General features: G+C 38.2%; 31 protein-coding genes and 1 long non-coding RNA gene across 66 annotated transcripts; 15 read left to right on the forward strand and 17 right to left on the reverse strand.

The window, feature by feature from the left end:
• Window positions 1-11,436: 11,436 nt before the first annotated feature.
• On the reverse strand, window positions 11,437-12,604 carry LOC136773512 (NKAP family protein CG6066-like). Of its 2 annotated transcripts, XM_066727246.1 has the most exons (4): window positions 12,590-12,604; window positions 12,418-12,521; window positions 12,052-12,342; window positions 11,437-11,858 (listed from the first exon to the last, which is right to left on the reverse strand). In XM_066727246.1, exons 3-4 carry the CDS (start codon window positions 12,335-12,337, stop codon window positions 11,725-11,727), a joined length of 420 nt encoding a protein of 139 aa, XP_066583343.1. In that variant the 5' UTR covers window positions 12,338-12,342; window positions 12,418-12,521; window positions 12,590-12,604; the 3' UTR covers window positions 11,437-11,724. The 2 variants fall into 2 exon arrangements, with proteins under 2 accessions (XP_066583343.1, XP_066583342.1); XM_066727245.1 differs by lacking the exon at window positions 12,590-12,604 and having other exon boundaries at window positions 12,418-12,571.
• A 4,105-nt stretch (window positions 12,605-16,709) lies between these two features.
• Window positions 16,710-19,922, forward strand: LOC136773284 (caveolin-3-like). Of its 2 annotated transcripts, XM_066726839.1 has the most exons (4): window positions 16,710-17,063; window positions 18,482-18,570; window positions 18,907-19,086; window positions 19,445-19,914. In XM_066726839.1, exons 2-4 carry the CDS (start codon window positions 18,484-18,486, stop codon window positions 19,640-19,642), a joined length of 465 nt encoding a protein of 154 aa, XP_066582936.1. In that variant the 5' UTR covers window positions 16,710-17,063; window positions 18,482-18,483; the 3' UTR covers window positions 19,643-19,914. The 2 variants fall into 2 exon arrangements, with proteins under 2 accessions (XP_066582936.1, XP_066582935.1); XM_066726838.1 differs by lacking the exon at window positions 16,710-17,063 and having other exon boundaries at window positions 17,840-18,570; window positions 19,445-19,922.
• Window positions 19,923-20,047: 125 nt separating this feature from the next.
• Window positions 20,048-24,502, forward strand: LOC136773283 (glutaryl-CoA dehydrogenase, mitochondrial). The gene is made up of 8 exons (XM_066726837.1): window positions 20,048-20,318; window positions 20,659-20,691; window positions 20,912-21,280; window positions 21,349-21,478; window positions 21,552-21,771; window positions 21,840-22,069; window positions 22,169-22,329; window positions 22,406-24,502. The coding sequence occupies exons 1-8, from the start codon at window positions 20,243-20,245 to the stop codon at window positions 22,483-22,485; spliced, it is 1,299 nt and encodes a 432-aa protein (XP_066582934.1). The 5' UTR covers window positions 20,048-20,242; the 3' UTR covers window positions 22,486-24,502.
• A 145-nt stretch (window positions 24,503-24,647) lies between these two features.
• On the reverse strand, window positions 24,648-75,696 carry onecut. 2 transcript variants are annotated; one of them, XM_066726835.1, is made up of 7 exons: window positions 73,795-75,696; window positions 72,358-73,758; window positions 72,043-72,291; window positions 65,484-65,591; window positions 32,407-32,430; window positions 31,674-31,789; window positions 24,648-29,653 (listed from the first exon to the last, which is right to left on the reverse strand). In XM_066726835.1, exons 1-7 carry the CDS (start codon window positions 74,255-74,257, stop codon window positions 29,444-29,446), a joined length of 2,571 nt encoding a protein of 856 aa, XP_066582932.1. In that variant the 5' UTR covers window positions 74,258-75,696; the 3' UTR covers window positions 24,648-29,443. The 2 variants fall into 2 exon arrangements, with proteins under 2 accessions (XP_066582932.1, XP_066582933.1); XM_066726836.1 differs by lacking the exons at window positions 65,484-65,591; window positions 73,795-75,696 and having other exon boundaries at window positions 72,043-73,745.
• Window positions 75,697-78,930: 3,234 nt separating this feature from the next.
• LOC136773505 (uncharacterized) lies at window positions 78,931-80,540 on the reverse strand. The gene is made up of 6 exons (XM_066727236.1): window positions 80,261-80,540; window positions 80,066-80,190; window positions 79,746-79,970; window positions 79,471-79,606; window positions 79,218-79,347; window positions 78,931-79,144 (listed from the first exon to the last, which is right to left on the reverse strand). The coding sequence occupies exons 1-6, from the start codon at window positions 80,516-80,518 to the stop codon at window positions 79,059-79,061; spliced, it is 960 nt and encodes a 319-aa protein (XP_066583333.1). The 5' UTR covers window positions 80,519-80,540; the 3' UTR covers window positions 78,931-79,058.
• A 1,414-nt stretch (window positions 80,541-81,954) lies between these two features.
• Window positions 81,955-104,656, reverse strand: p120ctn (adherens junction protein p120). 9 transcript variants are annotated; one of them, XM_066726955.1, is made up of 15 exons: window positions 104,516-104,656; window positions 96,420-96,494; window positions 95,898-95,963; window positions 95,332-95,373; window positions 95,125-95,254; window positions 94,820-95,024; window positions 94,364-94,489; window positions 94,087-94,146; window positions 93,182-93,804; window positions 92,661-93,048; window positions 91,192-91,505; window positions 90,794-91,097; window positions 90,548-90,686; window positions 90,186-90,309; window positions 81,955-88,061 (listed from the first exon to the last, which is right to left on the reverse strand). In XM_066726955.1, the coding sequence occupies exons 2-15, from the start codon at window positions 96,449-96,451 to the stop codon at window positions 87,816-87,818; spliced, it is 2,799 nt and encodes a 932-aa protein (XP_066583052.1). In that variant the 5' UTR covers window positions 96,452-96,494; window positions 104,516-104,656; the 3' UTR covers window positions 81,955-87,815. The 9 variants fall into 9 exon arrangements, with proteins under 9 accessions (XP_066583052.1, XP_066583049.1, XP_066583048.1 ...); XM_066726952.1 differs by having other exon boundaries at window positions 90,186-90,297; window positions 94,742-95,024; XM_066726951.1 differs by having other exon boundaries at window positions 94,742-95,024.
• A 904-nt stretch (window positions 104,657-105,560) lies between these two features.
• Window positions 105,561-106,248, forward strand: LOC136773349 (uncharacterized). Its single transcript, XM_066726960.1, has 2 exons — window positions 105,561-105,811; window positions 106,136-106,248. Exons 1-2 carry the CDS (start codon window positions 105,561-105,563, stop codon window positions 106,197-106,199), a joined length of 315 nt encoding a protein of 104 aa, XP_066583057.1. The 3' UTR covers window positions 106,200-106,248.
• Window positions 106,249-107,152: 904 nt separating this feature from the next.
• On the forward strand, window positions 107,153-113,943 carry LOC136773624 (tyrosine-protein kinase transmembrane receptor Ror2-like). 4 transcript variants are annotated; one of them, XM_066727415.1, is made up of 3 exons: window positions 107,153-107,701; window positions 107,816-108,005; window positions 108,079-113,943. In XM_066727415.1, exon 3 carries the CDS (start codon window positions 108,092-108,094, stop codon window positions 110,042-110,044), a length of 1,953 nt encoding a protein of 650 aa, XP_066583512.1. In that variant the 5' UTR covers window positions 107,153-107,701; window positions 107,816-108,005; window positions 108,079-108,091; the 3' UTR covers window positions 110,045-113,943. The 4 variants fall into 4 exon arrangements, with proteins under 4 accessions (XP_066583512.1, XP_066583513.1, XP_066583511.1 ...); XM_066727416.1 differs by having other exon boundaries at window positions 108,133-113,943; XM_066727414.1 differs by having other exon boundaries at window positions 107,782-113,943.
• A 560-nt stretch (window positions 113,944-114,503) lies between these two features.
• LOC136773731 (RUN domain-containing protein 1) lies at window positions 114,504-118,920 on the reverse strand. 2 transcript variants are annotated; one of them, XM_066727624.1, is made up of 11 exons: window positions 118,709-118,920; window positions 118,386-118,413; window positions 118,121-118,305; window positions 117,967-118,060; window positions 117,735-117,899; window positions 117,488-117,668; window positions 117,322-117,416; window positions 116,505-117,254; window positions 116,332-116,429; window positions 116,171-116,265; window positions 114,504-116,100 (listed from the first exon to the last, which is right to left on the reverse strand). In XM_066727624.1, the coding sequence occupies exons 2-11, from the start codon at window positions 118,410-118,412 to the stop codon at window positions 115,994-115,996; spliced, it is 1,797 nt and encodes a 598-aa protein (XP_066583721.1). In that variant the 5' UTR covers window position 118,413; window positions 118,709-118,920; the 3' UTR covers window positions 114,504-115,993. The 2 variants fall into 2 exon arrangements, with proteins under 2 accessions (XP_066583721.1, XP_066583722.1); XM_066727625.1 differs by having other exon boundaries at window positions 117,159-117,254; window positions 118,386-118,920.
• An 800-nt stretch (window positions 118,921-119,720) lies between these two features.
• On the forward strand, window positions 119,721-120,843 carry Sem1 (Suppressor of exocyst mutations 1). The gene is made up of 3 exons (XM_066727626.1): window positions 119,721-120,012; window positions 120,096-120,192; window positions 120,280-120,843. The coding sequence occupies exons 1-3, from the start codon at window positions 119,934-119,936 to the stop codon at window positions 120,329-120,331; spliced, it is 228 nt and encodes a 75-aa protein (XP_066583723.1). The 5' UTR covers window positions 119,721-119,933; the 3' UTR covers window positions 120,332-120,843.
• Window positions 120,844-120,978: 135 nt separating this feature from the next.
• On the reverse strand, window positions 120,979-125,526 carry LOC136773728 (uncharacterized). Of its 3 annotated transcripts, none has more exons than XM_066727620.1 (9): window positions 125,248-125,526; window positions 124,309-125,172; window positions 123,932-124,241; window positions 123,527-123,861; window positions 123,237-123,462; window positions 122,835-123,170; window positions 122,641-122,773; window positions 122,418-122,578; window positions 120,979-122,356 (listed from the first exon to the last, which is right to left on the reverse strand). In XM_066727620.1, exons 2-9 carry the CDS (start codon window positions 124,983-124,985, stop codon window positions 122,051-122,053), a joined length of 2,484 nt encoding a protein of 827 aa, XP_066583717.1. In that variant the 5' UTR covers window positions 124,986-125,172; window positions 125,248-125,526; the 3' UTR covers window positions 120,979-122,050. The 3 variants fall into 3 exon arrangements, with proteins under 3 accessions (XP_066583717.1, XP_066583718.1, XP_066583716.1); XM_066727621.1 differs by having other exon boundaries at window positions 122,418-122,581; window positions 123,917-124,241; XM_066727619.1 differs by having other exon boundaries at window positions 122,418-122,581; window positions 125,248-125,522.
• A 334-nt stretch (window positions 125,527-125,860) lies between these two features.
• Iml1 (GATOR complex protein Iml1) lies at window positions 125,861-138,929 on the forward strand. 4 transcript variants are annotated; one of them, XM_066727615.1, is made up of 25 exons: window positions 125,861-125,886; window positions 126,038-126,512; window positions 126,588-126,713; window positions 126,793-127,264; window positions 127,331-127,527; window positions 127,608-127,888; window positions 127,967-128,196; window positions 128,262-128,480; window positions 128,556-128,672; window positions 128,753-128,887; window positions 132,260-132,477; window positions 132,545-132,750; window positions 132,812-132,986; window positions 133,043-133,243; window positions 134,845-134,940; window positions 135,408-135,481; window positions 136,484-136,648; window positions 136,886-136,996; window positions 137,077-137,284; window positions 137,345-137,453; window positions 137,515-137,736; window positions 137,821-137,981; window positions 138,054-138,222; window positions 138,290-138,606; window positions 138,713-138,929. In XM_066727615.1, exons 2-25 carry the CDS (start codon window positions 126,162-126,164, stop codon window positions 138,911-138,913), a joined length of 4,761 nt encoding a protein of 1,586 aa, XP_066583712.1. In that variant the 5' UTR covers window positions 125,861-125,886; window positions 126,038-126,161; the 3' UTR covers window positions 138,914-138,929. The 4 variants fall into 4 exon arrangements, with proteins under 4 accessions (XP_066583712.1, XP_066583713.1, XP_066583714.1 ...); XM_066727616.1 differs by lacking the exon at window positions 125,861-125,886 and having other exon boundaries at window positions 125,914-126,512; window positions 127,970-128,196; XM_066727617.1 differs by lacking the exons at window positions 125,861-125,886; window positions 134,845-134,940 and having other exon boundaries at window positions 125,915-126,512.
• On the reverse strand, window positions 133,286-142,481 carry tum (tumbleweed). Of its 2 annotated transcripts, XM_066727623.1 has the most exons (11): window positions 142,283-142,481; window positions 141,914-142,116; window positions 141,690-141,844; window positions 141,206-141,617; window positions 140,959-141,128; window positions 140,769-140,895; window positions 140,462-140,694; window positions 140,082-140,379; window positions 139,826-140,001; window positions 139,667-139,746; window positions 133,286-134,954 (listed from the first exon to the last, which is right to left on the reverse strand). In XM_066727623.1, exons 1-10 carry the CDS (start codon window positions 142,365-142,367, stop codon window positions 139,683-139,685), a joined length of 1,923 nt encoding a protein of 640 aa, XP_066583720.1. In that variant the 5' UTR covers window positions 142,368-142,481; the 3' UTR covers window positions 133,286-134,954; window positions 139,667-139,682. The 2 variants fall into 2 exon arrangements, with proteins under 2 accessions (XP_066583720.1, XP_066583719.1); XM_066727622.1 differs by lacking the exon at window positions 133,286-134,954 and having other exon boundaries at window positions 138,840-139,746.
• A 6,335-nt stretch (window positions 142,482-148,816) lies between these two features.
• On the reverse strand, window positions 148,817-152,987 carry LOC136773344 (arrestin domain-containing protein 17-like). Its single transcript, XM_066726945.1, has 9 exons — window positions 152,658-152,987; window positions 152,091-152,185; window positions 151,878-151,993; window positions 150,877-150,996; window positions 150,224-150,438; window positions 149,970-150,143; window positions 149,690-149,863; window positions 149,393-149,594; window positions 148,817-149,287 (listed from the first exon to the last, which is right to left on the reverse strand). The coding sequence occupies exons 2-9, from the start codon at window positions 152,144-152,146 to the stop codon at window positions 149,133-149,135; spliced, it is 1,212 nt and encodes a 403-aa protein (XP_066583042.1). The 5' UTR covers window positions 152,147-152,185; window positions 152,658-152,987; the 3' UTR covers window positions 148,817-149,132.
• A 2,676-nt stretch (window positions 152,988-155,663) lies between these two features.
• LOC136773841 (uncharacterized) lies at window positions 155,664-156,678 on the forward strand. The gene is made up of 3 exons (XM_066727752.1): window positions 155,664-155,667; window positions 155,866-156,505; window positions 156,558-156,678. Exons 1-3 carry the CDS (start codon window positions 155,664-155,666, stop codon window positions 156,676-156,678), a joined length of 765 nt encoding a protein of 254 aa, XP_066583849.1.
• A 394-nt stretch (window positions 156,679-157,072) lies between these two features.
• Window positions 157,073-159,367, reverse strand: LOC136773842 (uncharacterized). Its single transcript, XM_066727753.1, has 4 exons — window positions 159,262-159,367; window positions 159,004-159,152; window positions 157,341-158,089; window positions 157,073-157,195 (listed from the first exon to the last, which is right to left on the reverse strand). Exons 1-4 carry the CDS (start codon window positions 159,324-159,326, stop codon window positions 157,073-157,075), a joined length of 1,086 nt encoding a protein of 361 aa, XP_066583850.1. The 5' UTR covers window positions 159,327-159,367.
• Window positions 159,368-162,339: 2,972 nt separating this feature from the next.
• Pgant9 (polypeptide N-acetylgalactosaminyltransferase 9) lies at window positions 162,340-298,612 on the forward strand. 2 transcript variants are annotated; one of them, XM_066726943.1, is made up of 13 exons: window positions 162,340-162,678; window positions 201,018-201,060; window positions 221,502-221,547; window positions 258,835-259,792; window positions 260,690-260,888; window positions 284,629-284,798; window positions 286,820-287,133; window positions 287,320-287,518; window positions 287,636-287,805; window positions 288,087-288,215; window positions 292,437-292,547; window positions 295,764-295,892; window positions 295,980-298,612. In XM_066726943.1, the coding sequence occupies exons 4-13, from the start codon at window positions 259,513-259,515 to the stop codon at window positions 296,118-296,120; spliced, it is 1,842 nt and encodes a 613-aa protein (XP_066583040.1). In that variant the 5' UTR covers window positions 162,340-162,678; window positions 201,018-201,060; window positions 221,502-221,547; window positions 258,835-259,512; the 3' UTR covers window positions 296,121-298,612. The 2 variants fall into 2 exon arrangements, with proteins under 2 accessions (XP_066583040.1, XP_066583041.1); XM_066726944.1 differs by lacking the exon at window positions 292,437-292,547 and adding an exon at window positions 293,251-293,355.
• LOC136773843 (E3 SUMO-protein ligase ZBED1-like) lies at window positions 236,651-239,352 on the reverse strand. Its single transcript, XM_066727755.1, has 6 exons — window positions 239,334-239,352; window positions 239,085-239,186; window positions 238,793-239,012; window positions 238,407-238,656; window positions 238,259-238,319; window positions 236,651-238,197 (listed from the first exon to the last, which is right to left on the reverse strand). Exons 1-6 carry the CDS (start codon window positions 239,350-239,352, stop codon window positions 236,651-236,653), a joined length of 2,199 nt encoding a protein of 732 aa, XP_066583852.1.
• A 1,534-nt stretch (window positions 298,613-300,146) lies between the features above and the next one.
• Window positions 300,147-307,938, forward strand: gprs (speckle type BTB/POZ protein). 2 transcript variants are annotated; one of them, XM_066727010.1, is made up of 9 exons: window positions 300,147-300,620; window positions 301,343-301,545; window positions 301,723-301,858; window positions 302,205-302,243; window positions 302,953-303,070; window positions 303,159-303,448; window positions 303,525-303,707; window positions 303,981-304,137; window positions 304,279-307,938. In XM_066727010.1, exons 2-9 carry the CDS (start codon window positions 301,358-301,360, stop codon window positions 304,923-304,925), a joined length of 1,758 nt encoding a protein of 585 aa, XP_066583107.1. In that variant the 5' UTR covers window positions 300,147-300,620; window positions 301,343-301,357; the 3' UTR covers window positions 304,926-307,938. The 2 variants fall into 2 exon arrangements, with proteins under 2 accessions (XP_066583107.1, XP_066583109.1); XM_066727012.1 differs by lacking the exon at window positions 302,205-302,243.
• A 908-nt stretch (window positions 307,939-308,846) lies between these two features.
• On the forward strand, window positions 308,847-311,015 carry LOC136773375 (alpha-amylase A-like). The gene is made up of 5 exons (XM_066727013.1): window positions 308,847-309,035; window positions 309,180-309,610; window positions 309,683-310,067; window positions 310,160-310,648; window positions 310,737-311,015. The coding sequence occupies exons 1-5, from the start codon at window positions 308,865-308,867 to the stop codon at window positions 310,746-310,748; spliced, it is 1,488 nt and encodes a 495-aa protein (XP_066583110.1). The 5' UTR covers window positions 308,847-308,864; the 3' UTR covers window positions 310,749-311,015.
• Window positions 311,016-311,391: 376 nt separating this feature from the next.
• On the forward strand, window positions 311,392-314,356 carry LOC136773868 (alpha-amylase 1-like). The gene is made up of 5 exons (XM_066727796.1): window positions 311,392-311,604; window positions 312,623-313,053; window positions 313,136-313,502; window positions 313,597-314,088; window positions 314,166-314,356. Exons 1-5 carry the CDS (start codon window positions 311,434-311,436, stop codon window positions 314,175-314,177), a joined length of 1,473 nt encoding a protein of 490 aa, XP_066583893.1. The 5' UTR covers window positions 311,392-311,433; the 3' UTR covers window positions 314,178-314,356.
• A 168-nt stretch (window positions 314,357-314,524) lies between these two features.
• Window positions 314,525-402,946, reverse strand: LOC136773869 (uncharacterized). 3 transcript variants are annotated; one of them, XM_066727797.1, is made up of 7 exons: window positions 402,904-402,946; window positions 398,104-398,154; window positions 350,953-351,188; window positions 348,101-348,327; window positions 347,399-347,700; window positions 346,930-347,207; window positions 314,525-316,844 (listed from the first exon to the last, which is right to left on the reverse strand). In XM_066727797.1, the coding sequence occupies exons 1-7, from the start codon at window positions 402,929-402,931 to the stop codon at window positions 316,551-316,553; spliced, it is 1,416 nt and encodes a 471-aa protein (XP_066583894.1). In that variant the 5' UTR covers window positions 402,932-402,946; the 3' UTR covers window positions 314,525-316,550. The 3 variants fall into 3 exon arrangements, with proteins under 3 accessions (XP_066583894.1, XP_066583895.1, XP_066583896.1); XM_066727798.1 differs by lacking the exons at window positions 398,104-398,154; window positions 402,904-402,946 and adding an exon at window positions 384,005-386,176; XM_066727799.1 differs by lacking the exons at window positions 398,104-398,154; window positions 402,904-402,946 and adding an exon at window positions 351,428-351,460.
• LOC136773867 (myrosinase 1-like) lies at window positions 351,761-354,017 on the forward strand. Its single transcript, XM_066727795.1, has 7 exons — window positions 351,761-351,987; window positions 352,074-352,207; window positions 352,271-352,528; window positions 352,611-352,791; window positions 352,855-353,249; window positions 353,330-353,568; window positions 353,644-354,017. Exons 1-7 carry the CDS (start codon window positions 351,771-351,773, stop codon window positions 353,840-353,842), a joined length of 1,623 nt encoding a protein of 540 aa, XP_066583892.1. The 5' UTR covers window positions 351,761-351,770; the 3' UTR covers window positions 353,843-354,017.
• Window positions 402,947-437,345: 34,399 nt separating the features above from the next.
• On the reverse strand, window positions 437,346-463,678 carry LOC136773872 (uncharacterized). Its single transcript, XR_010822677.1, has 3 exons — window positions 463,055-463,678; window positions 457,503-457,594; window positions 437,346-437,463 (listed from the first exon to the last, which is right to left on the reverse strand). It is a non-coding gene; the product is annotated as an uncharacterized lncRNA (long non-coding RNA).
• Window positions 441,118-443,119, reverse strand: LOC136773458 (uncharacterized). Of its 2 annotated transcripts, none has more exons than XM_066727154.1 (6): window positions 443,003-443,119; window positions 442,789-442,930; window positions 441,901-442,706; window positions 441,619-441,776; window positions 441,396-441,534; window positions 441,118-441,324 (listed from the first exon to the last, which is right to left on the reverse strand). In XM_066727154.1, exons 2-5 carry the CDS (start codon window positions 442,841-442,843, stop codon window positions 441,489-441,491), a joined length of 1,065 nt encoding a protein of 354 aa, XP_066583251.1. In that variant the 5' UTR covers window positions 442,844-442,930; window positions 443,003-443,119; the 3' UTR covers window positions 441,118-441,324; window positions 441,396-441,488. The 2 variants fall into 2 exon arrangements, with proteins under 2 accessions (XP_066583251.1, XP_066583250.1); XM_066727153.1 differs by having other exon boundaries at window positions 442,789-442,941.
• A 7,510-nt stretch (window positions 463,679-471,188) lies between the features above and the next one.
• On the forward strand, window positions 471,189-474,793 carry LOC136773871 (uncharacterized). 4 transcript variants are annotated; one of them, XR_010822675.1, is made up of 5 exons: window positions 471,189-472,741; window positions 473,251-473,398; window positions 473,683-473,741; window positions 473,915-474,184; window positions 474,271-474,357. XR_010822675.1 is itself a non-coding variant. In XM_066727800.1 (5 exons), exons 1-5 carry the CDS (start codon window positions 472,205-472,207, stop codon window positions 474,410-474,412), a joined length of 948 nt encoding a protein of 315 aa, XP_066583897.1. In that variant the 5' UTR covers window positions 471,199-472,204; the 3' UTR covers window positions 474,413-474,793. The 4 variants fall into 4 exon arrangements, 1 of the variants encoding a protein (XP_066583897.1); XR_010822676.1 differs by having other exon boundaries at window positions 471,190-472,741; window positions 473,894-474,184; XR_010822674.1 differs by having other exon boundaries at window positions 471,199-472,741; window positions 473,683-473,877; window positions 474,123-474,184; window positions 474,271-474,346.
• Window positions 474,794-474,979: 186 nt separating this feature from the next.
• PAN2 (PAN2-PAN3 deadenylation complex catalytic subunit PAN2) lies at window positions 474,980-484,762 on the forward strand. 3 transcript variants are annotated; one of them, XM_066726830.1, is made up of 20 exons: window positions 474,980-475,390; window positions 475,975-476,162; window positions 476,237-476,406; window positions 476,488-476,608; window positions 476,688-476,884; window positions 476,956-477,169; window positions 477,241-477,377; window positions 477,448-477,591; window positions 477,680-477,776; window positions 478,810-479,043; window positions 479,115-479,360; window positions 479,429-479,675; window positions 480,198-480,544; window positions 480,624-480,792; window positions 480,880-481,354; window positions 481,428-481,645; window positions 481,730-481,859; window positions 481,942-482,163; window positions 482,231-482,492; window positions 482,578-484,762. In XM_066726830.1, exons 1-20 carry the CDS (start codon window positions 475,309-475,311, stop codon window positions 482,590-482,592), a joined length of 3,915 nt encoding a protein of 1,304 aa, XP_066582927.1. In that variant the 5' UTR covers window positions 474,980-475,308; the 3' UTR covers window positions 482,593-484,762. The 3 variants fall into 3 exon arrangements, with proteins under 3 accessions (XP_066582927.1, XP_066582928.1, XP_066582929.1); XM_066726831.1 differs by having other exon boundaries at window positions 480,883-481,354; XM_066726832.1 differs by having other exon boundaries at window positions 479,429-479,648.
• if (inflated) lies at window positions 484,736-529,625 on the reverse strand. 2 transcript variants are annotated; one of them, XM_066726828.1, is made up of 12 exons: window positions 528,881-529,625; window positions 518,588-518,709; window positions 515,367-515,485; window positions 503,997-504,162; window positions 497,289-497,350; window positions 491,177-491,225; window positions 490,782-490,862; window positions 489,200-489,375; window positions 488,786-489,024; window positions 487,158-488,673; window positions 484,946-487,078; window positions 484,736-484,872 (listed from the first exon to the last, which is right to left on the reverse strand). In XM_066726828.1, the coding sequence occupies exons 1-12, from the start codon at window positions 529,048-529,050 to the stop codon at window positions 484,780-484,782; spliced, it is 4,926 nt and encodes a 1,641-aa protein (XP_066582925.1). In that variant the 5' UTR covers window positions 529,051-529,625; the 3' UTR covers window positions 484,736-484,779. The 2 variants fall into 2 exon arrangements, with proteins under 2 accessions (XP_066582925.1, XP_066582926.1); XM_066726829.1 differs by lacking the exon at window positions 490,782-490,862.
• Window positions 529,626-530,291: 666 nt separating this feature from the next.
• LOC136773333 (disks large-associated protein 5-like) lies at window positions 530,292-534,167 on the reverse strand. The gene is made up of 5 exons (XM_066726921.1): window positions 533,830-534,167; window positions 531,492-533,743; window positions 531,262-531,433; window positions 531,037-531,186; window positions 530,292-530,965 (listed from the first exon to the last, which is right to left on the reverse strand). The coding sequence occupies exons 1-5, from the start codon at window positions 533,999-534,001 to the stop codon at window positions 530,934-530,936; spliced, it is 2,778 nt and encodes a 925-aa protein (XP_066583018.1). The 5' UTR covers window positions 534,002-534,167; the 3' UTR covers window positions 530,292-530,933.
• A 592-nt stretch (window positions 534,168-534,759) lies between these two features.
• Window positions 534,760-536,732, forward strand: WDR79 (WD repeat domain 79). 3 transcript variants are annotated; one of them, XM_066727930.1, is made up of 7 exons: window positions 534,760-534,851; window positions 534,933-535,091; window positions 535,154-535,296; window positions 535,355-535,860; window positions 535,915-536,147; window positions 536,203-536,436; window positions 536,509-536,732. In XM_066727930.1, exons 2-7 carry the CDS (start codon window positions 535,040-535,042, stop codon window positions 536,730-536,732), a joined length of 1,392 nt encoding a protein of 463 aa, XP_066584027.1. In that variant the 5' UTR covers window positions 534,760-534,851; window positions 534,933-535,039. The 3 variants fall into 3 exon arrangements, with proteins under 3 accessions (XP_066584027.1, XP_066584028.1, XP_066584026.1); XM_066727931.1 differs by having other exon boundaries at window positions 534,795-535,091; window positions 535,160-535,296; XM_066727929.1 differs by having other exon boundaries at window positions 534,796-535,091.
• A 62-nt stretch (window positions 536,733-536,794) lies between these two features.
• On the reverse strand, window positions 536,795-540,204 carry LOC136773939 (structural maintenance of chromosomes protein 2-like). The gene is made up of 5 exons (XM_066727927.1): window positions 539,553-540,204; window positions 537,511-539,465; window positions 537,282-537,453; window positions 537,058-537,207; window positions 536,795-536,983 (listed from the first exon to the last, which is right to left on the reverse strand). Exons 1-5 carry the CDS (start codon window positions 539,722-539,724, stop codon window positions 536,952-536,954), a joined length of 2,481 nt encoding a protein of 826 aa, XP_066584024.1. The 5' UTR covers window positions 539,725-540,204; the 3' UTR covers window positions 536,795-536,951.
• Window positions 540,205-541,661: 1,457 nt separating this feature from the next.
• On the reverse strand, window positions 541,662-545,636 carry LOC136773940 (putative autophagy-related protein 11). The gene is made up of 4 exons (XM_066727928.1): window positions 545,066-545,636; window positions 543,637-544,992; window positions 542,387-542,485; window positions 541,662-542,302 (listed from the first exon to the last, which is right to left on the reverse strand). Exons 1-4 carry the CDS (start codon window positions 545,232-545,234, stop codon window positions 542,268-542,270), a joined length of 1,659 nt encoding a protein of 552 aa, XP_066584025.1. The 5' UTR covers window positions 545,235-545,636; the 3' UTR covers window positions 541,662-542,267.
• Window positions 545,637-551,266: the final 5,630 nt, after the last annotated feature.

A 551,266-nucleotide genomic window follows, 5' to 3' on the forward strand; every position in this document is an offset into this window, starting at 1 on the left:
TGGTTTTACGTCGACTTTGTTATTGAATTATTCTACGCGCTAGTTTTTACGCCCAATTACAAATGTTTTAAACAAAGTTTCGCGCGGACTCTATTGGACCATTGTTTCGACCAAACGAGCGAGAAAAATTGCCACGTCGCGCGTCATGCAAAACGGCGAGGCGACTTATCGTCGTTGAGAAAAAATTTGAAGCAGAGAAGGGGGACTCCTCATCGTGATGACCTTGACTTTGCAAACCGGCCAAATTATCGAATCTCCGGGGTACTCGAATTTTTGGAATTTTCGTCGAACGTTGAACCCAAGCAGATCTAATCGTGCGCGAGTTCGGTTTAATCGCTCGCTTCTCGCTGCAATGGAGAAACGATAACGCGATTGCATCACGTTGCGCAACACACATTATTTATACCAATCGAATTAGCAATCACATCCGTTCCGCTTGAATTTCAGCAATCTCTATTCAGAAACGAAACTTTTCCAATTTGTTCGCAATAATGCATCGTGCGATTATTTGAAGTCTTAGAAAGCATTTGTGCCATCAATTGTTCGCATTAATCTGATCGGATTGTCAACCTGGGTAATATGTATGTAAAAGATAATGATTTGGTAATAACTCGACGTAAAACTGTGGGACGATCCAATGAAGCTGGACTCGGAGGAATATATGAGAGATTTTTAAATAATTCTATAATATAACTCTTGCTCGGAATTCGTTATCCTCTCAAGGATTTCTCTTTTAATTTAGTACAGGCAGGATATCGAATTTAATTGAATAAATTATTGATAGGGCTGAATCCGATGGTTTAGTATAATACGATTACGTCATTGTTTCTCAGCCGTTGAGAAACACGGTCGGTCGCGGCGACTGGTCGAATGGTCGGGTCGCTCAGTTTTTTTTCTTCGCTGCGTTGTTTTCGCCTTTATCGGATTTTATCGCATGCCGATGCACAATCGAGGACCCAGCAACGACAACGACATGCAGAAATACAAGCCGCACTAATCTTGCATCATGTCTGACCTTGTCTCGCGTTGGGGCCGACGAACTTGTCTCCTCGTCGCTTTTCAAGGTTAAAAAGGCACGTGACACCCGGTTTGGCGACGCTGTGCCGCGCGAAACAAAGACAAAAACCTTGCACAATCGACGTTTCGTCGCTCTCCCCAGCTAGCAATCTCTGCTCCAGCAGATAACACTTAACAATAATACTACGAGTAAATAGCCATCCTCGTTAAGGAATAGCCGCGACGATGATAAACCTGTGGCACTAACAATAAAAATATAATTAAGATAAAATGACGAGGGACGGAAAAGCAGCTAAAAAGGACAATTGCGTGATTGATCGTTCGCCGTGGAAATTATATGGAAAGAGAAAAAACTTGAGACGCTAATATTGAGATTTTCCATTGGACGGAGAATATAGTGGCCTATTCGATATATCCGTTTGTCATGTGGCAGTGACCACCAAGTGTGTTAACGTAACGAACAACAGTTACTGTACGTTTACCCGGCCAGCCGGCGATACGAAGGACTCTTAAGCGCAATTAGAATTATACTTAGGAACTGTGCCAATTATGGAGTTTAGTGATAAATTACGGTTTTTACATGCAGCTCGGTTATATAAGTGGCCCATTCAATTACCATACTAACTGCACTTCTCGCGCGCTATGCAATACGCGCAAGACTATCATTAAACTTTGTTTACCGATTTTTCCATCTCAGTCGCAGCCTGCACACATCATTAGCATCCCTTTCTACATATTCGCAATAGCGCTCATTGTTTATCTTTCATTATGCAGTCCGCCTTGCCTTTGGTCAAGACAAGACAGAGCCCGAGACCGATTTATACGTCCATCCATCTTTGTATATTAATTTACCGATCGACATCCTTCCATTATCTCTTATATTAATCCATTGCATTATTCATTCCATCAAAGGCGCTCCATTAATCCTCTTATTATCTCATTCCGATATCCATTTCATCCCATTGCTCAAGCCACGCTCCGCAGTTTTTTTTGCCCTGCACGGTTTCATTGTTTATTCCACATAAAGGATTTTCTGCAAAATCTATCAAGTTTGCACCATTGGTGCACCGGAGTTGGGAGAATTTTTGATTGTTCGCCAGTGCGATCGGAGGAATAATATATATGCATGTATATAGGATTAAAGAATAAGGGGTGGAGATAAAGAGAAAATGGATTTTGCCGCTTATGTAAATAATTGTATATAAGCTGGATTGCGTTTGGGAGGCAGCAACATAAACATATTGGCAGACGCAACGTTATAAAGGAGGATCGATAGTGCTATCAGTGGTCGGCCATGCAGCTGCGTTCGACGCATTATAATTTCCTTATCGCGCGGACAAGACATTCGCTATACTTTGTTGCATTTACTATTTTAATCGGCTCGTGATGTAACGTCGTATGCATAATACTATAAGAAAGTTATAAATATAATTGCCCCGTCTGTACACAGCATCGAGACGCCTCTCCTATCAACGATACACCTTTTACCTTCTTTGTTTTTTTTAGTATATAAAACTCCCAAACCTCCACGGTCTCATTTGTGCTTTTCAATCTCCTCGAAGATACATCGGTGCTTGATTTTTTCAGCAAATTTAAAACGCCTCTCTTCTCTCTGCTTTTTCTCGCAGAAATCTGTTTTTAAAGATTGTTTAACTACTATAGTGGCGGTTCAATGACTTATTCTCGCGAGTATTCCCTTATCAAAACACGCTCGAGTATTTTTAACCACACAAACAGTCTAGACTTTTATTAAACAAACATGTCGCTTCTTGGAATAACCGCGTTGTTTAAAAAATCTACGATCTATCCTAGATCACGATCCCTCTCCCATCGGTTTTTCATATTTTTCTCGGTACGCTCGATATACGCGCTTATTATTGGCCGCGCGGAGGACTCGGCAAACTCGGGCAGAGAGTGGCAGAGACGACTGTCAAATATGAAATAATAATGACCTGCAATTTTATGCCGCGCGTTTATTTTCGATGCGCGCCGCCGTTCACTTGGAGCCGATAGTTACCGAGCAACGCTGCTTACTTCGGGTTAGAGTAAAAATAGGCGGCCGAGTGCTCAAGTTCACCGCAACTCTTCTTCTGACTTGGCAAAATATTTTCATCGACGCTCTCGCTCGCTTGACGAAAAACTCAGCGTTTGCATAAAAACTTGCGTAAAATTAGAACAGTAACCGAGTGTGTGATTTATATAATACGATTGGGAGGAGGGAGGGGGGTGGAGAAATTTGCATTGAACAGAGCGCAATGGAAAAAGTGTGAAGGGCAAATGCAAAGATACATACGATAGGTGGGATTAACCACGGGTGACGAGAAAATGTAAAAATAAGATGATTTACGACGAAGAATAAGGATGAAGGTCAAGTTCAACGACGCACGGTTGAACGGGCCAACGTATTTTCATCGACACGGTCATTGCGTGCGGGGATACTGAAAAATGCAGATGTATAGTTTGCGGAGAACTGTACGTATAGTAAGACAATAAAAGGGAAAAACGCGTCCATCTTGTACACCCTGTTTTTACGATCAAGTATCACAAACACTTTGGTCTAATTAATTCATTGGCCAGAGTGCGCTCGCACCGAGCTAGTGTTGCGCAACACTATATACATATATATATATATATATATATACTATATTTTGGAGGTCAATTAAATCAAGCCGGCCTTCTCGAAATGGTGTCTGCCCTTTTTATTCCTGACCCGGGACAAAAAAGAATCCAATCAGCGCAAAGAGTATAGAAAAAAATCATGGATCGGCAATTCTCGTACTGTCAGTGGTTTAGAGGCGTTCAATTGGCGCACGTTTTTTTCTTCTTCTTAATTTCATGCATACTATATTGACAGGGGGCCGCCATAAGATCTCCATTGTTAGTAAGATACAATGATTAATCGCTGGAAAAAATCCAGCGCATTCTTAATATCACTTTTTTCTATTCAATTGCGTCGTTTAAATGAATAAAAAACGCTATAACGTATCCATAAATTGTACGCTGCAATTTTTCTTTATCGGTATAAATGAATAACGTATCAATTTGTTACGTGTACATTTGTATCGTTTATATACGCGATAACAGAGAAAAGCGGCAAAGGAGAAGGAGTCTCTCTGGAGACGAGTTTTGTTTCTCCAAAGCGATATATTACTTAGCGATAATAGCGTTTCACAAATTTTATTTACTCTGCCCCGATAGTCTTAATAATAAATAATCAGTTTTCTGTGGAATCAACGGACGAATATTTTACTGTTTTTATACCTGATAATTTGTTTTTCAGAAAAAGAAGCTGTTAAGAACAAATAGCCTGTTACTCAGCCTCCGTTCGACGAAAAAACTTTGTCGACTTACGAAATAAACAAGAAATAAATCTTTTATTTTATATCGAGATTATATCAGACGCGTCGTTTTTAAGACACCATTGACTTGATAATTGAATCAAATTTTTTCTGGGTTGACCATAACGCGGATATTGGATTTATGGAAGAAGAAATGACACGGAATTTTTTAAGTTGGGTTATTGATATTAGTTGGATTAATTTATTTAATTTTTTGCAATGATTTCCAATAAAATTTTGTGTGTGTTGGTATGCCTCATCCTCCCTTCTAGTTTACTTTTGTGCTAGACTGGACAGTTGCAGGTTTAATGTTTGATGACGTCGATTTACATAGTTGCTGAGGGAAACATCAGACTTCTTTGCAAAGCTCCTTCCTTAGATCATCGTCCTTGAAGAACCAAGTTCCCCGAAACCTCTCAGCTCTGTGGAAAGTTTTTGCAAGCCACTTGAAGTTCGCAAAGATTAAAATATCTGGACGTAGACTAGGCGCTGTTTGGAATCGTTAAGTTAGGTCAGGCTAACGAATTTAAAGTATTACATCAGCAGGATCCAGACGAAAACAAGCAATTTCAAGGTCAAACCTTTTTCTCCATTGTCAAAAACAAAGAGATCACAATTCAAGCCGTGAAGTCAATAAATATTTTTTATCGTGGATAATTTTTTGCCGAAACCATTTATCATTCGTGTATCGTTGGCCGTGATTCATATATCCGTAATTCTCAGTTAATATTCAATTTTATCTCATTATACAATGTGGACTTTCGAGAAGATACAAGGGGTAGTGAATCTGCAGAATGAAAACTGCTATACCACTTTTTAATAAATAATGTTCTAAGGACAAAAGCTCGTCCAAGACCACTAGGAAGCTTCCAATTGAAGAGTCCTTTACCCTTACGACATTCAATTAAGGCCAGAGAACTTACGGAACTGAATTACGATAATAAAAAAATAAATATTGATATCATATATATAATATATATAAGAAGTATAAGATAATACATAATATGTATAATGTTTATTTTTTAAAAAAGGAATGCTTAAATTCTTCAAGTATCATTATCGACGATATCGCAACATTGGGTTTGAAGGTCGAATTTTTTATCTTACCAACTTCCTCCTGTGGCCTTATTATTTACCTCTGAACATGTCAACAAACTTTCTAAGCTTGATATATCTTGACCCGCCTCAACGATTCAAGAAGTGACGTCATACGTGCCATTTCCATCATCCTCCGGCAAAACTTATAACAAAGTCCAGATATACCTAGTTTATTTCAAATCGATACTTATTTCGCGTTATAAGCTGATGGAAGTATAAGAATAATAAAGTGTATGCAGCAGCTCAATGATCGTACATTCTCGACTGGTCGCAACAATCCGCAAAACGCAGCTGTATAATTTTATAAAACGTTTAACTGAAAAAATAAGAGTATTACGTTCCTTGACCTTGTCAGTGTTCGATACCTTTGTTACACTATAGTTTATAGTTTGAGAGGTGGGGGGGGGGGGGGAGGGGGAGAAGAGGTATTCTGGCGCCGAAAACAGGATGACGCTAATAAAAATTTTATTAATATCGGGCCATCTTGTTGCTGCGGTCAAAATACAACATGGTCGTTTCTCGGGACTGCAGCTACGACTAATCGCGGACAAATGTGTAAACAGGTGCTCGACCTGTTTACTTAAGCATGCAAGTCATCGCGCGCGCGCGCGCGCGCCGATCTAATCTCGTTCCATGTAATTTCCATCCTTTTGCCAACGTCGTAAAAATTCCAAGATCTTCGAGGCTTTTGTCTTGCCATTTTGTAAACTTCCGAAACTCGCTTCGTGATTCCTTTGTCTCTTGCCAGCTTTGCTGATCGTTCTGCACATTCGGCTTAATCATCCGTCTGATAACGTAAGTCAAAACGACCCGTTCTCTCCCTCTCCCCTCACCTTCCTCCTTCTATATAGAAAACTACATCACACTGCACAATCATAATTTTCTTTCACAATAATTATTAATCGCGCAGGAACGTCAAAGTTTACTCTGCAAACTTCCGAAAATGTTACGTTCGAATCCCTCTTACCAGACGATTGCGCAACCATCGCTGCGTAAACAACAGATTCTTCATTGTCGATTATCTTTTGCAAAAATCATATATTCGATAAGCACATAAATCCATATTTAAATAAAAAATTAGTTACGGACCTATCGATGCATAACTACTAATTTTAGATTAAACTCAGTTATATATCGATACTACATCAAAATGCCTAATAAAAGAAATGTAAATGACAGTATAGGGAAAAATAAAATAGAAAATGATCAACGCTACAGCCTGCTATTAATTGCTATGTTATTTAGCATAATTTTATAAGGGCACACTTGCGCCAAGTGCAGATTTTCTGTTTGTCCTATCTCTACTATACAAATGTTCGATTAAAATAATTTGCAGACAAGTGTTACGCGCACGCCTTATAACAGAGCTTTTGGATTCAGTAATTGTGCAAATGTGGATAATTTTATCGATATAGATCTGATAATAATAAATTACTTGATTTTCCTTGCTGAGACTGGAAATCACGCGTAGCTCTAATCATATTATTTTTTATCGCAAAACATTTGTACCAATATTGTGTCAGTCGATGTTATAATATTTGCGTTTGAACATTGTTTACCTATCGATTGGAAAGCCCGTAGCTTGAATCTATATATGGGAGCAAATCAATATGGGTTGGTAAAAGCTCGAGTACGTACATGGACTCTTTTTTTATTGAGAAAAATTCGGTTTGGTAAAATACTATGTTGTATGTATATGAAATGATTGAGACAAAGTGTCGGAGAGGGAGAAGGTGGATGGTTGATTGTTAGGAAATATAAAACGTTAAAAGGGATATCCTAGGAAAGAAACTTGTGCGATCTAGCATCAAGCTAGCCACTCCTGTCTAGCGTTCCACGATCACACGCTAATCTCGTGTGTCCCCTTCCTCTACTACGTGCACGTGTGTAAGGCACCAATGGTGGCGGCATGCGCGCGCACGTGGTGAAGTTATGTCACGTTCGAAGTAATTACGTAACTTGTATACCGTAAGTCGAGTTAACGAGCGTGTGGTATCTCGCAGGGCCGTACGTGTCAGGTGTCAGCACCCCGACCATCGTCCTAGTAAACCTCGCCAGAAAGCCCTCACACTCCATAATTAATCACTCGTGCTTCAGTCATTACTAAATGCTATCTCTAATTCATCCTCGCTCCTATGCTCCCGCTTTATTATATATATATATATATATATATATATATATATATATACCTTAGTCGTCTATCAGAAAATCAGAAATTATCCGTATAATTGTCCCAAAAACCCACTTTATTTCCATTACATATTTTTAACAATTTTTCATTCGAGTTGTACGTACATCACGCGAAGAGCTTTATTAAACTTTTCAATCTTTTCCTATAGCTTATCCTCCAAAGTCCCACTTTTCCACTTGTAATGGCAGCATCCGTTTTGCCACTCCGCGATCTCGCGTGACAGGCCTGCAGGTTTACGTCAGCGGCAGCGAGAACGTTCAAGGATCGCAGATAGTCCCGCGAAACACAACCCTCGACTCCTTCGTTTCTTCCACGCGAAAACACACCTCCGATTGATTTATCGATCGTTCTGCGAGAACCCATACAACACTCACCATGAAATTCAATTTTACATTTTTAAATTCTAAGAAAGGACCGGCATTCGTGGACGAAAAAAAAAACAGAGTTGATTTGCCAAAAGTAAATCGTCGGCGATTTACAAAAGCTGTCGAGAATCATTTCATTGGGCTTTTTTTCCACAATGATATTATTTTACAGTGTCGTTTTTCTTGGTTATTTCCGTGTTGCTGCTTATACAAATTTCCCTATTTTCCGCGAATTTTCCTACTCGAGCAGTTATATAGTTGCACGACTTGCTTTGACTCTCCGAGCAAGTGTCAACGTATATTCGTCCAGCTTGCCAGAAATTCGGAATCGCGTGAAATTTAGCGGAGCGTACATTGTAAAGTTATATTGTGTAAATACGAATAGTGCTAACCTAAGGCAATCAGTTGGACGGTGAATAAAATATGTGGGAAATTAAACGGATTGAGCAATGTCGTAATTTCAGAGTAGATTGTTGCATCGGAGTATAAATAATTTCGACGCATTACAAATAATTAGCACGAAATGAACTGCCTCAGATCGCAATCCAGCTGCAATTCACTGCAACATTCTTGTAACAGCTTCTGTCTCCGGACAGGTATTTATTGCAAGATGAATAACGAGGATTGCATAAGAGAGTACCACGATGCGCTGCTTGCACCTTCGAAAGGTCGCAAGGAGTTAGCACTCTCCTTTACATCCAATTCACCAGCGTCATGACGATAGCAGGAGAACGATCGAAATATTTTCACAACTCACTGAAATATTATATAAAACTCACGTGTCGCTATAAAAATAAATCTGCGATTGAAAAATATTCTTGGCTTGTTATGTGTGACTGGTATTACATAGAAAGTCCTTTCTCAATGTGACAAATAAAATAGCTTGCCGATTAACTATTGTCGAAGATGGTGTTACTGCAAATTTCTTGGCTTTTGCCTCCTTCGTCGATATTCGTGTCAAGCGTAAAGAGTTAAATATGCATCAGTTTAACAGTATACCATTCTAGTGTCAATAATGGTTTGATAATATGATTAAGCTTGTCTATTGGAATAAGTGTATCCCTGACCATTTGTCTCGTAATGGTTTTGACTGAAAGCAACGAACTCGAATAACATGACCCACCCCTCACTACATAGCGACGTGGTTTATCGGTTGGTGTACATTGTACGTAAGGAAATTCTGCTACTCTGTCCACGATTCTCCCGAACTTTACGGATAAATTCAATTGGTAGTTGCACCAAGAGTTTTTGGAAAATTGCTCAATAGACTATAAAAGTGTATATATATATATATATATATATAGGCGCCAGAGTAGTAAATCTAAAGCCCGGCTAAACTCTGCAATTTTCTAATTTATAAGAAAGAGAATTTGGCTGGAGGTTTAAGAATCGTCTAGAAACGACGCTGACTGTAATTGAACGTGCTACTATATAGGAATATGGTGAAATTCTGTCGGTGGAATGAAAATGATGAGGGTTGATGGAGAGGGGTTATTAGACTTTATAAATAGAACGGTTTTAATGAGACAAAATAAAGAAGCGAAGAATAGACTCGTTAAGCATTGGTTAAGAGAGCTGGTTGGTGAGCGGCTGTTAGATTGTAAACAACGCGTTATAAAAAGAACAACGAGAGTGGCTGTTGCTGAAGACGTAGGCGTCTCGGGTGCTAAAAGAATTCAGCGTGCTGCAAGCTCAACTATTCGCTGACAACAGAGCGCTGGCTAGCCGAGAGATTACACAAGAGTCTCGCGTTAGGTACACGTGCTCGGCACCACGTGGACACCGATCACGTTGCGACCGATCAACAAATAGAATTATTCTTTCGCGATAAAGGATTTTCATTGGCCATGATCCATGACACGTGCCATTTCCTTTTATATTATCTCATTTTTATCAGCCAACTCTCCAAAATAGAAATCGAATCTCTCCGAGTTTACTCTATGGAAGCGGAGCACAAGCACAGTTTTAATTATACAATGTAAATTTATAGCGCTAATAAAACTCGAGGGTTAAAGGGATCAATTTACGATACGTCATTAGGAAATTGCGCGAGGATCACGAAGATCGATGCATCGAGCAGGGGGAGACGCTAATTATACGTATTCTTAGATGCTTTTCCATAGCGTAGAGACACATTGTGCTCGATGGCGAACAATACATCAGGCGAGGGACCTTTGCTGGTATGGAGATAGTTTGCTCAACGTTCCAACGGAATGTCGTAACGCGCGCGAACGGTGAACTAAATTATTGTTGAGCAGAGAAAAAGAGGCGGGGGGGGGGGGGGGGTAGGAGGGCAACGGGCTCCCACTGCAAGCAACTGACAAGCATCAAGATTTATCGGACACTGTTTATATTAATACTGAATTTACATGACGTTATATTGCTCGTGACTCAATATGTCATCGTTGAACTGTGAATATGCGGCAAATCCAAATAGCGACCTCGAGAGTAATAAGAGCGTGTTGACGAGAAATCGTATATATACATAGAGGGAGATAATTAAATTCGCATTGATCGTAAGGGAAGGGATATACGTGTAATAGAATTTCATGGGTTTTCAGGTGTTAACACGTTATCGGAGTCTCTCGTGCGATTCAGGGTGTGCGCGCAAGCAACGCGTACTACACAGTCAATCGAGCAGAAAAAGAAGCAAAAACGTGGCATAGGTAAGTGGCTTGCTCGCCTATTATGTCACAACTGCTAGTTTACACACTTTACAGAGGAGGCAGAGTAGGTCCGTGAACCCTTCAAGACTATACCGTACGGCACGAAACACACGTGACTTCGTGACCTAAATGAGACGCTTATCTCCTTCCCCCAGTTGCTTCTATATAGTCAGATTCTCACCTCCCACCCACCCACTTCTAACCAAACTCGGGCCTACACAGATCCACGCCAAGATTGTCCTTAGTAATTTTTCCTCCAAGACGAAATTTCCCCTCCTTCGATTCTTGAATTATTACAGAAATATCTACTGAATATCTTACCACGCAAATTCATTGTCATTTCATTCGGTCCTTGCTTTCCTTTTATGCCACACTTTGATTTATAACAGGCAGCGAATAACTCGGCATATATAGCAATAACTCTGATAGAAGTTGTCAATACTTTTTTTTTAACATCTGCAGTGTCGAAAGCTTCGTGTGCAATTCTTTGCTCAACATCCGGAGATTCTACCAATCTTATATCTGTCTTACGTAATGTCGTAACTGTACTAACGTAAGTCTAACTAGCGAATTCTATCGAAATGTATCTACGCGTGCTGTCTAGCGTAATAATTAAATCAAATATTGGCTAATGAGATTGCATGCTGTAACATACGAAACCGGCTTAGAACGTTCTCCAAAAACGAAACACACTTATTTTGCAACAGTCACACGTGCTGTTTTCGAAGCTCGCCAGGCTGTTTGCGAAACTACGATTGTATTCCATTCATATTGAAACTTTATTAATTAATTTTCATTTGATACAGATTAATCTTTTTTTCTTCTTATTTTCTCTCAAACGATCCATGCATCAACATGAATACAACATGAACATTTGTATAAATACACATTTTTCTAATCACCAATGTTAATAGTCTTATTTGTATATATATTATATAATTAAATAAGTATAGTATAATAAAAATAAATAATTTTGAATCAGGAAAGAATACAGAATAAATACCGTAACGCGAATAATATTTCAAACAATTTTCATCTCTTCGTTACAATCAGCCTTTGACACTGCGAATGGTGGAGTTTCTGGGGTTGTAAGAGCTGGAGCAAGCGCACTCTTCCTCGCTACTTTCGTAGTCGCACGAACAATCCTCGTCATTGCAACTGCACGATGATGAAGAAGAATATCCTACAAGTGAAATTAATTTTGTGAAAACTTTTACAGTATCGAGCTAGATGCTGGTCATTACGCATTCGTGCAATAATGTTAGTATTTCTACGTAACAATTATGAGGCGCAATAAACAAAGACACGTGACGCACGATGCTTGGGAGACAAAGATTGGTGCGAATGCAAGAAATAGTTGCGTTTAAAATGCTTACTCGATCGACGAGATGTTTTCTTCTTCAGTTTCTTCTGGGTTTTCGTGGTTCTCGACATTGTTTTGCCCTTTGACTTGTTTTTACCCTTGCCTCTCCTGCGACATACTTTGTTCTCACAATCGCAACAATTGCATTCGTAAGAATCTCTATCGGTGTCGTCAAAATCCGATGAATCCGAGGTACAGGAGCTGTCCGAACTGTCCGACGAATAATCATCGTGTCCGCAATAGCAGGATGTGCACGAGTCCTCTGCCTTTGGCTTCCTTATTGTTTTTCTCGGTGCCATTTTATCTGTCGATCGCGTATCAAACAGTTATTACTTAACTTTTATAATTAACTCGAAAATGCTTTGCTTGAAACATTTACCAGGCTGATAAATTATTCCTCCACTGGCTAGTCTCCTTTGTAAATCGAGCGAGCACTCTCTGACTCGCAAGTTTGATGTAACTTTCCTACTGGATATTTAACGACTAAACAGAAATAAAACGAATCTTGTGCTCTGTCGTCCAGTTTCAAATCGATAGATATAGGCCCTTACCGTGTCTCTCTGCGACCCCTTTGTATACATACAATAAGCATCAGCCATAGAGTCTAAACACGGCGCTAGCTCGCTTGGAATGTGTGTGTATTTTCACAGTTTAGGCTTGAGGCTAATATATTCCAAAGTTCTCGGCTGCCGAAAACAAACAAACTCGAGGGTTTATGAGCATATAGTCGAGCGGATATAGAATAATCCTTACGTACAATGAGGCAAATTAAATTGTCAATGAGAGTTTTAAGAGAGAATTTGAGGGGAGTGCAAAGCTGAAGTACATATGGTATGGGTGGACTGTGGGACAGAGCTAGGCTGGGATATCGAGATTAAAATAACGCTCCATTTGCGCATATCGATGGCCCCGTTAAATAAAACGCCTTCAATAGGCAGTGAAGCGGGCGTATACGCGATACCAGCAGTTATGCCGCATTATAGATTATTATGCAATGTCAACAATGACGCAAGAGCCGCGTGCTTCGATCCCTGAGAAATCTTGAATTATACGCTTTACGCTATATATCGATCGAGAGAATTGAAAGGGCAGCGTAGCTGCGATTAGGCTAATTTGCTCGTTTACGAAAATGGAACGGTGCAACGTGGCCTTGTATCACCGCGGCTTTATTGCTTCTGAATGGCTGCCGGCAAGCAAACCAATCCTGGCCCCCGATAGTTGCTGCAACTTCACCGCAATGTCGGAATATTAGCGGCACGACTAGCAGCACCACGCGTTTATCGCACCCGATGATTAAACGCCTTTATATTCCCGAGAGAAACGATGCATCTTCAAGCTCGAGACGCCGAAGACGCCGTGGCGCGAGGAATATTCTCGGGCCAATCGGCAAATAAATACATCCAAAGTAACCGCCGCGCGAATAAGGTCGACGGGATCTAAGACTAAATTTTTTTCTACTGGTCCAGCGTGAGAAAAAAAAGTTGAGAGGGAGAGAGAGGCACAAACCTGATTCCTCATCGCGAAATCTCGATGGGATTGGTATGCTCGTAATAATAAGGACAACATTCCTTTTGGGAGAGACCGAAGACTTTAAGATTATTGGCATGCATAATGCAGCGTGGGAACACCCTCGCCCTTGACCTTGACCGTGCAGATTTTTTTACTCCAGGCGCATCGTCAACGCTTGGCTATTTTATCGCTGGATAAAAGATCACCGGTGTGTATACATGTATATATATATTACATAGATACGATGGAGAAATAAAAACCGAACATCTTCCAATATCGATATATCGTGGGGAATGGAGGAAGCAAAGCGGACGAGGCTCGAGGAATTTATTGCTCTGAAACTTTTGTGGAGCAGGATTTATATTATCGTATATAGCGTCGTAATAAAGAAATGTTTTATTAAAGAGAGAACAAAGTGAGACGTGAACGAGATGATCGGCTTGAAAGATCAATCGCTGTGATCTGATAGTTAAATGAAATAGTTGGAGCTGGTACTCAATCACGATTGGATACACAAGAGTAATTGGCACACGAGAGACGGACGGATAGCTTAATCGGGTCCGAATATAAACGATCAACGGCGGTTCAACGCTTTCATGGCAACTCTCTTGGTCGAATCGATCCGTGAATCGATCCCGAGGAAAAGATAGGCCATTCGCGATACGATCGATTTCCTTGCTCAATAATCTTTCAGCTCTTGCCTTGCGCAGACTGGCACAGACCACCTTGCCGCTGCAGACTCGCTCTCTTGTTTGTGCCTCCCTATTTATTATTTTCCTCGCGTCTATACCTTCGTAGCACGTCTCGACTCGGTACAATTAACTTTATGCTCTCCTTTAAAATCGCATTTGTCACTTTTAATGTGTTTCCTTTTATGCGCGTCCTGCTTCGCAGCTATACGTATAGCCTACAGGACGTATTGTTGATCCTCTCTCTCTCTCTCCCCTCTCGATTCAATTCCGCACTCGCAAACCGTCCCAAATGTTATCCGATGTCTAAGATTTATGTAATTGCTCGCAACTATGGTCGGAACGTGTGTACTTTGCGATTCGCTTTAATTGGCCTGGCTTTACAGGGATTTTCAACGACAGTTATCGTCGCCGTATGACGTTGCACGTGTCGCGCAAATCGAACGGGTCGCAGAGGACCCGGTGCTGCTGCTGCATGCTGGCGCAATCTTGCGACTGCACCTACACGTCCATTCATTTCATCGCACATTACGAAATAACCCGGCACACGCGCCTCTCTTCTCTCTGCCCTGCGTGCCAACCATATGCAAACGCGTGTCTCTCTCGCGTACCAGCGTGAAAATCAATAAAAGCGCGACGTATGATTGAAAAACTCCATGAAACATGCGACCCAACCCACCCATTTCCCAGCAATTATCATACAATCAATTCAACTTTATTGCAAAATTTCATTACCATTCAGTCTGATTTTTCTTACCCTTTCTTTTCGTTATTCTATATGATTACTTTTCATTTGTATCATGGGTCTTTTGAAAATATTTATTTAGTCGCGCGTGTGCTACGAATTTTCTGCGTTTCGTCATAGATATCATTATTTATATCCAGGCTGCTGATAATTTCTATAATTTTTATGATAATTGATCGCTCTGTTGGCCCATTGGAATATTTTCGAGAATTTGTTCCGAAAAACAACGCTTACTCGATGTTTCTATACACCGATGTAAATTTGTATACATTCAGATTTCGGACAACAATAGATGTTTAGCTATTGTTACTCTTTGCGTAAACTTTTGACGGGATTTTTACTATTCAGGCACGAGTGACGGGTTAATTTGGAAGATATTTTAATCGAGTAATGTTTTATCGACATCTGCTAGCAGATTCTCAAGTTTTAAATGGATTTTACACGAAAGAAGCACGTAATAGGAAGACGACGCTTATGAAGCAGCTATGGCAATAAGAGTGTGCTATCTTTATCCTGAAACAGATACTCACATCCGGCGGCATTCCATCTTCCCAACTCATCTCTCTCTGTTTCCCATTTTGCTTAATACCTTACATCCCTTTCTCTCAATCTTCCATAACATTTTTATCCCCTTTAATTATTCAGATATCCGCCACCATCCCCGCTCCTTCTCCGACGTTTTTCTACCGAATACCTTAAATCCCCTTTTCTCTCAATCATCCATAATATTCTTACCCTTGTTAATTTTTCAAATATCCGTCATTTCCTTTCTCTAAAATTTTCTGCTCTCTTATTATTTAAAAATAATGTTTAAATATTAGACTTAAACGAATTAAATCCTCTAAAGAGAGACGTCAAGTTTTAATAAAACAAAAAATTGCTTTTATTGTGTTTATAGCCACAGGATCGAAACTCTCAACTCGAAGATAAAGCAGTTACAAAAGTTACAAGTCTTATTGGTGGCGCCATCTAACGAATCAACGATCAAGTTTCATAAAGATCCATTGTGCTTAAGGGGATACTCTCTCTTAATAAGACAACTAACAGTGTTTTATTATAAAAATTGTATATCATTAAAATTTTGTTATAGTTATGGAAATATCTTCCCCCTTTCATCAATATATATTTTTTTGAAATTACAATGATTTACAAGTCAATATATTCAAATATCAATATGTTTATGTATAAATTAAAATATATTTAGGTTTATTATTAATATAAATAGTATATATAATTGATATTATAATAGGAAAAAGATATTTAAGTTATACCGTTTAAAAACCCCTACTGCAAAAGAAAAGCTGTGTGCTTTTTGCTATTTTATTTCTAGTTTATCGATTTCTAAAACCACATTGCTTAGATTGTCAACAGCATCTGACCAGTAGATTGAGTGGAAGATATAAAATCTATCATAGAGAAGTCATTGCACGTTTTTTTTATCTATACTTTTAATCAATCACGATAACTTTTTGCTCTAGACGGATAACATTAAAAAACATAGAAATAACATTAATTAATTAAAATATGGGAAAGCTAGCATCAAATTATTGCGTGTGCGAATAAACATAGTCAGACGTGTCGCGTGCTGGAGTTTCGAAGAAAAAACAAAAGTTAAATAATAATGTATATTATTTGGAGAATTAACCGTCTAATCTAATCAATAATCGCATTGAAAAGATAAATATGACAAAAAAAGAGAATCGGTATAACTACTGTACTGTAAAAATTCAATGAAACAAACGTATAGAATATTTAAGAAACTGAGAATGATGTAAATGCAGTATTTTGATATTATAAATAATATGATATTGTCGTTGGGCAGCTCAAATGGCTCCAGCGGACATTCACTTTATTTTTATGGGGGTGGTTGTACTTTAGGGGTTGAAGTAATGAACGTATGGCGAATCGCGCAGACGCATTGACCGTTGTCCACACAGCAAATGCTGGATTATTCTCCACCTGCTTACACCTGGACTGCTCTAAGAGCAAATACTCGCTTGTACGCAGCCCCAGACAGTGGGGGTGAGTTTTTTCTTAGCCACGAGTCTTGAGAAAATCTTGCAACCACGGAAGGAGAAAGAGGTAAATTTTTGCTCTTACTTGGACATTAACAATTTTATATACATATTATTTTCGTATATATAGTACATTGATAAATGTTAGTTACTCCAAAATGATACAGAGCTTAAACAAATGCCTTTGTTAACGAAACTTTCTTCTTCTTTCATTCGAAACGACTCGTACAATGTGAATTTTAACAACTCGATACAACTTTAATAAAATAGTTTCTCGTCAAACTGATTTCATCAAATTTTTGCTTCTGTTGACATGTAACAAGCTTAACGGTAATTACCCCGCAGTCGCGTGTAAGGATGAAAATAAATCCCAACAGCCACCACGTTACAGATAGATCATGCTTGCAAAGTATTAAAGCTGTTGAATTATTAATATAATTCACAAATCTCCATTAGTTTCTCAATATAGCTATATTGATTGAATCCTTAATTTGCTCCGTTAACCATATAGCCAAAATCATAATGGAAAATTATGTTAATCTTCCAAAGCCCTATATTGATTTAGAATCAATGAGGAATTGCTTTTTACAAAATTACAAAGGCCAAACTGATTTTAGGCATCTCTGGGGAAATTACAATGTTTCTTTTCCCACCAAACATTTCCGGTTGATAGAAAATAAGAAAATACTGTTAGAACGCTGTGATCGGAACAAAAGAACATTGATTTTCATTGTCACGTGTGTATAGATATTTACATAGCCACAAGAACTTTAGAGATAAATAAAGCAAAAGTGAAAGCAATTTACATTGTTTCATGGACAATAAAGCAGTAATATCCCAGTATGCGCGCACTGAGTTATAAATATAATGAAATATTGAAGAAAAAGTAGAATCGAATGACCGTGATTGATAGCAGAATCTTACATTTATCGAAATACAGTCTATTTCGATTTTTCCATTAAGAAGCAAGGTCACGTGTGTGCAACAAATAATCGCGTGATATTTAATTGGTCCGAAAGCAATCGTAGTACCTACCCAGAACCCCACCCTGTCGATTTTATCAGGAATCGCGGAGTCCGAAAATTTGTCGTTTCATTATTTAATAGCCACGACTTTCTATGTAGAGCTATAACTGCTATGCTATAGTATATAGTTTCCGGTTTCGTTGTACACCCTTGAAAGCATTAGGTATCATTTCTCGACAGACTCTAGTGTCCACCAGACTATGTCGCTAAAAGTTTACATTCAAGTCGTGTAACAAGAAATGGAACGCTTATTCAGAAATATGACATATAGAAGTCTGCCACTGTGAAATCTCTGGAAATGATTTACTTTAGAAATAGATATTGAGTTTGTTGAATAGAAGAAGTTTGCGCTTTCTTTAGAAACATAATACCGAGGGGTATCGAGGAAGAAAAATGCTGGGGAGATTAAAAAATGCGTGTAAATGCGCCGCTCCAAATTGTTCATCTTGTCATATTCCAGGAATGGAAAAGCCGGAGTCCTCCATGGGAGGGGGCAGTGCGGTGGATCTCGAGGACCGAGATCCGAACAATCTAAATCAACATCTTCAGGTTTCTCTACACAAGATCTTATCTTTTAATGCATAATTCTCACGTAAAACCTATTGATCACCATACCAAATATATTTCTTTTATTTCTGTGAACCATTCAATGCCAGAAGGATTATTTATTGATCCCACGAGCGTCAGCTATTTAACCTTAATATAATTGCATAATGCCGGTAGCTTCAGCTTAGGCTAGCACTTCAACAAGGTTTAATCAATGTTGCAACATTTTTCCAAAAATAAAATTAAACGTTTGTTAATGAAATTTTGGCAAATGGGTTAATAAATACTACTGGCAGATGTAACGAGGCACGAGTATTAATTGGAAATTGGATGACACAGGTGATGTGGGATGACGTGATTGGGGAGCCTGAAGGAATTCGTAGTCCCGAATGTGCGTGGCGGTTAAGTGGTCACTGCTTCCGGTTGTCACGTAGTTGTTGCTACGTGTTCCTATCCGTCCTGGTGGCACCATTATTGGCCCTATGCCTCGGATTCACGTTCGCCTGTCTCGCCTTTGAGGTAAGCCTAAAACCCTTCTTCAATCGATATAGCATACTCCTCTACTCATACTCCCCTCCTCATTACCGATTTAACAACTTCTGCGATTGAGAGTGCTTTTTCCAATAACGCCACGAAACGCTTGTACTGACTGTGTATATATGTATACATACATATATATATATATATATATTGAACTTTCGTGGAAAAAAAATCTAAATCCGTCCTATCGCGTAGATAAAGCTACATCTCGAGGAAAAATTGGGCGGGAAAATCTTGACCATAAGATTGAGACTTGTAATATTTCATGACACTATGCTATAAAGATTGCTGAAGATTGGCTTTTTATGCTTGCAAATTTCCCCTTTGAATTTTGCAGCACATATGGTGCGTGGCACCGTGCTTGCGGGTCTGGAAAATCACGTGTGCCTGCACGAGAAATTTCTTCACTGTATTCACGCAAGCTGCGATTCGACCTCTCACCGATGCCCTTGGCTACATGTGCCACAACATTAGAATTTTCAGCCAGAGACTGCCAGACGGACCCGAGAAAAAGGACGACTTGCTCATAGTGTGAACTCGGTAATAAATAGAGCCTCTTTGCGACCAATCGAATTACTTGACAGTGAAATCAAATTCAATCATGAGTTTCAGTGTAATGTTGAAAAAAGTGCAGCCCATTTATTGTGAATTCGACATTAAATCCTTTGAACAGTATAATATCCTTCGAACGATACATCCATTTCTCTTTAATAAATGTGCTAATATTTCTTGTTATCACAGCGAATGATTTATACATGTTTAAAAAAAATTCCATTAGATGTAACACACACCGTAAGTTTAGAATGAAAATTAAATATGTGATACGTTTGAATTTGGCGCTTCTTTCCCCTCAAGGTACTGTGTTTGCTCGCTGAGAGCTGATTAGATTTGGAATTGTCTGTTTTCTTGACATTTTGAAGGATTTAAAAGACCAAACGAGAAACAGCGAGGCAGAGGTCAATGATATCGTGATGCTGCGTGCGATTGGCTGAGGCGATAAAAAGAATAAACGAGGTTTTCATTTGGGATCAACTGACGAGTGTGTAAGCGTGTGTTTTCGTGTCGCAGCGCTGATAGTAATAATCAGGAGACTCTGCCGAAGGAAATAACCAAACTTCCCTGTCACACTACAAATATGGCAGTTCATATACGTAAATTATTTTCGCCATGTGGTCAATTAGTTAATTCGAACCAATCGATCAAATCAAGATGTATCCTTTTTAAGTTTTAAACCAACAAGAATCTCTAATGAGATTTATTCAGAACACACATGTGTATATCATTGTCGTCTTTCATTCATTCATTGTTTTGTGCAGTAAAAATCGAATTCACAACATTTGACTTGTACAAGAAAATACAGATTCAATTTAATAATTAATTACAGCTTGAAAAATGTTTCACAAGTAATCAAACAATATCACTGGCACGTTTGGAATTTATAAGCTATAATGCCCTGATAATATTCCAATGCTTTGTCATGATCTCACAATTCTTGTTTATTGCTATAACTATTCATAACTATTTTCTTTAAGTTACATTGCATTTAAATAGACATTTCGGTGTCTTCTGCACTGAGGAAGAAATGTAAGTATCGTACACTTTTCTTATGAAAAACAACTGGTTATTTGATGGGAAATTTTTCTGTCGTTCACATCCAGCTGCAAGGTAGTTTAATCGTTTAACGCTAGATGGCCTGCCATGTTCCATCTTTGAGAAAGTTTCTTCTTTCGTTTATTCAAAGCTTAAAATCATTCCATATGCACATTAGAAATTAACAATAAATGAGTACAAAAATTATTTTTAGCACATTTCAACTGGGAGGATCCATTAAACCTCGAGGAGCAATTAACTCAAGAGGAGATTTTAACGAGGGATCAATTTCGTTCTTATTGCAAGGACAAGCTCTTGCCAAGGATAATCGATGCTTATCGCAGGGAGTACTTTGATAAAAATATTTTAAAGGAGCTGGGAGAAATTGGTGTACTTGGATGCACATGGAAAGGCTATGGGGCTGCCGGAGTTTCGAACGTTGCTTATGGGCTTATTGCCCGAGAAATCGAATCCATCGATAGTGGCTATAGGTCAGCGATGTCCGTACAATCGTCCTTATCCGGCGGTGCTATTTATATGTTCGGGGACCAAAATCAAAAAGACAGATATTTGCCAAGAATGGGTAGGAATGCATTACGATACGCAGAGTAATAATTTATCGACCAATAAAATAATTTTTTCTTTTTTTAGTGAAAGGAGAACTAATTGGATGCTTTGGCTTAACCGAGCCCAATCATGGAAGTGACATAGCTGGAATGGAAACGCGGGCTAAATTTGACGAAAGCACAAAAGTTTACACGCTAACTGGCAGTAAGACATGGTCAATATGGTGTAAAGTAAACGTATCATTTCTTTTGTTCGATTTGTCGTATGAAAATTTTTATATTTTTTAGGATTACAAATTCTCCTATTGCCGACGTTTTAATAGTATGGGCTTACTGCGAGGATGGAAAAATTCGTGGATTTATCGTAGACCGGGAGGGAAACGAGGAGAGATTGAGCACGCCAAAAATCGAGGGTAAACTTTCTTTGAGAGCTTCGACCACTGGAATGATTTTAATGGATAACGTAAAAGTACCAAAGGAAAATGTCCTGCACGTCGAAGGAATCAGAGTAAGTTCTCTGTAAACTGTCTATCTCGAAAGTTGAGTTAACTTTGTTGAATTAATTTTGATATTCAGGGAGCGTTCGAATGCCTGAACAATGCTCGATATGGGATTTCTTGGGGAGCTTTAGGCGCTGCTGAAATGTGTTTGAAACTTGCCAGGGAATACACAATGGAAAGACATCAATTCAAGAGGCCTTTGGCAGCTAATCAAATTATGCAAAAAAAGATGGCTGACATGTTGACCGAAATTGCGCTTGGATACCAGGCATGCCTGCGAGTGGGTAGACTCAAGGATGAGAACAAGTATAAACATACATTTTTTCCACTTATTTTTTCTCTTCTCAAACACGTATTTTCTTTGCAAACTCAAGAGATATTTTCCTTTTTTTCAAACGATTACAGAGTTGCCCCAGAAATGATTTCGCTCATAAAACGTAATTCCGCGGAAAAAGCCCTTCAAATTGCCAGAAATGCGAGAGATATGCTAGGAGGAAATGGAATATCCGATGAATATCATATAATTAGGCATTCCATGAACTTGGAAGCTGTTAACACCTACGAAGGTAATAACAAGTGGATCCCTTATGATTTGACCAATTTGTTCGCTGGCTATTGTAAAAATCAATGCTTATCTTGTAGGGACCAGCGATATTCACGCTTTGATACTCGGAAGGGCAATTACCGGGATCCAAGCGTTTTCTGCTTCTTCCAAATCTTAATATTCGCGCAGTTGATGTGCAAAAGAAAAATACAGAAAAATTCAACATTTTTACTATATCGTTATAAACGATTCAACGTGTACCATTAATTTGGTCTTCCTGCATAAAAAATGAAAAAAGATTGAAATTCTTTGGAGCTGATGCCATAATAGGGAAAATATTGACAAAATTGAGAGAACAAAGGACAGGTATAAGTTTTACCTCCAAGTCATACAAACCGTCTTATTATATCTTCTTGCTTTTTACATTAATAAATATATTTTAATAACGTCACGCGGATTACTTACTTACCAAATTACTCATCTATGTATAATTGTACATAACACGTTTTTTACTATTTCTTTCCAATATAACGTGCCTTAAACAAATATGGTTCTACAAATTAAATTTGAAGAAATTTCTTTGGTATTAACACAAACAGATAGCACTAATAATAACATATAACAAGCTCCTTTTAAATAATTAATTTGAACTGAATTTAACAAGGCTCACGCGTGGAATTGACGCAAACATTACATTTTTATTGCTCGATACGTTTGTTACCTGCACAGGTTGGGTTTAAAATCCTTCGTTAAATTATTTGGAGCATCTGTTGCTAGACCCTCGCGAAAACAGCTAAACAATCTTCTTTACTTGAATTTGATTTTGACTTGTGTTGAATTACCGCATACATCTCCACATGTGAAAAATGGAGCCATACCAATGGTGAACAATAATTTTATAAAAATGTGAAATATAATCATACTGATTTATTAACTATCCTTGGCGACATCCTTTTCACGGAATGTACATAAGCGCCTTTCCTTCTCAAAGAATCCGTTTGTCATAATATATATATATTATATATATAATATATTTTTCTATCTTTCAATAGTCAATCAATGATTCAAAGTTTCACATGAGATTCACGGACAAAGCAAGTGCAATTCAATAACAAGGGCTTTTCATATAACACAAGCGACTCGATTTAATCATAAATAAATTAAGTTTAATTGCTACGTAATAAAACGTTAATTACATATTATTTCAATAATAATTAATTTAAATACAACACACGTTCCGTGCAAAAGTGTAAAGAAGTTCGTGCTACACCCAATACCTTTTTACGACTTAAGTTGTGTTTAATGATTCTTGACTACAATAAGCTCTTGGTAAAACGTAGTAACATTGTAGTTTACAATAGTTTACAATCGTCTCGCGGCTCTCGATCGTCGGTGTGTGTGTGTGTCTATTACGTAGGTACATACGCAGATGCTGGGAATCGAATTTCTGTCAAATTCGTTTCTTTTCTTTCTCCATATCGGCTACAATCAGAATTCAACAACAAAAAAATATTTGAACACTTCAATCAAAGTGTCTCCGAGAGATCAATGGCTCTCGATAAATTTCCAGAGAAAATGTCTCTCGATCGTACCAATTTTCAATTGATTATTGGAAGATTTTTCTATGAAAAAAAGTCGATTCCAGCATTTACAAGTATCGATTCTCAGTTGGCGAGTGCGAGCATTCCAAAATCAGCCCTCCTCCTCTAAACGGAATAAATAATATATATAATAAATAAGTTGTACGAATTACTCGATAAACTTTATACTAATAATTTACTTTGGTATGCTTAGGAATTTGCGCAACTTTGGCCTAAATAACGATAGACCCCTTTGCGACACAAAACGTACTTTATTATTTTTAATGTAACAGAAACACGAAGTTTGTGCAACAAGCGCCATATTACTGTTTTGTAACATTTATAATTTTGTTTCGTAACAAGCAACGCATGTACCGTGCATCCTATGTGTATACTATATAAATTATATACGTCATCGTGCCAAAGGGATTTATCGCTACTGGAGAAAAATATATTTACGGATCGTTACACGACGACAATTGATCCAAGTAAAGGACATGTCGAATATAGTGAAAATAATATATAAGTAAGCTAGTTCTCTGAGCCATCGCGAAACCACCGAGATATCGATACACAGTGTGAATTTTTGTATTATAATAAATATACTAATGTATACTTGGTTTTGCACTTGTATTTTACATTATTTCATTTCCGATTAACTAATCGATACCTTATTGTCGTACGAACTGTTCTCCTTTATTTTTTCTTTATTCATTTAGTTTTCTTTAAATACAGCAGTGAACGTTCGCGGATTGCTCGGCTATGACGCGAGATACTCTTATATCTCACTTTTCAAAGATTGTTGGTTCCATTTAATGTTCGGTTTTGGAATTTTTAAAACTCGCATTGCGCGCGTTATTCATTATTGGTACAACATACATTATAAAGCCTGAAAGGGACAATTAAAAATTGCAAGTTGCATCTCTATTCTCACAGACTGATTTAAAATTCAAGTGAAATTTGTCAAGCATCTGCGATTACTCGATCGTTTTCTCCGAATCTCTAGCGCAGGAAGAATTTGTCAATGACGTTAAAATATTCTCTACTGGATTATAATGGCTTATATTGTACCAATTATTGGTAAATTCGAAATCCACTGGATATGTGTCAAATAACAACGTAATCCTACATTGCTCTTTTACAAGCTACATTTAATTTTACAAGCAGTCACATAAACTAGAAACCGATTGCCGGGCGAAAACATAAATTCCTCTATTTCCCAGTATAAATGAAAACGATATAAATAACGAGATAAATAAACAATCATTTCCACAGTAAGGATATAAACTAAGTAAGAATGTCATGAACGTAAGTACACTAAAAAATAAATATTACGTTAATATATTGAGAAATGCTGCCTTTGGTCCATTCGAATGTATGCGTATGATAAGTGCTGCGCGGTTATAATAATAGTAATTACAAATAATTGTCCCAAGCATAACAACATACGCACGTAACAAAAGAGCAAAGAGTCAACTTAGGGATAAAAGGGCTCATATATTGTTTACAGTCTCTTTAACAAATAAATAGTATACTATATATATTATATTATAATGGCAGAAAAATGTACTACGCCATAGAACGCGCCAAGATCTTACGAGGGTATTACAATGATTGACAAATGATCGCAATACATCGTTAGTATCTTGAATGTTCCATATATTATGGTAATGCTGCTGAACGCACTGATTTCGGAGAAGAAAAATTTGAGCAAACCCCAGAAAACTTTAATAAGTAGGTAGAAAAACTTAGTTTTAGCTCTGCAATTAACGAGAAACAAATGGTCTAAATAGCGTAGCAGTATAATCTGCCCTGATAAAACATATATTGGTCTGCGGAACGACAAAAAATGCAATCACTATTGAAAATTCTGTGCCGATTGTAGTTTATTCATCGTGTCAACGCGTCGTCCTCTTACTTTAAATGGCTAATCCGCATTTGTTCGTTAATGTTAACGGTACGATAATCATAAGTTAAAGTTCACGTGATTCATTTGTCACTGCAATATAAAAAACACACGTTCACACACGGATCCGAAAAATGTTTCCTTTTGTGGTTTTTCAAAGTTCCATTAACCCCTAAAAGCATCTGCGACTAGCGTGCAGCATTACAATTTTTTGTCGTCCTCGTCTTCGACCTCATTTTTTCTTATTCTCATTCTCTCTGTCTCTCTAACATTCTTTTCCTCTCTCTCTCTCTCTCTCTCCCTCCCTATCTTCCTCTAATACCGATTAACTAACGAGATAATTCCCGTACCTCAGTGCAATATATAAATAGATCATCAAATTTCTATTTTCCCGCTTTGTTATAACTTGATCGATATTAGCGATCGAAAGATACTACAATCCTCCGATGATCAACGCCATATGTCTCGGCGAAAAAACATTATTTTCTGTTTAACTAAATAAATACTCCCATTTCCTAAAAGAAGACCCACCCACCCTTTCCACCATAAAGATGGCAACCATATAATCGTATAATATATCATTCATTTATAATCATATTTATATATGTATATTATATACTATATATAAATATGTTATCAATTATCGTATATATTAATATATTATTCTATCTCGCTTTTACGCTTACTGGGCATTTTTGCGTAGACATTTAGCGCCCCCTCCCCCCTTTTCCCTCTGTCCCCCCACCATATCAATCTAACGTCACCTATCATTCAGTTAATTTATCAACTTATTAGCTTACAATGTCACTCCCAAGTATCTACGATTTATCTCCGTTTAACAAAAAGATACCTTCTTACAATTATAATTAAACAGACGACCCGAATCGCGCGTATTCTTTGTCGTCGTCTTCGTCGTGGTCGTCGTCGTGGTCGTCGTCGTCGTCGTCGTCGTCGTCGTCATCGTCTCTCGGTAGCTATAGTTAATATTAGCAATAATAATTAACCTCTCTCGCGTCTAAATTTTATTTACACGTTTATTATACAGATGCAGATTCCATTTTTATGCGCATATCTATACGCGTCAGTGTGTTTGCTTTGTGTTTGCCTACGTTCAAAGTACAACGCCCGCGATCACCTACGCACGCACGCACACACTCACAAGCATACACAACATACGCCTCGTACCTCAAGCGTATGCATGCACAAAACACATACACACTTGAAGTTTTTTGTGTTACCACGAATATTTTTCACCACTCTTCATTATCACTCTCGACGAAGCTGACGATTCGGCTGATTTCTTGTGCAGAGAGTATCACAAACGCGAGACACTTTTCTACTGCTTTATCTCTGTCTTTCTTTCTTCATTGTTTGTCTGTTAGCTTTGCTTAACAATACAACTTGTTGCGAGGCACACGACTCGGCCACGCGGCCATACGTTCTTTTTCCGAGGAGTGCAGAGAAGATAGTATATGTATATATGTATATAGGATGTGCGTGGTGAAACTGTTTAAGGGTGTCTTTTCTCATCGAAGAATTATAATGATTTGTTGGGGATTCGATCGAGTCTGGGTGTATCCGTACCCTAAAATATGGTTTGGTGCGATTTTTCAAGCATTTTCTCTCTAACACAACGAATAGTATTTACGGTTCGGCTTCTTTTACTTCTCGAGTGTCGATGGAATATAGCAGAAAGCTCTTAAACAGTTTATCAACACGGAACGCCTGAATAATTTGATATACACCAACTCCGGACGAGGAAATCCCAATGAAAACCCTGGCGTCGTTAAAAGCAACGTCATAACGTAACCTTTCATTTATCACCTTTAATATCTTTTGAAGACAGTACACGGCCCTCTTATATTTAATTAAATCGTTATTACAATAATATATGTTTACTTTGTACTATATATGATCTTAAATCGACGGTAGCCGTCATTCAATCTTTTGGTACTATGGATTTATACAAATGACACACCTGTGTGTGTCAATCGGCCTGCCACAGCTATGCGCGATATCTTTCTTTTCGTCATTTACGATTGAGTATTCAATTACGAATCATACGAAGCCGGATCAGAGTGCTTTCTTCGCTAACAAAGGTACACCAACGTCAACAAAACTTTCTAATCAGAGCGAAAATCGCGAAAAAGTCAATGACACAGTATTGATCTATCAAATATATATCCTGTAGCCTGATTTTGGCTAAATTAAAACATACATCGATATAACATAATAAATTATCATTCTTTTCTCGTAAACGACAAAGAATTCTTTTGCTTATATATAGTTACAAGATTTCGAGTCAATTTTTATTACACAACATATTGAATCGGTTGAATCCCATTCGTGTTTTTTTTTCTCTCTTTAAAATAAATTTTGCCGCACAGTAGTATTTTCTTATTACGTTTCTTCATTATTCGCTTCGTAACAACGTCTAAGTAATAAAAATTTCTTTCCCAATTCTCTATATGTACAATAGCATAGCACGATTGCAGTACGATATTGAGTGCAGTCCGATTCTCTTCTGGTTCTCCTATAACGACACACTCGACCGTTACTGGTTAAAGAATCTTCGCAGTTTTGTTTTAACGCACACGTATATGTATATATATATATATTTATATATATATATATCATTGGCGCGCTGCTCGCACCAGGTTTTAAAATGGATTTACATTCTCGAATCTCTCTGACCAACGAGGATTCGACGAGTCTCGATTCACCGGTTTGTCCCACTGGTTGTAACGTAACTTTTGTCCCACGTGTTTTCTGCTCTTTGAGTCTAATACCTTTAAATAATAATATAACAAACGAGCATAAGCCCAAAATTGCTGCCCCCAGCCCCTTTAGTAATATTCAATTACTCTTGTGTGATTTGGATTGTCGAGGGTGACTTAAAGGCAGCAATTTTGTCGACTCGACGGTAACAGTACAAGAACCAATAATAATAATTTATAATTGTAATAATATTAGTAATAATAATAAAAATAATAGGAATTAGGCTCTCGTAAAACGATAAAATTCGTTGACCCACCCCCGGATCGTGATAAAGAAGAATTTGGAGCTCAGTCTCGTTTGGGGAGAACGAACCTTCGACGGTGGGTCGAACGAGCTTTGAGGAATTTTGACTAGAAAAATGTGGGGAGTACCTGACGTAGCAGAGTACAGTCCCTAGCGCATACCGACTAGATGGCGGGAAATGGAACTTATTCTAATATGGCAAACTATGGCACTAATGTCGCAAAAACACTGGAACGATCCCGAGTGACCGTGCGGGCGTAAAGAAACTAGAAAACGTACGTACAATAATAGGAAAATGTGCTGTTTGCGAGGATATCGCTCCGTGTTCGGGGAACACGGTTTACATTGGAGCACGATCATTCGGGCTCGCTTTAGCAAAATGTGGCGATATATATATGTGTGTATATATATATATCTCCAGAGCGAGAGACGAAAGTGGGATATGATCTTCGGGCATGAATCCCAGCAACAACGAGATAGCTCTTTTTTCGCGGTTCCTTCGTTGCTGAAGAGGATGCTGAAGAAGAGCACTTGACGGTGAAGCGAGTGGAAGAAGATGGCGGCCCTTACGAGAAGGGTAGGTCCTCTTCCGGTGACTCGTCGTGATACTCCTCGTGGTCGGACGTGTGTCACAAAACATCGCTGGGCTGTCGCTGGCCGATTCCTATTGTCGGTGAGAGTTGACCTTCGTCGACCGCCACGGTTTTCGGATCCTCGTCTTTCCATTTGTCCATCGAGCGGCGTCGGGCGTTCATGAAGAAATTCCCAACCGTCGTTGGCTCCAAACCCAACTGCCGCGCGATCGTCACCTGCATCTCCTTCGACGGCCGTTTTGTCTCCTAAAAAAAAGGCACAAGTTTTCATTGAATTGCTATACTCCATCGTTTCTGCCGCGATCGAAAAGAAATCCGAGGCATCGATCGAGATTGCTTATTTGCCCCCGCACGGAGTTGACATTCGAGTTTTGAAAGGCTTCCAGGGAAACTTTGTTAGCGTCGTAAAATGGTAAACATTCCCCACGTGCATGCAACGACGCTCTACACTAGCATACTTTTCTTCCACGCAACGTTTCTTAGCCAGCGTGGAACGATCAATAACCGACGAGACACCAGGGAATATATCGATTAGCGAACCACTCGTTATTTTCAACCAATATACGCAAAATCCCGACTCTTTGCTGAAAATTCATACTTCTATTTTTATTATTGCAACGATCACGGTAGGGAAAGATGAGAGAGAAATAATGTTGAAATTAATCGTCGATCAGTAAGTTTTATCTCGTTGAGCAATTATTTTTCAATAATAGAGGGAAATATGGGAATTATAGAAAAGTGTGGGTTTTCTGGTGGCAGCAACGCTGGAGACCGTGAGTGGAAATAATTCATAGGAAGACTTTGTGTCCGTTGGAGAGAAAAGAGAGTTGCCTTATTTTCTTTTACTTTGCGGCCCTTTTTCTCTGGACAAAAGTAACGCGAGCAACCAAACACGGACATGCACACACGACACGTACGGAGGGGGGCTGACGCACACATATACAGGTACAGGCCGCATCGTTGGGAATACACAGTGGCTGTCATGGAATGTGATGCTCGGCACGATAGTGTCCTGCATTTCCAACAATTGATGCGCCATTCTATACCGGCTTGTCGTATACAGCCTGTCTTCGTTTCGTTGTGTCACTTAACTTGAAACACGACGGAACGAGATATCGATACTCTTATTTTGCTAAATGCCTCTGCACGAAAAAAATTATCTCTCTCGCGTACGTTGCAAATATTCACTCACAGCCAGCGTCACTCTCCCTTCCACGTTTCTCCACCGAATTAACAATCGAAATTTGACCTCTGGCCTGAAAATTCACCGGCCGTTGATCGATGAACCAACCCTTGGAAGAGACAATCTTATCGCAGAATCGTGCAATTACCCGATGACTAATATACTCTTAATAACGAGCGATCGACCAATTTTTCGCCATTACACAGATTCCAAAAAAGGATGAAGAAAAAAAGGGCGCGCGCGAAGAAGCACGCGGATGCGAGAAAGATTAAACGCTCCGGTTAACTGGGCTAAGGTCAATCCGCCAACTATCTGGCACACATCCAAAGATATTCCACTGGGGGTATCCTACACTATTTTTTTCAAACTCCTTCTCCATTCTTATCAATGAAAATCCGACGTTCCCCGCGAAAAATTCCCATTTACTATGAAATTTGTGCCAATATTTCACCCCCCCCCCCCCCCCCGAGTTAACTCTTGCAAACCTCGGTCATCCGTTAACCGAAAAACGCTCCACTCTCTTCTTACAAGAGTTTTTAACAGTTTTTTTCCCCCAAGTTTTTCATCCATCGACAGAGAGTCTCGCGTTTATCAGAATCTTCCGTGCATTCGATTGAAGGAGGGAGAAACAGTGAAAATTGAAGAAAATTGAGCGGAGAATGTTGGATAGGGAAGCGAGCGAAGCAGGCAAATAATATGGATGGTCATTCTTTGAACGTAGCTCTCCATGTGCAGGCGGACGGCTCAAATGCAGACTGTATAGGTAAAGAACCAGCCGCGAAATTATTCAAGACGGATCGATACGGCAGCACTGCTGGTTGATGCGCAAGTGAATTCAGGTAACTAAACGAATTGACTGTATTTTCCATGTGCACGTGGAAACTCGGGAACTCGACACTTCGCGATGTCACTTGAGAGAGCAAAACTCTGTGTGCCTATGCTATACAAAACTCTCTCTCTCTCTCTCATCTTCTCAGTTTTTCCCACGAAATTGTCGTAACAAATTGCAGAAAATGCTTAAAATTCGATGGTTAAACGTGCATGGAATTCCCGTAAAAGCTAATCGAATTTTCGAAAACTCACTTTAAAAATAGCCTGTAGAGTACGGCGCTGAAGGTCTGTGAAAACCAGTCGTGGTTTCTTGGGAGCGGGCTGTTGGTGTTCTGCCTGGCTCGCCATCTCGTCTTTCCTCTTGCATGCTGCGAATTAATAACAAGCCATTTAGATTTCAATCCAACCACGAGAATCTCCTATGTGGAAAATTAAATTAGTATCGCGAATATTTAAAAATGCTGTCTGCTTTTTTTCGCATCATCCATATGAATGCTCTTCTCGCTTAATTGTTTAATTTTAATCATTCGACGTAATATTCTCTAACGCTAATAATTCAACTTTCGTTCGATTTTATATATCAGTTGAAGCAAAAACTGACGGAGGTAATTCTGCACTTTTAAAAACTTTAAAATGTTCCAAATTAAAATTGACGCTCTCTCACATGCTTTTCATTTATTAAGATTTCGATAGGAAAATAATCAAACGAAAAATCTGGTAATTCGGGGAGAATCCAAAAAAAGTACTTATATATCTATGAATTAATGGAACATTCCTACAATATATATGTATAAACGTAAAAATATTTCCTACGATGAAGAATAAAAGTTGTAAATGCATGGAGCTTTCGTTAATTCACGCTGCTTGAATAAATAATGTTGCTTGGAGCAGATTGATATATTGCTTTCTTTCGTTTTGCCAAAATTGCGAAGTAAAGAAGCTTAACGATAATAATATAATCGGTATATAATTTGATCATACTTACTTCCGCGTTGTGGAATCTGTGCAGCTGGAAACAGAAAGAGACAGAATTACGTTAGTAATCTGGAATTGAAGTGGTGTAGAAGCGAGTGTGTGATAGGATTATCGATATAATGGATGTACAGAGACACATTAACAATAAATAGAGTAAACATATAAACAAGTCATTAGGAGAAAGTCGGGCGGCATACACGAATCCCAACTTTGAACTACTAATGTGTAACATTTCACTAAAGAGGTCTAGAATGGGGCAAGGGCGCGGGGAGAGTAACAATGCAAGTGTAAAGATGCATTTTCGGTAAAAGCGGCTATCGAGTGTATGATGTTCATTGTTTATTCGTAGCTTAAAGTGGTAAGATACGCTTTTGTTTACCTGTATACCTATAGTTATGCATAGCTCGGGGAAAATGCATCTGCGAGCTTCGGAATAATCCGGCTATATCTCCGTTGAAAAATATTTTTACATTTCTTTCAGAACCATTTTCCCCGATATATGTTAGATTTAGTTTAGTATAAGGGAGAATTTTTCTCCATGCATTAAGCTATGATAACAGGAATGTTTGTAACTAGTTCATAATGCACTGAGTAATGTTCGGGGATACAATTAACTTGAATGAAATGGTTTATCATGCTTATACGTAGTGTAATGTGTATTTCAAATATTTTATTGAAAATATATATATGTATACCATATCGTGAGCTTATGTGATAAAATCAGTCAATTTTTATCTTAATTTTACATTATTTTCATCGAGCAAGGATTAGGAGTTCCTATCAGACAATATTTGTGACCATTTTACACAAGAGTATCGTGAAGCATTTCTTATATATACTATAGCGTCGTTGAGCGTAATATCGTTTGGGGGGAGGGGGGGGGGGGGAGTAGATAGGCTGGTAATTTAGAATCGAGAATGGTCCTTTTTTGCGATTCGCCAATCAATAGTAACGAAGGACTGTTTAGAAGCTGACGAAAAATTAACTTTTTCCGGGTAAGCCCAGCCCCTGCAGTACTGCGTCCGGCGGACAAGAAAATGTTCGAGTGGAGCTTAAGCTACGATGGAATTCAATTTTCCTTTATCGACGTGCCTCCTAATCCAGACACTGCCTTTAATCTTCGTTGCGACCAGCGTATCGTGGAATGCCGCGGGAAATAGGATGTTTGCCAGTGCAGTTATAGTAAGGTTATACACATGGCTATTATAATAGAGAAGGATAGTTCTGAATGTATGTATGTGCAGGGGGAATAGTTTTCACATGTCGCGTGGGCCAGCAAAGGTTACGAGTGTCGTGGAAAGGCAATCGTGTGCCATTAGCAAACTGCCGATAACGAGTGAAAGCAGGAGCAAGAAAAAAATTGCCATGGAAAAGAGCTAGACCAAGAGAGAGAGAGAGAGAGAGAGAGAGAGAGAGAGAGAATGAAGGAGGCTCCGGCCCCGAAGAGGACCAGGGCGAACGGAACTAGATGGAAAATTGACGCGTTCATTATTACTAGGGCTTTGGAATGGAGAAAAGTTGAAAGGCTGAACGGCAGCATCGATATCCCCGCGTCTCCGCGAAATTAATATTTATTTTCTTCTATTATTCCTTTATTCCCTTATTCCATTCTCCTTTTACATTCTTATTAAAAAATCATTCCCCATATCGTGACCCAGCTCGATAATAATCGAAGAAGGTTGCAGCTTCGATCTCGTTTAATTTTGTCCGCCAGCAATTTAGTCGACTGGCGATTTTCCAAAACGAAGAAGGTAATTTGGGTTTCGGCCTGGCGAATCATTGGAGAGAGTGGTTCGAGTGTAGCACGGCTGATCGGTGATTGGTCCGAAGAGAGCTCGGAATTTAATCCGACGTGGCTGGCGAGTTTTGAAGCGGGCGAAGATTTTTCGAAAGGTCGTCGGAGTGATGTGGTGGCCACTTTGTGCAGGGGATCACTTTGACGAATGGCTGACCGTAGGCGTGGAAAACTCTGACCAGACACGATCTGGCAGCCACGGCCTAATCGAACGTGGCTCAAAGTCGATGGGTGAACGCTGCTCGAAACTGACAAAAATAACGGAAGTGCATTCTCTATACTTTTCTTTCCCATTTTTTCTTCAATTCTCTCACTCTTACACCTCGGAGTATAACTCTGCATGGGAGAACGACTTGAAATTTTCTCCAGCGCAACGCGTAATGCGTTACGAGCGATTCCGACGCACGACTCTGTAACGAAAAATACGAATTAACTAAATTCGTTTAAGCTACAATAGTCTCTCTCTCTCTCTCTCTCTCTCTCTCCCTCTCTTTATATCGTTTTAATTAACGTGTGAATGAAATTTCGGTGGCACACGGGGCGAAGCCCAATTCGCGTATTGATTTTCCCTACTTGCATGGAATGGATCGATTTCAAAATGGGTTGGCTATTTCGGGCTGTTACGGGGGAGGCGTACAAAAAAAAACACGAAGAAACGAGTTAAAATTTCAGGTTTGAGAGCAAGCCACTCTTTTGGGGCGGAAAAATCTGATGAGACACGTACTCTGGTGGGGTTTTCGAGATTAGTTCTGGCGAAGTCGACGGGCACGCGCGCCAGCTACAATATAAAAGCGGAAGTGGCGTGCAGGGAGGCTTTAAAACCTCGCGAAACTGGCAAGACAGGCCCAGAAAGGTTACGTCGAGCCCTTTGATGGGCTCAGAATGCTGCAATTCTAGCCGCTTTCTACCATCCAGTCAGTTTAAATTATGCATAGCCTCTTACCTGTCCTCATGACCGGGTTTCAAAAATAACAGCAGCAAAATCATTTACCAATACTTACGAGTCTCTCGATTACAAATAGCTCCCCTAGCCCCCTCCCCCTCCCCGTCACCCCTGGTCTTTATCCTTGTCGCATGAGAAGCGAGAATTTTCTTTTCAACTGCTAGGAAAAAATAGCTGCGCGTTGCCGATGCAATTTTCGCTTTAGCGAGGTCATATCTCTCTCTCTCTCTCTCTCTCTCTCTCTCTCTCTCTCTCTCCCTCCACAAAGTCCACATAGCCATTTCCAGCCTGTTCGTCCCGTGCGAAAGCAATTAAACGAAACACCGTTGATTTTGCCCACCGCAGCTCTTCGATATCGTCGTCTTTTGATTTTTAGCTTGGAAACACGGCGTTTCGGGGAAAGACGCGTGAGTAGGGTGGGGGAGGGGGTGGGAGAGAGTGGCTGAGTGTTTCCAGTGAAACGGAAGATCGCGAATACCGGTGGTGGGCTCGACTCGGGGCAATAAGCAATAAAATCGAATCACCGTCATAAATTGCGTCCTATCTGAGCGAGGCTTGGAAAAAATGGGGGGGGGGGGGGGGGGTAGTGGCACCCCGTACTCACAGCACCGTTTACTTTCCATGCCAAAGTTAGTCGTATGCGCGAGGTGAGGCTAGACGCGATATTTGGTGTCCTTGGACGACCACGGACCGATATGCACCCGCTCGCGTAAGCACTATGCAATTCTTCCATCCTTTTTTTATGACCTTTTTGTTACCGTCCACACACTTCTCTCGTCATTTTCCCTCTCCTTCGCCCCCCCCCCCCCATTGCGCGCCTCATTCGCAATTGCCACCCCTGTGAGATTATGCCTGCATATAACTATCCGTAAAGTATTTTTGCACGTCACGACAAGTTTAAACCTTATACACACGAGTCTATTCCGCTGACATTACTATTTTACACTTGTCTCCGAACATTTAAACTTTTCCTCCGACTCTATATACAACGTTATTACTATTATTTTAGTTTGCTCGTCTATGAACCCGTTTCACATACTCTATGCTCTATATTATTCTTCGTGTACGCGCACCAGTCTACTTCCTCCATGCGCGCGTGTGTGTGTGTAGAGGTACCGCTTTGTCTACCCACGGATCACGTGTTGGCGAGCACGCGCGTGTGCGCTTGTGTGTGTATTATTTTATTAGATATCAGAGGCAATTGAGGCCACGTGGTGCCACCGGGTTCTTCGCCTGGATCGCAATCATTCTTGAGTTATTCCAAACAGAACTTGCGAGAGACGAGACACGCTTATACCCAGCCCCCAATCTCCCCATGTCCCTCACCTATACGAACCTGACCTCTTGACAAATTCGATTTTCATTGGCTACCTTCCAGAATTCTGTCTCGGACTGAATTTTGCCACCGGGAATTTGCAGTTTGATGACAAATGAATGTGCCCTATAGCTTCACCGTGATACTCCTCGACGTTGTCCCTGCATGGGGAGGAGGACAGTGAAACTTATCGAAAAAATCGTTTCTAAATATAACTATACGATGATGAGTAATTGAATTTAAGAGAGCGAAGAGTTTCCGAGGTATCCCGCAGGTCCGACGACAAAGGGCTGTTAAAGGGTGGCAAAGTAAACGTCGTTTCTGCGTGATAATGAAAATGGTACACCTCGATAAAATAAAATGGGGTCAGGGGATGTGTTTTTAGGCACGACTAACTCGATAACTCTTCTCGAGTCCCAATCGATTTCGTGGTTTGATTGGTTGAAGTCGCAGCTTCATTCATACAGGCTGTGCGCTCACAGAGAATGCCAGCGGATTCATTGTTTGTTTTTCTAAACAAACAGATCGATTATATAATGTGACGGCGGTGCATGGCAACGAGAATTACTCAACATCGCTTTAATTCACTTGGAAAATGGCATATCGCTCAATCTTGGTTCAGTTAGATTCGCTATAGCTTTTCTCTCTGATATTAACATCCCTGTACCGGAGTTTCAGGTTTTACAATAATCAAATGGTCCAAATATTGTTGTGTGACATAATAAGACAAACGACGAGAAAACATATCTTGTTCTACTTCAATGTCTGATTTATCCTTAATTTTACTACTCACTGACCAAAAATCTATATTCGCTATTAAAAACGACCAACAAGTATAATTTTTGCTTCAAACTGAGTTTTCATAATGCCAATATTGGAATAAGCAAATGTAAATTGACTGGTATCATGATTAAAAAGGTTGGAAATAAAAATCAGATATGTTGATGCTGAGTTGCAATATTGCTTCAGAGCTCAAATAAAAACCCAGCTTTTCCAATTGGAATTATTCGATGTACTTTGGTGCTTTGCTTGTAGGTTTTATGAGATTTATTAAAAATACACAAATGAACTCTTCATTTTTGACGGTGTTAATTAATAATGGCTTAAACTGAATATACGGAAGAAAAATCAATAAAAATCAGTTGAAATTACATTTTACCAGCTTGCTTATTCATGGTACAAAGGGGTTATCTGAACCAAGTGTGAAGAACGTAAAGGTTTCTTGAATATTACATGCTTAGGGGAATTGGATTGAATTACCGGCAAGGGAACACGTGCTACCTTTCGAATGGACCTCAAACAGCACTAATGGATAATTGAATGACATTAGGAGAAAATCTAAATATTGGAGCAGCTATACGGGGAAGGTAGCTTAAGGTATATAGTTCGGAACAAAATGCTCACGTTGGGTAGGTATATAGACGGCATTCTCAGCACCAAACTTCGACGAGCCACCCTTGGCAAGTAGGTTTCAGTTTTAAGCTAAGGATAACTCGCCTCGTGGGCCAATTTTTTCTTTTCGAACCCTAAAGATAAAACTGCACCATGACTCTCCGACTCATCGATTCTATCAACACTGTCTAAATTGATATACTTTATATAAATTGTTATAGTTCGCCTTTTTCCCTTCTTTTTTTTTTAATATTCTACCAGGAGATTGGAGGGGAGGCGAGAGAGTTCCAGGGGGAACGAAAAGGAAATTAAGGAAAGAGCTGGAGGAGGTTGGAAAGGGAGCATGCGCAGTTTTATCTTTCGGTGATGGCCAACGAATGCATAGGCTGCTGCGTATAAGGATGACGGACGGCTCGTCGACGACTGGCTTCGTGTTAGTTCGTCTAAGCATCACTTTTCCCCGTGTACGTCTTCGTGTCGTTTTCAAAGACAAAGACTGAGACGCGAGAGACAGAGAACGGGCCCGGAAACGGGGACTCCCACCCGTTCCTCGCCCCCGTTTCCATGCCGAGGACAATCGTGCTAAACTTTCGTCGTTCGTCGTCGAATGCGCACGAAAGGTTCGTCGTATGTCCCACACGCCAGGCTACCCAGCTGCACCGACCACCTCGCTTCTCTCCCAAAAACAAAGCTTATCCAAACTTATCCTTTTTCCATTTATGATTCTTCTGCTTCCAGTCCCGTTCTCCGCTATCGAGGAGCAACGGCCACTGGATGCAGTTCCACTCTATATATACTACTTTCAGTCTGCACCAAGCAAACTCGTACACAGTTAACTTGGTCGGTGCGCGACTCTATAATATAACATATATTGTCATTTCATTCTTTCTTTATTTCTTTGCTATACAAATTTTAGTAATAATAAATATAACCATGCAAGCGGCATATTTTGGGTCAAGCAAATGGTCGGTGCGTCCTTTTGCAGTCTCACCCGCGATCATCCCTTAGATATATCTCTCTAAGTTTGCGTGGGTGCGTAACTGACATGAGAGTCCACCAACGGACGCGAAGACGCAGAACGGAGGGGAAAACCTTCGTTAGAGTCACTCTGATACTGTTTTAACAATTATAATATATATATATATATATATATAGATAATATATTATTATATATTGGCCATGCAATACGCTACTATATATATGTATATATATATAATAGTCCGGTGGCGTTTTATTGAGAATTTTCTATCTTTTTTCCTAATTGACCGTATCATCCCCCTCTTTTTGCTTCTATCTCACGTTTTCAGCATCCCCCATACCCCCCTCTCTCTCTTTTTCCTCTCTTTTAGCACGACTGATCATTTCAGTGTCTCGTTCGCTTTGCCCCAGCATCCAATTGGTTAATTCATACGGGTTAAATGAAAATTTAGTGTCCCTCTTTATTCATATATATAGCTACCATTTACATTCAAAGAATCTATTGCGTTATACTGAAAGATTTGAATATTTTGTGTTGTTCGGGTAATACTCAAAACTACTTCAAACATTTAATTGTGGATCGCAGTTAAATATTAATGTTAGGAGATAGAACGTTAACTCTCGAATGATTGAAGGATATACACGTCAATGAATTCAGGACAAAGGTTGGTTATCAACTACTGTGAAATAGAATTCTTTTGATTCAAAGGTGGACTCTAAATGAAAAATCGTTTTAAAGTTCTGGAAAAAAAGTGTTGCAACGTTCTAACGCCAATCAACAAAGTGCTAGCAGATGTAAAATGTTCAATTAAGATGATTTTACGTCTGTCGCGTGCATATTGCATGAGCAATTTCAACAGATAATTAATGAAGCTGCAAAATTTAATTAGTTTATCGTTACAACTTCTATATATCACGAGACGAGTAAAATTATTTGTAAGATATAGGTATAAGGATTGAGAAGCACGGAGCATGGAGCACACAAGGGGTATAAAAGAGGGTTGTTTATCTCTGAACACTTTACAGCAATGGCCGTATGAGCTCTTTAATGAGGAGCGCATTGAAGTATAGAGAGCAAGAGAGAGAGTGTGTTTAATGTGCGAGGAAGAAGGAGAAGAGAGCGACAGAGGGATGAGGGGAGGGAGGGGATGGTGAGAGAGCACGAGAAACATGCGATTGGAATGAGACATTGCCAGCATGTCCTCCATTATCATCGTAAGGAGGTCAAGGCCGAATCATTTTAGTTTCATGGAAACTCTGATTATTCAGTCTATGCAACCACATACAGCTTAATGCTATTTGACGAATTTGCAAAAATTACTGTACGCTTTAATTAATATCTAGTTCACGACTTGAGCAGGAAACTAAAGAAATAGAAAGAAAGAGAATGAGAGAAAATGAAACGAAAGCATGAAATAATAATTTGACAGATGTATAGATATTTAAATTTAAAAACAAGTCGAATGTGCAGGAATACTCATCAAAGTTCCATAAAAGTTATTAAAGCATCTAAAGATAATCGTTAGGACGGAAAACCCGTGAAAGCTTTTTACAAAAAATTCAGTAGAATCGAATTTCGTTTGCCTTGCAGAATTTCTGCATATTTCTCTCTTTATCCTTTACACTTTTCCCAAGATTTCCTCTCTCTCTCTCTCTCTTCGCGTCTCTATTATATTGCTTTATGCTACGTCACGTTGTTTTCTCTACTTTCAATCTCTCTCCTTCTCTTCTTTTTCTCTCCTCTATCCCTCTCCTATCTCCCTCTCTATTTTTATACGCATCTATTCACGCTTCCTCTTAATAATAACAATTGAAAAGTAGCTTCTCAATAAAATGCCTCCGTAAATGTTACTTTTTGGGCTTTGTTCTCTCTTTCTTTCGATCCCTTTCTATGTAAAAATGGTTCTTGTTGTTGTTGTTGTTGTTTACCAGTATTACGGTTTTTGTATCTAAAGCAGTATATAAAAGCAGCAGCAAAATCGAGTATGTGTTTAATGTAACAGAGAATTTCGTGTCTTGTATAATACAAGATGGTTCACATCATACCAAATCTTAATTTATAATTCACACACCAGTAGAAACTTTGTTAATCTCTATGGTAAGTTTAAACGATTACCGGTGAACCAACTTGTGTATAAATGTATACGTAATATTATAATACTGTGATAAAAGGTAGTAACAGCGTATACGTGCATGTAGCGTTTGTTTTTCTTTCGCTTGCCTTTAGGAACTGTCGACTGTTGCGCGCAACTAAATTAAGAAAAAGAACGCAACGCAAAGAAATGGGACACACAGCTTTCCCTTAGTTTACTCGCGATTTACACCGAGTCACTCCATATACGAATCGTAAATTTTCACTCTCTCTCTCTCTCTCTCTCTCTCTTCCTCTCCTATATACTTTCCATTCAATACCTATGATTATCACCTCTTAACATAACTTATTTCAAGATTTGCTCGTTTCCAAACTTAAATAAATTATTTAAATCATTCACGATGCATTTAATTTTAAAAATTCGTGAGATTACTAAGGAATGGAGCTGCCGTTTTAATCCAATTATCATAAAATTTAAATATTTACTATTATACCGTCCGAGTTATCCGAGTAAAATGAATCATGTCGGTTGATATCCATGAATGAATTCAAGAAAATCTGTTAAATTACACGGACGAATCTGATATTAACGATTTTATTTTGGTTAGAGAAGCAAGCAGAGGCTTGAGAAAATTAAGATTTAAATTCGAGCTCGGATGATTCTGAAAGCAAAGTGTCGAATGTGCAATATCCGTTTTGTGAGAGGAAAGCGAGGATGCGGGGAGAGGGTAGGGGGATGGTACTTCCGGTCGACGCTGTGGATCTGACATGGTGACGCGTCGTAGTGTCGTACTCGAATGTCCTGAGACCGAGGCCTACAGTCGCAGGACATTCGTGGCCTCGAGCACGCGCCACGCCAGATCCCACAGCTTCGATTTCACTACACGACCGGAAGTACTACTACGTTAACGTTGATCGGTAGCACAGAAGCAGCGTACGTCCACTTCTCCTACCGACCAAACGTCTCTGTTGTTCCCCTTGCAAAAGGAGATCCACTGACTGACGCGAGTCCTTTGCTCAAAACCGAGCCCCTTTGCTCTCAGATATATCCGCTCCAGTAATTAAATGCATTCATTCATCTTGTATGCATAAAGCAAAAATGTCGAAAAGCTTGAAACAATCCCCGTGAGAGATAAATAATTAATAAATACACATTTATATTATAATCATAATATATAATACACGTAGGAGAGAAATAATAAGGAAAAAAACCTTTGGTTATTCATATGAAAACAAAACATTCCATGTTCTGATAATTCCCACAGCATTAATTAAGTAAAGATGTGAAAATAATAGAGACAATGCATTGATAATGATAAATAAATGCGCAAAGTCGATCGATCCGTTCACCAAGGGATCGAATGATTATAATGGATCAGTGTGGTTTCGCTGTGTAGGTTGTTGCTTTGGTTGTGAGTTTGTTTATATAACTGGGAGAGCCAGGAGATATATATGCTTTTACCAATCCAGGAATGCAAAGGCAGAGTGTTTTGTACTGTAGTACTCAAAACAGAGTAATATATGTTTACCTACTAAATATACAATAAAAATATATGTATATAGATATAATATACGTAATATGCTATAATATATATTATACATATATATAGATTTGCTGATGTAGTATATGCATGTATATAGTAATGTAAAGACAAGAAGGTCAAAGCTCACGTAGGTCTCGAACCATTACAAACATTATAAGTCATATATAGTCTGGTTGTTACATAGTGTGGTTATTATAGGTGGATTATTATACGAAACACCGAAATTGAGAGACTCACAAGCAGGGAGAGGAGGGTGGTTTCCTTCGTTTAGAGTTGACCGATCTCACGTTAACATTGCGCATCTGGTAGTCTGCAATGCAAAACATATCGGTGGGGTCAGGACGGACGACGGCCTTTCGAGTTTTGACGAATAACGAAAAGTCTCGTCCACGAGCCTATACATTCCCCCCCCTTTTATATCTATCTATATATATAAGAGTATAGAGTACACATCTATCTATCCATATTTTTATTTATTGTATTATCGCTCTCTGTCCACGATGATCTTATATATTCTCATCTTGTCTCGTTTCCCTCATTCTCGTTAAGATCAACGAAAATTCTCTATCTCTCGCTTGTCTTTCACGCCGCCTGGTACCTACATCCAGCTCCAGACGCGTGAAATTTTCTCACTCTGTAAGGTCTCTGTCTCTCAAGACGAATTTTTTCCCGCTCGCACTCGTCGTTCCTCGCGGAGCGCCCTCAATCTTTTTTATGTATAAAAAGCAGGCAAAATAATTCCTGAGGAGGATGACCTTGAAATCAGGAGGAAAAACGAGATGCAGGGGTCCTCTAGTGGTACTACCGTCAAATCAATCAGGGGAAAATCTGGTATTAACGCAAAAAGCATAATAACCTAATTGATGCGATAAGTCACTTGGTCTACGTTCAAATTGGTTTGACTCAGAAAATAAGTCAAACGGAAAGAAAACAGGGGAGAAAGAAACAGGGTGAATACGAGCATTGTATCTATGGGTGTAATCCAGATGAAGGGTCTTTTCAAAGGGCTTCGGGGCCACGTGCAGGATTCCGTTCTAATTTTAAAATATAATCGGCTGGGTTGATAACGGGGTGGTGGAACTTGGGGTGAACATAATTGTTTTTTCTTTTCTTTTTTTTTTTTTTTCAGGAAGAAAAAAAGACGCGCTCCGTTTAGAACGACGTCAGACATTTTTGAATCCTGAAAACTCTCGCGTGACAAATTGACAAATTTTCGTTAGGCAAAGTGAGACTTTTCTTGCTTCCTTATATCAACCTGTAAAGAATATCATTATTACCTAACAGAGAATATATACTGCGACGCCTCGAACAACGTTAGCGCTCGTTATTTGGCGTCGCTGTAGCAACCAAAATAAATAAGTAAAAGTGAAAGAAAGATATATATATATATATCGTCGTAAAGAAATCTGAAAAATAAAACGAAGAGGAAATGTGCCAATCGTTGAAGCGCTGCATGTGAGGGGATACAATGGTGATTTATGAAAAAGGAAATGAAAAGGAAGGAAAGAGCGAAGTTGTAGATTTTACGATGAAATCAATCGTTTTTTGTAATTTTATTTCAGCAAATATCAATCGTCGAAACGTAATTGAAATAACAGTTGATATTCGGAACAAACAGTTTTCAGAGAAATATTTGTTCATCGATGTTAATCCGGGATTTATCGTACAAAAAAATAGGGGAGGAACGAGTTTAAAGGGTTGAGGGATCTGCGATTCGAAAGGAAATTCGATCGCGCGAGTGCCGAATCGATTAGCTTTGACCGAACCACCTGTTCGTCGTTTCTCTATTTCCGTTAACGACGACAAAATGAACGCGCGCGGTAACGAGCGCTTGGCAGAGGACGCGCTCGCTCACAGTTTTAAAAGCGATTTTTATGTGGAGTAAAGGCCTGAAGCTAAAAAAACCCAACGGTGGATAGTTAAACTCCTTTGACCATGTATTAAAAGCACCGAGTCTACGTTTTTCCGAGGCTTACCCTAACGGCCTGCGTCACGGCTACATTAAGAATGATTTTAGATAAAAAAAAAAAAAAAAGGCTCCTCAATTCCACGGGAAGGGATAGCTGTCGAGGTCGAATAAAGCTCGTACTTTTAAATGGAATACTTTTACGTCAGATTCCATGGGAGATTTGTTCGATGGCACCTGCGATTTATTAAATAAATGAACGACCAAATCTATTTCGACCCCTTTCATCCTTCCTTTCAGCAGGATTCCCTTGTCCCGTTCGATTTTTATTGCTCTCGCGCGTTTCTCTCAGGACTCTGCGTTGCAAAGCCCACAGACCCCCTCCCCAACCACCCACTTTCCCTGACCACGTTGTGTTTCCGCGCGTGCCACTCCTGAACGTGAATGGTTCGTTAACCTGTCTGCAACATCTACGGACGCTGCCACTGCCAAAGAAAAAAAGCTTACCAATATAACATATTACTATTTCAATCCGAGCTAGAGATACGTACATACGGGAATGAATCCTTTGCGCGAGTACACTGACAGAATATCTCTCGTCCAATCAGTGCGCGAGACGTTTTGCGATTACCGTGTCTAAATCTAATATCGATGGGCGGAACACGCCTGATAATCATTTTATTCAATTTTTTATGTTTCAGCAAATTCCAGAATCCGTAAGGACGGACGATCAGAATGAAAAGTTTCGAGCAACCAACGAGTATTGTGTAGAGTTTCGAAAGTTATAAGCTGATTCGAAAAAATCACTGATTCGAGCAAATGGGACATGAAAAATTCAGGCGATTGTCGATTCGATAATCCGGCTAAAAATTAAAGCGACGAGCTGCTAGCTGATTATCGCAGAAATAGGGAAGTTTCTACGTCGGCTTTTCATTGAACTTGCGAAAGCGATATTGAAATAATCATCGACATTAGTGGAAAATCCGGTCTCTCGAGCTTTGAGAAGGCGACGCTACGCAGGAACGTAGGAGGAAGCAGCGAACGCTTTCAAGCTTGTGGATTAGTTTGGACGGCGGTGCCCACCCACCCCCCCCCCTTTCCCACTCTCTCTCTCTCTCTCTTTCTCTTTCTCTCCCTCTCCCTCTCTCTGCTTTTCAACAAACACACACACACCGACACATATATAGCCTGCCGCGTCCTCTCTATCTTTCCCCACACTGTCGAATATAAAATACAGCTATTGCTGGATAGAAACAGGAAGGGTAGTGTGGTGTGGGTGGGATTTTTTCGATGAGCATGTGTGCACGTCGCTGGCCAGGATAGCTAGGTATTGTGTTTATATGCATATCGAAGCTCCCGACTCCCTTGTACTCCAACTCGGCGTTTTCCAATATTCCAGCCGAAACTCTCGACCGAAAAGCCCGGCCTTCGAATCCTCCAAGCTCCCTAACCCCCCTAAACTCCCTCTACCCCCTTGAGCCCCATCGTAGCCGATGCATGTCCGTTGTACATCGAACCGTCATATTTGGACAGAATCGAACCTATCCTACCCTAAATGCTCGGCCCTCTCGAAACGTTTGTTATAAGCCTCGTCCGAAAGTATTACTCGCTCGTCCAAGCACCCCCGTGTCACTTCCGGTCAACGCCACCCTTCCTTCCTTCCTTCCCTCCTTCCTTCTCGTTACCAACCAGCAACACCACTCCCAAACACCTAAGGAAAATACGTCAACGTTTCTGCGTAATTTAATCCCTTCAAAAACAACAAAAAGAAGAAGAAGAAGAAGAAGAAAACTAAACGATTATACGCGCAGCTACCAATAATTTCTTGCGCGAAAGACCAAACCACAAAGACTGTGATAAAAATGTTCGGATCGACGACGGCCACCGGTGAGAAGTATCAGGAGATTTTTGCTATAGTTATTAACGAGCCTCTGCCGATGCATGGGCATTTATAATTTATAATTTGCAGCTTGTGGAAAAACGTGAAAAAACTTCGGACTCGGTAGAGCTAGCTGACGCTGGCGGCATCAAGTTCTCCAGCCCACCCCCTTACGATCCCCCCTCTACCATTCCGGCTGGAGGGTGAAACTGACTGGCACCGCCAGGATTGATGGGCATCTAATTATGCGAATAAAAATACGGCCGCTACGGAGACAAGAGGAATGGCCAACAAACAGGTGAGGGAGCTTTTCTTTGTCTCTGTGCATGTGTGTTAGTCAGAGAGCTTTAGTTTCTCCGTTCGCGTGACTCACACGCCCACTGGTCATTCTCGAATGGTGACGCAGCGTCCAATTTCGAAACGTTCCGCGCGAAAAATTGTCAACGAGATCCGTTAGGTCCCCCTTTTTTTTATTCTTCCCTCTATATAGGTTTTGCTTGTTTTACACGAAACGTTTTACCAGCATTTATATATTTTCAACTCTGAAATTTTACAAACAACTCGCTGCTCGTATATTTACAGGTATTTAGTATACACACACGCGTCGAGAGAGATTGTTGCAAAGAGGGTTTGTACAGTTGTTGGCTAAAGCCGAGTTGTATCGGTTTACCAATAAAATTTAACCAAAAACGCAAATCCAGTTGTTTTTAGGTTTCCCCATGGGGAATATAGTGAAACCGGAAGCTCCTAAGCAGAGCAGGCATCAAGGTCTTTTCGGTAGTGGATTTTATCGACGTTTCACTTTCCTTACGATGACCCGGATATTCCACGTACGCCGGCAACGTGGTCGATCCACGTTCCTGATAATATACCAACGCGTTTAAAAACACGAAAACTGCTTGTAATGTCGATTAATTGATTCAATGACCAAATCTACTACGATCGACGACAATTCTTTCCCCCGACTGGCAAATAAATATTTCTCTCCTTTTTCCTTCGCCAATGAATTTCGTTCGATTGAAGTTTTGATGCGGCATATACGGGTGATAAATTTGACGCTGGCTGTGCGCATCTCGAGCATCTTCGTCCTCGTCGTCGTCGTCGTCGTCATCGTCGTCAACGTCGCGACACTGCTAGGAAGCCTCGCGGCGGCGGCTTTTCAGTTTGCTGCGTAGCAGATTTCAGAGTCCCCGAATTTGATGAATGGCCGGGCGGTCTTGAACGGAGTGCGCCATGATTAATATGCATTGAAAACGACGTCCTACGAGCGTTAGTTACGCTCTTCATCGACGCCTCCCCAACTTTGCCCTGTCTCTCCCTGATCCTGCCAATTTTCGCATATCCAAGCCAAATTCCTCCGACCCAGCCGTAAACCAAATCCACGAATTATCGAGTATCTTTAATCCGCTTGTTATCCGCTAAACCTACCGAAAACTGCATAAACTGTTCGAAATTTTTATAGGACTAGAGAAGGAGCAAAGTGTCGATCATTTTGCAACGTTTATTAAAATATAGAAAAATACAAATCCCTCTCGAAACTATGATAAGGTGAACGCTATTGTTTCGCCAAAGTTTTTGCGTGCTTTGTTGCTAAAATCGGAACGACGATATACCAAAACCTTAACTGGATTTTTGCTCGACGACGCAACGGTATATATATTTAAGCCTGATTGCTAAACAAATATATTGTTAAATTAGATTGCAGCCATGCGCGTGTACGACGAGCCCTTCGATAATCGAAAGTTCTAACAAACCGTATAAAAAAGTGGAGATTTTTTTGTTCATTTATCCTCGCGTATCTAATGGAGAATTCTCTTTGTTAGGGCTGCCCCTTTTGATTTTCTCGTCTCTCGCTTAATATTCTCTCATTCCGTTTTCTTTTATCGCTGATCTAATATTCTATTAACTATGCGCTCGGTTGCAACGGACCTTTGTTAAATGCTTCGCTTGGCTGTTAAGGAAGGCTTTATTGGCGTTATAACTCGACTTAATTTATCAGCGGAGTTGACGAAAGCTTCGGCATGATCCGAACAAAAATCCTGCATGACTTCACATTCAAAAGATATATATCTTTTATTAAACTATATAGTTAACCCATGACAAAGTTTCTGTATATATATATATATACGATAATTCGTGTTATTTCACTATAGTACTATAACATCTACAATGGCAAAAATATAATATTTCGTTTAATTGAAGTATTAAACTCAGCGAAGGAGATTATAGTTGAGAAGAAATGGCATTTATAATGAAATATTAAAACAATTAACCTAAGAATAATAATTAAAAATCAATGCTCTATTATTTTTGTTAAATATATAATAATGTAGAGCAAATATGCATATTAGGCCATATTGAAATAACACGATTCTATAAAGCTCTGTTAGAGGGGAGAATCTTGCAGATATTCGTAAAATTGAGTTTCCTGTCGTAGGAGGAAAAGGATATATTCGGTCGCTCCTTGCTCGCGCGTCTCGCAATCGAGGAGACTCGGTCTTTGCGAAGGTTTGGCGAGCTCGGTCAATTATTTTCAAACGCTCCCTATCGAATTAAGGGGCCAGGCAGTGGAGCAGGCAAGTAGCTTCGCATCCATTTCCTATTACCTGCGGTCGTTCTACACCGTCATCGTGTCTCTTCCTGCACGCGACCTCTACCGTCTACGTACTTTCCCAATTACCGTCCTCTTTTGTCCTTATCTCCCTTATCACCCTCCTACTAACAGTCGGAGTACGAGACAGAGATGGAGACTCTTCCCCCCACCTGTATAGCGTTACTGGTAACTTAATAACGATCGAGAGACCTCGTAACCGAAACCGGAAACGCACGCAAATGAGGAAACCCCACCGACGACGAGCGAGTAGTCTCTAATAGCAAAGTCCAGACAGGAACCGATTGCGCAGGTGTCATCTTCCCATCCAACTTGATGTAACAATACACATCCCTTTCTCACAGAAACTCCTGCAAAGTCTCCAACGCCATATGTTTCGATAAGTTTTTTACGAGCCAAAATTTAATTAGCTTTTAAAAAGTTTTCGTAGGGATTTTTTTAAACAACCTTCGGTATTAGCCCCGTGTTGGTTGGAGCGAGAAGGAAGAACGAATTTGTTGGAGAAAAATGCGGCGGAATTTTCCGCGTAGCCCGATTGGACGGGTTCTTTTTCAACGAACCTCCCCCTCCCCATCCCTATCCTTCGATTCTCGCCACCCTTCCAACCGAATTCCGGCGGCTACCGTACGTCAATATTAAAAATAAGCGTCGATGTATGGATAGATACCTCGCCAATACGGAGTGGATCGAGCGTGTGTATGTGCCTCGGCTACCTCTCTCGCGCGCGCACACACACACACACACACGCACACAAAAGTGCGAATATTCTGTAACCCAGGCGTACAGGTGAATATCTTTAAAATTACGGGTATGTGCAGGGGACTTGGGACAGTGTGTGGCTGAAAATCGGAATGTATTGGATCTAGTTTGCATGTATACCGACGAAAAGAAGCGAGTGGTGTAGGTTCATCCCCCAAGTGGACTATTACGTATAGATATATCGATGGTGTGTATGTATTTGGGACTGGAGTTCTGTGTGTGCGTACGCGGCGGTATATATATATATATATATAAATGCACGAGCGTATACTATATAACCTATATCTTTCGAGCGATAGAAGAACGAGCACCGCGGTGCACCGCATTCCATCCCCCACATCGATGCCTCCCTCTCGCTCTATCTTTCTAAATTTTATCCCAGTCTTTGAATTTTTTCATTAATTCGTACGAATCGTACCCCGCTGAATTCCATCAGCAAGGACTTTGGTTTTAATCAATCGGAACGCCGAATCGCGCATTATTCATATATCGTTAATTATATTTATCCATTGGCGATTTTCATTTGAAGAATAAACTACATTTTAATGAAGCATAGTAAAATCATTTGCGCCATTCGTACAGTTTTATTAAAGAGCGAGCGTTTGGCTTTTAAAAGAGTTTCGGAATTTGTTGAAGAAACTTTATATCCAATATAGCAGCAGGCTTTGCCGCTTCCTTTCTTATTTAATGCCAGAGTTTAATTTTTTTCTTTCGCCCCCAGCCCCTACCATTCTCCCTTTACATACAGGTAATCAGAAAGTGCAGTAGCGCGCGGGCCAGGTTTTACCGGTAGAAATTAATAAAGGTACAATTAATAAAAATTACATATTTTTCATCTATCGGAAAGTAAGTTTCCCTCCAATATCCACCCCCTCCCCCCTCCACCGACAGAAACCGCGCTTCGTATACCATGGAATGCAGTCTGCGCGCGGCGGGCTTCCGCCAGTGTTTTTTGCCATCTGTTGGATATTTTTCTTTTTCATATTAGCAGAAATACCTGGCTAAAAGTTTAATACGGCTCCAACCACTAATTAGGTTATTTATACGAGCTTTCCAATACGTAAATATATTGCGAAAAAAAGGCCAAGGATAAAAAGTATAATCCTGCGTGAGCGGGCGGATAGTGAAATGTTTGCGAACTGGTTAAAATTTGCCATTACGAGGAATTAGAAAAAATGCCAGCTTGCAACCAGAATGATCCTTCCATTTAGGAATTAAGGAAAGGGTCGGTGAATTAAAAGATTCTCTTATGTAAAGCCATTCTCTTCCTTGTATTTGTTCTCAGTTATGGGAGATTTTTTGTCGGACAGAGTGCAATGTGATCCCGCCAGATTTCGACCAAGTTAGCGCGGCAACGTACTAAAACCGATTATTCATTAAGCTTAATGCAGCATCAATGAAAAATTGTACAAATCGAGAAGAAAGAAATTAATAAAAGGAGCGAACCTATATACGAACGATGGAAAAATATTCAATCAGATTTTGCAGCTACCGTGGAAAAAATGAAAAGTTAGATAACAAGAATAAAGAGTATTAATGAAATTTCAGGTAAAATTTCCGAACGGTAGTAATTATTATTTGCTCAAAAGTATGGTGAAGCCTAGTACCGATTTTGCTCGGAACTGCGAAAAGGATTGAGAGAGTATAAGAGAGAGAGAGAGAGAGAGAGAGAGGGGGGGGGGGGGGGGAGAGGGATCTGGCAACGTAATTACTGCGAAGTAATTTATTTCTTTTCTCGATAAGAATAGAGCCACCGGCTGCATCTGGCCGAATGTAAATTTCACGTGGGGGTTGCAGCGGGTTATACTGTCGCGAGTTTTTCTCTCCTCCATTTTCTCGCTGCTTGAAACAATATCGCCTTTACCACCTTCCCCTCGCCGCAAATATTCTGCATTTTTTTACAGAGACGCTATGTTCCGCGGCGACAGACGACACAACCTTTTTTCCCACCCTCAATTCCTACCCCCTTTGCAATAATTGCCAGCATTATCGAACGAAATGATTTCCCTCTGAAAACTCCTATCGCCAATTATTTAATCGGAAAATACACGGAATTTTTTTCACCTTTCTCGACACTGTTAACATTTTTCCCCGATAATCATCAATCGCAGCTTTTATATAATTTGATCCCCCCTTCAATGATTCTCCGTTAAACCATTTCTCAAGTTTTGTCGAATCATTGCTTTTTTGCCGCTAGTCCAACGACACTTTCCGAAAGTTCAAGCGGCCAAAATAATGGAGTAACTACTTGATTGACTGCAATAATTGCGACTATGACTGTACATTTTTAGTCGAACGTTAAAAACGGACCGCGACGTTGTGAATATCAAAGTATGAGAGCTTTTGTTTTCATCGTAGCGTTCAAACGGAAAATGTAGAGAGCGTCAGATATTACAAAGGATGGCTACCAAAAAAGGGGGATGAAAAAAATCAGCATATGTCGTGGTACGGATAGACTACCGATGAAAATTTTTCGACGGAACGCCGCAAACTCTCATCCTCATTCTCCTCCACCGTGGGTAAAAATTTAATTAGAAAAAAGTTTTAGCATTCCGTCAGTTTGGTTTAGTCGTTCTATACATACAGTATAGATAATATATATATAATATGCATATACACGCATATAAGAGTATATTACACATATCCACATATATATTCTACGAAGCGCAAGAACCACCCTTCCACAGCCACCACTACCCAACTCACCCCTTCCTATCTTATCGCGTTTTTATCCCCTCGACCCTTAATCTATTCTTGTTTCCAATGTGGTTTGGATATGTCCCATTTCCCTGTCTCGTTCCTTCATCCTAATCTACGTCCCCCGATCTCTATATTATCAACTATATACCGTTCCTTATATAAATTATCCACCAGCTTCTCTTCCTCCCACTACTTTTACCATGTTTATTATCTCATCATCAATCGGACATTGTAGCTTTACGCGAATTTACACTTGTAAATCTAGAATTCTCTAACCAGCGAATTACAACGCGTATAATAATAAATTAGGCAGAATATTTTCCTCCCTATCTTTCCATGTTTCTCATTGGCGAGTTTTCCTCTCTTTCCGATAGCTTTTATCCATCCCTATCCTTTCTCTCTCGCGCAGATTTATTCTACCATTCCTATACTATCTCGTTTTTCCTTTTTTCCTCCACCCCCAATCCACCCACCCCCTTCTTCTCCTACCTAGCCCACCTCCCGCACCGGTCCACCCAGATCGCGTATTTGTGGTTTATTTCGACCTGCCAACCACCCTCGCTCTCCTACCCCTTCTCCACCCAACCGTTTTTATAAAGCACGTTATATAATGTTTTATTAATAATACGCCGAACGAACAAAAATGCCGCTCGAGTTTAGGAAGCTACCGGCGCGCATCGATACGATACCGCAGCAAACTACCCTCTACGAATGTATATATACGTATAAGCGAAAGCTTCCCTAGGTTCACAGGTAAATTTATCTAACTTTCACAAATTTATCAAAGCAACAACTTTTCAAAAGGAAAGAGAGTGGAAATAACGCTAGAATTTCATTTATCGATCAGTAGAATGGATTCGCTTGGGAAACTTGTAGAAAATAAGAGACGTTCGGGCGGGAAAAGATTCATGTATAATATTGTTAATAATAGAGAGACGCGATGATTAGATAATGAGGAAATGGCAAAGTCAGTGAAAATTAGATTGCGCGGAAATCAAGTTTGGGAGATAAATGCGATAAGCTTGTAAACTGGATGGCTCTCCATTAATCTGCAAACTTTTTAATGATATAGTATAATTAAAGAGAAAACTTTACCGTATTGATACAATATTTTTTCACTGATGCCACTACGAAAGGGGATACGAGGCGTGGTGTTCGTTACGTGGAGTAAAAAGAATTGCTCTGGAAATTCAAGTATCACTTATTATTTCTATATATCGTTCTATATTTTACTCTCGCTTTTTACCCTTTGCTTTCATTTTGATTTTGCCACGACTGTGCGCGCTGTAAACAACAATTATTTATCGCTATAACTAACCATTGAACACTGCCAAATGTAATTTCATGTATACGATTTTTCATTCTCGACAGCCACCGGCATAGGTATACCAATGCTATACTTTTAATCCCGAGTTGTATCCAAACTTAAAAAGTCATGTTTGACGAATAAATGAACGTGAGGCAATTTTATTAAGCCGTCTTTACGTAACTTTCTTGAAAGGATTGAAGAAAAATGGTATCCTTAGACGGCGAGTCAAGGGAATTAGATTTCTGATGGTAAGCTAGAATGGTATTGATGGAATGGTTTCAGCATTAGCGATGTAAAAGAATATTCTGAAAATTATTTGCGAGTGGCAACATTCGATGGCTCTTGAAGGAGGAGTAACGAACGAGAATGGAAGGTGATCGGGTGGGGGGTGAGTGGGAGCTAGTAGGGGAGAGTAGAACGAATGGATGGACGACCTCGGCCGAAAAGTCAAATAAGCAAAAAATGAAAGCCAGGCTCGATCGATATTGCAATATATATAGATATATATATTTATATAGATATATACTATACAGTATGTATCGATAGCTAGGGGTGACGAGAGTCCCATCGGTGGGGGAAGAAAGTCCAGCACCGCGCTGAGCTTCTTTTCGTACGAATGAAATAACTGGCCAATTAGCGACCTTATTGAAAATTTGTCAAGTTCCACAAGAATCGTCTGGCCATTTGAAATGAAAGTTGGAGAATGAAGAAATTATTTCCCATTGCATCCCCCTCCCCCTCCTCCTTCCCCCAGTCCTCCAACTTTTCTAGCGGTCGAATTATCCTCCTGATCAAACCAATCGCTGCCTTTCACCCGATTCATCCTGCTGTACGAACTTCCATTCTTCGGGATAACTCATCTAGCAATTACAACTCAATTAAAATATAAGAAATTTATACATTTCACATGATGCATTTTAAAATTCCTCACTATACGAAACCTAGCGATCTGCTTTTCTCAGTTCTAGAAATTTTATATGTTATGGGAAAAACTAACGTGATTGTACTCACGGAAGCTGCTTCCAACTTAAAATATCTTTAAATCAAATCGAACCATCGTTATTACGTTTTAGCCGTTAACGGAAATAGGTTCCATGATAAATTGATTAAAATGAAAAATCTGTAATTTGATGGACAGAGTTCGCATTCCAAAAATTCTCATTCAATTCATGAGAGTCGAAATGCGAGTGTCAGTCAAATTCCTTTATTAATGTGTGCGGTGGAAATGATGAAATTTTCTTTTCCGCAGGAAATGGGGTGTGCCCTCTCTTGCTTCCCCTGCCCTGCGAGCGTCTATAAAATAGAAATAGCTCGGTGCATCGGTCTAACCTTAATTTTTTAAATGCGTGAACGCGGTTCAAAGTTTCTCGAATGAATTTCCAGGCTATTGAGAACAGGGCTCGCAATGCAATTATTATTTGCGAGCACGCAGGGAAGTTCCAATCGAAGCCGCAAGTCAGTTCCAAATGCGTCGAGTGCAACATAACGAGGCAAGTCCGGCGCAATCGATTTCACTCCCCCCCCCCCCTCCCCCTCCCCTCACCCTCTGCGCTAACTTCCCTCGAAATCCCACAAGGAGCTACGCGCGACCAACTTATCCTCCCTCCTTGTCTCTCTCCACTCCACGAGAATGGACTCGAAAAGCCCGATCAACTCCACCAATTCTTTTTTTTTTTTGCGTAAGATATTCCATTTACAGAAATCCATGAATAAACGAGAAGCGAGCGTCAGAAATATAGCAGAGACTCCCTGTACGATACTATATAGAACTCGGCCCAATTCCTCGAAGCCCAGTGAATTGACAAGAAAGTTAAAAACGCGACAGCGATATCGTTCCGGCTGAGAAAAATAATGAAATGTTGGCGACCGTGCGATAATCGAGGAAGGGTGAAAATAGGGTAACAAGAGGAAAGTACGCTAGGAGTTCCCGGGACCAATTTCACATCCCGAGGAAGCTTCACCTGAGGCTTCCATCCAGCCAGCCAGCCCCAGTCTGGTTCAGTTCGACGTGGTTCGGTTCAGTTCCTAGCTAGTAAGCGGCAGATTAAAGAGAAATGGCTACACGTTCATATTGATTTTTGTCCTCAGTTCGCGAGTGGATGTGGAGGAGGAGGAAGAGGAGGAGGGGGAGGGTGCTCGTCGAGAGAGAGAAAGAGAGTTCAAGAGAAGGAGGGAGTACGAAGGGAGAGAGAGAGAGAGAGAGATGGAGAAAGGGATAGACAGAAATCGAGAAAGACGGAGACAGAGAGGTCAATTGAGTGAAAGAGAGAGAAAGAGATTCTTCTATCTCTGTTTCTTCTGATTGGTCCTCGCCATCTCCTACCTCTTTCTCCCCTTTCTGCTCTAGTCCTTTTCCTTTCTCCGTCTGGCTTTCCTCCAACCAACCCCTTCCCATCCCCTAACCGTCCTCCGCTATTCCTCTCGTTCTATCAAGTCCTGCACCCCCTACCACCCCCTCCCCCTCTCCGCTCCCGTTCCAAGCCCTCTTTTTCTTTCCTGACGCGCATTCACTGCGAACTCACTCCCTGAGCCGCGGCTGGGGGTAGAAGCGCGCCTGAAAAGCCGTCAAAAAACTATACACTCACCACCACTGATGGAGTAAAGTCAGTGATTGGACAACGCGAGGCGAGGCAAACTATCCTCTCCTGTAGCCAAATAATTTACACTCGTTTTAATTATTTTCAAACTTTTCTCGATACCATAATTTACTGTATGTGAAATTAATTTTACTTTCTTCATCATAGATTCTAACAAATATTTACTGGATGGAGAAGGAGAGGGTGGGGGTGTACAAAATGAAGCCCCTCGAAAGTGGGAGCTTGGCGAGAGACGCTGTTGCAATCGGGGGAGTCAGTAAGCGCGAAAACGTGGATTCGCGCGCTCCCTCCGAGCACGTGGCACGTTTCGTTCGGAAGGATTCAAGGATTCTGCGGGTTACGTCGCGTCGACCGTTCATCCAGGGTCGCTGACCTACGACAGCCACCTACTGGAATACTCGCGCGCAATCCTAACAAGCATTCCCCTCCCTCCCACCTCTCTCTCTCTCTCTCTCTCTCTCTCTTGTCATCCATTAATTCAGACATCATTGTGTAACTGACTGTAACTCCAATCCTCATCCCTACTCTTTTACCCCTCCTGCTTAATTAATCATTAGTCCTTACAGTGTGCAAATTTAATATCATAGTAACAATTAGGTGTACACAGTAGCATGCGATAAGATGACTAGAAAATCTACCATTTGTTGTTCTCCAGGGAGCCTTAAACCACAACAACCTTCATCCCTAATTTCAGCCCCTGCATATAATTGCTACTGCTGCAATAATTTCTGTCCAATCGACACATTCATCCACCTCAAATGCCAGTTACACGATTTATATTTGATTTACTTTTTGCTTGATTTACTTCATGGAATCACCGTCATATAATTTTATTGGACATTTCATGTTCACCAAAAGACCGAGCCACTAATGTTAACAATTTATGTATAATTGCTTTGTCCAGTTTCATTGGGACATTTGATAGATAACAGTTTTCAAATTGCTACATAGTGCTTTTTAGACGTTAACTTTGAGTTACCTTATGCATACTGTTTTTCAAATGAAACAAGCACTGGAAATCCATAAACAAAGAACGTTATTAGTGTATTTTACCTATATTTTAGTGTAACAAGTGGTTAAAGAAATATCTTGATACAAAGGAAAGATACTGTCGATAGTTGATTGGGCTGCTTTTGAAAGGTTCTATTGATCTGGAAGTCAAAGAAATGTTGAATTTGTGAAGAAGGTGTCGCGCATTCGTTACGATTACAGTAAAAGTGGAATTGGTGTAAATAAGCGGTAAAGTTGGATAACGCATGGGTTGCTAGGGGGTTTCGAGAGGGGGCACATGTGTGCATAATGATCTTGCTTGTAGCTATGTTATGTAGGTGTAGCCGAAAGGTTACCTTTAATTAGCATAACTACTGCGTACCAACGTTGGCCGGAACGTAGCGCCTGGTATGGTGGTAATATGCACCCCAACTAGTCCTTGAGTTATTGCCTGATCAATAATCTATATGTAGTACACCAACAGTACCGTAGGGCGGGCTGGTGTCCACCTAGCCTGCGCAGGCATCGGCTAGTAAGCTCGCTTGCTAAATATTGCAGCTGGGTATCGCTCTACCAAATAAGCTTCTGTTTTCCCACAAATTCTAACACTTTTTTTTCAAAATCTACCATCCCTACTCCCTCTTCATCCTATCACGATCCACTCAAAATTCTTTATTTACTTACTTCTTTTTATTTATATACTCTCTCTCTCTCTCTCTCTCTCTCTCACCGCATTATCATATTTCAAGAATATCTTCGATATAACGAAAACAATTGACGCTGAGAAAAGCTTTTACCATCTCAGTCTTTCTATGCTTATCAACTTAGTCTTAAAGTCGTTACGATGCGATTCTCAATACCATTCGTTTATAGAGTGCTATTAGTCGAATCTTACAAATTATCCTCACTCATTTCTCGCATCTATTCGTAAAGGTAGAATCGGATCGAAGGAAAGTTCGGTAATAAAATGGCTCGGTACTTTCTGTAAATAATCTATGATTCAGGGGTAAAGTATCGTTTACGATACATACATACTTATTACGCGATTCGCTTTAATAAATATCTCAAAAGCGTTCGGAGAAGTTATTTGTGCAAAGATTGCTCGTTTCAGGGAAGAAATAAATTGTAATATTGGCTAAATGAATTTAGCGAGATATGTTCTTCTCTTTGGATGCAAAATTTGCAATGAGACCCTGGAGAGTAAGGGAGTAGTGTTGCTATACTGAAACTATACTCGTTTTGCTATCGATTTCTACTTACTAGCTCCTTGGGCCAGTATATATATCAGCGACACCAGATCCCTCTTACCATCAAGAAGGACTGTAGAAATTTTTCTTCACGCACTGCAAATAAACCTCTGCGACATTCTCTCGAGGAAAAATAATATTTCTTTAAAATTCCCCTGAAAAACTACGGATTAATCGTCCTGTATTATAAATTACAAACAATTAAGCTCCATCCAGCAACTAAATTAAAAATCCATTGCAATGAGCAAGCCAAGATCAAATATTAGAATAAGCGAGAAAGACCTGAATGTTTTTATGAAAAGAATTTTTTAAACTTTCCACGTGTACAATATTCACGTAAGATTGTTCAAGAATAGGTCGCGTCGGTTTCAAATGGAGGATATTATAATCGTAACGGGCTTATACCACTGGAATTACGTTAAATGCATCGAGCATCGAACGAAAATTGTTCCATGACCGATTCATTGGGGGGATGAAATTTGTCTCCCGAACACGAGGGAAGTTCGGCATAACGATCCACTCTGAGAAAATGCTACGACAAAAGGAGAAAGGCTCTTGATGCTCTTCGGACATCTTCCCCTCTCTCACACCACACTCTATCCTTTCTATTCCACCTTTCTTCGGTGAGAATCCTCTTAGTGTTCTAGTGGCTTGCCATAGCTGCTCGAGGAATATGCTTTCGGTTTATAAAATCGCGCCTATACACCACCCTCTCCTTCCCACCTGTATAGCTCTATACATCACTGCACCTCCTCCACCACCCAACCCCTTCAACTCCTTCCCAGTCCCCTTTCTTCGTCTTATCACAAGGCACTGCCTTATCGATTGGTCGAGCCAGCTTTGCTTTGCAAAGTGGAAAGCGTTCTGGTAGATAGTCTTCGTCCCTAAATATTTCCCAACAAGTCGTGAAATCTTCGGCAGCAACCTTATTGCTACGATCCGATTTCATTTTGGTCTCGCGCAAAATCCTACCTGGAATGCTTAAAGCAGCTAAGGACACCGGTACCCTACTTGTTTCTCGTTTTTCCAGATTTTCTAGTTGTTCGAGGAGAGCGAAAAGAAGGAGTATCTGGGTTATGAAAAGAAACATCGTGTGTCACTTGGTCACGAAGCGGCAGCAGGGTCATGAATCATCAAAGATACCCACGCGCGCTTATTGTTCTCACGCGATGCACATTTTCCTATCGATGAAATCTGACCCGGCAACCCGCAAAAGGGCCACGCGTGTGCAAACTGATCACGAATTCGCTGCTGTCGTCCAGGGGGCTACGTGTCCACACAGCCGTTGCCTTTCATCTCACTCCCCCCCCCCTCTCCCCCCTCTCCCCTCTCTCTCTCTCTGTATCTCTCTGTGTCTCTATACTCCCGTACTCCCTGATTGCCATTCGGCCAGCCGCGATTAATTTACTGCGTAAACGCGCGTGAAACGGCTCGATCCGTTAATTTGTACCAATTAATCCTCCACGCCACGTGATCTTGATTCAAGGGAAGCTGCGGCAGCCCTGAAATCATCGCCATTGTCAGTGCCATTCATTCCTCGAACAGATGTAATGGACGATGAAGAAAAATCTGCCAAACTAATCGATTATTATCGAACAAGCTGGAGACGCAGTATAGCATCGAGAGACTCTCGAAGAGTTCTTGGTAGAAGTTTGGCGAAATGTCTAGTTGGATGTTTTGCAGGCTGGTCACGAAAGCCGTTCTCGGGAGGCTAACATAAGGGCGCTTTGGCCTTTCAGTTGGACAACAGCAGCGCAGTATCCTAACTATATACTAGCGATAAAGCCGCGTTGAAGATTCAACGAGCAAGTTGGTTGGATGAGTGACCTTTCGACCTTTTGACAACGCCAGCGTCCAACACCGGACTTACCTGTATCGAAGAGTTTCTTGCACGGTATAACCAATTAGGGGAATTAGCCGATGATGAATCGTCGAGGAAAAAAAGGGGGAGGGGATGCTAAAGAGTAGCATGTGGCGGGAGATTGGTCGAATTTTGGTAAGAAGGAAGGAGAGGCATATATATATATATATATATACACACACCTAGTGTCCGTGGCTCGGAGCGAAGGAAGCGTGGCCAATGCCGGTGGCGGGGAGCAGCTGAGCCATTATTGGAAACTCGTTACATGCACGGGGTCCGTCGCGCTTTCGCGTCGTTACAAAGGCTCGCGCACGCTCTCTCTCTCTCTCTCTCTCTCTCCTTCGAAAGCAGGAAGCCCTGGCAGTAGACGAGAGAGCCAACTCGTTGCACTCTGGCCATTGCCTGGTTCCTCCTGCTGGCTGCCCGTTATAATATGCTACCGCCTGACGCACCTATCCTCTCCCGCCAACTGCTCTTTTTACCTAACCCAACCTATCCAAACGAAACCTAACCCACAATCCCTTCGAAATAGCTGTTAATATTTTCCCTACCAATGCCTCTTCTTCAAAACTTGCTACAGCAAGAGAAGCACTCTTTCGTTACTCGATCACGCGCAGATTCGTTTTATGTACATATATATACACAATCGTAACGTCAACGAGCTCGTCTTATTCTGTCTCATCATTTACCCGAGCGAATCTGCTAGCTTATTTCTTGCCTTCTTCATTTCGTATATTGGCTCTTTTTGTATACGAATATACGAGCGACTATAAAAATGCACTCGCTCATTTCCTTTCGGAATAACCCAGAGCTAATCCCTTATATAGTTAAGTATTTTCGCTCGAGGAGTACTTGTGTAAAATCGCACAAAATTAACGATATTCGATCGAGCACAATGTAAAACTTGCCTTTTCTCAGTACAAACTGTCGCATTTCAATACGAGGTGTATATATATATATATGTATACGTAAGCAATCAATTGGCCTTATTATCGATGCTGCTGCGTAATAAAAATATCAAGAGCCATGAGCGATTTTTATCTCGCACAACCAAATTACATCCTGTAATTCAGCGTCATTCCTCGTGTATTATAAAAGAAGAGCTCTTCCTCCGTTATCCGGAGCGTATAGCCGATCGGAAATCGAAAGGAAAGTTTAACGCCTGTCGATCACCATTGTTTAGAATTATCGTGATTAGGAAATAGCAAAACAATTAAATCCCACTCGGCGGTTATTAGTTTTTCATTAATTTTTTCCTGGAGTCGCACCGACGCTGCGACGGGAAAGATCGTTAATCGAATCCAATTTTTCAACGGAATTAGACCCTTCCCTAATCGTCTAAGTGATTCCATCTCCCATATTCTCGATTTAACAGGATTCGACATCTAATCGCGGTGATTGAATTCTATCGAATCTTCTTAGCGGCTTTTACGATCAATTATACACGAATAACAGCGTCGGATCACGTATCAATGCCGGATAAAAAATTGTGTTGCTTCAAAACCGATATCATATATCAGGCTGCTAAGCGATTAACCGATTTCTACCGCTATATATATTAATAGAAAATTTCTGCCAATCGAAAATTTGTTAAAGTTTTGCCGATCAAATAAATCTTCGTGGATATGTCGATAAAAAAAATTAAAGAGAGGCTAATTTTTCCGCATTCGATTAATGTTTACCGATGATGGTCTTGATTCCTCATTGATAAAATTCTGTATCTATACATGTATATATATATATATATACATAGCTCAGGAGAAGCTATTGAAAACAGCTATGTTGGAAGATTGATAGGAGGAACTTCCGCCGCATTTATTTAGTGGGGCGACAAAGTCGAAGAGAAATTGTCGGATATCTTCGCAGGACGTTTGCCGGAGCATTATATACACACACACACAAACGCGTAGACACACGAACGCGAGCGTCTAACGTCCCGAAAAGCGTCCAAGTCTAGAAACGACGCTACTATCTCGCCAGTAGCTCCTACTGGTTCCTACGTATATAAACACGTGAAGAAGGACAGCGAAAGAGAGAGAAAAGCCTTGTAAACGACGAAACCCCGGCGACAATGCAGCAGATAAAATAAAATAATATCCACCCTCGTTCAGATTCCGCCGTTTTCCTCTCGCGATGCATTTTCCAGGAGCGTCGTCGTTGACATAATCGCGTTAACCCCTCTTCTCCTTATAATCGAGAATATATACTTCGAACCGCAAAATATTTTCTCAAATTTACTGTAACTCGAAGCTCTCGTCTCTGTAGCCAAGAGAGGTGTGTAATTTCGTTGGAAGACCATGCAGCGCAAATAGAAATCTAGTATATACCAACGAGAAGAAGGATACCCATCGGGATATCGGTAGGGGCTATTTTACTTCCGTAGAACCGATGGGACAAGAAATCTTGAATGCTATACTACTTCACATCTGGGAAACATGGAGACGCTCTAAAGGCATTAACGACTTTCCAGAAACATTTTAAAACACACCGCCCCTGACAAGAGCCTCACACCACCTTTGTCAACCTTTTCTCTTGGAACTATAGCCTCTACAAAAGGGAGCTACACTTCGTTATCGAAAAATTGATCTTATTAGGCACCAGTCCGATTCCTTCGGCCGAAACTTTTGCAGAAACTTCTTGTCGGTTCCCACGTACCATCATCGTTATACACCCTTTGCAAAATTAGAAAATGCCCCTGGTCTCTTATATATCAACCCTAGGCCTTTGAGAGACTTTAGTAAAATTTATAGTTTTTATTTTTCCTTACGTTTTGTACCCGTTGAAATCTATATTTTTTTTTTCTTCTTGTCAGGAGATTTTCGAACATTTTTATTGGCCAACAAGTACACGATTGTATCATTAAAAAATATAATAATAAGGTGCGATTAATCGGCGAGAAGTTAGAAATTAAGTATCGGTTAATGAATGTAACAGTGGCGGCAGCTTGGGACGGAAGCCATTCAATTATGTAAGCAATCAAAACGAATATTAGGTCGCACGACGACTCTATTATAGCTGTCGATATATCTTTACAGAAAATTAAATTGCGTGAATGCATAACGAGCTACATTATTCGTGTATATAGCAACGCGCGAGTCCTGATTGCCGATTTATCCAACGAAGAGGAGTGAGATTGGTGTGATAACAGCCCTCTTAAAGCGTTAAATCTAATCGTGTATGTATATATATATATATATATATACACACACAGGTCTAATGAGAGATTCTAAAATGTAAGCGTTCCCGCATCAGGAATTAAATTAATACATCCAAGTGCAAGAGCAATAGTTCCGGGGTATGACTAGGCGAAAAAAATCCACGAGTCAGTTGAGTTTTGGTATAAAGGGAGAAAAAAATATATGCAGTTGGCCTCTTAATTTGCCGAGTTTCCAAGGAAGTTTCGGGGTACAAAGAGGTAGCTGATCGAGGAACGTCCATGAAGGGATGAAAAAGGAAGGTAGTAAAATGGATGGAGGGGGAGAGAGAACGATCGGAAGGAAGATGGTCGAGGATAGTCAAGCGCGAAGGACTAACCTATAATACAAGTCGAATCCAGCGGAACAAGTATCGAACCGGTATCAGGAGGTAATCTCGCTGCTTCGGCTACTCATTGAAATCCTATGCTAAATTTCAATCTGACGTGTACAAAAGTCGAATCCTTTCCCTCCCCACAGCCCCCTCCGTTAGCTATCGCGACACGGCAACTCTTCAGGGTTTTCCAGTCCTCGAGTCTCCTTCCCATCTCTCCTGCAGCTTTCGTCATTTTACTGCCATCCCCTCCCTCAGCCGACTGCTACAAATAGGGTCCCTTTCGATAGGTATACATACGCGCGCGCGTGTGCATTCACCTTCTCATTTCCCTTACCGATACTCCACCAATGGATACTCTGCCTTGTATACACTAGACTTCCCCATAGCCCTGCCTAATTAAACTTGGGGCTACGTCAGCTTACCCGCTATATGCGCGCGAGCGCGAGCACGCTTTGGATTTTCATCCAGTATTTTCTTGCCCGTTCACGAACGAACCTACAAGCGGAATCGAAGTTTGCAAAACCCTCGTCTCCCTCTCCTTACCAAACACGACAAATTTATTCCTCACTGCGGAATATATACCTTTCTATGATACATTATACATTGCATTTCTATTAACTGCCTAACATATATCTGTATCCTATACGGTGCTGGTATATACTATAATAGAAAATAGTACGGCATAAATTTCTGATATTACGATTTCCGTTCGACCGAGATTCGATAAATTTGTCCGAGGCGTGACTCCGATAAGTTTGGTGCCCCTTTTTAAGTGCTCGATAGTTTTATCCCCCTAGAAATTACAGACGACAGAAAGCACTTTGCTCGCTTCGCTCTTATTGTTACGAGGAATGTTTGTGTCTTAATTTGGCAGATTTTGTCAGTTGAATGTTGTCACGACGAGGGCGGCGTCGTCTGCCGTAACGCTGCAAAACTCATCGCGCAAACCGGCAAAGAACGATTAAAAAGTGCTCGAATGTACGACTTATCATCGTTGTATTGGCGAGAAAGAATGGGCCGGAAGGCCGATCTATTCTCCAACAGTTGGGTTTATGAGTAATTCTCGATAGAGATTGCGATAATTCGCAGTGCCATTCGATAAGCCTAGTATTATTTAGGGGAGTTCGATAACGGATAAATCAATGAATCCGAGAATCGACTAATTAATGTAATTATGCTACATAACGTGAATTACTCGCTGCTTATTTAATCACGCGCCACGTTTCAGGCTGTTCGATGATCAAATGCTAAATTTGACGAGTAACAGATTCGTTTGGTTTCTTCGTATATATAATGATCGATAAAAAAGGCCTTTATATATTTTTGCAATAAGTTTCGCTCTCCTCGAAAGCGAAGAATTTATTGGGAGTAAGCGATTGGCCAAAGAGATTACGAAGCTATGCCAGGCGTGCCAAAGGCTCAAACTCCAACTGATCACCCGTGGGTTTCTATTAAGCTATCAGCAGTTGGACGAATATTGTTATGCCGGGTGTATTATTCTGCGCCGCGCGACAGAAAGGCTTTCATGAACTGTACGTTAGATTCGGAGAACTCGCGTGTAACGTAATATTAACATTGCGGATAAAATTAAAGCCGTAGGTAGATTTGAATAATGCATAATGATGAATTTCATATTACCATAGGAGTTGTGAAACTGTTGATGGCGAGAGTCGATCCCTGTTCCTGGGTGGTGGATATCCAGCATGGCTTCCGGTTCACCGCCGCTCTCAGAGCAGTTGCTCAGTGCTAAAACCAAACCGATAGACACACACCTTGCGTTTTCACTTCACAGTAGTTTTGTTTTGTGTTTATTTTTAGATTTTTTCTTATATCGTCCATCCAAACCCCTGCCTCTTTATAATTTCTTTCTCTTATTTTATAATTATCCTATTGCTTTTTTTCTCGATCTCTTTTGTTTTCAAATTCCTCTATTGTCTCTTCGATATCCTTTCTCCGTTCAACAATAAAAAAGACAAGACTTGCAAATTCTTTCATACATGTAGTCTACATCAGCTCAATGTAATTTTACGCTTACGTGACACGAGAAAGGTTTAACAAAGAGCACAAATTTTCGATGCGTCTAAAAATTATATTATCATTATCATTATTATTATTGTTATTGTTATTTTAGTTAGCCATGAATTTTAACGAAATTTTACGATGATCATAACAATACTTGCTCGTTCTATTTCGTTAAGATTGAACTAGTGCGAAGGACTAATAAATACGCGTGTGAACGTATATGCATAAATGAAATAAAATAATCGAGAAGGCTAATGCATGGAAGAGCTCACCTGAAGAAAGAAATCATAAAAAATAACAGAGGGCGTTGCGCATTAAGCTTAAGGTACACGCAACTTATCGTATAAAACTAACTAAAATTCAACTAAATCCAACAGTGACTTTGCCCTCGGTCTTATTCTTATATCAATCAAGAGAGGAATAAGAGCGAGTTGATCAAAGACACTGCTGAGTTTTAACTTATATAAGCGAGCAAGAAAAATTATGTAAAATGATGGATCCTCAGAGGGATTTTTGGTATTTGAGGGGACAGGGTGGGGGGGGGGGGGGGGGAGGGTGATATAACGGAGCGGGGAGACCGCCTCGAAGAAAAAAAATGAAATAAAGATAACCCAACATAATCCAGCGTTCAATCCAAGCGAAATATTAAATCATTTCAAGCTCTTTCCATTCTCGAGTGAATTTGGAAGCTCTGATTTCAAAGACAGACGGAGAGATTTCAACAGGTGAGTTTGTCTATCCGTTTGGTTGTCCGTTGGTTGTTCACCATTTTTTTTTTTTTTTGTACTTTGCTTGTGCATTCGCTCTTCTTTCGTTTCGTTGATTTTGACTCAAGACGAGCCGAGAATACTTTCAATTTTGTCCGGCAGTTTCCAATCAATCTGTCGGAATTTATCGTTCCGAGTAAGAGCAGCGAAAAGACGGGTTTACTTCGGATTCTCGAATTGAGATGGACGTCACTTTTGGGAGCCGCTCTTCTTGAGATCTTCAATGTAGAGATATAGCGCCTTTTTATCTTCCAAGATGAATAGCCATCGATGAGCAGCAAAGTCTCGCCAGGTGGAGGAAAATGAAGAAAGAAGCGAGGGAATCGCAAGATCGCTCCAACGAACGAAGAAAATTGTTCATTGCTTTTTTCATTTCTCAACAAAACAAAAACGAATTAAACAATTAATTCAACGCGACTGCGGAGAACAAAAAAAAACTGACTTTTTCGTATATTGCTAGCGAAGAAAGTAGAAAAAAAATGCATCCACAGCAATTAATAACCCTTTGCATCGATAATCCATCAATGGTTAAAACCTTGAAGAGAAAAAAATACAAGTACAGTCATTTGTTTAAGGTGCGCGAGAACTTCGATCTTATTGACATGATCTAAAAAGCGAAAAAAATATTATTCCAGGGATTTCTCAGTTGTTTCGAAAGTTTCAATATCCATAAAGCTTGCAGTCGGAGTTGGTAGAGAGTGTGAGAGAGAAAGAGAGGGGGGGGGGGAGATGGGGAGAGGGGGAGAAAGAGAGAGAGAGAGAGAGAAAAGGGGGTGAAATCATTCTCGTTCAAGTATCGCGAAAGAACCCCGGGATTTATTTTTATTTAGCGATCCGCACTCTATCTTTCAGGTGTCAAACGTGCAAGTTCGCTGGGTCGTTACGTTGTTTATCTCTCTTTTTTTATTTCATAGGAATAGTCCCTTTTCAGTCGTACCAGGCAGTGCGCACACGAGACACGTAACAGTCGCGAATTGACGTGTATGCTTTGAAACAGTAAGCCAGCTCCCAACAACTCCGTTCCCGAAGAAAAAGAGAGATAGAATTATGCGTCACGGCTCGTGTGCTAGTGTACCTTGGCCCCGTGTGTGCATCTGTGTGTGTGTGTGTGTGTGTTTGTGTGCAATGGAAACAACAGGACGGAAAGGAGAGTGAGCGAGAATAGGAGATTTCTGTGGCAGAGTATGAGTGTCTCTCATTTAACGTCCGTGAATCGTCCACTCGCACAATCTCACTTACGATACAAAAATTCATCCTGAAACCTTATACCAAGAATACTCGTTCCTTTTCCCGCCACGAAAATATTGCAGCTGAACTTTTGAATCCTTACATGATAAAAGCACCGCAAGAAACACGAGCCACTGCGTTTCTTCGAATACCGTACGAAGAAAATAAATTCACAGGTTTATCTATAATAACCATCGAACAGTTTTATAATATTCTGACAATATTTTTCTATGAATATTCTGATGATAAAGGAACAGAAAATCTCCCCGTATTCGTTATTATTTTTCGAATAAAAATGCATTGGCGACAAAGCATATTTTACATTGCAACAGTGAACAGGTATGAGAAACGATGATGCGCGCAAGAGCAAGCCTTATCACAAAACATACCAGTGTCACCTTTCTCTTATCAGAGATCGGCCTGAAACAGAATTCGAGCCATATGCCAGGTGACTCGACCTACGCAGCTTAAGAAAAACTTTCTTCCTATCGAGAATTGAATGAAAGTCTTTCCAAGACATTCTTGACCCATAGCTGGATCGTTTCTAGGAGAGTCAACGTGTAATTCGGAGAGATAGGATGCGTATCGATTAAGAGAGACGGATCGAAATTTGGAAACAGCTGTGGGGAAAATTTCGCAGTACTGCTGCGTGATAAATCGATTATCACGCGGGACTGTAAAGAGCATCGTTTCCAGTAAATTGCCTCGTATGTTATGATCCCTGTGTGTCCACGTGCAACAGCTGTACCGTAAAAGGTGCTCGAGTTGATTCGGCATCTGCCCGTCCCGTCACCCCCCTCTTCCACAGGCACCAGTCGAGCTAACGCCAAAGACAAACATTGAAAGAAAACTGGCATTCTCCCCTAACCGTATAAGTAAACGTATAACAGCTAAGACATTCAATTTGCTTTGGAGGAGGTCGAGAGGAACCACGCGAAGAAAATGCAGAATTCATCGAAAATGATTCGCGTCCCCTCGTAGAGAATCTGTAGGAACGTGATTTTGTGTGATTGAAAATAACGAGGAGTGGAAATGAGGTTAATGTGTGAGAAGGGCGGAGGGAGGATAGGGGTTGGGGGATTTTCTTTGAGTGACGATAAAGGTTGATGATAGACGAAGGTGGACGACGAGCGAAGGTACGTATAGTTAAAGGTAGAAGCTTGTAAAGGTGGGGGAGGGGAGGGGGGGGGTGCTGGGTAGAGAAGCCGGGCTGTAGAATGCAGATGCTCGCTTTGAAAGCTAACGAAGAAGGGGACGAGGATGGGGGATCGTAGGGTAGAGCGAGGAGGAGGGGGGAGGGGGGGGAGGAGGAAGAAGACAGGATATCCCGTGGAAGCGAGCACCTATGCGGGATAGAACCAAGTGGTTTGCGGCTATGCATACGTGTGTTTGTGTCTGTGACCACGGCTGTGTGCCTCTCGCACATATAAGGTCTCTCTCCCTCGTGTGCTGCCACGGTGTGGCTACCAGTAGCTACCACTGCTCGTTGTCCGCTGTCGTGGTTTGGCGCGTGCTCGAACAACGCTTTCTATCACAAAAAAACTTTCCCTCTTCATTTTTATGGAAACCAGACTCCCGTGCTTTTAGAATTAGAATTTTTTCAACGCTCTCAGTACTTTTTGCAGCAACCCCATTCCATTGGACTGATGGAATTAATTCTTACTGAAACTGCTATGAAAAGTTTTCAAGTATTTCAAATCACCTTCGGCGGAACACATGATGTGGGTACCACGGAGACGTCTGACGTCATTCGTATATAACTCTCTAGCTACCTATACACCTCTGACGGCGCAAACTCGCTAACAAAGGTTAGCCTCGCTTCACAATATTCCCATAAGAACGATGGAAAACGCGTGTGAACGCGACATAGTACCTGGAAACCCTGGACAATAGCAGCTTCGAATAACTATTTTGCATAGCAATCACCAATTAATTATAGTATATCTCGTCAAACATTTCACATATTTGCAACTGATCTGACATTGTTCCTCCTATCGAATCATTTCTTTCATATCAAGAGAATTCTTCCTAACGCAGAAAGTCTCAATTATTTCAATTGACAAGAGACTGCTGAAACGACTTCCATTGTGCCTCATCTTACAAATGGCGAAAACTATTATTGGATTTAATATTCTGGCATGTTTGAAACTTAGCAGAGCCAACTTAGCATCGATTTCTTTATAACAATGCGTGTTCGCATATATATACTCATTATTGCGACGATAGAAAGTTTCGAAGCGAGGGTTCGTCAGTTTTGTTTAGAAGGAAAAGAACGGGCAGGTTTGAAGTGCTGACAAATATTCGTATTAGACGAGAGACGCATGTCTCTAGCGATAACTGTTTTCTATAAGATAATAGAGCAGTACAAGAAATATTAGAATATCAAGGAGAGTCATTTGTGAATAACGATATGGGAGAAAAATTTTTGGATGCGTTTTAACGAGAGGATACCGTGGAGGAACCAAGCGAAACAATAGTGGATTCTAATCTGAAGGGTGCTGGATCGAACCCCTCTTCCCAGTGCATTGTCTCCACACCTTTACATCCTTTACCCGGCTATATATATATATATAGTTTTTCTTTCGTCCCCAAGACTGACAGGCTTTTCACGACCCTTGTAAAGTTTTGTTGCACGAGAGTCTCCACGCCGCTACTTTGCATATACCGTACATGCATATGTCCTTCGCAAAATCGAAGAGCAACTCGATGACTGATAAAAATATTATCAAAGGTATATAGTACGTTAAATCAACAAACACCCGACGAAACCGTGCAAACCAAACGGGGATAACACAAGTGGGGATATTATTCTCGAGAAAGAGAGAGAGTGTCGTGTGGTTACCATAGGGAAACGTGTTCGATGAGTATTTTGGTGAAAGCGAGCGATGTAAAAAAGGAGGAGAGAGAGGTGTAAGAGAAGTTTGGTAAGGGGAGTCACGTGTGCTGGAAAGTTTATCGGTAAGAAATGGTGTAGGTCCGGGGTCGTTATGGGATCGTGTCACCTGGCCGAAAAGCTTGCGGCTGGTGGAAAAGTGAAAAAATCCATAAGGCTTTGGAAGAAGAAGCGGGATGACGTCACGCGAGGTTCGTACCGTGTCGGTCGCATGCAGTGCAGCTTCGCTGGGGTCGTAGGGGACGCGGAGGCGAAGAAGGAGATGGATGAAAGTGGTAGTAGTGGTGGTGGTGGTGGTGGTGAGGTGGGGCGGGTAGGACGGGGTTGGTAGGGTGGATTACTGTGTGGCGGCGTGGCGATATGGCGGCCCCACGCGAGGTCGCGCCTGCGCAGAAACGCGCGCACCGCGTGACCGCGATCAATAAGCTACTCGTTGTTGTGTTGGCCCAAAGGATGTTGAATTCGAAAAGTGTTATTCCGCGCGTCTATCTCTGAATGATATGGAAGGGAACGCCTCTCCACGTGGGTGCCACGTGTGCGCTTCCGACCTCCTCCTCCCCCTCCCCCTCTCCCCCTTACTTCACCCCCCCGTTAAAACCCCTCGCAATGCCCACCACGCGAATTTCATAGCGCCCAAAATACTTACTCCGTCTACTATACCCCATGACCAAGCAACTCAACATTTTATTCCCGAACGAACGACGTTCTACCTCATCGTCCACCTCTCTAATATATATATATATATATATATATATATACTGCTAACCACCCATGCCCTTATTTTAGCTCTGGAAGCACGACCATCCAAACTCTTTGCCCAGCAGTTCTGTCGCAGTTTTTCCCTCAAGGAGAAAACTGCAAAATAAATCAGACGTGGGAAGAAGCGAAGCAAACTTCGCGCAGATGACGGATTTAAATGGAAAGATGCGTTGGATTATCCTTGGACCTAAATGATTAATGAAAGATAGAAAGTATAGATAGATGGGTGGCGAATCAGCAGAGGAAGGTGATTGGAAAATCCGAGAGGCAAATAGAATTATCGTGGGCGTAGACTGTAAATCGGGCAGTCGGAAGACGCTATCTGGTAGCGAGTTCCGTTTGGCGCGCGCGCGAACCCGCAGGAGTTCGCGTGGCAACAACGACTGGCACAATTGTCGAAGAATTAGAGGAAGAAAAAGAGAAGTTGAAGAGATGACGAAGAAGAAGAAGAAGAGTAGAGAAAAAAGAACGAAAGTGGGACGAGAATAACGTACAGAGGTATAATATATCGGGGGTGTGAGCGACTAACCTGCCAGCCTGAGCGCGGACATTCTCTGGAATTCCGGCTCCTGTAGCCACTTCCACATCCTGCGAAAGGTCTCGCGACCGCTCTTGAGTTTGGACCAGGGCTTGGGGTTGCGCAGCAGGTCGCTGAGGGTCCCTTGGCTCCGGCAGAGCACCCTCTGGGCAAAGATGGCCTGGGGGATGCTGTACCTCTTAAGCTCGGCGCTGATCCTCTGGGCCAGCTCCTTCGTGTTGATCTCTTCGACCTCGCCGGCTCCATTGCCACTACCGCCCCCACCAGCCCCACCGCCACCGGCTCCACCACTACCACCACCACCACTAGCACCACCACCAGCAGCGGAAACCGTTTTCATGACCACCGACGTGTGTTGCACGTGCTGCGTGTGAGAGATCGTCTGCTGTGGAATGGATTGCTGTTGTTGCTGTTGCTGTTGTTGTTGTTGTTGTTGCTGCTGCTGCTGCTGCTGCAGCTGCGTCTGCATCGGGGGAGGCGATGCCGCCGGCACCGAGTGCGCTGGCGGCGAATGATGGGAAGGCGCGAAGGTCGCCGTAGCCGAGACGGCCGGTGGAGACGTCGGGCTCAGGGCGGCCGGACTCTGCTGAAGCCTCGGGAGGAAGGCAGGGTCGTAATGAGGACTGGCCGATGACTTGTGCGGCGAATTTAAACCGCTCTGACTGTAGGCGCTCTGCGGCGACAGAGGACTCGGCTGTAAACCCGCACCTGGAGACGGATAATTCTGCGGCGGTGACATCCCCATCGAGGTCAGCTTGTCGTACGCGTACGGCGAGCCACCCATCCCGAGGCCGATGTTCCCAAGGCCGTTGTTCTGCATGACGGCGAAGCTCCCGGTGACACCGCCAGCCGCGTGACTGCCGTACACAAATTTGTCGCTCATCGTCGAGATCGGCGGCAACGGCTGCAACGGCGTCAACGTCGCGTACGACGAACCCGGGCTGAAGCCCGGCGGCGACATCCTCTCGGCGACCGAAGTCAGGGTCTGATACGTCGGCTCCGGCTGCATCGCCCTGAAGTCCGTCGCGTCGATCATGCTCGCCACCGAGACCGAGATGCCGGAGGTCGGCGTGAGCTTGCCCGGACTTAGCAGCTCCGAGTCCGCGTCACGAGAGTCCACGTCCACGTCCTGAGGCGGCACGATCACCGACAGCGACTCCCTCGCGCCGACGGACCTGCCACCGTTGCCACTGCCACAGCCTCCTCCACCTCCACCCCCGCCACTACCACCACCGCCGCCGCCGCCGACGCCGACGCCGACGCCGCCACTACCGCCACCACTGCTACTACCACCACCACCAGCACCAGCACCGGCACCACTACCACCACCACCACCGCCACCGCCGACACCAGTAACACTTCTACTACTACTACTAGCAGCACCAGCACCAGCACCACCGCCACCGCTGCTAGCGCCGCTGCTATTGCTGCTGATGCTGCTACCACCCCCGTGATTGCTGTTACCGTTGTTGCTCCTACTGCTGTCCCCGTTATTCCCCTCGTGCCTGTGTCCACCGACAACCACCGGCTCCTGGCTCGACGACAGATCCTCCGCCGTGCCACCGAGGTCTCTCTCCTCTTTGACACCGAGCCCTCCGGCCGCCAACAGTTCCAGCGGAAGGCTCGCGCACGCGATGTCCGGACTTTGGGAGGCTGACGACGACATAGCCTCGCCGTTCCCGCTACTCCCACTACCGCCACCACCTGCTTCCCCACCTGACACCGAATCCCCTCCAAGTCCACCGATACCCCCGCCCCCTCCACCGTTGTTCTCCCCACTACTTTCGTGCACCCTAATACCGTGGTGATGATGATGATGATGTTGCTGCTGCTGTTGCTGATTATGCGCTTGCTGCTGCTGATGATGATGATGATGATGCTGTTGCTGCTGCTGCTGCTGCTGCTGCAGCTGCTGATGAAGATGAAGATGATGCTGTTGCTGGTGATGGTGGTGGTGGAGATGATGCTGGACTTGATGCTGTTGCTGTTGCTGATGATGATGGGTTTGATGATGATAATGACCGTGATTGTGATGTCTACCCCCACCCAGCAAACTTCTACCGCCTCCACCGTCGCTGTCGCAGCTCCCATTCGAGCCACCCCCACCTCCGCGGCCATGCGTAGACACCGCCGACGGGGAATCGACCGAGTCCAATAATTGCTCGCTATGCGATTGATGATCGGCTATGTCCCCTATACCTTCCATTTACGCACATCTAGTTCGGGTGACCGCGCACTCGACGCTGCTCTACCAAAGCACCGTGCACCACGCACAAACCGTGCACACTTCTCTTCTCTTCCTTATCGCCACTCTTTATCCCTATCGTTCGCGATTGTTATACAGTGCGTGTGCTACCGCAACCAGTTTATTATCGAAAATTCGCCGATTTTCCACGAGTACGCCGTTACAACGCTAAACCGTTTTGCCAGGCAAACGGGACAGGTTGGGTTGGGTTAGAATAGCGTTGAACGCACGCGACAGGAGAACTCGCCGGCAGCGAGCAGCTGGCCGGCGCGCGACACTCCGCAAACCGTCCCGATGCGTTCCGAAACGAGCTTTCGCCCGGTACGTGGTCCAGGTGTAGTCCCTCCGCGCGCGTATTGTCCTTCGCGTATATACTCTTACGCTTCGAGAACGCGCGCACGCCACTCGCACACACTCTCCGTGTCTCTGGCACCTCTACAATGTCAAACACTATACTACCACCACCGTACCGTCTGTCTCTCCTCCCTTATTCTGTGCCCAAATCTCTACTCGGTGTATCACGCAAACCCACTGGCTCCTCTCCTACATCCGACACGAGTCTTCGAATAAGAATCCGTGTTAGAGTTTCAATCCATTCGATAAGTTGGCAAATTTTCCATGAAAAAAATTTGAGGAGGTTTCTGCAAAATGCTAGCCGCCGAGGATTCGAAAATCTCAGCGCTTTTGCGCGAAAGCTTCGTCTTATTGTCGCGTGGCACGCGTGGGAGGCCAGTGAAAACACCCCCACCGGGAGGACATAAACGCGCACCACCTCCACTACCGCCGCCGCCGCCGCCACCACCACCACCACCACCACTACCACCTCTGGCGTCAGTCAGCTTTCTATCGATTTTCCGATACCTCGTGACCAGCGTTGCTCGATGCGCCGATAATTCCAGTATAAACATCGACTGGCGACACCTAAGGAGCAGGAACTACCGACCTCGACCGATAACCAGGTCGGAAGCCCGTTCGACCCCCTTTATCGAGTGCACGCGACACAAGATTCCGATCCAACGAGAGGCCGGCCAATGCTCGAGAGGAAAACGCGCACAGATATTTTCTTCCAAGGATGCGACGAGACGGCAGCTTGTTGTTATACCTCGAGTTATTGGCGCAGAGCGTGCAGTTCGGACGTTGCGGTACACGCACGTACACACACACACACATACGCACAGATAACCTCTGTGTTCCGGTAGAAATAAGCCCGGTTGGGGGTGGATGTTCTGGACCAATCGAACGAAACGTCAATGACGCAATCGATGGCCTCTCCCAAGGACACCTTTCTTCCGTAAAATCTTCCCGATTGGCAAGATCGGACCAGTCTCGGAGTTTCTTCCTGGCCGAAAACGAACAGTCACGTGCAGACTCGAGATGCCGCCGCTTCCAACTCGAGGGGATCAAAACGTCGATAGGCGAATCGCTGCCGCCATGTTGCGCGACCTCTGCGCGCAGTTGCAAGGTGTCCCCTCCTCGCCAAAGAGAATCCCGTTTTCCGCTGCGTGCGAGGCGATCTCACCAAGCGTCCGTCGAAACTCAAAATCGACCGACCTGCCTCCCACTCGAAACGAGCCCTGATTGGCGCACGGCCAACGTCGATACGGAAATCAATAGGGCTGCACTCTGCGGGATGCGCGGACGACACGCGACCAAATATTTTCCCGCACTCCGTCACGATTCTTATCCATATTCCAATCGATTCTTCACCTCTCACTGCGCATATACATATACATATATATATATATGTTTACTCTGCAATATTTCCCCTCTCTCTCTCTCTCTCTCTCTCCCGTTCTTCTTCTTATAGAATAATTCTTGTAGAAATTTTCCTGTAGAACTATCGACCTCTATGTAATAACATTGCTTGAGAATTTTCAAGAAAACAGCCTTCCCTAAATTTTCGTCAAATCTTGCGCCTGCGTTATTCACCACCCTTGCTATCCCGCGCTTCGCTCACGGCTGCGCACGCTTCAAAATGTGCCGCGCGTTGAACGGGAGAGTGTGCGTGTGCGATAGAGATGGAGGGAGCTGGTAAATCGGAGGGAGAGAGAGCAAGGGACTCTCCTCTCCCGAGCCACTTCCCGCTGGTGGTAGGCCAAAAGTTCTCGCGAGGAAGCGGAGTTGCGCAAATCGCAAACGCGACTGGAAGACCCGAGTGAATCGAGGCGAGGCCGTGCCGTGGCGGAGATCTCGCCACGGGGATCTCTAACGAACTCAATACTCGGAAGAAGACCGAGCGAGAGCGAGCGAGTGTGCGAAAGAGAGAGAGAGAGAAAACTAGGGTGCCGATGGTCTGCCAGGGACGCAACAAAAATTTCTTCTACCCTATCTATACTATGCTCTCTACTCCAAACTCTAAACTTTACCTTGACACACTTAAAAATTATTCAAAGTTTAATTTACATCTTTTAGAAAAAACAATCCTGTAATTTCATCAAACTCGTGTCTTCCTTCGAATCGATCTGGTTGATCCTGACAAAATTGCATCTAATGTATCGATTATCGATTTTTTCCAAAATTGTTCTCTTTGACTACTCGTAACTCGATTCGACGCAATTGTTCTCAATCGATAAATAATTTCCTACAATTTTCGTAGGATTCGCGCCATTAGAAATTCGACGCGTGCTCGCGACAAGGTAAGAGCACGAAATGCGGGATCGTTATCGTCGTTATTTAAACCGTTTGGTCGTTATGGTAGCGGGACTTTGTTTAACCTTCCTCTCCCCCTACGAGAACCACCCAACAGTCCCACAAAATTCGTGCTCCGATTATCCAACCATTCTAGAGTCAGAGCTGTTTCTAATCACGAAAACTGTCGTTCGCTATCGCAATAAAAATTTCTATTAATCTAGCTCGTTTAACATAAGTGCTTTTATCAATCTTACCACTTTACCATCCGAAACATCGAGTCGCAATAGAACTGTCACTGCAATCAATGAAACAGATCGATAGACTTTCAGTTTTTATTGATTTGACGAGAAATCGATATGGAAATGAAGGAACACCTGCAAAATCGATATTGCATTTCGATAATAATTACTTTTCTCTCGTCAGTTGTTTTTCCCAAGGAACCATGTGGTAGATCTAAACGTACCATTTCCATGGACGTATAGAGCGTATAGGAGAAAATAAAAGTTGGTAAAGTAGGAGGTAAGTGAACTGGAAAGACGGAATGAAGAATCCGTTTAAAGGGGAATATATTGGCGTATAGGGGATAAATCGTTATGAGAGAACGAATGCAAAAGTGAGATTAGGTAGATAAATTTTAGTGTTAAAATGATTAAGGCGCGTGGAACAGGGGGTTTAGGACGAGGGGTTCTTGGTACTTTCTAGACGTCCCTGTTGTCGTTTGGCGGGGTTGCTGGGAAGGTTGTTAAGGAGGGGATTGTGAGTGGCGGGATGTTTAAGAGGGGTAGGGGGTTGCGATGTAGCGTCGATACGACGCTCTATACGAGGCGTCGCGTCGCCCGAGTGGGAAGCGCCAGGGTATAGGGGAAAGTTCCACATGGCTGAAATAATCGATAGCGCGACCGATATGTATGTACAGTCCTGTATATAGACGTACAGACGCAAGTATAAACGTTTCGCGGCGTCCACTAGCACCTATACGAAGCATCACCCATATACACCCCCCTCCCATTCTTCGCTCTCTCCCACTACTTTCCTATTCTGTTCTACGTATACCGCAAGCAAAATTAAAATTCTCTGAAAAATTAAAGACGTCTATATTTAAATCGCAAATCGTCAATTATTAAATTCTACCATTTTCCCTCGTCCTTCTGCCTCTCGCGATCAGATGGCGCAGTATCAAAGGGATACAAAGTGATATTAATCAAAAATTGGATCGATGAGAAAAGACTCGTGCGATGCAACGAGAGCAAACGCGTATATATATATATATATGTATAGCAGCGTTTTATCCTGGTGCGATAAAGCTCGATGAGGGATCGATTAAAGGTAATGAGCGCAGGAAAGAATTTTCATGCGTGGTATTAAATACGTGGTGAGAAAATCGATAATCCCCCTGGCGGTGTGTAACGGGAATAGCAGCGGTACTTGGGGCTTTAACAGACGTCGGCCAGTGGGCAACATATGATCAGGGGAAAGGATGGAAAAGGAGAGGCCATGGTGGTAAAATTCAGTGGGGGTGAAGAGTGTAAGAAGGGGAGAGAGTCTGGCTAATGGAGGGGGCCCCCAGGGCACAGCTCACCTGCCGCCAGGTGCGACACCTCCGGCCATCTGCGTCCAAGCCTCGTGCCAAGCTCGACCCAGTCGATCGCTCCCTTTTTCTCTTTTACACTTTTACGCTACCCGGGGCACCCCCGCTATATATATATGTGCGTATGTCATTAACACACACGCGTGTCTTCGCCACACGCGGCATGATTGCAAACTTTTACGTCACGGATGACGAACAATACCTCCCCCCTCCCTCTCATTCGACACTCTTGCATTTTTATTTGGGACAAATCCAACTTCGTCCAAAATAAAATTATAAAGTTTTCGTAGAAATCTCCTTCGTTCGATAGCAATGAATTTAATTTACAGACCCTCTACCTGTTTACAGGTATGAATGATGTACAATCACTAATTAAAGTGCAGGCCTGAATAATTCACTGTTTATTCGACCGAGGCTCTTTATTTTGCCATTTCTCTAACGCGCACAGTCATAAGATAAACCATTTAAAACATTAATATGTATAAGTTAGATTGAACCGTAATTAGAATACACGGATAAAAATTTGATCAATCAATCCTTGAATCAATCGTATTCAGCTCCAATGGTGATACTCATTTCCTTGGACGCAATGACAGTTTGATGGTACCAGCGGTTCGTATCCAGCACGACTGAAATTTTCATTAGTTTTTACCAGGGGTGAAATCAATTTTTCAATAACGTCAAAATTGTTTATTCTCTTACTTATTTCTCCCGGATGAACGATCACTCTTAGCCTCTTACAAGTATAATAACATTCTCTCGGGGGCTCCAGGATCCACAGTTTTTCACCCTTTATCTGAGCTTGCCAAGATGGATGCTCAACATTATCAACCTTGAAGAGAGAATTACATCCTTCAATTATTATACACGTGGAATATCTCGTCTGACGCACTTATCACAATTAAATATTTTAAAATCTCATTAGTAAGAGTGGAAAATTCGTGAAAGAGCTTACGTGCATGGGTGCACCGTAACCATGGCTCCCCATAAAAATCCAATCCGTCTTTTCGCTCTCCGCAGTGACCGGAAGGAAATACGGTCGTTGATAATGTTTCCTCAATACGGCGCCAATTTTGTTATCGCAGTTACTCCTGCAAGGTAAAGATTATCATCAGATTTAAATAATATTCCTGATATTTCCTACATATATGTAGCAATATAATACAGTATACAGTGCCAATAGCGTCTATCGGTTGTAAATTATCGAGTATATATCATTGGATCACTTACCATCCAACGTACCAGGGTGCCGTCCCTTCCTCCATCAAAGCCCTATTATCGCCCATCTTGAAAACTTCGCGAAGACTGCGAAACTCTGTTTTATAAGGAAAGAATTGGCAATTTCCGTCCTCCTCGGTGTACAAAGATTTGAAAAAATTGAATGAAAAGATTTCCGGTGCTGTCCAATTCAACATCGCATCAGTTACCACCACGGGTCTTCCGGAATAAGCGTAACTTTACACAAGAAAAAATGTGTATACAATTAATTATATCGGAAAATATATCGTTTAATCCAGCTCTGCGAGGATTGATGTCAAAACAATACGTACCGCTCTTCGAAGACAGCTGGATCGACATTATCTATCTTATCCACTTCCTGGACACCTCGACAAATGGAACAATCTTCCGCGGGTCGAAAAATGGTTTGCGTGAACGAAGGTAACTCCAGCAAGCACTTTAATCGATTTTATCAGCTGATTTATGAAAAAGCTCGAAAATTTGCAAGGTTTCACAAGTAATTTTACCTTGCCATTGCGATGTTTCTCGACATAATTCTGCAGAACGTGCATGAGAATCCAGGCAGCGCCAAAAATGAGCCACAGGTGTTTACCGCCAAGCCTAATTCCAAATGGCTTCAGTCGAAAGCGAGCATGGAAGAGTTTGAACGCACGAGTCAACCGATCGAGATCGTCGATTTTCGTTAAAATCGATTGCAGATTCTTCTTGGCCTGCTCGAGGGACTTTTTGGACGCCTCGCTCGTAAGTTCCTTGCCGTTTTTCATTTTCGTCCTGGTGGTCCTTGGATGGTCGGTCTGGAACTGCCAGCGGATCCGTTCGCGAGCCCAGAACTCTCTATCTCATCCAGTGGCGCGCGTGGGGGTGTTTCATGGGATTTCTTTGAGCGGAAAATCTCCGCAATATGTTTTTCCTGATAAATTCTCCGAGTAATTCCCTGGGCACCCCCGGCGACCACTGAATTTTAACGTCGTTCCTTCGGATTAGGATCGATCAATTTTGAGCAGTTTGCAAGGGGTGAAAATTAACTTTGAACTTTGCGAATCGCACGGCGTTAAACGAATATAGGGTGGATAGTTACGTTAGGTCGAGTTTGTGGGGAGTTTCCTTATCACCCAGTGCAGCTGGTTGTGCTCGTTGAAGCGATGATTTTCTTGTTAGAGTACAATCATTGACCCAGTTTCAATCAATATAAATATCATCTTTGCTGCATGTGCGGGGCTCCTCTACATCCCCCGATGAAACAATTGATTGATCAAATGTGGGATTGATTAACTTGAAAAAATTAGAGCTAGTGAAATTTCAATATGTGATTTATCGGAGAAAATGTGAAATCGAATGAGATTAAAGGAACCAGATAGGGCAGAATGAAAATGCGGAATATATGAATAAAAGCTGGGTCGCATCTAGAAGATAGATATACGCTTTGCGGAACAATTTCTATGGGATTAGAAAGAGCAGTAGAGAGAGCGATTGATTCTGACGATGCGACTAGATAAAATTACCAGCGGGAAAATTCCTTTTACAATTGCAAATTGACAATCCGTACTGCAATCTACCTCTTAATTAACAATTAGTCGATTCACTCGATTTGCGGACGTACGAGGAAAAATCGAGCCTCTTGGATGAGCGATCTTTGAAAATTATTAATTTTTTCGGAAGGTGAGACGTGAAACGATCGGGAAATTTTGTTACTCTCGCGTCGATCTATATGGGTATAGTAAAAAAAAATAGGAAGAGAGGGAGAGAGACAGTAGAGAAAAGGAATAAAAAATAAACGGTGCTATATACGAATGAAAGGAACAAAGCTAAAACGATTCGTGGTGGTGGCTATTTTTCACAAAGATCGATATTGCTCAATGCCAATCGGAAATATGAACGATGAACTCTTTAATTCGTGGAATCAGAAAAATCGTTTGAAGTTTTGCTCGAATTCCCCCCTTTACACGAGTCTTGCAATTTGGTTATCGTGATTGCACGCCTCCATATTCCGTATTTGATCTTCGACTCGCACAATGAAACTTAGCCTTTCCTCGATCGTAATGTACATAGAGAATTAACTTGTAAAAATTCACTAGACTTTCTCAGACAGTAATTGACCGTTTGTCATATTCCCATGACGGGTCTCGCTCAAACGACGATCAATTACTTGATAATTAATTAAGGATTATTGGACTGTGACGATAAATGAAACGACCTGCAGTTTCAGCGCAATTAAATTCTTTAATTGTTGTCAGTCGGGGTTGAAATACACTATTCGATTTTTATTATAATTATTGTATATTATACGTGGTACTCTTTCAATATAAATAATACGACGTCGATAAAATAATGACAATATCTTTTTCTTAAAACTTAGACCTATATTTTATTAGTATGTACTGCGTGATCAATTAATTGCGTAAATGCATACAAATTAAATAAATCATGATATTTCCACCACGTTGACCGGAGACGCCGTACGAGAGAGAGAATCGTCCAATCGCGAATTAAAAACGAACATCCCCACGTATTTGCAGGGAGCGCGTTTCCCGCTTATATCATATTCGCATTATTAAAACGTAAAATCAATTTCCAATTTAACTTAAGCTTAAATTATACTGTACACTTAACAAAGGATGCAATTGCAATGAAAGAAATAATAAAAACTATGTAATTTGAAAACACACATCTATATACCTATGGAAGATTGTAGACGAGCGTCGCGTGTTAATATTCTTTAAATAAAAAATAAATCAAGAAAAATCTTGTAAAATTTTACAAATTGAAGGATAATCGGACTTGATCAATCTTGCGCGATTCGTCTCTCGACCTTCTCTCCAAAATATTTCTCACTCTTTTTTTTTTTAAACTCACGCGCGCTCTCTTCCTTGCACATACATACCAAACACACATACACACTCTCTCTCTTTCTCTCTCCTTCTTCTTCACTCTCAGTCACACATCGGACTATGTATTTTGTATAATATTTTATACTAAACGCGTGGTGAGAAACTCATCTAATACATCTATGTTGCACATTCATGCTTATTTAATGCTCCTTTAATTGAAATATGTATGCAGCACAATAGACTATCATCTCTACTCCTTATGCATGTGTACGTACATGTGTGTGAATTTTCGTCTTTCCTGTTGACTCTAAGATCGAGTAGAGCAGTTTTCTTTTCTCGTTTCTTCCCTCCTCTCTCTCTCTCTCTCTCTCTCTCTCTCTCTCTCTCTCTCTCTCTCTCTCTCTCTCTCTCCTTACATTTCTACTTTCCTCTCTATAATCTGAATCTTCCAGCGTTGAAGTATAAGACAGCCCAAGGTAAATTCTTATGAGGCGCATTTCTTGGCTGATTGCTCTCAACTGTTTCATCGCTAATTCTCAGTGAATTTTCAGGCAACAGTGACTGCAATAATTTTTAAGTCTATCAGTCTTTTATAAATCATACGCGATTGGATGCCTTGAAAGAAGTGGCTTGAACTCTTGATATGGATATAGGATTTGAAGTTCGGCTCTAAATTCAACAAGCACACAAATCAAGCTAATTCTAGGAAGGACATCAGACATTGGTCAAGGTAGAGTGACGCTTGGTGCTTTTACGTAGCTGCTAAAACGATCGGTTAGTACCTATATACCGGTGGGGATCAGTAACGTGGCTTTTAATCTGAGTCACTAAAAATCAAGGATCTCGATAGAAAAAGTGGAAAATTGGTCAAAGTTGAACATTCTATCATATTGGTGTAACGAAAAGGAATGTAGATTGTTTCTTTATTTGTACGACAGCTTATTAGCCCGCGAATCTAGGTGTGTAAATGATGGGAAAGCAAAGCTATAGCTAATTTTATGGAAATATGAAAAAATTTGATTTTTATCTCTACTATGGGGTCAAATCTATGGGGAGATTCTTCATGGTGTCTTTTTGTAGCTTCGATCGAAGATTCTAAAGATTATCGCCTTTAGTCACTATTGCCTTGCAACGCTTGATAGTTAAGCGTTTACAAGCATTAGGCCGGCGTAAAGTTAGATTAATCAGAGTAGAAGGTGCAATTCTTCCTATATATATATATATATATAAAAGACGCTAAAACGTTATACAAAAGTGAATGGCTTTTCTTTCACGAAACCCCATAAGAACTAGATGCTGAATCGCATAAACTGTTAAGAGTAAATGAGATTATCGAGAGCTATGAATACATGGTTTTTTGTGTGTACAATATGTATTATTACAGGAAATCAAATTCATATGATTTTGACGTATAAATTAGACTATCGAGCGATCCTGGAATTTTGACCTAATACTGTTAACCTGTGTTATACGCTGACTATAAACTTTATATGTCCTTGTAAAATCATGGGCCAGATTACCTTATAAAAAATGTATATGATTTAGATAAAATCTTGAACCCTACGTGTTTTTATGAAATTCCACGAAAATCATATCCCAAGAGTTTCATTTTTCCATTTTCCAGGTCATTGTCAAAAATTTCCATTGGACCAATCTCAGAGCTAATTAGTCGAATAATGCGAGTTTTGTACAAATGTGGTAAGTAAGCGTAATATAATTGGCGTATAATACAATGCGAAAGGAGACAACGGAACGACGTGGGGAGGGTGGATTATGTTTCCGCGCAAGTTTTCATTCATAAATGTTCCTTGTTACTTGATTGGAAACTTATTTTTTTCGTACAACAGTGCCTGCGAGGCGCGATCTATTCAACTTTTTTAACAAACCACTCGTTGTACTGGATGAGCAACACGTGTAAGTATAAGGGCTTATTATAGTTTATTATTTATTTTTGTATTTATGCATGTGTGTGTATATGTACTGTCCGTTCTTATCATCAGACTTCATTTAATCGACAGCTACGTGACTTTGACTCTTTCTCTTTAAAGCTTATTAGCTCCATCTTGTGTGACAAAGTCGCCTGAACAGTCTTCGTCTTCCTACGTGTTACATCATCGATCTTTGTAGAAAATTAGAAAGACTTCGCAAAGTGAAAAAATTGGTATCAAAATGTCAATTAGCAGTTTTTTCCCTCATAACTCATCTTTCTCTCCGTATCGATTAACAACCGCTTATCTTCGTTCTTAAGCTTCCCAGTAAATTCTTGCAATTCTCTTATTTCCTTTTGGACTTCAACTCTTGTAGAAAAATTTCCGCGGACTTGAATATTTTACAAGGATAAATCGATGATTATCGAAGATTTTGGACTTTCAGCAGGCATTACAAATCTGAAAAGAGTAACCCTGAAGCCAGAGCAGTTTGGTGAGTGATTTTATGCATAAGAATCTCGTGCCAATACGGCTTAAAATGGCACAACGGTAATATTTCTCGTTAACGATATAAACCGGTAAGCTTCGGTGCGCAAATCGCACTTAAAGCTCGAGTAGACCACTGTCAAAAGGCGGGAATGCCAGAATTGACGCTTGTCCTCTGATAGCTTTGATCAACCATAGTATAATTTATCATTTAAACGCTCATTCATGTCGCTACAACATCGAGTCGCATATAAATCAATATTGAAACTCAATCACCGTCAAACGTCAGTGTAAAGCTCTGAGCAAAAAGTTAACTTTATACTTTCAATCATACAAGTTCATCGTTATACAAAGTTGGAAAAATTTTGATAGAATATACATAGCATTCGCATGAATCCAAAGTCACAGCTAAATATACACATAGATATCAAGGCCAAATTTAGCCCATACCATTTACTCTTCATTTAATCAATAGAATTAGGTAATGTAACAAAATACTCGATAAAAATTTTTCCAAACTTTCTCGGTTTCGCATAAAAAGAGTAAAATGAAATCTATTGAAATTAGTTTACGAACACGATTCAAACTGGCAAAGCTACGTGCGATTAAATCAAGAAAGAAACTATCAGTGTACCTGCTGAAATGGAGTTCAGTTTTTGGTGGAAAAAAAATATATAAATTTGCAATTTTAACGAATAATTGTTCAAATAACGTTCCTTCCCCTCCTTGACTTATTCTATTCTAAAAGAAGATGCTTCTTCGATGATGATGTTGTTCCCTTCCCCATGATCACTTTTCACGTAAACATTCGTCAACTGTCGATACAATATTATTCGCGAAATAGAGCAAGAGTATACGTCTCTATTAAATACTATGTATATTGCATCGGCTATTAATACGTCTTTACGCCAACATATGATAACACTAAACACATCGTATGGAGTAACCATTATTATTATTATTGTAACGAACACCGTTGTTGTAATTCATTGCTGTTTATGCGGTTGGCTTAACCAAGCAGCCCTTATGAAATTGCTTATAAAGCGAGGTCAATAGGAAACGCAAAATACATTTCACAATTGAGCGTCGATCATACAAATTTTCATGTATAGGAATAAAGGCAAAATAAAAAACATATGACGTATCAAATAATGTTATAAAATACATCCGCCAGTCTACATAAATAGATCTGCAGATACGCTTGTAAATGTTAATATAAATTATAAATACATTGATTTTAAATAGTATAATATATCTCGATGACTTTAAGTCATTCTATTGACCATCAAGAAACTTCTGATGGGTAGAAAAAACCTCCTGCTTTTGGGGAAATATTTGTGGGATCCATCATTTTTCTATCGCACGCACACATGGGACAAGCATGAACAATCACACGTGCACACGTCTTATGCAGAGAACAACTTCTACAGTCACTGCGCTGTCAATTAATAATGTATCAATGCCAAATAAAATTATTATTACATTATTAATTGTTTTGCACAATTCATTTATCTTGCAATAGTGCAGCTCATAGGTCGCCATCCTTATGCCACACCCACAGCCTCAAAGGTTTAGAATAATACATAATAATGATATAATATAATATTAATAATTACATGGACTATTTCTACGTATATGTATCGCGCGCATATATTTATATCTATGTATATAATATATATATAATATATTCATTCATTTATGTTATCCATTTCTTCCTCACATTACGCTGTTACACGCACGCGCGCAACGTTTTTATAGGTGTATTTATATTATATATATGTATATATATATATATATATATATACATATATATTTAAAGTGTCTATTAATTCTTAGTCATAGATTAACGACGAGCTTATACCATCAATAGTACCTCTTCATATCCACCATCGCGTTTAATTTTACATATACAATTATGTATGTATTAATTTAGAATTGTGCAATAAAATTTTAGAGCCATTAGTGCGACTACTGCTGCGGATGTGGTCGGACGAGTCGCATTAATCGTGCGGATACGTTAAAGATAAGTGCAAAGTGTTGAATATTGCGCCGACTGATTAATATTGGGCCTCCTTCGTAATGTTACCTATTGAATTAACTGACAAATTTCATAAAATTTTACTCAACACAGAAAGTTTGTGAGAAAATGTTTCGTACCATAAGTCTGCATGTTTATATATAATATGACAGTCATGTGAAAGCTCCTACGATATAGCCTATGTATTTTTATATCATATAAAGGCTTGCATCGTATAAAATAACCATCGCTCCTAATAAATAAATACATCATAGGTTGATTTTACAAGCTTTCGCATGATACCTCCGATAAATCGAGGACTTCAGGAAGATTTGGTGAGAACAAAGCTATTGGTGGTCTTTGTTGACAATTGACAGTTAATGCTGGATGAAGAAAATTAGCTGGAGCATCAGGAAAAATGTCGTCGATAAATTTCTCATCGTACTCAAACTGGTATATGCCATTTACCATGCTAATTTTCCTGATACACTTCTGCAGAATCTCATGAACGAACCCTCTCGAAGCTTTTGGCTAATTTTGTTTCTTCAGCGCATAAATGTTGGGTCTTTGGAAATTATTCCACGATATTAATCAGGGTATATTAATATTTAAAAAAGCCTTGATTTCATTACCATGATCCTTAGGACGAAAATTAGCCACAGTTATCGGGATAGTCTTGATGAACCACACACATTCAGTTCTTCGTCCTGAAGGATATCGTAGAGTTTGTTTCGATGTTTCTCGTCTTGGAGAAAATTGTAAGGAGTCTTGTGGAGAGATCGACTAAGATAACGGCGACCTGTTATACCCAGGAGTCACCAGCGGACGCTGCCGCTGAGTTTGGTGGAACACTGACAGTAGCCGTCGAAGCGTTCGAGTCCTGGACTGCGATGCCATCGGGTACCCAGGATGTGCCAGTAGCTGCACCAGCCTGCATCGTCCCGACCGAGCCCTGACCCTGGCCCTGGCCCACCCCCAGCTCGTACTGCCGCTTCTTTTTCTTCTCCAAGTTAACTTGCGCGTAGAGCGGCTCACCGGGTTTCGGCTGCTGCAACACACACAAGTCAACGGTTAGTACAAGCCACGCCAATCTCTCGGCCTGTATAAGCGAGGGGGTGGCCAAGGCCTTTCTTAAATAATCATTATTACTAGGGACCAAACACTCAAATTTGCTACTACCTCCTTTCTCATTAATCCAACATTTTTTCAATACCAACTACAAAGACCTAATTTAAATTACTGATCACGACTAAGAGCTACACAAATTGTCTATGTTAAATATTAGAAATTTTTATGGGAAGAAATATGAGATGCTAAGAAAAATATAAAACTCTGATGTTGAAAGCTAAACTAAATTAAATAAAAGAACTAGCAATGAGAATGAGCTTTATAATAAATATATATGATATGTTTTTTATTGGCTACCTACGTGATATACACGTATTATTATAATTATTTTTTTGTTTTACATATACGTTAAATAAATTAAAGACTCCCTATTCTAGTCAATACATGTACATCATATTTATTTTCATAAAAGATTATTACAATTAACACCTAGTATAGCTAGTATAAATATAAGAAAAACTCTTGAAATCACGTAAAAAAAGGAAAGTACAAAACGTAAAAAATATATGTGTTGTATATTCCTTTAAACATTATTTATCTTTAAGTGGCATCTTTTGCTGTATTAGCTGCATTAGGTTAATTAATAATACCGAGTTAAAAACTCAAATTGTTACCTAAGGATAAAATCGTTTATACTGATTGCAATAGTTAATTTATAACTACTTCCTACTTTTTGCAACGTCCATTTTCTAAATCTATGAAAATATTTTGAAGCAATACTGCATCTCTTGTTGCATACATACATATAATAGTAGTTGGACTTTTCGCATTTTTAAATAATCATTCTTTCAATTTACCTAAATTTATTTAATTTATCTTATTATATAACTGTTATGAAAACGTAACGTTTGCTTAAATTTCTTTTTTTTTACGATTAAACCCTGCATTAATAATGTACAGTTTTTCAAATATCAAAAACCAAATCTGTAAAAAGTCATAGGATAATTTCATAAATTAAAATTTTCATTTGCTCTAATTGAAGGGTTTCACTTGGTCCACTATTGTTAATTTTATTTTTAATAAAATTAAATCGTTAAACAAAATTTGATGGTTAATATCCTAAATTAAAATTATATAATATGCTTATTGAAACAAAACTAACGTAATTTTTTCACCGGAATTTCAGCGGTAATTATATCTTCGTAACTTTGATTAAATTTGCGTTTCCATTTTTCAGTTTATTAGTATAAGGATGCCACACAAGTCTCTACTATTAATATGCATTTTAGGCAATAATATAAATATATGTATAATCTCTACTATACTTTGAAATTTTCAAATAATTCTTATCGCATTTATTTTAAGGAAGAAATATTCAATCGCTATGAGTGTGTAGTTTCATATAAATGTGCGATATTCCACTGGTAGATAACCTATTTTGTTGCACATCTTTATGCAGTTCAATGATCGATATTTTGTTAATTGACTTAGTTTATACACTTAAACCTTTAAAATCCTGTTATCACAACTATAAATAAATCATGATTATACTGTTTTCATTCTCCTATTTGATAAATATTGAATAATATTTATAAAACAGTGCGCTATGATAATTGATATAATATGCTATAAATTCGATATATCTCTGAGCAAACTACAACAATTTAATATGTGTGTAGTTATAACACAAATTCTTGTAGTCTATATATACTATAATAGCATCATAACAAATTATAATATCACGCAAAATTGATTTCAATATATTTTTAAACTAATCTTTAATACTTCATTTATGGAATGTTAAAAAATTTTACTGCAAAAATTATCACTTTATGAAAAACTTTACGACACATTCATGCTTTTCTCAACGATTCCTGTATTATTATTATGAAACTTTCATATCGTTTTTTTAATGGATTTATAAAAAATTCTTAGGTAAATTACTACCTGAATTTTTAAAGGTCCGTTATTAAAAGTTTTTTTATTATTTTCGGATTTTCCTCCGGTTCACTAATTTTTATTATTTCCACCTTGATTATATTTAATCAACGATACTATAGTTCTATATAGAATTAAAAAAAACCTATTCCCCGTTATTACTTACAGATTGATAAATAGTTGGTCGGCCAACGTTATTGGAATTTATGTTCGCTCGTTGAATCGTGCGATCTTCATATCTCGTGCTACCCTGGCTGGCCATTGGTCGATTTAATGTACTGTAATCATAGCTATACTTAACGTCGTATTTCAAAGTTCATTCATAATTTAGGACTCTGTGTATGATACATGCATAAAACAATACTAGCTCAAAGTTTTAAAATAATATAATGAAAAGACACAGAGCCTAAAACAGAAAACACAATAACTTATATCCGTAAGAAAATCAAAACCAGAAATATTAAGATAAATGTACAAAAGTGAATAATGAAATTGAAATACTAATATAGGAGTACAAGCGAAAATTACCTGTTAGCATTGTTGGGTGAATTAGGGCCTGAATTGCGAGCTGCTACAGTTTTTGTCACAAAATCCTGTTCTTTCCAACCATGCTTCTTGTAGACGTCTCGTAATTCTTGATGTTGCCACATAGTGAACAGAACTTGTCCTAAAATCAATGATAATTAATGATCTACATATTGTTGCATTATTTAAAAAATCTTTGGGCTGTCATTATACTTTTAATTGGACAAAAATTACGAAAATCACAAATACCTGCAAATTTAAGAACTCGAGGCGTATACTTTTGACGTTGCCTAGTAATATTCATGAGTCTATCGACTCCTCCAGCGTCCAATAAAGATCTTGAAAATTCAGCATTCTTTTTAATGACTTCGTTCAAAGTTGCCAGAACCGCTGCAATAGTGTCATCACTCGTTCCTTGATCGTGTTGATTATTGCCAGATGGCAGTTTTTGGATAAGATCTCTCATGGCATACTTTCCTATTAATTCTTTATTTCGTTGATCTATTGCTAGATTTCTTAACGCTGTAGCTACAGCGCAGACTACTCTGTCGACCTGAACACACAAAACAATATTAGCCGTTAAAAAAGAATCATCTATATCCACTAATATAGTTCTATATCTTCATCCTATAAAATAAATCCCGTACCTCCATTCTCAATAATTCCACCAAAATTGGCAGACCCTTCTCCTTCCGTACAGCTGCTCGGATCTCAATGCTTGGCTGCCAATAACAAGCTGCCAGATTTTGGAGGGCTCCAGCTGCAGCTTCCAATGTTTCGGGGTTCGAGCACGTTTGCAAAAGGCTCAAATAAGACTGTACGACCTCTGGCTGCCAAAGTAATTCCATTCCCCTAACTGGCTCAGTTCTTGGGCTCGTTGTACGTGATGTGGCTGTTTCCTTCTGTACTGGCTGGCCATCCTTCTTCTTCTTGCTTCCTCCAAAACAGCCCAAATTTTCACCTAAGACAAAAAAGTCATCTACCAATTATTTAAGAGTTAGAATCCACGATATTTTTACATTGAAATGCTCATAAATGATTAGACCGAATCTTTCTGAAATATAAACACTAATAAGGAAGAGTAAAATTTAACAGTTGAAATTAATATACATATATACAGTGAGTTTTTTTGTAACACCGTTATTATAACCAAAATATTTATAATATAAGTCAATTATTAATACCTAAATCTTTATATGTGTGAAAGTTTATTAAAATCACAATCTTGTGACATAAACTAAGAAACAAGGAATAAATTATTTGTATCTACAAAAGTGATGCGGCAATACTCTACGAATGCAAAAGCTGAAACTAATGTTTAAATCTGAACCAGCTGTGATTAAATGATTCATATGCAATTTTGATAATTGATTATATTCATTAAAATCATAATCTTTTAGTAAAACGAAACGTAATTTTACGTCTGTCTCAGGGCAATTATGAAATAAATTAGCTTAATATTCATTTTAATTATCTCTTAAATACTCAACACATGCACAAGACTGTAGAATAATAGATAATCTAACTATCGATATACATGAAAATTCATTCATCAATGGAACTGCAATGTCTTACCTTGACACAGACTGTATGCTAAAAAGATTGAAAACATTTTAATTCATGCCAAATGGGAATAAAAGTTTGATTTTTAAGCTTCTAGTAAAAAGCAATTATTTTTAATGATAGGCTAAGAGAAGGGTACATAGAAAACTGGATTGATGTTAATAAATGAATAAAAGTATATCAGTCGCGAATTACACTTACTAAATCTAATCTCTACATGACTTCTATTATAATAATCAATTTCCGTTAAAAATTTCGCATTTTATTGTATTGACACATAGATGAAAAATAAGTTTAAATAATGATAAATGTACTGTTTATATAACGGAATTTAGAATTGACGTTCTGATTCGACGAGCCTCGGAATGGATAGTTATGAAGGGGAATCTGAGTCAGTGGTACTCCTATATAATTTTGCAGTAGTTTTATACACACACACAATTTGGTTGCATGCGTCTCACCACATGCCCACTGAAGAAACTTCATGGTTACTATGGCAAAATACACTCGTCCATTCGCAAAAAGAATTAGAATATCGTTATGTAACGCTTACCCTTTGCGGGCGCCGTGACCCTATTCTGAACGCTGGTTTGAATTGGATGCTTGTCGTAATTTGGATCCTCGACTTCTTGACATCGGTAGCTGAGGTTTCTCAAGATGCATACACAGTTCTCGACAATTTTATTGCCAATATTCGATTTCTCAATGGCCGAGCGTACAACGTAGAGTAAAGCGTCGACCAAACCGTCACATTCCCTCAGTTTTTTCCGTGCATACTCGCCAGCACTAGAGACATTCCTCAGAACTCCTGATGCGTTTCTAAAAACGGTGGACCAGCAAGTCTCCCCATTGGCCGAGCTAGGATCCCATCCACTATGCGGAATTATTATATTATTTACTACCATTGTCACTCCATCATCAATAATGGATCTCTTCAAATCCTGAAACATTGATAAAGATTCTATTAATTAATCAAACAATACTATAATAATAAGCATATTATTATGAAAACCAGAGATTTTATTAGATATAGGACAAACGTTTCATCGTTGGAAGTTTTTATCAACTACGTACCTCGCAGGAAGAAAGATTCCACAAAACGCCGGTTACTAATTCCTTAACATCGGCATCGGACGTTCTGCGTAATAAATTAATTAAGGCTGGCACCCCACCAGCGTTCTTAATCGCTCGTTTGTTCTCATCATTTTGCCTGCCGTAGGATAAATTTCTCAGTGCGCCACAAGCATTTCTGTACACATCGGGGCTGTCGTGATCCAGTAGTTGTACTAATGGAGGAATTCCCCCAAGGCTTCGTGTCTTCTGCTTGTTAGGATCGTCCATGTAACACAAGTGCTGAAGGTACGCGGCGGCGTTTGCTTTGATTATATTGTTGGGATTGCTGAGAAAACCGATGACTTCGGATAAATTTGGATCTCTCCACCGCATGGACTTTTGATCGTCGTCCAGTGGACTGGCCATGCCAGGAACGACGGGGTGTCGAGACTGAAGACGTTGAAGATGAACGTCGTCTTCGAATATGCCAGGTGGAACACCTGACGATAGGGGTACCGGGTGGCCCTCCTCGTAGCCTGGAACATCGTTAGGAACCGCTACTGGACCTACCCCTACAGTCGGGCCATAGCTCACTGGCCCATACGGGGACGGAGACACGTAACCATACGCTACCTTACTTTCATCTAAAATCATTAAATCTCTTATGTATTCTATAATCACCAACAATACAGTGCTCCAATTCAAGTTCATCAAACGTATAAAGGAAAATCTGTTAAAAAGAGCATAATTCACTTCTGTTATCTTTTTTATATATCAGCTGAATATAGACTCGACTATATTAAACATGTGACACAAGTGGACACGACTTTTATGATAACCAGAATAGAAGAAGAAGAAGAAGAAGAAGAGAGGTGATAGATGATGAGAATAAAATAAAATAAAAAAAATGCTTGATATGATCCTACCATGGGGATGCTGAGAAGGTTCACCGGCGTCATCCATATTCCAAGAGTTGCTGATTTGATCTAGAGGGACACAGAATAATAAAGAATATCAGACGAAAAGATAAATAAAGTGAATTATGCCACAGGTCTCTCCTCGTTCGCAATAAGATCGTGAGCTTGTAGGTATCTGATACGAATAACAGATTTTCTTTAAAAAAAAAAAAAAAAAAAAAATCATTAAACGTCCCAATGACAGTCATCAGCATAGGAAAATCGCGGTAAGGGGAAATGGACCTACCATACTGATCTCCAGGACCTCCTGGACTTGGCGTTATGCGGTAATGGTCCTGCAAACCAGGATTAAGGCCTGGATCGATGTCATTGTAGCCACCTTCTACAAATGGAGCAGCTTTGCGTAAATATTCTACGACAAAATGAATGTTAATGCAGCGGCTATTTGCAACTCGTACCATTAGTAAGATATTCACCGGGGAACGATTGCGTCGGGTACAAGAGAAGCTCAAATAAAATCCAAGAAACAAAAAGCTAAGGTTCGACTCAAGTAAATGGGGAAATGGATATTTTCAAATGAATGAAATAAAAGAAAGAAAGAAAGGAAAAACAGAGTATCCAGGTAAAAAGAACTTAAGAGCAACTTAAATTTAATTATGCATACCATGTGGTGGGGAAGCACGACTGTGCTCCGAGGGACTATGGGGACTATGAGGAGAGTGTGAACGTGGCATGTAGATACCATGTGGCCCAGGGTATCCGGGCTGTGGTGGATATCCGAGGTATGGGTCGTAATGGTCGAAGCTGACCATGTAGGGGTCAGCCGAGTACCGGGGATCCGCATGCTGGTAATCCTGGGACATCAATGGCACTGACATGTAACTAACTGCACCAGGATCTGGCTCCATGTGGGATACCTCTCGCACTACTTTCGTCACAGTCGTTACCTTGGTAAGAAAACATTTTTTTGTAGTAGGAAAGTTTATGCTTCTTCAACAATATATCTGTATACATATAGTTATATCTGCGGTAAATAACAATATTTACTTGTTGGGAAGTTTGTTGCTTGTGAGTTCGTATGAGTAATGGATCCTCCTGAACCGACAAATGAGACGAGTGGAGCGAACGAGTGTCCGCTTGACCATTACTTCCATGATAATCCGTATCACTCTGTCCGCTATAATCCAAAATAAAAAGTTGAAACCGATGATAATCGGCTGATTTAACGGGTGAAGGATTTTCAACGATACTCACGTATATTGTGGCATCTCTGGGCCTTTTTCTTGTAGAACTCGTCTGTAATGCAAAATAATCCCTTAATCCCTTCATGGTAATTATAAATTTTTATACAAAAGACAAAAAGATAAGAATTTTAAGGCACGAGTTTAGGGAAGCTCGATAATGGAGAACGGGGAATTAACACCATGCACAGAGAGCAGCAGAAAAGAAAAAATTTGTTAGCTTAAGGATAATTAAAAATGGAGCCACACAAGCGAGACTACTCGGTATGGATGTATTTACGAAGGAGCAAAGGTGAAACGTACCGTTTAGAATTTAATTGCTAACTGTACTAATTATCTTTATCCTCGAGTCACTTGTTACAATTAAACATGCTAAATAAGAGGCGAGATATGTTAGTGTGCAGCAGATACTCTTTCTGAAAGTTAAGTGTACTCTTGTTATTTCATCTAACTTTGGTTAGAAACTGTACCTACGTTGTATATATTAATAAGACATACGTATATGTGTATACTGAATATTACAATATTGTACACTCACATTCAGAATGAATAACCACGTGATTAGGTCAGATTAGTCACCTCTGCGTGATCTCAGTGCGTGTAATGTTGTGCTCCTGTCTCTGCTCAATCCGACGATTCACCAGCCTGATTTTAATACGAAAAATCATTAAATTCTTACATTCGCTATCCCAGACAGTTTACCGTAATCTTCTAGTAACATCAACTCCGGAGACTCGACGTTGCCAGTTAACGGCTGATTCACTTAAATCCCGTAGACTTGCGTGGATGCAAACATTTATTTTTTATAGCAAAACTCGAAAGCCCCAATGATTGAACCATCAAAAGTTTTACAGAGCTCGTTATAATTTATGGCAGTGAAAAGTGATAATATATATATGTATATATATATATATATGAAAAGAGGGAGCCATTACCAGATTTTCAATATTTACAAAGCTCAGTGCAGGTTATATGCATATAGATGCGATTTTTATAACGAATCACAAAAATCGCAGGAATTAGGGTTGAATGTGAGGAAAATCTTAAATACGTTGATAGGGGAATAGGCCTTGTGGATTTTGCTGGGAAATATATACTTACAGGCAGGAGTCAACGAGCTGATTGTTTGACATACCAGCAGAATTTTATGAGTTTCTCCTAAGCGGCCAAAGAAATCTGTAAGCAGAAAAAAGAAGCAAAATTTTTAGCATCTTCCTCAAAGTATGAAGAACTGAAATGGTGTCTGGGCTTAGGACGAGATCTCGCGCAAGGATTTATTTTATCATTCTTGCTGGCATATTAGATTTTTTTCGTGCCAAGACACATTTCCTAGGGGTAGAGATATTTCCGTGGATGTGAAAACAGCGAAAAAATTGTCCCGCGGCTAAGCGTGTCACGTTTGCCACGAAGCTTGGCCCAATTTTCGCCATCTTTTTTACTCCCAGCGTGCCATTAATTTGGGGCTCTCCCAACTAAAGCTTAGCTACGACGGAGACCTTATTTTAAGACAAATGGCAAATACATTACTCCAAAGTACCAGCTCCGACTATTTTAATTAATGTCTAACAAATATAAATTAATAATATTCCAGGTAATATTTGACATCGACGGACCGTTATAATTTCATGAAATTAATATATAATTATAGTAAAGGGATAATATATGAAAATATAGACATTCTCAAATAGAATTGATTAATTCGATTAAAAATACTCGGTCTGGAATATTACTATTAAACAGAGACTTGATTTCGAAATGCAAGTCATTTAATGGTCGGTAAGCATTTTGCGAGGGAACAAAGGCTAATGGGATAAAATTTCACGAGGGAGCATCATTTGCTTGAAAGAAGTAAAAGTTTCATAGCGGCTAGTGTGTCAGGCAGTCAAGGAAAATGAGAACAATTGGGAGATTCAGGAACTCTCACGTACTGTATGTTGCGTGCTAAGCGTGCAATGCACTTGCGTAAGCGCGCAGAAATTCTACCGGTTGAAAATTCTTCGGAATAAATATATTTAGCACGCTTTTCTTAGGAAAGTGCGTGCTTGCGTGCAATAGGAAATAATCGGAGTAGTCTGGGTCACACAGGTTTTAGATATATATATATATATGTACTCCATGAACGGTTTTAGCTTATTATTGCCGGTCGTTCGGATGGCCCGACTCCGACTGAAGGAGAACGTCTCAAAACAAGAGGTTTCTTTCAAAATCTCTTTTATGCAAGCACAACGAAAGTTTTGTTTCTCGCGCGACTTAAATTCTCAAATTTAGATCGATAATAAGTGAAGCAATTAATTGGTCTTCTTTATTAACTTAGTAACTATATTTCACGCACGGACAAAGCAATCTTTGTGTTTCATTTATTTATCTAATTTTTCTTCGATATTCTCTACAGATAAATTTTGGGCCTGTACGAAACTTGTTGAAGTATCATTGTGCAGCTAATTTTAGTTTTCGAAATATAACAGTAAACTAAATCTAAAAGTTATTTGTATTATTATTTATAAATAGATTTTCCATGACATGTTTAAAATGCAACAGAGTCTTCCTGCTTGCATTGAATTTAGAAATTTGTTAGTGCGGAAGTTAATTTGATATTCATCCCATCTGTATAGATCCCATGAGAAACGATTGTTCCTGAAAGTTGAAAACCTCGGATTTATGTGACTGCAATCCACCGCTAACATATTCGTCGCTCGGATCGAAATTTCGCAACGCGAATAATAACTGGATCAGAATACTATTTATTTTTTAGTATCCAGCCAAAATTGCCACCCAGCCAGTTACAATAAGCGTATGAATTGCTCGCTTTATTGATTTCCTATATATTTTTATATAGTAAAATAGCACTACATTAAAAATCAATTACCCCTGAAATTTGTTAATCTTCATTCACTAATTATTTCTCTTTTTTAGGATAATTTAATATAGTTAGTATTCATTACAGAGTTAAAGCGTTATCTCGCGGTGCTGAACATAAATAAGAAAAGTGAAAATCAACTCGAGCGTGGCGTGTGAAGAGTGAGAAAAAACCGGAACAGATTAAATTAAGATAAGATAACTCGTGTCTCTGAATTGTTTAGCGATAACATGTGAGCGGACGTTTCGTAAGTTTTTTTCAAATCCATTTAGAGCGTATAGAGCAGTTGCGATTAATTCCATTAATCAATAACTTTCCGCGAACTATTTCCGATCGATAAAACTTCCGGTAAACACACGGTTTATTTTCCGCCGAGCTTTCCGCTTTTGCTCATGCGGGCTCATATAAGTTTGCTAAGATAACCTGCAGTTAAACAAATATAGTATGGTATAAGAGACATTGCTGGTTCTTGGGAACAAAATAGTTAAAAAATAACGATTCAACGCAGGCAGATAAGAGTAGTCGTTCTAAACGTTCAAAACTCTTTTCCCATTTTAATTGCACAAAAGAATTCGAAATAATTATATATATAGTTATGAATATTCATGCACAGTTGTTGCAATCAAAGTATTGCTCGATACTTGTTGCTTATAATTTTGTATTTTATTTTAAGCATATACTAAAAGGGTAACGTGAAAGAGCAAGAAAAATAGCTACTGATTGAGGGGGATCTGATAAATATTCAGAAAGAGCTGGCATTCGGTGAAAATTACATTTACGTATGGAGCTTAAGGAAATGTATTTGTAATGTGTGCAATAAAGACAGATATTTTACACTGTTTCGTTGCATAATTTGAAAAGCACATTCGCCGCGAAGTTGGTAGCATGTTGCTGAGAATTATTACCGTAACGTCAGTAGTACTGAGTAGCGACTAACTCTTGGTGGGTACATTACAATACACGTGGAAAGAGAGGTGAACCTAGAGCTTTATAAGACAAAGAGATAAAAGGCATAGTCTGGAAAGAACAAGAAAATGGAGAATGGATAAAGTAAGATCAGAAGTAAGTTAAAGAAGGGAAATATAGTAGAGTAAAAAGTTTCGAAAAAGGAAATGAAAACCACAAAATTCAAGAGTATAAAGGTAAAAGAAAAAAACATTTCTGGTAGAGGGAAAAAATAATCTGATAAATGTATATAGAAACGTAAATGTTGTATAAGTGGAAAAAGGTTGGGAAAAACAAGAATGTAGATATAAGGAGGGGATTTGAACGAATGGAACTAATACATGTGCAAAGAAATGAACAAAAATCCGTTCCAAGGAAATAAGGAATCTAATAAGAGGAAAAGGAATATCGACAAGTATAAGAAGTTGAAAAAAGAGCATTCCGATTAAGCATTCTGGTGGAAAGAAGATGATGAGAATTCAGTTGGAATATTTGTAAATACTAAATAGAGAGTGAAGAGGAACAAGGGGGACGGGGGGGGGGGGGGGGAGAAACGTGTAAAGGGGCAGAGTTCGGGCAGAGAGTATGTGCTTGATATGGAAGAACTAAAAAGGGGGGATGATGAAGGGATCATGGTGGGGGAAGAAGAAGAGAAAGAGGAGATGAATAAGATAAGAGAGAAAGAGGGAATATGGTTTGATACGGGAGAACCAGAACGCCACCGCAACCGGCGCAACCTCATTCTCCTTTCCGGCTGCTGCGTTGAAAAGCTATTCTCTCTCTTTTTCTCCCTTCCTCTCCACTCTCTACTACTCGCTCATAGTTACTCCATCTCTCTCCAGCACACTCATATTTCCATCTCTCACTTTTGTCCACTCTTGCATCTCCCTCTCTTCTTTTTCAACTTGCTTATATATATATATGTATATTATCCCGCCCGCCCGCTCTCTCTCTCGCTCTTTTCACGGTTCGTTCACACCCCTCTCTATCAAGTCTCCCTCTCTCTCTCTCTCTCTCTCTCTCTCTCTCTCACATCTTACTGATCACTCGACTGACACATACAAACAGATTGCGTGTTTGAATGAATGAACGTACACACGCACATGCGTGACACGAGGAGGGAGGGAGGGAGGGAGGGAGAGAGAGAGAGAGAGAGAGAGAGAGAGAGGAGGATGACGTACACACACGCTGATTTACGTATGCATCGTGATTATACTCGTGTGCTTCAAGCGGAGAATAAAAAACGGTATTAAATGCCGGAATAAATAAATTTAAACTGGCTAGCGCGAGCCCCTGCACTTTCGAAACTACAGCAAAATCAATTCGTTTTTTATATAGAATTAATTAAACGCAATCATCGTATAAACCAACTGTTTATCGCTTGAAGCCGTACTTTCACCGAATATAAATGGAGAGGAAAAAAGTATCGATGGGTCTGAATGAGATGAGTCTAAAAGATTAATTGGTCGGTTCAATTAGCAACTACTTATATTGTCTCTCGCTTTAAATGAAGAAAAACTACAGGGAAAGAAAAGTCTTGTGACGCGACATGACAATTTTTCCGTTTAGAGAGGAAAAAGAATATTCCGTTAAAGCGGAAGATTAACAGTGGCCGCAAGTTTGCTCAAGTGGATCCAATAGAGCTCCTACTCCTTCTTCTCAACATTAAAAGATGGAGCTTAAAATAAATTAGTTTTAAAGGTGAAATTGAGCGAAATAATAAAAATAGAATATTGGATGTATTGGCTGTGCAGAGCATTAGGGACTTCCGGGTAGCGGCTGCCTTGGTTGCGATTAGCGTATCGAGCCGTCACTTTAAAGAGTCGATTAAAGAACGATAATAGGAAGCTGCGATCGGATAAACAGATATCTTTAGAGGTTGAATAGTTTTTGAGCTATTTGTGAGACGAATAAAGTGACGTTTCAAGTAATAAAATTCATTTATACGATATGTAGTAGAGATTCCAGAAATGGAATAAGTTGTTTTAATCGAAGAAAGAGTTAGAGGTAAAAAGATGCTTTTAGCCGGAGAAATGACGATTCTTCCAATTAGAGAAAAAGAAACGAGGGATATTCCGTTAAAGCGGGAGATTGACAGTAGCCCCAAGTTTACTCGCGCGCACGGGGGGATAAGGACGGAAGAAAATTCGCTCGCGTCGAGTGATGCACACGTCAAACCGCGTTCCTATCTGCTCCCCGTCCCGTCTCTTCTCCTTCTAAGACAGTTAATAGGTATTCGCACGTTTCGCGCGTCGTAAATGCCGCTGGGACAGAAACAGGAGCAAAGAATTTTGCCATCCGCTGCAGCCAAGACTTTCCAGTTATCCTTACAAAAATCATTAAAACCGCTCGCGTAATTTCTTCTCGGGAAGAAATTAATTACATTCGGTAGCGTGACTTCATTTCTCTCCTTTATTGAAACCAATTAACCTTTTAATTCAATTAACCCAACGCGAGCAATCCGTATATGTGTTTTGCTCAAATTTTCGTTTCGTCTACCATCCAACCTTATACTACATGCACACATATATATAGATCCAGAGCTTAAAGACGGCTTACCTTTTGATTAAGTCTAGTCCCTTTTCTATGTGAAATAAATTCTCTTTGCCTGTTATATTGGAGGTTTAAAGTACCACTAAAACTACGTGATTCTCCACGTAGTTTTGCGCCTCGTTAAACCTCCAAGCAAATACATATAGTAAGTGTTAATGAGGAAAAGGAGAGGGGAATATAATAGTAATCAGACACACATTTTAAAGTACCAATTCATAAATTTATATATATATATATATATATATAGATTCTCATTTCCGCCAGATACCATTTTGTACGTGTTATATCTTGCCGTGGTATTTGTGATGAGTTTTATATTTAAAAGCATCCACCATCGCACGACCAATTACACGTGCATGTATATTTATCACCAGCACAATCCCGTTATTGCCTGTTGGAAATACCCGCATATGGGCTCTTCCTAAAATCCTCCAAAGCGGAATCAAAAGTCGTAAATAAATCATTTGTATCTGTACCAAGAAGACCCTGCCACCAGACTTCTGAGTAACCGTGATAAAGTGCAACAGCTAATTGCTTTGCAGCTTCCGCATTACTCCGAGTACTTCATTTAAGGTCATCCGTGTTGTTTTCGTTTCGCCAAAAAAATACTTAATGCTCTTGTACTATCGCAAATAATTCCAGAGAAGCGTTATTATTAATGGATTAAACTTTTGCACTGCAATCTTTCGTCTAACGAGAATTAACACGTGCGTTAGCTTATATTTAGAGCCGATGATTACTCATTGCTGAAATGAACACAAAATACGCAAGTATCGATTAGAAATTTATATATTTTTTCAAAAGAAAAAGATTAATACCGTGGTCTGGCCTTCCCCGCAACTGTAGTAACAGTTTTGGTCATTTTGCAACAGAAAGGACAGTTCGAAATCCTAGTTTCTAAAGAATCATTCAATATGTATAGAATGGTATATTGCTCCCCTTAAGCCTTATTCATCTACACGACCCCTATGGATAAAACGCAGTTGGTTGCATTCTTAAATTATAAATTCCATCATTACTGCTGGCCTGCTGCTGGTTACTTTGTTCATATCTTATAAACTGTTCCACTATCAGCCAGGCATTGGTGAATTAAAGCAAAGAATGTTTTGGTCCGATAAGAGCTGTTAAATCGCCTATGTTAGTCATAGCTGAACTAAGGAATTTTTAGTACAGCTATACAGCTTGCTTTTTTTATTTTAAACAACATTTCATATGAAAGAATTAATAATAAACGAATAATCATTGCGGAATTGCCCATAATACACTGTCCTAATTATTGTTAAGTTTTGAAACTGAAAATCTTTACATGGGGTTTAATTTTCCATTCAGTTTTCCATTTACTGAAAATTCTCAACAGGGAAGCAATTTGGCGTAAACAATCTTTCCTTTCGGGTTTGGTTCCTCAAGATGAACAAGCTTTTTAAATGTAGGTCAAATATATAATAATCTTGAATATATAATCTATAAAAAATTATTTTTCTGTTTTATATATAAAATATTCAAAAGGCTAGTGCAGCAACTGCTCAACTCAGATTTGCACCATGCAACGCTCGAGATGTTCTAACAAACTGAAATCCAAATTTATTAAGTCTTTCGTTAAAATACGTTCTAACGTTTTACCTTAAACCTGTAATTTATGACAAAATTAAATAATAAACCTAAGTTCTTACAATTTATTTATAATTACCTTTTTCAGAATAATTGCAGAATTTGTATTATCTTTTTTATAAATTCAAGTTTAGGCAAAGCGTGGGAACATATTTTAAGAAAAAAATTGGTTAACTTTTGTTTACCGTCACAATTAGAATGTCTCGGGCACTGCAAAGCGCAAAATTGTGCAGTTAACTTGAAGAAGTTGCCGCGTCGCCATTTTGAATTTTTTAAACAAAAATGTATCTTCTCTTATGCATTAAATATTCAAGCTTATCACATAATTTGTTTATATTTAAAAAACTGTTTTTCATATGTTAAAAAAAATCTGGAATAAGTGGTCATTTACGGCAAATGCCCCTCTTGAAACAGCAGTCACCTGTATAAAAGCTCTGATTTTTATCTGATAAATAGCAGTGCATATGACAGTATCCTGAGATCATCTTCGAAAGGATCGTTTACCGATGTAAACGATACACTTCTAAGGCGAAAATATCATACGTGACTGTACAAAACGATAAGCGTGTGGCACTGACAAATAAAACTGCTCATTAGTTTATATCGTCTTTACAATTCGGTAATAAGTGTCTAGACAAATGAAAAATAAGTAGATTTAAATTGCGATATGAAATACAGATTTATGCTTGTTAATTTAATCGTGAGCAATATGAATGCGTGCACGAATGACACGTCGTTTGGTATGAAATAAAAACAAGAGCGGCTCTCTGCGGAAAACGGAAGGCTATTATGTACGACGGCGAAGCAACAATCAAGAATTGCCACTGCAATACACGCTACCGGGTTCGATGAACATAAACCACTTTAAAAGGAAATCGTTCAATGAAGCTAGGCGCGTTATGTCAATCCATACTAATAAACGTCAAATTAATGACACATTGGAAAGAAGAATACTTCGACAGTCTAATTTACCAAAACGACTTATTATTATAACTCCGTTTTTTTTTGGCGAATCTATTAATTTATATCAAGTAACACGAATGAATAATATTATTTTCTTATTCCCCTTAACGTCAACGTCAACGTCAATGTAATTTTTCCATGACCAACGGAAACTTATCAGGAATTTTTGACAAATTGACTCTTCGGACGATAGTCAAGTTATGTTCTATTGGAACTCATAGCAACGGAAAGTTTGGAGTTTTACTTCCGTAAGCGTCACTTGAAACTTTACCTTTTGCACGGTAATCGTCAACGGCGTTCTCTGTCACATTCCAGGGTATTTTCCAGGGTTTATTTCGCCACACGTAGATCCACGGCTCACAAACCACACATTTTTTAATAACGCTAAATTAGCGAATTTCGAGCAATGCAATACTACCATCTATGGTGTCTTTAATCAACCCGGTTCATTTGTCATATAAAGTTTGTAAAAACAAGGTAACCAAATATTCTCCCCAGTTAGAGGCTTTGGAATAAAATCTCGCACGTTCGTACAATTATCAACATTGAACTTCGTGAAAGATCATAATTTCTTCTTCTCCTTCTTAATCTTTTTCTGATTCTTGGAGAGCAAATGACAGCGATAAGAAAACTGTCGATCAAAAATGACATAAATTATATTTCTTTTTTCGTTCTCTTTTCAACGGTGAGTTTTCCTATTGGAAATGATTGACAGCGGTGAAGGCTCCTTGTTCGCGAAGAGTGTCGCAAATCACTCCTTCGTCAGGCGCTCCTGTTGATTTTTACATGCAGTAATTTTTATTTACGTTTGTTTGTTTTTTGCGTGGAGTTTTTCTTGCCGGGAAAACTTCGCGCACACACACATACACCCAGAGGAGAGCACACTACCGGTGTCTCAGAGTAATTCTCCGTGCAAGAAATCCTTGGAGCCACTCTGGAACGGTTGGAGATAACTGGGCAAGTGAAAATCTCCCGCACCACGATCCTTCTTCAAGATTCCGAACATCTCCCGTAAACAGTGGAATTCGCTTTACCCCCGCTTCCTCTACCCTCACGTAGCTCCAATACATTCAATGAATCCTGGACGAAAATATGAGAAAAACACTCATCCACAACTTTAGTATTAGCTGCAAACGCAGTTTTCAACTTGGCATGAAACTTCTTAAATTCTTGCGAGGCATCCAAACGTCGTTTATCAGACTCTTCTTGCTCACAGACGTAGTACAACTCGGAAGAGCTCCAGACAGCACTGACCGAAGCTTTTTCTAGATATAGCGCCGCCGTTGGAGGGGTCCGGTCAACAATACAATAACAAAATGGTCAAAAACGCTTTAAAGAACACAATTTTAAGCGTACACGTGCAGAAGAGTACGTTAACAGCACAAACTTATTTTATGGACACATCCCCGACTTGTCTCCTCCTCGCCAACGCCTACACGATACACATTGCACGCAGAGCAACGACGCCCCTACACGCCGAGGACGATGGTTCTCAAACCGGGGATACCAGTAGCTCCTGGACAGGGACGTCAGATGACGCTCCGGCACGCTTTCTTTCTGCTCTCCAGTATGTACTTTATCATGCCAAATTCCCCTAAATATCCCTAGAGTATTCACGTTACTCATTTTTTCTTTTAAGTTTTATATTTATACCTCTTTCTTACACTACTTGTTAAATATATCTCACAAATACCAAAAAATATGAATTATAGAAATATGATCATCATTTCTATGATAGTTCGTGTAATATTCAACAAAATAGATGATACAGTCAAAATTGAACAAACAACTAATTTTTGAACATAACCCATAGAGACTAATTAATACCTTGCTCATGATTTTACTACATGAGTCCTTAAACTCCTGTAATGAAAAATTTATTTTGCACTAGAAAAGAAAAGGAACATCATTTTATCATATATATGATAACAACCTGCAGACAAAATGCTAGCTGAGGACATCAAACAATTAACAGACTCAACATTTCATACATGTTCAATTAACTTTTCTAACAGACATTATTATAATGAACTTGGTAAACTTAAATAAACTTACTCTATTAAGTTTATTCTTTATTAAAATTTAAAATGCTAAACAAAAGAAGCTCTAAATAGTATGGTTTCCTGGAAAATACAAAACTAAATAAATGTTATTGTAAAACAAAATAAAATTTGTTAAGTCAAACTTTGCGTGACATTATTAAAAGCATCCTGTCCAGTGCAGGCTTTCATTTTCTACCTGAAAAAAAATGCATCTTATTAATATCAACAAAATTTTTGAAAGAATATCTAAATATTATAAGAATAATGCTTCAGTAAGAATCTTAATCAGCGAGAATAAGAAAAAGACAGACAAAACATGAAATAATTGTTTGCTCTAAATTTTTAGTATCACAAGCAAATTATTTTTATTACTCCTGAAATTTTCTTTAGGCAGTCTTAATGTACAGTTGTTAATAAGAGTTAATAGAAGCTTTACTATAACCCCTGAAAGCAACAATGATGCTTCTCAGTTTTGCATGTCTTTTTCAATAAACCTCAAACCTTTTACTAGAACATCATTAGCATATTAATTTATTTTTTCGAAGCAAACAATTTAAAGATATAATATTACTAGTTATAACTAACCGTTAACTTATTCGTCCTGTATATTTATAACCTGCCACATTTTGAGTGTTTTTTTTCATTCTTTCTCTCTCTCCTGACCACTCCTGTCCTGACGCTATATATTTTATTGCTCTGCCGGCTCTGGCGCATACTAGAAAAGTTTACTTTTCGACTTTCGACTTTCGAGACTTATTTCGAATCTTTCGATTGGTAATACACACGCGCGCGGCTGCCATTTTTGTTTTCAAATCGATATATGAATATCGATATGTGTATGCATTTAACTAACCTGAAAAAGTGCATGCATTTTTATCTACTAAAATTGCAAAATTTTTATAAATTCTAGATACATTTAATAGTTTCAGAATAAATTAAAAAAAATCAATATTGTTCAAATATTGTACTAGAGTTATTGCTACATCATTCAACTTCTGGTAGTTAATTCTATACCAATTCGTTTATCATTTCCCGCCCGGTGTCCGGTCACTCCCAAAACAAATCGGTCAATGGACTAGTTTTTTGATGTGAAAATGAGCGACAAACGTCAATTTAAATATCGTCTATAAGACAAAAATTTACAATTAATTTGAATGATTATGCGTAAAAGTATAGTATAAGATGTAACGTCCAAAGTTTGATTAATCCTAATTATTGTTAGGAGGACGCCAACATTATTGTACATACAGTCACTGTATTATTATATGTATATATTAAAGTTTGTATTTTATACAGTTGCTGTACTGTATCCGAAACTTTTGAAAGATTAAATGTGTATTTAATTTGTTAATGAAGCTCTCCATCCAAATATTAATGCAGAATGACCAAGAAAGCTGATATTTCTGGAAACACAAGTAAACTTTCTTCTTATTTTTTGCTTTATTATATAGTTTATATAAATGTTCCATCTAATTATATTGTATTATGATTGTAGATTTTTAATGAAAAACTATTTTCTATATATTTAGGAATTGTTAACTTCAATGGGAAGCAATAATATGTTTTGAGACATGAAATACATGGATACTAAGATTATCATGCTCAATATATAGATGTCAGTTTTAAATTTTGTAAACGATATCAAGAAACACGTTAGAATGTCTCAACAGCAAATACATATATAAGTAAATAAGGATATGCCTATATAAAAACGTCAAGGTAAATATGACTGAAAGCAATTATTCTATAGACAATAAAATCTTATTAAATTTGTGATCTTATCATATAAAAGAGGACAAGGCACTATGAAAACAATAATATTCTTTATCTATTTGGTAACAATAAGTTTGCATCTTTCTTGTGGGAAAAATAGACCTATATCACCAGGCTATTGTGCACCATATAGTGGTCAAATTTGCAAAAAATATCTCACAGGAGTTGGCAAGGTATGGTTTAATGACTCCAATGATAATCCTGGTGGATGGTTAAATGAACATATTACAAAAGACCTTTGGGAAGAATTGATATCAACATTGGTGGAACCATGTAGATCAGCTGCAGAGAAAATGCTATGTTTTTATGCTTTTCCATTATGTAACGACTCAGTAGGTTTGCCACTGTGTTATGAAGATTGTATGGCAGTTCGGCATGAATTTTGTTTCATGCCTTGGGCTATGATAGAAGATAATAATCATAGAAATTTGTATATTAGATCAAGAGGCCATTTCAGATTACCTGACTGTGAAAATTTACCAAAAATTAATAAGACTAAGGTGACTTGCTCGCATCTTCATTTAACAGATATTAACGAGGAGCTTGTTACTTATGACTGCATTAAAGACAATGGAAGATTTTATATGGGTAAAGTAAATAAAACAAAGCTTGGACTAGAGTGTCAGTCATGGAATTCTCAAGAACCACATAATCATGATAAACCACCTGATGTCTTCCCTCAGATTCGTTATGGAGAGAATTATTGTCGAAATGCAGGTGGAAATGAACCAATGCCATGGTGTTTTACTATGGATCCGTTAATACGCTGGCAGCATTGTGATATACCTACTTGTGACAATGGAACAGAAAAAATGTTAAATATTAATACCAAAGATTTGACAATGGGAACACTTTTTACACCAACTTTTATATTAATCCTTTCATCATTAGGATTTGTGATTATAGCAGGAACATTTTTGTCTATTCTGTTAACTCAACGTCTTCAAAAAAGGCACCAAGGTTATGACACAGCCATAAATCAGGAAATAAATATTGATTTAGATAAATTGCCAAGTAATGACGCTTATCATAAAACAAGTGCACAATTAAATCCTAAATTAGAGAAATTGGAATTTCCAAGAAATAATATAATTTACGTAAGAGATCTGGGTCAAGGAGCATTCGGTAGAGTATTTCAAGCAAAGGCACCTGGTTTGGTACAAGGTGAAGAATTCACCAATGTTGCAGTGAAAATGTTAAAGGAAGAAGCATCTGCTGACTTACTTGTAGATTTTGAAAGAGAGGCTTGTCTTCTTGCTGAATTTGATCATCCAAATATTGTTAAACTATTAGGTGTATGTGCACTTGGCAGACCAATGTGTTTACTTTTTGAGTATATGGGACGTGGAGATTTAAATGAATTTCTTAGATCTTGTTCCCCAGGAAATTATATAGTTAGAAGCTTAGACAGAGATGGAAGTTTTGTGGATCCTCGCTTATCACATATGGATTTAATAAATATTGCATTACAAGTTGCATCAGGAATGGTTTATTTATCAGATAGGAAATTTGTTCATAGAGATCTTGCAACAAGAAATTGCTTGATAAATGATCAAATGATTGTAAAAATAGCAGACTTTGGTTTGTCACAGAAAATTTATTTACAAGATTATTATAAAGGTGATGAGCAAGATGCTGTTCCGGTTAGATGGATGCCTCTTGAAAGCATACTTTACAATAAATATACAGTTGAATCAGATGTTTGGGCATTTGCTGTATGCCTTTGGGAAATCTTTAGTTTCGCGTTACAACCTTATTATGGAATGACGCATGAAGAAGTAGTTAAATACATTAAAGAAGGGAATGTACTTCGATGCCCTGATAATACACCTCAACCAGTATATGATTTGATGAAACTATGTTGGAACAGGAGACCTTCAGACAGGCCTACATTTAGATTAATATATGAAAAACTTGATACTATAAAACAAGAAATGGAAGCTGAAAATAAATCAGGTAGTTTAACGTTACGTATCCAGGTTTAAGGCGTATTCGGCGTTTTTTCATAAAAACAGATCTCGTTCTAATTTTGCAAATATTTTCTTTGAACTTTAAATATTTTAATATATATAACAAAATATTCAACATCATTGACCAAATCATTGAGAAAAAGTTAAAAATATTTTTTTTAACACGTAGTCATGTGGGAGAAATGATAAAATTAACATGCACTTGAGTATGAAACCATCAATTGCTACATGAAGCGGCGTTTTTTTTCTGTTTACACAGATAAAGTTAATACAGACAAAAAGTAAGTTATCAAACAATTAAGAAAGATATCAAGAAACAATTCACTATACTTAATGGTTATTTATACGTATATTCACAAGCTTATTTACCACTTATTTATAAAGAATAATTCTTTTCATATAAAGAATAATGAACCTCAATCTAATTTAAATATATATTTCAATAGACTTATACATATAAATTTTACCTACTCCAACAGGGCTTCTACTTGTTACGGTATAAAATGACGAGAACTCTTGAAGTAAATGAATGTTTTAAAAGTAAAAATATTTTAATACAAAGGAAAAGTATCCTTAATTTGAAAATATCAGGCACAGTCTTCTTTGTTATGTTTGTTCTGTGACGTTATTAGTAAAAACCGGAAAAAAAAATATAAAAGGAAAGCTTCTCTTGTATGTATATAAATATTGGGAAAAAAGTTAATTAAATGGTTTTTGATAACTAACTAACTTTTTGATAACAATCAAATTCGATTGTAGATGTGAAATTTATTATATTTATCAAAGTCATTCATTATCATTATTAATCATTATTATTCAATTTTTATTATAAAACGTATATATTTGCTCAATCATAATTATAACGTTAAATTAATTGGATTGAAATTATATAGGGTGCTCGATATTAATCAGGACAGTAAAATAGCTGCTCAATGGGAAAATCGAAAAATTTTCTAACCGAAATTATATGTTTTAGAGGGGTTCCAAGTCATGCATTTGATTTAATCTTCCAATGTTTTTTGAAGTTCGCATGAAATTCACCGAGTTTTTAATTAGAATCACCTATTCTTTGTAACGTACATGCTTTTGTAGTTTATCACAAGAGCTTTTAAGAACACTAAACCATTTTAACATTTCATTCAGTATTTCACCAGATATTTTTTTTTAAAATTGCATATGAATGGGTGTACGTTTAACTAAAATAATGTACGCGACCGGTATGCATACACAAGCATATTCGCCTATTTACTTATAATTTCGAATATAAAGATCTAGTAAATGACCGAATGAAATTATAAATTAATGTAGTTTTTTGGAAAGATCTTCAGATAAGCTACAAGAAAACATAGTAAAATGTTACTATTTCCATTTAATAAAGCCGAGAAGATTTTCATGTATAACGCCTCAATATTAAATCGATAATACGATTTAGTAAACCTCTCTAAGCTACACAATTTTCAGCTGCTCTGTCCAAAGTAGAACACCCTTCATATTGCAGTATTATTACTTACAATTTTTGTAAATGATCTCTTACGAATTTGAACATATGAAGACTGATGAAGCACAAAAAATATATTATTTATGTAAACTGCTTTTGCAGGATTATTTTACTCATATAATACAGAATTTTGAGTAAAATGTGTTCATAACTCAAAGTGTCAATTTAAGAAAAAAGCGCCTATATATGTACATATGAATGTTTATGATAAAAAAAATATATGACTAAAATTTTTTTTTAAAATAGCATAACTTAAAGATGTACCAAAAATTTTACTCTATAGTTTTGTATTTATGAAAATGCAATAATATCAGATTGTGTATTCTTCATGTGACAATGTATTCGTGTTTCTATATATATCATTATTTAAATACCGTTGTTTAAAATGTTTCATAATTATTAGAATATAGAAAATTATTGCTGTCCTGAAATATAGCTTATTTATTCTGCTAATATTATTGTCAATAAAAATATTAACGTAAATGTTAATAAGAAACATGAACTGTGTATAGAGTCAATCACTTAAAACGCCCTAAAACATACATGTAAAACATTTTTATCTCTTTAACTCTTCGAAATATGAAAATTAAGTTTGACATAAGATCTATCGGAATTCGAACAGTACGAAGTTTCGAAAAGTTCTAATATAAAAATTAAAAATTTAATATTTCTTATGGTAATGGACATAAATCTGCCTCCTTTCATTTATACCCTAGTACGTTTTAAGTGACAGATCCTGTATAAACAGATACCTCTTCACTTTTTGGATTATTTCCTAGATTTGAATACATGTCGCTAATTGGGTATCACAATACTGATACTTAATGAACAAATAAGTATTTAAATCCAGCAAGCAATCAAAAATGTGGAAAGGTATTCGCTATGTGCACACCTACACGTTGGCAGTCAGGTAAGAATGTGTAGCTGTATACATAAACAAAAAAAGTCCGGCAAAAGTGACCAAATTTATCGATAGTCAGTGCTAATATTATGCACATGCATAACCACACATTCTTACCTGACTGCCAACGTGTATGTGAGCACATAGCGAATGCCACAAGTTGGTCTATACAAACGAACATAAGTTACGCACCGGTTATTAATATTTGAATATATAAAATTTATTGAAATAAATTTTTCATCCAAACATATTTTTGGTTAACCTTCAGCTATCGACGTTTTAGTCTAGCAGATCCAGTTGAGCCAATTTTTCTTATTTATTAAATTTTTAATTGCGTAGTTATACCATTTTGCTTACCGCATTTTCCATCCTTTAATTAATCATTAGTGTTTGTTTTATTTTTAAAATTTGATATAAATTATAAGATATTACTTATAAAATATCTTAAAATAAGTAAAGAAAAGAAATTAAAATCACATAATTGTTTTATTGTAATATGGGAAACCATATTTCTGTACCCTATAAACTTGGACTTGGAAATTTTCAAACTTTTCAGTTGTTTACAATAGTCACTAATAGATTTCCTATTACGCACTAATAAACAGCTGAAAAGTGTGAGAATTTCCGAGCCCTGCTATAGACGATAATAATTTTATTGAATGTTCTATGTTACTTTGAAAAATATTATAAGTTTTATAAATATTCTAAAAATGAACATAAAATATTAATCCTTTGCACTCTGAAAGTACCTCTCAGGTGTCATTTATCCAGGAATAAATAGCTATTTCGAGTGCGAAGGGTTAAATAATATTATGCACTATAGGGTAATTACGTTGGTAAGTTAGCACGTCGATAGTTAAAGGTCTAAGTATGTTTATCAAACTAATGAACGGTGAATTGTGGCCAATTCTGCAAACTTAAATAGTATAAATAATTATGAGAGAAAATTCCATTACTATTTTTAAAGCTAACGGTTGCTAAAAAAACTATGGAGAATTAAAAATTGCTTAATTTCCTGTTTCTTACTGGTAGAGTAATCTGCTAATATTTTGTAAGTCAGACCACACCAGAATATTCTTCAGAGCAATATGAAGGCTCAAATTATGCTAATTTGAATTCTTAATCATTTTCTCAGTAAAGTCTATATTTAAAAATGGCGTGTAGGAAACTTTTTCTTGCAATTATTCATACCATCCTAATTTATATGTTTGGCCATAGTTAACCAACTATACGGAATTTGTTAAGCAAATGGGGAAAAAGACTAGTTCATAGTATTTAATTATGTGAAAAGCTGCACTACTTTTGTTATTGCTTTCTAGCTATAATCATTTGTATAATTCAATATTAATAATTTTATAGTGTATGCAATATGCATTTTGTATGTATTGTAGTTCAATAATTATGAATGTTCTTCCAGTCTTTTTATACTAAAAATTTTCATATAAAATGAAGAACTAAAGTAACTTTTATCAATCATATGCTCTTACACTAAGAGTATAAATGTATATTCAGTATATTAATAAATATAATACTGTAATGACATATATAATAGTGAATAATTTCAATGTACTATTAATACTATATACCTCGTAAAATGAATGAATTTTATAATTATTCTTATTAATAACCTTTCCTATGAAATTAATGCCTTTTAATAATATTAAGAAAATCAAGTTTAATAATATTCAATATTTATATAGAATGTTTTTTTTATTTTACAATTTTACACAAGTTTACAGCTTGATTATGGTAGTAATAAGTTTATATTTTTACGCAATAACGTTTTTATATACTATTTATGATACATTATATATTATTAATAGCATATTATTGTTATATATGATATGCAAAAACTACAGTTGTATGAATAACTGTTATTATAACAAAATCTGAAACTACTCATTTATTCGTAAAAGAATATTTTCTATAATGTTTAATTTAATACATTATTTGTAAATATATAAAGTTTGCCAAAAATCTTAAAATAAAACAGAAATAGTTTATTATAAAATTAAAAATTTTGCAAAAATTTACTCGAGACTCACGATTTTTAGACTAGGTTTTTGTTCAGTTCATTCATATTTAAGGAGAGAGTCTTTATTTCTTATGCAGTACACGTTACTTTGTTTACATCAGTTTTAATATACAGGATGTCTAAGCAAGTATAACCATCTAAACTATCATTTTTGTTATTAATAATATAAAAAAAAATTATATTGGGGGGAAGTGAGGTGTATCTCGATGGTCAATGCATATTTACGTAAAGAAATACTGCTAGAAGTCATCGTTTTCTAAACTTGAAGGTCATTAATATTTTTTTAAATTACATCCCACCTTTATATCGCATAGTTTCGTTGCTTATCACAACCATCCCAAAAACTTGAAATAGTTGAAACTTCTCGTTTCATTTTTTCATTTAATCTATTCGTTTACGAGATATTTCGATTTAAAAGCATACGTAGATGAGAGCGAATTATGTGTGTACATAGCAATTACGGCACACTACTTCACTAATTCAACAATTACATATAAGTAGTTGGAGAAATTGGAATATATCGTAAACACGTAAATGAAATAGAAAAATGTAAAGGTATTCAGAAAGTTTTAGAGATAAATTGTAAGAAGATGTAATATAAATGGGAGACGCATATTTTAAAAAAAATTAATAGCTTTGATGATTAAAAAAGTAATCTTAAGTACAAATTTTTAGAGCTATAGAAATAATCTATATGGTCATATTTTTTGTGACACCCTGTATTATATATTTTTATACAGTATATTTTTATCTATAAACTATCCATGTGAATATCACACAATAGATTAAAAATGCAAGAAAATTGAATGAGATTTATTTAAACTGCTAATGAGCAACAAAATGCACCTAAAACAATTTCTTGTATTCATGTCCTCTTTTCATGCTATGAAAATCGTCATAATTTTCTTAAATTCATATTAATAATATTTGACTGAGAATGGTGTAAATTTTTCTGAATCTCTTCTACTTAAATATAGAAATAGAGAATACGTATTAATCCATTTAAAAAGATGATGCTGACCTTTACAGGATGGAAAGGCAATGAATAAAACAATTCATTTTAAGTGCATTTTATAGATTATTTAAAGCCATTTAAATAAATCATGTTAAATATTCTTGTGTGTTTAATAAGTCGTGAGGTGTTCGCATAGGCATTCATAGACTAACATCCTATATAAGCAGGTAAAAATACATGTATGATGTAACCATTTGATTTCTAAAAGTTTCAGTAGCAACAAAAACGAAAAGACATTGGAAATACTGATTTGTCAAAGATGATTAAAAATAAATTACCTACATTTTTCACTCTACACAAATTCAACAATTTGTTTTATAAACTTATAGTTAAAAGCATAAATATATATACTGCATTTGTAATGTTATGTGGCATAAATATAGCACGTATTCTTATTTACATTTCAAAATGACCAGATTTTCATTTGGCTTGCCTACTTTTGTTTTTCTTTCTTCTCTGCTATACTATTCAGACGCGCAACCTTTATTCTCTTTTATTTCTTGCTTTATTTGCAATCAAAAGGCGTCTTTTATATTTTGAAATTGTCGTACTGCCAGGTCGATGGGCAGATCAAATTTATATTTAGTTAGCCTATCCAAAGTATGATAAGCATCTTGAAACCCTAAATAAAATGTAAAATTGTTTTTTTTTTAATATTAACGCGCGTACAATAAATTTAATACAAAATTTACCTGTTTTTATAACATAACTCCATGGTGCATAATGATTTTCCAAAAGATACTGACATTGAAGAACTAATTTCAACCAGTTGACGAGTTTGTTGGAACTAAAACACAGACAATTATTTCCTTACTTTTCCCTTGTATAGTGATATTAATTAATAAAAACTTACTTTAACCCCGCGCATATAAAAGCCTTAAAATGCGAATCATGGCTTCTTTTATATGGGGTATGAGAAGCAATAATATTGCCTATCGTCGCTAATAAACTCTAAAAATAGAGATAAATAATAATATGTAATTTTTACTCAAATATATATTGCAAATAAAAAAATAACAGGTATACCTGTTTAGCAGATGTACTTCTCCCACCACCAAGGTCTAAATTAAAACTCTGAGATAATTTTTGAACAGGACTAGAATTATAAAGATGTCCGTTTTTGATCTCATAATATTTAAGTATTAGTTCCCAAGCATGCATTAGATTAGTGGTTGTCGGTGTTCTTTGCGGAAAACATCCAACAAAAGGAACTAAACTATTGGTTCTAGCATCAAGCATTAAACCATGTTGCACCAAATCCCTAATAGACATTGCAAGATGTTTTCTTACAGCACTTGTTAATTTAGCACTGCAACGCGACACTGGAGAATCTGAATCTGAAGAGTAGTTTTCATAATCTATATCAACTGAAATATGCTCTGTTTCTTTTATAGTTTCCAAAACATGTTCAACTGCAAAATCTAATCGAGTCCTTAATTCTTTCCAATTATATAAAGAATTCTTTTTAAAGTTCTTTCGGACTCTTTCGCTACTACATCCTAATTGTGACATTAAAAACATATGCAAAAGAGCAACAACTTTTCTAACTGTATTAAGTGCATTTACTCTGTTATGCTCTTCCATAGATTTTTTGTCAGTACGTTTAGTATGGGAGGAGCTGGCTGATCCGTTAGTATGTACTGGACATGCACAGGTACATGCCAAAGTTTCTATACTCACTTCACCTTGTAGATAATTAATAAACCGCTCTAAATCGGTTATTTGCGTTTTTAATTGTATAACAAGTTGTTCTTTCATTTTCAATGGGCTAACAATCTATAAAAATGAATAATGACATTTTAATTAATTGCTTATTTTATTTATGATTTTGACGTTTTGTCACCTGACTTATAGCATAATCCATTTGCCATTTCAAATCATCTGTTGGTAGCTTACATAAATCATCTATATTAAAATTCAACTTTTCCTTCAAGTGATCTGAAAAGTTTTAAAATTAAGTATTTAATTTCAAAGCTTTAAATTAATCAGAAACTAGGTAAATTCCTTACTAATAATAATATTTTGTCTTTCTAAAATAACACTTTGTGGTAAATCTGCACTGCCTGTTTCATATGCATATTTTTCTAAATCTTCTAACTGCATTTTTAATTGACTAATTAATTCTCTCTGTTTAGATCTATGCAGTGCCATCTTTGACTCAACTTCTTTATCATGCCCCACCTCTAAAATCTGTTAAAAACAACTATAATTAAGAAAAATATACTTTTAAAACTTAATCACATTCAAAATTCTTACACTTGTTCCACTGGAAATTGGTAAATTTGGTGTTGTTGATCTACTTTGGAAAGTAAAACTTGGAACTTCTGGAATTCCCCTAAAAGCAAATTCTTCTAACTCTTTTAATAAAGTTTCTTTTTTATGAGCTGGTGCCTCTACAATTTGTTGTAAACGAAATTGTACCTGCAAATAAATTTGATTTATAAAAACATGAATGAAAACATGTTTTATTAATATTATCAGTTAATACTTGGGCAAAATGTGTAGTTAGGGCTATGAGAGATGAATTAAGCACTTCCTGCTCTTCTTCAAGAATCTTAAGTCTTTCCATATCACATGATAAGCTATATATTAATTATTCATTAATAAATGTGATCATAAAGTAATACACCTGTAATACATACTTTTCTGTATTATCAATGTATTTGTATTCATCTCCAAAATCATTGTCTCCGTCATTAGCACCAACTGGAGCCCATCTTTCTCCAGAAGGCCTATCACTTTCATCAGAGTTATCAATATCATCAATTAAATTAGTTTTAGGAACTTCCATATTAATTTCTTTATCACTTAAAATTTGCTCCAAATCCTATGTAATGAAAAAATGATATTAAGTAAACATTATATTTAAATAGTAATTAAAACAGAATATATTTTCAATTAACATACCATATTTATTTTTTGGAATGATTGCATACTAAATCATAGAATATTGTGTCATAATAATCCATAATAAATTAAGCACCATGTATGATAATGGAATGATAAAGCACGATATTTTCCTAAACAACTTAACATATGCTTTGACATTGGATGAATAATAATTTAAACAACATGATTGAATAATCTAAATTCATACTAAAGATTTATTCATGTATCATATTTGTTTCATATTTACTATTTTAAAGTTAAATTTGACAAGCAGCTGAGCAGTATCGTGATGGTTAGTGTATTTAGCCCTAGCTATGTATCACACGTCACTGAGTACTCACTGACGACACTGACTCGCGAGCCTTGCGAGTCACGACAGCGGACAGTCACGCCACTGTTTTTTCACTAATTTATCTGCAGATGAGATCTACATACATACTATAGTTTGTTTTTACGTCGATACAAGTCCATTGGTTGAATTCTTAAGACGTCACAAGGGCCGGTATTCATAGTCGTTGCTTATATTTAAGTCTGACTTAAAGTATCGATTGTCCTTTTTCACCTAACAGTAATAGAAAAAGATAACCTATGCTTAAGTCGGTCTTAAATATAAGTAACGACTATGAATACCGGCCAAGGTGTCCAAGGTGAGAAGAAATAGTTCACTCACAATCACATTCAGGACAGAGCGGGAAATTGATTCGTGTAAGCTACAGTACAGTTATTTTTTCATGTGAAGTACAGAGTGAAGTTAGCCGTAACATATGCGAATTAAGGCCATTCATATAAACCGAACTGTCCGAACTTTAAGCTGAAAGAGGGAGTGAGGAAAGGAGGACCGAGGACGGAGCCGACGGAGGCTACGTTCGTTTACATACATACATTGCTTTCCTTTTACACCTAAAGTGAGTCTGATCGACTCATTTGCATACAGTTTAAGTTACATAAACTGTACTCAACTGAGTCACATAACTGAGATTTCGTAAAAAAGGAAAGCACCTATACAGGGGTTTTCTCTAACAGCGGAACATAGGAGTTTTCGTGTTATTTGACTATAGTAAATTTTACTATAGTCAAATTATTGTTTTCCATTTAATTTAAATATTAAACGTAGAAACCAAGATTAATTGAGTAAAATGACATTTATAATGAATAATAAAAGCAATTAAACTAAAATAACCATTAAATTGTAACTATCTACGCTTTTATTAATTATAATAATGTATAGACTGCCAGTACTGAAAACCTATATTTTACGTGACATACATTGTAGAGTTTTAATACTCGCAGCTAATAAACGAACGTAGCCGGAGAGTGCGCCGGAGCGAGAGTCGAGACGGCCATGAACGAGTGGCAACACTGCCCGAGAGTTAAGCAAAGTTAAGCCAAAAGCCCGTCCCGGTCCGTTAACAACGACACATCTCCGATTCCCAATAATATTTATTGATCAGTCTTTTACGGTTAATAACGAATTAGAAAAAAATAACTTTTTCGAACGATTTGAAAATCCCAGATAAATTTAGAAATCCCCCCGGACGTTCCCGTAAGGTTAATAAAAGAGTTTAGATGGCAACCCAAGATAAATCAAAAGTAGACCTTGGTTTACTAGAAGAAGATGATGAATTTGAAGAATTTCCAGCTGAAGGTAATTTTTCATTAAACATTGAAAAATATTTTGAAGAATCCAAATGTTACATACATAACCTTAAAATTGCTGATTCATTTTAGACTGGGCAGCAAAAGATGAAGATTATGAAGATATTAGTGTTTGGGAAGATAATTGGGACGATGATGACGTAGAAGATGATTTTAATCAACAATTAAGGTAACTTTACATTAATTAATTTAATAATCTTTCTTGCTTTAAGGTACTTATTTTCAACTTTGTGCTTCTTAACTTTTCTTATTTCAGGGCACAATTAGAAAAGCAAAAAGATCAAAGGGAATCAGTAAAAGACAATTGATTTAAGTTTTATATTAAGCTATGTTCTGATAAATAAATAATTTATATAAACTCTTTATATGTAACTTTTTAATAGTGTTGTTAGAATGTAACAGCACATATATTGTATATGTGATCCACATTTTAAAGGTTTATTCAAATATAGTTTAAATATTTTGTACAAAACATAAAAATTAAATATAACATTAAGGTTAATAATTTGAATATGTTTTTATATAAAGATTATATTGCTGATCAATAGAAGAATGCTGAGTCTACAACAAATATGAAATGGAGAAAAACGAATTTTAAAAGATTACCAACTTTTTTTAAAACCTTAGCAGCATCTATTCTTTGTAAAATAAGCTTCAAAAATATTAAATATGCAAAATACAGATAGCTAAAAATGTAATAATGCTAGTAATTAGTGATTGACCGATGTTAGTATGATAAGTGAGAGATTTAAGATGGTCAGAAAATAGAAAAATATGTTTATCTATGTAATTATTAGAAATAATAAGTTCTTATAGCATCTGTTTGAAGTCCTTTCTATTTATATTCAATAAGGTTTAGAAGAAAAAATTAATATAAAATTACAGTGATAAATAAATTTTTGCGTTCTAACTTTTGGCGTCGTAAGCGTTTCACCCACAAAAGGTAAATCATCGTAATGCACCATCTATAATAATTTTCTTATTTCTTATTTTAGAAAATATGCTTCAAACAAAAATCCTACTTATTTGTGTGGTAAAAAATATTATGCTATTGGTTTGATCTTAAAATGTTCTTCAAAGATTATATAAAGGTCAACTTGAGTTTTTCTAATCCTTTGCACTTGGCTGCTTCAACACAGGAAACATTATGTCCCTTCAGAGAGGACAATGGAGTGCCGAAAATTAAATAGAACACACATTCCACATATTATTACATATTAATTCTTATAACTGATCTCAAAATTTGTCTAAAACTATCTTGACTTATTATTCTTTCCTATCAATCACTAGATATGTTAATTTAAACTCATAAGTAGATGTTCAAGCGTGCGTACGCATAGCGATATTTTAATAAACTCACACCTATACCGAATTTTAAACTGAAATATCTAGTGAATGACTATAGATGAAAAATATATAAATCAATAAAACGTATTGAAAAGTCCTTAAGATCAGCTACAAGAATGTGTTATAAATATAATGTTCCATTTAGAAAGCTCAAATTGAGCTTAGCGAAATCTTCAAATAACTTTTCAAAGTCAAACCAAAAACACAATCTTTTACCCTCTTAAAATCATAAAATATTTCTCACAAACATTTTTCTCCTCAATTAAAAATCAAACAGTTTTTGAGGGTGGGACATTAAGAGGGCTTTCCCTGTATTTATATCAACCGGAAATATGTTTTTATTGGCATATTGGCCTAAATTTCAAATATCGGTAAATCATTATAGTAATAATTAAAATTTGAAATTTCACGACTTCATATTTGCTGTAGATACGAGTCTTCCGTTGTACGGCAGTATAGCGTATACATTTATTACAATTCTAAAAGTTACTATATTGACACAATGATCATTAGTATTTATTTTAAACATATATCAGGTACGACGTTTATTATTTTCTGTAGTGTATCTGTTAAACACATATTTCTGTATAAATGGCACAATATTTTAAAACAGTTTGATATAACTAAAAAAATCTTTATCATTAAAAAAATAATATATATGTTTAATAAAATTCAAAATTTTATGGTGAAAAATTGCCATGATGTTCTTTACAAGATATTAATAGTTCTGACGCTAGTATATCTAAAATCTGCAAATATAAGTCCAAATTTAGCTTACTAATTTCAAAGGATGATAGCAGGTACCTCAATCCTTCTTTAGCATCTTCCTGCCCAATTATTAGTTTTAAATCATATGGAATTTTGTCTAATATTAACTGCAGAATTTCATCTTTCTCTAAATTGGAAGGTTCTTTATTTATTTCACTTTGTAATAGTGTTGAAAATGATATATTATTAATATAATTGCATAACCATAAAATAGTTCTCTGAAATTTAAAGAAAATATTCTAAATAACTTTTCTAATAAATAATTTTTGCCAAGCTTACTTTTATGACAGGTTCTGAAACTCCTCCAAACAATAGTTTTATCCATCTAACAACTGATTCTTGTTGAAAATTGCTATTACTCCCAATACCAGTTAGAATTTCACACATTAAGTCAATGATAACACATGTTAGAGGCAAGTTTGAGTCCAGCTCATCCAGCTCTTCTATAATTAAGTAAATTATTAGAGTATTTACTAGCTAAACAAGAGAAGTGTATATTTACCATCATAAGGGGTTTTTACTGTTTGCCACCATTGAGACAATATTTCTGCTTCCACAGCTTCATAAGCTGTATCAACTGAATAATAATCTATTTTTTCATCTAATAATTCTTGTAATTTCAAGGCAAAGTTTTTCTGCAAAATTTTTAATTTTTCTTTAGATTCAAACTTTTATAATTAAAGATACACTACTTACAGATTTAATGTCCTCTACAAATCTCCAGGGGAAATCAATTAAGGGCATTAAAGTTGGTATTGGAGTTACTTCTTCCTCCTGATCTATTTCAAATCGTGGAACTACTGTTTTCAATGTATTGAAAACTCCAGTAACAGTTTTTGCCAGAAACCTATCAAGTCGTGGAGCAACTGTATCAGCTTTTTTGGTGTTACTATTAGGTCGCAGAAAATGTCTTATTAGCGATGGATTTTCATTTGACAAACGTGTGCAAAGAGTAATTAAATAGTTTTCCATTTCTACACGCCCCCCTTCTGGTAAAACTATACCTGACATAATATTAGATAATGATGTTATCTGTAAAAAAATATTAAAATATTCAATTAATTTATATATAAATTGTTTATATTTTGTTAAAACTACCTCTTCCAGATTATTATGCAGTTGAACAAATTCAAAATATTGTCTTTTCACAGTAGCTGTGGTAGTTTCAAATAAGTCAACACCATGCTGTTCAACATCATCAAACTGGATGCAATAAAGTAGCTGCTGAGATCCATCAACAGCAGTGTGAAATTCCGTCCATGGAATGCATAAATTAGTAAATTGGTTGCCTTCGTACATAGCATAAGATCTTTCTTCGCTAGGCCTTTGAAAATTATTTTAAATTAATTTTTATATTTTTTATTATAATTAGTTGAACATTTACTTACAAGGGAGTAGTAGCAGTCGACTTTTGTTGTAATAAATTTCTTAATCTTGCAATTGTTGTAGCAAAATCTGTGGGTTCTTCATATACTGGAGATATCCTATCTTCATCAAGTTCAGAATCAGCTTCAATATTTATGTCACCCCAAAGTCCTCTATGTTCTGACAACCCTTCTAATCTAAGTTCTGGTTTTTCAGGACTCGATTTTGGGATTATATTTTCAAAATTGTTGTCAGTTTTAGGTGCAGCTATATCTGGTACAGCTTTAGGCAATGGTCGTGGAATTACGGCTGCTGTTACAGAAACTATACCATTGCTTAATGCCATTGATACTACACCCTAAATAAAGAAATTTTTTATGATATAATTAAAAAAATAAATTTATATCATTCACACAAAGTGCACTTACATTACTTGTAGGATCACTATTACCATCTGCATTAGGGGTAGCTTGCAATAAATTATGTATATTCTCAAAAATCCATCTTGGTGAACTTATTAATTGAATGAAAGAGAATAATCTTTTTGCTAAAATAGATAGTAATAATTTACAAGGTAATGAATTTGTTAGCTCCCAATGCAAAAATTCTTGAGCTAAAACAGTAAGTAGATGGTGCAATATATGCTCCAATACTAAGATATTTTGTGAGCCTGGATGTGAGCACTTATATGCTTCTTCAGTGCTATTTGCCAAACCTTTCTCAAATCTTCTTAGGGCCCTAAAGATTATTTAGTCCATAAATTTTTCAACAATTATAAACAAGAGTAAGAAATAAATTAACTTACTTGCGATATTCTTTTAGATGCAGTAAGAATACATCTGCTACTTTATTTGAAAATTTTACTTTATTAATAAAACCAATTTGCCAAAATAATCTATTCATTAATTTTCTTAATAGCTCTTGCGTTTCATTTGGAAAGGCATCATCATTGCTAACATTTTTATACCAGATATTAATACACTTTCCATCAATTTCATTTAAAATAAAATTTATGTCAATTTTTGAATTTGGGATTGGTGTAACAAATGGAATATCTAGTGCATTAGTTTTCTGTAACACATTTTTTCCCCTTATATTTTGGTCCTTATTGTCAATAACTAAATTTTTGACATATCTAATATGTTCTCTCTCAGATTTCTTATTATTTTCATTTTGTTTTCCTGTAATGCTCTTGAAAGTCTCAAACTCTCTAGCCCCCTGTAATCTATTAAATTTACTACACACCCATTTATTAAGAAAGTCAATGTTTATTGGAGTAGTGACTTTCAGTGCCATTTTTAATAATACACAGCTGAACCATATAGAAATAATAATTAAAAATACTGCCCATGATATTGTGATATAAATGGGTATACGTGATAACCCAGCCCATTCCTGCATGATTAGCATCAAAGTTGAGCATAATATGCTCATAACAAATAATACTTTATTCAACCAGCCCATTGACATGATTCGATCCATGGTTAATTTTTTAGTATTTTTATGAAAGGAACAAATTATCCTGCAGACATATTATTTTCATAATATAATGCAATTACATATGCAGCCTCAAATATCTCTCGAACAATGGATAATTTAATAATTATTCATAATGTATGGTCAAGCATATATAACCATCATATTAAAATTATATTAGCTAACATATTTTCTGCAATCAAATTAATCTTATTTTACTATTCTATTCAAATCATATATCAGTAATTATAGTTTATTAAATATTAACCTTTATTTAACTTTAAAACTCGTGGTGAAAATCATGGTCAAAGTGAGATATGTTCTTTATAAAAGAAACGAATGTAAATAAAAGGGCAACTGAGTAAGACAAATTTAAACTTGACACTTCGACTACTTCGAGCGTTTACTTGGACTCTGATAAAAAAAGTGATAAAAAGTTATATTAAAAAATTCAATGATGAAAATATAGATTAGGCTTTAAGGTATATTTTCAAATGTGCTCGATTGGTCCGGGCTGTGGCCTGTGATATCCGTTATTTACTGCAAGTAGTGCAAGTGCAGAAAACTTATAATGTCATATAAATAATAGATTAATAATACCTACAAATTACAATGCCTCATCGCGAATTCGGGTACTACATATGTACCTGTACTCTGTACTAGTGTTCACTGGTGTGCAGTGAGGGCAGTGAGTAATATCTCTATCTTCTGCTTTTACATTAATAAAACAAAGAAAGAAATATACACTCAGTGTGCACAGTGCAAGCCCCCGAATTCACGATCAGTCAATTATGGAACATGGATGGCTGTTATTAGAAATTTAACAATCAGCTGTTTATGATTAGATATAGGCTTAAATTTATAAACGAAACTTAAGCGACTTAAGCTTAGCACGGTCTGATCAATTGTAACCTTCAATACAGTGCTAAGCTCGATTTTCGTCTTAAGAAATTGCTAAGCTGAGATTCGAGCTTAGTTTGGTTTATAAATTCGTGCCGTAGATATAAGCGATATAACTACATATACGTTTATCTGCCATTGTTGTTTTGTGTTTATAGGGAGCCGTTAAATTTTTTACTCAAATTTTACAATAATATATCTTAATAAAGTTGATAAAGAATATTATCCTATAAGTATGAGAGAAGTTTAAATAATATAATAATTGAAGCGAAAAATTAAATTATGAAGATCTTCAAGTTAATTGTACATCAGAAAAATTTTAGTGGTGAAGATTTAATTATAAACCCTAAAGATTACCCTGGTATAAAATTAGGTGATGTTGTTGAGATTTATCATCAAGAAGATGAATTTAGTAGGCTACTTTTGCAAGTTACTTCTTTTAAAGAAGATTTACAAGGAAGGGAAACAATAAGCATAGAAAATAATGTAGCGATTATGTTTCAACTTCGAACTTTTGCTGATGTTTGTATGAATATAGTAAATCCAGATGATGTAGCTCTAGACTCCATTGAGATTATTTTCAAAGATCAATATATGGGTAGAAGCGAAATGTGGAGAATTAAAAATAATTTGGTATTATTGATTATGAGCTTTTAAACATATTGTTAGATTTATATTTTACAATTATAATTATTATTATTATTTTAGGTCAACACTTGTGTTTATATGAATAAAAAATTAGAATTTTGTGGAGGTAGTATACGCTGTCAAGTTTATGAAATGTGGTCTCAAGGTGATCGTGTTGCTTGTGGTGTGATAAAAGAGGATACTAAGGTTTGTAAAATGACAAAGATTTTATTTCAATTTGCTACAAGCTATTTATTTCGTCTGAATTTAATGTTTTTATAATCAGGTGGTTTTTCGATCATCAACCAGTATGGTATATTTATTTTTACAAATGAGTTCAGAAATGTGGGATTTTGATATTCATGGAGATTTGTATTTTGAAAAAGCAGTTAATGGTTTTTTAGCAGATTTATTTCAAAAGTGGAAGAAAAATGGCAGTAATCACGAAGTTACAATAGTTTTATTTTCAAGGACATTTTATAATGCAACCACTTTGGATGAATTTCCTAAGCATATGCGAGATTGTCTGCAGCATGATTACAAAGGCAGATTTTATGAAGATTTTTACAGAGTTGCTGTGCAAAATGAAAGATTTGAAGATTGGAGTAACGTTTTAGTACAATTACGAAAATTATTTACTGATTACCAAAAAATTGTACTAGAATATCATCAAAGGCCTGATATACCGATGCCAGTGGCAACAAATTCCACAGCAGCTCAAGGCAATTTTTTGGAAGTTTTGAATATGTCACTAAATGGTAATATTTTAAATAATTATTCTTTCATTATTATCAAATTATTAATAAATTGAATTTTAATGACAGTGTTTGAAAAGCATTATTTGGATCGTAGCTTTGATAGAACAGGCCAATTATCAGTTGTAATTACACCTGGGGTAGGAGTTTTTGAGGTAGATAGAGAGTTAACAAATGTTACCAAACAAAGGATTATTGATAATGGTGTAGGCAGTGACTTAGTGTGTGTTGGAGAGCAGCCACTGCATGCTGTTCCACTATTGAAAGTAAATAAAAAATCGGTTTAAAATGTATTTAAATCAAATGGAATAGTTTAAAGTATTAAATCCTATAAAACTAATTACAGTTTCACAATAAAGATTCATCTATTAATGTGCCAGATGACTATAGTATGCCTCACTGGATTAACTTGAGTTTTTACTCAACAAATAAAAAAATTCCATACTCTACTTTCATTCCTCGTATTAAACTTCCTCAAAGAGTAAACCTAAATCAAACAGAAAATGAAATGCAAAATAAAACAAAAATCTTACAAGATGATCATAAAGACTGTTTGCATAATACCTTGTTTGATTATGATGCTTATGATGCACAAGTATTCCAGTCACCTACAGCTCCTACTGCAAGGTAGTTTAAATTTTATCAATATTAAGGGGTGTAAAATAAAATTATTATGATTATAATTCCTCTTTGTCTTTTTTAAAGTAGTTTGCAGCGGGCTAACAGTAGAACAAAGAAAACTAGTGTGGCAAGTATAGAAACACCTAGTAATTCACAAATTTTGAAAATTTTGAAACGTAAAATGTCAGATCCAGATATTCATCATCCACCTCCTGAGATACATTCTCCAGTATTTGCAGCCAGAAGTGCAGCAATCTCAATACTTCAAAGAATGGATGACAGTGAAAATATGGAAACTAATTTAGATACAAATGGTATGCATGAAAATAAAATAACACAATTATTGGTATCTATACAATTTTGTAATAAAATTTTACAGCAATATCAAGGATTTCTATTAAAAGTGATGCAACAGATTCTGAAATTTCTCCTCCATTCAGGTCAGTTGTTGGTAGTGCTGGTAGCCCAACTAACTTAATTGCACAACCAACAAATATTATTAGACCTTGTAGAGCTTTGATAAATCCTTTTGATCCATCCCATGTGACTATAAAGCTTACTAGTAATCGACGAAGATGGACTCATATTTTTCCTAAAGGTATACTATTTATTTTATACTTAAATTAATATTCGGACAGTTTTATTTAAGACAATGTTTCTACAATATTTTTAGGACCAGCTGGTGTCCTAATACAACAACATCACTATCAAGCTGTCCCAACCTTAACACATTCTGAACATCAGTCTGATACAGCATCAACTTTAAGTGGTTCACCAGCAGAGCATTCAGGTGTAGAATCCTATCTTTTATTTAGATTAAATTTATGAAAAATTTACAATTATTAGATAATAGAAATATTTTGGATATAGACATGAAGTCAAAACTTCGCCTGAATTTACAATTATCAAGTGGAGAGAAAAATTCACTAAAACAATCATCAGGAAGTAAAACACTTTTATGGGGAGCTACTGGTGAGCAAGAGTGGACATCAGCCCTCACAACAGGTTTTATTTCTAATTTCAAAAGCGATAATATCTTAATTATATATATTTATCTATGTAGACACAGAGTGCCCCATTTTAGAAGTCGACTTGAAATATTTTCCAAAACCTATGTTTTATGAAAAAACGCTCTAGACTAAAATTGTTTGATTTTGAGGGGAATATAAGATAGAAAAAATTAGACTATATATAACCCTGAAGGGTGATTCGAATGCTACATTTAGGTCAAGTTGAGCATTTTATATAAGGCCACCTATTTTGTATGATATATTTTTGAATCTTATCTCAAGAGTTATCCAAAACCTTTATTTCATTTCATTGGATCTTTTACGAAATTTTTAAATTTGGAAATACGTATGTTTGTGGATTTCACTGAAGTTGTTTATGTGTACACATATATCATCATTCTTCTATGTATAGTTTCCGATCGAAATATCTTATAAACGTCTGAATGAAATGCAAAAATGAAAAGAAGATTTCGGAAAACTCTTAAGACATGCTAAAAGAATATACAACAAAAAATAGTAAATTTGATCTCAATAACTCAAGGTGATATTTATGTAACCTTCAAATGATTCTTTAGGGTCATCTCGATGTCTGTATCTTATGTACTCTCTCAAAGTCAAACAACTTTTGTCTCAAACATTTTGTCAAAAAACGTAATTTTAAGAAAATTTCTATAGTCAACAATTCATTCAAGGAAAATATTTCAAAAGATATAAGAAATATGGAAGAAATTATCAAATAAATGTTGTTTGACTTTGAAGATGGCATAAAATGATAATCTTAGTTTGACCATGAAACATTATTTGAAGACTAGATGATGGCATTCACTTTCAGGTTTTAATTGGGACACTTTATTTTTATTGTATACTCTTGTAGTTTATCTCAAAAACTTTTGAAAACATTGTATTATTTTATCTTTTCATTCAATTGTTCATTAGATATTTTGATTTACAATTCCTTATAGGTGTGATTTGACGAAAGTAACGTGCCTAACTGCTGCGTATATGCACGCTTAGTTGCCCATCTACTTATAGTTTAAGATCGATATTATCTAGTGAACGACAGGATGAAGTTATAAATTAGTATACTGTTTTGGAAAGCTCTTAAGATTAATTATAAGAATAGATAAAAAATATTATATAGAATTTCCCATTTCAAAAATGCAAGATGACCTTCAAATAGCCTTCAAATCACGTCTTATTATCAAATCCAAGATATCTTCTTAATTACTTCTTCAAAGTTGCACAACTTTTACTTCAAAAATGTATTCATACTTTGCAAATCTTTTGAGATATTTTTCTGGGGCGAATTTACCCGACAGACCCTATATAAACAAAAGAATTATGTAGTGTCAAGAGTATGACAAATTGACTTTATTATATATATAAGTGAAATAATATTAATTAAATATGCATGATCATTGCAGTATCATATTATGGAGGAAAATACAATTAGACGAACTAAAAATTCTCCAATTTTTGATAATGTTTTTAATACAATATATTAATGAAACTATAGGTATATATATGTAATTTATTCAGTTTTATAAAACGATTTTTTGATTTATCATTAAAGAGAAAATGGCGGAGTTACAGCCAGAAGTTCCCTCAGCAGTTTTTGATCTGCAACAAAAACCATGCAGTAATTATTTTAGAAAGTATGTAGCTACTATTTGACATTAACAAAAATTAAAAATATGCAAATTTTAAAAAATGGCATTCATTTCAAGAAATTTGTATCAAATTTGTTGTACATTTTTAAATAAAAAAACATTGTTTTTCAAAAATAAGAAAAACAAATTTGGTTATTTATAAACTAACTATGTTGTTAATATGTGTCCAAAATTTCAAGCCGATCGATTAAATAGTTTTTTCGTAATCCTACATAGCAATTTTGAAAATGCAGTTTTAAGGTAAACGCGTTTAAAGTTTTAACATTTAAGAAATCTATGTTTTCAATTACTAATCGTTTGATATAGTTTTAATGTCGTAAATCAATTTATTGTGACTGTAGCTAAATAGCGGTTGTTTTCCAGCTTCTGCATAACACATGCTTTCATAATAAGAGATATACAAATAAACATTAATAAAGCTACTGGATCCAGGCGCGCTCCATCTAAATTCGAGCGGTGAAATGCCACGTTCAAAAGCCTGTAACTTTGCTAGTTTTCTTAATTTTATTTTGAAGCCCTGAGAAAATATTTTACATAAATAGTTTTATTAATTTTTGAAAACAAAAAAAAATCAAATTTTCGAAGTCTAATTGTATTTTTCCCCTTACAGAACATATTACACTGCATTTTGTTATTGTCCTATTATATAAGTTTAAAGAAAAAAGGTTCAAATTTTATTAATTAAAATTAATGCTTTTTGTCCATATTAAGTAAATACTGCCTGAAATAAGGATTAATTTTACTAAAAAAAAAAATTAATTATCTTTGAACAAGAATGAGAATATATATATATATATATTGATAAAAATAAACATGAAATATAAATCGTGATAAGTATTTAACAAAAATTCCATTCTTTGTTATAAACAATTAATTTTTTATTCATTCCTGTCATACATAAAAATAATATATACTCTGACATTTATTTCCATGCTGTGGTACGTCTTATTGGGATGCAACGCTGGACGCATTGATGATTGTGTGATGTACAACTATGATGATCACATTAAACAGCAATCATAGGTCAGCGCCATACATTACTGAGGGTTGATTCGGTTGTGGTATTTTCTTTAGGCTTTTAATATAAATGTAGATTTCTCCTTATATTTTAAAAATACTATTGCAATTATACTTCTATTATGCATGGATTTAATTGGAGAATAAGGGAAAATAATAATGTGTTGATAAACACTTATATCAAGTAATATGATTGCGAAATAGATCATTTTAATTTAAAAATTTTCTTTTTACATATATTTATTCTATCAACACCTCAGTATTGATCATCCTAATTAATATTCAATTTATTTTTTTTTATTCATTTTAAAGTTGTACTTCTGTTAAAGCTTAAATATTTTTATAGCTTTAATTTCTGCTTGATGTAACTGCTTTCGTATATAGTTATATTGCTTCTAAAACTCATATTTCATAATTTCACGTTTATTCAATTTTAGTTTATAGGTATATAATAGGTGATTTCTTAAATATTTATCTTTCAAAATAGTATAAAATTATTTTATATTATTATTACCTATATATATCAAATCTACTTAAAACAGAATACTTAAATGATAGCATCAATATTAAATATGTAGTAACTTTTAGATAATATTGCTTCTATTTAGTGTGGGTTCTCTCTTTGGTAGATCTTATATTAATTACCATAACCATTAAGTTACTAATTTTATTTTTTATAGGTGTCGACTGGAAATCACTAACAATTCCAGCCTGTCTGCCTATTACTACAGATTTTTTCCCAGATAAGAGAAGTCTGCAAAATGACTATGTGGTATCAGATTATAATCTTTTGCCAGATGATGTTAATGCAGACTTTGCACAACAACGTGCTGTTTATAAAAAACCGCTTACAACTGCCGAAGTATTTAAGGAGTTGGTTTCTCAAAGATTAGCTCAGGTTACGATTAAGCTAATAAAATTAATCCTGATTATTAAATATCAAAATAACGATTTAAATTTCACAGGGATTTCAATTAATAGTTTTACCACAAAAAAATAAAAACCAAAGTACTACACCTGGCAGTGGAACTGCACCATCTATAAGTACAGTAATTCGATGCCGATTACCAGATTTAGAGTCTAAAGAAGAGTACCTGTTAAGCATTGGTAGAATTTTTCATAAAATATCAATACAGGGTAATACCATTACTGTTACAAGATACAGACCAAGGTAAAAACTAATGTTTTTAAATGCTATGTATTATTAAAGTTAATTAATACTTGTTTTACAGACATCCTTATCCACCTTTTAACATTCACTATCAGTATAGATTCCATGCTCCTCACCATGATACTTATGAAGTTTCATGGGTCTCTTTTACAACTGAAAAGTTAGAAAATTATAATTGGAATTATTTGGATCATTATATTTGCACTCGTGGTCACACCGATTTTTCTTTGGTGGAGGTAAATATATTAATATATTAATTTATGTAATTACTATTTATGTGCATATTTTATAGGCACTAAAATATTGGAGATTTCGCATTTTTTTATTGCCTATACAAAATCCAGCAACAAGAAAAATTCTTGATGGTTCCACAACGTGCGATATTTATACTTCATTGACATCAACAGAGCAAGCTAATTTAATGGATGGTTTTCTAAGATTTATTGAATGCTGGTTAAATAAAATACGTCGACCAAATCCAAACAAAAACTGGGTAACCTTTTTTTTACATATAAGAATCAGATATATTTAACATTATTCATAAAAATATCGATTTATGAAAAGAATGAACTTCATTATCATACTGTTTCAAATACACAACAATTTAATTAAAGCTGAAAAATTTTTCAAAAGAAATCTAGCATATTGTGTGCACTATAATTATTTATAAAGCTATACATGCATGTTAATATATATTATAGAGCTGCAAAGATTTATTTTAACGCTTAATTAATATTTTTTGCATCTTTTATATATACAGGGTGCTCCATCTTCAGTAGCAAAATCGGTCAGTTTTACATCATGATGCCAGCCGTTTTGACGTAATTGGAACCAATTTTGCTATTGGGAATGTAACTTGATCAGCGAAAATAATTTATAAAATTTGTATTGATTAAAAAAATGACTATACATTAGATGCACGACTTAAAGAGGGGGATATCACGTAGTACATAAATATTTTTTATAAATGAAATCATTTTAGATATTTCAAAGTCACTTTGGTAATTTTAAATGGAAATCTAGATTTTGTTGCATCTTATTGTAATTACTTTTGGTATTTTTAGAAACCATATTAGGACCATGAAATCTAACACAATGACAGTAAAGTGAAAATGTGTATCTGTATACGTATATGAAAAGTCCGTCAAAGATGATAAAATTTACCGATGGATAGCCCTGATATTGTGCGCACATGCTTCATTACATGTTCTTATCGTAATGCCACTGTATTTGTAGCCACATAAAGCATACTAATCTATCATTTTATCCTCTCATGCATTAGATATTTCGTTTTAAAATTGCATTTTGTTGTGGGCTTAGATGAAGTAGTGTACGCAAATGTTATTCGATAAGCCCAGAGCAGTTCATCTGGTTTTAATTTAAAAGCGAAATATCTAGTGAACAAATAAATTAAATGATAAATTAATACAAGGGCTTGGAAAGCTCTAGAAATATAACTACGAGAATATGTAATAAAAAAAATCTAGATTTCCATTTAAAAGAACTAAGGTGATCTTTAAATTCTTAAAGTGCTTCCAAGTATAAAAAATATTTATACATTTCGTAACTCGACTCACCAAACCATGTAAATATAAAGTAAACGTTTGTTTCGCCAGTGTATATTTTCGAAGTTATTTTCGATGACCATGTTATATAAACCATCCTGTATACTGTACAGAAGTTATTTTACCTAGCACATTTATCTTCAAAGCGATTAATTATATAATAATGAATATAAAAACTCAAATTTAACAGTTAATGTTTTGTGTATGAGCATAAAGTATATTTATCCTCATTTGTGGCGTCAAAATTACACAATGCGATAATAGTTGCACAACTTTTTTACCAGCTCTTATATTAAATAAAGATTTTCTTGTAATAGTAATATTACTCAAAGTAAGTTTTAATTCTCCTACGTATACTTAAATTTTCAAAAACTAAAGGCTAAATAATTTGGAGTAAGACGTGTATATCAGTATGCAATGTATTATAATATATCCAACTAGAGCACATATATACGTAATAAAATTAATAATAAAACATCGGTAGTTAGAAAGTTAGATTCTGGCGGGGCCTCAGCATGGTATGTTTCAGAGTCCAACAACCTTAGGTGGTGTTCCCCCAAGAGATCCTGCCTCTCATTTGACCAAACGCAGGCACAGCACGAGCCTGATATTCCTCACTAACCAGGTATAATCCTTATCCTGTAGCAAGAGCAGTTTTAATTTACGATGATAGCATTATTATCAATAACCCTTTGAATAAAATTTAAAGCCAAACATGAAGGGAGGATCAAGGGAGAGAAAACGTGGAAATAATTTAATTTGTTATATACACAAATGTTTTGTCATTGTATACCAATTGAAAATATGATTGTTTTTTGTTTTGTTCGTAATCAGATTGACTTACACAGAATAATATTTATTATGATTATGCTTAGTATTTGCCTTATTGCCTTGATTGTGCATCCACGAGATAGTAAGCTTTAACCATATATTAAATATTTGATGTTTTGTTTCATCCTTTACCCGTATATAATACTTTTGTATGCTCACTTTTCTGCACATATTATTAAAATACGATGCTAAAAAGATTTTAATGAACTTTAATAAAATATCATTCATTTCATAAATACTAACTTCCATAATCATTTGCAGAGCAGTCTAGTTGGGAACTCTCCATTCAGAGAGAGACTTGGCAGCAATCGTCTATCAGAGAAACCAAGACCAAGGTTTGGCATTGTGCAAGTTGAAAATTATGGCATTGTTGCTTTATGCCAGTTTAACATTTGTAGTGTTTTATTTATTTTATTTCAGTGGACAGTTTGGTTTGGTGTATGTCATTTCTCTTTTGCTTTTTTAATTGCTATTTAACAAATTATTATCATCAGTAAAAATTTTTTTTTCATGGTTCTAGGCATGTTACACCTGTATTAAAAGCTAAAATTTTCATTTCCTTAGATCAATTTTATTTGACTATTTGTATATAATATGCGGTAATTGAGTATGTTGTTGAAACTTATTCGTAATTTCATATTGTTGGATTTATCGATAGAACATTCGGCATGTAATGTTGAAGCTAAAGAAAATACTGTTTTACATCTATTTTCCATTTATTTAATATTCTAGTTAAAAATATAATTTTCACTACTTGTATTGAAAGAGATTGTCCAACAAGTTGATTACCATAAGTTTACATATTTCTTTAATTTATTCTCTAACATTTCAGTTTGTATTTATTTCACTAGTTGATCTACTTGGTATAGGGTGTTCGCATAATTGGTAGTAATCTTTTTATGTGCATTGGTGAAGGAAATTAAAATATTGATAAATTCAATCAATGAAATTAATTAAATTTGTGGGCTCAGCTACATTGATTTCAGATAAAAACAGTTTACTATCAAATTGTATGTCTGTCTTGCTCAATCGGATTCTTTGTTCAACAACGTTGCAAATGAAAATATAAAAGTATAAAGATTAAAATATTTTTATATTAAATAAAATTTATAAAAATTTGGATAATTCTTTGTATAAAAATGTGTCACATTATACCATAATTTTAAAAAAAATTAGTAAAAATTTGAGTGACCATGCCCGAGTTTTTTTTAGACACAGTCGCTCTAATAATTAGCTTAACTGGAGATCGATGCAAGTAAGCCCAACAATGAATTAATTAATTGCATTGATTGATTGATTGAACACAAATGCTTAATATAAACTATTGAAATTGATAGAGTTGTTTCCAAAATTCGGAGGAATTTATGTGAACACCCTGATTATCAAAAACATTTGGTAGTGAATGAGGGAGTGACGGGGTTCTCTGTACAGGAGAGGCATGTAGTAATTTCCGCTGCGACTGCCCGTATTTGCCTCGACACCCCTCGTAATCTACCAAACAGGTTGGTTTTTTTTTCTTTTAATTATATAACTCTCTCACCTATTTTAAATTTATTTGCTATTTTTTTTCAACTTTCGCATTTCCCTAACATTTTCTAGTTTGTTTCTACTAACTAATTAGCTTGTTGTTATGATGCAATTGCACTCTTTTTTATACAAGCATATAGTTTCTTTTAACTGGCTTGAATGGTGCTCCTTTGATCATAATAAAATAAACATGCTAATGTTCTGCATAACAGATCTGGATCTAAAGTAATGGACAGAGGAAGGATTTCCCCTGCTAGTGAAGTTGTTTTGCCCTTAGGATTAGATCAACAGCAACAGGATCATTTTGACTCTAACGATGATAGGTATTTTAGTAGTCAATATATTTCAATATTTAAACTTTTAAATGTATTAAGATAATAATTCTCAAATAATATTGGTGCAGTATAAATGTAGAGTTAGCTAAGTTAAAACCAGATGCAACTAACTTGGAAATTTTGGAAGCAATGAAACATCCACAAACCGGTGTTGGTTTTCTTACACAACACCCATCATTACCAAGTCAAACTTTTGTCAGCGCTGATGCCGTACAATGGTTAAATAATCACATTGAAGGAGGAATTACTGTGGAAAATGCTGTTAATTTAATGAAGGTAATATTACAAACTTTCGTTAGAAAAGCTTATTTTAATATTGATATAACTATTGTTTAGGGAATGTTACAAGAAAAGTTAATTTGTCATGCCTCTGGTGATTTCTCAAAGTCATTCATCTTGGGCTTTTATCTTTACCATATAGTACACGATAAAGAAAATCAAAAAGGTAAAACTGAACAAGAATGAATTAATGTTTATAAAGTATATTATTACTTATTTATTTTCAGACTATTCTCCTCCTTTGGGAGATTTACAAAGTTTTGAAAATGAATGGGTTGAAGTAGAAATGAAAGCGCCTAACGGTTGGTGTGAATCAAGTGCTCCTATCAATCCTCCCTCCATTTCATCTCCAATAAATATTCCTACTTGCAATGCTATCGATGAAACAAATGTTCCTGCATTTCTCAAAGATGACTTGTCTGATACTATAGACGAAAACGATTGGAATGGTAATTGAAAATTTATTTAGTATATTTTTAATTTGATTATGGTTAATGTATCGATTTAAATAACGTAATCAAATAACTTTTTAGTCCCTCCATATAAACATACTCATTTAGATATCGATATAAACAATAAAAGTGACAGAGTTGAATGGGGTCATTTGAGGTATCAATCGGTTTTTAAAGCTGACCACTCATATGAACTTGTGACACAATGGGTTGCATCTTCCGGTAGTATAGTTGCCGATCTTGTAAGTTCATTATTAATAAAAAATACTTTATTTTTTTATTTTATACAAACTATATATGAAACAATTCTACAGATTTTTGTTTGGCAAAGAAAAGCTCAAATGTGCGGTATTCAAATGGTACCAATTCCAAGCGACTTGCTTGCACTGCCATTTACTTTGAAAAGTGATCCACTAAGGGGTCCAATTTTTGTACCTCTTCATACTGAATGCCTTATGAGTAATAAACGATATTTGTTTGAAGGTCTGTATATATTAATTACTGAAATTAATTCGCAATTAAACAGGATAAAAAATATTCTTTTCTTTAGAATTTCGAGAAGACACCTATGCTCAACGTCTTTTCTTATTTCAAGAGGCTATCTTACAAAGGTTTGGCTTTATGCCATGTTTGGTGGAGAGTAATGACAATGATCATCAATACGTCCATGTAACTGGGAATGCATTTATTCTTGTACCATCGACGATGAATACTCGTCCACGTCCAAGAACAGACACTAATATTGTTAGGCGGACCACTGCACAAAAGCGGTATCCTATTCATCCTGACCAGCCTAGTCCTCATGAAGCTTATATAACAAGACACGTTAGTGGAAAAAGCAAAGATGACTATGGCACAGATAGAAGAGTAAGTAAATAATCAAAAAAGAAACGAAATATTAAACTTTTCAACAAGTATCATTACATATATAATAAATTACAAATGCATTAACGTAATTTTTTATAAATTAAAGATAGGATTTTTGTGGTCATGGAATCACATGGTCAGTCGAAAGTGGAAGTCATTGTACCAATCAGCAGGAGATGAATTGTTTCAAAAAAAAATTATTCAAGACTTCAGGCATTTTTGCTCTAATGGTGATAATAGACTGAAACAATTTTGGGAATCATGTTGGGAGTTAAAAGAGAAAACGTGTACTAAGTCTAAACCATAATTTTCATAATACACTTAGTAATAGTAATTACTTATTAGTAAACAAACTTAAGATTTACACGATTGAATATTCATTTTGCAAATACACGGAGTTTTGTAAAAAAAAACTTTATATACCTGAAGCTACCTGTGATTTGCCGATATCTTTTAAAGCAGTAATATAACTTTTGTAATTATAGCTAGCTGCAGTATTAATATCTAAGTGCATTATTCAATTTCTCTGTAATTTTGTATCGATTAATTTAATTATTCTTTTTATCAATGCAAATATATTTTGTGGATTTTAACTATGTACATACATGTTACTATCATTTAAAAAAAAATAAAATAAAATTAGTTTCAAATTCGTTTTATTATTTATTGATACTCTTGATATCAAAATTTTTACTTTTATATAATTATCCAAACTTTAGTTATATGATTATTATAATAATAATCTCTTAATACATATGAGCGCCAAAAACAATCTTTCTAGTAGTATCAAAATTCTCCTATGTAATACGTTTTATACTACAAATGAGGAACTTAAAATATTTTACTGCAAATATATGTATATATATATATTTTTTACGATATTAACCGAAATATTTGTCTCGCGCAATTTATTTGAGAAAATATATTTCTATCAGTTTTTACTTAAATGTATATTTAGCTAGAGTTTTATAAAATATATTATCTTATATGTAAGTTATAAAGATGAAAAAAAGTGTCTTTACAGTAAAAACAAATACATCCTATATTTAATATTACTTACAAAAATAATTCAAAGTTTAAAATCCTGTTTTAGACGGTGGGGTGGCAAAGTATTTTTTATTTCTCCTTAAGAAGGTTCGACTGTGTGAAGAAAAGATAAATTAACTTATATATATATATATATATTAAAAATGGATGAAAAATAGTTTTATTTAAGTACCTTGTGGTTAATGGAGTATGTAGAATACCACGTGAAGTATTTCTTTTTAAAAGTGATTCTGTTGAAGGAGTGTGTTTAAGTTCACCAGTTTTTGGTGTTCCAATGTCATTCATATTATCAGGATTAACAAAATTTGCCCAATAATCTGAAGGAATTTTTAATAAACTCTCGACAATCTGGCAAAAATTAAAAAATGTAATTAGTAATTTTTAAACCCATTTAAACTTAAACAATTAAGATCGGTTATTTGACTTACTGCTGCTTGATTTCTAGTTTCACTTAACATTGAAATAGCAGTTGGTTCTAAACAGCTATAACCAACCAAAGTTGGACCAAATACTTTAGCAAGATTACTAATTGGCATTTTACATTCAGGACTACTTGAGACCCTTTGTAAATGCAAAATAAGAAAAGCAAGTGTATCCCTGTTAGGCTGTGGCAATTCCGAAATTGCTTGATAAAGCGCTGCATCAGAATCATGTTTATCAGGAATTGTTGTGGCTTGCACAAAATCACCCCAAAGACCAACAGTAATTAATGGCTCTCTTAAAGATCTGTTTCAAAAGATTGTTACATTAGTACAAACATTAAACTAATTAGATTTAATTCAATTAGAATAAAATTAATTAAACATACCTCAAGAAATCTTTGAGAGTTGAACAAATTGTAGGGATGTCTATATCAGAAAGATTAGGTGCCCCTTTACCTTTTAAAAATTTTTCTTTCAGAGCTTTTACTTCTGTTGTTCCTCCATTTACTCTATATAATCCTTGCTCATTCATCCCTCGCAATTCCACTTCATTAATACAATGGACAACTAACGATGGTACCATTGGTGGAATCAATGGTGTATAATCTGCTATGGTACCCTACAAAATGTTCATTATCAGAAAAAGAAAAAATTTTTTATTAATAACATTGAGACAGGTGAATTAATACTCACAGCTATTCCACGTAATATTGGTGTATTTCCAGCAGGAACACAAGGCAATGGAACTAAATCCTTACATTCTGAATGACTTGTGGTTCTGCAATCTTTGCATTTTAAAGCCACCTTTCCAAATCGAATTCTAAAATTGAAGAATTAATGTAATTCACACCATTTTAGTCAACATTTCAGATAATTTATCTACCTTTTACCACAAGGCATGCAGACCTCTGGTTTAAGTACAGTTTTTGCAGTGAAAGTATGATTTCTGCATGACTTTGTATTAAAAGTATATCCACCAATATTTGGACTAGGTTTGAAAATACCTTCAGAATCAGAACCAGAAGTAAGAATATCAGCTTTTGGAGCTGAAGGCTATAAAATGATGTAATCTTTTTATAAATACATGAATAATTAAAACGCATATTTTAGGGCCTTGATAAAACAATTACCGCAGTATCTATTTGCATTTCATTTTGATCCAGATCCATTAATTTAAACTTGTCACGATCAGCACTTCTACGTAGCTTTTTAGTATTTTGTTTTTGTCCTTGAGGATCAGTATTTTCATCTCGAGGAATTGCCTCAATAACTGAAGATGCAGTAATTGCACCTTCTTTTGGCATTGTTACAGTAGTAGTGGCTACTATTCTATCTGACGAATTTAGGTCCACTAGTTTCTGCATAGAACTACGTCTCTTTTTGGCAATGTACTCCCCGCTAGGTCTGTGCTCTTTCCATTCTCGTTTTTTTTGATTGTGTTGAATGATAGCACTGGCATCCAAATCATCTTCTGATTTAGAAAAACAACTTAAGTCGCTTAATATCGAACCAGTGGAGTCCAGCTCCGTTATTGTATTCAACCTAAATTCAAAATTATTATTACGTATGATTTAATCTAAAATAAACTATTTTTGTTGTTTACTCAGAACATACTTATCATTGTAATGCATATCTCTATGATGCAAATTACTATGGTGCCCATTCAAAGTTGTATTATTTAGAAACTGTAATTTTTCCCTTGTTTCATCATTTAAATTTCTGCCTCCATCATTAAACAGGAGATCTCTTGCTAATGCAATTTGCTTTTCCTAAATTTGATTATAATAGTTTATATTGCAGAGTAATGAATTATAGAAGAGCTAAATATATATGCTTACCAATGAATTTCGTTGATCTTCAGCAGTGCGTCTTTTACGTTTTTCTTCATCCAACAATCTTCTTGCATGACTTAATTTTCTTTCCAGATCAGCTGCTTCGTGATGAGCTTTTTCCAATGCAGAATGTAATCTTTGACATTCTTGAACAGATGCTAACCATTTTTGACGCATTTCTTCTTGATTAATGGCAAATTGCAAGAATTCTAAATAAAAAATATATCACTTAAGACGAGCCATAAATTTTTATTAAATTTCAGATATAGTAAATGAGGACTATGTTTTTATTTGATTATGTTTTAATTGATTAACAAACAATGTAGACAAAATTATGTTAAAATTATAAAATAGATGTGTGTAGTATTTACGTACCTTTCTCGCAAGATCCACTGAGTAAAACATTTGTACAGCGGACCACCTCATCGTGTGTCGCTAATATTGAAAGGGACGTAGTCATTTTTTGTCTTAATTTTCACTTAAATGAATTATAAACTAACCACAGAGACACTCGATTCACTTCAATGGTTCGACTCGCAACCGTCTTCGAAAAATACCGACCAATACCGACTATTTGAATTTATCCAGTAACAGGAGTAACAGTCATGCGCAAAAAGGTTAGGTAGGTCGAAAGCTTTCACAAGTAGGCGTTAGATAGCGCTTTTAAACGGCCGGTGTTGACTGTCTTTTGTTGACGTCATTACTTTCCTTTCTGTTTAGGGTGAACCCTACCAAGTCGGGTTAACTTAACCCAGAGTTAACCCTTCTTTTCATGATGATGGAAATTTCCATTATATTGTTTTTTACATAATACATATTTTTATTTACACCAAGATTTTTAAAAATATTTTTCCTTTAATCTAGAGCATTAATTACATCACCCTGATTTAAAAAAAAAAAGAAAAAATCATGCAAAGAAGGGTTAAAGTGGTATAGTTAATGTAACGGGAACTATACCACTTTAACTCTGGGTTAAGTTAACCTGACTTGGTAGGGTTCACCCTTAAATGCATTTCGGATGAAAGTAACATAGTTTATGTTACGCGAATTATACCATTTATACTATTTTAATTTAACTGTTAGTTTGAAGTTTGAACACATTGAACCTGAGATTAGGCACCGAGCTTTTAGGCTGAGTTTCGCAAGCCTTGATTTAGCTGGATTAAGTTAAGTATGGTATATTTTACGTAACGTATAATATACCATACTTAATTTAACCATCTTTAATAAAAGCTTTTGAGACCAGACCTTAATGCCCTTAATATCTTTTTTTAGACAAATTTCTTAAGTTTCAAAAATTCTTGTATGGAGCTTGATTATAAGGTGCGGTATAAAAATTCAGAAACATCATAATTAGAATCATAATATAATTTGTCATTCATTTTTTTATATTTCTATACAAACAGAAATGTAAATAAAACTTGATTGGTCAGAAATATTTATTAAAGAAAGTGGTAGAAAACTGAAATTTGTAATGAAAAAAGGATAGAACTAATTCATTTAAAATATAAGAATAGATTAGCATTAGAATATATTTTATTCCTGTTTGGCTAAAATTTATCGTATTTCGACTGCACTTAAGTCAAGAAAAATAATGTCTAACTATATCATGCATCGTGAAACTTCTTATGTGGAATTTTTTCGATATTTCCTAGGTGAATCTGGATTCTGGACTATCCTCTTAAACGAATTGGAGGAGCGAAACTTTCTCAACTCATTTTTCGGAGCTCGTGTTATACGTTCAACAGTAAAGCAGCCAAAATGAACAAATACGGATTTTCATGAAATTCCCCCTTCTTTTTAAACTTTCAAATTTTTATGTAAAATTTGCATTCAACCACTCCAAAAACCATTTATTATATAATTATAAGTAATATTCGATAACAATTTTCCCAACACAAAAATTGCACGACTAGGCATTTTGTCTCCACTGTCAAAGGATTAATCTTTATTTTGGCCATTTATTGTCAATGAATTTGATTTTTTCAGATAAACGTTTGCGAAGATATCGTGGCCACGTCTCACGTAACAAAACAATCTACTATTTTGTTATGCTATTAATACACATTTTTTATTAAAATAATTATGAAAGTACTTTTAAAAATTTGTGTTTTTTATCAACAGATAGTATATTTAAATATAAAATAAATATTAGTCAATGTGACAATTTTCTTTTTAAATTAAGATATTTTGCTGATTCCAAAGTCGTAACTCTTTAAGAGAATTGCAGCGCTAAATATCTACTGGACTACAGAGTACAGAGATGCCAGATTCTGCTCTTTAACAGTCAATAAGTAGAGTGGAGGAGGTCATATTCACGTACTACAGACAAACAACCACACACATCTACGTTGGCTGTAAAGGGCAATATCTAAGATCTCTGCATTATTAGTCAAAATGTTTTTAAATTGGAATTAGAATAATCCTATTATGTTTTTTTGTTTGTTTTTTAACCATAGTTTGACTGTTAAACAATTTTTATTTTTTGTTCGATTTTCTTTAATGAGTCATTTTATCGTTAAAATATATACTATATAAATTCAGCATTTTGATATTTAATTTATCTTTGAAAATAAACATAAAATATTAATTTTTTACATTCAATTAATCGTATTTTTGTATGAAAAGAATTAGATTTATAAGTAGCTTATTAATCACATTATTTAAAAAAATTGAAACGATGAATTTGTGTAGGTTATATTTTAAGGATTAAAATGATTCTTCAAAAAGTAATATCAAAAGAAATTTTTTTTTAAAGAGAAATACTAGGTTGGAAAAGAAGACGAAAACATATAGGTTTATGTGTGATATGATGGCATCCGATGCTAATATAAAAGCAAAATATATTGTTTTATATCTGTGTTTCCAATATTATTTTTGATATTTCAACATTATTTATTTATAATTAAAAAGCAGAATCTTGTCTATTTTCGATTAAACACAAACCGACTAGTACAGTACAGATACAAAGTTCTGAAACTATAGCTCAGTACCTGATAAATGTTCAATGGTTGTCCGAAGATTAAAAATCTCAGACCTATACATGTGTTCAAGGTTTAAGATAATAAAGCAAAAAATCCTTGATTTTGTTGTAAATTTGCTTATTGCGTTGATGGTCAAATCTCCAAATGGTCATAATAATTTTACAAGCATCTATAAATGCTTGAATCGAAAACTGAAAAATTACTTCAAGTCCTTGGAGATATCCTAAAATTTGTCCAAGGAATCTACAAATAAATACATCTGACTCTTTATGACACGTTCAAATAGAATTTCCGTCATTGGTTCAATGAATTACTGTTGTAGGACCAAGTATGGCAGAGGTTTGCGGCTATTTGTTCACTTTGCTTTTTTATCGGCTTTTATCTGGTCTGGACATCCTGCAGTTGGACGGACGGATGTGAAAAAGTCATGGGATGTAGAGAAGAGAGTGGAGAGGGACGATAATGCGGGGTCACGGATGAACGAGGTCGTTGGTCAAAAAGTCTATATACATGAGGTATACATATATAGTACTAGAGAAATGAAAGAAGGAGAAGGAAAAGGAGAACCGGGAGGAAAAATGAAAGGACCTTCACTTTTGTTTGAATCTTTCAGATCGGGTGTATATGTTAAAATAATAGTACGATCTCTCAGGACCTATACCTATATCTTATAGAGTATTATGTGTATAGTATATACTATATACTATATTCTATTTGCACACAAAGACATCATTGCTACGCTCGTCTGAACAGAGTTTTTCGAAGCTCGGTGAGGCGAGTCATTCAATATTCATACACCGTTGAGGAAATTCTGACTTGGGCGATTCATGTGGCAAGCTTCCTTGATCCTAACAGATCTTCGAATGAAGTAAGTCTGCGGATCATCGTCCCATCGTTTCGGTATTTCACCGACATGCTACAACTCCGAGATAGAATTCAACCATATAGATCTATAAATAATATTTTCACTGCTGCAACAAGCTAAAGCTGGCCTTCGTCGGGGTTTTCACCGTTAAACTTCAAAATATTACGAAACGTCGCTTTTCCGCAGAAATACGTCTTTTCTCTCTCGCGCACTTTGATTCTTCAGAAATCACATCGCTAAATATAATGTTTCATGGATTTTATTTAATACAAAATATTAAAATTTGTTGCAATTAATTAAAAGGAAACAGGTATGGGTGTCTAGAGGGTGGAAGCAGGTTGTGAGGGGTTTGGAACGGAGAGATATATACCAAAAAGGTAGGGATAATAAGCCCCATGAATGTTGGTCGAGCGCCGATAACAGAATCACTGGAGAGAGACCTGTTTAGTGTTTACAGCGTACAGCATGGCTAATTGTTTTAATAAGTCGCGGATTCATGCAAACCATCCTATTCGCCCTGTAACAATGACGGCTTTAACGAACAACCGCTCGTGTTCCTATCGAAAATCATTCCTGTATCGACGAACGCTATCCCTCTCTCGCGCGGATATATATGTATAAACCCACCTATATACTCTCCCGGTAGGTGCATCCATACTAATACCATTCGTTAATTTGAAAGTCTCATATTTAGATGATGAATAAATTACTTAAATTTTAAAGAGGAAAATGGGAACAACTTTTTTTTTCACGTGGAATTTTGATTGGTGAGAAAAGAGGGGAATTATTTTTCATGGGGCTTTGATGAATTCCGTTAGAGTGCCGGACGGAAAATATTTTTAGTGGAAATTGGCGATTGGAGCCACAAATAACGCAGGAATGGATGATAAGGTTGAAAAAGCAATTGGAATTTATTGATAAATTTTTGACTCACTCGGTGAATAAAGCAATATGAAAAGTATATATCATAGTAAATTAATGTTCTCCCCGCAACGTTATTTTTGTAAAGTATGACATGCACGGCAGACGTGTATACCACATAACAAACTCTGATTGGACGAATCCACGTAAACTTGCTTACCTCCGGTGCGGGCGACGACGCTGCAGGAAATTCAGGGTATTTCAGAGGAAACTTTATCGTTCGGTCGGTATTAGTATGTAGTGGCAAGGGCTATGTGCCGCGTTACTATCGCAATTTCCATCGTAAACTCGAGTCCGAACTCTGCAAAGCCGCAGAAAAGATAAATAAACAAATTTCAGATCGACTTACTCGATCTAATAGAAAAATAATAACCGTTCGCAGAAGAAGCTATATAAAGAGGCAACAGTTTCATTTTCTATTTTTCATTTTAGGGTTATCGAGCGTGTGGTTACGCTTCGGTGTATTTCCGGTATTTTAATCGTTGAGGGAAATTCATTTAACAGGGACCACGGTTTTTCGGTGCGCTTGTGGTTGAAACTCTCTATACGTTACGTTTTCCCGGGGTAAGATAAAAGTTGCAAAAGCAACTCGAGTCTTTGACTTTGGGTCTTCGCGAAAGATGACGTTAGAACGTATAGCAGTAGCAGCTTTAACTTTACGACGGTATCTCGATGTGGTCATGGCTCTTTGACCACTGTGAAGCTGGATAACTTTCCTTACTTTATCGTATTATTCGTCCCCTCGACCCCTCTGGCCCCTCCACACCCCTCCCATTCCTTTAATCACTCCCCCTTTTACCCGTTCCTATAATATTCATCCAGCTTACGGAACGGTCGACATTTTGAGAGACCACATCACAGGTATCCAGGTAATTAAGCACCTGCTTGTGCTTAATTATGTCGGGACCACGAGATATTCCTAATTTTGTGGCAACTGAACTATAGGGCTGCCAAGGTCCTTCATCCTCTTTATTTATCTTGCTTAGCTGCAAAGTAGTTGATTAACTTCACAAGTAGACTTTGAATTTTTTTTCTTTTCGAAAAATCCAACCTTAATGGTATTTTTTCAAAGCCTCTCAAAGGTTACTAAATTCATTATCTCTCGATGATCGAAACAATGCGTTAAAAACATGTTAATTGTGTGTAACCATGATTCATTAAGGATTGTGTATAAGGTGTTAGCGTATATGACTCGGAAGAAGAAAATGTGAGTCCTTATGGTTGGCCGATCGATCCTGTTCACTTGGACCCGTGCAACTGATCCCATTTCGAACGTCGAAGTCATGTCTAACAGGCGCGTACACCTAATTAAAAGTTTCTACAACTTTCCGGCCACTGCTTCCAAAGTCCTGGCTGCTTCTACTATAAAAACGAGCATCGTGTCTTTGTTTTGCTCTCGCTATTTGTACCGGTATTTTGGCGACCTCCTACGAAAATACCGGATATAACCAACTAATTAAGCCAATATTTCTTCTTGTGTTTTTTTGTTAACATGAAACTGTGCGCGGAGTCTGATCTCTTATCGAATAAGGAGGAAAAAGAGTAGCAAACAGGCATGCGAATGGTTCTTATCGAAATGGTAAAACCCTATATGAAAGAAGACGCTACCGAGCTTGAAACGTACGCTGCCGATGATAAAATCAACGTTGGTTAATCCTTAAAAGCAAAATTTCTGGTCATACTCGCGTCAAAATGAACAATTTTACTCTACCCTGGCTTATTTATTGAATCGTCAATTTCGAAAGCCAATAATTAACGTTGATCGTTAGTTACTAAAATTACGTCAATCAATATGAATATTAGTTCTCTTAAAGAATTAACGTTTGAATGACGTTATGTGCACAATGTGTTTTTCTATATATATATATATATATATATATAATGCATAATAAATATCTAATCTGAAAACTCTCGATAAATTATACGAAATTCTACAAACTGAATGTACGTCACGTTGGTTATAGAGTTTAAGTGCTTTAGTCGCATAGTACGCGATTTGAAATGCAGCCAATATGTATAAGCTAAATTCGGATATGGATTTTATCGAGAAAATTTTGTATTTTCGCTAATACCTTGTGATATACATTTAGTTCGTCAATAATGAGGTGGTGATCGAAATTGAGCCTTAACTGGACCCTATGAGCTTGAAGGAGTTTGTAATTATTTTGTCCTTTTGCAAGGTATATACATAGGTATATAAAGATGGGATCGTCCAATCTACCAATAAAATTTCACAATTTTGCTAATTCAATAGTTTAAGTAACACAAGATACCAAATAGTATACACTTCACAAATATGCTTATATATTGAGCGTGTATATAGAGATAACAAATTTTAGCTTTCTTTCGCACACGATGATGAAATGTCACAAAGACCTGATCGGATTTCCCGATAAGCGTAAAAGTTTGAAGAGCGGCAACAATATGAAGGAACGATGCTTTACACAGATAATTTTCAATTAACGCTGGTCTTTGATTCACCGAACTTATATACTCTGTACATTGGTGAGTAGGGTTTGACCTCTCCATCGCTATCTCCGTCGTCACCAGTTGGATCATCTTTGTCTGGCTTGGACGATCGATATATCTGGCTTTTCTCGTACACCGGAGCTATTGAAGAAAAATAAAGTTAAAAGAAAAAGCTCGCTAATAGTGCTTTAAATCGTGTGTTACCAGACGACCGTAATTAAAACACGTACACCGCGATGCAATTACCTGCAAATTTTGTCATTTCCCTCGCCAGCTCTTGGCTTCCTTCAAAAATCGTCGATTCGCCAGAAGGTAGAACATTGGAAATTCCTTGGGGATCTTGATAATTTTTCAATGGAACGGTCCCGATTATTATACCGGTCCTCAGCTTTAGATTCTTCTGAAACATTCTGTAGTACCATTCGCTCACGTCTACGCAAGACTCCACCTTGACAGAGAAGAATTCTTGTAGATTTCCAGTTGCCTTTAGCTGACATTAAAGCCGCGGCGAAAAAAGTAGCAAAGATCACGAAAAAGCCGCACCTTTAGAGTATACATTACGTTGATGATTTTACAGTGAACCATTCCAGTCGGTGGAACGGCTGGAACGTCAAAGATCACATCGTAGGTCTCCGTATCTTTTTCCACCTGCTGCTCGATCTCAACCACGATCTCTTTGTGCTTTCTCGATTTTTCCGTCGACCGATACGTCACGACCTAATGATACATTATAACTATAAGAAAAATTCCATTTTATATATTCTTCAATCCAATTGCTTCAAATCTTTGATACTACTGATAAAATTGCTCATCTTTATCGAACCTTTTTAAAGACAATCCTCAACTTTGTCACCAGAACACCCGAAGAGTTCTTAAAGATGATTTTAATTGGAATAGTTTGTCCTGGAACAAAACCTCGAACTGGAAGAGACATTGATAAGTTAATTGGCTCGGTTTGTCCCACATAAATTTTAGATTGCTGCTCACTGGCTGGTAACTGAAACAACATTGATGGACATAAGAGATTCTAGATAATTAAATCAAACTAGTGTTGTGGTTAAAATTTATTATACTAACTGTAGCATGCGTGTCTAAATTAAGATCGAGAATCGGAGAAACGGTAAATGGTATAATATTGGTGGAAAATCTATAGACTTTTGTAATATCTAATAAGGCCCTGATCGAATATCGAACGCGTCCGTAACGACCCTCGAAGCTTCCGGGCAAGTTTTCCGGAAGTTTGAAACTGAATGGGTAACAGCCTCCGGTGACCACAGATTTTTTCTTCCCATCTGCTCGTAAAAATATTTTTAAATAACTCAATTATTTCATAGGATATTTCATTTTATTTTATTCGTACGTACGGGGAGAAAACGAGTTTTACCATTTGTAGAAAAAGAGAAAATGTCAATTTATCTACACACACACATATATATATATATATATATATATAGTACACGAAATTCAGATATTCAAAACCATTCCATATGTGCTGATAAATTCATTATTGCTATTTGCCTTTTAAATTTTTATTAAATAAAATATGACAATAAAATGTTATTGATGATTGCTCATTTTCTCCATGTACTCTATTGTTGAATGAAGAACAATCATCAAACTGTTGTAATCAAAATTGTTCAAATTATCCTTGAGTGTTCGATCGTTTAATATTAAATGAATTCGATGAAAACTTAATAGAGTTGAAATACTAAAAGATCAACAGCACTTACCTCCTGCGAGGTAGATTTCCTTGTGAATATAAGTTTCGTCAGCGTAGAATTTTCGTCGAATCCCAGCGGATCGATCAGTGAAGTAAACTTGAGCTTCTCCTTTGCATTTAACCCTAATCCCTAAATATAGCGAAGAGCTTCATCTTTAACTCTTATTTTAAAAATTATTACTCAAAAATGTAGAATCATTTCATTTCCAAATTTTCATTTTTATAAATTGCACGATAATTGAAATATCTAGTTGAATATACTATTAATAAGCTGCTATTCATATGTTATGTTCTAATATTATTAAGAAGAAAACAAAAATTTGAAATGTTTTTTTAGTGAAACTAAATTTTTCATTTTAGGTAAGATAGTTTGAACAACTTCTCTTCCCTACAAAGAGTCACAAGCAGCTAGGTTTATTTTCCAATTAACGCGGATATTGATTCGAATCCTAAGGTTAATCATTATAGTGTTTCCAAAATTAAAAGCAATCACTTATCAAGGGATGCAATTACATTTACTTGTTAGACAGGGACTATAAAACCTTGTATATAGGTCACCCGTTGCGCAATACGATCGATGCAATATTTGGCACGCGTTCGGTCTTACTCGAACAAAAGAAGATCTTATTTATTATAATAAGTGAAACAAAGTTAAACGTTGATAATATTATAATTCACGTCTAGAGCCAAGCTTATTTATGCCTATTTGAAACAGTTACTTTCAGAAATATAGGTCAAAACCTCGTCTACGATCATAACATAATTAATTATTGGTTTTACGTCAAATCTACATTGGAGCAAATATAAATATTCTTTTTTACTCAGTAAATAATCGTGCATCTATAAACGTATATATTAAAACGCTCTCTATTTCCAACGATTGCGAATTATTTGTAATAATATTTACATGCATCTCAATTGTATAATTCGCAATAAAATTGCTGAATACTGTGAAATTCTTCTTAGTGTTATAGCAGTAGTGTTTATTAGTTCTAAAACCATTCATCTTACCGAACGCGTGAACTGGTTCGCTTATGGATAGATATACATTGCCGGAAATGTCATGGCCACTATTGAATACTTTGTGCGAATGATCTAAGTGGATCTCGATGCTTTTGAAACCAATACTAAAATCAGAATAATATACTAATGCAATTAATTAAAAAACTGGAATGATTATATTAGTGAGCACCAGCTCATCTGGAAATAAAATATTTTTTATACCTTTCACGTAATGTCTCAACGGCTCCGTTTAAAGCTTGTTCCTCTTTTCCTTCCATTGACAGACCGTAAATAATGTATCTTCTGAACGTTCTGTTCTATAAAAAATTATATCACTGCACGTCACTGGACCATTGAGAATATAAAATTAAATTATAAATATTTTCCACCTATGTGTGTGCAATAAGTTTTATGGGTAAAATATGAAACATCGCAAGGTCCTCGATTAAATTAACGCCTTAATTACATTGATAGCAAATACTAACGAAGCTATTATTTTCTATGAATGTTTTGATAGAGTTATTAAAATGAATGAATGATGCTTGATGAAAGAAGCAATGCTTTTATGAAGAGCAGATATCGAGAGATTACCAGCAGAAAAAGATGAGCACGGATTGTAGCGAAAGCTCGAGTGGTAAACTGAAGGCTTGAGAGGGTTTCAGAACGTAGTGGAGATGTTTGTTGACAAGGATCCAAAAGTGTGGACGACGAGTAACGCATGCGTGGATGGCGGAAGGTCTGTTTGGAAGGACGTGAAACGGAGAACAGAGATAGCCTTTGCTCTTTTACCTTTTCCACCTTCGTATATATAACCTATTCCGAGCGACCGCACGGTTTCCTGCTTCCTGCTCGTACAGCTGATTCTGGGAAAGCTGTACTTGCAGCCCGGATGTGCTCTCCTGATCCAAGTAGCACAGGTATCTGCATGCCGCAGCTGTTGCGTAATTCGCTCTTTCGAAGGAGCACTGGAGAGGGTAGGGTGGGGTGTGCCCCTTATCCCAAGGTCAGCCAATCGAGCCACCCCCTCTAACAAACTCTTATGTCCACTCATCGCTTCCTCAATTAATTCACCCAGCTACGAGATCAATTTTCTCACCCCCTTACCAAAATGAACCACTTAAACGACACTCCCACATTTGCACGGCACAACTATAATAGGAAAAAGGATTTTTCTCTCAAACTCAGAGATACTTTCCCCTTAGATAAATCCTGTGACCCGAGCTTTCTATCTAGGACTCGCGCATCGCAGGGACGTAACTACGGAATTTTCAGCGTGTCGCTCTCGTCGTTCAAGGCTAACTGATCGATCATTTTTGCTGCAAGAAACAATGCGAAATTTGATCACGCGATCCTGCGCTTATTAGCCCAAAAAGCTGCCACTGTAAACTATCGCGTAACCCATATAGTGCTCATTATATAAACTCATCTTATTCATCTAAGCTCGGAAAGTGTACTTTTCATAATTATTATTTTTAATATTCTTGCGAATTTTTCCTTGGGATGATGAGCTGAGAAAGGATTTGCTAAAAATTGCACGAGTACTATTATAATAATGAGAAAAAAAGCCGGTGAAGTTTGTTGTCAGTGGTGTCATGTTTTTTTTTGCGTTGTGGCCCGGTTGAAGCAAGGATTTGCCGTATAATTATTATCATTGGAATTAACGGTGACATGGGGATTACTCGTTCCGTTTTCCCCGAGTCCAGTGTCGCGCAACTGCAAGAAACTATTATTACCCGTGGCCAGGGTTCCTGCTTCTTGTTTTACTTCTCCCATTCTGTATCGCGATTATATGTATACTATCCCGAAGGACCTTTAAACTCGCTCATAAATCAGTCGAGCATCCGCTCGAGTTTCCCTTGGTATCGGAAAACCTTTGAAGCTTGATAAAAAGTCCAATGAAACGTTATAAACGTATTGATGAGAAAATCAGAATGTGGCACGCTTCATCAATTTTCTTCTCTTCTAATAAGAAATAGGCGCGCACTCGCTCTAAGTAAGCTAGAACGCGAATGGCCCTTGGCCACGATAAAACACCCGAGTCCCGCGTGCATTTGCATAATTCATAAGCGTAAACGAGTTCATAAGGATACATTTACCCCCCTTCTTGTGTTACCTTTAAAATACCACTTTGCAACAGTTTCCTCGCGAATTGAATTAATAATAACCATGCGATTACGGATGGTGAAGATTAGTGTAATAAATTTCATCAAGCTCGTCATATCGGTTTAAAAGATTAATTGTGACAAGACAAAGGTTGAAAGCGCAACTCAAAGCTCTACTCTTAATAGTGTCCAATATTGAACGAATTTAATTAATTCGCAAAATATCCATTGAACTTTCTGCGAATTTATTGAGAGATAATTAAATTTACCTGACTTTCAATATTATATAAAGAAACTAGGCTGACGTATATCCGCTACGACGAGATTTTATAGGACCTACCTACCTTACACAAAGAGAATATATTACGGACAGTGGTATCAGAAGGATTTGTGTCATTAGTTGCTTGCCTTGTGGTATTACATGCTATCAAACGTGAAAAATTAAGCAGAATTCTATCTCAAGTATTCATTAAATTAATAAAGTTTTATTTAATAGATTTTTATAATCAAAAAAGCACTATTACTGTTTAATTCATAATATTTTGGTCAGTTAGAAAGAAGAGAGAGAGAGAGAGTTAAATAATTTTAATAGAATTATCATAGGCATATTTTAAGACGAATATAGCTGCAGAATTCAGTCGTGCATTTGTTATGGCATGAAGCATCAAGGTATTCCAGAAACTATCTATGGAACTAGTAATTGAATGGGTATGCTATACATATATGTGCAACAACAGCTGTGAGCAGTGGTTGATTAGACTAAATCGCCCATCTCCTCGAAACATCCTAATTTGCGTAACAACAAGCTTCTACCCTTACGCAAAATCACGAAAACCCCTAAATTATATCTCGAGTATAGTATCTTATGGATAATATCCTAATTATGACATTAACTCTTTGAACCAAATGATTTGTAATGCACACAAAAATAAATCTACATTGAAGACGCGACTGCTTTAATTTCAATAGAACTAGTAATTAATGTAATTAGTTTATATTATAGATAAATTGTTAGTTTTAATTATTACCCATTTAACGTTTATCATAAAACTGCCAGCTGTTTGAAAAGCACCAAGTAAAATATTAAATTGTATGACCGAGATTAATTTATGTTCTTTGAAGTGGATTCAAATATGAATATTTTACCATACAGAAAACCCTATATAAGTAAAAAGTGGAACATTTGTAAGCCAACCCAATGTGAAACAGCTAACGAAGGTCTTGGCTTTTTGAATATCTACCGAAAAGCCACTTTCTTTGACACCAGATTTTTTAATTCGCTTTAAAAACAGTTGTCATTTTTTCAAAGCTTCCGTTAAAAGTTAAATCGGATTTTTTTCTTCGCTAGTTAAAAGAGGCCGAAATTCGTTTATTAAAATTAGTTCAGGAGCGCGAATTTTCAGAAGAATTAAAATTGATAAAAAAGACCTTATAAAGGTAAATTAGCAAACTTAATTCCATTCTTGGACCAAGATGGACTAATTCGCGTAGGCGGACGCATTCAGAAATCGCATCTGACGTTTGAACACAAACATCCAATATTACTACCCAATTGACATCCTATAACAGATAGCATCATTAGAGATACGCGCAACACGTATTATCATACTGGTATTTCAATGACATTAGGTCAAATACGACAGAAATATTGAATATGCGACGGTCGTAACCAGGTACGAAAAATCATAAGAGTATGCGTAAAATGTAGCCGAATTTCGCCAAACAATATAGAGTATAAAATGGGGAATTTGCCATCATCTAGAGTTCAACTGGCGATCCCGTTTTCGCATAGAGGAATTGATTTTTGCGGACCGTTTTACATAAAGGAAAAAAGATTTCGCAATCGGAACAAGGTTTAAGTGTATGTTTGCATTTTCGAATGCATGACAATTAAGGCCATGCACTCAGAAGTAGTGTACGATCTTACTACAGAAGATTTTCTCGCAGCTCTTCGTCGTTTTATCAGTCGTCGCGGAATCCCCCAGAACACATTTTCTCTGATAACGGGACCAATTTCGTTGGCGCGAATAACCAACTCAAAGAATTGTATGCATTATTTAATTCCAAAGAACATCAGGAAATCACTGAAAATTTCGCAACTCAGCATAGAATAAAATGGCACTTTATTCCCCCAGGAGCTCCTCACTTCGGAGGGCTCTGGAAATCTTCGGTAAAGCTATTTAAACATCATTTTAAGCGTGTGATAGGCGACTCACTCTTCACTTTCGAAGAAATAAATACATTCGCAATCGAAGTCGAAGGAATCCTGAATTCTAGACCAATAACATACCTTTCTGTAGACCCAAATGATCCGAGAGCACTGACACCCGCTGACTATATGATAGGTAAACCTATCACTATGTTACCTGAAACAAATTATATGGACATTCTTATCAACCGATTGTCCACATGGAAACATATCTGCAAAGTTCGCCAAAATTTTTGGTCACGGTGGAGCACGGAGTATCTCAATGAACTGCAGAAGAGAAATAAATGGTTGAAAGAAGACTCTAATATCTCAAACTTGGAACAATCGTACTTATAAAGGACAAGACACTTCCATGTTCTCAATGGGCCATGTGGGAAGAGTAGTGATTACAAACCCAGATGAAGATGACATAGTACGAACAGTAACATTAAAAACTAATAATGGTGAATTAAAAAGAGGGGTAAAATATATTTGTCCGTTACCCACAGAACCCTTATAATCATATTATGATTCATAAATTATATAATTCATTTAGTTTATAAGATTTTTCTATTCTTTGTGAAATTGAATACTTTGTTACAATTTATAACTTTATGTATCTCAATGTAAACACTAATATGTATAACAATATTTAAAATATGTACCTTTTAAATTATGGGAATGCATTTGTTAAGAATTGTTCGTACGTACAACTAAAGCAATCATTGTTCGGTACCCTCCAACAGGGGGGAGTATGTTTTGTACAAGTCTACACATCTTGCCATTCATTTATACTCACCTGGACATTATATATATATATATATACTTGTGAATGCACATATACATGTCCATCATGATATATAACATATAAAACCAATACTATTTCAATATCAGTCGTGCACGATTATATACCATCACAAATATTTTAAAAAGCGCGGCTCAATTGAGCTTGCAATATCGATCGGTGAGATCCTCGGTGACGTGACAACGTGATGAGATAAAGAGAATGAAAAGAGGGGATACTCGCTCGCTCCCCACTACAAAGCAGCTCAGAATTGAAAATCTAATGAACAGGTTGCATTGTGCGAACAGTCTACCATTCCAGCATACAATGATAATAAAAGAATTACAAATAAATTTTTAACCGAATTTTATTTGAATCAACTACAACAGAGTTTTTACGCTTTTCTTGACCGAAGACATGAATCTCTTCAGGAATAACTTCTTCGTTGGCAACGGACTATAATTATTATTCACAGAGTATCTTACTTGCTGTACTATTGTTAATTCTTGTTCATAGTAATGTTTATGTTCTTCCTTGCACGAGGTGTTAAAAGCTTCTTCACTGGTGATTGTACAATCTGCCTCAGAATTAATGATCGCTTCACTGGACGAATCCAAAGACAATTTTCGTTCCAAGTATGGCTGGAATCTATTATCCTTCAAGAAATGTATCAATGGGACGTCTTCGAGTTGCGTGTTTTTCGGTATACCGCATTCTGGTGAAAATTGTGGATTCAAAGTTTCGTATCTCTGACAGATAATCTCACTCTGAGTTTCCACGTAAGTTTCAATAATCGAATTTGCTGCGGAATGAGTGGATGAAGCTGGTCTATAACTATCCAAAGATAGTTTCCTTTCCAAGTATAATTGCAATCGCTCATCCGTTAGAAAATATATCAGTGGAATTTCTTCCAAAGAGATGCTGCACTTTGATGCAAATTTTGTAGGTAAAGACCTGTACTTCTGTGATTTCATGGAGGACCTTAATCTCATCCTACTGGACTCTCTTGTATCCTTCAATGTGGCAATTTGTTTCATGCCCCTGTGGATTTGGTATTTTTCGCGAGATGTTATATTATTTAATCTAGTATTAGGATGGTTCTTTTCAACGTGCAAATAGTACTCTCCTTTTGTACTGAATATTATATCTGTAAAAAGAATAGAGCATATTAGTCCAATAATCAGATATGTGTAAATGATCAAAGAGAAAATGTGAGAAATTAATTTTAATTTGTTTTAGCATTGAATTTCCGGTGAATTCATATTCAATCGTGCAAATTCTAGATGGGAAAATTTAGACTTTGCGAGGCTTTCCATTGGCCTAATCAAGGCAGCGATTCAAATTGCTCGGAATTTAATAATTTGCAAAATATTTTCGACCTCGTAGTTTCATCCTTATATGTAATTCTCGAATTGGTATTTATTAACCGAACGCCCAGTACATGAAATCTGTAGAGGGATAAAAATCTGTTTTTTGGACTTCCCATTGTACTAGTCAAGAGGGAGTTTGAAACTACTTGGAGTTAAATAATTTGCAAAATACTTTCGCCCTCGTAGTTTTACCGATATATGCAGCTCTCGAATTGGTATTTATTAACCGAACACCCGGTATACGAAAACTGTAGGAGGATAAAAATTTATGTTTTTGAGAGCTCCTATTGCCTCAGCCAGGAGGGAGTTCGAAACTACTTGGAGTTAAATAATTTACAAAATACTTTCGACCTCGTAACTTCACTCTCGTGTGAGGTTCTTGTATTGGCATTAATCCGTCGAACACCCGGTATAATATTCTAAAATACGAGGGAGGATGGTGGGAAACGCGAGATCATTGTAAATTGATCTGTAAACCACTAGCAATCCATATCCTTATGGTTGGCTCTCGCTTTGAATGATTGTATTACCACAATGAATTGTTAATCATTGAAGGAGAAAAAAAATTTAATCGAGCGAACGCGATGATTCGAAAGTTAAAATATTGTATCTTCAGCATCAAAAAGTAGTCATTTAGAGCAGATTTTTTACACGATTATTTAAAAAAATATAGGTAAATCTATTTACTCACCACAGCAGATGATAAGGTTTTTACGTTTGTGAATTCTTTTCTCGTGTCTCGTAACATTGTACAAGCGGCTGCTCTGATATTCGCAGATCAAGCATTTGTAAACTCCATCAATTTTAGTCCTATCGTTGAGATTTGGATCTATAGTGAAACTGGAAATGATAATAGCGAATCATTTATGAACGAAGAATGAAAAATTAACCACGGTGATATCCGCTCTTACGTTTATAACAGGGATCGTGAAAAATTCAAAGCGCTTACCTGTTATTCGTTTCCATCGGACAGAGCTGCATATTCTTATTATCAAAATTGCACTCTTCTGACATGAATAAATCTTCTCGATAGAGTTGAAAATGCAAAATTTGTAATTCACCGTATTTGGCGCGCACTTTTTCTTAAGCGCCAATTTTTGTGAAACGGCGCAGATGCTTGTATCACCCGAGAGTTTTGCAGCAAAAGTAACAATCACTACAGTCACATACACGAGTAATTAACAATAAGTGATAATAGTTGTGCAACGTTTGCAAAAACCATGAAAATGATGAAGCTTTGCTTGGATATGAGCAAGTATTGAAACTATATCGCGAGAAGATGTTGTCCGAAGAGGAACGGAAAACAGACTGAAGCGAGCTGCGGTGCGGTGCGAAGTAAGTACAAAGGTAAAATAATAGTTTCTTTGACTATCGAAGCCGCACGTGCGGCCCGGTGCGGCTCTTGTGTTACCCCCACCCCTTCTACGAAAACGCAGTGCGGTGCGACTTTTCATCGAGCCTTCTTGGCCCGCTGAAAAATGTAAACAAGGTGCCGCTACTGCTACTACTGTGCACGGAACATTTTCAAACGGGTCGGCGTGTTTAATGTATATATATATATATATATACTAACTCGTTAACACTTGAATTTTGATCAAGTAAAGTAATTAATGATCACTTATATATATATATATAGATATGACTGACATAAAATGATCGAATCCTCATCTAATTAAGCGATTATCGATCTTGAAAACTACTGTATTTTATAAGAAAAAACTTTTAAATTAATAATTTTGTTACTGATGAAGAGGATTTTTCTATCAAACTTTATTTCAGGATTCGCGAATTTAACGTAAAACGTCATTCATTTACATAAAATGAATAGATATGAGTATCATTCACAAGATTTCTTTTTTACACTTTATATACGAAAATATTCTCATTGTTTATTTACTTACACATTAATCGATATAAGTTTATAAAGTTGACTATGTTAAATTTAGTGATTTTCTTATATCGGTATAAAATGGTGGGAAAGCTATACTGGAAATTCTAAGAGAGGAAGCACTCTAAGAGAGCGTTCTCGTTAGGACTCTGTACGCGTAGTTGCATGACAATTACGTACGTCTGCAATCAACGTTGATTATCATTGAAGAATGACGCTGTGCTAACCGACGAAAATCGCTGAAAATGCATATCGTCCATTAAATCTGAGACGTCCCGAGCGAGCTTCGAATACTCGCTTAAAAAGTTCTAAAATTTTATCTCCATCTTCTGTAGACGCGAGTGTCTCTGATAAAGATTTAAACGATATCGATCAAGGTTTTGTCGCGAATAAACAGACAGGAGATACACAACTGCAAAGCGTATTTCGTTGCAAAAGCTCGAAATTCTTTTTCTTTATAAATAGCACGTCAATCTCGCCTGATCTACAGCTTTCTCTTCTTTTCAGAGCAGACTCTATATCAGATTTTTCATTATACCGCGTAGTACCACCATTACTAGAAGCCCTGCTTTCCGGCGGAGCATTTATCAAGTGGCCAACGGGAAACGGCTGATTTCCCTAGCGAGTTTACAGTATCCACAAGCAGATACGAGAAACAGTACAGAATTTTTGTATAGTGCACACTGCACACAAGTGCGTTTCAATGCCTAATATTGATGTTTGTCGCGATAGTCTTTGCGCTCAATCGCATTAGCCATTCTAGCCTACGATACAATATATTCAACGTACACTGATCAATTTATCGATCAGAAATATTTCTTTTTTGTATAATTAAGCCTTAGAAATTATCTTGTACCTTGGCTCCATCGTCGTTATTATGGTACCAGAAGGATTTTTAATTCTTTTACGAGCAACGTTTCGTCGAGTGTCGACGGTTATGATAAATGTTTTATAGTTTGATTAATTGCATCCCATGATTTGTGCGCACGAGCTTAACGGAGCTCGGCCAAATGTGTATCCTGGAAAATGTCGAGATCGAAAATATGCAGCTCAGGCTTTTTTATATTGCAAATTATTTGATGAAATATTGCGAAACGATTACGGGGGAAAAATGAAGCAAGAATATCAATATCTATCCGATTAGCTTTGGAGTAGTGATATGGGAAGCCTGGATGTGCCCAAAAAAAATTGACGTTTAAATATATCCGGCCGGCAGAAATAGTCATCGTCGCAAGGAAGCCGAACTTAAAGTTTTTCGGTTGGGAAAAGAATTATTATGGGAAAAGTTTTCGTGCTCCTCGTTTCTTCTTTGATGGACGATTAAAAGTTCTAACGTCGAATTTACAAATTCCTTCGGGGGTCTTCTCAGTCTTGCGGGTCTTGCGTTAGATCGCCTCAGCTCGACGAGCTCGGCCGACCTCTACGATTTAAGCCAGCAACGAATTAGAATTTAAATCTACGGAACGACTCTCTCTCTCTCTCTCTCTCTCTCTTTTCCTCATAGCGACTTGATTTCTTTCGTCGCGATTATGCGCTCGACTAACAGAAGCCTTCGAGCTACTCGTCAACCTACATATCTCCTTTCTTGAAACACGTGTTAAAACTTTTAATACCAACGTATAATTAGTCGCAATTTGTCACCATATCTGTTCATTCGATCTACAAGAGAAAAGAGAAAGAAGGGAAACGAAAGAAGAGCCCTGAGACGCTATTACCGATGTTACGTCATTGATGACGACAAGTAGGAACGACTGTCTCGCTCTCTTGATTTGTCTTGAAAATGGAAAAAAATTGGAAAGCGCTGATTGTGCTAAATTGAAAATGAATTGCAAAAATGACGGAGACCAGAGGTGGTAATAGTTAATTGTGCCAGCCAGGTTACCGTGAAAGCATATAAACGTAACTGTGTAACGTTTATCCATTTATCGGCGCGCATTTCCACATACGGCATTAGACGACCCGACACTCGGTGTAGCTCGGTGGTTCTCGGGGAGCTTCGGTATGGAATATGCGCTGTGTGTTGGAGAAGCAGCAAAAGAGGGGAATTGCGAGGGGGAGGGGGGAATGAGCCAGTGGTGGGGCATATCTGCGTCCGCGTGTCGTTGACAGCAGAACAGAACTGCCAGGCCAGACCAACACCGACCACCACCTCCGCAGTCCGTTCCCGATCCACCACTCCAACAAAACTGACCAAACTGACCAAACTGCACCAACGAACAGTTGAAGTCGGTCTCTCGGCCAGAGAGTATCGATATTCTCCACTCTACACGCGTTATCTGCAAATTCATTCTGCAATTATCAATCAAAGACCCTACTTCGATCAATTTCTCTGTGATTTCTCATAGTGATTTTTGTGTTCCTTGTGTTACGTGGTTGTCTTGAAAGTGTTTAGTTAGTGTTCCGTGCTGCGTGATTTCAGAGCCTACCAGACATTTCATCGGAATTTCATTCAGGAATTTGATCATCTTTTCCATTAAGGTCAGCTGTTTGTATTTTTAAAATGCTTCTCGAAAAAGTCTAGCGCTCTACGTTCGTTTAAGCGTGTTTATTGACCGCGCAATTTCTCTCTCTCTCTCTCTCTCTCTTGCTTTCATGAACGTCTAGATATTTAAAATAATATTTAGAATACTCTGATGACACAGTTGGAGCTATTTAAATTTTTAAAAAATTTAAGCTTTTACAAAGCTGTGTTGTCAAACTATCAATGTTTACACAGAATATTGATACTATTTTTTGTTTGTTCAACGTCTGTCCTGATGGAATATTTGAAAAATAATTTGATTCGATGCTAGCTGATATTTCGTAAAAGTTTTACCAGCCAAATGAATTTGATTTCTGTCTATGTTGGCGCTTTTTCTTTGGCCGTGTGAACGCTGAAAACGTTAGATCATTCTTCCAGCAGGCGCGCGATGTAATTGACAGGTTTTCAAATACACAGACTCAGCGTGAATTGGAGTTTCTGTACAATCTAAGCAAGTATTTGAGAAGTCCAGCCAGGCCAGTTAACATCAGGGTGAGATAGATGGAAAACCTTCTTCTGGCCTACATAGCAGGTAGCGGACAATTCAGGTCTATAGACACTTAACAGAAATGTCAATGAACGCGCCTGATTTATTATTCTTAAACCTAGGCTCTACCGAAGAAACCGCTCTTAACTATTGAACAATTTCTTTCGCCTTTTTCTTTAATAAACGAGAATTGATTTATCAATATCATTCATCTTTGAAGCATATTGCTAGATAAATCCAATTGTCCAACATTTGCACGTATCAGTTTATTCGATTACGAACCTTTTGTGACAGAAAATATCATTAAGTATCTTGTTAAGTCTGGTACAGTTCTTATTTCTTGCTAAATGCGTTCCATTTAAACTCGTATCTGAATCTAGAATTCAATCTTTACCGCTATTACTTGGCCATTAAATAGCAGGAAGTCTTGGAAGCATTATCAGTAAGACTATTATTTACATGGGACGTTTGGAACTAAATAGTCGATTGCAAATCTTAATTGGCACGGATAAGCCATTCTATATTAAGAAATCTTATCAGAAATTTTGATTTAGAAATTTATCGGAGCATTTATTATGCAAGATTACTCCTTAAAGGCTTCAAGAGCTTCCTCTTCGTGCAGTCATTGTTTGGAATTTGCACATGGGTCTTTTTATCGTTAACATAGTGTAGGAGCGCGCGAAGTATTCGATTAATAAGATTGAGAAGAAAGGAGAATTTCCCACGTGTGGTATTTTGCGCAGCTTCAAAGGTCAGTCGTGAATTGGAATCGTGGTACCGCGAGAAGGAGTACTGTACACGTCGTCGTGGAGAATTTCCCGCTGTGGTAGCGCAGGTGTCAAGCTTATAAGAAGGTCATGAACACGTAGGCAGTAATGGAATAAGAAGGTACAAAAGTTAGCCGCACGTGAGTCGTTAAAGCTGCCTCGAGATTGCATTTGCCACTGGGTAAGATCAACCTCATTTTTCACATACGAGAGCGCGCGTGCTGGAAAAAAATATTATTATTCTCCCCGTGGTCCATCGCATTTCCATTTCACGCGCGTTTGCGAACCTTCACGCACACTGCCCATATATTGTCCAGACCTTTATGAATTTTTATTGCGCGAAACCATTCGATTCGTTTCTTCTCTCGAGCCAAAAATTTTTGTATTTAATCGAAGTTTAAATTTTAGCGTCTCCCCCCCCCCCCCCTCCACTCTTTTGGTATATGTTTCGAACGAACGCGGTTCAACCGGAGTGGCGCGTGAATTTTTCCCTTGATTCTTTGCACTCGCACCTACACTTTAATCGCTTGCTCGAGCGCGTTCACTTTTACATTCGACTGTTTGGCACATGTGTCGCGAAAAACTCTCATCTGACAGCTGTTTCATAATGAAAGGTGCTCGCTGTTACCTGTGCTCGGCTAATTCAATATATAAATGAACACTTATCCGTAAAATATGTACCTACTCTCCTTTCAAGATTTTACACCAGGTAAATTAAACATGAAAGAAGAAAAAGTAAGATATTAATCGCTCGGTAAGTATGCTGTCGTTACATGCAACGTCACTGTTATCGCACTTTTCTACCTGTAACGTTAACAGGACGGGACAAGAAATAAATTCACGAGAGTTATCACCACCCTTTTTTAGTCATCCTTATATATCAACGTTAATCGACCTCTCGCAGCGCTTTCGCACGAATCGATTATTTCTCCCGATGATATGCTTAGAAAAAGCATGATTTTTTCTATAGAAACGTCGAGTTATTCCTTGGTGAAAACTCGCAGAGCTTGATAAATTTGCCGACCGACGACAAGTCATTCGCAATCCTGCTTCTATTCAAATTTATGATCCTCGTGCACATCGATGACAATGCATCCGTTAAATTTATTTATCGAATTCCACTTTCCCTTTCTAATCCTTATTTGTCCGGCAATAATTAATGCTTCATTGTGCCTGCATTGATAATACCGGCGTTTTCCGACTAAACACGAGCTAAACATGTAAATTAGAACGTACAGGTCTGGTTACCAGGCTGATTGAAAAGAGAAGGGCCCACGGGCCGGATAAACGCATCGATGGAACGAATGAAAGCAAAACAGATATTGAAACGCGCGGAATAAATTTCAGCTCCTGCAGCAAATATGCCGTTGCGATTTAATTAAAGACGCATCGCGTATCGTTTCTAAAGCTGAACGAATCGTAACAAGGAGGAAAATTGTTTCATCGCTGTTCATCCATCGAATTAACTATCAACGGGAGCGCTATTTTTCAAACACCTGTTATCGACCAAACATATTCGAGCGCCAGTTGCTCTTGCTTCTTTTTTTTTCCATTCCAAATTGTACGTATACAGCTGTTCGATTGAAACGACAAGTTCTCAAGACATGATTGATTTTCTAACGAAAGGATGCGCAACGTTATGCAACTGAAACAGAGCTGAATTTGCTAGTCCACCTCAATTGAGAACGAAAGAGTCACTGAGTATATAATTATGGACTATAATCTTGGTATAATTGAATTTGCAGGTAAGTTTTGATCTTCTATATTAAAAATTATTAGTAGCATTGTAAATGAGCTGGAAAGAAACGTGCGTTTATCGCTAGATACTAGATATCCTCGGCGAATAATTAACAAAATTTTACGTTTCTTTGCATTTTTTCTTTGTAAAAAAGAAAAACGTAAATAAAATTTTGATTAATGGTCCACCTCGATATGCACTATTCCGGATCCGAGCTAAACAAATTTTGCAGCTGGCTTTGTAATCAGACGTTTCGTTCGGAAGGGAAAAATATTGAACTTTTGAGCTTTTGAATTGAAACAAACTGCTATTTTTGCTTTGTCTTTTAAAGCAGAAAAATTTTACGCAGTGGTGTAGCGGCGGGGGAGTTGAGGGGCAGTAGAAATATTTGTTTCGTGTCACAACGCAGCTGGGAGGCTTGTGGAAAATTGTTTTCCAGCATCGATCGGCTTAGAAGCTGCAGCTTAGAGAATAGGAGAGAGATAGAGTATGGGGGGGGGGGGGGGGGTGAGAGAGTGAGTGCCCGCGGAGAGCCTGGAGTGGTCCAACAGCTCCTGCCAAGTCGGATTTGTCTCCGAATAAACGACCACTGCCATGCAAGCGTGTACTATACGGGGGATACACTCGGATGCGCTTTGAATTTTTAGAATTGCTCAAATGAATGACAACAATTCGCAAACAAATCCCATGCCGCAAAAGGAAAAATCCTACAAAATCTACGAGCTCACGTTTTTCCTGAAAACATTCTGGATGGTTGAACAAAAGAGATATCCCTCATAATTTTTTATCGAAAGAAGGATGAAACAACGGAAAAAAGGGAGCTGATGAGAAATTTTTATTCATTAAAATTAAATACTTAAGAGAATTTAAGCGATTTAACATAGTAGAATAGCAGGATCATATAACTGCTTTCGTATACAGTTCTCGAAGCTTTTGCTTTCCTTTTTGAATTTCGACACGTCGTATAGAAGTGTTCTCAGGTTTGTTCTAGCTATTGTTTTGGGACATTGCATATGCACATATATTTTCCCTTCCATACCCGCGTAAGTGTGTTTCCTCTCGTGATGTTTGTCCCAGGCTTTACTGAAAACGGAGAATACTCTAGGAGGCTGCATCTCCTCGCGCACACATAAATACTTATATACGAGAATACTGCTAGTTTCTTATATACTTTATATGTATATATTATAATGCAGCAATTTTAGAATTTCGTTGTTGCTAAAAATATATAGCGAGGCGCTATCAAATAAATACACATAGCGGTACGAACGCTCGTACAAGTAAATACTATACTTTTTACGAAATTCTTGTACGTCCTGCTCCGGTTCTGTACATCTAAATCAGAGTAAATTACGAGGCAGTACGAGATCGAAGCTCGCACGTGAAGAGCAAGCATTGCTATAGTGGTAGCATATGTATGTGGCAAGAGCGTATTGGCACGTGAAAATCAAACTAAACTAAAGTAAATATATAGGAATTCTCGGTACAGATATATATATATATATATATATATACAGCGTTTATAGCAGACAGAGGAAATTAGGGATTTGCATATGGGTAAATAGGTATAGTTGTAAATAAAGAGGGGCGGTGGGGGTGTGCATCGTGCCATTGGTACAGTACACCGTCGATGGACCTCCTGGAGAAACTTGAAACGAAAGGGGGAATCGTGAGGGTTTTAGAGTGGGAGAGAGATGTCGGGGGGGGGGGGGGAGGTAAGGGTAAGAGCGAGAGAAGGTATAGAGAAGGAGAACGGTGTGTAGAACGGCGGAGGACAGAAGGGGATAGCCAAGAAGCAAACCGAGTCAACCGGTTTAACCACATGTTTGTCCGCGAGTCGCTATGCGACCGGATGAGGTTCCCTCAGAACTGCTCAGCTCAGAACCGTAAGCAACCTCCGTTAGCCGCATTTACACCCAAGAACAAATCGATCCAAGCTCAGACACCACCCTCAACGTTTAGCTCCTACCCCTACTCCACCCACCACGCATCCCCATACTTTGCCTCGCTCACGCCGCAGGGATAAACCGTATCGTCTGCAAAAATCTCTCCTCCAACAACTTTCTTTTCTCCCCCTCCTGTAATACACCAGCATCTGCCTCGGGATAATTGGATGACCCAGAGCCCGGCTAAATTTTTCTTCGACCCCTCGTAATTGGCCCGATCTGAAAAAGATTATTTTAATAAGTTTATGCTTCTGCCACTGATCACTACCACTTACAGATTGCCGCCTTTATACGCGAGAACCCAGCTATTACTTACCAACCAAGTGATAACTTTACGAGATTAGCATTTGCTAGAACGATTCTGTAATTTTATACTTTGCACGCTGCAAATGCCGCTGCAATGGAAATGCGAGTTTATAATCTTTGGATAAATAACTTTCGCCGTAAGGTTGTCTTGAGAGCCACGCGTATAATTCAATTACGACGATAAGTAGCGATAAGCTGTATTAAAAGAAGAGTGCTGGAATTATTCATTTTCCAATTCGTGAGGTTAGTCGAAAATAATTCAAAGCGACTGAACGTTGTCGCAGTGTATTATTATATTGGTTCTCAATGAATGAAACGAGCACAGGCGTATGCAGAGAGATTTTCTTTGCGAGCTTAACATCTATTATAATGTGACCTGCAGACGGGGTCCACTTTTGCTTGCGCTTTTACGTGTGCGTACTATTATACACGCGCACAACAACGGCTGTATTGTGAACGAATTAACGCATGATTGTGCCTTTGAAATTAGCGTATTTTAGGGCTCGACACACACACACACAAGTCGAGCAGGCGCCCCGTTTTACTAACACACACACACTGGCAACGATTTTGACTAATTGTTCATCCGTGTGAGTTTGTATGTGGTAGATAAAAATACGTGGGAAATCATTATGCGTGTTATGGTCCTTGTAACAAGGCGTCACCCTATGAGCATGAAAATTGAGATAATGTAAATATTTTATCATAGATTTCTCGGTAGTGTTAATGCGTATAGAAGTATTTCGGACGATTATTTTTGTCTATAAACATGCCTGTTTGGCCTGTGTGTACTATATGTATATATATATATATATTATGTGGACACACAGATAATACCATTTTCAAGAACTATCTGATACACTATCTGACCTAGAAATCTCCTTGTATCGAACGCTTCAATTAATCTAGGGTCTAATTTAATTTTTCCGTGCGTGTCATTGCTTATCACGCGAGTTGCAAAAATGAGAAAAATAGGATCGTTTGCAGCTCTTTTTTGCGACGTATAAAGATTTTTTTTATAGTATTGAGCGTACGGCAGTAAATTTTGTTGTCCTGCTGTTTTTGCGACGATCTGTAAGCTTTATTTTTATAGCCAATTCCAAGGCTGGTCGGTTAACGCATAAATTTGCTCTTCGGCTAAATAATAAAATTAGAAATAAAAGGCTACCTCCGTAAAGAGTAAGGCTTAACTGGACATTCGATTGGATCGATCTGTGTAGGTGTAACCATCCTCCTAGTTCATAAAAGTGCAGACACAGCATGTCAGTCAACATTTGCTATATATATATATATATACGCCTGGTAAAAATGCAATGAACGCAAAAGTGTAAAAATCTTATAGCAGTCGTACAATCGCGGTGTGAATAGCTCCAGAGTAATTTGGACTTATACCAGTTGACCTTACATTAACTCGCAGTTACGACAAAATAGTACCGAAGCTGCTGCAAACTACTGGGTTACAGGATTTATTGTAATCAGTTTAGAAAAGTATAGCTATATAATTTCATTAATTGTTACAAATATACTTAGACACAATTATCGAGAAATATAACATCAATTTTGTGCTGCAGTTTACTTATCGTGTGAGATTGTTATATATGAAGGTTTCTCGAAATTATTAGTTTCACCAATGAAACGGTGCAGTGGTATTTCTATGGTTGACCGATAATAAGGATATTTGCAGCGGGAAGTGGGCAATGAGTATTAAACGGTGTTACAGTTGAGAGTGACTGTTGAAGAGTCGTGATACACGATGTTTGCCTCTTCTTTAATATTATCACGTACTATTCAGCATATTATACTAAATAGTTCATTACACTATGGCAACTTGCAGCACCGCGTCTATTAATGACGAATTCAAATAATCCTCAATTAACGTATTAATACTTTTGAAGAAATTTTACACTCTGGTTAAATGCACCAGTGATTAAATAATGATACAGTGTTTGCCAGCTTTTATTTTGATAAACATACAAAACCATAACCCGTAATTTATATAATAAGCAAAGCTTTCCTCTAGCATTCCTTGTATGCCCAGCAGAACACTACCGTAATTTCTAAATAACGCGCGCGCGTTTTGTAAATAATTATTTTAACTTGCTATAAATTCTTCTTAAAGTATTTTTTGTATAATAAATGTTTATGAGTTTTCATTTAGTTTAGATTTTATTGTCGTAACGTTTATTAGTTTAAGAAATACTGCGAGGCTTATATGAAATTGAAAGAGAATGGCATTGACGTGAACGCGGCTCATTGTAAGATTTGGAGAAAATCGGCAAATAGTTTTAACAAAGGAATTTCGGGGAATAGACTTGGTTGTGATAGCTTTGAGTCCCGGAATTAGGCGACGTGGGGAAGCCTGTATCTCTCGCGTTGGTCGATGCGATCGATAACCCACTTTTGGCAGAGTAAGTGTAAAGAGAAACGGATACGCGGCTGAGTGCACAATAATCTTTCCTATAGCTCACCTTTTTGGCATGTGTTGGTGATATACACACAGAGCGTTTTCTTGATTTTAGAGCATTACAATTCAGTCGATCCAATAAAGAGAAGAACACAAAACTTTATTATATTTTAATTAAGTTTAATTTATACTCAATTATTGTTTCAGTTTTTTTTTTGAACGGGAAAGAAAATTGTTCATCAATTTCGCTTCACAAAAATTCTTCTCTTAAACGTACACTTCTCCTCTTTTCTCAGACTTCTTCTAATGATAAGCTCATTGAAGAAGCAATCAAAAACCATTTAATCCATTGACTCCGTTAAAAATACTTTTTTCATTAATTTTGGTTAAATATCTGGAAAGAGATATATGTGAAAAGTTGCAGTAACTTGTTGGCAGAACTAACTTTAAATTATACATCAAGCAGTAGTATCTTTAATCACGAGAAAGTACTAAAACAACTAAAGTCGTAATAGCGAATCTCGTAGGAAATTTTTTAATTTAACTTCTTTTCGGTTTCAACAGTCTCTCCTTTGGCTTGAGGTTGGCGTGTAGCTGTGAAAGAAACAGTTATCTAGTCGAGCATTAAAAGTACTGTGGCGCCCTGGGTTCTAAATCAGAAAAGAATGGCTTTTCGCTTCTATCGGGCAAGAGGCTGGGGAATGCTTAGGAAAAGTTTAGCCTAGAGAAGTCCGTGGGGCATACTGCCAATGTAATTGCGTATTAATTGAAAAGAAAGAAGAAAAAAAGGAAACTTTAGATTGCGAAGTACATCTGCATTTGTAGAAATTAAATCGTGTAGAATTTAGAATATCGAAGCAGCAACGAGGGATGCAACACGTTTGGAGAGTGGGGAGGAAATAATTAGGAAAATTTGCAGAACTAAAGGAGGGAAATGGTGGTGAAATGCTCGACAGCAATTTGGGAATAATTGCAATCAATCGGGTGTATAGAAAATGCAGAGGATGATTAAAGCTAGCGCGGGCTACTTGTGCAAAGTATGTTGCCGTGCCAGCCAATTTGGGCCAAGAGTGGATAAAATCTGCTGCAATTTCCCTCCACCTATGCTGTACTTTTCGGTAATTTCTAATTTCGCCCGAGTAGAGACGACTCCATCGCTGATGAAAGGAGCACCTTACGAAGCGAATACTCCGCCATGCGGCGCGTTGGAAACGATGAGAACAAATTGTTCTCCGTGTTCCAAGTCGATTTTGTCAGCGCTCAGCAATTCCCTTCCGTCACGACGATGAGATATCTTGACGCGTAAAGCTAAATGGCAGATTGCTGCAATCAGCATCACGAGCTCACCGCCACGCTAATTCTTCCTGATTATCTATATATACTACATATGAATCTATTTAAACCTTGCAAGCATATAGGTTGCTCGTCGTCGAATGAGGAAGAAGGTTAGGTCTTAGCAGAGACTTTCCGACTCACCGATTAATTTCAGCGTAATTACCAATTTGTAAGCTGGGAAGTAATGTTTATTTACCGGTAGAAAGTTAGTCTGATAGGGAAATACAAGTTTTGCTTTCGCCAAGTGCATTGAATGCATTGACTGTAAATGAGGATGGTAATAAGCGTGCAGCTGCTCGTGCACGGTGACTCTTTTAGTTACCCTTGAGGAGAGGACGGTTGTTAGGTTGCGAGAGAGTGGGAGGAAGGGGGGGGGGTGGGCGCTCCGGGAAATGGGAAAGCTACGGGAAATACCGGATTTTCGTCGTCGTTGTCGTTGGCCCGCTCATTCTTAGCTCGCGAAATCCAATTTTCTGCCTCCAACGAGACTCCTCTCCCCTCCCCCACCTTACATCCAGCTCTCAACTGGTGCTCCTCCGCTTTTTCCCCTTTGCCTTCTCGTATATAGCTCGAGTCCCGCACCCCCTCTAACACTCTCCACCCCACCACACCACCACATGCTCTGCTATATACCAGTGGAGTATCATCCTCTCCCAACTGGCTTCTCACTCTCAGGTCGAATTCAATTCCGACCCGTTAAACTTTCGTCATTGCACGGAGACGAGCGTGAACCGAACCGTCTCTCGGAAGTGTTCGTTCTCGATTGGCAGAATAAACGAAGGGAATGCTGCTGCTGGAGTGTCCCAGCAATTCTGCTTTCTTTTATCACTGCGGCTTAAAGACTCGGCTGTGATAAAACGCCCGCGTCCTTGATACTTCCCAACATACAGCGAGCGCCTGTAACTAATCAACCATTTTCTTTATCGATCCCTGAACGTAAAATTCTCGCCAAGCTTGACGATCATATAGATTTGCAATTAATTTTTCGCAACGGCCGCTTGTAACCGCGCGCACAATTCGACGCGAGGCAAAAAGATCAAGTTTTTCCATTCTGGACCCACGTCGTTTTACTTTTATTATGGTGAAATCGAGCTTTGCGCGTGCTTTACTCTCCGGTGTGTGTTGTGCAAATCGTAAATTCCAGCCGAGCCACAAATCGCAACTGTGACGTTTGCCATGTTAGGATCGCTGTGTTTTCAATATATGTATGTGCGGGGAGTAAAGCGCCATAGGATAATGTTAATTAATTGACCCGATGGAACTTTCGATATAGCGACTCCCTCATTGTCTTCGAAACCGTTTACTATATACATATATATACGAGGAATATCAACGAAGCTATTGAATTCTCTACCGTGTTGTTAGATGCTAATCTACAGTTTCAAAGGAATTCCTTCTAATTATCCGTTTTTAATAACTTTCTGAGCTTACCTTCATTTGTCGCATTTACGTAGGATAAAATATTCCGTGTTGCTGAAATAACTCCCAGATACAAGATTTTAATAGCAATGAAAATAATTGAATTATTTCTTTTGTAAATAATAGAAAAATTCTAAAGTTACTGTTTTCTTCTCATGCATAAGCCATCAGATATAGTCTATACATTCGCGTTTAATTGATTAAATTTTTGTTTCCTTTCGGTATACAGTATATTACTATATACTGCCATACGGTTGTATAGCGAATTAAAATAACGTATGTACTTTTTTCCCATTAATTCGATTAATTATTAAATTAGTGGAAAGAAGCAATTGCTATTTTTGTGCACACTCGAAGATGAAACAATAGATATTATATATGAAGGAAAAAGGGTCAACGGAACTAGTAATAATAATACTACATTATTGGAAAACGGACAGCGTGTAATAAACGTAGTCGGGCAAGCTAGGGATGCAAAGGGAACGATGGAGGGGGGAGGATCGCACCGGCAGCTGGGAAACGGGGATAGGGAATGAAGTGCATTCTTGTTCTATCCATGTTCCTCGACCCCGCTGCAATACTGGCATTTCCCGAATTCACAAAGTTTTCGCGTTGCAGCAGCTGCGAACCGGTAGAAAAGCACTTTTAATTAGGCTCGTGTAGCTCTTTTTCACCCAAGGACGAAGCTTTAAGCTTCTACTCATAATTTCCAGTGATCATATGGCAGTTAAAATGCCTGCGAGATAATTACTCGTTATCGCTATCTATTCGTTTTACAATGCATTCGTTATTTTTCTGTTTTTCCAACCAAGGCCATAATATAAAACCGATAATTGATGCTCCTATTCTTTGGTAGGCGTAAATTCTTATTGCTATAGGTAAGCACTGATACCGGTATACGTTCGAATCGACAAAGAGATTCCTATCAGATCCGTCTACCTCCCTTAAGCTAGACTTGATTGTACCGTTAATAATTAAATTTTTACTCCACGCCTCTCAGCTTCCATTTTGCGATTTTATTCTCATATGATTTCTTCTTTTTTTTACGAAATAGCGTTAATTATTCGGATGGACGCAGATATACGAGGAGAGTATGTAGCATCAGCTCTATATACGGGAAGAGAGGGATCTAAAATTAATCATTCGAGTTTTGCGGAGAGCAAAACGGAATTACGGTTTGAAATTACAGGGACGTCGAAACACGGGGATGCATAAGCGCGCTCGTGAACTTACCTACATTTACACTTCACTGATTGAATATGCTGTAAAAGCCATTTTCGAGTGGTGCGAGAGACATGGAGCAAGCTTAGTTCCTCCACTCACTCAACAATCAAGTATTTGAAGCGTTAAAATTAGTTAAATCTAGCATAAATATGTAATCGATCGGCTGGACGTTGATAATATACTATTCTCTATCGAAACTTATCAGTGCGTTTCAAATGTAGATTAATTTGACTCTTAATTTATCGGGAGATTAGTCACTTTTGCCGTGAAATTCGGAATTTTCATCCATGCATTTGAATAATAAATATATTCGCGCGCGAAACTACATTTTTCTTTGTAAACTGGCGCCCGTAAATACAAATTATTACTCTTGACTACACGCAACAAATTTCTATCTCGTGGACTATCGCATTTTACAGAAAAGAAAAATTCTGGCTTTTCCAGTTGAGTATTTCGAATATTTTGGAGAATTTCTAAAAAGTAATAATCGCTGTTAAAAGGAAGTCTCGGTTTCTTAACAAACACCAAGGGTAAGAATGGCAAATACGAGCAGCGTTTTCAGGACTCGTATAGCTTGAAATAGCAGGAGGAATGAAGATGGCGAGATGAGGAAGAGGAGGAGAGAGTTCAGAAGTTGGCTGACTCAGGATTAAAAGAGAAGGTAGAAGAGGTAGGTAGTAAGGGACATAGGAAGGAGAAGGGTGAGGGGTGCATGGAAGACTGGAGGAAGGTAGGAAAGTGTGGTTACGAATTCACAATGGCATTGTGTAATCCTCCCTCTGCCCTTTCAACCCCTACCCCAGATATTCGACCACCTTTCACTTCCCCCACCCTCTTTTTCACCCTCTCACTCTCACATACTTATAGCGAGTATTCTGCCCACCCTCCCTCCCCCAGCGTCTACTTCATGGCACTCTCCGTTCCGCCATTAATGGTTTCCGCTTCCGGTGTCTCAATCTCGCATTCTTCGCGCTTTGCCTGTAAGCCACAGCTTCCCCTTTCGAGCCTCTTTTCTCCATCGCTACCCTCCCAACTCCCACTCTCATGATTTTACTCTCTAGCAACCCCTCCTACACCAACCTGTCTTTTACCGATCGAACCAACACACGTACAAACTTTCTCACGCTCGCACATACACGTCTGCTTGTACTTGTTTCCAACTGAGTGTACGTCCAACTACCGCACATACATACTATATATATATATCCATTACGCATTTATATGTACTATATAGAATATGCTATACCTCTGCTTTCCTTTTTTCCATCCTCCATTATACTTGCTCGTACGCCATCAAAATTTTCCACGCTTCGTTGTTATTTATAATTTTCTCTGAATCTTTTTTTCGTCGATATATATAATAGTTGCAGAGCTCCAATAGAAAGGGTTAAAGATCGCGATAGGTGGGAAGAAAATGAAAAGAAAACAGGAAATAGATAAATTGACAAGTTAATCGATCAAACTGCTATAGGCAAATAGCTGGGTCATCTATTTATCCACATTTACTGATGTCCATCCATACTAGGGGAGGTGGCAGGTCAAACAATAGTGGCTACCCATCACGCAATTATTTACACCGGAGCTGTGGGTGCACAACTAGATATGCTGTTTCCGTACAGTATCATTGTCCGTGTGCTCGACACACTCTCACGTTTACGTGTTCCGATAAAAGACCTGGCAATCTCGGTGGCAATTGTCCGAGAAAAGTCATTAATCGCGACAAATCCCTCTCGTTAGATTTCTTTGCTCTTCGCTCAAACTATATACTTGACCAATTTTCTCCAACACAATAATGACTCCCATCGTTAAATTAATCCATATATACTTAAAGTCTTATTTATATACGTGTTGTGGTACCTACAATCCTTCCAACTAACGTTCCTTCGGTTTAAGCTCGTCAGTCTAACGTATACATGCGATCAATAGTTATTTGTTATAAATACTGTAACATTGTTTATTAAAACGTGAAAATGTAACAATAATATAGTGTCTACGTAAACATTGTGTAATTTTAACTAATTGAGAGAGATTTTTTAGATTTGTAATAAAAGAGCTTGGCGTATGGCTAATTGGGTTCTTAAAACCTGCATGCTTTATGTACTAAGCGGATCATTCTTTGCTAATGTTTTTTTAACTACTCGATGAGAAAGCATTCTTTTTATGTGTAAGTGTAAAATTGCTATAGTATAGTTTTTTATTAGCTCATCGTAGCTGTAACGAGTTCTAGGTATACAAATAAAATAGCCAGCATCGCTGGCTGGATATAATTATGACTGGTCTAGTCTAGAAAAAGAAAGAATAGGGAGAGGCGTGGGGTAGGGTTGATTTGTAGCCAATAACGAGATTAATAACTGTTATTAAGTTGATGGGTCTCGTTTTGAACATGGACTGTTCGATGTTAGAGAGTGGTAGGATTCTCTGAAGATCGTTGGAAGGGTTCCCAGAGTTCGCAGGATCAAGCGAGATGCACTCGATGCATACTCCTAAAGCAGTTACTGCGTGTGAGTAAAATTCCAAGAGAGACCTTAAATCTCTCTTTGAACACAAAGCTCGCTTCATTTTCCCGAATAAAAGGAATAGGAATCTTTCTCTCTTGTTATTTCTTTCTGTCTCAAGTTCGCCCACTCCATTTCTGCGAATAATCTCGAGATTCGCCGAAACGATTTCGAGAAATCGTTTTAATAATAGATATTAATTCATTTCAGCCTTGAATAATTAAAACGAAATTATTAGATTTTATCGATAGCGTTCGAATTATAAATAAAATTGGACGAAAAATGATAAAATCAGAATTTTTATACAGGATTTTTTATAACTTTAATAATATACATTGCGCCAAAATATCCTTCGTGAAATCAATTGTATATTTCCCAATTAAACATTTTCGAGCTTGTAGTAACCGCAGGTTTAAAATTTAAGAAGATCCTTCTTATTCTTTCTCCAATAAAAAAATGACTCATTACTTCTAATAATTGTGTACCAATCTGAAATTGTTTATCAGCCTTACCCCCTTCCATTTCTTCTGTATTACCATACTTTATTAAAATTAAATAAGAGATAACGAATGATAGTTATTTACAATTAATGGCTGTTATTAATGCAAATTCATGAAATTTTCGAATAGATCAATGATGGAAATCACGATGGGAATGAAATGGGCAGATTCGTAGCACGAATATAATTAAACGGTTTGTCGTTTTGATCGAGGGGTATTAGTGCGATATTGAAATGGGTATGTATTAATTGAAGAGGAGTAAAAGTTGGTTCTGATGAAGAAAAGAGATAGGTTTGAGATTACACGAAAATGGACGAGTGGCACGGCAGGGGAGAATCAAGGACACCATTTACAGCAATTGTAGGTTCAATTTCGTTGGAAGAAATTGGAAAGGGACACGAAGCAAGTGTTACAGCGTAGCCTGGGAAGGCCGCGTACTTCGATTCTTTAGCCGACAAAAGCGATTACGCTACTCGCACAAACCGTCCATTTTCTCGCGTAATTTGCTCGAGTGGAACGAATGTAAATGGGCGGAGAAAGGAGTCGTAAGGAGAAAAATGGGAGGGAGGGAAAAGCAGAAAAAAAGGAGAGAGAAGAAGAAGAAGAAAAGAAGAAGTATTGAGTAGAGCGGGGCGGCCGAGAAGAACGAAGGAAGTCACGCACATAGCCACGTAGCGAGAATCTTTGACCCTTTATCGTTGTCGACTACCACTGATTTTTTTAAACTGATTTCTTTAAACTTCCCATCTCCATAAAACTTCCTCGTTTCCTTCAATAACCTCTCGCAACTACCACTTCCTAAAGTAGGCTCCTGGTTTCGATCTGTCATAACACATCGTTCTCCCATTTACTCTCCTATAATGAGCTTCCTCTTCAATTATACTTACCCCATAGCAATTGAAATATAATTCTCAGCAATGAATATACAAAAAATACTTGTGTTTTTTTTTGTAATTTTCGAAGAAGGGGATAATTGGTGATGGAAATAAAAAGCTCGTGATAAGTGTGAAGAACTGAATGATTTCGGAAGCCACACACGATTAATCGGCAGTCGAATTCGTGTAATCATGTATAAGCCCTCAAACGAAGGTAGGGCGGGTCAGGTGCATTGGGAACGCAGGACGAAATCGCTTAATTCCAGGCTTGGCTCTCTCTGTAGCATCAAGAGTATACCTGAGCCTATCCCAGGCTTTCCACTGTGGCTACCTACCGGTTGCGGGTGTTTCGATTATGCGGCTCGTTAGTCAGTTCTGCGTTTCCACCAGCCATTTCGTGCACCCTAACACACTAGCCCTTTAAATAATCTAATAGTCTATTCAAACCCCACCTAACATCATCAATTTATATTATTCCACCTCATTTACTCCCTTTTAATCATTAGTTTCAATCTACTGCTCCTTTCTTTCTCGTTCTTTCACAATTCTTAAACTATTTTCATCATCTTTTTTCCTCTCGTTGAAATTTTATCATAATCATTGTTCTACATTATTTACGTTCTTGTCAATTTTAATATTTTAACTTGCAAAACTGTGTCAGGTACTTTTTGGGAAACGTGGAGCATAATTGATGAATCGCGATAGAAATTCCGATTGCGTTTGTACATAGGGTCTGCCACATAAAACGCACCAAAATGCAGACGTAATAAAACGTTTGTGTTTACTTTCAGTAACTATTATAAAGATATCAAAATTTTACATCAAACTTTTCTCAATGCAAATAGTAAGAAGTTTCGCAATAAGTCATATGCAAATATTTAATATCTCGTATAGTTGTGGAGATACACCTCTTCCTTCATTTATGATCTGCAGCGTTTTAAGTGGTTCACCCTGTATATAGACTGCCGGAACATCGATTATGCGGTACGTTAATGAAGCAGGGGCTTAACCAACGAAATCTGCAATCAATAATAGCATCACTTGCATTTACGTGTGAAAAGCCTAAGGGTCAAGGTGATTTATTAAAATCGAAGTCAGCTTTAAATAATGCTGTCTATTTATACTATAGTAACAGAGTGTTTTTTGCTCGATTATTTAGTACAAATAATAATAATGAAAGCTCTGAACTCGATTAGTCTCAGGTTTGTAAAAAGAGTTCATTTTAAGATTGGTATATTGTGTCAGTTAACATTTTACGAAACGCTGTAAAACTTGCTGAGAATTAAAAGAAAATTTTACAGTATGAATTGTTCAAAGTGCTGAAAGATGCAAGCAAAAAGCTTTCAACTTCTTGGGTGTAAAATTCTTGCAGAGACTATGCAAACGTAACGGGATTAAGAAAACAAGATTCTAATCTGGAGAGAGAGGGAGAAGAACAAGATTATGTTTCCGGTGCGCAGTGAATCAGAAACGAAAGCGTGGCTCAATTTTCAGTCGGATATCAAGTCGTGGAATCCAAGGTCGCTTCATCATACGAACGAGTTAAATTTACGTGATAGCGAGCCAGTCTGAGCGAATAATGCAGCTCGGAATAAAACTTGAATGACCGAGGTGAATAAGAAGAAGAGACAGCGAGCAGAGGTTTGCATGAGGTAAATGGTAGAATGAAAAAGAAGGAAGGGGAAAGGCTATGAAAAAGATTAAGAAAAATAAATTGATAATGATAAGCTTCTGTGTGCTGCAAAGAAGCAGAAGAAGAGGGTAAGAAGCAGGAAGTATTCTCCAGCTACAGATAAATATATCTCCTTGATTGCGCAATTATATAAACTCGAAAACTCATTAAATACTGGGAAAGTATATGGTGGGTGAAAAACAAAATAAAGTATTAAAGGGATGTGGTTGAAAATATTATAAAAATAAAACTACGGGAATAGTATGCTTTCAGAGAGCAGGTTTATTTAACGTGGAACGGTAATTCTTTATTTCACTAATTATGAAATGTAAATAAAGTTCAAATTAGCGGATCGCTGCAACGATATGGAGAGCGCACTGTAAAAAATGTTTGTACAATTGTTCACTGTGCGGTTTAAAATAACTGCTCCACTGCTGATTATTTACGTTTTTTGCCAATATTTTAATATAAAATCACAATTGATTAGTTTTATGATTAAAATGCCCTACATCATGCATTTCTCACAGCATCGTAATTAAATTTAATTTGATAAGAAGATGAACAGTTTTGGAAAATACAACAATTTCGTTTCTCTTTCTAAAATTAATATTTTTGATGCTTGTTAAATAAAATGTTAAAGAGCACTTTGCTTAAATCCTCTCCTCCCTTATTAGGGATAGATTTTGTTCAGGCTCTGTACAGCTCTGCTACGAAAATTAGGGAATTATTTTTGTTCCTTGATCTAGGAAAATACAGGTATTTTCTATAATTATAAAGTAGCTCCATTGTCTTTAGCTCCCATTAATACCTTCTATATTGTTTACAAAATAAAATGTATTTCATTTTCTGAAAAGTGGTTCAACTTTCCGGCGCTCCCTCTACTAGAGAGAGAAGAGTGGAAGAACTGCACTTCCGTTCCAGCCGCTCCGTTTTATTTCAGCCCACCTTCTTATCCCAACCTTTTTCCGGCAAGAAGAAAAGTTGGCTTTAGCACTTATCCGCAGACTTTCCACGGTGTGGCGTGGTATACTGTGTATATACTGTTATCAGACATATCAGTATTGCGAGCTCTATTGCGGAGCCATCGAACCACTACAATTCCAAAAACTTTTGCGCCAATTAAACTCCTTCATTTACCTTCCCCAGTAGAATTTTTCCATTGGGCGATAATTAATCTGGAGACGTCGTTGCATATATATATATATATATAGCTTTCAGCCTGTAGGAACGTCTCACTTAATTAAAAAGCAGTTCGACGCAAATCGACACTTCTCTCCCTGTCAATCTATCTTTCTTCATCCAGAATAAAGAAAAAGTCTTTCAGAAATGAAGCTTACTCGAAACTATTCAATACTTCGATTTTTTATTAAATTTTTTCTTTTTGTATTTAATGTTTTTCGCGTAATTAAAAAAAAAACACACAACGACTGATGGGATGATATAGCGTTTGCCGACAAGAGCGATATTTTCAAAAAATATAGGAGAGATTGTGATATTTAGTCGGATGGGAACCGAGAGTGTTCTACTATTGGATTTTAGATGAGCAGTTTTTCTATGTCGCTCTGTACGTATGAGACGCGTTAGATGGAATAGCATTGATACCTACATGGATCATTCATGGTACGTAGCTAGCAGCATTTTTTCGTTTTAAGTTTTACGATCAGCGATTTATTGGGCAAACACCTTCCACCCATTTTCGCCGGGCAAGCGTAGTCTATAAATTGCACCGGTGTACCGGAAGAAAAGATGTGAATGACCGGAAGTGAGCAAGGAGCTCACACATGGGTTAGAAGTACCATTCAATATAAGGCGCCACCTGCCATTTCTTAAAGGACCGAAACTCTTATACCTTCCACCCTTTCTTCCTCCATTTTGCACTCTCCCTTCAATTCATCTCACGCTTTTCTCTATTTAGAGAAGAAAACGATTAGTTTTCGCCTCTAAAAAGAAGCTAAAATTTATTGAAAATATTATTACGCAAACGCAGCTATTTTTAATGCACATATGTATAGGTATTCAAAAATACCAATGTAATTCAAAGATCTATTTCAAGCAGCTTTTTTTTTATGTTTCCAATCTTGCAATTCTTATTTCACGCGATACGAGTCAGATTTAATGGAAATCCTGTGGGGGGGGGGGGGGGGGGGGTAGTTGCAAAATGCGTGTTACTCTTTGGAAAGAGGTTTGTTTAGCCTTTTTTAGAAAATGTAGGCCGAGTTGCGATAGAGCTAAGGAGTGTAAGAGTGTTTACTAAGTATAAACGCGATACCAAACTAGCTGGAGATGATGTTGCATGGTTGCACAATTAACGGGACGATACGCCAGGTGCCAGCTCGGGGCAAATGAATTATTTCACTGAAGCGAGTCTCTCTCATTATAATCTACTTGAAATACGAAGCGATTCGCGATGCTGAGTCAAGTCTTGCCTTCCATAGACTAGGATTGCAATCAGTTCCGACGATAGACTGTACTGAAAAGAAAAGTACAGAAGATCCATCGGCTTGCTTCCCGATCACCTTGAGTCGAACAGCCTTGAAATCCGTCATCATTTCTGAAGAGAGAGGAGAAGAGACTACCACATTATTAATTTACTTCAATATTTTCATATACTAAGCGATTCTTGAATTCTTCTCAAAGCCTCCTTCCCTCAATCTCATGCAATTAATTTTAATTAATCTCTGCGCGTAAAGGGCTTTTTGGAACTTTAATCACACATTCTAAATGAAACGCGGGTATATATATGTACATACTTATAAAAACATACACACAATGTTACCATTAATTAACGTACTCCATCAAGTTCGTTGATTTATTAAACTCCTGCAAGTTCCTGCATTCCAATGCATCACCATTACCTGGAATTACCCGCTCAAAGACCTTTTTTTTATGTCATTTTCCAAGGATTAAGTTGCAGCCATTATACTTTCAAAGTACGATGATTAATAGACCATTATAATTATCCCTTATTACATTGTGCAGCGTAAAGGAAAAGTTTGGAGCAATTTGAACAATGGTATTATGAAAATCCCCGAATTTTTTTGAATAAAAAAAAATATTTATCGCGAGAAGAAATAATGTGTAGCGAATAAAGTATAGCATGATATAGCGGAAATATTGGAAAGGAAGTAGTTGTTTTTCGTTGGGAAAACATTTTTAACGGAGGATGAAAGATAAGGTTGGTGGGAAAAGTAGTGGAGGAGAAAAAAAAAGGAGGAAGAGGAAAAAGTAAGAGGAGAGGAGAGGATTTCTGTGAGTAGCAGGGAGATAACGAGAGGGCAGACAGCTGGAGAGTGGCAGGATCGATGTTATCGAAAAGAGAACAAGGAGTAGACTGCTGCATATAGGTAGGAAAATTCACAAACACGGAGGAATATGGTCTGGCCATATCCAACAGAGACGCCTTATACGAGCGAACGAGCGAATGAAGGGCTCGCTGCAAACGTGGATTTATGCATACGCTGCAGCGCATAAACTTCCCTATATCCTTGCACGCCTTCCATTCGTGGCAAATTTCTCACCGATTCTGCAATATTCCTGCCGACAGGTTAACGTTGAATATATTCCTGTACAGACGCGCTCTGCATTTAAGACACCAAACCACCAACGCTCCCCAGCAAGACTCTTTTTACAACCTCTTTGGGAACCCCAAAATTCCTCGACAACTCTTTCCTTTCATTTCATCTTTGGTATATCATCGCTGCTATTTTCAATGCAGATTCGATAAGGATTTTGCTCAGTGTCCAGTTTTCGATGGAATATTATTATACTACTCCTCGTCTCTTTAGCCTCCAGGGTATTTGTTATGATAATACAATATCTCTGTATGTGACAAAACTAATAACTTTCGGATTTTACTGAAGCGAGAGAATTAATGCAATTTTCAATATTGTAAATGAATGTAATATAGGCCTGTCGAGCCAGATACAACGTCAACCTACACCTCGCGGTTGTTGGAAAATTTATCGAAAAATAAGCAGTTATGTTGTCACGATTGTACATTCTCGCCTAAAGCCCGTAGCGGCTTTAAATTTTTCAAAGGCTTTGATGCGTTTGGTTCTGTCTGCGCCGCTGCTGAATTGGAAACAATCCCTGTGGAGGACCGAATCTGCTACGACCGGAAAATCGCCAAATCGGCTACCAATCCCAAATTTATACCGCTCCCCTACCATTTCTCCATTCAACTTGCACCTCCAATTTTTACTGTTTGATAACACCCTGCCCAAATCCCTCCATACGTCTACATACTAAACCGAATACGATTTTTTTCCTGCCTATCGAAACTGTCCCGTATTATTTATTTATTTATTATGTTTTAATCATTGTGAAATCTATTTTATTACCAAAAATGTTTAGTTTTCTGTGACCATTTATACCTAATTGTAATTGTTTAAACGTATTATATTGTAACTTTAATATTAATATGAGCTCAAATATAATAATTTTATTATTAAGTGCTTTCTTGTAATCATTTTATCCTGCATAAACTGTACTTTCTTAGCGTGTAACTTATTTAATAAAATACAATGCGTATTTCATAACAAAAGTATTCCCGTTTTATGAGGAATTGTTGGTTTTTATAACAATTTTTTAATTATATCTGATTCAGTCGTGCTTAATATAATAGTTACAAGTTGGTTACAAGGCTATCGGTAAATAAAATAGTCTACGAATGAAGTGTAGTCTCTAATGAACATTGATAATGCAACGGGTGTACTTTTAACCTTTTTTTGTAACATCAAAGCGCAGCGAAAATGGGTAATTTATGGTTGTTGAAGTATCGGAAATTGTAGCAGTTTGATAAGCTAATCCTGAAATAGACGAAGGAATAATTTTCTAGTATAAATCATAACATTTACATAGTTATCGCAATTGAAAAATCACTTTTAATAAACAATGGATGAAACAATGTTTATATGAGTTAAATAACGAATATCAGTCTCGTTTTTTTATACAAATTCGTACATTTGTGTATTAAATACGACCGTATTAAAACAGCAGAGAGAGAGAGAGATACGTTTATCATTACAATTAAAATTAGAGTAAATCGTATACATTTTCCATGCAATGCTATTAATGTGATCGAGAGAAGTCGAGAGAAATAGCGTTAATGTATACATGTATAGTAAAGCATAGGTTAGTGGTGAGAGAGAATCGATGAAAATTCTGGAAACTGTAAATTATTGGTGACGGGGTGTTATTGATAAATCCAAGTGGCAAAATGCGGGTAGTACCAGCACAATAAATAGGAAGTTTTCGTCAAGTAAGCGGGCTGGAACAATCTGTAGATTGTAACGCTGTTAGAGTTAGTCTTTCCAAAATTTAATTATATAATACAGGGTTAAGTCTAATTTATTTCGCATTCGCAGTTCATTGTTTAGTTTAATAGGTTTGTAATTAGCTGTAAATGCTTGCTAGAGTGCTAAATGCTCGCTTCATGGTTAATATTGGGCTTACGCAAGAGAGTCCCTTGGCTAAAAAGCGGACCTTTAACAATTTTCAACCCTTAATTCCTGAGCTCTTCTATCCAATTGATGTGACCAGTTCTGGATAATTCACCAGCTGCGCACATTCTTTAGCTCGTTATCGAACCATCCGTACCGCTTAGCAGAGTAGAATCGCACGAGCACCGAGAATTATCGGATTCCGGCTAGCTCGAATTTCAAATATTGCCTTCCAAGTAGGTAAAACCCTTGCCAACTTCTTCCTTCCTTCCGACTCACGTTCATTCGATAAATCAATTAAGATCGCTTAGAATTGAATCTATCTATTATTTCTTTCCAATCGTTCCCCCTGGATTGGATTCAGAAATTGTTTCGGTACGCTCCAATTGTTTCAATTTCACTTGTAGATTAAGGAATGTTTGCTGTGTGTATGTGTGTGTGTGTGTGTGTGTGTGTGTATTGAAAAGTTTCGTTAAATGATTCAAAAAGTAGAGAGTGGTAGAAAGGTTATCTAGTATAAAAGCAGGGATGGTAATTTTTACTAAGCAACCCGTCATAAATATAGTATGTAGCGGTGGAATAACCGTGTGGCTTACACGTAGATGTAGTGAATTCAAATTTTTTATTCATCTAGTCCACCACGATATTTGCAAATTGGCTAACCTAAAAGATGATAATACTTCTGTGTATGAAAATTTTATTGCTGCATTAAATTTCTTTAACATAAATGTAATTTTAATTTTATCCAGCAGGGATAAAATGCTTGTAAGTATTTCTAGAAGCATCGTATAAAGGTTTAAGCGCGGTATATGAACAATATCTTTTATAATATGTATAGGGGATTTAGAGAGCAATAATAGAATAGCAATATTTCTTTGACTCTACACCCTATTGTGAGGTTGGTATCTCAACTACAGGATTCTAAAATTAAGAGTGTTTCGTGTGGATCCTAGAAACTTTTTGACTTTCCTAACCTTTATACAGCGTTAAGTTTGGAATAGATAGTTCTATGGAGATAAAGATTGCTTTTTTCAGGTATTTTTAATTACCTATGACAAAGGGGGGTGGTATGACTTCCAAGACTTTGGAACAATCTTCTACAAGCTTAATACTATAGGGGTTAGGATATTTTCATTCACTATTTATTTAAAATTTAGAGGAAAATGTAGTCTCTTATAACTTATTCGAAATATTTTAAAGTATTAGAGCTTATAACTCTTCTTTTTAGGTCGCATTGGTTAATTCTTGTTGAAACACTAAGCTGTGAATTTAGCCGAAAAAGCAGAACTCTTTTTTCTATCTTTTAGATTTCATTCGTATCGAGGTGCTAACTTCGTGCCGATGTTGGCCACACTGTACTGAAATGTCAAGCGTTGAAATGACACTGGTGGCTATTTTGACGTAGTCATCTGTCAGCTAATCGTGGTTGGCCATTGTTCCATCAAATTCCAAGTTCCTTCACAGCTTCTGCGAGTGATTAACCGCCACCAAATCTGTAGTCTCTCCTTTCTCTAAACCTATATACTATGCGTATATTGTATAATGAGAGGGATTCTTACTTATATTACAAATTACTAATCGTATATCTTATTTGGTTAAATTGAGGTAGATTGCAAAAGCCTTACCCTGACGTTCCAGCGTTGTTTTTTGTTGACGACGTTTTACTATAGATATTAGTATATACAATAGTTTAAGAGTCTGAGTTTTATTTAGTTTTCTTTCACTTTAATTAATAATGATTGTCATCAAAATTGAATTAGAATAATCACATTATGTTATATACTATTTTGGTGAAATAAAGACATGTGCAACTTGTTTTTACTACTTGATGCGAGACTCTGCAGGAGTCTCCTGATTAAGTTTGCACTGCAACTTTTCACATTTAATAATTCAGGTGGTTTTACAATGCAGTACTTAAATAATTGATTCTCGTAGACAATCCGTTGGTCGTTTTTTCCTTAATGTAATTTAGTGCCTGACGACACTTCGAGAGCTGCTCGTGTCAACTGATTTTCATCACTATGTATCTATCTACGTTCTATAAAATTAGAAATTTAATTAAATCTTTTATAGGGTCAGCGATATATTTATATAAGAGAATAAAATGGAAGAAGTGCAGCGGAATGGAAAGACGAGGAGCAAAGAAAGAGTTAAGTTGAAAATTGTGTTAAAGTTTGAGAATCGGTCTTGCTATTTGCTGGATAAAAGTCGAATAGAGGATCAAAGAAGAAAGGAAGCTTCGTTCGATAGAAGAAATGCGTATTTGGTATTTTCATAAACGAAGTAAGAAATCTTGATGCTTCGGGGAATTTTGTTCTCCTGCAGCCTTTTACCAATAGATACTGGTCAGACGATGCAGGGTAAGAACGCTGCTTAAAGCTTTTTGCAAAAATGCCCTTGACTGCACCAGCTCTCAGAAGTCAGTTCGACCTTGCAATATCGATCCATAGCCAAAACCAACCCCTATTTTCTGCTTCATTCTCCAACAACCCCTAACAACCCCCTATAAACTTTGACAACCCCTTTTCACCTCCATTCCCCGGACCCTTAATGCAATCCAGCCAACGAAGCTTTATCCTTTTCACTTCACAAATTCCTACTGCATCTCCTACCTGTGCCTTATTTTATTGCTAAACGTTTTATATGTTCTTTGCTAAGTTTATTTCTAGCGTAAACTCAATCTCCATTGGGAGAAATAAATTTTGTTGCTCAAAGAAATGATCGTTTTTATGGGCTACTCGATCTGTGTATCCTGGCAAATATTGCTTGATATTAAGCATTTGAGACGCAAATGGTATTTGAAAATACATTCACCAAAAACTACCTCTTTAAAATTAGCTTTTTTCTTCTTTTTATAGTATTCAGAGTTATTTGAAAATGTAGTCACACAAATCATTCACATATTTAATAAAATAATACCTTCAGTCTGCATATGTGCCATAACTTGTTTATGAGAATGTAGGCATTTGCTTCATTAACTTTCGAAGGTTCGCACGCTTGTATGGCCGTTATTTTTCAGAAATTCATTGGCAATTAGTCTTTTTCTATTGCCGCATTAGTTGGGTTGTTATCTTTCTTCCTAGAGGTCACGCGGATACTCGAGAGTGTCCTTTTGACCGCAATGTATCTATAGACCTGATGGGTGTTAACGGTACTTGAAACGTGATGGCATGCAATTATTAATGAATCAAAATACAACATATATATATATATATGTATACACATAATGACAACCGATTTATCAAAAATATCTAGTTAATTTCATCATCGATCCACCACAATCGGTATAACTGTATGTACGATATCCACTATTGGATATAGTAGGTAATTCAATGCGACATGGCTTAGAGCTTGTACATGCTAGTTAAAATTCCAGAAAGCGCATAAATTTCAACAAAACGTATTCGATTGGAATGGTATATGTATAAAAGACTTTCGGATAATAGCTCATGTCACCTTATATTCTCTTTTTTAGTGGCTTAGTATTTGCAGAATGTCTGTAGTTCTGCTTTCCTCGCCGTTTCAAGCGATCTTTAAATATTGAATTTTAGTTATCAGGGCAAAGTGGTCTATCGTGCCGCGCCGTTGTAAAATTGATTGGCACTAACGGTGTAGCGGAAAGCGTATTTTTAAAGCTTGAAAATGTACAACGGTCCAAAACTCACGACCGGCTTAGAAACTGTAAGCACGTTATGGTTAAAAAAGCTTTATTGAATTCTTGTTTTAAAGTCAGAATTTGTAAATATAAAATGAAAGCTGTTTCCACAGTCTACACGCAAACTGTAACAAAATAACTTGTGGTTCTTTTAAATTCTTCCTATCATCATATCATTCTTGACTGGTAACATCAAAATGATAAATTATACCTACCTACCAAGACAAATTAAACGTAAGTTTCTCAAATGAGAAAAAGGACACCGATAAAGTTTTCAACCGAGGCAAGTATAAAATTTAAATTTTTAAGTCCTTCTATTTTAGAATAAAGTTTAAAAATGAAAAAGAATAGGAAAATTTGACATTTTAATGTACCACACTTTGATATTAAAAATGAGGCAAAGGCAAACTTTTAGCGCTTGAAAATATTACAAAGTTGAGAGTAAAATTAAAACTTATTAAAGCGTTGTCAGCATATATTTTGTACACCGGCAGAGAGAATTTTGAATTTTGTTTTAACTTAATTTCAGCAGACACCAGTTAAATTTTATTGCATATATGCAGTTTATCATTTTAAGTGAGTCTTAGGTCAAATAATGCAAGGTATTTTCATGTAAACTGGAGGTTCTTTTTTTTTTCAAGGAAGTTAATCAGGGGTGATATTGAAGAGGAAAAAGTGGAAGCGTAAGATCCTGAAGAAATAGATGATCAGAGAAGAGTTACCGTTACTTTGATCAGGCCTTCCTCGCAAGGTAAAGAAAGTAAGTTTGTTGAGAACGATGGAAAGATCAGGAGAAGAGACGGAGACTTTCGAAAGTTCCTCTTGTAATCACGAAATTCTCATGCGCGAGCTAAGGAAATTTCTTCCCGGCTTGATAAATGGGAAACATCAGGATCTTGTTCCTGAATCTCGCGGCACAACCCCCTCTGTTTCACTAGATGCTTTTCCCGACAGCATGAAACAACAAGTAGATAAACTCATGTATCTATAGAGATCTACGAGATATTTCTAATTCAATAATTGCTCCTATGTTAGATATATATATCTCTGTCAGACGTTACCACTCCCTCTTCAATTTCACACTGCTACAGAAATTCAATTTTTTCGAATAAAAATATCAAAGGGATTCGTTTCGTATGAACCACGTAAGTAAGCTCAATTCCGACATAATTTAACGTGTTTCCTTGAAACTCGGAGATAAATGTCACGCCAATCCTGCTGGAATCTCCCTGGCAAGCTTTCTGTCAAGGTTACCATATACGATTGTCTACGTGTCTGGAATACGCCGAATCATAGAATGCTCGATGCTGAAGAGATTTCCGTTGATTCTCGGATTCGTCAACACCGACGGGGTGGCGTCTCTATTTCCCCCATCTTTCAAACCTTTTCGTGTCCAATCATTAAGATTACCAAGTCGACACGTATTCCCAATAATCCTGATTCAGTGAAAACGTGCGAATCGACTTGATGGATTCGTGATCTCGCTTGATACGATTGATTCGTGAAAACCCCTATCATTCGTATTTCTTTCCCCTAACCACCACGGCTTCTCCAGAGAAAAATCATTCTTGATTTCAGTGGTGCTTAGGAAGGGAGGGGGCCACTTTGCAATAAAGGATATTTTACAAAATTTCTTCTAGTTCAATGAGCTTTTCAGAGGCAAATGAAGTGCGGATATTCGGGATCAAAATAGGCATTCGTTTCGTTGATTTCACCGGGTCCTCTGGATTTCGCGGAGAACCAATTTTGGTCGATTGCCGATGTGGCGAGGGGTGCAAGTAGACTAGTCGATGTGCGGATTAAGTCAAGAGGCCACCTCGTAAATCAGAAGCTCACCCAGCTATGTCTGCGGTGCTGAAGATAATAACCATTTTGCGCTTCCGTAGACTCTCACCCCTACGAGTGATCTTAGCCCGTGCGAAAGGGTCCCATTCAATTAACTTCGTAAAACGTAAATCCGAGCCTCCTTGTGTGATTCTCACCATCTATATCCTTCCCTCCCAAAACGCGTTTTCACCAAATAGACCCAAACAAAATTCCAAAAACTTCCTATTATACTACCTAAACTTTCAACACGTTGGCATTTCCAAAATTTGCATTCTTTCCGCTCTCTAAAATATCCTAATACTCATTCTTCGAAACGTTTTATCATGGTCATTCGTCTACTACTCACAATCATGCAAAAGCTTTTCGCAACATCGATGGAAATTCAAATTCTACTCGTTTCCCACTCACTCAGTCAACTTTACTACCACCCTTTCTCACTTCCTTGTGTATATACCACTATTCCTTCGTAGGATCTACCGAATTTAACTATAAGATTTTATCGCTCAACGATAAAACGCGAAGCATTCTTATTTTTAATTCGCTGATCGATCCGTTGCAGTTTCACGTTTCAAGCTCAGCCAGAGACTGCTAATACAGCAATTTGGTAGAAAATCTTTGAAATGACTCAATGAGTCAATTTGGTATAAATTTTTACGTGAGATGCATTTTATGGTTCGTGGAGATATTTCGGTATAATTTTATTAATTGTGTAAAAATGGATGAAAAGTTAGTTATTTATAAGGATGATCGAATTACGAAGCTCGAGTACGATTTCGAAGGATGAAATGGATAAACTAGCTTATAGCATGTAACTGGCAGATTTATCGCAAACGGATAATGACATTTTTGAGTGGTTCGACTGTAATATAACACAGTTTTCGCTACCGTTGGATCTTTTACGGGGGAGCAATGAGTAGTGGGTGGTTCTTGGGGCTTCCCATTCCCGTGTGCTTTCTTGCAACTAATAGAAGATCCAGATTTATCGTTCGCGATGTAGCAGTGCACAGCTCCCTATCTCGTCCCGTAGGCGTATTCACTGGCGGAACCAAAAAGAAAATGTCTAGCCAGCCAAAAGATCGTGAGCTGAATAGCAACGATCTTCAGCCTGTGTCACGGTTTGCCATCCAAATGGCTTTCAGACCATCGTTTCTTTGCCATGGATTTGCTAAACTGTCTCCCACTTTAAAGGCATGACTTCACTTCAAAAACCCTATCCATTATTACAGACTTCATTAAATTCAGTATTCGGATCATACCAGTCAATAGCACAGATTAATTTCAAAAGTCTCTCTCGATAAATGTATCAATTTTCCACTTGGAAATTAATGACATAGCGCGCTATTGGAAAATAAGCGAATATTATTTCATGGTAAATATAAATTTGGTTTTAAAAATTGTTGAAGTCGTGGGTGCATATAATGGTATATCGCTTAGCTTTTGATAGTGTGAGTATTGAAATTCAAGGTTAATTAGCATATCTATGCAAGATTAAGTCGAATAGATAGAGGTAATAACGTGGTACGAAGGTTGGATACTTCTTAGTGATAAACAAATAAAACGAGCAATTTTGGTGAGCATGTAAAATTAATTAAGAAATGAAGGAGAGAGTATCTTAAGGAAATGGTTGCGAGAGATCCGCGTAAGATTACGGAAACCGGATTGATTGCAGAAATTGGCAGGAGGTATGCAATGCAGTATGGTTAATAAATAACGGAAACTCTGAAGGTTTCGTAAACTGAAGGTTCTGTGTACACACATATATGTATAAAGTTTTGTACGTAGTATATGTTCTTACTAGACACGCACACATAGAAATATCACCTGTTGGATTAGAATTTTATACGAATGGCTATATGCTACATAATACTAAAAATAATGTACGTGTACATACTATATATAGAGTTTACTCGTTGCACTATATTACTCAACGCTCTGTTAATCATTATAATAAGCATGAAAAAGTCGTTCTTTTTTTACAATATTTTCCGGAACATTAAAAGCTACTTACATCAAGCTTTTTATACTAGGTTATCCAATTTTATAGGTTCATTGTGATTCGTATAATTTGAATGCATGGAACAGTCGCGTTACGCGAAGAAATGGTTCATAAGGGAGTTATTGCGTGTGGGAAGGAACGATGGGAGTGAGTTTGGGCAGGGGTGAGATCAAAGAAGCTTACACAAGGTCAGGTGGAAGGATGTTTCGCGAGGTTATGTCAGCTCGGTTGCGGGATTAACTAATTAGAGCTGCGTACATCCTTCGGTGTTCGGACGATTAAGACGTCGACTGCTGAGCTTAAGGAGGATGTAATCGTCTTAGGTCCGTAACGACCATCGGAACGAGCTCGCATTAATCTTAGCCGCGCCAACCAGCCTGCTAGCTTGCCTACCTGCCGCTGTTTGATATGCGCCCCGACATCCTGCAGGACCCCCCTCCCCTCCTTTCAACTTCCTGCAGGACTCCGCATCCTTTGCGCATTCCAGCCAAGATTAAGCTTTTCACCTCCTACCCCATCCCCGCCTGTACACGAGTATTCCAACACGCGAGAATTGGTGCATCATACTAAAACTCAAAATACGTGATAAGCCTTCCTCTCTTCGATCTTTTCCCCTCTGCTTCTCTTTTTTCTTCTTTTTTTTCTCTTTTATGCATCCGTCGTAATGCCACCTGACATTTTGCTTAATTTCGCTGATACGTAACATAAAAAATTGAGCTGTTACTCTTGGACACCAAGATACTTGAATTTTTAAAAATTTTATTATTGATTACCGTCTTAACTATCTTAAGTTCGATCTGCTTAAATTTTAATAATTTCATGTTTCTTTTTCTAGAAGAATGATAAATGTTTGATTATCGTTAGTTAGCGGGTGAATGTTTTCGTTTACACTTTACAGCAATTTGCAAACTGTCGCTCGGAATATAATGTTAACATTTTTAGTGCATTACTGACCTTTTGACCCTAGTATATAACTATAGCAGAACTTAATCTTCGTTTCTCAGGCAGTACTTTATTTAATTTTTCTGCATTTTACAAGCCCATATTTCAACCGCATTACATTTTGTACAGCTAGCTTTGGTGCTTGTACACCTTCGAATGCAATAAGATCAGCTCGTATATTTCAGCCAACTACTTCGATGATCTCGGGGGCTCTTCTTTTCCTCTATTATTTATTTTTCTCTTCTTCCCATATTCAATTTTATTATCAGCGGAACTGTCGATTCGAAAATGAATATGACGAAATGGAACACTTTCAGACTTTTCGTTTTAATCATTCATAGAATTTTTAATATCCGAATCTCTATATAGTTTGATTTCGTTATATACTTTCCACTTAATTTTAACTGTAAATTAAAATTTAAATCAAAGTGAAGAGCTTTCAGAGCTGCTGTTAAAAATTTAGTATTGATCTATTAATACTATTAACGATATTGCAGGAAATCGATTCTGTAAACTGAAACGCGGAATTTATGTAGAATCAGTTATGATACAAGAGCAGCCATGCATGATTAATTTAATTAAGCCAACAATGCATCGTATAGTCTGGCCGACTGTTTACCCTTCCGGCCTTTCAGCACGCGTATTTTAGGCCGGTTATTAATTTGCTCGTTATTGTAGAATGTCCAATAAATTTACTTTGTGGCATTAACCCAAGATCTTCCTCATCATGCGAAGCTTTCATAGTTCCTCCATGTTTCATTTCACCTCTTTGAATCATTGGTCAATTTTCGATGTTGACACAGCTCGCAAAGGAACGCTTAATTTTTTGCAACAATGAATTGTTGCTTTTTTTGTTTAAGTTATTGCATTACTGTTTGAAATCCTACTTTATAAGATACTGTAAACTAACGTTTATAGCCCATTCAGCAGTTGTTTTTTGATTGACAAATATTTCCCTCCTCGTAGTTTGCCAAATCACTTTGAGTGCATTCTAGATTGATTTGTAGGACAATAACAATATTTGAAATGCGTTATCTATGCTTTGGTCTCAGAAACGTCAAGTGCCTTTTGCTGAAAATTACGTTTGCCGTACCCACGTATTTAGTTGCAGCGATTCTGAGTAGAGACCTCATTACCAAGCTGGCATACGGTGCTTCACTATTATACTATATAAACAGTCATTCAAATAAATCGTGGTTTGATTTTTACATGTATATGCAAATAGATTGTAGTAAATGAGATTTTATTAGAAATTGTACGCTAAAGAATGCCAATGTATTCCGTGATATTTTATTTATCCCCTACCTCTATAACCAGAATAGAATATAAGTTTTTTTTCACTTATTGTCATCATTAACCACCATCTTGTAACGATCCTGCTTAATCTACTTATTATTATTTTTGTCCGATTAAATTTAATTATCATAATTTGATTAGTTACTTTACACATACATCTTATTGGCCAAATTAAAATGACGTATAACTGTCCATTATCTTAATACAATAAAGGAGGAGGGTGAGGAGTATACAAATTTATAGAATGTCCTAATTCCAGACTTAATCCAATCTGCATACGATTGTCAACTAGAACGTGCCGCGGCACATGCACTTGATTTTAATTAAATCCAGTGCAGATTAAATCTATGACCCACTGATAATTTAGACGCTCTCTGTACTCTGCACTCGAAACTATCGTATTGCTCGTATTTGATTACACAACTCTTAACAAGTAAAAAAGTAGTTTCTCCAGTAGCAACTACTTCCAATGGACATTGCACTTTTCTCATTGAAAGGCGTAAAATTGTAAAAGTCCATAAAATAACAACATTCAACTGGTTTAAATATTTAATAAATCGCATGTTCTCTATTCACCTAATATTTTAGTTATAATATCCGTTTCTTGGTTATCACTTGGGCAACAATAAATATTCAACTTTGCTAGCCTCAGAAATAGGGTGTTAGAGTTGTGGAATCGTTATAAATTAATTTCCAGAATGGTATAAAGACAGCTGTTTAATTTACGTGATGGCTGTTTGATAACTTTATTGGAATATTTAATTATTAGAAGTTTGATCAAGTTTGATGAGTCTCGCCGTGGAGGAAAATGAGATGCATTGAAGCACCTGCATAACCTGACATGCGCGAGTATAAACGCCTTAACTTTCTCGCGATAATCCAGCTTGATACCTGCTACAGTCCTCTGGAATGGGCCAAGTATAATTATCGGGACTTCTATGATCCTCTCAGCCTTCTTAAGCCACACGGGAGCTATTTCTCTTAATGCAAAATAGTCCTTGAAACACCAAATTAACCACGGAACGATCGGATTATCCAGTTTGTCCAATTTATGTGCAATCGATCTTCGATCCTCTCGACTCTTGTCTCAGTTAAGTTTACTAGAAAAAAAAAATATTTGACTCAAAGATCCTTCAAAGTTATTATAAAATTAAAAATCGGAATTTAAGAAGATAAATAGTGCTATGAATCGAATGTAAGTATATTAGGTAGCGAAAATTGATATTGAAATGAAGTAGCAGAGATACCCTGTAAAAAATGTTTACAACTTAGAGAAAGGTAGATGTAAATGGTTGTTTTTTTTTTACTAAGAATGTGAGGGTTAATCTCATTGATGATTTGCATTGATTACATATTCAATTACAGTTGCAGCTAGTCATTTAACGGGATGGATAAAAGAAGCTTGTAAATCAAGTTTCGTTCTGCCGGTGTAACAAACTCTGTACACGATCGATGATAATTCATCTCGGTCATGCAACCGTAGACACGCGAGTCTGCTGATAATTACCGACTTCCTTTTCTTTAAGCGAGATAAAACTTTTTTTCTCTCCGTTTGCGCTTTACCTTTCCAGTGCTGCTTATCGTTCGTGCGTAAGTAAATACCGTTTCTTCTCTTATTCACCGATCCATTCGTTTTATCTCATATATGCATTGCACGCCTTCGAGTGAAGCTTATTACTTAATCACGTCACGATTTTGAGGTTGGACGAGCGACGGGATCAACGTAACTTGATCGCTATGTTCCCGACGATAATTTTCTCGACAATCCAGGTGTCGAAAAATTGCTGAGTAAAATCTTGTAATAAAATCTTAATACAGGTAGGATATGGCGAAACTATGCAATGAAATCAAACTGCAGTCTCATCGTTATATAACTCGAAGTCTACTCTACTATCGCATAAAATTTCTCCAAGAAATGAAATGTCGAAAATTCATATAAATTTATAATAAATATTAAAGTATTAACAATCAGTGGAATGTAAAAATATATTTTAGTATGAAAGATGAACAAAGCTTTAATTATGGGATGTTGTTTAAAAGCTGGTCGATAACAAGTAACTGCTACAATAATTTTGCTGAGCTTTTCGAACATAATAAAATCAATGCATCGGAGGAAAATTTAGTATTGAAGCAACATTAAAAAAAATATTAATCCACAATACGTGAATGTAACATTCGACGCTTTCATTTGAAATTGAAATGAAATAACACATTAAGCGGATTCGATATTAATGGCAAATGGCTACTTTCCAAATCTACATTTTACTGTCGATAAATGGTCTCTTTGTATTTCGTAATGAATGGTTCTCTCATTATATTATTTTTAATCCGAGTGAACAATGTAATTAAAAGTTTAATTGATATAGTACGTACGATTTTACAATTTATTCTCTTTGAATTTAGTAGTGATTGAGTCGACGACAATTTGAGTATGAAATTGAAGATAAGGAGCTAGGATAAAATCTCAAAATAATTTCAGGATAATATCCATTAGGGGATTGAAGGAAGAAGGCTGAAGCGTTTCGGTGCGAATAGGGTTGGGGAACCGTAAGCACGAAATTATCCTTGCTACGAAATCAAGACACGTCTTCCCTGAACTAGATCAGGATTTTCATTTCCGTACTGCATGGAGTTTGAGGGCTCGTCGCGGAATATCTGGCGCCTCGTCTACGACGTAAATGAGATCTGCCGGAGTTACATACGTTATGCTCCCTATGTAAACGCGTCTACTAACATAAGATAATTCAGCTCGTCTTTCCCCTATGGTACTTTAAAATTGTACTTATCAAGATGATTATTAGAATTACCATACATCTGTTCCTAATTTTTCTTTCCCCTTAATGGAAGAGTTTTTGCAAGTTTCTAATTTTCTATTTAATTATTCTTTATTTATTAATAATATAAGAGGTGGTTTTTAAAGCAATGCTCTTAGGTGATTTTATTAGTGGAAATTAGCTTTCCTAGAAAGACAATATATCGGGTGGACTACTAACCATATAGTCAAACGTATAAATTAGAATTAAAATTTTTAATTCTCTATAATTTATTTATTAATGATTATATTTGAAATGGTACAGAGAGACATATCTGTTTTATAATTATTTATACTATTCATATTTATAAGGTTATTAGCCGCCATAGTTAACCCTCCACCCGGTTGTATATGTACACTATAAGCGATGGGGCGAGAGACTAATTGCCAAATGGGCCATTGTGAATTTTTTCTCCCAATTTTGATTCTACACACGTATTCGTTCTTGCTCTACTTTTTCTTTTCTCGACTTTCCGACAGATTTGCCGAATTACTACTGTGCACGTGACAAACACGTCCGGTTATTAAAACGGCTACAACAAAAGCCCTGCGAAATATTATAATTCGACTTGCCGATGTAAGGCTCGAACTTATTAGCTGGTACGCGATCAGACGTAAATCAATATTGGCATTTAGTTGTCAAAACCAGCTGTACCTTGTAAAACTTGTCCACTTTCATAATAATTCCTTAATCTGTATGAAAATAAATCATTCTTGCAGCAAAATAAGGCACGAAAATTCCAATCTTGTGATAGAATGAAAGAATTATTGAGGAAAAGAAGAAGGGAAATGGTGAAGGGAGAATCTACAGGGAGAGAATAAATTTTGTAGGTTCTATGATAAAATAAAGTCGTCGAAACGGACAAAGGGGCCTTGAAGGATAGAAGCACCTAAAATGGTTGAGTGAATGTCAGAAGGGAGATTGGAATAAGGGACAGGGGGTTAAGCATAGAATAACTTTGGCAAGTTAAACTAACCAATCGATTGTACGAGATCAGGCTAAAACATGGAAAGGATTTTATTTGCAAGGCCCACTATCCATGGGCAAACTCTATCCGAGCTAGGAATTTATTGAGCGACTGGGTCTTTTATGATGCATGAGACTTCCCCTAGCTCGAGATAATGGAATGGGATATAAAGTGCGAGCAATTCCGTCACTCTGAGCTTTTTTCAAGTCAGAGTAGCCCGGCTATCAGGAGTTTGCGCCTTATGAGTCCTCCAATGGCACCCTGATTGGACGACAAACTATTCCTTTTACGGAATATAATTTTTCCATTTCTCTCACCGACCCAGAATAAAGTTCTTCGTCCATCGATTAAATCATTAAAGGACAATCTTGTCAAAATGCCACTATAACTTATATGACGACATTTATCGTTTAAACGAATATATATATATATATATATATATATTCCTGCTCTAATAACAGTGTGGTACTATTTGCCCACTTTATGACAAATATCAAAAACTTGCATATTTAATTGATGCTTTATTATAATTAATTCTAACGAGAACTGATCATCTCACCATTTATACAATCTCTCCCCGGCTAGCTTCTTACGTTGATAGTGTGCAATGAGTACGAGCAATGAAAAGAACTGTTTATATATGAATAATAACTGTGATAACGGGCCGTTTTTTTAGCAATTACCTACAGGTATTTTGGCATTTTGGTCATGCTTTTCGATTAAATGCCATTTTGCAGAGAAACGTTACGCCGCTTCGTTGATTCGATATTAATTGTAATGTAACGTTAATTGCTGTTGTAATGGTCTCTATTTGCCGAGAGCCATTATCGTAGTAAAGCTACAGTCTCGGGGATTCGCTATTGTCGAGTAGAGCTTTTTTAATTAAGAATTGTATTCGGAAAGAAGGTTTGATTCCTCTAAGTTTTCGCTCCGTCACCGACCTAACAGCAGATCGTCTATTGAGATTAATTGTAGGCATATTAAATTTAATTGTCCAACATCCAAGGGAAAGATTTTCTAGTATTTATTCTAGCGTGAAAGTGGTAATTCTGGAATATCATAATCTTTTCCGTTGAAAAAAAATTATTTAAAAAAATGGAATGGCAAGAAGAGTTGCTAAGTAAGAAAGGAAAAAGGGAAGATTGATTTTATTGATATTTTATAATCAAAGAAAAAAACTGTTTTGAAGAATTGTCTAGCTTGTATCAAAAGCACCGGAAACATTTCTATTTTTGTAGTGAATAGAAAATTTGAATAAACTAGTAGTTTTCATTCGTTTGCTCTCTCCGTCTGTTTTGCAATTTGCCGAAGTGGAGTGTCTGTGCAGTGTGCGACGGGGCGTTTCTCCCCGATAATCACCGACTCTCTCGTTACGTTCAGCTTTGTCAAGCGCCGTTTTTATCCCTTTTTATCATCCATCGCAAGTCAAAATACAGCCTCCGATCAGACTATTAGGAGATTTCACGAGGGTCTAAGTAGGGATCATAATAAACTAAAGTCTTTTGCTGTATAAGATTTTTGTCTTACGGAACTTGAAGTAGAATATGAAATTTAATCTTGGATGAAGTCATAAGCATGCAGCAAACGTGTATTGTGGTTACTTGGGATTTGAATATTTATAGATGGCTCTATGAAATATAGAGAGAAAGAGAAAGAGAGAGTTTTTTAATAGTGTACGAAGAAAGATTTAAAGAAGCAGAAACGAATTGTGTGGTAGAAGTGGAAATAGAGAGAAGGGGATAAAATGTGGGAGAAATCGTAGTCTATTGGTAGAATCGATGAAAAAACAGCTCTGACCTTTCTGCTATCCCAATCATTTCACCCTCTTGCTATTTTCGATTGGAATCAGGTGAATCGGTAGATGTATTTTTCCTTTCCCTGTTGGGCACAAACCTTCATCCGTCTCTCCTGCCTCTCCATTTTTTTACCCCTCAAACTCTGACACCAGCGAAATGATGTGAAATCACCCGGAAGGTGTGATCTACATATGTCAGTGGGTTCCAAATAAATTGGAAATCCTTACCGATAAATTTCATCTCTTCGTACATGTAATATTCATGTTTAGCAAATTTTGTTATACGATAACAACATTTATTTCAACGAAACTGGATTAGGTTAATTTAGAAAACATACCTACACATGGATCTTACAGTCATTAAATTTTAATGTGTCATTAATTTATATGTTACAGACTTTATCACCGAAGCTATCGCTGTATTGGAAATTATAGGAAGGTAAGAGTGGGTTATATACTGATATTGCATATTGTATATACATATTTGTCCAAATATCCTAGCCTTCTACATTGATTGACGTGTCTAAATTTATAGTGAGTTGATGAAGAGAATGAGAGTAAATAAGATTTATCAAGTTGGGTTTATTATTTAGAATCGGACCTGCTTTCAGTCTCTTTAAAGTGGCTTTCCACCAGAAAAGATCGGTGAAATATCGGAGAATGAGAAATAGGATGTTCAGGGTGTTTCTTTTTAGTTTCGAGTAGCTTCTGAGATAAGATTGTCTGCTTTATTCACTAATGCTCTTGTTTAACCCCGCGTGATACTTCAAGAAGTCTTGGCCACAGATCTATTTCCATCCCCCTCGCTCCTTTATTACTGTAGTTCGTATTTTAATTATCAGCGTCGTCCCATCTTTTTGTTGAAAACACTGGAAATTGTGTTTCTTTCCAGACAAATACTAATCTATTTTCTATTCTTACTATTTTTGTCATCTTTACAGCCATGAAAACTTTATCATCCTTATCAGTTAAGCTCTTACAACGTGCTTTTATTGTTTAAACCCCTCGAGACCATTTTTTGTCCGTCGTCGTAATAGTTATTAGAAAACTTGCCTTAAAGTGTGACTGGAAAGATGGACGTTAGTCGAGCAGAGGATTGAATGCTTTGCCTTAAATCCATGAAGAAAACTTGTACGTAAAAGGAGTATAGCAACAACGGGATTTGAATTGCAATATAGAAGTTTAATGAGATTGTTGCAATTTCGAAGAGATAATATTATTACGGAAGACGTGGATGATGCTTTTAAGAATTTCATCTTAGTCGAGTGTACTTTTTATGAGGATTAAAATTTCCTTTGAAATTTCTAGCAATGCAGCTGACGCGGTGGCGCGCGCTTTGTTTCATTTATTTCACAGTTTGAAGTTGGCCGCTTGTGACGTATACATATGTTATATGTACTGTAGTGTATAGCATTCGGCCTTTGTACCTCGAAAAAGTACTGGCTATATGAATTTCAGGTGTGAGAGCAGTGCATTATTTAGATGCAATTTTTTCCGTGATCACCTGTCCAGAGAGGAAAGAGCCCCACTACGTTAGAAAAGATTAATGTTCTGATCACAACGAGAAAATTTGAGCCACACGCTAGTGTCGTCTCTATTAAAGTTCAATTATCATATTAATTACGCCTACGCAACCAAGACAAACTTACATAATTCAGCCAAGTTCATTTTAGTAATTAAGCAATTTTTATTTTTCTGTACTTTGGCCATAAATATTTCTGGTAATTTAATTTACTAGATGTAAGTATAAACAGTGTTTCCTCACTTCTCTTGCCAGCCATGCCATCGTAGGTTTCCTCCACGTTTTTCCACATACCCCCCCCCCCCCCCCCCGTTAGTTTCGGAGCTTCGGGGCTTTTTCTGCATGAAGCAGCACAGCGGAATTCAAATCTACTGGCGTAGTTGACAAGTAGAATATTCAGCAATCATTTTAACTCGATATGCATTTTACGCAATTTTAGTCTCAACTCGAACTGAAAAAATGTATTCGCTACGGTTATGACTATTGCACAATGGATTTTATATGCAGTTGGCTGCATCGAGTGACATAAATAGCGTTGTTACGATCTCTACAAATCAATTCGATTATTTCATCGACAGAACCGAATGGAAGCAACGAATGAAATGATACTATCAAAAATAATCGTTTAATTCGTTCCATTTGTTAGTTCTTATTTATCCTATCCCTAACACTGTTGTATTCTTCTGTTTAATCCCTTAAATCTTTTCGATCGTTTCAACCTACACCACGCGATTTATCATTCATTTGTTTACGTGTTTCATAGAAGCACAATTACTCTAATGCGTTGAAATTTTTTGGCTAAATGGGATTCTTCAAAACCTATTGGTTTGCTGCAGTATGAATATAGTAAAATAAAAACTTTAAAAAATCTGCAATAGAGAAAATGTTTGATCTACGCGAGGTTACTAGCACATCGTTTAGTTACAGGATTTTATGTCGAATTTGGTGAAGAATTTTTCGTTAGAGGAGAATCGATACGATTAATCTCGGACAATTCGTCGGCTTTCCGGGCAATGGCTATCGACAGGCCTAGCAATTTCTTCGTTACCCGTCGTGCCCTATTGAAATATTATTGGCATGGGGGAAAAAGGTGGGTGTGCCGCTATTCCCGATCACCATAAACGTGATGTGGTATGACAGATGAGCTTATCCTTTTTATCGATTGGCTTTCATTTTGACAAAAAAACAAAAAAGAAACAAATAAAAATACGTGAAACTTTGCTGTAATTCACGACAAACTTTTTCAGAAATCGTATACTATCAATCAATAATATCTTAAATTTCCATTATAGCTCCAATATTCTTTATGATAATTTAAGTATCGATTTTCTAACGATCTTCCGCTGTAATGAATTTGCAGTTTTAATCGTTGCGTACATCACTTTCTGTTTATAGGCTATTATTATTAGAGTGTAATTCGGTGATTTCTGTTCAGAGGCCATCTTCTTAATGGAGAAAGTTGTCGAGCTAATGAAAGCTGGTTGCGTACAATATTTGTGTGTGAGAATCTCCAATCTAAAGCCTAGTAGCGATACCTACAATTCCTGTAATTATGTTGGGGTAATTATTCATATGTATATCTTTATGTACGGAAGTAATCATGGCGTCGAGTGGAGTCGAGTCACATTAAATTAAATGCAAAGCAGACTATAGCATCTGAGCATCTGGTAGAAAGTACAGGCGTTTAATTTCTACTCATTTGCTTCTATTTGATGATAATTTTGTTATTATATGTTGAAGGAATTATTAAAAAGATATAGAAGATCGATTTGTCTTACCAATTTTTCCCCAAAATTTTAATTTGAGTAATTATAATTTTACTAAAAATAAGCCTCGTTAAAATTTCAGCAGGATCTGTGTATATAATCATCTGCAATACAATTTGTAGTAATTTTGAACTGTTAACTGAACTCCTATAAAGGAGGTTATAATGAGGTGCGCATTAACATCATTTAACGATCTGATGAACTTAAAATTAATTAATTTCTACGATCTATATAGTTTTGGAGTAAGTGAAATAGCGTTTAATCTTTTTTGAGGGTAGTTTTTGATGGAGGGAGATTTGGAGGAAGGCTCCTCCTTAAGCAGGTGAGTTTATTGGTTCGAATGGTCGAATAGAAATTTATCATCTCGCTTAATTAAACCGCGGTTGCTAATGGGCTTAGGGCAGAGCATTTAATCCGGCCTGCATGTTGAGGCTGAGCTTCGAGGAACGTAAAGTAGGAAGAAATATCATTAAAAGCGAACTTCGGTCGTATGTGATACACTGATTAATAATATTTATAGTTTATTATTGTCTCGCCTCTAAAACCATCATTAAAACTGTATCTATAGATAAAATCATTATTATAATGAAATTTTTATTACACATTCTTTCTTTATTATCCTGTAATATCATTATTAAAAGATTGACTAGTTGTGTGTATATAAACAAATTATTATTAAAGAAAGAATGTGTAGTGGGAGATTTGTATAGGAGGGTAGAAAATACTGTGTCTTTTTTTCGAGCTGTTGTTGCTTGAGTACAGCAGCTCAAACTGTGGTAGCAAGGACAGAAAGTTTCTTGAGGTTAGCTTTTTTGGGGGTAGTCAGGTAAAGGTGTACGAATGGATGGGTGAGGACGGTATGCAGGATAAGGATTAAGGAATGAAGAAGAGAAAAGTGGGGAGAGAGGTGAATGTGTTCAGTGTTCACTTTGCCAGCATTTGTTTCACGGGCGACGAGGTAGGTGGTTCTGGTCGAATTGCGTTCTAAATAATGCATCATTCGCTGGAGCGTTTGGTCGGCTGGAGATATGGTGGGCATAAAAGTGATATAAGGCCTGCAAAGCGGATCGCTCGATTCCTTCTACCGGAAGGAAAAGAGGAATTCTTGCAAGGGTGGCTTGCCAACATCGCTAAATTTACTTTCCAATCACAAGTGAGCGTAACACCACCCCTATGATCCCTTCCATTCCCGCGGCTTCCACAGAAATATCATTTTTCTTCTACTCGAAATTCATCAAAGCTCCTCTCCTCGCTTTTCCCAAAATTATCTGTGCAAAAGTCTTGAAAGGTATCTCTCCTTTTTCTCTACGATAAATTTATCGATAAAAATAATCGTTCCAATTTTATTTTATGTTTATCAACATTTTTGCAATAGAGCTTTCTTCAATTTATTGCTTGTACTTTTTTACACAATTGTATATACAATCCATATATAAAGGTTTCCTTTAATTCGATACCACATTTCTATTTACAATGGTTAAATGTAGATCAGAGAGGGTTTTATGAAATATAAGTACTATATTCTAATTAGAAAATCAAATAAGTTCAATGGATACAAAAGATAAGAAAATTGAAACACGACAGTATTCTTTGAATTGACGGCAAGTAGAGTTTTGTGCCAGATACCCAATCGATTGGAAGTCTCGAGCTGTCTCATCCCTGCTTGGTTTCACGAGTTTTCCTGAAACTTTTCTCGTCTTCCTGTAGGATAAGCTGAATCACTGGTTGAACTCCGGCTACACATTCTCTCGTATCATTCCGTTTATGAATAGCGAATTAATGATTTAATCGCAATATTTACTGCAATTTTATATTTGTAATCAATTACTGTATATACCAATCTAGTTTCACAGACATATTGTATATGAATTGTAAGTCTAAAGATATCTTTTACACCAGTCGTCTTCGTAACGTAGTCTGTTTCCTATAGAAATATTTGCATTTATAGCTGAGTAATGCAAAACTGAACACGCCGTTAGATGTAGATTAGTTTAAGCACAGATTCAATATGACGGAGTTTTAGTCAAAAGAGAAATGTTTTACTCGTCCAAGCAGCAACATTTAATAATCGCGTATTCTCTTTTATCACTCAATAATTTACTATCGACAATTTTCATTCCATCATTTCATATGTATTAGGATTTACTTGCAATGCATTGAAATAAAAGTTAATTTAAATGAAAGGCCTTTTAAAAATATCTATTAGTATAAAATTTTTCATAAAAAAATGCTTGTTCGAAAGGTGCAACTGATTATTTATTATTATAGTTACTATTCGGACATAAATGATAGGTTTGGTTAATTGAGGAGTAAAGCGAATAAAATGTGTACATACTTAAATGTTTCCCGAAGTTGGTAACGCCTCGCTTGAAAGGAAAGTTTCTAATAGCGGAATCTTACGCATAGCTAGAAAAAGCAAATTACAACGCTCGTCTCATCCTAATCATTAATATGGAGCCCTGACATAATCGCCGAGTAATAGCATTTTGTTTGTGTTTCGTGAATAGCTATGATTCGTTCTGCCATGATGGAACGATGCTGTTTCTACAATAAAAATCTTCAAACTTGACTGACGTTTCATCCCTATCTAATCAGAGGGATTTGCACATTGCATTTCCATTTCATCAGATTACTACACGTGCTATTTTTACCTTTCCATCAATTTTTTCATTACTTCTATAATCTAATGAAAAGGACTTAACCAAATTTTGAAAGAGAGTGTATTTTTCTTCAATTAATAATAGAAAGGTTAGGTAGAACGACCAAAGATAAAATCTAACAAGAATATTATGAAGAAGAAAGGTACAGTGAATAAGAAGGTAGATACGATAGGATTGAAGACTACGGTATTGTACAAATAGGAGGTACTAAAAAGAAGGTTTGGCTCTCGTATAAAGGCCAGCCTGGCAGACTCACTGCTGGACTTCCTTCACCTTCTCCTACTCTTTCAAAGTAGCAGCCTGCAGGTGTAGGAACAGCCTATCTACTCTGTCCATGCCTTACCTGCTTCAGTCGGTGCCTCTCCGTCGTCAAACACGCTACTTTCGTTCTTCTTCCTTTCTCAAAATTGAACTGTATCCCTGTTCAATACTTTTTCATCCAATACGCAAGACTTCTTCACCGGTCAAGTCTAATTTATTTATTTACATGCTCTTTTTATATTTCAACAATTGAAAACCTTTACCCTGTTAAATATAACTCTCCATCAGGTTTCTGCATTGTGATTAGCTTCCAGAAAATAATCAGTTGCTCAAAGAATTTGTGAAAGTTATTTTTTAATAAATTTTTATGTTACGGATTCACTGTGTTCATAAAGTTATGCTAGGTGTTGTGTATGATTAATGAGTTTATGCCTATTAATATTTTCGGTGTAACGCTTCTGCCAGGGCTTCTTAGTGGATTATTGATGGCCTGTATAATCTTCAGGATTTAACTCAAGTGTCTGGTAAGTAACGATGACGATTTTTAATATTTGTCTTTATTAAACTCTACTTGAACTCATTACACAGTTTCAATCGTTCATTAAGCACACATTAAGGGTATGATATTATCGATCAAATCACTTTGCTAATTAAATAATGCGAAGCATACGTAAAAAGAAGCAGTGGTTTTGAAATAGACGAATTTTATTTTCAAGCGAGAGGTAGAAGCTAAAATAATTACGTGTGGTACTTGTATTAAAGTTCAGGTCGCAACAACGAATAATTTAACCGAATCGATCGTTTAAAAACAGTACACACATATGGTTCATCCACGTTCGCGAGCCATGCTAAAATTAAAAAAATAATGATCGCTCTCTCTTGCCGCAACGTCCTATCGTAAACTTTTAGGCAAATAACGAGTTGAACGATCAGCAACAGTTTTTATCATGCCTTTTATTACTTTTTACTGAAAAAAATATCATTCTCATCGCCTTTATTCCATACAAGAGAAATTAATTAAACCTAATTATTGAATTCATTGTACTTATTCTGCAGTATTGTAACCATTTGAAGTTGGTTTAACATGCACTCGTATAGAGAATTTAGAAAAATATTTCATGCCTTTAATTATCCTATTCAATTAAATTATTTGGAGTTTGCCGTCAAATTTCATTACTCAACCGTAGACTTGAGGAACTGAAATGATTTCGGAAAAACGATGAAAAGTAGGTGAGTGATTGTGCGGGTGGAAGTAAACAACAAATAAGCCGCTTATGGAGTAATCTAATCCGATCGTGACGAAATCCTCGCGGCGGACGCGCATGCCATGTACCTATATTTGCAAAATGGCTGAAAGCGGAGGAGCAGAGATAACCGCCGATAAGGCGTCGAAGTAGCTGCTGCTGCGTCGACGCTTCGGAATAAAAGTATAAAACTAACAGGGAATCTCCTGCGTCCTATCTTTTACGTTCGTTCTTTTCATTTTCCAACACCTACTTATCGTGTCGCTTGCACCTTTTTCCACCATTGATCTCTTATCAACGTTTCTTATTTTTAAGCAGATTCTCCAAACATAACTTCTCACTTTAATATACTAGAGTATTAAACAAAATATAATAACACATATACTCGCCCTGCAATATACAAAAAGAAGTTATAACGCCAGCTTAAAAATGATAAAATACTCTTCTCCACTAAACTTTAGCTCTTAGCAGTAGAAATGGACAAAGAGAACTCTTTTTCATCATTATAAGTTGTAATCACTGATATTAAGCCGATCTTTACGATTAAATTTAATGAGCTCAATCATAGCAAATCGCAATTATGACTTTCTGAGTTTTTTTATTTTACACGTGTTGTGGCTAGTTTCCCTATCATTGACGTTAACGTGATGGAAATTGCTATTTCATTTAAACAATAGATAAAGAACTCAATCTTCTTACCGCGAAAGATATGAATCAATCAATAAAATCAGTGGATAGGAGTAACGCAGTATGTTTGAGTGTAATCTTATAGGGTTCAAACGAAATTCATGTTCCGACTCGTCCCTGGCCCTAAAAAGTTATCTACGACTCGTGAGTAATAAATTTAAACCAATAATTTTTTTCAACGTTATCGTAACAAGACGACATTTTTATATCTTTTTGCATGGAAGGTCTAAGATTGATGGGAATTTCGACGTCGGAAACGTAGGAGGGGTAAACAATGAGACGCGAATTGAGATCAGCATCCTATTGCGAGAATATAAATCCAGTACTCGGTGTCACAAAGACGCAGGTTTTTTGGATCGTGGCCAAGATTCAAGCCAAACTCCCTGTGGGCCTGCAAAAAACGAGTGCAACTGCACTTGCTGCAAAAGGGTGGAAATAAATATTAATGTAGAGTAAGTGGCGCAAATGGCACCTCCAGATTGTCGTAAAATATTTCCCAATAAATAAACCCTCCCCTTTCGCCGCCACCCCCCCCCCCAACCCCACACTCTTTACATTCATGAATCTACAGTATACCATTCGATCATGATGCGACTTCGAAATTAACCATTTGCAAATGGGTTATAAATATCAAAGTAATATATTGTCATCAAACGAACGTGTTAACTTTGCACAGTCATTACACTTACCAATCTTTTCAAAGGCTTATATTGGTTTCGTGACTATATATTGCATAAATTTCGTCATGTAGTTTCAACGGAATTACACTAAAGTTAATTAAACGTAGCCGGATCACGCAGTCACTTTGGAAACAATATCCATAGAAATTCGGTGCACTCTTTTTGATTAATTAGACGCGAACATGATTTCATCAATTACCACCGTATATGTAACGATACCGTTTTTCTAGGTCCGGAATTTTATAGCCTAAATTTAACGAGGCAATTAACTGGTATTTAATTAATTACGTCGGAAGGGAGTCTGCAGTTTCATCGTGCAATTTATGACTCGCATTATTTCACGACGTACAATAAGCAGGTGCAGTTTAAACGGGGATTTATTCACTTAAGTATTACGAAAGTCAAGATGAATCTAGACGATACGATATGGAACTGTGATGCTGCTTTCAAGGTCCAAACTCATAGTTTGGAATGGACGAGAAAAAATTGTGGGTTTTAGGATAGTGTAAAATTTTTAAGGCGCGAAACACACACCGTGGAGCTGTCGTAATTGGTCAGATTAGCCATGGAGGACGAGTGAAAGTAGCCGCTACGGCTAGTTTTATGGTCAAGGCTCAAGCTAAACCGTCATTATCGACCGGCGTCTTTACCAGCCTGCATTCCAATATCCACCAGGTTTCTGCCAAAATTAATCTCCTACTATACGTATTTTATTTTTTCAGAGATTGAGTAATATCACATTAATTTTCCATTCCAACATTTTTTATCCGGACGACAGAAGTGTTAATCATATATACATCAGTCGTGATACATAAAAATTAAGATATTGATTAATCATGTAAATGAACATTTAAATTCAAGTGTTGTTTCTTTTTTTTGCCCTTTGTAGATATAGGTAATGGCCTAATAATTTGCTGTAAATGAATAGGGGAACTTTGATTAAAAAGATAGCTAAAGAATTTGCAAGCTGTAATTGCACGCCGACGCTTCGCAAATGGCATTGCGCAAATTCCTTTGTTGACAGGGTTTGCATTCTTGAGAAAAGAGGTGGTGTTAGAGATTATTCAAATAAACCAACTGGTTGATTATATCTGCGGTTTTGATGATTGCGTTTACTGATGAAAATCACTTGTATCAGTAAAGGAAAGAAGCGCGAAGGAAATTTTTTACTCTTATATAGTCTATTGCAATCTAAGGAGATTCGTAAATATATCAATACTACATGTACACACACATATATAGAAAATCACTATTCTACAAATTATTATTTCTTTCAAATAATAAATGTGATACTGCAATAAGTGTTTATTCCAAATCTTGATTAAAATTTAATCATAATACTTGTAATTAATCAAAAGAGTAAAATGGACAATAAATCCCTTGCTTATAATTTCGGCGATAATATTTTATGACAAACTGTTACTAGTTTAGATTAAATTTTATGGAGATGTGTAAATGTATTATTAAACAACAGCTTAATTATTACATCTGGATTTAACTAGTTCTAATCCACCTCCTCTGTCCGTTTATGATAATAATTTTCCTTGACCAACGTCCTTTGGCAACGCTTCGCTTAATCGATTAATCGCATCCCTTCAAGGTATATACACTTGTCTGCTAAGCTAACATTGACAACCCTACGCAAATGTTTGTACTCCCGTGCTAGTAAGATCGGTGATAGCTTGGATTAGATATGGTGAATACTCCTTCTGGCGGTCTACACGTGACTTCGTGACTATTTTCATACATCGTTTACAAGCCTTGCCTCATTAATAATTTATTGGATTTTATCCCATCAACAACGATAGACTGTCAGTTATTTGATCGACAAATTCCTTTTGATTATTTTCAAAGGAGTGTTCAGTGAATGAAAATATTTTTCAAAGTAATTTAAACGACAGTTTCTCGCTTAACTTGATGTTTCAAAAGTTGAACCTTGTTGGATTGGGCAAAGGAAATTTGCCAGGACATTGTGCGATAGTTCTTGACACATTGTGCCGTCGATAATTTGCGGTAGCCTCTAGATGAGTTTCGGCTGGCAAGGTTTGAGTTGCCGAATACTATCCCAGTCAAAGGGGACCTCAAGGGACATATTTAGTTCTAAGTTGCCTCTTACAAGGCATCTGTTTGATTTTCACGAGATATCTTGAAGGGAGCTCGTCCTCGACTGTACCAATGGGGGCCTCAAGAAACTTGGTGCCCTCCGTTGTTAGGAACGCAAACGAGATTCACTTGCATGTGAAGGAGAGTATAGATACTTTCACGATTGGAAATCTCAGAGGTTACCATCGAAACCGGTTACATCTGCCGTGATTCCTCCGAGAGGGGGGCGGAGATTCAGAATATGAGACCGTTCCAATTGGAATTTGAATTCATGTATATTCCTAGTCCATGGGAAAGTAACATCCGCTTCTTGATCATTTCTTTTCTCCACTCAGTAAATATATTTCTAGAGAGAGGGAGAGAGAAAGAAAATAACTGATACATAACAAATTCCATATGATGGTTAATCTATGTTTTAATTTATCAATCGTTAATTAATATACCTATAGATTTGATACAGCACTTTGCCGTTTCATTATTTTCAGTAATGCAAACATCCAATATGGATATGCAATAACGACGGTGCTGCCATTGCCCAAGCTTGTACACAATTAAATATAGCAATATTTATCGATAGCTATAGAAATCTCGTAAATTATGTACATTGGGTCAAGTTGCAGTATATTGCTACGATATCATGTCTATTTTACCTGCACTTTAAAGTGTATAAAAAAATACGATTAATAACAATTCACAAAGCATTGCTCAATACAGATCTAACTTTGGAGATGGTCGATATTCTCCAATAAATGTTCTCCTCATATGTGGGAAAGGCATATTCTGTCGGTAAAGTTTAACTGTCCGTATGCAAAAGTACTTCCTTCCAGGGTCGAATTTTCAGATTTACGAAGCAGCGCCATCTTCTTGGGAGACGTGCAGATTTTCATAATATGCTAATATCCGGTCTGATAAAAATTCAGTCTGTCGTAAAAACATTTTGAAATTTTATGTTCCGGTACAAGGACAGAAATATTAGATAAGCGGATAAAGAATACGTTTAGCACAATGTACTTATGTTACAAATTTGTACTTCTAATATCATCAGTGGACAATTTGAGCTCTACACTACATCTCCCAATAGAAATTCAGCTAGTTAGGCACGTTTATTAAATATATGATAACGAATCCTGAATTCACATTTAATTCAGATGATTTGCAGAGGATAGAGGTAGGTGAAAGTAATCAGAGAGCATTTTAATTCAAAGGGCTTTTAAATCCGATTTAAAAAGCTGAACTTTGCGAATAAAAGGTGGAGAAGGTGAAGAATTTATGATTGGAATGGCTCGGAAATGGCAGTAGAAGGACGTTTAACGATGATATTCATCCAACCACCACCTCTATCTTATGGAATCTGCTGCTGTGTCACCGAATCTTACGACACATATTCGCGAAGAAAGCCGAGAGGAGAGTCTACGATTCTTTCATACGTAGGTAGAAGCGTGGAATGTCAGAATAATGGCCAGTTTCTCTTTCGTCTTGTATCGTAGATCGAATAACAAGAAAAACTTATTATTACCACGCTTTTAATTAGAATTCACGGAACTGCGAACCATTGCATCCAATGCTATTCCCATCATATACTCATGAAATTATTTCTCCTTTGTGCAACAATAATCGCATTTCGGACAAGCTTATTCCGCTTTTTATTCATTTTCATTTTGTAGGTACAATCCCTTCGTGATACTGCCTGTGTGTAGCCTGGCCAATTCCAGTCAGGCTCTTTTTCCACGATAAAATGATGAAGGCGTAATTGACAGTGAATTTCAATTTAAGCACGAGCCTCTCGTGAATATATGTCGAGAATTTTTCAAGCGGGACCACTCCGCAACCTGCCAATTACCGATAGTTTACTCTTACCAGAAAATTATGAATCGACCTTGCGCGATCCGGAAATTGTAGTACACTGGAGGAGCATGCTCGCTCGTGTAGCCTTTCAAAAGGAACGTTCGAGCTACTTCGTCAACGTTTCTTTCCGAGATATCCTCCTCGTACCGTCCGTCCCCTCAACGATAGATGCAGAACCAGTTTTATTCCAGAAGCCTCGCGAGTCGCTGGAAAGCTATCCGGAATGCTGGTAATCTGCGGATGTACGAGGAATTTCTCTTTTCGAATTTAGCCACGATTAAAACTTATCCAAATGGCCGCGAGTATCTTGTTATTCCCTTTCCGTGGAATAGCGCTATCGGCTTCGCTGTTATGCGCCGAATTGCGGAAATGAAATTTAAATCACCGTGAAATAGCTCAAAATGGATTTCAATGACGAATTGGCATTTATTCCTATACGTTTTGTCGTATACTGCTTATATACCCGATAAACTTGAGTGTAATAAATGGAAAACTTATAATTATATATACAATTACTTTGGAATTATGCGAATTATAGCTAGCTGACGGTGTTAGCTATTAATAGTAGGAGTGAGTTTGGAGGTAGGATCATTAGAAAGGGTTGGCGGAGTATGTGTGCCGTGTGCGCAGAGATAGCCAGGATAGGAAGAGAGTCGCGAGAGGTCGTGAAGGCAAAGCCCCAGCATTGGGAAAGTATGCCGCTGAAAGGTCAGCTTACTCGTCTTCGCTTTATGGCGAAGCATTTGGCGTTTGCTGTCTTTGCTCGCTCGCCTGCTTCTCCTCCTCCTCCTGCATGACTCGATCTGACGTTACCACGATCAAGTCAAAGGATCGTCTCGAGCCTACGTATAAACGCGGATACACCTTTGCTTCGTTCGTGCATACCATTAACTTTGGACCAGATCTCTACGTACAGTTATCTATACGAGTGATAGATTCAAATATCTATTTAAAAGTATCCTAACCTCCTTTCTATATAGTATATTACTCTCTATTTTTCGAACAGTATCATTCATATTCTTTTAACCATTCAATGTCGTGTTTCCTCTCCAATATATATACTTGGTAGCTTATTATATTTTTCCCTAATGAATCAATCAATTCTTTGAGGTAGAAAATACAGTGGTGAGTCGATCTTTTTCTTCGATGATGATATCAAGGCAACACACTCGCTTTTCTCGAACGAGAGAGATAGGGAGAGAGAGGGGTGGGGGAGGGGGGGGGGATGAAACCGTAGAAAACATACGAATGTACAGAAGGTAGAGGGGTTAAAGGTGATCATGCAATTACGGTGCTCGGGACTCCTGAAAATGATCAGTTGGTGGATCCTGGTCACGTACTTCAACTGGACACCCAATCGCAGTCTAGACTCTCTTCTTCTTCCTCCTCTTCTTTTCTATTTTATTTTTTACTTCTTCTACCTTCCTTCGTTTCCGAAAGAAGACTGAGAGGAGGATTAAAAGAGGAGTCCATTAAGAAAGCCCGCAACTGGCCCGCAAAGCCACTCGAGCGTGATCGACCTGGCGGTCTGCCAGAATTTGCGAACCTCTCGCGATATTCCGCCATTTTTATTCCTATCGTGTTCTCAAACTGCCTCCTTCCCACCCTCTCTTCTTTCTCCTCATAGACACGGCACATTGACAGGTACCAATTCACACATTTGTAGATCAGTATCTTGATATATTTTTTGTGCCTTATAATTTTCCTTATAGTAATTAGAATCTCAATATACATATAATGCAGGATAATTTCGAACTTCCTTATTCCTATGATGATGAATGAATGAATGACCCTATTCGTTAATTAACGAAGCTGCATTTCTCCGTTTAATTTGAGCCTTTTGACAACGAGCTAGCTAATGATCCGAGGAAGGAAAAAACTGGTAGAGAAAGTACGATAATTTCTCGGAAACGTTGGATAACGCGAAGGCATCTCCAGGCACCTCTTACTTAATCTCGCGACAAAGGCAGAAATTGCAGAGGAATTGCGCGATTTAGCGATTAGTCTAATTCCATGGCTTGTTCATCTAGAAAGCATCAGAGCAGCAGATAGAAGGAGCAGCAGCAGTGAACGTGCTATTAAATTATGCAGAATCCCGACATGCTGGAAAATTAATGCTGCAGCACGTTTTGCCATTCCCTTGATTACGGAAGAATGACGCGCTGAGTGAAAAATTGATTGTGTTGAAAAAATCATTTGATTATTATTGTTTACTAATAGGAAAGAAATGAAAGAGAGAGAGAGAGAGAGAGAGAGAGAGGGAGGGAGGGGGATCGGTGAAACATTCATGAGATTGCTTAAACGTTAAGTTTCTTTTTATCACGTTTCAAAAAATGATACAATTTTGCTCCATCCATATTGTGTTTTATTTACTTGGAAGTGAATGGTTATAAATTTTCAATGATTCTCGCTTCTTCACGATTTTCGGTTTCAGCAAACTCTTGCGATAAATTTATCGTTCCTTGACTGAGGCGAAGTTGCAGCAAAGATAAAAGCAAAGTTTCTAGGGTCTCTGGATATAACAGAGTTTCTGCTTGGTGTCGCTTCTTACGCATAAATCTTAAAGATTATCTTGCTGTTTCGGCCTTATATGGACACGATAAATTTATACCACCATAGGTACCAGTAATTTTAACTTTGCAGTTTATGCCATATTATTACCAGCTGTTATCTTCCTAAATTTAGCAAAGTTGAATAAATTGAAATAATTATATTTTTATTTTCATTATGTAAAGATTTGGAGGGTTGCGTAACAAATGGCAGTTTACATAACCAAAGTGATAGATTGAGATCCTAAATTTCATTGTTGATCATGAATGGTCTATTGTTGGAATCTTCGTCTCGTATATGAAGAGTTGGAAAATTTTACAAACTCTACTTCCGCTGGTTAATTATTGCAATTTTGAAGGCGACCAAAGTTGATATGCACACCTCTATAGATCAATAGCCCAATTGGATGACACTATCCTTCCACCTACTTGTTCTCTTTGTAACGGTCATAAATTTATAAATAACTATGGTGATTCAAATGAAAAACTAATGCTGACATTGCATGCAAGAGAAAACTTATTATAATTGGCTGTGGCCTTTAAACATATTTTGTATCGAGGGTGCACGACAGCGTGGATATAGAGTCTGATTTAGAAATGAGATGCACCCTCGAACCAACCTTTTTGATTTTCATTTCGCGTGCTAACTCTTCCGAAAAGGTCCTTCAACCCTTTCTCTGCCAACCTTTTCAACCATCGCGTACTTCTACAATTACCACCAGAACTGCGTAACTTTACCCGCTCAGTAGTGGAAAATACAACTGCAGTTGCATATTGACAGCAATCAGAGCTTTCGGATAAAATCAGAAATCAACAAGTTTACTGCTTATTTTTGTCCGAACTCATAAACGATGTAAAACTGTGGTTAATGATACTCCGTGAAAAAATAAAACTATTTAGTTTTACTAGGGGGTAATATTATACTTTTAGTATAGCTATAATATTTTCATTGTATAAAAGAGTTTCAGTATTTCGTATTACAAATGATGAGGGCAAATACAAGAGGTTTTGGATAAAAAGGGGTGAGATGGTGGGATTAAGAAATCGCACGTGCATCGCGTAGCAAAGTAAGAGGAAAACTTCGTTTTGAGGAAGCTCGTCGAGCGACAATGTCCAAGAGGAGGGAAGACGAGCCAAGTCAAGCTGCTGCTGCATTTGCAACGCACGAAGAGAGCTTCGCCATGAGATTTCTGTCCAGCTGAAAATAATGTCAACGTTGTCTTCTTATCACTACTTATACCAGACATTTAATGCTTGTTTAATTGACTGTTTTAATAGTTATTAATAGTCTTTGTAGGCGTCAAAAACTTTGTTCTTAAATAATTCTCGATTAAAAGTGAAAAACGTCGTGATGGGCGATTTGAAAAATTCAAAAGATTTAGCAAATTGAAATCCATCTTGAGAAATAACGATGTTTTGATGGAAGTTGGCCTAACAGAGGGTGGGGCGGTGAAAGGGAAGAAGGTAAAATGTAAGAAGTATATATACTATTATGGGCGGTCAGGACTCGCCTGGGAGTTCTCAATGGCCTCACCTGTTTGCGATGGCCCTTTCTTAGTTCGTTCATGCGGAGCTCCCAGCTCTCCTACTACCTTACCCTCTGTCGTTCCTTCATTCTTTATACTAGTTTACGCCGAAAGTGCTAGGGAAAAAATTGAAACGCGTAATCATCCAAAGAAACAGTATTCGAATATATTTATAATGCAGAAAAATGAAATAATTTAGTGGCTTTAAGGTCGATGAAATATTTCATGAACATGGGTGGTAGAGAAGATAGGGAATTTAAATTATCGAATGAGGAGGTAAAAAATGGAAGGTGGGGATAGGGCAGGTAGTAAGTGTAAGTGCCATTATGGGTCAGGGCACGCTAGGGAGCTTTGAATGGCCTCGCCTGCCTTCGATGGCCCTTTCTAAGCTCGTTCGCGAGGAATTCCGAGCTTCCACTGACTTTACGACTGAGTAATCGCATCGTGAAATCTGGGCCAAGTCTTTCCTCGCAATATCCACACGAGATCTTTCGACTCTATGCAGTTTTCATAACCCTCCCCACTCTCCACCCTCTCTTTCTCTTTCTCTCTCTTTCTCCTTCACGCACGTATTTCCCTCAACAACCGTGTTCGCGAGAAAGCACCCTTTTTTACAAGCTTCCAGCGATTCAAACTCGAGCGGAAAGTTAATAAAGTCAGCAACACGCGATTTTGAGATTTATGCTTCAATTAAATCGCTTCTCCACTTTTGTATTCGGTATTCCAGCTTCGAAACGTCAGTCCTATTTATCTTATTAAAATCTCGTTTAATCGAATGCTCGGATTATTAAATAACTTCAATTTTATTGCGTGTCAGCTAAGTGAATTAACGGAAAATTGACGAAATTAAGTACAATGGGAATACACGTTCATAAGTTTACAAAGACCCGTATGGCATAGTAGAGCTTTCCGCGGGATTCAAAGCATTTAAGGAATAAGTTCTTTTTTCGTTGCATCATCCACCAGCTTCATTTAAGAGGGGAGCAATCGCAGCTGTCCAATCGATGCAGATTTCCTTCGACGTAAGATTCGAGCGAAACGAGTGACTGCGCCTTGTGACGATGGATCCATTTGCCTTCTTCCGCTAGAAAATCTACCTTTTCCCGGAAAGCAAACTGAATTCCAACACCTTTCAAACCTTCGGTTAAAACTTAAAGGGAACCCCAAGGAACTCCGATCTCCCATATAATTTTTCCACTGATATTTCCAAGCGAACGATTCAATCTATGCGCGAAAATTATGGCACTGATAATTGAATTCTGAATTCAATTTGGAATGAATCAAATTTTATATAAAATTGAAAAACAGTCGTTTATACGATGGTTCAATGAATGAATACTATCGAATAAGAGAAGCTACATGTTTGACGTTTTTTGGGGTTGAAACTGACAAAGTTATCTCTGTTTTATTCACGGCTCAGCGTTATCATACCTACGCAGAACAATGTAAATTTCGTTTTACCACGTTTCAAAAATGTATATTTACTCACTCAATGTTTTTCCATCTTGGAGCGTGCGCGCGCGCGCGGGCGCGTTATTTTCTGTTCTCTGTTTTTCTTCTCGATTTTTCTTCTCTGCTTTTGCAGTTTTTTTCTTGCATATAGAGGAAAGTTGGGCTTTGTTCGCTCGTTACCGTTACCGGTACATACGCCATGCTAACTCTATCGATTAGGATGGGCCGGCCAGACAGGTACGTATGTCGTTTTTCACGGCGCACCCTCCTTTCAAGGACATCCAAAACACGCCACTCCAGAACTCATTCGATTTCCGTTTTTAACTCTGATATCTCCTCTAGTGTTTTGCCTTCATTTGCACCTGAACATGCATGGTCTTTCGCTTTTATGGATAAATTTTTTGTGGAAACTTTCATCCGTTATATTTCATTATAATTATCTGAACGGGTTTGAGGTAGTACTTTACTGGAATGTTCGGGCACATTTAGTATGGCAATCTTTAGAAAAAGAGGTGCTATTTCTCTCTCAACATTCTTGACCCCTGCGTTAAGCATTCATTCGCTCACTGTCAAAGTGTCCAGATCTCTTCTACATATGCCACGAAAAACTTCCGAATATCTATAATCTAGATCCCTTCGTTGGAAAATCTTTTACATACCTGATTAATGATACCATAGATCTTTTCAGCTATTCAGAACGATCCCAGATTTATCCGAAAAGTGCTACCATTTATTTTCCGTATTTTCAGGGCTTCTTTGATCGAAGCTGTAACTCATTATTGTATCTTTATAAGTGGAACATGTCACATATTATCCTGAATCTTTTAGCCAAGTTAAGTGCGCACTCATGTACCACAATGATGAAGAAAATATTAATTATAAGCAATTTCTGGATTGCATCTAGTACTATAATAAGATTTCGTTCGAATCAAACCAGTCTATTTACATAGCGGGAAACTTCTAAAATAAGAATAATGCAGCTTATTGTCCAAGTCAAGTCAGAAAAAACGAGAGATGCAATTTACGAAGTAATAATACTATCGATAAATCTAACATTGGAAAAATATAATTTTCGTTAGAATTAGTAAAAGTTCAAGCTATGACACCACTATGAAATGCAGGAATCTAATTGTCTGACAAAGTTGAGTACGTACTTCGAAGTTTAGACACGACGATTTCTCACGAAACTTTGCTGTAACTATTTGGCAATATCGCGAATACATTAGCATTGGAATCCTCTCTTAGACTTCATAGGACGTTTTACTTCCCTTTTTCCATCATCCCCTCCTACCCCTCACCTTTTCCAACAACCAATTCCTATTTATTACCTTATTCGTAAACCCTGTTCTGAATTTTGAAATGAACTAATAATAATTTAAAACTTTTTTTAAGTGAAAGGTTATCTTGAAGTATAATACAAGAGATTAATTTATCGAAAAGTCTAAACGTTGCTTGATTAATAACTAAAAATAGACATTGATTTTTTGATTTATTGGAATTCTTTATTTTTCGATAGAGTCTGATTGCAATATTTTCTGTCTTAATGAATATCGTTTACGATTTTTCTTGATTATGCAACAATGCCTTCCTGGTCAACAATTAATAACACTGTGACCTTTCGTGTATTAAAAATGTATGTAGCATCGATTATTTAATCCACCTTCCGCACACAAGCATTTTCTATTCTTCCATACCTTTGTTATCTATCGATACTATATTGCATATCGATTTTATTTACCAAATTTTGCACTAGCACTTTTCCATACGCTATTAATTTTCTCTCCTTAAACTAAGAAAACGGTGCCAAGCAGAAAATTCGCACCCCAAACCTTACTTGCAAACATGTTTCCTCCTGTCAGTTTTCATCTAGGTCAACTTTAGTTATACAGTGTTAGCAAACTCGTTAATTTAAAGGTGCAACACAAAGAGTTAGATGGTAATATGGCATCAGCGATAAGACTGATATGAAAATGAGATAAAAGGCATCTGTATTAACTTTTCCATAGCAATAAATAATTTTATAGTAACGAAAATATAATAGTTCCATTCCGAAATGGGATATTTGAAGTAAGAAAGGAAATAACATCAGTCTCGGAAAGATATTACACAAATTATATGAAATATCATGCTGGATTTTCTAAGAGGATACCATGCATCAGTTGGGATTTCATCCTGATACTGTACTGGAAAGTTTGGTGAAGGCTTAGAATAAAATAAATATTTGCTAGTAGTAGATGCAATTTGCTAATAATGTTGATATTTTATTAAGCTATGGTACAGACTGGCATTGTTTACAGACTATCCCTCCTTAGACTAAATTAATCGAATTTAAGACGAATATTCAGTAAGTATATATCTATTTGTCGAGACGGGTGAAAAAGTTGTACACGTAGAAGCAAGCTAAAGCCATCTACTTACTTATTTCCGATCATCAGCTTTTCATCAACTCAGCCATCCTTTCAATTTTCAACCTATTATATTTAATGATTTTTAAAATATCCTTTGAATATAACGTTGAGCACTGTTATTAAATTATAACTTTTTATTTTTCGTCCATTAATGGAGACAATTATTTTTTGTTACAGGAACTCTTTAATCAAGGCTGAAGGTTGTTAGCAGGGTGATATAAATGTAAGTAAAAGAATTATCAGTTTATTTATTTTTTTTTCGATGATTACATAAATTACATATATTGAATAATCAAATAGTTTCTTGTTTCTGAGGGAAATTGGATTAAAAAATAAATCAAAAAGTTCCTATTCCAAATGAATTAAATCATAGTTAACTATTTAAAAGTAGATTTACTTCATCTCAGTCATGGAACGATGAAAATTTACAGAAAGGGAGGTTTTTATTTATTGGCGAGGAAGATAGTCAAGTTCTGAAAGTGAGAGATATGTTTTAATGGAAAAAGTAATTTCGTGGTTCATTCAAGAAAAGCGTGGTAAGTGGTAAGCGAGCAGGAGGGGTTACTGGAGGCTGTCGTTAGAAAACGTGGAAACGTCTGGCCTGTTAAGTCGACGCTGTGGGACTTTATCGTGACTTCTACGACCAATAGGCGCCACTTTGCCACTGCCGCTTCTGTTGCTGACGTGCCGCCACCCGTAACTCTAACCTTAGCTGCTTTTTTATTTTTTTTTTATTTTCTTATCTCATTTTACTTTTATTGTCCACCTTTTCCACCCATCTGTTCGCTCATCCGCCTCTAGCTGTATTGTTGTCCATGGCTCCGAAAGATTCAACAAAAGAACTTATTGTGGCGCCTCAAAAATATTTACATTTTCCTTTTTCCCAGCTTACTCCCAAGAATAGGATATCGTTACCACGACCAATTTCTTCTGATTTACCTTGAATTATTAGTCATGGACCACGGACATTTATGAATAGCTCCTTTAGTATTTCAATTTAATCAACCGATACGACTGAACTTGCTGACTATTAAAAGAACAGTGGTTTTTAGCAGCAGTTGGAAACCAATCAATAAAAAGATTTCCTACTAAATTTAAAAATATTCAATTTAAAAGTCAAATGCAGCCTGTCTTTTCACAGAAACATGCGGAATATAACTGATGAGATGAGGTTTTACGATTGAAGCGAGCAATTAAAAATGAATTAAAAATTAATTTTAACCGAAAGACTCTTTGCGTCGAATTGGTAATATATAATAGAAAGCGAGATGTCAAGGGAAGTAGTGAAGGTAAAAAGATTAGGAAGAATTTTTGCTCGCAGCTGTTAACATTACAACGACAGAATGATATCTCGTGGAAAAAGAAACGTTGATGCAGCGTTTGTCAGTCAAGAGAGAGTACGCAATGGGATTATGAGTGGAGGAGAGAGAAGAAGAGAATGGAAAAGTGAAGAAGATGGAGGAATGGATAAACTAATAATTGTCTCGTGGTGACGGTTGTGCTTAGCCAATAGGATAATCGTAGTTCATGCTGCAGTTTGTATTCCATAAATAATCAACATTGTATTCGGCTATATTCAGAGCAATATTTACCTCTTAATCAGTGTCTGGTACTCCTTTAAAGGATATTTAAGTATCACAGCCTCCTTTCCATCCTCCGCATCCCTCGCAGCACCTTCAACGTATCCCTATTGCTCGTTGTACCCTTTCAATCATACTAGCAACCCCCTATCCTTCTTACCCCCCATATCTCACCAAGCATTTCATGTCCATCCTACCCTACCTGTCTACGAACAGCATGCGTAGATAGAATGTGCGTTGTTAAGCTCTGTATCCTTGCCTGAGTTACCCCTTTGTGAATCCCTGACAAAGCAGATAGACACCTCCCACCAAGATATGAAGATCTTCTGCTGAGATTCGTTTTGCTCTACTAGATCCACCTTCAGTCTTCATTGAAATCAGCAGCGTTCGCCATCAGGCGCGAACACTTTTGCTTTTCAAAATTTGTCTTACTGCTTCTTTTCTTCGCTGTGAGCAACGAGCAATTTCATCCAGTAAGGGAGCACATTTTTAAATGCTTCAATCAAAGAAGATAAGAATTTTCTCAAGAGGCGGAAAGTGTGTTCATCCGAGTGGAAAAGGAACGGGGGAGTTATAATTGAAAACTTTGCGATATCGAATCAGAGCGGACGTTGTTTCTTGGTCACAACGGACCGTCGCAGTCTCTAGCTTTGAGGATCGCGTGGAAATCCGTAACTACCATTGTTCGGGAAGCTGTTTACTTTCCACCAATGAATCTCGACTGAGTGCTTCGCATCACGCGCAATCGATCGCTGCAATTAGACCCGCTATCATCCAGTCCACTCTTTTGCAGAGCCAAATTGCCACAGCAGAGTCAATAAATTAATCCGGAAAACTCTTGGAAGTTAAACGGTTGAGTGTTATTAAATCGACGAAAATTCCACGGGTAGCAATGGCAATTAGCAAGTTTAATTTCTGCAAAAAGTGGTTCGAGCAAGGAAGATCCTTTTTGAGATATGAAATCTGGCGTTAAATATCTTTGCTTTGAAAAGGAATTATTTTCACATGATTCTCTTTTTCCCGGTGGGACTCCTTTGTAGGAAAAAGAAAACTTTTTATTCGAAAAAAAAAATTAAATAAATTTCTGATAAGCGAGGTTTCCATTGAATAGACAGCAAATTGTTTCTTAAGTATCCCGTGCGATGCTTTGCGAACTGGCAACGTTGCTTAATGAGTGTCCGGTATGGATGGCCGTTGGCACGAGGAAACTTTTGCCTCACGAGCTAGCTGACCTTCGACCGGATGCACACTTAGACCCGGATCTCCTGGAGACACACTATATATCCCTTTCCATTTCTTATCGTTGTTATAAACTCAAAATGCTTCAGAAATGTCAACCGCTTGCTGGAAATTGAATAAAACACTTATTAATATAAAACATAAATGTAAGGGATACAGAAAGTAGTAATATGTATCATTAATCCTTCGATTGTTTAAGAAAATTCATTGGAGGAAAGTAACGTTTTATCCTAAGTAGGGTGTACCTTTGTAATTAAGCGTGATTTAATTAACATTCCGTTGCAAGATGAATGCATCAAAACCGGAATGCCGAAAACGTAAACTAGTCGACCTTGCGCATGAAACGACCGGAGCTGCGGAATTCGGACTTTCACAAGATGACCCTGACTCTCGTAAAAGGTTCTTGTGGAACTCAAACATAGTATATTGCCCTCAAACACTCATCAAGAAAAAAAATCCCGCACTGAATTGCTATTTGCTACTGTTTGCGAATATTGCGCTATAAATTTACCTAGTTTGAATGTATGAGTTTACCTCACTCTAAAACAGAATTATTAATCGTTTTTGTTTACAATTAAAAGACACTGATCACACACACATGAAACCTACAAAGTTCTATCATGTATAGATTTTTGTAATATCAAACATAATTAATTTAAATAAATATATGTTTCCAAAGCAGTTTTAAAAACAGCAAAAATACTACTTGGTATTTACCATTATTGTGTTAAAACGATATACATATAGGTATTGGAAGAAGTAATTATAAATTCTTGAAACTTATTTTCTTTAATAATAATAAAGTCAAAGTAGTGATTCTGTCATTGCAAGTAAAGTATTTAGATTTTGTGAAATATTTGAACAATGGATGTTTTCCATAAAATGTAAGTAGTAAACGTAAACAAAGATTATATTAAAAATATGTTATAAGAAGAAAAATTCATTAACTTGATTCTTCTAAACAAAATATATAGTATATATATGTTAGGTAAGAATTTTCGTGAAATGGCTCGTAAAATTTTAAGTTGCAGCCATCGCACTGCTTTGAGTGGAATTCCGTACGTGTTATCCCGGCAAAAGCTCTTTGGTCGCTTTTCTTTTTTCTCGGCTAAAGCTTTCCTTGTCACTTGGTTAATGAGAAATTTGCCTAGGGGTCAAGATACTTCTCTAAAAGAGCTAGAATGGCCACTGAAAAATCTTTAATGAGATAAAGAACACCTTGACGTTCTCCCTGCGTCCATTAATTAAATTAATTATACCAGCTTTTCAAAGCTTGCCTGTTTGTTCAAATGCTGTTCAGATTTTTCTAAAGTTTCTAACGATAGTATTCCCTGCTGTATTATGCTTAAGAAAATTTCAACGTGATTGCATTGATAAATTTGGTCAACTCAATTTTAAAATTACTTAAAAAATTCATAGACATAATATATATATACTTTACAGACTTGTTTTTACTATTTATTTTATTACACATTAAATTAATTTGCTAGCGAATTCTGTTAAAAATTTCCATTTAGACGAAAATGGTTAATATTAAATCACTGAATGTGTGAAACCTCCATTAAAGAAATAAGTGCCATCAAGTCGTAACCAGACTAATCCCCTTAAAAGTGAAGAATGACTCTATGGGTGTCATATAGTAGCTTGCAAGACATGCCGTCTTCAAACATGCTGAGTCTACGTTGTGAAAAAACTACCCTTAGCATAGGGTAGATACATGGGTCTTGCCTGAAGTTTCAGGAGGGTTTACTCGTGCACAACGACATCTTTACAAGCTACCAAGCGCGGTTTCTTTTCAACTAGTTATCCCTCCTCTAAGCCCTACCTCTCTTCAATTTATCTTATCAACACAGTTAACATTTTTCTAATAACCTTTCGTCAGTGTCGTACACCAATCAGTATTTTAATTTCTTTTACACTGGATAAATATGTAACACCTCCGAAAAGTTCAATAAGGTTTGCAATGACTTGCTTGGGTAATGCAGAAAGTTAGCGATCTCATTTATGACTTTGCAGATTTGGTGTAAAGTAGAAAAGCGATTTCCGATCGAAAAGTACACGCAGTTTAGGCCGTAGAAGCCAACACACGTCTCGGCCCGCTGCCAGATTCTCGTGTTTCAGCCTCGTAGACATTCCCTCATGGATTATTCAAAGTGACTCGCTTCATTCCTGATCCTCCAGTACCAGCATTCTTGTCTACCTGTTTTTCTCTCCGCCTTTCTTACGATCGAAATGACTTTTGCTCTCGAGATCTTTGCACGCTCCGAGAGTCTTAATTTAAATACAACAATATTACAATTTCAAATGCTACTGCCTGTCATCATGTAAATTCATGAATCTTTTATTCCTCACACCTTCGTTATTTACATTGAACACCAAAATTTCCCTCAATCTCAAGAAAATAAACATTAGTGATTAGTTTTTTCTGAATGTTTGCCATAAGCTTTCTTCAATTTTATGAAAACTGCTATATATATTACTCGACTGGGTGCTTTGGTTCAGCAGCCTCGTTCGAAAAATGTGTCTGCTTTTCATCAGCATTTCTTTTGTGTTGCCTGCCAAGCTGCTTCTCTAACACAGCTGAAATTTTATATGTAAACGATTATTAAAAAATTGCCTGTATAAAAAGAAACTTGATGTTAGAGTTGGTCGGCGAGTAAAGTAGAAAAAGGGCTGATTTGAACAGTGCAACGATAGTTCAAAGTCGAACGGACTTTTGAGAGTGGATATAGAGTGAAGGGCATTTTTACAGAAAGCTTTAAAACCACTTTTCCCTCACATCGGTAGAAAGTCGCATGCAGGAGAGAGTAAAATTCTTCCAAGCTGCATGATTGTTTGCTTCGTTTACGAAAACCCCAAACCACGTTCGTCGTTTCTTCGAACAAAAAGCAGCTCCTTCTCTGATCCTCTAAAAATGATAGAAAAAGCAAAACTCGTTACTATTAGTTTTATCGTCTTTATTCATAAGAATTTATTAAGATAATTCTTGAATTATGAAGTAAAATAATTGATGGACTTTATGGAGAGAAGGAGGTAATTTTGTAAACGGCGTTAAGGGAAATAAATGGCGTCTGGCTGTCATGGCTGGGGGCCCAGGGACTTGCAGAAGGTCGCGATCTAGATCTTGACTTTTGCGAAACCAGTTTGTAAGGCAACGTTCGATATTGTTGCTTACAACACGCCAAGGCTACTGACCCTTCCTTATTCTACGAGGTGCAAGTACACCAAGCGGAACCTGCTCAAGCCAGCCGCTTGATTTATTTTCCTCAGCAACGTTTACAAAGCTCGTCAATTATTTTGTTGAATAATTCTGTAATTGGAGACGTATAATGAATAATAGTCTAAATACCAAGTTTCAAAATTCCCAAACTGACATATTGATTGATTTTATCAAAAATTCTATCGATTCGTGCATAAAGTAAATGAAAACTGATGAACATTTGCGTGTGCTCCGACTAAGAGTCGAGGGAATTAATAAATGATAAGATATTTTAGTTTAATCGTAATCATTGTTTGCTGCAATTCGCGTAGAAGGAAACGTGGCAATAGAATTATACGAATGGAAGGCGTGTCGATTCAGACAGTCATTTGGTCAATATACCGTTAGGTCTCTTGCAACTATTCACATTAATCAATCTATATAGCCGCATCTCTGACTCTGACTGTGAAGCTTCCTTACCAATGTGCCACTGCAGCTACTGTCAATTGAGCTAGACTTCATTTTACAATCTTTTATTATTCTTCTTCCTATTGCTTTTCCTTTCTCCTTATCTGCTTTGCACTCTGTGGCAAATCGATGCCATCGCCTTCAACACACTTATTTTCCCTCCAAAGTCATAAATTTATCTCACAAACGTGAATGTCCCGTTTGAGCGATATACGACACTTGCACCTGCTGTATATTCATGCAAATATACTCATATCTTATTCTTTACCTTTTGGTTCGTTAAAATTTCCTTCCTCTTCGTTAGGTTTACCCAGGAAATCTCCCAAATTTTATGATTTGTTCTTTATTTCGTTTGCGTGGAATTTTCAGAAATTTGAGAATTTCAGTTGCAAAAGTTTTGATTATTAGTGAAGCTTTCAAGCACTGAAATTGGATTCATGGCAGATTGCGAAGGGAAACGAGGATTAAGCTTTCGTGCAGAAAGTTTTCATTGGCAGGGAATATGCCAGTTTGTTTTTGCATAAAGAGAAGAAAAACCTGAAGATTATTTAGGAGGAATATTTATCGTTGCATCGATATTTGGACTTCACGAACTATGGTAGCAATATCGTTGGAAGAATCATAGCAGAATAAGTGGCACCAGATGCAACCTTGTAATAACAGAGGAGCAACTCTGGTGCAAGTCACCCCCCGTACCCCTATGCAACTTACGCCCCCACCCCCTCCCCTTCACTCTCTCCCATGGAACTTGTCCCATCTCACAAAATCTAATTCGACACCGCTGCGGTATACCATAGCCGCTTCAATTAGCGAATTCTTGCTGCACACCTACGTTGCCATAATTAGTCGATACAATTCCAACGCGTCTGGCCAATCTCGCTTATTACCAACCGATTACCAACCGTCTTGTAATAACTACTTAAAATTCACATCAGGCATGCTACTTCGCTTCTCACTCCACCACAAACTCTATATCTTTTATCTTTCTCTTCCCTGTATACATTTGCACCGTGAATCTGTTTAGGAATTCGAATGAGGAAATGAGAGTGCGCGAAATTAAGTAGTACATTAAAATTGTCTAATTCAACGCTTTTGGCTAAAAGCCAATTTCACGTACAGCCAACAGACTCTATCACAATGCTTTCTCGAAGTTTGTTCTTGGATGAATGGTTAATGGGTTTATTTTAAATGCATTTCCAATTTGCCAAAAGAAAATATCTAGCCAAACGATAGTTTATAACTATTTCTACAAATTTCTTTAACGAATGTTTCTTCTTATAATAATACATATCAGCTGTATAGAAACTCTAGAGACAATGCACCAAAGATTGAATTTAAAAAACTGTAATATCATCTGTTTTAGAGTTTTAAATAAATATATTGAAGAGGATTGATATTCGAGTGAGAGCAAAGGAGAAAGCCCATCGGGAATGAACAAGCAGACTAACTGACTTTGGTGAAGCAAGAGATGGGGTAGGGATGAGTGGCGGGCGAGAGGTGGAGAGGAAAGGATAGGTTGGGCTGAAGATGAAAATGAAGAGAAGACGGTCTAACCTCCTGGCCTCCATCCTCCAGTAAGGGTAATGGGATCCTCGCTCTCGAGGCTTGTAGATGAGATGTTCGCTATATCTGTGAGCGAGAGCACCTTCTAATCGCATTCCGCTCTCGATATCTCACGTCGCCCACCTTCTTCTCGCGAAATTTCTCCTCTCGATCATCAAAAGGTCGCAACGAAAGTCACTCCTGATAATTTGCATTATAATATCCTTTCTCATTAATTGCCCAATTAATTCGCCCATTCAAAAATTCACTAACCTTTCACTTTCACCCCAAGTGCTTAATCGATAAACTGCTGAAATGGCAATAAACCAGTAACCACGTATCGATTATAGTAATGTGTACAACCATTATTTGCTTATACAATGCATCATTTGTTATATGTGTTATTAATTATACACCATAATAATATTAGTCTCAGGTTCATTCTAAATACGGTTTGAAAATATTCGCACACTGCTCTGAAAGTATAAACAAAGCAAATCTGTAATTGTTATATTTGAACATGAATGAAAAAAACTTAGATTTTAATGTTTCTCTTTGAAAGTGCTTACAGTTGTAATGTAATAGTGCAGAAGTCTCTAGAACAGCAAGGAAAGGGAGAAAGAATATGGATCGGTGGAGTTTATAGCCCTTTATTATTTCCAAGCTTTACTTTGTCCATACTTGCGGTCACTGCACACGTTTCTCTCTCTCTCTCTCTCTCTCTCTCTCTCTCTCTCTCTCTCTCTCTCTTTCAATTTCTCTCCCTTTAAGCTTGGCTCTTATTGAATGGACCAGTAGAACTATATCCATCACAAATGACACCATTGAGGCATATAATTGCTAATATTATCCGCTTCCTCGATAATGCTTATGTAATTAATTACGCAAGAGCCTAGCTCCTCCTTGCACAAATATCATGTTCAGCACCGGTTCTGCTTACACCTATACACAAATTGCTCGATTCGTCCTCCCTATTACTCTCCATATCAATGTCATTAAATTCAGAAATTTATTTGAAATTTTAAAGTTTATTAAAGACGAAAATTGAAAATTGATTAAATTTTCGAAAATTTTGTAAAGTTAATGAAATTATGTTACATTATTATTGTTATTCTAAGGAAAATAGGGCTTGGCACCCACGCTGTCGTAGATGGAGCGACGAAGCAAGTTTAATTTCTATCAACAGAGCTGCATGGGACTATGTGGAAATTTGGTTTAAATTCCGGAGGATTTACAGGATGATAGGAAAGCATCGTCTGAGCAATCTAAATTTAGACAATTTATCCGGTGTTTCTTGAATGTACTTTTAATTATGACAATCCCAGCATTCTAAAAGTCGCGAGTATATATATATAGAAAAACAAGGGAGAGATAAGAGGATGGCGCGAGTGTTCATTTAAAAGAACAAGCTTGTAACAGAGTGTTTCTCCTTATCTACTTAGTTCCTTATTTCGCGCTAGTCGCGTAATCCCACATAAATTGCCAACGTGGAAGTGAGAAAACGGAGAATTCATGGTAACGCACGTCTCGGAGTGAGTAAAAGGCGCGATTTATTGGATGGGATGCAAATTGAAGCGTGGTTAGCGAGGACGTCGAGAAGCAATGCGAGTAAATCGTTTAACCCCCTTCTCGCCCCTGTACATTTACCCTGCAATCCCAGCCATGAAACTTCCAGTCCTTTTCTTTCCGATAATTCGCTCATAAATTCACGAGAAACTGAAATAAAAACTTGACCCGATCGAAATACAATTTCCTACGAGGCAGTCGATACAACAAAAAGGATATTGCTGATTTTGTTTGCAAATAAAACTTCAGATCGTATTTTCCTGAAAGTCGTGCTGTGTTGGAATAATTTTACTTTTGTCGCGAATCGTTAGAATTTGATAAAATTAATTGTTAAGTTTTGAGGGACTAGACGGACAATTTGTATTTTTCATCATTGTCTGCGTATTTAATAGTATTTTCTGTCTGGAAAAAAGCAGTTTTCCATCCATCGACAGGAATGAGCGTTAATACCCGAAAAGGGTAAAAAGGGAAATACTATATAGTGGACTAGTGGCTATGTCAAAGCAGGGTAGCTTACTTTGTGTTGTTATTTTGCGCTTTTGTTGCTTTATCTGTCTCACGAGAGCTTAACGAAAGAGAAAGACCGCTTCAAGATGGCTAACCATAAATCACGTTTTATCGGAGGAACGATTTTTCTCCAGTGCTTCAAGAATGCCCTCATTCGGTCATCCAGTGTCCCATCGCTGGCCTAATCTTCCCTTCTTTATTCGAAAATCTTGATGATCATTATTACTTCATTCGCACGTTTCATCTCCGTGCAAACGATATATTATACGTTTGTCGCTTCGAACGAGAGACCTCTGAAATTGTTTGAAAAATCTTGAATTATTTGCGTCGTTAGTTTTGAAGGGACCATTAGACCGACTTGATTTTTATGGAGCAATGAAAATGAAAATATTGGGATGATAAAAGTGATTTGTTTTCTTTGCCGCCTGAAGGGGTTATCGGACACAATATTTTTTCAACAGTCGATCTACTTTATCCAAGGGGTTCTTACACGTGTCGAAGATTCAAAGTTGCGATCCTCTTTATGGAACGAAGAAGATTCGTATCGGTTGGAAGGCGTGTCTGACAGTCCGGAAGATGATTGCCTCTGCCAGCTCAGCCGAAAGGAGCCACGGAAGCAAAAAGTCTGGCAGGTCCTTCCGCTCGAGCGAAGCATCGAAACGCGATCCTTCGTCGAGCATGCGTAGTTTTTTCCTTACCACACCACCACACATTTCTTCAACGTCTTACGATTTCATTCCGTCCTCGTCACTTCCATTCTTATCGGAACTTATAACCACCAAACTTGAATAGAATTTTTTATTCATTGCAGATCTGTATATATGTATAAATATAGTGTTACATTCTCACATATCATCTCTGACAAAAATGTATGTACTACGTAGAGATACGCGTATGTTGCTTTTTCCAAAAATTGAAATTTTTCCTATTTTAAATGGGAAAAAGCAAAAAGAAATATAATTTCTGTCTCGGCAAACACTGCTTATAAGCGTATATCAGCGAGGAAAGATTTTGCTAAGTTTTCAAGTCCGCAAATGCTGCGTGTCCTGGGAGTCATCGTCCTGCAAAGCCACAAACGATAAGATTGCGAGGGCAATTCTCTCTGGTGACATTCGTCCGGCTCTTGCTAGGAAATTAGAAATGAGGGAAGGAATGAAAGATAGTCGGAGAGGGTTGAAAGATGCTGCGGAATAAAGGAGAGCTGACCCAAGGGTGAGATTTGCATACCACTAGCGATCTCATCTTGACTCAAACTTCTCCAAATACGACTCTTCTTCTATTTTCCCAAAGTTATGCCACTCAGTTATTTCAGGAATAACCTCCAACTTAAACCACCAAGGGATCAACAATAATGGTCAACCTTTCAACAAAATAATCTCCTTAATATTTTGCAATATTATTCGAAATTCTATAGTTCTTTAACCGTATTTTTGTCGACAAGAATCAAAAGCCGTAAAGCGTAAGAAATTCTTTTCCATCGTGAATTGCAGCATTCTTTTTGATCCCTGTTTCGATCAAACATTCAATTATAGAATTAAAGCAATTTTAGCGCGTGGAATTTATCGGTGTAGAAAACGATGAAGAATAGCGACTTGATCGAGGGTTGCAGGCCGAGTGAGAGTGAGAGAGAATTTCACTGTAAAGAATCAAATGGCAAAGTATTTAATCGCTGCATCGATTCGCGAGGAGAAAAATTGGTCGTTTCGCCAGGTGTCGTTTTTCTGTGCCCGCTGTTCTCTAATCCAGATTATGGTCTGCAGTGGAATGCTCGATGCAGCCATAGCCACTGTTTTGCTTCCAGCGACCGCTGTAAAAACTCGTTCCGCGAAAATGCTTTCAAAAAAAATATTGTCAGGATAGCGTAACGTGAGAGACGTCGTAACTTTGCCAGTTTCACTGCGTTCGACGTCGAATCATCCAGCACGGTGGTTTCTGTGTGTGTACGCGAACGCTATACGAAAAGAGCGAAAGAATTCAATGAATGTTATTTATGAAACCTGAAATTTCAATCAAGACGTAAATTGCTATTGCTTAATGGAATTTTCGAATCAAATGTATATTTGATGACATTTGGGAAGGTTTTCTTCCAAGGGGTAAAATTGATCGCTGCTTAAGTAAGAAAAACGAGCATTGACGGATGTCAACTAAAAAGTATCACGTAGAAGCAGTATAGATTCGGATGCTTCAGGGATTCTCATTAATCACGGTCATGTTCCTCGGCCATAGCCCTTGGATAGCTTGAAACGTGGCTAGAAAACTTTACGAGCGTCGATCAGTAGCTTTGATCGCTGATTCAAAGGATCCCCTCCTTCCCCTCGCCCTTCTTCCACACGCCATTTCAGTCTAGTTACATTTTGATCTTTTTTTACTGCCATGGTACCTCGTTTGACACGAATCTAAAAAAAACCCTTTTAACCCCGCGCCTTCCTTTTCTGTCTTTCAGTTACCACAGATTTTTCACGCTTTATCTTATTAATTTTAATTTCACTCTAGTATTTTTATAATGTTGTATAATTTTTAGAAATCAGAGGGTCATTCAGTGTTTAATAGCTCATGTAGAAAATTCGCTCTCTTTCGTACAAAATGGTTAAAAACACTTTTAAATTTATCTGTATGCTCAAAAAGGGATCTGGAGCACGATATACTATAACGAAGGGTTACATTAATCCGTGTTCTTTGTTACGGTGTCTAATTAAAAACTACAACATATCATTCGTTTTTTTAACTTTTCTGTAGCGCGAATACTCAGAAAATGTGAACACATTAGCATAAGTATTTTACGTTAAAATATTTTATTAACGCTAGCACCTCAACGGTATTGTATGTGTGCTTGACGTCGCGACACTGTTGTGCTTCTCTCTTGATTAATATTCAATTAGTTTTATAGATAATTTTAGTGATTCATTCCAATATTTAGCCATAATTCATTGAGCAATATATTCACTGTCTTAATAAAATTGCCACTTTGAGTAGTCACTGTTACGTGCATTTGTAAACCTATCCGGTATTTAAATGCACATATTTATCTTTTTATAAAAGATATTAATTTCTACAAACTGGAAGCTAAGCGAACTATAATATTATTCTTATCGTAGACAGTCAGTTATAAAAAGTTGAAAGATATTCTTTTCAACATTTTCAGATATTTGAATATATTGACTTTACTGTGAACTATTGAATTATCAATATTGTGTCAATTTCCAGAAATATATGTGCACCATGTTAAATGATTTACTGTATCATCCATGCGAAATAATTGGATAAATTCATGCATTTAGAGTGAATTATATAGATTTTACCGTAAAAGATGTAAAATTTGAGATTTTGAAAGCTAAGTAAGGTGGTACCGTGGAGAATTCAGTTTGAGGTTGAGTCGACGAGCCTTCGGGAAATATTTCTATGAATCGCAGTTTCCTAGCTGAGGCGCCGTAAAGCAGCAATTTAACCTGGGAATAAAATTTAATGACAAAGTGGCTATGAATGCGGTGAAAACTATAAGATCTAATAAGCGTCAAGTACTATTCCAGGCATGTAAAAGCGGAATGGAAGCAAAGGTAGATGGGAAGGAAGAGGTGGGGAAGGAGGGGTGGAGGGGGGGGGGGGGAGTAGAAACGAAAGAAAGAGGTCGTCTAACCTTAAGGATAAGGAAAGAGGAGCGAAAGAGCATTTGGCGTATACGATCCTGAGGATCATAAGCAAGCTTGAAGTGCAAGCTCCGCGGTGCTTGAAACTTAATCCTGCGCGTCGTCATAAGATAACGCTTGGCATCGCATAAACTTCATTGTCCTCCGGGTAAGCGCCAGAGAAACACGCTCGTTACACAACTTCGTCTGCATTGTTTAAGCTCCACCTCCTCACCTCCTCCCTCTCCCTACGCTACCCTTTAATCCTTCAATTGCATGGCCATCCTTCCCCGGCTAGCCTCAATACTCCTGCTTCTACCACACTCATCCTCTTTTCAATTAGTAAAAATTCATTAATCAAATTAATAAGCTATATACCATTGTACGTAGCATTCGAAAGCGCATTACGATGCATGCTACGTTCCCAATGAAGCTCGTCACTCCGATAGGATAAGCGCTCGCCAAAGAAGTTTCTCTATAAAGATCGACGACCAACATTTATTTTTTGCTTTGCTGTTTAGCTTTTTCACAGGAATCCCTATCCGCCCCTACTTCTAACTAAGTTACTAGCCCATGTTCGTTCATTCCCTTAGTTTCTTTCATGAATCGTAATTCCGTATCGATTTTTCCAACAGTTTCCTGAATTCCTGACAATTTTCGACGTAACTTTCCAGAGTCAGGACGAAGGGGAGGGGCGAAATTTTTTGCAGGTCTCTGGTGGAAAACATGCCTGCGATTTCCTGTAGGAGAAGTACGTTGCCCTTGGCTGCGAAGCATCGTGGTAAAGTGGCGAGGTAAAAAACTGCTGGACGTTAATGGGTCGGCAAAGATTATGGGTAACCGCGGATTTTACATCGGGGAGGACGAGGGAGGACGATGGTGGTGGACAAAGTTCCGTTACTCTTACGCGCATAGTGATGCAACGGCTCCGCGATCGGTCCTCTGCCATTATTCCCTCCTTCCAGGAGAGGTGAGAAGTTTCCGCTGAATTATGCATGATCCCCTCCCCTCGCTCTCTGTCGACGGATAACCACAAAATATACTCTCTTTATCCACACATTCCTTCACTTACTCAGCAGTCTCTTCCTTTGCTTCGACTCCTGCCTTTCATTCACTAATCATCTTCAGTCTAGGGATGGGCGATGTTAGAAAAAAGTATCGATGTTTAATAAATCGACTTTTGAATAAATCGATAAAAAAGATCGATTATTCTTAAAAATAATCGATTTAAATCTATGTTTAAAATTTTATATTTTTCTGAATTATATATTGAATTATTATTATAAAACACTTAGGATAAACAGATAAAAATAAAATAAATAAAGAATTATTCATTAATTTTATTTACCATTATCATCGCGTGAACAAAACAAATATATTATTTTCATATAATATAGTATGTATATGTATAAATACTATATAGTAATAATAACGGCAATTTAGCATTTCAAAATTATTAATCCATTATAATATTAAATTAAAGGAACATCTGAAAAAATATATTAATCTGAAATTTATATTCATGTAGTATAAAATAGTATAAATGTGATGAAGAGTGCAGATATATAAGCATAAAACATAATGAAAATCTAACATTTAAAATTACCAATAGTTTTCATCTAATGAACTTAAAAATAATAATTTATTTAAGCGTTTGCCTGTAAGTCTGCTTCTATTTTCATTTTTAATAGCACCTGCTTTAGAAAATAAGCGTTCCGAAGGAACGGACGTAACAACAATGCTTAAATATTTCATGGCTACTGGATAAAGATTTGGATATGCATGGATCAAGGTTTGCCAATGTATAAATGGATCTTGATGACGGTCAATCACTGGCTGTTGTAAATACTGTTTTATATCTATGTTAATTCCATAACATTCATTTTCTACATGTATATCTTGTGAAACTAGCTCGTCGTGAAACTGCCACAGATCATGTGCTATTTGTGCTGTTTTTAATTGACATTTATCAAGTTTTTTAATTTCTCTAGAAGTACATGATTTGAGAATTTTATCTATTTGAGTTATTGTGGTAGTAGCTGTTGACGCATGCTCAAAATGCAGTCGTTTAAATCTTGGATCTAATATAGTCGATATAGATAATATTAAGTTTTTCTCGTGATCCTGAAATCTACATTCTATTGCTTTCAGCAATTTAATTTTTAGACTTGATCCTATTTCAGTCTCAGCAGTACGTTTTTGTAAAGATAATTTTAAACATCTTATCAGTGGAATAACTAGACTACTTGTGCAATAGGTTTCACCACTTACTTCTCTTATAGCCTTTTCAATTGGTTGCAAAAACTGTATAGCATCTTCCAATATTTGCAATTCTTCTCGATTTAACATGTCAGGTATATTAGGGCATTTCAGACTAATGGGATAAACGTAATCTTTTAATATTAAAAAACGCTCTAACATATAATAAGTTGAATTCCATCTTGTCGGAACATCTTGTTTAAATTTTAGAGCGGTATCTTCAGTTTTACCATCTCGAACCTGCAGCCTTATTAATTCGTCCGATACAGAGGTGCTTCTTTTAGTTAGAGTAACAATGGCTTTAACCTTAGCTATAATATTTTGTAAAGAAGGTATCTCTTTCAAGGCATCTGGCACAATATGCGAAAATAAATGTGCAATGCATGATAAATGTTTCTGTGGTCCAAATAATAAAATTGCAGCTTTTTTTATATTTGCTCCGTTATCGGTTATGATTGTATTAATTCTTTCATGACATATTTTAAACGAATCTAAATTAGCTTTTATAATTTCTACAAGATAGTCAGATGTATGGCTTTCTTCTAAAGGGCTTGCACATAAAGTCCCATTTTTCATTTCATTTTTAGTAGTATCTAAGTAGTGTATTGTTAACGATAAATAACTTTTATTAGAGATATCACTCCAAATATCACAAGTTAAAGTGATATTCATAACTTCAGACATATTATCTATGAATCTTTCTTTCTTCTGTTCATATGTAAAGTCTAATAAATTAGTTATCGTTTTTCTGCTAGGTACTTTATATAGCGGAACAACAGATTTCATCAAGGAACGAAAACCTTTTTTCTCCACGATATTTATGGGACAATAGTCTACCAAAATCATATACATAATCTTATTAGTAATTGTTTCAGTAGTAGAACCTCCTTCTGAAAAAGATGAAATATAAATTATATAAATAAATGGATTTAAATTTAAGAAATAACTCACTTGAAAATGAATTTATCTTTTCAAATGCACTAGTAATTTGTTCGTCGAACTTGGGTTTCGTCTAAAATATAAATAAATAATATTTTACAAAGAAACTAAACGTAATTTAAAATATGCGTTTATAATATTCTACACTTTCTGAACTTACATTAACTGTATTTGACAGACCACTTTTGCAATTAGTAACATTAGTAGAAGTACAACTTTGTTCATCATTTTTCTCTACGCTATACTGAATAGGATGCTTTCTACTCAAATGTTGAGATAAATTTGTTGTGTTACCACCAGATTTATAAATATTGCTACATATTTGGCAACGAGCTTTGTGATTATTAATCTTTTTAAAATATTTCCATACGGGACTTCCTTTAATTTTGTATGTACTAGTGGATGAAGATCTAAAGTATAAATATTATTAGATACAAAATATTAAAGCCAGTACACTATATAATATACTATTCTTTAATAAACAAACTTACTACTAATAGAAATTTCTATAAAATGATAGAAAATAAAATAAATATTATTACTTACATATTATTATTATTAAGATTTTCATTTTTATTATTAGTATTTAAATCATTTGCTAAATCTTTAACATTTGCATTATTATTATTAGCTTCATCCTCGTAAATAGGTTTAAAATCCACACCATCAAGAGAAAAATAAATGATGGTAATTTTTTCATTTGCAAGCTTCACTTTCCCATCTTTAACAAGTTTCAATATATAGTTAGTAGCATTTTCAGGTGAATCTATAAAAAAAATTAGTTATTAGAACATAATTTTCTATTGATTATGTATCTGATACCTGAAACTGTACATACGTTTCAGTTTTATGTAAGTTGAAAATTCCAAGTCTGCAATTGTTAACGGGTTGTCATTATTTATTTGAAAATAAACCGAAAATTTTCTTTCAGCAGTTTTTACTAAAATATTAAAGAAAAATTTTGCTTTTAGGTTATTTATACAGGGTTTTTAAGTTGAACTTTATTACAGATTAAAGTAATAATATCTGAAATACATTTGTTTTCCATTTCTATTCTGTGGAAATAATTAAATACAAAAATACTTACAAGTTGTTGATGTAATCATTATTACAAATTAATATATACGTAGCCAGGCTCTGTACTGCTACATAGTCGATTTTCAAAAAAATATAATGGCCAAGTCAATGTATAGTTAACGAATTTAAAAATCACTTATCTATAATTTATGTGACGTGTATTATACATTTTGCTGCTAGGAGCCATTACGCTCCGCTTCACAAAACATCGAAGAGAAGGTATCTAAAAATCGATGTAAAGTCGATTAATCGGATTTAAAAAAATCGATTTTAAATAATCAATTTTGCAAAAAAATACATCGATTTTTCCATAATCGGCGATACATCGCCCATCACTACTTCAGTCTCGATTCATCATCACACTCGATCCTTTCAAAAAATACTATTCTCAGAAATATTTTTCATCCCACAAGACCTCAACTAATTATACATTTCTGCAATATTATTCTACTCTATTGATCTCTTTGTACACTTCCTGCTGTATAATTTAATGCGTGGCAATGAGGGATTTCAAGCGAATACTTTCTTAAATATTAATATACGCATCATTGCTGGGGTATTGAAAAAATAGAATTGGCCTATGAGTCTCGGATGAGATGGTGTATGGGATTGAGCTAATGGGGTAATCATGTAAATGTAGTGTCGCGTATAAGAGGACGACTGAGAGAGACGATAAGCCGTGCGTGTCATGTTGGGTTTGTCTGGCGCGTATCGTTGGTACGCTGGTTGGCTGGCTCTTGTATTAGATAAAAGATCCTATCCACCACTACCACGGTGTTGGTAACGGTGTGATCGATACAATCTCCTCTCGGATATCTTCAGTATAGCTATACCAAGGAACTGGACGAGATTCCAATCTCCACTAACGTACAGACCATTTTCATTACTCGCCAAACTCGGAGCAGACCGATAATTATAATTCATTGCTACGGTAGCTCAGTAAGTCATCAACATTGATTGTTTCCTTGCATTATTATTAGGAAAGATTGATAAGGCACAAAGCACACTACTTTTTAATAAGATAAACTTAATTCAATTCTGAACTTTTCCGCACTGACCCAAATTGCTTTGCATACATTAAAAAGATACGTTCATTTCGTGCTCTTTGTTTCCCCTCTCAATTTGTCACCTAGACGAACAATTTGGCTGCCGGTTAACAATGGCAAAGCGGATTTTGCGGGGTGCACGATACAGTCCAAATGCAATTCTAGCAATTTGTCGTTGTCGCGTACTCGTCCTGGCAAATCGAAACGATTAAGGGGATCATTTAAACTGGCTGACCTGCCAAACCGGTTTTCACTAACGGTGCATCCTTCACGAAATTTTTACCTTATCCTGCCACCTACATAATTTACGAAAATTCAACAGTGGATTCTCGCAAACTGCACAAATCATGTATTCAGTATTTAGAATTTATTTCCTCATTTTGTGGTACAATAAATTAAAAACAGCGTAACTTTTTTTGGAAGAGTACTTTCTGCATATTTAGTTTTTAAATATTATTTAACGGATTTAATCAATTTTACAAATATGTAAGTAAAACATTTATGCATCAACGCACTCTGCTAAGCCAAGCTACATGATAAAACTGAGTGTGAATTCATTAATCGATTTATCAATGCCCAACTGTTTTCATTAGTGATATTTATAATTGAATAATATTACAGTTTGAACGTTGCAGTAAATCATTTGTAACAGTGGATTTTTGAAAAAAATAGTTGTACCAAGTTATGGTTATTACAATATGTTTAGCGTATCGTATATTATTACAATGGTAAGTGATGTGCGAAATGAGAATTGAAGCAGCGACACGTGTAGAGCCGGAAGGTTAAAGGAGTCTAGGGGTAGGAATTGTGGAAATTTTCGAGCGGTAGATGCAACTGTACAGGAGAGGTTAAAGGTGGTGATAAAAATCCATTTGCTTCAATGTCTGGGTGGGGGAGGGGGGGGGGGGGCAGACACCTCCTGAGGGATTAGGGAAACGAGAAAATTTGCCAGTGCATGCTATGGCGTTAAATGAAATTACCAAGAAATTTTCGGTTAAATTTTCGTAGCCAAAAAGTGAAGGACGTTTAAAAGGTGCGACGTTACTCGAAAGCTGCCAGGATGATATTGGATAACGTCAAACTGTGAAAATAATTGAAGGAGTCACGCATTCATTAGACCTCACACACCAATCCCATCTAGGAATTCTTTTATTATAATGAAATTTCAGAAGGGGAACAGGTCTCATTCGCAATTTTGTTATCATTTAACATATTTGTGCTGGTTTCATTTCGTAAAGAATTTATACGTTGTATCAGGCACTCGTGAAATTCAACCTTTCATCAAATTCCACTAACCAAGGAATTATGGGACCGAAGAAAATTTAATGAATATATATACGCACGTGAGATTGAAATGTAATTATCAGGCATATTGATAATTACCGGAGCCATATTAATTACCAAATGAGTTAGCTGCAAAATATGCAAGATTGAATTGCTACACTAATATTTATCGCATTCGTCCATTGTCTTAATGAAATGTGGTAAATGCAAAGGCAAAAGTGAAAAATTGTAATAGTAAAATAAATACATCCAGTATATAGTGTGTTTAGTGGGAGCAAACGGCTCTGCATGATGTCATTTAAAGCAAGCGTGCGAAATGTATAGAATAATAGTCCAAAAGAAATAAATTTGTATAGTCCTACATTATTTATTAGATTTGTTCAGCGTAGCTGTGCTAACTGTTCCTATAAGTCGCATAAAAGTCGCGATTACAATTCAAGCTTTACGATGAGGCAATATTGCACGCGAACATTTTATCTCGGAGGGAGCCAACTGGAATATGTAGTCGCGTGCAGAAAGTCAGCGTGCACGTGTCGAGACTTTCATCGTTATTTTAATTGAACGTATCGCGAATAACGGAATACGCGCTGGTGGAATGTTAAATTTGAACGCAGTCTCGTATCCCTTGCCACGAGACTCATATCGTACAAGTGTGATGTCTATACAGTACGAGGAAATAACCCCATATCAATCTAGAAACGTAAGGATTCCAAATAAAAATCCAACGAATTCTCGTTTCGATAACTCGAAGCTTCCATTGCCTTGATTGCTATTAAATTATCAAATTTATAGTACAAGACAGAGAACAATTTAGAAAATTATACAATTAAAGCTACCTACAGCTCCTTCCTCAACCGTAATTCTCCTTACAACTGCCGCCAAGCATTGCGTTATTTCTGTTTTGTTTCTCGAACAACCGCCTTCCCAATGTATAATAGCTATTTCGTTTTGGTGTTGATACTTACGGAAAATTAACTTTGCCTAATTAGGAGATCGCAATTTCGGAGATAACAACTACTTGGTTTGTGTGCAGTAACATCGAGATACTTTATTTTATTAGAATTTTGTGTTGAGAAATAATTAGTCTTTTGGTAAATATACCTACATTGATCTTTTTTATCGTCTTAGGATAGAACATATTAAAATGAGTCTCTCTCATTCTTATGCATATTCACAGTTTCACTTCATATGCATTTGAGAAGAAGTTTGAACATTGTTGCAGTAACTACTTGAATGATACAATTTATAGTACATTTCAGACCTCTGGTAGAGGAGCTCATTTTACTCTATCGTAACAAGCCTGTGGCATGCGTGGATTATTGATCGAATGTCTAGAGATAATACTTCATTAAAAGTGTTTGCATTATTCCGAAGTTCTGTTTTGCACACTAATTCAGATCAACGTTAATGCCAAGAAAGAAATTTTCAGTCAAATTTACAGTGCTGGACAGGATAAACTGGGAACGAAATGAAATCTTGGAAATTTTATTGAGCTAAATATAAATTTTACTTTTTTATTTCATCTGTGTATCCAGATAGGTAGATAAGTTTATTTAATATCAATATATACATTGGTAAATAATAGATTATAATTCGAAAAAATTTATTTCTTTATTATCTTTTGTTTAAACAATTTGACGTAAATCTGACTATAATAATAAATGTTTTCTGATAATGAATTCATATATGCATTAGTTAAAACCTTTGCTATGTAAATTGGGGACGCTTGTTCGATGGAAAACGATATAATAATTTACTGAAAATATTAAGAACCTACACACAGAGCTATTTGATTTGGGAAATGCACAGTAGATTGAGATTAATATTTTGGAGATTGCACGAAAAACGTATTTAAAATAAAATTTTGATTCTACACAAGATTGCAGATCCGATTTCACGTTATAGTGATACACAGGGATCGTGAAAGTAGCTTTTAAATGGGTAAGGCTTAATAACAAAACTCGTTGCCAGGAAAATATTAATAAGTTTTACCTAAGCACAGATCATTTTTAATAAGTTTGCAATGGAATGAAACCCATATATATTAAAGTTTGCAGCAAGAGTTGACGTTTTAATGGAACGTGACGACTATTCTTTTAGGGTTGGGCATAAACAGGGATTAACACGAGCCTCCTCCTTTGTACCCTATCTGTGTCTTATTTAACCTTGCGAGAAGTTTTAACTTTTTTCATGTTCATTTATTACTCGCACAAGTTACTTTTTATTTATATTTTTTAGAGTAAAATTAACAATTCTCATCTGCCGTCTATCAAAAGGGTTTGAGGACATTTCTATTCAGCATAATTTAATTATACGCTGCTGAAACCTGTTTCAAGAAAAGCTAAGAAGACGTTGATATAATTTACCTTCGGGGCAAACTTATCTTGCATTATTATTAAGAGGAGAGGAGTTTTCAATTGAAGAGCTCATTGTATACCCATTGTATTATATTACAGCTACCTAAACAGTGAAATACTAACTACGCAGACAGTCATTCTACGTTATTATTATTTCCAAAGAAAAGATTAAACTTTAAAGTTAGAAACAAACAGTTTTTGTTATTATATTTGTATCAAAGTTATTTCAACTTACTAATTAAAAATAATCGAAACTTGGATAAAATTGGGCGAATTTATTCTTGTAATTCAGAGATATAGGTGTTGTTTACAGTTTTAGAGTGTACTTGCATAAGCTTCCTGTGCTTCATTGTTTTGAAAAGCGATGCGTGTAACAGTGGCAATGGCAGGTTAAGGACTAGTAAATTTTCCAAGTCTGGTTACACTGTGTAGAGTTTGTAAATGGTGTATAAAATAGAAAAGTCGGTCGAACGATGAGCGTCTGTTAGCCACGTAAAAATATATGTCTGTACCAGAGAATACTATTAAGTTGTATATTTACTATTGTTGGTAAATACGATTATTGTTAATTTTAATTGATTTTGTGAATAAAAGAAGTATAGGAGATCGAAGGAAGGAGAAAATGCGTGTATTTGCTACCTGCCGATCGATCGTGGTTAGTTGTACTGCTACCGCACCTGCTGTGCAGACTATTAATCTAGTTGGCATACCATAATCTCTCTCATGCCACCTATGAGATCAATTAAACAATTTTTGTCAAGCTGTGGCCGCTCTTCTGCTAATGCGCTGAACGTTCAGCACACAGGAACTCTTATTTCTTATTTTTAATAATCATCTCTCTGCTTTTTGTTGATGAATATTTTGGTCAATATACTGAATAGATTAGAACAATTATACCGTGTGTGTTTTACTTAATTCACCCCAGAGCGTATACGTAAAACTTAATTTATCTTCGTAAATATAAGAGATATCAATTTTTTTGACAGGACCTTTTCGAAAGTTCTTTTTATTAACACTCAAAAACGTTTCACTGTAAGAAATTGATATCTTTTATAGTCACGAATATGAATGAATTTTCACGTTACTGTTCTATAGAGTGAATTAAGCGAAACACCGTTTATAGCTGATTATTTTTCCCAAAAACGTTTGAAAACAGGTTCTTTCAATAATCTTTTCTATTATCCAATTTACTGCGCCCTTTGCAGTTCTGAAATTGAAACCAGAGAAGATCCGTTTCCTTGATAATTTTCCGATAGAAATTTTGAACAATTCCCCGATGGTCGATACATGGAATGTTTCGAACGTATCGAGTTTAAGCCCATCCAAATAAGGTGGTTTTATTAAAATTATAAAGTCTGCAGGTTTAAACGATACCCTTATTGGTTATTATTAAAATTATGATTTACATTTTTGTGAAAGCTTGTTAATAACTTTGTAAATATATATTTTAATTGGTTTCTTCTTTATATGCTTAATTGATATCAGAATCTCAATAAAACCACGTTAAATCAATAACAAATACAACTTTCGTTATTATTTCATTCAAATCGTCTATCTTATTTAATTATGGTGCCTTTTCAACATTTAGAATTTTTATCGACTTACCAGAGAATGAATTGAACGAAACATTTTCTTTTAGACTTGGATAAACAATAAATCGACTGAAAGTATAATCTACTGATTAAAAGGGGTTTTAAGGAGAATGTAGCCAATATCAACGCTTAATGAATCTTACAGATACTTCATTCAATGAATAACAGTATTCACTAGGTAGATCGTGGGACAGCAAGCGATACTATCATGCTTTCTCGCTAGGCCACTTGTTCTACTATGCCAGATAAGGAGATTCCTCGATACAAGTTCCGTTTATCGGTTTGGACCTATTTCAAGTTTGACCTCCCTAAGTGAACGAACTCTCAGGAGAATTGGTCAATACTAGACTAGCTTTTCAAGTTATCATTAAATAACAATTGTATTTAAGGATTTCACTACGAAACTTATTACTAATTATCATCAAACATTATTATTTTACACTTACGTGAGATTTTTAAAACGAGGAGTGAATATTTTAAGAGGAGCTAAGTTTCGAATGATGAGCGCTATGAAAATGTATTATTTTTTAAAGAATGTAACACGAAGTACAGGAGATAGGTAAAATAGATCGCAGTGGGATCATGGAGCTCCATTTCCTCCCGTTTAAACGTAATGCCAATATGTCAAATTAGGTGAGACCTGTCACTACCAGACTTTCTTTCTTCAGTGTCAGTAGAAATCGGAAAGTCGATGGGATACTGTCACGGCTTGGCGCGTTCATCACTCAATATCAAGAAGCTGACAGTAATTGCCCATGATAATCGGACAAATAAACTCACCTAACGCATCTCGAGTACATCTAACTGTATATCGAACACTATTTCAGTTTTATGAATTATCACCTAAATATACAAATTATTGATATACATATGACTAAATTTTAAATTAGTAAATTTTATTTATCTCGATTAGAGATTAATTAAGGGAGTGGTAAGTTTACATGATTCGATAATCAATACACAATAAAACCGTGTTTTTTTCGAAAGTTATAATTGTGTTCTGTTTGTCTTAAAACCCGGTTCATTCATCTCTTTTGTTTACTATTACACTGTAAGAGAGACTGAAGAACAATGCATTGAGAATTTTCACCTGGTGACCTGAATAATTATGTACTGACATTACAGCAGACATTGGCGAATGTTTTCACTTTTGCGATTTGCCTTTTCACTCAATTCCGGATATCCATCCGAGTGAGTGTATACGCAATGCAATTGTGCAATTTGCACTTTTCTCTTGCGTGATATTCACAAGAGACGCCCACTCTAGCGTCATTAATTGTACACCGCGTTGATACCAGTAACATATTCCCCTGGGCTAAATAAATTTCTTTTGTATCGCCATATGCTTCACTTGTCTCTTCATTACTTTTTCGCTCGGTTCAGTTATTTTAATGAATTAAAATGTTAAAAAGGAACAAAATATATAAAATTGAAATTTCGATAGCTTTCACTTATTGGTCTTAAGTGGTCTTGCTATTTCATCTATTAACTTTTTGAATTGTTTATTTATCAGAATATATCGATACGCCTTTACTTAGCCATTTCTATCGACACTTTGAAATCATGTACCTATTTATTAACTAACGTTATATCTCACGCAGCAATCAAACAGCGAATATCCAAACAATTACTAATATCGTATATCACAGTTTCCGAGAACACATTAGACTGTAAAATAGTACGCTCCTATAATATTTTCATATTTTATGGATTTTCCAAACTTAAATGATAAATATTTAAACGCTTAAAAGTTCAATTGGTACTATCTTCATATCAGTCGCTAAATTAAATCTACCAAGTTGCCGCAAAAGGTGACAAAATTTTATAGTCGATCTTCGATGGACAGAAATGATTTAAAAATGCAACACTCACACATACATCTCCCTTTCATAGTTTATTATTTCTTCATTATATTGGCATTGCAATATGTCAATACATTCAATAACACCATTAACACGTGTCACGGTTACTTCCGGTTTAGCCATTGCTGATTGTTTGGTGAAACAATGGAGTCTGCAAATATATATATATATATATATATATATATACATATACCCTATAAGAGATACGTCGAGTGGAAACAGCAGAGAATTTCTAGTAACGAAGCGTCGTCATTGTCGTTGTCGTCGTAACGTCGGGGATTTGCATGAAGTTTGAGAACTTTCCGAATAAACACGAGATACCTTGGCCGCGAAGGCTATAAGGATAATGGAAGTTTTCCATTTCCGCTTCGCTCCTCTGAGAAGTCGCGTCCCGCTGACTGACTGCGTTCATATCGTCTTGAGAGGCCTGCAAATCAACTCGCCTTTTCACAAGGACATATTAAATGAATTCACCAAACTGCAGAGAGATCCTTTAAGCATACCCGAGCAATTTATTCTTCATACTAATTTTGTCAAATTAAACAGATTGTATTTAATTAATTTTGCCCATACTATCGATGTATAAAGTTTGTTAATATTCAGTTGTTAAGTATTAAAAGTATTCACGTAGCACATGTAGAATGTATAAATAAGAAAGGGTAAAAAAATAGGAGGATAATGAGGATTGGCCTGGTGGTAGTTCTTGTGTAACATTTGCAAATGTAAGTAAGGACGTTGGCTCTTTATTTCGGCGCTTTCTTCTCCTTGCTTTGCCTTTATCTCTTATTTGGCAAATAGCTCGGGAGGGTTCCTGGCTGTCTGGCAAATGCACCGAACCAGCACAATGCAACCAGCGGCCTGTAAGTCCTACCGAGAGCCGGATCGCTCGTTTCCTCGCCCATTTTTCCCTCCTTTTTCCATCTCCCGCCAACCTTTCAATCCTCTTTCCCTCTCTTTCTCCCTTAAGCACTTCTCTCCTGACGCAAATATCGTCTTTCCCATCGCAGCTAAGCCAGGATTCATAGCCACTCTAATAGTCAATGATTCATTTAACTTATTCTTCCTCTTTATTATCCTATCATTAATGACGTAGTTAGCATTACTGAGGCAAATGCAATATTTTTATTCCAAATATGTATTTTAATCTCATCAATTAAAACTGAGCTATGTACGCGTAGAATGAAAGTGTGGAAGCCATGAAAAAATGACGAGAAACATCCGGTTGTCTGATAGTGATGTTTTTTTCTTTCATAAGAGAGAGAGAGAGAGAGAGAGAGAGAGAGAGAATGTTTATCGGTGATTCGTGTGTGTACGTATTGTATGTTTTGTACTGACTTTATTTATATGCGAGGAAGGGGGAGAAGCTGCTTTCATGTTTGCGCATGTAAGCGCAAACATGAAAGAAGGTAGCTGAGGATACGGTATAATTCCATGACGCCTACCAAGTCTGCATGGCTTAACATATCCAACGAGCTTCGCGTATTTATCCTTGTGTAAATAAACCAGCAGGGTTTACTCATTTTTTTTTATAATTTCCTTATTTTAAAGCCTACTGAACAAAACAATTAACGATTCGAAACTAAACAAGAAAAAATTAAACAATATCTGTTAATCCACATTTTCTTTTATTATTTTAACCCCTTAACAAGAACCGTTATACCGACATTACAAAGAAAAATGCGGTTTTATGATACGGCATTGTTTGAAGACCGATTTAAAAGCTTGAAGCATTATATGACGTCGTGATCGTTCTTGCCAGTAAAGGCAAAATTTAGAAGAAATCAGAAAAATACCCTATCTTAGAAAAGTAATTATACAAACAATTTTTAGTCGAGCATCTATTTTACTATAGGTGAAGCAGTTAACAATGTCACTATAAAATGCTATAAGTTTGAAATCGGTCTTCAAATAACACCGTATTGTTGAGATCTCTTTTTACTTTGTTATGTCGGTTGAGGAATATGTCCTTTGGTTTAAAGAGATTGCACATATTTCACGGGAGTATTATTCTAACGCATTTTATTTTTGCCTTTGAGCTGTTTGAGCCAAGTCGCTTGATTCGAGTTTATTTCCGTAAGTTTCAAATTTTCTTCGGGGGTAAATAAACTGTATTGGGGATGGTAGAGGAGAAAACGTAGGTCAATGCGGTAGCGCACGTGCGATTGATACTCGTCTAACACGGGAGCTACGTCGGAATAACTGTCCTGTAGCTGCGGAATCGGACGTAGTAAAGTTCACGAATCCGATTTGAACTTCCACTCACGTTTGAACCTCGGGTCTCGCGAGTAATCAAAATTGCACTGCTCGCCACTCACGGCCAAATGCCATTCGGCTATTCTTATTTCACTCCGTGCGAAACTTTAGGCACTCTCCGTGTGACTGGCGCCTTCAAATTTCACATAAGATTCTTACAGATTCCAACGTAAAGATATATGTCTTAAATTATGCCTACTCTGTTACGATTATGTACATATATATTTCGTTAATCTATCGGAATCGTTATCCAGGAAATTAAATTGGATTGAAGAAAGGATTTGACTTTTTAAATGATATTTTCCCCTATTTGATCTTGTTAAAAATAATTGTTAACAAAAGTATTTTGAGCTTATATCTATAATTGGATTTATCTTCATATAAATGATACATTAGATTTTTTGGTAGATGATAATTTTGAGACGTAGGTTTGCTAAAAGTTTCCCAATTACTTGGCGGTTAGCTATACAGTACATGATATATAGTATACTATAGTGTATCTTTCTAGCTTGTTCTCCAAACTCAATTATAATACGAACAAAATCAATTTAGTTTTTAAAATTCAAATTGACTCGTTGCATATTGTTTTCATAGATGATATATTTTGTTTAGCATAGGTATATTGAAAAAATTTAGTCCTCTTTGTGTAAATTTTTATTGCTTACAGAAGAAAATTTGCTGGTGGGAGACAAATTTCCTCGATAAAGCACGAAGACTGATGGAAGTGATAAATACGAAGCTATCTATCCATATTCATATTTTGCGTTTATAGTGGTCTTCTGGATTCTTTATACACCATAAATTGACTAAAAAGTTGCTCTTATCTAAAAGCAGCCTAAAAGCCTACCATAAAATTGGGTCTGTATAGGGTACTATCAATGTATTTCAGGTGTGTTATAAACTTTGGTAATGCGACTAGTACACCGCTCGATACTCTGGAGGAGGCAGAGCTTGCGATATCGTTGAAAATGAATTTTCTTTGCTCTTTGTTTATCCCGTACTGGTTGAATCCACAAAATTGTTTTTTTTAGGTAAAAAAATTTCATGTATTTTTGTTAAAGCCCCTGTTTACACGGCGTTACCGATAATTAAAATTACACCGTTTGACGAATCAATATATTTGAAAGGTTTCCTTTATACTTTGAAATTTTTCCCTCTTGTTCAGTAAAAATTTCAACGATATTTTCACAGAGTATCTATGAAAATGAGTGAAGCTAGTTAATTAGTAGCAAAAATACTGTTTAATTGAACGAGAAACGTTGCATGTTGATTCGTTCACCTTAATATTTTATATTTACAAAGCCCTAGAGAGGAGACTACATATCCTATTTATAAGAATGTATAGGAACTTTGGGTGTAGGCTACATGAATATTTTAGGTTGGCAACTTGAACCCCATCAACTAAACTATCTACAAATTCTCTCAGGTGTAAGGGCTTTTCATAGTTATCGATGAGGAGGAATGACAGGAACGCATTTTCTGGATGACGCGGAATGGTGCTACAGCAGTGTCACGTAACGACTTCTTGTCGCTTTAGCCTGGTAACCTTTGACCTGGGAAAGCAGGTGCACGTAATTCAGCACGCAAGTCGATCCCGCTCAAAGCGTTCATGAAGGAAGAATTTATATAGGAGCTGCATCATAAAATCCCTGAGATTCAGTAGTATAACCGGTATTTGTTATGAAATTTGATGCTGCTCAATGACTTCGCTATAATTGGCTGACCCACTGCTATTCTAATCGATGAGGACTTTCAGAACTCTTGTACCAAATAACCTCATGCAACGATCATCGATTCTTTTAATAAGTTCTAACGAATCGTACCTTGTTTTTCACTTGTATTATTTAACCCTTTGCACTCTGCTGTTATGATGCAGAGAGCATTACGTCCCTTCAGAGGGGTCAACGGAGTGCAAAGGGTTAACATTTATGTTTTTCTCTTATTTTTCTCCTTAAACCATTTATTTTTTTAAAAACTTACTATGCGATAAACATATTAATCGTTTATTCTATTTTGTTTCTTTCTGTTTCGTGTAGCTTTTAAATCAGTCCAGTCCATGATATTGCGGTTCAAAAAGCTCATGAGACAAACGACCAACTCTTCCAGGAGTTTTCCCATGCACATAGAGGTCTCTTGGTTATTCCATTCGTGTTGTCTCCGCAAAATGTATACGGAAATTGCCATAATAAATTCCACTATTTCCAACGGCCTTATTCCTTGACGTTATAATGGTAGTACGTTTTGTTTATTTCCACTACGTCATAAAGCATGAAGCTTACGTACGATTCATCCCGAGGGATGATTGCACTATTTGGTGGCTGTATTACGGGAATTGAGTTTGTATAGGTGTGCCTGTGTGTATGCAAGGAGGAACAGGAATTTAGTGGGGGGTTGATAGTAGCTACGCGGTGTTGGTGGTAATAGTGGTGTTAGAAATGATGCACTCGTAACAAAGAAGCAATTATCCTAAAAGATAAAGATAAACGTAATGAATTAATCCATAGTACTTTGTGTCGCTTGGATTAATTGTATATTCTTATGTTTGATGTTGTAAAAAGTAAAACGAAGAGGTTTATAATGTAAAGTGGAATGAATATTTGACGAGGGTTGTATAGACCGAAAGAGAGGGATTAAAGTGTTTCAATGCATAATGGTGATTATTAAAGGACGTACCGTGTATATATATATGTATGTATTGAATGGTATAGATAAGAGGGAAAGTGAAGTCTCGCAGGAATAGGAGTGTTGGTCGTGATTCAAGTATTTTATGCGTCAAGACTAGCGAATAGTCACGCAATAATGTACGAACCAGCTGAACTGTGTCAGATTTTATAATAAACGTTTGACTATCACGAGGAGCCTTCGTGTAAAGGAGGACATTATATAGCTAAATACGTTATCTACACGCACACTAGTTACAAGACAAATTACCATTACAGTCGACTAAACGTTAGTACTCGCAAACCGTTTTGAAATGCACGATGAACACGAGTTAAAATTAGTAACGGATATGAAGAAATCTATTGCTTGTAAAAATTTCGTTTTATTCTCCACCTTTTAACATAATATATTTTTGTCCGCCAAGGCGCATGATTGTACATAATCTAGAATTCTTGGTGCATAAATTTACTTTTCTCTTTAGTCTCATTTTATGCAGCTGTTCTAGGGACTTACAAATGGGGTAAATTGGTTTTTAATTCGCTCGTAAGAGGAATAATGGAACAAAAATCTGCTTGTTACGTTTCAACTAACCATTTAACTAAGCTTAACTCCGTTTCCTTTCTTTATTCTGTCAGCTTCATTATCCCCTTTACTTTGCAAATTCAGTCGTCGAATCTGCAGTGCTATCCTATTATTCAGTCCTGCGTAGAAACTAACTCTCTGCGTCAAGTAATAATACTGAATATGTTAAAACTGGAGGAAAAGACCTACGCATTTGATAATTAAAAGCCCAAAGGGTTCGCATAAATGAATATGGTATGAGACAAAAGTATTCAAATACGAAGTTTATGAAGAAACGAGATAGAAAAGTATAAACGATGATTTGGAAAAAATGTCAAAATAAAATTATTATAATTGTTGTTATTTCGTAAAGGTCAGAGCAAAACTGTACTGTTATATCACAATTTGAAAAATCAAACATTGAAGAAGGAGCTGAAGTGAAAGAGGGTAGAAAATAGGTTCTTATCGCGAAGTGCTATGAAGGGTGGGGGTGGAGGAAAGGGTTACTGATTTGGCCATGGTCCAGCCATTGTCTGCTGGCTGAAAATGGCCATTACTCCATTAGTGGTCACCGTGTTAACACTTTATTACTTCCCTCCATAATCCTTTGCTTTTCATTGTCCCCTTCACATTCACGTTACAGTGCAGGCAATAACACAATAAAATCACGACTTGCACTCGAGCCATCACACACGAATCTATACTCGGGGCCAATACAACAATCCACTAGTTTTTACAAAATTCTAGCTGGGAAAACACGAAATCCTCATTTTAGCTAGGATGTTTCATGAGAAAATAAATATGAAATAATAAATTTAGGATATTCGTTTTTCGCGTCGAATGAATGAATAATTATAAAGAAAGAGCCAAAGAATCGTGTGATAGAAATTCATTGGTTAAAATAGAAGTTAACCTAAATAAACAGTGACACGCGACCAAGATGTTATCCCGGTCTGTAAGGTTGTGGACTCTGACTAGCACGGAAATGCTGAACTAAGTTCGTGAAGTGGATTGCTCGTCGTAGTATTTGTATCGCGCTCATTCGCGCGCGAGGAAAGAATTTTCTCCTTTGGTACACCAAAGAGCGTCGACTCCTACACATTTTTACTTGACTGCCTGCTCGAGAAAGCTCAATTCCTTTTTGCCATTAACTCTTCTTTTATTTAACTTTTGTTTTTCTCCTCACGCGAAGATTGCATTTTGATGTCCTAACACGAAGCATTATCCCAGTAATGAAAAGAAAATTCAACAAGTAAATGGAGAGTGGAAATGCTACGTGCGAAAGTAAAAGACGACTATATATATTGTATTATAAACGATAGGTATTAGGTAAGAATTATTGCAGGAAGCAAACATCACGGAACTTCCGTTTTTCCATTAAAGTGCCTTTTTGTAAACTTCAAGGCGCGAACTTTCCAGCCTGCTTTACTGCTTCTTCGCCTCTTTTTCCCCTCTCCTTTTAATTCGGCCACTGTCCGCTGAGCAAAAGACAATATTATCTCTGGAGACATGCGTCAACTACCTAGCACTTTTCCACTCTAACTCGAGCACCTCCGAAGTGAACAGTAAACCGACATCAGCAATGGTGCGTTCATCTTGTCCATGCAACTGTCAAAACTTTCGTCCTTTAACAAATTATTACATAATAGAATCTTTTTTCCCCCAGTCCTAAATATCAATTTACGCAACACTTCTTATTAACAATGGAGCGATATTTTTAAACGTATCTTTGAACATGTACATTTTTCATTGTAATATAAATCTCAGCTCTGACATTATCCTGGGATGAAAAGTTGCTTTACCGTAAGAAATTTGTAATGCTCGGTGGGGCACGAAATTGTGTCCCTGAGCAGGCGAGGAAAGCCTGGCTGCTAATAATCCCAGATGTTGTTACAAATCGCCACGGATTACTGAATCTTAGCGCGAAGAACGTGAGAAGTAATCTTGATGCCTGTTTCCTCTCCAATTACAATATGACGGTATTACTGAAAATACTTTGAACAAGCGTCATCAACACAAGGATCCTTTATACAAATAACACAATGGAAAGTTAAAGTACGGGGATGATGACATCGCGTGGAATCATGGTAGGAAGGATTTGGAAATGTTATTGTTCGTATTTGAAAATAATGTAACTGTTGTGTTGTTGTTATATATGAGAGACACCTCGTGGTTTATAATTGGAAAAATCGTCTGGAGTCTTGATCCTTAAGCCCTTGTGAAAGTCAAGAAAAGTTCTTTTTAATACAAACTTTCCAGGGAGATACTAAATGAGCTGAAAAATACTGTCGTAAAACATTCTGTTCTCGCTCAAAGCCTCTTTGCTTTTATTCTCATCACGAATGACACAGATTCGTAATACTGCAAAAATAAGCCAAGGGTTTTGTTCTGGCTATGCAATTTTCTTTGGCACATAAAAAAGATGGTACACTGTTTATTTAACTAATACTTCAAAAAAATTCTTGTAAAATCCAAATTATTGCAAGAATTAAGCCTATAGCATTTTGCCATGAATTGATAGAAAAAATATGAGTGTGCAGCAAAAATAAGCCAAACACCGTAAAAGCTTGCAATGGTCGCTAATTAAAATCTACGCACACGAGTAATAAAAATTAAAAGTTCTTATATATACAATAATATTGGAAACTAGTAGATTTTCACGTGCATTTAAAAAGCTTTTTAAACGTAAAAATACGTTGTACAATATCAACTTCGTATTTAATTACATCATCTGTTATTACCATTACCATAACTGAATATTCAATTTCAATTTAAATTTGGCAATATTACATTTCAGGGATTTTACATTTTTTTCTCAAAGGTATTAGTGTAATTTAAATGTGTGGTTATTGCGCGCGTACGTTTGTACGTATAACGTTATCATACCGTGTATACAAAGAAAACGCCTGAATTTGCATGAATGTCTTAGTTTCGCCATTGCAGCGTTAAAGAAACATTAATGCCGAGAGGCTTCTGTGCCGTCAGAAGCACACAATACGGAGAGACCAAGCTGTACTTTAGTGATCGTAACTATTGACGGCACTTCCGGTTAGTTTAGTGACTTTAGAAGCTACGCCCCTTCTATGTGCAATCGTTCCTTCGTATGTACAGTCCGGGTCTACTAAACCAATTTCACTTTCTCAATTGTATCTGTGTATGTTATACCGACATGCTAAGCAAAACACAGTTGCTATAATTCCTGCGTGAAGTTTGAGAGAGAGAGAGAGAGAGAGAAAGACAAGTAGTCGATGCAATGGAAAGCTTTTTTTCACTAACTTTTTATTCTAAAATATGATTCTGTTTCTACTGTGTTTTTTCTTACGTTTCTTGAAAGTCTCGCGGGGGCGTCTCTCGCATTGTGAGTGGAAGAGCACATGTTTTCTGGCTAGCGCACTTGGCTGAGCTTTACGGGAGTTTTTCACGCTTAGAATTTTTCAAGATGCCGCCTGCGTAAAGGTGACTACAAGCGGAATTCCGTTCACAATTTCCTCTGTCGTCGCTTTTCAGCTTTCTTGTCGTTTTGAATGCAGCCCTCGATTCTTTCCCCCGCTCGTAGGCAGCTTCAGACAATTTACGAGATTGCATGAGATGCTAACTTTTGTTTGGAAATGCTTTGAGACTAATGCCAAATGCAAACTGCGGACTTTCAAACCCTAACCAATTCTTTTGGCTTTTTCATGAGTTTTCTGCTTTGTATATATACATATAACTCGTAATTAAGCCCATGAGTCGAGACCAGCTGGGTGGTAAATTTTGTGGCCACCACTCGAGTTTTTCGAACAATCCCATTCTTCCTTCATCGATCCCTTGAAACTTTTCTTTCATCGTGAGAATATTTCGTAGCTTTAATTGACAACTTGCGCAAGAAATTAATTAAAGAGCATGCTAAACGGCCCGTACTACAATATTGTACACGAGTCATTCGAATCTTTGATTCGTAGACTTTCCGAGATGGAAATCTTTGCTTGTCGAACAACGCAATAATTAAAAATGACCTTCGCGTGAAAATTTCCCCAGTTGCATCAGTCGCGGCACCATTTCGCCAAGATTCTTCGCACGGCTATACAAAACAAAACTGTGTTTTACGCTGATGAAGCTTCGAGCCTCTATTTCTCCTCCATTTTTTTGAAACGATCTCTGCGTGACGTTTGCGCGAAACCACTTAAATAGCAACACTTTGTGATAATTGCACCATAATTACAAGTGTTTCCAGTAAAGAAAAACAGTAATGGTTGCGATAGTTAAAAGCCTTTCTCACCCTTGCCTCCTCCTATCGTAAAAATTCATTTTTTACTCGCTTGAATAAGGCAAACTCACTAATATCATCTTTTTTGCATTAATTTTTACGGGTTTAATGAGAGAAGTTTTGTTTGGTTTTAACAAATAATCTAACGTTGGTTACGTTTGAACATGATTTTAAAAATGGCAGAAAATTACTTTTCACCTTTTTTTACACACCACAGTTTATACTTTTTCCACTATTATCGATCATCATTAAAACTTCCACGCGAGTGTAATAATTAAGGGATAAAAATACGGTGGTATCTGGGATGTGTCTATTATCGTAAGAGAGTTCTGTAAATATATATCCGACTAGAAATTTCTTAGGGAACGCCTGATTTTAGTTCGGGACGGATCAGGTTACGAAATGACTAGCCTTATGAAAGGTTTTCTGGCTGGAGTCGGATCAGGCTCGAATAATTTTTAACTGACCAGTACGTTCGTACTCAAATCGGATCCGAGCCTGAGCTTGTAGTCTGAATAATAGACGTAATAGAATATTTCTGATCAGGCGCGGCTCCGATAAAACATACTAGTTCCAGATCCGAATTAGTATATCAGCGCCGGATCAGGCTAAGAAATGGCTAGCCTTATGAAAGGTTTTCTGGCTGGAGTCGGATCAGGCTCGAATAATTTTTAACTGACCAGTACGTTCGTACTCAAATCGGATCCGAGCCTGAGCTTGTAGTCTGAATAATAGACGTAATAGAATATTTCTGATCAGGCGCGGCTCCGATAAAACATACTAGTTCCAGATCCGAACTAGTATATCAGCGCCGGATCAGGCTAAGAAATGGCTAGCCTTGTTAAAGATTTCGAATGCGGATTTGATCTGGCCTGAATGATTTGTCCTGATCAGGATTATCGTGCTCAGTTTGGACCCGGGCCTTAACTTCCTAATCTTTAGTACGCAATACATATACGTAAGACATTTCCAAACAGGCGCGACTCCGATGATATCGTATATACCAGATCGAAATCTTTGTTAACCATATTCTAGGTTAGCGCAGTAAGTAAAGCGCCGGACTGGTACGCTGAGGTTCATCATCTATCGCAGGTTCGAATCCCCGTTAGGAGTGAAAATTTAAAACATATGTATTATCACTTTTCAGCGTTATAATAAATCCTAATTTCAGTTAAGAGTGTGAATAACGAATAAATAATGTAAAAAAATAACAGTACATTCTTTATTTTATTTTTTAAATTCCCGTATTATACTTAACCGGCCCGAGTGCTGATTTTATTACCAGAACCTGATCTGCAATTAAATTTCTCATTGGATCAGTTTCGCCCGATCAGAAGGAAATCAATTTTATCGGACTCGGACCAAATACATATTTTCGGATCAGGGCCTGATCCGAGCTTCTGAAACGGTCCGGATTCGCCAGAGCGTTACACCCCTAGTCCGACTCATATCCGATTTTCTTACCAGGGTCGGATCAAAAGCGCGAGATTCCTGATCACAACCTGATCCGAGCCCTAAGAAATTTCTAGTCGGGAGCTAGCTCGCCTCGTGTTTGACATGAATTCGCATCGCTATAATAGCAAATCTATAATAGATGAAGCAACTATTTCGAGTACTACTTATTTGGTTTTATTTCCATCTGATTTCAGATATAAAAATGCGGTGACACTCGTAAATCATCCCAACGGAGACGACGCATATCAACGAAACATAAAAAGGCGCTGCTAATTACACAATATCAAATTCATATCAAGCATGGAGTTTGCAGTTTAATGAGAGATATATATATACATATATAAAGAAAGAGAGAGAGAGAGAGAGAGAGAGAGAGAGAGAGACTGTGCCAACTATCAGGGGTATATCATCGTTATAAAGTCATTACCTCCGAACGAAGGAATCCTCGAGGAAGAGAAATTAATCTGCGATGAATCAGCACTACTCGACTAAATCATCGTGTAAATCGTACGTAATGGGCTGGCTGCCTGGGTACCCAAAGGACTCCTAACGATTCAATAAGCTTCATAATTACTTCCAGTTAGCCCAATTGTCAACAAAATATGCATTAACGCTCTCGGTCATCAATGAATTTCTCATCGTCGCAAGAATAATTCTCCTTCTCTGGTTGGAAGCAAATATATGTATATGTACACTTACGACCTTTGCACGGAATAAGAAATTTTTCGTGAAACCGTCGAGGGACTGGTGATAAAATATTTGTTACTTCTCCTGTCCGAGAACTCTTTTTCCTTGACGAGGAAGTGTTAGGAGAAAAATATGTTGCTGAGGTAACACTCAGAGGTTTGGAGACAGGAATAGGAAAGTAGCAAATGAAAAGTTGGATGAGCAATTGGGGAAATATGGGTTTCCCGAGGAGAAGGTCCCTGTGGCTGAAAGTTGCAATTTTGGTAACAGCAATTTGGGCTACCGTGTGTTTCCTGCTGTATACCGAAGACAGGGCAGCTCAGGCTGTTCAGGGATTGGCTCCTTCGGGTGTTGCTGCTCCACAGGTCGCAAACGGTTTCGTCCCACCTGCTCTTCCCTTAAGGAGAGAGACTTCCGGGAATGGTCACAGTAGGCCAAAGCTCAATCAAGCTGGTCCAGAACAAGGTAACTACATTAAGAATGATTTCTCAACATTTTTCATGTCATTAGCAGCTATATTCATAATATCAATAAAATAAATTTTTTGGTATCATAAATATAGCTGTCAGTCATTTGAAAAAAATGGAAGAATTTGTCTCAGTGTAGATAAACTTTAATTCCAACGAATGATATATACTGTTCGCACAAACTGTCTTTGCTTGAATTATCTTGCTTCGATAGATCGATCCCTATTTGATAGAGCCAGAAAAGAATGATTGTCTTGAGATAAATTTGATACGATTTAGCAGGATATTTTCATTTGGTACGGCCAAGTAAAGCATTGCTAAGCTTTACACACGTTAAGTATATGACCTGATATGGTCGCCAGCTGGCTCGGTTAGCTGGTTCGCCTGGGGCCGAAAATAATTTTATCCTGTTGAATGATGTTGGTCTCCCGTGTGTGCGACTCGGTTATAAAGAGAACGACAAATCGCTTTAGTACCTACCGATCCTGGAAAGCGAATTTTCTTTTAGTAATTTTCCGCTCTCTTCGTTGCGAGAACCCCTTAAACACTAATATAATTCCTAAAAATTGTTTGATGAACTATTTGAAGAATTGGAAATACTAAAGTTAATTTTTGCTAGAAAAATAATTTTTAATAATGGGGTTAACGGAAAATTCGAGTCGAGAGTGATAAAATTAATTTGGAAATAAAGTTTGGGATAACATTGGTCTGGTATTTATTCGTACCTATTTGCGCGTAGTACTAATAAAAATGGAGTTTATGCGAGAAAGCTCTTAGAGAATATGGCGACCGGAAGGATATGACGAAAAACACTTGCCTCTTGAAAATTCAATTTTTAGTGTCACTCAGCTCCTTATGTTTATGTTTCCCGGGCTTGTGCCGTTTTTATTTTCAGGTGGAGGAGTTCTGGCAGCACCTCGTGAACAAGATCCGCAGGCACCGGGAGAAATGGGTAGACCGGTGAATTTACCCTCGAATATCACTGCGGAAATCAAAAAGCTTGTTGATGATGGCTGGCTAAATAACGCCTTCAATCAGTATGCCAGCGATCTCATCTCTGTTCACAGAACTTTGCCGGATCCTAGGGATCAATGGTGAGTTTCTACTTCTGAATTTTTAATATCAATATAATTATAAGTTCATAAAAGCAAATTTCATATACAAGTCTAATTTTATTAATATTTTACTATTATGGAAACTTTTGGAAACTTTTATATTTGTTTACCATATCGCAATTTCTTGTGCGTTTTTTTCTATCATAACTTGGATTTTAGAAGAAGGCAATAATACTACACCATATGTTTGGCAGTCTAGTATAGTACTTTAGGTCGGTAGAAAGATAAATATCAACATGATTCGCTCTATTTCTAATAGAGATATTTGACTTTTCATCGAATTTTCGTCGTAACGTCGTCTAGTTGGTTATGTTTACGGCTTGGAGAACGACGTGGGGTCATAAAGACACCCCGTTGGTCATTTCCTTTTATTGCACAATGCTCCCAGCATAACTGGAGAAATTCATGGACTTTCATGACAAACTTGCTGATGTGTACAGGTACAATTTTTTTACTGCTTTTTCCTTAAAGACTCTACCTATAGCAAAATAAATAGCAATCGACTTATCTTCTAGAAATGATGCATTCATCACTGTAATTGTAATGCAATGGTATTACACAGACATAGCACGTTTCTTTTCTTTTTAATCAACAGACACGGTAGTGTCTCGACGGCAAGTACATACCGCCGAGTGCTATCGTGTAACTATATATACAGCAAGTTTGACCATCCTAACGTTCAAACCGATTTTTTTCTGTCAATGATACATTATCATGATTTAAGCGTAGCGTCTCTTAAATAGGTTTTAAACAAGCTTTCAATTGAGACCTTGAACACCAAAAACGGCTCATGCAATCCAGAGATCTCATATTCGTTTCTACGATTATGTCAATTATGTGAAAAATAAGATTTTTCGCCTTCATATTCTCCTCCAATTCCTGGCGGATGTCTGCGCCTTGAAGTTGGTCAGTAAAGAAAATGTCGTTACTTCCACAGCGCTGCCAATAATGTAGTTACACACGAGACGTAAGCAGTACACACATGTATGTACACTATACACGCGTCCTCTTAATTCAAATCGATATATCGTGGTCTGACAATCACTGTGTATAGTGTGGATATATTTATTGAAGTTATATATTATGTTGTGCGATTTTGTTAATTTTCTGAATACATTAAAATACAGTCAGATTATATATCACGTTATATAGGATTGTGATTTTATCAATAAAATTTTAATTGTTTTTTGGTACTTTTTGTATATATTTCAAATGGTGTCGCACCATCTTGGATCTATTACTACTAATTTTGCCATTTTCAATTCAGGTTAGTAATTAGCACATCCAACAATATGTAAAATTTAATTTAGAATCAATAACTTTGATAAAATATACAAAAAATAATTAAAATTTTAAAACGAACATAAATTTAATTTAACTTCAGACCTTCAAATTGAAAGTAACACTTTACAACAACAGAAATAACAATTTTTGAATAATATTTGCTAGTACCTACCTTGATATAATTGAAAATATCAGAAAAAAGCAAAAAATTACTGTTTTCTTACAAAATCTTCGCCATATTGGGTACGCCATATTGAATTTCTCTATTTGGCCTTGTGGAATTTAAAGTAAATATTTGTATGCTGCCCGAGTTTATGGATTTCAGTACAAAACAAACCGTATTTTCAAATTAAAATTACAGTTTATTGAAAAATAATATGGAAATTTTTACATTTTTAAAAATTTAAACGGTCATATTGATAAAATATGTTAAGTTATAAAAAGAATAACGACAGATTCTCAAAAAGCACACTTCAAAACCGTAAACACATATGCGACAAAAAGATCTGTCTACGTTTTCAATTATTTCCAGTAATCCAAAAAGAACATAAAAATTGCATTGTTTTGGATCGAAACGTATTAATTTGATAGTTTATTAAGCTTTAAAATACGATCAATGAAACTTAAAGGCTATGAGAGTCCTTGAAACTTCTGCCTCTGGGCGCTGCAAATTCACAAACACACAACAGAAAACAGCGCATGCATTTACCACTAGTAGCATTCACTATAATTTCAATTATCACACCAATTTTTACGAATAAAACGCTTTTAATTGCACCTCACACTGCACTTCAATATTCTATCGAATTTTTATAAATATAAACGCATTTAATTTTACCACACACTGAACTCAAATATTATATCGAATTTTTACAAATATAAACGTTTTCAATAGCACTTCACACTTCACTTCATTATTATATTGTATTTTGAGAGATTTGTTAAGTATTAATTAAGCAAAATGTGAATTTCAGTGAAATTATTGAAGAAAAGTGATGAAAATGCACTCCCGCGCGATAAAAATGCGAATTCCGGCCACTTTCACTGGCGAAAATGAAATTTGAAAAGCCGTCGCAACGGCGAATTCGAAAAATAAAAATAAAGATGGCGGAGGGATATCGGGAGCGGGAGAGAACGTGCTCGGGCAAATCCGAAAACGGAGCTTTTTAACTCCACTGCTGCACACTTCACGTTGATATTCTATCGAATTTTTATAGACATAAAAGTTTTTAACTACACTGCAGTGCAATGTGTACTGCAGTGTAGTTAAAAACTTTTATGTCTATAAAAATTCGATAGAATATCAACGTGAAGTGTGCAGCAGTGGAGTTAAAAAGCTCCGTTTTCGGATTTGCCCGAGCACGTTCTCTCCCGCTCCCGATATCCCTCCGCCATCTTTATTTTTATTTTTCGAATTCGCCGTTGCGACGGCTTTTCAAATTTCATTTTCGCCAGTGAAAGTGGCCGGAATTCGCATTTTTATCGCGCGGGAGTGCATTTTCATCACTTTTCTTCAATAATTTCACCGAAATTCACATTTTGCTTAATTAATAGTTAACAAATCTCTTATAAAACCCACAAAAAACAAGCTTCGACTGTAAAAAAGGCGGTAAGTATATATATCGTCTAGCGTAAATAATAAAGTAAAATAAAATATTGCAGTTAAATAATTAGTGAAATCTAAATGGTAGACAAGTATAGTATATATATTTTTACCATGGCAAAAGTTAAAATTTCCAAACAAAAAAATTATTTGCTGGGTCCATAATGTTCATACCTAAATTGGTATCTTACTATACAAGCATTGCTTCTCGTAGTTTTAAAATGCGTCTATTTAATACCATTGTATACAACGGGCTCTGTAAATAACTTTTTTGTGTAACTATTTTTTTTCAAAATTTTAATTTTTGCCACCGAAAAAATATACTTACCTGACATTAGGATTTCAGTAATTCTTTTAACTGGATTATATTATTTTACTATATTATTTCTGCTAGACTATTTATTTACTTGCCACCTTTTTTTACAGGTGAAGCTTGTTTTTTGTGGGTACATTTTACAATACATTTTGAAATTTTCATTCGCATACCATAAATTTCGGGCAATATTAAAATATATGTAGGAAATTTTGTTTTGCTCTAACGAAGAAGTTTATTAAAACCTGTAGAGAGAGCTATTTAGAAGATATCATAACAAAGAATAAACTTGTTTGAAGGATATGTGCAATTAAATAATAAATTTGAAACCCGACTGATAGGGTCATCCATCAGTTCAGATGTACATAAAGTTAACTATCGCTTGAAATAAATAATTGGATTTAGAATTTCAAATGCTCTGAGTTTTCATGGGTTATTTCTGCATCAAAAGACGGCTTACTATTCATATCTTTGAGTTATGCAAAAGTAAAATGAAATATAAGCACACGAGACATGTATTAAATAATATAATTAATTTAGCAGGCTCCACGTGGAAGATGGGATCGAATATTTCATGCAAATGAACTTGCGCGCTTGGCACAATGGTAGATTAAGCTAAAAGCTTGATGTCATTTGAATTTTTCGGTTTTATCTTGTAATTCCTGTGGAGCGACTGATAAATATATCCGCTTGATTTATTTGCGATCGTAATTTATTTTCCGACCAAGCAGTTGCAACAAGAGTCTGTGGCCAGTTTGTTGGAAATACATTTTGCCGACCGTAAATTCCATGGAAAACTTTGTGAAACTGGCGCCATCGCGGTTGCAAAATTAGCCCCATGAATATTAATTAGAATTTACATGATATTAACTAACATTATCAGGACAGCTGGACCAGCTTAAGGGACGCCGGTTGTTGTTGACACCAGAGAATCACTAATTCACTAAACGATAGGACGATCCACTGATAGGAATGTCGAAAATTAGTCTTTTTGTATTTATATATTTACCAATTAATTAATCACGCAAGCGAACGAAATAAGAACTGTTCATTTATATGTAGATTATGTCGGACTTGTCGGTGGGGCTCCAAGTTTACTCTAACATTATAATTCTAATTATTAATTCGAAAAAATTATGAAGCAAACATTTTTCCTGATAAATTAGATAAGTGAGCAAATTATTTTATTTTGTTGTACTACATTTAGAGAATGTTGTAAGTTTTTCTGGTCTTCATGTTTGTTCTTATGAAACTATTGAATTTACTTGCCCAATTAATTGTGAAAGCCTTTTCTAGTGGGTGGAGAAATTAGGGACGTCCTTTCACGTCTGAAGTAGGAGACAAAAAATATGGGGCGAGTTTAACGAGGAGTTATGAGAGAGAGATTGAGAGAGAAAGAGGGCGTAAGTGAGGAAGAGCGGGAGGGGTCACGGATGACTCTGTGCAATGGCAATTTCTCAGTAGGTGTCGTCTAAAGCCCCAATGCTGATGTTGCTTACGCAATCCATCTCTCATATATTTCTGTCTTTCTCTTTTTTTATCGAAAATGAAAGGAGAAAATTTAATTTTACTTACTTATTTCTTAATCTTATTTTAATATTTGAATATGTGCACGACACTTTATGTTGCTATCTCACATTCATCACAGTGTAATATTGTTAAATATATTAATTAAAGAATTAAAGTATTTGTGAAAGTAATCAATGTAAAAATTGAATAATTTTAATGAATAATTATCCGCTTTCTATTTTATCCCGGAACACATAACGGCTAACTTTAATCTTAATTACTCTTTAGTATTTGCATATATGTGATAAGGGTTTTTGCTTGTAATTATTTTTAGTGGCCGTCACAAGAATTATGTTGAGATTGTCATAAGATTTATAATAGTAATTAAAATTTATTAGGAAGAACAAAGACGAAGCTTTAAGTATGGAAAAGATCATAAAATTTAATTATAAATAATAAGAATAATGAGTTTCTTTTGATAATTTCAAGTAAGAGATTAGAAATTGTGAAAGCCGAAGAAGTAGGCTTTTGAGATAATTCTTTATTCAATTGGTTATACATTAAACACTCCTGAAAGACAAAACAAATTAAATTTTTAATAATAGCAATTAAATGTATGTAAACTTTTACAAATATAAGAGCAGTAACCTGTCTGAGAGTAAAGAATAGCCAACGTTGAAATTTATAGAGCTGTTTGTTGGGCTATAATGTTGAGATCTTTGAAATATTATAGGATGAACATGCCTTTGAGTTAGTGGCGCAATTTTGGTCTGACCAAACACGAACAATTTCTACTCGCGGCCAAAGTAAAAGTTTGCCAGTTTGATCTGGTTATTTTCTAAGGGCGAAACGAGCAAGCGTATAGCGCAATTTAGCTCCATCCGAGACGGTAAGAATAGGGTAATGAAAAAATATGTGCTGGATTCCACGGTCTGACTCTTCTTCCTACATGACGGCTTGAGGCCCAATATTTTTCAATTACCAAGCGTCGACGTTTTTGTTTAGTTTATTTGCCTTGCACTGATGCAGTCAACTGAATTAGATTAACTACGCCGGACTTGGCAATCCCACTGAATTTTTGAATGTTCAGTTCCATTCTGCTTTTTTTTGTCAATTAAATCCTTTTTCCTGGACACGTTGGAAATTAATCATTTGACCGGTAAAGCCCAAATGGATGAATTCGCTTTTTAACGATTCCATTGATTCTTTTATTTAAGGGAGTATAATAGAATAAATCTTTTTTTTTTATTTCCGACGCGTTTTGTGTTAACGATTATTACTTCGAACTGTTATATGAGGTTAGAAAAAATTAAAGTGGTACAATTAAGGTACAAATATTAATTAATATTGGTCATGCGCGGATATTTGAGAAAATTTTGATTGGCTACGACGATTACAATACAAATATTGGCTTCGAACTGCACGAGCTTTTGGAAAGTAAGAACCCTTTCATTGTTTTGGGACTGGTATAGGTAAGTACTCGCGGATGCAGGGAACGTTACCATTCCGTGCACTTCTGGAGAACGAACCAATTTCAAGACCACTAGAATGGCCCTTTGCAAATGGATTTCCAAGCCGCACAATAACTTCCCAAGCTTGTTTTCCGTTTGCTTACAAATCGTCTTCGTCGGCCAACTTCCGGCTGTTGTCGTATACGACCTCCATCAAACTCAGTCAGACTGCAATGCAAATCTTCACATTGATATAATATTAGCATAGCCATTTACAGCGTAAACAATACAGGTAAACATGATAAAAACTCCACAGTAGAACGAGTATTTATAAATCTTTCCATGAATATTACAATATTATTTCCGGTAATAGTTGATATTTTTTTAAGTTAATTTGAACATCAATACACACGCAAAATAGTTATTTCACTGCCTGTAAGCATTGATTGTTAGAGAGGCAGTAAAACTCCAAGCTGAGTTTAGTATAATTTTATGAAGTTTTTATCGGTTGAAACATGAAGTGTTAGATGGCGGGTGATAAAAGACACCTTTCGAAACTTCACAAGTATATAATACTACATAAATTTAGGTGTACATTAAGTTAAAGCAGGATATTGAAAAATTGGTAATTCCTGAAATAATTCGTATAGGAAGATTCCAGAAATGAATTTAATCTGGTGAAAGTTTAAGCTTTTCAGTTGCAGGAAGTAGAAGGCTATAAAATTCCTACATGAAATTAATTAAAAGTCCCGAAAGTTGAATCGGTTGGGTAAAACCCAGACATAAAATTAATCCACTTAGGCATTTCACGGCATAGCTAAGTTAGCTAGAATTTCGAAAGGGGATGATTATTTTTGTCGAGTGTGATTTTGGTGGAGGGGAGGGGGTGGGAGTGGGAAAGTCAATGCAGAGAATTCAAATTGGCGCACAGTAGATTGACTTCGTACAATCTCGAGCGAAGTTTGAGTGGGTGGAAACGATTTGGCTGGTCGACCCGGTGAAACTTGCTACGAGGTGGAAGGTTCGAAGTTGCGCGGAAGCGGATAAGGGCGACGCAGTGTGTAAGTGTAATGGCCGTGGGGGTTGGTTGTGTTAAAGGGGTTCGTTCTGGAGGGGGTCGAGGACGATGAGACAGGAGCGGAAAGGATGCGAGAAGTGGCAAATAGGTGGAAGGGGCTGGTAGGGCTGGAAGAGATATTCGGCACTTTGAGGGTGGAACTAATGGCGGAGCAAAGTGCACTCGCGAGGACGTCACTAAAATTCAGTGCCTTTGTACATTCTTCCGTTGTATAGTATGTGCAACGCAGGGAAAAAGAGAAAAAAAGAGAACCGCGCTGAAGAACTCTAACACGTGCTCGAGTATGCGTGAAAACCAAAAAATTCCAGCAAACTCGCATGTTTCTCCAGAGTGTCTATTCTGTCACGACTTTTCCATCCTGACACAAGGAGAAAATATCACCGTAAAATTTCACCGTGTATCCGCGTATAGTTCTCATCGTTTCTTATTTTTATATACATTCGTGTGGGGAAAAAATTAATAAGGAATTATTGTACTGGAAATAAATAAATGTAAACATATTGTACCTCTGAACTGCGGACTCTCGCGCTTAACTTTACTGTTATATTTCTTTGTGTAACTGTTAAATTTTCCTCATTCTCCTTCACAGTTTCACATTTTTAGCCACCTTTGCAGCTTTATGGACTGAGAGACATTAAATTTTTATTTTTACCGTATATTTTCATGAAACAATTTTCTGCTCTGCTTTTTATTTAAAAGAATGTTTCTATGCATGGCTCGAATTAAATATAAGCAAACCCTTAGTCCGATCGGAAAAAAGCAATCGGATAAAAGGTAAATACTTATCGAAGAATTTGGTTGTCGTTGTAGGGGTCGATTGTCGTTTAATGGTGGAACGCATTTTTCATGTTTAATCCATGGACTAATGAGGATTAGGCCGAGCTGGTTTGTTCTGGAGTGCTGTCCCATTTAAGAAGAGCGAGATTCAAACTAGGTGCATTACGCCCGCGGGACTTGTTGGAAAGTATCCTGCCCTTCCTCGATGCTTAAGGCCGGATTCACTTTGACTTATTTCTCGAGAGAAACGGCTAAAACGGCTAGCTATGGCAAAATCAAGGATAACTTTCCCTTTATTCCTCGTGAAATAAACGAGCCCGTCGGGTATACATTGTTACTTTTATGATGGATGGCAATAATTATTATTTTAACCGTCAGTAATAGAAAAATGTGAATAAAATGCTAATATCTCTTCAGGTCCCATGGATGGAAGTGCTACGATAAATTAGTCCAGTCATGCACCAAGTTTGCATTAATTCTGCATAGCCGCTTCCCTCGCTAATATTTAACCATAAATTCATTTCCGGAAGGATAACCAATGCTGAGAATGAGATACTTGATTGTATGGAATTTTCGACTCCACTGTATTTTCATACAATCCATCTCATTAAATTCCTTATAAATTTATGTAACAAAGCTTCGCAACCATTTATTTTAAACTGGTGAAAAATAAAATTAGCTCGTTTCAGTGGGAAGCTGGTGTACTGCATTTGGAACAGACTGTGATTTATGGTAGTTTCGGAATGATCGAGAAAAAAAGGTCTTGCCACTTAGCACTTTATTTTCTTGTCAGGATTAGACAGACCCTACTCACCTCCTAGATTCTATCGACGACCTTTCTCCTCTTCTCCTACTTCTTCTTCTTCTTCTTCTTCTTTCTCCTATTCTTTTTTGTCAAGCGAAATTCACGACAGCCATAGCTATCGATTCGAAACTGTCTTCGAACTCTTCGGACCATTTTGAACCCTGAAATCCTAGTGATGTATCCTCAGGAGGAAAAAAATATCGTCCTTGCGATTCCAAAAACTCCTATCAAATCCAGCTACTCTCTAGCTTTCGTTATTATAAGATTTGAAAAGGTCATTCGTCGAATGTCAGGCTTCGATTGATTCTCAAAATTGTACTATAATTCATCGTTGCAATGCTTACAGGAATTTCAGTAGATACCTTTTAAATCATTTTTACGGCGATTAATTCTGCAGACAAATTAATTTGGTTCATTTATCTTTATATTGAGAAGCAAAATTGAAGCGATCTATTACTTGGCGTAATTATTGATGCAACGAAGGTTATTAATTGTTAGTCAGATATCTTGGGCTAGTAATTCACGGCCGGTGTAGGTTGGACACAAATCGTTAGAATGATTTATTGCAAAATTTAGAGCGCGCACGGTTTTAGCACCTTGGGCATGTGTCCGGCTATCTAATCGTCCATCTTTTATAAGAACAAAGGTGCGGTTAATTGAAATTGATCAAAGTAATTAAGTTGACAATGTTTCTGCATGTTATAATTCAATTTACAAGCTTGTCTCGTCAGCTGTCACTGTACGTCGAAAGCATACTTTAAAGCTTATTTCATTTGACCTTTATTACTAAATTTTTCGAATTATTTTCAAATATAGTCTTATAATCGTTTTCTTAATCAAGGGCTCAGTTAATTAAATGACATGAATTCTATTTCAGCTAACTTATTTCTATTCCTGTAAATTAACTTGACTGATTTTTCATTGGAAGGACAGTTCTGGGAGTTATTTCTGTCTTGGATAATTGAATTTGGCTAAACTAATTAAGTCAGTGATTCTCGACACCTGGCCCGTTCTCATACCCATTTTCCGCTTATCGCACGAGCTGTAGCAGACGACGTGAAGCTTGAAAAGTAATAGATACTTTTTAGCAATAATGTAAATGAACTAGTAATTTAATATGTTATATGACTATTTATTCATACTCACTAAATAGTTCAGAATTTATATCCCATGAATTTTCTCATCCGTAACTGTACTTTGTTAATTTTAACCGTTTGTGTGGTTTATAAGGATCCTAAACTAACCTATAACAATTCCTGAAAAAAGGAATTGCAACGGAAGTTGTATATTGAAAAAGTTGGTTTATTGAAGAAAAAATTATGGATAGAGATAATAAGTTTTTGTAGCAAAGGAGGAGTAAAAAGAAATTTTAATTGAGAAGAGACATGAAATATGGTACAACTCAAACTACGAATCATTATCGGTACAAAAGGGATGAATCATGCGAAGTTTGCGATAAAAAAGGCAAAGAAATAAAAGTATCCATAAAGTATATAGAATTGCGAAAGAAAAGAAAAAAGCACAGATTTTTTCTCCTTTGGATTGTTTTTCGTGCAAAAGCTACTTTTTCTCGTATATTTTTCAGCTTATACCTAATTAAAATCTGTTCACTGTATATTAGACTACTTGAATTCTCTTTGCTGACTCCTCAAGAGTTCTCTAAATAAGTATATAAATGTATCACATCAGTAGTGCACTACTAAAGTAAAAACGAGAAAGTTAAAAAAAGACATGATAAATATCATTGTTGTGCTTCCAGAATATAAAGTAAGGAAAACGCATCCTTTCAAATTTTCTTATTATATAAAACCAGAACATTGCAGCGAGAGAAAAAAGTCATTTTTAAGGCTCTCGATGGCTTAGCGAGTTGACTTATACTTTATATCAAATAGTTTTCAGCTTGTAGCTGGATATTACAAGATGTAAGTAAGTACGTTTGGCGCGTGGTCATACTTTGGTATTAAGAATAGCGTTGCTTTAAGACTCTGTTATTAACTACGCGCAGTTCTTAACGATCTGCTTAAAGGCGCCTGAGAACCTCTTCCCTGAATGTCTCCATTTATTTTCTCCTACTTTATTATAGCCATTTCCTTCCCTCATTCTCTATATTTTCTCGAAAAGCATCTCCTAAATTTATCAACTGTATGGGAAACTGCCTGAAGCACACCAAACATCTCATTAATTTCAACAAATTGTTTAAAAATTGTTGTCTTGTTTCAAGTGAAAGCTTAATTTGCAATGACCTTCTATATCTACTATTTATTATAATTGTAAAATCCTAAAGAAGCGGCGATGAGCTGTTCTTTGAAAGGATATGTGATAAGATTTCTAGGATAGTTGGCAGTAGTCGACAAGTATAAAAGATACGTATAACTACATAATTTGCAGTGGAGGTAGATAGGGCCAATTGGAAGTCTCGAAGTAGCAACGAAAAGTAATAAGAATCGTATAGAAGCGGCGCGGGAAGTAAAGTTTTCCGGGACCTCTCCAAATATTCTTTCGCAGTTTCCTCGTTAGGTATCCTTTTGCAGGAAACTGCCGGGCAAGCATTGTGCACGGATGCTCCACCCTCTTCTCCTCAACACACTTTTTTATTCTCAGAGTTGCCGCAGTTTAACGATTTTATTTCGCGTGGCAAGTAAGCAAGATGCCAGTTAGTTTTACACAAAAAGGTGTTTTGCCCGAGTTAAGAAAGTCGTATAAAGAAAGTTATAATGAAAGAAAAGACCAAATAGTATTGTTATAAAATGAACTTGTCTCAGCTCCATCTATTGGCTGCTGCTTGAATTCTTTTGCAATGATATTTCCTCGATCACGTTTTACGAGGCGAACGCGTCACGTGCAGGTAAGACGCTGTAGTACCGTGCTTGTGCTTCAAGAAACTGCGAATGTCTCGTAAAAAGCAACGGCCAAGAAGATTTCCAAAGAATGAGAACCTTGAAAATTTCCCTATAGGCCAGCCAGCACCATCAGTCGTCTTCCTTTTTTTCATATTCCTAGCCCTTACCATTATCCAAAGTATTCTTTTGTTGCTATTCTGATATGACGATACGAATGCCCCAATTCTTCGCATTTTTATGGAAAATAAAAGCAGCTCGTCTCATGAAGCAGCAGGATAGAAAGAATTCAGTCCCCCGAAAGCTTCGGAAGCATCCTTTTAACATTATATCGCTCAAAGTAAAGAGGCTAAGAATTATGAAGGAGATACTAAATAAATCGGGAAAAATTACGTTAACACTATAAGAGAAAGGATTATTAATAGCCTTTATGTATATATATATATATACCTATTTGATGAACAGTTTTTGGAGAGATGTCGAAAATCGTAAAAATGCAATGAGTTTGATAAAAAATGTACGCAGCGCTGAGTTTCATCTCACGTTAAGTGGATACCGATTGCAGCGGGACTAGTCTGTGGCAACAAAACACATCGGCCGTTAATAACCCGCGGAGACTTGTGATTTATGGATGCCAATTAATCTTACCGCGCGGATATATTCGCATTTATCGGTTTGTTTGCACGTGAAATATCGAAATGTCGTTCTCTTCCCTGATTTCCCGGATCTCCGAAAAATATTTTCTTTTTCCGAGTAGAGTGTGAATATTGTGAACACGGAGAAATGCGAAGAATGTTACGAATTTCAATTGCGAAATTTCGTGTTCGGGATAGATTAAAGGGAGTATAAGTATTATTGCCAATATTCCTGTACTCGTTGATGCTTAAGTTTTCCAATAAATCTGTTGTTTAGTAAAACGTCTCTGTCAATGGATGCTTCGTATACTTCTATATTTGCAAACTGGTGGCAAAACACGCATATGCAGCCACGTGAGACAACCTACAAGCGTATAGTAACTTTAAACGAACGTCAACGAACTTGCGAAATTGCACGTCTGCAGCTGATGCCTGCGAATTAAAAACCAAACGTCGTTCTGCGCCTTCCTACAACTTGCAAAGCTAGACCAATAAGAACTCGAGCGATACAAACTGCAATCGATAAAAACTTGCAAAACCGAAACAGTTTAGCAGTTAGTTGAAAAAGCTCTTAATTGAATTGCTGGCCAAATAAACTGAATAGATAGCATGTTTAAATTTAGTGGAATAATGAGACTTGGCGTGATTATGGTGATTAGTAATGGCGAACAAGATAATAAGATATTATTGTTTAATTGTGTGTGTATACCTAACTATTAAATGGATATATATAGTTGAAATGTTAATTTTGGTATGTATACCAAGAAATCTGGGAAAACTACTGTTCGGACGGTTTAGGAAATGACTTTATATTCTCTCAAGTCTTCATTGAAGTTGTAACCAAAACCCTGAGGGGCTCCTACTCTTCAGTCTGTTCCTCTAAAGTTTCTTCTCTCTCAACGTAGTACACCCTATGTTGGCTTCTAACGTTTGACGTGATTCGAAGCATGCTTTGAAACCTTATCCGTCTTACTATAAAAACCAAGCTTATTAAGTTTTGGTCACCTCGAGGACTCGACATCTTCCACTTAACACTTGAGGAAGCGTTGTTACGAACCATCGACCAGAAACTTCCTTGTTGTTTTATCAAAATTTACGATGCGAGATAGTTATATGTATTTTCAAATATAATATCTATATAATTATATTTGTGCAATAAATAAGCCACAATGTGTTTCCTAGTTGATGAAGAAAACATTATATTATATTTACTCGCTAAAAGCTCATAAAGTAATTAAACGATCAGGTAAATCAATTTTATTTTTATTACAAATGAAGGAAATACTACTAATTAAAGGGTTTTAATGCGCATTGGTATATGAAATCATGAATGATTATCCAGTATTGCTTAACTTCAAATTATTTTCGAATTATAATAATATTATTTATTAATTCTCTCTCCTTTTTAAACTGAATACACTCTACTCTCTTTCTCCCTTTCTCTCTTTCTGTCTTTTATTCTTATAGTGGTTTATGTATCGTGTCCCTTCTGCAACTTTGGCAATTTGCAAATTGAGTCCGATCGAGGTAAAAGTTTTCTTTCAAAACTTCAAGGTGAAAGACTCATCAAAGTCTAACAAATCAAAAAAGACGAAACTGTATACGAGCTGGAAAGAGTGCATTAATTAAATTAACAAACAGCTGGAAAATAATACTAAAGTGCAAGCTGCAAAACGATATTATAGAATTTCGATATCTTAATATGTGCAATACGAAGACTAGCATACTGCTATACTGAAGTATGTGTAATACCTATAATGGAGATAATTAGTACGTTCAATTGGTTGCATGGCAAAAAATAAATGGCTCGATCGAACGTTTTGGTGAGATATTTCGGGCGTAGCATGGCGTCGAATCCCCAGTCTTTTTCAAGTACTGGGGTGAGCTCACCTCATTGACCTGGTGTCTAATGAGCATACACCTGAGTGCCTCCAGACAAGTGGATCCACACTTACATTCACAAGTCGGGAATACCCCTTCCCGATGTTTGCACTGCAAAGTCACTTTGAGACAAATCTCCGCTATCGCCCCAACCTCACTTACAACCCCATCCCCTTTACTATTCTGCCACTCATAGAGGAAGTACAGTTGACTGCACAAATATTGGCGAGCGGCATTCTACAGGATGCACCAATCGCTGTGATTATGCAGCAACCTCCTATTGTTTAAACTGCAATTACGCATTAATTTGTCCACCGAGTTAGCTCTGCTTACCACATGCTTCCTAGAATTCTAGAACGCCATTAATTAACCGACTTGTTTACTATGCTACTTGATTGAACAAATCACAGTGGTTTGTAGCACCTGCCATTGTAAATGCTTTCTATTCGCGTCACTGCTTATACTTGAATTTTTACGTTAACTTTTGATTAACTTCAAAATTCGATAAATCAATAGTTTGCATGGAAAGTTTTTTATTCAGCTACGACTTTAGGCTGAATAATTGGTGTACCGTTAGGTGCTTCGCATCTTGGGAATATGGGGATCACTACCATTAAACACGAAGTTTCAGAGAGAACCAATGAGATTTACTTTGGAAGCTGTCAAGGTGACAGGTGCACTTGAAGATAATTTACGAGAATCTAGCATTGAGTTTACGAATGTATTTTGAACTTGTGGATATGATTGTACTAGCTAGCACGCCCTCGCAGATGCTTCCAACAAGACTCTTCTCAGTCTTTTGCATCTATGCATCGCCGTGAACAGCTTATTGCAAACCCTTTCAAAAGGTACCGTTCTTTTTTCTTTGTACCCTACCTTGGCTTAATTAGACGTAGGCACATTCAAACCCCTGAAGTTTTTTCGCCGTGTCAAACTAACCACGAATTTAAAAAGAAATTAAAAAAAATATATTTTATATCATAAAGGAAGTATTCACTTCAATCTTTTGTAAAAATAAATATTTGAAAACTTGTAGAAAGTTGTCGTTTGTAATGGGGTAAAAATAAATCAGGAGAAGTTATTAACTTTAACGTAATTAAAAGATACGAATATTGAGAAAAATTAAATATTTATTCGTCATTTGTTTACTCGTTGGTAACGATTGGGTGAATCCATATTCAAGAGGTAATATCTGTACAATTGTTTGTATGTTGAAGCCAACAGTAGACATATGTATAAAGGTGTGGTTGGTTTTTCCTTTCTCCCCGTAGTCCAGCATAATGTTTATATGCTTAGGTCCGTTGGGGGATACCTTACACGAGAGTGTCTGATGACACGTCTTTTCCATTTCTGGATACGTAAATGTAGCATATACCGTTTCGTCGATTGTTACTCCAGATGCGTACTGAATAATGGAAGAATACCCAAGATACCTCCATCTTTTTTTTTTTATAGCATACAGGAATCTTTTTCATACAGTTAAAAGCTACGCTCATCTTCACTTTTATATGAATAGAATAGATGCGCTGATTATAAATAAAATAAATACATGGGAGGAGAAAATTTCAAAAATACAAATGTACATTGCAAAATAATGTTATGCGAAGCAGCTTGACTAAAAATTTTGCACAGGTGTTGAAGATTTCATCTCCGATTATGTTCCCTTATAGTTTCCACCAAAACTTTCCTAGTATCTTGACTAGTTTCGCTGGCAAAGTTTAGGGTACTAACTTGCTGTAACTTTTGAACAATAATTTTATCGAGGCATAACAAATTTCTATAGGAAAAATTCATTTATGAGCTGGCCGCTGTACAAGGTCGATATCTTACATTATCGTTGGCAAGCAAGTATTTTGTATCAGGGAGTATTTTCTGTAGGTTTCTTGTAAGTTTTCGGATAAAGAGGCAGGACTGGGTAAGGAATGCATAGGCAAATCCCCGAGGCAACAGGAAGGAAAAGATCAAAAGATTACAGTGCATCGATATCGACGAAAAGGCTGGAAACAGCTCAAAGGAACAGTTGGGGATGTAATAAAGGTAGCTTCAGGGGTTGAAATCGAACTGAAACTAATATTTTTACTTTCCCAGTTTGCGGAGAGAACGAGGGGTGGAGAAAACGAGAATAATATCTGTGAGAACGTTTTCTACCTTTCAATAAATGATTTACATTGATTCTTCGATTCTTTCGTCTGGCATTATGTTAAATAAAATTAAATGGAGCTCTTATCTTTCAGAATCGGAGATGCATGGCTTCTTCAAGCTTCATTGTGAATTCAATATTTTAAAGATATTAACTAACTACTCTACAACAAATTGAAAGTATGTCTTTTTTGTCAGATTTCATATATTTTGGAAAAATATCGTTATAATATATTTATTTGATCATTGTCGAGAATACTGATTGTATTTTAAAATTATATAAAGGAAGCAAAATAAAATTGGTATAAATCTGATGGTTGATTAAGAGAAGTTCGATGGAGGAATCAAAGTTTTTTAAAAGTCTTTGGAGTTGGGACCGCAAGATTCGTTTAAGAATTCTTGTGATGCAGACATGGGATGGGAGATCCTTGGCTGAGTAAAGTTCGATAAGGGAGGTAGCCTTTCATTACCCGCATTACGATCCGAGCGTTTGTGCATGCAGCTAGTGCCAGATTCGCTGAGTCTGTCGACGGTGAATCTGCGGGAAAGGAAATGACGTCACCCCAAACCCCACTATCCGTTCTCGTCGATTCACCTAAGCTCAATTCTGAGGAATCACAAGAAAAGTATCTCAATCGCATTTACATCGGAAGTTGAACGATTCATTGATACTGCAGATTTTTTTTCGCAAATGAGCGTAATAAACTTTTAACTCTCAAACCTTTATGCATAAAATTGGTTTTTCCTTAATATAACAAAATAGTCAAAAATAATCATAATAAAGTATTGAAATATTAGTATGTGTTTATTTATTAAGTCTGAATGAAGAATTAATAACATATTCCAAGTAAAAGTTTCCATATTACAGAATATTGGTTACTTAACATTTCCCCTTTAAGTTTCGTGGTATTGATTGTTCTGCTGGAAGGGCTTGACTTTTAATTTTTTCTCTTTCTCGTTAGCAAGTATATTTTATTTGAGGACTAGCCCGAGTTGTTAAAAGATCCTTAAAGTTTTGTACGATCGTTGTATATTTCTTATGATTGAAAATCCATTTTTAATGATTGTGCAATTATATCAATTTCTGTTGAAACAGTATTGCCTACTTTTAATAATTAATTTTACTTTTTCACTTATAGTAGATACTCTATATGTATGATATTATTATTTCGACTAATTTTATAATTTTTCCAATATATTTTCAGAATTATTACTGCTAAAAAGTAGGTACTTAAAACCATGAAATTTGTTCTATTTAGCTTTTATTAAAAAAATTGTATACTTTTATTGAACTTGTTGCTTAAATACACAAATACATGACGATCGTTTTGTATTTTAATGGTATACATTTCATTACACTGGTCAGTTAAATATTTAAATGGCGTGCAGATTCACGCAATTTTCAAACTCAGTGTTTTGTTCGGTATTCATAGCTAAAATTATGAGTGGCCGCTATTTATGATTAACGCGATGTTTCTAGCAGGGGATACACAAAGCGGTGTATATCCATACATATCTACTGCGTTAATTATTTATGGGGTTTGTGGAGTCTCGGTGGCGTGAGAACTGCGAAATGTCTCTCGTCGGGGACAGCCTGTTACCATATTAAATAATTTACTTCGATTGGAATAGATTTTAGTATTTTCTATAAATGAAAAAGTGCTACCAATTAAAGAATGACTTCAAGATTGAAAGATAAACAAAACATGTCATAATTACACAATCATCATTGTTTGGATGAAAAAAAATGTTGAATATGTGTCTACATAGATGCTCACAAATATCATGTGTTAAAGCAATTTGTGACTTCTTTGACAGCTAATGTGGAAACAAAAGCTGATCTTTTGAGTCAAAGCAAAAGGGTCCTTATTCATTCTACCTCTTTCCTCTCATCGAGCGTACATTTATAAACATCAACCCTTCAAGCACACAAACGCGATAAACCTCTGTATCTTTCCGAACCAGTTGAGTTTCCGTCCCTCTCGCACTGTGCTATATTCGCTAGGACGAATTAATTGGTCTTGGACCGTGATTAGTAGGTCCCTCGGAATTACCACTATGGCCATGATTAATATTGCGGCGTTGCCAACTTTCGCACGAAAGATTAATAACGCTGGATAGGAGTTTTAATACAGCGACGACGGTTTGTCTCTGCAGCTTTTCCGAACTTTCATATTTCCGAGCTTCTCTACCTGGCCCCATTCCTCATACTCGCCATTTTTTCCAAGTTGATTTTTTTTTACATCCCTCCGCTTTCAGCAATTTCGCCGTTATCTCGACCACTGAATATCGACGAGAATTTTCCTCCCCTGGCCACTAAACTGACCAAAAAGTGGCTACACCAAACATTTTTCCCTATTGTTCTCTCTAGCTGAGTTGAGAGTCACTGGACTACAGGGAAGTCCAGCAAAACGATTCTTTTTTCATCCGCGTCAATTGGAAGCCGAACGGTGTTTTCCTTGTGCATTGTAGAAAGAGTATTGTCTCTCCTCTTCGTACATTTTTAAGGCATTGCAGAGCATTACTCCTGCTACGCTGCGAGTGTTCAAGAAATAATTAAGGACTCTGACAAGAAACACAAACATAAGAAGGAATCAATGAAATTTAAATTAGCTGTCCTGTTCTATGGAACAAAATGCTACTATTTGTTTTTGAAAATATTCACTCTGCCGTTCAGGAAATAATTTTTGATGAAATAAACGATTTTTAGACACTCCCCATAGAAAGTAGTAATTTTCATTCGTTCGCATGAAGATTAACATTGGTGCAAATGTAAATTATGAAATAATCATGGATTTATGTAAAAAATTAAAGATTAATTACTTTGTTTTGTAATAATTGTACATTTCTTATTATTAAAAAACGTATTATTTTCTAAAATTATTTTAACTAATATTTACAATTGAGCAGTATTCTCTAAATATTTTTAGAATTTTAAGCTGCAACACATTAAAGAGAAAATTAAGTTTAAAATGTCACAAGAAGCAGCTACGGACAATTATGCTAAATTTAGATGCAATATATAACGAAATAAACTCCTCTCCCTGAAGTAATAAAAATGGAGCGCTTTTATCCTCTTTCAAAAATAACGCTTGATTCGTTATCATTTGTTCCAACTGCAGAATTTTTGGTAGAAATTTAAGTAATATTTTATTATGAATAATCAATGGTACTTCTCTGTGTTATCCCTAATATATTTTTTAATAAAACGTTATTTTAAATATAACGTAATTTATGATGGAAAGCTCTTATTTTTTTGTAGCAAACAATAAATATATATTTGTTTTAATACGGATTAAATGAATTATTTCCGAATTTTATAACTGAAATTTGAAATAAACACTGATAGCCAATACTTATTATACTGTAAACTAGTCTAAACGAAATGTTGTTTGCGAGTAAGAACGTGTCATAGAGATATTTACGAGCTGACTCTACTGTCGGAGGTTCCTGTAATACCAGTAGCGTCGCGAATAATTATAACTTGTACGGGACATGTACAGCCCTGTACTGGAGGGTCTAATTTATGACACCTTGCACCGTTCTCTAAAATAAACTTATGTCCTTTCTAAGTAAGTATACCCTATTCGTATAATACTGCAACATGGACAAAAGTCTTCAAGTGTTGATTGAATCACTTGTATGTATTATGCATGCATAAAAGCTACTTTCACAGCCATATAGGTACTATATTAATCTTAAAAGTGCTGAGATTTTTTCTAGTACTCTAGGTTTGAGACGCATGGTTTGCTTGGAAATTAAATCTGCAAGAGTTTTACCTGGGAAAAATTGCAAAAGCGTCTCACTGGTAGGATTGAAGCTAGTGAAAGTACTCGAGCATTAAAGAGCCGTAAAGTCAACGTTTTCCTACTTTAGCCACAGAACACTCCCTAAATGCTCTCACGAGCTAAGATGCTTGTCACATCAGATTTAGCAATTTAGCAGGATTGTTTTTCGTTAGTTTGGTCGAGAATTTTTGGAGTAACGATAGAATAGATGAAGATCCGCAATAGGCTTATTGGTGTCTCCTGGGGAGATGTTATATGACAGAGTAAGGATTATTCGTATAGTGGGGATAAGTTGGCCTGCTCCCAAGGAGGAAGCGATAGCAGGTCTCGAAGACTACGTCTTAAGCAAACCAACTGTCTCCAGCAATAGTTTCACAGTGGCTAACGAGCGCCATTGGTTCGAGATGCCGATAATTATGTTAGTTTCTGGCGCTTCGTGACAGTTTCGGACACCTGGTAACGAGGGTCCTCTCCATCTATCCCAGGAGATTTCCGCTATACTGAAAAATCGATGAACACTGTCCCTTATTGATAAGTTCCGTTAGAAGTTCCGTAATTCGAATTTCACAGTGTCGTTCACCAGTTTAATAAATGAATTCGCTTAGTGGTCTACCGGAACTGATCGAATTAGCAAACGATAAATTTAAGCTTGATGCTACCAGTGACTGACGTTGCTGCATCTTGTAACTGGATTTATATCAACTGACTTGATGAAGTTGAAAATTCTACGTTGTGCAAGACTAATGTATTCAAGTTTAGATTAATTGAATGAAAAATGAGAGGATTCGGAAAATGTGATCTTATAGAAGATAGGAGATTCTGGTAAATGGAATGTAAACGTGGATCCTTGTTAGTCCAGCGAAGTATTCCATCGCGAACTGTTCTCCTAACCATACTGGGATGTTTACTCATTACAGGTAAACACAATCCATCACCCCTTTCCATTCTTGTTACGACCAGGACGCGTCACTTAGAGTTTCGATTCACCTGCCACCAAAGCCTCTACATGACTAAAAATCCGTAGAAAGCCAACCCTTCGCATTCGATTTAACTTTTTCCCATTTTCACTTAAATGTCAGGACCGACCATTAGATGCTATCGATATTTCAATTATTTTAAGTCAAGCTGCTGTTTTCTCTTTGATAATTGGAAAATAGATACAAGTTGCAGGGGTAAGATTGGGTAGCTGAGTTTTCCTTGACTATACTGATAATATAGGTGTAAGAGTGTTGGCCGATTGGAAATAAACGTGAAGAGAGGGTGTGTCACGTGGCGCAAACTATCCGGAGATAACTGCAAGAAACGTAAAGGCATCGTGTTATTATCGGGCCCATCCGGGATTTTATGATACACGTTTATGAAATTCCCTGCTAACACTCAGCGATCTTGCCCATTGCACCTCGTGAGATTTTGTGTCCTGTGTATATAGTACAACATCGACCCAACTGATATTGTCTATAGGATATCTTCAAGAACGGTCTTCGCAGCAATTTCACCAAATCCTTCAAACAATGACTAAAAAACTTAAGTATTGCTCGGGTTATTTTCAGAATGTTGTACAGGAAAGACTGATGTACTTTTATTAGAATTCTGTTTCTCGAAAAGAAAATGGCTTCTTAGAGAGATGAGTTGGAGAGAAAGTTTAGTTAGAGCAGTGTAAGGGTAGTTTGAGGTGAGGTTTCGAGAGAGAGTGAAGAGGAAGCGATGGATATATATATATATATATATATATATATATATATATATATATATATACGTGGATAAAGATATCTAACGATTCTGCGATCCACGATTATATTCCTTGCACGCTCGCGTGCAGGAACTCCCCTAAGTTAGCGCGAGCTGCTAAAACTTTTCGCGCGAGGTGAGAAACACTTTATCATGGGTATTCTCGTTACCCCTACCCCAAAAATTTACCATCCCCAGCCATTAGGAGCTTTACGAGACCCCGTGGAACGCGCCAGCTACAATATCCTCGGCTTCGTCTAATTGAAGCGGCGCCACCATTTTTTCCTCGCTCACTTTGCTAACAATAAATGAGGATACATTGTCGCCCAACGTGATTTTACGGTTCATGAAACCGTTACAGCAATATTTCTGCGGTTTCTCGCCAAATGAGCCATTTGCCCCGGAAATATCGCAGGTTCGTGCGCAAGCTCCAATTATAATATTACAGCAGTCGGTAATCACTCTTGAAAAGTCGTAAATGCTGCTCCAATGAAAATTGCCCCCTCGAAACCTGTCGTTAAACAATTGACCGACTAACGTGCTTCTCCCTCCAATAATAATTACTCTACCCCTGTTCTCTGTACTTTATAATTCATTCAAGTTTTTTCAGTTTTTCAAGTAGCTTTGACCAACCGTGATTTCACCATTCGGAGTACAAAAATTGCGTATGCTGGATTGATGAAGGTCGACCAGATAAGTACGTGGAATATTGGAGAGTTTTTGCGAGACCTGAGCAAGCTGAGTCCGAAATTTTGGTAAAGTTTATGGGCAAAGTCAGGCACGAAATAGAATCATGTCTTTTTTGGCGAAAATTTTTCTTCGGATGTGTAAACAGGAAAAGTTTTGGCAAGCTGTTACAGCCAACTGCCACCCGGCTCGTTAATTTCTTTAAACGGATCTTTGCGGGGTAGTTAGGAGAGGGGTGGAAGAGGGGTAAAGTGAAAAGTCGTTTAAAACCGGTAAAATCTTCAATCGTTTCTAGTCGATTGCTGTTCAACAGCGATATCCACTTTCTCGCCGACAAAAGAGTCTCCACTGTTCACCGTGAAAGGAAAGGAAGGGGTGTGGACGAGGGGGTAAACTGGTTCGAAATCAGACGTGGATATCGAATGAAGTTCCTTCGCAAGCACATTTGCCTTCATAGTTGGACTGGTAGTCCCTGCATCTTCCTTTTCTACCCGTTTACGTCGTCAAATACGCTACGTTTCCTGAGCTTACAAAGCTTCGTAGTGTAGAATTTTATCGCAGATATACCTCTAACATCCTGAAATTGAAATAATCAATAATTTGTAAAATTTAATCAAAACGTTGGATGATAATTCTTCGATAAAAGTAAATATTTTTGGAATTATTAATAAAAAGCGAAGGCAAATAATATCTTATGGATATTTTTTCTTCGGCTTTGTGATTTTTGTGATTGAATGCAGTACGTTTGGAGCAGCATTCGGTATTCCCAATATAATTAAGCATATCTCAGCAGCGTTTCGGTACTTTGTACACAGCTCTGTTTATGATTAACATGGTTTTGTCAGTATGAAGCAATTCACTTTGATGTAGCCATATATAATTTGCTCCTGTATATGTATATCAGTCATCAAATCTATCAGTAAATTGGATCAATATACATAATACAGGTTTAACAGAGGGATTGATTGCTGTACTAATATATGCATAATTTACTGATTTTATTTAATCTTACGTTTAATTAATGGCTCAGTACTATTATAAGCAACTCAGTACATTTGTACATTGTAATTATTACGACTCATCAAATATTGCATATACTATTGTTCGTACAATTTGTAATTAACACGAATATTATGTTTATTTATGCGTAATTTTCATGTTTATTAACGAAACAAATATTTATTTAATACATTTTATGTTACAGGTGCAAGGAGCCCGGCAGGTACCTCAAGGATCTTCCACCAACAGCTGTAATTATTTGCTTCCACAATGAAGCTTGGTCTGTTCTACTGAGAACGGTACACTCAGTCTTGGATAGATCGCCTAATCATCTCATTCAGGAAATCATTCTTGTCGATGATTTTTCAGATATGCGTAAGTACAAACAATGAAAAAGAAAAAAAAACAATTTAAAAGTTAATGAAAGAAATGAATTTGGTTTATTAAGACAAGAAGCAAAGTACCAGAGGATTTAGTATACATAGCTTTATTAACTTGCCCGAGACAAATAAAATTAAAATGAAATTGGATAGCATTTCTTGAAAGCAGCGCGTATCAGTCTTAGAGAAAATGGATCTACTGTGCAAGGGGCAGAGGGAGAGAGAGAGAGAGAGAGAGAGAGAGAGAGAGGGTTAATGGAGAAAGAGGGAGATGGGGAATCAAAGCGAAAAGCTAAGATCAACCGGAGGCTGTAGCCATAGCTCCCAGACACGCACAGGACTGTTCGCATCGATTCGGTCGGTGATTCGTTATCAAGAACAGCCTTTCGTAGTTTCACGATAGATCGATTAATCGTGATCCATCTCTCTTCCTTCCAATCTCGCGGTGTAACAACACACGACGTGAATGGAAGAGAAACTCGACGTTCCTGAATTCCACCGTTAGACGGAAATTTCGATACGTTGATACATAGCGATCAGGCGTTTTCGTGATATATCTCCTAGCCTATATTTTACCCTGTTATTCATTTGCCGCAAATCCTGAACTTTCATATGATCCAAAGGGCTCGTGCTTTTTCCTCACTCATGAAAACCGATAAAAAGAACCATTCAAATTTTCTATCACAATTTTATACTTTCTGATATATCTTTTCCACGCTCTTATACCTTGAAAAACATTAAATTATTTTCTAATTTACACAAAGCACCCGTTTCCTAATCGGAATATATTGGAGTTTTTAAATAATATATATCTATTAAATTGGTAAAATTTTCTACTGTTCAACTTTTTTAGCAAGCTTATACTTTAATAAAATCATATGCAGGAATTGAAGTCGGATAACCCCTTCTCTATGAATAAATACAGCCACGAAGAAGATGTTAAAATTTATATTCTGGTTATATCTTTATAAAATTTCTTTATGCTCTATATATGATTGCTATTTTAATAATTACAAGCTGCTGAAAGAAAACAAGTTCTGGCTCTGTCTAAATGAATGAGAGACACGATAGACTTAAATATTTATATAGAGACTTTAAATAATGGGTGCAGGGAAAAATAAATGAGAGGAAGAGAAGAGAAAAGTAGGCTAGCGGGACGCGTCCAATAGGAAGTAGAGAATGTTTAATGAAGAGTCTTCATCCCTTTTAAAGCTCGAGATAAGCTCTACTGTGGGCAGGAAGCGAGGCTCGTAAACATAGTTGTAACCCCAACCCTTTTTGAACCTTCGCTAGCCTTGCAGACTGTACGCTACGTCCCATTACTGCCTGATTGCTTTATCCTGAGATCTCATCCTATTCCACAAATAAGATTGCAGACACATAATCTATTCTTATACCTTTCAGCAGACTTTATATTTTGTACTCAATTATCTCATCAAAATTAGAGCTCCACCGAGTACTAATTCTTATAATTACACCATAACTTTTAGACGCACCCATTTATTTATTATTGTAATCAATGATTGTTATATGCCGGTGGTAAGCAATTATTTCTGTTGATAAAAAAGAAAGATTCTGGATTATTTATTCACCTCCGAGGGATTAGTATGCTTCTGACTAAACTTAATCGGGGACCTTTTCAGTTTACGAATGTAGGATGTTCGGTAGGTTACCAACTATTGTTCTTCGCGGGAAACGTTGATCCATTGAATCCCTTTATACTATCCATACTTAACCGGGATTCGGGTCACGAGTTTAGGATTAGCAGCTAGAATGCTCATAAAGCTATCCGAATGCGGAATAAATCACCGGCGTCTACTAATTACTCGGTACCCTGGATTTAAATGATGGATTTGCTTTTTCAAGGAATATACCGCTCTACTTGTACGGTTTGATCCTTCGAGCGAATATTCGTCAAGCCATGCAAACACATCATCGATTAAAAGTGATTTTTTAAATCGATATGTGATATGCATGTTAAAAGAATTGATTGGTGGGGTTTTCTTGATTCTACAGCACACTTGAAGAGGCAACTGGAGGATTACATGATGAACTATCCGAAAGTGAAAATCATTCGGGCACAAAAAAGGGAAGGTCTGATCAGAGCTCGTTTGCTGGGAGCTGCGGCAGCAAAGGCTCCAGTATTGACGTATTTGGACAGCCACTGCGAGTGCACCGAGGGCTGGTTAGAGCCATTGCTCGATCGGATCGCGAGGGATCCAAGAACAGTTGTTTGCCCGGTCATTGACGTCATCGATGATACCACGCTTGAATATCACTGGAGAGATTCCGGTGGGGTGAATGTTGGTGGATTTGACTGGAACCTGCAGGTAATTCAAAGAGACTATAATTTTTCTTTATTTCATCAAAATTTAACACAAGGATCGAATCATTTTATACTTCAAAATATTTTATAATGAGCTATTTGTAAATTTAAAAGCACATAACTACATTGACGTATTTACGAGAATGTTGAAAAAAAATCTGTAATCACTCGATAAATATTTGTACTCCAGTTTAATTGGCATGCGGTACCTGAGAGGGAGAAGAAGAGACATAAAAACCCTGCAGAGCCAGTTTGGTCGCCTACGATGGCAGGTGGCCTCTTCTCGATAGATCGTGCATTCTTTGAGAGACTCGGCACTTATGACAGTGGATTCGACATTTGGGGTGGGGAAAACCTCGAATTATCTTTTAAAACGTGGATGTGTGGAGGTAATTTAAAGGCAAACGTCTAACCATGACTCTCAGAGTTGTATACAGTGTTTATTAAAAATGCATCAAAGAAAAATATACCTTTATTTAGTTTTGAAGAAACTTTTTGTGATTAAGGTACGTTGGAGATTGTGCCCTGTTCCCACGTGGGTCACATATTCAGAAAGCGTTCGCCTTACAAGTGGCGCAGCGGCGTGAACGTGCTCAAGAGGAATAGTATAAGGCTGAGCGAAGTGTGGTTAGATGAGTATGCCAAGTACTACTACCAGAGGATAGGTCACGACAAGGTGAGTATACTTCACGGATCTACCTCCGTAACCTCCCAGTAGCCTCGCAGCAGACCTCTCCTATCTAGAATTTCCTACTTTTAGTCTCCGTATAAAATTGTCAATGTTCCATCTTCCAACAACTGGTTAGAGAATTTTCAATCTTTTACAAAAGTTTTATGTAGAAGAAAGGTCTCGTTTAATTTACAATTATATCAAGAAAATCTCTCCAGTTTATTAAAAGAAAATTAAACTTATCATTTTTACAGAGTCTATTAATTACTTTTTTAATTCTTCTGCAGGGTAACTACGGAGACGTGTCCGATCGTAAAGCACTGAGACAAAAGTTGGGTTGTAAGTCCTTCAAGTGGTACCTGGATAACGTTTACCCCGAACTCTTCATTCCCGGTGAAGCAGTTGCTTCTGGAGAGGTAAGGCTTAACAGTATCGAGCATGTTGGTGGAGGACTTAAATCTTTCAGAGACGCAGAGTTCGAGTAGAAGAGGTGAAAACGAAATGTTTTATGATCTTTTCACGATAAAATTTTACTTTGATCCATGAACGTGTGAAATTATACCACTTGGACACTTTCTTCCAGAAGAAAAATGCTGTTCACTGTACAACTTAATTAAAGCAAAGTGATCCCTCCTTTCATTCTTCGTCAAATCCTTTCTCGATCGCACTCATACCGATTTCGCATAAGAGTTATTCTGACTGAATTTTGAAGCTATTCTATAGTTCACTATAAAATGGATGAACTAATTAGAACGTTAAAAAAGAACTGGTCATTCAGACTATGGAACCACACGCATACACAATCAGGCTTGAAATAGGAAGGCAAATGTTACATCACACATGGATATCATGCACTGGAATGAATCGTTAGTGGTAGAGACTATGATCGATGCCAATGGGTTTGCGATAAAGGAAACAATGCCTTTGATTGAGAAACAATGTAGCTTACACTGACTCGACAATGTAGTTGAGGGTTTTGCGTGTGACTTCTGATTGAAAATCGATTCGTCTCAATCGGTATTAGCGAGTTCTTGCCATACTTGTCTACATAACCATTATATTAATCTAGTATTTCGTAGTTTAGTTGATAATAGTCAAGAACATAAGTGATCATTGTTATAATTACCCATCTTTTAATTTGTAACATAAGACATTAGAATAAGATTTATCTAAGCAGATCGCGATAAAGCAATGCACGATTCATATATCCAATGCGCAAGAATATTTTTGCACTGTACCATCAAAATGGAATATAATGAATAACAGAGTAAAGATTGGAAATCTGTTATGTGCTTGACATTTTTTTGATACGAAATACAAAATGCATTTGTTAACAAGGAAAAGTGAGCGAGGTGCACTGGATACGAATTGTCAACTAACTCGCTATGGAATTTCGCTACTTTTAAATATCGTGTTTGCACGAAATATTGCTTCCGCGATGATTTGCTGGCAGTGATTCTTTTTGCATCATTCAGTTTTCATTGTGCAGCAACATGCACTAGCACTCATTGATTAGTTTTCGCGACTGGATTTTTTTGACGTGCCCCTAGTTTAAACTCTTAATAAATTTCATAGTTTTTCTCATCTAGCCTCATAGCAGTAGTATAGTTCCGTACATTCCCGTTGTTATATTTTTCTGTCAAACATTGGCTTATGTTAGTACTGTTTGTGTTGACACGGAAATTCAATTCCCTGCTCGAAATGCATGTAGTCCATGGTTTTTCGAAAAAGCAGACTGTTATTTTGAGATACATTGAAATATCACAGATGCTTTCTTATCGATTCCAGAAGTATAAACTACGGTTTTATCCGGCATGCTAGCATTATTTTATCCGATATTAGCCACTTTCATGTTATCCGGCCGTTTCTTCCGCCCGTTACTTCCCGACGTCCTCGTAATTTTCATACTACGTGATCTCGCGTATCAGAAAAATCTTATCCACTGTATTATTGTTAGTCCGTGTACAGTGTGACAACAAGGCTTGAATGTATTCAATTTACGAGCAAAATGTATTTTTGTTGTAAGTTTCTGCAACGTATTTTTCGCATCTGCCAATTGGTATTTCTCGTGTTATTCGTCAAAAGCTTGGGAAATAACTGGATATTAGTTTTTTTCTGGATATTTTGCTATTACGGCAAATTTGTAGTTTTGAAGCAAGACATGCGAAACGATGATGGATCTTATTTGCAGGTGACAAGGGCGGAAATCATTTCGCGATTACGAGCCTACTGCATGCTTCACGAGGATAAATCGGAGCGTGATTGATTAGCCCGTAGCAAATTGTACTGTGATGAAACTGATGGACTATCAATTTAAGCTGCACGAGCGTACCTAATTTTTTCACATTTTTCAAACAGTACAATTCAATTTAAGAGTTCCAGGAGGGAAAAGAGAAGCTGCGCACAAAAGAAAGAGGGTAGCCGGGGTTGAAATACTGCCACCAACATAGTCCTGCAATAGGTATTTTCTGGAATAAAATTTATTGGGAGCAGAGTTTAGTAGATGCAGCGTGAAAACTCCTCTTTATTATTCTGCTTATCGGCTTTGCCGTTATTAATTCACATCGACTGCGCTGCGCGTGAGGAATCCAGGCTTCGTAATATTTTTTCTAGTGGAAAAAGGACGACTGCATAAAGGATGGTCCAACCTTTTCGCAAAGAAGCATTTCACCCTTCGGAATGCACAGCATGCGAAATAACAATTTCAGCCTGAAAGCAAAGCTTCTCTCGGAAACTTATGTTTTTACATCCCCTGCGAATACTGCTTTTTTCTCCCAATCCTTCTTGCCTTCCTTCCTTCCTTCCTTCCTCCATTCCCCCTTTTTAATGCCAGGCGGGGCTAAATCACGCTGGGCCTTGGCTGCTGCGAAAATTTATCGCTCTCACGAAGACTGTCCGGAAATCGTGTATGGCTTGAATAATTCACTGTACACGTGGATCACGTGCGAGGCGAAATATCAGCTTCGTCTACCTATACGAGTACGAAACTTTCGGTTGCGAAGCAGGCCAACCCCTTTGACAGTCGATCCGTAAGATTTATTAAGTTTACTTTTCACGATTCGACGCGCCTCTTATCCATTCCGATAACTTCAATCTTCGATCTCCCTACTGACACCTTACTTCCTCCTCCTTTTCATCCAGTTTTTCCTTCTCTCATGCTCTCTCCCTCTCCCACTCTTGCGCGCGTCCGGTTCAATCTATTTCCCATTTTCAGAAACTGGATAATTAACACAATCAAATCAGTTAGTTATATTCTAGTAAGTCTGTGCACCTTTATATTTATCGTAGCCTGGAACAACGCAAAAATCACGTTTAAGCCGTGAATAATCCAAAGTACACGTGATCCCCGTGCACTCGCAGATCAGATTCGTATGAATTTGTGGGAAAATCTGCACGTAACGAATGTTTCCTATATTTTTACAAGTAGATACATAAAAACTTTAATACACCATCAAGTTTTTGTGTGGACAGTGGTGAAAATTATTCGAGAATAATTGAGCGGCAACGTCTAAGATTAATGAACGAAGTAAACGCGCCGCGTGAGGTGAAAGTATAGGCGACGGTTGAGTGAAAGGAAATATGCTGGGAATATTAAGAAAATTTTTGTACAGTGACAGTCTATGAGGAAGAGCGTCCGAGTGGTTTTAATAAATTGGTGGCGAGTCTATTCAGCCACCTGCCGACCCTTCGGAATTTCATCGGGTCTCGCAAATCCGACGATAAATCACTAGCTTTTTATTCCAGCCACGCCGAAGAGGGACAGGACCGATGAAGATGCTGAAGTTGAAACTGCAGCGACCACAGAATTCATGCATGCGGAGAAATCAGAACTGCTGACCCCGCGAACTGCACCAACTTTGCTATACTGGCTGATTCGTGTACTTTAAACCCTTTTACTATTTCATTTAGTACAAAAAGTCCCTCCCCCCCCCCCGAAACCTCGCGCGCCGCGGCCAACTTGCTTGTTAAAACTTATGCAGAATTTACGTTAGGCAGGAGCGCAAGTTTTAAAACCCCATTTGCAAATTTTTAAGTAAATCTAAAGTAAACCAATTAAAAAGAGATCTGTATATACTTCGCATCATTGCTCCTTTATGTGTTAGTAGAATTCACGCATACGTTCAAAATAAACTCGCCGTGTTACCGATTTGTTCCCGTCAACTTGAAAAATGGTGGATTCAATTCTTCAGCAGTCCTGGTTCTTCCACGGCCAAGTCGAACGAAGCTTCGAAAAATTGGCCAGACGTACCTGGAAAATAAAGAAGCTGCTTTTTCCTTTCCCACTTGCCAGATAACTTTTCTCGTGGGAATCACTGATCGAGTATAAACTTTCCAGCAAAATTTATACTCATGGTTAGCCAGCATACTCTTTAATTACCAGGTCGTAAAATTCATTGTAAAGCTAATGTAACAAATGTCTTTTTCAATTGTCAACTGTCAGTAGCAATTAATTTCTTTGCAAATTTCTCTTTTATGACTGATGAATTCGTATCGAGGAAAAAAAAACGTAAAATAGAACTAATATGTTTATTGATACTTTTAATTTTTTTTCTCGATCGATGTGCGTGTGTGCGCCTGTGTGTGTTTGTGTGAAAGACAAAGAAGATTATGTGGATATTAACAAATTACAACAACAGGTACGCAATCTGGGTGAAGGGAGCAACACGTGTTTGGATTCGCCAGCTCGCAAGGCCGACTTGCATAAGCCGGCAGGATTGTACCCATGCCATCGACAGGGTGGAAATCAGGTACAACAAAAAGTGTCAGCGAATCAGATGGATGATGAGAAAATATTTCCTGCCAAATATCTGTTGTGCTTCAGCATTGAAAAAACACTGGCATTTCGCTGTTATTTGTACACCAGGCCACGATTGACCGCGTAAAAGACTCACCTTTAAAGTCACCTGAAAATGTCCGAAAGACATTTATTTGCTTTCTATTATCCCCTTCCACAATGAATAATTCCTCTACGTGCCAAATGGTGATACCAGTATTTTTCGTTAAACATTCAATGATTGGCATCGATAAATTGAAAACTTTATGATATGCACTTTTTTCTCAGAAAAAGCTTTTAACGAAAACCCCAATGAATTACCAGTGCGTTAAAATTTCATGAAAATTATAAACTGGGCAAAAAATATCAGCGAAGTGGTAGTTTTCACGTATCATATGTCGAACCATGTTATTCATATACCATTTTGCATGCATACATTCCTATGTTTATTTGTATTTCTTAGCTTGTGTATGAGTGAGAGATAGAACGAGTACACTTGTGTGCATTTGTATGTGCGTGCGAGGGAGAGTGTAGCTTTTGCACACGTTTGGTAGCAAAGCAGGAATAGGAATACCCGAGGACATTGGAGCCTGGCAGTGTGAAGCAGATCATTAAAAGCCGTTCACAGGGTGTTCTGTCAGTAGTAATCGTGTGAATTCTGTTGAATTCCAATGCAGATAAGACAGCTCGCTAGCGGGATGTGCATAGACTCGCCTGGGAAACCGGAAGACCTGCACCAGCCGGTGGGCTTATATCCCTGTCACCGTCAAGGTGGCAATCAGGTACATAAATCTCCAACGCGCGAGAGACTTTCGAAGGACATAACAAATTAACGAGGTTATAAAACCGCCCAACGGGTTTTAATCGCGAAAGAATAATTTCAATACTTTCAGTATCTATACTAAAAAAAGCTTGGGAAGTATCTCTCTGTATTATTGTATATTAATAAGACCCTTATCTGCCGCAGTAACGTTCAATTCTTCAGAATTCTTGGCAGAATACCCAGTTCGAGTGCTCCCTTACTTTTAACATTATCTTGCATTTCAATAAATTGCATGAAAGTTTCATTCGGTGTTGGGTTCAAGTAAGAAGTAAAGAAATAGCTAAGATTTACTACGGAGTTTCGAAAGGTATCTTATCTAGTGCGGGTATTCATTAACTCCAATTTCCTGAGGCACTCGGCGTTTTCAGGGATTTCAATGATTGCCGTAAAACAAGGGAGACCGTGGTGTTAATAAGCTTAACAATCGTTCGCAATTAAAGATACAATCTGTTAGAATTTACTCGCTTTACAATTTCCTTCCGATTTTCAATATAATGTAGGGAATATCTGTATCGTCCAATGATTCATCTTTTTTCACTAATTGCTTCTCGATTTCCTAATTTTATAATTTAGTAATTTATGATATCGAATGGAATTCGCGCGAATCTGTAGTAAAAGCTTCTCGTTTACCGTTCTACATCTCAGGAAGTATAGCGTACGTACGAGATTCGGCATATCATTAGATAAAATGGTACGAACGGCTATACGGGTTAATGCAGGAGGAAGCATCGTACTACAATTTCTTTTGCACTGCATTGCGGATAATTTTTCTGACGAGTTTCTTTGTTCTCCTTGAGCGAGTAGGTGTTTTATTTAACGAGTATCGAAAACAGTGGCTAAGAAAAGATAATCGTCAGATTAGACCAGCTAAGGACTGTTTTAATTTAGCTGTTTGCCCGTACAATTGAGCCGCGGTTTCATGCTAATTACGCTTACGAGTCCTGGAACGTTTGATAAACTCTACCGACCCTCCTAGCCGGAAGTGCCCAAGTGGACAATGGCCGGACGACGATAACGAAATCACGCGAGTCCTTCATGAAGATAACGAATGAGTTACCGATGGAGCTATTCAAATGGGCACCAAAAGAGTTTTGTTTATCTTGTTTTCAGGACTGCGATTGGTTTCTTTTTACCTATTACTTATATCTTAGTAATTTTCTAGTAAACTTCTGATTAAAACAAATCAGTTTGCATGTTGTATATCTGCTTTATTTTCATGTGTATATAGTTATCATTACTTCGTAATACTTGAGTAGTCCAGGTTTGCTTGTACTTTTTCCATTGTTACCCACGTTGCCTTGCTTGCTTATTATCGACACTAAATACTGCTTAATTAATCCACAATTTATATCATTCCCTCGTTCATTCTCTTTCGTGGATCGCTTTTATATATCTTGGGAACTATAAGCTGAGTTGATGACTTTGACATTTTTTCCGTTTATCGGACAAATTATATCAGTTTTTAAAACTGTAGTCTGTAAAAGCTTGAATTGTACCGGTAAATTTTTTCTGAATAAGCTTGTCGCGGTCGTTGGATAAGCAGCTTCGGTTCTAGTCGACTGAAATTGCTCGAACAGTAACGGTAGCTGTAAAATCGACTGAATTACCGCAATTTCGAGGACCACTGGACTCGATTATCAACGATCGAAGCTCATTAATGTTTGCCAAGCTCTGACGCGTCAATTTCCTGTTTGCAGGAAATAACAAAATAACGTTTAATACGCTTCTTGAACATTAACTAGTTTCATCTCGTTAAAATCGATGAAGCATCACTTTTTGCAAAAAAATCAAGTAAATTCTCTGCAATTGACTTTTACATTTTCTTGTTTGACAACTGGTCAAGTAGTGTTTTAATTGTAGTTGTCATTAAATATGAAGTAATAATACGGGCTATGAAACGCCCTTACGCTCCTGATTATACATACAATCTAGAAATATTAACAGCTACCTGGTCTTTCGGTTTTCTACAAAGAAACTACAAGTTATAAATTGATAATTCTATTTTTAATATATATTAGCTCATTTTTAATTCCAACTCGTCTGACTCCACTGCAAATGGGAAATTACTTTGCCACATACAATATAGGATCATTGATGATATAATTTCAATCTATGGCATTAAACAGAAAATTTAATAATTTATTACATTTGACGCGTCACGCTTTGACAAATATCAAACTGTCCTATTATCCTGGCTAGAGAGTAGTTGAATTTCACAATATTCTTCCTGTTGAAACACTGATGAAAGTTCAATAATCTAAAATTAGCAAAATGAGAAGTCGTTAAATAAATTAGGCTTCCTCGTGTCAGAGTCATCATGGTAATAGTGGTTGATAAATATGCTAATTTCGATTCTCTGTAATGCAGTACTGGATGCTGAGCAAGATTGGAGAGATTCGACGAGATGAGTCCTGCCTGGATTACAGTGGCACAGATGTTATCCTTTATCCTTGCCACGGCAGTAAGGGTAATCAACAATGGATCTATAATCCACAGGTATTAAAACTGAAATTATTAAGCAACCGTTTACCGTTGAAGTATATGCTAGGAACAAATTTTTATTGTAAATAAATTATTTTTCAGACGAAACAAATTCGCCATGGAAGCAGTGACAAGTGCTTAGCGATAACGGAGAGTAAGAGCAGACTATTAATGGAAGAATGTAACACTGCGGTGCAGAGACAAAGGTGGTCCTTTGAAAATTACGACCCGTCGAAGCTGTGATATCGCGCCTTCTCGCGACGTCAGCTGTATAATATCAGCCAGCACTCCGATCACGTCGATTCCTGGATATCCAACAACCGATACCATATCACTAAAAAACGTATTACCAGTTATATCCAGCCTTCAAGGCGCTGACTTCATGCTCAACATTATTACATTGGTGAAACTCAGCATTTGATGCCTGAGAAAATCAAATAACCGGATGCGAAGATACATTAACACAAGACATTAGAATTAGTAATTCAATATTGCCAACAATGGACGTTACAAATAATTGACCATAAGTATTGTAAGTCTGGCATTTAACTGATGATAGACCTAAGAGTGTACATTACGAACAAGCGTTTAATTCTAGAAATTTTATTAATGTAAAAAACCTACAAGGATCTGCGAGCTTTGAGATTAAGAGAGAGAGAGAGAGAGAAAGAGAGATCGATAAGTTCTTCGATATTTTACGTGACGTTGTATTATTTTATGGTTTTGAGTGTTTTGAGGTTTGAGATTAAAGTCCTGAAGGGATTGAAGAATCAAAGGGAATTTTTTGCTGATGAAAGGGATAGAATTGATATATCCGCTGTCTCGATCATCCCTTTCGTCCGCCAGTTTGCAATTGAGAGGAGTTTTATAACATTTTTTAGTTTTTGGCTTGTGCCATGAGAGAAAAGGAAAAATACTGTTGTAGAATGCAATTCTTTTACTTTTTTTTTATTCCACTGCCAAATCGGACATAAATGATTCTGCTAATTATATACTTTACTGTATATTACTAAATTTAGATACTCTTTGATGAACAAAAGGGGTTATAGTCTTTCCAAACGACGATTTACATATATTGCATATCCGCGTTCTTAGATAAATAGCAGAGGAGTTTGGCAAATTGTTTAAATTGCGCTTTAATTAATTAATGAAATATTTTAAGAAATGATTTACTCTTTTGAAACAAGTTAAATAAATGAAGTTGCGCACATGAAATGGCGGGCTGATTAACTTTACATGGTTATGAGTTTTCGTAGATTTTGTTGGATATATGAAATATATTTTTCTTCTACTAGTTTAACGTTAGGTAACATAAATAATGATTGAATGTGCGATGTATTCTAGTGAGGATCTTTTGTATATTCGTGTAATATAAATATCGCGATGCCAGTTTATTTAGATATCATCTAAATAAGTTTAGGATGTGAGAGAGGTGGTTTGCAGGATACGTCGATTTTAAGAATCATTAAAATCGTTTTAGCAAATCTTACAAATTATTGTGTTAATTGTACCGGTCAATTTAATTTAGCACGTCTGACAAGTGAATAAAAGGCTGTAAAAATTAAAGTAACAAACATCGGGCGTAATGTAAAATAATTTAAATTATACCTATATTAAATTTAAATATGAAAGATATGTGAACAATAAATATATTGTTAGATAGATGATGTAACCTGCAAATATTTTGAGTGCCAACGAAATCGTGAATACCGTTGCACATGTGTAAATGAAATTTTCTAAGTGTTGCTTTGAAATTCTATTCTTCATTCCTCTCTAGATTAAAATATATAGATATTGACGAAAATGTTTCACTATGCATATCTTCACGACTCTACGCGATAGTCAGAAGCCATATCTAGATCTATATAAATTCTAAATATCAATATATTAAGTGCAAAATCTTTTTGTTCAAAGAGTTTAGTATGTAATTGGAGATACTTAATTCAAACAAGTAATGCGTTACAAAATAAAGTTGCCAGGCTATCAATTGGCCAAGAGATTAAGCAAAAGATCAACGGAGAAATTTTACAACTTATTGGTATAATGTGTGAACATGAATGAAGAGTTATATTATACTAAAAATTTTTCCTACGTCTTTAAAGTACAGATCAATGGATGGACATTCCATTATCTTAATGTAAAATTCTTAAAAATAATAGCCTAGCATATTTGAAAATAAAAAGGAGAATTATCACTTATATTTAAATGTGTGAAATACAAATAAATTAAAAGTTTAGAACATTTTGTCAACGATACTCTGCGTGAGTCAAGTCACGAATGATTGGCTGAGAAATAATTAAATATGATATGCTACTGCGTAGAAGTACGATGAACGAAGAAACGAATATTTATTCATAATGAATGCTTAAATCCGTTGTACGTATAATGACTGCAAAAGATGTGAGCGTAAGAAAATGCGAATGTGATTTTTTTTTAAGCGATGAGTGGTTTCGATGAAAATGTTTATACACAAATAGATTATAAAAAAATATTAAATATACATACGACATTTTCTACATTTGGTAAGGATGTTACATATCTAAGAATACAAAACTGGAGGAGTATAATGGCATCGGGAAATTTCTATGATACCCGATTAGTAATGTAATATCAAATGTGCCTTATTTCGTGTATATATGAGTATAAGTATCATTATTATCATTACTACGAACCTCTATGATAACGTGCAACTATTTGTGTTAAATAAATCGATGTTGTTTTATGTTATTGACGCATATATGGACAATTACCCTTTTTTATTTTCATCCGTTTTTGCTACTTATTTCGCACAAATTAAATGAATGTTTTAACAACGCCAAACATATTATATTTCGTATATAACGAGCGCCAAACGAGCTTTTGCCGTTTTAAATTTTACCGCTTATTTGATTGCTTTTTCAAATTAACAATTAATACAAAGGGGTATATATTAATTATTACAATTGCATAGCTCGAATCTAAAATATCTTTTTTAATGTCTGCTTCTGATTGGGAAAATACATATATCTTTCGTATCATTTTCCAATTATCAAGGATTGCTACGGTAACCAGAATGAAATCGTTCGTTATTCTGGCGCATGCGTATTTTATCCTATGACCCTTTCCGAATTCTGCAGCTTAGCTTTCAAGAGCTTCCAGTGAAACAGGATGACTGAATATCCAGAAGAATTAATCCATTTCTCTTAACTTATATTTTATCATTGTTATTAATAATTTTACTATCATATGCTATATACTACCGTACTTCCTTCGTGCTACTTCTTATATTAATATTGCGACAATTATTTGAATCAATCTTTACATCATCCAATAGCAGATATGTTATTTTGGTTCACTTTTCAAAATTATCGATAATGTTTCTTTCTCAATTGGAGAGTTAATAAAATGGTCTTGTTTGACCTAATTCTCCTGAAGCTTAAAATCAGGTGGAAAATATTGAAGGACGTCTGAGCAGAAATATCAAATATAACACAATTAGATGAAAATGTTATTTTTATTCTTTTATAAGCAATATTAACGAATGATTAATTGAAAAATCGGATACTTGCGTACAGAAATGATACATTTCTACTTGTTGCAAAGCTGGTTGATATTGATTATTGAAGAAAGAGGAGTGGCTGTACACAAGAAGGAAGCTCCCGTTTCCGTAGACATGAATGGGTTTGGCTCACACAATCAAATTTTGAGCTTGACCCGGATTCATCGAGTAGATTTAACATTACCTTCACTTTCGCGTCTTCTCATATCAATCGATAAATTCCCTATACATTTATATTCTACACAAAAAGTTTGTTGGTATACTTTACTAGATTTTTATTTTAAATTGAAAATAATATTATCGAAGCTTCAGTTTTAAATTTCGATGAAAAAGAAAAAGAAAAGAAAAATAGAAAAGAAGGTTGAAAAAGAGAGATTGTATGTCTTCCATATTTATGTGTAGTTTCATTCATGAAATATTATGGAAACTTTTTAATTAACATATATCAAGAATTTTTCCAAGAAAATTAATTTCTTAAGAATATGTCCTTGTGCGAAAGCTTTGGATCTCAACGGTTCAGCATTGGGCTAGATTTACTGAAGCAATTCAGTTATTCGATAGGAGAGCAGAAAGTCCTTCAAAATGTGTATAGTCCTGGATACTGGAGGCCATGCTGACGCAAGAACTATCTGATATGAAGTGGGCGCCTGCGCGAGAGTTACAGAGGGTGGAAAACGAGTGGAAGCTCTGGCAGTGCAGGGACGCTTTGGTGGAAAGTTCGACTAGGTAGATAGTAAAGGAGCGTGAATTCCATTCACGGGTCGACCACTTCGCGAGTAAGTCCTGGCTCGAAGTCCTTGAACACGAACTAGCCGCGTGCTCGTCCTTGCAATTCATAAGCACCATTAGTCCCTAAATATCCACGAAGCCCTCTATACTAATGGCCTTGAAGGCCAAAATCTTAGAAACCTATAATAGAGGAATCCCCTTCTTCAAGTAGAAGAAAAACAATTGGAAGAGTTCATTTTCCTATAAATTCCTTCCCCTTTAATTGTTCCTTCGTGCTCCTTGAGCTTTCATTCCTTCTGGTTCTTGAAGCTTTTTTCGTGGATCCAGTTGAATTATCGGGCGAATATGCAGTGATGGGTGGAGGCGTGTGCACCGTGTATTATGCGTGAATCGAGGAAAGCGGAAGTAAGGTAAAAGTGTTTTTTCGAGGCAGAAGAAGCCCGGCGAGCGAGCGGGCTCCGGGATCTGAGCAACAGGTAATTTGTCACTTTATGCCCTCGGCTTTTCTCTACCTTGAAACTCCATAGCTTTGATATGATAGAATCTCCCATTCAGGGTCGGACCACCTGTCCTTCCCCTTTAATCAACTTTTCTGCTTCATTGGTTTACCGAACAATGGATTTATCCAGCATCGTACCTTGGACACAATTTTGTAACATTCGTTAAAAACTTTACGCAACTCTTGCTATAAAATTTCATAGCACTCCGATGCACTAATTATTTGTGAACGTTCCAGAAATAATTTTCCATGAAACAAGATATCATTTAACATAATAAGTGAATTATTATAACTTGAGTGAGATTGGTATTTGTATTATCAATACCTCGAGATCTTGATGTAACGAGTAAAATGAAGGTTCCTTTATCGGGAAAAGAAATCAGTGAGAGCCGATAAATTAGTTTCTAACAGCAGACTCAACCACTGCCCCTTTTTATCTGAGATGTAATTAACCTGCTTATCATGCCTGCTCGATTTGTGTTCTACAACGACGGAAAATTCTTATTTTATACCTTCGGTCGTTAAGGTAAAACGCGAGCTTTCATCAAAGACATACATGCATGATATAATTTGCAAAGTAATCGCCCCGTCCTTTTTACTACGGGGTTTACTCATTTTTTCCGCTCGTACCTAATTTTTTCAACACTGCAGTTATATATAATATACTAATTAGAACAATATACATACTATATGTTTCAGGAAAAAACGGGTTCGATGCCGGAAGCTTCGGGGTCGATGATCAGCGATGAGTTCGATTACTCAACGTTTGAGAACAAATCGGGACTTGCGGACGACATGAAGTTTCTGGCAAGGATGCCGGAGCTTTGTGACGTCACGTTTCTCGTCGGTGACACAAGAGAACCTGTTTGCGCCGTGAAAGCTGTGCTTGCGGCGCGGAGTAGGCAAGTATCAAATCCTTTGATGATACCTAATCCCTGAAACTTCACTCAGCTCCATAAACTAAATGGAATTAAAGTCCTTGTGGCATTTCAACAAATACCAGCAAAGATCGTGCTAAAGTATAAAGCACGCTTGCGTTTGACGACACGGCAGATTTAATTGACATTCTAATTTCACAGAGTATTTCACAAAATGCTTTACACCGCGCCGAGTCCGCAGAGGAAAAAGGAGCCGCAGTCAAGAGAGAACAAGATCCGCCTCTTTCTGAAAAGAAGCTCCGAGCCGTTATTAAATTTGCAGAACGCGCCGCAACAGGTAAACGAATCGATAAACTCATGGCCTGCCTTTTTTCGCTCAAGACTACTGAAGCCGAAAAAAACTGATCGATAGCAAATTTTGACTTGAGAAAGTATTTGTAGGATATGGTAGCTAAAGGAATGCATTAGTCGTTATAATAAACACTCGTCAATAAGAATTATATAACTTCGACCCGATGAAAGTTGAATTTTTCAAAAGTGTGATATTTCATTGTTGTTAGATTAGAAATAGGGAGGTCTGACGAGGAGGAAATAGAGTGGTTTGAAGTAGATAGAGAAAACTTTTCCCCTTTAATACAGTATAATAAATTATTGAAAGTGTACATTTGTTATGTGTCGTGTAGCGGTCAGGGTTCACGCAGCAGCTGGCCCCAATACAAGAGGTACTTTGAACGTCACTCTGAATAAGATTAGAGATCCTTATCCTGTTTGAACTGCCTTTTCTTTCCTCTTTCTCTCTCTCTCTCTCTCTCTCTTTCGCTGACTCCATTCATTAACTCCTTCTTTTTCGTGCGAAACTCATAGAGTAACGACCCAGTTTAAATGAATGCATTTATAGTGAATGCCGTAGAGAACTTATACAACGATAAAATTTACTTATCTACATCCACTCATTGCCTTCTTCGGCACCTTTAGTCGCTCAGCTGTAATCAATAATTATACTGTCAATTAGCGTATTCCGGAGAATTGTTCGTGTCGCATGATGATATGATGCATTGCTAACTTTGAATTGTATTTATAGAAGATTGTAGGAAGCATGTGTAGAGAAGAATGATAATTTATTGAACAATTTTTAATGATAGTCAGGCACATACGATAAATACTATAGAAAAATATTTTAGCTTTACTTATAGTTACTGCTCAATCATAGTACCACTATCACCCTCACACAAATCTATCAACTAGTTTGTTAGTGATTATCGTAGAGATAGTATAGAAGCTTTCTATGCTCAATAAAAGTAATATTGAGCACTTTAATGTGTTTTTTGTAGAAATACGTAAAGAAACTATAAATAAATAAAAAATAGCTAATTTTTTATATCTGGAATATTCATCTTCTGTTAAATTTAATTGCAATCTGTTCTTTGCTAGCCACAGTCCAATCAGCACCATACAGTCATTGTTGAAGAATTCGAGCCTGACGTTTTTCGACAACTCATCGAATACATTCATACTGGTTGTGTTACTCTGCAGCCAAGAACATTACTAGGTAAAGGCATAAATTGATAAAGTGAACGCAATGAATGCGTACGATTACTTTCATGAAGCTCATATTTTGAAAAATTTTTATTTCACAGGAGTAATGAATGCGGCTGATTATTATGGATTGGATGAACTCAGGCGAGCATGTGCAGGATTTGTACAATGTTGCATAACAGTGGATACAGTTTGCGCTCTTTTAGCTTCGGCTGAACGATACATTCAATATAAATGCACAAAATCATTGGTCCAAAAAGTTTTGGAATTCGTCGACGAGCATGGCAATGAGGTTTTAAATCTTGGATCGTTTACTCTGTTGCCACAGCACGTCGTTCGTTTAATTTTAGCCAGGGAGGAATTGCGTGCTGATGAGTTTACAAAGTACCAAGTATGTTACAATTAAATAATTACTATGCCAAAGATTGCATCTTCATAGGAATTAAAGGAAACAACATTTTTTTCAGGCAGCATTAATGTGGAGCAAAAAGTATTGTGACACAAATCAGAAAGCACCTTTAAAAGACGTAATTGGTAATTTCCTCGAGTACATTCAGTTTCACAAGATTCCGGCAAATGTTTTAATGCGAGAAGTTCATCCATTGGGACTTGTACCAAATAATATTATAATGAATGCATTGGCTTATCAGGTGCGTTGTGCTTCTACTTTATTATTAAACTCTACGCTTATCACTATATACTCCTTTAAGAATTTAATACCTTTAGTAAATCTCAGTTTATTGCTGCCACGATTAAATTACTTAGCCTCTTGATTGAATTGCAAATTTTCACGCATGTATGGTCAAGTTAATAGAATTTTTTAGTGATTTAACGTTAGAAAAGCAGAAGACTGAGTTAAAATCGTGGCAGATTATGTTAAGTGTCGTAAAAATAAAGGATCCTTTACCGGTGGATTGTTGCAGGCAGACCCAACCAGTGTCGATCCCGGGAAGCTCTCCCCTAGAGTGAGAAGGCAGGGTCGCAGCATGTCGGTACAATCGACGATGAACCCTTATGGCAGCAATACCACTTTAAGCTCCAGCGGATCCGATGTTGGATCTGACGAGAAACCACATTCAGGTAGTAACTAACCTCAGGCCCCGGTCGCATTGTTAGCGGCCGTTTCGGACGATCCTCGACAAGAGGGTATTTTTAGAAGCGCGAATGGAAAGATTTTCCATAGGAGCGCGCGAAATGGACTAATAGTCAAATCTGATACAGCCCTGAATCAGCAAGAGCACCTGGAGCAACTTCATCAAGAGACCATTTGGCTGCAGCAGCATATGCAGGAGCAGCAGGAGAGGGCTGAACAGCAATATAACGAGAGACAGAGGAAAAAGTTAGAGCAAGAAAATTTGGAGGCGGAGAGGAAGGAACAGGAGAAAGTGCAGACGGAGAAAGAAGAGTTGGAGAAGATTGAGCAAGAACGAGAGGAGAGGGAGAGGCTTCAAAAGGAAAAGTTGGAGCAAGAGAGATTGGAGAAAGAGAAATTGGAGGCGGAAAGAGTGGAGAAGGAGAAGCTGGAAGCAGAAAGATTGGAGAAAGAGAGGCTGGAGGCAGAAAGGTTGGAGAAAGAAAACTTGGAGAGGCAAAAACTTGAGCAGGAGAGATTAGAGCAAGATAGGTTGGAGAACGAGAGACTCGAAGAGCAAAAGGAGCAGCAAGAGAGCATTGATACTGAAAAGAACGAAGAAGATACGCAATTGCCTGTACAGCCGATGGAAGAGCAACCTTCGACGCAAGAGGATCAGCAGCAGCAACCAAATGTGAATCCTACAGAAAGGATAGACGGTCTCTACATTCGTTTAGTTTTAAGACAAGAAGGTCGTGCAAACTTAGTTTGGTTGTATAAGACTCACAAGTTCTAAACTTATCGCGCCATCAAGAACTAGCTCACTTATAAAATGTATAATTGTCCATAACTGTAACAAAACAAGGATATTTACTAATGAGATCTGAAACGGCCTGAGCATAATCATTGTGGATGCACTTTACTTCAGGCTGCAAATAATATCTAACGCAAGTCTAACGCCAATAGATAAAATTCATTCGTTTCAATATTTTACATTAATGTGTTGCATTGTGAAATAAGTTAAAATGCTAATTAAAATGATTTTCTAATAGATGGTTCTTCCTATATCGACTGATGAGTTTTCCATATAATTCAAAAATATGTACAATAAACAGTCAATTTATTATAATGTACGTCAGGTGGCTTTGCTGCTTCTTCCAAACAACTTTTGAGAGTTATACTGCACGTGCACATCTTTCCATTATAATTAATTGCCTTTCCATTATATTAGCTTAATAAAAAAGTACATTCATATCGCGTAATCGAGACAATTATTGTGCATTATATCGTACCAAAGCAATGTTGCTGCTAAACGTTTCAATGGATGACAACTTATCCATCGAGAAATGAATTGTCGACCAATGCTACAAACACATCCTACAAAATATACATACGTGAATACATCAATACATACATGTGTATATATGTGCGATAAAATGTTGGGTACAATGTACATTGCGTATACAAGCTATATATTTGATACTATGATAAAGGCCCATGGTATATACTAACTCTACAAGCCATTTAATCACAACCATACTCCGAACTATTTCGAGAAATGTCGAACCTCTTGAGGTTTTCGACCCGTTTTTAGCTTTACGATGTTGAATGGATTATTACGTTGTTATTAAAGAGTTACTCCTCATTGCGAAGAAATTTATTACACGTTAACATCATCAAATTGTTGAATTCCAAGGGCTGTTTCTGCTTGGAGTCCGAGAATGCTTTTTTACAGAGTTATTTTTTCCTATTGTTAAGCTAGATGCTATACTTGTAAATACATAGACCTCATGCTCTGAAAATCAACCAAAGAATTAATTTTGTTCAAGCTCGTATGCTAGCGATAAGGAAAGAGATTCGAGCGATAAATTATTAATTGCTTGTGTGTGTAAGATCTTTGAGATGATTCTCATTTGTTACTGAGAAAATTGATATCATTGCCAGGCTTCATACTGTTCATTGCAAACTCTTGACTGACATCGCTTATATGAATGTATTAACATTGAAAATCTCATGATAATATGAGACTGTAAGCTATTGCTGACTAGTCGTTGAAACGGGTGTAACAAAGTATTTATTTTCATGATAATGAATGTACCTGTATCGATGAATTATTTTTATTATAAGTATAATCGACGAAGAGCAATATCATATACCATTATACCACGATTATTGTTAAAAGATAAAATTTCAAATGTTTTGTCAAGCAAACCGCTCTAATATCAAATTATATCTGATTGAACTCTAATGCAGAGCTCGAAGTTATATGCGATTTTTCATCAACTTTTGAAGCTTGATATCTGACTTTAGTAGCCACTACGTGCCTTATCAACGAGTCATCTGAAGTCAGTTATCAATTGGTGGGGGTGTTACGCTTCGAAAATCGACGACAAGTAGTACTTTGCTCCGAGCCCTGCCCTAATGTGTCTTTGAAGGAGTTTTAAATTTATTGATTTTAGCTTATTTTTATATATCAGATGTAGATCTAGATCTATATAATTTGATTTCGACAAATACTTCACTAAAATCTCTGAAAAATACACGCACCGTAGATTGGTATTAAAAGAGTAAACATCCATTTTCATATTCTCATTCCAAACTATCTACATGCGACTCGTTATATTATAAGAGAGAATGCTTCTTTCTACATATATATTTCTTGTAAATCATACAAAACAGTATAATACGGGTTCTTTGATTTTCTGAGAAAGTCCCATAACGTAATTCTCGGTATTTCATGTATACTTAATTGACACATCCAGTGCGCAAATAATTCCATCCAGACACATAAATGACACTACTTTTATTTTATCTTGTAAATAAGTATAAATATACTGATAATACATTGATTCATTCATAATTTATCGATTGAAGATAAACTGGTTATCAAGTTCCATTAAGAGTTGAGTTAGTTACAAAATTTACTGTAGCGTAATAAGCTATAAATAAATCCTTTCGATTTGACAGATTTTAATTAAAGCTACTACCATATAGATTGTAAATTAATATTACCAGGAAAGATAATTTTATTGCAAATACTTATGTGAGAAAAGTGCCGAAATGTGTTATTCCATCTTCAAGAGTTTTTACTGATTCTTGAAACCTATATGAAAAGTTACATGGCAGATTAATCCAATAAAGTTAAGGATGACATAACTGTGAGTTTACTCGTGAAACTAATCGCAACCATCACTATCGAAAATGTTTTATTATTGTAATGTTATGTGCAGCTCGATTGCATAAATGTCAAGGATATATTTATGAGTGTGAAAATAATTACATGTCTAATATGTACTGTTTGTTCGTACGCATCGATATTTCTATCGTTTTGTACGTAAAGTGTGCGTAATAACAATAATAGATCATAGCTTTAAATAATTAATTTTAATAATAATGTTGTTAAGCAGCCTAACGGCGCTAACTACTTGCTATGGCGTTACACCAACTTCGCATGTAAAACGGATCGATTGAAAGTTCGCTTGCTAAATCTCAAAATGCGATGTGTCCTCATTTTTATTCTTATTTTACGTCGTAACAATTTTTTTCTTCTACACGTGATTCATCCTTGTCGAATTCAGATCTAGAAAAAAGTGTGTTTTCATGACTTCGCCAATTTTGGTAATCTCGTTCTAATCACAAACCTGACATGTTCCTTGAATTCCTAAAAATGCGAATGTTTAATCTACATATTGATATTTTATCGGTAGATTCGATCTGATTACTTGCGGTTGGTATAATTCTACCTAAAGTTCGATCTCTATAATGTTGTGATATACTGTAGCCAAATCAGTCCAAATAAAAAAGAGATGTAAAAGTCTATCAAAATGTTTTAATTCTTTCTATATAGCCTTATTAAAACACATGCTCGAATTAATTTTTGCTTTAAAAAAAAAGCTATATATTAAATGAGTACCAAAACATATACGACTCACTTTCGAAAACTTCTTCTGTTTATAATTTCTTTTCCTTTTTATTTCTGGGTTTATTTTGATTAACGTTGCTTGCTCTGCGAAATACAGGAGAATAATTCAGCGAGTATATCAATAAAAATTATGGTTCATTGATTATACGAGATTTCCTAGTGACACGTCATGTCACATCCGAGACTCTTTGCGACCTTCCTGCATTATGATCAGCTCGTTACGAGCGTCAGATGGTCAGCGCACTAGGAATAATTATATTTCCAGCATCCCGATATTTATGATGTGAGCGCACTTGATATCTAGACGATCCGACATCTGCCGTCTACTTCAAGCAAAATATCATAGAATGCAAAAATCAACAATTATTATGAGGCATCCATTCTTATGGAGAAAAAATATTATGTCATAACAGGGAGGATAATTGATATAATGTGATTAACGAGAAAAATTCTTTGCATCTTGAAATAAATGTTGAGACAACAAGTTTAAACGGGGCATTTGTTTTGGACGAGTGGCAATGACTATACGGAAGAGTGGTCATGATGTAATTATTTATACTACAGCATGTATAGACAGATCGTCAACCGCTGTACAACTCCTATGTAACACACCTTATTAGATAGTAATTTTTCAATTGCAGCTGCAGCTTCTTGTTTTTTCAACGTGACAAATGTCATCGTAGCTGTACGAATAGCTGATATTATCGATAATTTAACTCTATTCAAACAGTTTCATATAAATAGAAAAGCTTTGTAGAGAAACAAAGCTCAAAACATAACTCGTTCCATCAGCAATTCACGGTTTACGCAGTTATGTGGTTTTTGATATATCTAAGTTTTTTAGTGACCCTTGTGGTTGGTCAGTTTGATCCACATTATGTGGCTGACCGAACAACCATGGTTCACTTGTTTGAATGGAAGTTCAAGGACATTGCTAAGGAGTGCGAGGATTTCCTTGGACCTCAGGGCTACGGTGGCGTGCAAGTAAACTTACAAAGAAAATTGATCATAAAACATATATAATCTCGCTAAAATACTGTAGTAAAATTATCATATACAGAATAAAAATCTACTGTGGCTCAGGTGGTCTTCGATCAGTAACATTTTAATTGTTTGCAATATTTTTAGGTATCTCCCGTCAACGAAAATCTTATTTTGAAAAAAAGACCTTGGTTCGAAAGGTACCAACCCATCTCCTATAAACTAGAAACTCGATCAGGAAATGAAGAAGATTTTAGAGATATGGTTAAAAGATGTAACAAAGCTGGAGTTAGAACTTTCGTTGACGTAGTTGTGAACCACATGTCATCATCTGTATATCCCACCATTGGCACTGGTGGTTCTAAAGCGGATCCAAATAAATTATCTTATCCTGCTGTTCCATACGGGCCTGATGATTTCCATAAAGCATGTGAAATTAATAATTATCAGGATGCAAACAACGTGAGAAATTGTGAGCTTTCCGGACTTCATGACCTTGATCAGAGCAAGGAATACGTGAGGAATGTCATTGTTGAGTTTATCAATAGGCTTATCGACATTGGAATTGCTGGGATACGGTAAACACGCAGTAAATTTTGTCACAAAAAATACTTCATTACAATAACAAAAGAATATCGTTTAATGTACAGAGTAGACGCAGCGAAACACATGTGGCCAGCTGATCTACATTATATTTATTCGCACATTAAAAATCTTTCCACTGACGCTGGGTTTCCGCCAAATTCTCGCCCCTACATCTATCAAGAAGTGATTGACCTTGGCGGTGAAGCCGTTTTGAAATACGATTATTTACAGTTGGCAGATGTTATTGAATTTCAGTTTGGTATTGTTTTGGGCAATATGTTCCGAGGTCAAGATAACTTGCAGAGACTGTCAAATTGGGGAGACGAAGCTGGCTGGCGGTTGGTTCCTTCTGGAAAAGCTCTGGTTATGGTGGATAACCATGATAATCAGAGAGGTCACGGTGCCGGTGGTAGTACTATTTTAACACATAAGAATCCCAAGCAATACAGGGTCAGAATTTTATACTTTAAAATATTCTATATTTCATATCTGAAAATCATATGATAGAACTATTTCTATTCTTGTATGAAAATACAAATTAGATGGCAGTAGCATTTATGTTGGCACATCCCTATGGAAAACCACGAATAATGAGTTCCTTCGAGTTTAGTGACCCTAGTCAGGGACCACCTCAGGATTCCAAGGAGCAAATTGTGTCTCCAATATTCGATAAAGAAGGCAAATGTACCAATGGCTGGATAACTGAACACAGATGGCCCCAGATTTACAAAATGGTCCAATTCCGTAATTTAGTGGACAATGAAATTTTGGAAAAATGGTGGACCAGTGGTCATAATCAGATTGCATTCTCGAGAGGAAATAAAGGATTTGTCGCATTCAATGCTGACAATTCTGATCTTGTTGCTTCTATTTTAACTAACCTCCCTCCCGGAAGATATTGCGATATCATTTCTGGAAATTTGGTCAACGGTAGATGTACTGGCAAGGAAATTATTGTAAATGCAGACGGTACTGCAAACGTGAACATCCAGCGGGACGAAACGGAAGGAGTTATAGCCATTCATGTTCAGGTATTAATATTTTCCATGCATCTATACATATTTATTACTGTCATTAAAAGAGAACATCATATCGTTATACTTTTATCTCAATTTTCAGGCGAAATACTAAATAATACAAATTAATATTAAATATTATGCACTAGTATACATAGAGCTATACACATATGCCAATAAAAATAACTACGTGCTTTATCGTAATTACCTGCTAATTTAAGATTCCTACGTGCAAATTCTTTCTTCTTCCAGAAATTTATTTTAATTATATATAAAAATGATTGTACTATCTGTATCAGATATTTCTTAATGAAAGCAAAAAGATACAGGAAAACAAATAAAACAATGCAGAATCTAATCTTGTGATTGGTTTATACTTTTATAACCGGTAAAAACAGCTAAGAACTACATGAAAACATCTTAAAATATTGATAATTCAATAAAATGTGTCATGTAATAATAAAAGATAGTGCTTATCATAAACATTTCTTGCATCATTCTAATTTAGCTATATATGTGACTAAAGATTTCTCAGAGTTAGTAAGCAAGCTCGTATGAAAGCAATATTTTTTGATAAACTAATTTGTCCGTTGCTCGATAACATGATTGAATGCTGGATAGTAGCTATCAGTAATATTTCTTGCATCGCGTGCTGTGCTGATAAGTAAAGGAAAATGCTTCGTTTATAGCTATTAACAAAAACGTAATTTCGACCTTTGGATGCGCGAGAAGGAACAAGGCTGCAGACAGCGTGTATAGTATATAAGCTGTAATAGAAATTGCGAAGAGCAGATGTCATTATGTTGCTGATAGTGAATGTGTCGCTCTTATTGTCAGCTGTCATCGCGTACAAGAATCCTCACTATGTGCCGGGACACAATACAATGGTCCACCTGTTCGAGTGGAAGTGGCTTGATATCGCAGAAGAATGTGAACAGTTCTTAGGACCTATGGGATATGGCGGTGTTCAGGTGATTTTTTATATTCACACATATTAAACGTGAAAGTTGAAACATTTTACTTCCCATAATTCCATTTAATTATTTGTTTAAGCGAGAGGTCTCAAAATATAGTAATTTCTGTTTCTTGTTATAAATTTAATTATATTTTAGATTTTATAAAAAATATCGAAAAAGCATTTATAAAAATGTTATGTAGAACAATACACTACAACCCTTAAGTATGCAGATTCATTAAAATAAAATTTTCTCTCACTTCAAAGATCTATATTTGTGGATTAGAAAATAGTACAGAAGTCTCTTTGGTTATTTATTCGACATGTGTGTACGTGTGTGTATGTGATTACAAGATCTCTCGAATGATACGTGGTTAAACTAATGTAATATTTCTTTCACCTTTGAAGTAAGCAAAAACGTGCAATGATAATTTAAAATAATTATCCTCTTTAGAAATGCGTGTATCATCGAAGGAAATGATTATATAAATATTTAAATTAATAGAAACTGTTGATTTTATGAATGACATTCGATTACACGCGTCTCGGAAAGTTTCTCTATCTTTATTATTAAAAAAAGTTCTGACAGTTTTAATTTAAAAATTATATTTTTTAATACTTCGAAATTGCACAAAAGTCTCAAATATTATTAGAGATTTAGCTCTGAAAGGAAAAAGGTGTGAATTGTGCAAGAGAGAGAGAGAGAGAGAGAGAGAGAGAGAGAGAGAGAGAAACGATTTATCAATTTTTTTGAAAATCAGGTTTTTCGTGTTTCGTGCAAAGAAAATATACCATATGTTATCAGTATAGCATATTATTCCTTTTTTTAAAAGATAAATTACATGATAAAATACTATGTGAAATTTTTAATATCACTTCAAATGAAGTTACTTATTTTCTTTAAAATGTGTGAAGATGTGATACTATAAAATTATGTACCATAATATAATTTACTTTAATATTTTCTTCGTATGTGTGTGTGTGTATATTTGGTTTATCATAGTACAATTATTATTAATTATCTGCTTACATAGGTATCTCCTATTCAAGAGAACATAATAATTCCTACGAGACCATGGTATGAAAGATATCAACCAATATCTTACAAATGGAAAACTCGATCTGGTAATGAAGAAGAATTCAGGGAGATGGTTGAAAGATGCAATAAGGCTGGGGTACGAATTTATGTTGATGCGGTAGTAAACCATATGACTGGCAATCACGAACAGGAAATAGGTACCGGAAACTCGACAGCCGATACGAAGAATCGTCAGTATTGGTCGGTGCCCTTTTCACCGGATCACTTCAACAGCTTATGTGCCATTACCAATTTCTCAAATCCATATAACGTACGAAATTGTGAACTAGTGGGTTTGCATGATTTAAATCAAACAAATGAGCACGTAAGGGAGACAATTGTTGCTTTCATGAACGAAGCAATTGACGCAGGAGTAGCTGGATTCAGGTATTCTTTTTCGTGTATATTGACTAACATTGTCAATTTACGAGTTTCTATATATTACGTCATAAATCTTGCAATTTTATAGAATTGACGCTGCCAAACACATGTGGCCTCAAGACCTTGGAGTGATCTATTCCAGACTGAAAAATCTTAATACTAATTATGGATTTCCAAAGAACTCTCGTCCGTTTATTTTCCAAGAAGTAATTGATCCTGGGCATGAAGCGATATCAAAATATGAGTACAATAACTTAGGAGCGGTGACAGAATTTAGATATGGAATAGAAATGAGTAAATCATTTAGGGGCTACAATTCTTTAAAATGGTTCATAAATTGGGGTGAAGCTTGGAGTCTACTGCCTTCCAAAGATTCATTCGTTTTTATTGATAATCATGATACTCAACGCAGTGGTGACTTTATATTAACCCACAAAAGCTCTAAATTATATAAGGTATTTAATTGATATGTTTTAATGATAAAAAAATTATGCTGCGATATTCGTTTGCAAAAATGAAAAGGTGTTACCAATCAAATTTATATTTTAGATGGCTGTGGCCTTAATGTTGGCACATCCCTACGGAATACCGCGAGTGATGAGTTCTTTCGCTTTTGAAAGTTTCAATAACGGTCCTCCAGCTGATGCTGCAGGAAATATTATTTCCCCAATAATTTATAAAGATAATACTTGTGGTAATGGTTGGGTTTGTGAACACAGATGGAGGCAAATTTACAATATGGTCCGTTTCCGAAATGCTGTTAATGGTACCAATCAAAATTCTTGGTGGGAAAATGGTAACAATCAAATTGCATTTTGTCGCGGTGACTCTGGATTTATTGCCATTAATGCAGAGCACTCAGATTTAAAGACGACTTTCACCAATTTTTGTATGCCTCCTGGAGTTTATTGCGACGTCATTTCTGGAAACTTAGAAAATGGTGAATGTACTGGGAAAACCGTTACTGTCAACCCTGATCGAACAGCTTACGTAGAAATTTTAACATCCGAAGAAGACGGTGTACTGGCTCTTCATCGAAACGTACGTTCATGTTAATTATATATCTTTTTCAAGTTTCATAAAATATTGATTAATTAATGACTTGATTCATTTTACAGGCGAGACTGTGATTTAACATATATTATGACGTTGTTGGATCGCATCAGGTGCTTTCAGCAAAAGTAATTTCATATTTATAAAATTATACACATTATGATAGATATAATAACAAAATTTTGTATTATAATTTATTATTTATACACAGAGCATATATGAGGTAAATTGTAAATAATAAACAGCATTGGATTTATTTTTCAACAAGTTTATTTTAACAGAAACAGTGTTACTGTTTTTCTCTTTTCACCATTAAATTCTACTATACATAAAAAGACAATTAATTGTAAAGTAATACACGACAGACTCGCGATGAAGGTTAAAAAATGGGCTAGCATGTTGATAAAGTAAATATAAATGACCTAAAGGGAAACAGAGAATGGACAGGATGGAAAATAAAGTATCACAAATATTGCCTTATTGCTTTTTCGCCTATTTTTCTCTCGCTTCCATTTATTCGCGAGACCATCTTGTCTGTCTTTCGTTCTCTTGATTTTCATATATACTCTCATTTCTTGATAATTCTTCCAAAAGAATTATAAAAAAACAATGTTTGAGAATCTCGACTACTTTGCTAAATAAAATACTACAGATTCCTCATAAAAGCATAATATAAATAAATGCTTAAGCTTTATTTACAGTAATTTCATTTAAGTAAAAGCCGCTAGCTCGATGTGTACGTGTTTAAGTGACTTTTAGCTTTTCTTTAAATTAAGAAATATATTTTCCGTGCTTTAAGAAAATAATTAAATGGTCTAAAAGGCTTATGTTTACTTTAAATCGATTGGATTCTTGAGATATAAGTAATTTCATTAATGGAAAGAAATGTAGAAATGTGTTGCGGGTATGTCACTTCTTCACATGTGTTTATGTAGATTTATACAAATGACTCTTAGTTATACAGTCGGCAAATTTATGCTAGAAATACTTTATAGTTCTAGAAATACTGTTCGTCATACGAACTTTTCATCCCCTCGTTTCTTCGCCTTAATATCTACATTAATTTGAATACAATAAGGCAACGTGTGTTAAATTGTAAATAAATAATTAATAAAGACGAAGATTGTGAAAATAAAAAAGAAAAAATGTACAATTATTGAACAGCTAATATCGCCGCTAACTGTTGAAATTGTTCAAAAACAATTGCACGCTCGTTTACTATTCTCGGATTTTTTTTCGTATATTGTTAGCAAAAATATAATTTAGTATAATTTATCGTTATAATCTTCTATATAAAATCTTTGTTAAAATATATAAAAGAAACAACGACTTGAGCAAATATCTCCTATGGTAATTAAAAGTGTCGCATTATTGTTATTGCACATTATTCTCGTTAATAATCATTTTAAGCATCGTACTCATACTCATGTAATATAATACATTCGCGCGGACTTACATATATTCAGATATACACATAAAAATATATATTCTCTTTCTTATTTCTCTCGATTGTACGTTCGATATTTCTAGATTCAATATTTACTAACACCAAAGTGTTAATAAAACATACACTGATAGTTTAACTAATCAAGGTCAACTTGCAAAATTCATTCTTGGAAGACTTGTTGAACGTAGGCACTCGTTTCTTAATCTTGATTATCTTCTACAATATTTGCAAGTGAAATTTAATTATTGAGTCAATCCATTTCGCGATAACTCCATCGAATTATTTTTTATTGTTCCTTAATTCTCTAGGCTCTTAGATTGAAATTGAAAATATTTAAATTTATTCAGGCCAAACTTTTCCTTGACGAATATTACAATGCCAGACAAGAAGGTATTTAAATTATTAAATAATATTTATAATTACGATTGTTCAACAAAATATACAAGAATTTGACAGAATTGAAACAAACTAGTATCAAAGTTATTATTCGCGAAATGTATGAGACAAATTATGTAAAGTTGATATTAGAAAGTCAGTATGTGTTTTGTCAGCCTTTCTCGTCTAGAGTAATGTTTCTTATTTTGCACAAAAGTTTAGGTACATGCTTTTAGGTACTGACAGGCGGAGCCTCCACTCAACCGAGTATTCAAAATATTTCGTCTTCTAGTACAGTGCATCCTACAGTTTTAATTCAACTAAATATTAGCTCTCTATTTTCTCTATTAACGCCTGATAAAATATTAGTTAGCTTTGAAGTATATTTTCAGTTTAATGATGAGGGTGATTTTTGTCTACAATATCACTTCATATGAGCATATATATAGGGGTCAAAGTCGAGATAGGAGGAGTGATATTAGGAGTGTCACTGTTTGATCGGTTTCTTGAAGACGGCGATGTCGGGTTTACGGATAGGCCTTGGGAAGCGCCTCTCGATCCTGAGTGCCCGATTCGGATCGGATGCTGAAGTCTCGGAACTCGCCGGAGGAGTCTCCGCCGCTGTTTGTCAGTTTCCGGTGCTGCTGGGTCGTCTTCCAGCTGTCTGTTGCTGTTGTTGCTGCTGTTGCTGTGAATTTTGTGCCACTGTAGTCGTGGTCGTTGCTGTCGCCGCGCCCAGTGCTGGCAATGGCGTTTGGTGACAATGAGCACAGTGCAAACAAACCGTGCAAGCACCCAATTTCCTTGCTAACATCGCTCGAAGCTTCAGCGCTGGACCCAATTTCATCCCCATGGGCCCTGTTAAGTGATCCTCTGACAAAAGTGGCAATGCTGCTCCGTCTATGCGGTGTTCTCGGAAATTCTGAAACCAACAAATCTACATTAGCTCAAAAATTATCAACACCCATCATCATAAAGAATCGCAATTATAATATTAGATACTGCGTATAGACTGTTAAGTCATTAGATCACGTTTTAGCAGTACGTATGTGTGCGAGAATTCCTTCTCTAAAATATTGATAAATATCCTGTTTATACCCTGGGGCCTACAAAATTACTGCGGTTACCTACTAATAACGATCTAAAATAATTTGAATATTAGTGTAATTTGTGCCCATCAATCGACCTCCAGAGATTGGAAAGTGTGTGTGTACATAATTCCTTTCTAGTTATTATAATCTCTTGGGAGTTAATGAACTCATGGATTGCAGTACTCAATAAATTTTAATATTCCTGAAGAATTTCGATATGGCTGTACAGAAGGTTTTATTAATAAATTAATGGGATAATTGAAATTTTACTTCCGGGTTCTTATTTTACGATAATTTTACGATTTTCTATAGTTTCAAGAAAATTTCTTTCCTATACAGTACATAGTACATTTGTATGAACTTGTTACATTTATCTGTAAACTATAATATATTGGCACGTAAACCCAGAAAAGTTAGAAAAACATTTTGCTCATTTCCTATCCGTATATTCGAAAGAGAATAGGAGGAGAAGACTTGCGTCAAACGCTAGGCGGTATATGGCGGGGGGGGGGGGGGGGGGGACTGAAGGTATAATTCGAATCCGGAAAAGGTGGTAGAAACGAAGGTGCGCGACCTCGATCCCGGTAATCCGGCAAAGTGGCTTCTCCTTTGCATTGGATTGGAGAACACTCATAGCGTGTGGTTGTTGTGAGATGAGCGCGTGCGGAGCAGTCAGCAGACCGGTCTGAAGTTGCGTGCGCAACTTGCATTATGCCGTTGAATATTTCATTCATAAGCGAGCTCGATGTATTCCGCGAAGGTAGCAAAGTATCACAAGTTGGTATGTACCTAGTATAAGGAACCCGAAGACCATCGCAATTACTCGCAGCCCCGAGCCGTGAATGAATCCTTTCGTACTACCACCCCCCCCCCGTATCCCCTCCCTCTCTTTTAGCTTCCGCCTTGGAATTCTACCCCGCAGCTCGACCCAACCTCCCTCCACATACGATGAAAATCATCGAGATGCCGCGGCACGATGCACAGAACCACCGCACCGAGACTGCTTCGGATCTCTCGAAACACCTGAAGCGGCGAATATCACAAATACCCTGGACCAAGGTCCATGTGGATCGAACAAGAACACGAAGAATCTCCTCCTTGGAATACGGAGGTATGATTTCCAGCAATTCTTATTCAGCGCCGCTATCATTAATCGTATAAATTACACGTAGGAATTTTTTGTTCCCTATTTAACGATCCTCTTTTAGAAATCTTGACGGTAGACTCGGTGTATATATATATATATATATATATATATATATATATATATATATATATATATATATATGTATATAAGAGTTAAACAATTTTTTAATGAGATTTACCGGCGTAAATTGAACTTGTTGGACTCAGGACAGGGCAGCCTGAACCGAAACGTTAGCCGACTCGATAAATTGGGATAAAATAAGGACTGGGCAGAGTCCAGCTACCGATAATTAATTAAGGGAGCAGCTCTTGCGTAGGAAATCTTAAGCGGAGAAATGTATATAATTTAAAGAGCGAGGATGCGAATGGCATGTGGCGTGTAGCATGTGGCAGCAGGAGGGAGGTACGTGCGGATGCTCGCACACCCCCGGCACACGCTTATATGTTGTACGTGTCAGGGTTAATAGCGTGTTTGTGGAAGGTGAATGTGATGCAGAACTCTCGTGCTGCACTTGGAACGGTTGGTCCCTCTCTGCTCGGAATCCCTTTTGGTACCAGGACCCCCTGGTGCTGCTGCAACGGAATGATTTATTCCTCGCCACACCATCGAGCGTGATTTCAGCCTACATTCCAAAATGTCAAACTTATCGATTTGACATTCTGCAGACTTTTATCCAAAGGTAACGATCGGTCTAATATATATTTTACCGTATCATTCGAGTATCTCGTAGAAACACCTCAGGCGAGGTCGAATAATCGATTCCACCGAAGACTTTCCTGATCTCAAGCGATTCGTGAGTTGGTACTCGAGCGTGACCTGGGAAAAGATCGAGAAGGATCCTCGAAAAGTAACGGCGCGAACTTCTTGCAGAGCTGGAATTCCTGACCCAGGGAATCTCTGCTGCAACCTCGAAAGACGCACCGGCTCGGAACACCGCGGAGTTAGCTATTTTCGTATCCGTGCCTGAAATCCTGAAATTCCCACTTCCCTTGACCGATCGATCAACCGGTCTATTTCTCGCTCTCGTTACCGAGCGAAAACAGGTGCTGGCAAAGTCAGCGCGACTTCGGCAAAAACTTCAACCTGACCATGGAAAATACTTTATCGTTCGGATCGAAGAGCGAATTTGATGAATGGAACGAAAGATCGAGATCGAAAAGAAAATCGTGAAATTTGTAAGAAAACCGAGGAAATACGCTTCAGCATTCGAGAAGTTACATTTTTTACTGAGATTTGTACAGGTGATATTTCGAATATTGCGAAATAGGAGAAGGAAAAATTTAACATTCGAAGCTAAGATCGACGTGGAGAGAAAAGGGGGACGCTTGGTACCAAAGGTGTGTACGTCACTGGTAGCGAGTGGCTAGGATTCTGCGAGGAGTGAGGACCAGTGACCCGCCACGCCCTGTATAGGTCGTCGCGCGCACTGCTCTCTCTCTCTCTCGTTACCGTGATGGTGGCAGTGGTAGTAGTGATGCAGAGCAGACTGGAGAGTTTAGCGCAGCGGCGCCCAAGACGACGAAGAAGACGAAGAAGACGACGACGACGACGACGACCAGGACGATGTTGACGACGACGACGAAGACGGTTGGTGCTAGTTACCGGTTTGCCACTGCACACCGGACTAACCAGATCAACATCCCCCCGCAGCGCCGCCGACTACTATCTTTCTCTTTCTCTTTTTCGGTCTCTTTGCCTTCCGCACCCCCCCCCCCCCCTCTCCCCCTCTTTCCCCCAACCGCTGGCCTCTTCCTTTAACCATATCGACCAATCCCGTCCCCGTCCTCTCCCACTTTCTCCTTTTTTTCACTTGCCACTTCAAACTCCAAGATTCACGACCCACTAGCTCCATTTTTTCATCTCTTATATACATCCCGCGAAGCCTCCTCGAGACACAGCCTCCCAAGCATTATGATTTTATTTCAGTGCGCGGGGCCAGGATGTCTTATAAGTACGCAATGAATTCTACACGCTTTGATAATACGAGAGGTTCGAGATAAATCGCATCGCAGATGATAGCTTGTAGCGTTCAAGGTCAGAGCGTTGAGACTCTTCGTGTTTGAGAGCGGCAAAGTGGAGCAGCCAGCCAGCCAGCCAGTCAGGCCAGCCACGCCCAAGTAGCGACCAAACGAGCTTCCTGCGTGGATTTTCCTCCGGTTAGTTAAGGTCGCCGCCAATCTCTTTCGTTTCATACTACATCCTTTCCATCTTATATCTGGCATGATAAGCCGTATACTCGTTTCTCTCTCTCTCTCTCTCTCTCTCTCTCTCTCTCTCTCTCTCTCTGGACTCGCCATTCATTCATTATCATAAAATAGTTTTCTAAATTATAAAGAGATTTGAGAAAATCATATATACGATATCCAGCAACTTGGCTCATTCACGTAACGTTCCACATTCTTGTTTATACCGGCAAAAGGTCAAAACGGTACCCGGAGATCTAGTTAGCGTGAAATCACACACCTTCGGGAGTATCTCTTCGATATAATTAACAACGGCACACGTATAATCTTTGGAATAAAATTTCGTTAGAGAAGAAATTATACGCTTTACCGTATTACCGCGTGTCGCAATCAAATGACCACGTATCCGGGCATTGAGAACAATAATTTCTGGATTTTTCAAACTAATAGGTTACATTTTTCTTCGTTCTTGGATATATATACGACCAACCCTAAATATTAATAAGTAAGCTTGCATCATTAATAAAAGGATTTGACTAATTTTTTTTACTGGAAAGAATCCAGAAATCGGAATAATTTACTATTATGTTAATGAAACATGGGTTTCTTGGATTAAATTTTCCAGATTTGAGCGAATAATGATTTATATGAAAGAAGATTGGATGGAAATAATATGTACGATAGGTAAGATCTGGCAGATTTATCCAGAACGGGAGACGCTTGACCTTGTTATTCCTGGATGATTTTTACGTTGAGGAATATCAGGTCTGTTCGAGCTTGTTCCAGCTCGTTCGTTCCATGGGATTTGCGAGTGAAGTATACAGGGACATAAGGACGCGGCTTCATTACCAGGAAACCTGTTAGTTATGCTAATATCGACTTACAAACCCTTCATTACTGCTGATGAGCAATTAATACGCTTGCCTGCCCCTTGCTCGCCCTGGCTAATGCACTCTCAACGTCTCTCAATTACACGGCGACAAAATCTTCAGCTGCAGTGCACAAAAATCTACTCGTTAAAGGTTTTATCCTCTGTCAAAAATTTACACCTTCCTTCATACACTCGGTAAGAGGGACCACCCTAGTATTTGCTTTTAAACATATTATCTTGCCTTAATTAAACTTCCACTCTCAAAATTGGACACGCTCCAGAAAATTTTACCATAAATAAATGCATGCAAAAAATTGGAAATCACTTTGCCGTCCAATGATTTGCAAGCCGATTTATCGCTGGCAGTTTATCGCGAACGTTAATAGCGAGTTACTGCCTGGCGCATATAAGTGTGCAAAGTGCGCGAACGTATACATTTATCAGGGATTTAGCCGAAAAAGTAATAGAAAACGGCAGGCTGCGAAGCTTGCAATTTGTAATCATATATGTCGATGATAAACTGCAGCCACCCACGTGTCTCACTTGATCGTTTCATTCCGTCCAGCTATTTTTTCTTTAACCAATTACTTTTCGATTAAGCATGGTTGGATAAACTACGATAGTAGGACGTGTCAAGTGTTTTCTGGAAATAATAGTCTGCATGTGTCTGAGGATAATTGATTCATCCAACTCGTTCGATCAAACTCGTTTTATTATGGCTTCGGCTTATTCCTTTTTCTCAGACGAACTTCATACTTTTATATCAGTGCACTCGATTTTCGTTGCACGTAGAGTTTTTCCTGGACGATAAAAAGAAAGCCATCCTGGAATTCATGAAAGTGAGCGTGAATATTTAACGTTTTCACCGGAAGTAGCCTGGAGGACTCGTGACGAAAGGTCTGAACGCACCTTCGACTGCCAAAGGAGAATTTAAATTAGCTTAGAAAGTTCAGGGTCATTCGTGTATAAGTTGGTCTTACGCGCCTTCATTTTATGTAGACACTGTAATCCACACTTTCAGTACTTCCATTAGAGCTACGACAATGCAGCACTTTTGTTTATTTAAGCAGAACTGTTGTGTCATATAGATAATAATAAAATCGATTTTATTAATAATTCCGAATAAAATGTGTTGAAAGTTTATTATACGTGGTACGTATAACGCGCTTATAGCTATGAAAATATGAAATGCTATTGTTCGCAAATACCAGGAACGTTGAGCTAACATCGTCGAGGATTGATGGACGGGCTCGTGAGTCCCGATGTTTTTTGAAGCATCGGATCGCGCTGAGTCGACCAGACTTCTATAAACAAGCCTAAGGCCCAACGACCGAAAAATGCGACTTAAATAAATCTTCATACGTGAATACGGGAATAATCTTTTTCAGCAGCTTCTTGAACGTCTGCAGTACAGCTCGGCATTGTATTTGAGTAAACGTTTAGTATACATTTTGGCAATAACTTGCTGAAACAGTTCGTGCATTCGCGCAAGGCTCGTTGAGTAAAACATAAAAGTTTAACGAGCACTGCTGTAAAACTGATTGAAGGAGGTTAGATTGGTTTTGGTACTCCGAAGAATATTACGCTAAGGTAAAAACCCTTTGCGAAGGCACAGAGACCTAAAATACCTACCCACTCGAAACTGCATAATATAGCATACGCATCAATAATTATTCTCCTGGTTCCAACGATTGGCACGATGGCAGTAGGGATCGTTCGCGAAGAATGACGATTTTTATCACTAGTGTAGAATCGAGTCTTCTCGCGCGGCGTACAATTATTTTTAGCATCCGATAATCAGTAGGTACCTTAACGACGTGATTTGTCAAATTTTGAGCTTAAATCACGTATAGTCAGTCGCGAGTAGCATGAAATTAAAGAGAAGCAATTGTGAGACTGGCTGTTAGGGGTAATATATCATATGTAGATGTACCTTCTGTTAAAGCTTCTTTCTCTCGTGGCTAGATAGAAACAGCCCTTGAAGTAAAGGCAAAATGAAGCAGTCATAGCCGTCATGATCCACGCTAACCGTTCGTCAAGAAGACTCTTCGCGATTAATGACGTATGCAAATTTTCCGTTTTGCCTCCCAGCTAACGTTGCCGAGTCAATGCGCTCGAACGGAAACCGATGCAAATGTCTGCAAAACGAACAGATTCTTCCTACACGCTCGACACATAAATCTCTGCTTCGCTAGCTGCTGGCTTCGATTTCCTTGGTATTTTCGTGGAAAACCATAGAGCTATTAATACTCCGCTTGGAGATTTCAACGCGTGCAACCTGCACAACCGCTATTATATCATCGAGTAGTCAATGATGCTGCAGGGACAGCCATGTTTCATCGCGAAAATAACTTACACGTGCAATGCGTGACAATAACAACAAAAGGATTTCCCGCAATCGCTTAATTCAACAGTTAATGTTAAAGCACATAATTGGCCATTGTAAATAGCTAGTAAACATTTATGGTCTTCATTGAAGAATATCAAAGAAGGACGTATGTATTGACGAGATATCGCTTGAGATGAAAAGTATTTTACAGAGATAAATAAAGCTTACTTTCCAAGAAATATGCAGCTCTTTCACTGTCAAATGATGCAGAATTTTGATGATTTAACTAGGATTAAAGTCACTGTTAAATCACAATCGTCTGTTAAAGAGGGATCTTTAAGGAGCTGCAGCGTCGGTAAACATATCATTTGCGATGTTGGTGGTCGTTCAAGATCAATATTTAACAAAAGGAGTATTTAATTGCTACTTTGGCGGATATAAGCCGACGTTAATTGCAGTGTTGCAATGGTTATATGATAAAGCACAATACACACTCCAGATGGGTGATAAGGGTTCGCGGAGAGAGTCTTGCTATCTCGTTTTCAGCGTTCAGCAGGACTTGTTTTAGTCTTAGCTTCTGATCGTAAGATGAACTTGGTGAAAGATGGTTGAGGCAGTTGGAAGCTAATATATTGGGGATATTGTTGGATAAAGGAGGACGGTAGTTGTGTAGTATATATATATATATATATATGTATAGTATCTAAAGGATCGGAAAAGGCTGACATTGGTTCCCCTATACACTGGTAGATAGCGCAGGGGGAGATTAAGCGGGGAAAGTGGAGAGGCTGCTGTGGCGGCCTCTTGGAAAGGCAACCTTGCAATGACCTCGCGTGAACCCAGGACCAGTGCAAGATATATACATAACGCGTACCCACACAAGGCCGCCTTCGTGTTTTGCCCTCATCGTTGGAGGGGGTTTACCTATGGCCACCGGGAGACCTCCATGTGCCGTCGCCAGTTATCTGCAGGAAATCTACTCTTGTAGGTATGCCAAAGACGGAGACAAGACGCCTGACTCTCCCCCTTCCTTTCCAGTCTTCTCTAATATACACACCCATAGCTTATCCCCCTTCAAGATTATTCTCTACCAATGAACGTTATCGAAATCTATAATATATACACTAATAAATATAATATTGATAAAAAAGAGTGAAAAAATGTCAAGCAAATAACTGTGACTGCCCGAGGAAATTAATTGATTCGTTAATGTAACGCAGCGATTAAAATTTGTATGGGATGTTTAATGGCGGAGATTTGAATGATACGGTAGGAGAAAAAAGAGGGAAGATTTTGCATTGAAATAGTCCCCTCGAGCAGACGCCATTGCTGTGCAACGCGAATGGCATAGAGGAGAACAACGTGCTACCAGCAGGGGATCGCGGCCCCGATACAAGATACTGCCACGTGTTACACGCTGTTCGCCACCAGAAGAAATGCTCTTCCTCCACCCGCGGCATTCTTTCACGGTACAACAATGCTGCGACCTTTTGTCGCCTGGAACCTCTTCCGGCTCGCGAGGAATCCGGTTATAGTCGCGAAAATGCATAAGCCAACCACCCACGCGTCGCAAACGCCACCCTACACTCCTATGAATCCCCATTGATGTCCGCGATAACGCAAAATTTACTCGGTTTACGGCAGAGGTCAACCCAGGTACAGTTATCCCGATGATTTTAGTAGCCAGTTGGAGCAGGAAACCTCGTGAAATGCAACAAGCTTTGTGGGCGTTGACGATGCTAGAGGGTCGATACAATAGAAATAACTATGGAATATTATTATGCTTTCCACAAAATAATCTTTTTTTTTTCTTCGAGAATGTTGATCGTCGTTATATACACGAACGTAAAACCTCTCGGGATAAAAAATCTGTTTTATCCTGGAGAACCGTTTAGAAGCGAGGGCTGGCTCTCTCTTTCCCTTTCAGTATTATATATATATATATACATTTAATAAATTTCTTAAAGTTTACCCTTGGATTCAAATTTACAAGAAATGGTGCACAAAAAATGTTTGCATCTTTAGGAGATACCTTTTGTATTGTAAAAAGGTTCGTCGCAACAGTTTTTATAAAAGGATCGTCGTGGCTGTTTTTCTTTTTTTTTTTGTTTGCCGAGCGAACTGGTCGATTTTATTTTACTTTGATGAAAATTACTCGTCGTGGTCGGCGCGCGCGCGCACCTGTATAAGTGTATAGGTGTGGTTGACAGTGTGCATTTAGTCGGGCGATCGAGTTTCTCGTATTCATTCGGGCTCTCGAAGGCAAATGGTTACTCGTCATTGCGTTATCTGCGGTCGATCGACGCAAATGTAGCCGCTTTTCAAATGTCTCTTAAGATTATGCAAATGCCCGCTGCCGCTTTCGATTGGCCACGCAGCCCCTGACCCATCTGAAATTGAGATATTCCGAGCCCCTAAGGGCTTATGACTCTCTCCTCTTTTATCGCCAATGTCGCCATCCCGGTAATTTCGACCTTTATCGATAGTCTAGTACCCTGACAGATATTTCTTTTCCACTTCTTGTACGCATTTTTATTTTCCCCTCGCATATTATACCTCTTCCTTCGATTCGCCTGCAACAAGTTTCTCGTATATTATACAGGAACACCGATCTCACGAATCTTTGTAGCACGAGAAAGACTGGAATTAATGAAAATGACACAGTGATTGACCAACGACGATCCAATTGCACGTTTCTTTCTATTTTATAATTATAGTGAAAATTATGTTATGGGAAATCTTCGGAATTTCGCAAACCATCTCAAGTGCATGCTCGACTGATCGCTAATGGCGTATGAGAAATTTGATATACAACGACTTTATCGTGTGTATGAGTAATTGAATGCCAGATCGATGTTGAACTTTACACTATATTGCTCAATGAGATTGGATTATGTCGGAAAATGGGAAAGATTACAAGTTTGCAATAATACATTTCCATAATTCTTTCGGTGATTCGCGCTTTCTAGCTTACCAATGCGTTGTTAGCTAAGGTCATTAATTAGAAAAATCTTGCTACAAGAGTACTGAATCATCGATGCAAGAAGGTTAGGGATGATGGATGTTGGGAGTTTGTTGAATTGGATATTATAGCATATCGGGCTTATATGTTCGCGAGGATGTAATCGATAAATTTCTATCGGCTCCTTTGGGATTCACCCACACGTGGATGTTGCCCACTTCGCAACGTGACATTTCCTTCGGCCGGGGCCAACCACCCACGCACTAAATGTCGTTTCGTGATTGATGCGGCTTCCTTTCAAACACGGCACACAAGCTGCTCGCGAGCCACGCAGAATTCAGTGGGACCTTGGCCATTAAGCCGACTGACTTAACACTAATATTCAATAATGTAAGCTCCTAACTATATGTAGCTGCATGTAGATTCAACATGAACAATAACAAGTCCAAGTAGGTATTAGCATTAATATAGTTTATGAATTTATTGAAAAATCTCAACAAAAACCCTATGATTTTGCAGAATTCTTCTCCACACTATACTCAGTTGTATGCTATATTTTCTAGCTGTCTTAGTTTAATACTGTTCGTAGTTCGCAGAGGCCTTAAACCGCGGAATGTGGAAGAAGCCCGTGGTTTCCAAGTTAGATTCTTTCTTTTACAAGCTCGGCAAGAAACGGGCAAGAGAGTTTCTTTCGCGAAATCGCGGGTAGACTGCGTAATCTCTTATCCCGCGTTCAGCTTCAACGCGTAAAAATAATTTGAGTTGCTCGAGCCTACCTGATTTATGGGCAAAAATTGAGCAGCAGTAATTTTGGAACAGTTATGTAGTTATTGGCGAGACTTTTTTCCTTGTTTTTAACCAATCAGTTGGAATTATTTGAGCACAAAGTTAAGAAAACATAATATTTAAAAATAGATGGAAAAATATCGAGTGAATAAATAAATAGTTTAAACGGAGGATCAATATACTTTTCTGACGATTCTTGGTTGGGTTAGGTATGCGTATCTCGCTTTAGAAGGTGGCATCAGTTATATATGTATCTGTGTGCCCGGGAGGAAGAAAAAAAAATATTGATCCATCGGAAAGGATCGGTAGTTATGAGTCGCATGATTTTTCGGCATTTGTACTTGGACGGGAGCACATGACTACCTGATCGTTCGAGATACAAGAATGACGCGGCTAAATTTTGAAAAAGCTCGAAAACGAATGGCAGCATCTGCTGACTGCATACTGACGTGAGTGAAGAAAAAAGAGGCGAGATTGAGAACTAGGAGAGAGAACGATCGAGAGTGAATTAGCTTATAGAAGAAAGAAATTAAAAGAAAGAGCGTGGGCTTTCTTCAGATGCGGTAGAAAAAAAATGAAAGAAGCTGAAGAAGGGAGAATGGACTTTAGAGCTGTGGGCAGAGTGGAGGCTGAGGATGAAAAGGCCAAAAGGAAGAAGATAGGTGAGGGGAAGAGTGGCTGAGGGCAGAAAAGGGCACGAGGTCAAGGGTTCATGGATCGTTCGTGTTGTGATCGACCAATAAAAGCAACGGTAAGGTAGTGCCAAAGAAATTGGGGAGGGAGAGGAGGAGAGTCAATCGGGCCCCCCATTACCATACGTTATTGGTTGGCTTCGGATCGGCCAGTGTTTGCCATAACTCCAGATAAATAAACCCTAGAGACAGATAAATTTGCGTGAGCGCCGCTGCGTGTATAATGCAAATGCAATCATGTCCAAGATCCCCTTAAAATTCGTCCCCCGACTCCCAAAACTCTGCTCGAATGAACCGCTAAGAATCATCAAGACCCGCCATATTAATAAACCACACTTTTAATTTCACGACAAAAGTTTATCTATAAATTCCAAACAAAATTAACTAATTCAAATTAAACGCGCTCGTTAGATCTCTTTGCGTTCGTGAGAAAATTTTTTTGATTCTCAACGGTGATGCTTTTTGTTCGATTTCAGTGATAGATGTGAATTGAAGGGGTTGTCGTCTCTCTCATTAAAAAAAGGTCTTTTGAATGATGATAATTAGAATATTATTGATAGCATCGACGCTCAGCATCCGCGAACCGTTGTCAAGATCACCCGAGGAGCAGTTTTACGATTTGTTGACACTATCAGGAATGTTCGATACGATCGGTATTTTCAAGCACTTTATAATAATCGGATAGATCGATCGATTAGCAAGTCGCTAACGAGGTTCCAGTTAGCGTCGTCATATCGCACGACTAACTTTATCAATCATTATTACGGCCTTTTTGATTATTTTTAATCTTAAGATATATATATATATATATAATTGACCTATGGACTAAAGTTTTAAATCGAGATTAACTGTACTATTGATGAATGTACAAATGATTTATATATGATATGTAGGTTCTGCACACTTAGCGCGTAACCCGGTAATGGTATTTTGTTATCATCGTGCGTCGCCTTCTGATTCTCTATTAATCGCGATGATAAACTGCTTCGTCTTGCGGTATTTTAATTGGTATCGTTTTGGGCGCGGGTAATCCATGGCTTTGGATCGGCACGATTATTGCTCTTTTATTTGCGGCAAACAAACGAGGACTCGATGTAGATACGGTTCACGAAGCTTAATTAACGCTGGGACTTATTCATTGTGGAAATTGGCTGGGTTGAACAAAAAATCGGCACCGATCGAGAAATAATCTGATAGTTCAATTATCTCGCTCGCGTTACACAATGACGGCTGATCGCTTAACAGCAAAATCGAGAATAAGCACATCTGGCCAAATAATTAGGCACAGCTCGTTTCGATCGATCGATCGATCCGATCGAGAGCGCTCCTACGGATCGCGTGTGGCTTCTACGTTTCTTGCGCCTTCAACATTTACTTTCCAATTTCAAGCACTCGTGATTATATTCTCATAATAAATACTAACGTCTTCTTTTAAATCAATATTAATCATACATAACATATATATAGTCATGCAGCATCTCTTTCAGATACTACTGGGGCTTCTGATCAATTATTTCCCATTTATTGATTATGTTTTTCGCCTATAATTACTCTTTGGATAGAATTTATGATTCTTAACTCTATATTAATTACTATTTACTCACTATTTTGTTGCTTGATCAGTTATTTTTAAAGTGAAACACAGATTGATCCTTACCTGTAACAGAAAGATATACGTAAACGTTAAATATAATGAAGCTATTCAATTTTTATATATAAGCTATATTATTATAGCGCGTTAGTTAATCACGTAAATACTCTATATATTTTACTGATAAAGAAAAATCGATCAACTATTCGTTTCCGTAGGAAATCAATTTAAATGATAAAATTATTCGATTGGATCATTTCGCTTAGTAATAAAATGATATTATGTGACATAATTTATAAAATCAGTGATTCTAAAATCAAAATTCTTGAAATTGATTGTTTACTTTACTGATAAAATAATGAGTCTCGCCATTTATTATAACTTGTTCCAACGTCAACGTTCTGTAGGTATCTAAACTTTCAGACGTATCTCTGAGAGCATCAAAGCATCACAGAGGAATAAAATAATTATGATATAAACAGAATGGAAATTCTATAGAAAAATAAATTGAATTTAATCGATAATACAGTCACGTGAAATAAATTGGCAGAAATTCGCACCTATGGTTTAAGGTTGTTTGCAGGTAAGTCCTGTTCAGTATTCAGTGCGCAGGTACGACATAAGAATCTCTTTACGGTGCCCCGCGAGGAGCCCCCGGCGCGATTAATGCCGATTAAAAAGGCAAAACGTACCGCCTCCGATCATTACGAAGGGGCTTGGTAATTTCTGTTGGTAGCTGTGACGATCGCTTTTCGTTTTTCTTCTTTTCTCTACCTGTCTCTCTCATCCCTTTCCCTCACCTTTCATCCCCATCCCTTCTTTTTTCATTACCCTCCTCTTCTCTCTTCCTTCTCTCTTCTGGTCTATACCTGGAGCCCTGCAGGGGCAAAGTAATTACTTCTAGTCCGCTGCTGAGCTTCGCTGGCGGTTCGATAGCTAAACTTATAATTTAATGGTTAATTATATAAGGGTCCCCCGCGATTCACCGAAGCCACTGGGCGGACACGATGACGTGCAGGAATGCACCGGTGTACACGATACTCGTTTTCGGCAAGCCCATTCTCCCTTCCTCCACCCTTTCTTATTCGACTAACAGCACCGATGGACTCTTCGTAATCAAAGTTATCGGCCAGACAGACGTTATTAACTCTCGTCTTTGAAATTTTCTGCCAGCTCTGATGAAGCTTTACAAGCCCATTTCAATAAACAACTCTTTCTCCCCCATACTACAATTTCAACATAAGAGAGATATTCCGCAGATAAAAAGCCCTTCGAATGGAATTTGATTATTTCAAGGTATCAGTTTCTTTGATTGCACCTGTTGAATTTACACCAGTATCTGCTGTTCAATTCCTTTGTAGAACGGGCCAACTCAGTAGACTGGACAAAGTGAACGAGTTAGCCAGCACTAATCAGTCCGTAACCATATACGGCTACCCTTTTTTAGTCTAGACGTCACAGAAAGATGATCAGATAGAAGAATGAAAAATCCAAGGAAAAGGGAGAAAAGAATAATTTAAAAATTCCCATGCTATATTCCGCTGATTATTCCGGTAGTAAGAATATATCTATTGATGAGCTATCAAAGTGAATGGGACGTTGCTAGAATAAATTATCAGAACGACAAAGACCTTATTTTACAGTCGCCTTTAATTAATTTGTATGTATAACACAGTGTGCGCATTTACACTGGGGGAATATTAAATTGCATAGGAATAGTGCTATGAATATTTATAAGATCGTTAAAGACCAACGTATATATATACACATATATATACCATTTATAAAAATAAAATATTCATCGATTCGTAGTAAAATTGGGTTCATTGATTCGACGGTTCGGATTGGGATATTGCAAGTACTTGAATGAAATCGCATCGGAGGGCGTTTGGGGACTTTCGATTTTATCGATTTTATTGATTTAGGCCGGTTGGAGTCGTTTCGTGCAGGAATCCGTGATGACCCGACCTTCGCCTAATTTATTTATAGCGGCCTAGATGGGAGATAAGTTGGCGTGAAAAAGCGGAAACGGGATCAACGAGAACGAACGGACTTGCTCGTGCCGCGATCGAGATACGAGCCAGTCACGCTCGTCCGTTTCTCGTATAGGTGCGGAGAGCACTCGGAGGAAATCGAGGAAGAAATTTGTTTTCTCCGGATAGTTCCAGCCCCCTTCCCCATCCCCATTTTACAACCCTATGAAACCTCGTATCGGACGCGACTCCTGTGCGAGGACGCGGAACGATTACCGCAGCTCCTCAGGAATCTCATCCATTACCGCCCACCGCTATTCTAATTTTTATCACCAAACGTTTTCCAACCTCTCTCTATCTCTCTCTCTCAATAGCTTTCTTTTAATCGATTCATTATTAAAACTTAATTAAATCTACGATATATAATGACGTTGATTTGTATCAATGAACCAATACGTCTGTAGGTTGTCTAGTTAGTACACGTATAAATAGCAATTGTTTCAATGGGGGGCTTTTAGGAGTTTTCAGTTGACGGTAGATTAGTCTGGCATTCTATCAAACGTTTTTCAGTATCGCTTACAATGGCGATAATTACGCGGTGCCAAGTTCTTCTCATGGAACTTGCTACCTTGCTACCTCTTTCCTTGGTTTCTCCTCTCTTATACTCTTCCCCTGTCTCATACGTTACGAACAATCACCATTTGATAGAATCACGTGAGATCGGACAAAACGAATACACCAACGGAGTTTGCTCACTTTTATCCTATCGCTTCCTCGCTGTCCCATAAATTCATTCGATATAATTCCATATTGCGCAACCTACACTCGCGAGTGAGTAAACACAGCAGTGTTAAAAAAATTCTAAACGAATAAAAAGAAAAAATATTTGTATGAAAGACTCCGGAAAGATTTTATGATTCAGATATGAGAAGAGAGAAATGTCAACAATGCTGCAATTTGTACTTTCGCCGACAATTAATTCACGCGCATTCCACGTTCACTTTCCCGAAAGTCCAAGATTGAAGATAGGGCCTTTTAGAGTTAAACAATGATAAAGGTGGTTGGATACTCGTAAATATTCTGCGGGATTCTATATACGAATGAATCTAATTAATCGTGCAAGTAGCAGAAAAAGGCATTGCTTTCTCGCAGTGGCTACGAATGTTTATGAATAATGTATCCCTGATTGGCAGAACTGATACCCTACCCATGTATAATTACCATCATCACGGGACCTGTGATAATTGCGAGAGATTTAGTCAAGGGTCGCTTAATACCAAAAGAAAAGGGAGAAAAGAGTGATAGAGCACGCGAATATATAACTTATGTAAAAAAACTTATATCCGTTGATCCCAGTTTAAATGAAGCAGAAATGATTCTTCGTCAAGAATCATACTCTTCTGTATTTTATCATTGCTCAATGTGTAAAAGTTAATAGAAACAATACGTAACCTTCGCAGGATTTTCCAGACTTGTTTACCAGAGAATAAATGGCGGAGGATTTTTTTAGATACATAATAATGTAAATTGCTATCTTGATTTATGCGCAAAGAAGATTTATGGGGATCGAGAACATCGAAACTTGATGTTTTGCATAGGGCAAGTAGGTATTTACTTAAAAGGGGAGGGGGAGGGAAAGGAGAGGAAAATAGTGAGACGTTGGACGAAAGGGTGGGGGACCAAGTTGAGTCCATTCATCTAACTTTTCCACGACTTTCGACCTTAAAATCATGTCGACTCGTCCGCAGTATCATATCTCGCGAAAGGATCTCGAATCGACTCTCGCGCGACTTACTTTATCCAGGAATGCGTTTACGCAGATTCGTGCTAAACTCTTCGATCGATCCAAGTTAATTTTAGAATACAGAGTCGAGTAAGAAGAGTCGAAGCTAATCTGCAGAAATGGAGGATGATCCCCATCAATGATGGGCAGAAAAGAATGAACCGAATGACTCGAGCGAAGGTCACTTTGGTGAACCTGAACTCTCAGGGTCAAGTCTGGCTACATTGTCAGGAGATTAAATAAAGGCGAAAGCCGATCAGTTCGGCTTCGATAAGAAGCAAGCTGCCGAGTCACTCTCTTGTAATTATACGTACCGCGGGACCAATAGGGGGTCCTACGTCGACAATTAGATCATTTCAGCCTCCCATCTAACAGCAGCTCGATTTATTCGTATATATATATATATATATAAGCCTCTATTCATTACGTTTTTTATAATCGTTCCTCCGTTCATCGTGACATTGAAAAGAATCTTTTTACCTGCCACCACTTTGTAGTGCCTCGTTTAAAGGAAATCCAGAAAATCACGTTGAAAGAATGATTTTTACAGACCTTCTGGATTTTTCTGCTTTTTTCTTGGTACAGGCAAGAAATAAGCCCAAAGTGTGATTCGATTGAATACGTGGAGTATTTAGAGAAACAGGTAGAAAATTAGCTATCCCTGGTCGATCTGGAACACGAGCGTTCCGGTATTCGAGACTAAACATAACGTTCAGTGAATGCATATATGCGTGTCTTGGGCCGCGGCCCCAGGGCTTCGCGGAAGGTCATTGCGGGGTCAGATAATGACGGGCCGAACTCTACAATCACAGAAGCGCGCACGCCACGTGGCTTGGCGTATACGCCTTACCTGATCTCTCCTCGTGTTCATTCCTGGCCCTGCAGAAACGTTCGCCAACAATTCAGCAAACCGTCATCAGCCTCGAGGATCAGAAATAATCATGAGCCAGCAATTTCCTCCACATTTTGGGGATCACTTCGAAAATCCATTCCACATGCCTCGAAGACTTCGTTTAGAGCCTATAATTGTAAGCCAATCGTGAAACTTGCTCTTTCATATTTAGACTTAAATTCAAGTCGAGGGGGATTGCCCACGAAGAAACCTTTGATTTTCTTCTTACATTTGACTCACTCACAGATCAACAAACTACAATAGAACGAATCGATCAACGAAGGGTAAAAATAATGTCTTTATGAGCGGCGAGATATTCGCCATATTTGTCACAATTAATTAGTTACCACCAAAGCACGAAGTACGAACACGAAACGACCAGATACGATCCTTGGTAGCGAGCACGAGGCTCTCGAAAGTATCAGCGCCGTAGGATCTTACGCGGGAAAAATTAATTTCGTGACCTCCTTCGAGAAGAAATTGCCGAGGGTCTGGAGAACAAGGGGAATGAATAGAGAAGAGGCTGCAGGCTGGGGAAGGGGGATGAGTGGGGGGGGGGGGGGTGAGCAAGGGAACGAGAAACAATGAAGAGTAGGATAAAAGAGGAAGAATGATAAAGAGCAAAGAGGATACTGCAGCGATAGAGGATGGGGAGTTGCAGGGAGGTTAAAGAGTAAAAGGGGGAGGGAGGAGAAAATGATAAAGGCTAAGAGGATTAAGAGGGAAAAGGAGAGGAAGGAAGGGTCTTGAGGTAGCGTATTAAGGATGAAGAAGAAACACGGAGGACGAAGGAGAGTAAAGAGTAAAGAGAGTCATGAGCTCCCACAGGGGCTGACCCCGTGACCCTATCAGCCAGGCCCCTCTCTAGCTGGTATTGTTTATAGTTGAACCTGCGGATCCGCCATTGTTCCTCGTAGCCCCCATTGTCTCTTTGGACCTCTTCCTCTTCCACGCCGCCACTGTGCCATAATTTACGGAGATATCAACCGAGGACCTAATTACCGTCGAGTAATTGCTCAATTTAGACGCCTTCGCCAATCCCATCTTACGAATTTCCCAAGCTACGTGAATCCTTGAACGAAACTCGACAGCAGGTTCAATGAAAACTCAATGTCACTAGTGTTGCAAAATCGAAGCTGGGGAAGAGAGGGGATCATTTTTCTTCTTGCACCAAAGTCCTGTACCGAAGAACTGTGTCGAATCTCAAATTTTTTTATTTTTTACGCAATAAAGAGCAGAGTACACGCGTGTCCGGATTAGAGGATAGAAATGAGAGGAACATGCGTGTCCGGATGAACAGGATCGAAGCTATAATAGCTGTGATCGGTGTGATCAGAATTTTCCAAAGGATCGTGCGATCGATCTTAAGAAATAGAGCATGTATCCTGTGGAAGGATATCGGCCTCGCGAAAGTCCACGCGGTATACGTGTAATGACAATGTAGATGTGGATCAGGGTAATGATGATGACCGGCTTCTCCGACACGCTGCGCTATTCACGGTTGTAAATGCATCCGTGCGTAAATTTTCAACGACAAAACGTACGTGTCGTGCAACGTGGTCCGACGTACCATTTCTGGACATCGAAGGGCACGAAAAATTCGATATCCATCAAAGAGAACTACGAAATTTTCACCAAGAGACTCATTTTGTCGTTGTGCAGTGTACACTATATGGTCCTTATTTTGAGGGTCGATGAAAAACGGGATTCGTTGGATAATCTCGTGGATGTTGTTCCGGAAGAGATGAGAGGATCGTGGAAAATCAGGATAGATATAGTGTAATAAGTACACAAAAGCACGATGGCTTTCACGGGCGTTGTTGAAAGAGCTTGATTTAACTTCTGGACTCGCCGGTTTGGAAAACCGGAAACGATGGAAGCCTTGGGCGAGAATTTACCGAAGATGGCGCGATACTCGTTTTTCCTGAGCCGTCAGTTCATTGCACATTATAGCGCGTGTACGCGTACGTGAATACACACGCGTGCCCCTTACGAGGGGACTGAGACGAAGAAGGGGAAGTGATTACAGAGCGCGAGCCTCTGCTTGCCCCCGGCGCGTGCGTTCGAATCGTCCCACCAACCCTTCTACGATCCCCGCCAAGAACCACCTTAAGCCGACCTTACGACCCATAAAATTATTCCACTTTATTCTCATTTGCCAAATTGTTCGACGAGAATGCACGGGCCATTAAAAACTATTAATGATCGAGCTAACCGGAAATGACGCAAAAATTTAACAAACAATAGAGATTAAGCTGAGAGGTCGACGGGGTCCGAGAACCTCTGATCCTGGAAGGACCGCGTGAACGAATTCTGGGAATAAAACACGTTGCACAATGGTGGTTAACCACTCATCGACTAATATCTCGCTCGGTAGTAGGAAACAAAAGCAACTACACGCGAAACAGCTTCGCTCGCGAAACGACTAGTCAGCGAGTGTATCTACTGAACTTTCACCGCAATTAAACTAAAAGCGCAATTTCTGCGTGACTGCATTCACTCCTACTAAGGTTAATAGCTCCGTACCGCGGGGTCAGCGATACCGATGAGCCGCGGTCGCATTCCTCGCACGATGAAAACCCCCATAAGCCATTTTCTCTCCCCCGTAAGACCAAAGAAACACTGCGAGAAGCTCTTTCGTAGGAGTCACTAAACTTTTAAAATCTCGTATTTAAATCTTGTTTTAATTTGCTTAATCCTTTATAAAAATTAATGAGATAATAACTCCAAGGATGCTGAGAAGATTTAATGTTTCGAGAGTGTACGTAAGCTCGAATGAGCTTTTAAAAAGTATCGTTGAGTCTTGGGTGAGATGATTGAAATTTCGAAGTTGCGGAATGCGAGGAAGAATTTTCAAAGCTTCGAGTAAGGATATGGTTGTTGGTAGGTGGAACTGGAAGAACCTTGGGTGGAGGACGCACGCGCCGGGGGCGAGCAAAGGCTCGCGCTCTGTAATCACTTCTCGTCCCCCCTCAACTTTCCTCTGGAGAACGCACACGTGTGTTACACGCACGCTGGATGCAGCAGCATCTACATGCTAATTCCGGATCGGTGCATGGGTTTACATTACGTGGATGTGCGGCCAGTGCGCCGCACCGGGCTGGAGAGTGGAGAGTTGCACGCCATGCTCACGCGTCTTCCATCCTAACATCTGCGTAATTGTCCCTCCCGGCAGCATCCGCTTCTTATCGCTAAACTTTTCTCCATAAAAAATCTACTATACTTTCGATACCATCAATCCCAAAAAAATCATATAGATAGCCTGGCCATTATTCAGAGTACACTCAACGATAGAAGAATGTAGAATTCATTAAAACGTTTGAATTGTCTTTAATGTTCACTCTGCTACAGGGTATCAATCTTGTATTGTATTTATCAAAGATTCTTCTCTCTATCATCATTATTGGGATAGAGTTTGATAATGAATAAAATACTTAGCGAATTGTATATACCGTTACTTTGTGATACGATGAAAAGTATAATTCGTTAAGCAGACGTGGTAATAAGTCGAATTATTTGTGAATTATACGAAGGAAATACGTGACAGACTAATTCGTGAATCAAAGAAATATGATTAATGAAAACGAAGGGTGTTATTATCTAATAGGTTTAGTCGGGTTCAATGCTCCTGGTTTATTTTTAGGCTATTCGTTTTAAAATCCACCTCTTTCGCAAGAATATATTAGACCCCGTACGTTTCCTAAATACATTCTTACATATTTTACGATTATACTATTAATATGTATACTTCTATCGAGCCACGAAATCCTTGAAAGAAATGCACATATTATAATATTCGAGAATGTCGATTAATCGTGGAAGACAGAAGTAGCAATTATCCGGGTAGTAATGAAAGCCTAGTGTTAATGGCATCACTCAAACCCTAGAATTTAAGTAGCAGATGTAATATGGGATCAGTAAATTACTTTGGCAAAGATGCGAAAATAATTGACGTTAGATTATAATTCTAATAGTTTCGAGTAAGCTACAAAGTATAAACCTAAAGATACAAAATCTCTTGAATGTGTTTTCGTGACTGAATCTCGAAGGGGCTGTGGATTAGGACCCTTGAAAACAAGTTTTGGACTCCTCCAGCAATATTGGGCAACAACTAGCAACGTATAGCATATGCATAATTTCTCTAGGTCGGCTTGTTCCACAGAACTGACAATCATCCTCGGAAGCTTTAACGATAGGCATCGTGATTTATTTTTGGAAACGATGCGCGTGGTTCGACCAAGATAAGAGTCTAAAAGACGTAATGATGGCATCCAGCAACGAAAGTGGAAGAAGGTAGAAGGGTCTTCCAGTCCAAATCTTTGCTGCCCGGAAGGGATTTGCTGCTTAGAAGCATTTTGCACATTTTAAACCGGCCTGGGAACCAGACGCCTCTGCTATATCTGTACCTACTTTTAAAATTTTAAACTCTATGGCATTATTTTAATATGTATTCGCTATCGATAGTAAAATAATTTGTATATATGCATGGATATCAATAGATCATGGATCATGCAAAAGAAAGGATTATAAAGAGATATAATAAATTTGCTTCGAGAAAGCTTCTTTACACTTCCGAAATATCGCTGACTGCACAAATTTATCTATATGTGGCATTTGCTACTCGACGTTTTGGAAGACGAGGATTCATCAAGCAGAAATCTGAATCGTATTAGTTTCGATGACTGTGGTACGATAAAAAAAGGAAAAAACAAAAGAAAGGGAAGAGAAAGCGCAGTGAGGAATCATAAATCGTAAGAAATCTGTATTCCCGGGCCGTCGTGGTTGCGTTTCGTGTTCATCCCCGTTTTTCCCGCCTTAAGAACGTGTACCACAAACGTCCCACGAACAGTATGTTCCGAGCAAGACGTCGCGATCACGACTGGCACGTCTGCGGGGCGGCTTCTTTCTCCAGCATTCAACATGTGTTGGAATTTCGACACACACCGTGCACTCTTGTTTCATTTCATTTCGCCTCGCGTTTCTAGATCACAATGTTGTTAACACGTTACGACCAGTTGTGCACTTACTTATCCTAGTATATATACCCTAACTAAGAGAAAGAGGAGCGTTGATTTCTACCATGCATTCACACTCCAACAATTGTATTGTTAATTTCATCGGGGTGCTGATCTATTCTATTCGACTGAAGGATACTTATTGCCCGTGTCGCAACTTTATATTGTCTCGAGATCCTTTGAAATAAGTTCATCCATTTGGTTACCCAAAAGACTTGCAGCAAGACGACTCGTTGAAAACGATCAGCGAGAACAAATATACAAAGAGATAGAGGATAATGAGAGAGTGACATAATTATGTAGGAGGAAGAAAGCAGGTAAAATTGATGGATAAGCGAATATATACGAGTGGTAAATAAAGTGGAGCGTTAACCTTTTTACCACGTGTGTTGTACTTATGGAGGAATCGTTGAAGGGGCCCTATAAAGAGTGGCAGAAAATTTACGATGTGAGACAGCTGGCTGGAGTCGTGTGACTCAATATCATCCTGGAACAGCATCATTAAAGAAATACAATGGAATATCATTGAAATTGGTATGGTTCGCTACCAGGAATCGAACATTCTCCATACGGGAGCATTATCGCGTTTGTTATATCTACATATTTCCTGGCTTCATCATCGAGGCTAGCACACGATAGCGAGCGTGTATCCGCGGTGTTCTCTGGTAGTACATATTGTCATAAGGAGCCGGTGGAGCCCGGCTACGAATAGACGTCTCTCCACCTCGAGTGTGCCAAAGATTTATTACCAGCACGATGTGTCGGGGCCACGAGTTCGCCATTGCAGACTTTCCCAGCTGAGAGACGCCAAGCAAACCGGAGGCGACCGCTCTTTACATTATTGGACCCGGCCCTCTCGCTTTCATCTTTCATAATCCCTGCTACAACCTATGCCATTTTGCGCGTTTAGCAATGCTCCACTTTTTACCAAACTTCCTCGTTACCTTCGAAATCAACCAAAGGATCTCAATGCTCGAGAATATATCGATGCATCGCGATCTCTCCAAGACTCTCAACTACTCTTTACACACTTGGAATTTTCTTCCTCCCTCGTCATTTTCCTAATTCTGCCCAAATCAGTAAGGATCGATGTCTAAACGGGTAATTGACAATTTTCCAGCGTCATATCCTATACGATGAGTTTTTCTTCAGGGAGCTGGTAAAGATCACGAACGCGGAAGCCGAGCGCTCGTTTACAATTCCAGGTAGAGGATGAAAGGATTCCAGCGATAGGAGGCAAACTTCTGTAGCGCAGAAAACACGATGTTCTGTGTCTTTGGTATCCGAAGCTTCTTTTTCTCGTCAGAGGCTAGCTAACACTTGGCAGTAAGGTGGAAGTGGGTCGCAGCACAGGGCGCGGTAGGTAGCCATTCACGAAGCTGGCTCAGACCACGCGAGGTACACGCGATCTCATTCCGCTCACGAGCCTAATGATAATTAATCTTGGAGGGAGCTCCTTTTAATCAAAGTGGCCAATGCTGGACGAGGTCAAACCTTCTCAGGTATATATTCCTCCTCGTCGTTTTCCTCTCCTACCTCTGCATAGTCCCTTAATTTCTTCGCGTATCCTTTCCTTGCCACTCGATTCATTATTACAAAGTCACCCACTTGTACTCAGGTCCTACGATATCAACTTTAACCCCTTAATAGTACAACGGTACCCACGGTCACTCGTTTCATCATTCTTCGAACCCTCGGGCTAGGTCAATCTCATCCTATATACCCAAGGACCCGACTTTTTCCTCACGCGAAAACCCATCACGAACACGAACGCTTTAGACTCTTACGAAAAGCCATTTGCGCAGCATTGAATTTCGCGTGAGAACAATGCTGGATCGCAGTCACCTCGCGGTCTCCATAATGGGATGCTTAACCTTCTTCTGATAAGCTACATGTACAACATTACGTGTAATGGCATTCGTAATGTCAAGTTACGAAATGTATAGCATTCAAAGTGATTTTAAATCGCCCATGTACACGTAATACGTCTAACAAGATTATTAACTGGTGCCATCTCTCACTTTGTCTTTCGTCACGTTTACTCGACGACACAAGGACTTGATGTGAGCACGATTTTGCGCTCGCACTGCATTTGCGTTTATGAAATTGTGAAATATGGCTCTCGATTGAAAAAAACCATGCTTGATAATATCTATGGGCATTGTTCGGGGAATATATTAGCCTTGGAAATATATCATTTCTCGGTGCGACTCAACATAATCATTGTTGAACTTATGTCAAAATATAATCGCGTTTATATCAAGAATTATTACTGTAACGCGAATGTAGAGATACGATCTTTGAACTTATATCGTCAAATGGCAATATTATATAGCGTGTCGATCGAGCTACGCAGTTGTCATTGGTTGTTATACTAATTTAGTATAACGATACGATGATAAAAGAGATATACGACTATTGCGTGGGATCCTCCCATGGTTTTGGAAGAGCTTTGCCCCTAGTAAGAGGAGAAGCGATGACTCCCGAACGATTAGCTTAGTAGCGGATGATCGGTCTAGCCAGCAGTCTCCCAGGCAAGCAACTTGCGTTCCCGGAGGTACCACTGCGTACCGACACGCTTCACTCCTTCGCCGACCACCAGCTAACGATGCCCATTAGAGCAAGAAGGTCTTCGAGTCCACCTGACTAATCGCAACGGCCACGACTCCATAGCTCATGCAGATCAGCTATTCGTCTTTTGCCATCCTCTCCAGTTTGTCAGCCAAACCGATTCGATAAAGATACCAACTGTCTATGATGTGTCCAGGCGGCCCCCTTCAGCTTTTCTCCTTCTTCAAGGACCCTCATTCTCAATGGCGATACCCAGCACGGCGCTCCCTTTAAGGAAAACGTCGACCAAACTGATTCGATAAAGATACCAGCTGTCTATGATGCTTTCCAGTTGGTCCTCGTGGCTCTTCCTCTCTTTCTTAAACACACTAACATACAAACCTTCTCTCTCTCTCTCTCTTCAAGGTCCTCTTCGAATACTTTTGCACTTGTGATTCCATTTAAGGGAAAACGCTCCCTCGCTCCCAAGCCTACCGATATTTCCTAACGAGACGATGATGGAAATCCACGGGAACTCCACCTTTTGACTAGTTAAGTGCCAGCTGTAATCTAATAAAAGGGGATCGTTAACGCGTAATGCGCTCCCCGATATCAATCACGCGAAATGTCTAATTTCTCGCCTAAACGAGAATTGCATCAGACGATCATAAATCAGTCAGGTGATTTTCCGAATTGAATTAGAGGTGGAAATGTTAAATGTAACGTAATCAGCGACTGATTGAGGAAAAAGGAGGGAGAGGGAGAGGGAGAGGGAGAATCATGACGATCCGAAAATGCCACGCGCAGGGTGCGCTCTTATTGAATGAGCTTTGGAAAGACGATACTTGCCAGTTCAGATATATCAACCTGGTCTCGGATGCTCGATGATGCAATTCTGGCAACCCAGATCTGTCACTGACTTGCCGAGGGAGGATCACGCGCCACAAAATGAGAATAGATGACGATCATGAATAAAAGATAATACAATTAAGAATAATATAGCCTTAAAAATCTTTCCTCGCTTACATAACCAAACTCATCGTCTTTGTTCTACCTAATTTCTATATTGCGAAAGTTCATTCTTTTTCTAAACGACGAAGTTCATTAGTTACAGTATATATAGTTTTTATGCGTTTCGATGTTTATCCCTATTCAGACGAGAAGCAAGAACGTTCGAAAGTATGGAGCTTTGGAGTCAGATGCCTTCTGAGCTTAATCGACACGTATCTTGTTATCACCGAAGAATGATTACAAAACACCGAGCGCGGTCTGCTTTGAACAAATGATTGCGCGAAGATGAGATCTGCAGTACGATGACGTTGTGGTCACCCAGAAATTCTCATGTTTCTATTAGCAACATGACGAATTGCCGTCGCTGTCATTTTTTCTTCCCTCAACAATTCGAATCCATTATTTCAAACCACAGTATACTATCATCCAGCAAAGATAGTGGCATGTACAACCGGCGTCATCCAGCTGAAATAACCGAATCGCATTAAATAAACTTCAGCAGTGATTTCTATATACCACAAAGCAGCAAAATGTAAATTACAAAGTTGGGATCGGTAGCAGAGCGTAAAATGACATAATAAATGAAATGGACCAGAGAAGTAAAGCATTGATGGATATAGGTGAGGTTACATGGGAGAATGAGTCTTCGGTAGCCGGAAGGAGAGACGGATTGATCCTCCTGAAAGAACGCGAGGGAGAGGGAGAGAGAAAGAGGCTTAAAAAGTGGAGGGGGTCAGTGGAATTACAGCTAAAGACAGGACGGTGTAAGCAATGCGACGTTGATTGCAGGTCGACTTCAGGAACGAGCGTGGCTGTCAATAGAATGCGCGTGTGGCACGTACTGCCTCTCGTCGTTAACGACCGGCCGAGATTACAATGTCCGTGTGTAACAGCGTGTAGGATGCGGGTTAGCCTTAACTAGTCGGCAGAGATATGTGCAAGCCAGCGTTGGCCAGGAAACGTGAGTGATGGCCACTCGCAGGCTCCGCAGTCACGAAACAAACGTCGCGAGAAACGAGGAAGAATTGCGGAAGGCCCCTTTTGCCCTTTGCATCCCTGCTCCATTAATCTGAATTTCATTCCTCGTCTGGCACTAATTTAAAAACAAACTTCTCAAAAGCTGCTTACTCTAATTAATTTTCTTTTTACACAGCCACAAATTTCTATAATTTATTTTAGAACTATGAAACAATTTAGCACGTTTGTCTGGATAATTCAAGTATCTCGTCAAGCTTTTGCAATGCCTGACGATTCGAGGAGGTAGCTTATAATAATAGTCAATTATACCGAAAGCCACTTCTATCGAGGTCCAGAAGTTACGAGGCTTGGGATATCGATATAAGTCATTCCGTGGTGTGGGATTTTTCAATAGCAGAGCCCTCGTTGGTTCTATTTAATTGCTGACCACGTGGTCCAGACAACTAATCAACGAGGTTTTAATTAACCCAGAAGCCACGTGCACGCTTTCTCCTGAATTCGCACTCGCTCCAAAGCTACGTGCCTTTGTGAAAACGCGCCCGCTTTTCCTTGACAGATAGATGGATTACTACCGGTAACCAGAGCCATTCCGAATCTGGTCATGCGACAATTTTTCTCGTTACCTTTGCATACGTAGTTGGTCACACCATTTTAGGTCTGACAATCGGGTATCCTTGCCAAATAAAAATGCCTCGCATAATTCTAGATAAGCTATCTTTAAGAAACCCGATGGAATTGCAAAATTAATCAAATCAACTCGCGTGTCGAGCAAGAATTCATTTAATTTATAGCAATTAATTTGCTTGTCAATATTTTACAACGTTTCACGTGGCGTGGAAAAATCGGTACAAATCTTGTTGAGAGAGATATTTGGTTTTAGAAGTATATAGAGGGACGTAGAATTTTATCCCTACCCCTTGTTCGAACGGTCCTGAGGGAGTATCGGGACAAACCCGACGTCGATAAAAGGCGGAGGACAAGTGGACGGGTTGGAGGTTGCTGCATGAAGATCGCGCGTGGGTTGCGAGGACACGGAATCTTCGTGTGCGCCGCGGAAGACGTACGAACCAACGATCCACATTCATGACTTTCTAACGATCCCCGGGCCGGTGTCCCTGTATAAGTATGCGTGTGGATGCTTTAACCCCCCCAGTCGAAACTCCTTGTTACCGTAACTCACACCTACACACTTATCAAGCTCCGGTACCCATCTACAGTACACACCAAAGTGGATATATTACAATTACTTTTACTCTCCATATTCACATTATGCCTATCTACTTGGACGTTGCACCATCAGCAAAAATCCCCTATCGCGATGTTAGACATTTTTGTCACGATAACGATAAATCTCAATCGTGTCTCAGCCCGGAATAATCATAAATCTAATTAAGATAAGCAGAGTACGCGATCCTACTTCAATACGTACAAGAAGATGACCTGCTCAATAAGGACGCGAATGAAATTTTATTCGTTTGTCGAATCGTTTTCTTGGAGTAACTTAATTTAGCGAGAGTATATCGATTTTCCAATATCAGGAGATAATTTGAACAGAGTTTGTGCGGTTTTAGAAAGCTCGGTCGATCCACGATGGCAAAATTAGCCGAGAATCATTGACAAGGGTGCATGGTCTGTTTGCCTTAGCTGTTTACCAATGAGGAATCGCGAAAGAAGAGGATTCTCGAGGATCGATGCTGGTCCTTTGGTTTTCAGATCGAGTTGTCGTGCTAAAGAAGACCCTCGCTCGATCATGGCGGCCTATCATGAATATGCATGCGTCCAGGAGGCAAAAAAAATCCTTTTGGCCATGACAGCCTGACGTTTCGAGGACCGCCGACGTAAAGGAGGCCTAACGATACACGAGGATAATCGAGCCTGACAGCTCTATGAGGGAACTTGGTTATATTTCTCAAGGGTCACTCGGGACTAACGCCTGTGAAATCTTTAGGCGACAACCTCTACCTCTTCTGGGCTCTGGCCTCGTCGACTAAACAAATCAAGACTATTTCTGCTTTCATCTATATAATCAATGTCATTTCTTCTATTTCTCATCAGATTGCTCCATCAATCGCATAATATAATAAAGCATGAAACTACTTGCGAATTAACGAGGGCCTAAAAGCTTCGGTATCTCTCCGCTCGTGGCTTTTGTCGGAAGAATGAAAATTATCCAGCAGAAAGAAAGAAAGAAATATGTGCGAGAGCTGGAAGCACAGGTATATTCGAGACAAGGATCAACGACTTTTTACCTCCGTAAGACCTATGGTCCTTGCTCTCTGTCAAGTATGAGTGAACAATGTGACAGGCCGAAGAACAGCTTTTGCCACATACGACGAGTCCAGCTGGATAACGCTAATTCTCTTGAACATTTAATTTTCTTTCTTTTTTTTGTTTGATTTGGAATTTAACGATCCGTTTTACACAAACTGGCCAAACTTCAAGAACTCGCACGAGCTTTTAAACGTTGGAAAGAGATGTATTCTTGGACTTTCTACTTTGCAATAATAAAGCTTTGAGATTTAATTAAATTTGAAGAAATTTTCCATAAATACTATCAGTGAAAAGAATCGCGAAGTGGTGGACCACACTGGAAGAGAGGTTGCAAAAATGATAAAATCTCGGAGCAGCTCGGGTCTGTACTGGATCGAAGCTCGTGTTCTTGGCGAGGATTTCACCTGGAGGCAGGAGATGGAGGAACAAGGAAAAAGGGGGAGAAAGTGTGGACGCGAAGACAAGAGAGGGGTGGAGGGTCGATCTTAGCTTCAAGGGGTCATTACAGAGCTCTCCTGGCTTTCTTACTGATGCTCGACTGTCCGGATTGACTGATGCCGGGTCATTCGGTGCCTTTTAGATCTTCCAGTTACCTCACCAGACACGTAGGAGTCGAGCTCAGGCATGCGAGATCATTGCGCGATGTGTAGACGCCATTACGAGATCGACTTTCGAAAGCAATTAAAAATTTACTCTGCCATCTCCTCGCCAATTCCGGGTTTGATTTCATGCAAAATAAACCTAGCTTCTCACACGTGCAAACCTACACACTGCATGTACACGAAGCTTGCTCTTCATCGAAAGTTCAAAAGGTGCAATGTTTTAATTCAAAAACTTTCATTCTATTGATTTATAGTTACAAAATAATAATTAACAACTGACCTGCGCGTATTCTGCACAAATGTCAATCGAAGAAACGTAAGTGACGACGTCCTCGATGGTCCATCGGTTGACTGCTTGGCCATCGCCACAAGGCATGTGACCGCATAACGAAGGACACCTAACCGGTGGCGGCGTCGTGGGTCGTGGGGTATGCTTGGGTTTCGGGGAGGCACTTCCTGGTCTTCTCGCTTCGGTCGTTTGCCTCTTCCTCGGCACGAAGCCGCCAGGACTTGACAGATCCAAAGGACTCGTGACACCAGCGTCACGCTTGTTTGCACCTGAAGTTTTATCGAGAAATCCTCGTCAAATAGAGCTAATTCACCATGGAATTAATATAGTTATTGCAACACGTGAGAAAAATTGATATTATAAATAGGTAAAAAAATTGTTCATTGGTTATCGGGGGTTACATTTTCATCGAGGGAATGATTTATTTTTACGACGTACAGTGATTATTGATAGAAGTTACCTTTCAGATACGTTTCAAGTTCCGCAGCATTCTGCGCGGCATTGGCAGTTCGGACCATGTGTAGGAGTGCTTGCGTCGATGACATATCTAGCATTGGAGGAAAGACAGGGTTGCCGAAGAGGGTGTCTTGTTTCTGCTCCTTGGGGTCTTTATTGGAAAGCGGAGACGTCGTTGGAACGGTCGGTGGTTGTGGTGCACCCAAAGGTGCCATTAGGCCCACGAATGGCGTGGCAGCAGTCTTGAACGCTGGAAACCTCGGATCCAAACCCGGAGGATATCCGTTCCTCGGCGTACTAAAGTAACTGCAATTACCATTTATCGCACCACTAAGACTCTAAATTCTTCTCAAAAAATCAATTTGTTTGCGCGAAACTTTGTGTCCATCAAGCAACATTCACAACACTAATAATCGAAATTCTTCTATTGCGACAAAACATAATGATTGCGTTCTACCTCATAAATATCAATAACTATATAAACGAATTTATTGATGCTTAAAAGATAAAATGGAATTAGGAAAATTGATTTATTTACGGTGGTTTCTCTAATACTTTAAATACTGTAAATACAACTCAAATTGAAATTAGATCATGGTTATTATAAAAACCGGTTCTGTTCTGTGCTTGTATATGTATACATTGAGAGAAATTTAATGACACAAAAATTCTAGAGGAAAGTGTGGTAGCAAAAGTATCAACATACTCGTTAGGATTGGCGTTATTGTACTTGGCAGCAAGGCTTCTCATGAAGTCACTGTAATTTCGTCCCATCATCTGTTCCATGTGTTTGAGATGATGAGGAGGTGTTGGCCCTTCCGGTCCACCGAGGGGCGTAGCATTTGGCGGGGTACCAGGATGACTCGAGGAAGACGGTGTTACGCTACGCGAAGATGTTGAATTGTTGTCAGGCGTCAAACGTTCCGTCTTAACCTATAAAATAGCCAGTAAAAAGATAAGAGGATCGGTCGACGAGGACGCTTACTGTGAAATAAATACTTAAAACAATTATAACAAAGAACTGAGCGTAATTAATTTCTTTACTATATAGTTATATATATATAAGAGGTTTGAAGTTTTTACAAGAGGAGTTTGTCAAAAGATAAACTCTTTCTAGTAAAACTGCAGGGAAAGTATAATTTCCACTCGAATAAATTCATCATTAGATTTCCAATTTCTGGAGAAGACGTATGTTCAAGTGTTACTCGTGTCTGTTTATCTGTGCGGCAAACATTACTTCAAGTTGAAGAGTACCATCCACGCGTCCTTGGTCATTGGGAACATCTAGCAAGCATATATCTGCGTGTGCGGTTTCACTTACTAGTAGTAGGAAATATCTTGGTGCATTAATCCCGAGAACAGATTGCATCTGAGATATGGTAATGAAGGCAACGAACGCGTGGCGTAAGAGCTGCTTCGTGACACTAAGAAGGAGAAGCTAACACCAAGGAGAATCCCACCACTATACACAGATATGGAGACGAAGAAACTAATACTGACAAAAACTAAGAGGCTAAATCTAAGAAGGAACTGCACCAGGAAGAAACGTGGAAGATAGTGAATTTAAGAGTGAGAAGAAACTAAGTAGAGCTGATTGGCAGGGAATAGGGTCTCCGAGCTCGAGGGGACCACGATAAATCTCTTTCTCGCCTAGAGATTCTTTCTGACAAGGGCCTGCTTCGGCTTAACCGCAGACACGATCTGCTTTTAAAATCCAAATGCTAACTGGTCCCTCGGTGCTTTCCAAAAAAAGGCACCGAAGTGAAACCTCCGGCACCATCGATGAGAAACTCACGATTCCCTCTAGCAACGACCTAATCAAACTACCAATCCTAATCGTAAGATACATTTTTTTCTCTAACAACGCTTAATACGTAATCAATAAATTTATCGATCTTATTTTGCGCACTAATCAACTTGAGCCGCGTTTAATTGTAATTTGGCTGTAGATATAAGTTTATAGCCACGTTTACGTACTTACATTTTAACCGATATAATTATTTAGTTTCTTGTTGGAAATGATTAGGAAAAAGTAATCGTTAGGCATGTTCAGAAAGCAATATTAATTTAATGGATACTTCAAAATTTCGTTATTGAGATATCTAGCCGTATGTTTATCGACAAATAAATTGTGATTTAAGCTTTCGAGTTCTTCCACTTCAACTCTGCATGCGTGCGCTTGCTCATTCAATGAGTGATGTCATGCTATTCCGTCTATTCACCACTGAAAAATGCAAAAATATGCTAAACTACAGTGTATGTAGTTAAAGTTTATGCACTGTTTTGTTGCCACACGCCGTGTGATTAATGAGTTTCAATTAATTTGTCCTTTCCGCTCCACTATGTGACTTGAACTTTTTCGTCACGTATCTTCCACGATAACGCGAACGACCCAGGGAGCATGTTTCATCTTGAAAATTATATTGCCCGGGTGTTTATGGTACACGAGCTGGAGCCACGTGCGCAAGTATACTTCTGTTCGTATTAAGCTGGGATATAACGAGGTAATTGCCGATCCGTTACGTTACTCGAATACTACGTAATATATAATAATCCATACCACGAATAGGGGGACTCGTTGCGTATGACTAAATTCTTTAAATATAACACGAACGAAATCGCCAAATTATGAAATCACTTCTTCAATTTTTTTTTACAAATTAATAATCATAGTATTAAACATGAAGCAAAAAATAAAAAACTTGTGTAATACTTTTATTAAAAAGCATTATTAATCCATTCGTAGATTTCAGCTTTCGGAGGATGACATTGCAGCTTTGCTGTGGTTGACATTTGAGGCACACACCTGAGTCTTCTAAGAGTCGAAAACGGTACTTCGCGTGTACACACGTGTATGAGCTGTTGGAAGACGTTAGATTCTCGTGCGAGACCTCTCGAATCACTCGCACGTGTCCCAGAACGCTACGAGGACGCTCAAACACTTCAACTTGGTGGCCAACTTCTCTCGAAATTTGTACGAGCTGTTTGCTATGGTGTACTAAGCTCTCGAGATCAAAAAAGAAAGTCCATGGATGTGAACCACGTGATAGCTGAGGATCACAGGTGTTTTTAACCCTTAGTATTAACAGAGTCAGTAGTATGTGTCAGAGGTAAATGAAAATTTGAGGAGTTAAAACGATCTATGCAATTTTTTCACTTCTAACGAAACGTTAATCTTCATCAATATAATAGAACAAATCTTTTTTCTTAGCAAAGTTTCAGAAATAAACTTGTTTTTATGGGACGTCTATGAACCTCTAATGATTTTTCAAATATCGTTCAGGCCTCGCACACTTCTTTTATATATCTTACGATTTATCCCGATCTATTTTGGTATTCTATTAATCACTAGTGAGTTAATGTCTAAAATTTTAATTCAAAGCTGAAAAAGGAGGTTCGCCGGCAGCCTAAACTAAAACGCTCTTATCGAAATGTTCTGCACAAGAAAGTTGGACCTTCCGTTGAAATCACCTGCACAAGAAAGATCTCGAATTCACATGTAGCAATTATGCTTGCCATGGATTTAATTATTTTGATTAAATATAAATTATCTCTTACTTGAGTAGTATCGAGTCCATTTTGATTTTGTCGCCTTCTATTTCTTGGAGGCCTCGGAGTTACCACACCGGACAAGTGGGCGCCCTGGGGGCTGCCGCCCCTGGCGTCAACCGCTGTATTCGCGGCCAGGGTGGCCCCGTCGTTGTTTTCTGTGTGCGTTCCTAGGTCCGCTGCTTCTCCACGGTCTCCGCTTCTTGGCCCTGAACTAGCAGATATGTTTTCCCCTGACGCGTCGCCTAAAAAAAAAAATGAAATAATTATTAAAATAACGTTAGACATTCTTTATACCTACAAAATAGTTCGATTTTGATATATAGCATTGTAATGATTACATCAGCATGGGAGTATATACAGTATTTGTCTGTATTTTGTTTTATTTAAATTGGAGACTTTCCTTTTATTATCGTGGTTTTATTCACGTGTTAATTTAAAATGCATAATAATATATTTTTCATTATTTATCAAATTTATTTACCAGAATCCAGTCCCATTTTTAAAACCAAGAAGTTTCCAGTCTTACTATTGTAACTGAACAAAATGAAGAAAAAAACTTATGCGATACAAGGACAAAAGGCTTTAATAGCATAATTGTATGAGACCTGAAATAATGCAGTTCAGAAATATTAAATACTGTTAGCTGATATAGTATATTGCCGATAAATAGCTGGTGATAAGTCTTGAAATTTCGTATCATTTGCTTTTATCGTCATTTTGCTATTCTTATCATTTCAACGTTTAATACACAGGTAATTATAGGTATAAAAGCTTTTTTGCTGCTTAATTAAGAACAGTGGATGATTGTGCGAGCTGCAGTCAATATGTCAGTTATTGCAAATGTACAAAGTGTTTTAGCTACACTTACTATTCTTAACACGTGGATCAACGGGAATGAACTAAACATTTTGACAGAGTACGAATTTCCATCATCTCAAATAGGAGATATTAATCATGTATCTAATGATATGTTTCCACCAAATTTCAAATTTGGATTTTCTACATCAGCTTTTCAATTTGAAGGGGCTTGGAACAAGTCTGGTAATTCAGAAGCATTAACATAATTAAATCTAATCGGTATATTATAATTTTAACTATTATGAATCCAACTGTTACATTAATTTTAGGTAAAAGTGAGTCAGTATGGGATCATATGATCCACGATAATCCATCAATAATAGCAGATAGATCTAACGCAGACGTTGCTGATGATTTCTATCATCATTATAAAGAAGATATTAAAACAGCTAAAGTCCTTGGGGTATATTATACACTTAAAAATACGTAGAATTATAAGCTGAATGATTTATACTTTTTCATTTAGAGCAACATGCTTAGGATTTCTTTATCTTGGCCAAGGATCCTTCCAAATGGATTTTCAAATAAGATAAATATACATGCAATCAAATTTTACAATGAAGTAATTAATGAAATGATTGCTAATGGAATAGAACCCATGGTGACACTTTTTCATTGGGATACACCACACATTTTGCAAGAAATGGGCGGCTTCCTCAATCCACTGATACAGGATAATTTTGTTAATTATGCTAGAGTGGCTTTTGCAGCTTTCGGTGACAGAGTAATTACGATCGAAAAATTAATCACCTCTTCAAATCGAAAAATCAATTTAATGCCCTGTGTTATTTGTGCTAAATTTTTAGGTAAAATATTGGGTCACTTTTAACGAGCCAAACATTTTCTGTCAAAGAGGCTATGGAGGTCCGATGGTTCCCATGTACAACCAATCTGGACTCTTTGACTATTTATGTAGCTACAACCTTTTGTTGGCGCACGCCAAAACTTACAATTTGTACAACCGGGAATATCGCGAACGACAAAATGGTGCTACTTTAATTAATTTTTAGAAATTAAATTATATATACGATCTTGTGATTTTACTTGCAGGTAAGATAGGAATAGTAAATAACTATTTTATGTATTACCCTTCTAATCCAAACTCTGAGGAGGACAAACAAGCAACCATGAAAGCTTTGATTTGGGGCAATGATTGGTTTACAAGTCCAATTTTCGGCCGAGATGGAGATTACCCGGAATTAATGAAAGCTACAATTTTAAAGAAAAGCATTTCGCAAAATTTTGAAACTTCTCGACTGCCGTCATTTACAAGAGAAGAAATTGAATTTATACGTGGATCGGCAGATTTTCTTGGTGTCAATTATTATACAAGTCGTTTGGTCAAAGCTAAGAAATATTATAACGATGTAGTCAATTATTACGCTGATTCCGAGATAGAATTAAATAGTAACAACGATGAATGGAAGGGTGACCTATGGGTGAAAGTAAATATAATCATAGAAATTATATACGATCTACAACATCATAATTATAAAGTTAATTTGTAAATCCATTTCATTGGCAGAATGCACCAAAAGGTCTTGGCGCTATTTTACATTATCTTAACACAGCGTACAATATTCCAGAAATTTATATAACTGAAAATGGTTATGCTGACTTTGGCGAGATATTAGACTTGGGGAGAGTGGTCTATTATCATCAGCATTTATGGGAAGTTTTGTTTGCAATGAAAAAGGGCGTAAACATTCGGGGATACCTAGCTTGGTCATTACTAGATAATTTCGAGTGGATGGATGGTTACAGGTATTATTCTATACCTTTTTAAAATCCCCATTTATACTGCTTGGATCATTTGAATAATTTTTTATTTCTCCTCAGCACTAGATTCGGTTCAATCTATGTGGATTTTTCAAAGGCATCTAAGCCGAGACAAGCGAAACTATCTGCGCAAGTTTTAAAGGACGTTTATACAAAGAGGAAAATCCGGAAGATAGCTCAAGTTATAGGATCTGAGGAATTAGCAGCACAAGCTATAGAAAAGTATGGATTCCCTATTGATTTTTCACAACTAGATTAAACAAAGCTGACTGTCAATCGTCGAATATACAGACAGACCTGATGATACCAATAAAGATATTAATGATTCAACATTTTCTTTTGACTTGGGATATCGTTGTTTCGTATTATTGTGCAAAAATAGTATGCATCATTAATGAAAGTGCTGACTGAGCATAAACGTGAAAAGCCATGCATTGTTTGTAACAAATCTTTTATTTCAGTATAACTCTGAGCAAATTTCAAGTGTTTTATCGTGAGTTTACATAATGAAGAAAAGCAGGGTGGATAAAATAAAATAGCGTCTTTCGACACTAGGAATTTCAATAAAATAAGTTTAGAGGGTCGCGGATGTGATTACACGGTGGCTACACGTTGCTAGTCTTGGTAAGATTTACGCTCAATAAATGGACCCTGGCGCCATTATCTCCTTCGTCGATCAGCTCTTCGTGATCCACGGCGACGACTGGTGCTATAGGAAGCCAGCTCGAAATGAGTGGAATGAGAGGGGAGAGGGTGGTGCTGCTTGGGAATGGAGGGTCAGCGTCCACGAGATTCACCGAAAATAACCAATAAATTTTTGTCATCGTTAAACGCCCGGAATTTTATGGTGGCAATAACTCGTCCACGCCGAATTCGCTTGATACCATCAGCTGCTGCAGCTTCTTTTTCGCCATGTTCACACCAGCTATCTTTTGCTCTTGACAACTCCAAGATTTATGCTTAATTTAACTTTCCTGCACTGGTATTACTTACTGCTACAAGCTCGTGGACTGCGGGATAATTTATGGTATGATCTTTTAATGATAGTTTTTTTCGACAAATGACAAAAAAATCCATTCGTTCATTTTTTGCGCATTTCTAACTCGAGATAAAACGTAATTCTCGATGTACGGTTATTCCTCCACGTATTTCTTCTTCCTTTCTGCTGAATCCTTATATTTGTGGAGTACCATCCAACATTCAAAAATCTCTACGTAAATAGGAACATTTAGAAATGGTAAAACCGTTGTAACAACTGCTATCTGTTAAAGCAGCACGAGCCCATCGATCGCACGTGCAAGGTTTGTGTCCATCGTAAACTACCAAATGACATCTTAGTTGGAAATATATATTGACAGCGCAGCGAGGAAAAATCTCTTTAAATATTGTTTCACAAACAGGAGAAAGAAGCCTCGATGGATGCGAATAGTTACGTACGGACCTCTTTATCTTCTTCGCGATAAGGAAATTTCTTAGAGAAATTCTAGAAATAAATTAGGGATTAAGATCTGTATGCGAGGCTGAACAACGCGAAGGAGAAATAAGTCGTAGGGATCTTTTGGGTCAGAGATAAATTCAAGCGAATGAAAAATAATAAAATAGCGTATTAGAGATTAATCTATGATTGTGACTAATGTCAATTAGAATGACAATAACGGTATACACAGGTGTAAATGAAAAGAGTAATGAAATTGAAATGAAGCCTTTGGCAAAACTTCATTAGCAAGTCAGCCTAGGAAATTTATCAGCATCATTTTCCTGTCGATCTTGGTGATTTCGTCGAAAGTAGCAGTTAACGCGCGAATAATTAACGCTGAGCAAATGGTGCCATCTTTATTCCTGTCGCACACTACTCTATTCTTGACCTTAGAGGTCAATTCGTTTTGCCGGCGGTCTCCAGGATAATTTATGCCCCCCACCAATACCTACTACGAGAGTTCCCCGTGTGTCCCTTCCTCGCTCTGCCTTCTTTTCCACCTTTTTCTTTATTCCCTTTTGACGCTCATTCGTTACTGGGAAACGTCATTTGGCCTGCCGTAATAAGTTTCAGTAAGCTGCTTTCCAGAAATGGTACCTTCGCTTTCTAATGGGCTGACCCCAGCTGTCTTATTTAGGATTGACTCGAGTCGAGTGAAACGGAATTTATCTCAGAAATTTATATTAATTTTAATCACTTTTAAAATGCCAAATGCTGTTTGCTCCTATTGGAAATATCATTTCTCATTTTGTTTTTCCGATGGAACCTGTAAAGGTTAGTAACACCCCAAGCTATTTCAGTCACTACCGGGAACAAGCAGGCACTCTGAGTTTGAGTGTGAAATATCGTAACGACGTGTTAAAATGGAGTTGGTCGGTATTTCCAGTGACAATGCACGTTAACAGGCTTGTACCTATCAATTTCTGATCCCGCAATGTACCGAAAGAAAATTTCGAATGTTTGCCGAGAACTATGCAAACCGACACCTGCGCGAGAGGTAAGAAACGAGAGCACGAAAAAAGCTTCCGTCATCGAACACAATTTCGAAGGTTTCACAGTATACCTATACCCTATTTGAGTAAACTCAACAGCATACGGAGAAAGTAAATAAAAGAAACCGTTCCTCAAATAAACCGATGAGTTACCGTGTTCACTAACACCCCCATTACGCTGTTTATGCAGAAACATGAATGAAAATTAAAATTTTCAAAATTCACTCTCGCGGGTATAGTATCCGGCCAGCACAAGACTATAGGCACAAGAAAATTTAGAGAATTCGCTAGTTTGCAGGCTGCTTGGCCAGTGTAAAAAATATTAAACAGTATATATCGTGACACTGGACATATTCCGTGCATATGCCTGCTACTGCATTATACATCAGTTATGATTACAAAGTAAGTAGCAAGCAAGTTCATAGTTATAACGGCGTATTTGCGGTGCTTATAGTTGTCCACTTGAAATGGATATAACCTGCTTTAACGGTCGGTCCTCCGCAAATAATTTACGGCAAATTATTTGCGTTGACCACGAATATGCAGCGAACTTTCAGCTTTTCGCTTGTCCGCCGGATAAACCGAGCCGATTTCCGCCTTTTCAGCTCGTTCAACCTTTCAAGGCCTTCGCTCTACTCGTTATATCTATTAATACAGGATAATTATTAAAGTCGCCCGTTATCCATGATGTTACGATAATTAACGTTCAAGGATCGTGTAAATAAACTGCGTGAGTCACGTTGCGTCATAGAGTCTATGAAAGGGGAATATAAGCGGATATTAGCGAATAGAACTTTCAGTTTGTATGGCTTCGTACGGGAACGTTCACAAAAGGATTGTTTCTGCTGAACCGAAAAATACATCCATCCAATAGTATATACTATATCCGTCGTTATCGAACGATTGCTGACTCGCCAGGTTCCATAATAGTTATAGCTGCGAACGCTCGACCGTGGTCCTTTTTACAATAATTCTCGTCAGTCGATGACCGATGACCTTCGAAGGCCATACCAGTCGAGCAGATAATCTCTAGCAGCATGCAGATTGAAACGAATAAATAGATAAATATGTTATTAAAAGATCCGCCTATGAATGCAAAGGGAAAAACAAGGCAGGTTTTGCTAGATTAGCATATAGTATAGTAGAGTAGGAAGCGATATCCGGTTGCGATGGAGTAAGCTCGATCTACCTGGCTGCCATTTCTCGAGGAAATAAGAAAGAAACGCACGCTTGAATGCAGAGAAAAGGCCGGCGGCTGCGATACGTGCATTAGGCGTGGTTGCAGTGTGCACTCTATGCGCGAGATCGTGCGAATAGTGCAAACTGAGGTTTTTGGGTCATGGTGCGAGCAGCCGACGGGAAAAATTGAGCAACTCCAACGCAAAATGAATTTTCCAGTACGAAGCAACGCGTCAATTTCCTATGGATGCAAATCTACCGAATAAATGTGTTAAAATGGAAAAGATAATTCAAGGAAATACCAAAGTAGAAAAAATGGTTCTGATTGTGTTATTTAAATTTATGGCAATAAAACATTATTATACTTGGACCTGATACTTTAGTTTCAATTACAGTAAAAGTAGATTGGAATTAGGTAATAATTTTCGTGTTAAAAACAAAAGATAAACAAAAAGCATGGTCGATATTTTATTGTTTACCAAATGAAGCTTGTGCTGGTTCAATGGGAAAAAAGAAATGCTATATGGAATAATATAATTCTGCTCGGGGTAGAACAGCTGGTGTAATGAGAAAAGAGAGGGGGGGGGGGGGAGGTTGAAATAGAGGAGTCTTGTCGGATGACGAGATGACCTGCACGTAACGAGCGAGAAGCGGTTGAAAGCAGTGCGTGACCCCGCACGACACCGACGAGTCACAATGGAGTTAATTAGTTGCAGGAATGCGTCAGTGCGAAGCGTTCCTGCGTAAAGTCGAACATGCGTCGACTCCTAATAAGACACGATCGCCCAGTGACCTTCGCACCGTTCTTCTAATTGTTCTTCGAGCGATGCTATAGGGGCCATGCATACCAACAACACAATGACAGTGAAATAAGAATGCGAGGCACTGCATATGTATACCACCAGCGCTGTGACTATCGATAAATTTCATAACTTTTGACAGTTTTTCTGCAAGTACCTATGCAGTTACACATTTTTACTTGAAAACGTTGCAAGTATCGAGATGTATATATACGGTCCCTGTAGCGTACTACCTTTTGTATCAGATATATACACACCTTCGACCTCGACTGGTTTCAATACAGCTCTCGCGAAAAACAAGTTTTTATTCCTCTCCGCTCTTTCATCCTTATTAGCCTGCAACACTAAATCGCGTTACTCGATCTTATCACGGCCACCGAAATGTGCTGATTTATTCATTGATCGTTCGATCAAGGTCACTGGTGGACTCGCGGTAGTACCCGTTGCAAGAATTTAAAATAACGAGTGAAATAAGATTCGAGAGAGTTGGCGGAAAAAATGGAAAATTCCGTCGATGATAATGATTCCCTCGAGAATTCCATGAAGCGTGCGTGTATGGTTGTAGCGGATTATGGTACGTGTTAGCAGGGGCGTTAATATGTAGCGACAAGAATATGACGGGGAGGGGTGTAGTGGCTGCAAGTGTAGGGTTACAGAAAAATCCGGAGAATTACTATGAATCTGAGAGTGGAGTCGTGAATAACGCGGCTATCTTGGAGAGATGGGCGACTGGTTTCCATTTCCTGCGCTGCTTTTAAGGTAGATCCGCGCCGTTTGTTTCACGGTGGCAGCCAGTGACCTTTGAACCGCGCGAGAGGCAAAGTGAGCAGGCCGAGGGAGTGCGAGAGGACCTTTAAGAGAGGCGCGTACCTGCGTGACGTGGCTCTCGTTGCCCATCACGCATATGTTAGCCCGCTGCAGGGACTCGTTGGTCGGTCAGCCTCGGAAAACGGTACCCCAAGAGTCATTCCTCCGGTGCGTCGCACCGTCCTTATGACCGTTCACCCGGTCTCCGTCAACTCGCCGTGTTTCATCGAACGCCCAACTCTCCCCCCTCCTCGCCAGCGTTCATACTCGACCGGATACTCCATCAAACATTTTTTGCCCCATCAACGTTCTCATTTAACGTTCATTCAGGCAGCCACCATTATTCCAGTAAATTTCGCTTCGCGTCGATTAAACAAAATCTTTTCCCTCGTTAAATCTCGGCAGAATGACGAGGGAGAATTTGCTGAAACGCCATTGTGTATATATTGTATATGTATATACCTATACGTGTATACCGATGGCCCGAGAATCGCCGCTAACGTAACGTATATACGCGTATATATATATACATAAAGCCAGCGCATTGCCGATAAGAGTTTTTGGTATATCTTGAAATTCCAGCACGTAATGTGATAGTAAAGGGGAATGAAGTTTGCGAGAACGACAAAGTATCAGTAAAAACTGCAGCGCTTTCGTAATCCACGGCGTCTGTAGGTATCGCACGTACCACCATGCGATGTACCGTCCGTTTACGAGCGAGATTTGCAATCGTTTTGCTGCGTGCATTATCTAAAAACGTCGCATCTCGATCTTCGAACGTCGGGCGGAAGTGACGTCGCGTCGGACACCTACGGCCCATAAACGATCATTCGAAACCGCGAATCTCCAGGATTTATTTGAAAATTCCTCTCTCTTCGCAGCCTTCTTCTACAATTTCCTTTAATCATCTTCGTCTCTCCTCCTCCCTTCATTTTTCCTTCGCGATATTACCCAGGCTTTGGCAGAACATGGAAATCTTCGAATATGGAGGAGCAGGCGCCATTGCGATTAAACTCTGAGAATTCGATGAAAGTGGATTGGTCTGACGCAGACTCTGCAGTGCATGGCGTATAGCTCGAATGGTTGGAAAGAGATCGAGGAAAAGAAGAGTTGGCATGGAAAGCGTGTTGAGTGACGCGTGGGTCGATCGAAAAGTCTGCTTTTCCGCTGGATAACTTCATGCTGGACATTGTTTCGATCGGTTAGATTTATTTAGTAGTCACGTGGGATGCTACGCGAGCCTAATCTCGCGAGTCGAGCATGTGGGTGCTGCGGGCTTGCAGGGTGCGACTCGTCGTCAAATGAAAATCGACCAACTAGAGTAAATCTTGTCTATATATATAGCGCTCGCTTTACGTAAGACCCGGTAAGAGAAAAAATGGAGGAAAAAACTTGAAAAACACCCACGCGGATATGCCTGTAGAATCTGATCGATCTGAATTTTTTCCAACCTCTCTCGCTCCTCGATGAATCGACTTCCTTCTGCGTACTCGTGCCATTTATTAGATCGCGCGTATATTTTTTAATCGAGTCAGCAGTTTTTATTCACCCACGCAAGCAATTAACATGAATGGTTTCACGGTTATTTTCCGCGAATTACGTCCTGTCACTTTTTTTCAATACAGAAGAGAACAACGAAGCGACCTCGGTATTATTGATTTTCCTGGAGAGTCGCGAGTGAATTCTCTGTATCTCGCGCGTTGAAAGTCAAGCGAGCCGTGGGCACTTTTCAATCGTAAATACCCCCCCCCCTCCCCCCACCCCTGCTCAACTTTATTACTTTATATATTGTATAATGAAATATTGCCATCGCCATGGGAAAATACTATTATTAGCTACTATTGAAATCATCGGTAAAGTTCATTTACACCGATCAATGTTTATTGACACTTCGCGGATAAGAGTGGGTTATCGGAAAAATTAGCGTACGTAATTATACGTTATGAGAGCCGTCAGTCTATTCCGAGGCAATAATGGAGGGTTTGTTAACGCAATATTGCTAATACAATGACCAATCATAAACTGGCGATAAATCTCGGAAGTTATCGGCGATCTGAGGGACCGTCGGGTTTCGATTATAAGTTTACAATGATGATTTCACGAAAGAAGGTAAAGTTTGACGAGTCGGCGGGGTGGTGGGGGGGGGAAGGGGGGGGACTGGGAGAGACGTAAAACTTTGTGTGCGCGCGCGGACGTTAAAAAACAGCACCAGAGAAGATGCATTACTCACCAGTGTCATCAGGGAACGGTTATGTGACCTCCGATGACTTCTGACGGTCAGGGACGTGTTTGCCGGTGTATATTTTACTGAATCGCCAGGTATTCACTCTGCCAACATCTGCGGCTCGATCGTAATTGATGCAAGTTTAGCAGTAATTATGGCCGTGATATACGGCCATCGCTCCTTAACTCAATCCGACCCCCTGAAGGTAGCTGCGATCTTTACGTAACTCATTTTAAATTATACGCTTCTTATACGAACTGAAGCGATCGGCTTTATTGAAAACTCGAGAATATCGCCACTTGAATTTTTATTCGCACCGACCATTTTCACCTATCTTCTCTACTGTGCCAGCTCGACTTAATTAAGCTAGCCGGAAGAGTTAATTAAGGCGACAGTTTTTTTATGGGAACTTGTCGGAGGCTCCGCTGGATCTGCTCGCTAGGTCGTTATTCAAAGATACAGTGTGTAAGATTGAATGGAGTCGCGGAAAAGCGTGTGCTCTTCCCACGCAAATCGGCTGTAACTCGCAGGGATCGCGTCGAGCGAACAGAAATAAGCTGCTCTGCTGAAAAGTCCGATTGCCCCGTAAAGTTTTCTTTTTTTTTCGTATACATCGAGGAAGGTTTCTCTGTCGTGCACACATGTATACACATATATATATATATATATATACATCCACCAAATTGTCCCGACGTTTACAAATAGCGATCGATAGTGCTCCAATGAAAAGGTCTCAACGCTAATTGGTTTACGCTGCCTGTCGGCTGATTTCAATGCGAGATTCCCTGATAAATATACTGTACGTTTACTGGAATTAATGTTTATCTTCCTACGGTAATAACGATACTGCAATTCATTAACTTGCAGCAACTATCTCGACTATCTCTGATAAATTAATTTTCTAGCTTTGTATCTACATTATTTACCATTGCTGCGCTAATAACGGATTTCATAAACACTAATATCCTATTATTAAAGATTTTATAAATTAAGTTTCTGTTTTAGAATGTCACTAGATTATATGTTTTACGATTGATTTTATAGATGAACGAAAGAATATTCAGCTTTCGATTAACTTTAGAAACACATACTTTGAATAGGCAAACTGGTTTTTCATATAAGTATGCCAGGATGCCATTTATGACTTTTACTGTGCATGAAATCCTTGCAAGGTCGATACTGTTCCGGTTCGCTGGTTCCGCTAATGTAGTAGAAAAAATTTTCCGCGCTCCGACATGCTTCGGATTTTTAACTATATATATTTTTTTTTAAGCGTCGCATCGAGAAAAACGATAATAGGCATATACGATAGGCAGGCTCCACGTACTTTTACAGTGATCCGTTCTCAACGTTTCTCAAAGGATTCCAGCCATGCTACTCAAGGATAAAAATTTCTGATGGTAGTTAAGAACTAGCTGCGAAATGAGGAATGAAAATTGGAGTTTCGAGTGGCCGAATTTATTAGTCGGTCTCCCCGCGCCACTTAACCTTTTTCAAGCCGAACCTTCCGAAAACCATACTGCAGCGTTCTGTTCTTGGCGCTTATACTAGGATAGAGTTTAGGAGATAGGCGACGGGGTCTTCAAGCTTCATTAGCGAGTTGAGTTCAGAAATTCCTGGTCTGTCGACCTTTAGGCTTTTCGGGGTCAGCCGGGGCCCTGGCCCTGGCTCAGGTAAAACCTCCTAATCACTAGAATTTAGGCCTTCGATGTCCTTGACGAATTCCCAAAGTAAAAATCATCCTCGTGACATCGATACCAAACTCGAAGGTCCTTATACATCGGGAAAGGAAGCTTACAGTCGTGCAAAGAACATGCGATGGAATTTTTATTGGGATTAATAAATTGAATAAAAATGCAGAAAAAGTTGGTGGATTTGAGAGTGGTGCTGGTATTGGTCGAGTGGAAGCTTTGGGGGTGCGGTATACATATATATATACATATATATGTAGGTAGAATGTAATCAGCTTGAATCAAGATTCCTTGGATGGGCAGCGAAATGGCAGCCATGCCAAAAAGCGTGACCAATCTGGTCGATTGGCCGTTGGTCCGTTGATATCGTAGCCCGGCTAATTAATCGCGGCCATGTCGCGTTTCCACTGCAGATGGGCCACCCACGACAGTCTCGCGTATCGAAGACAAACGTAAATTAGCCATTTATCGGATCGTTGGAGGTCCGCGAATAATTTCGCTCTACTCAGCTCCTTATCCGTGCCAATTTTAAACGACCTCCAAGTATCCATTTCGTCAAAATCACGATTCTTACCACGAACTCTGCACTCCAAGCACAAAAACACTTTAATATTTATATACTTTTAATAAATGCATCCACGTATTGCAAAATTACGTACCTCGGTATAAAACAATTAAGACTTCAGTCCACTGTACTATAATGGAGCGAGAGAAAATTTTAGCGAAGAGAGTTAATTTGCGTTGAGTCGATTTGGAGAGTACGCGGTGAGAATCGTGGGCGATCAGTTTGCAATACTGATAAATATAAGGACGCTTGTGCCAGAGGACGATAAAGATGTAAATCTCTGTAAGCGACGAGAGTACTAGCACGGCAGCGGCTGCTATTAATTCATGCATGCATTGTTACGTGTCAAGCTGGGTTGTGTATCTGTCGGCAGATCGTCGTGACGAGATAAGAGTGGAGACCTTTCCGATCACCCATCCCCTCTAAATTCCTCCATCACCGAAAATTCGTAGAGACACTATCGGAGTTCAAAGGTCAACGCCAGTTCCTTGCAAAAGTTCCATCCGAGTACGGAGAAGAAACAGCGCCTGATGCTTCGGTTACTTATATCTTTGAAGAAATTAACTGTACATATATATACCGTCGAGTATATATATATATACTACTAGAATTTAACAACCACGAGATTTTTGAGAAGAAGTAAAAGGAGCGATTAAAATGCATCGGAGCACCTGGCAATAATTTGCAGAGTTCGGGGAGTGGCAGTTGAAAGGAGAGGCATGGGGAAATATCATGAATCCTTCGTTAAAGAGTAGGAAGGCCAGCTATTTGTCGCGTAATGCTTGATATCGTGGATCTCGAGGTCGCGATCGCTGTGACCGACGCGTCAGACACGCGGCAACACGTGTCTGACTTTCAATGAGAATTTAATTGCTGGAAGATTTCGTTTCCAGACCCCATCCCTTGCTCGAGGATTCCCTGCACGGAGGGCCCTCATTTGCATCCAGACAGCGCATCGCCATATCGGGACTCTTCTCTACTACTGCTGTGCCTCCAACCTCCCCCTTGGCACCGCCTCCTCGTTACGCGAACCTGAAATTCATTCATCGCGATCTTATTCAGCCGACGGAAATTAATAGGATCCCGTGTCTTGTGCGAATAATCATCAAAATACTTGCCACCCCCCCCCCCCCGCACCTCTCCCCTCTCTATATTCATCCTTCTTCTCTCATTCTTCTCATCTAGATATAATTCCACTCGCACGACACGCTTTTGAACGTTATTATTATTTATTTATCTCGACATAGCCACTGTGCTCGTGTGAAATCATCGCTAAATTTGGTTTCAGCATAACACTGGTTTGAGCTAGCGTTTGGTTAATGATCGAACGAAAATATCGAATTTCGCGTCTCATCGCGATGATTGGCAGTTTATTGCGCAATATTCTAAAGATCGAATGGCACAGGTATAGACTCGTCATTCCTTCGGTTATTTAGAAGCAATTGCGATTCTTCGGATGGTCTCTTGCGTGGGAAAGCGTGAAAAAATTTGAGCCTTGCGCGATCTTTCGGTGGAATAGTTGCGGCGAGTGAAAACGCGAAAGGTCGGCGTTTCCATAAATCTGCACCGTCGGTGATTCTTCGAATAGGGTCCACGTCGTTGTTCTAACGAGCACGTAGGAATGCGCGGAAACAAGATATTAACGATACGCGTGCTCGATCGCTGAAGGTAATTCTCCACGTTGAGTTCGTTATAAATCTGCCGATCGGTTGCGATCGGAAAAACATGGCAAACGCCATAAAAGCCGCTGCTCGTATCAATATGAATTCTTTTCGATAATTGGATCCTTGTGAAACGTCACGGTTCTAGCTGGAAAACCAATGTTCCTTTTGTCCCTTTTCCCATGGACAGCTTTCCAGCATCTTCCAAGCTCCGTAGTCTTTTCTCTCTCTCTCTCTCTATACACACACATATATATATATATATATATATAATATATCCATTAATCGACTTTCCTATCGAGCCAATTGCCCAGACCCACGCGATAAATACTCGTGTTTTTCTCAACATTTCACTCGATTGATTTCTCGTAATTAATTTTTAACATTAATTTCGTTTCCTTTAATGAACTTAGCTCCTATATCGAGCCAGTTCCAGAACTTTGAAAGTTAATGCAACTTTTTAATTGGCTCATTCTCTCGATGGTTTTTCTGTTTCGGTAAAGGTTAACTTTCCTATAAATCAATCTGCGTATCTTTAGGCACTCCACCTACCAATCGCATCAATTCTTTCGCGCTTGAAAGTACGAGAAGGGTGAGAATTCCTTCGGGTTCAATTGTTATACTCGTGTAATTTTATACGTAATCGATAACTATTGATCTATCATCTGTATATCATACCCAATCTTGCCATCTGGTAGTAATAAGCTGTCTTACCTGTAACAGAAAAAGGGAATTTTATTACAATTATGCTCCACGAAACATGCTCCGAGTTATATAAATAAATGCATGACAATTTGAAGAGTCGACTAAACAGCGTATTAGTTTTTTAACTGTGGTATTTTAAATGAAAAGGAGACTCGAAACGAAGCAACTTGGGAAACTCGAGGAAGAACAAATGGGCGTGTTTGCAACCCACGATCTGACATGTATGTCACACTATTAATCCCGTAGATTCATTCTCATACTCCATTAAGAAATTTATGAGAGGAGAAATTCAATCCCGGTTCGTAAATCTTTGTGTCTCCCGGTACAAGAAGAATCACCCAGTTGCCTGACCTGTATTTCTTCGTCTGGTAAGCCTATAAACCGTACTCTTTAATTACCAATAAGCATTACATCCCCGAAAGGTCTCACAGGACAATAAAACTTTTACGAATAATTTTTAGTATTCGATATTTGATTCTTCAGACATTTTCCCACTACCAATGATACGTAGTTGCATGAAATTCTTGAATTGAGTAAAACCTATCGAAATTTTAAATATGCGTAAAAAGATGGTTTTACGATGGAAAAAAGTAGCGAGGAGAGATTCGCGTTGACGTGAATGACGACGAGGACGCCTGGTCACGTGGGCAGAATACAATGCGGGGTGCGGCCTCACCTCTGACACCGTGAGGTCCCGACCTATTCCTATTTGTGCACGCGTGTAAGTGTGCGAGCGAGTCTGTGAGCTCATATGCGTGTGTCGACTGCCCAGCCCACGTACGTCGCCAACACGGCGACCATAAACTTACGTTAGAGTTTCACCGCTCTGGGAATTCTAGAGCCAGATGCATATAACACAAAGATGAATCGAACAAATCTAACTTGGCCGTTTCTGCTTCTGATTCTGCAGGATCAAAGATCAACTGAACGATTCGCCGATCGGCTAGTTCCGTTACCATATTCATACGTGTCAGATTGAATATTCGCAAGATGCGTCTACACTACATTGAAACTTATATACCAAACCAAGTGAATTCTGGACCTCGTTATCCGGAAGCTGTATCCATATGTACTAAAGCTAAAGAAAAGCTTTCACGAATTTTATCCTGCATTGAAGACAAAGCTTCTCTGCGGTGATATCTGCAGGTTTCAACTCTAAGTAAACGAGAGTTTCGAGTTTCGATAAAAAATCATTGCTGTAATTTATCGAAAAATGCTGGTGAACTATATAAAATCTTATTAATTGACAAGTGCATTAAAAATAGTGTAACCTGTCTGTTTGGGTTCTGCTTAGATAAATAGATTGATTTATATTCTATGAAATAAGTAAGGGCTGAACTCCTACTGGATAAACTTGTTTACCGGCAGCTCGTGTTAGAAATCTATATTACGACATGGTACGTTGGAAATGCCAATTTCGCGGCGAGCAGACCTTCTGGTGTAATCTTGCCGCTCTGAAAATGCACAGCTAAGGCCTTAAGGATACGTGCCCGGCCAACACTCGATAGACCATAGTGTGCCCGATTCAACGGTTCGGAAGGTTGACGATGATTGGATTGCAGCGGGTGTGGCTGTGGTTTTCAGGGGTCACAATAGGTGAGAGAAAAATCGATACAATCCTTACTGCCTGATCTTTCAGACTCCCTTCAAATACTGGTATACTTAACATATTTTAAATTACTCTCAACTATATATATTTCTACGCAGTCTCAGAAAATCATTCCACAATCCTGATGAAAATTAAACTATATTATACTATAAAAATTCTCTAAAAATATACTTATACAGTTTAATTTTATTTAACAAATAAAAGTTTTTAATTTTCTTGCAGCAATATAATCATGAATCGAAATTTCTGTATTTCGTAACAAAAACATTGGGTCTCGTATTTTTCAAGAGAACGTACAGAATCAGCAATATATTTAAATAAGCTTACACCAGTTTTGCTACTAAATTCAGGATCGAATTGCATGAGTCAAAATTATGAACTGACGTTGCTGCTCCGAACTTCCACTTGGCAAAGCCAATTTGGTCACTGGCACATTCACACTGGCCTATCCCCCGGGATGCTAATACGACAGGAACGAGTGTCCACGCGAAGGGGTGCCGGGTGTTCGTGACCGACACCCACGGAGTCTCGTATCTTTCGAATGAAGATATTTACGAGAAACTCTGGGCGAATTTTCAACCCCACCTACTCGTCTTTCGTACAGTAAAAACCACATCTTACAAAAATAATGTGTATCCCAAGTTTGAAGCTTTTTTCACGCAGAGAAGAAAAAATTTCGTCTTGGTGGAGCATTTTGTAAACATATCGAAGATTATTACGACTGAATAAGCTCGTGAGATAGCATGGCAAGCGACGGGAGGCGGAGGGAGGGGGAGGGGGGGGGAGCTATTCTTAATATCGCAAAACGATATTACGGACCGGTCGAAGACAGGAGACGTTAATCCTTTATTATCGCTTTACGACGTGTCCCAGAGTCCCAGGATGCTTTTGCTCCAAGTTTTCTTCTGGTTCGAGCGATACGGAAGACCGGACGCGACGTCCTATCTGCTAACTGGCATCGGTGGTCTGACGTTGAAAAGGATATCGCTCTTCGTCGTCGAGGATATTGGCGTACCACTATACACACTTAAACCCGCTCTTCAAGTTCCATCGAGTTTCTCCTATTTGCCTATTAAACCACAAATCTTCCCAATAAAATCAGTCGCGAAAATTTCAATCTCTCTCGTCCAACGCGTAAATTACATTATTATAAAAACTTTACGTCAATTTATACCGATAACCTGCACTTGTCCGTCAGCCACATTTTCCGAGATTAAATTTCTCTAATTTGGCGAAAACAAGGACACGTGGCCAGAGGACGCGACCCGTTGAAACTCCGCGTGACACGAACCGGTTAGTCATCGTTCTACTCCAAGCAGGGATTCTCAACTTTTGTATTTTTCACAATAGGTATATATATACATTCATCCAATAGAGTTTTCCAGTATTTTTTCCTCAGCTAGGCGTAACATCGTTAAAAGCGTCGAACGGTAACGTGATCAGTGAAACAGAAAATAGTTTTTAGCAGAAAAAAAAAGACTGAACAAAGCTTGACAAGATTCATTGAAAAATGAAGGCTTTGTTGGAGGATGAGATTGCTCGCAAAGCGTCTCGCGTGCACAAGTGTAGAGCCGTTGTTTTGCGACGTGTTGCACAACAAATCCGTGGAATCGTCGTCACCTTCAGTGACACGTCACCTCTGACTTTTGCGCGACGTGCCGCACACCAGGCGAGAATCTACGTGCTCGCACGTCCTCGTGAAACTGGCTAATCTGCAGCTTTCATATCAGCGAGAACGTAACTTTGTCGCTTTTTATCTTTCGGCAAGAAACTTGGTCAGGTATATACTCTCACGCCGCACCGTGATTCACTCGCTTTAATAATTTGCGAGAAAAAAATTGAGGAAAATCTTACAAGAGTAATAACGATAGAGCGAGTGGAATTCGATTTCTAGCTACACATAATACATTTCATATATTATCGAGATAATTATCTAGCATTGAAGTTACCGTGTTGCGACAAGGATTGAAAAAATTAAAATGATAATAAGAGTATAGTGTGAATGAATTAGTTTGTGCTGGGAAAGGGGATTAGTGAGTAAATGGAGATAATAGCATGAGTATCATTGAAAGAGCGTGGTGCGGATGACGAAACAGGTTTTCAGGCCTCCGAAGAAGCTTGGCTGGCTTCCCTATAGCAGCAGCCTGTTTCAGTTCTTTCGAAGGCAGGTCGCGTGACCCCGAAGAGCGTAGACGTGACCGGAGGCTTCCAGGTTCAAACAGGCGGGGCACGCACTCCTTTGGCTCTCTGGCCTGGGTTCTCCGCTTCTCCCTGTCCTGTTCGTGCACACACGCGTGCACTCCGCGCACGGACGCTTCGTAAGGCGATGGAATGTGCTCGCCACTCCGCAGATGGATGGCTTTGTCTTCAGCATCTGACGTATCCAAGCGGAGTCTACTCAAAGCTTTCCGATAAACCTATTCAACTCCCCCCCCCCCCTGTCCTTCCCTCTCTATCTTATTTTTAATTATTTCCCAAATATCTTTCCTTATTCCTCTGCTTCCTTGCAATATAAGCTATTCGAGACACTTTTTCAAAAAATTATTACATTACGTTGGTCTATGTGTACAAATTTGTTTTGGGTAAAGAAAATCGCGATGAATTTCAGTGGTTTTCAAGAAACGGGAACGAGTAGGCTGGGAATTCTTGCTGCAGGTTTAATTGCCAAGCGCGAGGCTGCTAATCGACCAGGAGAGTGCGGAACGTTATCTCGATCGGGCCCGGAACCAGGGACCTCGCTGCGAGGAATTCGATCAAAGCTGATTACGAAGCATCCAGGTCTCGGTGTCCCCTTATCGCAGGCTGTACTCTGATACGTCCTTGCCGAGCAGTGCTAGTTTTAAAATTAGCTAAATTGTAAAGTCTGCTGAAAATAAACTCATTATTTACCGAGTTTACAATAAGAGCCAAGTGTAAATCGAGTTGATCAGCCATTCAATTCCAAATGAGTAACTTTGGCTGTCGATATCGAAATTCCTAACGTTACAGCGGATTAATGATAACGAAGGGCAGGGAAATCGTGTATTGCACTTCGGGAGAGGGAGTCCAGGGTTATAGAATAGAAATGTTGTCTTCAATAAGACGATGAAGTAGCTCGAACCGGATGCCGCTGATGACGTCTAAGAAATGTTAAACCTCCGGTTTCCAGAGTGCTCATGGAAATCTCGCTGATTAGGACAGTGGAGGACGATGGACAAAGTTCACATTGCGATGGCTGGAAGGTAATAGGCGGGAACACGTGTTTATCGCATTGTCTCCGGCTTGGCGTGGGCAAGTTACACGATATCCTTTCGTGGCACGTAGGCACACGTATATCTACTATAGGAGAGCTGAGAAATTGCCTCGTGCGAGACAATGCATCTCCACTTATAGACAAAATACTTGCTAAAAGGTTGCGAATCTCGAAGCAAATCGCGAGAACCTTGGAAAAACGAAAAAAAAAATATTTTTCATGTGTATATACACGTATGACAATCTGATGAATAATTGAAATAAAGATGAAGGGGAAGAAGAAAGTTGTGCTTACAGTAGATGAGCCAGTTGAACTGATGAACACGTAGCACACGGCTACGCGCGGTTACGGTTGCGGCTATCTGCTGTTGGCAAAAGGTGCGGACCTTCGATAATTAATTACCCGCGGCAATCAGCGTCTGCCATCTTTCATTAACGATACGTCTCTTCTTTCCTCTCACAAACCTGCCCCTTTTCCAATTTTTTCAATATCCAATATAAACTATGACCTCTCGCAGCGCCAAAATCTCAGACCTTTTTACAATGATCTTTATAAACTTGCAAGAATATTAAATATACCGCTCATTAATGGTTTCCCAAGAAGCCTCGTTTTAATTACAACAGGTTACGAAACTAAAGGTTAATCGCGACTGGCCGCTCGTTAATTGATTTCCACATTGAAATATCTCGAATCGTCTCGAATTGCTTTGTAGAAATGCAAAATGCCTTTAGTTCACTCGGGTTGCACGATGATTTAATAAAGCGAAATGCTCGTTCAACGAAATCTTCTCCTCCTCCTCCTCCTCTCCAGCCTTAAAAATCACTGAGAAAAATCTAGTATACATAGAAATGTTTATAATACATAACAGTTTCGCAAAGCTGACGAACAGTTGGAAAAAAGGAAGATGATTGACGTCGCTGAGAGTCGGTGAAGATGGTGAGTGCGAGTGTTGCAGAATAATAATAAGGTTCTTGAGTCATTGTAGACTTCGAAGAAAGCACGTGACTTCACTGACAAATTGGCCTAGTAGTCCCGACGGGCAGGGGGATCCGCGGAGAGAGACCCGATCACTCAGAGTAATTAATTATCGACTCTGTTGCTTCTCTCCTAGGAGATTCTCGTGTCGATCGACACTGGCATTCCCGGAGTGGGCGAAGTGCGAACGATCCATTCATTATAAGCCATCAGCCGGGACTTGCCTACGTGTTCCGCGTCAATGCTCGTCCTTTGTTATCGTCACGTCTTCGCGTAAGGATAAAACCCACAGATAACGCCACTTTTCACCTACGTCCGCCTCGAAACTCTCGCAGGCACTGCGACGACAAAGTCTCTTTAAATCTGCGCTCTTCGCTTACACACACACATACATGCAAAAGAAAATGTATTTTTATCATATGCTAATTTTCTATTAAGTTTATTCCTACTACCACGAAACCAAGAAGAAAGAAAAACTTTCGTGTTATACGCGCCGTATATGTGTAGGTATAGTACCAAAAGGGTAAAGGGCGGAAGAAATGTTTCCACCTTGACTGAGCCTTTTAGTGCTTTGCTTCTATATTGGGTATTTTATGGAAAAAGCAATTCAATTGGCCGTACTCGAATCGAAAAGAATTTCTTGCGATGAAAGCAGAACACGTTGAGTCAATAAATCCTCGAGAGATGGTGAAAAAATGAGCACGAGCTAGCTGGGGATAAATTAATCCAGAATTCTACCGTATGGTCTAGCACGATTTGTAAGAGGACACGTCACATGGAAGAGTCTGGTTCTTACTTGGTTCGATTAACATCCAGGTTAGGAGCTCTGCCCATTCGTAATTAATTTTTGCTCATTCAACTTCTTACACCGGATGCCTTCACCGATCCTCCCGAGAACATCTCTTTTTGTTTCCCTTGAAATCACGAAAACCAGATCCAAGTGGAAATCCCATAAATTCCTGCCCCAGGAAATCGCCTTGCGTACCGCTCTCAATGCCTTCGAGATACATAAAATTCGTCGATTATTCCCACTCGAAAAAAGTCTGGAATTTATTATTGCTAACCTTTCCCGCTAAACGCAACTGAGTCAGCGATAATGCAGGTGATTTTTCGCACTTAATTATTACTTTAGGCCCCAGAGTCGTACTTTGCCTCCTAACGCTGCTCTTTTCCGCTCAATTATCCGAAGAATGCGTTTTCTGAAATTGTTCCGATGTACAGCAATGCGGGAGAGGAGAGTGCGACTCTCTCACGGAGCTTATTCGAACACTGATACAAGTTTTTACCTCCTGGTCTCTACTCGAGGCGCACGGTTTTCCGTTTAACGTTCGACTCTGTATATAGGATTTAAATTTAAAAAATGATTGTCTCGAACCTTATGCTGCTTACGAAATGAACGTTGAAGGAAATTTTTGGCGTCAGGTAGTAGTAACAGGTGGTCTCGTAAGAGAGAACTCAAGGAGTGCACCTGCCACGTCGTTGGATTGCCAAGAAAGGTGGAAGGTTTCAAGAAGGATGATGGCGTAGAAAAAAAGAAGAGTATACTACCGAAGAAAGTCGGAGAAAACGAAGATTGCAAAGTCGCGTGAGAGTATTCAACAATAATAAGGGAGGAAGGGTAGGGGCGGTGGTTAAAGGAGTGATCGATTAATAAAGTATAGAAATAATAAAAGCATGTGGCGAATTGTTGTTAAAAATTCAAGAGAAAGAAGAAAACGAAAAAAGATAAGGGGGAAAAAATGAAAGATGAAAGGAAGAAGTAGCTCTTGAGATGGAAAGAGTCAGCATAAAGGGAGGGGAAAGACTAAGGAGGAGGGACCCGTCACGAACTGCGGGCTAATTGTCCGAGAGATTGCTCCTGCAGCCTGCTGTGCGCTGCTGTTCCTCCTGCCGTCTGTCTTGCATCTTCTTCCTCGACCTTAAAATGACCCCTACGCGTCCTCACCACTAGATCAAATTGAAACTGCTATTTCTTCCTCGCGTTCCTCGATCCACCTACCCCACAATCCTTCCTTGATCATTCTCTCTATCATTCCTTAATTATCCGTTCTCATCCGATTAATCCCACCCCTCATTTATTTTTATACTTAAATTCAAACAGCCTCTTTATTTTGTCTCTGCATGCTTCTCATTCTTGACTTAAATTTACCGGGGACGTCAGAGGTGTACACTGTGTCTCTGCACAGCAGAGGGTACCCTTAGCTAGGAATTCTTGGCAGGGTCGACTTCCGATCAGCTACCGATGCCAGGGAGTGACTGCGGTGTAAAATCCTTGTATTTGTGTGACGTGTATGAAATACGCTTAGTGGTGGATGGTCAGCAGGAGTTCGGACCAATGATGGAGCTCACGGCCAGTCAGCCAGTACTAATTAAGCTCGGAATGCTGTATCTAGATTGAAATCTGGGTGACCCCACGCCCTGGGGCCGGCACCTTCAACAACAGCAGTTCACCAACTCCCTGTGAGATCAACCATACGCGATCTTTCCTATTATTTCTTTTTGCTCGTTCAATCATTGAAAAATCTCGTTTCTTTCGCAAATATATATAACATATTTATCATCATACAGCAATCTATTGGCTCGTTGAACTAATACGATTTTTCCTGCGACACGTTACCATAATCGAGTGTTTTTAGCATCAAGCTCGCAGGTCGTGGCCATAACATTTGACGATCGTTAAATCCGACCTCAGCTCTTTTATACGCAATAGCGAGAAAAAAAACGGATGACTCGACTCACCGCATGACCCCTGCACCTTAGCCTGCTCTGCAGGGACTTTTTGCGCGAGAAAAAACTTGCTTTATTGCCAATCAGATTAAAGCCTGTCAATCCGATGATCGGCAATTACTTCTTCATCGGGCAACCGTGAAATGGCCAATCGTACCAAATCTCGTACTCGGGCTAAAGGAACGCTGTGTTGGTTTACAATTCTAATTATGTAACGCACTGAGATAAAATCTCAGAGAGGCCTATATATATATATATATATAGAAGATTAGCATCTATACCATGATTCGGTAAGTTGGGTAGAGTCTCCCGTTATTGAAAATCGGCTTGGCACTAATTTAAATAGCGGGTCACGGCATTTTATTGTTAAGATTTAATGGGAACACTGATATGGATCGCGAAAGGTTAGCGCGCGGATAGCAAAGGTTAAAACAACATAGTGAACTTTACAATCGTGCATATGATGCGAATAATACCGCGTATATCTACGCTGATTACGATTCTTTTTTTTTTTTGTTACTCTCCAACTTAGCACGTGAACCGTCTTTACCTCGCACATTTATCTACCGGACTTGAAAACACGTATCGCGCATTTCGCGTATACCGCACAGAGATTATTTTACCGTTTACCCAATAGAAGAAACCGCGCGACTGCAGGCGTCGAGTCAATTGGCGCATACACACGTTCTTCGGATTTTTCCATCTAGATGAAAGTAAAAGTTCGTTACGATGGATTCGCGTAAAAATCGCTCTGTCCATTGTTTCGAGAAGAACGTGCCGCATGTACAATCTTGTATCAATAGGAGCTCCGTAATGATTGGCTGCCACCAGAAATCCATTACCGCGCGCCACTAATAATTTGCTCGGGATAGTGATCGAGGCTTGTTGCCACGTGACTTTTTTCCGGAATAAATAACAATGTTTCCCCGGCTAATATCCTATCCGTGACAAGTAATCACGGAAACCGACATTAAATCCGGCCGTAATAGACGCAACAATGTCGATGAAAGTACCCTTTGTACTGTTATTTTGAGGTCGAGCTGGATTAGGAAGGAAAACTCTGCACGGTATCCCTGTTTCGACGGTCAACAGGGAAGCAATAGAGTGATTAGAGGTACACAATGGTGATAAGATATTTCCGGTGGTGCGTAAATCAACGGCGTATACGAGATCTTTCATTATTTTACGAGTCCTGTGATTTTTCCATAAATGGATTTTATTATTTTCTCTTGTCGAGAATCTATACGTATATATATATATATATATAAGACGTGGTGGTAGAAGATTAAGTGGGCAGGTTAGAGTGTGGCGTGATCGAGTATGCATTGTAGGTGGAAGAAACAGTCGCATGCCTAATAACGATAGTGAATCGTAAATGTAAATCGTCTTCTTCAGGTTCAGCCGAGTCCGGCAGGACACTCAGGGATAAAGCGTGAATAAGCAGCGGCGTTTCTTCCGCTACGTTAAATTTAGCGTGGTCGTAAACCTTAGCCTATTGCTAAATGCGCATCGGCCGACAGAGTTAAGCTGTCACTTTGACAGAAATCCATTACCCTGACATTAATAATTCACTCCAGATTACAGAGCGCGACTCCAGTGTGAAGAAACGGCCAGCCTGCTAGACTTAATAATGCGACTAATTGATGAGCGCGAAACGCACACTAGCGAAACGACATCTTATCTGATGCAGACGGTCATAATTTGTACTTATAGCTAATCGCAACCCGGAGTCAGCAAGGTAAACAGTGCTTTATCATACCGAGGTTTGCAAAATATTATGTGAGAAAGCTGTTGGCGAATGTTCATAATCTTATTTAGTATATATTACGCAGTACAGTCTATACGATTTCTTCGGCATATTACAGGATAAACCCATAGTGTCCGTATTGTGCCAGCAAGATGGTGTAAGATACATTCAACGGTATATCATTGGCCAAGTGGACCAGTCTCAGTGTTATCGAAAGTCACGTTCTAGTGTTTTCGTAATGGATGAGAGCATTTGCGGTGATACAGTCGTAACCATGCAGCACTCGACCCTATATTTTTCCTTTTATCGGAAGATATTGATAGAAGAATATTGGAGCAGCGCCGTCATGCGTCAACGTGATTGCTAGAGGAAGATAATTCGATGGAGTCTTAAATGCAGTAGTAATCAGGATGTTTGCTGGGTAGGAGGTTGATCCAGCGGGAGGCCAGCAGTTCGATACGGTCGTAAAGGTAGTGCGTGGGGGGATCGCGCGGGTTAAGTTGTCACCGTTGGTTTCATAAAGGATCGAGGGAGTCGGGCAGGCTCGCCAGCATTAAGCGTGGAATCATCCTGAAATATAGTCAGATAAAAACAGCAGGCTACGACCTGCGGGACGTGCTTGTAGTCAGGTCGGGTTACGCACTGACTTTACAAACGACTGACCTCCGGCACATGGCTTTTTCGATTCCACCGCTATATAGGTGGAGGCAGAGGGGAGGGAGGGGGGGGGCGAACCCCCCCGAGGAATGGGAGAAACGCAAGCGACCGAACCGCTGGGAATTAAGAGAAGCAGGTAAGCGCGACTGGTCGACCCTCCTAAGAACCAAAATTAACGCCTTTGTACGTTTGACCTAATCTCTTTTCGTTCCCCACTCCCTCCCCCTCCACTTCCCTACCTTTGACTCTTTCTTATTTTCACGCACCTGACGTAACTCTCCGCCACTTTACGCTACAATATGAATACTTTATCGTCGTAATTCAGCCTTCATAAAAAGCTTGATAAACGCGGAGGTAAACAGTGTTGCCGTATGCAGTTTCGCTGATCTTGCATATGTATTCTCGGCTGGCTAGCAAAATATCATTTTTACCGCGTAAAACGCGAACGATGAAGCAACGTTAGCTACCGCGCGTTAGGAAACCAACTGATTAAATTTATTAAATTTTCGATTAACAATATATTATGATTGAAAGATTGCAGGTACGGTGGTGGAATTTTAATGGATATGGAATTCAGAGTCGGTGACTGTTATAGGCAGCTGCTGAACTTGAAAGTGGATGATTCTTCGAAGGATATAATATAACGAGTGATCGAGTTGCGTTAAGAAAGACGCGAGCGTTACGGAATGGAACAGCTATCGATAATAATAATGACTTTTCGAGTGAGTTTCATGGTGAAATTTCTGAAAATATTTAAACAGCTGTTCGCGAGAGGCACTACACTGCGTATAATAAAGAGGTAAGAATTAAATTCCTATTACGAAACTAATGTTTTCCATTGGAAGCCGAACAGTTATAGGTCCCTCTTTGTGCGTATGGGCGATTATAAAATCTCGAATGGACCGACGGATGGGATTCCTTTATCGGAACAATGTTTGTCGGATGAGTCTTGGGGATTTCTCTGGTATTATAAAATTCAGAATGGTTCTGAATTCCACTTAAGAGTGCCAATGAAGGCACACGAGCTTCGTTAAATAAAATGCAAGCGAAGGAAGACGTTGAGGCAGTTTATGGAACCGGTCCTGGCGAACCTTCAGCATTCCCTGGTACCCTTTGGCGACATAATTGTTTCAGGAGAACAAACGTTGATGTTTTTTTTGTCTCTAAGGAGGATGAAACCCCCGGAAGTCGGCAAGAGGTAAAGTCACGTCGTTAATAAAGGCATGCAGGGCTCTCTCTTTAGCCAAAGATACGTGACGTTTATGGCGAAGGACGGTATCGTAAAGGCTCGACTGCTCTTTTCGAGCCTCTAATGTCTCTCTCTCTCTCTCTCTCCCTCTTTCTCTCACACACCCCGTACCCTCCCCTTCTCCCATCCTCGCATTTTTACCCTCGCTACACTCAAATGACACTCGCCTCTTACTTTCTCCCTGGTAATTAAACACTTTTACACAAACGTTGTGGCTGTTTAATTTTATGCATTTACGAAAGTCGTTTTCTTTAATAGATCTACCAATGCTTTGCATCATTTTAATTCATACGCGTATTCGGAATTTCATAATTGCATTAGAACCTAACTAGTGTTTTCTTCGGAAGAAATATCATGGCTATCGTCATTCAAGAAACATTTCTCGTCCTTGTCATCTTTTTTACATTTATTTAATTGGTTCCCCATGCACCATCTTTCGATTCACCCTACTCTCCTCCTTCGATCGTTATACGGTTCCAATGCATTTCATTTGGCTCCAATCATTTCTTCCATTTCTTCTTACTCTACCTCGTCATCTATCTGATCGCATATCGAATATACGAATCATTAAGAGTGGATGTCGTCTAATAAGGTATAAATTGATCAAAGCATACATTTCAATACTTTATGCTATAGCTATATACATATACATATACGTTATAGCGAACGATTCAAATTACTCGGAAAACAAACTTCCTATATGGCTGTATAGGTATATATATATATATATATATATATATATATATATATAGTTACTAAATTTTTATGAATAGCAGGAAAACAGCACATGGTACGGAGAGTTTTAGTCGAATCGAAGAAGGAAGGAAAAAATCGTAAAAATCCGTTTATCAGTTGCGCGAAACCGGAAACAGAGGAATACTGGCGCCTGAGATTTTCTTTCAAAATTAAATGGCATCTTGTGGAAATGTGCTTTCGACCTTATTATTTCCAATATCTTATCCCGGTCTTTCAGCCCCTTCAAACCCTGTCTGAAGATCTCGTTCTGGTTTTTAGCCCCTTTCTCAGCCTCCTCGAGGAGGACACGCGGCTATAGAAACGCCATAAACACGTCGCGGCCGGCGGGGACGGGATAAAACGTCGGTTTTATGCGAAGGCGTTACCCGACCAGGAGATTCCCCTTCCTGATAGAGACGTGTTTTCAGGTATTACCCGCTTGTGGACAGGTACAGGTTCTTAGACTGGCGTTACGACCGCTTCGGAACGCAGACTCCCTCTTAATCGGAGATGCCTCAAAACAGTGAATGAAGTTTAACGCTTCAAGACCCCGGTCTTGTTCGATCAAATAAGACCAGCGAAAATCAATGATTTATCGATATGCTCGTTGAATGAATTTCTAGATAAATTAACGTCGAGAGTCGGAAAGGGATAGAGAGGAAAGTGGAGGGGGAGGGGGGAGGGGGGAGGGGTGGTCGTACATGCTTATAAAACTCCTCGGAAAACGTCGCACTCGCGTTCACCCCTTTGGTCACGTTTTTTACTTATTAAATTCTTCGGATAATACTGGGAGATAAAGCGACGAACAGTAGCAGATGTAATAAAAGCAGCCGAGACTTGGTATGAATCAAAGAAATAAATTTACAGTGATTTCTTTCCATTGGATTGTAACCTTTACACATTTTCCTTATCGGGACCACTGGCAAGTATAAATATCCACTTCCTACTCATCCACGCCTCTTCCAACTCGTATCCCGAGCAAGTTTTCTAGTCGAACGACTTATCCAATCGACTTCTCTAATGAGGTATAAATTGATGGTCCCCGATAACAAGCGTACATGTTACTCGATCTTTGCGTGCACTTATTTCCATATCTTATGTACCTCGCAATCATCTCGCAGACTTTAATTCTCGTGCGTTAACCTCATACTTGACACTTCCAGTTTTATATCGATAGGCGAGCGAATCGGGTAAACAGACTGGGAACGGAATTTTATTGCCGATACAAAGTGGAATGCTCTCGTCTCTATTTCGAGCAGCAGCAGCAGCCACAACGTACAGGACTTTGAACCTCCAGCCAGCACGTTCTGCTTTACCGATCCTCTTAAAAAGCAAGGTCGACTCTTACTGGAATCCTGCGGGTGTGATAAAAAGTGAATTGAGCAAAAGGCAGCTGGACAGAGTTCACACGAGGGAAACGGTAGCTCGCTCGACTTGGTATTCGGAGAGTGCAAATGTGTGATGTCGCGACCGTCATACCAACACTCTCCGGCCTCTCTTCAGGATTGCGCGCTGGATACTTTGTAGGCAGACGTGCTGCTAGCTAGCAGAGACATCTGAATATTCGCAGAAGCTTGGATTCATCGATTCCGCCGATCAACGCTGCGACACCAGCTTTGTTCGACACTGTATTCGAGTGACAGTACCATTTACCATTTGCCTGCAAACCGATCGGATTCGTCTCGCACGGCATAAGTCGCTACGTGGATGGCAAATCAACTTCCTTCGATTCCTTTTCTACACCACATTTTCCATGAGAATATATCTCTATCCAATTTCAAGCAGCAACATCCTCCTTATTTTTATCCACGCGTCTATTTATATATAGAAACATCCGGGAAACCAGACTTTTATAACTCAACCGATGACATTTATCCTTCCAATGGCATTCCTGCACCAACATCGAAACTAGTAACTGCTATCAGACTAGATTTTTCAAACAACTGCTGGAAATCTCAATGTCAGGTTAGAAAGGATATTTCCAAGCGAGTCTTGGATAAACACCAGAGCAGTGTCAATTCACCAACGTCTTTTTCTTCTCTCACATATATGTATATGTATAGTATATTTTTCTATACGTGTAAAAAGTAAAAACGGGCAATTTCAGTCAGCTGGTGGCCGATAGGAATGTGTTTTTTCATTCTGGTTCTCTCTTATCGACAGTCTCTCGTCCTTCGTCGTTTTCTAGAGAAAATATAACCGTTCCCTCTCTCTCTCTCTTTCTGCGACAAACCAGCACGTTTCCCCAAACATATCCGCGTGCCACGATTGCAAAGTGCTATTCAACAATTCGCACGGGCAATTAAGCGACGTGACTGGCACGATTCGCGCTATAAAAACGTCACGACGCGATTAAGGACTCTCCCCGTACGTCAGCTGTCCCTGTCCCAGTACGAAAGGGTGCCAGGACACCTTCGCACGCGCCTGCAAACTGCGCTCTGTCATTTATCAACTTCCTGAAAATCCTCCCAGTGATATCCCTCCCTATCTAAATGGATAATCTCGCTATTAATCAAATAACTGTCTGGCTACTGTAATTTCAACTTGCTTTTCCACCTGCTAAAACGCCATCTCACTCTCCATACCCCGAAAGATTTCTTTTTTCCGTATAGGAATCTCTTCTGAAATTCAACTATTTACCTTGGGAAGAAATTGGAAGAAAATCATCTTCTATCCGGTGTCTTTGTGGCGCTATTTGACTCTCGTGTACAGAATCATTCGCCCGGCCATTATAACTTCTTGCACGTATGAAAAGCCACAAACCACTGGCGTCATTTCGCGGCTGCGAACACGAAGATTCTCTCCATTTCTCGCTCTCTCTCTCTCTCTCTCTCTCTCCTCAACCACCCGAATCATCCATGATCCGCCATGTCCTGTCTTTTCTTTTACAGCCTCACTTTCCCTTTAGTCTTATTCGCAGTACTACGTACTTTTGCAATCTTCTACTTTTCGCTCGGTAATTTCTCGAGAAGCAGCTACAGAGATATAGCATACCCTCGATTCTCCAGCACGTACCGCAAAATCGTTCCGATCAATGAGCTTCTGGTTACATTCATACCCATTTGCTGTATACAAAGCAGTACTGGCTACCTGACAATGAGACTGCACGAAATTTTGTTGCACCATCCACAGCAACTGTGTGAATCTTTCGACAATCTCACTGGTAGATTAAAGGAAAAAAATAACATTTGCCATTTTCCTCTTTTTTTCGTCAATACAAAGTCTGCTACAGATCTGTGTTTTTCTGGTTTGAGAGAGGTTGGTTAATAAATTCTTTGAATATAAATATAGAGAGGAACTGAAAGTAGGTAGAACTCTGTTGAGCAAAGTGTCACAAATGGAATGCTCGGTTGGCAGATTGTCACGATGTCACGTTCCGTGGAATTTTTTATTTGGATGAGCATAGTTCATCGAGTGTGTCAGAAACAATGAAAATGAAACGGAGCCACGAGCCTATATTCATCCGACGTTGCTGTCAGCGCGTCAGTTTCAGCAAAGAGAAAGATGGTAGGGCTGACGCCCGCCAAGCCGAGGCTTTGTGGCCCATAAACAAGTCAATCGCAATGCCGTCGCGTTGTATTTTGAGTGACAGCCAATATTTAACTCAAGCCATAATAGCATCTAAGCGCGAACCTATCCGAAGGAGCCCGAAACTCTACAGACCAAGGGTACTCTTTAATTGGTTGAATTTGCAAGAAAATAAAGTAAAACATATATCGTTGACCAATTCTCAGTCTGAAAAATATATAGTATTCGCGAAAAAGCTGTTTAAATATTTTCGTATCATTCAAATGGTGTTTATCAAGAGTCTGCATTTTGTTAAGTCAATATTAGCACGCTATTGAGGAAAATTTTGGCAGCGAAAGGAAATGGAACTAAAATTTTAAAATACGTTTGACAAGTTGCTCCGAAATTTTTAACGTTTTTGGGAAAGAGGGGATGGAATTGCAAAAAAAGTAAACAAATTAATATGGCGGGTCACCTTAATTAGAAGATACGGAGGAATAACGGGTGCCGATTGGGCGAGATAAGGCTGCTGGAAAGTTGCGGGAGCTAAGTGGCCCCCTATTCGCTACCGACAGCTTCCAAGAGCTCCTAATTGTTAAGATCGAGCACCATAATTACAACCTCCACGATTCGTTCTCATCTCGAAACACCCCGTTACCCGTCCAATCGAAATCCTCTTTTCAAACGCGTTTCGGGTTTAATTCCGATCATTTCTCTTCTCTTTTTTGCGCCCAAAAAATTAAATTAGCTATGTTTAGTTAGCCTTTAACGAAAAAAATTCGTAATTGCAGCAGTGATTTTATGCTATAATTTCTATTATTCGTATTTTCGGCTACCGTTTATATATATATAGAAGAGTTCAACGAACGAAATGATATACTTATATAGTCGTGTATGGCGTAGTTTGATTAAGCTTAAAGGATTCTCTCACAAGAAACCAATGCACTCGATGCCACTTGGTTTCATAACTTTTGCAAGATGATCCTTCAGGCTCATTTTACAATCAGCTCAATCCGACTTTGTTGTCACGTTCTAAAGGTATTATGATACCCCACTGATAGCTACTGAGAAATCGAGATACCCTCATCCTGTTGTGAGACGAAAAAAATTTCCAATTTTCTAAATACCATCTCGTATGAACTGCTTGTTCATCTATTTCCTTCTAATCGTACATACATGTATATCGTTTACCAATATTGACACATCTTACGAAAGTAGAGTCACTATCATAAATTATTAACACATCAACCAGCATCCCCTCGAATTTCAATGTTTCCTCCAACTATTGCTTCAAAGTTTTTGAATCTAATCGATGAAATTAGTACCAAATTAAAATATACAAACTACATATAACGTACACCCATAAAAAATTGAAATTTATTAAATCAACATCTGTTCTAGTTTGACTATATCGTTCTAAATACGGAAAGTACTCAGTCACGAGTTTATCTTCACCTTCGTTCCAGATATGAAAGCAGTCGACAACTGTTGGTCTGATATTGCTTTATCGGTTACTCGTATAAAACTAATAGAGAGGTTCACCTACAGCATATTTATTGACAAGCAGATATATACGGCGTTGATCAGTATGAATTATTGTCGCCCATTAAAGTCACAAAGGAAAATTTCGAGAATGTCGTCGAATTGTCCATTTTATCGATTGTCAAACACCGTAAAGCGAGGATTTATTGACTGAATTAGTCGGCGGTTGTTGAAATTCACGACTCATTCGCACGCGTAAAAGCGACTGATTTGCACGGCTTATGGGAGAAGCGTGAAACTCGAAAGTAAGATTAATTTTATACGTCGGAGCTAGCATAGTAGTAGTGGTAATTTAGATTCATTGGTAGGATTCAATTGAGCCTGAATATGGTGTACTCACCCGTGTAACACCAAGCTGGCCAAACGACAGGGCTTTCGGTGTCCAGCTCCCTCATTCTCTCAGCGACCCGCGGACATCTCCACTCCGTTCTTCCTGTCGAGGCAGTCAGTATGTCCAGTTTGTCAAATGATTATTAATCCTGGTCAGTGAGATAATATTACAGGTCTAATCCTGGCTTCTCTCTCTCTCTTCTCCACTCTTTTTTAGACCATTGATTTACCTGCGTCCTCCAAGACGAGAATTCTTTTAGGTTTTTTGCAGCGCAAAATACTTTGACAGCCAAACCACCTGTTGAAGCCTCAGACTGGAAGAAGCTACGTCATTCGCAGTGGTGATAGAACGTCGTGCGCGCTATAAGCTTGGAAGGAACGCAAAGATTTACACGCCAACTCTTTTATCGATGGCGCGCACGTGCAAGGGTTGATTCTTTCAGGGAGGTTCAACTGGATCGATAAGAACTTTTCATCGATCCTCCTGAAAATTGTCGAAGGGTTCGTCGAGAATTCTTCTTCGTCCGATTTTTCAATTAAATCTTCAAGGACGAGCGACGCAGAACGATCAGCGAACAATGTTAGCTTTTATTGATTCTCTTTTTCTCTCCTCCTTTCTCTCCTCTTCAAAGCCACTCCATCCCGATGCTTTTTACCTTGACGAATACGCGTGTTCTTGTGTATATGTGTGCGTGTCACGGAGGAAAGTGTCAAAGCTATTGACTTTTTCTCCAGCGTTCTTTTATGTCAGCGTAAAGCTTCGATTATGTGTCCTCCAACGAGCTCGTTTCACCGTAACCTCTACACCACGCGTGTTACACGGAAAGGTGCGACACGCTTGGCTCGAATCGCGCACTAAATGTCAAGAAAATGTCAATGCGAAGTCTTCCTGTTTAGCGCCTCGGATATTTCTTCTTTCCACAGCGCTAATCCAGTCAATAGACTTTTCAGGTAGAGTTTAAAACTGCAACGACGTTTCCTCGGTGCAATAATATTTCTTCTTATCGAGCACTGGCTGCTACCGGCAATTGTGGTCGGATCGTGTTACCAGATTTCTTCGCACTGCGTTACACCAATCTTTTGATTTCGTTCACCCGACACCGCTTCGTGTAACTGTCACGCGCGTGCAAGATACGTATACGTAGCCTATTCAATTGTAATTGTAAATTTCGAGTCTTCGTCAAGACCACCAGTTATACTGGAAATAAGGTACGAAACGCGTCGATAACACAACTGTCAATGTTTCCTCTGGCGCACTTCCTGTGTGTGATGCGCCGAGTCAGATGCCTCACGAGTAAATAAAAGCGGCCTGTGTGATCACTGATACCAAAAGCGTAAAGAGATAACGAGTGCACTGTTTTCTGTACCAGTTCCCCAAGGTTTTTTTACGATCGACACGACACGTTCGGATTAAATTTAACTCACCTCTTATCTCTCACTTATCGCACCGGCGATAAACTGATAAGCCAATAAAATCGGATGAAGCACTGGAACACGCCGAGTTCGGAAATCCTCGCACTATTCACAGCAATTACTGCTGATCACCTGGACAAATTTCGAGTATCGCAGAGTCTTTTCGCAGCCACTCGTTAATTCACACAACTGATTTTCGACCGAATGTCCTCTGTACGTTCCGCGGACAAGGATTAGTTTCCTCGTAAAATCTGTCGGAACAGGACCTTACTCATTGCAGGGCCAGGATTTTGGTATAATTGAGAATTGTGTGGATGAAAAAATTATTAATTTTTCTAGAGCTATTGGACGTTTTCGTGAAATCTATTGGACGCAACAAGTGACATATAGGCACTAGGAGAGTGTTCCGCGCGCTCCGGAAAAGAGGCTACGGACGCGCGAGTCCCGGAGGATCGTTGACGTTGCGCGGGACGACACAACACTACAACACGGCACTGCTGGTCACGGGGCGAAAAGACGGGGGCAGGTTGGGGGAGGGGGGATGTGAAAAAAGAGCAAAGAAGGGAGACTAGAGTGAGAAAGGTGGAGTAAGGGTCAGGAGGGAGGAAGAGGTTCTCTGTATGGTTGGAGGGGGAGGTAGGGAGGAAAGAGAAAGAAAAGAAGATAGAGAGAGAGAGAGAGAAAGGGAAGAACCTGACCAGTGGACACACGATGCCTGGTAGGCACGACACGCAGGTAAACGGAGTGGCACTTAGGTTGGTGCACCTGCCGCGAGAGTCCGCGTCGTAATGGGAGCGGGGCAACGGCGGCAGGTAGGCAGGCCTTCGTTAACCTGCAGAGAGAGTAGGGGAATCAGTCACATGGCGAGCCGCCTCGAGAATCCACGGAGAGGTGGTAGCGCCCAGTGGTGGTGGTGGTGGTCGAAAGTGGTGCTGTTCTCCAAGTGGTGGTGGACCTTATTCGTGCCGCTGATCTCTACCACTACAACTCTCTCAGTCAACCTCTTCCACGATTCGCATTAACCCATGCTACTCGCTACCTCTTTCCTCCCGTTTTTTCAATACCTCAATGAGTTTTTCAGTAGCGCACGTGGATATTACATTATGCCGGTATCACTTGCAAAATTCCTTTTAGAAACGTCAGCTTGCCACTTGATTAAGATGGATGAATCAGCCTGTATCGAGGAAGCACAAACATCGCTCGTCTTCTATTAATTGATTTTAATCTGATTTTCTATCTAATTATAAGTATAGAGAGTTTTGAAACGGAGTAGTTTTATGAGAGGAGCAAGGTCCGAGGCGAGTTTTCGCAGAATGGTATTTACACGAGTGAATATGTATATAGGCAAGAGCGATAATCTATCGAGTGATCTCGGCGAGTCTATTATTGCCCAGTTAAAAAATACGTGAGCTGGTTACAGTAATCTGCGGTAGCACGATGGACGAGCTTAGCGGACTCGCTGGATCGGAAAAGCATCAGGAATGAGAGAAATAATCGGGCAGCGTGTAGATATCTGAAGGAGAACCTTGGAGGTAGCCCTTGGGCGATATATATTTGCAGGCTGAGCGTGGATCGTATAGGAGTCGGGAGTGATGTATATCGGTCGCGATATATCGCTGCCGTTGTCGGGAATACTCCAAGAAGAAACCCCATCTCGCTACACCATTTGCAACACCTTCACGCACTTCGTGCACTAACATGCCACACCACGCCCAGCCTGAAACAATGTGACGTTTAGCTTAACAAGCTTTCCTCCTCGCTCTCCTCTTCTGCATCGTTCGATTCTCCTATACAGCATCCCAATACCTATGGCAACCTTAACTTGCTGCAAAATAGAAATTATTCAACGTCGCTCCTAATCTTTTTTCCTCCTTGAGAGCGTTGATCGTAGTTTTCATATATATATATATATATATATATATATATGTAGAAATGCTAAGAATCGAAGGATCAGGATATTCGTTGCGTTTTCTATCGAAAATTATAGATGACATTGGAAGATTTTATCCGATCCCCTGTATATATCGGTAAATGAGAAAACGAAGAAAAGGAGGAGGAGGAGGATGATGATGATGATGAAGAAGAAGAAGAAGAAGAAAATGTTGCAAGTAAGTTCAAACTGGAAGACGAAGTAACCGGTGGCGATCATGAATATGTGTTCATTATTTATGAGTAACGCCTCTCGGCATCAGCTGGACCAGCCCCTACCTACCGGTAGGCACTACGGAGCGCCTACAACGTATTACGTCTTTATATTTTTTCCCTCTGCGCCCGGTAATTAAAGGTGCCCCTCGCCAAGGATCTCAATGAGAGATTTATCGGACAGAAATTCCGCTGATAAGATTTCTCGCTCTGATATCTCACGAGCCCTCCTTGTATCGGATGCTGCGGATCGACTTTGGATCTCTGGCCGGAGGCTAAGAGTCCTGCAACGTCAACTCAACCGCGCATTAACTCCCCGTTTTACCCCCGTCCTTCGGGATCGCAAAATTATACACCTCGCGACAAGGACTCTGAACACGAGACTCACGAAAAAAGTACATTGGAATACGAACAAATTCCTCGCTTGTAAAACCCTTAATAGGTGTTTGCGCCAATTTCAAGCATAATTTTTTCCCCCTCGGAACTTTTACGTTAATCGAGGATAATCCGCCATACGTTACGGGGTACCGCACCAGTGGAATAAAACGTGGTTCCTAAAAAGAAATCGAGTTGTCCAAAGTTCTTTTCTGACTTTTTGATACATCTACACCTTTTTCCTTGTCGCTTGCTGTATAATTTTCGATTCTGTGCATGGCTCGCTGAAGCAGCTTAAAGCGTACGATCTCAGCTGCAAGAAGATGCTGAACTGAACGATCGCTTAATACAGGGTTGGGACTGGATCGTGATATCTGTGAGAGGTAGTAGCCACGGGCCAAGAGTTCATAACACACCCAATAAACGCAGGAGGACCGAATAGATGAACGGTCTCGAGTATCTGCAGGAAACTTTAAATCACACGTTCCTTTATCTCCTTGTAACACCAGAAAATGTCGGGCTTTCAATGGCGAGGAAAAAAATATGCAAAACTCTGCGACACGTGAATTCGACAAAATAACGTTATACGTGAATTAAGGCAGATGTATATAGTGGATGTCGATGATGATTCTAATTATGCTATTGGCTCTTTTTGCCATTATATGGATTTAACACTTTACGTGGAGTATAGTTTTACGAAGAATTTATACAAATTTGGAAATATGTTGTTGCTAGAGCTAGATAAATTTCAAACGATGACATTTTTAGGTTCAATGATGGCATTGGAAGATTAATAAATATGTCAGTCCGGCCATAAAACTCAACGCCTATACGGCATATTATTCGTCCAGGCGGGCCATAGGTGTCACCTCTCGTGACGTCTTTATCGTGCAAACAGTTAAAACCAATTTTCGGCACCGTTTGACAGAAGAGATTTACGTCTTTATATACGGAAACAGCGATCTAACGACAGTTTCAATTTTAATTCATACAATACGTTTCTTCAATATTAAATCCTAAATCTTAATTATATCGCCCTCTTCCTTTATACCTTACGTAGATTTCTCGATATGAGGAAATTTTCACTCGAATATCTGTATAATGTTTTATAAATCAGTGGTTATATATTATGTGAATTATTGATGTAGCGTGTAAATTTTGTCAGGAAAAAAATCATAAATTAAATCACTATATACGAAACTAGCAAGGCTAGGATAAGTTATGACCATATGCATAAGCATAATTAAAAAGTGTCGACTGAAATTCAAGCGTTTGTATTATTACAAAATAGAGTGTTTGGATTCAAAATAAAGTAAAAACTTTCCTGATCCTAAATTTTTTATTACTCTTTAATGTACGATAAATAAAATGCGTTCAATCAACGGTCACCGTTTACTAGTTTTTAATGTCCTAATCCCAAGAAGTAGCAGTATTTTTCAATTAGCTGTTAGTTCGTAAATCTTAGCTGTCATTCATCGATTCGTTAACTTTTTCCACCATGAACATCATCGAGTGTTGACAAAGTCAAAAACACACAAATGTCTCTGTCATTCGATAAGATCCCTCTCTTTACCGTATATATCATGATAAAAATTCCGTAAACTAGCAGACCATTATCATTTATACGCCTTTCAGGAGAGTCTGACTTGAGGCAAATTGAATAAAACGCAGGAAACTACGCTCGTCGAAAATCAAATAAAACACCGAAAAGTTTTGAAGCATTTTTTCTCTTCTTCGTTTTACGTGCAAGAAACTGATAAAAACTCGTCAACGTGTATATGCTGTCTGGCTAACATTTCAATTAGCCCCTTGCCAAGGTTTTTATCCTCAAGCTAATAATCGGTATGGACAAAATGATCTTTCTTCAAGAAGACTGAGAAAACGTTGAATTGCTCATCAGATATCGAGAATGTTAGACTGCACAGTATTATCGCTTATAAAGGAGTGTTAAGATGAGCCCTCTTAAAATACGGGGTAAGCCGGAAATCGATGGTAAAAACCTTTTAGCCATAAGTTCATTAAGATCTTCGTGCTCGAACGAGCCTGACCGGAACGACCGGTATCAGCTGCATTTTACACGGTTGACTTTACTTTCTGGCGGCTATAAAAATCAGACGACTCCTTGAATGGCACTTAATGACACCTCGAATATCATCGAAAATGAAAAAGAACCGTTCTTTGTTATTACTGCACCAACAAACAACACTTTTACTCTACTCGCATATGCATCCTTGATTCAGTTTTAACAATAACATTTAAACCCAAGCTGTTATTTTTTAAAACATTGATAAGCTGCAAATACAGGTATAACTAAAGTTATAAATACAAATAATACTGAGAAACTATATATGTGTACACAATTATATACTATATAAGTAAACTTAGTTGGAAAATTGAGAAATAATGGGAGTGTAAAGGTAGCAGATCTTGTAAGGTTACGTCTGAGTAGGCGAGATATGCCAGTGAATCAGCGGAGGTAAAGGTTAAAATAATAACACGAAGGGAAAGGTCAAGGAACAATCGACGCGCCCTATAGGAAATTGACAAAAAAAATCCTCTTATACAACTAGTTCAATTGCATTTAAATCTCTGTAAAAATATTTAATAACGACTCACAGGGAAGTTTCTCGTTGAAAACATAATCATCATCAACGAGTAAAGTTAAGTAAGTCCTCTTAGTGATTTCCTGCTCATTCGAGACTCTTGAAGAATTTCTAGAATTTTTGATCTTTATCATCTGTCATCGATAGGAGCTAACCGCATAAAATAATTGATTTATGATCGACAGCTTACCGTGCTACGCGTTTAATCGCGAGAATGACAACTCTTGAGTCTTTTTATTTGAACCTTTTAAAAAGAAATAAAAATTAATTAACCTAGGGGCGTCTAGCTGAAAATTACCATTCTAATTGAAGAGCGAATACCACCTTTATATCACTAACTAGTACCTATTTTCAGCTGTAAGTAAAGCTTAAAGATTGCTTCAAAAGTTTATCTTCATCCAAGTATAGAGTACTTGGAAAGAAAAAAATTGACGTCTGGATTGAAATTGGTACTGCAAGGGTCGCTCGAAGGGCGCGAAAAGCCACCGGTTGGAATGAAGATATGGTAAGAATGTTCGGTGTATATATGTACCTATATATGTATAATACCTAGCGCGGTATCATAATTTTTGCCTCGTAAAACTTTAGCAGTGACCGATGTAAAAATGAAGAACCGAAGGGGAGCGCTCATCCGCGGAACGAAGAAGAGTCTACATAGGAAACACCTCCTTGAACTTTTCTGCCAGTTTCTTCTCTCTTTTCGATACCCCTCCCCGAAAACTGCAGCGAGCCCTCCTCTTCCACCAAGAGGTGCTGGCTGCGATAACTTTGGCCTCTGTGGCAGCCGGAATGATTTTTATCTTCCGGGTGGAATAGATTATCTTTATTTACGAGCAATCTGCGGTACGAGCAAATTGTTTGGGAACGAGGGCCGCTTATTTAAAAGCCGTAAACTATTCAATAGGTGGACGAACTGGGCTCTGCGGTGGAAAAGGGTATGGATGCTCGGCATAGTTTTTTATCGCGCAACGTTCGATGCTGGGAAATGACCCAGGCTATCACTGACTTTCAGTAATGACCCTGCCGCGCGTTTGCTTGACCAACAAAAACAGACAAAAGTCTCTTATACTCGGTAACCGCGAGTGAACGAGTACACCAACATTATACTGGGGAATGGAGATAAACGTTGGAAATTGGAGCAATAAAGTGTTAGGATTTTTGGTATAAAAATTAGAAGTCATGGAAGAAAAGTTGTGTCAGGGACCTAAATGGAAGAATTTCACAAGAGAAACTGTGAAAGAGTGAGAGAGAGGGTATCAGGATCAATAATGGCAGCGAAGCGGCTTGGTAAAGAGCGAGGGGTACGAGAAGGTCGAGTAGAATGCAGAAAACGAAGGAGAAGAGGAGATGGAAGGACCTGAAGAAGAAGAGGAGGAAGAAGAAGAAGCAGACGACGAAGCTGGAGAAAAAGCTAAGGTTGAAGAGGATAGAAAGAGGTGAAAAGGGAGGGAGAGACTAGGAAGAAGAGCAACAAGAGGTGCAGCCTCGGGTGCCGGGCGGGGCTCAGATGTTTATCCCGGTCGACCTCTTCCCCGCGGACCCCGCATCCCCAATGCCCCCTTCACCTCGTGTGCTCTCGAGTGAGCGAGCAAAAGGGGCCCCGTACCGCGGAACGTTGCATCTACTAGCTATATGCGTGCTCTTGTTGCTCGGCTGCGTGGCTTCCAGTGGCGTCGCAAACCTCTCTCGGCCTTGCCTTGCCTTGCCTTGCCTTGCCTTGCCTTGCCTTGCCTTGCCTCGCCTCGCCTCACCTCGCCTCGCCTCGCATCGCCTCGCCTCGCTTTGCGTCTTGCTCGACCGCGATCCTTGCAATGGCCAGCCGACAACCTCCATAACGGTCAGCCAACATCCTCCGAGAGAGATCTAACTTATCCTATACTCCACTACACACCTTATCCACGATCACTCTGTAACTTTTCTTGCAAAAATTCGACATTTTCCTCGCCACTCCACTCCCTCTTATAATAATAATAATAATAATAATAAGATAATAATATTATCGAATCCTCGCTTAAAGCTAAATCGATGTAAACCGTGTGTGCTTTAACGAGGCTACATTCTCCCGACTAAATCGAGTTCACGGCATCCGTTCTCGCGAAGGTTCATTCATCGATTTTTTTGCCCGCTCGTAACCTGCTGTGAGAGTTAGATGATCAGCCGGTTCGCTACGGGAGCCGGTGAATAGAGGTGATAGCGGAGTGTCTGATTAACGTTGCTTTTTTTCCAAACGTATCCATCGGCCGACGCCTCGTCACGAAGGCTACGACCTCGCAGCTCGCCTCGCCTCGCCTCGCCCTCCATCTTTCTTTCCGTTCGCCAGATTGCTAATAATGCCTGCTGTTCAACAAATGCACCTCCTACGGTAATGAAGCGCTAACGCATAAACCGCCTCGTTCGTATGAAAAGCATCATCCTTTCGGAAACCCACTGTTCCTCGCCAGTATAAAACAAACATCCTTGATAACGATAAATCATTAAAATATTTTCAAGACTCTTTGTAATCGTAGCAAGTTTTTTACTTTATATTACTTATCGCGTGCCTCTACAATAAATATCTAGATATGGTGTTAATCTCGGTATCGGTAGAGTATACAATGAAAAATTGCGAAGAGTCGTTATAGTCGTACGTGGCACGGGTTCAGCGATTCGCGGGCGCAAGAAGCGTTCAAAAGTATGGTATATAGTGAGGAGAATTAGCGCGAGCCGGAGGTAAGAAAGCTACGGAGCAGAAGCGTAAGTCTATACTTATAGGTTAGGTGGTAGATATGGAGCGGCCGATAATGATCCAATATACTGCTACATCCTTGCGAAGTAATTACAATGATGAGCAAGCCGCTACTACCATTGGCGGTTGCACTCTCCAGGAGTTGCAGCCTCAACATCTTCCACTCTCTTCTTTTTCTTCTATTCCGCTTCTTCTTCCTCTTCTTATTCTTCATTTCCCCTTCTATATATATATTCTCGCTAAAAATTTTCCCATTTTATACACACTCGATAGCCCAACCTTTCACCCGCAGGCTCCAATTTTATCAGGTGTACCTTGTTGGTTTAATATTTAAACCGATATCACTTTTTTCTTTCTCGATTTCGACTTTTTACAAACATTTACAATTGACGAATTTTTATTTACCATTAATACAGACTTTTGTGCTGCAATGACTAATCTTCATTCCTTTCGTTCAATTAATTTTGTTCTCATTAATCCAACACACGACTCGTTGCTCATATTCTCGCTGCTACTAATGATTTTCTTCACCTTCAGCCAGATCCAATTCATTCAACCTCATCCTTGCTTCCCTTCGTGGCCCCAGCGATTTTCTCTAACCTCCGGCCATCCTCTGAAAGCCATTCCAGCTGCACCGCAATAAAAGCAAACACCCCATAGGTCGTCACGGGGCTACGGAGTCATGCTGGATGAATCTTCGCGGTATCTTCGATCCTCTAAAATTATCGCAGGCCACCATGAGGGTTCAACCGGACGGAAATGCGTCATCAGGCCAATATATACGCGAGAGATGAACTTGGTCCAATCGTTTTCTTTCCTGATAGAAAAAAGAAACTTGATTCCCCATGTGGTTTTCAGCTAGCCCCAATTATTTCGACTTTTTTCAAGCATTCGAGTCCCGAGACGCTATTAATTATAACGGGCATCGGCGTATTTATCAGCACCGTTACACCGCCATATGGCAGGGTTTGCAAAATAGCTGTTATTTAGCTCGACTTCCACAAGTAAACAAAACATTAATATTAACACATTGGTATATAATTTATGTAACTTTTATTCACACAAGGACCTTTGTCACCAGCTTAACATGTCAATGGATTAAGTGCACAGTCTCGAGAGGAAAAAATGCATGGAATGGTTGACTATCTGTGCTCGAGATTAATGGAAGTCAGCTTAGGGATTTTCCAATCAGAGGCTCTTTTCATTGTTGCTCCAAGGACTTTTTCTCGAGACGATAGCGTCGAGATCTCGAGCAAGTTATCCGGTTTGGAGAGGGTATCAAAGGGTCGTGACGTTGACAGGGGGAACACACGAGCCGACAGAAAAATGGCGGCTCTTTCAGACCGAGCGTATCAGGAATATCAAGATGTATCGTCGATTACAGCTCGAGCGGAAGCGACTCCACTTCGCTCGCGGTCGCATCGCGTGAGCTGACAGGCCAACCGATCAAATTTCCTCTGCATTCCAATGAATCACCCTCGAAGACCCATAAAGCAGAGTTCCTTAAAACCCCTGGCCAACGCGTCGCGTCGTCTTAAAAGCAACAACAGGACAAATAATAAACAGCTATATACAACCGTCCGATTAAACTCGTTATTTCATCGGGAGAGTTCATTTCCACATGATTGACCTATATGCACTAAAGTGCACATATACGTATATATATATATAACTATAGAGTACGACCCGAGTAACGTTACGAAGGAATTAATTCTTTTTTGCTCGAAGGATTTACCGGCCGAGTAATAGAGTTCGGTATCGCGTTAGGGTTTGACTCGTTGATTTTTCGACTTTCTCCGTGCTATGATATATCGCCGGAACGCGATAAAGCGTTGCATCGGATCGACTTTATAGTCCATAGATCACGTGGTATTGTACGTAATTGCAGAGCAGCCCGATCCATTAATACCGCGTGATACGCACTCGTGCCACTTATCGCGCTCCGTAATTTACAAATGTTATTACGTTAACCGCTTGTCTCTCTAACGATTTTTTTCTCTCGTCCACGCATGTCACCGTTTCTGCCACTCGCACTCGTATACCGGAAAAAGTATGACAGTCGTAATAGCACCGCGCGAATGTACAATTGTCCATGAGTGATTGATGTTGTACAACGACCGGGGCTCCAATTTCTATCGTATTCGATGCATTAATAAACAATTGTTACGAGTGTGTATACCATTGTAGCAGAGTGTACGAAGCTATACGCAATATATATATATATATATATATATATATTGTAGTTACTCCTTTTTCTCCTGCAACGTGTGTTACGCGAGGGTATTCCCGCGCGATAAATCAAAGGGAAATTTCTATTCGGACAATTTCAAGTACGAGATTCGCGTAGAGATACCGAGAGCGAAGGTGTGTAAGAGTGGAGATGCAGCGTCGATAATTTTGCAGGGTCTCCAGTGGCCATCGCCCATCCCCCCCGACATGCTGGTGGCTGGTGGTGCTTCGGTGTAAAAGCGTTGATTGCCGTGGCAGTATTTTCTGCACCGTAGAGAGGCCAGGCCGATGGTAGCTGTGGGCGTGCCGACCACGACCGAAGGGAAACGAAGCCTCTCAGCTACCGCGATTATGTTTATTATGCTTTGGCACACGCGTACGTGCGTGTACTCACGCGCGTGAATCGCGCTTCCGAGATTGCATGCGTGCATCATCCTGCCAAACGCTCCTTTGCACTCTTGATTATCCCGATTGTCAGTTGCGCGTGGCCAGATAAATGTCTACCGATCCGCTATAGACGCGCGCGACCGTATTTTTATTCCACTTTGACAGCTATACTCTTTCTTATTCATTTTCCATTCGCTGCTGCTGCTTTTTATTGTAGCTCCTTGGAGCAATTTACCAGGCAAACCTCTCTCTCTCTCTCTCTCTCTCTCTCTCTCTCTCTCTCTCTCTCTGCCTGTCTGCCAAATTCTCAACTATTTCCTATATTAATTCTACCGATTTCGCAATGAAAAGTAATTATACCTCGGCATCTCTGAAATTTATCGCTGCAGCTTCCTCGGAGATTTCTCTCGCGCGAATAAAAAGTGACGCTGTAAAATTGTTTTTCTTTATCGCTTGGAAGATGAAAAATTAATTCACGCGCGCTCGTAATTTCGGTAGACTCTTAAATTACAAGTATCGATGGGCGTGGCAGCTGAGAGGGACCCGAGATTACGAAGGATACGTCGCGTTATGTTTATTACGCTTCGATGGGCAGTCATCTCTTTCGGTGTGTATATGTATATATACTTTCCGCGTGAGTATGTAAATGCTTCTAGATGGACGCGTGAAATTTTTCAGGCGTGCACCATCTCACCGAACGTGGCGACGTGCAATAAGAAAATTCAGGCTAAGTGCCGATTACCAGAGAGGATCTCCTTTTTGCGGTGAATTCCTCCGCTGCTGATAATTTTAAGCTAATTATGTTGAAAGAAAAAGTCAAGCCCCTAATGATAACCGTTTATCCGGTAGCAATTTGCTTGTTTGGACAATTTTGTCAAATATGATTTTTTACTTTGCAATAATTATGATGCGTGCGTGTACATGTTTACGAGTATTGACATATGATACATATATTACTTTTCCGTTGTGCATTGATCAAGAGTGATTAATCGGGCGAGAGTTTCTGTTTTCCCAGATTGACTCTTTTCCAAGATTGGCACACGACTAACTTAAAGCGAAAGAGAATTACGTTTGAAATGGCAGGCAACAATCGGCTTCGATGACAGGCGAATGACGTGCCTCATGGCGGAGGATGCGTTAGAATTCCATCGAGGTGAAGCCTTGACATTTCATGGCCTGGAATCGAGAAACGTAATTGATAGGCCTTCCCATTCGACGAAGCCAGCTATTCCATTCTGTCTACTACGGTTACGAGGAATAACCTCGGCAAGCCGGAGGAACGCGGTCACTCCATGAACTGGATTCCATCAGTGTTTTTCGCGGAAAGCTCGCTTAGTTAGCTAGACACATAACAATTGTCTTCTAAAGATAGTTCAGCATCTCTCAGTCTATTATATATATATATATATATATATCTCCCACCTCTTTTCACCCTCATTATTCGCCCGCCAGACTATTATTATATATATATATATACTTTTTTCAACCCCAGCCCCTGTATAATCAAGGAATGATGATTTTTGTCCATCAAATCATTTTACGCGTCACGTGGATTAAGTTATCCGATCGCGAACGGCTTGTATGTGGTTAATAGCTAGTTTCTCTAGATTACTGGATGCGCGTTGAAGCGTTTGCCAGGTGATTATTCCATTAAAGGTCTTAATAGACTCGATTAAACGTTTGATTTACAATGAAACTATATAATATACATTTCAATATTATAGTAGGTATATAAGCTTCTGGATATTTGATCCCTTTATAAAATCAGTCTCAACTATTTTTAACGATCTGACAGATTCATAGATGGTTATCGCACGTTGTATCGCATTAGAGGATTCCGAGTCGGTATCTTCCGGATCTACTCGTCAAGTGTAAGACTAGTTTGCTCTCGTGTGTGACAGGGCTGCGTTAATCGCTGAGGGAAAAATTGCCCCTCGTGGCGTTACTCGTAGCTCGTACCATTTGCATAAACACGCACTCATTGATTGCCGGATCTGATTGTCAAGCATTATTACTCCCATGGCTGGTTTACTCTGGCGCACAACTCGAGGATAATCGTTAGGACCTAATCGCTTCTTTTCCCTCCGAGCTCATAAGGTTCTTCCGATACACGAATTGCCACGTATTATCTAATCTTTATTATGTCTTTTCATCGATGATCCAAAAGCTTACATTTTTACCTTTATTCTACCTTCAATTATAACAAAGGAGTATAATAAAAAAAAAATGACTCACCAAAATACGCGAAGGATCCTTTGCTGGCTGGAAAACCGTTCTTTTCGGAGCCTGTAAATAAAAGTGAAATTAAAGTGTGTTGATTGATTCTCACATGATATTCGTAAGCAAGATTACTATTCAGATGAGAGTTAGGTACAGACCAAACTTGAAATTACCTAATCTTAACGGGATTTTCCGAATAATCGACCACGAGTCTGATATACGCACTTACTTCGTATATATAGCTCTTTAATAATATAAGAGGAACTGATGTTTTGTAAAATTTTGAATGGTTAATTAACGTGGTTGGGTACTAAAGTTTAACAGGGCAAAGTTAATAGTAGCTTATGGATGAATTTTTGGTATAGAAAATCAATTGTAGAATTTGCATTAAATTGATTGTTTCAGGTCGTAAGGAAGATATGGAGCGTATGGAGAGTATCGACGAATCGATCGACGAATTCCATGTGATCCGCTACTGCAACGAAGTGGTAGCCGAGTGCACCACCCACGAAGTGTACCTGCTTAACATGCACGACCAGCCAGAAGGTACCTGCCTACCTATCTGACAAGGTTAACTAATACAGCTTCCCTGGTCGCGCGTGCAAGCGGCTCCTTGATTAGAAATACGCCGATAAATCAAGGGAGGAGACTCTCCACTCTGGCTGCAGATAAGTTTTCAAGTAGGAAGACCGATAAACTGGGATGAAAAAAAAATCCAGTGGAAAAAGTGTGAGGTAATGAGAATACTATAATCTATAATTATGAGCAAGTAGACATAACACCTAGCTCTAAATTCTATTCGAGGCTTTCAATGTTTTATAATAAATTAGAAAAACATCGACTTCAGATTTTGCTACGTGCAGTATGCGTTAACGCAAAGACGAGAAAGAATGTTGTCGAAGAATTTACTTGTTTTCATTGCTTATTTAAGGTATTCACAGCGTTGAATTTCCATTTGCAGGTATTCAAAGCAGTGAATAAAAATTTGTGGCGGTTGGTAAGGCGGACAGTAGCAGCCATCCCGCAGCGAGAATCTTCTCTTTAAGCGTTTTGACGCGGCACGATGTAACGTCAGACTCAGAGAGTCCAATTAAACGCTCCGTCGCAGCAGCATGCTACTATATTGATTTAATTATCTTGTTATTTAAACCTCACGCAGCATCTATTCGCCAATCGTTTCGTCAATTAACGCGAATCTTTTTATCAGGATTGTCTGATTGTAAAATTAATTCGTTCCTTTCGCTCTCGCGAGAAACCATCCTTCCATTATTTATACGTGTTAAACATTGTTTTTCTCACTTATCTCGTGAATTAAAACATTTTCAACTGTTTATTATACAGTGATTTTCAAGATTTAGTTGGGAATAATTTTTGAATTTCTCGCGAGGCATCTTGGAGGCTGTAACTTCTGATATTCCCTCGGATCTTGTTTCATTGGGAATATATATACAGAGAGAGAGAGAGAGAGAGATTTCTATATAGCATTAGTGTTAGGAAGCATAGAAGCGTTGGCAGTCGTAGATTACCGTTTTATATCTGGCGATGAAACTATCTCTGGGCGAAGCACGCGGTGGAAGAAAATCCGCGAGAAACCCGAGATTTCCCTGCTGCTGGTTGCAGGTTCCATCGGCGACGTTTCTAAGTCAGCTGAGTTCGTTTATCGCGATGTTTTTGCACTTGGGAGTAGAAAGGAGCGCGTGCACGTACAGTTCATTCGCTGGCGGATCATAAAACACGTCGTTACCGTATTATTTCGCGCTAAGCCCGTTACGATCTTGCCGATAGCAAGCTTGGACAGCTTCATGTAAACGCAACTTGTATACGGGGCGTGTTTCTGGAACGGCCACGCTTTTTTTTCTAACGAGGGACCTTGTAACGGAGCTACAGGCGGCACATAAAATTATTGCAAAAACGTATTCTACTTTACTCCAATCGTTCCTGTTTTTTCCTTCGTGCTCCAGCGTACTATTCCAAAATTAATAACTCCAATCATTCACCTGCATTTACAGACAAACCCTTGCATGTTCTCGTTAATGAGTATCTTTTCGCTCTCTTCACGCACGTGAGTACTCGCAGACCCATTAACTTGTCCACTTGAAAAAAGAATTAAAAAGTAGAGGATGAGAGGAGGGGAAAGCCCCCCCCCCTCCCCACTCCATCCCTCTTCCATCCCCCCGACGTAAGCCGCAAAGTCAAATATTCTTGTCTGTCCCAAACGATTCTCCAATTTTCCGCGTGTTAACCAGCTAATGTTCGAACCAAGGCAATTTCTCTCTAGAATTAATAAGCCTCATTACTTTACTCACTCTCGCGGTACCTCAATGTTGAATTGTTTTAAACTGTTGCATCAAAGCTCTCGGTAAGAGGTTTCTCTTTGTGCGTACAAATGTTATTTAATATTTTATAGAGTTTCGCTTTCAAACGTGGGACAATTGCTGTGACAAGAAGTATGAAAATTGTGCGGTGATTTATAAGACGTGGCAATTCCTTCTACTGGAAATAAGTATATCTCACATTGTTTCACCATTGTATCTATAGTTATCGGAGTGTTTGAATAATTCCGTTGGCAAAGCTTTCCACAAAAAATTTTGCACGCTGATTTTTGCTCGTGTTGCATCGCAGGACTCTGCTTTTGATGGATTTTTACAGGGGCAAAATGTAAGAGGATTGTAGGATTTATAGGAGCACGTGGTGTGGGAGTTTACGGAGATGGAAGCGAAGGGAATCAGTAAGCTTTGTGGGCGGACCACGAGGAGGTGGTGGAGGTTAAGGAGGCGGCGTTGGCTGGAGCCACTTCAAGGAAACCAGAGCTGCATCCAATATTTCCTTTCCCCTTTCATGCGTGCCATTTACTACTCTTCTCGAGTAAACCAGCAGCGAATATCTCCTCATTCTTCCGAACGATTCCAAATTAAGCATCGGCGAGCCAGATTAACAGAGCAAATCTTTTCCAAATGTTTCAATAAATTTACACTCTCGTGTTTCCCTAAAATATTATTGCACGCGTTAATCATTCTACAGTGCCTGCATAATATTACGATAACAGCCGAAGATTTTGAAATTTTAGGAAAAATCAATTATTGATAAAAAAGAAAAAAAGCTAATTCCACCGTGTACTTTCACCGACAGATTTAAAGACATTTGCATAAGACGGATAGTGGTGGGACTGATTGCCGGTAATTAGCGACGCGTGGCTTGCGCCCACGCCGGGTCACAGAGTCATCGAGGTGGACGAGAGGCGAACGAGGGTGAAGGGAGACGGACACTTACTAACGAATTGTGTAAGGTCAACGCGCAACCAACGCTCAAACCTGAGGTAATCTACGCACCTACGCGAAATATGCGAATGCTAATGTCTATCAGGAACGCCGCTCCCTTCGTAATTAAGAGCGCCATTATTTTACATAGATACGATAATTGCAATTGATTAAAGGTAAATATTCAAGGTACTATCTGTGCAGTTTGCTTCGACTGTGCATGGAGTTAATTGAAACGTCCCAAAACGATATTTTGTTAGCGCTATGAAATTATTATTATTATATATATTTGTTTATCTACGGTGAGAGCTATTTATAATCAGTGTATCGTTATCGGCTAGCGAGGGTCACTGTCACGTATATATATCTAGACTGGAGTGTTGAACTCGTTTCATTAGCCAAGCTGGATGATGCATTAGCATCGACGTATAGGAAGCTATTGCATCTGATAGGAAAGCCAGGTTACAAGACGGTCAATGATGAAGGCTTATATAGAACGTTGCAGCATCAGTTGTTGGATTGAATGACGATCCTAGTCAAGCATAAATAGCGAAATGAAATGATGGCTGCCGCGTAAATAGCCAATTGCTGTCTCTTAACATCCCTTCAATTTGTTCAGTGTCAGTCGTCGGTGAATCTTTTGAGAAACATTATTCTCTACTCTCTGCAATACGCCTCGTAATTTTCCCTATAATTGGCCTTTTAATACTCGACACCTGCATAAATATATATATAAAGAAAAAACCGTTTCCTTTATTAGTTGCTACTTTTGTCTTATTTTATTTGCAAACAATGTGAAATCATAGCTGCTCATATACCGTTGCTATAAATTATTCATAAGACCGAGTGAAATTCACGTTTAACGTTGATCTCGTGATTTTCACAATTGAATATGGGCTTTTACGATTTGTAAATTGACTTTGTCACGAAATTTAGCTATTACCGATTCCTGCTAAATTTACGATCATTGCGTTTGATCGTTCGGAAGAGAAAACAAGTAGAGCAATGTTACTGTGTATGTAACTCTGATTTACGAGCAATATTAAAGCTGGCATTAAAAGAAACATTCTCATGCATCTCGGTTCGATAACTTGAACGATAATGCTCGTTCGACGCTCGCGTTAGTGTATTGAAAGTATTACACTGTACGTGCGTCATAAAAGCGGCATAATTCGCGCTATACGATTTTAAAACTTTCGACGATACAAATTGGTTCTCGGCTCGGTTAAACAATGTGTGAGAAAATATAGCTGGCCAAAGATCGATCCATGAAATTTCATTTTTCTTCAGCTATATAAACTTTAGAATGAAATTAAGAAATAGTATACGGGATCAAACTTGTAATGGTCTCGAGTTGACCAAGTACCACAGAGACTTGGTCAATAAAAGCTCAGAGGTTCGATAAAGAACGCTATTAACAAGAACAATAGTAACGCCATTTGAAGACGTGGAAACAAATCTGTTATTCTATGAATTTGAAACAAAAATTAAATTCCCTTTTTCTAATACAACTATATATTTACATTATTAATAAATGAAATAAAATATTTATATTTACCAAAGACAATGATGCTAAGACGATTCATCGGTAAATTAATAAAATCCTATAGAACGTTCTTCATAATAACACGTGCACTGGATCACATGTTCACTTACACACAGACGTACAATTTTCTCCTGGTCACATGAATTCACGCACATGTACCGGCACGTGTACAAGTAGCACGTGACAAAAGAGATGATTGTAATTTGTCTGTTAGTTTTTATTCCTTAATCATAAAAATAGTTATTTAATAATAATATTTTTTCACAAAATATTACCCCTTTTTGCGCCGTATATATCGTAGCACGAACAAAATTATTTAGAGTAACAAAGGAAAATAAGGAGAATCGAGTGATTTGAATATTATTAGAGCGAAGGAAACTATTGATATTAGTTTTAATGAAAGAGTGTAACACGACTCATTAGGAGTTAAAGAGACACTGTGGGTGAGCTTGAACTTGAAAGTACGAAGAAGCAAAGAAATTTTTCACGAAGCGAAGGAGTCAGTTGTGAGCCTCGGTGTGGAGTCAACGAAGTAGAGTTAGGCTGTAGGTAGAACTGGTAGGGGTCTACAGGCTCCGAGTATAAGGTGGAGAGGGGGGTATAAGGTCGAAGGTCAGGGCTATGCAGCACGACCCGTGACCTCTGACCTCCCCGGTCCCCCCGACCTCACCGACCCGTACTCCCTTACTCTTCTTCCCTGCCTCTCGTACTCTCCACCACCAGTCACTTCTCTTTCTTTGCTCTCCACCTCCGCTAAATTCTCTCCCTCTTTCGCATTCGATCTCCCCTCCCCCACTCCCTCGTTACTCCTTCCCTCACAAATGTCAGTGGTGCCATCACACACAACAAACGGATATACATATATACATATCCACTTACATAATTCTTAAAAGACCCTCAAAGCCAATAGAATTTCCTGTTCAATAGATTTTCCATATATCCATTTTCGTAAAAGATCTTCTCCGAACAAAGCCAGAGGGTGATTAATTTTGCAAGGATTAAAGTGCATTGCTTCGGTAATTAATTTGTACATTCACCAGGAACTGCAGCTCTTGCTTAATTTGATTAATTTACGGAACGCCATGCAAGATTGGATGGTTTTGGCTTGATTAGACTTCTGTGTCAGGATGAATGAATCACATACGATATCAAGATTCTTATAAGGTGAATATTAATTGTATGCTTTCGCGCAGTCGTCGCGTGGTGGGGTGGGAATTACCATTAAGTAATGTGATATTTTTGCAACAAACCGGAGATCAAGGTCGAGTCAAGCGTCGTCGTTGATTTTTTGCCGGTTCACCGTCAATACGTGTGCGTGAAAGTGAGCCACTTAGTATGAATGTGTGCGGATACCCGTCAAAGACCTATGAACTTTAACCCAAGCATCGGGGGACCATTAACCACGGGCCTTATTGGTCTTTCGCTTCGAGCTCTTTCGAAAATGCTTCCCTGTGATTTAATCAAAAAATTTATCGTAAACTATACCAAATATAGTGCTAAACTCGTCATCTCTTTAATTAAATCTTTTCAAATGCAAATTGCTAACACAAAATATATAAGCTTAATAATTATATAGGCGCGAATAGCATTATTGATTAATTTTCATCGATCAATGATTCGTATTTTATATGTATAAGCAAAGACTCAATAAAGTATATATATTTTATCCGTGTAACCTGTAATTTGGCAACAAAATATTTTCAATTGGACCAGAAAAGTATTATTAACGATATAGTGCTGGCCAGAATTGTGCGTTCAAAACATCTATTAAATAATTAATGTAACCTGCAGTGCAGCAAAGTGGCCAGGTAGGAAAGAGCGTAAAAAGAACTAATCACACAAGAATCTTAAAAGTTTTCATGCATCCATGAAACTTTGTGGTTTCTCGTGGTATACATTTTGAAGCGGTGATCTTGCCATTTAAGGATCCAGTGGCAATTAATGGTGAATTGAGAAATTTCGGTGGTCCAAAGGGGACTTATCGGGCGATACCGCCAGCCTTTCATTGCTCGGTCGCAATTAAAGTTTCGCATCCCGTTAATTGCATCAACGTACCTTAATTAGAAATCATTGATTTCCCCTCCCCCTAGTCCGAGATAAATCCCTTCCACTAATTGCTTCAGAAGCAAGACGAATAGTTAGAAAATCGTCAGTAGCAGCTACACAGATGCAGTACTTATGCGCGGTACAAGATTTGCAAATCTCGAGCTGATGTGTTTAGAAATATGGTGAGGAAGAATGAAAGAATTACGATCTATGGAAAGACGTGGCTGGTAGAATAAATTACGTAACTCTTGTAGCGTGGTCGGGAAAGAATAAAGGGAAGGTTGGATACGGTAGCTCGGAGTGGCTTTTGAATTGGGAATTCGAAATGTGTGGAGGTCTAGACTCTAGGGAGAGGGTGACAGCGTCTGGATCCCGAAGGGGACGAGTCGGCTTCTTTTTTGACGAGAAGATTCGGGAGCCGCTGCTGGATCGAGACGAATAAATTCCTCTCGTGACAAAAGGAGGACAGCTCTTATGCGAACCTAATAGACCCCACCCTCCCTTTCGTTCGCCTTCCACTATTCCTTCAATCCCCCACTGCCCTCCCCCCCCCCCTTCGACGCATACTCAGTACGTAAGTGCAGTCTTTCTTGAGGAATCATCGTAAAATAAGGGGCCCTGTAGACTGCAGTAGCCACTGAGACTCCGTCGCCAAGGCTTCAAACAGGTGGTTACTGCAGACACCAAGAATTATGGTGCGCGATTGTCCTGCTGAAATTATTCCCCTATACTGAGAACCATATAATCCAGATTTATAGATATATATACGATCAACTTATTTATCCAGAGGCACGTCAGAACCGACGAGGTTGTTCTGCTTATCCTTTACCACTCGCAAGGAAAATATTATTTTGCAGTGAACAAAGAGATTGTTAGACTATATTTTAAGGGAAGACCTCTGGGCAGACTGCAGGGGACACAAGCGAGGAATTGATTTACAAATAATTAGGGTGGAGGCAGATGGTTGCGCCAGTTGAGGAAAGGGGAGCAAAGATCGTGTCTTCGGAGGATGTAAATGAAAAATGTAAATTGTCCGATTGGCCTTACCGATCGCACGCCCTTTCGGTCCGGACTTTTTCGTGCACAAGGAAAGATCTAAAACTGCCGGCAGCTCGAAGGAGAGGAGGAAGAAGAAGAAGGAAGAAGCAAGCAGCCGAGAGGAGAGAAGATGCTCTTTCGCTAGACTGAAGAGACAATGGCATTGTTTTTCGACTTCAAAGGATTCTGGCCGCTTGCAAACTGGGCCTTTGCTCTTTGCCGTCCCTCCTAAATTCTTCTACGTCAACTCGCGAATCCACCCTCCCCACCTTCACGCGTACTCTCCCGATTTTCCCTCTCGCTCGGTCCTCCAGCAACATCTCCCACCTCCTGCATTATTCGCCGATTCAAGGGACGTTCGTTAACCTCCCTAAAAGGAACTCGCGTAAATCTGCGACTGTGTGTGTGTGCGCGATTCTAATCGGACCCCTTAATTGACCCCGAATTGGAAACCGATGTCGGCTAATTACGAGAACGATGGTGGTCACAGACTCTCTACGATTTCTAGATCCATTCTCTGTCTTTATTAGAAGTATATTGATCGATCCGGAGTGGAACTTGATGGAACAATATAGCTATACTGTTTCTATAATTACGAGAAAACACAACGAATCAGATAAGAATTAAGGATCTATAATTTAATTGTTTCCTTTTTTTTACGTGTATGGTAGATATAACAAAGGTAACGAGTCGAGATGTTTGAAAATCTTTGTGGTTTCGAGAAGAAGTTTGGGATATTCGGTAGCAATAAATAGGTAGCAGTTTGACAGGAGGGGTTAAGGGCAGAGTATCACAGCAGGTTATAATAAGACAGTATCGCCTGGAAGCGGCGGCGGTTTTCAGCAAAGAAGCCGGAACAATGGGATTATGGGGAGGGGGAAGCGGATGCCAGGGGAGGGGTTGTACTGTGTGTAACAAGAAGCTGCCGATGCTCGGGGCGTGGACAGAGAGAGCCTGCTCTTTCGCCATATATCAACTTCGTAGCACCGATAACGAGGTCCCCAAGAGCTCACCGAACACACTGCGAAAGTTGCGACAACTTTTGGCCGTAAACCGCCATTTTCACCAAGATTTCAATCGTTCACCTTCGCAATCCATTTCTTTTCCCGCTTGAATCCGCAATGGCAATTTTTCACGTCGCGCCGCGACGATAAATTTCACCGTAGTTTGATTGAAACGTAAATTTCGAGCTATCGCTGCGACACGAAATATACGAAAAGAAAATAGACTTTCGTGGGCCGGTTTAATGGTTTCTTTCGAAATTCTTTTAAGAATGGGGAGGAACGATTGGACTTTGAATCGGAGACTGAGAAGGCAGCGGTAATTGCGACGACCTTCGTACGCTAAAAGTGTTTGCCCGAAGAAGGTGGTGTCACTGTATTTCTCTGTAAGAGCGTGTATGTAAATGCTTATTGTCTTACTTGGACGATAAAAAGACCAACGCGCGCGCGCGCCATACACACACACACACACGTACACACGCACATTGGCTGCATTACCGTCTCCGCAGTATATTAGCCCTTTGATTTATGCCGGTTTGCCTTATAAGCCTCACAATGTTCAGCGCCGCCATGCACTTCCAACACCGAAATTTACTCGCCTCTTCCACTCAAATCTAACTTTTTACAAATCCGGACAGGAGGGAGAATGAGTTTTTAATTTCTAGCGAGGATATGCGATTCGAGTGTATATATAAAAGTGAGGAGGAAATATACGTATATAGAGGGGAGGGGGGGATGGGGAGAAGGATAAAGGAAGGATTGTGGTGGCGCAGGATTATTACAAGTGGATAAAGGAAGCGCGAGAAAGAGAGAAGTTGGACGGTGCTGAACGTCAAGCTCCTTCGCTCGACTCGTAGTACAGGAACGGTGCAAAAAGCCGGTGTTGGTTTAACCGGCTCGCGGGTTATGATGAGAAATGTAATTTAAATTATCCACGCTTTTTCTACTCGCTCCCCTTTTTTCTGACGTAATAATCAACGACCGTGCTCTGCGTCCTCCACGCCCATTCTTTTCTTTCCCGGAGAAACCTCGCTTGACAATACCAGAACACCCAGGAAAAGTCTATGTCGTCCATAATGAAATCTATCGATATTAATCGTAGAAAATCACTTTTTACCAATTTCTACCGTTCGTCGTTGGTGACAAAAAAAAATATTGAGCGAATTTAAGCGAGAGATCGCATGTTCCGTATAGAGTATTAAAAGCTTGATGCGAGACGGAGGAAGGGGATGGAAAAGCGTGTACAGGGAGTTTGTGGGATGCGAGAGTGGTAGGAGTGAGCGAGTGGGAGGGGAAAGATAGTCGAGGGAGGAGGAAGAGGGAGACTTCTTCATGAATGAAATTGTAACCTGCCGGCGCGCGGCTGCGATAATACGCTGTCTTACGCAACCCGTCACGATCTTCCTTCGAGAGGGTCAACGACACTCGCGAAGGCAACCTGCACTATAGTAAAATACGATTTCCTTTTTTTGCTCTCGAATTCTGTGCCATGCGATTATGCGGAAAATATGGCCTCGTGGTAAAACGAACAACACAGTGGTGTATACTATACTTACTATATATATACACTATAGAAAATAAAAACTGACAAATTTTACATACGTTTTGTAGAGCAAACTGTGTTAACTGTATAACGAGTGTAAACGAGAGGATGGATAAATTGTTTATAGCTGAAAAAGAGGCAACGGTGGGGTAGGAATGTAACTATATGTACTAGGTATGTTTAAGATTGTTAGAGTTAACGGACTGAATAAAGGTTTGTATGAGAGGGAACGATTTGATCTATGAAAGAGGCTCTCGCAGCATCTGAATGATGCTGATCCTAAGACAGGCAAGTAAATTCCACGAGAAGGAATCTTCCATAGTGGAGAAATGCTGCTGGGCGTCCAGTTTCTCTGTAATGGGACTTAATGCAACGTGGAAAACTGGTGAATGAGTTGCGTGACACGTAGGAGGTTTGCAAGGCCTTCATGCGAAGATCCGCGTGACTCCGTCTTGTACTGGAAGCTTGCATAGGAACTTGGACTTCCTGTCCGCGCTCACATGTCCGACTCCCAACCATTATAGCATCATCTACTACCGGTCTCCGTTGTGGGAGAGTAAACATCGTTCGAGTTATACTACCGAAGCTTCTTAGTCTCTTCCATGCACTCCTTCCTCTCTGCGCTTACCTCTCTCTTATTTCCATCTTCCATTCAGATCCTTCATTCATGACAACTCCCAGCCCGATTGCTCGAGGTGTCCTTCAGTCCTTTGGGAAACCACGACGTTCCAAGGACCTCCTGACATCCTCCATTCCTCGTGGTTCGTTCTGTTCAAAGCCCGCATTGCTCGTGGATCTTAACGTTGCTCTCTTTATAGAGAAGAACGCGGCTTGTCATCGTTGCGATGATGTGACAGCATTACCGGTATTTCAAAATCTAGGGAGATACGCTGGTATTTGGCACAGCTCGCTGCTCGCAATTATAAAGCACTGAAATACCAACTGTGCAGCATAAAATTCCCATCGTTAACACTTATTTACAATTATCGTGTCCATTAGACAGAACAAAAGACAATAAAATCCGTTCGTCAAAACTGAATACATTATAGTTGTTTCTCAATATGAAAATTTACGTCTTTTGTGCTTGGAAAGATATATCAAAAAATTAAATCAATAACCAAATTCTGTGGATGAGTTTTACGACTCATTACGAATGACGCGTGAGGAATTCGCGTGTTGGGAATTATGGTACAGTGTATTTTTGTCCGATCATCTATAAATATACACGCATACTACGTTGGACTAGTGAAACGTGTAAAGGTGGAATATTAGCGAATTATTATTAATGGTCAGGGTTTGTGCGACTTAGGGGATATATAGTTACACGATAATTATCGAGTTGAAGTTATGTCTACATTAGACTATAAGCCTTAAATCATGTTTCAATTGTACCGACGGTAACATGTAACGCTTACGTTTACGATACTCGCGTCACAATTACGGTGACACACGGCGCTACAAATTTTACTTTACGACATGCTGAGTGCAACAAAGCAATGGCCCCACAATAATGCTCGCGTATTAAATGTATTTGTAAGTACCTACGCACTCGGCGATTTATTTAGATTTATTGCGCCATGTACATCTGCGCCTTCGTGCTTTTCCGGACCTAAGTGGAAACGAATTAGCACAGAAACTGCTCGACAAATAAAACTACAGCTGTGACACAAACCGTAAACGTAATTCATCAGCTTCGTAAAATAACTCATAGGTGAAACATTCGTATATACATACCAATGGTTTACATAATTAGCACAGGTCCCTTGTAGAAAGGAGAAAGTCGTTTCGCTGCTCGCTCTTTTCTATACACCATTCATTCAGCCGACATCGATTTAGCTGTGTTTTCTGATAACTGGAGACACTAATGAATCACTTTTACGAAAAGTCTTTTACCCTTGGCAGCTGCTTTGCAATATAATTGTTGATAAATTTTTATTTTCCTGTACTCATTTAGATTTTTTTTTTGCTTCTAACGAGAATCACAAAGGAGTATGAGAGGGGAGAGAGAGAGAGAAAGAGAGAGAGAAATGAAAGGAGAAGAAGAAGAGGGGATAGCCAGGCGAGATTGGACCGTATCTAGGAGCGTTGGATTACCGAACACGACAGTAAATGCGTGCAACACGTCCGCGAAGTCAGTCGTTACTTTCAATCAAGCCTCCACTTCCCACATGAGCGTCGATCGACTTGACGATCACGTACAGACCATCAAGCTTCGACCTGAATGCGCGATACTTGCTTCTTTACCGGTCTCAATTCTCTCGACGTCATCAAGAGCTTCTCACCCACGCAAAAACCATGCCTTCATGTTAATTATCACCGCCAATCCATTAACATCCCTTTAATTAAAGATCTTCTTCTTCCTCCTCTACTTCTTCAGGATTAGCCCATCTTTTTCATCAACCTTTTACCAGCTAGAAACATATATATACCAGTTGCTTTATCAACCTCAATATCCAACAGATTTTCCACGATCTACATTTACCGGATTGCCCACGCATGTGCTAATGCCAGACGTTAATTACGACGATCAATGCATACTAATCAATAAATACGTTACTTCCAATATGGCAGCTGGACTCGATATCTTGAATTATTGATTTTATTAAAGACCAGTTGCAGGCCAATGACCTTTCACAACTGAAATCCTTTTTTCATTTGTTTATCGTACAGTACTCCCATTATAATCAATCATGTAACGTCCTGCGCGATAAGTTGGGTAAAAGTTATAATAATAATCATTTTATCATTATTATTAATTCTTTAGATAATATATGTACTTGAAGCATTTTATCTGGATTTAGTATCGAAGCTCTGGTGGAATTAATGGAATATTAAAGAATTATTCAATGAATTTATAATACAGATATTTTAATTGATTTAGCCTAATAACGTCGTTGCAATGCCGGGCATCGACCACGATGCAATACCAGAAATACCAGAAGAGGAACTGGCTTCGTGTTAATTATCACTACCGCCGGATAACTGGTATCTCCTTAATTGCTACCGACACAGTACGCGAGTACACGTGCACCATCTAATAATCGCCCCGTGCTTCATATTTCCTCGATAGTCAAGAGTTTTCCAGCATCCTTCGACGAACTCCCATAAATTTTGCTCAGATTTTGACTTTTATACCCATGCAGCGCCGTAATTACTCACCGAGCTAATTTTATTATAATAAATTCTCTTCTATATTAGTTATAGATATAAATCGTTACGCCTCGAAATTATATTAGCTATAAACTCTTTTTATACACAAGGCAAATGATATAACCGAGGGTATTTAAAACACATATTCTGTAAAAAATAAGTCGCACTGGCAGCAGGATAGAAAGGCGATTGATTTAAGCTTCGAGCAATTACACAGGTAATTTATAGTAGTATTTGGTCGTTAGGTAATAGATTTCTGTAGGCATAACGCACGACCCAAGGTCTACCGTATATATTGCGTGTTGTCCGCGAGGAACACACATGATTGCAGAAGCTATTATTCGCCCAGTGCGATCGGGACAACACAACGCAGCAGCCATTCGTTTGTGCCTCTACTATATGGTCCCGATAGATGCGAGAACTCTTGCAGAACAAAGTTCTATCGATTCAATAAATTGCTATTATAGAACCGGTGCCCGAGCAGCTTGAAAGTCACTCTGCCTGCGTAGCTAATGCTTGGATTTACCTGCACTCCAACGAAGCACGCGTTTAATGATCGAACACGTGGATTATATCGCATACAAAGTTTCTGATAAATTTCATGGAAAATCATCCGTAACGTTTGTCGGGCTCGGAACGATCCTCCACGATTGAGCCATTTGGAAAAAGAACTGGAATGTAAAATTGCTATTATCGAGGGATCTCGAGACTCGAACATTACCTTTTGGAACTGGAATATAAAGGCAAGGATATACGCAAGGACGTTGAATCCTGGTGTTTATACATCGATATGAATAAAATGGACTCTGCGGGGCCGGAAATGAGCGCTTATGCCTAGCGCCCGGTGGATATAAGAGTTGGCTTAGTTCTGACCTTTAATTAGCTACCGCAGAGTCCCTCGAGAGGATTAACGGCTTCCTGGCCCCTGCTAAATAAATAAAAGAAGCTTCTCCTGCGCGAGAATATAAGTACGTACTCCAGCTGTAATCGACCAACAGGCTTGGGTGCTCCTTGTAAGCGAGAATGGCAAAGATAGCACTGCGACGAGGAAGGAAGTTACTCCTTATATCGAAACAAGAAAATACAATCGTTGATAGGAGAGAAAAAACACGGACAAAACTCTATGACTAAGGGAGATAATTCTTTAGGAGAGAATCTTACGTGTATGGGAGTGCAAAAACAATACTGGATGAGATTTGGATAAGAGAAAAGAGACGCAGAAACGTGCATGGAATACAATTACGTTTGGTAGAAGAGAGAAGGGGGAAGGAAGAACGGAATAAAAAAAAAAAGGATTTAAGGTAAGTCTGATTATATGCGAGCTCCACGCTCGGTGGCTCAACCACATCGCGAGACGTTTGCGTGGAAATTCAAACACTCTCTGCTCATGATCTTGCGTCTTCCTTCGCGATAATTAATTGGTCACTTCCACAACGCATTTAGACTTGCCACTTTTTTCGCCTGCAACACTCAAGAAACTGCATCTCACACTGAAATTTCTCAAACTTCATCTTGATAGAGTTTTCGCTTAACGCGCTTCTGCCAGCGTGCTTCACGTTAAAACTAACAAGTCGTTATGGCGTAATTCTTCACAAACCATGATTAATCTATTTTCAGAGATTTTGAAGAATACTTTTAATTAATAAATGTATGCTTAAAATTAGCGAATGAGCTGCATAGTTCTGGTTCTGGACCATCTGCCTCCATAGCATATATATGCGGGAGAGCCGATACCAGAGGGAGGAAGGAAATAAGGTCGAACGCGAAAGGCAGAAGCACACGTAGATTTTCTTTGCTCAGTGAGCTTCCTGTAGCAATTACAACTTCCGCAAATGCAACCACCAAAACCACTCATAACACGCTTCCTTCCATTCCCGATTCGACACTTTGTACCTTGTCCATCTTGAAAGAATTATAATTTCCAGCTGGGAGTTCAAAGGGTCAAGCATTGGAAAGGAGAGAAATGCAAATATTATATATTCCAAGTGAATTCATAATAGCTTTTATAACTTATGGTTTGCGTGCATTTAGCTTGATCTTAATTAGCAGTAATTTAATTAGGATCGCCAGCGTGACGGCTGGCAATGGGGCAAGTTCGGGGCTAAGGAGTAGCGCGAAAGAAGAAGAAGAGAAGCTGAAGAAAAAGAAGAAGAATAAGACGCATGTTATTAAGACGAGCAGTCTGACGTGGCACGATCGTCACGGAAGCTGAACGCGCTACATTTTTTACTCGCTTCTTCCAACCTTTTCACCCTATTCAATAGTACATTCGAGAAAGTATAAAAATGTACGATCGAAATATACCTTGCCATACAAATCCCATTAAGATAACCAACTAAAATCGTGCCCTTCACCATTCGAAAATAATTCATTATTGCAAGGAAATCTAAACTTTAGAGGACCCATCTTTGACAAAGTATTGAAATGGCAGGATAAATAAAAGAAAAGCAGGAATAAAATGGAGGATATAAAGTTATAGAAGCACAATTTTTATAGAGTGCATCGTGTGGTCAAGGGACGTTCATCCGCTAGCGGGTATTCGTAGCGTTGGATGTTGGCTATAGCGACGCACATACATAAAGGTATAATGGCAATCATGTTAATTATTGTAAGTAGAGTCGTGGGCACTGGCGCGCGCGCGCGCGCGCGTTAAGGGAGAGAGAAAGAGAGCAATGGTAACGGCGTGTGCCACCATTAGGAAGAGCGGCTTACCGTGAACGCACGCTATTCATTCTTGGCTGAAGGGACAAGGTGTGTGTGCCGTCACGGTAAGAACGAAAGGAAGGAAGGAAGGAAGGAAGGTCGAATCACCAACGATTAGATTTATCCTGGCATCAGATGCTATATCCAAGCAAAATCCTGTTTTTCCTCCAAAGGGAAAGGGGGGGGGGCTCTATACCCTTGCACTGCGTGGCGAACCTAAAAAAACCAATCTTCCACGTACCCTTGCATTATTATGATTATTATTACTAATACAGGAGTACTGTGTACACTGTGTAATCGCGAAATGTCCCTATAGAAGAAGCAAAAAATTGGAGAAAAATGGTTATAAGGTGGAGCCGTGTGTGTAGCGGTAGGATAATGGTATCTGGGCAACGTGGCAAGACGCGGGTGGGGGTTGATGATGGTGGTAGTTTGGGTAGTGGGGATGGTAAGAATATAGTGGAAACAGACACGAGCCATTACCGAAGTGGCTGGCTGGCCGAAGGTAGCGAGTCGGATGGACGGTAATGGTCATTATGAGCACGCTTCGCTGATTGTGCGTCTCCACCAGAGAACCGAGGGCATCATCGACGACCCGAAGACCCGGCTACTCCCTCCCTCGACCAACAATTCCTCCAAAGCTTTCTCACTAGCTGCCCATTCTCTTATTAGCCAACAAACGTTAGGCTTCGCCTGTTCCCTACCCACTTTCACGTCTGTTGACTCCTAATCATTTAAACGAGCCTGCCAAATTGCCAAAAATTCTCCACAAACAGCCGGCTTGTTAAATCACTGACTAATTTTAACCGGAATCAACGCACGACGGAACTCGCTCACCCATGCACCTTTACTATACAGATCGAGGGAATATTCAACCGGCGTTATATATCCATAGGGAAGATTGTCACTTCTTGCACGAAGAGCTCGGATTGAAACTCGTCCGTATATATAGGATCTTCGAGAGCCGCCGCAAAGACCACTCGACAGTGCGATGCGAATATATTACGTTATATTTATAGTATATATAGGAATCGTCATAATTGCATTGCGATGCTTCAATTTCTTACGCGCGGAATCGCCGGTGACAGCAGCCGGCTATAATTCTTCGGGTAATCGTTACGGTTCGAGCCGTTAAGCGATTATAAAGCACGTAACGTTCGTTAGCGAATTTAATACCAGCCGCCATGGCCCTATATCACTTTAACGCACCGCCTTGAAGTTCAGGGCTGCAGCCGTTCGATGAACTCCAGTCTCAGTTCCATCATAAAACCTTCCTGTCCCATTGCACCAAAGCGTAAGCTTATAACGCTTGTAAAACGCTAATAAAGCCTTGCAATTATATTGCCACCTTTTCAGCAATCTATATACCTATATATGTGCATGTGTATATATAAGCTAGAGAAGTTTGTAAGTTTGAAAATGGAGGAGAAACGGGAGTAATCTCGTTTAATAAAATCTTCTTGGATATTCGCGAGGAGCAAATTAATGGCTGTCGGTTTATCCTGCGGGCAGCCACTGGCGATACGCCCACGCACCGCTGGTCACAATGTAAAACAGGCCAGATGTCGGAAGATACGCGGTCCTGCTTGCTTGCTAGGCTTCGTAATTAATTATCCTACCGATATTACTGCAAGAGCTTAGAGCTCCCCAACGTCGAATACCAGGCGAATAGGCCAGCTGAGATATTTCGCAACTTTCGATAAAGAAAAGCTTGCCTTAAGAATTGTGAGTGTATAGAAACACGATGAAAGTCTATAAATCGTCGATGAACCGTGCGAGGATAGAGGAGGGAAGCGCGACAAAACGCTTACAACGGATTCTCTCTGGTTTTTGCGCGAATAGTTGGCAAGCATTGCGTACAGTACACGTACACTGTATATGCACCGATCGCTTGCACGTTTAATCTTATACGTTCGATGAGCAACGCCAGTTGTTTCTTATATAATTATATATATATATATATGTATAAGCGCGCACGAATTTTGCAACTTGGTAAGAAATGAAGTGGAAAAAAAGAGAAATAATAATGAAAGAAATATATAGGTGAAGGTATATATATAGATATAAAATAATTTATACAATTAAAGTAAGCGAATAGAGGAGAAGGCTCGGGGAGTTGTAAGCGTGGCTGTGTTTGGCTATCATTTCCATTATTCCGGGCAAAGCAGAGTCTTCCCAGGAATCGTTTAAGGTCCGCGGGAGAAAATCGAAAGTAAAGCCGACGGGCAAAGAAGGCGGCTCCGTTCTTAGCTTCACTGTATGCAAAGCAGCCAGTCGAAATAAGAACGCACTGTCCAAAGTTATGGGAGCGCTCAAGGCTAAACAGTGGCGAGATGGCAGGGGGTGAGTTTTATTGGCCGATACCGCCGAGCGAGAATTGCCTTTTACCTTTCAACGGCGAATCGCCGACGTCTCATCCTCAGCGTCGTTCGCTCGGCGTCGCCGGCGTTCGCTCCGCGTCGTCTGCTCGATCTCCTCTCCCCTGCGAGAGTAAAAGGAAATCTTGCAGGTGCGAATGGGATTACATAGATATATGCCAAGAAGCTCCCGCATAACTCTGCAAAGTCGCAGGTGCGAACCATTTTATCCGTATATTCCCCCGTCATGTCCAAATTTAGCTCAATGCACCGGCTGCCTTGTTATTTATTTGTCTTCGAGGAGACACAAATGGCTCGTCCAGAAAACCCGCTCAACGCCCTGCCAAAAACACTTAAACTAATCCAATTAAATTCTACGCCTTCGGAGGGAAACCCATGCACGATCGCTCAAATCGTCTCGGGAATAAAGCAGTAGCGTTAAATAGACTTCGTGTATGTATAAAGAATATTCGGGTGGCGATGCTATATCGACGAGAGTATATAAATCGATTGTAGAATCGATCGCGTTGCATCGATCGAATTAGCGGGATTTGTTGGTGTGATTTATTCGATGAATTTAAGCCAATCGGGAAAAGGAGATTAGGCGAGGGAAATTTCGTGCAATCGCAGGAGAAAAATCGCGAGAGGGTTAATGCAAATCGTGCATGCATTAATTCGCTTGTGCGGAGAACGATCAGTGTCACGGACCTTGGCTACGAGGAGTTCCCGTTTACGAGGTGGAGGAAGCAGGAGCTTTGTGAAAGATCGCGCGGGGGAACCAGCGATCTTGGTAAGGTCATCGCCAAAGTCATCGATCAACCTCAGCTCGAGGTCATAGAGTGACCCGGCAGCTGTTCTGCCGACCGGTCAGTCATCGATCTATGAATCCTGCCGTAGATCACTTCGCCATCGTTACTACGTGCATGCAGGTAAACTATACTTCGGTATCTACCCCCCCCCCCCCCCACCACCCCCCCCCCAACCTTTCACATCCCTATCTTTTCTCAGAATCTTTCCTCCGGTATATAGACCTCGAATATTTTCAATCCTCATTTCTGCGAATTTTGTAATTTTTCTGTAAAATGTCACATTTTGAGATATATCTATAGAAATTGATATAAAACGATTGTGAAATTATTCGTGGGATTGTGTCTCGAGTTTGCGAGGTTGGAATAGTTTTTGGAGCACTCAATCGATCCTTTCGAATGGACCATATGGATTAATCGAGCGCGTTTCGAATCTCGACGTACGATGGACATCAGCTCGTGCCAAGCATTATTAATGTAACGTCTATAGATCGATGGATTAGGGTAAGGATCTTGATCTCTGGTACATACCTTGATTCACTCATTAACGAAATGAGATTAGTTGGAGTGGTTGATGCTCCAAAGCTTTAGGTTTTCGCGAGGAATTGCCAGAGATTGCGGCCCTTCGCGATAGAAATCTTTACGAGCCAATAAAATGACAGTCTCGGAAGGGCTTTAGGCAAGCATCGTTGTTAAACTTGACGATTAAGCTCGCTTCATTTTTATACCTTTACAGTCCCGTCCTATAAGGCTACACGGGAGATGTGTTTATTAGCCCAACGCGTTTCTTCTTTGCTTGTATAAATTCTCACGAAATTTCACGACGAGTCGCTGCCGTTTTACGAGTGCAAAGACCCCAGTTCGAAGTTTCATGCAAAACCACGTTATTTATTTTAGATTTAACGTGACTGCATCCTGAAAACATAATCCGGCGCCGTTAGGGATAGGTGTTGCACGACGAATGGACTAAAAAATTTATGAGCTCAAAATTTAACGGGTCGCTGTAAAATACAACCCGTACAGGTAAATTGTACTCTACATCCTTTCATCTTTTCATGGTGGAAAGTATGACGTTTAATTATTATTGTATAGCTCCATTAACCGTAAACAATGATTACGTCCGATGCGATATATCAAAAGTCGTCTAAATAAATCACGAGGCGAACGCGTTAAATCAAATTGATCAATGGATCGATGAAGCAAAGGATACATTTTGGCATTGGGAGTCGATGGACGATAATCGTTTGACAAAAGATGATACAGAGAGCAGCGGAGAAAGGGGGCCCGTTAGATCGTAACGATATCGTCAACTTGAATATAAATACGATTCGACGTTATGACGAATTATCATAGTTTAGAGTTCGAATTTCATCGACCTATCGAGAGAACGTCGTCGAGATGTCAAATTGAGATTCAAAGAGACGTTTAAAAGCGAAGAATTCAAAGAGCAGGAAAAGCGAGGAAGAAATAAAGAATCGCTATAGAAATTGTGTCAAAGTTAACATAAGTAAAATGAACCGATTTATTTTCAATTGAAAATTAATTTTCATGAATATCTTTTTTACCAGGCTACACCGAAGCAATTGTGGAATTCCTGTAGGTTCTCAAGACACTCGACGAGTGCAAGATACCGGGGAAGGATCCCGGGAATCCATGCTCTGGCGACTCATCATAGTAAATTCCTAGCACTCCCGTAGTAGCCACAGATAAGAGGGAAGCCTCGTGCACTAGGCGGGAAACGGCATGTGTATAGCTTGCTCTATTGGAATTTCTGCCAGCCGATTCATTATTTATGAGCCGCACCGATTTTCTTGTCGCTTCGAGTGTGAAGAATATGCCAAGCTGATCCGAGCACTGTGCCCATCAACTGGCGCTTTATTTCAGTAGGGAATGAAAAAAACATTCTTGCAACAAATAAATGAACAACGATCGATACAGACTCTCTTCTCTCGGCTGAGTTTTCATTTTTCAAATGACAATCGTATGTATATATAGGTATATGGTTACACCAGAGTGTGTGCCATGAGAATTATCCGTAAAAATTTGGACATAAAGCTAAAATGGTACTGACGGTCTCATAAATACAGAATCTGCGTGTAAAAAAGGTGAAAAAGCTAGGGCGCCCTTTAAGATTCCTGACGCGACATTCTTTTTCGTCGAAGGAACTGGGCGGTATCGATGGCTTCGGGCCGCATCACATCACGTGGCATCACATCGCATCCCGTATATGGCCAAACGCCATAAAAACTCAGCCCATCCAGCAATCGCGTTGCGGTTGATGCGATCATATAAACCACCATGCAGTCTCTCTGCTTCCAATGCCATTTTCGTCCAATTTCTTATTTTTAGCTCGCCGAAAATCTACAGCAATTCACCGACGATTTTCTCATTTCATCTAACATTTATGAATCTCTTAAAATCTTGCAGTGTGCAGAACGCAACTTGGGAAGAGAACAATGGGGTGGATCGAGTGAAGAGTTACGTATAGCTATATGCAGGTTTTCAGAGGTTCGTGCAAAAGTCGTTGATCGATTGTCTTCTGCACGTTTTTGTATAGAAGCTTCGAAGAGGGGAACGAGGGTAGGACGTACAAGTATTGGGGAGATCGTGGATGTATTTTCGGGTGGATAATAATTCAGGTGGGACTGGGACAACGTTTATGGAACAGTGAGCGCGCATGCTCGTGTACACGGCTGTCTTCATGTTTCAGCGTGGCGGGGCATTAAAAGCGTGCTTTATCCGCGAACGCGCGTGTACACAGTGGTAACGCGATATTAATAGGACACGTTCGGTAGCTGGACGTCGAACAAGAAACGATTCGAGTACTCCGTTAGGCCCGGAGTAAAAATTAAAAACGGGCCGAAGCAAAGCGCGTGCTAAAAATTACAACATGCCAGCTATTGACGATGACTAATGGAAAATTCGCGCAATCTCTAATGTACCGTATCGTTATCTCTCTACCAGTCTAGTATGTATACCAGATGAGTGAAAACTTGTGTCTGTACTCGACTTCACTCACCAATATTCCTCAATGCGTCGGTGAAAGTAAAGCCTAACGCGTGAAATTTAATTTCAAATAGGATCAACATTTTTTTCTCTCATGACAGTGAATGCAATGATTATAATTTATAGGAATCATAGATACACTTATATATATATATATATATATATATATATATATATAGTATATATATTTATGAAATAGATCGAGATCAGTTTCTGATGATGAAAACTGGAAAGGGCTCGCGAGGAGCGGTTAAAGAAGTACAAACGGGTAAATGGGTACACACACACCTCGAAGGATTGTCCAGGGGAGGTGGAATTGTTACAAGTCGCTGAACCATAACGTTTGAGAGCGCCTTCCACAGAATTCCGCGCCTTTCAGTCCGCGAACTGGAAGGAGCGTGCCGCGAATAATCGCGATATATATCACTTGTTAAACGAGAAACGGCATACGGTCCTCGAACAATTCCAAACGTTATCGCTGAGTGTCTCTAATTAATTTGCATTTATTGCCTTATACGATCGGCTCGTGCGCCAGCACTGGTCACGTATACCAGAAGTAATACCGCAGTTTTTCCGGGACTCGTATTTTTTCCACGCTCCAATCTCTCTAATTTACTCGTCGCTTTTTATTCTTTAATTAAATACGTCGTTGAATTAATCAGCTATGTTATAATAATAACGAATCTCTTGTTAAATCGGAAAATAACTATATATATATATTCTATTTTATTTCGTTATAATTACCAGCATCAGAGGGTAAACCTATTTACTATGTGTCCTTGTAGTATTATGTAAACACTTTGTGTATTATTGAGTGTTTACACGTAACGGTTCAAGCTCTTATGTTGTGTTTCGATACAAATCGTGGATTGGATCTATTGTTTCATCGTGTGCCACGCGCGACGTTTTCCTATTAAGAAATAACCTCTACCGCGAACAATAGTGTCCCTAGCGAAGATTGTCTATCGAGATTCGCCTATGGTGGCAGCACGCACACACCAACTCTCTCTCTCTCTCTCTCTCTCTCTCGCTCCCTCCCTCTTTGTTTAGAGCCGCGCACGCAAACGCACACATTTGGAGAACGAGCCTCGCGCGCTACCGCAACCGGATGCAATAAATCGAAGTTGAAAACGCCTGGAATATTCACTGCTCGCGATTCGTGACTCCCGGTTGAAAAGAAGCACGCGATAACGCCGGGACACTTCGCTGATATCCTCCCGCGGAGAACTGTCGCCGGCCGTAAATTTATGGCGAAAAAGTTCCGCACGCACCGGTCTTAATAAATGAAAGATGGCGACCTCCAGATGTAGTAGTACGACCGGACAGAAAAATTCCACTTTAATATCGTTCAATGAAAAATATCTGTGTCTCGTAACGGTTCAGAAATTTATCAGCTTAAGACTGATCGTCGCTCCTGCTATAGTATACATATATACGTTATTCTGTATAGGTATATATGTACATATAGTGGGAGACAGAAGAAATGATTTGTTGAAACGAGGACAAAGGATTGTTACGACGATGGGTACAATAATGGTAGCTCGGAAGCATCGACCCATCGAAGGTCGAGGAAGAACTGTGACGCGGCAGGTGGCGGAGTTGACAAGGAGTCCATTTTCTTCCATCAGCCGTTTCACGATCCCAGCGAAGAATTTGACCTCTGCGTATATAAACAGCCTCGACGATCGAAATTAACCTACTCGCCCCTGCTGCTCCGATCCATTACTCACATACAACATTCCCAAAACACAAATATCTCCGGAAGACCCCTGCAACGTGTTTTACTCATTTTACAAGCTAGCAAGAAGGTCGTGTGTGCTTCATAGCTACATCCCTCCACGAATGTTTTCAGTTGCTTTATGAAATATAGACAGAACGAGGAACCGTCGCAGCATCCTTTCTTAACCGATTGAAAATATCCTTCCTTCTTCATTCCTCACTCGTAAGACGTACTCTCTGATTAACGATATAGATATTACCGGAACCGAGGAATGTAACGAAGGAATATTTTGGATGTAGAGAGTTTTGCTTCTTTTATTGTAGATAATTAATTTGCTATAAAAGTAGGGCAGTTTTTTCTTTTCCCTGTAGCGCTTCGTTTGGATAGTTGAGGTGGCCCGGGGCTGGAAATCGAAGTTGATCGGAACCATCGAAATCTGTGTACGCGGTGTGTATAGCCGGCAGCTGGTCGTTAATCAGCGGTAATTACCGATGGGAGATACGTCCTGGCGTTTAGACCGTAGCAATTTTGCTCCGGTCATATCTCGTCGGAAAGAAAAATGCGAGGCAACCTCTGGTTTTGTGCGGATGCTGGATAACCCTTTGCCGAGATCGTATAACATCTCGTCTACAAGGAAATAAGCTCATAAATTAATAATACGCCGCTTAAACGTGATCTCCCCCGGTATCAGCCTCGATCATTACGAGTGCTGCAAAAGGTAGCGGTAGTTCAGTCATTAGTCACACTATATCTTCTCCTATTATAGACAATTTTATACATCAAACCTACGTGATCTATTAATTCCATCTCAACTATCATTTGCATAAACAATTTGAAATTTCGTGATGTGTGCGTTACACACGCATTCTTGTACAATTGCAATTGAATTGGAGATGAATTTAAACAATCCTGTATCGGGTATTTGATGCTCATTTTAAGCGGCAAGTTGGAAAGAATTTATCGTACCAGCGAATCCTTCTCTCATCTCGTTCCTCCTCTTCTTTTTCGAAACCCGAAACTTTGTCGAATATTCCTGAATTACATGCACGACCAGTGACACCGCATTTAAGTCCTTACTATATAGTTTAGGTACATTATAATAAACTGCTCGTTATGTAAAATTGATCGTAAAAACAATCTATTTCCCCTCCTATAATTAACCAATAGGATTTAGTATCATAGCTATAATTTTTAAACAATTTCAAAGGAAATTAATATTAATTTCCAAAGCGTACAACACGTTTCCTCAATTTTAGCGAAGCGTAATTTACCGAACAATTACAATTATTAATTTAAGAGTAGGGCGAGATTTAATTAAGGATGTTTTCCGTGTTAAATGAGCTGGTCGCAGAAAAAGGGAATTTGTTCGAATTTCTGGTTGGAGTTTGAGAAGCCGGCCGAGATCGCAGCAGCCGCTAAATGAAGATTTATAGGAGGGCTGTACTTCGCACGCCACGTAATGCTATACCATGCCATGCCATGGCACACCACACCACGCAGCCACGCAGTGCCAAGCTGAGTCAAGCCACGCCACGCCATGCCACGCCATTCAGATCCCTCAAGGCACGCAGCATCCATGCAACCAGAAATTCAGCTCTTTTTTTCGTACGATTTCAGTCTCTGTACATCCTCGAATGCAAAATACACGAATCGATTAGAATGAGAAATTAAATTGCTTTTCGCACGAAGATCAATAAATGCTACGCTTAGCGCACAAAACCATTCAGTCCTTGAAATTTCGTTACTCAAAATACGTTACAATGAATTGAATAAATTATTTGTTTGTGAGAAAAAAACTTTACTGGCTTCCTATGCGCCCGAATAATTGTAATTGCGAAAAAAATATTGTTGCATCGTACAAAACTATTGGTGAGTATATAAAAAATTAAAAAATTTTGTCATAAAGTTGCTGCAGCCTTTTTGCAATACTTTGAAAAAGATACTTAACAGGTTGGTGGGTGCCGGAGGGCCAACACGCGAGGCTGCCGTTTCGTTTGCTTTGCCATTCCAGCTGTAATCTCGATTATTCGCGATTTCTTTTACAAGCTGCTTCTCCATGGATAATCGAATCGTCAGTTCGTAATTGATCGTTCAAGCATCGCCTGCGGCGAAACTCCGAGCATATTTTTGTATAATATCGTTAGCCCGAAACAGAAGAGAAGTAAAACAAAAGCCCAAAGGATTTGCATAGTTCACTGCTCGATCGATGTCGAGGTCATTTTTAAATTTTATTCCAATATCAATTACGAAACTCATGGCAGCTCCTTGACATTTAGTGAAACAATAAGTAGCAGCAACTCACTGAGGGACTCAAACTCTAACTAACCCAACAAGTTAGAAGTAAGTATAGGGATAGCGGCATTCACTAGTCATGGTTATTACCATAGTCTATAATTATTAGCTCGAGTTGAACTGCAAGCGAGATGTGGATCATATCGAAGACTATATATACACACAGCCGTAGTTTTGCCATAGCTCGTCGAGTTATCGAATCTCGCAAACTGCGAGCGCGCCTTTATTCGAAAAACAATAAATTTCGTAGAAAAACTTGCTTGTACACAATACGTGGGAGGGGTGGGGGAGGGTCTTGAATTCCTCATGGGTTATTATTTTTTTTTTTTTTTTTTGGCACTCGAAGCCAATATATTGCGTTTGGGAGCAGTAAGGGGGGAAGTCATTAAGACCCGCGGCGATGCGCAGCATTATTTGCACGATAAAGCAACTTGACTGGCCGCCAGGGAACGTTTCAAGCATTATCCTGAGTGAGAGCACGAGCCACGTGGACCGTGTCGCTCGTTTCTGCGAGCAAAAAAGCTAAATAGCCGAGTAGGCAGCGGGATAAAAAGCTCCCGTAGTTCATACGTTGCGCGGCTTCTTCAGAAACTATTATACCGGAAGTACAGTATACGAAGAGAACCATTTTGTAATTCATGCAGCGCGCGCTTGCTATATGCTTGTACCAGGAACACCGTGGTGCCTTTCAGAGCTCCCGATGTCCTGGAACTGCTGACTCTTTCCGAACACGTCAGCTGCGCCTTGCTGTTGTACTTCACGTCTAACTCATATATGTATATATATATATATATACCCACCGCAAATGGCACCTACTTTCCTCTCGTATGTATACACTCCTTTCGAATCTGACACTCCAAATATCACGTGGAATATGTCATTCTTCCAAAACTCCAACTTTTAATTCTACTCCACCCCCCCCCCCCCCCCCTCTTCGTACGTAATTTCAAAGAATGACCTTTGCAGGAATAAAACTGAAACCAATTAGCAGATTTTTTGTCGATTTACGAAAATAAATAGCGCGAGCTATACTAGATTCGAGCTGTCTTCTTTGGCCATTATTCTTTTTCCTGCATAAGTATCGCCGAAGTCTCTCACGATGTTACGTAAACGATACACGGATACAGTATAAAAGCGAAGTAAAATTGTTCGACTGCTCAAGATAAATTGCAGAGGATATATGGAAAGGGGAGAGACGAAAAAATGGTGGAAAAGGTTCAGCATCCCTACGTAACAGATACATTGGAAATGGTGTATCGCGATATCGCGTTTCGCGCGAGAACTTTAGTGATTTCTATGTGAGTATGCTATATATATATATATACAAATAGAGAGAAAATGGCATGTATTGTGAAAAAGTTGAAAGAACCGTGAATTATTTTTGTGGGAAGCTGAGGATTTTGGCTATGGATAGCGTGGAATGGTAAAGATTTAGAAAAAAATCGAGCGTATATAAAATATGATGGGAATAATGATTTGCAAGAGAGAAGCGTGAAAAGTAAAGTGGCGTATCTGCAGCGCAGGAATTGTCGAGGAATGAGCAGGCGGAGAGCGAGATTCCTTGTTTGGCAACGGGTTCGATCTAGAGATGGCAATTAGGTTCACCGCGTCAAACGGCATCGCTGGATGACCCTTATCTCTGTTCTCCTCGCTTGCTTTCTCTTCTCTCCTTCGGCACTCGTCGATATTTTGGCGAAATATTTCCTCCTCGAATCTCACTCGCGTATCATAAGCTAAAAACTGCCCCGCGATTCTTCTTACCACCGTGGACAGAGGCTTATTCTCTCTTTTCTCAGGGTTTCCTGGCACGAAATTCTGGATCCTTTCCTGGCCTCAAAAGTAGAATTTTTCTTGCGTGCGTTAACGATGCCAGGGCCCGTGTTCTCTGCTGGCTTCTGGGAAGGCTAAATTAGCTTCTGGCCAATCAATTTTTTTCATCGCTAACGACTCGTTCTGGTTGATCATTGTTTTGAGTGTGACGATCGTTAGGCGCACGACACCCGTTCATGGAAAAAGCGTGCATTATGGTACACCAAGCCAAATGTAGTCCGTTAAACTCGCTGTGTCGACTGTATCCTTATGAGAGAAGCCATTAATTCTGTAGCATTTCTTCTACCCCCTTTGCTCGATCCACGAATCAAGGCACCATTAAGCTGCGTTCGTTTCTTAAGCTAAAATTCAACAAAGGAGAAGCGGTTCACGGCCTACCGCGCGAGATGAATAAAACGTCCGTCGAGATTGGAAAAAGCTGTTGCAAGATATCTGACAAATTCTGTCCAATGAGTACTGGCGGTATAAAACGCGCGGCGCGGATTATATATATATATATATATAAAAGGTTGGCTCGGATAATTGCCGATGTTGGATAACAAAAGCGTGTCAATAATTAATCGACGCCCGAGCTAAGATTAATCAATTTGGCAAAGGCCGTGACTGAAAAGTGGCTCATGGCGTGGTTCCAGCTCCGAGAGTTCCTGACTTCCAGCGCGCGGACCCTCACAGTCTCTCTTTGCAACACTCTTTCTCTTTCTCCTCGGTGTTAATTAACCCCGTTCAGATCTCACTTGAGATATCATTGTTCCGCACTGACAAAAAACAAAACCAACTGACTTTTCCTCGCAAGAAAAGGCGTGCCCTCCTTCGTAGGCTCGAACTTAAATCAATTTTCTATCCGATACAATTTTCTGGACGATCCGTTTTATGCCGAGATGCTGGGATAAGCCATGCGAGACTGGCGAATATGTAAAGCAGCTTGTAAGAAAACTTGGCTTAGATTTCTTTTCCCATTTCCTACTTGTATAGCAAAGCAATACCATTTCACCCATCGCGCATTGCTCGACTACGCTCGTTCCTGCTTTTTACGTGTTTCCTGCGAATGCTACACGAGATTATTTCGTGCCATTCATCCGAATCGATCTACAGCTGGGATAAAACTGTTGTTCCCCTTATCCAACTTCTTTCTTGCTATACGTATATGTATATATATGTGTGTGTATAGGTATATATAACTATATACTTTATTAACAGCAAAGCGCAGCGGATGCAATTTTGTCTTTCCCTTTAAGCCGACAACCAATTTCATTTATCCTATCTCTCTGCAATCGATTACACTCATGTTAATGTTTAAACGAGCGCTCTCTAAACTGTGAATATTCAAGTGTATTGTAAAAACACCTCCAATTAACGGAGATGAAATTGGTCGGTGGTTGCCCGAGAAATTCATCCGACGATTCTCAATGAAATTGCAAAGCTTTCTGTTTCTTCCAACGGTTCATGAACCCACCACGAGCCCTCGATCTCTTATCACAATAGGTAAACGAGTATTCAATCAAGACACTGTTTAATTTTCAATCGTTCGCCTCCTTCTCCTCATCATCATAATCTTGATTATTATCGTCAACGTTGTCGTCGTCCCAGCGAATGGGTTCACCTAGAAATTGGATCGTCCTGGATTTCTACATTCACGGTTAACGATTCCTCTAGACGGATCCTCTATATATGTGTGTGTGTGTGTGTGTGTGTAGAATGGAGGCGAGACCACGAAGAGAGGCTCTTTACTTAGCTGAAATTTTAAGAAAGTGGTAATGAGAATCTTATCGAAAAATTGAATCGTTTGATAATCGACGAAAGATACGTATAAAGACGCGATCGTTGTCATAATAGGGAGAATATGACGAAACGAGGATGGCAGCAAGGAGAAAGGTGTAATCAGTCAGGCAGCGTTAATGTAGGCGTCGTCGCCGTTAGGCCGTTAATTAGGCGCGGTTAAATGTATACACCTGCGCGATTTCACGCGGCGGCGTCCGAGCGTAATCGAGCTTCGCTCGGTTAACCTTTATCCTACCTAGACTACCGCTCCTCCGTACAACCTTTCTACGAACCTTTTTTCGACACGCTTTCGTGATTACGATCTTTCGTGATTTCGAATCTACTCCTATTCCTCCTGCACGTTTTAAACTCACGCACACACACACACACACACACACATATGATACTCTACATTTCAATTATAATGTACCGATTAAAGGACAAATATAGAATTCCATCGTCAATGGGAACACGAATAATATAATGGGTGAGGATGTAACCTACGCAGTGACCAATTAGAGAATATCCATCGATTGTAATTTGGCAAGATAAATCGAATCCTTGAGAAGAGCGATGGAAAAGCGAGGAGTGGATTTTCCAAGATTTGTTCGTCCTGGGGAAGGACTTCCAGGAAACACGTGTCCTGGGAGTGGTATTATGAGAGCCAGTTACGTATGTAAGAGTCCTGGGCAAGATGTTGTTCGACGCCCCGAGCAACTAACCTTCCTGTTGTTGCATGACCTGCACCATCTTCTCCCCTTTTTGCTCCTCTCTGCTGCTCTCCTCCCATCCCCCCTCCCTCCTTTTACCGGAGACAAATGGCCCGTTGCTGACCGTGCACGAAACTCGGCCTCCGACTATCGCAACACGCACTCCCTTCCCTCTTCCCTTTTTTTCTCCCTCTTTCCTCCTTTTTTCGCACATTTCTTTTCAGTCGGAGACAACCTCCGAAGTCTATTTCGATAATTGCTCGTCCGGCTCCTTGCCTTCTCAGAAGTGCATAGGCATTTTTTTGCCTACGGTGAATCGATCGGTCAGAGCGAAATCGGCTCTGAACACGCGTTAGACCAAAAGCACGAAGCTATAACGGGCTAAATCTATAAAGTATCAGAGATGTACGTACACCTTCGATGCGATCGATCCGAGTGATTAATGGTAATAATGAGAGAAGAGAAAAAGATTTGCAATCAAGGTTAATACTGGTCTGTGGTCTAGATTTATCGCATCAGTGTAATAATATCGAAGCTGCTGGCCGTGGTTCAGGTGCAACGTGTGCGGAGATGAACTAGTCCACAAAAGCAGTAGGAAAGTGCAGAAGGCACGTCTAGAAGCAATCAATGAGCGATTATCGTAATTATCCGCGCGATTAACGGTTCGAGCCGATATTCTTTCGCGCCAGCCACGGTCCAGGAAAGATCAGCTGCTTTCTATATATACGCTACAGCATGTATCTCGCGAGTCTTTGAAGCGTCGGTATATACATGTACATCAGCCCCATGCAGACATAGTCCATGCATCCATGATTCTAACAATAATCCAGATGGCGATTTTCCCTCTGGAAAGCTCGCCCACCGATTGCTTTCTTCATAACCAGAGAAGTTGAAACAGAAAGGATGTGGTATTTTTTTTTCTATAGACACAGGGACGCGAGCTCGTTGTTAGATCGGTAGCAGAAATTAAAATGAAAAATGTTGGTCGATGGGATTCCTTGAAGTGTATGTTTGGACAGTGTGCGGTGGCTGGAATGTTGTGGATGCATACGTTTGGCGGCCGGTTTAATGAGGACCAGCTAAACCGAAATGGCTGATCAGTGGCCGATCGCGAGTAAAGATCGACCCCTGCCGAGTTGATCAAGTACGAGGCTGGACCCGGTTTTGCTTAACGATCGACGCACTTCTTCAGGTTCGCTGTGTGTACCGATCAATTCGCGGGACAAAACGCCTCGGTGTGTGCCCTTCCCCTTTTGAAACGAGGCTACCCTTGTTCGACTTTATCTGCTCCTCCTGCGGTTGAGGAGGACCATTAGTCGTTGTCAGCTGCGTCCTGCCTTCTTCGAGAAAAATCTTCCCCAACATCTTCTGCTCTCTTACCTGTTTCACTTGCATTAGCCGGGGATAGTGTTACGCCTGGCCGCTTGCCTCCTCTGCACAATCCCCCTTACCTCCTTCCCTCTTCTACACTTGCATCGACACCACTCACATTTGCTCAAATGAATTTGATCCTCCTTATGCCATCTGCGATAAGCACGATATATCGGTAAATATCGCGAAACCCGTTTTCACCAACGACTAAGTATAATTGTTGCATACATCACTATTAACCTCTTCGGACTACCAGCGTCAAAGTTCTTTATCTCTTTGGACTTGGAACCAATAACGTCCAGGAAATTGAAAATATTTTTAACACGAAATTTAATAAACTGAAGATATGACTTTGAAGAGACTTATCAAATGGTAAACTAAACAAAATATTGCTCTTATATCAGATTCTCCTTATTTCTCTTAGCTCCTTATGAAAAGTTTGTTTCTCAAAAGATAAAATTTAACTTGATTTTTTTATATGTAGTTTAAATTAAGAAAACTAGTTAGAGGGTCGTTTTTACCATGTGCTTCAAAACGTAATAATTGCCTATAATCTATTTTTTAAACCATATTACATCCTGTACTATCTCTCATTGAATAAAATTGTCATGCAAGATATTCAATAGTCGATCTTGAAGTTTGATACAAATTATAAAAAAAAGAACGTGTTTCACGTGGTTGCATGGCAGTGAACGGGTTAATGATCGTTTACGAGAAACTCCAAGGAATAAGTATACATTTTGTTTCTCTCTGTGGCAAAGACGAGCAAGAGCATCCTGCCTGCCACTCTTTATACGTGCTAATACAGCAGAATACGAAGTATTAATCATTTCGCCCAACATTAATTTGCGCAATGCATTCGAATCATTTATTTACCAACGTCGTAAAGTTTTCACGATTACAAATAAATTTGCATCGCCGCCGCGGATCCGTCGACTAAATGGCGCGAAGAGCAGGATCGACGACACTCTTCCTACTGTCTTCATTCAATTCAGTAGTAAAGTATCATGAAAAGCCAATAAAAACTTGGACCGAGACTAAAAGTCAGCCGACTGAAAGTATCGTAAAAGTGGCTATACCTATTAATGAATGCAACAAACCGGTGAAATATCTTTTGTTAGCTTGGTATGCTCGATTTACTACGTGTTGATAATATCCGGAAAATTTAACAGCGTTTCTCGAATAGCAGCTGCGAGGATCGGGCCGGGCCAGCTCGATCATCGCTTTTAAGAGCGCAACTTTGATAAACAACTGTAATTAAATCTAAATTTCTGTGTATGCGTGTGCACGAGATTAAGGAATATGGAGAAATATCGAGAGGATTCGAGAGGATAATTAATTAAAACGCGCAACGAGAGCTACTGCCTTGTACGTATCGCGCGGATAAAATTGACAAAGAGGAGAGATGAATTTGATGATAATAATAGGGCGATTTGAGCGAATGGGACCATTAATATTTCCACGCTGCGATCCTAACGCTATCTTTCTCCAGCCCCCGAGCAATCCACGCGAGATATACGCGAGTACCGATAATTTATGCGAAATCATGAAATCAAGTTTTACTGCTCCTCTTCGGGTGCGCCGTCTCTTCCTTTGAAACGGTCCATAGAGACCTTCCTCGAGGGTACGCGCATAGATAATTAAGATACTGCGTGTCGCACGAACGAATTTATTAACATTTCTATAGCCTGCACGGACTTTCTTACCTTCCAACGAATAGCATAATGAGAAAGTATACATATGCATGCTGCTTCGACAAATCCGGATATGGACTGGCCATTTTCTTGTTTATTCCTCCACTTCTCGGATCGTGGTAGCACCGGATGAGATATAAAAATTGCATGCTTGAAAATCCAGTAAATATTGCAAAGAGCCAAGCGATAAGCTGAAAGCTATCGTAAAAATAATAAGTCGAACGATACACTTATAGCTTATAAGGTATATAATGAGAGGAGATGAGAGTCGGTTTAAAATAAGTTGGCGAATCGGGTGAAAGGTTGAAGATGGAGAAAATCGAGTGAAATTTGTCAGTATATTACACTATTATGTATAAAAGGGGAAGCACGAGCAATTGACCTCGGTAAAAAGGAGGCTTCGTATCATTATCGAGAGCCATTCCATTGGAAGGAAGAGACCCCATTCGAAAGTTTTGCGCTTGGTTATTGGCTGCCCGACGATGTCATCGATGCCTTGGGCTAGCCTCCGCTAGTGTACGAGTGACCTCGCGGACCTTTGCAGGCCCAACCCAGTCTGCCAACTCGCCGATCCAACTATTAGCATTCAACCTGCATTAAATTCATATACTATATATTCGATTATCTATATACATATATATATTACATTTTTTCCATAAACTCATAATTTGCCTAGTCTACCTCGCTATTTATGCCAACTGCGACGATTAAACGTAAAAATTTCGTATATACGATTACTATTATTTATGAAAGTAGTATTTTTTAGCTTCGATATCCCCTTTGGTTTTCGTGTTGTATACGGTTGAGTATTTTGTTTGATGCTTGTAGGAGATAGAAAGACAGATAAGGTCTATATTCGAGACGAGAGCAGGAGTACCGAGATAAGGGAGCAGCATCTGGATCAGAGGAGAAGCATCCATTACCTGAGCAGCGCTGGTGCGTATTGTGTTCCTCGGGGTTCCTGGTTCCATTCCACAGCACTTCCATCGTCACGAAGCACTTTATTAATGTCTTTATTCACGGCACCCACTAGCCAACCAACTTATTATTCACGTACCCTCGCGGTATAAGTCACGCTTCAACATTTAAAATACGAAACTTTGCCATAACATTGATCATCTTCATGGACTTTCACTCCAGTAACGACGTTTTATTGTGACAGAGATATATCTAATAACGTGCACTCTGGGATTAGCACTCGCTGATAATTTCTAGCCAATTGGACCGTACACTCTTATATTTGCTTCGTAAGGATATTCCAATATTCGTTAACTTACACGAATTGTTTGATAAAAAATCCATATTCAGCTTCGAAACAAGGCGATGCTCCTATATAGAAGTACAAAATGATTCTATTTGTCGAAGTGGAGTCTCGACCGGAGCAGCTACCCCGGAGCTGCCTAAGAAATACATTTGGAAACTGTCAAAGGTTCTTCCCAAAACGAATCACTTTGGTATCCGTAATGCACTGGCCTCGTTTTGCATTCTCATTTTTGTCCAAAGCCACGAGTTAACTGGAGCATGCCATTGACGTCACTGGAGCGCACCTTCACTATTGAAAGGTAGTCTCGCAAATTTTTCAATCCGCCGCAAGCCCCAAGAACGAGCATCGCGTCGATTCCCTTACAAATTACGCTTTCCTCACCAGTCGAGCCTTAATAATATTCGCGAGAGAGCACTCGCTCTCCCGCTATCGATGACTCTTGCGAGATAACTTTTGCTCACATTTACAAATGCATAAATCATCCGTCCTGAAAAATCTTGCAATTTTTAAGCGACCTGCTCCCAATTCATATTTTATGAAGATGCATTCAAAATATTTCATATTGTGCTCCCTCGTCCAAAAGATCAGATTTATTCATTCCGTTTAACCGTTCATAAAAAGGCTTTAAAATATTTTCCAAGATACTGCTCCCTCGCTCGGCTATAACATTAAATACGACTTAGTTCCATTTTTAAAAGAAATTTACGTAATAAAAAGGTATAAAGCATGCGCGGGAGGACGTGGGAGGTAGGTTGAAAATCGTGGCAATTATTGATGAAGATTTTTTAAACTTGGCACATGGACAGCTGACGAATGGTCATTCATCGACGAGAGAACATTTCGATGACGAAATGTGAGAAAAAAAGAGATGTAAAAAGTGGAAAAAGAGATATATATATATATACACACTGTACGCATACATATATACATATCTATACTATATAAACCGGTATAATTTCACGTACATTGCAAGAACGTTTAGCGTAATAGCAAAAATGCTTGGTTGTAAATAAGGCCGGGCACTCGCGCGAGGAATCCTCATTAGCATCGTAACACCGGCATAAGTTATTGCTCCTAATGATAGAGGCGCCCCTGAATATGGCGAGAGAAAAAAGCCGAAGGTTACAGAGACGAGGTGGGGTCGAGGAGACGGGGGAAAGCTCTATTTTAGCTAGAAAAGAATTTTCCGTAAACAAGAAATCATTCGTTAACGATCCTATTCCACAATAACTCAAACGCGTGTCATTATCGCACCAGAATTTATATAAAATCTCAAATCATCTAAAAAACCTGTTCCCGCTAAAGTTCTCTGGAAATCTTATTCCGAAGATACGAAAGAAAGCATTGAGTCGAATGTTGAAGCCTTTTGTGTGTGTGTGTGTGTGTGCCGGACCTTTATAGACATTTGACGAGAAAAGCAGGGAAATTCGGAGAAAACGAGGATGATGATGGGTAGGTCGAAAATTACACGTGGACCGATTGAAAGTTGCAGTTTGTCACGAAGGATCAGTAATGATTTCCTGGTAGAAGATCTGTCGATTCCGGTCGGAATGCTGAAAGCGTCGATTCGACACAGCAACGGCTAAGGTGGCCAGGATGCAGCCGCATGCACAATTTATAATGCAATTAGAGCCTCGGATGGTAGCACTCGGATTTATGGCAGGTAGAGAGAGAGAGAGAGAGAGAGAGAGAGAGAATCCAGCTACGGGCGTGGGGTCTGCCAAAGGGTTAAATGAGAAAAGAAATGAAAACTAGTGGAAACCAAGTATTGCCAGAGACTTGGATATATTTTTACAAATCCATACTTAGTTTATTAATTAGATAAATTAAATTTTATTATATTTTTCGAAGAAAATTGTCTTGCAAGACTATGACCGCTCTTGATAAAGTACAATATATACAATCAATACACTTAGAGTAAGGTAATTCATCAAATAACCAGTACAGTGGACACTGAATTCGATCAGCTTAATTTAATTAATTCTATAGTGAGATCATAAAAGGATATTATGGCATCAGTCCACTCTAGTATATATCCTATGCGTGGTGGAATGCAGGACAAGAGTAGCTTATGCATAGATAATTCTAATTGAAATCTTCTTTAACGACACTCGAATCTATCAGTGTAAATCGTGGAACAACCAAGGATATAGTAAAAACACGAATTAAGAATTTTGTAAATTTTGTTCCCCCTATTCAATGATTATCCTCGCTGTTAAACCGAGGGATTATTATAGAGACTGCTTCTAAAAACTAAATGGAAGCTGTAAGTACATAGCATTGTTTGCGTAGTTGTTCGACATGATTTTAGTAATGGATGGTAGTAGACTGGCGGTTGGATGTCATTATGAGTCATTGTACTGATGTCATAGAGAACGGCGCACGACGTAATAATACTCGGGATGCGTTGCCCGAGTGATTATCCTGGAATAGCTAATCGCGTTCCTCGCACGATTCGCCACGGATTCCTGGTAGTACCTAACGTTGACAACCACAAAGGGTATCTATTTCACGTGCCGACTCCAATTATTGCTTTTTACCAAGTTTCTTCTCTCGGTGTGACGAAAGAGGACAAAATGAGCTTGGAGCACCAAGTAGATTATGATTATTGGAGAATATTCAAACTTCCAGTAAATTCACTTTGGCCAGTGCAATATCTTGCAACTTCCGGCTTCCTCGTTATAACATCTCAAGCTCTTAATTATTTCACTGGATTTGCGAGCTTTAATTTATATTTCGTAACTTTGGGCAGCAATGGAAAGTAGAATAAACAGAGAACTGCTATATATATATATATACATAATTGGGATTAGTGAAAAAATGTTGAACACTGATCGAAACAGGAAGCAAACGAATGTGGAAGTACTCGTTGCGATGTGAACTTCTGAGAAAAGGGTAAATGGGGTTCTTGAATGAATCCCATTCTGGGTAGAGCGGGGAACATATTCCACGCAGTCCTAGGCTGCTTACTCAATGGGAGATCGTTAGATAGGATCAGGGCCCAAACTCGCTCTATAAATCCTCCGCGGGCACAATTATGTATGGATAAGGATTATTGTTATGGGCTGCGCAGGCTGACCGCGGCTTTCGTACGCCAAGGATTACCCTCATAAATATATTCAGAGCCCATTATGCGAGCCGGAGGACGTTGATAACGTAATAATGAGGGCGTGGGCTAATGAGAGGCGTACTTAAAACTCCACCGCGATCGTGATTGACGCAGGGGAACATCACTCGTGTCTGTCTCTCCGTACCCACCCCCTGACATTCTATTATCATGGCTTCATTACACCGACAATCCTCCCTGTCCACCCGAAGATTACCCGATAGATTTTCCTTACCTAATGATTCTATTAGCCATTGCAATATTTTCACTAAATCGATCCCTCCATTCTCCATTGAAATTCCAACTTGTTTCGATTGAAAAATGTCCATCCCCTTCCATTTTGTCATAGCGATGTAAAAAATATGTATTATAAAAATTATACAAACGCGAGTTTCATTTTCCAAGTCACGAGTAGACACGTTGCCACACGTTTTCCCGTAATTCCTTCGCGAGAGCCCGCTCGATTGTTCCGAAGATGATGGACAAAAAGTTTCGATTATTTCTAGTAATTATTGCGCGCAGGACGCTCGTAAATTTGCGTGCAATTTCTGCGCCGTTGTGGGAGTGCAGCAGCAACAGCAACAGCAAGATGTGGGAACGGCAATAGGGGCATTCGTTTCAGTGGAGGCGAGAGTCCTGCTTATGCGGATCCGTGTCTCTAATTATCCGGAATGAAGACATCAGAACCTCGCGTGGATATTCGCGAGAAGCCACGAAGGAGGCGCGCGTGCTATTGCACAGGGGAACGAATTCGCGCAGCGACTAATATTCGCTTATTTTTTGTCCTATCGCGCGTGCGTCCGATTATTACTCCTGTGTTTATGGCGCAATCGCATAACTCATATTACCATGCTCAGACCTTACCGCGGCAAATTATTGCCCACTAACGCCATCAGCGGATATATCATAATCTTTTCTTACCGATCGCACACCGAGTCAAATTTCTTCATCACGCTCGGATAATCTCCGAACGAAGATTAAACAATAACAGTGTGGCATTTTTCCGTCGATACAAAAGTTTATCTCAACATGACCATAACTTACCATTCTGCAATCTACTTTTCGACGTTCGCAAGTGCTCGATTATGGAGGTGAGGGGTCTGCGTTGCCCGTTTCCGCTTCCCCCGCAGCTCCCAGGGGAGTCGCGCTCCGAGTTGTCCGCCAGGTTGTCACAATCCTGCGGAGCAGAAACATTAATAAGCGTATTTGTCCCTCGAAAGAATACTCCACGGACGATTTATTATAACGCGTCCTTCGTATCGATGAAATTTCCTCCTGCTGGATTCAAAACTATATATAATTGGACGTGGATGAAGGTTAAAGTTAAAGGATTTTGTATCTCGTAATCTCTTAGGCTCCATGTCAGACTTACAGTTGTCTCGTCTTACAACCGGATCGGATTGCCCCTCCTCCCCCCTCCTCCTCCTCGCGCTGCAGCCTGTCGCATATGGAGGACGAGTTCGCCAAGTTTAGAAGCTCGATGTATCGTAATGCACTCGACGAAACTTGCCTCGACAAATTGATACAAACGCGATACGACAATGCGTGCCCATTACCAATAAAGTGATTTCGCTTAACGACCAACTTAACCTATGCCCCTCTTGCTAATCGCGATAATGGAAATGGCTGCCAAGTGTATTCCACGAAAGCCGTGAATTCTTTTATTAAGTTCGATGAATCCCCGAGCAATTGTCCTCTATGTGCTCTTGGAAAGAAATGTTACTTTGTAGATTGCGCCGGGGGTCTCTCGGTAGATCGAGTATAGGGAAACGATTAATACAGCTGTTTTATTTCGGTGCGAGTACTCTGGTTAAACGAGACGTGCTGGGAGTTATGGTTAGGTCAGCTTACAACCGGATCGGATCGATTCTGCGTGACACGTATGGTGTGGTGTCGTCCGTGCATTACAGGTCTCATGGGGAGAGGGGAGTCGCGGGACCAAGTTTAGAATTCCCGCATATCGTAATGCCCTGCGCGACTATACGCGAAGCTTGGCGAAACCGTTACCGAGAAGTCCTTAAGCCTCGTCGTTAAGTCGATTATCCGCAGCCCTCGACGACCAGCATCTCGCATCGAGTTTCCACTTTATCCGCAAGTCTCGATCCACCACCTGTGTCTACATCTTCCTTCATACTGCTCTCGCGGATATTCCTCGTTTTACACGCAGCGATTATAATTCCTCAAATTTCTCTGTCTCGTAGCATATTCAGCCCTCAAATATATATATATATACATATATATATATATATATATATATATAGACTTGCAGGGATAAAAGATTCGAGCAGGGAGGGTTAAATTATATAGGTAAGTGTCTCGTGCTGACCGAGCAAAATTATTGTTCCATGCAAAGATAAAAACAAGAAACGCGCGCGTTTTCGCTGGAGGTAAATAATATGGAGAAAGGAGTCGTGGACTTTTCTGAGAGAGCTAAATAGAAAATTGGAAAAGTTATACATTGAAATATACGGGTGAGGGTACTCGAGGCAGAGCAGTGTGCAAGATTAAGAGACCGGAAGGCATTCGACGACATCGGTGGATGAGAGCAGCGAGTATATAGAACTGGGACCGAAAGTCTCGAGTGCTGAAGCGCGCAGCTTTGTAATGGCAAAGAGCCTCCGGTCTGTCCGTTGTCGACAGTCTTCAGCAGCTTCTCGCGAAAACTATCGAGCGTTGTCGTCGCACGGTTGCAAACCGCCGATGACACTTCATGCCACTTGGAGCATGATTTTCTCTCTTTTTCTGCGGAGCCTCCACTTTTCCCAAGGAGAGACCCTCGTCGACGCCGCAGCATCGGCCGACGATTATCACGGCCTCTCTTCGGCAATTACAGCTCGAGTGCCACCGGATGAGGCAGGTGGCAAGCTGCACACGTCTTCTCTTTAGCTCTCTGCTCATACCTCTAGCTCTTCTCTCATTCTCCACCATAATTCTATTTCCTTCGATATACCATAATTTATTTCCATTCCTCCAATAGTATATATATATATATATATATATATATATATATATATATATATATTTAGGTCATTCGTCGATAGGCCACAACGGACTACACGTGCACTATCTCGTTTTTATTGAAAAGTTCAAGAGGTTGGAGAACACATCGGTGCACTGCAGTATACGAGTGATCTTCAGGAATTGGCACGTAATTAGCCGACCTGGTACGAGGTAGGCTACCAGCTGGTCGACGAGTAGCGCACGCTAATGTAGCTCTAATGTCGTCGGGCCCCTTTATATCGAGTAGATCTCCCTTCAACCCGTTCGACTCATCTCTCAACTCGCCGATTGAGCAGCCTTCCTATATACCTCTACCTTTTACAATTTCAGACCGCCAAGGTGCTCTTCGACGTACATTGGATCTATGCTCCTGCTCTCCTTCGGTGCTTTACTACTTGCTTTACACACCGCGCGTCTTCCCTTACCACGAGTTACGAGCGCCATTCATACATTTTTTACATCCACCCCTCAGAAAATTCTTCGTACAGTGTGAGAAAATCACACGTTACTTTCTCCACTAGTCGAGAATCGTAAATAATTTTCGTTAATAACCTTGAATTTTACAAACAACTCCGCTATAAAGAATAATGTAAACAAGTTTGTAACTATTAACAATAAAAAAGGAAGCGACAATGACTGTTTTCTTCGCCTGTCGAAATTCGATCGTTAAAGTGTGTTATATCGTGGAAGATTTTTGAGTGCAGATTTCGAGTGTGGAGTTGACGATATAAATGGAAAATTTGAGTTTGATCGAGGAATAGGAATCGTTTACCTGTACTGTACTTTGAGCTGGTCGCTAGGCTCTGCTGCCGTTGAATTAGATCTCCGCTCGCTTCGGGGCTTTCGACCTCCTCGGCTTGCTCGAGATTTCTTTCCGCGATTCGCTACGGTACTGCGCGCAGCAGTCGCAATGTTTCCGTCATTTTTTCTACTCCTCCTTTTTCCCAACTACTATCATACTTTTCATTTTTACGAAGCAAGTCGATCCTGCAAAACCTCAAAGATGGACTAATTGCTCCGTTCAATGGAAAAAAATAATTTTTCTAATGGATGCAAAGGTAAGTCGGTCTTTTGATAAAGTTGACTAATCCCAATGATCGGGGTAGTTGGATTAGCTTACTGATGCTGTGAAATCATATCTGCGTTGATCTAATGGAGAACGGACGTCAAAAAAATACGCGGTGTGCGAGCAGGGTATAGGGGTTTTGCGGTAGCACAAGAATTAAAGCCACATTAGCCGCAGATGGGCTATCTAATTTCACGAGAAATTTATTTGGTCCTTTCCTGCTGCACGTTCCTCAAGCAATTGCGCGATAAAATTTTATGGGATTTATTTTTCTTAAATTTCAGGATATTAATGAAAACAAAAGTTTAGAATTAGTAGAAAATCTTTTCATGAACTTCCTAGAGATGTAAATGGTGGAAAAGCTAATTGTGTAAAACAGTAGATACTAAAATCTCTCTACTATATACAGCCTTAAGGACGATTCTGCAAATTTATTATTTTCTTGGTACGAGTAAAGATATAGGCTTCCTTATTTGTAAAAAGGATTTTTTACATAATTGCAACTTTCTACATACAACGAGAAAGCGATTCGTAGTCAAAAATCTTGTAGAATTATCGAATACGAAGGTGAGGAGGGAGGGTAAATGTGAAATATACATGCACAAAATACATTTACTTAAAGATCGTGTAAATTTTTAAAATCTATGTGTAACGCTATGCCTATATATTAACAATTACTAAAAATGAAATCGATTGTGATAAATAAATCATTTATTGAGATAATAGTGTCCCATTTTGGTATATTTACATTAGAAATAAGTATACTTTTATTCTATCAAAAGTTTATTGTAAAAAATTTTAAACTAAGCCTGTATTAGGCATTTAAACAATATCGAAATTATATTATGTGGTTTGATATTTTAAAGTGAAATCACACTCAATATAAATAAATAATAAAAATTCTAAAATATTATCTTTCAAATAAGATTACAAGCTTTCATGTATTGGTACATTTAATATTTGTACCACCTGCTGAAAAAGAAAAAATCAAACATCAATAAAAATTATTTTATTCGTATTTCGAAGAATGAGAGGCAACTTACTTTTTGTTATACTATTGCAGAAAGCTTCCTTTAATTTCCTGACGTATTGGAATATCACTATCGCTTTCTACAATTAAAGATTCTGCTTTGCATTTACTTTGTGTAGACTGACATGTCGAAATAGGTACTTGCTTGTATACTACACATACAATTTAATTTTAATAACAAAAGTGCAAGATTAAAAATAACATTTTTCTCAAAAATATATGATATATTGACTTACTTGAAGAAGGCTGATTCATTGTAAATTTTCTTCTGAGTATTTGATTCTAATCTTGAAATATTAGAATTTAACTGTTTTACTTCTAGCGCAGTCAACAAACAATTCTGTTCGTCCTTTTTAAGAGTTCCCATTTCCTTTCTATCGTTCTCGCTTATTATCTAAAATCAAAAAGGGTGATCACTAACAATAACGCTGCATTCGTTAAACAGATGAAGAGTTTCAAACGTAAACACACATATATAATACATCTAGTAGTAAAAAAAAACGAGAACAAATAATTACATTCAACCTGTCATTACAGTTACTGGTTTCATTACTTAAAACATTAGTAATTGTTGTAAGAGCTCTTTTGGGTGTGGATAGTATATCTTTAACTCTTGTTGTAAATTTTGGTGTATTAATCTCAGTGTCTCTTGGAACACGTATAGTTCGATATTTTTTCCCGGAGTATACCAATTTTTGTTCTTCGGTAAAATTGTTTTCTTTTTCCTGATAAACTTCTCTTTTTGTACCCGTTACAGCTTTATTTGATAATTTCAGTGCATTATTTTCAGTATTTATTGATGGATAACGGCTACACTCTCTTTGATCATTGGAATGACAATTCTGAAATTTATCGCAACTGTCTTCATCAAATATTAGTTTCTTCTTCACTTTAACTGGTTCACAAGTAAAACAGTTGAGATTACAATTTTTAATAAATTGATTCATAAGTTTTCCATTATTTGATACTTTTAGAGGATAAGCATTTATATTTTTTAATGCAGAACTTGTTTCATTTATTTTACATGATTTTTCAAAATTAATAGTATATGTTCCTGACATAATAGTAGCTCCCTTTGGTATACTCTGCTGTGTTTCTGGCATAGGACTTGCCTTTCGCAATGCATCATTTTTTTTAATATTTTTCTTTTCTGTACGTGTTTCTTGAGCAAAAGCTTTGACAGGACAGGTGCGATTGTAAATAGGATCTCCATTATAATTGTAGTGTACAACTCCCGTTATAAAAGGAGGCCTTTTCTTCTTTCTCTCCGCTGCTTTAAACCTCTTGCGTTCTTCTTTCCATTTTTCTAATATTGTCCACTTATCTGTTAAAAATTGTCTCCTGTCAGTTTAATAAGTAAAGGCTAGAAATTTTTTACACTAACTTTTTATCTAATTATTACTCACTTTCATCGTGTCTATTATGGTTGTTAGTTAAAAAAATTCTATGGTTAGCCATCATCAAATTGAGTCTATTTTGATGTTGAGACAGTATCTTATTTGCTTCTCGTAATTTTCGGCGCGCATCGACATTAAAGTCACATCGGAACTGATTATATCCTTGATATAAATTTAAACTTGCGATTTTGTTTAATTGACATTATTTATGGCTATTGCTTACCTTCCATTTCGCTATTTTTATTATTTCAATAATTTGCTTTTATAGATACGATGCTTCAGTTACAATTATAGAACACACAACAGCACTATCGATATAATTGTTGACCGTGTGTCAAAGAATTCCCAACTGTTCGACAGATTAACGAGCAGCTACGAAATTCTCTATCTTTATTTACATAATAGTGCAGAAAACAAACTACACTTGTCCTTGGCGTTATAGTTGCCATGCTTAGTGAGAATATGGGTAACCTATTATTAAAATTAAAACAAAGTATTTTGGCTAATAATTTGAGCAGTGATTGATGAAATATTCAAAGGTAGTCAAAATCAAAAATAATTGTCTTATTGGCATTCTAATGTAATTTGACGACATGCATTTTATTTTACCTTTATCTAAAACCTGTTACTCTTACAATTGTTCTATTGTCCCATAAAATATTATTTTACTTGTTTCTTATTTAGAAATTCTCTTTTTATAATCATTGAAGCATATTCTACAGTGCAAATGCAAAAGTTTTATTTTAACAGCTTATCGCAGTCACTTTGTATCACATGAAATGTGTAGTGTTTCCAGTCAAAATTTGTACAACTATAACACATTATTAATCGAGAATTGAATTCCTCTCTTTGGCTGAACATACTTTGTAATTTGGTATAATTATAAAAATTTATGATAAATCAACACATCTTACAATTTATACAAATTGCATACTAAAGAAGCATTTGTATTGCAGTAAAACCTTTGGATTTGTAGTACTATACCTGTTAGCCAACAAGAACTTACTATAGGAATAATACTCTTTCTAAAAAAATCCAATTAATGTGAATCTGTAGAGTATTATTTTATTGCGGTTAAAATAGATTAATTACATAAAGAAAATCGAGCAAAAAATAAACATGTTTTATTGGGACTAAGTAATTGTAAATATATGGACAAAGTATAAATTATATTATAATCCATAAAATTGTGCATATCGCCTTTCGCCGGATTAGGATGGAGCATGCCTCTCGATTTGACTTGTTTTTTTCATCGTGCGGCGTGGCCGAAGAGAAAGGACGGAATTCAATATACCAGAACGACCGGCCGTGACCCCCATTCGCAGGTGCACTTCCTAAAGATCGTGTCGCACGATAACCATCGATTCTCGATCATATTCCAGACGTGATCCTTTTCTTCAATCCACTGACGTGACCAGAGGCAGAAGAACGACGCAAAAACCTTCTACTTCGAGATCAGATTAAATTTTAATCGCGTGAACGCAGGGAAAAACTACGATCCTTGATACGCTGCAGCATCTACACTACTCTCGACTGCTCAATGAAAGAACGAAAAGAGAAAGAGACTGGGGAGTGAGAAGTCGGAATTAGGAGAAGAAGAATATCGTATTCAGATTTTATAATATATGATGTAAAAATAAGCATTAATGATACGAGTAATCACGTGTAATTTGAAAAGTAATACATCCATGCGTGCGTGTTAATAATTACTTGACTCCATTTTACGGAATAATTTTAATCTCAGCCTGCGTGTGTATATTTTCATTTCTAAATAGATCTCTTGGTGGAAGATAAAATATTCTATGGCTTTCGTCATTTTAAAGGAATTCGTTTAAATCGTTCAATTATCTATAATCTTAAATTCATAGAATGATGTAGTACTATAGCGTAAGACAGCTGAGAGACTGAGGGACGACATGTTTCATTGAATCGTGTAATTAAGATTTGCTCGACTAACTAGCGAAAGCCAATTTAGCAGATTGAACTCTTCTTCTTTTTCTTCTGGATATGAACGGCAGTTCCTGTTTCCTTGCAAGGATCGTCTGGCCGATCGAGTGAAGAAAGTTTCCGGCGATGTGACCTGCTGCTGCTGCTGGCGGATGATGAACGTGACGAGCGAAATAATCGGTGGCATCGATAAGTGGAATAACGGAGGAAAGAAAAGCAAAAGGGGCGGAGGGGGGATAAAAATCAACAAGATGCTTCTCATCAGGGACGCATTAGGGCAGGATTCGAAGAGTATCCCGTAGGGTAAGGGTGAGAACCTGCTGCTACCGAGAAAGGACAGCATCGATCAAATCCTTTGAGAAATTGGCTTGAGAATCCCGTCGCTGCTTCGACGATACGATTATTGCTACGCTGAATCATTAGGTTATTACCCACTCGACTCCTGTCATCGACTCATTCTCGAAAATAAACCTATAGCGTCAGAAAATCAGCATCCTTTGTCTCTTTCGGGTCTGTTCAGAGAATTTACTGCACGGCTGCATTATTATTATTTTTCAAACCTATACCTATTTAATATTTTTTAGAATTTTAATTTAATACTGCGTGATTTATAGAATCGCAAAACAGAAGAAACTGGAGGTAATTTGTTACAGCAGAATTAACGTAGGATGCACCTCAAGGTCGTGCTAGACCTTCACCTCTTGACACGGGGGCGTGCACGAATAAGCCACGACTCGCGCTCTATAACGAACACTCGTACGAACTTACAACCTACGCCAGGTAAACCAGTTTGACCTAGCGATATATGCAATTCAATCAACTTTCAATCTAAAATTCCTGCCAGCACACAGTTCATCTGACATGCACTTTTTTCAACATCCCATTCCCCCATCGAGCACCACTCAATTCTCACGTAAACCATTGCAATCGTTTATCGAATCCCGATCCTAATTAAAATTCCAAATAATTTTCGACAATTATCTCTAAAGCGAGCCTTAAATGAACCTATAAGCCAATATTTGAATAAGCCTATTTTATACAGTATCGTTTACTACTCTGCTTTCGCAAAAGTTGATACGACCAGCTTTCTCGATAGTTTCCCCAGGAGGTGTTTCGTGCGAGAGTTCTCTCAAGATCCGATTATTATTGCGATAGAAATTGATCGAACGAGTCGACGAGCATGATGTGTACCATATATGCACGTGGATGCTTGAAAATATGAAGGCTGCGAGAGAGTTGAAAATACAAAGTGAAGTTAGTGATGCTGAGAAACGTTGGCAGAGGTACTAATCGCGCACGCGGGACCACCTACCAGTTCGTGATTTCATAATCAACGCTTGCCGCACAAGGATCGACCGAGTGGTGTGCACGTGCCATTATCTTCAGCATTTGCCCGTCAATTAGAATGAATCTGCCTTCCAGCTAAACTGGCGAACCACTCAAATTCTTCCTATCCGTAATTAACTAATATCTCTAATTGGCAATTTTAATTGAGCAATTTCTTCGAGAAAGCTTGCCCGTCCTCGTCAAACAATTCTTGCCACTTGTGCTGTATAAGAAAATCTTCATATATATATATATATATATATGCTTTGCAAATATTTCAGTGCAGCTGCATGAGACGCGAGCAATGAAGAATTATCCTGTAGGTTGGATGATCATCCTATTTATAGTAAATACATAAAAAAAAAGAAGAAGAGAATACACAGAGTGGGTTTATTGTTGTTGGAAAAATTTCCTCTGAAAGTTTTTCACGCAAACTGGTGGCATTATGCAAAGGCTATCGGTGGTTTCACGGTTCGCCAACGAAGTACAGCGGTGCATGCCAGTTTCTGGCATCCTGCACCACGCAAAAAGAGCTTTGACGTTACGTAAACATGGAACTCCAGAGAGCTCGGAAGAAAGCAGGCTTGCATGCCTCTGCGAGGATCTATTCACGATACGATTGCGCAAACAGCCTTGGCTTTAGTTCTGAATAGCGTCTAATTGCTGGTACCCTCGCGCCTTATGACCCGCTTCGCCATTTCTTCACTCTTCGCCGCGCGCATTTTCGCTCGTTAGCTCCAACATTTCACTATAAACAATGCCCGAAGCATCGATCATACTCGGCAATCCCGTTCAAATCACAAACTTAATACTCTCAGCTCGAAATCTTCATCCAACCTGAACACATAAGAAAAGCATCGTATATATATATATATATAAATGTATACCTTCGAAACCAAACCCCTTACAATCTTTGCAATTTTCACACTGTATTCCGTCGAATTTCTCATTTTTTCAGATAGATCGTATCGTGAATTATTACAGAGGAATTAATCCTTCAGAATTCTATATATATGTACATATATACATACGCGTATACATATAAGATTAATCTGGTTTCTCGAATCGAGCGTTGGAGCGACAGGTGTAACTGCGAGGCGTTGCAGATTCAGGTTTTCTATGTTGCTAATGTCAAAATGTCAGAGTACACGGCTGGTTGGCCGCAGAAAATTCCTCATATAATTATCACCGTGGTCGCCATGTATTTTACTCCCTTAACATATTTCTTCTCTCTCGCTATACCTAGGTCCTTCTACTCTCGTAGTATATAAATGATGCCTAACGCATCGCTGTGTGTATGCGAGTTCCACAGCTTCACGGACAATTTCTTCCCTTACGTTTACAAATGCCCTCGTTATGAAATACACCGTCGCGTGGTACGTGGTGACTGCCGTTGCTATACTTTTCGCCGAGCGTCGATTAATGATCCGATTATCCTGCAGTCGAGCAATCTCTCGCATTCAAACTATGTATACATATGTGTGTGTGTGTGTTATATATACCAAATCAGCCAGTATACAGCTAAGCATCAGGAATGAAATTGAAATGAACGTTGTAAGGAGGATCGAGAATCGTTATATCTTACAGGAGAAGGATCGACGGAGCGATGAAATAAATTGGGCAAATAAGAGGCAAAATGATTTACGTCCAATCGATGGACGATCCGAAGAGATATCTGGCCACGATCGGCAGAACGAAAAGGAGAATCGCAATTGTCGTGGCTCATCGAGGCGAATTGATTTCAGCAGTTTCACGAATGCCAAGACTCTTTCCCCAGACCTTCGGCATTTTTTCTTCCATTTCTTCCGCCCCTCGCTGTTCCTGTTCGGCGCACGTCACACGGGATAGAAGAATATCCCGTGACGTTCGACTTCCTCTGTGCCAGCGGCAAAAAAAGGTGGCTCCTCTTCTCGATAACTACCGTGCACTGTGCTCTCTCGACTGGACCCGCAGGCTAGTGGGGAAGGGCCGTAGAAAGAGAGAAGAAAGCGATCGAGACGCTGCAGTCCCATCCTTCTAGTCGGTCCACATTAATTAACCTGCTCTCTTAATTGCGCGGCTTGTTTATTGCATGGCCACGAACATTCGTCGTTGCTATGTTCCACCAGCCAACGACCTGCATACGTTCAAGGAGCAGGCTCTATTATTTGATTTTTACCTACCAGAGTCTACCATGCTTCAACCACGTGTAACACCCCAACTATACACACACGATTTATTCCACCTTTCAGAAACTTCTCCAAAGATCAATAACATATTTCCCTCGTGGAAACTCTCGTTCATCCATTGTACGTATATTAATTGGACGCAGCCAGCAAACTATATGCATATATCGAATTCGGTAGATTATTTACTTATGTAACAAGAATTATTCGATTGGACGTAGTTATATTTATTTCACGAAAAAATTTCCTGAATTCGCAATGCTTTTCCTTTGTCCGCTCTCGAATATTTACATTCATCTTTGGACCACTCTTTGAAACAGTTCAGTGATTCTTCAGTTTTTGCGGATCCGCTCCGCTTCCAATCGATCGCGCATTCTTTTTGCTTATCGATAGTCCTCGCTGGAGAGGAAGTTCGTCGTAATCCGCGACGGGATTCCCTGATAAATATTTACGAGCAAATTGATTATCCAAGCCACTTTAATTCGAGATCTGCTTCTCGTAACCACGTTACACCGACGTACACACCAGGATATAGATATATAAATTGGTCAAAGCAAAAAAAATGTTATTCTATTGACAGTTTACACTCGAATTTGTTGGATCAACGTATATACAGCAAGCTTTGCGCGCGTTTCCCGTTACACACAGGCTGAGAAGAATTTTTCCGTCAGTCCGGTGAGACTAGATATAGGAGAGGAATAGGAGAGTGAGTATCGCGTGTCGGTTCTCAAGATTTTATGAACTCGGTGAGGAAAGCCTAGAGCGAAAGTCCCTACGGCGAGCAGGGACAAGAGCTATGGAGTCCGAGGAAAAGAGGTGCAAAGAGGGATTAAAGCAAGACTCCACCCTGCTTGATTCTCGCGGCTGCTTCTGGCTGTTCTTAGACCGGTTTGGACCCTTGGCTACCGTCGTCAATGAAAAACTCGACTTACGATAACGCCCCAGGCCCTAGTGCAGTATCCGCTCCCTTTTTTTTACATACGCAACCCCCCTCCCCCCTCCTCCTCTCCCCTCCGCGATTGGCTCGCCAGTATCCTGGCTACCGTAATTACTAATTGCCAGCGAGCTTTAATTACCGATTCAGGCCGAGACTAGAGTAACGTCTGACCTTTCGCCACTTTCTTTTACTGGTTGTTCGCTTAATTGGTTCAGACCCCGATAAGCACTTCCCTTGCGTGGCTTATAGAAAATAATAAATATAGCGACCAGATGGCGTTACATATTGCTAGAATTTATGGTGTACCATATTAATCGAAGCGTGTTCTCTTAATACCTTGAGAATATTTTCATTGATAAAATCGTTTAAGGATAGCTATATATACTGGATGAGAGTTCTAAAGGTAAGAACCTATTTTTGGTTATCAAAATGCAAGCAAGGCAGCAGCATTATAGTCTCTGCGCGGCATGATGCATCGTGGCTCATAGCGTAAATCAAGCAGCTCGGACGACCGATTCCAGTGGTACCAACCCACGCCAACATTATATCAGCGACCACGACATATTTATTACCTTTAAACGCCTAGATTAGAACAAATGTCCTATCTCCCCTACCCTGCTCCGATATAAGTGCATTCCAGCTCTTATTTTACCTGTACGCATAGAAGCCCCATAATCGAAGCTTCTATACCTATACCAGTTTAATTACTCCCATAATTCATCAAACCTCATCAATACTATAGCTTTTTCATCGAAGCACGCTGCTGGGAATTCGTGCGCATTATTTATGTTCTTATGCGTGATTTTGATTGTCACGCGCATTTTAATGCGAAGTAATGATCGTTTTTCGTTCGATCAGTCTTTTGATTGTGACACGATGTAAGTTTTTGGTCGATGATTTACGCTCGTATGGTGTATATGAGGAGTGATAAAATAAATACGTCAGATTGCTATAATATTTACTACCAGGCGCCGAGTTTAAAGCTTATCTCGCCGTGACCTGCTTATACCACGGTCTGCACATTATTCGAAAGATAGAGTGCAATACCTTTACTCGTGATAATAAGATGGATATTCGTCAACTCTGGAAATAACGTTTCGAAAAGAATTGGATCATAGTTATAACGCACACAATCTGTAAAATATTATTTTATAGAATGATCGTTACAATTGGTCGATCGTTCGTTCAGTGAATCGTAAGTTTTTTTTTTTTTTGCAGAAATAATTGATTCTATATAGGTATTTTTCAATTTATTCAAATGAGCGAGTGATCAGTGATTTGTACATTTGCTTTGGTATTTGAACTGGCGAAAGTGCATCGGGAATGGTGGCTATCGCTTTCCTAATCTCGTAAGCCAATATCGTTGATTCCCGAGGCTTGGAACGCAAAGATCTAGCAAGCTAGTCAGCACCTGATATATTTCCAGGGATATCTAATTACTCGTGCAGCTTATCTCTGAACACTTACCTACAGGAATATAGGCACTTGCTTCATGGTGGCATTTCCCATTTTCGACTAGGATACTTTAATAAGATTTTACGAGTGAAACGTATATAATGCAGACACCAAATACATTCATTAAACAATATCAATCGATGGAATAAATTAATTGCGAGAGATGTTATACATTCTATTGGATGAAATTAATTGTCAGCTCTTTTTATTTAGCCTGCGGTGCAGGAAAAACCTGTCCAGTTGCTTTATGGAGATAAAATTGTTAATTCTCTGCTTTTTCTAGTCGTTGTTACTTTGCGACGATGTATATATACACATAGAGACCCGCGCCACGCGCACGAAGCTTAGTTAGATGCGTGTGAAAAGGTACGGGTACAGGTTATCGGGATCCAGGGCCAATTAAATCGCTCGGACAATAATTAACTCGCGGCATGATAGGCGCCAATGGAGGGAGGAATTGGAAAACGGCTCTCGATCAACTTTTATGAGAAATTACAGGTGGGGAAGGGGGAAAAGGAGAAAGGTTGAGAGGGAGTAACAAGCAGCCGAGAGACTCGGAATTATTGGCAAATTTGCATCTTAATGGAACTACCTACCCGTGAGCTGGGACCCTTATAATTCCAAACTATTTGCTACCGTTCACGCAACATTGAAAAATGCAAGTAAAAATCATACGCGGCAGATTAAAAATTTTGCAAACTACATAATATGTAGCAAGACTACTTTAACGTAATTTATTAGCAATAGTTAAAGCAATTGGCGAAATTTCAGCATTTGATTAATTGGTGAACGCCCTCGTCATCACTTTCATGAGTGGATTCGTTTCATTAGCATGGTCCGATTTCTAAAGTTCAGCTCGATTTATTAATTTGCTTAATCTGACAAGTGAGTTTTCCTGTAGTTGCGCAATCGTTTCAACGTTTAAATAAAGATTGGTGGCGTCGGTTGCATTTCGCGAGAGGTTGCTGCTCGAATTTCCGTTGATTTCTACTGCTAACTGCGTGGGTGTTACAGGCTGGCGCGGATCCAATATTCGTGGGAGGCTGACCAGGCCATATAGACTGACCTCAGCCTCTGACCTCACCCAAAATAGTCCCTCGTTCCCTGGCTCGTTTCTCTTGCATTTCTATTTCAGCCTTCCCTTACCCCCCTCTCGCTTCACCTTACTTCCTCCTCTTCACTTTCCTTCTTCTCGAAGTAAGCACAGCTCCGAGAAACGATCTTCTCAAATTCTGCAACTTTCAACTCTCTTCCCATCATCGTTCATTTGTCATCTTCCCATATTCCCCATGTATATATATATACGTTAACCGTACAACCATCGCAAATTTTACCGACCCGACGGATCATTTTTTACTTTCAATTTTTAAAGCAAACAATTCGATCGTTTAATAGAAACGTTCCATATAAATCCTCGATGGTGGTGAAAAGGCAAGAAGAGATTAATTCGCGAATTCACTTTCATGGATGTTGTTCCCAGAGGTATAGATTCGGCTTTCACAAAGCAATTCAGAGTGACAAAGACGAAGTGAGACGAATCGAAACGACCCGGTGCAAGAATTTACTGCTGCGTTACAGAGAAATATGGTAATCGTCGATACGTAGCAGATATTAGCAACGATTACTACCATCTGACTTTTACCCTCGCCTTGTTCGGGCCATTTTAACGAGACGCCCCAACGACGTCGATATTTCGCCTTGCGAAATCCGGCATCGAAATACCCTTCCGCCATAAAGCAGCCTTGATTTTTCCAGCTTACGCGCAAGGGGATTCTCCCACGAATCGTTGAATTATCCACCAATGCCATTTCTCTAGCTGCTCCTATTCATCTTCCATTTTTCCACCACCGTCGCAAATCGATCGCTGCCACGGCTTACAAATTATTTCACGTTAAACACCATCGATTTGCGCGTATTCGATTGCACTCCGCACTTCCTATAGAACAATGGAAAAGCAAAACTCTACGAAAATCCGTGGAATCTTATTTTCTCTCCAAACATATAACTCATTGGCCACGCGCCAGTAAAAAAAAACATGTCACGAGTCGCTCGAGCAAATAATCCTATAACTCAATGCGTGCATGTTGAATTTCAACGACCGGAAAAAATTTGGAAATTATAATTATTTGGAAATGTATATCTATAATGGCGCTTCGCTCGATAGGTCCGTATAGAATTTACCATATTGTACCTATATATGGGGTGATTTAGAGAGCTTGTATCGAAGCATGCATCAGGATTTGTCGAAGAGTGCGGAGGAAAATTGCTGAAAGACGCGCGAGGCTTTAAATCGAATCGGACGGTGACGTCAAACTAGAGAGGCAGAGTATGCAGCAGTTATTTTCAGATAAGTGGTGAGGTTTTGAGGGTGTGGGAGGGGATCGAAAAGGGTAGGAGAAAGAGGAAGGAGCGAGGTCGAGGCGAGGCACATGCGACGCGCGTTCGGGTCAGCTAGCTTTTCTCGAGTCACCCACGCCAGCCCTTTTTTTTATTGGCCAGTCGCCAGAGAACGGCGTTGGCGTCTTGCACTTCTCTCTATCGAAACCCGGCAGAGCTCAGTCACGAAGGCAAACAACGTTCTAACTCATTGCAATGCACAATCGCGCTATTCCAATAAAATAGGAACGTCGACAGCGAGTCACCGTCTATGTAAAGGCAGTCGTTAAATCAATGAAAAATTAAAAATCCGACGAATAGCTACGAGATCGATCGTGTCGTTGTATAAGAAGCTTTTAATAATAAATATGTAAAGTATACTATATATATATATATATACATGCGTATACGTGTTGCATAGAGAAAAGAATGATAAGAAAATTATTGCGAAGGTACCGTGGGTCGTGTCGCTGCATTAAGCTGAAATTGCGCGATCCATTTGACCTTCGTGCAGGATCGAGCGATCTATCGATCGTCCCACCGATATCCGGCCGCTTTTCTCGATCGTTAAAGCTCCGTGTCGACTATCCATTCTCGCTGGCGCATCGATTTGCATAGGACTTGTCGCAATTTCGACGACAAGCTTTTGCCCCCCGCGAACGCTAAATCTTCTCCAAGACCCCCGATCATAATTTAGATATCATAAAATTTTTCTTCCACATAAACCAACACGATCTTCTCATATACACTACAATAAAATTCAGACTAAATTTAATCCGCAAATATCCATCTTGCTCTCCGCATATAACTATATAATAAACCACCACGAAGAGAATTCACCGATTTAAAGAAAATATATATATATATATATATATATATACACAAGGAAGGTATCAATCGAAGGAACTTTTGACATTCGTTCTCACCGATCAATCGAATCTATACAATCATACGTGATCGGTGAATACGAGACTGTTAATGATCCGAAGAATGGAGAAAAATGATAATGGACGCGTTGCAAGATTTAAATAGAGCTTTGATGACCTTTCGAACGCGCGCAGGTTTCAAATGTCAAAGACAGAAGCGAACGAGGAGCACGGCGAAGATAAACTATAATCCACGAGCGTTCGGTTCAGCTATACGTATATATACATACAATATATTATACCACCATGATAATTGTGAACGACTCGCGGAGAGGAGTGAAATTTTATACCGATCGCAAACCTCAAAGACACAGAAGCGAAGGTGAATTTAGCGGGAAACTCGAGCGCTCACTCCGCGCACCGCTGCGAGATTAATTGGCGCGATTTGCGGTGCATCGTACGTGGAATCGACGTCTCACGCGAATTCCCCAATATCCATGCATCTATGCCTTTGCGTATATATACTACTTATAAACGTATAGATAATCGCGAGAAGGTAAGCGATCGAGGCGAGTATCACGCGCGTGCGCGCGCGTCTCTAGACAATGCGAACACTCGTTTATATATCTTCGACGTATACATTGATTTACCGAACCCCTCGATAAATCGCTTCAACGTGCTCCACCATTTTTCCATCTTCGGCACAATCCAACACGATTTCTTCCTTCTGACGCAACCACGAAATTCTCCGCTCGATCTTCCAGCGAAATTTCCTTCGACTTGCCCCGGGAATCCGCCGAGTGCAACCTCATCGAGATGAACCTCTCTTTCTCGTCAAACAATCGTCAGGGTTTTTTTTGCTCTCTATTTATAGATACATAAACACTTTTTAATCGGATCAGTCACTCGGCGTGTTTATTCTGTGATTAGCGCAATTACTGTGATCTCTTCTAATTTCAGAGTTCTCGCTGGAGATGCTACAGCACACGCTAAAACTTATTATTTAGCGGTGTACGCGAGCCTTTCTCCCATGGCGCGTACTATAATTTACATAGGTCTCTAATCAGCTGTAATTTGTATGATTATTGCTCTCTTGTAATTTATATCACCTTTCGTACCTTTATCTGTTTCTCGTGTGCTTACTATGCTATATATATCTACTACCATTCACATGTGGTTCGTGGAAAATTGATAATAAAATTGCCTATGCGGTTACCGATTTCTCGTACGTGTATAGGTATGCAAAGTTTGAAAGTGTTTAAAGGCCGGGGCCACGTGGTAATTAGCACCGTTGATATGATAGATTTGGCATTCAGTCGATAAACAGCTATTTCCCAGCTATTAAAATTCGCATAAAGTCGAATGTACAATGTATATATATAGTTGACGAAAATAATGGAGGAACGTCGAGTGCTCGTGCTGCGTGGAAAAACAGTGTAACCTTGAAATAGTATATAATAAAACAAAAGAAAAAGACAATTGAAATTTTTAATTGCGTATGTATAGAATGGTAGGAGTATCGATTATTCGTTTTGTACATAACTGGAGCGTTTATCAGCAATCCGAGGGTTGGACGAAGGGAGGGTACGCACACACAACTGGGTGGTAATGGAGGTGCGTTTTAGTGACGTATGCGATATACGTGGCAAGCCGCCTCGTTAATTAACCGGCAAGAGTACTCGAGCACCATTGCTTCGTGCTAGTGGAGCAATTATTTATTAGCGTGCATAAAGAGACCCTTTCTAGTACATATAAGCCACCGAGCACGTATCCGTTGCGTTTGTTAACGACTGTCGCTCTCCGCCAACCTATTTCCATTCGAGGATTATGTCTTATAAACATATTCCCACTTCCGCTTTTCGATGTATTTACGTTCACGAAGAGTCTTTCATTTCCAACTTGACTCTTTTCCTTTTCTGCTCGAACAGTTACTACATTCTCCCGTCCTGGAAAATTCTCCGCTCGTAACGCACTTTTCCAGCTTTACTGCCTTATTTAAATCTTGTCGACGTTTGTTCACTCGCAGTGCGAGACTCACGGAACCAAACGTCTTTGGGTGCTCCAAGGGGATCTCGCGTGGAGGATATGCGAGTAAGTCGTGCGTGCGGAGACCACGTCACAGGTACATATATAGAATCCATGGATGTAGAATAAGAGACTCGGCGATGGTGAATTGCTGAATTTGATCGGGCCGATTGGTTTTCGCTAATGAAGGAATCGTCAGTCGGAGTTTGCAATTAACTCTGGCAGAGGCTGCATGCGCACGTATATGTACGTCGCGCCGCGCGTCTCTGCAGGGTCCGTCCTAACATTATCCCTCTCCTCTCTCTCTGGCCACCGCTCTTCCTCCTACTCCAATTTCTTCTCTTTCATTCCACGATCTGGCACTCGGATCCACGTCGCGGAAAGTAATTACAATAATGAATGTTTATTTTCGCAATCAACTCATCCGCGGTAGGTAGGTAGGTATATAGGTATACACTGCTCGTATGTAGCAATCCAATGTGCTTTCTCAAGCCCAAGGCAAGGTGGTCCCTTTCTCGAGAATTCCGCTTACTGTACCAATCACCAGAACTCAATGCACCGATGCTAATTCGTTTCCCCTTCACGGTCCAATATCGATCAAACTCCGAATGGACTACGGGAGCTCCTCATCCTTCACTGTTTGCTTTGCGCAAATTACACAGTCAGCTGCAGAAACGCAAGAGATTAAACGTGCGATGCCACCGTAACGCTATAATTTTATCGAATTAACGTAGCAATTGTGCGCAATATCGGAACGTTAATCTCATAGATAATCATACGAATCAGCCATTGTAAATTCTTCCTAACTGTGCAACATTGAAAACCTCAATGAGAGCCGGTGGCAGGCCAAGTCTTGCATGCAGTGTATATATATATATGTATATATAAATATACGGAGCAATCGAGAACCGGTGATCTTCGCGTGATGAATGAAGAAATTCAACGGTTCACAGCGTATATATAAATCCGCAAAAATTCTTTGACTTTCAGTTTTTTGCCGCGGTATGAGAAAAAAACAATCCGCTCAATTGCTTATCTCTTTCGGGAGCATTTATATACGAAGGAGCGTATGTAAATTTACAAAGTCGTTAATTGCGTAAAACTTCTTTCGATGGCTTTCGAATCAGAAAAACCGGCGTAATCGTTTCAGGTATGCCACTTGTCTGTTTATGTGTGTATAATATAGAGTATATATATATATATATATACGTATATAGTGTGCTCGAGCAACGGAAACATTTGCAAAGTGGCTAGTGTGAAGCGGTCGAGCGCGTTAACGGTGATCGAATCTTCTCCGCTTCGGGGGACAAATCAGCATTCGGCCGTTTACCGCGATCAAATTTTCGCGATCGACCCAACTCTCCCACTCTCTCTCTCACCGGTTTTCTTCCCTCCTCCTAAAGCACCTTTTTCCAACGATACAATCCGTTCGATTAAATCACAGGAATTTTTTAATTTATCCCATTAAATTAAGCTGATTTAGGGACACGCGCTTAATACCGGTAAGCATATAAGCAAGTGACCGACCACGGTTCAATACCGGTTTTATTATTTATACCCACGACTTTCTTTCGACCGTTCAACGCAATTACTAACGGCATCGAATTACCGATGGCAAATGTTTACCTTCGATCTTCCAGCTGGAGCACTCGTACTGTTAGCCACAATTAAGTCCCCTTCGCCATCATTAAAATTTCATTAGCTGCGTATCCCGGGTACTGCAAATGGATACAAAAAAATACATCTTTTTCCATGAAATAATTTCTAAATTAAAATGCATCATAAAAATAAAAGAGTGTTTTATATATATGGAGAGGAAACTTATTATGAACGTGAAACTGCAATGGAAAGAAAATGGATGAGCCTTAGGTGTGCAATGTACGTGTATATATGCGGATTATCAGCTACCAGAAATAAGAAAAGATGGCTGTAGCCATTAACGGTATGCCGCCTCAGATAATTCGCTTTTGTTTTATCGATACAATTGCGTACCGCTTGACCCGTAATGGTCACTCGCTTATTTATATAAAGGCAACAGACGTCGATCCGACTGATAAAACCGGTAGGGATTTCCGAACATGGCGAAAGATCGAGATACTCTTATCTTGGCATTCGCCAGATTTGCTGCTGCAACGAAAGCGAAACTCGTATGATTGTTTGGCAAAAAGATAGATAAAATTCGAGTTCCTTTTGTCGTTGCGTTAAATCGCATAGGAGAGAATCCCGCTGTTGCTGGTGGACGAGTAATAAATGTCAAAATACTCGAGTGCAACCTGGCTCGATTTGCACGTTTTCTTTTATATGCTGTATATGTATATATATATATATATATATACATATACAATATACATGTATAAGCTGCGTATCGGTGAAGGGTTAACTAATAATGCATGGGTATGGGGGAGCTGATACCAGTAGTGCACCTTTGCATTCGAACCAGTTGCACCAGGTTGGCCCGAGGTCGGGGTGAACGGCCAAAGAGCCTTTAAAGAGAACACGCCGATATCAGCCTCGCTCTACCTTCTTCTTATTCGTCTTTTTCATTTTCCTCCTTCTCCTCTGCCATTTGGTCCCCTCTCTCCTTTATCGCCTTCGCCATTCTCCTCCCTTTTTTCTCATATTTTCCTTCCTTCCTTCCATCCTCTTCTCCCAACCGTACCTTCCTCAACTTCTTATTTAACCCTAAGGCCTCGCTTCCACCTTTACTACCGCCTTCTATACCCTAATTTACTCTCCTGCAACTTTCAAACTAATTCTCCTCCAGTTGCGATCCTTTCGAAGAAACGCGAATTCCGCTTGAGAATCCGTTGCTGTAAATAGTTTCGCATATATAATTAGTAGAAAAAAAAGTTCGGTAATTATCTCAACACTTTCATTTGATCCAGTGGAAGCAGCGACAGATCTAATTTCCAGAGTGATTGATATAATTAACTATGATAAAATATTCAGCTGGCTAAAAAATACTGAAAATGCGTGCGAGCGTGTTTGCGGCACGCATCGATACAGGTGGGCGGTAAACTGAATTATAATGACGTGCAATCGATCAGAATGTTACCTACGCACGACCACACTTTGTGCCTGAACGATCACCGAGAATGTGACTGAACGCGTTACATCCAAACATTTTTCCACCAGCCAAATATAACAATATATCCTGATTGTTTTGGAAAAATTTCCCGAGCTTCATTCCTGCGAAATATAATTCACATACGATTTGTTATATATTTTAACGCACGTTCTCCCCTAAATAGATCTAAATTTATTTCTTGTCATGCAGTTTATTATTCGGCCTGCAAGACAATTAGTGGTACCGCGATCGAAACATTCGATGCTACATCTAAATATTTTTTCTCCCGTTCGTCAATATAGGCTATTCTAGCTTTCGCCTGCTACCTAATTAGTATGCTAATGAAATCAGTTACATTAGCGATTAAGCTCGGTGATTAAATTTTTTCTTTCATCCATTGCTGTTTATCACTCAGCAGGCAATGGCTCAATTAACAGCGTACTTTTTCTTTGTAGATACTTATCGAGGAAACGATGAAAATACAAGGAAAGTCGTTACACAAACACAATCAGGGAATTATACTATGGATTCGTAATGTGGCGAGCGTGCCGGTTTTAATTAACATTTGCTGTCAGCAATGGCAATTCGCCGCTATCACAAAACATGTTTTTATCAATTGTATGATACAAGTAACGAAGCCCGTATGTACCTGGGATGTCTAAGTCTAGCTTTTTTCACGTCTCATTTGTTACTTTGTCCAAGCGTATCTCAATCTGTCGATTAGGTTGATTTAAAACTTTATGCTCGGTTGCTTCCCGGCAACCGTGCGTACGTACATACCGTTATACACAGGGGTAGTAAAAAAATTATAGGGAGTATTTCGATCTCTGGCTAAAATTCCAAAATCATTTTATCATCTTTGCTGGAGAAATCGACAGAAGCAAAAAGCACGCAGAGGTCAAGCTATTTTCTTAAACACGTCTTAAATTCCGGCTAATAATTGAGCAGCTGAACGACTGGGCGGAGATACTGGAATTATGCAAATCGCGTCAGATCGGGATCGTGTCCCGAGGGTGTGACGTCTATACGGGAATGGAGGGGGTAGTGGGGTCCGCGGGGTGAAGGGTAGAAGGGAGAAAGGAGGAGGAGGAGGAAGAGGGGGGGGGGGTGTAGCTCGAGCGAAAAGAAGGTAGTACAAAGAAGGAAGCAGGGTGGGTAGAAGAAAAGTATAAGAGGGGAAGAAGAGAAAAGAGAGGCGATTCATCCCATTGTGATTGCTATATAGCCATAGGCGGATTATTCCCCCTTATAGCATCCGCAAAACTCGACTAACTTCTCATCCTACCCGAGCCTTTTCTTGTCCCGAGCAACCGAGCAACAGATTGCACAACCTTCCACCTGCCCTCCTCCTCGCGCATCCTCTCTCTCTCTCTCTCTCTCATCAGGCTCCTTCGTCCTCTTCTCATTCGATCCATCCCCCATCGAATGATTCAGCATCGTGTACAGAAGCTACTTCACATTTTAATAAACCCTTTAAAAGTCTACTTGCATACTCTATACACAATACATATAGCTCTATCTCGTATAGTATGTAATTCTCATCTAATTGCTTTCTAAACGAGAAAGAACAGAACGACTATACAGGTTCGTTTCACCTATTTGCCACGAGTGATTCCGCGCAAGCGTGGACCTTCCCATCCCATGGAGTACTATATTTTCGTCCCCAGCAACGAAGCAACAGGTTGCACAACCTTCCACCTGCCCCTCTTGTTCGCCGCTCAAGGAATACGTACACGTGCCGCCGCGAGTCGCCCCTTCCTTTGTAATCCCAGCCGCGTGCAGGGACTGCAGCTTTTGGTAGCTGTACCAAAAGTGTTCGACAACTTGCCAAAAAGAAAACAAACCGGCTCGCTTTGCCCTTACGCGACAGCAACAGAAATATTTCAGATGCATCGCCAGTTTTTCATGCTCGGCGCGAACGGAATTTTAATTGAGTGCTCGAAACTGTATCGGATATTATAAGTCTGATATATAGACCCCTTCCCTGATATCTTCGGAATCCCACGATTGCTCGAGCTTCGTGGGATTGATAAACGTTGAAAAGGGACAGGATGAATATCGCAGAAGTGTGGAAAAATATTGATTTTTACGAGGGAATTTTGTATAAAATGTAACTTGAATAGATAAATGAGAATATTGTATATATAGAGGATAGGTGGGGATCGGTGAAACGAAGGTAGGGAGAGAGAAAATAAGGAGCACAGAGTGAGGCAGGCAGACAGCAGCAGAGTAGGACGTTCCAGGCGAGCGCACTGCGCGGAGGATTTTTGCCAGGCAGCGATGCGCGACGGGAGCATGAACGGTGACGGAAGTGAGGTCCTCTCGCGCGAGAGCAGATTTGCCTCCGAGTGTCGAGCCACAAACGAGCGAAAAGAACAGCAAGACGCTACCAAGCTGCAGTGATGTCATGGTACCGTAGCTGATCTCTCCTCTCAGCTTCTTGCACGTTTCTTTTCAAACTGATTGACTGCTGGATAAAGCTGAAACGAGATCTATGCAGATGGTTACAGTCCGGCAAAATCGCTCCTGCCAAATACACCCGTAAAAACCATCAATTTTATCTTTTCACGCACAACCTATACTCTCTCCGACCAAAGTATATATATATATATATATCTTTATATATACCTATAAATTATCCTTGAATTTTTTTGCTCGCCAGCATTGACCTCCTTGGAATACATTGAACTAGCAATTTATTCTCGATTTAAAAGCTCGATTAATCCGTTTGATTTATGTTAATGAAATTTGCGCGGCTCGCGTCCCGCGTTGCACGGTCGCGCGCGTTAAATTTTTGGAGATTTTTCTGCAGAGCCACGCGTGTTTTATGATAATCATAATTGCGCTCTCGATAGTAAAATTGCAGTCGCGCAAGGGCCGACGGGTATCCGGCTACCGTCCGTTCGAGAAGCTTTATCGCCCATTATTTATCCCGCTGCGTCATTACCTGCGCAAACGCTCGCGTGGAGAAAAATAGTTTATCGCCCCTTCCAGGAAGCTCCGCAACTATTGTGCCATCCCTGCGCGCGTCGATACTTAAGATCAAATCGCCCGAGAAAAATTCAATGGAGTCGTAAATTATCCATTCCATGAAATAAAATCCATACGAGCCAATGTAAATACCTGGCGTGCCAATGGAAAAATTATTATTTCGCTCCTATATATACAAGCATGCTCTGATATCTTTTTCAAACCGCGCTCATCCGATGCTCTTTATCTCGCGCGCTTCAGCTTAAATCCGACGCCTCCCGAATTAAAGTGCACCGCGTATCCGCGTGCATCTCGCCTGCATCTCTCTGGCCAACTTTTCCAGCCAAAAAATTCAAATTATAAATCGTAATGGACGATCCCATCGCTGTATGTTGGTAGATCGGAGAACAATGGACGATACACGTGTTATATTTCTGTGTGGAGCAGGTTGAAAGGAGAGCTGATGAAGGCGTAGCGATAATCTTAATAAATCGTGCATGTGATAGACAGTTTGCGTGGGTCCGCAACGCACGTCTCTTTCTGCGAGCGCGCCAGTTGATATCAGGTACCGGCGGACGGTGCAGAGGTCAAAGATAAAAGGCTAAGATAAGGCTACCTCGGGCGCAGGTGAAGCAAGTGTAAGCGAGTCGATAACCGACTTCTTATCTTATCTTCTCGACTTCGCCTCGAAACAACCGCGCGCCTCGATACAACATGGACTCTCTAAATCTAAACTATTCTTTCTGCCGCATTATTCTTTCACCAGCGAAGCAAAATTTCCTTTCAACATTCTTCCCTTATTTTCCTATACCTCGGAGACCCCTCTGCCAGTCGCCATAATTTTCCTCATCGACCTTAAACGACAAACTGCACGATGCATGACTCTCATCGAGAAGTCTAATTTTTAATTGCTCTCAAACCATAAGTTTCCTTGCTTATATGCTATATCGTTGCCACTCGATTGAAACTCATCTCCGTATCGCTGTGAAAAGTGCAGTTTCACGTGCTGATTTATCATATGCTACGATCCATCGATAGATACTCCGGCACAAATGATACACTGTGCGCCGTGTGTTATTTGCGAGTGCGTTAAAAATCCTCTCGTAAAAGGCAAACTTATGAACGCTGGCTAGATGCTCACCTCGAATTCCACTATCAGTATAGCCACTGTACTTCCGCTAGCGATCGTTTCTAACTTTTTACGACGTATCTAGTATTATGTAAAACATCCGTGACCATTGTCCAAACACACACACACACACACACACAACTCGATAAACAATCTCACTCACTGTTCAACAAGTAGCACGTAGCACGCGTGGAGTTTTCGGCTCGAAGACTTGCCGAAAAAATCGTCTACCTCTTCGTTTACGCTCCGCACCACCACACTCTATTCACGTCTGTTTACACTGAAGCGTATGCACGGAAAACCACGTGACCGGTAAACTCGCCGCTATATGCCGTGCAGCCTTCTCCTCATATTTCTCTTCGCATGAAAGAGAGAGAGAGAGAGAGAGGAAAAGGGAGAAAAAGTTTCAGCAAGAAAGAAGAGATCCTGAGGAGAATTGAAAGAATCTCTGTGACTTTTTGACATTGATGGCGAGTAGCTGAAAGGTATCGTCGTTGCAGGTAGGAAAGAATGAAAAGCGGCGAGTCGAATCGGGATTCGCGGTCTCATTTAGGCCCGCGCTCCGCGGAAGTTGTCAGTGTGCGTGTGACGTAAATGTGCTGGTGGGGCTAGAGAAACGAGGTTGTCGCGGATGGACGCGCGGATAGTAACTGGCCGGCCGAATTGGAAGTTGCCGCTTTCCGCTTGCCGCCGCCGCCGTGGATAAGAAGCTGCGAAAGACCCAAGAACCTCGGATCTCCGGACTGTCCGTCGCGACCAATTCGCGCCTCACCGTAAACAAAGCGTCGCGACGCCCCCACGTTTCCCAAACTTCAACCGACCCGAGTCACTCACGGATCTTTACGAAATTTACCGAGTGCGACGCTCTTGGCGCGAATGCGCAAGCTGATTCCACTCATCTCGCTGCTGAGTCTCTTCTTTTTACCCGACTATCTCTGGCAACCTGCAAAATCCGCTAAAAATCTCTCGGTCTAACTCCGATAAATCTTTCGACGCCGCATTGCCCCAACTACGCGTGTAATAAATAATAAACACATGCATAAATACGAGAAATGTGTGACAAATGACCATTTTTTCTTGATTTTAATCGATGAAGCCCCATCATCGAGCGATCTTAAGGTACACGCGCTAAGGGGGCAGAGGAATTTTTTAATGACCGCGCGAGAATAGTGCGGTATTGATGCGGAGCATATCGATCCGGAAGCCGTTGAGAGATGATCCGTGTGGCATGAGAGTAACGAAGAATCAGATTGCATAATTCACTTGATTGCGATGCGCATCTATTCGACGAATCCAAATAGAGGAGCGGGGTAGAAAAGCCTGTGATATAGCTGCAGTTGTGTGCCAGGCTGTACCATTATAATTACTGATTCTATCGGGACAACATTATTACAGCGATGGATGATTTCATTTGCTGATCGCTCCGGAGCAAAACCTTACTCGATGCAGCCTCACTTTGGAGAACGTTTCTCGGCAAACGCCAAAAATAGCTGACCTCTACATTCCGTACAACTTCGGTACTCATAACTGAAACTTAAATTGACCTTTCTCTCTCCCTCTAACTCATTCTCTCTCCAAAGTGAAGCAATAAATTCAATAAACTATCCACTATTAATTAAGAAGCGAGTAATTAATTATTACAGTGAAACGAGTTGGTGAAATACCGTTAAAAGGTACGTTGCAAAGCCCGGAAAACTATTAAAACAAATTGATCAATCGGAAGGCATGCACCGAACTGTATAAAAAGGATAGAGTATTTCAGAGCAGGAGATAAAGTACCTATGAGTCTGGCGCGTCCGATCACTCATCTCTGTCTCTCCTTCCTAGTGGTATATAGGGAAAAAAGGAAGGACCGGGGTATTACGGTGCGGTTGGGTGGGGGAAAGGGAGGGGGGTGTTTGCATCGCGTGCGCGCACAAGTAGGCACACCGGAGGATCTAAATTACCGGCGTTAGCCGTGAACTGAATTACCGGTTAACACCGATTGTCGTGTCAGGAACGCGGCTCGGCTGATAAAAACGTTGCGGCAGCTCTGATCTGTGCGTATCGCGGTAGTTGTTGTGGAGAGTTGGCGTTAAAATTGGCCGTCGGTGAATCTATGGCAAGGGTTGGGGGGGGGGAGTGAGGTGGTTAGCGGTAGTAGTAGTGGCATAGCTATGGGCAGCCATGCGGAATGCTGCCAGAAACGACTTCCAGGTTTTCGCGCTCCGATCTCGAGCTTGGATCGACTGCTCCCACTCTTTTATACAGATACATTTATCCTATCACGATTAATGCCATTCTAACTCACTCTCTCTCTCTCTCTCTCTCTCCCATTCTGTCTGTATATCTTATAATCCTACTAGAGATTTACTCGTCCTCCAAGCCTAATTGATTTCACTGCTTAATCACTGGCAATAATTTCAGCATTTCGCAGACACCTCGATCAGTTTGCGTTGGAAACTGAACGATCCTGGGGAATTTAGCGATTTTTCACGATAAACGATTTGCGTGTATTGAGCCATTCGTCGAATTCCTCGAGTAGAGTGGAATAAATAAAGCTGCAGCGGCGTACTGAATATTTCCTTGGCTACAAAACTGGAGATAAATGCTCGATGCGGCTATTGAGATGCTACGGCTAGAATTTTCTTATCGTACACGTCTCGCTGCGTACTAAAAGCTAAAGTATACCTCGCGTTTACATAAGGAAGGTATAGCACGTTCTATTTGTTCTCGAACACGTGTGCCTTCCATTCTCTCGTGTTCGCGTGTTCGATAGCTGCAACTGCACCGTTAAAGCTGCCTAGGAATAATATATATATGAGAGGGAGAGAGAGGGAGAGTTTGAATAAAGGGGAACCCTTATACGAATACGAAAGGAACGCCTGTAAGCTGATCGCTTTCCGCTTTACGAGGCGCGAACCTGCACTCGCTTCTCTCGGCCAATTCCACGATGTATCTATTTTCCAGATTATACAGGGATCGTCGCACGAAACACACTCGACCGAACGAAGCGGATTACGTTAATCGGTAAGCGAAATTCGTTTCTGAAACCCGCGTACAGAGGTTGATTTTGATTTACGGATCGTGAGATGCGCGTTGAGCAGTGATGTAAGAAAAAAATGTTGTAAGCACGTTGTATGGCTGTCTAGGATGGATTTATGAAAGCTGCATTAATGTGTTGCGTGAAATCGATTGGCGAGGACACGCACGTCGGCTTAGGAACTGTCGTGGGCCGGTGGGAGAGGCTATCTTCTTGTACTGCACAGCACAGTGACTTTCCTAGACGAGGACAAGCCGCGAAGGTCCTTCCACGCTGTCAAACGAGTTTCAAGGCACTTGGCTGGATGCATATATAAATAAATATTAAGCGCAGCGATGCCCCGAGATCCAAAGATACCGGCTTATCTCTCGAGGAGTCAATGCTCCTCCGGAACCCAAAGACCGCTCCGGTTACATTCATTAGGGTCATTAACATTCGATAAACGTCCGAGAGATTATCAAACCGATCAAACTCCTCAACCTCCGTAAACTCTTACCTGCGATTCTATCGCCTCTTTCAAACCATACATTGAGATTCTCCTTTCGGAAATAAATTATCCTTTTATTTTACCAAACTTTGCTGAACTATATTTTCTTTGTAGTCCAAAGTAAAAGAATAGAAGGATTTTTTTAATCTTTCAAAATCAAGATATTATTCTGATAGATTCGTGGTTAATTAAAAATAGACAATACTTATATTATTGGAAGGACGAGGATTAGAAATAAAAGTCCATACGAAGAAAAACGTTTCGTCAGACGTGGCTATATAAAAATTTTAAGTCTAAAACAATTTCAATAAGAACAGAGGTTTTGACATTGTCGAGTAACTTCACAAGCTACACGAGTGTTTCTGGAAAAATTATTTAGTTCCTCTCGTTCAACAATCGACTCTCAACTTTCACAATTTTTCGACTTCTATATAGCTGAGATAAAAAAAGAAAGATTATTATATATCAACAGTAGTCCGATGAAGAAATATAGTTATAATTATCCCGCAGCGTATAGATTGGATTGGAAATTTTGGTGAATGGTTTCGCTTGACGTGGCATCGATAGGGTAAGGTTTTAGACGTGGGAAGGGGAAAGGATGAGGTAGGGAGCTGCGTGGACGAAGAGTCGTTGGGACAAGAACCGGTGGACTATAAGTCGAGCATTTATTTCTTGATCGTCGGCGGCCTTTGGAGATTCGCGCTTGCGGCAGGAACGCAGGAAATTTACACGGGTTCGATAATTAGCGAGCCGAATCGGTCCTTGCGGCTGGTAATCGCCGTAATTTATGCCCCGGCGAGCCTCGTACGGGCTCGTTGAGATAGGCCAGGAGCGTAAAAAGCGACTCTTGGCGAAACTTCGCCCAATTAACGGCGAATCGGAGCGGCGAGGTCGCGCATTCGCGCGGAATGAATGAAACGGAAACAGAAGAAAAAAGACGGTCAGTAGGGACGAAAGGCAGAAAAGAAGGAGAAAGGGGAACCGACGGAGGCAGCCACCGAAGAAAGAGAATAGGAGCGGAATAGAGTATAAGGATCCCGACGAAATTTGAAAACTGGTATCAAACGCTTTTTTTTTTTAGAAACCAGAAGAAGAAGATGATGGTTTCTGAAGGAAATGAGAAATTAAAAAGGAAACAGAACGAATGTGAAGTTTTAATGAGAGAAAAAAGAGGAATTAAGGTAGAGACGAGATGAGTAAAGAGGAAATGGGACGATGAGTAAAATAGATAATGTTAAAAGTATAGGAGGGGGTAAAAAAGAAGGAGGAGAAGAAGGAGAAGGAGCTGAACTGTGGTAACGAAGACGTTAAAGACGTTAACGATAGCGTTAAACTCTTCGTCGCCGATTCGCCATTAGCTGCAACTTCTCAGGCGGAACGTCCCTTTTCATCCTGCCTAAAGATCCGGCCCCTTTTACGATTTTATTATTAGCTCTTACGTCGTCAATATTTATGCGACGTTACGCGATTCTTTTCTGACCACGCCAAGCGTCAGCTTTAACGACACTCCCCCCCCCCCCCCTCTATTCCTCTTCTTATTCACGGTCCGTCATTACACATCCTCGTTCACCAGCAATCACGAAAAACTTGTCGAATAAAATTTCTATCGCTTTTGCATAAAAACTCGAGATTTTCATTCGATCGGCATTTTAAAATCTCAGCTTGCAAATATACTCCAATTATAAGTCTAGGCTTAAGTACACTAATTTCTGACCCAATTACACGTTTAAATTATTCCTAAAGAAAATGTTTCCCGAATTTTATGTCAACGCGCTTTTCCTTAATTAGACGTATAATTAGTGGCGCCTTGGTAATCAAGGCGTTTAAGTTACGGCGCCACTATCGAGAATCGCCGACGAATGCCTTTTCGTCTCTTTTCTCCCGTACTCTCTACTTCGCTCGGATTACCTTCGGTAATCCGTGGAAAATGCGCCAGCAATGGAAACATGCTTGAAATTGACGCGATAAGCGAGAAATTTATTATAATCTAGAAACCAGATTTTGATTCGAGAATAGTTTATTGACTAGCCTCCCTCCGTCGGCCGAGTATAATTTAATCTCGAGTAAAAAATGACAGAGATGAGGAGTTTCGCGTGACCAGTAGCGATGCAGGAGAATTACAGTGGTAGGAGATTTTATGTCGACTTGGACAAATACGCAACGCGTAAAATTGTACGCGATTAGAGAGCTCGATGCCGATTGGTCGGCTAATTACGGACGTCGTGCAATAAATTTTCTACTGGCGATCGAGCGATTCGCTTCTAAAGGTACCGCTGATAGAGATATAAATGCTGCCCAGGAATAATCCCTTGCGCACAGTTTGCAAACCTGAAAACCCTATACGCTGATTAAAAGGCTCGTATATACAATTATTTTATTTGTTTATCGAACAGATCAAGCAGCGCTGTAGATCAATGGCTGATTGGATAAAGTGGGAACAAATTTAATTGCAAAAAGTTACGTGATTTTGCAATTGTACAATATTGCAAATAGAAAAAGACCCACGCACGAGACTCGGACGTAGTTGCAGTAGGTATGTAAGCACGGCAGCACCGTGCAAGTACCTATACCTGTACGAAGAATTCCTCGAGTGGTATCAATGAAACTTAATGGAAGCTCTGTCCGTTTCTATTAAGGATTCTGTCGACAAAACTGATCCTGCCTCGGAGAAAAACCCACCAAGGCAGGGGCACGCTTACCAGCTGAATCGCAAAGTCCGCGAATCCTAACGGAGTATTTTTTGTCGAAGAATGGAGGCTCGCGCAAATATATCTTGCTCGACGCATAAATTTATCGCAAGGCTGATCAACGCTAATAAGACCATGGCAGGCACGCGCTCGCCTATCACTAAACGAGCATCTTCGGCCACCTTTTCCCCATATAAACGCCATTTTTACTACCAGTCAAAATCAACATTCCCTCGTCATTTTAATCTTCTCGAAAACTCTTCTCCTGGAATATTTAACACAAATATTAGCAACATCTTCTTTTTCCTATACTACATCTTCGCTTATCTTAATAGTTTGATTTAATTTTCTGCTTGAAAAACCTCCCTTACCTTCTGTTTTAATTAACATTTGTAAATATACATATACATATACTGCAAGGGCGTTAGAGGCAGTAGAAAAGGAAAAATGAGACCACAGTTTGCTTATATTATGTTTATATAGTGATTTCGCACATTGTCACAATACGAAACAATAACGATATTTGATTCGTTCGTTTATCGACTTCTTTCATAGAAATTTAACAGAAATTCAACGTTTCGCTACAAACTCTTTAATTCTCATTTACGTTATCTCCACTTCAAACAATCAATAACCTGAACAAAAACTGTTGGAAAGCTTTTTATAATATATTTTCCAAGACTCTTCTTCATAGAACCGACAGCTTCATTATGGACTATCGATCGGGACGTATATGGCATATATATACTATTAATAGCGCGAGGATGAGCTGCGTGTCGCACTTATTATTACTGCACCGTACTTTCCATAGCGACGCGCAGCTTAAATTTCCGATGACGAGAGCTTCGTTGACGAGAGTAGCTGTGATGAGGACCAGGGGGGGGGAGGGGGGGGGGTGATTTTTTGCAAAAAGACCACAAGTTGCATTCCACGGACGATGTATCTGTAACGCGACACGCAAACTCGCACTTAAGCCAGTCTCTCCTGCTGGCGTTCGACATGCCACGGAGACTCTGAATTTCCAGCAATACCGGCCTCGATCGCTATTTATATATTCGGCAGCTTTAATTACGGTATGATACGCGTGAAACACGAGACGAAATCCGGTGGACGTGGCGAAGTCAAAATCGGTGCAAATTATCGAAGCGAGTTTGAGAATTTGAGCGTTTGGTTTGATCGTTCGAATCTCGCAGGCATAAAACTGCATCGAGTGCAGTGGGGGCACAGGCCAGTCAGGAGGATGCGAGCGAGATCAACAGATCTAAGATCGTGCAAGTGGTGTCCAGTGGCGTGTCCGCGGCATATACGTAGGCAGCAGCATTCGCACACTGGGCAGGGCAGGAGTGCCAGGACTCTCGGAAGGAGAGTAGAGGAGGAGGAGAAGAAGGAGGAGGAAGAAGAAAGGAGAGGAAAGGATTACGAATGGATAGGAGGGAAGAGTGAAGGATGAAGGGGGGCAAAGTGGAATGCGCGGTCCTCGAAGGAGGAGCTGTCGGCGGTGAAAAATCACGCACCCCGCCATTACTGCCATGGCCCCAGCATCTGCTCTACATACCCTGACTCTCAACCTGATCCTGTGGAGCCATAAACCTTTATGGAGAACCATCGCGCTCGTCAAACGCACCGGATAATACTAAACGTCATTCTTCTATCTCTCATAGCTTTCTGAAATAATAAAGATGTATCAAAAATTGTATTACTGATTAGATTTTATTTTTACTATATTTTTGTATGGGACTGATAATAACTGAAGTCTGGATGAAGTTTTTAAACATGGTGGATTAAAAGGGAGGAAGAGGGTGAGGAGGAGGAATACAGGAAAGGTTTTTGCAGAGGCACCGTGCAGAGGTTTCAGGATGAATTCGTCAATGAGAACCTCGAAGAATCGGAGTGCAGCAGGCAGCGGAGCAAGATATACGTGTATACCGGCTGGGCTACCGGCCGGTTGGGTCGGGTCGCTGTTCTTGCGTTTTGTCTCTCTCTCTCTCTCTCTCTCTCTCTTTTAGTCTGTTTCTGCCGTTGCTTCTCTTGCCTACCTACTTGCCTCTCTTATCCGTCTGGTTCGTTCGAGCTTTCTCCTTCTCCTCTCTATATAATTCTCTTCTTCTTCTTCTTGCTCCTTCTCTCTCTCTCTCTCTCATTCTCTCTCGCTTGGCCGTTCACTACCGCGACCGCTGCTGTTCTCACTCTCCACAGAGTTGTTCTTCGACTGTTTTATTACTTTTATAAACGCCGCTACCACAGAGAAACACGCCACTACCACCATCGCCGCACAACCGTAAGCAACGCGGGCGTTTCCTTTGTTGATCCACCAAAGCCCATTGTTACCAAAAGGGAAAGATGCGAATTTTAATTTGACGCTGTCTAATATTATTTATGAATGCTACCGATGAATGCGCAACGCATCCTTCGACTCTGCCACGTAAACAGTCTAACAGTAAACGGTAGTAAATACGTAGAAATTCATTAGAGCTTGCGCGATTAAATTTATTGCGGTGCAGAGCGATCGTTTATCACGGGCCGAAGGCTCCTGCATAAAATTAAATCTCTGATAATGCATCGCTATTCTTTGCTTATTTTTTCACCAAGGATGCTGCGAGGTAGCAGAGGAAGACTTGCGCATTGGACTTGAACCAACTGGAAATCAATAACGGGCAAGCTCGGTACTGCCACTGCAGTCATAACAGAACGAGCAACAGTTGCCGCCCGACGAGGAAGAAAGAGACACACGATGAGTCTCCTCTCGTATCCTTCTGATCCCTACGAGCAGCAACAAACCACAATAACAATAACGGGAAGCCTTATTGTGTATGTGCAACAGCCGAAGACCATCCGGTAGATATCGAAAACTTGCTTACGGATTTTACCGAGTAATCGCTTTTTGAGGACCCGTGTAAGGAAGATGCTCCTCGTTGCTACCAATATTACAATAATTGGTCGATCAGAGTGAAGGGATATTGAGAAAAATGACCGAGGGACGTCTGTCCCTTGGTATAAACGTCAGCATTTTGGTTATCCTGACGATATTCAGTGCCCTCCTGTCATTGCCACTGAGATTACTCCTGGATACCCATTACACTCGCAATGACACTGATGACATCAGGAATGGGAGCAGTACGGAACGGGTCAACATTAAGCCGCAGATTCAACCGATAGACTTTCGTAAATTAAGGAGGTGCCCGAAACTGCGTTACGAGGAGAGTCTAGCATCGATCTTTTTTAGCTATTACGATAGAAATTGCACTTATGTAACGTCAGTATCAGTGAAGCTCGATCCTCTCCCAATGGAGAATAACGAAGTTTTGGTAACGAAGATTGTTGGGGCAAGCTTGGAGAGACCAAGAGTAGCCAGTTTTAAACGAAAGGAGAATATCGATGAAAATCGTAAAGGAAATCAAATAAAATCTTTGCCAGTTGCAGGTCAAATCTTGGTCACGATGCTTTTGGTATCAGCCCTCGCAGCATTCATCGAAGTACTGCGAATACGTTTTGCCAAGGACAAGGTAACTATCTCGGGTTTTCCTCTAACCTCATCAAAGTATCTCCTTCTCCAATGTGTACGGTACTGCTGTTTACTGTAAAAAAATTTTGTTAAATTATAACGACAACCGTGGACAACTTTGTAACCAGCGGTTGTTGTTGTAAGTTTACATTGGATTATAAAAAATAAAAGTTTATATATTTATTACAAGGAAATTATTATAAAATCACTGATGTACGTTTACAACGACGGTCGTGGGCTGCACAGTTGCCCATGATTATTTTTGTAATTTTACAAAAATTGTTTACAGTGTAATTAATGTCTCTTATGGGTGACCATTCGATCCAATTGGTCGTTCTACATAAACGCACGTGTGTTAAGTACTATTTGCATGATTGTCTCTGCTGTTCCTTCTTCAATCTTGACTCGCTATTATACTTATGGTATATGTATATGTATATTTCTGAAGCGAACAATTTTTAAAAAACCGCATATCTTTAAAAAAAAAAACAAAACAAAAAACTTTATAAGGAGACAGCTAGGGGAGATACTGTGATTCCACGGAGAACTTCCACTGTTCCTCTTCCTGTTCAAAGGCGAATTCTACCAAGAGAAGTCATGTTAAGCCAAAGGTCTTTTGAGTTGCAAGGGGTGCAACGGTCAGCTCTGCGTCTTTTGGGTAAATGCCTATTTTCTCTTATAACCTTTCACTAAACCATACATTATTGTGCAATATCCCGTATTCCAAGTACTCAGTCAATTGAAATTTAACAGGAAATTAAGTCGTTTTTCCATAATTTAGCGAATAATAATTTTGTTCCTCGATAAAAATCCTCTACTGTATTATTTGTACCTTGATGTAATCTTTCAAGTATCTTGATGTTAAATGCGAGATGTTCCAATAATAATGTATTATTAACTTTTTTCTAAAGCACAGAGAAGATATCGATAAAATCGTTCTAGGCGCGCGTCCTTCCCCCCTCGTACGTTGTTCTTCGCTCCCGTTGGAATTCTCTGAGCAGGTAAATCCATCAATCAGTGGTACCCCGACTAAAAAATTATCGAGAAACCCATCGATCGAAACTGAAGAAGAAATCGGTGTTCCTTGCACTACTGTCCATTTCCATCGCACTCGACTAATTCGAAGATACTGAAAAGGTATATTTCCTAATAGCGCAAAATGTCCTCCGTATAGATACTGGATTATTCTCAGTATTTACTGAAGAGCTTTCTGCTGTTTGGCGTATAATAACATTAATTAAGAAAAAAAACATGATCCTTCATTATCATCTCGGGAGCGTCTAAGAAAGCGTCGTTCAATACGTATACAAAACCAAACAATCTCAGATGTTATACAGCACAGAATTGATAACAAAAACTTTCGATTCTTCAATTTGCCACAGCTCATCCTGTCTTCACAGAACTGCTACAGCCATTCAAGACTCTTTTGCGTAGTATACCTAAGGTAAGTTTCTCTTATAAATTTTTCCAAGTTTCATGTTTAATTTATAATTAAAACCTATTTTTTCTCCTTTCGTTGTATTGTTTTAGGCAAATGCACAACGATTTTAACCACTTTATCATCTCCCGTATTTCCGGTTTACTATACTGGAAAAATGGCTGTCTGTATTTCGCTGGCTCTCAAATCTTCAACTTATCTGGCGAAAATCCAAAAAGAAACTGTACACTTTGACCAGAATATTATTGTGTTTAATTTTAGAAAGCTTCTTGTATTTAAAGCGCTGGTGCTTTTACTTTTTTAGACTAAATCAAAAACATAAAATATGAAATTGAAAGCACATCGATCTTACGCTAGCTAGACGATCGTGGTCAGTCAATAATAGTTTAGCAAATAGAAAAATTTAACGATATATGTACATAAAAGTACTGGTACATTTGTCAAAGCTATGAAACGAATTTTTTGTTATATTTTTATAAATATAAATCATTACTGTGCGTTAAAGAATTTAGAATAATTTTCAACGATATATTATTATTATTACTCAACTTCTCAATATTATTATATAATATGTTTATGATTGTAAACTATATTAAAAAATACAGTTTATGTAATCGTTAAAAGTGTGCATTTCCATTTTGCGTTTACTTTAATAAATATGCAGGTATTTTCTGTTAAAGTAGAAAAAGAACTGAATAGTTAAAAGCGATTTTAAATCATAGTGACTTTAATGTTGTAAGGTTGCTGGAAGCAAGGTGGGGGAAGTTAAATGTCAGCTATATCCCTGGAGATGGCGTTAGTTTCAAGGCTGTCGAACGTTATCTCGTTTGGAATCCTGCAGAAAAGTGTAATAATGAATTAAACGTATTGAGAAAAACCCTTTGCTTTGGTGAAAAATGCGATTAAAAAACTGGATTAAGTGGAGATAAAACTTGGAAAGAAAATAAGAAATATCACAAGGAGCAATTTTTAGCGCGAAAGAATATCGCATCTTGCGCAGTTGCCAAGGCGACTACAAGTGCGTGCTACGAAGTGTTTTTGCTATGAGAAAGAAAATCCGTTCCTTCTCCACCAAGAAGTTTGTTATTGAAGAATCAATGCTTAGAAAACAATAAAATTGAAATAAGAATATGGATTATCCAGTTTTAGGCCATTATGATCCGTCCGTAGACGCAGTCGCACCTGTGGAAGGCAGCGAACAGGAATTGCTGTGTAAGTTTTTCCTTAAACTTACAAATTTTTTTCTATATTGTTTACTCCTTTCTACCTTATCCGTTAAAGATTTATTTCAACAGCTTCTAAATGCTTTGAAAATACATAGGTTTTTTTAACGCGGGAAATTACTGAAGTTCTATTGTCAACCGCGCAATCTAGTGCCACACTACATCAAAGCACTGTGCATTGGTGTACATTCAGCTATATACACATTCTCACATCAGCTGAATTTTATCGTTGTATATTTGTATATATTTCTCTTATTTACGTTCCCTTGTTCTTTCGAGCGATCGAGAAATTTTGAATTTATTTTTATATACTTGCATTCCCCTTTAGTAGTGTGGTAAAAATAATTAAAGCCAACTAGTTTTTAATATTATAAAAATTAGTATTATGTATAAAATATTTTTTTAAACTTATTCTTCAATTTATGTATGAATCATTTGGATAGATATAATTAATATAATGATTTATGCATCTTTTTCTCTTATGATATGATATTCTTGGCTAAGAAAAGTATTTTGACAAGTTAACCAACAAATATTAACTTTAAAATTTTCATTTAATTGTTTCTTTTTTAGGGCAAGATCCTTCCTATATTATTCATGGGGAAGGATTTGTTCCAGGAGTGGAACATTTTGGTGAAGAGTTCACTGGAGCCGAATTCCATGAGACACGAACATTGCTCGCTGATGGAGGAGACAGATTCGGAGTATCCACCACTGTTTTTGATACAGTGGAAGAGCTCATGTGGATGGGAAATCAAGGGGTATGCTATATATATTTGTTTATTTATTAAAGATTAATGAAATGACAAATTAATTATTGACAATGAAATTTTAGGGTCACGTAACATCTTATTATGGGTCTGGGTTACAAAAATATACTTCCTTTCAAGTACACGCTACTCAAGAAATTCGACACATCCATCCACTTGATGAAGGAATTTTAGCACTTACTCAAAGTGAATTAAGATTTCAACTTAGACGCGGCATTCCAATTTTCTCACACACGTAAGATAAATGAAACAGTAGTTTAAACCATTTCATAATTGTACTTATAATTACATGTTCTTTTTATTTTTTAATTTTTAGATCTCAAAATATGATAGATATGCAGTGTATGCTTCAAATATCTCCCACAAGATTGTTAATGGGTGGACATCAGGATAAAATTATCGATTTTAATCTGACTAGGGGAAAAGAATCTGGAGTTGTAAGTAAAAAATTACAAGTACCAATTATTACAAATAAGTGTTTTAAAAAACAATGTAAAATTTATCAATTGATTTAAGGTACATGCAGGTGAAAGTGGCTGTGCTATTTTAAGACAACATAGTAGACTCGTTTGCGCAGGAAGTCCTGCAGGAAGAATTGATCTCAGGGATCCAAACACATTATCGATAGAGCATACATTAGAAACCCATAGTGGCTCTCTCAGTGATTTTGATGTTCAGGGAAATTATCTTGTTACTTGTGGTTTCAGTAATAGGTGAGTTCACATATTAATGTAATTGTATAAAACAAATTAGATTTTTACTATTAAAAAATTTCTATTCTCAGCCGACAGGGGCTTACCGTTGATCGTTTCTTAATGGCTTATGACTTAAGACAAATGAGGGCTTTGACCCCAGTTACTATAGTAGTTTATCCTTTATTATTAAAGTTTCTACCAAGTTATTCTAGTAGACTTGCTGTAGTTTCTCCATTGGGACAAATGCAACTTCTTGATACCATATATGCTAATGTACAACCATCAGTGGCTTGTTTATACCAGGTAGCTTGCACAAATTGTAAAAGATCAAGGAAAAACCTTTTTTTTTGTGGCTGAATTTAACTTTTCAACAGGTTGCTACTGGAGGTGCAATGATATTATCATTCGATGTCTCTTCTACCTCTCAGTGCTTATGCTTTGGCGATTCAGCTGGATCTGTGCATTTAATGGCCACCAATAATCCTGAACCACAATTTAATACATTTTCCAGGTCTCTTAATGTTTATATTTGTCCATAATTACAGTTGTAGGTTATATTATTAATTACTTTTGTAAACCAGGCCTACAGAGTTTGCCGATCCCGTCGAGGCTCAACAAGCAATACCATTTCAAGATGATGTACCACTCAGCACAATTCCCATGATGTATACAGGATATCCATTATTAAGCGATTGGCCTGAAGAATATTTGAAAAAAGTTTACAGGTTTGTGTTAAATTTCGTAAACACAAAATAGTTCTGTCTTGTAAATAATAATCGAATTATTCTTCCAATGAATGTGTTTTATTTTCAGAAAAACTCCTCCGATAGATCCTGAAGTTTTGCGTTCAATGAAAATGCAGGGAACGATAGGTTACGCTCCAAATCCACAGGCTTTTCACAGAAATCAAGTGAGGAAACAATATTCTCCACCTCTTCTACAATATTGCTCACCATCTTTACTAAAACTTCCCTTAATTTAAAAATTTTTTAATTTTATAGTTTTAAAAATAATTAGCATCAATAATTATTTATAAAAGTATTTATAGATTGCATGCTAAGGAAGTTCAGAAGATTTTCTTAAGAATTATTTTCATACGCGGATATAAAATAAATTAATATCGCTCTATACAGATCAGTATTAAAAATATTAACATCTCGAGTGTTCTAAAATTTGATAAAACGTCGAATGTCATTAAAAGGTAGAATACGATAAGACCGTTATAGATTCTTAGAGTTAGTATGCGATTGTCCAATTTTGCATATTCTAAAAATATTTTAACGCATATTTTTCTAGGAAAAATTAAACGTTAACAAGTTCATATAAAGCTTCGCGTAGAAGAAAACTCACAATAAAAAGTAATCTTTATGCAATATAAACTGTTTGCACCACAGAGACTGAGAATGTGATAGTTATATTATGAACGTGATAGTCGATATATTTAATAAGCTAGTCTTTTCTGAGAGTATGGAAATTTTATCACTTAAAAGCTTGATTCCTAAATTTATCTTTAATCGCACGTAAGTGCACTAAAATTAATATTATTATTTAAAAAGAATTCCACGTTGTGAGACAAAACTAAGTTTTATAAATTAAAAATACCTTTTGGAAGCAATTATAAGTAACAACATTATTATCTTATTTAAATAAATATAGCCAAATATATTTTAGTAAATTAGCTGCTATAAGTTTTTTTAAATAGTATACAACATTATGTTAGATGTGCTACCCGGAATATGTATACAAAAGTTGTATTTGTTTGAAATAAATATTATATTAAATCCAGCAATTGTTTAGTGATGGGTGGATTATTCCCAAATTATAATAGGTATTATTTATTTTTTCGGGTCAAGTTCAAATCGGGCTTCCACCTTTAATAATATATTTGGATGATCTTCTCACAGTTGTGAAGCATTTAAAAATAAATAATACCTCTTTTGCAGATTCCTTACAATCTGGAAAAGCGACATGGTGTAGTTACAAAACTTTTTGCGGGTGACTCACGACCGAAAAACGATGATGGAACCTTTGTGGCAATTCCAAAACGTTATAGAAAAATTGAAGTAAAATATTCACGTCTGGGCTACGACGAATTCGATTTTGATCAATACAACCGTACCAGCTTCGGTGGTTTAGAAGCTACACTACCAAATAGTTATTGTAATGCTATGCTGCAAGTGAGTATTTTATTTAAGATATAATCAGTTTATATTACTCTTGCATTAATCTTATAATAATCAATTTTCAGTTGTTATATTATTGCGAACCAGTGAGAATTGCATTACTTTCTCATTCCTGTCAAAAAGAATTTTGCCTCTCGTGCGAGCTGGGATTCTTATTCCACATGCTGGATACTTCACGAGGGTTACCTTGTCAAGCAGCAAACTTTCTACGCGCTTTTCGAACTGTCCCTGAAGCATCAGCATTAGGTTTAATTTTAAGCGATCTTCATCCAGAAGCTAAGAGAAAAACCAGCCTAATTAGATTGATACAAGTAAATTGATTTCACTGACGATTATTGATTGAATTTTGAAATATTATGTTGTTTTACGTTTTGCTTAGAGTTGGAACCGGTTTATCCTTCATCAAATGCATTATGAGATTTTGGAAACGAAGAAAAGACAGCAAGAAGAGCAAGAAGCGGCTCGTCTAAAATCAGGACCAAAGTATCCGGCATTCGTTTATAACGAGCAAGATTTTCCTAGCATTTTAAAGGATATAGGATCTAGGTATAGAAGTAGCGACGATGAAAAGAAAAAAAAGAAAAAGCCAGATGAGGATGGTAAATATATGTGGATCACATCGAAAGGTAAACACAATTTATGTGTGCATCTTATGCATTGGGCATTTTTTGTGTTTATTTTTCAACACGCATACAAGTTTTAAATATTTTAATTCGTTGCAGTAATATCCTAAGAACATCAAGATTTATTTTTGTTTCAAGCATGTTCGTTCTAGTCCTGAATTTTGAATAGTCTTGTATTCTTTGGATATTATATATGTTTAGCCTGATATTAGACAATAGAAGCTTCGCATTTGTACCCTACCACTGAAAACTTGAACACGTAAGCTATAAACCTGCTTTTACGTTATTCATTATTACGCTTCCGTTTGCAATTTTCAGAAAATTACTTTTTGCATTTATCAGCATGTTTCTTCCTACTTCCTGAACATTAATGTGCAGAAAAAAAAGGATCAAACTTTTAATGTGAAAATAATTTTATATATGTTTAACTATTAGTATCTTGGAAATAATTCATCGACTGGTGAATCGATGGCGCATTTGTTGTAAACATAAATAATTACATATTTGATTTGTTTATTTTGTTAGATAAAAACAGTAAAAAAATAAACGAGGAAAATGAAATAAAAGACGAAGAAACTGAAATCAGTCGACTTTTTGGAGCCGAGCAGATGCATATTCATCGTTGCTTGAAATGTGGACAAGAAGCTACAAAACATTCAATCATGCTACTTTGTAATTTAATTTATCCAGAGACTTCAACTTTAACTGAAGAAGTTCCTTTCACAAGTATTCTTGCGCGCAGTTTAAAACCTGAAAAAGTAACGCCTGCATGGTGTGAAAATTGTCAAAAATTTGCTCCGACTTTACAATCTAGACAATTGACTAAGCTGCCACAAATTTTGGCTTTAAATTGCGGATTGGACTCAGCTCAGGTAGTAAGATAAAATTGAAGCTTTCCAAATTCTTTCAAGCCTTCTCTACCTAATGTAAAATATATTTTATAACTCTTAGGAAAAAGCTTTCTGGCAAGCACAAATGGATATTGTAGTTCAGAAAGTATTAAATGGAAAGGAGAGCAGTCCTTCTTCGAGTCCAGTCCCTATTACAATAAAACCTTGTAGATATGGAGTTAATTGTACTAGACCTGGCTGCAGGTTTAGACATGCTGGACGAGAATCTGGTAAATCTTACAATGTATCTTTACTAACTGAGATTTAAAACCCAGTTAAAAACTGTGTTAAAATAATGAAATCCATTGTTTATTTAGAAGCTTCAGCAGCTTCATCGCAACCAATGACAATTCTGTCATCTGGGCCAACACCACCTAGTCATTTATACTACTCTCATTCTTGGATTCCGCATAACATTGAGATTTCTCTTAATGAAAATGGCAGACTATTAGTAGAAAAATGTAATCAAGATGATATGTCTTCTGTATCGACCAAAGTGATAGAAAATGGAGGAGATTCCAATGAAGTACAAAAAGAGGGCTCCGTAGAAAATAAAGATGTGGCACTTGAACCAAATTCAAGTGAAAAGGGCGAACGAGCCGAAAATGCAAAGGAACATCTAAGTAAAACTGAAAAAGTTAAATATAGTTTAAGCGCAGTTGTATGTTACGTTGATGATAAAAATAATGAGGATAAAAGAAATCTTGTTGCTTTGTTGAGAGTTAGTCCAAAATATCATGAAAGATCTACTGGGAGTGCTGTTTCGCAGTGGTACATTTTTAATGATTTTTGGTAAGATGCAATTTTCACAAGTTTTATTTCAATATATTTTCGTTTGTTTTTCTAATGATAACATTCATTACAGTATATCAGCTGTAACTCCCCAAGAAGCCGTTTGGTTTAATCTTGATTGGAAAGTTCCCTGCGTTTTTCATTATACAGCAGTACCGGAACCAGAGCCAGCAACATTTGTTAGTCCATTGACTTACGATGTATTTGGCGAAGATAAATGTGTTGCTAGAAGTGGCGGAACCAGAGGAATCACGTTTACTCCCTTAACATCAGATGAAATGCCCAAAAAGGGTAAGCTAGGGGAAATTTCTTATAGGAATATTAATTTATATAATAATTGCCTTCTGAATAAATTATTTAAACTAATTTCTCCAGGAGAACTTGTTGGTATTGATGCTGAATTTGTCACTCTCAATCAAGAAGAGTCCGAGCTTCGAAGTGACGGGAAAATGTCTACTATAAAACCAAGTCATATGTCTGTAGCGCGTATAACATGTATACGAGGGTAATTTTTTCGTATAGTTTTTTTTTCTTTTTAATTACTATAAAAATGAATAACAATTAAGTGTAATAATTTTATACTATAGCCAAGGCCCATTAGAAGGTACTCCGTTCATAGATGATTATATTAGCACGCAGGAACAAGTGGTTGATTATTTAACAAAATTCAGTGGAATTCAACCTGGAGATTTAGATGCTAATTTCAGCAGCAAGCACTTAACAACGTTAAAGTCAACATACCAGAAGTTAAGATTTCTTGTGGATAATGGTATAATATTCGTCGGTCATGGTTTAAAAAATGATTTTAGGTATGAGTCTTTTCAATTTTATATAAAAGAGCCATGAATTTCAATGTTTAATGAAACATTTTTGCAGGGTGATTAATTTAGTGGTTCCTCTTGAACAAGTGGTCGATACAGTTTTATTGTTTCACTTGCCACATCATCGAATGGTTTCGTTACGTTTTCTTACATGGCATTTCTTAGGTAAAAAAATTCAATCCGAAACTCATGATTCTACGGAGGATGCTCGAGCAGCTCTTGAATTGTACCGAAAATATAAAGAATTAGAGAATTCCGGAAAATTGACTGAAACGCTAAAAGAGCTTTATAGCGTTGGAACTCAACTTCAATGGAAGGTAAAATAACATTTTCTTAATAAGTATTTAGATATTTAAAGTTATTTATTAATTTTATTAAATATTTTAAAATAAAATACGGCAGGTACCTGATAGCTGATATAAGGAAGATTTTTATCTAGAAGAAGAAGATAAAGGTGTCTGAATGGGAATCATGCATTAATTCGGTTTGAGCTCTGTGAATGATAAAAAAAATGGAAAGGGGGATTCTTCTTAAATTAATTTCAAACAAATGATAATGAAGAAAGTATGATCACTAGACAGAATGCATAACGCAATATTTGTCTTTAACAATTCAATTTTAACTACATTGATATACGAAATAAGCAAATGGTAATTTTGTAAATATTTTCCGGTAACACAAAGTCGCGTTTGAGGGAGCAGTGAATCTTTTACTGCCACACAATTATTCAATATTTATTTTAATCCCACATATGTTGAAAAGAATAGTAATTGTACATATGCAGCTGACTGTAATGTAATATTGCCCTTTATTTGTTTTATATGTAATTTGCCATAATTTATATTTTTCATAACTTTTTACATATTTTTATAATACTTTTACCCTGATGCGTGTTTCAATCATGGAGAATTATATTTCGAAAATTTGCAGCTCTCGAAACGCCAATAGATGAAAAGAATAATTTACATTTTACATACCAGCAATTGTAACTTCTGCAGATTATTTTTATATACATTTTATCAATTTTATCAGAAAAAAATCGCATTATCCGCTCTATTATGAAGAAATTTAATTATTATAATATATATTTTTTATAAGTATGTCCCCCTTAATTTGTGCACAGTATAATTTATATAATTCTGTCAATTTTTTTAGTTAATCTGCGTAAAATTAAAAAGATAATCATGTTTCTGTCTTGAACCCCCGTTATCGTTAAATAATTGTGATTTTCAATAAATAGTTATTGCGCTTATACTTTTTTTATCGTTGTTATCATTAATCAAACTATGCAGATCTAAACTTATGAACTTCTGAGATGTGAGGTTGATTATTTTATTTCATACAGTTAATGAAAAGGCGATACAGTTTTTTTGTATTAATATTATTATTTTTTTAATTTTAAATCTTAACTCTGTATGTACAAGTCAGTTCTATGTTCCCACTTCCCTGGGAATTATTCGCTACATGGTTATTCATTGCATTTAACTGCTCCTAAAAGACATTTTAGTAATAAAATTAATAATATACAGATTGTACACACATACACCTGGTACGCAGCGAAACTCCCGCTAAATTACATTGTTTTGCGATACTTTTAAAGGTATAAATAAATAATAGACTTTGCGTGCTAGCTTTCGAAATTGTAAAATATTGACAAATGCAAGAATAATTGAGATCTCTTAATAATAATATTTTTTTAATCAGGACAATTCCGTAAGTTTTATAATTTTTTAGAACACCTTTAGGGTACGAAATATTTGCTTATTTATAACACACGTATATTTCTATAAATTATAAGTATGATTTAAGTATTCATTTGTGAACAGTAATGAGGGTCTGTAATTTTTATGATTTAAAAAATTGTAGGATTTTGTTGATGATCGGTAATGTTTTCGACATTCAATGAATAATTAGTCAAAATTATTTTATATTAGTCCATACTACACGTTAAGTATCTTTCGTTAATTGAACTATTTGCTTATCGCATACATAATTAGCAGTGGATACACGAATAGAAGAGAGATTGTCTTCTTTTCGTTGAAATTCTTAAGCGAGCATAAACATAAATAAGAGTATCCTAATCGCCTAAAAGGAAGCAATCAAGCACGAGACGATTAGCAATCAATCATTTATATACATTATTTAAAATAATAAACGAATCATGAATTTAGGGTTGCCTATTAAGGCATTAAGTAAGCTAAAGTAAAAAATTCTCCTGACTAGAAACTTGCATAATCGAGCTGCAGGAGCTGGAAGAAGGAGTATTTGATGGCAGTAATTCATTAATTAATTAAATAGGTTCCACAGGTTTTTTGCTGTATCTCACGCAAACATCGAAAAATAAACAAACAAGTAAAAAAATTTTTTTTCACAATTTCATCGTTAAATTAAGGCACTTGTTAATTAAAAAAGTAATATCGATTTTATCCTCATGAAAGGATCTCTGTGAAGATATTTGATAGAGTGAACTTTCATTGGTGGAAATATTCACCAGATGACTTTTCTTCGTGAGATCTAATAAGGCACTTTCTTTATCGTTAGAATCGATCGCAGTCGAAAAATTGTCGAGTTTATTTCCATTAGGATTGTATATGGCTAAAATCCTCAATGGTCATCTCCTTGTTGGAAGTGGCCATTTCTATTTAAGGGCTGCCTTTCCGGGGCATCCGATGGTCGGTTTCTCTTGAAGAAGCCACACTGCAACAACAAATGCCAATGATTAGATAGGTTCTTTCAAAAATTTATGTTGTTCTATAGATTCATGCCTCACCTTATGTAGTAAAAAGATAAGCAGAAGAAGAATTATGGCACCAGCACAAGCGGAAAGTACAACGACCCACAATGGGATAATGTCGGGTGCGGCAGGTGAAGCACTAGGCTCTACATTCGTAAAAGCTTCGTCACTCTTGATAACTTGAACCGCTGGAGTACCAATATAAGGCTGTTTGGTAACTCGAGCAACCAACTGAGTAGAAACCTTAATCTTCTCTCTGTTAGCTACTTTTTTCAAGGTAGCAGCCTTCACCCTATACCTCGCAGCAATATAAACTTCTTCGTCTTTCTTTAAAGGACCCAGTACACACCTCAGGGTCACACACTTGGCAGCATCGCAGGGAGCGATTTGCTTCTGTGACCTTGAATCGATATCATAGTCAAGGTCAGCCTTTTGAGTAGACAACGAGTCCTCTTCTTCGATATTTCTCTGGCGTCTGCGATGTTTCTCCAATTTCTTAAACTTCTCAACATCTACCATATCACTTTCCCTCCTAAATCTTGATGACAAGTGATTCGGATCTGGCCTACTAGTGGGTACATTGTCGTGGTTATACGCGCGTGTGTAGTCTCTATCGTAAACTCTAGAGTTTACCCTCCTCTCTTCTGTTCTCCTCTCTTCGTGGGCACGAGAGTAACTGGCTTCGTACTCTCTGTCATTGTCACCCGTGTGACTCGAGGACTCTTCGTGCCAAGATCTTTCGTAGCTTCTCGAGTCGTCATCCGCGCTCCCATGAGATCCAGCAGCAACGGTACCGTGAGATACTCCACCTAAGGTACCACGAGACCCACCACCAATCGTGTAAGTACGCTCTTCCGTATAAGTATAGGAGCCTTGAAGAGGGAACCTTCTACCGTCATTAAGAACTATATAACCTTTACCATTCTGTCCAACCATCAATTGACCATCTATTCTTAAAAACCTGCCATCTCTCGCTTCGGCAGACCCCGACAGATAACTAGTGCTACCAAAACGATCTTCAAGAGGGAACATGGAACCATCCTGCAGCTCAATGAACTCCTTCTTGTCAGCAGTCGTCCTAAATCTTGCCATAAATTGCACATAATGTATTCCTTGTTTATCATAAAGATTATAACCAGATCTCTCTTGGGACAATGCTTTGAACATTCTGTCCAGCTCTTGAATGGAAGACACGTTTCTCAATTTGATCCCAATTTCGCTGCTACCTATGCTGTCCTCGCGATCACCAACGATATCTCTGAATCTAGTGGAGAAACTTCCTCTGTTTCTTTCCTCCAAAGTTCCATACTTCCTCTCGGTTCCATAAACGTATTCGTCTTCTTTCTCTTCCTCCTCTTTCTCCTGTTGTCTCAATCTTTCCTCTTCCTCCAACCTGCGGCGATGAAGCTCCTGCAGTCGAATCCTTTCGTCCTCCTCGTGTTTACGTTGAGCCTCCTGCTGAGCCCTCAAGTTTCTAGATTCGACTTCCAGCCTCAAACGTTCCTCTTCTACCTTCCTACGTTGATCAAGCAATCTTTGCTCTTCTTCGCGTATTCTCTGTATCTTCTGCTGTCTCAGTACATCCTGATAGCGTTTCTCATTGGCCACTTCAACACCGATACCCGCGGTCGAGTGTGATCGGTGCTCCTCGACGAAAGTGTCCGTACCATCCCAGTGCTCGTCGAAGTTATCCATATGAGTTCTGATCGTTTGCGTCTCATGAACACTCGGTAAAGACGAATCGAAACCTCCTTGACTACTATGAAAATTTGCATCCATGGAATCCGACTTTCCATCGTATCCTCCGTTCAATATCAATCCTCTGTTGTTCGTAACTTGCCCCCCGATTATTGCACTGGTGCTACTACTGCCCGATGAGTTCTGCGTGTAACTCGTAGATATTACGCCAGACTTGTTCTGGTCTGGCGTCAATTGAACCCTTTTGGTTTCGGTAGCAACACTGCTGGATGACGAAGACTGGTGCCTGGATTTTTGAATGCCGGAGCTATCCCCACTACTGATCTCAGTTTCTTCTTTCTGTATTCTCGTTCTATCGTTCGACTCCTCGAATCCTCTTTGAACATTGATAGTCTTGCCTGATTGGGACTCGTCCAGGATAACTCCTGATGGCTCTGCATTATGAATGTATATTTTTCTGCGGTGATCGAGCTAAAATGTGAAAAATATCATTTTATTAATTAAGAAAGAGCAAGGACTGAGTGAACTGAAAGAAGATTTGAGATCATACCTTGAGACTGAGATAATTAGCATTAGCTGGCTCGCAAGCGATGGGACCAGAGGTTTCAGGTTGTTCCAGCAAATACAGCAGTTCATCTCCTGCCAATGTCTGAGCAGGCCAGATGAGGAAAGCTTCAGCCTCGATAATATTGGAAGGACCCTGATTCCTAATCGTGTAATTATGAGTAACTGCTGGACCAAATTCCATTTCCGTGGTAATGTTAACAGCTGTGTAATTATCCGGATTGTAATACAAATCTTTGGGTTTACTCTCTCCTTCGACCAGTAGCTCAGTCTCTATCCAAATTGGCAGCGATATGTGCTGTGTGTTGTCCCTGATCGTATCGGTATTCTCAGGATTAGTCGTGTTCACGTCCATATCGAACTCGTAGAGAGGGTTCATGCTATGCGACGTTACTGGCTGAAGAAGCACTTTGAAATGAACTAGAAGTTTTTGAGGCAAGGGGTTACCAATATCGCATTTTAATGTATTATTATTGGATTGTTTGGGAGCCGAGCACTGAACTGGCACCTCCGTCTTATCCAATCTCTCGATTTTAATGTAATTAATACCAGCAGGTAACTTCAGGTTGTAAGTGGACTCGAAAGCGTCCTCGCCCTCGTTACGTACAAGAACGTCAAGTTCCAACGTCTTTTCAGATCCAAGAAGATACCTAGCCACGTTCGGCTTCACCGTCATGCTTAGATCCGGTATGCAAATGTTATCCGGTCCACAGTTTTTCCTGATTGCAAGACTGTCTTTTCTCGAGGTTGTGGCACCAAGGACTGGCCTCAATGGAATTCTCGGGTCCCTTCTTCGACCATCCGGCTGCCTCTCTTCGGCGAGGCTCATCCTCATCTCTGCGTCCAAAGAGGTCAGTTTGTCCCTGATATTGGGTGTCACGTAAACCTTGACCGTTCTGCAAAACTGAAGGTCCTTCTCAACTGTGATTGTATGATTCATGGTATTTCTGCCTTCGAGCTCGAGGAAGAACATTCGCGGGCTCTTCGTCTTCTTCACATCCAGCACGTATTGAATGTCAAAGTTGTGCCTGGAAAGTACTCCGTCTCCCGAATACTTGAAGCAGGCCTTTAGAGGTAAACAGGTAACGGCAGTACCATCTGTAAGAACACAGTTGTGCCTCTCGAGCGATATCAATTTTGATTCCGATTCGAAAATCACGAAAGAATCCATTTTGATGACTGGTCTCGCTCGGAAAAACATGGCAGCGCTAGATTCGTAAGCTCCCACTACCAGGTCGGGATAATGATTCCCGTCAAGGTCAAGACCTCCAGCAACGGAGAAGCCGAAAGTTTCCACTGGATTGTCCAGATCTTCGGCGTGAATGACTTGGGAATATTTCTCCATGATTCCTGTACGGGAACCGTGATAAATGTAAACGGCTCCGCGACCGTTTGGTCCAGCGTAGGGCGCACCAACCGCGATGTCGCCGAATCCGTCGTGGTCAAGGTCACCCAAGGACGCCAGTGACAGACCGAAGCGACCTCGATTGCTCTCTCCGTCTCTAAAATTTTTCCATTTATTATTATTGTAATTATTTTAAGAATATATACATATATATATACACATGAAAGTCGAGGTGATTATTGGCAGTACGGACATTGTGCATGACTTACCGGGTATCAACCTTGCGGAGCTTCTCAGGTCCATTACCCTGATAAAATACGTAGACCCTACCGGTTTCGATGGTCATCTCTGGATTCTCCGGTACCGTATACATTGGAGCACCTACGATGAGGTCATCGAGTCCATCTCCGTCAATGTCACCGGAAGCCACGGAATAACCGAAGTAGGCACCCATTTGTTCTCCAGATACGTTTTGATAATTGGTCATGTTCGACGTAAATAAGACAACCTAGAATTTTTCTTAAATATTATTATCACGTAAGCACTATAGTAGCTCCATAATTAATCCCATGCACCAGTGTAGAGAAAAAGAGGAGAGCTAAGAATAGCAGGAAAGGAAATACTTGCATGTTTTTTGTTGCCTTTTTTTTCTGAAAATGTCACGCGCGGGTGGTTTTACTTACTTTACCCCGAAGACCGGAACCACGTGGTACCCCAACGGCCGTTCCGCTGTCGCCATTTCCGACAAAATCCCCCGTGGCGACGGCGTAGCCCATGTAACTATCGTCTTCGTTCGCAGGTCCCTCTTTCGTGAACATTACACGGGCACGATTGCTGAGCGACTGCGAAAACGCTTGACCTGCAAAACGAAGCGCACGAGTTGCAACAAAGAAAAAAAAAAGCTTCCGGATCACGATTCTCTTACACGTGTATGTTAACTTCGTGACTGCAACTTTGCTCAAATATTATGTAGGCTCTATTTATTCCTCGTCTAAATATATATTAGTATATTATATATGGTACCTTCCCATTTGCCTTACCTACTTCAATAATCGTATCCGATTGTTCAACCACAATATCTACAAATATGCAATCTTTCATCGTGAGTTTTATTTATTATCAATCATTCCTCCTAGGTCCCATATATATATATACTATATGTATACTATGCAATACTTAGAAGAGAAACGATTGTAATGAAATTATGTAAGTCACGAAAACCCGGGCTCACACCGGGGAATAATAAAAGCCGCTATTCTATTATTAATCTAGCGTCTAAGCTGACTAATGCTAATTGTAATTTTGTAACATTAATGGAGACGTTGGACTATTATTAATTCTAGGTGAATTTCGATTTTAGCAGCATGGGGCAGTCCCCTGATAATTCGTAAGCTGGAAATTATAAGTAAAGAGGTATTATTCACGCTTGTCTTATAAGGTTTTTGTGTTTGTTTATTATTAATGATGCTAGCAAAATAGTAGCTGGCTCTCCATATTACCGCATTTCTGCCTGGAGCACTCTAGGTTGGATAAAAGCAGCCCGCACCTGTTAATGTTACACGTGAAACCCTTATTTACTCACCTGGTAATAAATAAACTTTTCCATTTCTCATCAACTTTCCTCTTAATATTTAAAGGTCTCATTTTAATTACCAATATTACCCAATCTATAGATTAAAATTTATTTCGTCACTTTTCTTATTCTAACAACGATACATTACTATATATATATATATATAATAATCACAGCTTTATTCAACCATTACGAAACAAAAACTCTTCACTATTTGTGGTACATTTAGTATACGTTTTTCCGGGAAACTGTGACTTTTCACTTTTTTGTCCTGCTTAAATTAAGTAATAATCTTAACCCCGTCATTAATTGAAATTACACGTTAGTCAGCAGACTCACCCAAAAATGATTTGAAAAACTGCCTACTAAAAGTCACTCTAATCAAATTAATAACAGCAGCCAGTGTTAATGAAGGTAAAACGTATGAGTCAAAAGCCAAATAACCTTGTTGATTACAGCAATTAATGGAACTTATTAGGATCTCTGCCAAGCAAGTATATGGGACAACAAAATTTCCTCGTGTTACGTACTCAGGCAACACGTGTTAATTTAGCATATACATATAAGAAATCTTTGAAAAAAAGAGAAAAAGAAAGAGAGAGAGAGAGAGAGAATTATATGATAGAGCTGATTAGAGGGTCTTGGGCGTTTATTTATGGTGAATTTGCTTTCAGGGGGACTGATCGCAGTACCTGATGTGACTGCTTCGGGTGCAAATAACATGGACGACAGAAATCCAAACTTCATACTGCTGCTGATAGAGTATAGCTGACCTGTAATTGTTTAAGGAAAATTCTCCACTAAATTAATTATCCACCGGAAAAAATGCACGCGTTATTCCTTCGGAATTTCTCTTATTCGCATATGGTGCAAAAAGATCTTAATCGTGTAACATATCAAACGTTTACCAATACTTAACCCAGATAATTCAATTGTGCTGACTAGCAGGTATGTACATATTTACATCTCTTCCAAGTTAAGATTTTTTCTAAAATTACTCTAGACTCCCGCTAGACTAGTTCTTACATAATAAAACTATATACGTTTAATGTATAGTATTATCGATGAAAGCTTGGAAAAATATTACCTTGCCAGTACCAACTGCCGGGGGCTCCGATGAAAAGTCTTTCACCATTCTGAAAATGAAGCAAAAGATTCATATGTTGAATTTATTTGAATTGAATTTTGCTCGCAAGGAGATAGGAAGGAAAAGTGTGTGTGTGTATGTATGAGAGAGAGAGAGAGAGAGAGAGAATGAATGGAAATAAGTGCAGGATACGTCGGCACACTTATGAAGAAACAAAAGGCGAACAAAGTTTTTCGTCGCCGGCAGGCATCGCGAGACCAGGAAACGGACGCACCCACGAAAGTCTAATTTTTCTTTAGTTAATAAGATAATGCGGCAGATAAGGAAGTGCGCTCGGTGTGCGAAGCCCGATAAATCAAGCGGCCTGTATAGCCTTTGCACGTAAGCAGGCTCACCAACACGCGCCTATAGACACAAGAATACACTCACAGAAGCGTACAAAGACACGAAAGAGTGCGTCACGCATGTTAAATGTAGTACAAAGCCGACTTGGTGATAGAGCCTTTTGCATTCTATCAACTATTCATTTCAGCTAACGTTATTAATCGATCGCGAGTGATCCAGCATGCTACTAGCTCGCATTAATCAACTAATTGCGAAATAAAAAAAAATTCATCGAAATCCCTCCATTTCTCCTCACCAAGAGAGAATTCCTTCTTCTCTCACGATCCACTCTATATGTATACATTGCAGCCTTTTCAATCGGTTCGATAAAATATAAGTCGTGCATGCAATCTTGCGTCGAGAGAGAAAATTGCTATTGTTGTGAGTTTTCTTTTCGATCTCGATAATCGATCTGGAGAGTTCAGTGACCTTTGGCCTGAACAGAAGAGGATTGCATTATTATTGTGTCCGAAAGAATTTTTGTTCCTACAGAAACAATCGTTGCACATGTCGTTGTTACGGTGGTCCCATTATATTCCGATCATATCTGGTTTATAGCGCGACTGCCTAGCCTGGGAATGAAAGAGCCGAACCAGTTAGCTACCTCCGACATTTCGAGTGTCACTCGAGTACTTATATATATATATATATATACACGTATGTGTACAGTAGATAAAGCGCAATCGAGTACTCGCGGCAACTGTGCGAACGAGCTTCAAGAGCTTTTTTCCTCGAGCTTGTTAAACAGATACCGAGCAAACATCGAACCTCTTTTCCTTCAAAGCAAATACTGTGATCTTGAGCATACTTTAACATCAGCTACCAACATCCCAATCTTGTGAAATCACAAAAAGTTGATCCAATTTCTGCGGTTTTAAAACTGATTACTCATCCACCAATTGAGCCATTCGACTTGGTATGTTCGTTTAGAAAATTACCAGCTCTAATAACACGTGTTATGGTAGCGTGAAATAATTATGACATATAGGTTATTGCTGCGTTGAGAGAATTTGCCGCGCGATTGTTTCGGTGAGTCTTATTGGTCCAAAATGGTTTTATAGAGAAGGAAGGTGAGTGCGTGGGTGTTTGCATGGTGGAAACGGGAGGCGTAGGTGTGTACCATGCGGAAAGGTGCACCGCTGTAGTTGTTTTCACGATTAACACTTTGATCCCGGCGATATTTAAATGGTCTTTCTTCCTTCGGATTCTAGCCTTTGAAACTATAGCCTTTCTGGAGATAAGCACGAGAGGCGTTACATTCTATTGAACAGGTCCCGGAAAGGATGCTGATTCAGCAAGAAATGCTGTATATTTCTATATATTGATATTATATGGCTATTGATTTACGACATCCACACTATTATTACGGAACAGCCAACAATACTCTTTATCAAATGTTAACTCACTTTAATCATACACTCCACTTGCTATAAATAAAAAGGGCATCCCTTGCTATACGTACATATGTGTCATTGTGATTTTTTTTATTGCATTACGTTAGGTAAACAATTTTATAAATATATGTAAATTAAGGTTGTAGTTCAAAATCATGTTTTTTCGTTTTAGCTGAGGAATATTCCAAATCTACTCGAAATAATTAAAAAATATATTCCTGAAACCTGGCCGCTGAGAAAAATTTTTAGAGTAGCCCCGGAGCCGCTTATTTTTTCTTATTTAAAAATCATAGAGTTTTCATCGATTGTAGAAATTAATTTTAGAGTTTTGGTAGCTGTTACCTTAAAAATTTGTTAACTGTATTCAAAGCTGTAAATTATCGTATACACACGCAAAGATTGACACATTATTGAAATAGATTCTAAAACCGGTTTTTGATTAATTTCAGTAATTTGCCAATCTTTGTGTAAGTGAAAGAAAGCTCATTAAAAATTCCTGCAGGTACTTAAGTATATACTTAATAATTTGATATAACTTGTAAATTTAGAGGTTATTACTTGTACAGAAAATCCATAATTAATTTCCACAGTTCGTCGAAATACCATGATAAAACTATAAGTGGCTGTGGAGGTACTTGAAGATTTATTTTCAGCGCCCAGGTTTTAGGGATATTAATCTTTACTTATTTGGAATAGGTTTGGCAGATGTTTGGGTGAAAAAGAAAAACCACCATTTTCCAACGATCACTCTAATACACCCATATACAGTAATAGTTGTTGTATTTAAAGTAAAAGTGGTAGAGGGGACAAGGGAAGAGGAAAGGGGAAAGTAAGTAAGAGGAAGTCGCGAAGAGCGTGTCTAGTTTCGTTTTACTCTGCTTATCATGAGAAATGGCGGCCGTTTATAAAACAATGCGCCGCCAGCGGAGGACCAGAAGCGCGTAGGTGGGCCCCGGACGGAGAACACAACGCGGTGACAGAACGAAATGTGCGAGCCTTAAATGGCCACCTGAGCTGAACATCCTTTGCTCACCCCGTTTTCTCCCCGAGTCCCTTTGCCACTGATTTCGCCCGCTGACCCAACGATTATGCGTTCCTACGCGCTTTAACTTCTTCTTTCTCTTCTTCTTTTCTCTCCTCTTCTCTTTCACCTCCGACAAGAACTTACCTAATAAATTCCTTGTGGAATTGCCATGGAATCGAGTTACAGCACGCTTACTTTATTCTCCAAATCTCATTCCCATCTTTCCCCTTCTTCTTTTACAATTTCTCCCCTTAGTCGAATCTTCTCCACTTGATAATTCATTATTTTCGCCAAATTACTGTAAATAGCTACTTTTTTCTCCCTTTCTCTCTACACGAAGAACGTTTGATCCACATTTACTGCAAATTTTACGGCACTTGGGATAAGCGTGATTTTTCTCCATGAAAAACATTCCTCGAGAGGTCGTAAAATGACAAACTGTGAGATTATTTTGCAACGGAGTATTTTGTAGGGACTTAATGGGTTTGAGTAGAGGTTCTAATGCAAATGCAGTGACTCGACTCGACGCAATAAAGTACGGCGGAATTACAGCTGAGCATAGTCGTTAGTACGAAAGCAGTTGCCATAATCATGTTCGGTGCCTAATGGACCAACGATTACTTATCACGCCCCAGCAAGAATAAGCTCCATTCTTCGGGACCTCACGTATTACGTTAGCTGCAGGTTCTTTACGCGTCTTAGTGCCTATATCTATACCCCCCCGGTTCTCACGACACTTTCCGTGCTGGAAGCTTGACCCATCCTTGTGAAAAATTGCTGGAAACACGCCATCCTGTCAAGTTTTTTTTTTACCACGAATATTCTTTGTAAGAAATATTTCCATCGAGTTGAACCAGCTTTAATACAGTGTAACCATTGATCTTGAAAACATCAAGGGTCATAAATTCCATCAATCAAAACAGTATTACTTTAAAATCAAGATTCATATTTTTCCAATCGATATTAAGCTCCGAAATCTTCAAGGATAAGAATCGGAAGATCGAAGCGCGTAGGGATCGAGTAAAGTTGCCTATAAGTACACATTTTTGCAGGTCCTCGAGTGTCGTCGGGTAAGAAAGGGCAGTGTTCCAGTGGCGCCAGTTGCGTGGATTTAGGTGGAAGGGTAGGGGGTTCGGGGCGGATTATTTATCGTTCCGCATGAATGTTATTATTTGTGAGTCGGTGTGCAGAGTCCTGGCGCAGTTCGCACGGTCAAGAACAATGGACCCTCCTCGTTGGCCAACAATGTCAAACGTGCGACCAAGTCACGTGCACGCCCAATCTCCCTCTCCATTCTTATCTGTCATCTCACTCACTCTCTCATCTGCGGCACAAAGTGCAGCCACCGTGACTTCTGTGTTCCGGCGCCATACGTCCCCACCTCGTCGTATCTCGATCATCTCTTGAAAAAACTCACAACTTTCCTTCCTCGTAAACATAGAAAGTAACTATAGCCGTTATTATATCTACACGTGCTCTATTAAAATCGGTAAATCCCCTCCTCGCAACATGGTCCATCCGATAGAAATCACGCTTGCACGGCATATACGACCGAAACCGTTCGAATTAATTTTTTTTTGCATCCGCTTTCGACCGTTAGAAAAAGTGCAGAAGCCTCGACCGGAATATTAATACAGGGAGAGGCATAAATTCGATAGCACAGGTCGGTTATACCTCGATCTGGGCCTAGCTCCAGTTTCTCCTCGGCGGCAAAAACAACTCGTGCCGGTCGTGTTTCGTGTAGACAGAATGTGGTATGAGAGCCATTGTCTCAGTTGCAAATTTTTCGCGTGTAAGCATCGAGTCAGCGCCACTCAGCGGGGGGTAAATCGTGTCTCTGCGGGCCCAAAGCTCGCTCTCTTCGGACCGTTCAGCCTGGGGTCCGTTCGATTCTGCTGCACCGCTTTGCACCGTGAGGAGCCGCTTCTCTCTCCTGTATACCGTGACTGAACGACAAATGCACGTATTTGCTTCCTCCTCTCGATGATTAATACTTTCACCCATCATCCACGTCTCTAACATTTAGAACGGATCTTCGTATAATCTCTCCCGAAATCAATCCTAATAACAATATTGCCAGAGTCCCCGACTAATCTCCATCTTGGAAGAGAAGGAATATAACTTATTGCAGCAAGTATATATATATATATATATATATATATGTAGAGAGAGAGAGAGAGAGGAACATTAACGCTGATTTTATTTATCTCAGAGAGAATGGGTCAAGATTCACTGAATTCCTGCACGATGGGATCTTTGCATGTTCGATAACTATATATATGCTTGAAACTGTGCACGCGGACTTCCTGCTGCTGCTGTTGATCCAATCGTGTCTATAAAGATTCGAGTATTTGACTTAGGGAGATTGCAAGACAGGTCGATTGTAGGAAAGAAATACTGGGACAATTCTACGCTCGACTATCTTCACGGAGATGTTTAATTCAGAATTGTCCGGTTATATGGTGGATGTTTAATGCATGTTTGCCGCACGAAGCGAGCTGGCACTCACGTCTATGCCATTCCAGTTTAACCATTCAATGTTAATCCTCCACCCGCGTGCACTCACTTCTTTACTTTGCAAGTGCAATGATTTTAGTCAAATAGCCTGTGATACTTTCATTGCAATTTTTTGCACCGTTCAAAAAGGAAACGTTTTCACCCATTCGTACGTCAGATCCTTTTGCTTCGATAAATCTCACTAACTCTTTCTCCATCAGCGCCATTTCTGGCCAAGGACCATTTTTGGACCCACAGAGTCCATTTTTGGAACGAAGCCATGTTTATGTAAATACGTACGCGTACGTCTCTCGTCTTTTTCAACTTTTGACTTTTTTATTGCGATAAGTCCAACGTAATCGTTGAAATGAAAATATCAGTACTGCGGGGCAGTGTGCGGGAGACTCCATGCACCTATATATATCTACATACGTCCGTACTTTATTGTCTATTTTCTTATTCTTACTCGCAGGGACAAATACCATTGTGCTCTCATGGAATGCCATTTCTTTTGCACTAAATCTCGTACGTGGCAGTGATTTAGAATGCTTTTCAATGCCATGCACTACGCCATCCACCATCGATCTTTCCACCGTTGCTTCGACCTGTGCTTTACATTCTATTTATTTCTTATCCTGGCCAGATTTCATCTAGATCGATTGATATCGATCGAAACTGATCAGTGACAAAGGGAAAACTTCGCCACACAAGGTTCAAGCGCGTTCGTACCTTTTATTATTGATAACGAATGCATGCTAAAATAGATAATGAATTTGAAAGAGGAGGAAGCATATAAATTTATTAAGATTCTTACCTTGGACATAGAGGCTCCTAGACCAGCCTGACACGACCCTTGTCTGTGATATCCCCAGTACCCTGAAACGGAAACGTGCAATTATTGTATATCGTCCTTTTGCTTCCAGGAGACATCATATCGCCCGTTCGCGATGTTTACTGCTGTAATAAAATTACAAGAGCGCACCTACACGTAGAAACGAGAACGCAGTCAATTAGATCGGTTTAAACCATAAATTATGACTGACAGCACAGTATTAATCATCCCGGAAGATAGCCAATGAGAAATTTTGACTACGGAAATCAAACCGACTGGATGCCCGTCGCCCCGCTATTTTTAAAACTCACACTCGAATTTTTGAAAAATCATTTAGCTACATATACCAGTCGTATTTTTATCATCGCAGTAAACCTATCACGGGAAATTGTTAATTACTCGTTGTAAGAGATAAAGATATCGCCAAGCGTACATGTATATACCCTTGACTCTTTAATTTTCTGTTTTGCATATTGATATTATTTGCTGAATCTGAAAGCGAACTTCGATCGTGAACGAAAAGTGCATTAAAGAGGTTTCAGTTGCGAAAAGAAAGAATTAAGTCGGTGTGCGTTTTGTTACATCGACTGATCGAGTCACGAAATGGGAATATCATGTGTTACGTCGAGTAGGAAGTGGCGTCCGATGCTTAAAAGCTGCTTTTCAACACGCACACGCACTCCTTAATCCCGGAATCGATCTCTCATTTATTTTTCTCTCTCTCCATCCACGCCCCACATTTGCATTTACTGTATCGATAGGAAGTGTGAAACGAATTAACATCAGCCATACATCGAACAACGCTTTGTCTTTCTTCTTAAAATTCCAGTTGAACCAGTTACAATATTATACTATATATACAGCATATACAGAGAACAACATTCATGCAACGTTCTCGTTTAATCGAATGTACAACAATTCTCAAGACTGTCTGGAAGTTATATAGCTCGCAGGCTTTATCTCATTAGCTCCAATTCTCATTGTTAAATTAGCGACGACTTCTCGAGAATTATTGAATGATAGGGAGACTGGGCAATCTTCATTCTATCCCAGCGAGCAATAAGTAACAAATTACTTTGATAAATGCGTCTTATCCTGGTGTTTTTGCAGTCTTATCGCGTTCGACGATAGCGGATGATGAACGACACTATGCATCGACGTAAAAGCTACCGTACGAACTAAGAATATTGTATCTGGCTACGTGAAATGCAACCAAAACTTCCAGCATCGCTCGATCCTTCGTGCAAACTGCTTTTCTCACGATTTCGTTGCTGCAACTCTAGCCTCCATTATTATAACAGTGAAAATAACGAATTTTTTCATTTCCAAGTTTTCTCAAGCTTCGCTAAGAAGCTCTTATTGTTACTCTGTGGGATTTCCTCTCGTTGCGTGGTTTCCTTGGAGAAAATCGCTCTTAGTATATATATATATATATATATATATATTGTACGATTCTCGCGGAGTGGATTAGCCGTGCGGTGTCTACTGAAATATCATCGCGGTCTTGCCAGCCTGCTAGGAAAGAAAATACACACCTACACCTGTAAAATGGTATTAAAGTTCGGTGAGATCGTCTGCTAGAGCGTATAAATTTTGCAAAGAAAAACCAGTAATGATCCCATCGCTGTATAACGGTTTTATAATCCACCAAATTCCAACGTTCTGTGTGCATGCATAATATTCCAACATCAGATACAACAGGAAACATGAATTTCAGCAACTCGCGTAACATAGAATGGGAAAGGATTCGAATCATCAAATGGATTACCCGCACGAAACTACATTCCACAATAATAAGATTTATATTAGAATATTGCGCAGATACTCAAGAAATATTTTATGCAAGAATTACGTGCGAACTGTTGTAGTGACCAAAGATAATGGGGGTAATATATAATTTATATTAATTAAGTTATAGTTTGATTAATGAATCGTTTATTAAGATCCTGAAATCCGAGTGAGAAGTCAGTTTAATTGTGATAGACGAGATTTGTAATTCAGTCGAGATTCTGTACGATAGTTTGGCTAAGCGCAAATCGTGGTTAGCCAAAAAGCAGGGTCAGTGCCATTCTGGCAACGTCTGCAATGCGTATTGCCTTCCGTTTCGCTGTATCTGTGGTGCGTCTACGTGTTGTGTGGAGAAAGAGAGAGAGAGAGAGAGAGAGAGAATATCCGGTGCAGACCGAGCCTTCCCTGACGTAGACGAACTTACTCGTCACGTACAAGCGTTATTATGAACCCTGCCAGTCACGCAATTATATCAATCGGACCTTCTCAAGCATGTACCCAAGATGAAATAGGAAAAAATTGAATGACTTGATCGATCGAACCTCGATAGAAATAACCTTAACTCCATAAAGTGCTAACCAATCTACTCAAAACCCATACAAGCTATATATGTTAAAGAATTTTTTTTTCCACTTTTTTGCACACAATAAAATCTTCATGAATAATAAACCTTTGCAAAACTGTAGAAACCAGTTTTCATATTATGTAACGAATCTGATTGTCACAGCAGAACGAATATAATTTGTCTAAAGGTGACAGAAAAAGTTACACCGAAATGACGTAGGGTAGGCATAATTATGCGATCGTCCCCGCTCGATCTATTAATAATTTCTCTCATTTCAGCTACTCTGCTCTCTCTTCTCCATGTTCTGCAAAGGGTGCTATTCTCGTCGGTAGACGGTGAGAGGCCACTCTATAGTCCTACTTGAAGATGCAAGTGCTGGCAAAAGTGGTTTCCATCAACAGAAACTACCATTGTCTTAACATTATAATTTCACTTTTTTTTTAATCCCATATATTAATTAATCATTTCATCTCTCATAGTGTTTATGTAAACAACTTTAAAATTCAGTTGCATATTCCATTACCATTTCCAACCGACTCCTGGTCAGTTTTAGAGGCGAATGACCACCAATAGCGAGTCCAACCAGTGATAAAGCCGTTTAATGCAGAAATTGGCACGAATCCCTCGCTCAATCGGGCCCCGCGCAATGAATGGGCCCACTGTGCCTTTGAATCCCCATAAGTGTGGCCATTTCTATATACGAGACACTTATTTCGCTCACGTTCTAACGAAACACGAGTTGTCCAACGACTTTCAGTTTAATCGCTCGGCTAAACTGTCGTTAATACGTTTTATGCTTCGGTGATATTATATCAGCCCAATCCCCTTTCCCTACCTGTCAAATAAAAATTTACCCGACTCACCTAATTCCATGTCGATTATTTTCCTACAGTATGTCAATCGATATTTTCATTAAAATAAATTACGAATTAATATCTTTTTAATCTGTTTTACAAATATAGTAGTTTTGAAAGCTGTTCGAGTAACAAACAACAATCAAGGATGAAATTTTTGTTTCTAATAGATAACCTGATGCGTTAGATGGAGTTCATTGTAATCTGCTTAAAAGGTAATAATTACTAAAGAACTCAATGGAGTTTTACTTATCTACATCGATTGTTTCGTATACGAGGTGTTAATCAAGATTCAGAAATGACGAATACGAAGTGATATAGTAGATACGAATTGGAATGTATAGTAACTGCGACAAAGTTACAAGCCACTGCAGTTCACTTGTTCCATTGTAATTTAAGGAGGATCAAGTGTTAATTGGCCTTGTTAAAACGGTACTGCCTTATGTTGGCAGCAGTAGTGTCATGGCGCCTTCTAATTATCATTTTTTCAATTCTTAGTTAACCACTGGATCGTTCTGATCGTGGAATGCACTTACTGTCATCATTTGTCTGCTTTCTTTCTTATCCCTGCTTCCCCCAGATTAATTCCAACGGAATTTTCCACCGTAAGACGTCGAGCTGGCTAATTGTATCAATAAAATTATATATTAATTTTAATGCACACATTGCCGAGGGAGAAAAAAGCATAATTTAAGGAATTAACGATCCTCGAGAGTTTGAGCGTTATGCAAGATATGCAGCAGTGCAGAGTATTACGAGGTGGACGGATGGGGGGAGAATTTTTGGAATTCTGCACCGGGTACATAAATGAGAATCGATATTGGAATTTGTACAAACTTTCTTAATGACAAAAGCTGGAAGTTGAAGCCAGCGCGAAAAAAGGATGACGGAAAGATATATATCTCTATAATATGTGTATTTATTTTTAAATACATATATGTGTTTTCGTGTGTGAGCTCATGGTAAAGAAATTCCGGGCCGGGGTCGCAATTAAACAATTTGTACGAGCAAAGGAAGGAACGAACGTTGTCTGCTAGAAAGCGGCTTTTCCCAAGAATCGTAGAGCCTTTTTAGAGAGGCGTTAGGTTGTTCGCAGTTTATAACTGGCGGCCGGCAGCTTTACTTTATCGCATGTTGCGCGAGCCATTGCTGCCTTTTCTGGAAGCCGACTGCCTCTCGGTTTTCCTATTTATCTGTCTCAGCGAGTTATCTATCGCTACGCAGATTTCTGCCAGCGTTGATCAACTCTACGCGATACATTCACCCCAAACTCTTACCCATCCATCAGCAAATTCAACTCTATTAGCGAGAACCTGCAAGCAAGCTCTCTCACTATATTCCTTAATTCTTTTATTTATATTTACTTTACCAAGTCATTCCATCGTTCTACGTAGAGATTCCTTCCCTCAAACCTATAGCCATGCTAAATACTACAACTTCCCATTCAATTCCTATTTATCTATCACGACCATTATTTATCCTTACAAAGATCAGTGATCAGTTTCAATAGCCAGTGTATTTGCTTTTAAGGTCATCTTCGTCGTTGAAAAACCCAACTCTGCATCGATGAACAAATTTCACAAAGAACTCTCTATTCATAAGTATCTTTCTTTTATTTTAGTATTTATCTAATCTCTGCAATTAAACCGTTATCTATGAAATTCATAAGTCATTGTAACGCTCTCTTTTTTGGACAATTTTTATCTACTTCCGGATATGCTCATTATTTTTACTAATTTTATAGATGTAATGTTAAGAAAGTTTAAGAGTTCAGATTCGGTCAGGAGCTCTGTAAAAGCATACGCATAGTCACGGTACACGTATAAATGCATGTACGAATTCCTCGAAGAAAACAAATATGCTTGCACCGCACAGTCGCCCTTACTTGCACCACCTTGCTTTCGTTGAATCGAGAACACCGATTACGCGGCGGAAACTGATACTCGTTTGTCTCTGCTAACACACGAAAAACTATAGCTGTGTGAAAAATTCACCAAACTCCGAAACTCAAAGATCGGCGAATTCATTCATCGAATTACAATAATTTCACTGAGACTTCAAAGTCTATCAATTTTAATACATTGCAGTTTCTTACTTGGTTAATTGCATCCAGCAGTTAAGTTCATTAAGATGATTTTGAAGTAACGAGGCAGGATTTTAGCAGGGAAAAAATAGACAGGATGTAAAACTGCCGGAGGCAACCGGAAGTTCGTCGTTTTAGAGGGGAGAGTCTAGACGCTGCTCCTGCAATTGCCAGACTTTAATTGCAGGAAAGTTCAACTCTAAAAAACTAACGTCTCGTTATTTGCGTCCCGAACGGTAGCGAGCGCACCACTTGCGAAATTTCCCGCACTGGCTGCTACATATTTCATCCTCAAATGTGTCCCAAATGACTTTAATAATACAGATCAATAACGTGCGACAAGTATGTATATATTTTTCACGCGTGTGATGGTCCCTGGAAGTCCACTAAATAATTTATCCCTAATGCAGGTCAGCTGTTGTGATATTGTAAAATCTTTGGTTCCATCGAAAAACGGAAATAAATGCTGGGTGGCCAGAAATAGTACAGCTATCGCAACAGCTGATAGGACAAAAAGATGCAGTATTTCCAATGTTATCTGGACGAGGTACTGTCTTATTATCGCAAGGAAACGAGTGCTCTTCGGGGTATTGGTCATTCTGGGAGAGACAGTGGGTCTTTTATCACGACGAAAAAAAACGTAAAAAAGATAACTTCTCAATTCTTCGACACTGCCTCCAATTATGCATCTTTAATTGTAAATCATTCGGATGAAAGTCGTGGGATTGTTCAGCGTGGAGAAATTGGAAAATTGAATGGATGGTGATGGTAAGAAGGTTATTTTGACGAGATTAATTGAAGGTCGTGATAGATTGAAAGGAAGTGTACTTGAGTGAGAAAGCCAGGATGAAAATCGACGGGGTCTTTTGTTATTAAAATGAGCGTCAGACTTTGCGGCCTACAGGAAGTATCCTGTTACGAGTAGTATTTATGGTGGTTAGAGACTGACTGGAGGACGCGCCATATGTCGCGCTGGGTCCACCCAGTTGAGAAGAAGCTCGAAGAAAAGTTCGTCCCCCTCTATATGTACTCTCGGGAAAATCCATGCCAGCGAGAGCAATCCACGATCGACGTGGATTTCCACGGGAAAAACTGTTTACAACTGTTTATAGTCGAGCGAGTGAGCATATCCAGGCATTGAAATCTTTTCCAGCTTTTTCACGATGCCCGGGCTAATTCCGTACCGCAACGCGCAAGCTATAAATCGTCCGTCCAGCCCTCTACACTCTTCAATACTGGCAAAACAACGCGTGGAACGAGGCGAAGAGTGAATATTCGAAGATAGTGCATGCGTGCGAGCTTCTAAATTTCTATATTCTGACCTCTAATGGTGAAAACAAAAATCTTTATTACGTTTTCCCCCCTGTCGAAAAGCGTAAGAATAAGAATGTGGAACTTACTTGTACGACATGGAGAGAATTCCTGAGAATCGTTAAAATTATTGCTAACCACCCAGCAAGTGCCAACGGGTTCCCTTCGATTACCCACCACTGACTCCTTCCTGTAATCGTCAACTTCCAGTCTCGGCTGTGAAACCGAGAACCAAATGTATCTTGGAGCACATGCCTGTAAAAAAAAAACACACAGAAAATAAATTTTCCTCAAGTCGAAGCTACATCATTGACCAAAACAGAATATCATTACGTAATTGGCAAGAATCACTGCCGTGCTTAGAAGTTTTGCTTTGTGAACAACGTTTATTTGGGTAGCATCGCACGTTCTTGAGTGACTCAAATTGATATATAGATATAGTAATGTATAGTATACTCGTGCATCGCTGAACAAATCCTTCCTCCTATCCTGCATTCATGTTCTCTTACTCATACCTTCCTAAGTTAAATTGACCAAAATAGTCATTCAAAGTCTATTCATTCTCACCAATCCCACAGAACCCATTAAAACCGTCCAATTAACTAATGTCAATGCGCTGTAATTCTGTTTCATCGATCAATCAGGATTTCTTTAATTTAAAATTGTTTCTAATGTAATCTAAGTGTTTTCTATAGACGAATGCATTGTTCCGAGAAATAATCTTTGGCATAAATTGAATCGCAGTTTATAATAATACATGTTTACGTGTTACAGTTGCGCAGTGTTATTAAGGTCGTCGTCTGTGCTGCCTCTGGTTGCGTGGTCAAGTACAGATGATTGACGTAATACGATGATTATTGTGCGTAAAACGCTGCCACTAGGATTCGTCCAGACTCCCAAACTGTTTCGACACGGGAAATGGTCCCATTGCTCAAATAATGATGTCATTTAGCGGACATCTCATTCAAAGTTACGCTCCTCGTAAATAAAGCAAAGGAATATAAACGCATCATCTCGTTCTCCCGCATAATATTCCCATACTCAAAATTCACATTTTATTCTCCGTTGTCCAAAATATACGTGTTATACACATAAGATTTATATTTGTCCAAAATGGGTATAATTAAACCGAATTAATAAAAATACTTGTTCACGATTTCTATGTTAAATTGATTTTTGGTAGATCAATAACTATTCAGTAAAGCTTGTATTTCCCCACGGTATATAAGCACGGTAACATTTTAATCAATTTCAAGGTCAGGTGGGTATAAATGTTCTTTAACGAAGCGAGCATCAGTGATTCCAGCGTTTGCCGGAGAATCCGGAGACGCCGCAAGAAGAGGACCCGACGAATCCCTCGTGGTGCACGCCACGCGCATTATTAATTGCGAGCCAATTAAGGCGCGTTACAAAGTTACATCGTTGCGCTCACGCATACCTTTACAATTCCTACCAGGGACTACGTAACTTTCATCCCGAGAATTACTCGCAGGCGCGTTTCGGCTCTTTGATTAAGTTCTCTGCCAGAAGGTCTCTCAATTAGTTTAAGCGCGGCTATCCCATCTCATAATTAGCTTAAATCTAAAAGCTTATATTATATACTATATAATAAATTAGCTCGATTCACACAACGTTTACCCTCTGTATCTCAACAAACGCCGCGTTACTTACGTAATTCGATCTCTTAACATATGCGTAATTTATTCATCTTTCGTCTCTCGTAAAATATCGTCTGTTATATCGTTTGCGCGCTTGTGCCTTTGATAATTGGCGATCTTACTCTATTCCAGTATTTTCTTGCTAGGTACGCGAGAGAGTACATTAATAGGCTCGTCAAGTACTCACAAATTGCTGGCCAATTAGGGAAAACTGCATTATTAGATCGCGATTACAAGCCGAGCGTGTACTACACCACGAGTATATATATATATTGTAGAATTGCGTTATCGTGCTTGGTGTGCGGTTACCCATAGAAATATCGTTATCGCCCGCACTGAATAAGATGCTTGTAGGAAAAACATAGTAATAAAGCTAACAATCCGTGAAAAACGCTTATTCACTTTAGCTCGATTCTTTCTTACAACGCTTATCGAATTATATTATATATAATTTTACTTTTCACGCTTTTACTTATTCTTTTGCCCTGGAACACACTGAAGATTTTCAAAGGATTTCACCGTTTGTTCTCCACGTATTCGGCAAGGATTATTACCCATACGACGGGAATCGTGTTACGAGAGTCCTGCGAAATTTAGCTGGCTTTTCTCCTTCTCGCAGGTCGGTGTAGGAATTTGAAAAAGACTCCAAGTGAATACAAGTATGCGGGCTAATTGAACATAACGACCGAGACGTCTGAGTGTCCGTCTGTCGTCGGCCAGAGCTCTGGCAGGATCGGCAAAGAAGAGGAAAGGATTGGACACGGCTGAAAGAGAAAAGCTAGTTTCTTCGTTTAAAGCGAGAGGTAAAACCTACCATAGTCGCTACGTTATATACTATAGCAGAGAGACGAAAGAAAAGAAGTCGATGCGATGAGCCAAAGTGCCAATTTATCCATTGCGCCAGTTTAGCTCAATCGCTCAAGGATTACCGCTATGTCGCACACTACGAGTCCATCTGTACTCGAGAGCAACCGTTAGAAAACCAGCAGATATCTGTAATGTCAAAGTATAATACCACTGCTATGGTACTCCTATACCATAACAAGAGACGCACTCAGTCATTCCAAATAAAGCTTCGAGGTGATCGGAGGGAAAGCTGACCGAGGCGGGAGGGAAAATGAGAAAATGAGAAAATGATCAAGACGAATCAAATGATCGATTGGACAACTCGAGAATTCCTAAATCGTTCCAATTGAAGCCACGGATCTTCTTAGAGTTTCATCGACGCTACTGTCATCAATATCCGCTTCCCATAGGAGAAATACGAGATGGAGGCTAATGGCTGGAGGAATAATTTTTGCCGATGACAGTAGGATCTGCTGATTCAATCGAATATTAAGCAAAAATTGGTTCGAACGGCTCGTAAATCAGTTTTGCGTCATCTGCAAAGGTGATGCGCCTAGGCGTTGCTAACAGCTGCTACGAACAACATCCGAACCTTTCGTCCATACGTCTAAATTGATCCTAAACTTTGACACTATAAGCCAGCTGCGACTTGATTCGATGTGCATCGATAGATACAATCTATCCAATAGTCATGTGGTACTAAACATATACGCTTCGGTGCTCAACCATAAAAGCGTCTTCATTCGCTGGAATGAGTTGACAATATCTTGTAAATATATATCGGTAATTTATTAGACACGTAACAAGAAATGATTTTCAAAATAATCTTAAAAGAACACTAGGTTTTTATTTAAAATATATTTTTTCTTTGGAGATTTTTCATTTGAATTTACTGCGTAATTCACGTTGTAGTTAATTAAATTTGCATTGCAAATAAATCGAATCACACTCAGTTTTATCCTTAGAATTCCCAGAATCTATGTCTCATGCGACCGGACATACTCGTGGTTATAACGTATCGCGAAATTGTTGCTTTGATTTATCATCGTGTTGTACGATTAATTAATTTATTTTAATGTGTAAACATAACTGTTTCCACTCTAACCATTTTTCCTTTTAAGTGGAAAGCAAACTGTATCAATAAGACTCGCTGAAGCGTTAATCAGTCGAATCGAGCGTCTTTCTTGTCACTTGTTCCGGTATAATTTTCAATCAGACTCATCTTCGGAATGGTAATTATAGTGCCGGATGCTTTGTTTGCAATAACCATTTCCCCTAGGAAAAATTCCGGGTTTAAGTACCGTGAATCGCAACTGCGTATTCTAAGCACGTCCGGTGTATTCTGCCGAATGCATTTATGCAAACGACAGCATTTTGTTAACCGAAACGCGCAGCCAGTGTTTCACAGCAAATAAGGATAAATTGATATTCAATATCACTATACATCATAATTCTTTAGGCTCGATGCAAACAAAATAATTCTCTTAGAACTTTAAAATAAATTCATTTACAGCTATATATTAGACATCGGTGTTAATTCAGTGCAAAATTCGATTCTGTTACATTAATTGTATTGTGGATTTCTTCGTTGAAAGAGTTCCTCAACGAATGGGTGCAGGACAATGTTGCCTTGCAATCAGCACGTTGAAAGTTAAGAAGTGGTTGGGTGAAGGCTTTAAATGTAGCTCGCTATTAGGGCTGCATTTAAGGCCTGCTGGAGTGGCCCTTTTAATGAAGAGTGCAGGCAGATCGAGCAAGCGTGTGCTGAAATCGTAAAATGGAATACCCGAGGAGTAGCGGCTGACATACACGAGTACCAAAAAGATATTATCATTCTCCTTTGTCCCGTTGCATTTACTGTATATATATGCACCAAGATCTTTGCCTTTCTTTTTCTTATATACTATTTTCCCTTTATCCAAAAAGCCACTATTCCTTTCTAATATTCCCGTATAAAGTACTGTTTTAAAAGCTGCTTTGTATAATATATTATCGGAAATAGTAAAACACTCAAAGGAGAGTCTACTAGCCCCTAAATATATATATATATATATATATATATATATATGCCTCTATTGAAAAATGTGTTTCGCCAATTTCACATGATACGCTGTAATTCGTTCGTTCGTGATCAAACGCTCCCAGAATTATAGTGTCAGGGTGAAAAGTTGTTTGGTCGTACAGAGTGGAGGATCGTTGCATAATGGCTGCTTCTGTGGGTGAGTTTTTGCGCTTTTATACCTTATATCGCGTGAGACATTAACAATTAACGTAATGCGGACCTTCCGCGGTAGTAAATGGCCTGTCAACTGGGTTAAAAACACGGCCGATTTATTTGGGCGGTCGCATTGGGTGCAGCCGACCCAAGATGACCTCATTCACGCCCGAAAATAACTTTCGCTCCCATCGCCCTGGCCTGCCCTTCCCTTCTCTCTACACCCTGCCCCGCGTCTTCCTAAAGACCGCACGACTCGTCCGGCTCACCTTTTTTCCTTCCTCTAAATTTATCGATTCCGCGCAGATAAAATTCGGCAGCTCCCGATCCTACAACTTTGGATTTACGAGAAAATTTTATCGACCCTCCCCCTTCCCCTCGCACTTTTTACTCCCAAATAATACCGTTTAAACTGTACCGTCGCCTTAAACGCGCGACGTAATTTCTCCAAAGAAAAAATATTAGTTTTCTGTCCGAGCAACCTCGTAAAAGTTTTTCATAGAATTTATTTATAAAGTCATGAGCGTTGATCTTCGTAAAATTTACCAAGGGTATTTGCACTGGGCATTAAAAATTCCAGTAAACCTTCCGGTGCCAATGATTTATTGTCTCACGTAAATATAGTAAGTGGAGGGTGCAAAGTCGTGCAGAATAGTGGAAGCATTGCAAAGATATTTATTTACGAGGTAGTTACGGTTCAAAGGGTACGATCTTCCTATTACGAGTGTGTTTTCCGGGGGTACAAAGGGAGGGGGCGGGGTGTGGAGAATTTCCTGCGTGCACACGTGCGTTACAGGCTGGAAACAATAAAGGTCAAAAGGCAGAAGGGAGGTTGAGGGCAGAAGCTGTGCTTGCTAAGTACCAAATTGTTTCCTCGTAAAGTTCAACGGAATATCGTAAGCTTAGAACACCCACCGACCGTTAAACACGCCAATTCTTACTTAAAACTCGCCGCTTTATTTCTAGCATCCTGCAACAGCATTGAGCCAACCGGTCTGTATATAAAGTCCAGCATCGCCTCAAACCTTATCAAAATTTAAGGTGAAACAACCATTCGTTAATTTCTACGATTATAGCTTTAAAAATACTTTTGAACGTCTACAGTTCTGGTTTTATATTTATAGCCATATATATGTATATTTTTTATGTAATAATAAAACAAAACAAGTGCACATAAAGTATATCACGACGCAGAGATATCCGAGAAAGAGAGAGAGAGAGAGAATGCGCACACGGAACCGAAGACAGAAGAAAAGTGGCATGTAAAAAAGATAACGACGATCGAAAAAGCGATTCTACCAGGACGAAACGGTCTGGTAATGACCGATCGTAAAACGTCATACGCTCATCCCCCAAAAGAGACTTACCGACATTTTATTTATGCCGAATTAAATTAATGACAAGGATGCGGTAGAGCTCGAGGGGAAAAAACAACCGAAATGGGAGCTCTGTAGTAATGATGATATTATGGTTAGTCAGTAACGCCTGTTCTGCAAAATATCGAAACTCACTTGCAGTACACTCGAGAATATCTTAATTAAGAAACTTTTCAGATAAAAAAGTCATTTCCAGTTAAAGAGCACGCGAAATTTGATTTCCAAATTGACGGCGTAAAAATCTTACTTTCTACACGAGTGAAATACAATGATTGAACGAAAAATGAAAAGAAAATTATATTATACAGGATTCTCAGGTTTTGGTAAGGAGAGAAGGGAATAAGGTAAATCGGGGACCAGGTGTGCGAGTGTGAAAAAAGTGAAAAATAGCAAGGAGTATCGTCGTTACAAGGTGTGAAAAATGAGTCGTATGCCTGGCAAAGAAAAAAAAATTAACACAAACATCTCGGACGTGCGTATAAATTGGCGAGACGCGAGATTGGCTCGAATTTGTCGTGCGCGTTTTCACCTGACTTAATTCCTTTTGTGCCAAGCGCGCGAGGCAGAGGAGGGACTCTATATACTCTCGAGAGAGACAAAATAACAGAATAGCAGTACCAGTGTATATATTTACGTCAAGGAACTGTGCTATCCTGCATGCACGACCTCCCAGCCTCGTTTTTTACTCAGAAACTTGCTCAGAAAATTATTTTTACCTCGTAGTACACTGGCATACATTATCACAAGCTTGCGTACTTACGCCTTGCCGGACTCTAAGAATTTCTCCCCCTATATTCTCCACTTTCAATTATTTCGTCCGCTCCTACATAAATCTTTTAGAGAAAATAATTATAATAGTACGTGCACATGCGTAGTTTTGTTATATTTAGATTTTTTATTCGAGCAATTTATTGGCAGAATTATCTCGATAGCTCGAACTCGATCCGTTTGAACTGGTCTAAGCTTGAAGGAGTCAATGAGATTTTATTCTCGAGTGGACGAATGGCCTTTGGAGGATCCGAAAGCGCGTCACGTGGCTAAATGCAATCCGACAAAGTGGCTTGCCGGTCACGAGAGGCTCACACAAAAACCGATCGTTTAACGGGCGTCGCAATTTGTCCCATCGACAAAACATTCGTGTGGAATGCGTATTATAGTCCGTCACTGGATTATCTTTCTACCTTTCTGGCCCTCAAATGGGCCGCTGGATATATCAAGTGAAAAGTCGTAAATCGTCGAAATTACATCTATCAAATAAAACATTACACGCGGAAGAAGGGCAAAAATCTTCCCGACGATTATTACGAGAAAAAGAGAACAGAATCAAAAGGACGCGAGGGACTGAAAAAACGTGAAATTGTGAAGTGATACCACTGCAATGAAAGAAAAAAACTATCCAAGCACCTTTGCAATATTCTCCCCTATAAATGTGTGTATGTATGTATATAGTACAGAACTAAAAGGCTAAAAATCTAGTTTGATCAGCACGAAGATTATGGAAGAAGCTGCGTTACGGGAGAATAAGATGAATGGTGGTCGAACGGAGGTAACTGTCGCATATATACAAGTACAAGTCAAACATTGTTCTGTCCAGTTGGTCCGACAATGGCATTTCCATTCTCGCGACTGGCGAAAGAGCCAACGCCGACAAACGACACAAGTCTCGAGCTTCTATCGATCTCCGATTCTCTGCGCCTCCACTCGCGGAATACCACCCCAAGGTGGGAGATACAAAGTTGAGATAAGCATTTATTCGAGCAATTCCAACTATTTATCGAATCACTGCACTGTGCAACGAGCTGGCTCCACTTGCTTCGGCCAGCATCTTTTCAATAAGTATATGGATTAAAATGATTAATCGTCCCCCGTTCCATCATCCTTATCGCGCGCGCAACATCTTGACGCACGAACGAAAAAGACATGATAATATAAAATGGGCAACGATTATAAGTGTATAGGTACAAATATGGGTAGACTGTCCGTAGCAGAGTGCAGGAGAGATGCCTCCGAGATAAGTGGCATGGCGTATACTATACGAATGTGAACGCGAGATGAAAAAAGGGGGAGAGAAAAAAGAAGAAAGATCAAGGAAGGATTAAAAGTTTCCGAGTGTTATCAAAGAGAGAGAGAGAGAGAGAGAGAGCTCTGGACACACGCGACCCACTCGACCCTTGAAAGCGAAGACTTGTACGAAATTTAGCAGCGAGGCTCGATTTTCTCGCCGTTCTTCTATATCCCGATCGTTCCTTTAGCGGTTATAGCTGTACATGTAATTTCTTTCTGGGAATCCACTGAAGGAACCGCGCGCGCGATCGATAGGGTCCGGACCTACCACCCTCCCCCGTTTGTCGGCGCCGGGGCCTCTCGCGGATAGCGAGAATGGAAATGCCATTGTCGTACCCACTGGACATTACAATGTTTCACGTCCACTCCTCGGATCAGCCCGCAGCCACATTCGTTTCTCTCTTTTTAATGTATATATATAGTATACCTTTGCATCTACACGACTCTCCTCTTTAGTGTAATTCCAACGCTGTGCAGAATCGGATTAATTTCTGACGTTCCACCAAATTTCTCCTCGGTATATATATAGCGAATTAAATATATAATTATATAGTATTTACATATGTAGTAACATATAGCTAGTATAAAATTTCAAAGATTCTATACGACATCTCGTATATACAAGAAACTCCGTTCTCCTCCGCATCCTCCTGCGTGCGGGGTGCAACTTTCTTCTTTTCATCTTTCGTTTTTAATTTCGTCCTTTTTTACCGCTATCCAATCCCAACTTCTTCCTGGCCTCCTGCGATCTCCGTTTCGAAGATACAACACGCTGATTGTTAGCAGATGTTTTACGTTTCGTTCGCCCTTCTATCCTCGCCTCCACCCCCCCCCTCCCTCTATGCTATACTATACCCTTCCCGTTCCTGCCTGGCCGGCGCACATCCTGCTGCCTCGCGAAATAAAGATTTCAATCCTGTTATATACGTCCAGCCCCGAGCCGATCGATCTTTCTCACCGATAAAGCTTGATCGGTCCGACATAATGGATGCACATAACCGAGATATGATTTCAAAAATTCTATTGTACTGTTACAGAAACGGATCATCGTCGACACTGACAGGTTCTGCTCACTATGGTCTACCGCCGCGAATATCCCATGCAGTGCCATATCAATTGGATCCTTAGAAGACGGATTTTTTATATCAGTCTCCTTGTCGATCGAATCGATATATGGTCTGCTCGGTCGAAATCGAATTGAAAATTTATTATAAGCATGTCGAAACGGAGTTGCTATAATTGCCATGTCATAACGGTACAATAATGCACACAGATTTCAATCTTCATGGTTTTCATTGAAGAAAACCTTAACGAGCGTAATTAAATATTCTTCGGTCAATCGATTGTTAGTCCGAAGGTAAAAAGTTTAACTGCGTGTTTTGCCAGTGTTCCCTCTCGGGGTAATTAGGGACGTGCAAGCTTATTGGATTCAGTCGAGCTTGTGTCGATTACGGTTTCACCTTTTCCACGATAACCTTCGGATTGACCTTTAAAGGACCTTTCTCTCGGAAGCAATTAACGCCAAGTGGTAATTCTTATGACAGCTGCCAGTCTCGAATGAACTGCACGAAACGCTCGTCGTCCTAAATTCAAAATGAAAGAAAAGGTTGTAACGCAAGCTCTGGCAAACGGGACTTATCGAACTTCTCTATCAGAAAAGGAGTGGTAGCGCTAGTGAGACTACTATATACTTTCGTCAATCACAGCTAATAATGTGATTTATTCAATGGGCTTTCTGAAAATTATTCAGTAATGATTTTATCATATAGATAATTGTTAAAGTGGATAGAGAAATTGAATAAAGTGAAAACGCAAATATAACGATAGATCTAAAAATAGTTTCTTTTACGGTTACACGGATGCTTTTACTTTCACCATAGCGATAGCCAATTTATTATCGGTAAACGTCATATAAACGTGACGAGAATAATCAAACCCTAATGGTCCATCCGTATGTAAAACATTTCTCTAGCTAATACAAACGTGCTTCACGTAGGAATATATCCATGATGATTAAGAAAGGAAGAATCAAAATAAAATAATAAAAACATTTCAAATAACAAACGTGGAACGAATGTTTTCGATAAAAACACTATTACTGGTGTTATTGTAACAAATCATGAATTATTTTTATGATTCAGAAAACTATATATACGCTATATAAATATATGTTTGAAAAAAAAGTTTATTTTGCAGAATATCAGTACGAAGGAAGAAGGGAATTGGCACGAGCATTTATTCGGAACGCACTCTGCAGGGTGAAAATGACGCGAGTCGGAAACGATAACCACTACTAATAAATCGCAAATGTATATATCAAATCGTTTCTATTTATAATAAGAGATTTCATAGAATTACCTGCAACGAGATACTTTTGTACCATGCAGATAGTCACGATGATAGAACCATAAACGAAGCTATTCGGTGATATCCGATTAATCAGATTTGTTTGGATAACACTATCACTGTTTATGCTATAAGTTATTATGAAATATTATATAACTATATTTATAAACAATCTTACTCGTAATGTATGTAGGAAATATTACAATATCATGTAGGAATGGGGTTCGAGTTTTAAATTCGCGTGAGATACATAGAAGAATTTTCTAAATTAGGCTGACTCGAAGTGAAAAATTTAAATGGATAACTGTAGAAAAAATGTGTGGTATCTCTCCTAGTGTGAAGAAAAAGTATTACTGAGAGGAAAGAGAGATTTCGTGAAAGCTTTGCGGCGACTTGATTTCGTTTTGTGATGTTTGAAACACCGAACAGTGGCTACCGCAACGGTGCGTGAGTTGCTCGTGCGCATATGCCCGAAGATTTCTGCGTCTATACTATATATATATATATATATATATATATATATACGCACAAACGCCGAAGATCAGAAAAGCCGCGCGCCTTGGAAAGTCCGACACGTCTAAAAAGGGTTGAGATCTTCGCGCAAGATTGACCCTTAAACTTATTTGAACGTATAGCAAACTCCATTTTCTATACTTTCCATAATTGTTTGCACAATTGGAAAAACTGTCACGATAAAAGTGTCGTTCGAAACATAATTAACCCCCTCTGTATATTTTACGTCATATATTTCAGTTAATTTAAATAGCCCATAAGATATTTCAGCGCTACAGGGACATCCAGCCACCTTCGTTTGTTTTCAGATCTCGAAATAGAAGCGACCAAGCGGACGTACGGTTCTGCAGTGGCTCCGCTTACCGAGTAATCGGTTTCTCGTCTAACTTGGTTTAATCGCGAAGCAGGCGATATTTTCTTCGTGCTTTTCCAATAACTTACCAGAATTGGCCCTCCATCGTTGATCGAAGCAGAAACCGTAGCTCCGAACCACTGAAGGGTCTTGTTGTCTATTTGGCTCAGATTCTCAGGTACACTCGGATTCCTCACGTGGTTGTTTCCTGCACAGTAAAGTAATTTTTCTCGATCAATATTGATATGTATGTATATACATGAAGATAATGGTTAAATGTACGAGGTATAAAACGACGTTATAGAAAATGATTGTGATTAGACGAATTGTTTCGACGTTTTGGGACAGAGGGAATTGATTGAACGAGTTTGGGTTATCTTCGACCTTCGTGAGAAGGTCCTCGAGGTAGCACGAGCATCGTGCAAGAAATTCCATGGGACTTGAAGGGGCAGGGCCGGAGGCACCACGCTCTTACGGTTTTCTGTATTAGGCAGCGTCGACTTCTTGCGCGTAAGTCGATTCCTGGTATCACGAGCAACCGAGACTGTGGCACCCGTCACACCGCAGGGTGTACCGACCTGCGGAACATCCTCTGGACATCAAGCTATTCCAACTACCTTCAGAAGGAGTTAGTGACCTTTCAATCATTCTCAACTATATACCTTCCATTATTGATTTTATTTACTGAAATACTTCTCTAATCCCTAAAGACCCACTTGAAACATTCCAAATTCTTCTTTTGGAATGAAATATTTTGTTCTCAACACAAACTTGAATTTTTTTTCTTTAATGAAATGGCAAAATTCGATATTTTATCGCATCATGAAAATTTCTATTTATGATTGTGGAGAATGTGGGGTGGACCAGAAAACAGCTTTTGAATGGTGATATAATAAGGATCGTGAGTCAGCCATTAGAGATCACCAAAGATCTTTGCTTCGATCCTTATTCGCTGATCCGGTCGATCCACCTGTGGCACGTCCAAGTGCCAAACGATCTTGTCGATCGTGGATCGTGAATTCTCCCTGCGTACGTACGTACGAGGAAGCTCCATATCTCGTTCAGCTCTCTCAGGTCACTCACATCTCCTCGCAGCTCTGGCTGGTTTTACTTTCCTCGGAGTTATACACAATTAAATTTATCTCGCAGAATATAATAATATTATACTGGTATTAAATATCAATATCATTATAATCCCTGCAATATTTAAGCAGAGAGACAGTTCACAGGATGCAATGAATTTACTCCTCCTAACTACTTGGTTCGCTGCTGGTTCATTCCTGTGGTTATTTCTGTAAGCGAATATTTCGTGAATTTCGAATCCAGACAGGTGTATTTTAAGGCTAGACATGCTATGCGTGGAAGAAACGTCTTGCAGAAAAACTCGTATTGTAGCGCGAACAATTTGTCAGGTTTAGCAAGAAATGAATAAATGCAAAAGTGTCAAATGAATTTGTTGTTTTCGTTACGGCAAGATCGGTGCAAAATTGCTCTGCACGTGTGTTCAATTAGTCGGATAAGATGAACAAGCAGGTGGAATAGCGCTGCTACCGGGCGAGATCCTAATTGGATACGATCGAGCACGATCCAGCATAGTATCGAACTAATTATTGATCAAAGAAAACTTGCCGCAAGTTCCTGTCCTCGAGAAATTTCACTGGACCCGTTTTATTGAGACATTTTGCACAATCTCTCGCTTTTATCGGAATTTTGCAAAATTAACTTTGCGAAATTTGCATTTACAATATAATGGTAAACGAGCATTTATTTTCCAAAATGGCTGAAATATTTCCTTGCGCAATTACCATCGGCTGTACGGTAGGAAATAAGTGGATGAGACTAAGGAGGTTGTGAGAAAAAAGAAAAAGGAGGGGGTGAGAAGGAACGAAATGAGAATACGATACCACGTTTACAGTTCGCACTCCATGGATTAACGCTTCCTGTGTTGTTCGTAGGCTTCAATCAAGACAAGCTGCAAGAATTTGCCCCCGATCTCAGCACGAGAAAACGAATGAATAGATACATCGTTACTATTCGTTAGAGGATACAAACTCGCGTTTAATGCTATTCGACGAAATTACCCTAATTTGAATGCAGCGCTTTTCATCGAGCTATCAGATTACACAGAATCTTCCTCATTCATACAACTCAATCTTACGTGATGCTGAGATTTCCGCGGTACATAAAATAGCAATATTAATGAAACAAATATATATTGAATATAATTATAACGACCCTGCATGTGTATATATATACAACTATAAGATTTATCCTACTCAGTTTTGCAATGTATATGTTAGTTTTTCGTTTGTTTGGTATAGATCTTCTTGGTTATTTCTGGCCGTGATATAATTGTTTCATGCTGGACAAGTGGAAAAATGTATCGTATAGGTAGAATCAACACCGCAGACCGTACAAGAAACAAACATGAGAATTGCAAGTAGCGAGTTGTGCTAATCGGAGTAAGAGAGTTTCTCGCACGAAATCTAGAAGGGAAGGGTCAACGGCAGCAGGGTGGGTGGAAGAAAGGCTAAGAATAGCGCGCTCTATAACCAGTCGGTCGGTTAGTTCGCAGTTCCTTGGATTATGAAGCTACTCCTAGGGCCTCCGGACTCGACAAATGTGGGTCAGCCAACAGCACAGAGCTGAAAGCCCTTGTTCCGGAGGCCAAAGTACTTTTGGTAACTCCCCGAGTCCTCCGCGTCATCAACTAACCATCACCACCAATCTCGTCAGGTACTCTGAAGAAATACGAGAAACCTCGGTGTCAAATTAAAAGGAGAAATTAAAAACTGCCAGAGTGAGAAGTGCGCGCACTTTATTTCCTTTATTTTTACATCCACTCCGTCTTCCACAATGCAGAGGACCCTCCTATTGTCTCAAGCAGCCCTTCTGCTGAATCCATTTATCAAAAACTCAAGAGAATCCCTGCGATTTAAGAGTACACACACACACGCTATATCCTCGGACGGATCCATTGTTGTGCTGGCTTTTTTTTTAACAACAAAGGTGAAATTATTATCGATTGTTGAGTGAGGGATCGAAATGGCAAATGCTGGAGATACTTGTCCGCTGCAAAGAACGCAGAGCTCACAGAAGTCGATTGTCTCTGCGAATTCCAGCCAGCAAATTCCAGGACCGGTCCTGTCCATTCTCAATCGTTCCAGAAAAACCACTACTTGGCAGGTTGAATAACGTGAGAGAAACTTTTTCCCATGATAATGATAAACAAATCTACTTTTGGGACTCTACTCAGTCGGTTATTTAAAATGCTTTAGAGTTGCAAAGTTCACGGTACGAGTTTCTTTACCTTTATCGTCAAAGTGGATTATCTCACATCTGTCGTCCGTCGCTATGTCGCATCTGTAAACTGCACCACCTCTGTAGACGCCAGCCTGCGTTGTTTCAGCTTCCGGTGCACCCACGATTGTCCTGAAAAACAACAAAGCATTATTAATTAACATAAGAAGCATCTGTATATACCTTCGCAATTCATTAGCAAGCTATGCGGAATCAAAGGCGGATTTCTATGGAAAAGTAATTTTTGTGCTAGAGAAAGTCTTCGAGGGAGGAAGTTGGAGATACCGGAAATAGAAACCGTTTGAAGATACATTTATGTTGAAAGGGTTAGAAGAGACACTGCGTATATAATTTGCCAGCCGTTAGTCGAATTAGTTCCGAGACTGACGCCACTGTTGAAAATAGCTGGTGACCAGTGACCTCAATCTCGGAAATAAGTTTACATCGAGTTCTTTTCTTATACCGAAACGATAACGCAATATCGAACGATAACCTTAAGCGCGAGACTATAAGCGAATATATTTTTCTTCAATCGCTTCGTCACCTTTTCATGTACAGACTCCCTTTACTGTCGGGTTAAACCGTGAGACTGATTTTGCATGATAAATGCTCACGCAACACATTTTTGATCTTCGAAACGGCATCGTATATGGTATATATTACCTTTGATACTAATTCTCAATCTCTTTTCAACATTTTCCTTCCCATTAATCGAGCAATTATTTGTTGCCAGAGCGTTTTCATTTATCCAAACGAACCATTGTCCAAAAGTGGTCATTATCATAATGAATGGATTTAAAAGTTTTCGCCCTTTGGTCTGTACCGATCCTAAGAATTTCCATTACAAAGATTGGAAATCCATCAACGTGCAATTTATCCCACGCACATACACAAGCAACGACCAGTCATGCGTGGAATTATAACGACCTGAGATAAATATTACTTTGAGGATATTAGTGCGAAAATATCATTGAGTCTCATTTTGCACGATATAATCCATACACATCTGGCTAATTACATTTTTGAGAGAGAGAGCGAAGAAAATGTGAGGATGAAAGTATAAATTGCTGATGGTTACGTGCACAAATTTAATGAAAATTGGTGGATTATCGATCGGTCGTAATTATTAGGTGTGTTTGTGCATGCGTGCATGGAAGGGTGTACGGATGAAGTGTTAAGTGGGTATTTGTAAATTAGGGCCAGGTCTCTGACTGGAAATGTAATTAATCATGCTTACAGTAAAAAGCTGCCATTTTCAAGGAATTTCGCTGGGAAAGCTTTCAGCACTCTTCAGGCCTAATGGATCGATTAGATGTAAAATGTTTCTGAAAAATTGCTTTCGGATATGATAGGGTTTCCGGAGTCTGAGAAATGGCCTTGCTACTACAGATAGCTGAAAAAAAACTTTCCTACCGATAATATATAATATACGACATTCGTTCATTGTTAAAAAATTCCAGTTGTGCTTCTGCACAATCAATATAAACAAATCTTCTTTTAAATAGCTATGACGTTTCTGATAATAAATGTTTGTATTGTAGATGAAAATATTAACAAAGATAATACTAAATAACGAGTTGCATTGGCTAATGTATACATCTAAGAATAGCACCAGCATGAGACTTCAGCTTCTTAGAATTGCAGATGAAGAAGCTGGGGTACTGGGCGAATTATCTATAGGAATCTAAAACCGTGATCTATTTAATTTCGTCATACGACCTCCAGTCGGTTTACATCAAACACAAACGTTCCATGAATTAATCCTTTATTATAAGAAGTGATTCGTATCCAACAACTTCTCTTCAATATTATTTCTAACCACGCAGTATACAGACAAACGAACAAAATGGCAAAGACACTACATGCTAGAAACTAAATGATTCAATTGGAAAAAATCTATTCTATTGTAATTATTGACAGTTCCTGATGAGAGTAATCGCTATAGCTACGCGCAGGCGAAAATCTCATCGAATGCAGAAGTAACCTTGGCACACTCTTGCCTCTAGGTTGCACGGGCGGTAAAACGTGTAAGCGCCATACACGCGGTGCACGCATACTGTAATGATGGTGAAACATGCGATTATGCAAGTTATGTAAGCAATTCATATTGTACTGTGCGAGCACCACGCGTAAACGTCATCTCTGATAAAGAAAACTTGAAAGCTGCTGCCAATGTCGCTCTACCTAATCTCAGTTTTCATACAACCGTGTGTACTACATATAACATACGTGCGTAGTTCAGTGTCAAGCAGTCACAGCAATAGCACGGTTTGATTAATGCTTCCTATACACCTGAGATTTTTGACAGCATACAAGCCAAAGTTGAATTGGACGAGTATAATATTATATTTGACTAACGAATTCGAGATGGGCTTATAGTTTTATTGGGTGAATATTTTGTAGCATTTAAATGGGATTGAGGACCGGTGTGCTTGTCGAGATCATGAGTCGTGCCTAAAACGGGATTAGCCAACGTGTTAGACAGGGAGAAACTAGGCAAGGTACCGGTGGCATATTCTTTCTATATTGGATAAAATCCCATAGGACCGGTTCGCCCCTGCAATCCCGTATACGCTTATGCGTCACATATATCGGTGACTGTGGTTCTTCATGAATGTAAAAGAAAAAGAAAAAAAAATAGGTGGGCGAGCTTAAGGCCTCCATGCTATCGGCCCACGTTCGTCACTGCTTCGAGAGAATGGGAGAAGCATGAACGATGACATCGTAACCATGTCAAGTCCCATTTCATCAACGCACAACGCTCGATCTACTTTAAAAACTATTTATTCACTTTTCATAGTAGAATGCTCGAACCATTCTGCCACACCCCCTCTGCAGTGTTTCGATTGGTCTTCAATGACGAAGAGACCTTGGCTTTGTACATTAGTCGAAAGCTATTCGCCGCAACTCTTACAATATACCATTTCAAAGATTAACAGAAAATTCCAGTTTGCATCACTAGCCCAGAGACTCGCTCAGGTTAGACCCATGGCGTGTATATATATATAATACCAGTTATCTCTTAAGTTTCCCGTCACGCATCAAGCTAATTTCCATATACGCGTTCCTCGAGAGGTCCAACGCGGGTTCGCTGAACTTCCAACCTAATACAGAATTTCACTGAAAAAATTTCCCGTATTTTGTATATACTATATACATACGTACACTACACGGCCGAACGATAAGAATCGGAATTCAGAAATTTCAACAACGCAGCATTCTCGTAAAACTGGAATGTCCGCAACGGCTAAATCGAATGGCACTTTTTATGGGACCCCTGCAATTAAAGTTACACGAATCTATGCTATTTATGGCACTTGCCATTAGGGGAAATTGATGAAGTTACAGAAGCACGCTTTTTCCCCACCAGCAGCATGCTGCACCTAAAAAACTTCGCGGTCGTCAGGGTATTTTTATGACACCTTTCGATAAAAAAGGATACTACCGTGTCACGAATCTATTTGTCGCGTTTTACGCTGTACTATTGCTTTTCAAACGAGGCACGGGTTTCTACGTGTAAAGAATATTAGATACCGCAGGAATGCTTTATGCGGCGCTTGTCACGAAGAAACGATAATGTAGGAAAAATAGTAAGTGTCGTTTATGGTGCTTGATGGAATCGCAATGGCTATTAGAATGGGGTATTTTCTATCGACGCAAGGCGTATAGGATATACTTACTTCCCATTTCAGGGAACGCACCGAAAGTGTTACGTGCCTTCCGGTGAGGAACACGAGACCGCATTACAATCATGATTCTTCGTGCTTGCAGCAGTACACGCGTGCTGCTGATGGCGGCAGATATAGCGGAAGTTGATGTATGTGAACATTCGGCTGGACACTCAATAACGTTCCTCTTCACACCGGCTTACAAGCGTGCCATTGTTACCCCCTAACAATTAGCCAGAATTGGACGAACAGAAATGAACATCCGGAAACTCCGCGCGGTAAATCCATTTCAGCCACCATATTATTCATAATTCCCATGAGGACAGCTATTGAAATATATAGCAAGAGAAATAATGGGATTCCCAAGTGTCAATTCCTTCACAGAGTTTAAGGATATTTCGAATAGTGGTCATTGTGATTTCATCGGAGAATTAATGAGTCGAGGCATTTTTAAGCGTGAAGTCAGCGTATTGACTTATATTACACAGCGGTGGAGGACAGATGCACATTTGTAATTCCGTATTTGGTAAAATCGGACGGCTGAATCCACCATACTTGGCGGATTGCTTAATGCCGAAGCGTCCCTTGGAAATCTCAAGCTTCGATCACCGCTGCTTTCTGGACAAAACGCGCGGTATGTGCAGCTACAAGTGGCGAAAGTACTAATGTCGCTTGCAAATTATTCTTGCGCAATCATCCGTCAAATTCGCTCGGTATGACGTCGTTAATCACTCAATTGATTTTCCTGAAAGGACGGATAAGACAACTCTGGGAATCACAACTATTTCTTTTTTCTTTCCTATTATATGTGTATATATATATATATATATAAATAATCACACATTTCTTCCATTAATTCTTCTCGAAAGAACCGTGTCCTCTCGAGTACCCAAACGTCACACAAAAAACACTCCTCTATACATCTCTCTGCGATAACAATTTAAAAATACATTTACTTCGTGATTATTCGCAATATTTCATGAGCGGCATAAATTCTTGCAATGTAGTCTCATCTGAGTTAATATTGGAGGCATTGTTGTCGAAAAGATTACATATTAGCAGGAGAACTCTATAATGTCATCCCGATTTACCTGATGAAAGTGAGTAATTCTTCGTTCTACTGGGATAGATTGAATTGACGAGGACAAATTGGGTGATTTAATGGCTCTATAAACAAAGTGTGGAAAAAGTGAAACTGATTGGGAAAGCTCGGTGGATGATTTTATAGAGCGTATAGAAAACACGCACACATGTATCGTAGACGCACGTCCGAGAATGACGACGTTTCGCCCGCGAGTTTGCTCAGTGAAAGCCGAATGGTGTTAGTGAGGAGGTGCTCCTTATAAAGTAGCGGAGACTCGACGTCGATACGCCTTCGTGTTCGAGTTGCGTCATCGACTGATCGCGCGCGTCTCTTGTCCCTGTCCTGCACACAACTCACTTATTTGCTTCCCGTAAACCCCAGCCTCAACCTCCAGTCAGCCAACAACCTTCAAACGGAAGCTCCCACATCATCATTCAGATTTTCCCTCCATTCAACTTTCTCCATTTCTTCTTCCTCTTGCATTCGCAATCTTCCATCGATATTAATTTATCAGAAAATAAATCGCAAGCGAAATCTTCATATCTCCAACATTTCACCCACGTGGATCTTTAAAACAAATCGTACGATCTACGTTCCATTAAAACCGTAACCAGTGATCGATCGTAACGAGCAATTGTAAAATATTTCTCGCGCACAAGTTGCACGCGTTCGCATAAAATTAGCGAGTGGAGGCGGTTCAACTGTTAGCGGACCTGGTAAATGACTACCAACGGTTTTCAAGGTCACTTGACGCTCAACCAGCACGAAGTTCCATTCAATTGCTTTCAATGATTCAAATTAAACTTGACATTTTTCGACGTTTATTTTTATTTATTTATTTTTTTTTTCTTAAGTCTATACAATGGTTGTTGTTTATTTTCTTTCAACAAGAGATTTGCGATTGGCTTTGAGGCTAGGGAAAATCCTCAAGGACGGCTGATGGCAGTTTTGGATCACAAGCTAGAGAAAACTTAAACAGCCTCTGCAATTTTTAAGCCTCCTTAACGAACAGTTGTGTACATACAACGCGAGCTTGGTTCATCGATGACACTGACGCTCTTGCTCAAGTTTTTAAAGATATTTGCCCCAAACGTATAATCATCCAAGATACTGCTGCATATTGTCACATAAATATTCTGGTTTTTGTAATTGAGTTTATATAGGATACAACAGTTATTTTTTCGTATTTCAATTCTCATGCATTTCAATAAAATTCATAAAACCGAATTAAAAGTAATTTAATTTAGTATTAGAAACTTGATTAAAATTTCAGTTGTAATTTAGATAATTAAGTTAACCACTAGATTTTATCGTTACAACTTTGAATCGATTTTCATCAATGGAATTAATCGAATCAAATTGACACTGGCTTAAGCTAATTGGTCTCTAACGTACTAATTAAAAGTGTTTAAGTTAATTATGAACAGGCCCGTCAATCTTTTACTTATCCAGGTCAGGATACAGTAACCTAGATTAATCGATACGCTACATACATACCATACATAGGTGGTATTGTTGATGTAATTGAGATTGCGTAAGCCTCAATTCTTTCAATTCATCTCAGCCATCGACATAAAAACATTTAGAGCAATTTAAAGCTTTCCTTGCGATGCCATAAATCTTCCGTTGAGTATTTTTTTCGCAAACCCAACTTAAAAGTCTTTCACGTTTCTCGGGAGGAAACATATGTCGAGAGGGTACTTCGAGGTAACAATGGCATTTTCGATGCTGCAAAGCGAAGCAATAGACAGCCATATGGTGACCAGAAGAGGAACTTCGATTGAAGAAACAGTCGGAGAAAGTCGCAGCAAAAAGTCACCGTGAAATCTCGAACTTTTACCAAATACGACAAGCCATGTTGTGTCTTTAATTTGGAAATTCTCCAAAATGACTGATATTATTTTCTAATTGATTTTGTAAATTGAATTTATTTTATATACAGAATAATTAAAAAGTTTATAGAGATCCTTAAATATTTCAGAAATCACGTACCTCGGATAGAAATCTTTCAGATTATTGTAACATTGAAGAAGGTCTATATTTACTGATATTATTACTTTGATCTTGCTTGGCCTTATAAATGTTATTCCAAGGTCAGCTTAATTTTTTTTAATAGATGATACATTTTTTATTGTATATTCTTCTAGGTTATCTGAAAAGTTTTCCAAATTGCTACATCAATTTGTTCTTTCTCTTAAAGTGTTTTATTAGAAATTTCAATTTAAAATTGCATATATAGATATAGATTTAATTAAAATAGTATATGCGACTGCTATATATACACATGCTCAGTTTTCCTCTGCTTCGAATTTCATATAGCTAAATCCAGTGAACAATTAAATAAAATGATAAATTACTATAGCGTGTTGGGAAGTTCTTGGGATAAGCTACAAAAATATACAATAAAAACATATATTCCATTTAAAAAAGAAATTGAGGTGACCTCTTTGCATAATCTTTATCAGGCCAGTCAAGATCAAAATAACAATATCAGTAAAAAGACCTTTAACAACATTACAACCTTTGTCTGGAACATTTTCTTATAAAATGCTTTATTTTTAAGATATTCAAAGATTTCGATAGTTTTTCCTTAACCTTTACATTATACGTAAAAGATATATATTCCAAGGAAAGTGAGTAAGGAAGTATTTAGCAAACAGTGAGATTTCCTCTTATCGTCGGTATAAGCGAGAATGACATAAGTGGTCAGATATGATCTTGACTATGTTTAGAGCGAGCCCGCGGGCTTACGATTCTAGTGTGCGTTATGAATCATTCGGTAGCGAAACATGATTCTGTCACGCGAAACTACTATAGCTTTTAGGTGTTTATCATTCTATTAATTTAGAAATGGTTTTAAGCATTTCGAGATTTTGGAGAAATCGCTCGATGAAATTAAGGCTGACGATAATTTTGGAAATTGTGCATTTTCTAGGGAGAAGTAAAGGATTGGAGTGAGCTGTGGTGAGTTTGGAGCTACGCGTGAATGGTGAACATGTGTGCGCTGACGCCCAGCTAAAGGTAAATGGGCCTCAAGGCTGAAGCTGACTCTGAGGCTCTGTCTCGGATAATCACACGGCTAAGGCATCGGGCACGCGCCTCACGCGATACCGATCACTTCCCGCTCTTCTTATTCTCCCTACAAATTTATCTCTCGCGCCTCTCTCTCTCTCTCTCTCTCTCTCTGATACTTTGCCAGTTTTCCAACTCGACAGGGCATTAAACCTTCAACATATACTATATTTATCGCATACCCCTTGATTAAATCATCTCTCCGTCCTGCAATCTTATCGGCCAATTTAATTTTTTTTACCTCAGGATTCTTAATAATCTTGTTACTCATTCTCTCACACAACTAATTGTTTAATCTTATACGTAAAGCTTCTCCTTATTCAACGATACCCATGATGATCGTAGTTATTCGTTTATCCGTTTTCATATATAATGAATAAATATTAATCTCATTGAGAAGGGTATAATTTTAAAAACGAGACCGATAATATTCCGGCATATTTTATTTTTCTGCTTCGCTCGGTACGTACAATGAAAAAAGCGTCATTAGCAGCGTCGCTCTAGCTTGAATCGAGATCTTTTACGTTCTTATTATCGTTGAATAATTCAAAGTTACACTTCCCTTGTAACATCAAAGTCACGTGCTCGAGTTGCTCCTCGTAATACGATAATTCTATCATCACTTCCCTCTCTCTTTCTCTCTTTTAGATAATTTATTTATCAATATTTAAGGTGTGGCTGATAAATTTCGATGCGTGGGTGTCAGACAAAAACACGTCGTTTATCCTAGATGCCAGTTTGTTTACGACAAATTAACTCGTAGAAAAGCTGTACAAATCTCCTTTCGCTACAATTCCTAAGAAATTATTATTTTTATAATAAATAAAATTGGTTTCTTTAGTAGAAATTTGTCGCAGCAAGATCTTAGTCATTGATTATTCTTCGATTCTGCAATTATTCGAACGTGGGCACGCAAACCTGTTTTATTGTATCTACAAGTGGAGTCACCGAATGACTGAAATGACTTCTATATTTAGTAAGAGAATCATCGTATACTCTCGACGAACATTTTCGTGCTCACTATCGTCAAATCTCATCTGCGAGAAGTAGCTGTGAACTTTTCACGAAAAAGTGTTACCGAATATAAAAGTAGTATTCATCGATCGCGTTATAAGTATACAATTAAACCTATCTAGTCGCGTGTATTACCGAAATTAAAGGTGAAAACAAGCAAAGATATACAAAAGGGTACATTATATATTATTCATGATGTAAAGTACGGTCGAACTTGTAAAATTTCAATCTATCAAGATCCTATTCAATACACTGCAGGAAATTATCTCATTAAACGAATCATTATCGAGACATATGCATATGGGGGGATAGTTTTACGATTGTGCAGCACAGGAGCAGGGTGCACGCGGCGATAAATGAGTAAAGGATTATGCATGTAGACTCGCATAGATAAATTTAAGATAAACACAAGTCCAGTAATGGCGTATTGTGCGACCCTTAAAAAACGATGTAACCGCGATTAGATCGAATCTGCGGAAAAGCGAGTTTTATGCATGAGACGCCAGGTCAGATTTTAATAGTTCCACCATCTCCGAAATATAATCTCAGATATACTACGCTCAGAGTAAGGATGAAACAAGTTAGACCAGAAGCTAGTCGAAATTCCGGGTGTGAACAGATTCTTTCCGAGCTTCGTTACAGTTCGCTGGATCAGTTGAGTGAATAGAAACAATGCGAGAAGGAAAGGATTAATCGGAGCGACACAAGATCGATAACGATCCAATTCCTTCGGTTACACCAGAGCCCTATAAAATCTATTTAAAATTTTCACAGAATTTTTCCTCTATTAAACTCTATAAAAGTCTTTTCTATTCTCGGAAGTAAAATGAAATTAGAAACGGATAGTGAGACTAATACGATGCGGCCTAAATTTAGACACCCACGCTTCTCCTTGTAATCCGAACTTCCTACCTTTTCTTTTAATTATATCTATGTAAAAGATTTTATATAGATTACCGATTACACACACACACATTTAAAAACACTGCAGACATTGTATAATAGTATTTAGGTAAGTAAGGATTTTAGGTAGAAAAATCAGATAACTCCTCAGCCAGTCAACGTGAAATTTATTCGTTCGCGATGAAATTTAATCCAAGAAATTCCGTTTATTCCCGAAGCCTTATATTACTCGAAAGCTGGAATGACTAACACGAGTTAGCTTATCCGACGACATACAATACTTCTTAAGGTGGCCTAAAAATAAAATTTTCTTGAAAATGGCGAAAAAAATTGCTGCAGGTAAATTCGGGGACTTAAGAAATAATTTTAAATCGAAGCGACGAGGTAGCTGTAGGAAAAAGTTGGTAGGGGATGCGGCAAGATTTTATTGGATTCTCCTCGACGAGAATAAATTTCTTCGATCGGAGCAAGTGTCATTGGATGAATGAGATAGAAATAAAGATTCTCGGAGACGGGAAATTTTGCGCGCTAAAAAAGGTGAAATTAGGAATCAATCACTCACCAGCCACGACCATACTTGTCACGATACACGGTGACAGAGAAGCCGAACATGGAACTAGCTTCATTGCGGTACACCGCGTAGTGTTTCGTTTCGATGTTGAAGGCCTCGCTCCTCCAGGGTGGTGAATTAATCAACAATAGGCTCACCAGCCCCAACAAAACTCGCAACATTTTATACTTTTGCTTCTCTCTCACTGGCACACTTGTTCAAATATCAATTATCCATGAAGATCACACAGAAATCCTATTTACTTTGCCGAGCAAACCGTTCGAAAGAAATCGCCAGCCTATTTCAAAAGCTGACTTATCACGTTATATTTTTAAACACACTGCTTACCGACACTTTTCCCCTCAGAGCCGCGTTAACTCCAACTATTTATGGAGGTGTGGAAATTTGTGGAATAAGTAAGAGAGAAAGAAAAAGAGGAAGAGACAAAATAACTATTGGAAGATTTTTCCAAAAGTCGATCGATCGATTGGAAATAATGTTTGGATTAGAATAGGTGACAAGTGTAATAGGTGAACCAGTGGGAGGTGGTCTTCATGATTGGTTTTTGGCGTCGATCGACGTAATAGTTGGTAGTTGCGGATTTGGTCAGGGTGCCGGTAGCAGATGCACCTTGGGCGACATGTGGCATTCACGAGTGAGTGCGGACAGGCACGCGAGGAAGTCTGCTTGACGGACGTTCGCGAACAGACTGAGAGCCATGAGCCATGAGCACCGAGCAACACTCAGTAGTCAGCAGCAGTCAGCAGTTCGCCACGGTTCGGGGCCCATTCGGACGCAACGCGCGCTTCCCTCTCAAATCCCTTGGCTCAACCTTAAGAGACTCGGTTAGTTCGCCACATATTGCCCGATCCCTATCCCTATATAGCTCAATAGGCTCCGTATATCACCCAGCCCACCCCAGTCCTCTCCTCTCTTCTCGAGAGGAATCGCAATCGTCAAATTCACTTACATGTGTATATATATATATATATATATATATATATTCTTTACCACTCCTCTCTTTACGCTATTTTTTCTTCCACCCCAATGACCCATTGAACCAATGTAGCATCTCACAACTACTCCCATAAGCATGCTTCTTCTCTTTCTTAATTTAACAGTAGGTTCTTTATCACTCAACTCTATAATTTTATTTTTCTCCGCAATCCGACTTTTCAAACTTGCAAAACTCTCGAGCTCATTATATTCATCATTATCTGGTGTTCTTTTCATTAATCAAAACACACTTTCCTTTGATCAAATATATTCATATTTATCCCCCGTTCTTTAATTATCTTTCTCCTCTCAATGATCTCTCTTCCTCTCTCTCTCTCTCTCTCTCTCTCTATCTCTATCTCTTCTTAATATTATTATTTATTATAACTATAATAAAATTAAAAAAGTCTTCAAAACCACATCTCCAATTTATTATTCCTTTTTTGAGTAAAAGTACAGATTTATAGAATAGTAACATTTTTCATTTATTAAATTTCTTAACGAAGAAATTTAATTCATTATATTCGTACTCGAAGGTTGTTACTGAACTCTAAAGAGGTTTAATTTTCTCCTATTATGAAAGAAATAAATTTACCGATTGTGTGTACATCGTACAGCAACATCATTCGATCTTTTCAGAAATTATTGAGATGAAGAATTCTTTTTATACAACATCAAATACAAAATATAATTAACTACATTCTAAACCTGTGTATTATTGTGTAAGTGGTGCATACTATATACATATATGCATTTTACACACAATGGTTAAACCAATTTATATCAATATTAGCAGCTGGTACAAATCAAAGCAATTGCGAGTAAAAGATTATTAATCAAAACAACGAGAACCGATTTTGGTATTTCTAAGCATAAAATACGTCTGGCTTTCTATTAACAATTTATATGATAAATCTTACATTAGGCATGTACGACAATTATTAACAAAAGCACTACTTTTTTACAATATTATTTCATATCTTAAAAAAAATCAATGTAAATGTATGTCAAAATTATAAAAAAGTTGCCATATAAATATATTCATTAAATAACGATTTTTTTGTCAATATTATCTACGAGATCTTCTTACTCTCTTAGGTGCTGAAAAAATAAAAAAATATACTTATATCAAATTTTATTCGTTATTTCAAGAAACAAAAGAGGTAACTTACTGTTTTTAGGAGTACCCAATAGAATCTCTTTTGATGTGCTTCCATCATTAGTATCGGTTTGTATTGCCGGACTTTTTGGTATACTTTTACTGTGTCTATAATGAGGTGTCATTGGCAGAACTTGCTTGTTTTCCACACATGCTGTACAATCTTTAATAGCAAAAATAAAGAATAAAAACAAACTAATTATTTTTGTGTAATTTAAAACTCAATTGATTGACTAACCAGAAAATTTAACACTCTTTCTTGTAGATTTCCTTCTAGGAGTATCCAATTCTAACTTTACAGTATCCAAATTTGATTCATTATTAGTATCTTCTATACTTGTTACCAAAGAGCTTTTTCTTCTATTTTTCTTAGGTGTTTTATTTTCTTTTTGGTTTTTCTCCATAACTACCTGCAAAACATGGAAGCAATTCATAAAAAAAAAAAACAGAAAGAGAAAACAAATTTACTTTTATGCTGCTACTCCTTCTTTTATTGGGTGTATAATTAACTGCAGTAGTTCTAGGCCTTAAGATTCTTTTTGATGGTGAATCTTCAACATTCATCTTAGAAGTATTTTGTACAGTCTCGTTTGACATTAGAGTAGAAGGTATAGAGTTTGCTACTACTATACATAATCTTTTATTTTCATCATTTAATCCTATACTGCAATCTTGTAATACAGATTTATTGAGTAATTTTAAATCAACAGAGTTATTTTTTAAAGAATTCTCTTGATTATTTGAAATATCATTGTCCAATTCATTGTCACTTTCTTCACTAAAATTTAATCGTCTTTCTAATTTATCTGATTTATTAATGTAACAGTCCCAATCCAAAGATTCAATTCTTTCTAAAGCAGCAGCCAAATCTAATTTGTTTTGTATTTCATCATCCACAGGAATTTCATTAAATGTAATAGTTTCATCAAAATTTACTTTGTGTAAAATTTTCTTTTGTAAATCTTTCTTAACTGAATCTCCAGTTTGCTTTAATATGCTTTTTCCAGGTGTCTGACCACAATTAATATATGTTGTACTAGTGTCTGTTTGCACTGTTGGAGTTTTACATTTTCTACTTATTTTCATCATAGCCATTGGGCTAATAATACTTTTACAGGCTTCAGAAAGTTGAACTTGTTGCAATAAACTTCCTACAGAGTTTCTGGATAATCTTAATGGACTTTTGGTTTCATTACACTCTAAGGGTGTAAAAGTTTTCGATCTTCTAGGGCTATTGTTGCTTTTTGCATTTTTCTTACTGTCAATGTGAAATACAGAATCCAGACATGTACCTTCTGCTTTTTTTTTTCTGACTGCATTTATTACTGATCTGAGTTTTGAAACAGTTTTTTTCTTCTCAGGCAGTTTTTTTTTCTTAACTACTTTTCTTGTTACCAATGAACTATTATTTTCTGGCTGATCTTCTTGCCAATTGTTGTTTTTAAGTTTTTCTAGTGTTTCAAATCTTAAATTACAGTTTTTTATATCCATGTACATCATATCCCAAAATCCCTGCAGATCTTTACAAGTTACTAACATTTGTCCTTTACCTGATTCACAGTCTTCTACTAGTCCTCTGAATCGTTCAAATTTTTTGTTGATCAACAACCCCGTTTGACCAATTGCTTGAGTAATATGATAGCTAGCATCCTCTGTAATATCAACTTCTTCTTTAACTTTAGCCCATTTATCACAGAGCTCTTGCAATCTTTCAATTTCCTTATCTAAGAGAATTTTAAAGTATTGAGCTGTACGTTCTTCATCTTCAATTGAAATATTTAAATTTTCCATTACTGTCTCTTTAGTTGGAGTTGAATTAGCTGGGGATATACTTAAACCACGTCTTATCTTTTGCTCCTTTCTGGCATTACTCTTACCACGGCTGGTTACCACATATGGAGAAAAGAACGCAGGGTCATATTCTTTTACTGATGCATTTGGAGGCGTAACAATTTTATTTTTTAAAGTAGAATTTTCTTTTGCATTTGAAGGATTATAATTGCTCTTTTCATCATTATTTGAAAGATCATGGTTAGATTCATGGAAACTATTTCCACTAAAATCTAAGTCTCTTTTTATTTGAAAAGATCCATCAGTATGGGAATTTGAGTGAGAAGATTCAATTGTTTCTAAAGTAGCAGTTGAATTCAATTGGTTTTTTAAATCTTTATTCATCAAAATTTCATGCTTTGACACCTGCTGTATCTGTTGCTCTTTTTCTGCTTTCTTTTTATCATGACTGGAGGTCACACTAGGTGAGAATAAAACAAGATCATCTTGTTTTGCTGATACAGTTCTAGGAGTGACATTTATATTGGTTGAAGCTGAATTATTTTCTGTGGTCTTGCATGCTCCTTTAACAGTTGGAGTAGATTTTCTAGAAACTGGAATATTTTCTTCTGTTTTACATAATTCTTCAGTTTTATGATTGTCCTTAGACAATATAAATGTATCGTCCTTTTTACTGTTGTTTACTGGTTTGGGAATGCTTGAGGTACTTTTTGAACTTTGTACTTCCCTTATTGATAATTTCTTATGTGTAGCTTTAGCAGTTTGCTTGACAGTCTGAGATTTTACTGTCTTATTTGTATCTAAAATTAGAGCTCCCCTACAATCATAATGTAATGCACCTGTTTTGAAAGGAGGTCTTGAGTCTTTTTTTTCTACTTGTTTACTTTTTTTACGATCTTCCTTCCATTTTTCTAATTTTGTTAGGCGATCTGTTAAGCAAAAATTTTGTTTTGTCAATTTAAAAAGTAAAAGTTTGTATTATTTTACACTTCTTGTTTACCTAGTTATTACTTACTTTTATTGTTTTCGCTTTGAGATTTACTCCAAGAAATATTACGATTTGCGAAAACCAAATTAAATCTACTTTGACGCTGAGACTGTTTTTTTTCTTCTCCTCTCAATTTTCTGCGAGCATCAACATCAAAAGCACCCCCTAGTCGTTTATATCCTTTTTGTAAATCATTCATTTTTAATTGAGCCACTCTACTGCCCGTAATAAAGAAGACACTATTAATTATTTAACCCGTTTATCTTTTAAAAAGTTTTAACGGTTTTAACTAAACATCACTGTGTATATACGATAACCAAATAACGTATTCTTGTCCTTGCAAGCAAATTGAACTGAACGGCGGTCCAAACAAAATAATAACTAGTTGACTGTTAAATTTCAAAATTTTTAATGTTGGATGGTCCAATGAAATCATTGTATAAAATACTCGCTCTTTGGTTGGCTAACCGGACTGACCAGTGTAACCAATCTAAGGATGTTATTTGATGTTAAGCTCCATGTAAATGATGTAAATCAATCGGTAATACTTTAGTATTTTTATTTCCTTGGATGATTAAATAAATGAATGCTAATAATCTGTTTGTTTCGTTATACATACATACATACATATACTAGTGGTATGAAGTACATTTTTAATACATCTATGTATATTGAGCGATTACAAATTTACTCCCGAACGGTCGAAGGATGGAATGAACGCGTTCGGTCGCGGGCAGACACTCAGCGGTCTTAGCCGCTAAGTAAAATCCGCGTATGATTGGTTGACCAGTTAAAATTGACCAATCATAAGCATATTTTACTTAGCGGCTGAGACCGCTGAGTGGCGGCTGAATGCACCCAAATGGCACCCAAATGACTATAATATACAGTATACAAATTACAAACTATACATTGGACAGTGAGTCAGTTGATTTTGGGCAGACTGGACGCCAATCAGTGGCTTATTGTCTTGTATGTACGTTCGTTTATGTAGTATGTATGTATGATACTTGCAGCTAATAAACGAACGCAGTCAGTATGGCAGTATTGTATGTTGTATACTTGTATACACCGTGCAGCGACATCACACAATTCTTTAAGAAATTATTAATATAAACAAATTACTCCAGGGGTTGTCTCTAGTGCAGACTGCAGATGATTATTCCAAATCTAATGCCAAACTAGTCCTAAAAAATGTAATAATCCTTTACATTATTAATATAAAAGTAGTATAAAAATGGAACAAGAAATATCGAGAAACAATAATGACACTGTTTGCAGCGAAAAAGGTACTACATTTGTAAATTCTTACAAACAACACTGGCAACACAGCTATTTAAATAATTTTAAGTTTTAGACGAGATACCAGTTATTACTTCATTAAAGACTAAATCAAATGAAAATGATTTTTCATTTAATGTGTTTAAAACAAGAAAGGTTGTAGAATTAGTCAAAAATCAGGTTATATCAAATTCAAACCATGTGGAAATAAATGTACGTATATAATTATTTTATAGTTTTTGATTCATTAACTCAAGCAGTTTAAATTTAGGAGACTTCTCCACCACTTATCAAAAGGCTTTCTGAGGAAGAAACAATTAAGAACAAATTTAATTTGGAAACAGAATATACATCTTTAGCTGATAATACTGAATGCAAAACAAATTTTGTCGACTGGTTGAGTACTCCAAAATTGCTGTGTGAAGCTACAGAGGAATATCAATCAACAGATTTGTATGAAAATTTTACAAAAGGCTGCCAATGGTCACCAGATGGAACATGTATTCTTGTTCCAGCTGAAGATTATCGATTTCGAATTTATGAGCTTCCTACAGACCTATATTCTGGAAAAGTACCTTTAAATTGGACAAAGCATACACTGAAATCTGCTCTTACTGTTAAAGAAGGAGGACTTATATATGATAGTTGCTGGTACCCATACATGAATTCATGGGATCCTGCAACTTGTTGTTTTCTCAGCACAAGTAAAGATAGTCCTGCTCATTTATGGGATGCATTTAATGGACAAATACGAGCGACTTACCGTGCCTATAATCAGTAAGTAGTTTTTGGCTAAAGTTTTATAAAGTTTTCATAATTAATTTGTTATAGGGTTGATGAAGTTGAAGCCTGTATCAGCATCCAATTTATTAATTTTGCAAATGAAATTTGGTGTGGATTTAAGGGTGGATTAAAATATTTTTATACAGAGAGACCTGGCAGACAATTTAGCAATATTGTATTTAAAAGCAATTTTCCAAATGTATCTGGGATTGTCTCTTGCATTCGTGAAAATCCACTTATGCCAGGGTTAATAGCTTTTGGCACATATTCTAAATGCATTGGTATGTAAAAATTGATTGATCTAAGCTGTTTCATATAAACCCTAAATCTTTAAAGGACTTTATAAGGATTCACCTATTTGCACATTCAAAACTGGAAGTGGAGTGACACAAATAGAATTTAGCCCCTGTGGAACCAAATTATATTCTGCTGTTAGGAGAAGTAATGAATTTTTATGTTGGGATCTTCGTAATCCTGGAATAGTTTTACACTCATTTAAAGGGCGTGAATCTGATACAAATCAAAGAATACAATTTTCCATTTCAAGTGATGGAAATGAAATAATATCAGGTAAAACTAAAATTAATTATATGAGTTAAAAGTATGTTTTTTCAGCAATTTTTAAGCTCTTTTTATTTCCAGGAGGTACAAACGGTTTCCTTAACATTTGGCAAACATCAAATTTCATTAATCATGAAGATGAATTAGATGTAAAATGTAAAATACAATTATCTAAAGATTGTGTAAATGGTACAAGCTTACATAAAACTATACCAATATTAGCAACTAGTACAGGTCAGAGAATTTGTAATGATGAAATTATTAATCAAGATAACAGCGTTCGATTTTGGTATTTCCAGGAATAAAATCCTGTAATTTTTCTAATGAGAATTTATTACACAAATTTTCAAATTAAATATGAACTATATAAACAGTAGCTTTTATATTTTATTGATATTTTGTTATAATCAATTATTTTTATACAATATTTGATCTTATAGAGCAAAATCAAACTAATATATAAAAACAATACATAAAAACTCATTGATATAACTACTATTAAATAAAGACTTTTACAAATCATTTTAACTATGAGACCTTGTTACTCTAGTAGATTCTAAAAAAGTAAAGAACGGATCTCTATATAAAGTTTTATCTATTTACTATTTCAGGACATAAGTTATGACTTACTGTTTTTAGGAGTGTCCAATAAAACATCTTTTAACATGCTTTCAGTATCACTATTAGCTTGTACTGTTGGACTTTTTGGTATAGATTTCTTTCGATTATAATTAGGTGATATTGGAAGTACTTGCTTGTTTTCCATAAATTCTGTACAATCTTTAAAAGCAAAGATGCAATATTAAAGATAAAATAAATGCTTTTATGACATAAAATTTAACAAATTGACTAACCAGGAAACTTAACACTCTTTCTTGTAGAACTTTTTTCCAGTTTATTTGGCTTTAACTTTGCAATATTAGACTTTGACTCATCTTTAGCATCTACTGTATTAATAACTAAAAAACTTTTCCTTCTATTCTTCCTGGAAATCTTATTTCCATTTTTATCTTTGTTCATTGCTACCTGAAACCATATAAAAAGGTCATTGAAGAAAAACACAAAAAGAGAAAATTAACTTACTTTTATGATGCTATTCTTTCTTTTGCTGGGTGAATAATTTACTATAAGAGTTCTAGGTCTCAGAATTCTTTTAGATGGCTTATCTTCTATACTCATATTAGAGATATTTTGTATAGTCTCACTGGACATAGCAGAAAAAGGTTTACACTTTGTTAATGGAATATACAATTTTTTGTTTTCATTATTTAATTTTACACTGCAATCTTGAAATATGGATTTATTGACTAATTTCAAATCAATTGTGTTATTTTTTAAGGAGTTCTTTTGATTGTTTGAAAGCTCATTATCTAGTTCATGATTATTTTCTTTACTAATAAATAATTGTCTTTCTAAATTATCTGATTTATTAGTGTAATAGTTCAAATCAAAACATTTAATTCTTTCTAAGGCAACAGCTACATCTAATTTATTCAGCACTTCATCATCTACAGGTACTTTATTGAGTGTAATAGTTTTATCAAAATTTACTTTGTGTAAAGTTTTCTTTTGCAAATCTTTTTTAACTGAATCTCCAGTTTGCTTTAATATACTTTTGCCAGGCGTTTGACCATAATTAATGTATGTTGGAGCAGTATCTGTTTGTACTGTTGAAGAATTACAGTTTTTACTTATTTTAATCATAGCCAGTGGGCTAATAATACCTTTACAGGCTTCAGAAATTTGGACCTGTTGCAATAAACTTCCTACAGAGTTTCTGGATAATCTTAATGGACTTTTGGTTTCATTACGCTTTATGGGTGTAACATTTTTTGATCTTCTAGGACTATTGTTGCTTTTTACATTTGTATTACTTTCAATACAAAATACAGAATCCATATTTTTACCTTTTGTCTTTTTCTTTCTTGCTGCTTTTATTACTGATTTGAGTTTTGAGACAGTGTTTTTCTTCTCAGGCAGTTTTTTTTTCTTAACTACTTTTCTTATTACCAATGAACTATTATTTTCTGGCTGATCTTCTTGCCAATTGTTATTCTTAAGTTTTTCTAGTGTTTCAAATCTTATATTACAGTTTTTTATATCCATGTACATCATATCCCAAAATCCCTGCAGATCTTTACAAGTTACTAACATTTGTCCTTTACCTGATTCACAGTCTTCTGCTAGTCCTCTGAATCGTTCAAATTTTTTGTTGATCAACAACCCCGTTTGACCAATTGCTTGAGTAATATGATAGCTAGCATCCTCTGTAATATCAACTTCTTCTTTAACTTTAGCCCATTTATCACAGAGCTCTTGCAATCTTTCAATTTCCTTATCTAAGAGAATTTTAAAGTATTGTGCTGTACGTTCTTCATCTTCAATTGAAATATTTAAATTTTCCATTACTGTCTCTTTAGTTGGAGTTGAATTAGCTGGGGACATGCTTAAACCACGTCTTATTTTTTGCTCCTTTCTGGCATTGCTCTTACCACGACTGGTTACCACATATGGAGAAAAGAAAGCTGGATCATATTTTTTTGCAGATGTATTCAGAGGGGTAACAATTACATTTATTAAATCAGGATTTTTTTCTGCTGTTCTGGACAGTTCTTCACCCATAGTAATAGATTTTCTAGAAACAGTAGTATTTTCTTTTAATATAGATTGTTTTTTAGGTGTAAAAATAATATTCTTTGAAGCAAACATGTTTTCTTCTTTTATACAGAACTTATCAGCTGGAAGACTGTCTTTCTGCAGTATAAATGTATCCTTTCTTTTAATGTAATTAATTGGTCTTGGAATTCTTGAGTTATTTTTCGATTTATGTATTTCACTTGCAAATAATTTCCTATCTGCACCTTTGGCAGTTCTTGTAAGAGGCCGAGATTTAACACTTTTATTGACATCTAAAATTAGATCATCATTACAATCATAATGCAAAACACCTGCTTTAAAAGGAGGTTTTGCTTCTTTCCTCTTTGTTTGTTTACGTTTCTTACGATCTTCCTTCCATTCTGCTAATTTAGTTTTGCGATCTAATAAATAAATTTTTTTGGTCGTCAGCTTAGCAAGTAAGAACCACGATTAATTTTATATTTCTTTGGTATGTAGATAATACCTACCTTCTACTTTTTCATTTTTAGTTTTATTCCTAGAAATATTACGTCTAGTTGTAACCAAATTGAACCTATCTTCATGTTGAGATAACTTCTCTTCTTCTCTTCGTAATTTTCGTGGTGCAACGATATTAAAGGAATCTTCGAAATGTTTATACCCTTGATGTAAATCATTCATGTTTAATTAAAATGCTTGATCAATCTTTTAAGAAAGGAAGCACTGCTTAATAATTACACACTATTATGCTATAAAAAAAAAGTTGAAAACACAACTGTAAATACTGTTAACCGGTTTGACTACTTTGACCCATGCCGTGTTGATTGATTGACGGACGGTTTATCAGTTTTCAAATGGTCTCAAATCTCAACAGTCTTAACTCGCTCACCATCGCTCACTCACCGTTTGATCAGTCGGTTTACTTGGTTTCGGCCAGTCTCAACTGTCTCAACTCAAGTAGTCTCAACACTCTCAACCAGTCTCAACTCTCAGGGTCTCGGGACTCGGGACTCGGGTAGCGGCAGGCTTAAGTTCAGTGGTTCAGTTCAGTTCAGTGCTTCAGTGTATTGTATGTATGTTCGGATGTTAGAATTGGCGGTTTTGTACAGTCAATTATAGTTAATCACTACCACTGTACATACATATACATACACAGCGGGAAATTGATTCCTTTACATTTTACAATTTGGCTAACTTCACTCTGTACTTTACATGAACAATGATATACTATCTACACTATACTGAACAAAACAATACACGAATGGAAGGTGTATGGATACATACACACACATACAATATACATACAATTGTTGGAAATTGATTCGTCAACCTTTCAGTCAACTTCACTTTATACATTCTTTGCGAAATTTCTATACTATACTATACCACAAAAGCGACGACAAAATTTAATGAAACAAGTCCAGTGGACTTGGGATTTAAAATTCTTGTAATATACAAGCGTGTGTGCACTGTGCGGTGCTTCATAATAGATATATCGAGTCTGGCTCTAATCAAGTTAACCAAACAGTCCTACACTTATCCAACTACATATTGGTAACAGATTATTTTATGTTGGTACTACACGATATTGACCAATCAACGATCTCGGATTCGATCATTCCGAGAGCTATAATCAACTAACACAAAACTCCTTATAGATTTTGAATTGCTCTTTCCAATGGTTATATAAAAAGTAGCAAAATGTTTTTTTTAATACTCAAAATTGAGGTTTTTGTGTGAAAAACACAAAGAAAGAAAAAAATTGTTTGTTTCAACTTCAATTATCGTCAACTTTCCTTTATGCAAAATGCTTAAAATCACAAAAAAAGTGTCCTCGGTATCTTAGCTGTAAAATAACGTATTGAGAAGTGTAACTATGGGCGCGTTCCGTTATTTACTGTGAGTACTAGTAATCTATAGTTTGCGTGACATTAAATATAGCTTTTCAGTACTCGCAGTCAATAGCGGAACGGGGCCTACATATGTGTTTTGGATGATCCAAAACGGCATGCGAAATGAAAAATTGTACCTAAAAATTGTCAGGCGCTCTAACTAAAAAATTAAAAGCTTTAGCAAAAAGGCGCAAAAATGAAAAGTTCTTAGAAATCATTAGCGAATACGCTGAAATTTTTTCAATTTCGTTTGAGATATTCAAAATTTTTTACTAACACCGAATTATTTTAAATTTTCTATAAATGTCACAAATATTCTGAAAATATTTTATTTTTTTTTTATGAATTCTACAAATTTTTCATTGATAAAAATTTTTCCTAAACGATAAAATCGTCGAGTTAAAAAAAACAAGTGTAAAATCGAAATGTTTACATTTCAGATGTTTGAAATCGAGAATATTAACTTTTAAGAAAATTTATTTTCAACAAAAAATGCTTAGACTTCATTAAAGAAAAGAATAGAATTCTTTCTGAATTTGTGTGAAATTTTTAGACAATTAGTAAAAAATTTGTATTCGGAAAAAGATAAAAGTATCTAAAAAGTTTTGAAAAAATTTCAGCGTTTTCTCTAATGATTTCCAAGAACGTTTCATCTTTACGCCTTTTTTGCTAAAGCTTTTAATTTGTTAGCTAGAGGGCCTGAAAGTTTTTAGTTACAAAGACCGTCTTGAAATTTTGAGGCCATATTCAGTGTATATTATTACATATCATAAACTAGGATCTTTTTGTTCGATAAAAAAATGCGAATTTGCCATGCAAAAATAAACGATTTTTTTTTTATCAAAATTAACTTTTTTTCAAAACACCGTCAATTTATCTTGTTTCAATTTTTGTAAAAATTCCTAATTGATTGTACGTAGAATGTTGTCTAGTTTAATGCTTTATTTTTATTTTGGGCACTTTGACATCATTTATTACAAAAGCAGCAGTAGATCTCCTTTTTGTGGAACCTCAAAAAAATGATTGCATAATGGCGCTAGAACTTTATATTTTAAGTTTAAAATATTCTTGCCTGTTCAGAAATTTATGCTAAATATACTAAAAAATTTTGAAAATATTCGACTGTTTAGATTTTTTAAATTCCAGAAAAGGGCAACCCACTTGTAGTAGTAGAAACGAGTCTAGCCTCTTTTAAGAAAACTTAAATTAATACATATTTATAACATTGTAAATAAGATACATATGCTTTTATGTTGTCCATACATATAAAATGTTTAATACAATTTCATTCTTATATCTTCATTGAACTCGTTAAATCAATTTTATTTGTACTTAGTTTAATCTAGCAGATCTTCTTTTTTGAATAACTGAAAAATCAATTATGAAATTTAATTATTTATGATTTTATAATAATTATGTCATTTCATGATAATAGAAAAAATATTACAAACTTTGTACTGGAGTATCCCACGAAATTAAGTCTCCACCAGGTAAAGGGGGTAATTCTTCTGTTTCAATTGTTGATTCTATCAAGCTAATTTTGATAAAATCTTGAAAAAAAAATACTATTATTAAAAGTATCAATATTAAAATGCAAAATTCAGGTTAGATAGTTCTATCTACTGGTAAACCTCTTGATAAATTTCTGTTAAATAAAGTACTGATTTAAATTAAATTTATTATAATTTCAATTATAATCTTTATTCAACAGATAAATATAGAGACTGTTTTTTCAAAAGACTATCCCTAGTAGCTTGAAATTGTATTGGGTTTAGAAAGTCTTTAATGATCTTAAAATTTAGCTATATGTATTTAATTTTCCAAATCGTGTAAGGATTCTTTTTAAAAATTGGAGTATTTTCCAAAAACTTTAATTATTAATGAATCCACGTTAAGTTTGTACTAATTGCACTTGCAATGTGAATTTCAAGCTGAATTTAAAATAATTATTGTTCTTTTTTGTATTCAGAATGCAATTCTTGTAGTGTATAGTATATAATTAAAAATTTGTACAAAAAAATATCAATATGTGGCTGATTCGACACTGCGACAAATTTTTCAAAATAAATCCAATCGTTTCGAAATTGATCAGTTAAGGGATTTGGGAAATACTGATTACAAATCTAAAGGAAAACGTGAAAATTTATTTTGAAATTTGCAATCTTTTATAGTTGCGTTGCTAGCGACGAATTTCGTAGGCACTAGACTGATTTCGAAAAACTCGACCGTTATATTACCCACAGAACTTTGAAGAATAAAACTACTCATTCATATTTGGAATCAACAAAACCTGAAATACAGTAGTGACGAATTTCGCAGCGATAAAAAAGATTTTTAAAAGGTTGGATGCTATATTGATTTTTTTTTTACAAAATTTCGATTAAAACTAAATGATTTAGATACTCAATATAAAAAAGAACATAACTATTTTTAAATTCGTTTAGGGAGCAAAATTATTACTGCAAATTTTACGCTTATTAACAATTAAATCTATGGAAATCAATTAAATACTCTGATTTTTATAAAATACCACATGGCTTTGTAAACAAGATATAAATAGCCAATTTTTAAGACCACTTATTACCTTCTAAAACTAATACAATTTTAGGTAATCTTTGGTCATCACTTAAGAAAGTATACCCCATATATTCAAAAGCTTAAGTTAAAACAAACAATCCTTATATAATAACAACATTTTTACCTGTTTTTTTACTTTTCCTCATTGATTTTCTTGTGATAAAATGTTTATTGTGTAAAGAATCCAATTTCTCAATGTTCATTTCTAAGTCCTTCTTACTTTTTAGTAATTTTTCATTTTCTTTACATTTTTCATTATCTGAATTTAATATTACTGAGCCATTATTAATAGTTCTGTTTCTTAAAACTTTTATCCCTTCAAAATGCTTATTAAAAAGCTGATCTTGAAAGTCAACTTTATTTTTAATTTTACTATTTAATCTTTCGATACTCGAATTTTCTGTACTTTTCAATATACTTTTTTGCGAAATTTCTTTCTTATCTTTTGGTGTTTTAATTTTTGTAGTTTGATTAAGCAGTACTGCTTCGTCTAATTCTGAAAATTCAAAATTACAGCTCTCAATTTCCGCATTCATAGTATCCCAAAATTTATGTAAATATTCAACTGATTTTTTCTTTGCATCACAATCGTTTATTAATTTATTGAATTTTTCAAATTTATGTTCTCGTAAACAAAATGCTTTACCAATTGTCTGGCCTATTTTATTTTGAATATCAGAGTCAGTATTTGTTTTTAATCTTATTTCTGTCCATTTTTGACAAAGCACATTTAATTTCTCAATCTCTTTATTTAACTTTAATTTAAAATTTCTAGTTTCTGCATCTTCAATCTTTGGTAAATTAGTTTCTTTTTGTTTTATACTTTTCTCTTTTGCAATATCCTTTTTTTTTCTTTTTTCATGAATTCCAATATTAGTTGCTGTATTTGATAGAAGAGTAGTTACTTTAGATACATTAATTTCATTAGGTATGGGTTTATTCGAAGGTTTTATTTCTTCCTGATTTTTATTACTTGGAGTCATCTTAAAAGTTTGAAGTTGATTTTCAGATTTTTTAGCAGATGCAAATAAAACTTTGGAATCTTTGCTAACAGGAGTCAAGCTATATGGTACTCGACCAAATAAAGGCAATGCTTTTAATCCAACAGGTGCTGTAAACTTAAAATCAACAGGAGCGAATGAAACTTTTGCTGTATTATTGAGTTCAGCACTATCCCTTTTGTTGGATTTTAATGTCTTATTTTTAATCTTGCTTAAGGCTATTGCCTTTGCTTGCCTCAATTTTTCAGTTGCACGAGTAACTCTTTTTCTTGGAGAAGGCTCTACTTTTATTTGTTTGCAAGTATGATTGCATGTTAGTGATTTGTCTTTTGTAGCTGGAGAATAAATATTATGATGAACTATACCCACTTTAAAAACAGGTTTTTTACTTCTTTGCTCCAATTGTTTTAGTCTTGCTTTTTCTAGTTTCCATTTTTGTAGTTTCAGCAAACGCTCATCAGCTGGATTACTTTCTGAATCTATGAATAAATAAAATATTAAATATTAATTATATTATAAATAATAAAGATATAAACCGTTTTTATATATTACCTGGTTTTTGCGGGCTTGGAATTGTAGGTAATTGTCGATTACTTAAAAATATCGAATTTCTCTTTCGCTTTCTTTCCCATTCCTGCTGTTCTCCTCGTAAAATTCGACTTTCCTCAATGTTTCCAACACCAAAGCCTTGTTGTTTGTATCCTCTTCGCAAATTAACCATTTTTCATTACTAGCTATAATTAGTTGATTTATAAGTAATATATTTATACTTCCATTAGTCTCATTCACAATATTAAAGCTGCTATATTATGACGTTGCTACAACAAAACGCACAAAACCCAACCTAATTCAGCAAACTAAAAACATAACACATACTACAATACTACATTTATGTGTATTCAACTTTGAAGTAAAGCTCCCTGAAACTGCAATTTAAACGGCTAACCGTTGAATTTCTTCTTTAAATTTCAATTCACACGTTCAACAAATGGCTCCCTGCAGGGCGTCTCTGTTTAACCAATTGAGGTCCCTTAATGCGTATGAATTGATGTGATTGGTTAATTCATCAGCGCTTTTTTAAATTCACCAATCACATTTGCTACACTTTTAAAGAGCGCGTCTTTTTAGAATTCGTTCACTTGTATGTAATGATGGTAATGTATATATATATAGAGACCGTGCACACCAACACAATGATAGCGAAGTGTCAATGTATAACTGTATACGTATAAATAAATTACACTCAAAAACGGCGAAAATTGACCGATAGTTTGCGCTGATAGTATGCATATACACCAATATACATTCTTATCTCACTGTCATTGTGTTGGTGTGCACGGTCTCTATACATATACTGAGCTTGCGTTCGAAAACACAACCCGGGTATACATACATATGTAGTACATAACAGTAAATTCTAGAACACAACCCCATATGGCGCTGCTCCCGAGTGCTCTGATTGCTCACACTGCTCCTATTTCGGATTGTTGGTGTGGAGTGTGGACTGTGGAGGATGTGGAGGTGCTCCGTTTTTGTCTCCGTGACGTTCCGTAAGTATTCCGTTTTACACTTAATTGTTTTTAACGGGATCCCTCAAACCCTCTGTAGCCAATATTACGGAACGAAAAACGAGGGAGAATTGTCCAGCGCTATTTTTCAACCGATTTCAATGTTTTTGGGCTTGTTGGAATCGTTAGGACTCGCACTTTGTCATAAATAAAGCCGTATTTTCCAAAAAACGTAAAAAAAATAGAATTGTTTAAAAATTCGCCATAATATTATTTAAACGCAAAACAAATCGAAAAATCAGACTTCTTTATGACGAGGTGCCAGACCTAACGATTCTAACAAGCCCAAAAACATTGAAATCGGTTGAAAAATAGCGCTGGACAATTCTCCCTCGCTTTTCGTTCCGTAATATTGGCTACAGAGGGCTTGAGGGATCCCGTTAAGTTGGCCGGACATATATGTATATTGAATAATGGAAAAAAAACTACAGGAGTTGTTTGTTAAGCGTTTGTAGATGTTTGTTATATCAACAAAAGCGTTCGTTAGTTGCTAATTTTTGAGAAAATGCAAAAATAATAACCAGCGTTAAGTTGGCCGAACATTAATTACTTTTCATTAGATATAGGGTGTTATATCGATTCAGAATCGTTTGTAGTTTCTACATATAAAAGAAAAAATGTTTGTTTGTTAATGGACTTCAACGAAAATGAAATTAAAAAATTCACAACTTAGTTCGAAAGCAAGTATAGGTTATATATATTATTCGATTGTACGATTTTACAACTATATTGATAATAAACGTTTGTTAGGTATTTGTAGATTCTTGTTACACTAATAGAAACATTTGTTATGATTGATAATTTTTGCAAAAATGCAGAAAATAAAAATCGCATCAGTGTGAAGTTGACTGGACATTAACTAAATTTTTCCTTAAATAATGGCCGTGTACCAGAATTCACTGCCAGTACTGCGGATATCGTTATATCTTTGTCAAGAATGAAGCATTGAAAGAAGACAGAAGGATATTCCGCAGTACTGCCAGTGAATTTTGAAACACGATCAATGTAATCACATCGGTTTAGGAACGTCTGTAGTTTCTAAAAACATAAGTTACGTTTATTAGATGTTAATTATGAAGAAAAATCAAATTACAAACATTTCCAATTTTGTCCATAATAATATAGTATGTACATACATATGCATGGACAAAATTGGAAATGTTTGTAATTTGATTTTTCTTCATAATTAACATTTAATAAACGTAACTTATATTTTTAGAAACTATAGACGATCCTAAATCGATGTGATTACATTATTTAAGGAAAAATTTAGTTAATGTCCAGTCAACTTCACATTGATGCGATTTTTATTTTCTGCATTTTTGCAAAAATTATCAATCATGACAAATGTTTCTATTAGTGTAACAAGAATCTACAAACACCTAACAAACGTTTATTATCAATATAGTTGTAAAATCGTACAATAGAATAATATATATAACCTTTACTTGCTCTCGAACTAAATTGTGAATTTTTTAATTTCATTTTCGTTCAAATCCATTAATTAACAAACATTTTTTCTTTTATATGTAGAGACTACAAATGATTCTGAATCGATATAACACCCTATCTAAAGAAAAGTAATTAATGTTCGGCCAACTTAACGCTGGTTTTTATTTTTGCATTTTCTCAAAAATTAGCAACTAACAAACGCTTTTACTAATATAACAAACATCTACAAACGCTTAACAAACAACTCCTGTAGTTTTTTTTCCATTATTCAATATATGTCCGGCCAATTTGACTGAGGCCTATGGCTGCATTCAGCGAACTCAACAGTTGAACGAGCGATCAGTGATTCCCTTATCTAATTGGCCTCAAATAAAAGTTTAACCAATCAAATAATAGAATCACTGATCGCTCACACAACTGTGGAGTCCGCTGAACGCAGCCAATACTAATGATTGGAGTATAACCAGAGATAGTACATATGTACTATATGTATCCAGCTCATATGAGTTTTCTTTATTCAACGCAATATTAGGGTGGGTGGGTTTACTGGATAATGGGTAATATAATATGGGTATGGATTGATGGATGGATAGACCGGATAGAATGGGATAGAATAGGCGGTATACTGTTTACTGGCCTTCATCGATTCTGCTCCTGGTGAAAATGGAGGGCGGAAGTATCCAGCGCAAACTGTAGCACATAATAGCAGAGTATACGAGAAATTGAATATGTATATTTATTTACAGTTTGTGCCGTCGTCATGCTATTCCACAAAATATAGCTCTGAAGCAGAAAAGTGCTATAATAGGCGGTGTTCCGCTATTGACTGCGAATTCTAAAACCCTATATTTAATGTCACATAAACTATAGACTTTCAGTACTCACAATCAATAGCGGAACACTTTCATACCCTGGTGGCTGGTACTCAGAGACGTGATTCGAGCTCGACTCGAACTGTTCGAGTCGAGCTCGACTCAGGCAAAAATATATAGTATATGTAACGTAAACTATAGTATAAAAACTCGACTCGAGTTCGAGTCACGTCTATGCATGAGTACGGCCCATAGAATGTCGAATCGCTCTGCTTCGTGTAGTGTGTATGTACAGGTATGTACATATGTATGTACAAGTTGACAAATGTACGGACGCTTCTACTTGTGTTCGTGACCATCAAGTAGCGGTAGAAGTGGGGATGGCTCACGCAAACAAGCCTGTATCTGTGGTTGTAAGTGGAGGGGGAAATTCTGCAGACCAACGGTCTACTTTCTGGCAACACTGCTGAATATTACCCATATACAATTCTCTAGGATGGAATGATGGATCAGGATGGATCGTCAGCAGCATCGCCTATCGGCTAGGATTGCCGCGGGATCCCGCGGCCCGCAAACCGCATGAGCAATCTCTCGTTTCATCTCTGGCTAAACTAAAACTATGATACAAGTGAATCATAATTTTATTATTTTAGATACTAAAACATTGAAAAATTACACAGAAACATTTTCCTGGGAATAAATAATTTAATTCAAAACGGAAATGAAAATTATAGTTTACTTAAGGTGGGGGTGTGGTGTGCTCTTGGCACCTCTACGAGATCTCCACCGATTCGACAATATGCATATGTATAGCATTTACGAAGTCGGAAAGGATCCCGCAGAGGTGAGCCCCCTCACCACGACAAGGTGGCACACCGATGAGGAGGAGGCCGCGGCCCCACCTAAAATAGAAAAAGAAATTAATAATATTTGACTAAAAAAGTATTCATTTAAAATGAGGAAAGATTACAAAAAATATTTCCTCATTTATGTTAATAATTGAGACTTTTAAGGATAAGCAAAAATATTATGTAACCAATCATTCTAATAATAAATATATGAATGAGGAGAACAGTGAATTTTGTTACTTCTTTCCAATTGTTCTTGAGAAGTTTCATTCTCTCGAGAGTGAATGTGAATTCACACTAAGGTCAGCTAGATCAGGTCTGATACTCTCTTCAGTGACTGAGTACCCTTACACTCTTTATCCCTTGGCGTGGATCCGAGTTGACTCACGAAGAACTACTACGTCGAGGAAACGATTTACACACCAATAATGATGGACCCCTATTAGGTGAACTTAACGAGCCAACGCCGATAATCCACAAGGACAAAGTGAATAAGGGTTATATAGGCACTGAACGAGGATCAGTCTGTTCTAGTTGGCACTCGAGAGTCTACTTCTCCAAAAACATCTGTACTTGAATTAACAAAAATAGGAAATTATAAAATTATTAATGCCTATTCCTAAAAGGATTAAAATAAATATAGAATAATGTACGTGCATTTGTTTCATAAATTGTAATCGTCCTCTTCCTCTCCACCTAGAATAGAAAAAGAAATTAATAATATTTGACTAAAAAAGTATTCATTTAAAATGAGGAAAGATTACAAAAAATATTTCCTCATTTATGTTAATAATTGAGACTTTTAAGGATAAGCAAAAATATTATGTAACCAATCATTCTAATAATAAATATATGAATGAGGAGAACAGTGAACTTTGTTACTTCTTTCCAATTGTTCTTGAGAAGTTTCATTCTCTCGAGAGTGAATGTGAATTCACACTAAGGTCAGCTAGATCAGGTCTGATACTCTCTTCAGTGACTAAGTACCCTTACACTCTTTATCCCTTGGCGTGGATCCGAGTTGACTCACGAAGAACTACTACGTCGAGGAAACGATTTACACACCAATAATGATGGACCCCTATTAGGTGAACTTAACGAGCCAACGCCGATAATCCACAAGGACAAAGTGAATAAGGGTTATATAGGCACTGAACGAGGATCAGTCTGTTCTAGTTGGCACTCGAGAGTCTACTTCTCCAAAAACATCTGTACTTGAATTAACAAAAATAGGAAATTATAAAATTATTAATGCCTATTCCTAAAAGGAATAAAATAAATATAGAATAATGTACGTGCATTTGTTTTATATATTGTAATCGTCCTTTTCCTCTCCACCTAGAATAGAAAAAGAAATTAATAGTATTTGACTAAAAAAGAATTCATTTAAAATGAGGAAAGATTACAAAAAATATTTCCTCATTTCTGTTAATAATTGAGACTTTTAAGGATAAGCAAAAATATTATTTAAGCAATCATTCTAATAACAAATATATGAACGAGGAGAATAGTGAAATTTTGTTACTTCTTTCCAATTGTTACTTGAGAAGTTTCATTCTCTCGAGAGTGAATGTGAATTCACACTAAGGTCAACTAGATCAGATCTGATACTCTCTTCAGTGACTAAGTACCCTTACACCCTTTATCCCTTGGCGTGGATCCGAGTTGACCCACGAAGAACTACTACGTCGAGGAAACGATTTACACACCAATAATGATGGACCCCTATTAGGTGAACTTAACGAGCCAACGCCGATAATCCACAAGGACAAAGTGAATAAGGGTTTATATAGGCACTGAACGAGGATCAGTCCGTTCTAGTTGGCACTCGAGAGTCTACTTCTTCAAAAACATCTGTACTTGAATTAACAAAAATTAGAAATAATAAAATTGTATTCGCTTATCCTTGAAAGTTTAAGAGGAGGAGGGGCTGGGGAAAAAATAGGACGTTTTTATTGAACGAGATAGCTATTATTTACGCGAGGGAAGCGGCCATTGAGTGTCGAGGCTGAAAGCCGGGGACGAAGAGTCGGACACAGGCCCACACCTTGTTCTAATGCTGCAAAATGTTGG

This window comes from Prorops nasuta, unplaced genomic scaffold (genome assembly GCF_024137725.1).
Source record: "Prorops nasuta isolate Cenicafe-Biocafe unplaced genomic scaffold, Cenicafe_Pnas_1.2 PNAS00005, whole genome shotgun sequence".
NCBI lineage: Eukaryota > Metazoa > Arthropoda > Insecta > Hymenoptera > Bethylidae > Prorops > Prorops nasuta.

Excerpts from the sequence above, each read along its gene's own strand:
- if (XM_066726828.1), bottom strand. The coding sequence starts at position 529,050 with ATGTTGCGAGTTTTGTTGGGGCTGGTGAGCCTATTGTTGATTAATTCA. Across the intron at positions 504,163-515,366 it reads ACGATGGAGGGCCAATTCTG|GCATGTGCTCCAAGATACAT; the intron begins GTAAGTTATTGG and ends TTTTTTTTACAG. Across the intron at positions 489,376-490,781 it reads ACCCGAAGCAGTCACATCAG|GTCAAGCGTTTTCGCAGTCG; the intron begins GTACTGCGATCA and ends TTCGTTTTGCAG.
- LOC136773868 (XM_066727796.1), top strand. The coding sequence starts at position 311,434 with ATGTTGCTGATAGTGAATGTGTCGCTCTTATTGTCAGCTGTCATCGCG. Across the intron at positions 311,605-312,622 it reads TGGGATATGGCGGTGTTCAG|GTATCTCCTATTCAAGAGAA; the intron begins GTGATTTTTTAT and ends CTGCTTACATAG. Across the intron at positions 313,503-313,596 it reads AAAGCTCTAAATTATATAAG|ATGGCTGTGGCCTTAATGTT; the intron begins GTATTTAATTGA and ends TTTATATTTTAG.
- tum (XM_066727623.1), bottom strand. The coding sequence starts at position 142,367 with ATGACTACGTCCCTTTCAATATTAGCGACACACGATGAGGTGGTCCGC. Across the intron at positions 142,117-142,282 it reads CAGTGGATCTTGCGAGAAAG|AATTCTTGCAATTTGCCATT; the intron begins GTACGTAAATAC and ends TTTTTTATTTAG. Across the intron at positions 141,618-141,689 it reads GATATGCATTACAATGATAA|GTTGAATACAATAACGGAGC; the intron begins GTATGTTCTGAG and ends TTTTGAATTTAG.
- LOC136773284 (XM_066726838.1), top strand. The coding sequence starts at position 18,415 with ATGCTGGGGAGATTAAAAAATGCGTGTAAATGCGCCGCTCCAAATTGT. Across the intron at positions 18,571-18,906 it reads ATCTAAATCAACATCTTCAG|GTGATGTGGGATGACGTGAT; the intron begins GTTTCTCTACAC and ends TGGATGACACAG. Across the intron at positions 19,087-19,444 it reads TCGCCTGTCTCGCCTTTGAG|CACATATGGTGCGTGGCACC; the intron begins GTAAGCCTAAAA and ends TGAATTTTGCAG.
- LOC136773505 (XM_066727236.1), bottom strand. The coding sequence starts at position 80,518 with ATGAAAAACGGCAAGGAACTTACGAGCGAGGCGTCCAAAAAGTCCCTC. Across the intron at positions 79,971-80,065 it reads CCAGCTGTCTTCGAAGAGCG|TTACGCTTATTCCGGAAGAC; the intron begins GTACGTATTGTT and ends TCTTGTGTAAAG. Across the intron at positions 79,348-79,470 it reads GTTACGGTGCACCCATGCAC|GTTGATAATGTTGAGCATCC; the intron begins GTAAGCTCTTTC and ends TCTCTCTTCAAG.
- LOC136773869 (XM_066727797.1), bottom strand. The coding sequence starts at position 402,931 with ATGAATCGTCTTAGCATCATTGTCTTTG. Across the intron at positions 347,208-347,398 it reads ACTTGAAACGTATCTGAAAG|GTGCAAACAAGCGTGACGCT; the intron begins GTAACTTCTATC and ends ATAAAACTTCAG. Across the intron at positions 316,845-346,929 it reads TTTGTGCAGAATACGCGCAG|AATTTCCGAGAACACCGCAT; the intron begins GTCAGTTGTTAA and ends TGTTGGTTTCAG.
- onecut (XM_066726835.1), bottom strand. The coding sequence starts at position 74,257 with ATGGAAGGTATAGGGGACATAGCCGATCATCAATCGCATAGCGAGCAA. Across the intron at positions 72,292-72,357 it reads CGCTGCTGGTGGTGGTGCTA|CCGGCGAGGTCGAAGAGATC; the intron begins GTGGTGGTGGTG and ends GTGGCAATGGAG. Across the intron at positions 65,592-72,042 it reads GTCCGCGCTCAGGCTGGCAG|CACTGAGCAACTGCTCTGAG; the intron begins GTTAGTCGCTCA and ends GTTTGGTTTTAG.
- LOC136773867 (XM_066727795.1), top strand. The coding sequence starts at position 351,771 with ATGTCAGTTATTGCAAATGTACAAAGTGTTTTAGCTACACTTACTATT. Across the intron at positions 351,988-352,073 it reads AGGGGCTTGGAACAAGTCTG|GTAAAAGTGAGTCAGTATGG; the intron begins GTAATTCAGAAG and ends CATTAATTTTAG. Across the intron at positions 353,569-353,643 it reads GAGTGGATGGATGGTTACAG|CACTAGATTCGGTTCAATCT; the intron begins GTATTATTCTAT and ends ATTTCTCCTCAG.
- LOC136773871 (XM_066727800.1), top strand. The coding sequence starts at position 472,205 with ATGACCGAGGGACGTCTGTCCCTTGGTATAAACGTCAGCATTTTGGTT. Across the intron at positions 473,399-473,682 it reads GTCAGCTCTGCGTCTTTTGG|GCGCGCGTCCTTCCCCCCTC; the intron begins GTAAATGCCTAT and ends AAATCGTTCTAG. Across the intron at positions 474,185-474,270 it reads TTTTGCGTAGTATACCTAAG|GCAAATGCACAACGATTTTA; the intron begins GTAAGTTTCTCT and ends GTATTGTTTTAG.
- LOC136773512 (XM_066727246.1), bottom strand. The coding sequence starts at position 12,337 with ATGGCACCGAGAAAAACAATAAGGAAGCCAAAGGCAGAGGACTCGTGC. Across the intron at positions 11,859-12,051 it reads GAAAACATCTCGTCGATCGA|GATATTCTTCTTCATCATCG; the intron begins GTAAGCATTTTA and ends TTTCACTTGTAG.
- LOC136773458 (XM_066727153.1), bottom strand. Across the intron at positions 441,777-441,900 it reads ACTGTAATGACAGGTTGAAT|ATAATAAGCGAGAACGATAG; the intron begins GTAATTATTTGT and ends TTTTGATTTTAG. Across the intron at positions 441,535-441,618 it reads AATGAATCAGCCTTCTTCAA|TATACAAGCAAGTACCTATT; the intron begins GTAAGTCAATAT and ends TTGTATGTGTAG.
- Iml1 (XM_066727615.1), top strand. The coding sequence starts at position 126,162 with ATGAAGATCTTCAAGTTAATTGTACATCAGAAAAATTTTAGTGGTGAA. Across the intron at positions 128,888-132,259 it reads GACATCAGCCCTCACAACAG|GTGTCGACTGGAAATCACTA; the intron begins GTTTTATTTCTA and ends TATTTTTTATAG. Across the intron at positions 132,478-132,544 it reads TTTCTCAAAGATTAGCTCAG|GGATTTCAATTAATAGTTTT; the intron begins GTTACGATTAAG and ends TAAATTTCACAG.
- LOC136773728 (XM_066727621.1), bottom strand. The coding sequence starts at position 124,985 with ATGGATCGAATCATGTCAATGGGCTGGTTGAATAAAGTATTATTTGTT. Across the intron at positions 123,463-123,526 it reads TCGACTGCTACTACTCCCTT|GCCTAGCGAAGAAAGATCTT; the intron begins GTAAGTAAATGT and ends TAATTTTCAAAG. Across the intron at positions 122,774-122,834 it reads TTGTAGAGGACATTAAATCT|AAAAACTTTGCCTTGAAATT; the intron begins GTAAGTAGTGTA and ends AAAATTTTGCAG.
- WDR79 (XM_066727930.1), top strand. The coding sequence starts at position 535,040 with ATGGAACAAGAAATATCGAGAAACAATAATGACACTGTTTGCAGCGAA. Across the intron at positions 535,092-535,153 it reads CACTGTTTGCAGCGAAAAAG|TTTTAGACGAGATACCAGTT; the intron begins GTACTACATTTG and ends AATAATTTTAAG. Across the intron at positions 535,861-535,914 it reads ACTTACCGTGCCTATAATCA|GGTTGATGAAGTTGAAGCCT; the intron begins GTAAGTAGTTTT and ends AATTTGTTATAG.
- LOC136773731 (XM_066727624.1), bottom strand. The coding sequence starts at position 118,412 with ATGCAATCATTCCAAAAAATAAATATG. Across the intron at positions 118,061-118,120 it reads TACATTGATAATACAGAAAA|CTTATCATGTGATATGGAAA; the intron begins GTATGTATTACA and ends ATTAATATATAG. Across the intron at positions 116,266-116,331 it reads TTTATATGCGCGGGGTTAAA|TTCCAACAAACTCGTCAACT; the intron begins GTAAGTTTTTAT and ends TCTGTGTTTTAG.
- LOC136773624 (XM_066727414.1), top strand. The coding sequence starts at position 108,092 with ATGAAAACAATAATATTCTTTATCTATTTGGTAACAATAAGTTTGCAT.
- LOC136773843 (XM_066727755.1), bottom strand. Across the intron at positions 238,657-238,792 it reads AATCTTAATAATAATAATAT|ATCTTCATCCACTAGTACAT; the intron begins GTAAGTAATAAT and ends TTTATACTTTAG. Across the intron at positions 238,320-238,406 it reads GTCTGTCAAATACAGTTAAT|ACGAAACCCAAGTTCGACGA; the intron begins GTAAGTTCAGAA and ends TTTATATTTTAG.
- LOC136773939 (XM_066727927.1), bottom strand. The coding sequence starts at position 539,724 with ATGAATGATTTACATCAAGGGTATAAACATTTCGAAGATTCCTTTAAT. Across the intron at positions 539,466-539,552 it reads TAAAAATGAAAAAGTAGAAG|ATCGCAAAACTAAATTAGCA; the intron begins GTAGGTATTATC and ends TTTATTTATTAG. Across the intron at positions 536,984-537,057 it reads ATTGGACACTCCTAAAAACA|AATCTACTAGAGTAACAAGG; the intron begins GTAAGTCATAAC and ends TTACTTTTTTAG.
- gprs (XM_066727010.1), top strand. The coding sequence starts at position 301,358 with ATGCCGGAAGCTTCGGGGTCGATGATCAGCGATGAGTTCGATTACTCA. Across the intron at positions 302,244-302,952 it reads AGCTGGCCCCAATACAAGAG|CCACAGTCCAATCAGCACCA; the intron begins GTACTTTGAACG and ends GTTCTTTGCTAG. Across the intron at positions 303,449-303,524 it reads ATGAGTTTACAAAGTACCAA|GCAGCATTAATGTGGAGCAA; the intron begins GTATGTTACAAT and ends CATTTTTTTCAG.
- Sem1 (XM_066727626.1), top strand. The coding sequence starts at position 119,934 with ATGGCAACCCAAGATAAATCAAAAGTAGACCTTGGTTTACTAGAAGAA. Across the intron at positions 120,013-120,095 it reads TGAAGAATTTCCAGCTGAAG|ACTGGGCAGCAAAAGATGAA; the intron begins GTAATTTTTCAT and ends GATTCATTTTAG. Across the intron at positions 120,193-120,279 it reads GATTTTAATCAACAATTAAG|GGCACAATTAGAAAAGCAAA; the intron begins GTAACTTTACAT and ends TTCTTATTTCAG.
- p120ctn (XM_066726951.1), bottom strand. The coding sequence starts at position 96,451 with ATGTCAAACAATCAGCTCGTTGACTCCTGCCT. Across the intron at positions 94,147-94,363 it reads AGGTCCTGGAGATCAGTATG|ATCAAATCAGCAACTCTTGG; the intron begins GTAGGTCCATTT and ends GTGTCCCTCTAG. Across the intron at positions 88,062-90,185 it reads GACCAACTATTTATCAATCT|CAGCCGAAACCCGGTGAGCC; the intron begins GTAAGTAATAAC and ends TGTGTGTTGCAG.
- LOC136773375 (XM_066727013.1), top strand. The coding sequence starts at position 308,865 with ATGTGGTTTTTGATATATCTAAGTTTTTTAGTGACCCTTGTGGTTGGT. Across the intron at positions 309,036-309,179 it reads AGGGCTACGGTGGCGTGCAA|GTATCTCCCGTCAACGAAAA; the intron begins GTAAACTTACAA and ends CAATATTTTTAG. Across the intron at positions 310,068-310,159 it reads AGAATCCCAAGCAATACAGG|ATGGCAGTAGCATTTATGTT; the intron begins GTCAGAATTTTA and ends AATACAAATTAG.
- LOC136773841 (XM_066727752.1), top strand. Across the intron at positions 156,506-156,557 it reads ATCTCAAACTTGGAACAATC|AGTAGTGATTACAAACCCAG; the intron begins GTACTTATAAAG and ends CCATGTGGGAAG.
- Pgant9 (XM_066726943.1), top strand. The coding sequence starts at position 259,513 with ATGAAAAGTTGGATGAGCAATTGGGGAAATATGGGTTTCCCGAGGAGA. Across the intron at positions 259,793-260,689 it reads TCAAGCTGGTCCAGAACAAG|GTGGAGGAGTTCTGGCAGCA; the intron begins GTAACTACATTA and ends TTTTATTTTCAG. Across the intron at positions 287,134-287,319 it reads GATTTGACTGGAACCTGCAG|TTTAATTGGCATGCGGTACC; the intron begins GTAATTCAAAGA and ends TTTGTACTCCAG.
- LOC136773940 (XM_066727928.1), bottom strand. The coding sequence starts at position 545,234 with ATGGTTAATTTGCGAAGAGGATACAAACAACAAGGCTTTGGTGTTGGA. Across the intron at positions 542,486-543,636 it reads GAGGAAAAGTAAAAAAACAG|ATTTTATCAAAATTAGCTTG; the intron begins GTAAAAATGTTG and ends TTTTTTTTCAAG. Across the intron at positions 542,303-542,386 it reads GTGGGATACTCCAGTACAAA|TTATTCAAAAAAGAAGATCT; the intron begins GTTTGTAATATT and ends TTGATTTTTCAG.
- LOC136773333 (XM_066726921.1), bottom strand. The coding sequence starts at position 534,001 with ATGAATGATTTACAAAAAGGATATAAACGACTAGGGGGTGCTTTTGAT. Across the intron at positions 533,744-533,829 it reads TCAAAGCGAAAACAATAAAA|ATCGCCTAACAAAATTAGAA; the intron begins GTAAGTAATAAC and ends TTTGCTTAACAG. Across the intron at positions 531,434-531,491 it reads GAAGGAGTAGCAGCATAAAA|GTAGTTATGGAGAAAAACCA; the intron begins GTAAATTTGTTT and ends CATGTTTTGCAG.
- LOC136773842 (XM_066727753.1), bottom strand. The coding sequence starts at position 159,326 with ATGTCAGAAGAGTGCAATTTTGATAATAAGAATATGCAGCTCTGTCCG. Across the intron at positions 158,090-159,003 it reads AAACCTTATCATCTGCTGTG|ATATAATATTCAGTACAAAA; the intron begins GTGAGTAAATAG and ends TTCTTTTTACAG. Across the intron at positions 157,196-157,340 it reads TGTCTTCGGTCAAGAAAAGC|TGGGGAGCGAGCGAGTATCC; the intron begins GTAAAAACTCTG and ends GCTGCTTTGTAG.
- LOC136773283 (XM_066726837.1), top strand. The coding sequence starts at position 20,243 with ATGGCAGTTCATATACGTAAATTATTTTCGCCATGTGGTCAATTAGTT. Across the intron at positions 20,692-20,911 it reads TTCTGCACTGAGGAAGAAAT|CACATTTCAACTGGGAGGAT; the intron begins GTAAGTATCGTA and ends AATTATTTTTAG. Across the intron at positions 21,479-21,551 it reads CTAACTGGCAGTAAGACATG|GATTACAAATTCTCCTATTG; the intron begins GTCAATATGGTG and ends TATATTTTTTAG.
- LOC136773344 (XM_066726945.1), bottom strand. The coding sequence starts at position 152,146 with ATGGAAGGAAAAGAGGAACAAGCTTTAAACGGAGCCGTTGAGACATTA. Across the intron at positions 151,994-152,090 it reads GTTGAGACATTACGTGAAAG|TATTGGTTTCAAAAGCATCG; the intron begins GTATAAAAAATA and ends TTCTGATTTTAG. Across the intron at positions 149,864-149,969 it reads TGAGGATTGTCTTTAAAAAG|GTCGTGACGTATCGGTCGAC; the intron begins GTTCGATAAAGA and ends ATGTATCATTAG.
- LOC136773349 (XM_066726960.1), top strand. The coding sequence starts at position 105,561 with ATGGTCAAAAACGCTTTAAAGAACACAATTTTAAGCGTACACGTGCAG. Across the intron at positions 105,812-106,135 it reads CGCTTTCTTTCTGCTCTCCA|AAAAGAAAAGGAACATCATT; the intron begins GTATGTACTTTA and ends ATTTTGCACTAG.
- PAN2 (XM_066726830.1), top strand. The coding sequence starts at position 475,309 with ATGGATTATCCAGTTTTAGGCCATTATGATCCGTCCGTAGACGCAGTC. Across the intron at positions 476,163-476,236 it reads TGTGGATGGGAAATCAAGGG|GGTCACGTAACATCTTATTA; the intron begins GTATGCTATATA and ends ATGAAATTTTAG. Across the intron at positions 476,407-476,487 it reads ATTCCAATTTTCTCACACAC|ATCTCAAAATATGATAGATA; the intron begins GTAAGATAAATG and ends TTTAATTTTTAG.